This window comes from Microcaecilia unicolor, chromosome 2 (genome assembly GCF_901765095.1).
Source record: "Microcaecilia unicolor chromosome 2, aMicUni1.1, whole genome shotgun sequence".
Lineage (NCBI taxonomy): Eukaryota > Metazoa > Chordata > Amphibia > Gymnophiona > Siphonopidae > Microcaecilia > Microcaecilia unicolor.
The window spans coordinates 65838913-66276799 of record NC_044032.1 but is presented as its reverse complement, the minus strand read 5'-3'; the positions used below and the strand labels follow the sequence as shown (position 1 = coordinate 66276799).

Below are 437887 nucleotides of genomic sequence, written 5' to 3'. Positions count from 1 at the left end.
ACCCAGGTTCCTCTTTCCCCGCTTGGGGTATTATTAGATATGAATCATTTAATCTAGGTTGAAGGGGGGTCCATCTTTTAATACTACCTACCTATAATATATATACCTGGCCTTTGGGAACTCCCACCAGCTCAGGTATTTATATTGTGATTTTAAGGAGCAGAGCAGAATGCCCCTAGGCTCACCCAAAATTTGCTGTCTGGCTGCAACTTCTTTGGCAGGCTAGATGGACCCCGCTGGTCTTTATCTTACACTGATGGCTCCTATGAAGGTCAAATAGATGTGCCTAAACTGCAAGTAAGCATAGAAGTTATGCCTGCCTAGTGCTTATAGATCTCTTAAGCCATCAAGAGACCCTGGCCATATGTCTGTTCAATTCTTCTGAGACCTTGGGCCTCTTTGTGCTTAAAAACTGCGTATGTTTCCCCTGGTGGAAATTCAGCATTAAATCTAATCAAGGTGAGTACAGAAACCTCGTTCTGATTTGATGTGCATGTTGTATATGGGTTATCTATGATGGTTAAATTAAAAATCATGCCTCCACCTCCATAACTTTTGTTTAATGAATAAAAAAAATAATGCTTTAAACTTTTCTCTCTTATTACATGTATTTACTACAAAAGTCACCATTCACCACACATTTCTGCCAACAATGGACAAGTTAATAAAAGCTATTGTGGGGAAAAAAAATGCACATCTTGTCTCCTCAGCTAGTTGCACATAGTCCTTTCCACCTATTAAGTCAAGTTGAACAGATGCCTCTGAAGGTATTCCTTCAATTTTGGAAAAAGATGGAAATCGCATGGCACTACAGTCCTTTATACTGCAGCAGACTGTCTGAAACCGAGAAGAACCACCCAAGCAAGCACGCGTCTGTAGTACAGGAAGTATCCATCGTACGTACCTCTCACCACATGCCTTAAAAAGTAATCAGGAACTTCTGCTCAACCAATCAGGAGAACGAGCTGAAGAAGATCCATCGTTGGTTGAAAGGACGCCACGCCCGGAGATAAACAACAACAAAAAGCAAAGTAAAACAAAACCGCTCCCCCCCACCCCACAAAAAAAAAGTTGTGTTTGATGGACAGAAACGATATTGTGTTTTAGTGCTTTCCCCGGGCAAGGGCCTTCAACAAATAGAATGTTTAGTGCTTCGTTGGGTAGGGAAAGGGGGGAGGAGAAATATGTGTTTGTCGATATGCCGATATCCTTTCTCTTTACTCCCGCACTTTTTTTTTTGTTCGTGGTTCTTATTGCTACTTTGGTAAATTATGTATTTCTTGAATTACTACTACTTTGGAAGTACATCATGTAAAATTGTTATGCCAATAAAGTTATATGGAATGTAAGCGCCAGTGGGCGCGCGCCAATGAGAGCGAGGTGGGCGGGGTAAGCTGCCTTGGAGTTGAGCAGGAGCTGGTTGGCAGGCACCTGGTGAGAGAGAGAGAGAGAGAGAGAGGCAGGCGACGCGGCGTCGCGGACCCAGGGATCGGCCGAGTAGCGAGATGTTGGGGCTGGGAGCTGCTGGTGGCGCTAAGCCTGCGAAACCCTCCTTTGTCTCCTATCTGGCTCCGGAGGTGAGTTCCGTCACTGGTTGCTAGGTGGAGTCCTGAACTACTGATTCTCTGAGGGGGAAGGGGCAGGTGCTGCTGCCGCCTGGGTTTGGACCTTTATCGGGGGCTCTGATTGTTTTGGTCCTCCAGTCTGCCGGACCTGTTGGGGCCTGGGCGTGGTCGGAAAGTTTCTGGAGACGCGCTGGGAGAGGAGCGAGGCGGCATACTAAGCTTTCGTGCGCCGCTCGCGGAGCTTTGAGAAAGGCAGAGCGGCAGGTTTATGTTCCGTCTGCCTTTTGTCACGTTGTTTTACAGTTCCTGCGGCTGGAGAGCGCAATTCGGACCCCCTGTCGCATAGTGTGGCAGCAAGACGGTATTTGGACGGCGCTGAAGATACGTCGCTTAAGCCACGCGTATTGACAAATTCTAACTAGACTTGTCCGAAGTTCTTAGATCCTGGGCTGGACGACGGTTTAAGATGTCGTTCCAAGCGTGTAAACAGAAACGGCATGATAAAGGAGCGTGGGGCTGTGTGGTATGTGTCAAAAAATTGCCCCCCACGAGGGTGGAAATAAGAACTACCTACAACTTGTTTGTATCGAGGAACCAAGTATGCTTTTCAGCCGAAAAGAATATAAATGACTTTTAAGAGACGCTTTTAACACAGTAGGATAGGAAACAAAACTCATAGCGTGTTAAGGAGTCGCCATTCAGGCAAATGCATACCCATGAACATACAGACTGATCACAGTCTGAGGCCCAGATGCACAAAACCTAACGAGCCCACAACTTGCGTTTTAAACTGGTTCCAGCCGCAAGTAGTTCACCCCGGGCATGCACTAAAGGCATTTTCCCTGCCACGGTAGCAGGCAACGAAAACGGAATGCAAATGATTGAAAAGCTATTATAATGAGCTGCACTACCGTTGCAGCCCATTATAATGAGATGCACTACCGTTTTTCCGATTCCCTTGCCGTAGGAACCCTAAAGAGATGTCTGACCTCTTGTTAGGGCGCCTGTGAGGGAATCGGAAAGGAAAAGGGCCTCCAAAAAAGGTAAAAAAAAAGCAGGGAGCGCATGTGAGGGGCGCCCTTTAAGGACGTACTCTCCCTGCGCTTCTGAGAGACGTCTTTTTTTTTCGCATTTTTTTTTTTTAGCTCTGCCGGCGCTTGTGTTTTTTTCCCCCCTTCTATTTTGTCTTCGCCGCCCCTCCACAGCAAAACTTTTATGTTTTCCTGGTTGCCGGAGAATCGGGACATCCCTTTAGATTAGGCTCCTCTTCCTGGTCTCTTCAGCCAATCAGAGCGCGTTTCGCTGACAACAGCCAGCTAAGCCCGCTTTGATTGGCTGAAGAGACCAGGAAGAGGAGCCTAATCTAAAGGGACGTCCCGATTCTCCGACTCAGGTACCAAAGGACTAGAGAATGCAAGTGAGCTACAACGAGTAGCTCATTTGCATTCCCTATCGTTGATGCATTCCCGTTCCCTACCGATTCGCTATGGAATCGGTAGGGAACGGGAATTACCAATGTCTTTAATGCATCTGGGCCTGAATGTCTTATGTTCAGACGGGTTGTCGGTAATTTTACCGTTTAATATTTTAAAATCCAAAATACTAGACTTCTGGCTAGCTGCTAAGCAAGCTTGGTAGGTGTTTCAAAATCCAGCTTGGATAAAGTAGTGTGGCAGCACATTAGTTTAAAAAGGTTATAAAATAAAGATAAGGTGATTCCGTTTTATTGGACTAAATATGTTTTGACTTGCTTTCATGGTCAGCAGTGGCATAGCCAAGCCAGTAGCAACACACCCATGACGTGGCTGGCATGGATTCCCAAGCCCCACCAGCTGAAAACTCCAAACAACTGTTTAGCATTTTTCCTCCTGCATACCTTGTAAATAGCAGATCTTCACCTGCAGCAAGTAATGCATATTCCTTGCACCGCCCCACAGCCTTCCCTTTGACGTATTCCCACCTATGTGGAAACACGAAGTTGCATCGGTGGGAAGGCTGTGGGGCCAACATGAGCAGTGTGTATTAGTTGTTGCTTGCTGCTGGTGAAAATCTGCTATTTAAAAGGTATGCAGTGAAGAGGGAATGTTTGAGAGACCATATGGTATACGGGCGAAAGAAGGAGAGACCAGATCACATGTGGAACAGGGCGGGGTTCTTCTACCCTCCTATCTCGGGCCCAGGCCCACCCAAAATTGGGTGTCTAGCTATGCCCCTGATGGTCAGGACAATGTCACACTTTTTCTTCTGTTTTATATTTAAGTTCTACCTGTCATCTAAAGTATTTGGAATACAATTTTCAGATCATCAAGTATGGAATTGAGCTTCCAGAGTGGACTTATTGGGTTCTAGAATGCCATTTGTGCAGCCATATTAGCCAAACTTTCTTTTTTTCCAGTCCCTATAAGGTAACCTGAGGTTCCAGAACGCCTGCTACAAATGTAGAAAGCCTTTTATATACACCAAGCAGTTCTCTGAAGGGCTCTTTTTGGGATAGGTGACTTTCTTTGTCTAGTAATTAATATAATGCAGCAGTGTAATAATATGATGGGCTTTGAATTTTATGTATGGAGAAACTTAATATTTATGGAAGTTGGCGAATTACTGGAGCAAACCTGCCGGATGAAGCAATTGCTCAGCTGTTTCCTGTTCCTGAACTCATCCAAGTGTAGAGGGCTCCACTGGTGTTTTAAATCACTGCCGTACTGCCTTTGTTGTTGGACCAAAGTGAAATTGATTGAGAAATTACATGAAGGTTAGACGTTTGTCTACTCAACATTACTTTTATTTTCACTGTAGGTTCACTGAGGGTGACTCCACCCAAATCTTAACCTGATTTAAGTGCTGGGGCAAAAAAGAAAAAAAAAAGAGAAATGAGAAGGGACTAGCTTAAAAAAGGAAGTCCTTGTGTTATACTTTTTTCTTTTTTTTTTTCCATCTGTGTTTGTAGGGTTTTTTTTGTTTGTGGGCTTTTTTTTTTCCTAGTAGAAGCATTACTGACATGAGAATAAAATATATTAAAAAAAACTTGTTCATTTTTATCTTTATAGCATGTTGTTTTTTGACTATTCTGTACAGCATCCTGTATAGTTTCACTGTGTGAGAACAATTATAGTAATATATAATATAGAAACTTGCTATTTATTTTTTGAATATTGGGATTTATTTACCGCTTTTATGACATTTTCTTGTCTCCACACCCTTTGAATATTTTATGAGCCCCTCCTGCAGCAATAACAGCCATGAGTCTGTATCCTTTAGCAACTGGTCTATTTTTTGGAATCTGCTGGGTTCTAGTGATAGGACTCGCCACTGTCAAAGATAGCATGCGGGGTTTGGACTCAGTATGACATATCTTGTGTTCTTAAGATAAGCGTCTACCTACTTTACACATTGGCACAAAACAATAGCTGACCATTCTTCTTGGCAGAATAGTTCAAGCTTTCTGATTGTCTGTAGATTCTAGTCTTCTTTAACTCTTGCCATATATTGTCTGTTGAATTCAGGTCTGGGCCACCCTGGGCATTCACTTCTTGCTTAACCATCCTATTGTTGCTTTTGCTTTGTGCTTAGGATCACTATCCTGTTGAAAGGCGAAGCTTCTCAGTTTCAAGTCTATGGCAGACTGAAACAGGATTTCCTCCAATATTTGCCTGTGCTTTGCATTGCCCATCTTTCACTTTATCTTCACAAACTTCCCTATCCTTGATGCTGTGAAGCATCCACACAGCATAATGCAGCTACCGTCTTGCTTTACTGTAGGCATAGTGTTACCAGGGTGATGTGTTTTATGCCACACAATGTTTATAATTGATACCAAAAAGTTCTACTTAAGGGATGCTGCACAAATGTGTAGTCAAAGTGTGTGTTCGCAGCTGGGATGTCATGACTTTTCTTCTGTTGTGATTTTTGTTTTACCACCTTTCTCAGGTCATATATGTGGAGTAGTCCTGACATTGTTGAACACTCAGCATTTTCCTCAACCAGATACCTCCTATAGCTGTTTTAAAATCCTGGGCCTCAAAGTGACCTTCAGCAGTTTTCCTTAAGGCCTGCTATCCAAACTGGGGGTTATTGAGGCAATCTTCTTGTAGTATTAAACTGTTTCCACTTTTACAATGATGGACCTGACTGTGCCAAAGGGATATTCAGACATATTTTCTTTTAGTGTCCTCTATCCTTCCCTTTTGAATAACCCTTGAGTTCTTTTTGGCAGCCTTGTGTGTGGGGGAGGGGGGAAGTGTTTAGACTTTTGCTTTAAATTTAGTTCATACAACTAAATTGATTAGTTATCAAGGAGTATGCAAATCATCTCAGTTACTGTGACACAAGGACCTATTATTGACCGTGTTAAGACAATTCTTCATACTCTTTGAATTAGCTCTGTTTTCAAGATTTATGCAATCAAGACTTTTGTTTTTTGGGAGGAAGTGATGTCACCCCAGCAAATGTCTACCTAATTCAGAGGCTTGTCTGAGGCTGAGAACAAAAGGCGTAAGCTGTGTATATCCTCACCTGAAGGTGTATAGCGTTCCAGTTTTGCACATGGTCCGATGACTTGGGGAAAAAAAAATAGCCTGATCTGTGCACCTTTTCCCATTCGAGAGCTGAGTGGCAAGTATAGAAGAGACAAGATTGGTGGTGGCCATGCAGGGGGAAGGATGTGTCTCAAAGGTGCAGCAGAATGAGACTGTAAAGATGGAGTATGTGGTCACCTGTAAGAATATATAGCAGCAAACTGCGATTGGTGGCTTATAAAGGAAAGTCCAGGCAAACTTGGAGGAATTATGGGTGAGTATGGAAGATATGGGGCAAAAAATTAAAGGACTTTCAAGAAAAGGTAATAAAAAAAGAAGCAAGAGGACATGTTAGTTAAAATGGAAAACTGAACACTGCTTATGCAAAAATAATGTGTGCATGTGAGATCTGCTAGAGACAGCTGAATTACAAGCAAGTATGGAAGATATGGGGCATAAAAAACGGGACTTACAAGAAAAGGTAAAAAAAAAAAAAAAGCAAAAGGACCTATTAGCTAAAATGGAAGACTGAAAACTGCTTATGCAAACTAGAGACAGTTCAAGGCAAGAGCACAATTAACGCTTTAGTGTCCAAGGTTTCCATAATAAGCCATATGGGAACAGATTGAAGGGAACATTGGACACTAAAGGGTTAAACTGCTGCAACAAGTGTTTCAGAGCGATATCCCAGAATATGAGCTGGAGAAAACACCGTACACTGGGGCTCAAAATACCCGATCAACCATGGGAAGTTCTGCTGAGTCACATAAAGCATATAAACTGCTGTATTTTGAAGTAATTGGATCTGATGTAACATGTGTTGAGATAATCCAATGAACAAAGAGTTATGGTAGTCCAAGGAAGAACTAAAATGTGCATCAAGGCTTGCATAGCTTTATAATCTAAAAATGATGTGATAGAATCTGGTGAAGGGAACAAAAAACTTGACCAGTTTGATATGAAATCTGGGTAGAAAAAAGTAATTTAGATCAGTTTTTTTTTCCCCAAGTCGATCCAGTCATACCCCCTTGTCAGGTTTTCAGGATATCCACAATGAATATGCATGAGAGAGATTTGCATACAATGGCAGTATATGCAAACCATTCATGTATACTTATTGTGGATATCCTGAAAACCTGACTGGCAAGGGGGTATTTCAGGATTGACTTGGGAAATACCCAGACCTTAGGGACCACCTGGTCAGTCTGAATTTCAGGATATTCATAATGAATATGCATAAGAGATTTGCATACTAAGAAGGCAGTGCGTTCAAATCTATCTCATGCTTGTTCATTGTGAATATCTTGAAAGCCCGACTGGCCCAGTGGTCCTGAGAGCTAGGTTGAAAACCATTGATCTAGATAAATGAGGACAGCTTGTGGTATTAATATAAATAAGAACCTGTTTTAAAGAGGGAATAAAAGGAGATGGAGACTTTTTTGTAGAGAATCATAAGGCTTCGGGGGATAGTGCTGGGCAGACTTATACGGTCTGTGCCAGAGCTGGTGGTGGGAGGCGGAGATAGAGCTGGGCAGACTTATACGGTCTGTGCCAGAGCTGGTGGTGGGAGGCGGGACTGGTAGTTGGGAGGTGGGGATAATGCTGGCCAGACTTATACGGTCTGTGCCCTGAAGAGGACAGGTACAAATAAAAAGTAGCACATATGAATTTATCTTGTTGGGCAGACTGGATGGACCGTGCAGGTCTTTTTCTGCCGTCATCTATTATGTTACTATGTTTGGGCAGAATCAAACATATAAATTGCAAGTGACCGACTCCCCCGCAAATGCGCAGTAGAGAGCATGTCCTGAATGTTCCGCGCATGCGTTGAAGCTCCCCTCGCGCGGAGTTACAAACACCAGTAAACAACGGCGAAAAGCAAGATGATGCTGGGCGGAGCCGCAGCGACGAGCTCACAATGTTACCCAATAGGCAGAAGCGCAACGTCAATGGGCGGAGTCGCTGCGGTGAATTGCAGAACGTAAACCAATGGGCAGAGGCGCTACGATTGTGGGCGGAGCAACTGCAGCGACTTGCGCTAAGATAACCAATGGGCAGAAGCACTAAGATCCGGGGCGGAGCCACTGCGGAGACCTGGGCGACGAGAAACTAAGGAAGGAGAGAACTATGTTCAAGAGCACAGCAGGAACGGCGAGGTGGGCGAGGCAAAACGAACAGCAGCAGAAAACAAGCAGGGATCCAAGAACGTTATCATGGGGGAAGAGCAGGGGAGAGAGCAGGGTTGCTGGACACGAATCGATGGAGGAGAGAGGAGGGTGGCTGGACATGGGGGGAGGGCAAAGGAGAGAGGAGGGTTGCTGGATATGGGGGGAGGACGGGAGAGAGGAGGGTTGGTGGACGGGGGGGAGGCCAGGGGATACAGGAGGGCTACTGGCCATGGGGAGGAGGGCAAAGGAGAGAGCAGGGTTGCTGGACATGGGGAGGGAAGGGGAGAGAGGAGGTTTGTTGGACATGGACGTGAAAATAACAAATCTCGCCCGTTTTAAAGGGCTTAACGGCTAGTTTTTATATAAGCCAGGCTGAGATCTTTGTAAGTGAAAGGTCAACAATTCCAAGTCCCAAGTACTGTGAAATACCAAAATGTGAATATCAGCATATAAATATGTGGAACAGTCAAGATCTTGCACAAGAATTGGCAATGGAATAAAAATAAAAAATTAAACAGGATGGATCAGGCATGTTTTTGTCCTTCCTTTATTTACTATAAGTTGATATACCACCTTTTAAAGAAAACATCAAGGCAGTAGATGTAGTCTTGGTTAGCTTCCCTTTGATGCATTCTTTTTTTTTCACATTTTAATGGCTTTTTGTGCACTTTCAGGATTAAAAATAGTTTCTATATAAAACCAGCACTAGATGGCTTTCTTACAGTTGGGTACAATTTTATGCTTGTGTTTTGTCTTGCTTTGGTCTTTAGAGGCTGGTGGTACCCCTTAGCCCCTGCACTGGGTATTTAAAGTTGTTTTCATTATGCATATTTTTTTTTTAAAGACTGGTACTATAATGTCTCACCCATAGTATATATTTTTGCGGATTCTTCTTTTTTTCTAATCCCTTTTCTAAAGCTGATTCCATTTGGCCCCACAATGGGTATCAAGAGTTGTTCTCTCTTCTTTTCCTCATTCCTGGTTCTTCTCTTTCGGTCAAGGGTGCTGAACCTAGTCTTTGAGAGATACTCGGCCTTTTCTCGGCTGAGAGGTGCCCAGCTCTACCACCGGCTACCTTTCAGGTGCTGTGGAGGACTTGCAGCTCATCTGCATGTCCTTTACAGCCTTCTCCGGGGTGACTCCCAGGTCCACTCTGATCCACTCAGGGCCTCCGCTCTAGGTGCCCAGCGCGCCCACCAGGTGCTGTGGAAGACTTGCAGCCCTTCTGCATATCCTCACAGCTGTATCCGGTGTGACTCCCAGGTCCACCCTGATCTTCCCAGGGCCCTCGCTCCAGGTGCCCAGGGTTTCCAGGTGCTTTTTGGCTAGGATCAGGCGACCCTCGTGGAGGAATGCTGGCTTCGGCCTAAACCTGGTAAGCCTTTCCTCGGCTAAGAGGTACCCAGCTCTATCATCGGCTGCCTTTCAGGTGCTGTGGAGGACTTGCAGCTCATCTGCATATCCTTTACAGCCTTCTCCGGGGTGACTCCCAGGCATTTTTATCTTTACGTTTATTTTTCTCCCAGTTACTACTTATGGCTCCAGTACACTTTTTCTTCTTGGTACTGTCCCTTCCTAATCTGTTTCTCCATCTGAAACCACTGTACACTGCTGGAACACATTGTCCACCCTCTGTATTCATCATCTCACCATCTCTTTTTTTTCCTCTTCCTTTTTCTCAGCTCTCAACCTTCAACATTTCCTTCCTTCCATTCATCCATCTCCTTTCTATCTGAGTACATCTCGCCTTCGTTGCTGTCGTCATACCTCTCCTACTCTTCTCCGTACTCTCTTCTCCTTCTGCTCTCCGCTGGAGACAAATCACATTCTCCGAGGACAAGCAGGCTGCTTGTTCTCACGACTGGGTTGACGTCCACGGCAGCCCCCACCAACCGGAACAAAACTTCGCGGGCAGTCCCGCACGCAGGGCATGCCCACCGTGCATGCACGGCTGTCTTCCCGCCCGTGCGTGACCGTTCCCACTCAGTTTTTTTCGAATCAGCGCTGGAGAGAGACGTGTTATCGTCTCTCTGTCAGCCCCGGAAACCAGATCGCGGCATAGCCGTGAGTTTTTCTCTTTTCGTACGCGGTCGCGCTTCTTTCCTTTTTTCTGTTAAAAAAAAGAAGTTTGTCCCCTAGTCGTCTTTAGCCGCGGGGGCGCCTCGTTGCGGCCTTGTGGCCGCGCGGTCGTTTTCTTTTTCGGGTGTTCTTTTCACCGCCATCATCGACGACTTTGACTTCGCCGACGCGATTTTTCCGTCGATGTCCTCAAAGGTCCCGAGCGGATTCAAGAAGTGTGGTCGGTGCGGCCGGCAGATCTCACAGACCGATACTCACGCTTGGTGCCTCCAGTGCCTTGGGCCGGAGCATAATACTAAGACGTGCACCTTATGTCTCGGCTTGCGGAAGCGGACACAGGTGGCGAGGCAAGTTCTTCAGGACCGTCTTTTTGGAACTTGCACCAGCCCGTCGACGGCCGGATCTTTGGTACCGGTACCGATGTCGACGAAGTTGGCACCGACCCCAGGAGTACAGGTACCGTTGGCCCGCCGGTGACGGCGGGGGTGAGCGGCCGCGCAGGCAATCGGCCGCGGCCACTCCCTCTACCCAGGGCCATCGGGACCGAACCCTGTCAGACCAGATCCCTCGAGGCCGGGGGGGGGGGGGTTCTACCTCCTCTTAATCTCTGCCGCCGAGCGCCGATGACGGGCACCGAAAGAAAACCAAAAAGCACCGTCATCGGTCGCCCACGGCGCACGGGACTACCAGCTCCAGCGCCTCCAGAGATGATTCAACGCCGAGGAAGCGGCAGTGCCGAGAGGAGCGTTCCCCCTCGGTTGAAGAGGTGTCACTGCATCAGTCCATGGGTGCTTCGGTACCGTCTCCTGGACCCGAGCAGCTTCCGACACCCACACCGGCCCCCCCTGCCTTTCCCGACAGCGGGCCTTGACGAGTGCCTCCGAGCCATCCTTCCAGGGATTCTGGAAGGGCTGATGCGCCAGGCTTTGCCGGCACCAAGGGTGCTTGTGCCCCCGGCGCCGTTGATGGAGGCGCCGGTGTGCTGTAGCCCGAAGCCGAGGCCTCCGACGCCGCTTGCGGCACCGGTGTCGACCGCCACGCAGGTGGAATCCACGTCGATGGAGGGAGCTTCATCCCCGCCGGCGCAGGAGTCCACCGCTCGACGCCATCATCGAGGACATGGTTCCTCACAGTCGAGACGGGCCCGGTTCAGGTCTGAGCTGCAAGAGCTCATGTCCGACACCGAGGAAGAGGCCTCGTGGGGGGAGGAGGAGGACCCCAGATATTTCTCCTCAGAGGAGTCTGAGGGCCTTCCCTCCGACCCCACTCCTTCACCGGAGAGGAAGCTCTCGCCCCCTGAGTGCCTCTCCTTTGCCTCCTTCGTCAGGGACATGTCTATTTGCATTCCCTTCCCCGTGGTCTCTGTGGATGAGATGAGGGCTGAGATGCTCGAGGTCCTCGACTATCCATCACCACCTAGAGAGTCTTCCACGGTGCCGTTGCACAATGTCCTCAAAGAAACACTGCTTCGGAACTGGCTGAAGCCCTTATCTAACCCCACCATCCCCAAGAAAGCGGAGTCCCAATACAGGATCCACTCTGACCCAGAGTTGATGCGGCCCCAATTGCCTCATGACTCGGCGGTCGTGGACTCTGCTCTCAAGAGGGCACGGAGTTCGAGGGATACCGCCTCGGCGCCCCCGGGGCGGGAATCTCACACTCTGAACTCGTTTGGGAGGAAGGCCTACCAATCTTCTATGCTCATGACCCGCATCCAGTCATACCAGCTCTACACGAGCATTCACATGCGGAACAATGTGAAGCAACTGGCGGACCTGGTCGACAAGCTCCCTCCGGAGCAGTCCAGGCCTTTTCAGGAGTTGGTCAGGCAGCTGAAGGGGTGCAGAAAGTTCCTGTCCAGGGGTATCTATGACACCTGTGATGTGGCATCTCGAGCTGCCGCCCAAGGTATAGTGATGCGCAGACTCTCCTGGCTGCGTGCCTCTGACCTGGACAACCGCACCCAGCAACGACTGGCGGATGTCCCTTGCCGGGGGGATAACATCTTTGGCGAGAAGGTTGAGCAGTTGGTGGACCAACTACACCAGCGGGAAACCGCTCTCGACAAGCTCTCCCACTGGGCGCCTTCAGCATCCACCTCAGCAGGTGGACGTTTTTCCCGGGCCAGGCAGGCTGCGCCCTACGCCTACAACAAGCGTAGGTACACCCAGCTGACCCGAAGGCCTCCTCAGGCACAGGGACAATCCCAGCGTGCTCGTTCCCGTCAACAGCGTGCGCCTAAGCAGCCCCCTGCGCCTCCACAGCAAAAGCCGGGGTCGGGCTTTTGACTGGATCCATGGGAACATAGCCGCCATCAAAGTGTCCATACCGGACGGCCTGTCGGTCGGGGAGAGGTTGAAAGTTTTTCACCAAAGGTGGCCTCTGATAACCTCCGACCAGTGGGTTCTCCAAATAGTGCGGTGCGGATACACCCTGAATTTGGCCTCCACTCCACCAAATTGCCCACCAGGAGCCCAATCCTTCAGCTCCCATCACAGGCAGGTACTTGCAGAGGAACTCTCCGCCCTTCTCAGCGCCAATGCGGTCGAGCCCGTGCCACCCGGGCAGGAAGGGCAGGGATTCTATTCCAGGTACTTCCTTGTGGAAAAGAAAACAGGGGGGATGCACCCCATCCTAGACCTGAGAGGCCTGAACAAATACCTGGTCAAAGAGAAGTTCAGGATGCTTTCCTTAGGCACCCTTCTACCAATGATTCAGAAAGACGATTGGCTATGTTCCCTGGATTTAAAGGATGCTTACACTCACATCCCGATACTGCCAGCTTACAGACAGTATCTCCGATTCCGTCTGGGGACACGGCACTTTCAGTATTGTGTACTGCCCTTTGGGCTCGCCTCTGCACCACGGGTATTCACGGTGTCTTGTGGTGGTTGCGGCGTATCTACGCAAGCTGGAGGTGCATGTGTTCCCGTATCTCGACGATTGGCTGGTCAAGAGCACCTCAGAGGCAGGAGCTCTGCGGTCCATGCAGTGTACTATCCACCTTCTGGAGCTGCTGGGGTTTGTGATAAATTACCCAAAGTCCCATCTGCAGCCAGTCCAATCTCTGGAATTCATAGGAGCGCTGCTGAATTCTCAGACGGCTCAGGCCTTCCTTCCCAAAGCAAGGGCGCAGAACCTTCTATCCCTTGCCTCTCAGACCAGAGCGTCTCAGCAGGTCACAGCTCGGCAGATGTTGAGACTCCTGGGTCATATGGCCTCCACAGTTCATGTGACTCCCATGGCTCGCCTTCATATGAGACCTGCTCAATGGACCCTAGCTTCCCAGTGGTGTCAAGCTACCGGGAATCTAGAGGATGTCATCCGTCTGTCCATCAGTTGCCGCAATTCGCTGCACTGGTTGACCATTCGGACCAATTTGACCCTGGGACGTCTATTCCAAATTCCGCAGCCCACGAAAGTGCTGACGACAGATGCATCTCGCCTGGGGTGGGGAGCTCATGTCGATGGGCTCCACACCCAGGGTCTGTGGTCCCTCCAGGAACAAGATCTTCAGATCAACCTCCTGGAGCTCCGAGCGATCTGGAACGCACTGAAGGCTTTCAGAGATCGGCTGTCCTGCCAAATTATCCAAATTCGGACAGACAATCAGGTTGCAATGTATTACATCAACAAGCAGGGGGGCACCGGATCTCGCCCCCTGTGTCAGGAAGCCGTCGGGCTGTGGCGTTGGGCTTGCCAGTTCGGCATGCTTCTCTAAGCCTCATACCTGGCAGGCGTAAACAACAGTCTGGCCGACAGACTGAGCAGAGTCATGCAACCACACGAGTGGTCGCTCCATTCCAGAGTGGTATGCAAGATCTTCCAAGAGTGGGGCACTCCCTCGGTGGACCTTTTCGCCTCTCAGACCAACCACAAGCTGCCTCTGTTCTGTTCCAGACTACAGGCACACGGCAGATTGGTGTCGGATGCCTTTCTCCTCCATTGGGGGACCGGCCTCCTGTATGCTTATCCTCCCACACCTTTGGTGGGGAAGACCTTACTGAAGCTCAAGCAAGACCACGGCACCATGATTCTGATAGCGCCTTTTTGGCCCCATCAGATCTGGTTCCCTCTGCTTCTGGAGTTGTCCTCCGAAGAACCGTGGAGATTGGAGTGTTTTCCGACTCTCATTTCGCAGAACGACAGAGCGCTTCTGCACCCCAACCTTCAGTCTCTGGCTGTCACGGCCTGGATGTTGAGGGCGTAGACTTTGCTTCGTTGGGTCTGTCTGAGGGTGTCTCCCGCGTCTTGCCTGCCTCTAGAAGGGATTCCACTAAAAAGAGTTACTTTTTTAAGTGGAGGAGGTTTGTCGTTTGGTGTGAGAGCAAGGCCTTAGAACCTCGCTTTTGTCCTGCACAGAACCTGCTTGAATACCATCTGCACTTATCAGAGTCTGGCCTCAAGACCAACTGAGTAAGGAATCACCTTAGTGCGATTAGTGCTTACCATTATCGTGTAGAGGGTAAAGCCATCTCTGGAGAGCCTTTAGTCGTTCGATTCATGAGAGGCTTGCTTTTGTCAAGGCCCCCTGTCAAGCCTCCTGCAGTGTCATGGGATCTCAATGTTGTTCTCACCCAGCTGATGAAACCTCCTTTTGAGCCACTGAATTCCTGCCATCTGAAGTACTTGACCTGGAAGGTTATTTTCTTGGTGGCAGTTACTTCAGCTCGTAGAGTCAGTGAGCTGCAATACCTGGTAGGTCATGCTTCTTATACAAAATTTCATCATAACAGAGTAGTACCCCGCACTCACCCTAAGTTCCTGCCAAAGGTGGTGTCGGAGTTCCATCTTAACCAGTCAATTGTGTTGCCAACATTCTTTCCCAGACCACATACCTGCCCTGCTGAACGTCAGTTGCACACATTGGACTGCAAGCGAGCGTTGGCCTTCTATCTGGAGCGGACACAGCCCCACAGACAGTCCGCCCAATTGTTTGTTTCTTTCGACCCCAATAGGAAAGGGGTCGCTGTCGGGAAACGCACCATCTCCAATTGGCTAGCAGATTGCATTTCCTTCACTTACTCCCAGGCTGGGCTGGCTCTTGAGGGTCATGTCACGGCTCATAGTGTTAGAGCCATGGCAGCGTCAGTGGCCCACTTGAAGTCAGCCACTATTGAAGAGATCTGCAAGGCTGCAACGTGGTCATCTGTCCACACATTCACATCACATTACTGCCTCCAGCAGGATACCCGACGCGACAGTCGGTTCGGGCAGTCGGTGCTGCAGAATCTGTTTGGGGTTTGAATCCAACTCCACCCTCCAGGACCCGATTTATTCTGTTCAGGCTACACTCTCAGTTGTTCTTCGTAGGTCAATTTCTGTTATGCCCTCGCCGTTGCGAGGTTCAATTGACCTGGGTTCTTGTTTTGAGTGAGCCTGAGAGCTAGGGATACCCCAGTCGTGAGAACAAGCAGCCTGCTTGTCCTCGGAGAAAGCGAATGATACATACCTGTAGCAGGTGTTCTCCGAGGACAGCAGGCTGATTGTTCTCACCTACCCTCCCTCTTCCCCTTTGGAGTTGCTTTTTCCTCATTCCTTTGCTTGTCATTCAACTGAGCGGGAACGGTCGTGCACGGGTGGGAAGACGGCCGCGCATGCACGGTGGGCGTGCCCTGCGTGCGGGACCGCCCGTGAAGTTTTGTTCCGGTTGGTGGGGGCTGCCGTGGACGTGAACCCAGTCGTGAGAACAATCAGCCTGCTGTCCTCTGAGAACACCTGCTACAGGTATGTATCATTCGCTATCCTGGGCCTCCACATCAGCTGTCTCCTATTTGTGCAGGTCACACCGTGATATCTCCAATCTAATTTCTGTTCCTCTCCTCCCTTCTTCCCTGCCTTTCTCTTGCGCTCTGTGGAATGCCCGCTCTGTCTGTGACAAACTTTCCTACATGCATGACTTTATCTCTCGTACTCTCCATCTGCTTGCCCTAACTGAAACTTGGCTTTACCCTGAAGAGACTGCTTCAGTAGCGGCCCTATGCCATGGATGTTATCTTTTCTCCCATACTCCTCACCCGGTTGGCCGCGGAGTTGGTGTCGGGCTACTACTTTCACCCTCTTGTAGATTTCAACCTCTTCTTCCACCTCAGTCTCACTGTTTTCTTCCTTCGAAGTCCATTCCTTCCGTCTATTCGCTCCTCTGCCTCTCTGAGTAGCAGTCATTTATCGACCCCCCTGATAAGTCCCTTTCTTCCTTTCTCACTGACTTTGATGCCTGGCTTTCCTTCTTTCTTGAATCTTCATCTCCTTCCCTCATTCTTAGGGATTTTAACATTCTAGCTAATGATCCCTCTGACTCTTAATGCTTCTCAGTTTCTTGCTTTAACATCCTCTTTCAATCTTCAACTGTGCTCCACTGCCCCACTCACCAGAATGGCCAGTGTCTTGATCTTATCCTCTTCTCAAACTGCTCACTCTCCAGTTTCTGTGCCTCAGTCTTCCCCTCTCTGACCATCATCTTATAACTTTCACACTTAAACACCCTCCTCCCCAGTCCAGTCCAATCTTAACCAATACATTGTAAAAGGGTCAGCTTCCTCCACTCTGGGTTGGGGCCGGCAACCCTGTTAGGCTCACAGGTTTCCAGCAAAGAACCAGACTGCCATATAGACTTAAGACCAAAGTGCTTTATTCTCAATTCAGTTCCACTCTCAAAATTGAAATGCAGTTCACAAAGAGGGTTCAGGCCAGGTTCCAAACTCCAGCCAACATTCAGTTCCTTAACAGTTCAGGCCCACTTCTTTTGCACTACCTTCCCCTCTCCCTCAGAAGGGCTGATTGTTCTCACCTACCCTCCCTCTTCCCCTTTGGAGTTGCGTTTTACTCATTCCTTTGCTTGTCATTCGACTGAGCGGGAATGGTCGCGCACGGGCGGGAAGATGGCCGCGCATGCGCGGTGGGCGTGCCCTTCGTGCGGGACCGCCCCCAAAGTTTTGTTACGGTTGGTGGGGGCTGCCGTGGACATCAACCCAGTCGTAAGAACAATCAGCCTCCTCTGCTTCAGAAGCCTGCTCTTCTATACATCCCAATAATTCAACCCTTTCACAAACAGCCTTTTCAAAGGAAACCACTACTTAATGCCCCTGTCCTCTTCACAGCACCCAGGAGGACCCTGTACCAAACAGTGCTGGCAGCTGCTCTCCTACCTCACAGCACCACACCCCTGTGGCCTCTCACACTGCTTTCATGTGCTGGACAGGGCTACATTTACATTCTCACACTCCATTGCAGCTTACTCTCCCCCCCCCCCCCCCCCCCCCAGGGAAGCTCCAGTGGCAGGCCCTTTCCGTCTTCCACCTACTCCATGGCAGCTTCTCTCTCAATCAGTTTCATCTTCCTGGGGGCTGGGAGCCACCCAGAAATCTCTCTCTCCATTCCCCCCTCCTCTCACAGCTGGAGGGAATTATATACCGGCGATGCAGCTAAGGGACTGAGCTTCACCTCCCCTTCTCCCTCTAGTGGGGAAGGGAGTAACTGGCTCCCCTAGCACTGAGCCACTGCTCCCCCTGCTGGGGTTGAAAATCCATTCCACCCTTTTGGGGCTACCCTCCTCTTTCCTGCCTGCAAGGGATTCTGGGAACCGTAGTTTAGGGATTAGCTGCTTCTCTTTGGGGCTCCGAGTGCTAGGTTTGTCACAACATTTAGGAATCTTCAGGTTATTGACCTTTCTACTCTGTCCTCCAGTATTTCAAATATCTTCTCTACCACTATGTTATCCAAGTCTGTCAATGAGGCTGTCTCTTCCTATAATACTATTGTCTCCTCTGCTCTGGATACTCTCGCGCCTCCCATTCCCCGTTCTGTAAAACGTACCAAACCCCAGCCTTGGCTGACCTCTAGAATCTGCTACCTACGTTCCTGTGCCTGCTGTGCCGAACGCCTTTGGCTGAAATTCCGTGCCCATGCTGACTTCATACATTTCAAATTCTTGCTGACCTCCTTCCAGTCTGCTCTTTTACTTGCCAAACAGGACTATTATAACCAGTTGACAAATTCTCTTGGCTCAAACCCTTGACGTCTCTTTGCCACACTGAACTCTCTCCTCAAAGTGCCTTCACCTCCAACCTACCTCCCTTCACTTTCCCTCCAGCCTCTGGCTGAGTACTTTCATGATAAGGTTCACCAGATTAAACTTGAATTCTCAACCAGGTCACCTCCACCTCTCCTTCCCTTAGTCCATTCTCTCAACCCTCCAATCCCTGCCTCCTTTTCTTCCTTTTCTGAAATCACTGAAGGGGAAACTACACATCTTATTTCCTCCTCTAAACTAACTACCTGTTCCTCTGATCCATCCATCTACTTAACACTATCTCTCCTACTGTCATCCCTTTTATCTGTCATATCCTCAATCTTTCACTTTCCACTGCGACTGTTCCTGATGCCTTCAAACATGCCGTAGTGTCACCACTCCTTAAAAAACCTTCATTGGACCCTACCTGTCCTTCCAACTATCAACCCCCATCTCCCTCCTCCCTTTCCTATCCAAGATACTTGAACATGCTGTTCACTGCCGTTGCCTTGACTTTCTTTCATCTCAAGATATTCTTGATCCACTTCAGTCTGGCTTTTGCCCCCTTCTTTCAACTGAAACAGCGCTTGCTAAAGTCTCCAATGATCTGTTCCTGGCCAGATCCAAAGGTTTCTATTCTATCCTCACCCTTCACGATCTATCTGCTGCTTTTGACGCCGTTGATCACAGCCTACTCCTTGATACGCTGTCCTCACTTGGATTTCAGGGCTCTGTTCTTTCCTGGTTTTCTTCTTATCTCTCCCAGCATACCTTTAGTGTATACTCTAGTGGATCCTCCTCTACTTCTATAACACTGTCAGTTGGTGTACCTCAGGGATCTGTCCTGGGATCTCTTCTTTTCTCCATCTATACTTCTTCCCTTGGTACTCTGATCTCATCCCATGGTTTTCAGTATCATCTTTACGCTGATACCTCTCCACACCAGAAATCTCAGCTGAAATCCAGGCCAAAGTATCAGCCTGCCTGTCTGACATTGCTGCCTGGATGTTTCAGTGCCATCTGAAACTAAACATGACCAAGACTGAGCTTCTTATCTTCCCCCTAAACCAACCTCTCCTCCTCCCCCATTCTCTATTTCTGTGGATGACACTCTCATCCTTCCTGTCTCATCAGCTCGTAACCTTGGGGGTCATCTTCGACTCCTCCCTCTCCTTCTCTGCACATATTCAGCAGACTGCTAAACCTGTCGTTTCTTTCTGTATAATATCAGCAAAATTCGCCCTTTCCTTTCTGAGCACACTACCAGAACACTCATCCACACTCTTATCACCTCTCGCTTAGACTATTGCAACTTACTTCTCACAGGTCTCCCACATCTCTCTCCTCTTCAATCTGTTCAAATTTCTGCTGCACGACTAATATTCCGCCAGTGTCGTTATGCTCATATTAGCCCTCTCCTCAAGTCACTTCACTGGCTTCCTATCCGTTTCCGCATACAGTTCAAACTCTTCTTATTGACCTATAAGTGCATTCACTCTGCAGCTCCTCAGTACCTCTCCACTCTCATCTCTCCCTACATTCCTCCCGGGGAACTCAGTTCACTGGGTAAATCTCTCTTATCTGCACCCTTCTCCTCCACCGCTAACTCCAGACTCCGTTCCTTTTGTCTTGCTGCACCATCTGCCTGGAATAGACTTCCTGAGCCGGTCTGTCAAGCTCCAACTCTGGCTGTCTTCAAATCTAAGCTGAAAGCCCACCTTTTTGATGCTGCTTTTAACTCCTAACCCTTGTTCAGAACCCTTATCTTATCATCCTCACTTTAATATTCCCTTATCTCTTGTTTGTCCTGTTTGTCTGTCCTAATTAGATTGTAAGCTCTGTCGAGCAGGGACTGTCTCTTCATGTTCAAATGTACAGCGCTACGTACGTCTAGTAGCACTTTAGAAATAAGTAGTAGTAGTAGTCTGGTATTCAAGATATCCACAATGAATATGCCTGGGATAAATTTTCATGCACTGCCTCCATTCTCTGCAGATCTCTTTTGTGCGTATTCATGTGGCTATCCTAAAAACCCGACTTGCTGGGTATGTTCTGAGGACTGGGTTGAGAACCTTTGGTTTAGGTTATTGGTGGTACTGTTACTATTTATGGATCCTAGGTAAAGTTTATTTGGCAGCCTGTTTCAACTCAGTTTGTTTATGAAGGTTCTCTGACTATCAAGGTAAACCTTTTTAAAGACATTTCATTAGCTCTTTTTAGTTTTTTGGAGGTTGTTTCTTTACACCTGTTTTTATCTACCCCTCTCTAGCCCCCCGGTGGACCCTTCCACACGGAGGTATACAGAGGGTTTGTTCTTCTATTAGCTTCTTTACCGCCTCCCTAAATTCTAGTGTCACTCCTTCCCATGGGTATCGCTGTTGGGGAGGCATCAGAAGGCGCAGTTCAAATCTAATCCCCATTACCACGGCTTTCTGTCTATCTGGATCTAAGTGAATCTTTGGCCATTTATGTTCCCACATTAAATCTATGTAAGTGAGAGAGAGAGAGAATCTAACTTGTGTGTATGTGGGTAGTATTCAGTGAAATAGGTGAATGAGAGAAAATAGATTGAAATAAAGACTGAAACCAGTTAGTGAAAGAATTACTCATTTATTCTTGCCCCCAAATAGGGACTTCAGTCAGGTACAGACATCGGACAGATTCTGGGTACAACTGGACAGAGCTTCGCTGCTTCCAAGGTGTTGGGGAAAAGTTCCGAAGAATCCTTGGAAGAGCACTGTTTATATAGAATTTGGTGCCCATACAAGTCTATGGAGAGGGATTTTTTTCTCTAATATTGCTTAATCTATGAGTCATGACCTCCGGTCAGGTGCCCACCTGCCCCTCCTCCCACAGATTGCTTAATAATTTCAACTTTTACACTTTCACTTCCTCTTTTCCAATCTTATGACAGAGATCTGTGTTTTTATATCTTGTGATACCAGGAGCCATATTTCAAAAACATCCTTCATCTTAAGAACCACACTTTTTACCATTTTTATCTCTAATTTCTACACCTTAAGTGTTACACTCAATTTGAAAGTTGTACCAGGTTTCACTATGACTCACCACGCAGCCCTGCTTTTGCAGGCTCTCTGCTATAAGGCCATCAACAGGTTATTAGGCCTAGTCAGTGCTTTTCAGCTGTTCCAGGCTGTGCAGCTTGGCCCACCACTATTCCAGTGGATATGTCTCAAGCTTGAACACATATTAACATTCCCCTCTTCACCCTATCTCATAGGGTGACACCAGGGTTAATGCACCATGGTACCATCCATTCCAGAAGGTATCCTATAAAATTATAGAATCGAGTGAGTCTAATTGAAAACTGGTATAGTCTGATTTGTTCGAATTAAGGTTGTAACATATGCACTACTTCGGTTATTTCAATTCTTCTGTGGGGGGGCTTACCCATACCTGCGATTAAGTAACATACTATAATTACACCAATAATATTTCTTAACCTATTAATATGCAGGGTTTACTCTTACTCTTACATATGTGTATATATATATATTGCTATCAATCAATAATTCTTTGATTATATACTGATTATATCTTAAGTATACATTTGCATAGATTACATAGTTATATTGATTATTGATCACATCATTTCATAAAGCTTTACGTTCTTATATTGTATCCCTGTGTGCTGTATTTGATTATACAGTTGCAGACATTTCTACATTGTCTCTAGCATTTGCATAGCGATTGGTCCATCTCATAGGGAGATAGTCCAATGTGTTGTCTCCTGTGGTGTTGGGAAGGAGATTTTCGTACAGGGCATATTGTCCTGCGGTTGTCTTTTTCATTATGGCGGTTTCAATTAAGCGTTCTACTAAGCCTCTAGCACAAGGGATTATGCAACATCCTACTAATACAAAAATTGCAACCACTATGATTATGGTGGTGGCCGCAGAAATGATAAATGTCTTCCATTTACCAAAAGCTTTATCCATCCAACCAGTCCAAGATGTATCCACACCAGAGTTTTCCGCCAATTCCTGTGACAGTGAAGTAAGACCTTTCAAAGCTCTGGTGATCGATCCATCTGGAGCAGTATTGTTGGGGATAAAGGTGCAACACTGTGTACCTATTTTGTGGGACACTCCGCCATCTGCTGCCAAGATCTGGTCAAGCACTAATCGATTTTCTAGCGTCATTCTGCTGGTGGCGTCTAATTGTGCTGCAATTCCTTGAACTGCATCTCTAGTGTAATTTACAAATCTCTGCTGGTTGTAATATATATAGTTGATCCAGTCTACGTTCTTATTAATAGTAGCCCACCAAAAGAAGGCAGATTCGAACCCTGCTGCAATCTGGTTTCTGGCTTTAAACTCATCAGGTACCCCTCTTGGAACTCCAATTGCATCTATATAAACTCGATCATCAAAAGATCCAGGCATTGCATCTCTCTTCACTCGTGAGGAAGAGCTGCTATTAGTAGGGATCAAGTATGCTATAATGATTGGAATTACCAATTTGACTAAGGCACATCTGCCTGTCCAACTTCTGTGAAGTGTATGGTGGATAGCGTGGGTTCCACAATACCACCATATATCGGCTCTAGCCTGTGAGAAGTCCGTAAGGTTCAGACCCCTCAGAGTTTCTTTAGCTAGGGAACTGTTGCAATTGGTCAAATTTCCCAAAAACCGTGAATTTTTCACTCCATATCTTTCCAGACATGTATGATATCTGGTGCCAGGATCTGGAATCCTGAATGCAGGCGGTACCCTCATCCGAGGGGGTAAGTAAGGGTGATGTTTGTCAAGATGCTGACAAGACTGAGTAACTTCAGTTGTTACCTGTAGTAACTCTAACATACACCAAAAACCATCTGGATCGTTGTAAAGATCTAAAGGAAAGGGGACTACTGTTGGTTCTGCTCTTGCGTGAGCACAGAAATAACAATTGGAAACATTCAAACTTTTGGTAGTATAATGGGCCCATTCGAGCCACAGATTGGTATCTCCAAATCCTGTTTCTAGTGCCATTAAATCTTTGGAATTATTAATTGACACAACTTGGTAAGGAATTTTTTCTTCTGGGATCTTTGTTGGCATCAAGGGGTTCTGTGCTGGTTGGGGAGGGGGAACAATCTCAAATTTGCCAATAGGATCCCTGCCTGTGGTATCAATTCCCAAGGAATAGGTTCTGTACGTGACAGCAGTTACTCCTCTGAAAGTGATAGCAAACTGATTACACTTAGTCATTGGACAAGTGTTAAACACTCGTATTTTCATAATAGAAATACTCTTCTTGAGATCTGGAATTTCGCTGCCTGAATAGGGAACCCATGTACCTGTGTACCACCATACTTGTGCCCAACTTCCGCAGTTGGAGTAGGGACACAAGTATATCTCAAAAGCTGACAGATACTGCTGCACAGGATGTTCACCACACATAGTGTAGGCACACACATCGAGGGTTTGTTCTTCTATTAGCTTCTTTACCGCCTCCCTAAATTCTAGTGACACTCCTTCCCATGGGTATCGCTGTTGGGGAGGCATCAGAAGGCTGCGTGTTCGAATCACGTCGGGGTCACCACTGTTTTTATCTACCCCTCTCTAGCCCCCCGGTGGACCCTTCCACATATTAACACACCGCATTGGCATTAATTGTATTTGTTTCTTTTGTTTGTCTTTGACCTCTTTCAGTTTTATACTAACCTCTTCCACCTGTCCCCTAACTTTTCCAGCTACTTTTTTTTGTTGTTGTTTAAACAATAATGGCTTTCCCTTCTTACTTTACTTTCATAACATAAAGGTGGTTTCTTGCCCTTAAATCTTTTTTCAGTTTTGCCCACTGCTTTTTAAAATTCTCCTAGATGGTCCTTTCCAAGTAACTCCTCCTTGAAGTTTTCCTCCGTCTTGACAAAGTTGATTATTGTAAAGTTTAGGCAGCGATCACATGATGCAGTTAGTAGATCAGGATGTGTCTGCATGAGGCTTCTTGGTGGCCCTCTGAAAACACCTCGTTACAGCTTCATAACGTAGGAACTTTGAAGGAAAGCACTGCAGATCTTTATTTTGTATGGACAAATTTGTGGTACTGGTGGAGGCAGCAATGGCAAGTAAAGCACTGCCTGAGTACAGTCTCTGGAAGATAAGTTGGCGGAGTCCCCTACTACCACTGTGGTGACTCCTCCAGTGGTCTTTAACCACGGATATTACAGCAGCAGTAGTAACAGCTTTAGCGTTGAGATTACAACAACTTTCTGAGCAGCTTTCAGCGGTACAACAAATGCTTTCAGATGTTTCTTTGCACATGGGGGAGCTGGAGGTGCGTGTCTCCAAACTCGAAGATACTGCCTGCTTTTATCAGCATGATTCGGAGGTGCTCGTCTGCTAGGTAAAAGATCATACTACTAAACTTGACGATTTAGAGAATTGTGCTCGATGAGAGAATCTTATAGGTTTATTGGATTTCCAGAGTCAGTCCCCGAAGCTCAGCTGGTAAATATCCTGGAGGGCTGGTTGATGGCTCAGTTTCCATGTGGAGAACTCAGTACTGCTTAGAGCGGGCCCATTGGCTGGATCATCGCATTGACAGGGCAGTATGTCCTCGCTTGGTCATTGCGAAACTTCACAGTTACTCTCAAAAAGTTGCACTGCTGCAACTAATTTGAATATTCCAGGATTACTCTGCAGCTTTAAATGATAGTTGCAGGGCCTTCAGTCCAATTTTTGCCTTGCTTTATGAGCGGAAATTTCACTTCATGCTTCTCTACCTGGCTCAATTGAAGGTGTTTGTGGTTGGAACTTTGGAAGCTGTTTGCTACAGTTCGAGGCACAAACTTTGTTAATGCCTCGTCTTTTCTACTTGTTCATAATTCGTGGATAGTTGTCAAGTTTCTCTATGTGTTAATGTTTGTTACTGATCATGTAATTGCTTGTACAATAAAGGGGGGGGTGGGGGGGGGCGCTGCATCATCGACTTGATCGGCTTTCCTCTCCTAGAGATTGCTCTGGGATAGGCAAGCCCTCAGTTACTGATTGGGTATTGTTAGGATTGGATTTGGGGGGAGGGTGGGTATTAGGAGGAGGATGGGTGGGTTTGTTGTTGGGAGGGTTGGCTCCCCCTGTCTGCTTTTTGTTTGTATGCGCTTTGGGGTAGGGGCTGGAACCTCGACTTTCTCGAGGGAGCAATGATTAACTATATGCAGTGTGTTTTTTTTTCTAGCAAAAAAGGTGCCGGTACTCAAATGCTAGGCCACCCTTCAGGGGTGGGGTGATCACTGAGGGACCCACTCCACAGTAGCCAGGACCCTGCAACCAATCACAGAATCTATGACAAGGCAAAATTGGTGTGTAGAGCCTGAGCTCTTTCATTAAAACTTGGGGTCCATGGGTCAATTTTAGCAGACAATGGAAAAGGTGCCGGTACTCAGTAACCCCAAGTACCACCTCAAAAAAAGCCCTGACTATATGTCACATTCTTTATATTATTATGCTGTCTGCCTCCAGCTGTAGAGCATTCACATGGAATTTGGGCGGCATTTCCTCCCTGATAAAGCGCATGGAAATCTTGAATTCACTGAAACTGGGGGGCAGACATTGCATGCCTGTAGGAGACACACCTTAATGACGTAGAACATCAGAAGCTTAAATGTGCGTGGTTGTGAGGTTTATGTTTTTGCCTCCTCTGGTGGTAGAAGGGTGGGGTAGCTAAAGTCTTTAGCTTGTACGTCTGAGGTGCTTTTGTAAGTTGTTGGTGGCAGATATCTATTGCTTAAACTTTGTTTGCATATGAGGGAGATTTTTCCTCTATATGACCGTACACCGTTCTGTCCTTCTCTTCTATAGTGCCTTTTGCCTTTCCAAGACAAACTTGATAGTGCTTGGAGATCTGAACCTTCTTTCTGATCGTGAGATAGCACAGCTGCATTGTGCTGGGGGAGTCTCGGCCAGGCCCTGAGCTACTTGCCTCTTTCAGCACATCTCTCAAATTAGTAGATGCCTGGCGTTTGCTGCACCCTACCGACCTTGATTACACACATAGATCCAAGATAGGCGCAGTGCCCCATAGGTGCACGGAGCTGCAGATAACATGGCGCCGTGCACCGAGGGGCATGCGCGTTCGTGCCAGCGGGGTGCCATGGAAGCGGGGTGGGCTCGTTCCCGCCGCCAAAGGGCACCCCGCTGGTAGGGGAGGAGAGAGAACGGGGTTTAAAAAACCCAGGGCGGAGCCTGGACGACCTTTTCTCGCGTCCGGGCTCCAGGTGCAAGCAGCGCACCTGCATCCGCGACCCAGCGTCCCGGGCATCAGCGATCCAGGTCCCCCGTACCAGTTTCCAGAGGCGCAGGGGAGAAAGAACGAGGCGAGGAGCGCAGGAGCGAGCAGATCCCGATTTCGGCTGCATCGGCATTGCACAGGCTCCAGGGTGGCTGGTTGATCCCAGAGGTCGGATTCTCTGCAGGCACCGTTGAGCAACAAGCAAGGAACCGCCAACCTAGGGTTACCATATGGCTCCAGAAAAAGGAGGACGGATTGAGCCAGCCGGGTTTTACTTCCATTGCTTTCCACTGAAAGCAATGGAAGTAAAATCCGGCTGGTTCAATTACTTCCATTGAAAGCAATTGCTTTCCATTGAAAGCAATGGAAGTAAAACCCGGCTGGCTCAATCCGTCCTCCTTTTTCTGGAGCCATATGGTAACCCTACGCCAACCCCCCCCGAAAGGTGCAGCTGGAAGGAGTGCCGGGTGATCCAGTGCCCTTACCAACGAGCGAATTGTAAGTTTAAAAAAAAAAACAAAAACTACTACAGCAGTTAAGTGCAGCGTGGGGGAGGAACGGGGCAATAGAGCAAGATGTAGGCGGCCATATTGTTTAGAGCATGCATGCTGCAGGGGGTGGCCATATTGGTTAGAGCAGGCATTATGCAGGGAGCGGCCATCTTGGATAGGGCAGACCTGATAGTCCATAGCATGCTAATAGAGGGCGGCCATCTTGGAGAGGGCAGATGCATTACAGAGATAGAGCAGAGGATGGGGATAAGAGGCGGCCATATTGGAGATGGCAGGACTCTAGCAGTAAAAGTGGCGGCCATCAAAAAAAAAAAGATATATACATATATATGAATATATCATATCATTGTAAAATTCAAGCCATTAATCAACCAGTGGAAAGTCTACATCAGGATGGGACTTTCCCACTTACTTAGCACGTAACAGAGTTTCAGACCTTTTTGATATCCCAGCTTTTTTTTGTGCGCTGTGATGTGCGGAGAAATAATAGCCTATACTGCTGCACAGCATAAGATGCTGATTACAGGCATTTGAATTCTAGAGACTCAGTTTCAGTGAGCTAGAGCTTATATTCACAATTCTAATCTGCATACTAAAGATACTTATCTCGGCGCAGATGACTTTTAAACATAATACAAGAACAAACCTCAAAAAGTTTGATTTATATAAATATAGGTTTCATTCTTATGGAAAGAAACCGGGAAAAATGCTGGCCTGATTGGTTAAATCTTGAGGAGGTTCCTGTACCATTGAATGCATAGTCAATCGACCGGATCAAATAGCACAACTTTTCTGTGATCACTTTTGGGATTTGTATGCTGCGAGGCCCAATGGAGATGCTCAGGTTTATTGCAGATTTTTTTAGATAGGGTTGTACTATTGCAGATAGGTTGAGACAGATCCCAGGTACTGAGTGCGCCTCTACAAGCCAAGGAGCTCCAGCAGGCCATTAAGAAATTAAAACCCTATTCTGCATCTGGAGCAGACATCTTCATTGACGAATATTATAAGCTTCTGCAGGAACAGATTATCGACCCCCCCCCCCCCCCCCCCCATTGTCTTATTATCAATCTGTGGTATCAATGGGCACTTTCCGTCTTCATGCGAATGTTGCTTTAATAACAGTAATGCCTAAACCTGGAAAACCATGCAAGGAACGGATTCTTACCATCCCATCTCCTTACTTAATGCAGACATCAAGTTCTTGGTGAGGGTGATGGCTTCCAGCTTCGCTAGTATTTTACCTGGTTTAGTTAGTCTGGCACGTGGGTTTTATATCGGTGTTTAGCCCTATACCTATGACCCCTTATCAGGCAGCAGAGGCGTAGCTAGGTAGGGCTAGGGGGCATGGGCCCCCACAGATTTAGTCCCGGCCCCCTCTACTTTTGACCCCCCCCCCCCCGCCAGGTACCTTTGCTGGGGGGGGGGTCCCCAACCCCCGCCAGCCGAAGTCTTTAGCGCCGGTCTCCGGCGTGTTCGCTGATCTGTACTGTGAGTCCTGACGTCCTGCACGTTCCTTTAAGTGAAATCAGGACTCGCAGCACAGATCAACGCTAGCAAAAATTCCCGTTTCTGTAGTAATAAACCATTCCTTTATACCTTATCTAACTGTGTGTACGTGACCATGCTCATGTCTACTGTCTTGTCTCTGCTGCTGTCTGCTAATGCCCCCCCTTATCTAAAAACATCATCTGGCTTTACTTGTCCCTGCAAAACCAGTCTCACATCCTCCAACCACAAATCTTGCACAGATAGTCCTAGGGCTTGTTTTACTTCCTTCACCCCTCCCTGTTGCTATGCTTGCAAATGCTCACCTCTCCTCAGGACTCTCTATGGTAGCTTCTCGTTGTTTTTCCCTGAATTATCCTAAATCTAAAGCTTTACCATTATCCTTGGGGTTGCAGTTCCACTGGATAGGGCCTTTTCCTCTCACTTGGGAAGATGCTGTGTTAACGTTATTTAGGGGTTCTCTACCCTATTTACTTAACTTCTCTTTACAGTTTGAACATAGCGCCTTTACTGTACGACACAGACTTTGGCAGGCATAGCTTCTTTCGCTCAGGGGACATATTCATCTTTTTAATATGCTTCTGGCCCCTAAGTGATGATACACTTTTCAGATGTTTCCTTTTATTTAAGAGGTAGGAAGGAGTGGCATCTCACTAGAACTGTTCAAGCATTTTTGCCAGAGGTGGGGGGAGAAACTGCGTATTCTGCTTTCCCCGATTCAAACCCCTAAGGCACATGAGGGCATGGGCCTTTTGAATATTTGTTACTTGACCAGCAGAATGCGCCATATTAATGACTGGTATAGGGATACAAAATACTTGTCTCACTTTTTAGAATAAAAGTTTGTTTATGGGATACATTTTAGTCAAATTATTCATACCTCCAATAAGTTGCCTCCTCACACCTTTCAGCATTACCCTCTGCTTAGATCTGCTAGGGCTGTCTGGAGATGAGTGTAGAGGAGGGACCAGTTCTCCAGTGACCCCTTACCTATCACTGTGCAGCAACTCTGCCTTCACCAGATGGGCATAGAAGGGTATTCATTATTTAGCTAACATAGTGAATGAGGAAGGTCAACTTAAAGTCTTTTGCCATTTTGCAATAGGAGTACTAGCTTCCCACCTCCCATTATTTTGCCTACCTGCAACTCTGACATTACCTATTCTCTCTTAACGTGGACAGATTGCACGGAATGAAAGATGTCCAAGAGACTGTCTGAAGCTTTTACACTTGGATCTCAATTACAGGTACTTTTCAAGTTTCATCACCAATATTTGAAGGACTCAGCCCTGGATCTGGATTATGCAAACTTGGCGACGACTTGGTCAAGAGACCATTGTTTTACTTTATCCACTGAGTAGCTAAATATTTTTGTGATTGAGAATTATAAAATGATAGAATCAATGTCGTTGAGAGAATTGCTTTACACATTTGCTCTGAGACGTCATATTTCTCCACACCATGCTCACAAAGCGGCTATAGCAGCCAGTGGAGTCTGCCCCAAATGTGACAATACCCCAGCAACATTGGGACATATGTTTTGGCACTGTCTGATCATCGCCTGCTTCTGGGGCACAATACTTACTGCTTTGCAGACTTATTAGGATTGTAATGTCACCTGTGACCCCCCCCCCCCCCCCCATATTATTTGGAAATTGTGTATACTGATCAATACTTATTGTTGTTTGTTTTTTTTATGCTCTCTGCAAGCACTTCCTTTTGGGGATCAAGGTGATACTTTTAAAATGGTTGTCTTCAAGAGACATGGAAACTTTTTTGGCGGACATTGCCTTCATAGGCTTGTAATTATCTGTTGAACTTCTGAAGTTGTTAGTTACCATCCCCTACTCCTCTGGAGTCTAGCAGTGGCAGTACTGCATTCTAGGCTGTTCGGCCCAGAGTCTAGGACCCTCACATTTGAGTGATCCATCTGCATCCTAATACTTAGCTTTCAGAGCTCTCTTATGTGACCTGCTTGTATATTTGGTGAACCTTTTGAGGAGTTAGTCCTCTTCCCGGAGCCTGAGATAACTTTAGTGTCACTTCTAGTAGTTCTATCCCCTATTATGATCAGACTTTGAATGTACTTGAAAAATGTCTCTTTGTGACTGCTTCACTCTGAAACACTTTGGTGTTAGAGTGAGGATAATGTGGCACTTACTCCTTTAAAAAAAAAAAAAAAAAAATTTATATATATATTTAAAGTCCTGAAGACATGAGACTTCATAGGCTTTTGTTTTTCCCCTTCCCCTGCTTTAGGAGCAGTGATGCCAACAATAGTTATTGCTGGGCTTTGTATATCATAGAGACCATGAAAAGGTGCAAACCATACATATTTCTAGTTTTTATTTTAATATAGCTATTTTGCTTTTCTTGAGCTGGGAGCAGACTTGAGTTGCAAGACAGCTGTACATGATTTTTTTCTGAAAAACTACCCTTCTAAGGTATTTGGCCTATGCTAACTTGTGATAAGTTGCTGGGCGTACGTCTAATAGCGCTATAGAAATAATAAGTAGTAGTAGTGGTCAGCAACTAAGACAGAGACTCCTATGACTAAGGACATCTGCTGTATCCAGATACAATCAAAAGGAGAATTAAGTAGGTGTGGGTAAAATTGTAGCCATAGCACGAGGGTGGGGGTAGTAACAGGGTAACTTTACCCATTATCAAATGAAAACTTATGCTTATGTACATCACAGGCTCTGTCAATTTAAGGGAATAAATGATAGAATATTCTGGAAAGATGCATATTCAGTAGGTAGGAAGGGTAATTATAATTAAGATAACGAAGAAAGGAAGAAAAAATATTTAAGAGGAAACAAAACTGAGGATGGTGAGCCTCAGTGTGTCCACTAGCAGGTGGACATATTGATAGCTCCCAGGGAAAACTGTTTTTATTTGCTACATATTATACTGTATTGGGAGTTTGTTTGTTACTATTTCCATAATTACTGATTGGCTTCTTTGACAATTTGAATAAACATTTATTATATCTAATACTTGTTTAGTAGCCAGAGTTTTTCTTGGCTGGAATTCTGCCTGGGGAAGTAAAGATTTATTTGAGGGTCGTTCCCCCACCCCCCCCCCCCCCCCCCCCACAGGAGACTTCAAGAAGGTTACTTCTGTCTCAGAGGCAAAACAGAAAGTAGACAATTTAATTTCATTTTTTTCTGTTTGCCCTTCTGTTTTCTTAATTCCTGGAACTGTTGTTAATCCCTTAGCCTTTTTTCAGATTATAAACTGCTTTGTAGTACCTCTCTTGACAGCCCGATGATCAAAGGTAAATCAGGTACTAGCGCCAGACTACTGCCTGCATTTACCTGTGCCGCCACGATCATCGGGCATACAGCGCCCAAGCGATGCAGTAGTGCAGAGCTCATTTAAATTAGATTTAAATGAGCTCTGCTTGTATTCTGCCCCTATGATCAAAGAACAGTGCTCTGATCGTAGGGGCGGAATAGCGCCTTAACCCTATGCCATTAGGTTAAGGCTATGTTCCTGCCCCCCCCCCCCAATCAGAGTCAAGCAGCCAAGGCTGTCACTGTGTCCTGGGGGTCCATAGGACCCCTGGACCCACATCCCAAAGCAAGGCCCTGGTGGCTTAGTGCTTCCCAAGCACCCCCTTCTGGGACTGTGACATGGGGGGCTGGGAGGTCCAATGGCCCTTAAGTCTCCTGGCTCTTCCCCCTCCACCTGACGTGAGGGCACTGGGGCTAGAGGTCACGTGGATCACCAGCCCCCCAACCCCCTGCACCCCAAAAAATATACCTGGTGGCCCAAGTGGGTTACTGATGCAACCCCCCACCCTCACTGGTGGTTTAGTGGCAAACCCACCCATCCCCCTGTACCTCAGCATTGGAGGAGGGAGTAGCACTATTCAGGGCCATCTTCAAAATGGGATGCGCTGGGCAGGGCTTCCCTACCACCCTTCTTCCACAGGCCCTGCAATCCAAGACTGCTATGTTCTGCCCCCTCTGATGATTTCCTGTCAGAAAGGGTGGCACAGTCAACACCAGAGCTCAAGCTTGGCACAAATGTCTGCAAAGTAAGTGTAGTGCACTCCTACCTTACTTACTGCATTCAGCTGGCCTTGCGTGCATTTGGCATTAATTGAGACTCCATAACATTTTCTCACCCCTTTCATAAAGCAGAGCAATATGTACTGGTATCAAATTGGAAAAGATGTGTAATGTGTATCTTGAATGTCCTGATGGCACAAAAAAGAATTTTTTGACTTCTTTTTTTTTTTTTCTTCCTTCCCTCCCCTCAACTCTTTCCCATTAGGAGATTCAAATAAAGGAAAAAGAACCAAATATTCACTTACTACCAGGTATTTTATTTATTTTTTTAAAATTTTGCTCTGTTAATGAAATGTAATGTATTGTCTCGGTGTCGATGCTGTACTAGTCAATTCTTTGCATTTACATATAGAATCATCAGTGGCAACTTTTTTTTGCTTAGAATACTTTAAAATTGTTGTAATACAGTTATACTAAGCAAATGCTTATTTAGAGAGTCTACTAATATTTATTAAGGAAAAAAAGACCTCAGATGCTCAACTACAATACAATAATGTTCCCCCCTCGGCAATTAACGCACAGGGTTCATCCCTCCCAATCTCGGACCACTTGAAAATCTTAGGCATAACAATTGACCTCAACCTAACGCTAGAAAGCCAAGCTAAGAACACGACCAAAAAAATGTTCTACACTATGTGGAAGCTCAAAACATAAAACCTTACTTTCCCAGGGATTCATTCCACAACATGATCCAAACCAATTGTGCTAACCCATGTAGACTACTGCAATAGTACTTAGGCTGCAAAGATCAAATCATAAAAAACTACAGACAGCACAAAACACGGCTGCCAGACTTATCTTTGTAAAAACACGCTTCGAAAGCGCAAAACCCCTCCTAAGAAGCTTACATTGGCTTCCTATTAACACTCACATAACTTTAAAAATATGCACAATAGTCCACAGAATCATCTATGGGCTCGCACCAGATTATATGACGGAATTTATCAATCTACCAATAAGAAATGTGACGAGAACAGCAAGAACCTACCTAACCCTTCACAACCCCAATTGCAAAGGCATAAAATACAAATCTTCACATGCTGCCAGCCTCTCATTTATAGGCACACAACTTTGGAACTCACTACCCAAAGACCTGAAACTCACAGAAAACTACCTACAATATAGAAAAAACATGAAAGCACATCTTTCCTTGTCATCAACAGCATATGAATCCATTAACTGATGGATTGTATCCGCCTACCAGCAGGTGGAGAGAGAGAGAGCACTGAAAAACCACAGTGACCTTGGATGACTAGCCCCTTCTGCCTTCAGTATATCTCTATCTCCCAGCAGGTGTGGACGTCGCTTGATCAGCTCCTGGAATTCTGCCTGGGCTGGCTCCTGTGCTTTGCCAGTAGAGTGGGGGTGTTGTGGCTGATGGTGCCCACTTTGAAGGCATACTTGGTTTTGTTCCCTGTCCCTGCCTTACCCCATCCCCCCCCCCTTCCCAGAGTTCCTCTATTGCTGCCTGTCTTCCGGCAATCCCAATGTAGCCAGGCTGGCTGGTCCGTCCGGGCCTACAGGGGGCCGCTTCAGGCCTTTCGGGACTTGTGGTCTACCTTTTCTGCAGCTCTGGCGCTGGTTAATCTGGGTAATGGCTTCCAGTTGGAGTTCTCCCAGCTGGTAGCTCCTGTCTTCTTACAGTCCCCTTGTCGGTGGGGGGGTGGGCCTCTGGCAGCTCGGGGCAGAAGCTCAGTTGAAGTGCTTCTGGCCCTTCGGGCCATTGTTCCCGTCCCTCCTGCCGAGTGTGGTCTGCTTGGTTCCCCTCCTATTTTGGAGTTCCCAGGAAGACGGGAGCAGTGCAATCCAATCTGGATCTCAAGGGGTCCACCGGTGTCTGTTTTCGGATGGTGACCCTGAGGTCTTGCTCCCGTCCATTCAGAGCAAGAGTTCTCTCTGTTCTTGAGACCAGGGAAGTGTAATTACCTTCCCCTCTGCGGGCTGCTTCTGCAGTTCTTTTTCAGTTCTGGTCCTGGCCATTTGGCCTCCCCTTGGGCCCGGGTACCTTTTTTCCTAGGTCGTGCACATAGCAGTCTTTCTGCGGAGACGGAGGTTTCGTTTCCTCTTGCACTTCAACAATGGTTCGCCTCTTGTTTTGTTTTCCTTTTTGGTTTAGGTGGTCTTTTAGTTTCCCTGTGAGCTTGAGTGTTTCTTACAGAGGGCGGCACTTTGTTACTGCATCGGACTCTTTGCTCCTGCTTCGTTCCCAGCTTCCAGCCTGGGGTTTCCTGCAGGTCCTCGGTTCTGTGGCAGCGGCCCTGGAAGTGGTACCTTACACTCTGATGCGACCAATTCATAGGACCCTGTTCAGCCACTGGTCTCCGGTTTCAGAGGGTTACAGCTTCCGGCTTCTTTGCCCCTGGCGGTCAGACAGAGCTGAGGTGGTTGCAGCTTTCCCAGTCGTTGATCCTAGGGAGGCCCTCCCCGCTCCTGCCTTGGGAAGTGGGGTCTATGGAGGACAGTTTCTTGGGCTGGGTGGGCCCTTTGCTGGGGTCTCCAGTAGAGGCACATTGGCCCCTTTCCTCTGGAGCTGTGAGTGGTGTGCTAAGCTCTGGAGGCTTTTGCTCCGTTGTTGGGAATCCTTTGGTGTGGGCCTTTTCGGACGTTGCTATGGCTCTGGCCTCTTCTACTAGCTAGGGGAGGTGGTCTCCTAGCAGTCGGCTGTCTGGGGAGCCCAGTTGGTTTTTGGCCGGGGCAGAGACGCCTGTTGTGCCTTTCAGCTGTTTGATGGGTTCCTCACATGGGGACCAACCTTCTTAGCAGGCACGCTCCAACTTCCAGCGAGTGGGAGCTGTCGGTCAAGCCATTACAGCTGGTGATTTGTTGATGGGGCTTAGTTCTCTTGGCCTATTCCTATGACAACTTACCTAGTAACTTCAGTACCAACTGGAATACCTACGGGGTACTGCCATCAGCTCTACCCAACACTCATCCAGTTGGCCAATCACTCCGCTCTCCTTCATATTAATCAGGCTGCGGCATTTCCTCTTGCACAATTTTTCATTTTTCTCCCCCCCTCCCCCCTCTCCCGGAGACTTGCTGGAATTATTATCACATCACACAAGTGTTTTTGATTGTTCAGCCTTCTGCTTACAATGCAGCCGCTGTAAACATTCATAACTTTTTTTCCACACCAGGTGTCCCTTGGGCAAGCGGTACCTTTCATCCTCCATCTCAAGTTCCTTCCCCCTCTCCCACTCTGCCATTCACTTCATCGCAGCATACCATTGGGCAAGGGGTGGGGGCAATTTATCTATCCAGTGTTGTAAGATGACTTTTTTAGCTAGCACCAGGGACAGTAGCACAAACCTGCACTGTAAATTTGACAGCCCTTGTTCGGTCAGCTCGGTATCCAGACCCATCAGTAATATTTTATAACTCCATTCTAGCTGCACTCCCACCACCTCTTTCCAAAAAACCTTCAAAACGTTACACTCCAGGAAGTGATGCACTAAAGTTGCCCTTGTGGTTTACACACTTATCACAATCCCCCGTTTCCCACAGCCCCATTGCCTTTCCCCTGCTGCTGGTCAAATATGCGTGGTGCAAAATCTTTAGCTGAGTTTCGTGACAGCTCACATTAGGAGTTACCATGTATGCCAAGTCGAAGCACCTCTGGAGCTTGGGTACCGTGACCCCCGTCCCCAGCAAATCACTCCATTTCTTTGCTAATGAGTCTAAAACCTTATTGGGGGTCCATGCTTTGCCCATATGATACCAACCGGAAAGCTTATTATTCTCCGCTGGCATCTGTTTAAACACCACATCGAGTGCTGTGAATACCGGAACTCGCTTCTCCCTGGTTCACACCGATAGCACATAGTGTCTTAGCTGTAAGTACAAGAAGGACAAAGCTTTGGGTATGTTCCACTTTGCTTGACACGCCTCAAACGACAAGACAGTAAGTCCCCCCCTCTGATCCCACCTGCCCCAAATATCTACACCCTTGCTGCGCCCAAACGCGAAACTGGGAAGGCCCCTGCCCTATGGGGAAGTTGGGGTTGTCGTGGAACACTATAATTGCAATGTTTCATGCAATGTGGAAACTAAAAAGAGTCAGACCATTTTTTCCAAGAACTGTCTTTCGCAATCTGGTACAATCATTGGTACTTAGTCATCTGGATTACTGCAACTCACTTTACACTGGCTGTAAAGAACAAATACTTTAAAAACTCCAGACAGCTCAGAATACAGCAGCCAGACTAATATTTGGCACACCAAAATACGAAAGCGCGAAACCCTTGCGGGAAAAATTACACTGGCTCCCACTAAAGGAACGTATCGCGTTCAAACTCTGCACCCTGGTCCACAAGATCATCCACGGTGACGCCCCAGCCTATATGTCAGACCTGATAGACCTACCACCCAGGAATGCAAAAAGATCCTCTCGCACATTTCTTAATTTACATCCTCCCAAATGCAAGGGTCTGAAATACAAATCAATGCATGCATCTACCTTTTCCTATACGAGCACGCAACTTTGGAACGCGCTGCCACGTAACCTGAAAACAGTCTATGAATTAACCAATTTCCGCAAACTATTGAAAACCTATCTTTTCGACAAGATATATCACAAAGATCAGCATGTGTAACTGTATAATTCAACATGTGTAACTGTATAGTCTTAAAACTTCTAGACTGTCTTATAATGTGTTATAATGTCTTTCTGCTCTAACGCCCTCATCTATCTTGCTGCCATGTAACACAAAACCCTCTGTAAACCAAATGTATATTCAATACTACTTCCAGTATCCATGACGAAATGTAAGCCACATTGAGCCTGCAAAGAGGTGGGATAATGTAGGATACAAATGCCATAAAATAAAAATAAATAAATGGAGAGGGGGGCCCCCTGCTCCCCCCACTCTCCGCCGCCACCATTCCTATGCCAAGCGAAGTGGCCTGGCTGCGTTCTCCCAAACTTCAGAGGGTGCGAACACAAACTGCCCTGAATGTGCCTCATGTATCCATCTAGTAAGGGCAGCTACATTGTACTGTCTAAGGTCTGGCAGATTCACTCCCCCTTCATTCCGTACCCAAATGAGTTTATTATATCCAATTCTCGTCCTGCGTCCCCTCCAAATGAAAGACTAAATTACTCCTCTCTATCCAGCCTCATCCCTGCTAGAGATCCATAGCGGCATCATTTGTAATGCGTACAACACTTTGGGGTGCTACTCGCCCTAACAGTGATACCGGCATTTCCCTCCATTGAGTGCATAATTGCTTGATCTTATCTAATTCTTCTTGTACATGACTGTAAATTCTGTATGCAGGTATACCCCCAAATACTTCATGGTTAAAGGAAAATCAGAGCAATTTCTACAAGCACTATTGGTTGACAGTGCCATAGCTTCTAACTTGTCAAAATTGATCCTGAGGCCTGAGAAGAACCCAAATTGCTGAATAAGGTCTATTAGCGCAGGGATTCCACTGGACGCCCGTCCCAGGAAGATCAACATGTCATCTGCAAAAAGATTGATTTTATACTCCCCTTTCCCTATTTTGATGCCCTGCACCTCCGCTGATTGTCTGATCTTACTTGCCAGAGGTTCCAGTGCCAATACAAAGAGCATGGGCGAGAGAGGGCACCCCTGCCGGGTTCCCCTACATAATTCAGATGACTGGGACATTGAATTGTTAATCAGAATCTGTGCAGTAGGAAGCTTATACAAAGATCTTATCCCCTGCAAAAACTCTCCTAAAATGCCAAATTGTGGCAGAACCCAAAAAAGGTGGTTCCATAGTATTTTGTCAAACACTTTTTCCGCGTCTAAGCTCACCAATAGGTCATCTCCCTGCTTACCCCCCTTCTCCTGAATCGCACTCAGCGCCCTTAGGATGTTAGTGGAAGCGTATCTCCCAGGGACAAATCCTGTCTGGTCAGTGTGTATCAGCGAGTGTAATACCTTTCCCAGCCTAGCTGCCATAATACCAGCAAATAGCTTGATGTCTTGATTTAACAAGGAGATTGGACGGTAGGAGCCCAACATCTACTACTACTACTACTACTATTTAGCATTTCTATAGCTCTACAAGGCGTACGCAGCGCTGCACAAACATCCTTGTCCCTACCTGGTTTGGGTAAAACTACAATAGATGCATGCATTAAAGAACCTATACCTTGTCGCTCCTTGCATAGCGCATCACATAATTCAGCAAATGATTCCCTAAGATTTTATAGAATTCAGGGCCTAGCCCATCAGGTCCCGGTGCTTTGGCTAGTTTGAGCTTCTTTATAGCCTGTATTATTTCTCACCCCTGTACTGCTCCTGAGATGGGGACGGGAGCCTCAAGTCCCAAAAGAATTCATCCCTTTTCTCCCTGTCACAATGCCCCTTGTCATACAGTCTCTTATAAAAGTCTACAAAGGCCTGCTGTATCTCTTCTTCTTTGTCTGCCCACTTTCCATTCCCCGCCTTAACGCGAGTTATCACCTGCTTCGCTGCTCTGTTTCTGATCATATTAGCTAACAATTTCCCAGTTTTGTTCCCCCATCTGTGGAGGCGGTATTTGTATAACTGAATGTCTCTCAGGGCTCTTTGATTCAGAATATCATTGATCTTGGCTTTTATCTCCTTGAAAGTGTGACCGACTTCCTCCTCCCCCGTGCTATCGCTGCCCTAGCTTTTTGCAGCTGGCTTAGGTTCTCCAGCAATTCCTTTTCTTTCTTTTTGTGTGAGCTTGCTGTATATGCTATTATTTTCCCTCTCATGACCGCCTTCCCTGCTTCCCAGAGTACCAAGGGATCAGTGTCTTCTAGCCTATTATCTGCTAAGTATAGCTCCCATGCTGTTGAAAGGTATTTCCTGAATTCTTGATCTCGATACAGAGTGGGATTCATGCGCCACCCTGCTTTTTTCCTCTCCCCCATGCCGCCTATCTCCACCCACACTAGACAGTGATCGGAGACAGCCGCTGCCTCGATAGTCGCTGATTGACTCACCGAGAAGAGGGACAGGGATACCAGCATATAATCTAGCCTGGCATGGCATTTATGCACATGAGAAGTGAGTGTATTCTCTTTCATCCAGGTGCAGCGCCCTCCAGACGTCTACGAACCCCATGCCCTTCTGCAACAATCCTTTCCTTGTCATCAAGCAGATGCAGCCATTACAGATGGGTTGTGTCCATCCACCAGCAGAGGGAGATAGAGAGCACACTTTTTTCAGTGCCTCATACCAGCTTGCTCCACTGCCTCTCTTCAGTATTCTCTATCTCCCCTAGCAGAGTGGCTGCAGCTTCTTTGAGCTCCATCTAAAATCTGCCTGGAGGTTGCTCCTGTGCTTTTGCCAGTTGTTAGCAGGGGTGTTGGAGGCTATAGCAGCTTCACTTTAAAGGCACATAGGTTCGCCCTTTCCCTGCCTTACCCATACCTCAGTGGATGTGGACACATTGCTTAGCTTTCCCTGTCCTTCCCCACCAACAGTGGATGCAGGCACATAGGTTCGCCCTTTCCCTGCCTTTCCCACTCACCTGAGCCTCCGGAGTTCTATTTACCTCTGCTTTCCTCACAGCGTTAAAAAAAAAAAAAAAAAAAGGAACAGATGTTTTTCCTTGCCTTTTTCTGTGGGACCGGAGCTGTGATACTCGGTCCAGTGAGGTAAGAGTGTTTTCTGACTCCTCCGGGGTGGGCCCGCGATCAGGGCGATTTTGGCGTGAATTGCCATTTTGAATGTTACCGCCGTTTTCGGCGATGGCTGCAGAGACAGTAAAGCGTTGTTCCAAGTGTGGTAAGTGCAGATCAGCAGCGGGGCTCTGTAAATCGTGCTGTACAGACGTTAGAGCCGGCCCGAGCATGGTGAGCGACGATTCTTCACGCTCTGAGATGGCAGCGGGCGCCATTTTGAATTTACCACATGGCGCGACCTCCACTGAGACGGAGAGTCCTGAGCCCGGGGGGAGGCCTTGGAGTGAGGCTGATATGGGAGCTACTAGCCCCGGCAGAGATCCGGGTGCCCAGGGTGAGTCTTTCTCCCCTGATTTTGTCTTATTAATGCATAAAAAACATACATGCTTAAAAGAGCTCTCCCACAAAGCCCGGCACGGGCCTCTTCTAATGCCCCCCCCCCCCCCCCCCCTCCGGTGGATTCTAGCCTGGGTATGCCCTCTGAGGCGTTATTCCCTGATAATTGGCAGAAGATGAAGCACAGAAGGGCTCATTCCCCTTCAGAGAGTGCTACCCCTCCTATCTCTTCCCCCCCCCCCCCCCCCCCCCCCCCCGTGGTCAGGCTGCGAGGATTCGGAGGACTCTGGCAGGCCTTCATGATCTGAGGAGCCAGAGTCTGGTGCAGAAGTGACTCAGGATCTGGACGATCCCTCCACGGTGAGGATTTTCCACCGTGATGAGCTGCCAGCGCTTATTTCTGATGCCCTGCAGGCTCTCTCTATTGAGGACCCTGCCAGTGGCACAGCCTCTTCTGTGAATCCTAGGATGGCTAGTACCAAAAAGCGTGCTCGAGCCTTTCCTTTGCATGACTCCATCCAAGAGCTTATTTTGGCTCAATGGGCTGACCCCGAGGGACCTTTGAAAGTTTCCAGGGCTATGGGGCAATTATACCCTCTGAGTGAGGAGCATATGGCTCGCTTTGCTATGCCTAAAGTGGATGCCCTAGTCACAGCTGTGACAAAGAGAACTACCCTCCCTGTTGAAGGAGGTGTTGCCCTGAAGGATATTCAAGACCGTAGACTGGAATCAGCACTTAAACGGTCATTTGAAATTGCAGGTCTCACTATTCGGGCGTCTGCATGCAGTTGTTATGCTGCTAGAGCCTGCCTGGCTTGGTTGCAACAGGCAGTGGAACAGCCTGGTGATGGAGCGGAGCCCTTTTCAGATGTGGCTCTGTGGATGGAGTCGGCCTTGTCCTTTCTTGCTGACGCCCTTTATGATATTGTCATAGCTTCGGCTAAACACATGGCAGTAGCAGTGGCGGCTCGCCGTCTTCTTTGGCTACGGCATTGGGCGGCGGACATGGCCTCTAAGCAAAGGTTGGTGAAGTTGCCCTTTCAAGGCCTTCTCCTGTTTGGTGAGGAGTTGGAGAAAATTGTGAAGGGCCTGGGTGAGGCTAAACACCAGCGCTTGCCCGAAGATAGGCCTCGGCCTTCCTCTAAGGGTGCGGCGGTCCACTCCTCTTACAGACCTCGCTTCCGTGAAGCTCGAAGATACCGCCTGGGGCGTTCTGCTGGGTTCACTTCTCGTGCCCGTTTTCAGCAGAGGAACTCCTTTCGCTCAGACAAACGTTCCACAGCCACTGGCTCAAGGCCTGGAGTTCAGGGGCGACCCTCTCAATGATGGTGCGCCGGCCCTCTCCTCGAGTCCTGTCATCGGAGGATGTCTTTCCCTCTTTGCCGAGGAGTGGGCCAACATTTCCTCAGATCAGTGGGTCTTGGACCTGATCAGAGACGGTTATAGAATAGAATTCAACGCCCTTGTAAGAGACGTGTTTGTGGAGTCCTGATGTGGTTCTGCCACCAAACGGGCGGCGGTAGAGGAGACTTTACAAGGTCTGATTCAGATAGGGGCCATGTCCCCGGTACCTCCCGCCGAACACAGCTGCGGCCGCTACTCCATCTACTTTGTGGTGCCGCGAAAAGGAGGGTCTTTTCGTCCTATTCTGGACTTAAAAGAATTAAACAAGTCCCTGAGAGTGCGGCATTTCCACATGGAAACCCTGCGCTCCGTCATTGCGGCGGTACAGCCAGGAGAGTTTCTCACGTCTCTGGACCTGAAAGAAGCTTACTTGCACATTCCAATTTGGCCCCTGCACCAGAAGTTTCTGAGGTTTGCGGTGATGGGAAAGCATTTCCAGTTCCGGGCCTTGCCTTTTGGCCTCGCCACAGCTCCCCGCACCTTTTCGAAGGTTATGGTGGTAGTAGCTGCCTTTCTAAGGCGAGAGGGTATTCGGGTTCACCCGTACCTGGACGACTGGCTCATTCGAGCATGCAGAGAGTCAGCATGTAACAGCCAGAGTGGTCTCAGTACTTCAATCTCTGGGCTGGGTCGTCAATTTGGCCAAAAGTCACCTGACCCCCTCGCAGTCTCTAGAATATTTGGGGCCAGGTTCGACACACTCTCGGGGTATGTGTACCTACCAGAGGAAAGGCGGTGCAAGCTTCAGAATCAGGTCCATCTGCTCATGAGGATTCCCCGCCCGCGAACTTGGGACATTGTCCAGTTGCTTGGATCGATGACGGCCACCATGGAACTAGTGCCCTGGGCGAGAGCGCACCTGAGACCTCTACAGTATGCTCTACTCCATAGATGGTCTCCAGTATCTCAGGATTACCAATGCAGACTCTCTTGACTCCCTGCGGCCCGACTCAGCATGGAGTGGTGGCTCTGAGACAGCATGCTGCGGCGGGGAATGCCGCTGGCGCTCCACGATTGGTGCCTAGTGGTGACAGATACCAGTCTGAAAGGCTGGGGCACACATTGCAAGGGGAAGCATGCCCAGGGTCTATGGACACCCGAGGAGTCGGAGTGGTCCATCAACCACCTAGAGTTGAAAACGGTGTTTCAGGCGCTTCTGGCCTTTCAAGTGACCCTGGAAGGATTGGCTGTCAGAGTGATGTCGGACAACACGACAGCAGTGGCCTACATAAATCGACAAGGCGGCACTCAGTGCAGAGCTCTAGCCACGTAGGCCGAACAAATTTGCCACTGAGCCGAGCTGCATCTACAGTTTCTGTCGGCAGCTCACATTGCAGGTCAGAGCAACGTGCAAGCCGATTATCTAAGCAGGCATCAGATCGATCCAGCGGAGTGGGAACTTGCAGATGAAGTGTTCCTGCAGATATGTGCCAAGTGGGGCAAGCCCGTGATGGATCTAATGGTGACAAGCTCCAATGCCAAAGTCCCGTGCTTCTTCAGCAGACGGAGAGATCCTCGCTCGGCGAGGTTGGATGCCTTGGCTCAACCCTGGTCTCCGGGCCTACTGTATGTGTTTCCTCCGTGGCCCTTGATAGGGCGAGTGCTCCTGCGGATTCGGCTGCATCCAGGAGAAGTGGTTCTCGTCGCCCCGGATTGGCCCAGGAGGCCTTGGTATGCGGACCTCCAACAGATGCTCGTAGAGGCTCCCTTTCCTTTACCTCTGGTTCCCAACCTGTTGTCACAGGGTCCGGTGACCATGGAGGACGCCGGCCGATTTGGTCTTATGGCCTGGCAATTGAGAGGGCGCAATTGAGAGGCAGAGGCTATTCCAATAAAGTAATTACCACTCTCCTGCAAGCCCGCAAGCGTTCCACTTCCGTGGCTTATGCCAGGATTTGGTGCCAGTTTGAAGTCTGGTGTGCTTCCAAAGAGATCACACCCCTGCGGGCTCCTGTCTCGCCAATTCTGGACTTTTTGCAGGATGGTGTACAAAAAAGCTTGGCCTATAATTCCCTGCGGGTGCAAGTGGCAGCATTGGCCTCCCTGCATGGCAAGGTTGAAGGCGTGTCTTTAGCTGCTCATCTGGATGTGGCACGGTTTCTTAGAGGGGTGCTTCGGCTCCGTCCTCCCGTGCGTGCACCTTGTCCAGCTTGGAACCTGGGGCTAGTGCTGAAGGCCCTTCAGGGTGCTCCCTTTGAACCGCTTCGGCGTGCTTCAGAGAAAGATTTGACACTGAAGGCCGTCTTGTTAGTGGCCATTACTTCGGCGAGACGGGTGTCAGAGCTCCAGGCACTGTCCTGTAGAGACCCTTTTCTGCAGTTTTCAGAGTCCAGGGTCACGGTTCGGACCGTGCCTTCCTTCTTGCCTAAGGTGGTTTCAGCGTTTCACCTAAACCAACCTATTTTCTTGCCCTCCTTTGTCGAGGAGGAGTTTCCAGAATCTTTTGGGCAATTGCACCTGTTGGACATGCGCCGGACTCTGCTGCAGTATCTGCGAGTTACTAACTCTTTCAGGACCTCTGATCATCTGTTTGTTTTGCTATCAGGTCCTCGCAGAGGGTCTTCAGCGTTTAAAGCTGTTTTGCCCGCTGGCTTAAAGAATCTATCTTTTCAGCTTATTTGCTTGCCGTCCGGCCTCCGCCTGATGCCTTTAAGGCGCATTCCACTAGAGGAATTTCCTCTTCTTGGGCTGAAACTGGAGCACTCTCTCTTCAAGAGATTTATAGTGCAGCAACATGGGCTTCTAAGCTCTCTTTTGCCCGACATTACAGGCTGGATGTGGCTGCCAGGAGGGACGCACATTTTGGAGCGCAAGTGCTGGCGTGTGGTGTGGCTTGTTCCCACCCTATCTAGGGATTGCTTTGATACATCCCATCTGTAATGGCTGCATCTGCTTGATGACAAGGAAGGGAAAATTAGGTTCTTACCGTGATAATTTTCTTTTCTTTAGTCATAGCAGATGCAGCCATGATCCCTCCCTGTCTGATGCTATCTGCTGTAAATCTATTTCAGGTTCTGTTCGTGTTTCCTGGAGATTCTGTCCTTGGGAGAAAGTCGGAAAACAGTCTTCAGGATTCTTGTTCAATTAAAGGAGGATGACTTAATTCTCTCCAGTTTCATGTTTTGGAGGATGAGTTTATTCCCTCCGGGAGGATGAGTTTATTCCCTCCAGTTATGTCTCAGTGGAGGATGAGTTTATGCCCTCCGGGAGGATGTTTCATTCCCTCCATTCTGAGTTAATGCCCTTTGTTGTAGGGCCATCGTTCGCTGTGAGGAAAACTTATGTTATTCCCATTGCAGTTTGCCATACTGCTTTGGAAGCTTCAAATACTGAAGAGAGGCAGTGGAGCAAGCTGGTATGAGGCACTGAAAAAAGTGTGCTCTCTATCTCCCTCTGCTGGTTGATGGACACAACCCATCTGTAATGGCTGCATCTGCTATGACTAAAGGAATGAAAATTATCACGGTAAGAACCTAATTTTCCCATTCCTCGCTCCTCCAATCCCTTAGGCCGAGTCTTCGGTGGACTACAGTCTATGAGGGGGTCCGCTGTTATGTTGAAGTCCCTCCCCACTATCACTCGATAGTCTTGCAACTGCATTAAGGCAGCTAACAGTTGAGAATAGAATTTTTTAGAGTAAACATTTGGGGCATACGCCGAACACAGAGCCATTCTCACCTCTTGGATTGCCCCTGTCCAAATCACATACCGTTCCTCAGTGTCTTGAATAACTTTGACAAACTGTGTCGAGACCCTTTGCTATTAGTACAGCCACGCCCCATTGTCGACTATTATATAATGAGAATACCAAATCCCCCACCCACCCTTGCTTCAATTTAAGATGTTCTGGAGCAGACAAGTGCATTTCCTGTAACATGAAAACATCAATTTTCATATGCTTCCCATAATGCAGAATTTTCTTCCTTTTAATTGGGGAATGAACGCCATCTACATGAAGTGAAGCTACCCATAGGCTACCCAGTGTCCCAGATGATTTGCTTACTGTTATATAGCCAATGAGTCCCTATTGCTGCCCAGGATGCTGTCCCAGCCACGCCATTCCGTGTAATCTCCCATCCAGGTTTAACCTGCGCCCCAGGCTTCTGCTTAACTCCGATTGATGTGATTTCCTGCAGTCTCCCTCTCTTGGTATCTCCCCCCCTTCCAAGCCTCTCTCTTCTTCCACCTCCATTCCCCAGCCATCCCGCCTTCCCCGTTCCGTTCTTCCCCCATTTACATCATCCCGCCTCCCTCCCCCATCCCCATCCCCCTGAAACTCTCCCGTCCAGTTCCCATCCATACCTCCACTCATACACATCCACACTCCAACACACCATCCCCCAAGCCCCAGTAGGAGCCACAGCACCTTTACCCATCTCCCTCCCCCACTTCCGGTTGATATCCCCATCCCTCAACCACTCCCCGAATATTAACAGCCTCGGCCTCCCCTCCCCCTCCCTCCTTGGTTCTATGCATTAACAACAACAACACCAATGTATGACCAGTCTTCTGTTAGTACTGCCTTCTTCTTTCCTCAAGTTAACCCCTCTCTCTTAAGGCACATGATAACTATACACATCTATAACATACTAGTCTGACCGGTTCCATGGAACACAGTCCAGTTGTGGGGCACTTTTGCTTTGCGAATGTCCTCCTGTCCTCCTCTCTCTCCTTGATGCCATTCTCAAACACTGGCGAACCAGCCCATCATCTCAGTACTTGTGCTCCCTCTCCATGTCTCATCCTCCAATTCCTTACCACACACACTGGCTGTGTAAAAGTATCATTCTCATGGACATTTAACATTAAACTCAACTGCAAACAACTGTAACCAAGCTTTCTGGCGCCTCCAAAATTCCAAGCGTTGCTCTCCTGGCTGCAGCTACGCTTCACCGGGCCTCTTCTGCTCTGCCTTGCTCTCTCTGCACTTTTTCCAGAAAAGCTTGCAGTTTCTCCTCTTTCGTCAGAGTGCAAGAGCTGTTGTTATATGTAATTCGCACCCTGGCTTAATTCCTCTCTCAAATAGTTTAGTTCAGTATGGAGCCAGTAGTTTTCTCTGTTCCATGACCCTTGCCGAAAAGTCCTAGAACAGCAGGATCTTTGCTCTCTCGTATTCCACCCGATGTATCTTTTTGAATTTCTCAAGGACTGTGGCTTTGATCATATAGTTCAGGTATCTTGCAATGACCAGGCGCGGTCTCCCATTAGCCTCTCTCCATGGGCCAACCCGGTGGATGCGCTCCACTTGCCCTCGACTAAACTCTGGAGTTAAGCCCAATTGCTGAGGGAGCCAGGTCTCTGTCCACACCTTCAACTCTGTGTCAGGAACCGATTCGGGGATGCCGACAATAGGGATGTTGTTTCTTCTCCCTCTATTTTCCTGATCTTCCACCCGATCTCTTAGCATGTTCACTTGAGCTTCCAACTCTCTTGAGCCGCCCCTCTGCTGCCAACATATGATCTTCCTGCGAGGGAATTCGCTCTTCCACTTCTTGCAGTCTGGTTGCGTGAGTGGCGATACATTCTTGTATTTCCTCCATGCCTTCATGCAGCTTTGCTAGTTTGTCATCTAGCAGCTGTGACGTATGCTTCAGCGAGATCTGAACCATTTCTTCATGTGCCCGGGGGCTAGCTCTGCTTCGCCGGAGTTGGCGGGCTCGCTGAGTTCGTCGCCGCCATTTTGTTTTTCAGCCCGCTGCTTTTTTCTTTCCCAACTCTCAGCACTTTAACGGGCATCCCGCTCCACTGATACCTCTATCCGTCCCCTCTTCCGTTCTCCTTTCCTTTATACACTGCTTGAACCCTTTTTCAGCCCAATCTGGGTGTTGCTGATACCATTAAAAGGTGCCAGAAGGACGAGAGGATATTAGGGCAGCCTTCACAAACTTCTATACAATGCTATATCAGGCCGAGGGGGACCCGGATCCCCAGGAATCCGGGAGGTATCTGGCTTAAGCCAAGCTCACAAAATTATCACCACTAGAGGAGGAGATGCTTTCAGCCCCCATTACATCTGACGAGGTGGCATGGGCAATTAAAGATCTACCTAATGGGAAAGCACCGGGACCAGACGGGTTCACAAATAAATTTTACAAACGCTATAGTAAGTTGCTAATCCCTTTACTGGTCCGGGTGTTCAATGAGTTGCAATTCCAGGGGGAACTATCCCACTCTTGGAGATTGGCAGATCTAGTGGTCCTTCGCAAACCAGGGAAAGATCCACAATATTGCAGTTCTTACCGCCCAATCTCACTCCTTGGCTCTGACTATAAAATCTTTACCAAAATACTAGCCAAGAGATTACAAAAGCTAATGCCGAAGCTAGTGCAGGAGGATCAGGCGGGATTTATCACAGGCAGACAAGCAAATGATAACATTAGGAGGGCACTCCACTTGATCCACGAGGCAGTCAATACCCGACAACCCATGTTGCTTCTTTCCTTGGATGCCGAAAAGGCGTTTGACCGGGTTAGCTGGGGTTTCATGTTCCAGGTCTTAGAACATATGGGATTTGCGGGTCGTTTTATAACATGGCTTCGATTGATTTACACCAGACCAATGGCTGCCTTGAGGATCAACGGGAAAAGTTCAGACCCAATAACATTAGAACGCGGGACACGTCAGGGTTGTGCTTTATCGCCACTATTGTTCGCTCTGACAATGGAGCCACTAGCTCAGCATATTCGTCAGGACCCACATATACATGGTATCACCGTAGGGTGTGTGACGTATAAAATCATGCTATTTGCCAATGATATTTTATTAACCTTGGTCGACCTGAGCGACTCCATGCCCCAGATAATGCAGGAACTAAATCGATATGGTAAATTCTCTGGGTTTCGAGTGAACATGGACAAATCAGAAGCTCTAGGACTGGGGCTAACATTGGGAGATGAAGCTTCAATACGACAACAATTCCCGGTCAAATGGGTCAAGAGATCCCTTAAATATTTGGGCGTGCACTTAACACCCAAATTGACAGATTTATATCAAGCTAATTTTCCCTTGAAACTCAAAGAACTATTTGAAGATCTGGATAGATGGGAGGGCCTAGAATTATCTTGGCTGGGACGATAAAAATGATGATACTACCCAAATTGTTATATCTATTTCTTGCACTGCCTCTACCAATGCCGAGGGGGTTCTTTAGGCAACTCAAACGGAAGGTATTTGCATACATATGGCAACATAAACCACCCAGAGTGAAGGCAATTATAATGTATCAGTCCAAGAAGATGGGAGGTATGGGGGTGCCAAATTTTACCTTATACCATCAGGCGGCACAGTTGCGGGTGCTGGCGGGATGGAGCGCTGGTAGTACAAAAGCATGGTGCCAAATAGAGCAACATTGGATGGGACTAAACAATTTGGGCTCTCTATTATGGATACCAAAGGGCCAACTACAGACATATATCAAGAGAGCCCCTCTAGCGGTGCAATACCCTTTACAGACATGGTTGGCCATAAGGAGGAAACATCTTCCTAACCGCCTTTGTTTCCAACAGATGGCAATAAAAACGGCCCCAGGTTGTCCGCTGGGGATGGATAACTTAATATATAGACAATGGGAGAAGAGAGGTTTGAACACGTTAGGCCAGCTATGGGATGAGGGTCAGGTATTCTCATTCGTAGAATTACAGGAAGATTATGGGTTACCACTATCACATTTGTTTCACTACACTCGCATTAGAGACTATATAAACAAAAGAGCCAAAGCAGAATTACTTATAGAAGAGACGGCCCTAGAAAGAGCAGTGAGAGTGGGAAGTCACAGGGGTTGTATTTCTCGCATATATGCTGCACTACTTAGTGACAAGGGGCCCATACTATATTATTTACAACGATGGGAACGAAACTTGCAGGTCACCATAGATTACACACAATGGGAAAAAGCATTGGAACACTTGCTGCGGGTTTCCATATCTAGTTCAATGATTGAAAATAGTTATAAGATACTATATCAGTGGTACTATACACCACAGAGACTGGTAAAAATGTATGGACAGGGGTCTGCACAGTGTTGGAGAAACTGTTCAATGGTGGGTGATATGCTCCACATTTGGTGGTCTTGCCCTAAGATTCAATCATACTGGACAGAACTGTTGGACCTATTTGCTATAGTGACTGGGGTAAGATACCCAACTAAGCCGGAGATCTGTTTGCTACATATTCGACCCCCAGGAGTTCGGTTGTCTGTTCACAGGCTCACGACAGTTTGGCTGGTAGCTGGAAAAATCACACTGGCATCAGCGTGGAAAAGCCAGTTGGCTCCACCAGCGATAAAGGTGATACACAAGATGGACTATCTATACCAAATGTCCAAGATGACAGCTCTAAGATTGGGACATGTAACAAAATTTAACTTGCAATGGGAACAATATCGAGCCTGGCGATTACAAAATGGGATAGATTTAGATGCACCTAAATTGATTATACCAAGACTATGACTGCTATATCACAGTCTTCATATTATGATATTCCACTAGTAACAAGGGGGGAGGGGGGTTTGCGGTAAGGGATAGGGGGGAGGGGATGAAGGGGGGATACACTGCTTTCTGTTTTTGATGTTTAAACATTCTGTACGTGATATATGACTGTTATGAGGATGTTGTCAATATGCAATTGTTCAAAAACTTAAATAAAAAAAAGGTGCCAGAAGGACCTAGGGGAAGGGAGCCGAGCGTTGGTTCTGCGTGTGGCAGGTTCGGCTTCCCACCCTCGTAGGGATAGCTTTTGAACATCCCACTCATCCTGGAATAGTGGGAATGAACGTAATGGAAGGAGAAATTAGGATTTACCTGATAATTTCTTTCCATTAGTTCTTCACACTATTCCAGGAGTCCTCCCGTGGTTCGATGCCCTCATTGGTGGCTCTATGCACTCTCTTGTATCCAGTTTTCCAGGGGCCTTGTATTCAAATGCTTCTTGGGGTTGGATGTGTTGGTTGCTGACCATGGTTCTGAGTGGGCATTCTTCTTCCTTGCTTGAGGACTGATACTGAGGAGCTGAGCTGCTAGCAGGGAGCTGTGTAGTGGTGCTCAGTTCTGTATTTTCTTTCTATCTCCACCTGCTGGTCGATGGACATAACTACCCACTCGACCTGGAATAGTGTGAAAAACTAATGGAAAGAAAATTATCAGGTAAGTCCTAATTTCTCCTTTTCCAAAACTCATGTGTCCTTTTTTTCTTTTTGTCAGTTTTGAGCTACACAATTAATTTTCTTCATCAAGGCCAGATTCATTTACTGTAACTAATTTCTGTGACAAAACTCACTCAGTCCATGATATTTTAATGACTGGTGCTATCCAGTCTTTTGCATTGAGTGTCACATGTATGATTATCTCCCAATTGGTGAGGTGTCATATGTGTGTGCCCGATGCAAAGAGCTCCTAGCTCTCAGAGAACGTGTCCGTTCTCTTGAGGCTAGAGTAGCAGACTTGATGGAGCTGAGGGAGACAGAGAGGTACATAGAAGAGACCTACAGGGATGTTGTAGAGAAGTCCCACCTCCAGTCAGGTAGCCCCTGTGCTACCTTGGAGGAGGGAGGTCTCCTAGAAGGAGAGCATCACCCTGGTGAAGTAGGAAGTACTCCTGTAGCCAGGACCTGCCCACCAGGGGATGTATTATCCTTTCGCACCGAGGATATATCTCCAAATGTTGCCCGGGAGGGAAAGGTTAGGACAGCTGTTGTACTTGGTGATTCGATCATTAGGCATATAGATAGCTGGGTGGCTGGTGGACGTGAGGATCGCCTGGTGACTTGCCTGCCTGGTGCGAAGGTGGCGGACCTCACGCGGTCACCTAGATAGGATTTTATATAGTGCTGGGGAGGAGACGGCTGTCTTGGTACATGTGGGTACTAATGACATAGGAAAATGTGGGAGAGAGGTTCTGGAAGCAAAATTTAGGCTCTTAGGTAGAAAGCTGAAATCCAGATCCTCCAGGGTAGCATTTTCTGAAATGCTACCTGTGCCACGCGCAGGGCCCAAGAGACAGGCAGAGCTCCAGAGTCTCAATGCGTGGATGAGACGATGGTGCAGGGAGGAGGGCTTTAGATTTGTTAGGAACTGGGCAACATTCTGGGGAAGGGGGAGCCTATTCCGAAAGGATGGGCTCCATCTTAACCAGAGTGGGACCAGGCTGCTGGCATCGGCGTTTAAGAAGGAGATAGAGCAGCTTTTAAACTAGAAATGGGGAGAAGGCCGACAGTCGCTCAAAAGAGCATGGTTCGGGATAAGGTATCTTTCAAAGATATCACCATAACAGGGAAGATAGAGTATCCTGATAGTGAGGTTGCAAAAGAGATTGTAGTAGATCGGGTACCTTTAAATAACAATAAAAATCAGACAAAAGATTGCCAATTAATACTGTCAAGTACTAAGCATGATGTACTTAGGAACAACAAACATAGTTTGAAATGTCTATATGCGAATGCCAGGAGCCTAAGAAATAAGATGGGGGAGTTGGAATATATTGCACTAAATGAAAAATTAGATATAATAGGCATCTCTGAGACCTGGTGGAAGGAGGATAACCAGTGGGACACTGTCATACCGGGGTACAAATTATATCGTAGTGATAGGGTGAATCGGATTGGTGGAGGGGTAGCATTGTATATTAACGAGAGCCTTGAATCAAATAGATTGAAAATTCTGCAGGAAACAAAACACTCCTTGGAATCACTGTGGATTGAAATTCCATGTGCAAAGGGGAAAAGGATAGTGATAGGAGTGTACTACCGTCCGCCTGGCCAGGACGAACAGACGGATGCGGAAATGTTAAAGGAAATCAGGGACGCAAACAAACTGGGCAACACAATAATAATGGGGGATTTCAATTACCCGCATATAGACTGGGTTAATGTAACATCTGTACACGCAAGGGACATAAGATTTCTTGATGAAATCAAGGACAGCTTCATGGAACAGCTAGTTCAGGAGCCGACAAGAGAAGGAAAAATACTAGACTTAGTCCTTAGTGGTGCTCATGATCTAGTGCAGGGGGGTAACGATACGAGGGCCGCTTGATAACAGTGATCATAATATGATCGGTTTTGATATTGGCATTGAAGGAAGTGAAACTAGGAAATCAAGTACGCTAGCGTTTAACTATAGAAAAGGTGATTACGACAAAATGAGAAAAATGGTGAAAAAAAGACTGAAAGGAGCAGCTCGCAGAGTAAAAAACTTGCATCAGGCGTGGATGCTGTTTAAAAACACCATCCTGGAGGTTCAGGACAAATATATTCCACGTATTAGAAAAAAGGGAAAAAAGACTAAACGTCAGCCGGCGTGGCTAAACAGTAAGATAAAGGAAATCATTAGAGCCAAAAAACAATCCTTCAGAAAGTGGAGAAGAGAACCAACTGAAAGTAACAGGATAGATCATAAGGAATGCCAAGCCAAATGCAAAGCGGAGATAAGGAGGGCAAAAAAGGACTTTGAGAAGAAATTAGCGTTGGAAGCAAAAATACATAGTAAAAATTTTTTTAGATACATTAAAAGCAGGAAACCGGCCAAAGAGTCGGTTGGGCCGCTGGACGAAAATGGTGTTAAAGGGGCGATCAAGGAGGACAAAGCCGTAGCGGAGAAATTAAATGAATTCTTTGCTTCGGTCTTCACCGAGGAGGATTTGGGGGGGACACCGGTGCCGGAAAGAATATTTGAAGCGGGGGAGTCGGAGAAACTAAACAAATTCTCTGTAACCTTGGAGGATGTAATGGGTCAGTTCAGCAAGCTGAAGAGTAGTAAATCACCGGGACCTGATGGTATTCATCCCAGAGTATTAATAGAACTAAAAAATGAACTTGCGGAGCTACTGTTAGAAATATGCAATCTGTCCCTAAAATCGAGTGTAGTACCGGAAGACTGGAGGGTAGCCAATGTTACTCCGATTTTAAGAAGGGTTCCAGAGGAGATCCGGGAAATTATAGACCGGTGAGTCTGACGTCGGTGCCGGGCAAGATGGTGGGGGGCTATTATTAAGAATAAAATTGCAGAGCATATACAAAAACATGGACTGATGAGACAAAGTCAGCACGGATTTAGTGAAGGGAAGTCTTGCCTCACCAATCTAATGCATTTTTTTGAGGGGGTAAGCAAACATGTGGACAATGGGGAGCCGGTTGATATTGTATATCTGGATTTTCAGAAGGCGTTTGACAAAGTGCCGCACGAAAGACTCCTGAAGAAATTGCAGAGTCATGGAATCGGAGGTAGGGTATTATTATGGATTAAGAACTGGTTGAAAGATAGGAAGCAGAGAGTAGGATTGCGTGGCCAGTATTCTCAGTGGAGGAGGGTAGTTAGTGGGGTCCCGCAGGGGTCTGTGCTGGGTCCGTTGCTTTTTAATGTATTTATAAATGACCTAGAGATGGGAATAACTAGTGAGGTAATTAAATTCGCCGATGACACAAAATTATTCAGGGTCGTCAAGTCGCAGGAGGAATGTGAACGATTACAGGAGGACCTTGCGAGACTGGGAGAATGGGCGTGCAAGTGGCAGATGAAGTTCAATGTTGACAAGTGCAAAGTGATGCATGTGGGTAAGAGGAACCCGAATTATAGCTACGTCTTGCAAGGTTCCGCGTTAGGAGTTACGGATCAAGAAAGGGATCTGGGTGTCGTCGTCGATGATACGCTGAAACCTTCTGCTCAGTGTGCTGCTGCGGCTAGGAAAGCGAATAGAATGTTGGGTGTTATTAGGAAGGGTATAAAGTCCAGGTGTGCGGATGTTATAATGCCGTTGTATCGCTCCATGGTGCGACCGCACCTGGAGTATTGTGTTCAGTACTGGTCTCCGTATCTCAAAAAAGATATAGTAGAATTGGAAAAGGTACAGCGAAGGGCGACGAAAATGATAGTGGGGATGGGACGACTTTCCTACGAAGAGAGGCTGAGAAGGCTAGGGCTTTTCAGCTTGGAGAAGAGACGGCTGAGGGGAGATATGATAGAAGTGTATAAAATAATGAGTGGAATGGATCGGGTGGATGTGAAGCGACTGTTCACGCTATCCAAAAATACTAGGACTAGAGGGCATGAGTTGAAGCTACAGTGTGGTAAATTTAAAACGAATCGGAGAAAATATTTCTTCACCCAACGTGTAATTAGACTCTGGAATTCGTTGCCGGAGAACGTGGTACGGGCGGTTAGCTTGACGGAGTTTAAAAAGGGGTTAGATAGATTCCTAAAGGACAAGTCCATAGACCGCTATTAAATGGACTTGGAAAAATTCCGCATTTTTAGGTATAACTTGTCTGGAATGTTTTTACGTTTGGGGAGCGTGCCAGGTGCCCTTGACCTGGATTGGCCACTGTCGGTGACAGGATGCTGGGCTAGATGGACCTTTGGTCTTTCCCAGTATGGCACTACTTATGTACTTATGTAATATTTTCAAGTGCCCCTACCTATCAGATGAAACTGACAAAAAATGGACTGAGTGAGTTTTGGAAAAGTGTCTTCAATTGGGTGGCCCCGAGAGTTGCCTGTTCCTTCTGTGCCCCGAGAGTTGCCTGTTCTCTCCTATGGAGCTCAACATAGCAGTAATCTTGAAGTTAAAGCAATTAGAAATTACATCAGTTCTAGTCAGATCAGGTGGGTGGAACTAACTATATGCAGCAATCTACAGTAATGTCTTTGGCTGTTCATGTCACTCTGTACTGCTTCACCTGCCTCTCAGAATCTTGGGATCTTTCTGTCACAGATTGTGCTGCTGCATTGCTCCTCTCAATTCCTGGAGTGTTCAGATAATCCTGGGTTTGATTACCACTGCAGCTCCTCGTGACCTTGGGCAAGTCACTTAAACCCTCCATAGTCTCGGATACATAAATAGATTGTGAGCCTTCTAGGGAGGGAGATAGTGCTGCTTATAATGTGAGATTGTTCACTGCTTTGAACTTGATGGTTAAGCAGATTATAAATGCCAGAATTAAATACAGAGGCATTATGATTTTTTTTATTCTCTATTTTCATTCCTAATAATGCCTAACATTGTTTACTTTTTTGGCCAGAGCTGCATGCCAAGCAGAAGATTTCAATATATTGTGCATGACAATGCCTAGACCTAGATCCTTTTCCTGGCTGGTGACTTCTAATGTGGAAGCTAGCATCCAACATTTTCCAGTTCCTATTACTTGTTTCATAAAGTTCTGAGGGATCACGTGACACTATGCCAGAGGGAAGACGTTAGTCTGAGTCTCTCTGATCCCCCATCTGTTCCCTTTATGTTTACAACGATATTTGGACCCCAAAATACTGACTCCAACCCGGAGACACGAGAGGAAAGTGTCTTAGTTACCTGAGCTCAGCGCGCGGAGGGATGATGACAACGCGAGCAGCACATAAAGATGGCGGCGCCTTCGAGCCCAGCTGGCCCCACAGTATCCTCGACTTGGGTCGCTGAGATAACCCCTGAGGTATCCGATAATAGAGGAACTTTTGGAGTTGCGCCTAATGCCTATTGATTCCAAATTGGAGGGATTACAAGCGCAGATAACTGAGTTGGCAAAAGACTGTGTAGCTTTCCAGCAGCACACTAGCGACATGGAAAACCGAGCCACTAAAGTGGAGGAAAAGCAGGACTCGCATGAAAAGCTAGCCGTGCTAGAAGCTAAAGAATAGGACTTAGAAAACAGGTCCTGTAGAAACAACTTGCGGTTGGTGGGATTCCCAGAGACTATTCCGGATAAAGACTTGAGAGGATTCCTGGAGCAATGGCTTACTAAAGAATTGCAATTACCGGACAGCTCGGGCCCTCTGCTGGTGGAGCGCACACATCGGATGGGACCTAGACAGGCAGAGCGGCCTAAGCCCCAGGTGATCATTTTCCGAGTTCTGAACTTTGTGCACAAACAGGCCATACTACAAGTGCTGCGTGCCAGAAAATCATTGTCTTATGGGAACCAGAAGATACTCTGCTTTCAGGACTACTTGGCTGGAGTGGCAGCGCAGCGCAGAGCTTTTACAGCCATTTGCTCCAGATTGCGTTAAATAAAATTTGCTCTGGTGTATCCAGCCATCCTTAGTCACTTATAAGGGATCTCCTCGGACATATTCAACGGTGGAGGAAGCTCGTGGTTTCCTCGCACAGCTGGGAGAGCCAGACGCCGTGGACCAGGAGGATGTCACTCACTGATCATCGCGGCGATATCAGTTTGTACTTTTCACTTTCTTTTTCTCGTTTGCTGTCCTACTTCAATTGAACCTTTCTTTTTGACTTGTTTCATGTTGGAGGAGCACACTGGTAGAGTTTTCTCAGATCCGAGGAGATTTGGGATCGTCGTGGCAGCCTGCTGAAACCGTTAGGGCTACTGCTCAGATGAGCCATTAACGTTTTTTTTTTTTGGGGGGGGGGGGGGGGGGACTGACATCATAAACCTGAATCATTAACTGGATCTTTGGGATTGGTTATGATCCTGGACTTTTATCATTTTCAGGGAAAAATTATTATTATTTTTTCACGATGTCTTAACTAGGGGCGAGGTCTGACATACTTGTACTGTACAGGTTTGATTGTATGGGAGTGATGGGGGGGAGGTGTTAGACGTGACAGTTCCTGTGGGGGGAACATTAAGTTTGGAGGGTTGGGGAGGGGTATGCTTGGAAGGTGGGAGGGGAGGGGTTGGGTTAGGGGGGTACAGTTCAGGGGCAAATTGGTCATATCAGAGTGGATATGCAGGAGTGTGAGTCGGGGAGTGAGTTGAAGTTGAATGGAGTTGTTATTCTGGAGGTGGGGGCGCTGGCTGGGATGCCCCTGCTGGACTGAATGGTTGCAGGAGCGACAGGTCACTGCCTTGATTGTACTTTTCCGATGGTGAAAATGGTAACTTGGAATTTGGGGGGGGATAAATTCACCCATAAAGAGAACAAAAATTTTACATTTACATAGGCATAAAATTGACATAGCTCTATTGCAAGAAACACATCTGAATGCCCAAGAACACGCCAAACTCAAAACTTGGTGGGTGGGAGACTGTGTGGCAGCAGTAGCTCAAAGGAAGAGAGGAGGAGTGGCTGTCTTGATTAGGAAGAGAATCGCAGAGAAAGTACATACCCTAGCTGCAGACCCAGCGGGAAGATATATTTTGGCCGAGATAACCATTAACCATCATGTTTTCCTGGTCTGTAACCTTTATGCCCCAAATCAATATGAAAAAAAGTTTCTATCGCAGAGTGAGTAATCTTCTTCTGCAACATAAACATAACTCTATGGTAGAGGGAGGAGATTTTAATGCAATATGGGATCCTAAGATGGACAAGTCTGTGCCGGGTTTACCCACGACCTATCACACCAATAGAGGTCTGCTTCAAATTAGTCACTTATTGGATCTTGTAGATGGTGTGAAGAGAGTTGCACCCCTTGGACAAGGATTTCACTCATCTCTCACAGGCATACCCCACTCAAGCTAGAATAGATTATCTCTTGCTGTCTAGGGGGGAGTTTAGTGGGGTGGAACGATCGGAGATCGGTCCACACGATATTTAGGTTCGTGCTTGGATATGGATGGACTGGTCTCTGGGGGCACGTGGTAGCCGTGGTAATCTTTGGATGTTTCCTCTTGAGCTGTACAAAGATCCTAGTTTCCGAGAACACCTGCTTAGTTGGCGGAGGGAGTATAAATGTTATGACTGGAGATGTGTGAGCCCTTGTGCCCCGACTGAGCATGGCGAAGATGGAGAGATGCCGTACTCGGTCAGGCAGCCAGACAACCCTTAGCTTCATCTGGGAAGCGACCACCGTTCACCGAGAATTGAGCCCTCAGCTGCAGGTGGCCACCAGGACTTCTGGGACCGGCGGGGTTGCACAGCCGCTGACCAGGATGGCAGGAATGCAGACACAGTCCAGCACCAGAACTCCGAATAGGCAAGAATAGTCAAAAATCAGTCCAGGGTCAAGGCAGGCAGCAAACAAGCGAAATCCAAGAAGTAGCCAAGGTCCGGTACACAGGAAATCAGGAACAGGAGATAGCCGGTGAACAGCACTCCGACAGCAACTCCTCAGAACAATTGAGGCCGAAGCAAAGAAGGCCTGGAGGCAGTGCTTTAAATAGTGAAGCAATCAGAGCAAACCAAACTCAGGTGCATCCAACATGGCAGCCCCCATAGGAGATCCTCCCACGACCAGATATGGAGTTCCTTCCTGTTCTCGTTTAGACAAGATGGCTGCCCCCTCCTGAGCTAGCCAAGATGGCTGCTGCTCTTGCTCCAAGCCGGATGACTGCTGCCAGGTTAGGAAACAGAAACCAACCCATCCCGGAGAAGTGTAGCAGAGCGTAACAGTACCCCCTCCGGAAAGATCTCCCCCTCACCGGTTTGGTCTGGGCTTAGCAGGATGATGAGCGTAGAACTCCCGGATCAGATCTGGAGCATGCACATTGGCCGCCGGCTCCCAGGAGTTATCCTCCGGTCCAAAATGCTTCCAGGCGAGGAGATAGTATAGCTTCCTTCCACGACGCTTGGAATCCAGGATGCGATCCACCTCATACTCTGGATCTGGATCACTCTCAGGCACGGCCACCTTCTTGGGTTCAGGATGCCACTTGGACCTGCGGAAAGGTTTCAGGAGGGACACATGAAAGGCATTGTGCACCCGGAGTTGGCTGGGTAGGTGCAACCGGTAAGTCACTGCTCCTATCCTGGATCGTACAGCAAAAGGTCCAATGAACCGGGGAGCAAACTTCAGAGATGGGAGCCGTAGTTTTAGGTATCGGGTGCTCAACCATACTTTTACTCCCAGCAGGAATGTGGGAGCCGCTTGTCTTCTACGGTCATAGGTCTCCTTGGCCTTGACCGCTGCCCGTCGTAGCTGATCCTGGACCTTCTTCCAAGCTTCCTGAAAGGAATGGACTGTGGACTGCACCTGAGGTGGAACTTCTGCGGGGGAAATTGGCGGAGGTAGACGCGGGTGGCGTCCATAGATGGTGCTGAAAGGTGTCGTCCGGGAGGCCGAATGCAGACTGTTATTATAGGCAAATTCAGCCCAGGGTAGCAGAGTAGACCAGTCATCCTGGCGCTGGTTAGAGTATGCCCGGAGGAACGCCTTCACAGTCTGGTTGACCCGCTCCACCATACCATTGGTCTGGGGGTGATATGCAGACGAGAATAAAGTGGTAACCCCAAAAGCTGAACACAAAGCTTTCCAGAAGCGCGAGGTAAACTGCGAGCCTCGGTCTCTAATGATCCTCTGTGGCAGTCCATGGAGCCGGAAGATGTGTGTGATGAAGTTTGTGGCAAGGGTAGCGGCAGTGGGTAAAGCCTTCATAGGAATGAAGTGGGCCGTCTTGGAGAACCGGTCGATCACTACCCAGATGACCGTATTGCCCTGCGAGGGTGGCAGATCGGTGATGAAATCCATGGACAGGTCCTCCCATGGCTGCTGTGGTATCGGCATGGGCTGCATCAGCCCCCACTGCTTCTGATGTGAAGACTTAGTTCGGGCGCACACCGGACAGGTAGACACGTATTGGAGAACATCCTGCGCCATCCGGGGCCACCAATACGATCGGGAGATCAGATGTAAGGTCTTGTGGAAACCAAAGTGTCCGGCAAATTCGGACGCGTGCCCTCAGCGCAGCACCTTCCTACGGAGACCCACCGGAACGGCCTCCTGGCAAGCGGCAGTGGCCCCGGACAAGGAGGGAATACATGCCGGATTCAGCATTGGGCAGGGCTCTTCCTGGTCCTCCGGAGCCTCGAAGCTGCGAGACAGGGCATCCGCCTGGACATTCTTCTCGCCCGGCCTGAAGATCAGACGAAAGTCAAACCGGGCAAAAAACAAAGACCACCGGGCCTGACGAGGGTTCAATCTGGTGGCTTTCTGCAAGTACAAGAGGTTCTTGTGATCCGTTATTACCGTGACTGGGTGTGCTGCTCCCTCCAACAAGTAACACCACTCCTCAAAAGCCAACTTAAGCACCAGGAGCTCCCGGTCCCCTACCGTGTAGTTCCGCTCCGCTGGGGTGAACTTGCGGGAGAAAAAGAAGCAGGGATGTTTCTTCCCGGATGCGGATGTCTGGGAGAGTACAGCCCCCGTTCCCAGGGAGGAGGCGTCCACCTCTACCAGGAACGGCTTGGTTGGGTCCGGACTGCGGAGTACCGGGGCAGAGAGGAAGACGTCCTTCAAGGTGGTGAAAGCAGATCCTGGAAGATGTAGTTCACAAAATTCTGAAACACCGCAGGGGCATTACAGAGACCGAATGGCATCACTAGGTATTCAAAATGCCCCTCGTGGGTGTTAAACGCCGCCTTCCACTCGTCACCCTCCCTGATCCACACCAGGTTATAGGCCCCTCGCAAGTCCAACTTCGTGAAAATCTTGGCCCCTTGTAACCGGTCAAACAGCTCTGGGATGAGTGGGAGCGGTTACCGGTTTTTAATGGTGATCTTGTTTAGGCCCCGGTAATTGATGCAGGGCCGAAGAGACCCGTCCTTCTTGGACACGAAGAAGAAGCCGGCCCCTGCTGCCGAGGTAGAGGGCCGAATGAACCCCTTAGTAGGTTCTCATGGACGTAAACTCGCATGGCCTGAGATTCCTCCCGGGACAAGGTGTACAGGCATCCCCTGGGCGGATTGGTTCCTGGAAGCAGGTCAATCGCACAATCAAAAGTCCGATGGGGAGGAAGCGTGTCTGCAGCTTGTGCGCTGAATACATCCCGAAAATCCTGGTATTCTTCTGGCAGCCCAGGCGATCTCCCCTGCGGAGTCTGGAGCTGGGCGGAGCAGACAGGAACGGGCAGCTTGACCTGCTGAAGACAGTGCTGGAAGCAACGGGAACCCCATTGTCTGATCTCCCCGGTGGACCAATCAATAACCGGGGCGTGGAGGCGAAGCCAGGGTAGACCGAGGGTCACCGGGTGAATAGCTCGGGAGAGCACCAGAAACTGGAACTTCTCCTGATGAAGTGCCCCCACCTGCATACCCAGGGGTGAGGTAATTCGGGTGATCGTCCGGGGAAGACTGTCCCCTTGGATGGAGGTAACCCTGAGAGCTGGTTGACAGGGCACCGAACAGCCCCCCAACTGGGACAGGAACTTGGCGTCTATGAAGTTTCCCCCTGCCCTGGAATCCAGCAAGGCCATCATCTGGGCCTGGTACCCCTCTCCACGGAGCAGTACAGGGACCGAGAGCAGATTATCTGGAAGGGAAGATAACCGGCCCAGAGCCCACCCCCTTCACAGTACTCGGGCCGGGAATGTTTCCCGGCTTCCCAGGCTTATTCGGGCAGGTGCCTGTGAAATGCCTGGCCTGCCCACAGTACAGGCATAGCTGTTTGTGGAGACGACGGGCCCTCTCCTTCTTGGACAGGTGATGCCGGCCCATCACTATGGGTACCTCCTCGGTTCCTTCCGAACCCTTTGAGGACTCTAGACGTCTCCGGGCGGCGGAGAAGGTCTCTGGATTTCTACGGTGCCGGCTGTGTGGCCCTCTCCTGGAACCGGATATTGATTCTTGTGCAGAGTGCAATAAGGTCATCCAAAGTAGCGGGAATCTCTCTGCCAGCCAATTCATCTTTTATCTGGCCGACCAGACCCTGCCAGAAAATGGCTGTTAAGGCCTCCTGAGTTCCGCGGTCAGGGTACGGAACCGGACGGCATACGCCCCAACTGACCCAGAGCCCTGCTGGATCCGCAGCAGCTCCCCTGAGGCAGAAGAAGGTCGGCCAGGAATGTCGAATACCATCCGGAACTGCTGCAAGAACTCCTCCAGGTTTGCCAGAACTGGACGCCCAAGCCAGCGCAGCACCGGAAAGCAGGGAGATGATGTAGGTCACCTTTATTTTGTCAGACGGGAAAGCCTCCGGTTGCAGCTCAAACAGGATCTGATACTGGTTCAGGAACCCCCAGCAAGCTGCGGGAGTACCATCAAAACGAGGTGGCTCTGGACGTCGAAGACATGCAGCGGAAGTCTCCGCTCTAGAGCCTGGAGGAACCACTGCCGCTGGAGTCCTGGTAGCTGACTGCAGACCTCCTGCAAGGCGCTGGACAGGCGGGTTAGTTGCTCCTGCTGCTGGTGGAGAACCTGAGCCAGGTGAGACAGCTCGGACCTGTCTGGCGAGCTCATGGCTTCGGCCTACTGTTATGACTGGAGATGTGTGAGCCCTTGTGCCCTGACTGAGCATGGCGAAGATGGAGAGATGCTGAACTCGGTCAGGCAGCCAGACAACCCCTAGCTTCACCTGGGAAGCGACCACCGTTCACCGAGAATTGAGCCCTCAGCTGCAGGTGGCCACCAGGACCTCTGGGACCGGCGGGGTTGCACAGCCGCTGACCAGGATGGCAGGAATACAGACACAGTCCAGCACCAGAACTCCGAATAGGCAAGAATAGTCAAAAATCAGTCCAGGGTCAAGGCAGGCAGCAAACAAGCGAAATCCAAGAAGTAGCCAAGGTCCGGTACACAGGAAATCAGGAATAGGAGATAGCCGGTGAACAGCACTCCGACAGCAACTCCTCAGAACAATTGAGGCCGAAGCAAAGAAGGCCTGGAGGCAGTGCTTTAAATAGTGAAGCAGCTGCAATCAGAGCAAACCAAACTCAGGTGCATCCAACATGGCAGCCCCCATAGGAGATCCTCCCATGACCAGATATGGAGTTCCTTCCTGTTCTCGTTTAGACAAGATGGCTGCCCCCTCCTGAGCTAGCCAAGATGGCTGCTGCTCTTGCACCAAGCCGGATGACGGCTGCCAGGTTAGGAAACATAAACCAACCCATCCTGGAGAAGTGTAGCAGAGCGTAACAATAAATCCCATAACACAGAACATGAGGCTGACCCACGGTGTTATATTGGGAAGCCGCAAAGACGGTACTTTGTGGAGAAATTATCAGCCACTCACATCATGTTAGGAAAGCGAGAGACCGAGAGATTCTAAGGTTGGGCTCCCAACCGAGATGAGCACTACAGCGCCTGAGGAACTCTCATGCGAGCACGCTTCGTCAGCAGGTGCTGGAGCTACAAGTGGCGCTGAATACTCTCCTCCATCAGCGAGCTCTTAAGTCACAGGTATATTATCGCTATACGCTATATAGACATGGCAACAAAGCAGGGAGGCTGCTGGCATGATTGGTCCAGCCCAAAGTGAGTCAACATAAAATCTTAACGCTTTGCGATGAGAGAGGAATTAGTCCACTCAGATGAGGCAATATGTGATATCTTTAAGTATTATTCCAATCTTTATGCCTCACCCCTGGATACAGGTCTCCTAGGCAGGCTGTATTTGGATTCAGTGTCAGTACCCTTGATTTCACAAGAACAGCGAGACTATTTAAATTCCTCCTTACTGGAGGATGAGGTCACTCTAGTGATAGATCGAAGCCCATTATTTAAGGCTTTGGGGGTGGATGGATTTCGGGCAGAATTCTACAAACTTATGGGTGCAGAAGCGGTGGCTCGTCTTACCAACTTGTTTAATAAAATTGTGGATCAGGAAGGGTTGCCTTCGTTGTTAGAAATGGCACAGATAATTGTTTTGCTTAAACCAGAAAGAGATCCGACCCTACCGGAGTCCTACCACCCTATCACACTTCTGAACTATGAGGCTAAGCTTCTTGCGAAAATCATGGCAGATAGGCTGGCCCATATTCTACCTACAATCCTGCATGAAGCGCAAGTGGACTTTGTGAAGGGTTGCTCTGTTGCTAGGAATCTTTGAACTATTTTGGCCTCCTTGGAGTATAGGCAAAGGGTTGGCCTCCAGTCTATGCTTATTAGCTTGGAAGCTGAGAAGGCCTTTGTTCGGGTGCATTGGGACTTTCTGTTTGCTTCTTTGGCATCATATGGTTTTTCAGGATGATTTCTCTTGGTGATTTAAAGTGCTATATTCCTTACCCCAGGCACGAGTTTTGGTCAACGGGAGGGAGTCACCGGTTCTCCCCCTCCTTATTGTGCTCGCATTAGATCCACTGCTTAGAGAGATTGTGGCGAATCCGGAAATCAGGGGGGTGCAGATTGGTCCTCACTGTTTCAAGGTGGCAGCTTTTGCTGATATTTTGGCCCACATTACATACCCAGAGGATTCTCATGCGAGCACACTTTGTCAGCAGGTGCTGGAGCTAGAAGTGGCACTGAATGCTCTCCTCCATCAGCGAGTTCTTAAGTCACAGGTATATTATCGCTATATGCTGTATAGACATGTCAACAAAGCAGGGAGGCTGCTGGCTTGATTGGCCCAGCCCAAAGGGAGTCAACATAAAATCTTAACGCTTTGCGATGAGAGAGGAATTAGAGTCCACTCACACTATTTGGAAATATGGAGATTATGCAGGATTGCGTCTTAATTTTGAAAAATCAGAAGGTCTGCCATCATCCTTGCAGTTGCAGAACTCTTGGGGTACGGATTTTCCTTTGCGTTGGGCGGTTGATTAAAAGAATCAACCGCCCAACGCAAAGGAAAATCCGTACCCCAAGAGTTCTGCAAGGATGATGGCAGACCTTCTGATTTTTCAAAATTAAGACGCAATCCTGCATAATCTCCATATTCTTTTAAATATTTGGGGATCCGCCTAGAAATGGAGGTGAATCTAATGTACAAGCTCAATGTAGAGGTCCTAATTGGAGACACTCGGAGGAAAGTGGAGGGCTGGAGAGATCGCCCTTTGTCTTTGTTGGGGAGAGTTAAGCTTTTGAAAATTGACCAATTTCCCCGATGGTTGTATGTTATGCAGACCCTTCCTCTGATCTGAAGAAGATTAATAGACGCTGGGCGTATAAAAAACCAAAGTTACGGCTAGACGCTATGTCAGGGGATTGGAAAAGAGGGGGATTAGGACTTCCCAATTTAAAACATTACAATCGAGCATGTTTATTGCAGCACTTGGGAGATTGGTTCGGTCAGACACAATTTCATACGCCGGTGGAAATTGAGTGCTTGTTTTAAGCTCCATATAATTTTTACTCCTTGTTGCATCTCTCTAGAACACACACACCACACCATCTGAAAGAGAGTATGTTGCTGGGACCATTACAGGAGATGTGGAGGACCTTAGTGGGGAAGTTGGGAGGTAATGCCTACACATCTGACCAGTTATCTGTCCGAGGCAATGATGCATTTGAACTGGGTTGGGACAATGTTATTTTTAGGTGCTGGGAGGAAAGTGCTGTATCCCATCTGGAACATGTCCTAGACGGGGATGGTAAACTATACTACCATTTGAGTACCTCCAGGACCGAGTAGCGGATACATGGGGTAATCGCTTTGCATATGCACAACTTAAGCATTACGTTCTATCGCTGGAGACGTCTCTCCTGTGGAACCAACTGGGAGCCAGGATTCGAGATTTCTTTCAGGAGGCAATGGATTCAGATCTCTCGATTTCAAGATTGCATAAGATCTGGGTCAACTGGGATATTGACGGAGACTTTTTCTTATTGAAGGTTAGGTGGGCAGCAGATGGGGTATTCATACTTTGACTTCAGATGTGAGACTTAGAGAGTGTGGCTATAGAGTGATTTCAAGGGCTTACATGTGAAAATCACAATTGGCTCATGTGTAGGTGACCAGAGATTCTGGTTGCTCTAAGTGTGGGCATAGTTCTCATACTTTATACCATGCTCTCTGGGACTGCCCACGGATTCAGTTTTTCTGGAGTAGGATTGGGAGATTTTTATCGAGTATGGTGGAACATATAGGATTCAGGAGTCGTTCGAACAGTTTCTGCTTGATATACCTGGTGCTTATCATCCCCAGAATAAATCTGCTACTTTCTTGTGCCACATACTAACTTTGGTGGTTCGGAAAGTTATATTGCAATACTGGAAAATCATCAGATTCACCAGCCTTTTAGCACTGGAGGAATCAGGTACACCTTTTGGTCTCATGGGTAGGGTTACCATATGGCTCCAGAAAATGGAGGACGGATTGAGCCAGCCGGGTTTTACTTCCATTGCTTTCAATGGAAAGCAATGGAAGTAAAACCCGGCTGGCTCAATCTGTCCTCCTTTTTCTGGAGCCATATGGTAACCCTACGCATGGGAGGCCCGAGAGGCAAGGGGTTGCCCAAAGTATAGGCAGCTCTTTATGCAAATCTGGAACCCATATCTACAGATGTTGGGCCCTCGGGGACGTAGCCTCCTTGTTAACATGTTATAAGTCATGACTGCAATATCTCTAATCTAGACATGATTTGGCAGAAGGGGTTAGAGAGAGGTCTTTATTGGCCTCGGGTATTGGAGGTGTTCGTTGATCAAGTATGTTTGTCATATAGGTTGCTATTTTCACATGGTTTGGGGATTGGATTGGTATAGATATATTATACCACAGTTGCCCTCTTCTGTTATGTTGGAATATGCTGCTGGAAGGGGGGGCGGGATCTGGGAGAAACTATGGTGTTTAGGTTATGGAATTATCTTTTGTATTAGAAAATACTGCATGTTGTGATTGTTTCAGTATTTTCAATGAAAATGGTTTAAACATAATAAAGTTCTGAAAGCTAGTAAGTCCACCTGACATACCAGACTGAGTTTGGTTTAGCTATCTGCTTACCTACATAAGACTGTTAGCATGCAGCGATGACAGAATTCATTTTGTCACTTAACATTCTCCAAATGACTGTCTAGTTTATAAGTGCAAAGAAATTTGTCCACCAAGAAACTTGAGAATGAGGACTGAAAACTAAAAATCCAAGCAATCTTATTATACACAATGGATGTGAAAAACAATACCACCAAAATTTGTCACAGGGGTATTTACTCCTTAGCAATCACTTATCGCTGTGTTCTTATATTAAAGCTATGGCACTTCCTTTCAAAAGCTTCTCTCTCCTGGAATATCCCGTCTCCCTTAGTAACAGGACATCCTCCATATAGCTGTCCTTTCTTTCAATTAGTCTCTAAGGAGACCACTGCAAATAAAACTTCTTCTTTAAATTTCCTCTCCAACTGTTTTAATTTCCTTCCTATAAGCCTGTATTACATCACAGGTAAAGCTGGCATCATTCACTTCCTCTTGGAGACAAACAAATTTCTTCCCCCACTAAACTAGAAACTGTCACACGTATCATCGCTGGGTGTGACATGCTAATATCAGAAAAACTGTGTACAGAAAGGTACAATAAAAGATAGCACCTCTTATCATTAGAAGTTAAACACTAACATCAGTATGTCAGAAATCACAGAGATCATGACAACTGCAGAGAATGAAGAAGTTGTGCACTCCTATTTCCACAGTTAAAAAAGCTTGAAATTAACACTTTAGAGACAAGATGCACCTTCAGGACCTCCATACTTGTCCTGCTCTCATCTACACACCTGGCTCCCAGCCTGGGGCTGTTATGGGCAAGAGGAGAGGGAAGGTGAGAGAGTTTCCCTCGACCTCCCACCACTAATACTCTGATGAACGACACTGTTCAATTTTGGAGTTGCTGCAGGTCCTCCGCAAAACTCTTCCCCTTCTCTGGAGGTTGCTGCGTCAACTGGCAGCATAGACAGGGTGTCTCTAAGCTCTGTCGCGTGAACGTCTCCCCCGCAGACTGGAATTAGATCAGTTGTTGTCGAGCCTGCTTCCCTTACCTCGGTTAAGTTGAAAGGGAACTTGCAGAGAGAGAGAGATCTACTCTGGCTGAGACAGCCTTGGAGCCCGGAGCAGATTTGGTGCGGACTGCCTCAAAACTTTTTCCTGCTAATATTGTAAGTACTCTGGCTCAGGTTGTGAGCTGTCCCACTCCTGTTGCCACTTTACTTTTCGGGATTTTGAAAAACCAGCTGTTGTGTCTTTGGAAGAACTATGGGATATTGCATATGGTATGCATTCTTCTTTACGTTCTTTAAAAATGGAGAATTGTAAAGATATTAAGGTGATTTCTGAGGCTGTTTTGGTCCAAGCACAGGCCATGGTTCAGCAGTCTTCTTAACGGAATGCTTTGAAATCTAAAATTCAGACTTTAGATGACTCGAGTTCAGCTTCAGTAAAAGATAAACATTTTCTTCATGGACATTTGGAATACCTAGAGAACCAGGTTAGGAGGTGTAATTTGAGACTGCTCAGTTTCCCTAAGTCACCTTTAATTGCTCCTTTGGACATGGTTAAAAAAATATTTGGCAGAGACTCTTGGAATGGCTAGTGACTTTCTACCTTCTATAACATGGGTGCAATATATCTTGGCCCCAGGAGGAACATCAAGGGAACCTCTAGGAGTTACTATAGAAGAAAATTTGAATTAGACTGCCTTCCTACAATCTTCATTGGAAGTTGTTACTATGAGGACGACGATGGTGGTTACTTTTGCTTTGAAACCAGACCAGAATCCTGTTCTTTTAGACATTTGGATACACTGTTTTGGGTTCCAAAGTGAGGATATTTCCTGATTTAGAAAAAGAAATGTGGCGCAAGGCTTTCCTAGCCCGTCGGGCTAGGGTTCAGGCTTTAGGTGCCAACTTTGTTTTGCGATCTCCTTGTTTGTTTAATACATAGTAACATACATAGTAACATAGTAGATGACGGCAGAAAAAGACCTGCACGGTCCATCTAGTCTGCCCAACAAGATAAACTCATATGTGCTACTTTTTGTGTATACCTTACCTTGAATTGTATCTGCCATTGTCGGGGCACAGACCGTATCAGTCTGCCTAGCACTAGCCCCGCCTCCCCCCACCGGCTGTGCCACCCATTCTCGGCTAAGCTTCTGAGGATCCCTTCCTTCTGAACAGGATTCCTTTGTTTATCCCACGCATGTTTGAATTCCGTTACCGTTTTCATCTCCACCATCTCCCGCGGGAGGGCATTCCAATTATCCACCACTCCGTGAAAAAATACGTTCTGACATTTTTCCTGAGTCTGCCCCCCTTCAATCTCATTTCATGTCCTCTCGTTCTACCACATTCCCATCTCCGGAAAAGGTTCGTTTGCGGATTAATAACTTTCAAATATTTGAACGTCTGTATCATATCACCCCTGTTTCTCCTTTCCTCCAGGGTATACATGTTCAGGTCAGCAAATCTCTCCTCATACGTCTTGTAGCGCAAATCCCATACCATTTTTGTAGCTTTTTTTTTTTGCACTGCTTCTATTCTTTTTACATCCTTAGCAAGATACAGCCTCCAAAACTGAGCACAATACTCCAGATGGGGCCTCACCAACGACTTATACAAGGGCATTAAAACTTCTTTTCTTCTGCTGGTCACACCTCTCTCAATACAGCCTAGCAACCTTCTAGCTATATCCACCGTCTTGTCACTCTGTTTCATCGCCTTCAGATCCTCAGATACTATCACCCCAAGGTCCCTCTCCCCATCCGTACATATCAGACTCTCACCGCCTAACATGTACGTCTCCCGTGGATTTCTACTCCCTAAGTGCATCACTTTGCATTTCTTCGCATTGAATAGTTTTGGAGGGTAAAACTTATCAGTTTTTTTAACCACAGCAGTTGCATGATTTTCTTGTGGCTAAAGAAGAGGTTATTGTCAATGTATAACCCTGTGCATGCTGTTAGGCAGAGGCTGGGGTAGAGGTAGGATAGAAAAGATGTCTTGCTCGTTTTTCTTTAATTTGTTGTTGTTTTGTTTTGTTTTTTAAATCTATTTTCTAATTCTTGGATCTACCTTTTCCTTTTTTTGTGAATAGTATTCATTTATTTCCTCCGTTGTAATCTGAGTTAATATGTCAGTGGTTATTTTTGGATTGTAATTTTACTAGATTATCTTTTTGATGGATATGTAAAATTTGATAGAGGTTATAAATAATAATAATAAAAATAAAAAAACTTGAAGCAAGAAAAGCAAACACTACAGCAAAGGAGAAAAGTACAAGTGTGGAGAAAGAGAATATCAAGTACCAAGAAAGCAAATCAGAGACAAAGAAAATGTGACAAAAGATTTAGAAATTGTTCTAATTATATTGGGTGCAACCTACCTGATTAAAAAAATATTCCTAAGAGAATATGAGTTGCCATACTGGGACAAAGCAAAGGTCCATCAAGCCCAGTATCCTGTTTCCAACAGTGGTCAATCCAGGTCACCTGTCAAGATCCCACAACAATAAAACAGATTTTATACTGAAGCAAGCAGTGGATTTTTCCAAGACCATATTAATAATGGTTTATGGACTTTTCTTTTAGGAAATTATTCAAACCTTTTTTAAACTTTTCTAAGCTAACTGCTTTTACCACATTCTTTGGCACAAATTCCAGAGTTTAATTACACATTGAGTGAAGAAATATTTTCTCTGATTTGTTTTAAATTTGCTACTTAGCTTCATTACGTTCCCCCTAGAACTTTTATTTTTGGAAAGAGTAAACAAGTTCCATTGCACTCAGTATTTTACAGGGCTCATCTCCCCTCGGCTGTCTCTTCTCCAAGCTGAAAAGCCCTAGCTACTTTAGCCTTTCCTAATAGAGAAGTCATCCCATTCCTTTTATCATTTCCGTCACCCTTCTCTGTACCTGTTCTAATGCCGCTATATCTTTTGGGATGCTGTGACCAGAATTGCACACAGTATTCAAGGTGCATGGAGCGATATAAAGACATTATAACATTCTCATTTTTGTTTTCCATTCATTTCCTAATACCTGCATCAATATGTTGCCTAGGCATGTTACACCTTATGAACTCCAGGAGCCAGCTCTCCTTGGAATAATTGTGTTGAGAATGAGATGAGCATTAGCAATGAGTCTGAGAGGTTCAGATCATCTCCAACATACCCTAATACAGGGGTGAGGTTTATTCCTGTCGCGGCATGCACAAAAGTAACCCATCTGGAGATGATATCCTAAGGACTGGCCCTTAACTCCCTGCATGAACACAATTTTGGTCTCCAGTTTCTGTGACTCAGATACTCAAACTCTCTATGATGGGAGGAAAAACACGTATAGGTTTTGGGATCCTATTTTTCACAGGGAGTCGTTTTGATTAACTGATGTCATTTTAAGTTACCTATATATGAATAGAACTCTGTATACTGAATTCAGTATACCACAGTGTCTCCTGTGTCACTTCAGAAACAGCTAGAAATTGTCAACCTCTAGGTTACAATAAACATACTTCATCTACAACAGGGGGTTCTTAACCTTTTTTGATTCCTATGCCCCTTTAACTGAACAATGAAATCCTCGCAACCCCTTGCTAAACCACTGGCCACTAGTGACTACTGATAGCTACATATGTCACTGTTAGCCACTAACTATTATCATGCTGCTATAATATCTAAAGCTGTCCTAATAACTGCCTTTATTTTGTCTAAAAGTTTCATATAGCCTCAGATTTCAAGACCCTTCTCTGCGACTCATTTGACCTCTTCCTGCACAGGATTACTGGTTAAGAACACCTGATCTACAAATACTATAACCTGCTTTCACAAATGAGCACGTAAACTCAGAAGTATCTACAATTTCTTTCTCATTTGTTTAGTGGCAATCTGCTGGAACGTTTATGAACTACATGCTTATTCTACTGTTCTTTTAAACTTTTAATATGTAACAGTTCTTATTTCTCTTATTTTTCTGAATAGATTGTGTGTGGTACTTCTATTTTATTTGTATTGTAAACTGCTTGTGTACTCATCAAATGGCAGTATATTAAGCTAAATAAGCCATAAATATCCATACAATGCAGTAGAACTTCTACTCCACTACTTGCTAACAGGCTTAGTGCGGATTACAAAAGAGTTTTAAATAATATGAATTAGAGGAAATTCTAGAAATAAAGAACATATCATCTATATAATTCCAGGACTCAACTGTCCATGTTTCCAAGACCTGTCAGCGTTGACGCTGTCAAAATGTAAAGAGATGAAGCCAGTTCTTGAAGCTCTGATAAAAGAAGATTGCATACTATTGGTCCTTCCATTTTACAATAACTTTTATTTATGTAGGGAAAGCACATCGAGTAAAAACGCCAGCTGAGATGATCTTGAAGGGGTCCACTGGAATTTCCTTTCAAACAGATACCTCTGCCTCCACAGTAGCTTCTGCCACTTGAGTCAAACCTCAGCAGTGGCAGAGAGTCACTGACAAGTCCAAAAGATCCAGACATGTTCCATTGGAAGGGTCAGCTTGACTGCTGTGCCTTTACTTAGACTCAATTGCTGCTGCCTGATTTTCTAATTTATATTCTTTTTATGGCAATTGTAATACTATAATTGTTTCCTGTATGCAGTAGGATATGTCATGTATTACTTATGTTCTCCGAGGACAAGCAGGCTGCTTATTCTCACATGTGGCTCGACGTCCACCCGGGAACCAGCATTTTGCCATAGCAAAGACAAAAAACTTTGCTAGAGTCTTCTGACGCGCGTGTGTCTCAATTAAATCAAAAAACATAACAAATAACAATATCGACTCCAAAGGGGAGGTGGGAGGGATTGTGAGAATAATCAGCCAGCTGTCCTCAGAGAATACCTGCTACAGGTAAGTATCTTTGCTTTCTCCGAGGACAAGCAGGCTGCTTATTCTCACACGTGGGGTATCCCTATCATCCAGGGTCACTCAAAACAATAAACATAGGTCAATTGGGCCTCACAACGGCAAGGACATAACATAGGTTAACCTGAAACTATATACAGCTAGCTGAGAGTGCAGCCTGGAACAGAATAAAACGGGCCTGGGGGGGGGGGGGGGGTGGAGTTGGATTCTAAACCCCAAACAGATTCTGCAGCACTGACTGCCCAAACCAACTGTCGTGTCGGGTATCCTGCTGAAGGCAATAGTGAGATGTGAATGTGTGGACTGAAGACCATGTTGCAGCTTTGCAAATCTCTTCAATGAAGGCTGACGTTAAGTGAGCCACCGACGCAGCCATGGCTGTAACATTATGAGCCGTGACATGACCCTCCAGAGTCAGCCCAGCTTGGGCATAAGTGAAGGAAATGCAATCTGCTAGCCAATTGGATATTGTGCATTTTCCAGTGGCGATTCCCCTCCTCTTGGGTGGTGATATGTTAGCCTTATTAAAGAGTTCCTTTAAATTTAAGAGAGTGGACTCTAAAATAAAGTATCTGGAGTACATCTTACAGCAGATTGGCTTTGTTTCAAGCTAATTATCCTGCTTTGTTCCAGGCAATACAATTGGACCTTGATCATTGGCATCACTTGCCACTTCCTTGGTTTGGCTGTATGGCTACATTCAAAAAAAATATTTTACCAAGATTACTGTATCTGTATCAAATTTTGCCTGTCTTGATCCCATTAACTATTTTGTGTCATATTTGTAGAATTGTTTAATTTGTTTTATATAGAACAATAAATACCCTGATTATCCAGAAGCATTCTTTATAGAGATAGGCTGCTGAGAAGTTTCAAGCGCATCCACATAAGTTGTGGATTGTGGTGGAGCAAACTTGTTAAACCCATATGTATGGATATATCAATGGGACCTTCTGTTTACCGCCGGGTAAACACCACGTGGTAGAAAGTAGATCAAAAATTTTTTTTACTATATGTTTTCGGTGCACGCCAAATTCAGAATTACCATCTGGGGCATGTGGTAGCCGTGCGGTAATGCCGATTTGGTATGCGCTGGACACACATAGGTCCTTACGCACCTTTGTGAAAGGGCCCTTGAATTACTTAAGTCCATCAGTAAGTTTTCATTTTTCTTATAGCGCATAAGCTGCAATGTTAGCTGATTTGTTTTTACTTTGTTTGTAGATGGTCCTGTTTTGAAGTCCATGTGGCAGTGGATACAGAATCACAAACTGGTGGCCATCATTGGATAGACCAGTGGAAAATAGCAGTCAAGTTCCTTTATTAAGTTAATATTATAAACATTATTGACTTGACAATTATCAATATTAAAAAGAAATATAGGAGTGTTTTATATGCTGCTAATTAAATAAGTAAGCACAAAAATAATCTTAGTGCTTGTATAAATACACAGAGTACATACACAAATTTTATACGTTTGCAGCAATGTAAAATTTTTGCATGTGAATTACATGCTGTTGGAGCTGGTTCTGGGTGTCTGTTTTTATGAAAGTGAATAGGTGCTCAAGTTGTTGCTATAAAATCGGCTTAAACGAGGCACCTTTTTGGACTTTCCACATAGGCATCCTGTTATAAAATGACCCTCTTAAAGAGTAATGTTAGAACTGGCATGGAAGTGGATGTGGCAAGGATAAATATAGGTAACAGTAGCTTTCAAAAGGGAAGGTACAAAAATATTTTTCCTTTTATAATTGCTGTTTGCATATGTATCTAATATGCATATATTCGTGTCTGCTCTGGACCAAATGTAAATGTGTATAAATCTCAGCAAACACACATGTGCTGGAGATGAAAATGGTAATGGAATTCAAACATACATGGGATAAACACAAAGGAATCCTGTTTAGAAGGAATGGATCCACAGAATCTTAGTGGAGATTGGGTGGCAGTGCTGGTAATTGGGAAGCAAAACCAGTGCTGGGTAGACTTCTACGGTCTACGCCCTGATCGTGACTGAATAGATATGAATTGGCTTGAGTGTAAATTTTAAGGGACTTCGACGTTAGATTCAGAACTTTTAGTACAAGAAGAGTGCTGGACAGACTTCTATGGTCTGTGCCATGAGAATGGCAAGGACAAATCACACTCGGATATACATATACATATATGGAGGAGTGGCCTAGTGGTTAGAGCACTTGTCTTGCAATCCAGAGGTGGCCGGTTCAAATCCCACTGCTGCTCCTTGTGATCTTGGGCAAGTCACTTAACCCTCCATTGCCTCAGGTACAAACTTTTATTGTGAGCCCTCCTGGGACAGAGAAATATCCAGAGTACTTGAGTGTAACTCACCTTGAGCTACTACTGAAAAAGGTGTGAGCAAAAAATCTAAATAAATAAAAATAAATATAAAGTATCACGTACCATGTAAAATGAGTTTCTCCGAGGACAAGCAGGCTGCTTGTTCTCACTGATGGGTTGATGTCCAACGGCAGCCCCAGGTCCAGAATTCTTCCTAGCAACAAAGTTTGCTAGAGCCCTCGTGCGCACAAGTGCGGCCATCTTCCTGCCCTTCACGCGAACGTGCCCCTCAGGGCGGCTGTTTTACGGTCGCTCTGCGCCTCAGGAGAGAGCCCTTTACAATTTTTCGCCTTTTTCTCTGTTTTTCGCGAGTACGCTCGTTTGTTTAAAAAAAGAAAAAAGTTACACTTCCTTCCTTTCTAGTTTCAGGCAGCTGAAGGCGTGTCGTAAATTCCTGTCCAGGAGTGCTTATGACACTTTTGATGTTGCGTCTAGGGCCGCTGCTCAAGGTATAGTGATGCACAGACTCTCATGGCTGCGTGCCTCTGACCTGGAGAATCGAGTCCAGCAGCGGATTGCCGACGCTCCTTGCCGGTGGGATAACATTTTTGGCGAGAAGGTCGAGCAGGTGGTAGAACAACTCCATCAGCGGGACACCGCATTCGACCAACTCTCCCACCGGACACCTTCAGCATCTACTTCTTCAGGTAGACGTTTTTACGGGGGTCAGAGGAATGCTCCCTAAGCTTACAATAAGTGCAGGTACAATCCTCCTTGCCGCCAGCCTGCTCAGGCTAAGTCCCAGCGCACTCGTTCACGTCAACAGCGTGCGCCTCAACAGGCCCCTGCAGCTCACCAGCAAAAGCAAGGGACGGGCTTTTGACTGGCTCCAGGCGCGCATAACCGACATAAACGTATCTGTGCCAGACGATCTACCGGTTGGGGGGGGAGGTTAAAATTTTTTCACCAAAGGCGGCCTCTTGTAACCTCCGATCAGTGGGTTCTCCAAATAGTCCGGCTAGGATACTCCCTCAATTTGATCTCCAAACCCCCAAATTGTCCACCAGGAGCTCAGTCCTTCAGCTTCCAGCACAGGTAGGTACTCGCAGAGGAATTCTCCGCCCTTCTCAACACCAGTGCGGTTGAACCCGTTCCACCGGGGCAAGAAGGGCTGGGATTCTATTCCAGGTACTTCCTTGTGCAAAAGAAAACAGGGGGGATGCGTCCCATCCTAGACCTAAGGGCCCTGAACAAATATCTAATTCGAGAAAAGTTCAAGATGCTTTCCCTGGGCACCCTTCTTCCCATGATTCAGGAAAACGATTGGCTATGCTCTTTGGACTTTGAAGGATGCTTATACAGACATCCCGATACTGCCAGCTCACCGACAGTATCTTTGATTCCGTCTGGGGACACAGCACTTTCGGTATTGTGTACTGCCTTTTGGGCTCGCCTCCGCGCCCCGGGTGTTCACCAAATGCCTGGCAGTAGTGGCAGTGTCTCTACGCATGCTGGGAGTGCATGTCTTCCCTTATCTCGACGATTGACTGGTGAAGAGCACTTCCGAGGCAGGAGCTCAGCAGTCTATGCAGATGACTATTCAACTCCTGGAGCTGCTCGGGTTTGTTATAAATTACCCAAAGTCCCATCTTCTTCCAGTTCAACAACTAGAATTCATAGGAGCTCTGCTGGACTCCAAGACAGCTCACACCTACCTCCCTGAAGCAAGGGTAGACAATCTTCTGGCCCTCGTTTCTTGGGTCTCAGCAGATCACAGCTCGGCAGATGTTGAGATTGCTGGGGCCATATGGCCTCCACAGTTCATGTGACTCCCATGGCCCGCCTTCACATGAGATCGGCTCAATGGACCCTAGCTTCCCAGTGGTATCAGGCTGTGGGGGATCTAGAGGATGTTATCCAGCTGTCAACAGTGTTTCTCAATTCCCTGTATTGGTGGACAATCCGATCCAATTTGACTGTGGGACGTCCTTTTCAAATTCCTCAGCCACAAAAGGTGCTGACGACAGATGTGTCTCTTCTGGGGTGGGGAGCTCATGTCAATGGGCTCCACACTCAAGGAGTTTGGTCCCTCCAGGAAACCGGTCTTCAGGTCAACCTCCTGGAGTTGAGAGCGGTCTGCAACGCGCTGAAGGCTTTCAGAGATCGGCTGTCCAATCAAATTCTTCAAATTCAGACATCAACAAGCAGGGGGGCACCGGATCTCGCCCCCTGTGTCAGGAAGCCGTTCAGATGTGGCTTTTGGCTCGCTGGCATGACATGTTTCTCCAAGCCAACTATCTGGCAGGCGTAAACAACAGTCTGACTGACAGGTTGAGCAGGATAATGCAACCTCACGAGTGGTCGCCCAGCGCGGGCATGGTACGCAAGATATTCCGAGCGTGGGGTACCCCCTTGGTGGATCTTTTTGCCACTCAGGCCAATCACAAGGTCCCTCAGTTCTGTTCCAGACTTCAGGCCCATGGCCGGCTAGCGTCAGATGCCTTTCTCCTACATTGGGGCAAGGGTCTCCTGTATGCATATCCTCCCATACCTTTGGTGGGGAAGACTTTGCTGAAACTCAAGCAGGATCATGGAACTATGATTCTGATCGCTCCCTTCTGGCCGCGTCAGATTTGGTTCCCACTTCTTCTGCAGTTGTCCTCCGAAGAACCGTGGAGATTGGAGTGTTTTCCAACCCTCATCACTCAGAACGCGGGGGAGCTTCTGCATCCCAACCTCCGGTCCCTGGGTCTCACGGCCTGGATGTTGAGAGCATAGACTTTGCCTCCTTGGGTCTGTCGGAGGGTGTCTCCCAAGTCTTGCTTGCTTCCAGGAAAGATTCCACTAAAAAGAGTTACTCTTTTATGTTTCAATCATTTTTATTAAAGTTTACACAATCAGCTGTTACATTTCACATTGCATAATTGTTTCCACAATTACTGTTGACATACCATCGTATTTGTATTTTATTTTTTATTCCCCCCTAGACTACTCCTCTTCCCCTCCCCATTCCTTATCCCCCTTCCTCATCCCCCTTCCTCCCCCCCTTCTATGCCCAATAACAAGCAGAGGCAGCGGGAGCAGCAGCATCTAGGATTATAGGTTCAGTATCTGGCTCCGGGCTGTGGGGTCAAAGTTTCCCAAAAGGGTGCCCATCTGCATTCAAATTGTTTCCTCAGCTGAGGCTGATTCCGCACTTCCAATGCTCTGTACGTAAAAGCATGAGCATTTGAGTTCACCAGTATTGCATTGATGGTGGTTTATTCCCCAGCCACTCCTGTAAAATGGCTTTTTTTGCTACCACTGTAGCTCTTTTTACAAAGTCTGTAAATCCTTTTGGCGTTGGCTTGCTTAGCCTTGGATGTCCAAAAAGCATCTCTTGATCATAGTTCCATCTTCAAGACCATAGCTCTGTTACTTGCCTTAGGATGCTTCTCCAAAACCAGGCTACTCTTGGACAAGTCCAAAACATATGAGCCAACGTGACCCCTTCTTGATGGCACTTCCCACATGCTCCATCCGGTGATGCTTCCATATGGAACGCTCTTCTAGGTGCCACGTAAATCCTTAATGTGAATTTATATTGCAGTTCCCAGTGCTCTACCAGTTTTGTAGTCTGCCAGAGTGCCCGCACATGGTCCTTGAACATAGTCTCTGTTATCTGGCTTCCCAGATCTTGGCTCCATTTTGCCGCATAGTCTGGTTCTGGCATTGTATCTCGGATGTGGCGGTGGTGGTAGGCCATTGGTACTTTCAATTGCGCCCCCAGCGATATGACAGATGCCAGTTCCTCCCTCACGTCCTTGGTGAGGTCTGTCCAAGGCAAACTGGATACATAGTGTCTTAGCTAATAGTAATGGAAATAGTCCGCTGTACTTATTTTGAACTGGGCTCTCAATTCTGAGAACATTCTGATATGTCCTTCGTCTGTGAGCACATGATGCAGATATTCTATCACCTTTTCCTTCCATTTTGTTGAATACTGCATAGCTTCTCCCAGGTTCAAAACCTTGGTTACCACAGATTGACAGATAGGGGGTAGCTTTCGGCGAGAAACCATGCATGCGACAGATCCATTTCCACACTGCTATCATCGTAGGCAAAATATGTGACTTCTGCAGGACTTCTGGGGGGTGGTGCTTGCTACCATGCAGAAATCCTGTAAAGTTGTCCAAGCCAAACAGGCTTAGTTCCATATGGGTAGCTGAATATTCACTTGTTTTTCTAAACCAGTCATTTACGTGTCTGATTCCACAGGCTACCGTTAAATATCGCAAACTCAGGAGGCCCAGGCCCCCGTATTCTCTTGGGATCTGCAGTATCCGCATGGCAATTTTCGCTTTCTTTCCAAAGAAATTTCTGCAATAGTTTATTTATTTGCCGTTCCACTTTCCTTGGAAGGTAGAGTGGGAGTGTTTGAAACACATACAGCCATCTAGGCACGATCATCAAGTTGTATAATGCTATTCTGCCAAGCAAAGAGAGCGGCAGAGGTTGCCACAAATTCAGTTTGTCCGCCATATCCTCCAGTAGCCTGTTCACATTTTGGGCACACACTTGAGCTAGGTTCTGGGGGATTTGGACTCCTAAGTACTTGATCGCATCTTCAGATTCCTTCACTCCCAACTCTTCTAGCCCTGTGTCTCCCACCCCCGGAGAGATGGTGAGCCAATGTGATTTGTATGCATTTATTTTGAACCCTGAAAGAACACTGTATTGTTCTATCTGTGCCCAGAGCTGCTTCAACGAATTCTGGGGGTCTCTCATCACCACCAACAAATCATCTGCAAATACCAGAGTCTACACTACCTCTCCGCCCACCTCCAGGCCCTTTATCTGCTCATCTTTCTTTAGAGTGCGAAGCAGAGGCTCAATAGACAACAAAAACAGTAGGGGTGAAAGGGGGCATCCTTGACGAGTACCCCACCCTATGTCTATAGGGTCCGTTCGCACTCCATTGATTAATACAGACTCAGAAGGCTTAGTGTATAGCGTTTGCACGGCCTGTAGATACTAGCCATCCATCCCTGTATATGTTAACACTCCAAACAGGAATTCCTATCCTATTTTGTCAAATGCCTTTTTGGCATCGAGACTTAGGAGGATTGCTGGTATTTGATTAACTTGACTGTTGCTCATTGCCATCAGCAGTTTACGCACATTAGTGGAGGAATGACTGCCTTTCACAAATTCCACTTGCTCAGGCTCTATTATATCTGGTAAATATTTGGCCAACCTGGTGGCCAGTATTTTTGCCAGTATTTTGATATCAACATTCAAGAATGAGATGGGCTGGTAGTCTTCAGGTTTATCCCCTTCTTTCCCTGGCTTGGGCAGTAGCGTTATCAGTGCCATGTTATTATGTCTGGGAAACCTGCCTGTCTCCACTGCTTCCTCAAGATAAGCATGCAGCGCTAGTAATGCTTTCTGGGGTATCATATTATAGAACTCTCCCGTAAACCCATCTGGACCTGGGGCAGAGTGGAGAGGCAAGGTTTTAATGGTAGCTTGGAGCTCTTTGCCAGTGATTGGCCCATTTAGAGTCTGCAGTGCTGGTGGAGAGAATTTTGGTATCTTTGAGGCTTCTAAATATCTTATAAGGGATTCTTTATCTATTCCTTTATACTTTTGGTATATTTGGCTGAAATGTTCTCAGAATAGTTTTGCTATTGTTTCGCTTTTCGTATGTATTTGACCCCTCTCGTCCTTTATGGCTGATATCACTCTATTTCTTTCCTCCCCATGTTTTAACCACTCGGGCAAGCAGGGTCCCTGGTTTATTTCCAAATCTTTGCAGCCTGTACTTATAATATATAGCCCCTTTAAGTGCTCTTTCCTGCAGCAAGGAATTAAGTGCCACTTGTGCAGCTTGTAGCTGCTCCCTATGTTCCTTAGTTGGGGTTTGAGTGTATTGGCGTTTAGCTCTCCTTGCCCGTGTTTCTAGCCGCACTATAGCTGCTGTTAGCTTTCTTTTCCGCGCACAAACATATGCTATTATATCTCCTCTCAGTACCGCTTTTGTTGTTGGCCAATACAACTCGGCATTTTGTTAATTTTGCTTATTATAACTGGCAAATTCCTCCCATTTTTTGTTCACATATGCTTAGAAATCTGCATCGGCCGCCAGATAGGTTGGGAATCTCCACCCTGCTTGTTCCTGGTGAAACTGTCCTGCCTCCAAGTCTATCCATACCATTGCGTGGTTGGATACTTCTTCAGGCCCTATTTCCACTGCGTAAACTTTTTGAAATAGTTTTTGCCCTACTAAAATGTAATCAATTCGAGAGAGGGTGCCATGGGCTCTCGAGACATATGTGAAGTCTTTCTCCAGAATGCAGGACGGTCCAGGCATCCACTGTATTTGTTACTTCCATAAAACAAGAGAGTGCTCTAGCTCTGGGGCCCCCTCTATGAGCTTTACGCGGCTCTGAGCAATCTAACTAGGGGTCTGCCACCATGTTCAAGTCTCCCATTATCAGCCGTTGTAAGCTGGAGTACTGATTACAGTGCTGAATTAATTCTTGGTAAAATCTTTGGTCATAGGTGTTGGGCCCATACACTGCCACTACTACTAAGTCCAGGCCCTGAAGCCACATGCGCACTAACACATAGCGGCCCTCAGGATCCTGTATTAACAGTTTCGTTTTTGCTGCTAGGCCTTTTCGCACTAAAATAGCTACTCCCCCATGTCTCCCTTCTGATGAAGCTGCATGCACCTCCCCCACCCAATCTCTGGCTAGTTTTTGGTGCTCTTCTGCTGTGAGTCGTGTCTCTTGCAGACAGGCTACATCCGCCTTGTGCCTTTTAAGTGCTGTTAAGATTTTGTTTCTTTTAATTGGTGATGAGAAACCCCCCACGTTCCATGTAATGAATCTCGTTGTGTTAAGTTGGGTCATAATGTTGTGAAATTATTCTCCTTCTACAGTTAAACTTAACAATATGAGGTCTGGGCGCCCAGCTCCACCCATTCCCCCTACTCTCCCTTCTACCTCTACTCCTTCCCCTCTGCTCACTAGTTCCATTAGCACCAGCCCCCAAAACATTCATAAGTGTGAATTCCTCCCCATCCTGACCCAATCCACCTGCTATACCTGCCCCTCCCCTCCCCCCTCTCCCATCCCTCCCTCCCCCCCTCTTCTTCCCCTCTCCCCAATTGAACCCTTGTCTTTATCCAACTCCTAACAAGATAGATATTGAGATCACATACATTTTGCCAGGGACCTCCGCGCCCTATCAATAACAAATGTATTCAAACCTACTTTATAACCTAATTGGGTTTCATACCAGCAGTAACAAACAACAATTTTATCGTTTCACTGACATTCTCAGTATACTTCCACCTCACGACACATGTCCCAATTCAGTCTGATGGCTTCTCATCCGGAAGACTGTTCAATATTTTAGCCATGCCAGCCTTCGCTTTCTCTGCGCATTCAAAAGTTTGCCAATGTCCGTTCTGCATTACTTTCAGTGTGGCAGGATATAATAACATACATCTGATATTTTTATCATACAGCTGCCGGCACAATGGTGTGAACTGTCACCTTCTTTCTTGCAAAGCAGACGAGTAATCCTGAAAAATGTGCACCTTGTGGCCTTCATAATGCACAGTGTCCCGCTTCGCTCTGTAGCCACATAAAATTTCAGCCTTATGAATATAATTGTGTAGCTTAATAAGCACTGCTCTTGGAGCGGCGCAACCATCTTGCTTCTTGCCCATGCGGTGCGCCCATTCAAGGCACAACGGTCCCACGCTATCTGATAGGGCAAACTCTTTTTTCAGCCAAGTTTCCATTATAGTTGAAAGGACCGCATCCCCGATCATTTCTGGTATTCCAATGAGTCTTAAATTAGATCTCCGAGAGTGGTTTTCGAGGTCGTCCACCTTTTCCAACAACATCTTCACTGTGTTGGCCATCTTGCCCCGCTCTTCCGCTGCCGATGGGCCCGTGTCTTCCAGAGATGAAACCCTCTGCTCCAGATCTCCCGTCCGCTTCCCCAGATCAGCCAACAGGGTCTCAAATGCAGACAGCTGCTCTGACAATTTTCCAAACTTAGGTTCTAAAGCCGTTGTCACTGCCAGGGTTAACTGCTGCAGTTGCTCTGTCGAGAAGGCCTGCTTTTCTGGTTGCTGCTTCATCTCCATAGTGCCGGTCTGTTTGTTTCTCTTTCTCCTGCTTAATTCCTTTCCCCACCATACTGCTCGGCGATGATGCCAAGTATCTGTCCATTGAGCAGGGATTTACAGCAACAAAGAGCTCAGTGGGAGCTAAAGTAGGCTAATTATAGCTATCAAGGTGCCCGAAGGTCCCGGAGAGCAAAGAAAACCGTCTTGCTCTCTCAAGGCATCACATGATCTCTAGAATTACTCTTTTAAATGGAGGAGGTTTGCCATCTGGTGTGACAGCAAGGCCCTAGACCCTCGCTCTTGTCCTACACAGACCCTGCTTGAATACCTTCTGCACTTGTCTGAGTCTGGTCTTAAGATCAACTCCGTAAGAGTTCATCTTAGTGCAATTAGTGCTTACCATTACTATGTAGAAGGTAAGCCTATCTCTGGACAGCCTTTAGTTCGCTTCATGAGAGGTTTGCTTTTGTCAAAGCCCACTGTCAAACCTCCACTAGTGTCATGGGATCTCAATGTCATTCTCACCCAGCTGATGAAATCTCCTTTTGAGCCACTGAATTCCTGCCATCTGAAGTACTTGACCTGGAAGGTCATTTTCTTGGTGGCTGTTACTTCAGCTCGTTGAGTCAGTGAGCTCCAAGCCTTGGTAGCCCATGCTCCATATACTAAATTTCATCATAACAGAGTAGTCCTCTGCACTCACCCTAAGTTCTTGCCCAAGGTGGTGTCAGAGTTCCATCTGAACCAGTCAGTTGTCTTGCCAACATTCTTCCCCCGTCCTCATACCTGCCCTGCTGAACATCAGTTGCACACATTGGACTGCAAGCGAGCAACTACTACTACTACTATTTAGCATTTCTATAGCGCTACAAGGCATACGCAGCGCTGTACAAACATAGAAGAAAGACAGTCCCTGCTCAAAGAGCTTACAATCTAATAGACAAAAAATAAAATAAGTAAGCAAATCAAATCAATTAATGTGAACGGGAAGGAAGAGAGGAGGGTAGGTGGAGGCGAGTGGTTACAAGTCAAAAGCAATGTTAAAGAGGTGGGTTTTCAGTCTAGATTTAAAGGTGGCCAAGGATGGGGCAAGACGTAGGGGCTCAGGAAGTTTATTCCAGGCGTAGGGTGCAGCGAGACAGAAGGCGCGAAGTCTGGAGTTGGCAGTAGTGGAGAAGGGAACAGATAAGAAGGATTTATCCATGGAGCGGAGTGCACGGGAAGGGGTGTAGGGAAGGACGAGTGTGGAGAGATACTGGGGAGCAGCAGAGTGAGTACATTATAGGTTAGTAGAAGAAGTTTGAACAGGATGCGAAGACGGATAGGGAGCCAGTGAAGGGTCTTGAGGAGAGGGGTAGTATGAGTAAAGCGACCCTGGCGGAAGATGAGACGGGCAGCAGAGTTTTGAACTGACTGGAGAGGGGAGAGGTGACTAAGTGGGAGGCCAGCAAGAAGCAGATTGCAGTAGTCTAAACGAGAGGTGACAAGGGTGTGGATGAGGGTTTTGGTAGAGTGCTCGGAAAGAAAGGGGCGGATTTTACGGATGTTGTAAAGAAAGAAACGACAGGTCTTGGCGGTCTGCTGGATATGAGCAGAGAAGGAGAGAGAAGAGTCAAAGATGACCCCAAGGTTTCGAGCTGAGGAGACAGGGAGAATGAGAGAGCCATCAACAGAAATAGAAAACGGGGGGAGCGGGGAGGTGGGTTTGGGGGGGAAAATGAGAAGCTCGGTTTTGGTCATATTTAATTTCAGGTGGCGTTGAGACATCCAGGCAGCAATGTCAGACAAGCACGCTGAAACTTTGGTTTGGATGCAAGGTGAGATATCAGGGGTAGAAAGGTAGATTTGGGAGTCATCAGCATAGAGGTGGTAGGAAAAGCCATGGGATGAGATTAATGAACCAAGGGAAGAAGTGTAGATAGAAAAGAGGAGGGGACCAAGAACAGAACCCTGGGGTACGCCGACAGGCAGAGGGATAGAAGTAGAAGAGGATCCACCAGAGTGAACACTAAAGGTGCGGAGGGAGAGGTAGGAAGAGAACCAGGAAAGGACAGAGCCCTGGAATCCAAGTGAGGACAGGGTATCGAGAAGTATGCTGTGATCGACAGTGTCAAAAGCAGCGGAAAGATCAAGAAGAATGAGGATGGAATATTGACCTCTGGATTTAGCCAGTAATAGGTCATTGGAGACTTTAGTAAGCGCAGTTTCGGTTGAGTGGAGAGGGCGAAAACCAGATTGTAATGGGTCAAGAATAGCATGTGAGGAGAGAAAATCAAGGCAGCGGCGGTGAACAGCACGTTCAAGTAATTTGGAGAGAAAAGGAAGGAGGGAGATGGGTCGGTAATTAGAGGGACAAGTAGGGTCAAGTGAAGGCTTCTTAAGGAGAGGTGAGGTGTGACCACAGCATGTTTAAAGGCAGCAGGGACAGTCGCAGTGGAAAGTGAGAGGTTGAGAATGTGACAGATAAAAGGAATAAGAGTAGGAGAGATGGCATTAAGAAGGTGGGTGGGAATGGGATCAGAGGAACAGGTGGTACATTTTGAGGAAGAAAGGAGAAGTGTAGTTTCCTCAATAGTAACTTCAGGAAAGGAGGAAAGGGAATGAGGGGAAGGAGAGAGAGGGGAACGGACTAGTGGAGGGAGAGCTGGTGAGGTAGAGAAAGCAAGGTTTATCTTTTGAACCTTGTTGTGAAAGAATTCAGCAAGGGTCTGAGGAGATAGTGAAGGGGGAGTTGGGGGAGGGGGCACCTTGAGGAGAGAGTTCAATGTGGTGAAGAGAAGTCGAGGATTAGAGCCAAGAGAGTTGGTCAGTTGGATATAATAATCCTGTTTGGCACGTAAAAGAGCAGATTGGAAGGAGGTCAGCATGAACTTAAAGTGTAAGAAATCAGCAAGGGCCCGAGATTTCCGCCAGAGGCGTTCGGCGGAGCGGGTACAGGAACGTAGGTAGCGGATATTAGAAGTCAGCCAAGGTTGGGGTTTTGTACGCCTTACAGGGCGGGTCATCAAAGGTGCAAGAGTGTCTAAGGCAGAGGATAGAGTATTGTTGTAAGAAGAAACAGCCTCGTTGACAGACGTGGATGGTGCCACAGTAGAGAGGAGGTTTGAAACATGGGAGGATAGAGATGAAGGGTCAATGTCGTGAAGATTCCTAGATAAATTAGATAGGATAGGACGGGACTGGGAGGGAGGAGATTTAAGTGTGAAAGTTATAAGATGGTGATCAGAGAGGGGAAGATCGGAGGCAAGGAAACTAGAGGGTGAACAGTTGGAGGAGAAGATGAGATCTAGACAGTGACCATTTTGATGAGTGGGGGAGGTGGAGCATAGTTGGAGATTAAAGGACGACGTTAAAGCGAGTAACTTGGAGATATAAGAGTTGGAAGGATCATTAGCAGGAATATTAAAGTCACCAAGGATGAGAGAGGGGGAGGAAGGATCATGGAAGAAGGCAAGCCAGGCATCAAAGTCACTGAGAAAGGATGAAAGGGACTTATCAGGGGGACGATAAATGACCGCTATTCGAAGAGGCAGAGGAGAGAAAAGGCGGATAGAGTGGACTTCAAAGGAGGAAAAACAGTGAGATTGAGGTGGAAGAAGGGGTTGAAACCTGGAGGAGGGAGAGAGAAGTAGTCCAACACCGCCCCCACGGCCAGCAGGGCGAGGAGTATGTGAAAATAGATAACCGCCATGGCACAGGGCTGCGACTGAAGCAGAGTCATCAGGGCAGAGCCAGGTTTCTGTTATGGCGAGCAGATGGAGGTGACGCGAGATAAAGAGGTCCTGGATATAGGGGAGTTTGTTACAGATAGAGCGGGCATTCCATAGGGCGCAAGAGAAGGGCAGAGAAGAGGAGGGGAGTAGAGGAATAGAGATGAGGTTAGAGAGGTCACGGTGAGATCTGTAGAGTTTGGATAATAGTTGGTGAGGAGGGCCAGGATTGGGATTGATGTCACCAGCTGAGAGTAAGAGAAGGAGTAAAGAGAGCGGAGGAGAGTAGGAGAGGTGTGGCCACGAAGGCGTCGAAGGCGAGAGGTATTTAGGTGGAATGGGGAAGGCAAAATGGAGGGAAGAAAGAGACGGAGATTAAAAGCCAAAAAGGAGGAAGAGGGTAGGAGAGAAGGTGAGGTGATGAAGTCAATGGATGGGAAGTGAGTTCCTGTAGCGGAGAGAGGTAGGGGGTGAGGGAAAAGATTAGGAAGGGACAGAGCTAGGAAGAGAATGTGAATAGGGCCATAAACGATTAAGGTACTTTAGCAACTGGAAAAAGATTAGATACAAAGAGAAAAATGCCCCGCGCGCCGTTAGGCGCGCGGCACCTAGAGCGGAGGCCCTGAGTGGATCGGGGTGGACCTGGGTGTCACCCCGGAGAAGGCTGTAAGGATATGCAGATGAGCTGCAAGTCCTCCACAGCACCTGAAAGGCAGCCGGTGGTAGAGGTGGGTACCTCTCAGCTGAGGAAAGGCTTACCAGGGGTTAGGCCGAAGCCAGCATTCCTCCCCCTGAGGGTCGCCTGATCCTAGCCAAAAAGCACCTGGGAACTCTGGGCACTTGGAGAGAAGGCCCTGGGAAGGTCGGGGTGGAACTGGAGTCACCCCGGATACAGCTGTGAGGAAATGCAGAAGGGCTGCAAGTCCTCCACAGCACCTGGTGGGAGCGCTGGGCACCTAGAGCGGAGGCCCTGAGTGGATCGGGGTGGACCTGGGTGTCACCCCGGAGAAGGCTGTAAGGATATGCAGATGAGCTGCAAGTCCTCCACAGCACCTGAAAGGCAGCCGGTGGTAGAGGTGGGTACCTCTCAGCTGAGGAAAGGCTTACCAGGGGTTAGGCCGAAGCCAGCATTCCTCCCCCTGAGGGTCGCCTGATCCTAGCCAAAAAGCACCTGGGAACTCTGGGCACTTGGAGAGAAGGCCCTGGGAAGGTCGGGGTGGAACTGGAGTCACCCCGGATACAGCTGTGAGGAAATGCAGAAGGGCTGCAAGTCCTCCACAGCACCTGGTGGGAGCGCTGGGCACCTAGAGCGGAGGCCCTGAGTGGATCGGGGTGGACCTGGGTGTCACCCCGGAGAAGGCTGTAAGGATATGCAGATGAGCTGCAAGTCCTCCACAGCACCTGAAAGGCAGCCGGTGGTAGAGGTGGGTACCTCTCAGCTGAGGAAAGGCTTACCAGGGTTAGGCCGAAGCCAGCATTCCTCCCCCTGAGGGTCGCCTGATCGCCCATTCAGACAGTCCGCCCAAATGTTTGTTTCTTTTGATCCCAACAGAAGGGGAGTGGCTGTCGGGAAGCGCACCATTTCAAATTGGCTAGCAGATTACATTTCCTTCACTTATGCCCACGCTGGGCTGACTCTTGAGGGTCATGTCACTGCTCATAGTGTTAGAGCCATGGCAGCGTCAGTGGCCCACTTGAAGTCAGCCACTATAGAAGAGATTTGCAAGGCTGCAACGTAGTCATCTGTCCACACATTCACATCTCATTACTGCCTTCAGCAGGATACCCGACGCAATGGTCAGTTCGGGCAGTCGGTGCTGCAGAATCTGTTTGGGGTTTAGAATCCAACTCCACCCTCCTAGGCCCATTTTTGTTCTGTTCCAGGCTGCACTCTCAGTTAGTTGTTGTTTTTCAGGTCAATCTATGTTATGTCCTCGCTGTTGCGAGGCCCAATTGACCCTGTTTGTTGTTTTGAGTGAGCCTGGGGGCTAGGGATAACCCATCAGTGAGAACAAGCAGCCTGCTTGTCCTCGGAGAAAGCGAAAGATACATACCTGTAGCAGGTATTCTCTGAGCACAGCAGGCTGATTGTTCTCACCAACCCGCCCGCCTCCCCTTTGGAGTTGTCTTTTCCCTTGTCTTGCTTTGTCAGTTGACTGAGGGGCACGTTCGCGCTACGGGCGGAAAGACGACCGCGCATGCGCGGTGTGCGCACGAGGGCTCTAGAAAACATTGTTGCTAGGAAGAATTCCGGACCTGGGGCTGCCGTAGGACGTCAACCCATCAGTGAGAACAATCAGCCTGCTGTCCTCGGAGAATACCTGCTACAGGTATGTATCGTTCGCTTTATCTTGTTGGGCGGACTGGATGGACGATATGGGTTTTTATCTGCCGTCGTTTACTATGTTGCTGTGATACTATATGTTACTATGTTTTGCATTTTACAACTGCCCTGATTCAGTCTGGATTCTGAAGACAGCATATATACTTTTAAGTATAATGATAGCAAAATTTTTTTTGTTAAGTTCCAGGATTTCCCCTTGCTTCTCTAAACCACCATGCCTTAGGAATGATTGTTTGTTTTGTGCATAGTATAATGTATTTTATTGTGGCTTGTGGTTTTCTGTTGCATTTGGTACCAAGTTGTGACACAGTTTTTGCTTGAATTCTTTCAGGTGAACTTGTGCTATGTGAGGCGAGCATGGTATTAAAGTGCATGCAGGATGAAGGCTCACTACGTGGTGTCTATGGAAGGCTTGTCTGCACCAACTTCAAGATCTCATTCCTGTGTGATGAGTCAGCCACAGATGATAATGTAAGAGATGAGTTGCTAACACAAGTTTTGCATACCTTGTACCTTTATCTGAAAGGTATTTGAGTGCATGCAATTGTAAATGTAAACCAACCATGTCAGTAAGCATTTGAGATGATTTGGACGACAAAGGTGGTGGTGGGGGGGGGGGGGGGGGGGGGAGGGTTGGACTATATTACATGTGAAAGAGGCTTGTATATCAAACCAATGTAAATATATTTTCTATTCCCTGTTTCCAGATTTGACCCACAGTGCCTTTTCCTTACCCTTCAAGTCCTGCCATTTTGCCACTTTATTACCATTGACATATGCCATTCCAACTCCCTTTCTTCTTAGCCTCTCTTTACTGAATAGATTGTAGCCCGATATGAATATATTCCAGTTATGGTTCTCTGTGAACTTCATCTCTGTGACACCACTAAATATAAATCAGCCTCTTCCATCACAGCCTCTAGATCCAGAACCTTATTTCACCTACTGTGGGCATTAGTATGCACTATTTTTCAGATGTTGCCTAAAGATATTTAAATGTTTGTTACGTGAGTGTTTATACTTATCTTAGGGCTTTGATCATCCCTAATGATTCTAGTTTAAAGCCCTCTTAAGTAGGTTAGCTGGTCTGCTGCTGAAGACACTTCTTCCCTTCTTTGATAGATGGACACATCTCTACTCAGTAGCCTGTGGAAAATCATCCCAAGGTCCAGGAAGCCAAAACAATGACACCACGTGAAATTTTTTGACTTGTGATTTGTGCTTGTATCACCCCATTGTAATTGTGGGGGCTAGTGGAAAATACAACCTAGGATGATTGATCATGTAAAAAGTTTCTTTTCTGTTTTAAGTTTTCCTTTTCTTGACAAGTGTGTTATACTTGTATTATTCAAATAATCATAAATTAAAATATTAATACATTAAAAAAAATTCCTGTGAAACCAGGTATTGATATATGTAACAAAGAGAAATTTTGACACTGCTGGGCATTTCCCTTATAACAACATAAAAATAGACCAATGGTCCATCTAGCCCAGTATCCTGTTTCCAGCAGTGGCCAATTTGGGTCACAAGTACCTGCTATTAATCTCAGGGACAAGCATTGACTTTCCCTGTGTCTGTCTCAATAGCAGACTATGGTCTTTTCCTCCAGGAACTTGTTCAAACCTTTTTTTTTTTTTTTAATCCAGACACACTAACTGCTGATACCACATTCTCTGGCAATGAGTTCCAGAGCTTAACTATTTGTTGAGTGAACAAATATTTCTTGTTGGTTTTAAAAGTAGTACCATGTAACTTGAGAGTTCCCTAGTTTTTGTACTTTCCTAATAATTCCTAGCTTTCTGGGTTTTCTTTTTTTTTTTTTTTTAATTTTTAATTTTGACTGCTGCTGCTGCTGCTGCACATTGGATTCATCATATTATCCATGATGACATCTAGATATTTTTCTTCGATGTTGATTCCTAGGGTGGAACCTAGCATCAAGTAACTATGATTTGGATTATTCTTCCCAATGTGCATCACTTTGCTTGTGTCCACATTACATCTCATCTGCCATTTGGATGCCTAGTCTTCCAACCTCCTAAGGTCTTGCTGTAATTTTTTGCAAACTGCATGCATTTTAACAACGTTGAATATTTTTGTGTCATCTGCAAATTTATATAAATTTACTTGTTTATTTATTTGCTGCATTTATATCCCACAAAATGTTAAATAGCACTGGTTCCAGTACAGATCTCTTGGGCACTCCACTGTTTACCCTCCTCTACTGAGAGAATTGACCATTTAACACTACCTTCTGTTTTCTATCCATCAACCAATTCCTAATCCACAACAGAACATTGTCTCCTATCCCATGTTTTAATTTTCTTAGAAATCTTTCATGAGGGACTTCTTCAGACACTTTCTGAAAATCTAGATAAAGTACATCAACCGGCTCACCATTATCCACATATTTGTTTACGCTTTCAAAGAAATGAAGCAACTTGATGTAAGGCAAGACTTCCCATGCTGACTCATGTTTTAGGTTGAAATCTTTTTTATGGATGACAGCAAAATTGCAAATACAATGCAAGCAACGTTTAAACATTTATTATCAAATAGTTTCCATAGATCCCTCTGCTAACATCCTTTCTGACTCCTAATCATCCCTTCCTTACTACCTCCCTCCCCCCTTCTTCCAAGTTACTTACAAGCAGTAAGGCCTGGAGGACCTGGGCTTACTGGTTCAGGATACGGCTCTGCGCCACCGCTGTCAGGGTGGCCCAGAACTGCTCCCAAACCCGCTGGAATTGGATTTTTTTTCTGAAGTTATGTTTTTTATACCTAATCATTCCATTGTCAGCAATGTTATCATCTGTGCTCGCCAAAGCAATGGAGGCACCACTGTCGAATCTAGCCAGCTGAGGAGAATTGCCTTCTTCCCCATCAAGACAGTTTGTTTCAAGAATCCAGTCAGGCCTGGGTCTCATGGCTTTGCTATTTGGAATCTGTCCAGCAACAATAACGGTGTTGGGGTGATCCTGCATGACCACATAGTCGACACCTGAGTAAACACCTGGAGCCAAAAATCAGCGACTTTGGGGCAATGCCAAAACATGTGTCCCAGCGTCACCCTGGGTCTTCCACATTTGGCACAGTTATCTGAGGTCCTGAGTGCTGCCTTGTAAGCCCATATAGGTGCTCTGTATAAACGTAATATGAATTTGAATTGTAGTTCCCGGAGTTGTACATCTTGCGCCCATGACTGAGTATCCAGTAAGCAAGCTTTAGCTGCGTCCTGGACACTAGCACCGCCAGATCTTCCGACCAACTGGATGCATAGAGGTCATAGTTAAGGTCCTCCGTGGTCTCTCTTTCACTTGTGGTGAAATTTCAGGGGTACTTGCGCTTGAGCTTCCAGAGTTAGTGCCTCTTGAAGAGTCTCTTGTACATCCTCACTGAGGTTTACCCAGCCTAAACTCTGCACATAATGATGCAGTTGCATATATGCAAAGATGTCCGTCTGTGGCAAACCATATTTTTCTCTTGTTTATAAACTTATGTAGCTGTTCATCTTCCATTAGCATGTGATACCAGTAGCTCAGTCCTTTAGTATGCCAGCGTGCGAACACTGCCGAGTCAGTGCCCGGCAGAAAGTCTGGGTTGTGGTGCAGGGCCAGATAAGCTGTGCTTGATGCTGAGAATTTTTAGACGTTTACAAAGCCACCTCCAGGCTGCCCTCGCCGTTTTGAGAAACTGGGAGGTTCCCAGCCCCCCAGGGCTACGTTTTGATATGGCATGAATCTGCCAGCTGAAACGATTGGGTCCCAGACTTGCAAGGTCTAGTGTTGTAGCCAAAAGTCGGTTGTTCTTCTGTACCAGTCATTAATATGTCTCATAGCGCAAGTGACCGTCAGATATCGTACATTCAGCAAGCCCAGGCCTCCATGTGCTCTCGGCTTCTGAGGGACAGCAATTGACACCCTGGGCCGCCGCCCCCTCCACAAAAATGCATTGCTCTGGTGAGTGCTCTCTCATCTCTGGCTCTCAAAAACAAGGGGAGCATCTGGAAAAGATATATCCATCTTGGAGCGAGCATCATATTAAATAGATTTATTCTGCCGAGCAATGATAGGGGGTACACCGTCCAGAGCTGCAACATTCCAATCGTGTCCTGCAGGAGCAGGGTCACATTACATGCATACAACAGTTTTAGATTCTTAGGAATCCATACACCCAAGTATTTAATGGGACCCCCAGTCCAAGACACCTGGAATCCCTGGCCACAGTTGCTCTTTCCCCCCTCTTCTACCGGAAGCACCTGTGATTTCCTCATGTTCAGTGACTGGAGTGCTTCTATTAGAGACCCCAATGATGACTGCGGTGTTGTTAGGGTTAATAACAGGTCATCTGTATGCTAATACTTTTAAGGTTGTCCTCCCAACAGTCACACCAGCCACCTCGCTTGATCCACGCAGCATACACAACAGAGGTTCTAAGGTGAGTATGAAGAGGAGCGGGGACAATGGGCACCCCAGCCTGGTCTCCTTTTCTATTAGAAAGTGTGGAGAGCCTACCCCGTTGACCAGTACTGATGCTCTCATTTCTGTATATAGGCTCTCCACTGCTTCCATAAACCAGCCCCCAATTCCCACAAGGCGCAACATGCAGAATAAAAAAGGCCATTTCAACTGATCAAATGCTGTCTCTGCATCCAGGCTGGTTACAATCATAGGTGTTCCTTTATGGACACTATGCGACATGGCTAATAGTATCTTCCGCACGTTGAGCACTGAATGTCGCCCTTTCACAAATCCTACTTGTTCCTCTGCTACAGCTGTTGGTAGGGTCTTTGCTGACCTAGCAGCTAATACTTTCGATAACAGCTTCACATCTACATTTATCAGAGAGATAGACCTGTTTGCTGCTGGCTGAGTGGGATCTTGTCCCGGCTTTGGAATCAAGGTTATCAGTGCCATGTTCATGTGCCTTGGAAAGGACCCCTTATCTATCACAGCTTCAAAATAATCCAATAGTGGCCCTATCAGTTGTGGCTGCAGTATTTTATAAAACTCGCCAGAGTAGCTGTCTGGGCCAGGAGCTGAGTACAGTTTTAATTTACGTATGGCTCCTTGTAGTTCTTTTGCTGTCAATGGCAAGTTTAGCCGGGCTATTTCCTCTTCCTGGAGGGTGGGCATCCCTGATCTCTGTAAGTAGTTTTGGATCTCTGCCTTGAAGGTTGAGGCCTGCGATTCTTGCTTATAGAAATCTTCAAAATGCTTTTGAAATATATCTGCTATGTCTTGAGGGTTATTAGTCACCCTCCCATCTGGCCGTCTTACACTTGATATGTATTTAGTGGTACCTTTATTCCTTATTAGATTTGCCAACAACCTCCCTGACCTATTCCTTTGCATAAAATAAGTGTGTTTTGTATATAAGAGCCTCTTTGTTGTTCGCTCATGTATCATGCTATTTAATGCTTCCCTGGTTGCCAACATATTCTCATATAATTCCAGTTGGTGTGTTCTAGTATATTTCCGTCTGATTCCCTGTAGCTTCTTTTCTAATTCCACAATTCCCTGGGAGAGTCTTTTGTTCCTTGTGCTGATATATGCGACTATCCAGCTCATTTTCGAAAGAGAACCCCGGCCATCTTCCAACACAAATCGGGAGATGGCCGGCGATCTCCTGAAACCGGCTAAATCGGTATAATTGAAAACCAATTTTGGCTGGGTTCAACTGCTTTCCGTTGCGGAGCTGGCAAAACTTCAAGGGGGCATGTCGGTAGGGTAGTGAAGGCAGGATGGGGGCGGGACAGGGGCGCGCTCATGAGATGGCCGACTTCGCATGAAAAAGAAAAGCCAGGCTTGACGAACATTTCATCGGCTTAACTTGCTCCCTTTTTTTTCACGACCAAGCTTCACAAAGGAGCCCCAACTGACCAAATGACCACCAGAGGGAATCGGGGATCACCTCTCCTTACTCCCCCAGTGGTCACCAACCCCCTCCCACCCAAAAAAAAAAATCTTTTTTGCCAGCCTCTATGCCAGCCTGAAATGTCATACCCAGCTCCCTGACAGCAGTATGCAAGTGCCTGGAGCAGTTTTTAGTGGGTGCTGTGCACTTCAGGCAGGTGGACCCAGGCCCATCCCCCCCCCCCCCCCCCCCCACCTGTTACACTTGTGGTGGTAACTGGGAGCCCTCCAAGCCCCCCCTCAAAACCCACAGTACCCACATCTAGGTGCCCCTCTTCATCCCTAAGGGCTATGGTAGTGGTGTACAGTTGTGGGTAGTGGGTTTTGGGGGGGATTTGGGGGGCTCAGCACACAAGGTATGGGAGCTATGTACCTGGGAGCTATTTTTATTTTTTAATTTTTAGAAATGCCCCCTAGGGTGCCGGTTGGTGTCCTGGCATGTGAGGGGGGCCAGTGCACTACAAATGCTGGCTCCTCCCACGACCAAATGCCTTGCATTTCGCCGGGTTTGAGATGGCCAGGCCCGGTTTCCATTATGGCTGAAAAACGAAGCCAGCCATCTTCTCTACACCCGGCGATCGATTTAGCCGGCCCAACCGTATTTTGAAAATACGGTTGGCTCCTCCCCCTTGTGGTGCCGGCCCCAAAGATGGCCAGCGCCGTTTGATTATGCCCCTCTATGTCTCCTCTTAGCACCGCCTTCCCTGTTGGCCAAAATAATAGTGGGGTATCTGCATGCTGTTGGTTAACAGGAATGCTTCCCATTTTTGACCCCCAAATTTTTTTAAATCCTCGTCACGGAAGAGGTAGGACGGAAAACTCCAACCTCCCTGCGCATGAAAATAAGGGTCAGGTTCGATCCCAATCCAAACTGGCACATGGTCTGAGATCTTTTCGACTCCCAGTTGAGCTTGCTCTATTCTCGAGAAAAATCCTTCTTGGACCAGGATGTAGTCTATTCTAGACAGCGTGTGGTGTGCCCTCTAGGTGTGTGTGTAGTCTCTTTCTAGTGAATGAAGAGCTCTCCATGCATCTATCAGCCGCAAGGATTCACAAAAAGTTTTTAAGGTGTTGGCCCTGTAGCCCCTGCCCTCTCTGCAGGAGCAGAGCGGTCCATAAGGGGATCTATCACCTGATTCATGTCTCTTGTTACGATTAATGGGAGACGAGGGAGAGCCTGACACTTACTAAACAGAGTGGAGTAGAATCTCCTATCGCCCTCCTGTGGGCCATATATTGTAAGAACTACAAATTCCCTCCCTCTCGCCTGCAGTTGTATTGCTAAATATCTTCCCTCTTTGTCATGGAATAGGAGTTTAGATTTACATCGTAGTGAGTGTCTTATGAGAATCGCCACTTCACCCTTACGACCAGCCGCTGGGGAACTATAGACTTCTCCCACCCATTGATTTTTCATTTTCAGATGTTCCTGCTGCGAAAGTCTGGTTTCCTGCATACATATCACGTCTGCCTTATGGCGCTGTAGCGCCTGCATTATCTTAGTGCGCTTTATGGGAGACGTGACATCCCCCACACATTCCAGGTTAATAGGCGCATGCTATGCTGCGAGGGCATCACGTGTTCCCCATTTTGAGTCCAATTTCCCTTGCTAGCATCCCCACTATCCAAACCCTCGGGGTCCCAGCCCTCACCCCAAGGGATCTGCACATTCACCTGCCTCAATCGAACTTCACTTTCACACCCCCAATCCTCTTCAACTCACGCTAACTTTACAGCCGTTATGTTGCTCTTTATCTCCTTCCCCTGGGTCCTCGGTCTCCTGTTGCTCTCCATTCCCTCCCCCCCATCCTCCCACCCTCCCCTTTCCTTCTCTCTCGCTGCCTCCCCCCTTCCCTCTCCTCTTGCAGTACCCCTAATTCTCCTGCGCCACAGTTGCGGCGAAAGGTCTGAGATCATCTTGTGCAAAGGGGGCCCCGCTCACTCCCCCCAGTAGTCCAACTAACCCAGTATTCATGAAACGTTATCATACTGTTATGTTGTTATTGTCTCTAGAGACCACTGACACCAATCAGCGATATTTTACTTATCTGATGCCATATTAGTATATGCCACTTATCAGATTCTAGACATTTCCAAATGTTCTTTTTCCGCCAAGGCTGTTTCTTGTTCTGGGGATTCGAAGGTGCGCCATGCTTCTTCCATCTCACTCCCTGCGCTACCAGCTTAGAACACAGTGGAGAAAATCTCCTTCTCGTTTCCTGGACCGAAGCTGAGTAGGCTTCAAAAATTTTTATTTGTATTCCATCATATGTAAGGGATCCTTTTTTTCTTTAGGTAGCCTCTCAGAATTTCCAGTTTATGGATATAATTATATAAGTACATAAGTATTGCCATGTATGGCCTCATTATAAAATGTTGAATATAAGTGGGGTGTGGCAGGGAGCAGGGACTTGAGGGTATATCCGTTAAAAACTTGACATTTTGTAATGTACGGGATTGATCAATATTGCTATTAGAAAATGTACAGTACATTGCTGGAAGATTGTCTAATTTTCTTTGTTTTGAGGAGTCATCAATAAAAACCATTGAAACATAAGTATTGCCATACTGGGAAAGACCAAAGGTCCATCGAGCCCAGCATCCAGTTTCCAACAGTGGACAATCCAGGTCACAAATACCCGGCAAGATCCCAAAAATGTACAAAACATTTTATACTGCTTATCCCAGAAATAGTGGATTTTCCCCAAGTCCATTTAATAACGGTCTATGGACTTTTTCTTTAGGAAACCTTCCAAACCTTTTTTAAACTCCGCTATGCTAACCGCCTTTACCACATTCTCTGGCAACGAATTCCAGACTTTAATTACACGTTGAGTGAAAAAGTTTCTCCGATTCATTTTAAATTTACTACATTGTAGCTTCATCACATGCCCCCTAGGCCTAGTATTTTTGGAAAGCGTGAACAGACGCTTCACATCTACCCATTCAACTCCACTCATTATTTTATAGACCTCTATCATATCTCCCCTCAGCTGCCTTTTCTCCAAGCTGAAGAGCCCTAGCCGCTTTAGCCTTTCCTCATAGGGACTCTACGAACTGAAGTAACAGCCACCAAGAAAATGACCTTCGAGGTCAAGTACTTCAGATGGCAGGAATTCAATGGCTCAAAAGGAGCTTTCATCAGCTGGGTGAGAACGACGTTGAGATCCCATGACACTGGTGGAGGTTTGACAGGGAGCTTTGACAAAAGCAAACCTCTCATGAATCGAATTACTAAAGGCTGTCCAGAGATAGGCTGACCTTCCACACGTTGATGATAAGCACTAATCGTAGTTGGTCTTGAGACCAGACTCTGGCAAGTGTAGAAGGTATTCAAGCAGGGTCCGTGTAGGACAAGAAAAAGGATCTCGGGCCTTGCTGTCACACCAGACGGCAAACCTCCTCCATTTAAATGAATATCACTTTTTCGTGGAATCTTTCCTGGAAGCAAGCAAGACTCGGGAGACACCCTCTGAAAGGCCTAAGGAGGCAACTTCTAAGTTCTCAACATCCAGGCCGTGAGAGCCAGAGACTGGAGGTTGGAATGTAGAAGCAACCCCTCGTTCTGAGGGTCGGAAAACACTCCAATCTCCATGGTTCTTCGGAGGACAACTCCAGAAGAAGAGAGAACCAGATCTAATGGGGCCAAAAAGACTCGATCAGAATCATGGTTCTGCGGTCTTGCTTGAGTTTCAGCACAGTTTTCCCTACTAGAGGTATGGGAGGATACGCATACAGAAGGCCCGTCCCCCAATGCAGGAGAAAGGCATCTGATGCTAGTCTGTCGTGGGCCTGAAGTCTGGAACAGAACTGAGGGACCTTGTGATTGATCTGAGTGGCAAAAAGATCCACCGAGGGGGTGCCACACGCTCGGAAGATCTTGCGGACAACGTCCATGTTCAGTGACCACTCGTGAGGTTGCAATACCTGGCTCAGCCTGTCGGCCAGACTGTTTACGCCTGCCAGATAAGTGACTTGGAGAAGCATGCCGTGCTGGTGCACCCAAAGCCACGTCCTGACGGCTTCCTGACACATAGGGCGAGATCCGGTGCCCCCCTGCTTGTTGGTGTAATACATCGCAACCTGGTTGTCTGAATTGAAATGATTTGATTGGACAGACGATCTTTGAAAGCCTTGAGAGTGTTACAGATCGCTCGTAATTCCAGGAGGCTGATATGAAGGTGTTTTCCTGAAATGACCAAACTCCCTGAGTGTGGAGTCCATCTACATGGGCTCCCCACCCCAGGAGGGATGTATCAGTCGTCAGCACTTTTTGCAGCTGAGGAATTTGGAATGGACGTCCCAAGGTCAAATTGGATTGAATGGTCCACCATTGAAGGGCATTGCAAAGGTCGGTGGAGAGATGGATGACATCCTCTAGATCCCCCGAGATGTCCGTGCGACTTGGGATAATTGATTACAAACCCCAGCAGTTCCAGCATTCGAATAATGATCTGCCTGGACTGTAGAGCTCCTGCCTCCGAGGTGCTGTTCACCAGCCAATCGTCGAGATAAGGGAACACATGCACTCCCAGTCTGCATAGCAATGCTGCGACAACTGCCAAGCACTTTGTGAAGACCCTGGGCGCAGATGAAAGGCCAAAGGGCAGTACACAATACTGAAAGTGCTGAGTTCCCAACCGAAACCCGAAGATACTTCCTGTGAGTTGGAAGTATCGAGATGCGAGTATAGGCATCCTTTAAGTCCAGAGAGCATAGCCAATCGTTTTCTTGAATCATGGGAAGAAGGGTGCCCAGGGAAATCATCCTGAACTTTTCTCGGACAAGGAATTTTTTCAAGGCCCTTAGTTCTAGGATGGGACGCATCCCCCCTGTTCTCTTTTGCACAAGTACCTGGAATAGAATCCAAGATCATCTTCTCCTGGTGGAACGGGTTCGACCACATTGGCCTTTAGAATGGCGGAGAGTTCCTCTGCAAGTACCTGCTTGTGCTGGGAGCTGAAGGATTGAGCTCCCGGTGGGCAATTTGGAGGATTGAGTATGTATCCTAACCGGACTATTTGAAGAACCCACCTGTCGGAGGTTATATGAGTCCCAGAAAACAACAAGGCAAACGATCTGCAAAATCCAACGTGGAAAACAAACTAGCAGATCAGTATAATGTCCAAAAGACTTTATTGAAGATACCATACATGAGACAAATGCCCGACACAGGCCGTGTTTCGCCCGACAATAGGACTGCGTCAGGGGCTATAATGAACAGCAAACATATCAGATTATAAAACGTGTCAAATTATAAAATGTGGAAATACATTTAAAAAATGTGTGTGTGTCTATAAAATATATAGAACATCAATATGAATAATAATGTACATGTAAAACATAGACATGAATTATAAACATTGAGAGTCCCTTTTGATTCAAAAATAGTATAAACATTTAAAAATGTTGAAATAAATATATAAAATAATATTAGACAATTATTTTAAAAAAAATATAATATAGAATTGTATGTATATATACATAAAATATATAAAGTGAACGTGTACAATAACATTAGACATTAATTATTATTTAAAAATATAATATAAAAATGCATATAGATATACATAAAATATATAAATATATCAAAAACCAACAAATTAAAAACACAAATTACAAATATTTTGCAATTACCATATTTTTCGGACTATAAGACGCACCGGACCATAAGACGCACCTAGGTTTTCCTCCCAAATTTGGAGGAAACAAAAGTGCTTCTTATAGTCCAAAAAATAGTTACAGGCCCCTCCCTCCCTGTTCCAGGCACGCACTCCCTCCGTTACAGGCACTACCTTCTTCCCTCCATTACAGGCTCCCTCCCCATTACAGGCTCCCTCCCTCCGTTACAGGCACTCCCTCCCTCCCTCCGTTACAGGCTCCCTCCCTCCGTTATAGGCACCCCTCTCTCCCTCTGCGGGACCAGAGAGCTGAGAGAGAGAAGGCTGAATGAAGAGCGACGTGCACGCTGAAGCGCTGCTGCTACCGCGAGTCACACCGACGAGGTGAGGAGTTTTAAAATTCCAACGGCGGGAGAGAGGGGTGCCTGTAACAGAGGGAGGAAGGGGAGTGCCTGTAACGGATGGAGGGAGGGAGATGCCTGTAACGGAGGGAGGGAGGTGCCTACATTCGGACTATAAGACGCACCAACATTTTCCTCCCAAATTTGGGAGGAAAAAAGTGCGTCATAGTCCGAAAAATACGGTATATTGCAAAATACCAGCAAAAGAAGGGCACAAATATAAAAATTTTTGTTCATAAAATAAATTATAAAACCATTAAGAAACATAAAATTGAGGACACGTATCTCTTCTTTCAGCCACTCTTATTTAAGAAAGATACAGACTAGGTATGTGTCCTCAATTGTGGAGATAAGGACTGTGTCAGAATTTAAGAAAGTGTGGGACAGGCATGTGGGATCTCTTAGGAGAGGAAGAGTTAGTGGTAATTGTGGGTGGGAAGACTGGATGGGCCATTTGGCCCTTATCTGCCGTCATGTTTCTGTGTTTCTAAAAGTACGGTGAAGACTATGTTACAAAATTTACTTACGTGAATATATATATATATATATTGTGAAAATGATGAGGCTTGTGTGTGATGATGAAGCTCCCACCTCAGGATCCCAGGTCCCTCTTTCACTCAGGGTGAGCTGGTTCTCAGTATGCAGATTTTATGCAAATTAATATCCTACCCCTTTCTACTCGGGGTGACCTGGTTCTCATAAAGGCAAACATAGTCAGGTCTTATCAACAGGATTGTTCTCCTACAAATCTTTATTCCCACCTCTGGGGCACACTTCTTTTAGCTTAAAACACTTTCACAAGCTTAAACAGTTCTTCCAGCTTAACCATTTCATTTCTTCCTACTCAGTGCAATCTTCCATTTAAACATTTCTTCTTGCACAGTTCAATATCCATAGATTTCTCCCCCTGAGCCCTCTCACACAGGCATTTGGGCTCAGTACTAACTCAGTCCCTGGACACCCAGTCCCTCCTTGTAGCACACAGCTCTAGACACACAGTCTCTTCATCTTGGACACACAGTCCCTCTTCACTGTTCTAGACACACAGTCTTTTCCTCTGGGACACCCAGTACCTCTTCACTGTCCTAGACATACAGTCTTTTCAGCTGGGACACACAGTACCTCTTCACGGTTGTAGACACACAGTCTTTTCAGCTGGGACACACAGTACCTCTTTAAACCCATAGTTCTTATTCTTGATACTCTAGGGCCTTCTTACCCCAGCCAGCTTCCTTCTTGGGAACACACAGTTCTACCCCCAGTCCAAAGGGCACAGCCAGTACTTCTCATGGGGATCCCTCTTCTTCAGCTGCCAGCTCTCCTCTTCTCACAACTCAGGTGGGGTCTTAAGTGGTTAATGGCCAAACAGGACCCAGCCCATAACCTGCTGCACCTGTTTCTATCCCCAGGATTCTCCTCGGTCCTAGCGACCTCCTGCTATACACCCCTACTGGCTCCCTTTAGTGACTCACCCAGCCCTTCTCCCTGGACATTTTAGGGGAACAACGCCCTCTAGGGGCCTAACCAGGGTAGGACAGCCTCTTCCTTCTCACATACCCCCACCCTTAAGATAATTGCTGCTCAACCTCAGCAACTCTTTAAGCTTTTTCCACTGAGGAGCAGCAATTCTTCACAGAGGGCTTACTCTTTTCTAGACTCATCCCTGTTCTAACCCTGGGTCTCACCAACCCCCCCCCCCCCCCCCCCCCCCCCCATCTAGGCTCCTCACCCCCCGCCCCCCCCCCTCTTAGCACATCCCATGGCCCCGGGCCCTTCCCATTCACCAGGCCTTGAGGGGCTTCCACTGCAGCGGGCCCTACCTGACCCTCTTCTCCTGCAGCCCCCTCCCACCTCTTGGGCACCCGACGCTACCATGAGCCCTCCGAGAGAGGGTCATCTAGCCCGCCCCAGGTTCCTTATCTTTCTCTTAGCACCTCACATGGCTCGGGCCCTGCCCTTTCCCTGGGCGCCCACCTATACCATGATCCCTCCGAGAAAGGGGTCACCTGGCGACGGTTTTGGGACTTTTTTTACAGCTGGTTCTATCAGACCCTTATCCCCCGCAAGTCCCCAAAACCTGGTGCTTAATGTCCAGCTTTAATAGATCCTCTTCAGCGGTAATTGACTCAGGTGAGTGCTCCTGCCTTCTCCTTTCCGGCTTGAACTTTTCTCCAGCTTCTCAGGCCTCCATCCTTCCTGGCCGTCCGATGGGGTGCAGCCTGGGGTAGGTGAGCAAAGTGCTTTTGCTAGTGTTGGCCCCCTCGACGGGCTTCTGGAACCACAGCCTCTGGAACCTCCAGGGACACCTCCATCGCACGCCGACCCCTCATCTGGTCTGATCTGGAATCCGACTGTTCCCACGTGGATGTTCAGTGCAGATCCCACTTCTGACACCAATTGTGAAAATGATGAGGCTTGTGTGTGATGATGAAGCTCCCACCTCAGGATCCCAGGTCCCTCTTTCACTCAGGGTGAGCTAGTTCTCAGTATGCAGATTTTATGCAAATTAATATCCTACCCCTTTCTACTCGGGGTGACCTGGTTCTCAAAAAAGGCAAACATAGTCAGGTCTTATCAACAGGATTGTTCTCCTACAAATCTTTATTCCCACCTCTGGGGCACACTTCTTTTAGCTTAAAACACTTTCACAAGCTTAAACAGTTCTTCCAGCTTAACCATTTCATTTCTTCCTACTCAGTGCAATCTTCCATTTTAAACATTTCTTCTTGCACAGTTCAATATCCATAGATTTCTTCCCCCTGAGCCCTCTCACACAGGCATTTGGGCTCAGTACTAACTCAGTCCCTGGACACCCAGTCCCTCCTTGTAGCACACAGCTCTAGACACACAGTCTCTTCATCTTGGACACACAGTCCCTCTTCACTGTTCTAGACACACAGTCTTTCCTCTGGGACACCCAGTACCTCTTCACTGTCCTAGACATACAGTCTTTTCAGCTGGGACACACAGTACCTCTTTAAACCCATAGTTCTTATTCTTGATACTCTAGGGCCTTCTTACCCCAGCCAGCTTCCTTCTTGGGAGCACACAGTTCTACCCCCAGTCCAAAGGGCACAGCCAGTACTTCTCATGGGGATCCCTCTTCTTCAGCTGCCAGCTCTCCTCTTCTCACAACTCAGGTGGGGTCTTAAGTGGTTAATGGCCAAACAGGACCCAGCCCATAACCTGCTGCACCTGTTTCTATCCCCAGGATTCTCCTCGGTCCTAGCGACCTCCTGCTATACACCCCTACTGGCTCCCTTTAGTGACTCACCCAGCCCTTCTCCCTGGACATTTTAGGGGAACATCGCCCTCTAGGGGCCTAACCAGGGTAGGACAGCCTCTTCCTTCTCACAATATATATATAAAAGTTATTGCTCAATATAGGGCCTCTTTTATCAAGCCATGATAGCGGTTCCCAGGAGGCAATGCCAACGGAGCCCATTCAAAGTGAATGAGCTTTGTCAGCATTACTGCACCAGGAACCGCTAGTGCGGCTTAATAAGGGGCCCATAATACTTTTTTGAGTAAAATGTAAAAGTATTGCAACTACAGTGGATGCAACTATTGATAACGTTTTTATCCCAACAGCATTATTGCTCTACAATTCAATTCACTTTGCTTTTAGTAGAACTAAATTTTGAAAATGACTGTCACTCATGCAGGTGTGCTTTTGAGTCATTAATCTAGCACAGCTAAAAAGGTGTTCAGCAACCACACTAACAAGAAGTGGTTGGTTAGTCTGATAAAAAGTTTCTGCAAATCAGGCCAGGCTACAATACTACTGACTGTCTTCTGACTGTGTCTGCAGGTATGATCAAGAGAATCTCTGAAACGCTTGACTTTTGTATAGCAAAGAATACTTTATCATTATTACTGTCGTTATCTGCATTAAAAGTAGTGCTGTCTAATTCATCCCTTGCATTTACATCTTCATCTTTATCATCATCATGCTATCCAATTACAGAGAAGTCTTTCACAAAATTGGACTTGTCTGTTCTAACAATTTTTCATCTGATGGCACTCTGTTTAAATATCTTCAAGAACTGATTAAGGAACTCTTCAGACTTAAGGCCAGACAACCAGAATTTTTTTCTAAAGACTATCAATCCATGGTACAGTCAACCCAGTGTAAAGGTTTCCATGGAACGACCAGCAGTCTGTTGTGATAGACATATGCATGTTCATCAAGAATTGCAGCCAGCTTCAGTTTCATCTCTGCTTCAAAGTGACCCAAAGAAGAGAAGACGGCGGATGTGGTGGAGGCGCACTGATTCCTCTGCGTATCGCAATAAAAGCCAAAAAAAGGAGTAGGGGATGATGGCTCTTCTCAAACAACGAAAGAGATGTGTGGATGGATTAAATGCTTTATTGCAAAAACATCAAATTCAACTCGACACAGCAGCTATGTTTCGGAGACCGCTATTGGCAGCTCATGAAGATTTTTATTTGTTTTTTTTCTCTCTCATTCAGGGTTATGTTTGATACCCTGTTTGTGTACAAATTTTGGTAAGGAAATTTCTTATCTACATTTCTCACCTACATTGACATTATAATTGACATCATAAGACTCCTGAAGCAGGCTCTCAGGCGCTGAAACATGGCTGCTGTGTCGAGTTGAATTTGATGTTTTTGCAATAAAGCCTTTAATCCAGCCACACATCTCCTTCATTGTTTGAGAAGAGCCATCTTCCCCTACTCCTTTGTTTGGTTTTCAAAGTGACCCAACTCATCATTTTTCTGTTTGTTGAACTGGTTACTGGTCTTAGCCAAACACAGGCAAACTGAGATGATGCACTATTTGCATGATGAGGTTTGCAACAGCAAAATTCTGTTCCAGGGTTTGATGTTTCATTTCACTTCTGCTTTTACTTTTTACTTAACTGCAAACATCAGGTAACTGAGTACTAGTAAAAATTACTGCAGTAAAAATACAAGTCCCCTCCGAAGGGATACCATCTTGTAGTGGTGGAGGGGCTTCTGTGTTTCAATGACTCAGAGGGCTATGCTGAAGGGTTACCCATATCAGACAGGCCTCTGAGGAGAAACCAGACAAAGAGTGTCCCAAACTGGGAGAGTGGTAAGATGGTGACCTGAAGTTCGTATGCCCAGCGGCCCAGCTGCCCTCTGAAGTTTTGTCTTTTTTATGTAAATTCCCTCTCTGCAATTGCACTTTCCTTAACTGAGAGGAAGGGAACAACCGGCGGTCAGCCGCTGATGGCCAGCTTTTTGTCCCCTGAGCAGCAAGTGGGGGACTGCTGCGCGTCGAACTGCCCACAGATGAAAGGGTTGGCGAGTCCTTTGATTAGCACCGGCAAAGGAGCGTCGATGCTCTTGGACCTGGAAAAACAACTCCATCGCTCCCGAATTATTCAACCACCATGTCCAAAGGAGTGGAGGAGTGAGTTAGAGGCATATGCTGAAACGGAGGATGTTTACAGCAGAACCCGAATCGGTGGAACCACTCCTAAACACCTCAAGAGAAATCACCTTGGAGTTTTTGGCTTCCGTGGAGGTTACATTGAATGCCATCTGGAAGGCTCTTCGGGACCTGACGGCGGTAGTAAATAACTTTGTTTCAGATATAATCTTATTGGAGAGTTACATGGACATTTTGACTGAACCCTTTGAGAGTGAAAAATTGATATAATAAATGAAGTTCTACACAAGCTATAAGTGGTAATGATCCTGAAAATGATAATGGACCAGAAACTTTGAATGATAAGGTGGATGTTATTGTGGATGATTAATGTTGAGATTATTGTTTTTCCCAGAGTTCCAGGTAATGACTCCTAAAGTTTTCCTCAGAAATATTTCCTTAATTATTACTTCAAAAGGAGTGAAGCCTGTGAAAACTGGGATTGCTTTAATCAGTGGGATTTGAATTAGAGACTTAAGTATATGTATTGTTAAATAATTTCTGGTTTTTAAAAGAGAGAGAATGTAATCAGATGTATTATTTCTAACTAAAATCTGGACAATAAGTATGTTCTCATTTAAATGTCAAGTAGTAGTAGTAGTAAATGAATTGACTATACACCGTATTTGGTCTTGAAGAAGCCAACCAGATGATCAATGTGGAATAATGAATTAGATGAGTAATATCTGGGGATAATCAGGTTAATACCATGTTTTCTTTTTTCTGTTTACTGTTTAATTGATCTCCTTGTCTTATCTCACTCTCCCTATTTTTCTTCACTTTGTGGTTTAAGAAAGAGAAAGATTGTATATAATCCATATATCTAGTTGGGATTGTTTTCTTCTTATCTTGTATTAATGTGCAGTTATCTCTGTATTACTGTTTGCAAGTGACCCTTGTAAAATGAAAAATTATAAATAAATGATTTAAAAAAAAAAAATACAAGTAACAAATGTTTCCTGTAGTTCTTACAAGTGAACAGTGACAAATTTGTTTCTTAAATACAGTAACTAGTTACATTTACTTAGTTACTATCCAACACTGGTCCTAATTATATTGTGCAGTCTGGCATCACACTTTCAGGATAGTGTTTTATTCTGACTAAAATAAAATATGCTTGTGACTTCAATAAAAGTATGACTAGATAAAGCAGACCTTGTGTGAAGTTCTATCAATTCCTCCTGGCTGGTTCTCTAACAGTTTTACATGGCTTTTTGATCTCATAAAATAGCAGCACTGTATTTCACTGAACAAATATATATATATATATATATATATATATATATATATATATATATATATATATATTTATTTATTTTAAATAAAGGTCAAAACTTAAGTTGCAAGAGTACTCACTATTGGGAATACTTGTTTTCTCAGTTCTGCTTGTGCTAGGAATATGATTGTTAGGCACAGAATATATGATAGCATGATATATTGTCAATTATACTAGGTTCAATAGACTGAGGTTCTTTTCTTCTTGTAGGAATTTGACTTCAAGAATAAAATTATTGGAGAAAATGACATCACTCTTCACTGTGTAGACCAAATATATGGAGGTACTGTGTAATTGTGCTTTAATTATATGTATATTTTTGTTTTGGAAGTGCTAACCTTACAACCTAAATAGCCTTGTATGTTACCATGTTTCATAGTGTCAATATAAACACACGGTTGAGTGCTACTAGACCTCACCGGCAACTCTTTTCACACGGGCAAACCGCTACCCATGACTCGCCTGCCTCCTCATTGGTCATTTAAATTACCTTACTCATAATGTTTTTAATCCTTCTGTAACATCTATTAACATCTAAACCAAAATGATTTATTTTTCATTTTAGTTGTTATAATATTATAAAAGTTATCTTTGAGTGTGAGCACGAACAGGGTAGAGTGTGGTGTACTATGTAAGAGCATGATGTGCGACTAGTGAAAGTTGACCACACCCTGAGGCATCGATAGGCAAAACATGGCACATGTCAGTGTTTGGTCCCTCATGCTCTGAGATAGGTTTTGTAAAATTATAACTAAAATGCAAGAAAATACTATTTTATATAATACAAATCATTTTGGTATAGTTGTTAAAGGATTAAAAAGATTAAGAATAAAGTAATTTAAATGACTGATGAGGAGGCAGGGGAGTCATGGGTAGTGGTTTGCCCATGTGAAAAGAGTCATCACTGAGGTCTAATAGCACTCAAATCATATGTTTGTATTTATGAGCTATTAGTGCTGGGTATATCATACTTGTGTTGATTCATCATCCCCGCATATATTATTTAAACCTTCAAAGTGATTTACCATGTTTCATAGTAACGTAGTAAATGTTGGCAGATAAAGACCTACACTGTGTATCTTGTCTGCCCAAGTGGATAAGAGTTTTATTTGGCATTCTTTGCAGGTTACACTCCTTCGTGATTAAACAGGGCAGTCAACATTGTTCCACCTTGCTACCCTCATATATGTAGTTTATATGATGCAGTCTTGGAATGTAATACCAATGATAATGTCAACTTTGTTTCCCTTTCCCCACCGCTAACTAGCATCAGTTATTCACTAATATCAGTTTTATGATATATATCCCACCCTTGTTGAGATACATAGCACCTGCATATGCTTTGAATGTGATATATTATACTTCGTAACTTCTGAAAAGAGAGATGGATTGAATAGTTTTCATCCCTTTTGAGTGTGTGTGTGTGTGTGTGTGTGTGTGTGTGTATATATATATATATATATATATAATATACACCGCATTTTTACATATATAACATCTTTGGCGATTGTGGCGATCCAGACAGATAGCCTTGTGGTGGCATTGGGGGGCCTTTTCTCTGGTGCTTCCTACCTCCTCTGATGTAGCTTCTTGTGTTTGCACCAGAGGAAAGGCCCCTGATGCCACCACAGGATTGCCTCTCTGGATCACTGCTATCACTAGAGACGGCAACAAAGTACGGAGGACAGGGGGGAGGAGAGGAAGGGAGAGAGAGAGAAGAAAGGCCCCAATTTTGGCAGAAAACCGCTAGATTTTTACTCATGATGGCTCTCTCATTCTCCCTGTCTCCTCGGCTCGAAACCTTGGGGTCATCTTTGACTCTTCTCTCTCCTTCTCTGCTCAAATCCAGCAGAGTGCCAAGACCTGTCGTTTCTTTCTTTACAACACCCGTAAAATCCGCCCCTTTCTTTCTGAGCACTCTACCAAAACCCTCATCCACACCCTTGTCACCTCTCGTTTAGACTACTGCAATCTGCTTCTTGCTGGCCTCCCACTTAGTCAGCTCTCCCCCCTCCAGTCGGTTCAAAACTCTGCTGCCCGTCTCATCTTCCGCCAGGGTCACTTTACTCATACTACCCCTCTCCTCAAGACCCTTCACTGGCTCCCTATCCGTTTTCGCATCCTGTTCAAACTTCTTCTACTAACCTATAAATGTACTCACTCTGCTGCTCCCCAGTATCTCTCCACACTCGTCCATCCCTACACCCCTTCCCGTGCACTCCGCTCCATGGATAAATCCTTCTTATCTGTTCCCTTCTCCACTACTGCCAACTCCAGACTTCGCGCCTTCTGTCTCGCTGCACCCTACGCCTGGAATAAACTTCCTGAGCCCCTACGTCTTGCCCCATCCTTGGCCACCTTTAAATCTAGACTGAAAGCCCACCTCTTTAACATTGCTTTTGACTCGTAACCACTCGCCTCCACCTACCCTCCTCTCTTCCTTCCCGTTCACATTAATTGATTTGATTTGCTTACTTTATTTATTTTTTGTCTGTTAGATTGTAAGCTCTTTGAGCAGGGTCTGTCTTTCTTCTATGTTTGTGCAGCACTGCGTATGCCTTGTAGCGCTATAGAAATGCTAAATAGTAGTAGTAGTATATTTGTGGGTGCGTTAAAAAATTTAAAACAAACCAGATAAAATATCTCCGAGGACAAGCAGGCTTAAATATTCTCATACATGGGTCAGCGATCCGCGCCGGTCTGGGAATCGGCATAAAAATATAGCAAAAACAAAAGATTTGCTAGAGCCTTCTGGCGCATGTGCAGCGACGCACTGCTCATACGCGAACTGACTTTTTGTCCACCGTGCGAACGCGTGCCTCAGTTTCTTTTCTTCTGCATGAGGAGCGACTCCTTTTTCTGTGGCTCCTCTCTTCGCGTCTGGTAAAGAGCCTTCGTCATTTTGAAGAGTGTTTTTGCTTGATTTTTTATGTTTATGTTTCAATCTTTTTTTATTGAAAGGCAAACAACTCAAAACAACTACATTCAGCATTTCGTAGCTATAAGCCAGCACAATATTGTACACAAACATTTCTCAATCACTTTTCCTGTTTTTATCGTGTTAACAGTGATCCAACAATATTGCCTTTTTTCTTTCCCTTCCTACCTCCCACCCTCCTCCCTTTTCCTTTCCCCTCCCCCCCTCCCAACCTCCCTTTTGGGCTTGAACTACCTTCCTTCTAATCCTTCACATCAGCAACAGTTATAGTCTTAACTAATCATCTTGTTGAATCTTATCTCACAAACTGTCTTTACAAGTTCAAAAGATAACTCCGGGGGTGCTGGGGTGAGTGTTGACCAAAAGGGAGCCCAGCAGTGTTGGAATTTCTTCCCTGTGTCCGATTCTAGATTACGATTCCCTTGTCGCTCCAATCTCATTAAGTGCAGCATCTTGATTCTCCACTGCCGTCCCGCGGGTGGTTTGGCTGTAATCCATTCAGTCAGGATAACGTGTTTGGCTATGATGGCAGCTTTGAGTACGAACTCTTTGAGCCCTCTGGGGCTAGGTGCACTTAGCCTCGGCTGGCCAAATAATAAACCCACTTCACATGTCCAAGTTGTATTCCATATCCGCGAAACATAAGTTGTGATATCTTTCCAAAATTTCTCCACACTCCGACAACTCCAGAACATGTGTCCAAGCGTCGCTCCTTCTGCTCCACATTTCAGGCATGAGCCCCACGGGGATACTCCCATATGAAAAGCTCTTCGAGGGGCTACATAAAGCCGGAGTGCAAATTTATATTGTAATTCCCAGTGACTCGCTGCTTTGGTTAGCTGTCTGATGGAAAGAATATGCGCTTGCAATTGTGAAGCCTGTAACCTAATCGGCAGTTCTTTATTCCATTGTTCAGCCAGTCCTATATAGTCCAACTCCGCTGCGGTATCTCGAATATGACAATGGTGATAAGTAAGTGGGACTTTTTGTTGCGCCTCCATGGAGAATGCTGACGCCAGTTCTTCCTGGACGTCCTCTGCCAACCATTCCCACGGTAAGCACATAGTGCTTGAGCTGTCTATAATGAAATTCGTCGTTTGTGGTCAGTCCAAACTCTTTCTGTAGCTCGGAAAACGATTTCATTTTGCCCTCACGATTGAGCACCTGCAGGAGATATGTCACTCCTTTATTTTTCCATCTGTGGAAGACCGCATACATGTTCCCAGGTGTAAAACTGCTATTTCCAGAAATGGACCTGAATGGCATTACTCTAGATGAGAATCTATGCAACCGACATATCCAGTTCCATGTGGCCTTGGCTGATGGCATTATCCATGAATATCTTAAGATTTCTGGTATAGGGCCGCCCCCTACTTGTAGGTAGTCTGTGAAGTGAGTGTCTGGTACTGCTTGTAGTTCCAAACTCGTGTTAGAAAACTCTTCTGTTCCACGGAACCAATCGTTAATGTGGCGCATTCCACAAGCGACAGTCATGTGTCGTACGCTCAGTAATCCTAGTCCTCCGTATTCCACTGGAGTTGTTAAGGTAGACATGGGCAGACGTGCCTTTTTCCCCTGCCAAAGGAATTTCTGTAACATTTTGTTTAAAGTCAGTTCATCTTTTCTCTTTAGATAAAGTGGAATGGTTTGGAACACGTATAGCCATTTGGGTATAATGCTCATGTTATAGAGGGCAATCCGTCCTAAAAGTGATATAGGCAGTGATCTCCACATGACCAACCTCTCTTCTGTCTCTTTTAATAACCTCTTAACGTTCTCTTTATAAAGTATTCCCAGATCCGCTGGTAGCTTTATTCCCAAATATGTGATTGGTCTCTGGGTCCACGTTAAACGTTGTGGGCCTTCCCAGATTCCCACTGCCTCTGCATGGACTGGGAGAATGTACGATTTGGTGTAGTTTAATCTGAACCCTGAGTATCTCCCAAACCCCTCTATTCTATCCAACACCATTTTCAAAGAGCCTCTGGGGTGGGTCAGAAATAATAAAAGATAATCTGCGTATGCAAATACTTTCAGTTGATGGCCCACTACCTCAATTCCCCGTATTTCTTTATCTTGCATTAAATGTCGTAATAGTGGTTCCACCGCCAGCACAAACAACAATGGGGAAAGTGGGCACCCCTGTCTGGTGCCCTTCTGTAAGGGAAATTCTCTCTCTTTTTGTCCATTTATGATCACGCTGGCCCTGGGATCTGTGTATAATGTTTTTAGTGCTTCGGAAAACCACCCCGTTATGCCCACCGTCGTTAGAACCTGGAACAGGTAACCCCAGTTTACATGGTCAAACGCCTTTTCGGCATCTAGACTTATTATCCAAGCTGGGATATCTCTAACTTTGCATGTCGCCATCGCTAGTAATAGTTTCCTCACATTGTGGGTCGCTCTCCGGTTTCTGATAAATCCAACCTGTTCAGGACCGACCAGGCCAGGCAGGCACGCCGCCAGGCGGTCTGCCATGATTTTTGCCAACAATTTTGTTTCTACATTTAATAGTGATATTGGTCGGTAAGACCCAGGTCTTTCTGGTGACTTCCCTGCTTTTGGGATTAATGTTATTAGAGCTGAGTTGGCAAATGCCAGGAAGTGACCTTCTTGAATAACCTCTTCGAAATAGCTTAACAGGTGCGTCAGGGCTCCAGGAGGCAACAACTTATAGTATTCCCCCGAGAGTCCATCAGGTCCCGGAGCCGATCGAAGTTTTAGTGTCTTAATTGCTGTTTGCAGTTCTTTTAGAGTCAAGGGTACATTTAAATCTTCTATCTGTTGATTTTGTAGTTTTGGAAGTCCAGCTCTCTGAAGGTAACCAGTGAGGCCCTCCCCTTGAGCATTTTCTTGGCCTTTATATAGTGTGGCAAAGTATTCTGTGAAAATTTGGGCGATCTGCTTATGATCATTGGTCAGTTTGTCTGCATGATCTCTTAAGGTAGTCACTGTTCTAGGGCCTCCCTGGTTTTTGATTATATTTGCCAGTAAGTGTCCTGTTCTATTGCCAAATTTGTGCAGTCTAAACTTATAGAACAGCGCGGACCTATTTTCCTTCTCATGTAGTAATGAATTGAGTGTTATTTGTGCTGACTGCAAAGCATCCAGGGTGTCTTTTGACGGCTTTCGTGCATGTGCTTTCTGTGCTTTTTTCAGTTTGTTTTCTAGCGTCAAGATTCCCGTTAATCTGCGTTTATTGTACTTGCTACTGTAGGCAATAATATCTCCTCTAAGGACTGCCTTTGAGGCCTCCCAAAATAAAATAGGTTGCGTTTGTGCATGTGAGGTGTTATGCTGTGCGTATTCTTCCCATCTGCCCACAAAGTACTTTGTAAACTGTGGGTCTGCGTATAAATAAGTTGGAAACCTCCATCCTCTACCCCCAGCCTTATCTGTATGAGTCTATTTCCACCCACACAAAGGCATGGTCCGATATTTCTTCTGGGCCTATGTCCGCTTTTACCACCTGGGAGAAAATCGTGCGGTCTACCAATATGTAGTCTAGGCGGGATTGTAAGCCATGGGCTCTCGATCTGTGTGTGTATTCCCTATCTAGTGGGTGAAATGTTCTCCACACATCAACTAAGTTAAGTTCCCTGGCAAATAACGCTATCTCTTTAGCCCGTTTCCCAGAGTGGTGTGGTGAAGCGCTGTTTGAGCAGTCTATCTGGGGTCAAGTACCAAATTAAAGTCTCCCCCTACTATCAGTTTCTCTTTTCCTTCAGTGACACATTTACTTCTCAGTGTCCTTAGGAAGTTCGGTTCATAATTGTTTGGGCCATAGAGGGCCACTAACCTGAGTTCCAACCCTGGCATCCACACTTTTAATATAATGTATCTCCCATCTCTCCCGGTGGCCAGCGTTGACGCTCTGTATGCCAGTCCCTTACTGAAAAGTATTGCTATCCCTCCTTTCTTCCCCTGTGCCGGTACCGAAAAAACCTCTCCTACCCACATCCTTTTTAGCTTTGTATGTTCTATATCGTTAAGGTGGGTCTCCTGAATACACGCTATGTCTGCCCGGTGTCTTTTCAGAGCAGTCAGTATTTTTGCCCGTTTGATTGGGGAACTTACCCCTCCTACATTCCAGGTTATTAGTTTGACTGGCATGTTGCTGACCTTGAAAGTCTTTTATGTGCATTTCCTCATTTGCTTTCCTCTCCTGTCCGTTCCTATCTAGTAAAAATGTGTGAAGGTGTGTTCCTACCCCCCTATCTCCCTCCCTTCCCCGCTCTTCCTCCCTTTTAAACACCTCGGCTCCATCCTCTAATCTAGAAGATGGAATGTGGAGATCACTTACGCCCATGAGTCCATGCCCTTCTTTCCTTTTGTGATCATATGCTTGTTGTATGTCTCTCGGCTCCCAGTTAGTAGTCTGCCTCACTCCACATTGATTAGGCCAGCCTCTCGTACTGCCGCTGTTGCTATAGGTGCTTCCCTGAAGGACTTCCATTGGCCTCCAATTGAGATCCTTAATATAGCGGGAAATCTCAAGGAAAATCGTATGTCTTTCTTTGCCAAGGCAGCACACAGCGGGTGAAATTGGCGTCTTCGTTGTTGTACCTCAGTTGAAAAGTCTTGAAAAATTAGGACTCTGTTCCCTTCATGTTGTAGGGAGTCTCTGCGCATTCTGAAGCCTTGCAAGATCTCTATCTTGTGATGGTAGTTAAAGATTCGAGCCACAACCACTCTCGGGCGCGCTTTGTCATCCGTTTTCCGCCCCACTCTGTGTGCCCTTTCAATCACTATTGGGCCTATGGTGTCTGTGAGCGCCAACTCCTTTGTAAGCCAGTCTTCGAGCCAACTCGTTAGGTTCTGATCTGGAATCTTCTCTGTCAGTCCAACAATTCTAATGTTGTTCCATCTGGAACGATTTTCTAGCTCTTCCAATTTTTCGTGGCTTTCCTTTAACTGCTTCTTAAGGCTCACTATTTCAGGGCTGTAACCTCTGCTGTCGTCTTCCAGAGCCGATACTCGGGTCTCAAGATCTCCCACTGCTGAGGAGCGGCAGCGGCAGGAGAATCACCCAAACACTGGACAGGCAGAACAGACTTCCGGTACCCTGGGCCGGAACTCTCAGACAAAGGCTGCCGCCGAGGCAGCACAGGCTGACACCAACTGGACCGGAAATAGCCCAAACTTCACCTGCACTTAACCACCGTTCCTCAGGGGTTGAGCCCCAGAGTACGGGTAGTCGGCAGGACTTACCGGACAGGGCAGGAAAGCAGAGCCGCAGGGGACCAGCAGGCTAAAGGAACCAGGAACCTAGCTAGAGCAGGGCAGGCAGCCGGCAGCAGGGAGTTCACCAGGTACGGGTACTGCTTAGTTCCAAAAAAACTCCCAAAACAATCTGGAGGGCTGGACGATCTGGACCGGACCAGCATATCTTCTGGAACATGGGAAACTGTAAACCATCAATTCGCAGTATTCCCCGGGTCTAACCCCCGGGGCCCGAGGTGACTGCAAGACAGGAACCTGGACACAGCCATGACAGTATCCCTCCCTCAAGGCCTCCCCGGGCTTCTCGGGAGATCTGGGTCTCCCTGGATCTTGGTGAACTCGGCTGACACGATTAGGTGGTTTCCCAACGTCCATATCCTTAGGCACCGGACGGGAACTGGCCGGTTGAAGGTGAGACTGGACTTTGTTACCCGAGCAGGGTTGAGTACCTGGCGCTGGAGTAGAGCTACGGGCCATGGTTTGCTGCGAGCTAGCCTTTCGATTCTTGGCTCTCCGGATTGTCCTGAAGCTTAGGTCCCGGGGTTGGCTTCTTACGTAAGGTGCGGGACCACTGGCCCCAAGGAGACATCTTGGCAGTCCTGTTGCCCGGACTTTGGGGCCTGGGCACATTACCGGATTCCACTTGACACTGGTTGATCGGGGGTAAGGCACATGCGCAGGTCATCCCCCTTGTTAAAATCTTAGAGTCCTGGGAGTCACTAATATCCGTCCATGCATCTGAATCCTGGTCCAACTGTTCACCGACCACACTATCGGTGTCAGGGATAAAACAAAGTTTCCGGCATGACTCGCCCCAGTCCACGATCTCACCCTTTCCCCAGTCCAGGGACCGGATTGTGTCTCTGTAGCCAGGGAAGACCCAACACAATGGGCTGCACCGCTGAGGGAAGGACATATAGAGAGATGTCCTCCGGTGATCGCCAATCTGTAAGCTCACAGGAACTGTTTGAGTGTTTACATATCCTTGAATACTTCTATACACTGAAAAGAGTGGGATGGTCTTAGGTAGTTCTTGTGTTGGAATGCTAAGTTGCTGGACCAAGCTTCCCCCCGCCCCGGAGTCCAGAAAGACCTCAGTATGCTCTTGCCGGTGACCTAGGTCGAGCACTGCTGGCATTAAGAACTGGGTAGGCAGGAGGTTAGAAGATTGGCTGATTACTGTGCCTGCAGTCAGACCTGGCCCCAAGGATCCAGGTTTCTGTGGGCAGTTGACCGCATAGTGTCCCGTCTCTCCACAATACAGGCAGAGGTTGAGGGTCCGACGTCTCTGTTTCTCTTGAATCGTGAGAGGGGTGTGGCCTAATTGCATGGGTTCTGCTGGTGGTTGAGGGTGTACCTCCCGCGGACGAGGAGTCTGTGGTAAAACTGAATGGCTGGTGATCTTAATACCTATCTTTTCTATGGAACGCCGTTCTCGGCCACGCTCCTGGAATCGAATATCAATCATAGTACAGATCTTGATTAACTCATCCAACCTGGTGGGAAGTTCACGTCCAGCCAGCTCATCCTTAATCTGCGGTGCCAATCCCTACCAAAAGATTGCAATTAGGCTTTCATTGTTCCAGGCCAACTCAGAGGCCAAGGTGCGGAACCTGATCGCATAGTCCCCCAGGGTCTGTATCCCTTGCTTGAGTCTCAAGAGTTCCGCAGTTGCGGAAGTAACCTTCCCTGGTTCTTCAAACACTCGTCTAACTTGCTCCAGGAACCCCTGGAGATCATGAAGCACCGGATCGTTCTTCTCCCAATGCGGGGAAGCCCAAGCTGAGGCTTGACCGGACAACAGAGACATAATGTAAGCTATTCGAGTTCTCTCCGTGGGGAATCTTGTGACTGGAGTTCAAAAATAATTTCACACTGATTGAGAAACACTCTACAGTCTCTGGGATTACCGTCATATCTCGGGGGTGACTTAAGACGGATACCTGACATAACAGCAGCTCCTGCCGGTGCTGAATCTGGACTCGAAGCTGGAGAAAGGGCTGCTTTCGTAGATGCCGCCATAAGGCCCTCCAGTTGGCCTAAACGGACCTCCACTGTACGGAGGGTGTCACTGATCCGTGCAAAGTTCTGAGCGTGCTCCTGGAGCGTCCACAATATGGGTGATCCTCCGAGCTCATGGCCTTGCAATCTGTCACGCTTCTAATGGTATTTTAGGTTAGTGAGCTTTTGGGCCATTGCTGAGGAGCGGCAGCGGCAGCGGCAGGAGAATCACCCAAACACTGGACAGGCAGAACAGACTTCCCGGTACCCTGGGCCGGAACTCTCAGACAAAGGCTACCGCGGAGGCAGCACAGGCTGACACCAACTGGACTGGAAATAGCCCAAACTTCACCTGCACTTAACCACCATTCCTCAGGGGTTGAGCCCCAGAGTGCGGGCGGTCGGCAGGACTTACCGGACAGGGCAGGAAAGCAGAGCCGCAGGGACTAGCAGGCTAAAGGAACCAGGAACCCAGCTAGAGCAGGGCAGGCAGCCGGCAGCAGAGTAAGCCAGGAGACAAGCCGGGACTGGGCAGGCAGCAGTCAGTAGAATAAGTCAGTAAACAAGCAGGGTCAAAACCTAAGTCAGGAAAAACTCAGCAGCACTGCAAACAAATTCCACCTAAGGAAACTCCTCTAAGGACCTCTGTTGCAAGGCAGCTAGGAACCTTCCAAGGTGGTTAATAAAGGCAGCCCACAAGGGAGTTCACCAGGTACGAGTGCTGCTTAGTTCCAAAAAACTCCCAAAACAATCTGGAGGGATGGAAGATCTGGACCGGACCAGCATATCTTCTGGAACATGGGAAACGGTAAACCATCAATTCGCAGCATTCCCCGGGTCTAACCCCTGGGGCCCGAGGTGACTGCAAGCCAGGAACCTGGACACAACCGTGACAACCATCTCAGGTACAGATACACATTTCTGGGGTATCCAGTGCCTTGGGCCCAATCATAGCCAAGCTCACTGTGTCCTTTGTCTTCGTATGAAGAAAAGGACTCAAGTAGCTCGAGGAGCCCAGAGAGAAAAACTTTTGGGGGCTTGGTCTAGTCCTTCGTCATCGGAACCGAGGTCGGTGGCATCGTCATTGAGAGACGCATCGATGTCGGGAGTGGAGGTAGTTAAGGCTGCTGAGAGGCCACGGCATGCTGAGAGCAGTGAGACATCAAGTGGGTCTACACCAACCTTTAGGCCTCCTGTTGTACAGGCCCCCTGGCACCGGCCATTGTCGGACACGACCCTGAGGACACGTGGGGATTCAAAGTCGTCCTCCGGCATAGTGGAGCCTCAGTGAGGTGCATTGAGCGAAGGCTAAGAAGTACCAACATAGTTCCCCCTCAACACATGGTGCCGGGAGCTCCGGGGCGTCATGGGATTTGGCACCCGAGAAGCGTCTGCGCTGGGAGGACCGCTCTCCCTCCATACAGGAGGTGCCGGCGCATTGGCCTCTCAGAAGTCCGGTTCCTACTCCCGAGCCTAAGCGGACTCTGCTACTGACTGCTCCACCGACACTGTAGCCTTATCCGATGGCGGCTCTCGACGAGTGCATCTGAGCCCTGCTTCCAGAGCTTCTGGAAGGGTTGCTGCATCAGTCTGCTTCGGCATCGGGGGTGCTTGCGTCTGGCGTGCTGTCTGCTATAGCAGCATCTGGCCCTCTGCCTGTGGTGATGTCCCCGAAACGGCACTGGTATTGGCTGCCATCCAGTTCGACTCCCCATCGACATCGGTGGAGGAAGCTTCACCGCAGTCTGTGCGGGCCTCAGTCCCTCGACATCGCCATTGAGACTGTAGGTCCTCGGCATCGAGACAGGATCAGTCTCGGAAGTCCCTGAGGGAACGCTTTCCGACACTGAGGAGGAGCCCTCATGGGAGTCAGGAAGATCCCAGGCACTTTTCTTCCAATGAGTCCTTTGGGATTCCCTCTGAACCTTCCCCTCCACCTGAAAGGAGACTGTCTCCTCCTGAGAGCCTCTCCTTTTCATCATTTGTGCAGGAAATGGCTGAGGCTATTCCGTTCCCTGCTGATGTGGAGGATGAGCCCAGGGCTGAGATGCCTGAGGTCCTGGATTACACCTCTCCACCTAAGCAGGTAGTAATGACTCCTTTGCATAAGGTACTCCGGGAAGTCCTTATGTGAAACTGGTCGCTCCCTCTGTCTGTCCCTGTGATCTCTGAGTCCCAGTGCCATTTCCACGGTGAACCTGGCTTGATGAGGTCTGTTGCCCCATAACGCCATGGTGGTGGAGTGCGCACCCTCAAGAGAGCCAAGAGTACTAGAAACTATGCCTCGGTGCCCCGAGGCAGAGAAGCTAGGACCTTGGACTCTTTTGGGAGGAAGATGTATTAGGCCGAATGCTCGCCACTCATATCCAATCTTACTAGCTCTACACGACCATTCACTTGCAGAACTCCGTGAGGCAACTGTCTAGTTTGCTCGATATCCTCTCTCCGGAGCAGACCGAATCTTTTTGCCAGGTGGTTAGGCAGCAGCAGACATGTCGTAAATTCTTGGCCAGGGACGCTTATGACACTTTTGATGTGGCATCTAGAATCTCTGCTCAAGATATAGCGATGCGCAGAATCTCATGGCTGTGTGTCTCTGACCTAGACCATTCGGTCCAGCAGAGGATGGCGCTTGTACCTTGCCGGGTGGATAACCTTTTCAGAGAGAAGGTAGAAGACCTGGACCAGATCAAGAAGCACACATCTGCTATGGTTTCTCTCTCCCGCTGGGTACTTTCTGCTACATCCTCCTCATCCTAGGAGTTTTGGGGGGGGGGGGGGGGGTCGTGGAGTGCCTCCTATTCCTGTGCCAGGTGTAGGTTCACTCAGGCATCCCACCAGCCTACTCAGGCTCAGCCCCAGTTCTCTCATTCCCATCAACAGCGTGCACCCAAGGCCCCTGCTGTCCCCCAGCAAAAGCAAGGGACGGGCTTTTGACTGGCTTCAGAAAAGTATAGCCACAATAATAGTATCCATGTCGGACGACTTGCCGGTTGGGGGAGGTTAATGTTTGTTTTTGCACCAAAGATGGCCTCTCATAATCTCCGATTGGTGGGTTCTTCAAATAGTCCAGTTAGAGTACACACTCAGTCTGGAATCCAAACCTCCAAATTGTCCACTGGGAGCTAATCTGTACAGCTCCCAGCACAGGCAGGTACTTTCAGTGGAACTGTCCGCCCTTCTAAAGGCCCATTCAGTTGAACCACCAGGGAAAGAAAGGCTGGGATTCTATTCCAGGTACTTCCTTGTGCAAAAGAAAACAGGGGGGATGCGCCCCATCCTAGACCTATAGGCCCTGAACAAATTTCTAGTCCAAGAAAAGTTCAGAATGGTTTCCCTGGGAACCCTTCTCCCAATGGTTCAGGAAAACGATTGGCTATGCTCTCTGGACTTGAAGGAGGCTTACACTCACATTCCAATACTTCCAGCTCACAGGAAGTGTCTTCGGTTTCGACTGGAAACGCACTTTCAGTACCGCGTACTGCCATTTGGCCTGGCGTCAGCTCCAAGAGTTTTCATAAAATGTCTATCAGTAGTCGCAGCGTCGCTACGAAGACTGGGAGTGCATGTGTTCCCTTATCTCGACGATTGGCTAGTGAAGAGCACCTCGGAGGACGGTGCTCAGGAGTCCATTTGGATGACTATTTAGGTGCTGGAACTACTGGGGTTTGTAATAAATTACACCGTCCCATCTCACTCCAGTTCAGAAATTGGAGTTCATTGGAGCACTGCTGGACACGAGGACAGCTTGGCCTATCTCCCCAAGGCACAGGCAGACAACCTTCTGTCCCTGGTGTCCACAGTTTGAACGTCTCAGCATGTCACAGCTTGGCAGATGTTGAGACTGTTAGGTCACATGGCCTCCACAGTTCATGTTACACCCATGGCATGTCTACATATGAGATATGCTTAGTGGACTCTAACTTTTCAGTGGTTCCAAGCTAAGGGGAATCTAGAGGATGTGATCCAACTGTCCACCGACTTTCACAATCCGGCCCAGTTTGACCATGGGACGACCATTTCAAATTCCTCAGCCACAGCAAGTGCTGACAATGGATTCATCCCTCCGGGGGTGGGGAGCTCATGTGGATGGGTTTCTCACTCAGGGAGCCTGGTCCTTCCAGGAAACAGGTCTTCAGATGAACCTCCTGAAGTTTTGAGCAATCTGGAACGCTCTGAAGGCTTGCGGAGATCGGCTGTCCAACCAAATCATCTTGATTCAAACAGACAGGTTGTGATGTACTGCACCAACAAGCAGGGGGGCACCGGATCTTGCCCTCTGTGTCAGGAAGCTGTCCAGATGTGGCTTTGGCTGCGCCTTCATGGCATGTTTCTCCAAGCCACTTATCTGGCAGGTGTAAACAGTCTGGCTGACAGGCTGAGCAGGGTAATGCAACCTCATGAGTGGTTGCTGAATATGGGCATTGCCTGCAAGGTCTTCCGAGCGTGGGGCACCCCCTTGGTGGATCTTTTTGCCACTCAAATCAATCACAAGGTCCCTCAGTTCTGTTCCAGGCTTCAGGCCCACGACATACTAGAGTCAGATGCTTTTCTCCTACATTGGGGAACCGGTCTTCTGTATAAGTATCCTCCCATACCTGTGGTGGGAAAGACTTTGCTGAAACTCAGGCAAGACCATGGAACCATGGTCTTGATCGCACCTTCCTGGCCACGTCAGATTTGGTTCCCTCTTTTTTTGGAATTGTCTTTCGAAGAACCGTGGAGTGTTTTCTGACCCTCATCATTCAGAACGAGGGATCGCTTCTACATCTGAATCTCCAGTCTCTGGCTCTCATGGCCTGGATGTTGAGAGCCTAGAATTCGCTTCCTTGGTTCTTTCGGAGGGTGTCTCCCAGGTCTTGCTTCCAGAAAAGATTCCACTAAAAGGTGTTATTCTTTCAAATGGAGGAAGTTTGCCGTCTGGTGTGATAGCAAGGTCCTAGATCCTCTCTCTTGTCCTACACAGACCCTGCTTGAATACCTTCTACAGTTACCAGAGTCTGGTCTCAAGACCAACTCAGTAAGGGTTCACCTTAGTGCAATTAGTGCTTTTCATCAGCTTGTAGAAGGTAAGCCTATCTCTGGACAGCCCTTAGTTGTTTACTTTATGAGAGGTTTGCTTTTGTCAAAGCCCCCTGTCAAACCTCCACCAGTGTCATGGGATCTCAACGTCGTTCTCACCCAGCTGATGAAAGCTCCTTTTGAGCCACTGAATTTTTCTATCTGAAGTACTTGACCTGGAAGGTCGTTTTCTTGGTTGCTATTTTTTTATTTGGGCATAAATGCTGGACCAGAAGACGCGGATCAGCGTCTACCCACACGTGAGAATATGAAGCCTGCTGACCTCAGAGAATACCTGCTACAGGTAAGTATCTTCACTTTTCTGAGCCAGTCTGCAGGTCAGAGTTTGCCAAATGTGGCCTATCAACCTCAACATGGCCTCCACTATCCATGTCATGCCCATGGCATGTCTTCATATGAGAACAGCCAAAAAACAACAAGGCAAACGATCTGCAAAATCCAATATGGAAAAAGAAGCCAGCAGATCAATATAACATCAGAAAGATTTTATTGAAGATACTTCATGTAAACAAATTGCCCGACACAGGCCGTGTTTCACCCACCAAGGGCTGTGTCACGGGCTAATTTGAAACCTTCTGAAAGGAGCAACTCTAAAAACGGAAAATCTGTGGTGTATAATAGATTGGAAAAAACCAGCGCATACAACAGATGCCTAAAATGACTGATCAGGAACCAGAGCAGACATTTCCCTGCTGTTTTCCCTCCGAATTCTGCTGCTGCTGGGGTGGATTCAGGCTGGAGATTTCCCTTTTCCAGGAAAGATAAATAACACAGAAAGTTGAATTTATTCCAGATCTCAGATAAATTCCCTCTGCTGACCTGGGACTGAGTCTTGCAATTTGTTTACATGCGGTATCTTCAATAAAATCTTTCTGATGTTATATTGATCTGCTGGCTTCTTTTTCACATGAGAACAGTCCAGTGGACCCTAGCTTCCCAGTGGTTTTCAAGCCTCTGGGGTACCTAGCCGATGTCATCTGAGTAACACCAGAGTTGGTTGTCTCTCTTTTAGTGGACAGTTCGATCCAATTTGATTGTGGGACTTGCATTCCAAATTGAACTCACTTTGTCAGGCTTGACACCCAAGGTGCACTATCAGCCCGAAGAACCGTGGAGATTGGAGTATTTTCCAACCCTCATCACGTACAACAAGGGATCTGTCCTACATGCCAATCTCCGCCTCTGGCCCTCACAGCCTGGATGTTGAGAGCTTAGAATTTGCTTCCTTGCATCTTCCCGAGGGTGTCTCCAAGGTCTTGCTGACTTCCAGGAAAGATTCAACTAAGAGGTGTTAATCTTTTAATTGGAGGAGGTTTGCTGTCTGGTGTGAGGGCAAGGCCCTAGATTTCCTTTCTTGCCTTACACAGACCCTGTTTGAATACCTTCTACACCTCTCTTATTCTGGTTTCAAGACCAACTCTGTAAGTGTTCACCTTAGTGTGATTAGTGCTTACCATCACCATGTAGAGGGTGAGCCCATCTCTAGACAGCGTCTATTTGTTCCCTTCATGAGAGCTTTGCTTTTGTCAGGACCTCCTGTCAAGCATACGCCTGTGTCATGGGACCTTAGCGTTGTCTTCACCTAGAAGACGAAAGCTCCTTTTGAGCCACTGGATTCCTGTCATCTGAAGTACTTGACCTTGGAAGATCTTGTTTTTGGTGTCTGTTACTTCAGCTTGCAGGGTCAGTGAGCTTCAGACCTTAGTGGCGGATCCACCTTACACTAAGTTTCATCATAGTAGAGTAGTTCTCCGCCCGCATCCTATGTTCCTGCCTAAGATGGTGTCTTGAGTTCCTTCTGAACCAGTTGATTGTCCTTCCAACATTTTTTCCCAGACTTCACGACCATCCTGGTGAAGGCACACCGCGAGAATTGGCTTTATACTTGGAGTGGACTAGGTCCTACAGGCAGTCCACACAGCATTTTGTTTATTTTGATCCCAACAGGATGGTGGTCGTAGTCGGGAAACACACCATTTCCAGTTGGTTATCAGATTGCATTTTATTTACTTATGCCCAAGCTGGGCTTACTCTTGAGGATTATTTCAAAGCTTCTAATGTCAGAGGCATGGCTGCATTGTCAGCCCACATTGAAGAAATTTGCAAGACTGCAATGTGGTCTTCAGTCCACACATTTCACATCTCACTACTATCTTGAGTAGGACACCTGACAGGATAGTTGGTTTGAACAGACAGTGCTGCAGAATTTGTTTGGGGTGTAGAATCCAACTCCACCCCACTAGGTCCATTGTGTTCTGCTCCAGGCTTCACTCACACAGTTGTATATCGTTTCAAGTTAATCACTTTTTTGTCCTTGCTGTTGCTAGGACCAATTGACCAGTGGAAGAGTTTTGTTGAGCCTGATTGCTAGGGATGCCTACATGTGAGAATATGGCCTGCTTGTGCTTGGAGAAAGGAAAGATACTTACCTGTAGCAGGTATTCTTTGTGGACAACAGGCCATTCATTCTCACATACCCTCCCACCTCTCCCTGGAGCTGAATCCATGCTATAGTACTGTACCGATGTCCCACACTCTCTTAGTGAGCGGGAAGATACTAACACATGCACGATGGGGACATCGCGCATGCTTTTAAAGCAGTATTAGCTTTTTTATGCTCTGCACCGGGCAAAGTGGATTACATCACCCCAGTGTGAGAATGAATGGCTTGCTGTCCTCGGAGAATACCTGCTACAGGTAAGTATCTTCACTTTTATGCAAATCATTTTAAAATTTCTTTTTGCTAAGCAGTATATCAAATCAAAGCAAAATCCCTCTCTCCCCATCCTTCTCTCTCTTCCCTCCACCCCAGGTCCTTTATCTCTGCCCCCCCCCCCCCCCCCCCCCAGTGCAAGGTCTGGTATCTGGGAGGAGACTGATGGGAGACTCTGTAGCACAATAAATTTTTTAAAATTGCAACTAATAACATGCTAATAGTGGTGTTCACTGTGATTAACTTGCAGCCCTATTTATAACATTATTCTTTTATAGATATTTACTGCTTAGACTTAATTTTTGTGATCACTTGATGTACCACTGCTTATTGCCCCCTTTGAGCATTGCTTAATAGATATACTTAGATTGTATAAGTCATGCCAAACTTTCTATCTATTATGATATCACAATAATTCAGTTTTGAAGAGTAGGCATATTCCTTGCTCAGTGGTAGTTTATACAAAATTACTTTCCTGTCACAATATATGTGTTCATATATTATGGTTCTATTTTCTGCCCCACATTCTGTGAAATAATGTTGGTCATGTCTACATGCTGACAAAAGAAGGTGACCAAATCTGACTTAATGGTTGTGTCGACTACCAGACTGCTGAATTTCTTCACTAGAAGTGTCTGCCTGTTCTAACAGCATTTTTGATATTGTTTGCTTGAAAATAAATTCCTGTTCCATTAGTTTCACACCTTGACAAATTAATGCAACACTTAATTTTGTATCATATGCAGTTAACATTCAATTTTTTTCTTTAGTTTATGATGAGAAAAGGAAATGTCTCTTGACTGGGCAAGTGAAGAAATACCCTGAGAAGATAATCATCTTATGTAAAGATTTCAGAGTATTTCATTTCTGTCTGAGATATACAAAGGAAGAGGAAGTTAAACGGGTAAATATAGATGTCGAATGATTTTTGCTTTTAACTTTCTCTCTTTGCTCATTTTAACCATAACTTACGTATGTATTTGTATTTCTATAAGGCAGTGTCAAGGTGCAATCTGTTTCCCCACACTTAACACAAACAGCTGCTGGTACACATCCTGCTCATTGGGAAGAGTAAGCCCTAATAAGAGTGCAAAAGTAACATTCACATAATCTAGCACTATATACCAGGGAAGGCATAGCCTTCAGAGCCCAAAAAATTCCCTCTCAGTTATTCGAATCTCCAGCTCTTCATTCTACTCAAGAATGTGTAAATTTATAATTTTTATGACAGGTGAGTTGGTTTAAGGCTTAATTGGAGGCTTGTAATTGTCACACAGTGTGGAGCATTAACCTCAGTTAAACTGCTGAAACCTAGAGAGGAATGGTTTCTCCTTTCTCAGGGTATGGACATAATGAGCTGATTGCATGTATGCATAAACTTCAGTGTCTCTCACTCTGGGGGTTTTCTTTAATTCTTCCCAAGACCTACTTTGAGGTTCCTTCTTTTCATCTTATTCAACTTGAAGCTAGTAGGAAATCCATATTAAGAATTATGGGACCTAAACTATGGAACAAATTACCTGTGTCTTTTCGTAGAATTACTTTTGTTCAATTTAAGAAAGAACTTAAAACATGGCTATTTCAAGAGGCTTATGATATTGAGATTCATTAGTTAATGTATTTATCCTGATTAATATGCAATTCAGTTTTTTGTTTAAACGGTTTTTATTCGGGATCAAAAGAACACCATACAACAGCCTAAACAATAAAACTAGGTAAGGTCGACAATAAGATACAACGCAGTAAAGTACGGATAAGAGAACAATAAACAAAGCTTCATTAAGTATAATGCAAAGGGAACTTTCGATCCCAATTTTGTTACCATCCCACTTCCACTCAGCCATGTAATCCTTATTTTTGAAAACATGACACTGACAGCCTGTGTCTGGACTCTTAGGTCTCCAAGCCTTTTATTTTTCAAACTGAAGTTTAGTGTCTTGAAACAGCCTGTCTATATTCAAATCATAGATATCCTGTGTCTCCCTAGACTACAACACCCCAAGATAATGGAAAAATCTGCCTGCACCTTAGGGGAAAAGGCCTTTGCCATCCCATTCCTGGTCTCCCTACTCTGCCTGCCACTGATTTCTCCAAATTGAGTTTAAATGCAGAAAAATCCCCATACTTTTACATACATTCTAGCAGCTCTAGAACTGAGTCAGGCGGGTTCACCACATGAACTAATAAGTCAGCGGTAAAGGCTGTTATTTTAAATGTATCGATACCCAACATTAGGCGTTGAATGTCAGGGACCCCCTGAATGCCTCAAATCAAGGAATCCAAAGTAAGAAGGGGGGACAACGGGCAACACTGTCTGAAACCTAGATGTATAAAGAAAGGTGAAGAAAAAAATCCAGTGACTCCTAATGCTTTCAGAACCCCAAACAGAAAATTTCACCCCACCCGATCAAAAGCCTTTTTGGCATCAAAACGTATTAACATGGAGGGGATAGAGCGACCCTGGGCTTAGCTCCAAGGTAGCAATAATTTTCTGTATAGTCTTAGTGATATTATGGCCTTGTTCAAAACCCACTTGTGATTCCTCTAACAGGTCTGGGAGAACCAGAGTTGAGTGATTGGCCAAGACCTTGGCAAATAATTTAGCCTCATAGTTAAGCAATGATATTGGTCTATAAGATTCTGGTTTTTGTGAGTCATGACTAGGTTTTGGCAAAACAATTAAGAACATGAAAATAGCCATACTGTGTCAGACCAGTGATCCATCTGGCATAGTATTCTGTTTCTAACAGTGGCCAAGCCACGTCACAAGTACCTAGCAGAAACCCAAATAGTGGCAACATTCAATGCGATCAATCCCTAGGCAAGCAGTAGCTTCCTTGTGTCTGTCTCAATAGCAGATTATGGACTTTTCCTCCAGGGTCTTCTCCAAACCATTTTTAAACCCATGCCCTCTCCCACTCGCCCCTCCATATTATGAAGAAAAATTGATTTCAGAGCTACCCTCCTTATTCTTTTGTGTTAAAGTAGCTGTTACAGGAAATGTTACAGTTCCAAAATGATATTTAAGAATAGAGGGGATCGCTCAGAGCACGTGGTCACAACATGTGCTGTATTTCTAAGTTTTAAGATATATTTTGATTCTATTCTGTTTCATTATCCCCCAATTACCTATAAGGTAATAAGATAAGCATATGTAAGGAAAAAGGGAAGTAAATACACTAAATTTGAATTAATTACATTAACCTGCATTGTATGTTTAGGAACATGTGCCATTTGGAGCTTGCACATGTAAGGACATGTGCTTTTCCCAATATAAAGGCCAGATAGTTAACTTTAAAAGAAAATGTGTATTTCTAATACAGGCAAGGTAACACGTTTACAATAGAGAGGCAATTTTAGAGAGGATCTTTTACCAATGGAAGTATGCTACAAAATAACAGGTTTGATTGTAAATGAAGCTGGATAACTCACATTGATGGAGGCTGCTATGGAGAGTGATGCAGGAGATCCTTGCTGGAACAGGAAGTTTCTTTGTAGATTTGCTGTCTGATGGAGCTTGAAGCCGTTTCTTTCAGGTGGATGTGATGTCCAACTTGAGAAGTCAGGATTCCAGGAGATTCTAGCTTGCTTTTAGATTTAATCACTTCAGGGCAGCGGCGACTAGGACAGGAGCATCAGGAACAGCCAGGAAGAACTATCCTTCTAAAGAAAGAGCCCCTGCTTTTAAAGTGTCTGAACTGGGCCTTTATCTACCAGGCTATTTTTAGACTCGCATCAGGTGGTTGCCCTTGGTCCAATTAGAAAGCTCCTGGGAAGCTGAATTCTGGGCATCTAGTTTTGAGATGGAGCGTGGTAACAGGTCACATGTTCAATGACATCATAAGACTTCCTGCCTGGACATCTGCTAGTCCATTGTCTGAGGGTGATTGAGCTTAGATGGGCTTAGTCTTTGTCTGAAAATAGGTGGAGGTGTAGTCTTTTGTTATTGCAGTCTCTGAGATAGCTGTCTTTGGAAAGGAACATCTGCTGGTCCATTGTCTGAAGGTAATTGAGCTTAGATGGGCTTAGTCCTTGTCTGAGAATAGGTGGAGGTATAGTCTTTTGTTAGGTGCTGCTATTTTGGAGAGGTGTTGATGGCCTTAGGTATTCATCCAGCTTCTCAGTAGTTTTCCAGAGGAGAGGGGGGAAGTAAAGTCTTTGCAGCTGTATATTTTATATGATTTGGATCTGATCCAGCAAAACCAATAACTCTGAGAATTAAACTTATATCATGCTATATAACCACAAATCCTTTTGTAAGGTAGGGTTTGGTCAAATCAACAAGGGAAAGTCCAAAACCAGAGGCAGTACAGTCACTACAAATGATAGAAAACCCCAATAGTATAGAGCCATCATATTCTAGTTGATATGGGTTCACAAAGGTCCCACCAGAAGACTGGATAGAAGAACTATCATGAATGGGTTAAGCTTGCCCCGCATTCAGTTATTCCACTAGGCCTGGGGCTGCTAGTGCAGGAACAAATGACAGGATAAGACAGAGTAGAACTCCCTCCCAGCAAAGCCTAAGAGGCCCGAATCTAAGGACTGATACCACAAAACTTCATCTGGATATGCTTTGTTTATCTCATTCCAGTTGTTCCACAAAGACTAAGCCATCTGCCACATTGTGATAAACACGTAATTTAGCCGGATATAGTAGGGAGGTGGCCACACAACGGTGGAAACTATTTGCATTGGAGGAAGACTTTGGTTGAATAATCCTGAAAGCATAAGATCTTATGTCTTTCATATTCCAAGGTTTTACTGCCTCTGAGAGCAGACAGTATCTCCACCTTATGATGATGATATATTCAAAAAATTACTACCTTAGAATGCTCAGTGGCCAATCTTCTAGGACCTAAATGATGCGCATGTTCTATGCGTAGAGGACCAACAGTATTCTGATGCTGCAAGATTCTAAGAAACTATGATTCCAAGAATCCATGTAGTTCTGCTTCTTGCACTGACTATTGCAGCCCAACCACTCTCGAGGAGTTTCTGCAAGAACGTTTTTCAAGATCATCCACCTCCTCCGAAGCAGCAACCTTTTCCTATAGGCATTTGAGTTCTAGGGAAGATTCCTGAGCTGAGGTCTCTACCTCATAAATACATAAGTATTGCCATACTGGGAAAGACCAAAGGTCCATCAAGCCCAGCATCCTGTTTCCAACAGTGGCCAATCCAGGTCACAAATACCTGGCAAGATCCCAAAAAAGTACAAAACATTTTATACTGCTTATCCCAGAAATAGTGGATTTTCCCCAAGTCCTAGACTTTTCCTTTAGGAAGCCGTCCAAACCTTTTTTAAACTCGGCTAAGCTAACCACCTTTACCACATTCTCTGGCAACGAATTCCAGAGTTTAATTACACGTTGAGTGAAGAAACATTTTCTCCAATTTGTTTTAAATTTACTACATTGTAGCTTCATCGCATGCCCCCTAGTCCTAGTATTTTTGGAAAGCGTGAACAGACGCTTCACATCTACCCGTTCAACTCCTCTCATTATTTTATAGACCTCTATCATATCTCCCCTCAGCCGCCTTTTCTCCAAGCTGAAGAGCCGTAGTCGCTTTAGCGTTTCCTCATAGGGAAGTCGTCCCATCCCCTTTATCATTTTCCTCGCCCTTCTCTGCGCCTTTTCGAATTCCACTGTATCCTTTTTGAGATGTGGTGACCAGAATTGAACACAATATTCGAGGTGCAGTCGCACCATGGAATGATACAAAGGCATTATAACGTCCTCATTTTTGTTTTCCATTCCTTTCCCAATAATACCTAACATTCTATTTGCTTTCTTAGCTGCAGCAGTACACTGAGCAGAAGGTTTCAACGTATCATCAACGATGACACCTAGATCCCTTTCTTGGTCCGTGACTCCTAGCATGGAACCTTGCAAGATGTGGCTATAATTCGGGTTCTTCTTTCCCACATGCATCACTTTGCACTTGCTCACATTAAACATCATCTGCCATTTAGACTCCCAGTCTCGTATGGTCCTCTTGTAATTTTTCACAATCCTCCTGCGATTTAACGACTTTGAATAACTTTGTGTCATCAGCAAATTTAATTATCTCACTAGTTACTCCCATCTCTAAGTCATTTATAAATATGTTAAAAAGCAGCGGTCCCAGCACAGACCCTTGGGGAACCCCACTAACTACCCTTCTCCATTGAGAATACTGACCATTTAACCCTACTCTCTGTTTTGTATCTTTTAAACAGTTTTTAATCCACAATAGGACACTACCTCCTATCCCATGACTCTCCAATTTCCTCTGGAGTCTTTCATGAGGTACTTTGTCAAACGCCTTCTGAAAATCCAGATACACAATATCAACCGGCTCACCTTTATCCACATGTTTGTTCACCCCTTCAAAGAAATGTAGTAGATTGTTGAGGCAAGATTTCCCGTCACTAAATCCATGTTGACTTTGTCTCATTAATCCATGCTTTTGAGTATGCTCTGTAATTTTGTTCTTAATAATAGTCTCTACCATTTTGCCCGGCACCGACATCAGACTTACCGGTCTATAATTTCCCGGATCTCCTCTGGAACCGTTTTTAAAAATCGGTGTTGTATTGGCCACCTTCCAATCTTCCGGTACCACACTCGATTTTAAGGATAAATTACATATTACTAACAATAGCTCTGCAGGCTCATTTTCCAGTTCTATCAGTACTCTAGGATGAATACCATCCGGTCCAGGAGATTTGCTACTCTTCAGTTTGTAGAACTGCCCCATTACATCCTCCAGGTTTACAGAGAATTCATTAAGTTTCTCTGACTCATCAGCTTTGAATACCATTTCCGGCACCGGTATCCCACCCAAATCTTCCTCAGTGAAGACTGAAGCAAAGAATTCATTTAATCTCTCCGCTACGGCTTTGTCTTCCCTGATCGCCCCTTTTACTCCTTGGTCTTCTAGCAGTCCAACCGATTCTTTTGCCGGCGTCCTGCTTTTAATATACCTAAAAAAATTTTTACTATGTGTTTTTGCCTCCAACACAGTCTGTTCCTTCTTCCATTTTCTGAAGGATTTTCTTTTAGCTCTAATAGTTTCCTTTACCTCACTTTTTAACCACGCCAGCTGTCGTTTGGTCTTCCGTCCTCCTCTTTTAATAAGTGGAATATATTTGACCTGGGCTTCCAGGATGGTGTTTATGAACAGCATCCACGCCTGATGTAAATTTTTAACCCTCACAGCTGCTCCTCTAAGTTTTTTGTTCACCGTTCTTCTCATTTTATCATAGTCTCCTTTTTTAAAGTTAAACGCTAGCGTATTTGATTTCCTATGTATACTTCAAAGTTAATATCAAATCTGATCATATTATGATCATTGTTATCAAGCGGCCCCAGAACCATTACCTCTCGCACTAGATCATGCGCTCCACTAAGGACTAGTCTAGAATTTTCCTTCTTGTCGGCTCCTGTACCAGCTGCTCCATAGAGCTGTCCTTGATTTTGTAATCCGTTGGGTTGGTCGTGAGCCCTTGGGCCCTGGCCGAGGCCAAGGGGAGACCAACCCACCACCGCACACCCCAGCTACACAATACCCCCTAAGCTACCCCTCCCCACAGTCCCTCAGGAAGAAGGGAAATAGGCATACTGGCGGGCCTCGCGGCCGAACCGGAGCCCACGCACACAGAGCCACTCGTGCGAGCCTCACGGCTGAACTGGAACCCAATCACACACAGGGAGGGGTGAAAGAACCCAGAGAGCCCCAAGATGCCAGACGCGCGCTGAACACCAGCAATAGGGCAGAGGGGGAAACAAAGGACCAGAGCAGGCCACGCCCACGCAGGGGACTAGCGCAGGACAGGGGAACTAACACAGCAACCCCCCCCCCCCCCCCCCCACCAGGGTAGGAGCCCCAGGCAGAAGCCAGAGGACCCAGACACAAAAGGAAGGCACACAGAACACAAAGGGTTAAGCTTGTAGAGCCAGCCGAGAGAGAGTGCCATAAATCAACCAACAATCAGAGAGAAGGCTCCCCCCCCCCCCCCCCCCCCCCCCCCCCCCCGAGAGGGAGTGGGGCCCATCCAACAAACACACTGGCAGAGGCTGGAATACAATACACACAGTACACAAAGGGTTAAACTCACTGAGCCAGCAGGACACGGGGAAGAGAAATCCTTAAAACAAACAAACAAAGGAGAACGCTCTCACTCAGAGGCAGATGCACTAAAGCTAAATGAGCCTTTAATGACCCTCCAACGAGGAAAATTTGATCCGTTGCATGCATCAAAGGGCTTTTACCGAGGAAGCCAGCAGCTAACGAAAACGGAATGGAGATGAGCAATTAGTGTGAAAACCCCATTGAAACGACATGCACTAACCTTTTCCGATTGCCTTTACGCAGGAAAAAGGCAGGAAATCTAACGAGAGGTCTGGACCTCTCGTTAGGACAGCTCTGTGCCAGGAAAAATCATTAAGTGAAAAAATAAACAAACTTTGAGCCAATCCCAGCGCATTAGCAGAGCTAAAAGCGCTGTGATTGGTCCAAAGGACGTCAGAAAACACATCAAATAAAAAAAATAAAAAAAGGATCGGGAGGGGGCAAGGGCGCTCATCAGGAGCGTCCTGTATGGACGGCCTTGCCCCCCCCCCGCTGCTCCCCACTTTCCGTCGCTCCCCCCCCCCCCCCAAAAAAAAAGCAAAATGCTAGCTGCCCCGGTCCCCCTCCCTTCCTGTTCCTGTGTTCTGCAGAGCTAACTCCGCCTCCCGTCATTCTTTCGCCCCGAGCAGCGCCTCTCACCTCTTTCAGAAGCGCTGCACGGGCAGGAAGATCTATTGTGTTGGTTGTAGAGTCTCCATGACGTCTCTTCTTCCCTGGCCTAGGCCCCGCCTCCTTCTGACGTAAGTAACCTACGTCAGAAGGAGGCGGGGCCTGGGCCAGGGAAGAAGAGACGTCATGGAGACTACAACCAACACAATAGATCTTCCTGCCCGTGCAGCGCTTCTGAAAGAGGTGAGAGGCGCTGCTCGGGTCGTTAATAGGGAGGGGGGTCTCGGTGGAGGGGGGGAGCGGCGTAGTCGACCTCAGGGGGGGCAGCGGGGGCGGGGCACGGGGCGAAAGAATGACGGGAGGCGGAGTTAGCTCTGCAGAACACAGGAACAGGAAGGGAGGGGGACCGGGGCAGCCAGCTAGCATTTTGCTTTTTCAGGGGGGGGGGGGGGGAGCGGCGGAAAGTGGGGAGCAGCGGGGGGGGGGGGGGGGCAAGGCCGTCCATACAGGACGCTCCTGATGAGCGCCCTTGCCCCCTCCCGATCCTTTGTTTTTGGATTTTGCTGACCAGGTAGCCACGTGTATGTGTTGTGGCTTTTTTTTTTTGTTTGTTTTTACGTTTGCAGCATGCGCAGAGCAGCCAGCAAAACGCTTGGCTGCTCTGCGCATGATTTAGGGGCCGATTACCGATGTGTATTGTGATTCTTTGATACATTGTACGTTTGAATACCGATCTGAGCATGTGTGACTTTTTTTTTTGGTGCATTCTTCGTTTTTTAAAAATCGTTAGGGACTTTAACGATTTTGATTTTTTTACGTTTGCTTGATGCATCTACCCCTCAGCCCAGAGCCCCGGAGGCTGAGCAATGCCCAGCCCCCACTAAACAAACGAGCAGCTGACCCTGATTACAGAGCTACACACACACACACACACACACAGCAGCAGCTAACCCAGAGGGAAGGAAAAGAATACTCCAATACAACACAGATCCCTGTCAGAACCTAGAGCACGTTCTGAGAGAAACCTATCAGGCTTTCCTGTTACTACCAAGAAGTAACGCAAAAGCAGAGAAACTCTTCAGCTGCAGGCTAAAGTACTATCCCCTGACGTCAGTACAACCCCTGGCAGCCAATCAGAAGAGACGTCCCCCCTCCCCCTCAGCCAAACCGGCAGAATCATAACAGATTTCATCAAGGAATTTTACCTCCCTAGCATGCCCCGATATTACATTTACCCAGTCAATATCGAGGTAATTCAAATCACCCATTTGTGTTGCCTAGTTTGTTAGCGTCCCTAATTTTCTTTAACATTTCTGCATCCATCTGTTCATTCTGGTAAGGCGGACGATAATACACTCCTATCACTATCCTTTTTCCCTTTACACGTGGAATTTCAATCTACATTGATTCCAAGAAGTGTTTTGTTTCCTGCAGAATTTTCAATCTATTTGATTCAAGCCTGTCAATATACAATGCTACCCTTCCACCAATTCGATCCACCCTATCACTATGATATAATTTGTACCCTGGTATGACAGTGTCCCACTGGTTATCCTCCTTCCACCAGGTCTCAGAGATGCCTATTATATCTAATTTTTCATTTAGTGCAATATATTCTAACTCTCCCATCTTATTTCTTAGGCTCCTGGTATTCGCATATAGACATTTCAAAGTATGTTTGTTGTTCCTATTTACATCATGCTTAGTACTTGACAGTATTAATTTGCAATCTTTTGTCTGATTTTTATTTAAGGACACCTGATCTACTACGGTTTCTTTTGCAACCTCACTATCAGGATACCCTATCTTCCCTGTTTTGGTGATATCTTTGAAAGATACCTTATCCCAAACCATGTGCTTTTGAGTGACTGTCGGCCTTTCCCCCCCCCCCCCCCCCCCCCTCCCGTTTCTAGTTTAAAAGCTGCTCTATCTCCTTTTTAAGTGCCGATGCCAGCAGCCTGGAGCCCATCCTTTCGGAATAGGCTCCCCCTTCCCCAGAATGTTGCTCAGTTCCTAACAAATCTAAAATCCTCCTCCCTGCACCTTCATCTCATCCACGCATTGAGAATCCGGAGCTCTGCCTGTCTCTTAGGCCCTGCGCATGGAACGGGTAGCATTTCAGAAAATGCTACCCTAGAGGATCTGGATTTGAGCTTTCTACCTAAGAGCCTATATTTGGCTTCCAGAACCTCTCTCCTATATTTTCCTATGTCATTGGTACCCACGTGTACCAAGATATCCGGTTCCTCCCCAGCACTATCTAAAATCCTATCTAGGTGGCGCTTGAGGTCCGCCACCTTCGCACCAGGCAGGCAAGTCACCAGGCAATCCTCACGTCCACCAGCCACCCAGCTATCTATACGCCTAATGATCGAATCACCAACTACAACAGGTGTCCTAACCTTTCCCACCCGGGCAGCACTTGGAGACATATCCTCGGTGCGAGAGGATAGTACATCTCCTGGTGGGCAGGTCCTGGCTACAGGAGTACCTCTCTGTCTCCCTCAGCTCCACCAAGTCTGCTACTCAAGCCTCAAGAGAATGGACACGTTTTCTGAGAGCTAGGAGCTCTTTGCATCAGGCACACACATATGACATCTCACCAACTGGGAGATAATCATACATGTGACATTCAGTGCAAAAGACTGGATAGCACCCCTCTCGCTGCTGGACTGCTGACTCCATCTTAGTGTTTTTGAGTTTTTCAATAATTTAAAACTTGCTACAGTATTAAGGATATTAGCCTAATATAAAAGAGTCTTGTTACCCTAATTACAATAACTGACTATAAATGAAGAGTTGCTTCTAGGGGTGGGCGGGTGTTGGGGAGGGTTGGTGGGAAGAGTAAACTAGATCCTGCAGTGCCTACTAGTTTCTATCTGTTAATGCTGTGGTACAAAGGTTTTTAAACTAAGTGGAAAAGACTGTGGAGCTTATGTGATAAAATTTGCTTTTTATATTTTTATTTTGCCTATCACTAACCTACAATTCCTCTTTAAACCCCAATCTTTAAGTTCCTAAAGCAAAAATAGTGTTCACTTACCAGAGAAATGTCCTCTTTCTCTCGGCACGTTTCAGAAAGAAAGCTCAGTGGGACCTTTCCTCTTTATATAGTTTTGAATCTAAGGGGCCTTTTTTAAACAGGCTCTTTGAAGCTGACTCTGCAACACAGTGGCGTAGGAAGGGGGGGGGGCGGGAGGGGCGGTTCGCCCCGGGTGCACACGCTGGGGGGTACCGGCCCCGCTGGTTCCCTGCTCTCTCTGCCCCGGAACTTCCTGTTCCGGGGCAGAGAGAGCAGAGAACCAGCGGGGGCCGACACAGCTCCAAGTGACGTGCACTCGGGACGGATCGGCCCTCCCGCAGGTAACAATGCGGTCCAGAGGGGGTTGCGCCGCAGAGGGGGGGTCGCGCCGTGCTGCACCCGGGGGGGGGGGGGGTGCAGCGGCGACCCGCCCCGGGTGCCGTTAGCCCTCGCTAAGGCACTGTCTGCAACCTGTGCAAGTATTCTACTTCCCCACATCTTAATTAACACTTAATTGAGGTCTCTGGATGTACTACCTCTCAAGCAGCCAAGGAACAGAAAATAGCTGCCTTTTAGAACAAGAGTTTTTGGCTGTTTCTACCTCTAGAAAAGGTTTCAGTTTAAAACTAAGGCAAAAGGGTTTGCACACTATGGAAACTAGTTAATAATGCTTGCTTCTCTCTCTCTCTCTCTCTCTTTATTTATTCCCCCCTTAATACTAAACTAGGTCCTGCTTGCTTTCCCCCCCCCCCTCTCTTTTTATCCCCCCTTAATACTAAATTAGATCCTGCAGTGGCTGTTAGATTCTATCTGTTAATGCTGTGGTACAAAGCTTTTAAAACTAAGTGGAAAAGACTATGGAGATTAGTTGTTAAAATTTGCTTTTTATATTTTTACTAGTGTGAAAGGCCTATGTCAGCAATGAAACGGGCGCTTGCACCGCTTCCCCCCCCCCCCCCGGATGTCTGCGCAGCCACTGTCCCCCTCACCAAGTCGCCGCCGCTGCTCCCCCCTCTCTGTGTGGCCAGCAACTCTCTCCATCCACAGAGGCAGCAGCAGGTCCGATGTGTGGCCGAAGCAGCAGTAGCGGCGGTACAAAAACAGCATCAGCTGTTTGTATGAAGCAGGCGAGGCACCGCAGGAGGCCATCAGGACTGGCAGTTGGCTGTGCAGCTGGTCCTCGCGCCTCGACGTAAGTGCCCCTGGAGAAGGTCCCTGTAGGAGCGACATGAGAGGCGAGAGGAGCAGCTGCAGAGCCAACAGGCAATCCTGATGGGCTGCCAGCGGTGCTGTGCGTGCTTCGTGTAAACAGCTGATCTTTTTTTGTTGGTCCGGTACTGCTGCTTCGGTCAGAGATCGGAGCGGCACGGCAGGTCTCTTGGGTGGGTGTGTGGGCGGGACTGGTGGGAAAGTTGCTTGGCGGAGGGAGAGGGGGGAGTGGCGGCGACTTGGGAGAGGGAGTGTAGGGGGGACTGTCATCTCTGGAGCTGCTGCTAGGGGGTTTGTTGATGTGGCAGGGGGAGGGGCTTCTGTGATGCTGCGAGGGGGGGTAGGGGGTTGTGTGATGGGGCGAAGGGGGGGTAGGGGCTTGGCTTCGGGGTGTTTTGTTTGGGGGGGCAGTGAGGGTTGCTTTGTAGGCTGGGGGAGGAGTAGGTACTCCTGCCCCTGTAGTGTGGATGTGGTTGTCATTCGTTGTTTTCCCCATGAGTGTCAGTGCTCCGCCCTTGCGGGCAGGCCAGACACTCATGGGGAAAACTGGATATCTACACCACCATGCAAACCGGAAGTGAGGCTTCATTAGAACATTGGTGGTGCCTTTTATACATATAGAAGATTTTTGCCTAACACTAACCTACAATTCCTCCTTTAAACCCCAATCTTTAAGTTCCCAAAGCACAAAGCAAAGTAGAGTTCACTTACCAGAGAACTGTCCTCTTCTCTCAGAACTTCTCAGAAAGAAAGTTCAGTGGGACCTTTCCTCTTTATATAGTTTTGAATCTAAGGGGCCTCTTTTAAACAGGCTCTTTGAAGCTGATTCATGAACCTATGCAAATATTCTACTTCCCCACACAATTTAATTATCACTTAATTGAGGTCGCTGGATGAGCTAACTCTCCAGCAGCCAAGGAACAGAAAATAACTGCCTTTTAGAACAAAGGAGTTTCGGGCTGTTTAGTTTCTACCTGTAGAAAAGGTTTCAGTTTAAAACTATGGGGAAAATGCCTATTTCTAGAGAAAAGTTCAGTTTAAAACTATGGGGAAAGGGTTTGTACACTATGGCAACTAGTTAATGATGCTTGCTTTTCTCTCTCTCTCTCTCTTTTTATTCCCCCCTTAATACTAAACTAGGTCCTGCTTGCTTTTCCCTCTCTCTCTCTTTTATTTGCCCTTAATACTAAATTAGATCCTGCAGTGGCTGTTAGATTCTATCTGTTAATGCTGTGGTACAAAGCTTTTAAAACTAAGTGGAAAAGACTATGGAGATTAGTTGTTAAAATTTGCTTTTTGTATTTTTATTTTTGCCTAACATTAACCTACAATTTCTCCTTTAAACCCCAATCTTTTAGTTCCCAAAGCACAAAGCAAAGTAGCGTTCACTTACCAGAGAAATGTCCTCTTCTCTCAGAACTTCTCAGATAGCAGTGTCTGTGTTTCCCATGCACTAAGATGCCATTCTTTCCTGCTAGGCAAGCATCATTCTCTTTCCAACAGCCATCGGGTCCCATGAATCTCCCGTTAGGCCACTTGAGTTTCCAGACTATTCTGCTGCTGTTGCAAAAAGGTTTTGGTTTCCTGTGCTGTTGTGAAGTAATAACATAGGCAGTCGAGACCCCTCGGGCCTACTGGTATTCGTGATATTTGAAGAATAACAGACACAAGGCATTTTCTTAACTTGGCACAACTTGGCCGCAGCTTTATTTAAATTACAAACATCATAAACCTGGGTATACCCAAGCCAATCAACCTTCCGGCTTAGTGGCCACACCCAGTCTGCCGTCACAGCAAGACTGACCAATCGTATACAGAGCTCCCCGCAGTACAGCAAGGGCGCTCAACCGTAAGCGCAGCTATCCCAGCTGCCTAGCTTACACCATCAGGCTTGGGTACCCCGCCAAAGCTGCGACAAATATATACATTAAACTGGGAGGGGGGGCTGGGTGCATGCTGATGCCCGGATGCCAAAAGAGGATGTCCGGGCTCAGCCTAGGGGTTTTAAACCCCCTTCACTTTACCCACCCTTCCCAGCGGGGTGCCTCTGAGGGGCGGGAACGAGCCCGCCTCACCCCGCTCGGGATATTGCGCATCCCCGTCGGGGCACGGCGCCATGTTAATGGTGGCTCCGTGCACCCGTTGGGGCACTGCGCCTTGCTTTTCACTGACCCTTGATGAACAATCCAGAGTTTATTTGGGTATAGCAATGAAAATTTACCTTGCTCCCCGGTCCAGTTTTAAACCCAGGGCAGCAAAGCCTTTATGTTGACCACTAACCATGGACAAGTAATCCTGGAAGCACAGAATCTTATGCTTCAAATATGCTAGCTTATTGTCTCCATGAAGAGTGCGCAAGATTTCTTCTTTATATACGTAGTTGAGAAGATGCAGGATCACAACTTTCAGTCACCTGTTTTGCTCCCATAGGGGGCCTATTCTGTGGACCCACTCAATACAAAGTGTGCCCGCTTGACTTATAAGATTCAGGGTTTGGGGGAGCCAAGTTTCATGGAATCCTCACAGTTCAGCATCCACAATGGATTCAGGTAAGCCTACCAGTCTCAGGTTGTTTCTGTGATGTCTGTATTCTCTAGGTCATCTACTTTTTCTTCCAGCTGCAAGTTTTTTTGTTTTGAGGGCCTGGTTTTCTGGAAGTGCACAGCCACAGTCCATCTCTAGCACATCAATCCTATGTGCAGCTGATTTGGAAATCTTGTCGAAGCCCCATTATACACTCCTCCAGCCCTTCCATCTTGTCCAGCAATTTCTGGAATGTTTATCTAGTGAGGCCTCTATCGCAGCAACCTCCAGTATGATTTCCACTGCCCTGACCGCACCAGCTGCCACCTTGCTCATGCTATCTCGCCCTCAGTCCTTGTATTTTATATGGTTTGGAAGCCATTTGTGATCTTTAAAAGTTACCAGTTCTTATCAGCATGCCCCAGCTAATCACTGTGTCTCTATAAGTAATTAAGGTCACTTATAAATCAGTTGAATGAAGACACATGGTCCCAGAGCCAAGTTCACCTACGTCCACTCTTGTGCCATAGCGTCATGTGACCTCCCTCTCTTTCATCATTTTAAAATACTTGATGAAGTAAACAAACTGTAACTCTACAAAGAAAAACAGGTTAGACTTAGGAATGGTTTAACTTCACTAGATTTTATGTATGCACTGATAAGTGATATCTAGCTATCTTTTTTTTTTTTTATACTGAAGTTTGATTTGTAGATCTCCTTGATTCTATGCAAAGAGTAAACTTAAGACAAAGGTTTCTTTCTTAAACTGCTGATACTCCAGTTCTTTTCTTGACAGCCTGAGTGTTTTTTATTTAAACTCAGGAGATCTGAGAATTGTATAGGTCAGTGATGGCGAACCTTTCAGAGACCAAGTGCCCAAACAGCAACCCAAAATCTAATTATTTATCACAAAATGCCATTCCCCCTCCCCCCCTCCCTCTCATTCCCCCTCGTCCCCCATCCACCTCCCCCCGACTTCCTGGGTCCCCCTCCCTCCCAGTTCAACAGGATCCCCCCTCCCTCTGAGTTCCACAGGGTCCCCTCTCCCTCCCAGGGCCAGGATGCCCCCTCCCCTCTCCCTCCCAGTTCCAGGGCCAGAGTCCCCCTCCCCTCTCCCTCCCTCCCACCCAGTTCCACACAAAAGCTTTTCCTGAACAGCCCGCCCTCCCTCCATCCGAGTACCAGGGCCCCCCTCCGAAATTTAAAAGTCATACCTGGTCGGGGTTAAGGCGGCGTCGGCAGCAGTAGCAGTGAAAAGCGTGCTGACTCGGCGCGCCTTCAGCCTTCCCTTTTGTCTCTCAAGCTCTGTGGTCCCACCTTTGCGGAAACAGGAAATGAGGGCGGGACCAGAGCTTCAGAGACAGAAGGGAAGGCTCAAGGCGCGCCGAGTCAGCACGCTTTTCACTACTGCTGCTGCCGACGCCACCTTAACCCCGACCAGGTATGACTTCTAAATTTCGGAGATGAGCCCTAGTGCTTGGAGGGCGGGGGGGCTGGAACTGGCTGAGGCGACAGCACGCGTGCCCTCTCTGGCACGCGTGCCATAGGTTCGCTATCACTGGTATAGATGGTTATTTTTCTAAAATAGTGTACGTTTAAAAACATCAAAATATTAAAAACATATTAAACCAAAGCATGCACAATGCAGAACATCAGTGGCCCTCCTCTCATCCAGCCCTTTAAGCACATTCGAACAACCAAGTCTTTCCTTTATTTAAGAAAAGTCATATAATTCAATCTTCACTGCACTCTCAAGTAACTTATTCAATAGCACAAGCTGTGTAGTCTACCTCTGGACATAGTTAGCTAATCAGGCTATCAGGATATCCAAATGAATGTGTATGCACTACTTCCATTGTTTGCAAATCTGTCTCATGCATATTCATTGTGGATATCTTGAAAATCATGTTGGCTCGGTGTGTCCAGAGGACTATGTTTAGAGTTCCTGCTTCCTGCTCTAAACACTGCATGCATCACCCAATAAATCCTATTGATTCAAGAGAAAAGAGCAAGAAGATTTATACTATCCTAGTGTATTACCTAGATTGCTTGAGCCATTGCCCCACATGACCTGAAATACAAAAACAAGGTTGTTGGAGAGTGTAGATCTGAATTTTCATTTTTTTGCGGATGATATTCAGCTGATCGTCTTTATGAAGCATGAAATTATCACAAAATTCAATCAAAATGGGTATTTTGGGGGAACTGGCTGAACCGTCAAGAACTAATTCTAAATATAGATAGGTTAGCAGCTATGTGGATGTCTCATAAATCTGTTTCTTCAGAATTTAAACCATTTCTTCGGGGTTAAGAATTTGTAATTGTTCATGATCTGGTAACATTAGGATTTCATTGTGATGACCAAATAAAATTTATTCTTCAGGTTAATAGTGTGGTCAAATCTTGATATTTTCAATTTAAAATGAAGCATCAATTGAGGCCAGTGATGACTAAATTAGATCTGGTGAAAGTTATACATTCTCTAGTCATCATTAGATTGGATTACTGTAATTCTTTTTCAGGAGCTGACTGAAGTTTTACGATTACTGTTTGTACAAAATATGGCGGCCTGTTTAGGTGGTAAAAAAATTTGATCATACAACACCTGTTTTGGCCAAGTTGAATTAGTAACCAGTGTCGTAAGGAAAATTTGTAAGTTTTAAGCTTGGTATTTAAATATTTTTGATTGAGAGTTCCTAGTTATCTTTCTGCTGTGATTAATATGTTCCATCAAGGTAATTGTGGTCTTTACAGCAAACCTTATTGAAACTCCTCCTCCTCTATTCATGGTAAGTTAAAAACTACCATGAAATGAGCCTTTTGTCATTTTGGTTCTTTCTTGTGGAATCAATCACCAGAGGACATTGGGCATATGGAGAGTTATTTGCAGTTCTGTTAAACTGAAAACCTGGATTTATGTTGATTGTTTTGGGCAATTATAAAGGATGAGATTGAGTTATTTCTGCATTGTAATGATGAATTTGGGTTATCTTCCGTATTTATAGAAACTTTGTTTTACATATGTTTTAAAAATTGTATTGTGAACTGTTTTGGTGCCTCTGAGTGTAAATGCTGTATATCAAATGAATAAATCAAATCAATGATTTTGAACTGTACCTACATCCCCTTGGCAACTAGTGATGAGGCAGATGATGACTTAGGTAAGCCAAAGATAACACAAAGCTCAATATAGAGATGGTTACAGTAGTTTATACGGGAATAACTAGGGCATAGATCACTGTCCTAAATGACCTACTAGAACTAACATTATATCAGGGGTGTCAAACATAAGCTATTTCATCAGCCCACTGAACGCTGTAGTAAGCAGGCATTGAAAAAGGGAGTAAATGGTGCCTTCAGCCAACACTGAGTACCTCTCCCTTCTGGATCATTTGCCTGATTTTCTTGATTGAGGATGACAGTCGGTGGCACCAAGTCTCTCATCTCCCAGCTAGGGTGATATCCGGTGGTTCTGGGGCTCCCCCCACCCTCCATGGCTCCACTGTTTCTTATGTTGCAGTTCTGGGTAGTGAAATGAGGCTTCACTTCATGGTATACAGCATGCTGTGTGATATCATCCTTTGCAAATATGCAGTCTGGGTTTATTTCAGTGCTGAGGTGAGAGGAATTCTATTGTTTTTTGTTGATGGGTTTTTCTTTAGAACTGGGAGTTACCACACACCTAAGCAAGCAGATTTTTGAATGAAGGTTCCAACTGTCTCATTTTGAAGGTCAGCCACTTTGACCTGAGCTGCTGAGTAAAATTTATTTGTTTTTTGTTGGTTCTTCTTCTTGCTTGTTGTTGTTGGTTCTGCTTACTTGAGGTTTATTCTATCCTTTTTTTTTTTTGAGGTTTGTTGGTGAAACTTTTTGGCTAGGATCAGGCGACCCTCAGGGGGAGGAATGCTGGCTTCAGCCTAACCCCTGGTAAGCCTTTTCTTAGCTGAGAGGTGCCCAGCTCTACCACCGGCTGCCTTTCAGGTGCTGTGGAGGACTTGCAGCTCATCTGCATATCTTGCCTTCTCTGGGGTGACTCCCAGGTCCACTCCAATCCACTCAGGGCCTCAGCTCTAGGTGCCGAGCGACACTTTTATATTAGGCTAATATCCTTAATACTGTAGCAAGTTTTAGAGTTAATAATGTTTTTTTATTGATGAATGCACATATGAAAATGCCATGCCATTCAATATAACTCTGGTAATAAGCAATTCAAACCTGTACTAATACATTTGGACATCTATCATCAACATTTTCTGCCCCCCCCCCCCCCCCCCCCCCTCTCTTGTTAATACAGTTATCAACCTTATCATATGTATGTAAAAAAATCTGTATGTAATTATTGTCAAGAACTCCATATAGCAACCTCAGAACTGTATCAATCAGCAACCTGGGTATTGCTCCACAAGTTCAAAATAAAGTATGAATTATGAACAACATTCTGTAGTCGATACTGTAGCAAGTTTTAAATTATTGAAAAATTCAAAAACACTAAAATGGAGTCAGCAGTCCAGCAGCGAGAGGGGCGCTATCCAGTCTTTTGCTTTGAGTGTCGCAAGTATGATTATCTCCCAGTTGCTGAGATGTCATATGTGTGTGCCCGATGCAAAGAGGTCCTAGCTTTTAGAGAACATGTCCGTTCTCTTGAGGCTAGAGTAGCAGACTTGGTGGCGCTGAGGGAGACAGAGAGGTACATAGAGGAGACCTACAAGGATGTTGTAGAGAAATCCCACCTCCAGTCTGGTAGCCCTTGTGCTACCTTGGAGGAGGGAGGTGTCCTAGAAGGAGAGCATCACCCTGGTGAAGTAGGAAGTACTCCTGTAGCCAGGACCTGCCCACCAGGAGATGTACTATCCTCTCGCACCGAGGATATGTCTCTGAGTGTTGCCTGGGAGGGAAAAGTTAGGACAGCTGTTGTAGTTAGTGATTCAATCATTAGGCATATAGATAGCTGGGTGGCTGGTGGACATGAGGATTGCCTGGTGACTTGCCTGCCTGGTGCGAAGGTGGCGGACCTCACACGTCACCTAGGTAGGATTTTAGATAGTGCTGGGGAGGAGTCAGCTGTCTTGGTACATGTGGGTACCAATGACATAGGAAAATGTGGGAGAGAGGCTCTGGAAGCCAAATATAGGCTCTTAGGTAGAAAGCTCAAATCCAGATCCTCTAGGGTAGCATTTTCTGAAATGTGACCCGTTCCCATGCGCAGGGCCTAAGAGACAGGCAGAGCTCCGGAGTCTCAATGCGTGGATGAGATGATGGTGCAGGGAGAGGAGGGTTTTAGATTTGTTAGAAACTGAGCAACATTCTGGGGAAGGGGGAGCCTATTCTGAAAGGATGGGTTCCACCTTAACAAGGGTGGGACCAGGCTGCTGGCGTCAGCATTTAAAAAGGAGAGAGAGCAGCTTTTAAACTAGAACTGGGGGGGAAGGCCGACAGTCGCTCAAAAGCGCATGGTTCGGGATAAGGTATCTTGCAAGGATACCTCACAAACAGGGAAGATAGGGTTTCTGGATAGTGAGGTTGCACAGCAGACCGTGGTAGGTCAGGTGCCCTTAAATACAGCTAAAGATCAGACAAAAGATAGCCAATCAATAGTGTCAAGTACTAAGCATCATGCAAATAGGAACAACAAACATACTCAGAAATGTCTATATGCAAATGCTAGGAGTCTAAGGAATAAGATGGGAGAGTTGGAATTTATTGCAGTTAATGAAAAATTGGATATAATAGGCATTACTGAGACCTGATGGAAGGAGGATAACCAGTGGGACACTGTCATACCGGGGTACAAAGTATATCATAGTGATAGGGTGGACCGGTCTGGTGGAGGGGTAGCACTGTATATTAACGAGAGCCTTGACTCAGATAGATTACAAATTCAGCAGGACACAAATCACACCCTTGAATCATTGTGGGTTGAAATTCCATGCATAAAAGGGAAAAGGACGGTGATAGGAGTGTACTACCGTCCGCCTCGCCAGGATGAGCAGGTAGACACAGAAATGATAAAAGAAATCAGAGACGCAAACAAAATGGGCAATGTGATAATAATGGGTGACTTCAATTATCCAAATATAGACTGGGTAAATGTAACATCGAGACATGCTAGAGAGAGGTACAATTCCTTGATGAAATCAAGGACAGCTTTATGGAGCAGCTGGTGCAGGAGCCGACGAGAGAAGGAAAAATTCTAGACTTGGTTCTTAGTGGAGCACATGATCTGGTGAGGGACGTTATGGTAAAGGGGCCGCTTGATAACAGTGATCATAATATGATCAGTTTTGATATCAACCTTGAAGTAACTATACACAGGAAGTCAAATACGTTAGCGTTTAACTTTAAAAAAAGGAGACTATGATAAAATGAGGAGAACGGTGAAAAAAAAACTTATGGGGGCAACTGAGAGGGTAAAAACTGTACAACAGGCTTGGACGCTGTTCTAAAATACCATCCTGGAGGTCCAGGCCAAACGTATTCCACGAATTAGAAAAGAAAGACGGAAGTCCAAAAGACAGCCGGCGTGGTTGAAAAGTGAGGTGAAGGAAGCTATTAGGGCTAAAGAAACGCCTTCAGAAAATGGAAGAAGGAACTGTCTGAAAATAACAAGAAGAAGCATAAGGAGTGTCAAAGCAAATGCAAGGCGCAGATATGAAGGCCAAGAGGGATTATGAAAAAAGATAGCATTAGAGGCAAAAAACATATAGTAAAAAAAATTTTCGGTATATTAAAAGCAGGAAGCTGGCAAAAGAATCGGTTGGGCCGCTGGATGACCGAGGGGTAAAAAGGGCAATCGAGGAAGACAAAGACGTAGCGGAGAGATTGAATGAATTCTTTGCTTCAGTCTTCACTGAGGAAAATTTGAGTGGGATACCAGTATCGTAAATGGTATTTCAAGCGGACGAGTCGGAGAAATTTACTGACTTCACGGTAAACCTGGAGGACGTAATGGGGCAGTTCAGTAAACTGAAGAGTAGCAAATCTCCAGGACTGGATGGTATTCATCCTAGTACTGATAGAACTGAAAAATGAGCTTGCGGAGCTACTGTTAGTGATATGCAATTTATCCTTAAAATCGAGCGTGGTACCGGAAGATTGGAGGGTGGCCAATGTAACACCAATTTTCAAAAAAGGTTCCAGGGGAGATCCAGGAAATTGTAGACCGGTGAGTCTGACTTCGGTGCCGGGGAAAATGGTAGAGGCTATTATTAAAAACAAAATTACAGAGCACATCCAAGGACATGGATTACTGAGACCAAGTCAGCACGGCTTTTGTGTGGGGAAATCTTGCCTGACCAATTTACTTCAATTCTTTGAAGGAATAAACAAACATGTGGACAAAGGGGAGCCGGTTGATATTGTGTATCTTGATTTTCAAAAGGCGTTTGACAAGGTACCTCATGAAAGGCTACAGAGGAAATTGGAGGGTCATGGGATAGGAGGAAATGTCCTATTGTGGATTAAAAACTGGTTGAAGGATAGGAAACAGAGAGTGGACTTAAATGGGCAGTATTCACAATGGAGAAGGGTAGTTAGTGGGGTTCCTCAGGGGTCTGTGCTAGGACCGCTGTTTTTTAATTTATTTATAAATGATTTAGAGATGGGAGTAACTAGCGAGGTAATTAAATTTGCTGATGACACAAAGTTATTCAAAGTCGTTAACTCGCGACAGGATTGTGAAAAATTACAAGAGGACCTTACGAGACTGGGAGACTGGGCGGCTAAATGGCAGGTTACGTTTAATGTGAGCAAGTGCAAGGTGATGCATGTGGGGAAAAAAGAACCCGAATTATAGCTATGTCATGCAAGGTTCCACGTTAGGAGTTACGGACCAAGAAAGGGATCTGGGTGTCGTCGTCGATAATACACTGAAACCTTCTGCTCAGTGTGCTGCTGTGGCTCGGAAAGCGAATAGAATGTTGGGTATTATTAGGAAAGGTGTGGAAAACAGGTGTGAGAATGTTATAATGCCGTTGTATCGCTCCATGGTGCGACCGCACCTTGAGTATTGTGTTCAATTCTGGTCGCCGCATCTCAAGAAAGATATACTAGAATTAGAAAAGGTGCAGCGAAGGGCGACTAAAATGATAGCGGGGTTGGGACGACTTCCCTATGAAGAAAGATTAAGGAGGCTAGGGCTTTTCAGCTTGGAGAAGAGACGGCTGAGGGGAGACATGATAGAGGTATATAAAATAATGAGTGGAATGGAACAGGTGGATGTGAAGCGTCTGTTCACGCTTTCCAAAAATACTAGGACTAGGGGGCATGCGATGAAACTACAGTGTAGTAAATTTAAAACAAATCGGAGAAAATATTTCTTCACTCAACGCATAATTAAGCTCTGGAATTTGTTGCCGGAGAACGTGGTGAAGGCGGTTAGCTTAGCAGAGTTTAAAAAGGGGTTAGACTGTTTGCTAAAGAACAGTCCATAAACCACTACTAAATGGACTTAGGAAAAATCCACAATTCCAGGAATAACATGTATAGAATGTTTGTACGTTTGGGAAGCTTGCCAGGTGCCCTTGTCCTTGATTGGTTGCTGTTGTGGACAGGATGCTGGGCTCGATGGACCCTTGGTCTTTCCCAGTGCTTATGTACTTAGTTTTACGTGAAACAGTAAGGTGTGCATTGTTTTCTTTGATTTCCCACCTTCTTTTCTCAAGTGCTATAGCCACCTCCACGTCTGGTGGGCTCTCCTCTCTACCCTATTCTGTGAATAGTACATTGTTTGTTTGCCTCGTATGTGATTCCTAGACTATTTTTTTTAAAGGTCTCATTTTGAGCTGTGGATTATGCTGCATTTATTTCAGCCTTTGTCTTCTCTAAATATACTTTGGTTATTTTCTAGTTGTTGGTTGACATCCGTCTTCCCATTGAGCATTTCTCCTTGCCTATTCTTGTTCAATTCAGATGAATGGTTCTGTTCTCCCCCTTCTGGGAGGCTGGAAAATGGACAGCATAAAAAACTCTGTGGGAAAGTAATTTTCTTGTCTTTGTCTGGTGACATTCTCCATGTTACTATGTTAGCTTCTCTTGAAGGCTGTGCAGCTGGAACTCAGGAGCTTAATTGCTCCTTTCTCACCCGCAACACTCTGCAGCCTATTTTATGAGCCTCTCATTTCTCGGGTGCTCTTTTGCGTTAGTCTGAGGTTTATTTATTTATTGGGATTTATTTACCGCCTTTTAGAAGGAATTCACTCAAGGCGGTGTACAGTAAGAGTACATCAAATGAGCAATAGGCAATTACAGCAGTAAAAATATTCAAATAACAATACAAAGTTTGGCATAGTATACTACTTACAATGCCAACACAATACGTAATAGAACATTTTAATTGACAGTGTAGGGTATAAGCAAAGATGGAACATAAAGGTAAAAAAGTAAGAGTTAGGAAGTAAGGTGACTAATTTAAAGAAAGTCGCACATGAGGTCAGAGAGATGATTAAATGTTATCTCAGCTAGGATAGAAGTGGATAAACATGTCCTGCTGCAGTATGCAGCCCGTGTCACTCCTTGTGTGAGTGAGACTAACCAAGTTAGTTACTTCTTCCATTAAAGGCCTGGTTGAAGAGACAAGTTTTCACATGCTTCCTGAAGCAGAGATAGTCTTGTGTTAAGTGGAGCCTTTCAGGAAGTGCATTCCAGAGTGTGGGGACTACTCCGGAGAAGGCTCGCTTGCGAGTATCACATTGTGTAATGTCATCTGGGTTGACAGTCCTTCTCGGCTTCTTTGTATTCTGAGCCAGTCTCCTTCAGTTTGGTTCTGTTCTCTCATCATGCGGTTGCAGCTGCGTTTGGAGACATGCTGTAGTAGTGCCTCCTGCTAGCACCTATCTATGCCAGGCTTTGTGGACTTCCTAATGAATTCCTCTAGGAAGTTTGGTCAGGGGTTCTTTGGAATCACGTAGGGCAGCATTTTCCTGCAAGGGTATTAAAAAAAGCAGCCCTTCAGCAGTCTTTGTTCTAGGTAGCAGTAGCTCTGTGATTCTAGTTTTAACCCCTGTCGTACTGTGTCGGCGCTCTCCTGTTCACCTTGGTCATAGCAGTATTCTATGCTGCTTGGTGCCGGCAGCTTATGGACTATTTAGCCCTGACAACATTTCTGCTGCTTAATGCTAACAGCAACTGTACTGTTTACTGCTAGTGGCCTCTACTACTACTATTTAGCATTTCTATAGCGCTACAAGGCGTACGCAGCGCTGCACAAACATAGAAGAAAGACAGTCCCTACTCAAAGAGCTTACAATCTAATAGACAAAATATAAAGTAAGCAAATCAAATCAATTAATGTGTACAGGAAGGAGGAGAGGAGGGTAGGTGGAGGCGAGTGGTTACAAGTGGTTATGAGTCAAAAGCAATGTTAAAGAGGTGGGCTTTCAGTCTAGATTTAAAGGTGGCCAAGGATGGGGCAAGACGTAGGGGCTCAGGAAGTTTATTCCAGGCGTAGGGTGCAGCGAGACAGAAGGTGCGGCCTGGAGTTGGCAGTAGTGGAGAAGGGAACAGATAAGAAGGATTTATCCATGGAGCGGTGTGCCTCTGCTGCTGCTGGCATCCTCTGTGGCCAGTGGCCTCTGTGCTGTTGGATGCTGGTGGTCCTGGGATCTGTAGTACGTAGGCACCCTCAATATGCTATGTAGTATTTGCGGTTGCTAGACTAATTTCTGGCAGCTGCTCTTTATCTGTATCGTGGTAACAACCCCTGAGCCTTCCTTTTAGAGCAGCAGCTCCTGCACTGTGTAATGGCTACATACCTGCTATGTGGCATAGTAGCCCCAAATACCACATTGCAGTCAGGTTCTCTTGTGAGGATATTTGCAACAATGGCTACTTCGAGTTTCACGAGGAGAGTGGCGCTTAGCTTCATATTAGTTGAAGGTTCCTGCACCTTTCAGTGCCATTTCTTTTCTTGGCTACATGATACCATCTAGTTTGTGTAGCTTGGTATGCTGCTTCCATAGTGGTGACTTTTCTGCTGGGGCATACTTCTGCTTTTTTTTTCCACAGCACTAGCCGTTGCATAGGATCCACTCCATATATCTGCTCGCCACCTCAGGGTTCATATACAGCGTCTCCTATTTTAGTGTGGCAGCACCTTCTTCTGGTGCTCTTTTACATGGTTTAGCGGAAGCACTCATGTTTTCTCTGTCATATTGCAAATATTTGCAGCTGCGGCTTAAGTCATACACTGCAGCTGACAAGCTTCGTTTATAGCCATTTCTAAGGTTAGTCTTCTATCTTACCTCCATGAGCCAGTCCTAGGTCTTATTCCAAGAATTGGCTCTTATAATATGTGCCTACATCAATATGGTATTTTGTTCACCTAGGGACAGTAGTGCCTATGGGACCTTAGTGCCGTAGCTCTTCTTATGTCTCTTATACATCACTTTCATAATCCTCTGGTGGTATATACAGGTGTAATTTTGGTTTTCCCATCCTCACCTGTGACTGCATGCACTGTTCTTGAGTTATCTTCGGTAACTATGCTTAGAGCGCTGCCTTCCACAGCCTTGTTATGACACCAGCTGCCCTTGTAGCACAATTCCAGCCGCTATCCTTATGGCCCAATTAATGGAAGCTGCGTGTATGGCATGTTTTCAAACCTATGTGGCATCAGAAGTTCCAGCTGTCTGTGTTACATGGGTTAACTGTGGCATCCCGAGCAGTAGCTGATTGCATGATATTACTACTACTACTTATCACTTCTGTAGCGCTACAAGGCATATGCAGCGCTGTACACCATACATGAAAAGACAATCCCTGCTCAAATCACAATCTAAATGATATTGCTATTGCCTTTGGTAACCATAAGAGAGACATCAGAGTCAGCATCCATGCATATTTCATACCATGCATTTCCCATGGCTCGAAATGCAGGCAACATCTGCAGGTATGACTTCTGCAGCATGTGAGCATGTGGCTTCAGATGCAGTGGCCACCTCAGTATTGCCTGTAACCACAGGTCTGGTGTCTGAGGATCTAAAGGTGAAGAAACAATGCGACAAGGCGACGAGCATGGCTAGAAGGAAGCTAGGCGGCATAGAGAGGGATATAACCAGCAGAAAAAAGGAGGTATTGATGCCCCTCTACAAGTCGTTGGTGAGGTCCCATTTGGAGTATTGTGTTCAGTTTTGGAGGCCGTATACTGCTAAAGATGTAAAAAGACTGGAAGCAGTGCAAAGAAAAGCTAAAAAAATGGTATGGAATTTGTGTTGCAAACCGTATGAGGACAGACTTGCTGACCTGAACACGTATACCTTGGAAGAAGGGAGAAACGGGTGAAATGATACAGACATTCAAATATTTGAAAGGTGTTAATCCGCAAACAAACCTTTTCTGAAGACGGGAAGACGGTACATAAGTACATAAGTAATGCCATACTGGCAAAAGACCAAGGGTCCATCGAGCCCAGCATCCTGTCCACGACAGCGGCCAATCCAGGCCAAGGGCACCTGGCAAGCTTCCCAAACGTACACACATTCTTTACATGTTATTCCTGGAATTGTGGATTTTTCCCAAGTCCATTTAGTAGCGGTTTATGGACTTGTCCTTTAGGAAACTGTCCAACCCCTTTTTAAACTCTGCTAAGCTAACCGCCTTCACCACTTTCTCTGGCAACGAATTCCAGAGTTTAATTATACGTTGGGTGAAGAAAACTTTTCTCCGATTTGTTTTAAATTTACTACACTGTAGTTTCATCGCATGCCCCCTAGTCCTAGTATTTTTGGAAAGCGTGAACAGACGCTTCACATCCACCTGTTCCACTCCACTCATTATTTTATATACCTCTATCATGTCTCCCCTCAGCCGTCTCTTCTCCAAGCTGTATAGCCCTAACCTCCTTAGTCTTTCTTCATAGGGAAGTCGTCCCATCCCCGCTATCATTTTAGTCGCCCTTCGCTGCACCTTTTCCAATTCTACTATATCTTTCTTGAGATGCGGCGACCAGAATTGAACACAATACTCAAGGTGCGGTCGCACCATGGAGCGATACAACAGCATTATAACATCCTCACACCTGTTTTCCATACCTTTCCTAATAATACCCAACATTCTATTCGCTTTCCTAGCTGCAGCAGCACACTGAGCAGAAGGTTTCAGTGTATTATCGACGACAACACCCAGATCCCTTTCTTGGTCCATAACTCCTAACGTGGAACCTTGCATGACTTGGCTATAATTCGGGTTCTTTTTTCCCCACATGCATCACCTTGCACTTGCTCACATTAAACGTCATCTGCCATTTAGCCGCCCAGTCTCCCAGTCTCGTAAGGTCCTCTTGTAATTTTTCACAATCCTGTCGCGATTTAACAACTTTGAATAACTTTGTGTCATCAGCAAATTTAATTGCCTCGCTAGTTACTCCCATCTCTAAATCATTTATAAATATATAGAACTAGGGGACATGAATTGAGGTTGAAGGGGGACAAACTCAGGAGTAATGTCAGGAAGTATTTTTTTCAGAGAGGATGGTGATTATGTGGAATGCCCTCCCGTGGGAGGTGGTGGAGGTGAAAACAGTAGTGGAATTCAAACGTGTGGGATAAACACAAAGGAATCCTGTTTAGAAGGAATGGATCCACGGAATCTTAGCGGAGATTAGGTGGCGACGCCAGTAATTAGGAAGCAAAACCAGTTCTGGGCAGACTTCTACGGTCTACGCCCTGATCTTAACTGAATAAATACTGCTACTACTTAACATTTCTAAAGCGCTACTAGGGTTACGCAGCGCTGTACAATTTAACATGGAAGGACAGTCCCTGCTCAAGGAGCTTACAGTCTAAAAGACAGGTGTACAATCTAGAGACAAGTGTACAATCTAAAAGACAAGTGTAGAGTCAATCTGATAGGGCATACTATATTTCTCGAAAGGTTAGGTACCGAAAGCAGCATTGAAGAGGTGAGTTTTAAACAGAGATTTGAAGATGGATAGGGAGGGGGGGGCTTGGCATAGGGGATGAGGAAGATTGTTCCAGGCATAGGGTGAGGCAAGGCAGAATGAGCGGAGCCTGGAGTTGGCAGTGGTGGAGAAGGGTACTGAAAGGAGGGATTTGTCCTGAGAGCGGAGGTTACGGGCGGGAACATGGGGGAGATGAGGGTAGAGAGGTAGTGAGGAGCCGCAGACCGGGTGCATTTGTAGGTAAGGAGGAGAAGCTTGAATTGTATGCGGTATCTGATCGGAAGCCAGTGAAATGACTTGAGGAGAGGGGTGATATGAGTATATCGGTTCTGGCGGAATATAAGACGTGCGGCAGCGTTCTGAATGGATTGAAGGGATAGATGGACTGGAGTGTAAATTTTAAGAGGTTTCGACATTAGCTTCAGAACTTAGTATAAGAAAAGTGCTTGGCAGACTTCTACGGTCTGTGCCCTGAGAAAGGCAAGGACAAATCAAACTCGGGTATACATATAAAGTATCATACACCATGTATAAAATGAGTTTATCTTGTTGGGCAGATTGGATGGACCGTACGGGTCTTTATCTGCCGTCATTTACTATGTTACTATGTCCCTATATGACTCTGCTGCCTGTATGACACGCCACCTTTTTGGCTCCAGCCACTTCAAGCAGCCTGTATGGATATTGCTGTGCTTCTGCCTCTTAATGCCTGCAACAGCCTGGATGTCTCAGGGCTTGACAGCCACGTCATTACTGTAGCTACTGCGGCTACATGCATAACATATCTTGATATTTTCACTAATGGTGCATGGCTTTTTCGGTAGACTGCCTTCACTGGTTTTTGGTGGATGACTACATATCTTTATCTACTCTGCACAACTATTTACTACGGTTTCACCGGTCACTCATATAGTGTAACCTGGTACCTCTCTTGTGCAGCCAAGGATAGAACAATCTCCTCCAGCCACAGGCTCTCGGTACAATGAAGAAATAGATGTCCACCAGTAACTTCAATCTTAAGGACTTTTATTCCATGCAGGTTTCTAGTACACAGTTCCAACAGCAGCATAGCACATACCAGGATTCCATACAGGCTCCAGTCTGGGCTCTTTATCCAGTGCACAATAAACAGTAATTCAATTCCCAAGACAAACAGTTCTTTCAGTTCATCATCACAGTTCAGTCACCAAGCAGCATTTTCTATCTTCTCTCCTCTTTACCTTCAGGAGAGTTCAATATTTTAGGGACTCCTTCTACCCAAGGGTTTTCCCCTGCATCAGCTTCACAGTGAATTCAATAATTTTGGGACTTCCTCTCACCCAAGGAATTTCAGCCTGCTTCAGTACTTTAGGGACCTCCCTGCCCAAGGGTTTTCAGCCTGCAAATACTTTAGGGACCTCCCTGCCCAAGGGTTTTCAGCCTGCAACTGCTTCTCTCCTTCTGCTTCTCTCCTGAACTGAACTCCTGGGACTCCTTCCCACCTGCCTAATCAATCCCTGGCTTCAGCTACCACAACCAATCATTCTCCTTCCATTAGCTTCCTGACACCCAAACCAGCTGAGTTAAGCATTAGACTAATGAGACCAATGATGAGCTCCTGCACACAGGGTTTCCCAACTCTCTTTCCGCCTAGTGGCAGCCACTCTACACAACCTGCCAGCTTACACCCATGTCTTCCCTGATTGCAGCTAGGAGTCCAGTCCGGGTTCTTCATCTCCTCCTCTGGCTCCTTGCCTGCAATGCCTTCTGGGACTTGTATTTCAGACTGAAACTGCCTTAACCCAACTATCCTGGATGTGACTTTATCACAATAGCTCAGGCTATATGAGCCCCTACTTTCTGTTTCTACAGACTAGGTGTTTTGTGCAACTAACTCTTTGGCACTGGCGTTTGCCACCATTGTTTGCAAAACTTTAGCAAGTTTCTCTTATGGCTTTATGCTAGGAGTAATAAGCTCCCATCTTGGATTGCCCTGTCAGAGTGTCTCATGTCTAACAACCCTTAAGCTCTCTTCTTGCTCTTAGAATGATATTTGGGGTTTTTTGTCTGAATAGGACACTCCATGGTACCAGGCCAGTTAATAAGCCATTCTCTTAGTCTCCCTTCCTTACTCTCAGCGAAAGGTAGTCCATAATTTTAATTAGTTATCAGAGATGTAGATATGGAAGCACAGTGGGTGGAGCACCATTGCTTTGGCTATTCATCATACTGAACATTCTAGCAGCACGATACCCTTTATGGGAAATTTACCTGGGACTACTTTTTATTCTTTCTCCTTCCGCTGGTGAACGGACATAGCCCATTCATTCTGGACTGGTCTGGTAGGACTCGAGAAAAGCAAAATATTTGGATGCCCAGTCTTCCAATGTCCTAAGGTCTTCTGCAGCTTTATGCATATATTTTAAGAACTTGGAATAGTTTTGTGTCATGTGCAAATTTAATCACCTCACTTGTCGTTCAGTTTCCAGATCATTTATAAGTATGTTAAATAGCACCAATTCCTGTACAGATCCCAGTGGCTCTCTACTATTCACCCTTCCATTGAGAAAAATGATCATTTAACGCTACCCTTTGTTTTCTGTCCAATATCCAATTCCTAATCCACAAAAGAACATTCCATGACACCTTAATTTTGATTTGTACCTGTCCTCTTCAGGGCACAGACTGTATAAGTCTGCAAGTAGCACATATGAGTTTATCTTGTTGGGCAGACTGGATGGAACATGTAGGTCTTTTTCTGCCGTCATCTACTATGTTACTATGTTCATTTTCTTTGGAGCCTTTCAGGAAGAACTTTGTCAACACTTTCTGAAAATCTAGATACACTACATTAACTGGCTTACGTTTATCCACGTGTTCACGCCTTCAAAGAAGTGAAGCAAATTAGTGAGTCAAGACGGGCTTACCGGTCTGTAATTTCCTGGATCACCCCGGAACCCTTTTTAAAAATCGGCGTTACATTGGCCACCCTCCAATCTTCAGGTACTACGAATGATTTTAATGCAGGTTATAGATCATTATCAGCAGATCAGCAATTCCGTGGGTTTCCCCCCCCCCCCCCCCCCCGTTTATTTAGTCTTGTGTCCCACATTATCCAAATCAAGTTTGGTTCTATGTAGCTTACAGTATAATAGGACCAGTTAACATGATTTACTTGTGTAATAAGGAACTGCAATCAACAGGCTTACGGTGTAACAAAGGACTTACTAGGACAATGAATCAAATAGAAAACTGTGTTAATCAAATAGAAAACTATATAGTTTGTTCTTTCAGTACCCTAGTGTGCATACCATCCAGTCCAGGTGATTTACTACTCCTGAATTTATTGATTTGGCTCAGTACATCTTAAAATTTATTGAAATTTCTTTCAGTTCCTTCGCTTTGTCACCCTTGAAAATCATGTCTGGTACAGGTAGATCTTGCATCGTGTTCCATAAAGACAGAAGCAAAGAATTCATTTAGTCTCTCTTCTATGGCATTGTCCTCCATGAATGCCTCTTTTGCTCCTTCTTGATGTAACGGACCTCAGATTCCCTCACAGGCTTTCTGTTCCTAATGAACCTAATAAAGGAACTTGATTCCTTCCCTTTTCCAGAAGTCCATCTTTCTGTTCAGACCATAATGTGTACCATCGAAGGTTGGTACTGCTACTAACAATTAAAAAAGGTAATTAAAGCTTATTTATTTGTACATCCTTTTAAATGAGTTTATATGTAGTATTTTTCAAGCAGTTTTTCAACTTATTTTCTCTGTTTTCTTAATTTCATTCTGTGCAATTTATGGTATAGAATTTTAGGTTACTGTATGCTTTTATTTATGGTGATTTGTCTTTATAGCACTTGATATACTGTATGTGATCCCTGCGGCAACTATGCGGTTTGCAATTTCTATTACAAGTACTTTGCACTGTCCCTCATGGGCTCACAATCTAAGTTATTTATTGTACCTGGGTCAGTGGAGGGCTAAGTGACTTGCTCATCATAGTCACACAGAGCTGCAGAGGGAATTAAACCTGTTTCTCCAGGTCCACAACCCACTGCATTAACCATTAAGCTATTCCACTCATCCTCCTATATAATAACTAGTAAAAAAAGGCCCGTTTCTTACACAAATGAAACGGGCGCTAGCAAGGTTTGAGAGAGTGTATGTGAGAGTGACTGTGTGTGAGAAAGAGAGAGTGAATGTGCGAGTGTGTGTGTGTGAGAGAGAGTGAGTCTGGGTGCGAGTGTGTGTGTGAGAATGAGAGTGTGTGTAAGTGCGTATGTGAGGCACAGTATGAGAGAGAGTGTGTTTCACACAGATACAGTGTGTGCGAGAGAGAGAGTGTGTGTGAGACACAGACTCTGTGAGACTGAGTGTATGAGACCAAGAGAGTGTGTGAGTGACTGTGTGACACATAGAGAGTGAATGTGATACAGTGTGAGACATAAGAGTGTGTGAGAGTGAGAGAAAGACATTGACTGTGAGAGAGAGAGAGTGTGTGTGACATAGATACCTCCCCCCCCCCTTCTCTGGCGTCAGGCCCCCATCCCTCCCTCTCTCTGATGTCAGGACCCCCCCCTCTCTCTCTGGTGTCTGAGCGTTACTGCGCAGGACGCTGAGCTCTGGCTGTGCTTCAAGGAACTGACCAATCCTATTTAATAGAATGCACCTCCAACATTCTGAAGCCGAGAAACCTCGTGTGGTTGGTCACTTCTGCTTGTGACGAACCCGGAAGAACGTGATGTCAATTCAGGAGATGGATGCAGAGAGCAGGAATGCCTCAGCCATGCAGTCAGCTTCAGAATGTTGGAGGTGCGTTTTATTATATAGGATTCTCACCTCCAACGTTCTGTCTTGCTGCCTGTGACCGTGGCTCATTCCGAGTAGGTCAGGACGGCTCTGTAGATCAGGCTGACATCACCGTAGCCATTAATGATGTCAACTTCAGAACCCGGGGGGAAAAAATACATGCCTCACAGCTGATCCATGTCCAGAGAAGGGTCGCTGGACATGGGTGGCTGGAGGGGGGGGGGCAGGGGAGAGAGGAGGGTTGCTGGACATGGGTGGCTGAAGGGGGGGCAGGGGAGAGAGGAGGGTCACTGGACATGGGTGGGGGCAGGGGAGAGAGGAGGGTCGCTGGACGTGGGTGGCTAGAGGGGGGGCAGGGGGAGAGGAGGGTCGCTAGACCTCGGTAGCTGCAGGGGAGCCGAGGAAAACCTTGCTAGCGCCCGTTTCATTTGTGTCAGAATCGGGCATTTTTTACTAGTTGTTTAAATAAACGAGTAAGAAGTTGTATTTTATTGATCAAACATCTGGAGGAAATCCATTTTAAGTTAGTTCTTAACTTTTCATTTTCTTAAAACAAAAAAAAAATATTAAACTGAGTAGATAGGTGTGTTTAGGTTATTTCATATCTTTTTCATCTCTTGGTAATCTTATGTATGTATGCAAAATTCTGTAGGTTATTTCCTAATATTTGCATCTAAGTGCCAAATTTTGTACAAGTAATATGATTTTTAACCAAATACTCAAACTATTATGTTCTACCTTTACAAGTACTTTTTAGTGAGGGATGTTTTTACTAAAACTTGGCACATACTAACAAAATTAGTGTGCACTAAATGTTAAGAAGCGCATAGGTACAAAAAGGCTAGCCATAGGAGCCAGCTCTGTGGGCGCTGGAGCGCACCCCCTGTATTTAAGCAAACATATTAATTTGTCCAGGGAGAGGTCATTTCCATTGGGTTTAACATTCCCAATCATTTTGAAAAGTTGGCTCCTATGCTGCTTAGCATTTAGCGCATGCTGCAGTTTATCTCAGACGTTGTCTTTGTATTTTTTGTCATGCTGTATGTGAAATGTTCTGTTGGTTCTTTCTCAGATTGTCAGTGGGATAATTCACCATACACAGAGCCCCATCCTCCACAAGCGTCTGTTTCTGTTCTCTTATGCAGCATCTGCTCCACACTATATAGGTAAGAGATTACAGGATTTTTTTTTCTCTCTTCCTTTCTCCACCTCTCCCTCCAAACTTCTGTAGGGACCAGGTGTATTTATCTATTTTCTTACATTGTACAAGATTATTCGCCTTTTTCTAGATTTCTAGATCCTGATTTCAGAACAATATATTCCCTACCATTGCTGGTTGAAGAGCTGTTACTCATATTACAGAACTAATTTTAGAAAACATTTCTAAATCAATTTTTCACCCTATAGAGGAGATATAAATTTGTTGTAAACCGCTTTAAAACTTAATGTATTAAGATCAGGGTTTTTTTTTTTTGTTCCGATACAGCTTACTGGCACCTTTTTTCCCTTCCTCACCTCTCTCCTGCGGCCACAGCTGCTTTTCCAAATGAGCAGCAGCAGCGGCCAAAGCAAGAAGACATGGGGCTGCAGTGCTAGGACACACGCTGTCGGCTCTGCTGATCCCCTGCCCCGGAACAGGAAGCTGATGTCAGATGGGCAGGGGATTGGCAGAGCCAAACGTTCGCATCTGAGCACTGCGGCCTTGCGCCTTTTACTCCTTGATTTGCCTGCCACTGTTGCTGTTTATTGGGAGAAGCATCAGTGGCTGCAGGAGAGATTTTGGATGGGAGAGAGGAGGCAAGGGGAGAAATGCTGGATGGATGGGAGAGAGGAGGCAAGGGGATAAATGCTGGATGGATGGGAGAGACGAGGCAAGGGGAGAAATGCTGGATGGATGGGAGAGACGAGGCAAGGGGAGAAATGCTGGATGGATGGGAGAGACGAGGCAAGGGGAGAAATGCTGGATGGATGGGAGAGACGAGGCAAGGGGAGAAATGCTGGATGGATGGGAGAGACGAGGCAAGGGGAGAAATGCTGGATGGATGGGAGAGACGAGGCAAGGGGAGAAATGCTGGATGGAAGTGGGGTTGAGAGAGGAGGCAAATGTTGGATGGGAGAAGAAAAGGGGGCAAATGCTGGATGGATCTTTGGAGGAGAGAGAGGGGGCATATGTTGGCTGGAAGTGGGGAGGAAAGAGGGGCAAGTGCTGGGTGGATATGGGGAGGAGAGGAGGGGCAGTGCTGAATCAAAGGGAGGAAAGAGGGGGCACACAATGGAAGTGGGGAGGAGAAAGGAAGAAATGCTGGATGAAAGTGGGGAAGAGAGGGGCAAGCTATAGGTACACAGTCAAAAAAGGGAAATTGAAGATTGGATAGTAAGAAAGAACTAAGTGTGGACAAAGGCAGAAAATAAAATCGAACAAAGCTGAAAGGAAAAGGAGGAGAGAAAAATGACAAATATGAGATCCTGGCAATAGAGTTAAGAGAAGATGAGGAAAGTAGAAACCAGAAACTGGGACCAATGCAGTTACAAAAACATTCATGGCCAGACAACAGAGGTAGAAAAAAACAGTTATATTTAGTTTAAGATATATTCTCCGAGGACAAGCAGGCTGCTTGTTCTCACTGATGGGTGACGTCCTCGGCAGCCCCTCCAATCGGAATCTTCCTAGCAAAGTCCTTTGCTAGCTCTCGCGCGCACGCGCGCACCGCGCATGCGCGGCCGTCTTCCCGCCCGAAACCGGCTCGAGCCGGCCAGTCTTCTTTCGTCCGCACTCGGTACGGCTATGTTTTTTGCCGTGTTGAGCCCCAGAGAGTCGACCTCGCGCGTCCGTTTTCTAATCGACGTGTTTTTTCTTCGGAAAAGTTTCTTTTCGTTCGGAAAGTGCTCCGGAAACCCCCTTGGGTTTCGTTTGCCCCTTCCCGTATTTCCAGTTTTTGCCCCGGTAAGTTTTCTTTCGTTGTCGGGGTAGGCCTCTTTTCGGCCTCGGTCGAGATTTTTCTCCCTTAAAGTTTTGGTGCTCCAAATTCGTCATTTCGGATTTTGACTTCGCCGGCGTGATTTTTCCGCCCATGACATCGAAGCCTTCCAGCGGCTTCAAGAAGTGCACCCAGTGCGCCCGGGTAATCTCGCTCACTGATAGGCACTCTTCGTGTCTTCAGTGTCTGGGGGCCGAGCACCGTCCCCAGAACTGTAGTCTGTGTTCCCTCTTACAAAGGCGGACTCAAGTAGCGAGATTGGCCCAGTGGAACGTTTTGTTCTCGGGCTCTTCGTCGGCATCGGCACCGGGGTCATCGTGTGCATCGACGTCATCAGCGTCCAGACCTTCTTCCTTGGCTGCCAGTGCATCGAGTGCATCGAGGCATCGGCCCTCTGCATCGGCGCCGAGACATCGGATAGCTGCATCGACGTCGGTGGTACCGGGACCTCGTCTCCTGATGTCGTCGGACGGTGGTGCATCGAGTGGAGTGCAGGTGAGGGCTGTCCATTCCCCTGCTGGTGGCGGTGAGCCCTCGGGTGGGTCTCCTCCTACCCTGAGGGCTCCTGCGGTACAGCCCCCCCGAGACCGACCTCCTTCGGCCTCGGCCCCGAGGAAGCGACGGCTGGATTCTACGTCCTCCTCGTCGGTGCCGGGGAGCTCCGGTGACATGCTTCGGAAGAAGTCGAAGAAGCATCGACACCGGTCCCCTCCCCGCGTCGGCACCGAGAGCTCTGGGTCGCCGAGGGAGTCGGCACCCAGCAGGCATCGGCACCGAGAGGACCGCTCACCCTCTGTTCAGGAGGTGTCGATGCGCTCCACTCTGGACAGCCCGGAACAGCCTCCACGCCCGGAACAGGTTCTGACGTCGACGCCTGCATCGACCTCCATGCCTTTCTCTGCAGCCGCTCTGAACGAGAGCCTCCGGGCCGTTCTCCCAGAGATTCTGGGAGAGCTGTTGCGCCCTACCCCTCCGGTACCGGCGGTGCTTGCGCCTCCGGTACCGTCGAGCGTGGCGCCGGCTGGCCCATCGCCCGGGGTGAGGTCCCCGACGTCGGTACCGCGTGCGGTGCCGACTGCGGCCACCTCCCAGGAGGGCTCCCCGACTACGTCGGCGGAGGGAGCTTCGCCGATGCGGGCGAGGGAGTCTACCTCTCGACGCCCCCATCGTGGACGTGGCTCCACGGAGTCGAGCCGGGCACGGTTGCAGACGCAGGTCCGTGAACTTGTGTCTGACACCGAGGGTGAGGCCTCGTGGGAGGAGGAAGAAGACCCCAGATATTTCTCTGACGAGGAGTCTGAGGGTCTACCTTCTGATCCCACTCCCTCTCCTGAAAGACAGCTTTCTCCTCCCGAGAGTCTGTCTTTTGCTTCCTTTGTCCGGGAGATGTCTACGGCCATCCCCTTCCCGGTGGTTGTGGAGGACGAGCCCAGGGCTGAAATGTTTGAGCTCCTGGACTATCCTTCTCCACCTAAGGAAGCGTCCACTGTTCCCCTGCACCATGTCCTCAAAAAGACATTGCTGGCGAACTGGACCAAGCCTTTAACTAATCCCCACATCCCCAAGAAGATCGAGTCCCAGTACCGGATCCATGGGGACCCAGAGCTGATGCGCACTCAGTTGCCTCACGACTCTGGAGTTGTGGATCTGGCCCTAAAGAAGGCTAAGAGTTCTAGGGAGCATGCTTCGGCGCCCCCGGGCAAAGACTCTAGAACCTTAGACTCCTTTGGGAGGAAGGCCTACCATTCCTCTATGCTCGTGGCCAAAATTCAGTCTTACCAGCTCTACACGAGCATACACATGCGGAATAATGTGCGACAGTTGGCGGGCTTGGTTGATGCTCTTCCCCCTGAGCAAGCCAAGCCTTTTCAGGAGGTGGTCAGGCAGCTGAAGGCGTGCAGAAAATTCCTGGCCAGAGGAGTTTATGACACTTTTGATGTTGCGTCCAGGGCCGCTGCTCAAGGTGTGGTGATGCGCAGGCTCTCATGGCTGCGTGCCGCCGACCTGGAGAATAGAATCCAGCAGCGGATTGCGGACTCGCCTTGCCGTGCGGACAACATTTTTGGAGAAAAAGTCGAGCAGGTGGTAGAGTCTCTCCACCAGCGGGACACCGCATTCGACAAGTTCTCCCGCCGGCAGCCTTCAGCTTCTACCTCTACAGGTAGACGATTTTTCGGGGGAAGGAAGGCTGTTCCCTATACTTCTGGTAAGCGTAGGTACAATCCTCCTTCCCGACAGCCTGCGGCCCAGGCTAAGCCCCAGCGCGCTCGCTCTCGTCAGCAGCGTGCGCCTCAGCAAGGCCCCGCGGCTCCCCAGCAAAAGCAAGGGGCGAGCTTTTGACTGGCTCCAGCAGAGCATAGCCGACATCCAAGTGTCAGTGTCGGGCGACCTGCCAGTCGGAGGGAGGTTGAAAGCTTTTCACCAAAGGTGGCCTCTCATAACCTCCGATCAGTGGGTTCTGCAAATAGTCCGGCAAGGATACACCCTCAATTTGGCCTCCAAACCTCCAAATTGTCCACCGGGAGCTCAGTCTTACAGCTTCCAGCACAAGCAGGTACTTGCAGAGGAACTCTCCGCCCTTCTCAGCGCCAATGCGGTCGAGCCCGTGCCATCCGGGCAAGAAGGGCTGGGATTCTATTCCAGGTACTTCCTTGTGGAAAAGAAAACAGGGGGGATGCGTCCCATCCTAGACCTAAGGGCCCTGAACAGATATCTCGTAAAAGAAAAGTTCAGGATGCTTTCCCTGGGCACCCTTCTCCCCATGATTCAGCAAAACGATTGGCTATGCTCTCTGGACTTGAAGGATGCCTACACACACATCCCGATACTGCCAGCTCACAGGCAGTATCTGCGATTTCAGTTGGGCACACGCCACTTCCAGTACTGTGTGCTACCCTTTGGGCTCGCCTCTGCGCCCAGGGTGTTCACAAAGTGCCTAGCTGTGGTAGCAGCGGCACTTCGCAGGCTGGGGGTGCACGTGTTCCCATATCTCGACGATTGGCTGGTGAAGAACACATCCGAGGCAGGAGCCCTGCAGTCCATGCAGATGACTATTCGCCTCCTGGAGCTACTGGGGTTTGTGATAAATTATCCAAAGTCCCATCTTCTCCCAGTGCAGAAGCTCGAATTCATAGGAGCTCTGCTGGATTCTCGGACGGCTCGCGCCTATCTCCCAGAGGCGAGGGCCAGCAACTTGTTGTCCCTCGTCTCGCGGGTGCGAGCGTCCCAGCAGATCACAGCTCGGCAGATGTTGAGATTGCTGGGCCACATGGCCTCCACAGTCCATGTGACTCCCATGGCCTGTCTTCACATGAGATCTGCTCAATGGACCCTAGCCTCCCAGTGGTTTCAGGCTGCTGGGGGTCTAGAAGACGTGATCCACCTGTCCATGAGTTTTCTCGAATCCCTGTATTGGTGGACAATCTGGTCCAATTTGACTCTGGGACGTCCTTTCCAAATTCCTCAGCCACAAAAAGTGCTGACAACGGATGCGTCTCTCCTGGGATGGGGAGCTCATGTCGATGGGCTTCACACCCAAGGAAGCTGGTCCCTCCAGGAACGCGGTCTACAGATCAATCTCCTGGAGTTGCGAGCGATCTGGAACGCTCTGAAGGCTTTCAGAGATCGGCTGTCCCACCAAATTATCCAAATTCAGACAGACAACCAGGTTGCCATGTACTATGTCAACAAGCAGGGGGGCACCGGATCTCGCCCCCTGTGTCAGGAAGCCGTCAGCATGTGGCTCTGGGCTCGCCGTCAAGGCATGGTGCTCCAAGCCACATATCTGGCAGGCGTAAACAACAGTCTGGCCGACAGGTTGAGCAGGATTATGCAACCTCACGAGTGGTCGCTCAACTCCCGAGTGGTGCGCCAGATCTTCCAAGCGTGGGGCACCCCCTTGGTGGATCTCTTCGCATCTCGAGTGAACCACAAAGTCCCTCAGTTCTGTTCCAGGCTTCAGGCCAACGGCAGACTGGCATCGGATGCCTTCCTCCTGGATTGGGGGGAAGGCCTGCTGTATGCTTATCCTCCCATTCCTCTGGTGGGGAAGACTTTGTTGAAACTCAAACAAGACCGAGGCACCATGATTCTGATTGCTGCTTTTTGGCCGCGTCAGATCTGGTTCCCTCTTCTTCTGGAGTTATCCTCCGAAGAACCGTGGAGATTGGAGTATTTTCCGACCCTCATCACGCAGAACGAAGGGGCTCTTCTGCATCCCAGCCTCCGGTCCCTGGCTTTCACGGCCTGGATGTTGAGAGCGTAGACTTTGCCTCTTTGGGTCTGTCAGAGGGTGTCTCCCGCGTCTTGCTTGCTTCCAGGAAAGATTCCACCAAGAGGAGTTACTTCTTTCTGTGGAGGAGGTTTGCCGTCTGGTGTGACAGCAAGGCCCTAGCTCCTCGCTCTTGTCCTACACAGACCCTGCTTGAATACCTTCTGCACTTGTCTGAGTCTGGTCTCAAGACCAACTCTGTAAGAGTTCACCTTAGCGCAATCAGTGCATACCATTACCATGTGGAAGGTAAGCCGATCTCGGGACAGCCTTTAGTTGTTCGCTTCATGAGAGGTTTGCTTTTGTCAAAGCCCCCTGTCAAGCCTCCTACAGTGTCATGGGATCTCAATGTCGTTCTCACCCAGCTGATGAAACCTCCTTTTGAGCCACTGAATTCCTGCCATCTGAGGTACTTGACCTGGAAGGTCATTTTCTTGATGGCAGTTACTTCAGCTCGTAGGGTCAGTGAGCTTCAGGCCCTGGTAGCCCAGGCTCCTTACACCAAATTTCATCATAACAGAGTAGTCCTCCGCACTCACCCTAAGTTCTTGCCAAAGGTCGTGTCGGAGTTCCATCTGAACCAGTCAATTGTCTTGCCAACATTCTTTCCCCGTCCTCATTCCTGCCCTGCTGAACGTCAGCTGCACACATTGGACTGCAAGAGAGCATTGGCCTTCTACCTGGAGCGGACACAGCCCCACAGACAGTCCGCCCAATTGTTTGTTTCTTTTGATCCCAATAGGAGGGGAGTGCCTGTAGGGAAACGCACCATATCCAATTGGCTAGCAGATTGCATTTCCTTCACTTACGCCCAGGCGGGGCTGGCTCTTGAGGGTCATGTCACGGCTCATAATGTTAGAGCCATGGCTGCGTCGGTAGCCCACTTGAAGTCAGCCTCCATTGAAGAAATTTGCAAAGCTGCGACGTGGTCATCTGTCCACACATTCACATCTCATTACTGCCTGCAACAGGATACCCGACGCGACAGTCGGTTCGGGCAGTCAGTTCTTCAGAACCTGTTTGGGCTTTAGGATCCAACTCCACCCCCCGAGGGCCCTGTTTGTTCTGTTCCAGGCTGCACTCTCAGTTAGTTGGTAAATTTTTTAGGTCAATCTCAGTTATGTCCTCGCCGTTGCGAGGTCCAATTGACCATGGTTGTTGTTTTGAGTGAGCCTGGGGGCTAGGGATACCCCATCAGTGAGAACAAGCAGCCTGCTTGTCCTCGGAGAAAGCGAATGCTACATACCTGTAGAAGGTATTCTCCGAGGACAGCAGGCTGATTGTTCTCACAAACCCGCCCGCCTCCCCTTTGGAGTTGTGTCTTCCCTTGAAGTATCTTGTCTTGTTACATACTGGACTGGCCGGCTCGAGCCGGTTTCGGGCGGGAAGACGGCCGTGCATGCACGGTGCGCGCGGGCGCGCGAGAGCTAGCAAAGGACTTTGCTAGGAAGATTCCGATTGGAGGGGCTGCCGAGGACGTCACCCATCAGTGAGAACAATCAGCCTGCTGTCCTCGGAGAATACCTTCTACAGGTATGTAGCATTCGCTGTTCAGTAGCTGTGTTAATTTTTTGTTTATTTGTAGTTGTTAATTTGTAATATGTCAGTTTTTGAAATTTACGTCTACTATATTTATAGCAGTACAAGGAAACATATTTTTGTTTTTCTGGTTTTATCCGGGGATTCTGGAAGGACTGCTGCGAGCTTCTGCTCCGGTGCCGTCGGTACCGTCAAGAGATGCGGCGGTTGGCTCCCCACCCGTGGTGAGGACTGCGACGCCGGTACCCGCTTGTGGCATCGGTGTCCGCTGCCACCCAAGTTAACTCCCCGTTGATGTCGCTGGAGGGAGCTTCGTTGCCGGTGGTGAGGGAGTCTTCTTCTCGACATCGCCATAGAGGACTTAGTTCCTCGGCGTCGAGACGGGCTCAGCTTCGGACTGAAGTTCGTGAACTGGTGTCCGATACTGAAGGTGAGGCCTCGTGGGAGGCAGAGGAAGACCTCAGATATTTCTCTGATGAGTCTTGTGGTCTTCCTTCTGATCCCACTCCTTCGCCAGAGAGAAAGCTTTCTCCCCCTGAGAGTCTGTCTTTCTCGTCATTTGTCCGGGAAATGTCTACGGCCATTCCCTTCCCAGTGGTTTCTGAGGATGAGCCCAGGGCTGACATATTCGAGGTCCTGGACTATCCTTCGCCACCTAAGGAGTCGTCCACTGTTCCCCTACATAATGTCCTGAAGCAGACATTGTTGGCGAACTGGACGAAACCTTTAAGTAATCCCACTATCCCCAAAAAGATTGAGTCCCAGTATCGGATCCACAGGGACCCAGAGTTAATGAAGACCCAGTTGCCTCATGACTCTGGTGTGGTGGATCTGGCTCTCAAGAAAGTGAAGAGTACTAGGGGTTACGCTTCGGCGCCCCCGGGGCGGGAGTCTAGGACCCTGGATTCTTTTGGGAGGAAGGCCTACCATTCTGCTATGCTCGTGTCCAAGATCTAGTTGTACCAGCTCTACACGAGCATCCACTTGCGGAACAATGTGAGGCAGCTGACGGACTTGGTCGATAAGCTCCCGTCAGAGCAGGCCAAGCCTTTTCAGGAGATGGTCAGGCAGCTGAAGGCATGTCACAAATTCCTGTCCAGGGATGTTTACAACACTTTTGATGTTGCGTCCAGGGCCGCTGCTCAAGGTATAGTGATGCGCAGACTCTCATGGCTGCGTGCCTCTGACCTGGAGAATAGAGTCCAGTAGCAGATTGCGGATGCTCCTTGCCGGGGGGATAACATTTTTGGTGAGCGGGTTGAACAGGCAGTAGAACAGCTCCACCAGCGGGACACCGCATTCGACAAGCTCTCCCACCGGACGCCTTCAGCATCTACCTCTTCAGGTAGACGTTTTTTATGGGGGAAAGAGGAATGTTCCCTATGCTTCTAATTAGGCGTAGGTACAATCCACCTTCTCGCCAGCCTGCTCAGGCTAAGACCCAGCGTGCTCATTCACGTCAACAGCGTGCGCCTTCACAGGCCCCTGCAGCTCCCCAGCAAAAGCAAGGGATGGGCTTTTGACTGGCTCCAGGCGAGCATAGCCGATATAAAAGTGTCCGTGCCGGACGATCTGCCGGTAGGAGGGAGGTTAAAGTTTTTTCACCAAAGGTGGCCTCTTGTAACTTCCGACCGGTGGGTTCTCCAAATAATTCGGCTAGGATACTCCCTCAATTTGATCTCCAAACCTCCAAATTGCCCACCAGGAGCTCAGTCCTTCAGCTTCCAGCACAAGCAGGTACTTTCAAATTCCTCAGCCGCAAAAAGTGCTGACGACGGATGCGTCTCTCCTGGGGTGGGCAGCTCATGTCGATGGGCTTCACACTCAAGGGAGTTGGTCCATCCAGGAAACAGGTTTTCAGATCAATCTCCTGGAGTTGCGAGCGGTCTGGAACGCGCTAAAGGCTTTCAGAGATCAGCTGTCTCATCAAATTATTCAAATTCAGACAGACAATCAGGTTGCCATGTATTACACCAACAAGCAGGGGGGCACCGGATCTCAGCCCGTGTCAGGAAGCCGTCAGGATGTGGCTTTGGGCTCGCCAGCACGGCATGTTTCTCCAAGCCACGTTTCTGGCAGGCGTAAACAACAATCTGGCCGACATGTTGAGCAGGATAATACAACCTCACGAGTGGTCTCTCAACTCAAGAGTAGTACACAAGATCTTTCAAGCGTGGGGCACCTCCTTGGTAGATCTTTTTGCCACTCAGGTCAACCACAAGGTCCCTCAGTTCTGTTCCAGACTTCAGGCCCACGACAGACTAGCGTCGGATGCCTTTCTCCTTCATTGGGCCTCCTGTATGCATATCCTCTCATACCCTTGGTAGGGAAGACTTTGTTGAAACTCAAGCAGGATCGTGGAACTATGATTCTGATCGCTCCCTTCTGGCCGCGTCAGATCTGGTTCCCTCTTCTTCTCCGAAGAACCGTGGAGATTGGAGTGTTTTCCAACCCTCAGAACGAGGGGGCGCTTCTGCATCCCAGCCTCCGGTCCCTGGCTCTCACGGCTTGGATGTTGAGAGCGTAGACTTTGCTTCCTTGGGTCTTTCAGAGGGTGTCTCCTGAGTCTTGCTTGCTTCCAGAAAAGATTCCACGAAGAGGTGTTATTCTTTCAAATGGAAGAGGTTTGCCATCTGGTGTGACAGCAAGGCCCTAGATCCTCATTCTTGTCCTACACAGACCCTGCTAGAATACCTTCTGCACTTCTCCGAGTCTGGTCTCAAGACCAATTCTTTAAGGGTTCACTTTAGCGCAATTAGTGCTTTTCATTACCGTGTGGAGGGTAAGCCTATCTCGGGATAGCCTTTAGTTGTTCGCTTCATGAGAGGTTTGCTTTTGTCAAAGCCCCCTATCAAGCCTCCTACAGTGTCATGGGATCTCAATGTCGTTCTCACCCAACTGATGAAATCTCCTTTTAAGCCACTGAACTCCTGCCATCTGAAGTACTTGACCTGGAAGGTCATTTTCTTGGTGGCAGTCACTTCAGCTCGTAGAGTCAGTGAGCTTCAAGCCTTGATAGCCCATGCTCCATATACTAAATTTCATCATAACAGAGTAGTCATCCGCACTCACCCTAAGTTCTTGCCCAAGGTGGTGTCGGAGTTCCATCTGAACCAGTCAATTGTCTTGCCAACATTCTTTCCCTGTCCTCATACCCGCCCTGCTGAACGTCAGTTGCACACATTGGACTGCAAGCGAGCATTGGCCTTCTATCTGGAGTGGACAGTCCGCCCAAATGTTTGTTTCTTTTGATCCCAACAGAAGGGGAGTGTCTGTTGGGAAACGCACCATCTCAAATTGGTTAGCAGATTGCATATCCTTCACTTAACACCCAAGCTGGGCTGACTCTTGAGGGTCATGTCACGGCTCATAGTGTTAGAGCCATGGCAGCGTCAGTGGCCCACTTGAAGTCAGCGACTATTGAAGAGATTTGCATGGTTGCGACGTGGTAGAGTAGACACTTGCAGTAAATGCACCCATGAGCCTTTTCAGAATTTCTGCCCTTCTGAGATATAAACTACCCTTCTGAGATATAAACTAGAACTCTGTACAGGCTGGCTGTTCAAAGTGACGTATGACCCACCTTGTGATGAATTAAAGAAATAATAGTTATAAGCTCTTTTAAAAGTTTGTACAATTAACCTTCTCTCTCTTTCCAGCAATAGGCATTAAGAAGCAAGCTGTCATGTTTGATACCCTAGAAGACTGGCGTCTCGAATTAGACCGAACCAAGGGGAATATTAAGTACAAGGTAGTGAGCAGCAATGCAAGCTATGGCCTTTGTGAAAAGTAAGAGGTTTTATAATGAATTTGTCAGAGCATTTCAAGATAGATGTTCTTTAGCCAGACTGTCTCCCAGTTTTGATAGGATTTTTTTTTATGGCAGGCAACAGCTTTTAAAAAATATTATTGTGTACCTGGGTACTGCAAAGTATTAATTCTTAACATATTTAATATTTTGTATTAAAAAAAGACACCGGAACCTCTGAGTGGGAGAAGTAGGAAGAGAAGAGATTTTGGATTTACCTCTTGCCTTTTTCAGTGGTAGCTCAAGGTGAATTACACTCAGATACAATAGGTAATTTATTTTCTCCGAGGACAAGCAGGCTAATATTCTCCCATATAGGTAATGTGATTCAAGTTGCCTGGTCTGGAGCTTGTATCGAGCTTCCTCACCCCCACCTGCAGTGAGGAGAAGACACATTATTCCTTCTCACATCTACTGGTTCGGTTCTTTAACAGAGCTGATTTTTGTGCCTTTTTGTTTTTATTTTTAGTTCTATAAGTGTTCGGGTTCAATTTCTTCCTGTTCAATTTTCTTTTCTTTTCTTTATTTACTTTCCCTTATTTTTCTTTTCCTCTGCTGCTTTCTTCTTTCTGAGGCACTACCGAGTCTTTCCATGTTCTTATGGAAGTTCCCAGTGTTTCTGGTGCAATCGGACCTCTTCTGGTACAACCACTCTTTTTTTTTACTCTTTTCCAGGTTTGGGATCTGAACATATCCCTTCTAACTGTGTTCAGTGTCTTCAACTCCAAGCCAGAACCCAGTTAGCCAGAGTGGATCACTGGGAACTCTTTTTGGAGCCAAGTCCGAGGCCTTGACATTGGCATCTGTCTGCGGTGTCAACGTCAGCAGTTTCATTGGAACCTGCCTCGGCGTCGGCTGCTATGCTAGCCCCTGGGACTGACCAGTGTCAGCATCAATCCGGGAAGGCATGATGATTCAGCGGCATCCTTGCGTGGAATCCCGGCATTGGCAAAAGTATCGGCATAGATCTTCCTCTGCACGGTGCAGGGAGGGCACCGAGTCATTTGATCCCTGAGGAATGTCGACACCAGAAGACGTCCAGCTGGTGCTTCTGCATGAGTCTCTGAGCATCAGGATCCCTCAGGTGCACCTTGCTCCCTCAGCTGTTGGCTGGCTTTCTTCGGAATGCATCAGCGTTGATTGGTGCTTGTGCCTGCCATTCTTCTCTACTTATCCTCAAATAGCCCTCAGCCTGTGGTGAGGCTTCGCTGCTTCAGCAGCTTGTCACTACACTGACGCCACAGCTTTTCCCTTTGTCCGCACATCTGAGCTCCGGGCTGGCTTGTTCAGAGGGCATTGGCACCAAAGGTGCTTGTGCCTATCATAACTCTTGAATCGGCCCCGCATCGTCCTCAGCCTGCAGTGAGGTCTCAGATACCGATATTGCATGCGGCACTGGTGTTGACTGCTGCCTGTGTCAGTCGACATGGATGCATGCAGTTTTGTGGGACTGAAGGCTAGACCCCACCCTTGATATCCCTCTCGGGGTTATGGTTCTTCTCGGTTGAGTGTCAGACTTGTGAGTTCTTGTGTCAAGTGGAGCACTGCTGAGTGAGATGACACACCTCCGTACTCTGCTTGGCGGCCGAGCAACCCTGAGGTTCATCTGTGGTGACTGCCATTCCCCGGAGATTGAGCCCCCAGGTGCGGGCGGCCGGCAGGACTTTTGCGGGAAGCTGAGGAGATGGGCGCTGAGGAACCAGCTGGAGGGGAACGGAAGGGAATGGTCCTGGTACAAGCAATGTCCAACCGGCAGGCAGCAGGCAAAAGAGTAATCCAGGTACAAGCAATGTTCAACAGGCAGGCAGCAGGCGAAAGAGTAATCCAGGCACAAGCAATGTTCAACGGGCAGGCAGCAGGCGAAAGAGTAATCCATGCACAAGCAATGTTCAACGGGCAGGCAGCAGGCAAAAGAGTAATCCAGGCACAAGCAGTGTTCAAAGGGCAGGCAGCAGGCAAAAGAGTAATCCAGGCACAAGCAGTGTTCAACAGGCAGGCAGCAGACGAGAGAGTAATCCAGGCACAAGCAAGGTTCAACAGGCAGGCAAAAGAGTAATCCAGACACAAGTGAAGTCAGCAACGAGGGACCAGCAGAAGAAGCAGACTAAAGAGTAGTAACACTTACCAAAGTAGAAGCCGAAGCATGGAGCCCAAGGATAGATCAGCAGATAAAGTGCTGGCATCTGATGTCAGCAGGAGCCTAGCAGGGAGAGAGAGAGAGCATCCATAGCGAGAGAGCAGGAGGAAGGCACAAGCAGTAGCCAATAGGAAAGGAGCAAGGGAAAGGGAGCACCCTGAAAAACACCATGCGGGATGATAGGGGCAGAGCTACGCAAATGTGCGATGCATCGCAACGCGGAGACACCAAGCGGGCAAAGTGCAGTGCTGTCCGAGGAGGCTGGAAGCACGCCGCGCTGGTTACGACGGCACTGCAGTGGAGACCCACGCCGCTCGACGTCGAGGTAGGGGACGTGACATCAAGATAGACTCAGTCTCAGCCCTCCCATGAGGAGTTCTGGCTGACACCAGTGAGGGACACATGGAGGTAAGATGAGGATCTCCTTACTTCTAGGAGTAGAAGTCCTATGGAATAGCATCTGACCCCTATTCTCCACAGGACAGAGGTCGTCTCCATCTGCGATCCTTTCCATCCCTCCTTTTGTCGAGGACATGGCGACCACCATTTCACCTCCTTTACAGGTGGAGGATCAGCTCACCTTTTCAAGCTCCTGGACTACAAGTCTCCTAAGAGGGCTGTGATAGTCCTGCTCTTATCATCTCTTCCCTGATTCTCTTGTGAGGAGTTGGGGGTCCTTTCTGTCGGCCTGCTCCTTCTCATGGAGATCACTTCCATGCACCCGTTTCAGAACTCCCCTGGTTTTCAAAGGCTCCAATTGCTTCCTCACTTTATGGTGGTTGGATGCATGCTCAGGAGAGCAAAGAGTTTTAAGAACTATGATTCGGCCCCCCTAGGTGGGGATGCAAGAACCATGGATTAATTGGGCGGATCATGTACCAGGCTTCACTGCTTTTCTCCCATATTCAGTCATACCAGTTCTTCACAAGTGTATTCTTACGGGACATCGTGTGTGATGCACTAGCTTTGGCAGCTTCTCTTGCACCGGAGCAAGTTGAGTTGCTTTGCCAGTTGGCCGAGCAGCAGACGGCATGCCACAGGTTCTTAGCCAGGCAATGCTTTTGCTGTGGCTTCCAGGATCAATGTCTATAGTGTGGCTGTGCGGACTCTCATGACTGCATGTCTCTGACTTGCACTTGTGTGTTCAGCGGAGGCTGGTAGATGCCACATGCCAGGAAGATAACCCTTTTGGAGAGCAGTTGGAGGGGGTTGCTGACCTCATCAAGAAATACACAGATGCCATCGCACTCTCCCGGGTGCCTTCTGCAATTCCCTCCTCATCTAGGCAGGGAAGTGTTCCTCCTATTCACCACCTCTTCTTGCTAGCCTTAAAGGGCTCAACCCCAGCACATTTGTTCTCATCAACAGCATGCGCCTCAGCCCCAGACAACTCTCCAATCACAGCAAAGGAGTAAACTTTTCTCTGGCTCCAGGGGAGCATAGCTGTGGTGCCAGTTACTATCTGTATATATTTTAGAGTGTATTAATTCCTCCCAGTACCTAGGAGTAAATGAATCACCCAAGGCTGCATCAGTTTGCTCTTTATTGGATACCTCATCATGTAGTTGTACAATTAGCAGGTCAGAGATATCTCACTGAGAGTACAGAATATTGCTACATAGAATTACCTCTATATCTGGGACTCCAAAGAATATACAAGAGACATGTACAATCAATTGGTTATGGGAGTATAGTACCCCAGCTACGCAAAGGTGTTTTCTGGGTCTGAATCTTTAATGTTATATTTTACCACTCAAAGCCAATTAGCTTTCTTGGTTTTCTTCTTATCTCTCCAAACATACTTTTAGCGTATACTCTGGTGGATCCTCCTCCTCTTCTATCCCGCTGTCAGTTGGTGTACCTCAGGGACCTGTCCTGGGACCTCTACTCTTCTCCATCTATACTTCTTTGCTTGGTACTCTGATCTCATCCCATGGTTTTCAGTATCATCTTTATGCCGACGACTCCCAGATCTACCTCTCTACACCAGAAATCTCAGCAGGCATCCAGGCCAAAGTTTCAGCATGCCTGTCTGACATTGCTGCCTGAATGTTTCACCGCCTTCTGAAGCTAAACATGACCAAGACTGAGCTTCTTATCTTTCCACTTAAACCAACCTCTCCTCCTCCCCCCTTTCTCTATTTCTGTGGATAATACGCTCATCCTTCCTGTCTCATCAGCATGTAACCTTGGGGTCATCTTCAACTCCTCCCTCTCCTTCGCTTCACGTATTCAACAGACTGCTAAAACCTGTCGTTTCTTCCTCTATAACACCACCAAAATTCGCCGTTTCCTTTCTGAGTATGCAACCAGAACCCTCATCCACACTCTTATCACCTCCCGCTTAGACTACTGCAACTTGCTTCTCACAGGTCTCCCACTGAGCCATCTCTCTCCTCTTCAATGTGTTCAAAATTCTGCTGCACAACTAATATTCCGCCAGTGTCGTTATGCTCATATTAGCCCGCTCCTCAAGTCATTTCATTGGCTCCCTTTCCGTTTCCGCATTCAGTTCAAACTCCTCTTACTGACTTACAAATGCATTCACTCTGCAGCTCCTCAGTACCTCTCCACTCTCATCTCTCCCTACACTCCTCCCCGGGAACTCCGCTCACTGGGCAAATCTCTCTTATCTGCACTCTTCTCCTCCACCGCTAACTCCAGACTCCATTCCTTCTATCTTGCTGCACCGTATGCCTGGAATAAACTTCCTGAGCCGGTACGCCAAGCCTCATCTCTGGCCATCTTCAAATCTAAGCTAAAAACCCACCTCTTCGATGCTGCTTTTAACTCCTAAACCTAACCCTTCAACTGTCCCCTATCCCTGATATGTCCTGTCTGTCCTAACCCTTATCCCTTACTTGTCCTGTCTGTCTGTCATAATTAGATTGTAAGCTCTATCGAGCAGGGACTGTCTCTCCATGTTCAAGTGTGAAGCGCTGCGTACGTCCAGTAGTGCTATAGAAATGATAAGTAGTAGTAGTAGTTAGCAGATATAAAAGACTCATGGTTGCCTATGAGAAAGCAATTGGATTACTTGCCAATTCAGATACAATAGATTGGTTTCTCATGGGAGAGAGCAGCTTGGCTGGTTCAAAGGTACCAGCGGTGACTGTCTCTCTGGCTTGAAGTAGGAAGTACACTCTTTTTTTTTTTTAATCATTTATTTATAATTTTTCATTTTACAAGGGTCACTAGCAAACAGTAATACAGAGATGACTGCACATTAATACAAGATAAGAAGAAAACAATCCCAACTAGATATATGGATTATATACAATCTTTCTCTTTCTTAGACCACAAAGTGAAGAAAATATGGAGAGGGAGATAAGATAAGGAGATCAAATAAACAGTGAACAAAAAAAAAGAAAACATGGTATTAACCTGATTATCCCCAGATATTACTCATCTAATTCATTATTCCACATTGATCATCTGGTTGGCTTCTTCAAGACCAAATACGGTGTATAGTCAGTTCATTTCATTGATAACATACTTATTGTCCAGATTTTAGTTAGAAATAATACACCTGATTACATTCTCTCTCTCTTAAAAACCAGAAATTATTTAACAATACATATACTTAAGTCTCTAATTCAAATCCCACTGATTAAAGCAATCCCAGTTTTCACAGGCTTCACTCCTTTCGAAGTAATAATTAAGGAAATATTTCTGAGGAAAACTTTAGGAGTCATACCTGGAACTCTGGGAAAAACAATAATCTCGACATTAATCATCCACCTTAACATTCAGAGTTTCTGGTCCATTATCATTTTCAGGATCATAACCACTTCTAGCTTATGTAGAACTTCATTTATTATATCAATTTTTCACTCTCAAAGGGTTCAGTCAAAATGTCCATGTAACTCTCCAATAAGATTATATCTGAAACAAAGTTATTTACTACCGCCATCAGGTCCCGAAGCCACTCATTTTTATATGTCGATTCAGGATACGGATAATATTACAGTGATCACATCTTATTGGATCTGTGCTAATATCATAGTTAACACTGATTGGCTATGATAATGAGTTGGTCAATATTTACTGGAAAGGTCAACAATAGGCTAATTTTTACTGGAAATCTAAGTCATCTTCCTGAGAAGCCATCTTTGTTCTGTTTCCCAAGAACATCTGTGACCACACTGTTGCTAAATGATGTTACTCTGTTCTTTCCCACTCACACCCCCTTCCTCAAAACACTTTTTGAGATAGCTGGTCATCTTCCTGTGGAATTATTCAGTTCCGTATTTCTGAACATCTGTTACCACCATATTGCCACATTCATGCAACTCTGCAAGTTAGACCCCCACCCTTGCGTGTTTCTTCTTGCTCTGCAGTGTTTCAACACTGGAGTTCAAGTCAGAGATATAGGCCTGTAATTTTTTCCCCTCATTTTAGATCTTGAACCAAAGTCAGGCCTGGGACCAAATAGTAATAATATTCATATCCCAGACGACCTATCAGTTGGAGGGAACGAATTGCCCGCCGGTAATGATTCACCTCAGCTCTCGGCATGGGCAGCTCCTTGTGGAAGAGCACTCTGTCCTTCTGAAGGCCCATGCGGTTGAATCCATTCTACCAGGGGAAGAGGGCTGCAATTCTATTCCATGTTCTTCTTTGTGCCAATGAACGCAAGGGGGGATATATTCCATCCTAGATCTAAGGGTCGTTTACAACTTTCTGAGCAAAGAAAAGTTCTAGATTGTTCCCTGAGCACCCTCCTCCCCATGGTTCAGGGCAGTGATTGGCTCTGTTCTCTGGACTTGAAAGATGTTTATGCACAGGCAGTCTCTTTGATTTCAACTGGGAGCATTCTGCTTTATGTAATGCATGCTGCCTTTTGGCCTCACATCAGCTCCCAGGGCATTCACCAAGTGTCTATCGGTACACACAGCATTCTCCGAGGGCAAACAGGCTGCTTGTTCTCATATGTGGGTCAACGTCCGCGTCGGCCCGGGAACCGGCATTTTGCAACCAAAATATAAAAAAGTCTTGCCAGAGTCTTCTGGTACGCGTGCAGTGCGCATGCGCGGACCAATTTCCAGCCCATCGCATGAATGCGTTCCTCAGTTATTTTTTCTCCGCGTTGAGGTGCGGTCAAGTTTTTTCTCCGCTCCTCTCAGGCCCGGGAAAGAGTCTCATCCGTTTTGTGGCTTTTGACTTTTCTTTTCTTTGTTTAATAGAAATTTACACTTAAAAAAAAAAAAAACTTCCCGTAGTTTTCTTTATTTTTTGCCCTTTTAAAGTTTCCTTTGTTTTTCGACACGGCCAGCTTAGGCCGCGCGGTCGGGTTGTTCCCTTTTTTCATGCCCTTTTTTCTTTTAACAGGCACGATTGCGTCTTTTAATTTCGCCGAAGCCGTTTTTCCTTCCATGTCATCAAAGACACCAGCTTGTAGTCTGTGTCTTCGCATGAAGAAATGGACTCAAGCTTCTCAAGAAGCCCGATGAGAGAAGCTCTTTGGGGCTCTGTCCGGTTCTTCGACATTGGTACCGAGGTTGGTGACATGAACATTGACATCGAGGAACACATCGACGTTGGGAGCGAAAGTAATGGCTGCGGAACGACCAACTCGTGCCGGGAGCAGTGAGGCATTGAGTGGGTCTCCACCTGTCTTGAGGTCTCCTGTTATGCAGGCCCCCTGGGACCGATCTTCGTTGGACCCGGCCCCGAGGAGACATGAGGATTCCACGTCTTCCTCATCGGTACCGAGGAGTCTCGATGATGGGCAAACTACTTAACCCTCTATTGTCCCAGGTACAAAATAAGTACCTGTAACATAAAAATCTCCCTGTATATAATATGTAAACTGCTCTGAATATAACCACAGAAAGGCGGTCTATGAAGTCCTATCCCCTTTCCTGTAGTAGTAGTAGTAGTAAAGCTCTAGAGCTCAATGCTGGAGCATATGGTAAAAGAAGTTAATGTAGCTGTGTTTATAAAAGGTTTAGACAAATTTGTGGATGAGAAGTACTAAGTTAGACCTGATGAAAGCGACTGCTTATCTCTAGGGGTAAGAGGAATGAAATCGTATTACTTTTTAGGATTCTGCCAGGTACTTGTGGCATGGATTGCCCACTGTTAGAAACAGGATACTAGGCTAGATGGACCTTTGGTCTGTCCAATAGGGCAACTATTAAGTTAATGTGCATGTGTTATTTTCTGAAATATTTACAACACCAGCAGCTGGTCCAATTTAGGTAGTAAATTTGAAGAGCAGTAGCTGGGCTTAACATACGAAAAGCTGCTATGCTGGGTATTTAGAAATTTCATTTCTTTCAGGGATAGAGGGAACAGCTAATGATCTCACTCTAGCTGGCTTATAAGGTATTATCAACGTTGTTAATTCTGGACCCAAGCCATGCAAACAGCTCTAAACTATTGAGAAAACCTAATGCAAGGACTACAAAGTTAGTGAAAAATGATCTCTAGCTGCGACAGCATCAACCAAATAAGGCCATCATTTTGCATACGCTACAATCTACTTAATTCTGTATCCAATGGTCCAGAATAGAAAACACTGCAATAGCTGATCCCTGAAGTGATTGTTGAATGAACTACAGTATATAGAAATAAACCTGCTCTTGACAAAAATGAACAAAGATGTTTTATTATGACAAACATTAACAAAGAGACAATTCATTAATGAATTCTGCTTATCTATTTTCAGAGAGGAAACAACAAACCACCCGGACATAAGTACTCCCTCCAACAAACACAAATTCAAAAACATTTGTCCTAACCTCAAAAAGTTCTCGGCAGATTATAAAAGATCAATAAGGACTACCTTGGATATAGATAAGAACTAATGTGGTTCATAGTAAAAGAGCTTTCCTGACCTATAAGATTTAGCTTTGATTACATTTTGATTTTCAAGTTTCCAGCCAGGTGGCTATTGCTATTATGAATTTTTATTTGGTTGAAAAACCATTTGAGTACATTCGTTCAACCTATAACACATCATTTTTTATGTGGACAATTCATATGTAAGTTGTTGAAAATTTTGAGCAAATCCCCCTGGTAGTGAACTCTTTCTTAAAAAAAAAAAAAGTACTGCAGACCATCTTCAAACCAGAATCTTTTCCTGTATTGATCTCTCTTAGGTGTTATTTCCTTTTTGTTCCATTTCAGATGCTGTGGAGGATTTGCAGCTCATCTGCATATCCTTTACAGCCTTTTCCAGAGTGACTCCCAGGTCCACTCCTATCCATTGAGGGCCTCCGCTCTAAGTGCCCAGCGCTCCCACCAGGTGCTGTGGAGGACTTCCAGCCCTTCTGCATATCCTCACAGCTGTATCTGGGGTGACTCTCAGGCCCACCCTGATCTTCCCAGGGCCCTCGCTCCAGGTGCCCAGGGTTTTCAGGTGCTTTTTGGCTAGGATCAGGAGACCTTCAGGAGGAGGAATGCTGGCTTCGGCCTAACCCCTGGTAAGCCTTTCCTCGGCTGAGAGGTGCCCAGCTCTACCACCGGCTGCCTTTCAGGTGCTGTGGAGGACTTGCAGCTCATCTGCATATCCTTTACAGCCTTCTCCAGGGTGACTCCCAGGCATTTTTATCTTTACATTTATTTTTCTCCCAGTTACTACTTATGGCTCCAGTACACATTTTATTCTTGGTACTATCCCTTCCTAATCTGTTTCTCCATCTGAAGCCACTGTACACTGCAGGAACACATTGTCCACCCTCTGTATTCATCATCTCACCATCTCTTTTTTCCTCTTCCTTTTTCTCAGCTCTCAACCTTCAACATTTCCTTCCTTCCATTCATCCAGCTCCTTTCTATCTGAGTACATCTCGCCTTCATTGCTGGCGTCATACCTCTCCTACTCTTCTCCGTACTCTCTTGCTCCTTCTCCTGCTCTCCGCTGGAGACATAAATCCCAATCCTGGTCCTCCACATCAGCTCTCATCCTATTTGTGCAGGTCACACCGTGATATCTCCAATCTAATTTCTGTTCCTCTCCTCCCCCCTTCTTCCCTGCCTCTCTCTTGTACTCTGTGGAATGCCTGCTCTGTCTGTAACAAACTTTCCTACATCCATGACCTCTTTATCTCTCGTACTCTCCATCTGCTTGCCCTAACTGAAACTTGACTTTACCCTGAAGACTCTGCTTCAGTCGCGGCCCTATGCCATGGAGGTTATCTTTTCTCCCATACTCCTCGCCCGGTTGGCCGCGGAGGTGGTGTCAGGCTACTATTTTCACCCTCTTGTAGATTTCAACCTCTTCTTCCACCTCAGTCTCACTGTTTTTCTTCCTTCGAAGTCCACTCCATCCGTCTATTTGCTCCTGTGCCTCTCTGAGTAGCAGTCATTTATCAACCCCCTGATAAGTCCCTTTCTTCCTTTCTCACTGACTCTGATGCCTGGCTTTCCTTATTTCTTGAACCTTCATCTCCTTCCCTCATTCTTGGGGATTTTAACATTCATGCTAATGATCCCTCTGACTCTTACGCTTCTCAGTTTCTTGCTTTAACATCCTCTTTCAATCTTCAACTGTGCTCCACTGCCCCCACTCACCAGACTGGCCACTGTCTTGATCTTATCCTCTTCTCAAATCTTCAGGCTATTGACCCGTCTACTCTGTCCTCCAGTGTTTCAAATCTCTTCTCTACCACTATGTTATCCAAGTCTGTCAATGAGGCTGTCTCTTCATATCATATTATTCTCTCCTTTGCTCTGGATACTCTCGCTCCTACCATTCCCCGTTCTGTAAAACGTACCAAACCCCAGCTTTGGCTGACCTCTAGAATCCGCTACCTACGTTCCTGTGCCCACTCTGCTGAACGCCTTTGGCTGAAATCCCGTGCCCATGCTGACTTCATACATTTCAAATTCTTGCTGACCTCCTTCCTGTCTGCTCTTTTACTTGCCAAACAGGACTATTACATCCAGTTGACAAATTCTCTTGGCTCAAACCCTCAACGTCTCTTTGCCACAATGAACTCTCTCCTCAAAGTGCCTTCACCTCCAGCCCCCCCCCCCCCCCCCCCCCAGACTCTGGCTGAGTTCTTTCATTATAAGGTTCCCAAGATTAAACTTGAATTCTCAACCAGGTCACCTCCACCTCTCCTTCCCTTAGTCCATTCTCTCAACCCTCCAACCCCTGCCTCTTTTTCTGAAATCACTGAAGAGGAAACTACACATCTTATTTCCTCCTTGAAACTAACTGCCTGTTCCTCTGATCCTATTCCCACTCATCTGTTGCGGCTTGGGAGCAGGTACCAGGCTGCTAGACCGACACAGAGGCATCTCGCAATTTTCTCAATCTGCTCTTCGCCGGCTGTAAAGGATTAAAATACAAGCTGATACACGCCACCACCTTCAGAACCAGAGTTGGAATCTGGTACCACATGCCTTCATTCACATACCTCCCCCTCCCCCCCCCCCCCCCCCCCCCCCCCCCCCCCCCCCCCCCAAAAAAAAAAAAATCTGATTCAGCTTAGTCATTTCAGTGACGATCCTCAACAGGTATCAGCACATCAAAACTTCCTCTAGAAACTTCCAAATATGAACTGTAAATGTTGGTGTTGCATGATGACTGAGACTTGTCCTTTCACCTTTTCTCCAGGGATGTGAATGCTGTCTCTACAACATCTACTGGCTTGGGAATTGAACCCAGGTCCCTCCACATGAGCCACTTGGCTGGTCTCCATAACACATGCACATTAACTTAATAGTTGCCCTATTGGACAGACCAAAGGTCCATCTAGCCCAGTATCCTGTTTCTAACAGTGGGCAATCCATGTCACAAGTACCTGGCAGAATCCTAAAAAGTAATAAGATTTCATTCCTCTTACCCCTAGAGATAAGCAGTCGCTTTCATCAGGTCTAACTTAGTACTTCTCATCCACAAATTTGTCTAAACCTTTTATAAACACAGCTACATTAACTTCTTTTACCATATGCTCCAGCATTGAGCTCTAGAGCTTTACTACTACTACTACAGGAAAGGGGATAGGACTTCATAGACCGCCTTTCTGTGGTTATATTCAGAGCAGTTTACATATTATATACAGGGAGATTTTTATGTTACAGGTACTTATTTTGTACCTGGGACAATAGAGGGTTAAGTAGTTTGCCCAGAGTCAAAGGGAGCTGCAGTGGGAATCAAACCCAGGTCCCCTGGTTCTCAGGCCACTGCACTAACATAATGGTTATTGCAGTGGCCTGAGAACCAAGGGAACTGGGTTAGTCTGGAGTTGTCCCTGGAAGGAGAAGGGTACAGATAATAGTGACTTACCTGATGAATTGAGTGAAAAAATATTTTGTCCTATTTGCTTTAAATGTACTGCTAAGTAACTTCATGGAGTGTTCCCTAGTATTTACACTCTTTGGAAGACTAACATAGTAACATAGTAGATGACGGCAGAAAAAGACCTGCATGGTCCATCTAGTCTGCCCAACAAGATAAACTCATATGTGCTACTTTTTGGGTATACCTTACCTTGATTTAAAACATTGATTCTGCATTTATCCATTATACTCTACTCAGGGTTTTGTAAACCTCTATCATTGCATAAAAATGACATTTTGGCAGCACATTATGAATTTGTATGTGTAACTTATTTGAAAATCCATCTCATAGCATAATGTTGTATTTTCCATTGGTTAAAGTTACGTGCATAGATGTAGCTACACAGTAAGCTGATGGTCAGAGCCAAGTTATGTGACTATCTTCTGTTTGAGAATCAGTGTATGTTTAAAATTACATGTGCAACTTGCTATTAGATAAGCTACTGAAAACTTACCCTTGGTGTACTTGACTATAGAGATTTTTATTTTGTCCAACTCCTAACTCTCATGCTTGTTTTCCCTCTATAGGCTGCCTCCATATTTTGTTGTTCCCGTTTCTCTCATGGAGGAGGATATATCAGAGTTCCAAGGAAAAGGAATCCCAGTGAGTTTATTCAGCTTTTTTTTTTTGGCTTACCCTTTAAATGAACAGGCTTTACATTTTTAAAGTCAGATAAACTCCAGTGGATGTACCATAAACTACCATTTTGGTGTGTTGAGTACCTCTTGTTCTCTTCACAAACCTAGATTCTTCTCCAGTTAGTTTCTGGAACTGAGATTTTCCCAGCTATTGCGGACTGATTTAAGAATGTGCTTCCTGGATTCTGGAGGGATCCACTGGTCTCCTCAATCAGAGAAGTGCTACTGCAATGACTGGTCTAAGGCTTGAGGGAGTGGGATTTAATGGAGCTACCTCTGCCTCAGACTTTCTCCTATCCTAAATAGTAGTGAATAGAGTTGGGTCAGTGGCTAGGTATTGATGATGATTGTGGTGGTACTTGGAGGGGAGGGTACTTTAAAACAAAAAGGGTAAAAAGTGGGACTGCACCATTAATGTGTTAATAAAACGATTAACATGTTAATTATCTAGCATTAAAGAAAATGCAATTAATGCTGGGGGGCTCACCTTACATCCTTCCATTGGCTGCCTCTGTGTATTCCAAGCCTCATTCTGGTTCTCCAATAGCCTCTCTTGTCATTTCAAGGCATACTGTGGTCCTAAACTTAAATGAATTAGTTAGGATTGCATGCCACTTACTCCTAGGGATCTATCTAAGTGGGAAAAGTTATTAAGAATGTGACCTAATATCTGAATAACTTTCTGTCAATTTACCCTTCTGCTGTTAAGGGTAAAATTCATGTTTGTTAGCAGGAACTTCAAAAAAAGACATGACCCCTCTGCCCTCATAGGCACATTGTTGTATGTGTCTGTATAGAGCCTGCCCAAGTCACAACAACATTTGAGGTCATGATTCACAGTTTGGGAAGAATTGGCATAGAAAATGGTGGCATAGATATGAGGTGGAGTGCCATACTCCCTTTGTGCACTCTCCTATCCTGCCCACTTCTACAGCAGTCACCCCAGCCATCCACAGTTGCTTCTGTTATTTGAGTTTCAAGGCTGGGCTTCTCCTGCTCCTGATGCTAACTCATGCACTTATGTTTCTACATTTGTTTGCACATAGTACCACTGGTGATTTCATTGTGTTAAACAGACAAAATCAAAAACTGTAAGCACGCCTATCCCTTAAAACGGCTATCAGTGTGTGAAGGTTCTAAAGGTTCATGATCTCCTTGGCTGCTCTCATCAGTGAATCTTGCATCCCCCAAGCCCTCTTTGAAATGTATTCCATTTATTTTTATTTTTGTTACATTTGTACCCCGCGCTTTCCCACTCATGCAGGCTCAATGCGGCAGGCAGTGGAGGGTCAAGTGACTTGCCCAGAGTCACAAGAAGTTTCAGTATACAAATGGGCTTGAAACTCAAACAACATACATTTTCTAATGGATATGAGGGGACCTGTAGCCTATCCAGACTAAGACACTGTTCCTTCTAAATGTCCAGGGGCTTCTCCTCTGCTTTAGATGGCTGACCGTGGTTTCTTTTGTGATTTAAGAAGTGTAAAGGTCTGCTGCTGATCAGCATTCCCTCCCCCTAGGTCCTTTTATTCTGAAAATCACTCTAGTTTTGCAAATAGTAATTTTCTTGATAGTTTTTTCTCTAAATGTACAGCTGTTCAGTTTTCTGTCATAATTATGTGACACTTCAAAATTCCCCAAATATGAACTACCTGTAAATACTTCCATGATGATGGCACTCTTGTTGTTGTTTTTTTAAGCTGTAGAATTGCTGTCTGTTCTTTGTATACAGATTTGGTGTTGGTCCTGCCATAATGGCTCTGCCCTTCTGAAAATGGCAGCGCTTCCTAAAGAGCAAGATGAGAGCATGTTGCAAAGGCACAAAACCTTCTCTGAGAGGTCAGTGATACTTCTAGCTGCTTAGATCCATAGGTGTGCTGATGAACTGAATATGGCTGTCGGGAGATTTCCCTGTGCTCCATGCCAATTTTTTATTTTTTTATTTTTTTTGAAACATGCTGTTGATTACATGGCTTTGTGACTCTTATAGCCCAGGTAAACCACAGCTGAATGCAGTAATGCTGCAGTGAATGATGAGATGAAGGGCAGCTGCACTGCTCTTGTTTCAAAGCTGTACTGTCTCATAACCAAACTGTAGAACTTGAAACTGCTTTCCTGCTATCGTATAGTGTTGCTTTATAGTACTGTGATCTCTGTGTAAAAAGACATCAGAGTAATTTTCCAAAGGGAATTGCACACATGAAATTTCCATTTGCAAACTGCCCACAGGTGCAAAGTACCCATGAACTTTTGAACCTACATTTTCAAAGTGTCAGGGGAAATAGCATGCATGGGTATGAAAATACAATGTGTGTCTTCCACTCCACCCAAAACATGCTTGCAGCTCAGCATGTGCTTTGTGAAACAGCATATATAATTTATATACCTGCTTGGGCAAGATGAAAGAGGGAATATTTCAGATAGCCAGTTTACCAAGTTAAACATCTGCCCAATTAAATGGCATTGACCATCATTTTATTTTAACCACTGTACAAAATGACAAACTCAATGGTTTAGGATTGACTTTATAACAGGGCACGTAGTAAGAAGTCAAAAAAAGTGTTTGAAGTCTAAGGCATTTTTGTGCATATATGACCGCATACATATGTAAAAGGATGCTCATAAAATTACCTCCTACCTTGTAAAAGTAGAGTAGGTGGAGTTTGGGCAGATATGTGTATGCACTTATTTTGTAATGTATGTACATAATCATATGTACAATAAGCGTACCTACAAGTGAGCCTGGGCCCTTCCACTTTTGGCTCAGGTGCCTCATCAGCAATACACAGCAGCAGTACAACAATGAAGACATCCTCCACAGGAACTGTCCAGACTGTCACAACACTGACAAGTCAGCACGTTCCTAACTACCAGCACCTAGCATTTACTCAGTTCTTGCACATGCTCAGTTCATGTGTTAGAACTGAGCAACGCAGGGTGCTGGTGTCGGCAGCTGGGAGTGTTGCTGTGCAGAGCCACAGGGTTCTGATAGAAGATATCTTCAACTGGCAGAACTGTGTTACTGTGGTGTCTCCGATCCACACACTCAAAGCTGGTCAGTAGCAGAAGCGCACGGTATGCATTTATCTCTTCTGCCACACAGAGCCAAGTCTCTGGTTAGAAGACACACATACTGTAAGTGCTTCTGCTACCTCCTAGCTTGATTGAGTGGGCAAGGACTGGAAACTGCTTGTAGCACTGCTGAAAGTAAGTATAGCATCTACCTTCTTGATCTCCTTTGATGGGGAGGGAAGATGAGATGCTGGATATGGGGGGATGGAACAAAAGAGATATAGCCCTTATAATGTTGTTAAAGTATACATGCTGGTGATCAATCATTAGAACCCATATATGTCAAACACGGTTTTTATTCTCAATTTTTACACCTACATTCCTCAACTTAGTTAAGAGTCTATATGGGTAAGTTAAATTTCTCCGAGGACAAGCAGGCTGCTTGTTCTCACTGATGGGTGACGTCCACGGCAGCCCCTCCAATCGGAATCTTCACTAGCAAAGTCCTTTGCTAGCCCTCGCGCGCACCGCGCATGCGCGGCCGTCTTCCCGCCCGAAACCGGCTCGAGCCGGCCAGTCTTCTTTCGTCCGCACTCGGTACGGCTGTGTTTTTTGCCGTGTCGAGCCCCGGAGAGTCGACCTCGCGCGTCCTTTGTACAAATCGACGTGTTTTTTCTTCGGAAAAGATTTAAATTCATTCGGAAAGTGCTCCGCAAACCCCCTTGGGTTTCGTTTGCCCCTTCCCGTATTTCCAGTCTTTGCCCCGGTAAGTTTTCTTTCGTCGTCGGGGTAGGCCTCTTTTCGGCCTCGGTCGAGATTTTTCTCCCTCAAAATTTTTGGTGCTCAAATTCGTCATTTCGGATTTTGATTTCGCCGGCGTGATTTTCTCTGCAGCCGCTCTGAACGAGAGCCTCCGGGCCGTTCTCCCAGAGATTCTGGGAGAGCTGTTGCGCCCTACCCCTCCGGTACCGGCGGTGCTTGCGCCTCCGGTACCGTCGAGCGTGGCGCCGGCTGGCCCATCGCCCGGGGTGAGGTCCCCGACGTCGGTACCGTCGGCGGAGGGAGCTTTGCCGATGCGGGCGAGGGAGTCTACCTCTCGACGCCCCCATCGTGGACGTGGCTCCACGGAGTCGAGCCGGGCGAGGTTGCAGACACAGGTCCGTGAACTTGTGTCTGACACCGAGGGTGAGGCCTCGTGGGAAGAGGAAGAAGACCCCAGATATTTCTCTGACGAGGAGTCTGAGGGTCTTCCTTTCGATCCCACTCCCTCTCCTGAGAGACAGCTTTCTCCTCCCGAGAGTCTGTCTTTTGCTTCCTTTGTCCGGGAGATGTCTACGGCCATCCCCTTCCCGGTGGTTGTGGAGGACGAGCCCAGGGCTGAAATGTTTGAGCTCCTGGACTATCCTTCTCCACCTAAGGAAGTGTCCACTGTTCCCTTGCACCATGTCCTGAAAAAGACATTGCTTGCGAACTGGACCAAGCCACTAAGTAATCCCCACATCCCCAAGAAGATCGAGTCCCAGTACCGGATCCATGGGGACCCAGAGCTGATGCGCACTCAGTTGCCTCACGACTCTGGAGTTGTGGATCTGGCCCTAAAGAAGGCTAAGAGTTCTAGGGAGCATGCTTCGGCGCCCCCGGGCAAAGACTCTAGAACCTTAGACTCCTTTGGGAGGAAGGCCTACCATTCCTCTATGCTCGTGGCCAAAATCCAGTCTTACCAGCTCTACACGAGCATACACATGCGGAACAATGTGCGACAGTTGGCGGGCTTGGTTGATGCTCTCCCCCCTGAGCAAGCCAAGCCTTTTCAGGAGGTGGTCAGGCAGCTGAAGGCGTGCAGAAAATTCCTGGCCAGAGGGGTGTATGACACCTTTGATGTTGCGTCCAGGGCCGCTGCTCAAGGTGTGGTGATGCGCAGGCTGTCATGGCTGCGTGCCTCCGACCTGGAGAATAGACTCCAGCAGCGGATTGCGGACTCGCCTTGCCGTGCGGACAATATTTTTGGAGAGAAGGTCGAGCAGGTGGTAGAGCATCTCCACCAGCGGGATACCGCATTCGACAAGTTCTCCCGCCGGCAGCCTTCAGCATCTACCTCTACAGGTAGAAGATTTTTGGGGAGAAGGAGGACTGTTCCCTACTCTTCTGGCAAGCGTAGGTACAATCCTCCTTCTCGACAGCCTGCGGCCCAGGCTAAGCCCCAGCGCGCTCGCTCTCGTCAGCAGCGTGCGCCTCAGCAAGGCCCCGCGGCTCCCCAGCAAAAGCAAGGGGCGAGCTTTTGACTGGCTCCAGCAGAGCATAGCCGACATCCAAGTGTCAGTGCCGGGCGACCTGCCGGTCGGGGGGAGGTTGAAAGCTTTTCACCAAAGGTGGCCTCTCATAACCTCCGATCAGTGGGTTCTGCAAATAGTCCGGCAAGGATACACCCTCAATTTGGCCTCAAAACCTCCAAATTGTCCACCGGGAGCTCAGTCTTACAGCTTCCAGCACAAGCAGGTACTTGCAGAGGAATTCTCCGCCCTTCTCAGCGCCAATGCGGTCGAGCCCGTGCCATCCGGGCAAGAAGGGCTGGGATTCTATTCCAGGTACTTCCTTGTGGAAAAGAAAACAGGGGGGATGCGTCCTATCCTAGACCTAAGGGCCCTGAACAAATATCTCGTAAAAGAAAAGTTCAGGATGCTTTCCCTGGGCACCCTTCTTCCCATGATTCAGGAAAACGATTGGCTATGCTCTCTGGACTTGAAGGATGCCTACACACACATCCCGATACTGCCAGCTCACAGACAGTATCTGCGATTTCAGCTGGGCACACGTCACTTCCAGAACTGTGTGCTACCCTTTAGGCTCGCCTCTGCGCCCAGGGTGTTCACAAAGTGCCTGGCTGTAGTAGCAGCGGCACTTCGCAGGCTGGGGGTGCACGTGTTCCCGTATCTCGACGATTGGCTGGTGAAGAACACGTCCGAGGCAGGAGCCCTGCAGTCCATGCAGATGACTATTCGCCTCCTGGAGCTACTGGGGTTTGTAATAAATTACCCAAAGTCCCATCTTCGCCCAGTGCAGAGACTCGAATTCATAGGAGCTCTGCTGGATTCTCGGACGGCTCGCGCCTATCTCCCAGAGACGAGAGCCAACAACTTGTTGTCCCTCGTCTCGTGGGTGCGAGCGTCCCAGCAGATCACAGCTCGGCAGATGTTGAGATTGTTGGGCCACATGGCCTCCACAGTTCATGTAACTCCCATGACCCGCCTTCACATGAGATCTGTTCAATGGACCCTAGCTTCCCAGTGGTTTCAGGCTGCTGGGGATCTAGAAGATGTGATCCACCTGTCCACGAGTTTTCTTGAATCCCTGTATTGGTGGACGATTTGGTCCAATTTGACTCTGGGACGTCCTTTCCAAATTCCTCAGCCACAAAAAGTGCTGACCACGGATGCGTCTCTCCTGGGATGGGGAGCTCATGTCGATGGGCTTCACACCCAAGGAAGCTGGTCCCTCCAGGAACGCGATCTACAGATCAATCTCCTGGAGTTGCGAGCGATCTGGAACGCTCTGAAGGCTTTCAGAGATCGGCTGTCCCACCAAACTATCCAAATTCAGACAGACAACCAGGTTGCCATGTATTACATCAACAAGCAGGGGGGCACCGGATCTCGCCCCCTGTGTCAGGAAGCCGTCAGCATGTGGCTCTGGGCTCGCCGTCTCGGCATGGTGCTCCAAGCCACATATCTGGCAGGCGTAAACAACAGTCTGGCCGACAGACTGAGCAGGATTATGCAACCTCACGAATGGTCGCTCAACTCCCGAGTGGTGCGCCAGATCTTCCAAGCGTGGGGATCCCCCTTGGTGGATCTCTTCGCATCTCGAGCGAACCACAAAGTCCCTCAGTTCTGTTCCAGACTTCAGGCCCACGGCAGACTGGCATCGGATGCCTTCCTCCTGGATTGGGGGGAGGGCCTGCTGTATGCTTATCCTCCCATTCCTCTGGTGGGGAAGACTTTGTTGAAACTCAAGCAAGACCGAGGCACCATGATTCTGATTGCTCCGTTTTGGCCACGTCAGATCTGGTTCCCTCTTCTTCTGGAGTTATCCTCCGAAGAACCGTGGAGATTGGAGTGTTTTCCGACCCTCATCACGCAGGACGAAGGGGCTCTTCTGCATCCCAGCCTCCGGTCCCTGGCTCTCACGGCCTGGATGTTGAGAGCGTAGACTTTGCCTCTTTGGGTCTGTCAGAGGGTGTCTCCCGTATCTTGCTTGCTTCCAGGAAAGATTCCACTAAGAGGAGTTACTTCTTTCTATGGAGGAGGTTTGCCGTCTGGTGTGACAGCAAGGCCCTAGATCCTCGCTCTTGTCCTACACAGACCCTGCTTGAATACCTTCTGCACTTGTCTGAGTCTGGTCTCAAGACCAACTCTGTAAGGGTTCACCTTAGCGCAATCAGTGCATACCATTACCGTGTGGAAGGTAAGCCGATCTCAGGACAGCCTTTAGTTGTTCGCTTCATGAGAGGTTTGCTTTTGTCAAAGCCCCCCGTCAAACCTCCTACAGTGTCATGGGATCTCAATGTCGTTCTCACCCAGCTGATGAAACCTCCTTTTGAGCCACTGAACTCCTGCCATCTGAAGTACTTGACCTGGAAGGTCATTTTCTTGATGGCAGTTACTTCAGCTCGTAGAGTCAGTGAGCTTCAGGCCCTGGTAGCCCAGGCCCCTTACACCAAATTTCATCATAACAGAGTAGTCCTCCGCACTCACCCTAAGTTCTTGCCAAAGGTCGTGTCGGAGTTCCATCTGAACCAGTCAATTGTCTTGCCAACATTTTTTCCCCGTCCTCATTCCTGCCCTGCTGAACGTCAGCTGCACACATTGGACTGCAAGAGAGCATTGGCCTTCTACCTGGAGCGGACACAGCCCCACAGACAGTCCGCCCAATTGTTTGTTTCTTTTGATCCCAATAGGAGGGGAGTGGCTGTAGGGAAACGCACCATATCCAATTGGCTAGCAGATTGCATTTCCTTCACTTATGCCCAGGCGGGGCTGGCTCTTGAGGGTCATGTCACGGCTCATAATGTTAGAGCCATGGCTGCGTCGGTAGCCCACTTGAAGTCAGCCTCCATTGAAGAAATTTGCAAAGCTGCGACGTGGTCATCTGTCCACACATTCACATCTCATTACTGCCTGCAGCAGGATACCCGACGCGACAGTCGGTTCGGGCAGTCAGTTCTTCAGAACCTGTTTGGGCTTTAGGATCCAACTCCACCCCCTGAGGGCCCTGTTTGTTCTGTTCCAGGCTGCATTCTCAGTTAGTTGGTAAATTTTTTAGGTCAATCTCAGTTATGTCCTCGCCGTTGCGAGGCCCAATTGACCATGGTTGTTGTTTTGAGTGAGCCTGGGGTCTAGGGATACCCCATCAGTGAGAACAAGCAGCCTGCTTGTCCTCGGAGAAAGCGAATGCTACATACCTGTAGAAGGTATTCTCCGAGGACAGCAGGCTGATTGTTCTCACAAACCCGCCCGCCTCCCCTTTGGAGTTGTGTCTTCCCTTGTATTGTGTTGCTACATACTTGACTGGCCGGCTCGAGCCGGTTTCGGGCGGGAAGACGGCCGCACATGCGCGGCGCGCGAGGGCTAGCAAAGGACTTTGCTAGTGAAGATTCCGATTGGAGGGACTGCCGTGGACGTCACCCATCAGTGAGAACAATCAGCCTGCTGTCCTCGGAGAATACCTTCTACAGGTATGTAGCATTCGCTAAATAAGCTATTGTTATGCATAAAGCTAAGGTTTAGAGTTCAACAATTCAAACCTGCGAGCAGAGAACACAGTGCTATAAGCAGTAATGATTCCAAGAAAACGAGCTCATATAAAAGTGAAAGTTGAAGAAGAAGGAGCACGTCGCCAAATTTTTCATATAAACAGCCAACTTCCCTCCCAAACTGCCCTCCCCTCATAGAAAAAATAAAGAATAAGAGATTACAGCCCTGCACATTCAGGATAAACAAAGCAGATATAAGTAAATAAATCACAAGCGGTCTTATTTCTTATAACCCCCACCTGTGCAAGTGCAAAGCAATCCAGATAGCAGTACTCTCCCCTACAAAAAGCAAACAAACAACTTTTTACCCTGGAGCACTACCCAGAGTGCTCAATTGGTTGAGAATAAAACTTTGGGCACAGAGGGGCCAGAGAATGTATATATGGTCCCCAAACAGCATAAAATTGGCGCTATGATTTCAAAGTGGATTTTGTAGATGTAAGCTCCATCAGAAGCAGCTCTTGAAATTGCTTCCTCCAATGCCAGTACTATGGTGTAGTAGAAACATAGAAACATGATAGCAGGTAAAGGCCAAATGGTCCATCCAGTCTGCCCATCCTCTGAAACCCCTAACTTTTCCTTTTCCTACGCGATCCCATGTGCTTATCCTGTGCCTTTGTAAATTCTGACACAGTCCTTGACTCCACAACCTCCACCAGGAGGCCATTTCACGCTTCCACCACCCTTTCTGTGAAATACTTAGATTACTCCTAAGCCTGTTCCATCTTAACTTCATCGTATGCCCCCTTGTTCCAGAGTTTTCCTTCAATTGAAAAAAGGCTCACTTCCTGTACATTAATGCCCTTGAGATATTTAAACGTATCTATTATAGCTCCTCTCTCCCTCCTCTCTTCCAGCTTATACATGTTGAGGCTCCTAAGCCTGCCCTGTATTTTTTGTGTTCAAGACCGCTTACTAATTTTGTAGCCGCTCTCTGGACCGACTCCAATAAGCTTAGTCCAGGACTGCATAATGCACTTTTTCCCCACAATATAGGCTTTCATTACTCTAGATATTCATGACTTAGCTCTAATTCTGAAGGAGGAAACTCGACCTAGCAAAATGCCACTGTGAAGAAAAAAGTGAGTTGTAACACTCGTTCTAGATAGCAAAATAGTGCCCTCCAGAAGGGCTGAACCAGCCTGTACTCCCAAAAGGCATAATGAAAAGTGTTAGGAAATTCCCCACACTTAAGGCAAGATGAATCCGTACCAAAACCCATGACACTCAATCTATGCTGTGAGATATACGCTCGAAAAAGCACCCTATATTGGCATTCCTGCAATGTTGCACTGGCTACCCACAAGGAAATCTGACGAATACATCTCAGCAAGTCCTGAGAATTAATCGTGTATTGCAAGTCAAACGACCACCAAGCAGCCAAATCCCCCAGATCTCGAAGAGAACAAGACGAGAGCAGCCGTTTATGCAACAATGAGATAGAAACGGAATCCCCAGATAGTACATCAAAAAAAATCCTGCAGTCTAGATTCCAGATCCAAGCAAAGATGCAAGGGATCCAAAGAGGCAATGTAATGGGTAAGTTGCTAGTATGCATAAGACGCTGCAAACTCCTGCTTTGTCAGGAACAAGTTATCAGGATGGATAGCACTGTTGAGGAAAGAAAATGATATAGCTGACAAAAACCCCAGCTCTCTCTTTGCAATATTACCCGATTATCAGCGCCCAGGGGAAAATTCAAATTGCCCCTGATTGATGATAAATCAGTACAACGAGGATTAAAGCCCCACAACCGGGCCAAAGCACGCCACACCGCCCCAGTTGGTGTAATCAACACACTTGTGCGTAAATGCGTTAGTAGAACAGAAACTCTGCATGCAAGATATAGAGAAGACATATAAAGGGGAACAAGAAGCAGATTCCATAGCCAATGGTATATAGGCATCTCCTTGAGTGAACCAATCGCACTAATGATGCAATATGCAAGCCATATTATAGAGCTTAAAATCTGGTAAACCCAGACATCCCCTCCCAAGACTTGAAATTTGATCTGTGACTTTTTTTCCCGCCTCAACAGAACCGGGAGACCACTCCCAGAAAGAAGTTTCAAATTTTTGGCATTAAGGTAGAGAGGAATCGTTTTGTAAGTAATACAACCATTTGGGGAAGATGACCAAGTATTTGCTTCAGACAAAGATAATGGGAGACAGAACCACTGCTGCAATTTAGTCTTAGTAAAGGAAAATAATTGAAAGACATTAGAACAAAATAGTTGAGATGGATCCTCACATAGCTGTATCCCCAAGTAGGTAAAAAAAAAAATCGACAGCTCTATGCAAAGGGCTAGTCAAGGCCCACCAAGCCGCCTCATCCATATTCAGCGGTAATAAACTCAGGTTTCATCAAATTAATTTGGAAACTAGAAAAATCTCCAACTGCGCCAGGAGATCCAGCAAAGCAAGTAACGACACAACAGGGTTACAGATAGACTAAAAGATCATCTGCAAAAGCAGAGATTTTGAAAGTGTTCAAACCTATTTGCACCCCCTAAACATCCGCTGTTTTCATAATATCCCTAATCAAAGTATCTAAAACAAGAACAGAAATAAGTGGGGAAAGGGGACGTCCCTGTTGCGTCCCGTGAGCCACCGGAAAAGAAGGCGATGGTTTCCCATTCACTTGGACTACTGCTCTCGTGTCCTGATAAAGAGCTTTGATTGCTGAAAGAAAACAGTCCAGAAAACCGTAGGTGTGCAGTACCTCAAACATAAAAGACCAATTCTCCGAGGACAAGCAGGCTACTTGTTCTCACTGATGGGTGACGTCCACGGCAACCCCTCCAATCGGAAACTTTACTAGCAAAGGCCTTTGCTAGTCCTTGCGCTTCTTCCCGCCCAAACCGGCTCGTGTTCGTCAGTCTTCTTTTGTCCGCGCTCAGGACGGTCGTGTTTTGCGCCGTTTCACGCCCCTCAAAGTTGACCCTCGCGTGTCTTCGCAATTTTGTTAAAAAAAAAAAAAAAGAGAGACCTTTCGGTGTTGTCCCTTCCCGTGTGTCCAGTTTGTTTTCCCCGACGTAAGTTTCCTTTCGCTTTCGGGGTAGGCCTTTTTTGAGGCCTTGGTACAGGTTTTTTTCTCTCCCTATTTTTGGTGCCCTTAGTCGCCATTACGAATTTTGATCTCGCCGGCGTGATTTTTCTGCCCATGTCATTGAAGTCTCCCAGCGGCTTCAAGAAGTGCACCCAGTGCGCCCGGGTAATCTCGCTCACTGATAGGCACGCGTCGTGTCTTCAGTGTCTGGGGGCTGGGCACCGCCCGCAGGCCTGTAGTCTTTGCGCCCTTTTACAGAAGAGGACTCAGGTAGCGAGATTGGCCCAGTGGAACGTGTTGTTCTCGGGCTCTTCGTCAACAACAGCACCGGAGTCATCGAGTGCATTGACGTCGGCAGCATCAAGACCTTCGACCTCGGCATCGACTGCATCGAGGTATCGACCCTCTGCATCGTCGGTACCGAGACATCGAAAGGCTGTGTCGGCGTCGGTGGTACCGGGACCTCCACTGTTGCTGATGTCGTCGGACGGTGGTGCTTCGACTGGAGTGCAGGTGAGGGCTGTCCATTCCCCTGCTGGTGGCGGTGAGCCTTCGGGTGGGTCTCCCCCTACCCTGAGGGCTCCTGCGGTACAGCCCCCCCGAGACCGAACTTCTTCGGCCTCAGCCCCAAGGAAGCGACGGCTGGATTCTACGTCCTCCTCGTCGGTACCGGGAAGCTCCGGTGACATGCTTCGTTTGAAAAAATCAAAGAAGCATCGACACCGGTCTCCTTCCCGCATCGGTACCGAGAGCTCTGGGTCGCCAAGGGAGTCGGCACCCAGTAGGCATCGACACCGGGAGGACCGCTCACCCTCTGTTCAGGAGGTGTCGATGCGCTCCACCTTGGACAGCCTGGAACAGCCTCCACGCCCGGAACAGACTCTGACCTCGACACCTGCATCGGCTTCCATGTCTTTCTCCACAGCCGCTCTGCACGAGAGTCTCCGGGCCGTTCTCCCAGAGATCCTGGGAGAGATGTTGTGCCCTTCCCCTCCGGTACCGGGGGTGCTTGCGCCACCGGTACCTTCGAGTGAGGCGCCGGCTGGCCCCTTGCCCGGGGTGAGGTCTCCGACATCGGTATCGACTGCGGCCGCCTCCCAGGAAGGCTCCCCGACGACGTCGGTGGAGGGAGCTTCGCCGGTGCTGGCGAGGGAGTCTACCTCTCGACGCTCCCACCGTGGCCGTGTTTCCACGGAGTCGAGCCGGGCACGGCTTCAGACACAGGTTCATGAACTTGTGTCTGATACCGATGGTGAGGCCTCGTGGGAGGAGGAGGAGGACATCAGATATTTCTCTGACGAGGAGTCTGATGGCCTTCCTTCTGATCCCACTCCCTCCCCTGAAAGGCAGCTTTCTCCTCCCGAGAGTCTGTCTTTTGCGGCCTTTGTCCGGGAGATGTCTACGGCCATCCCCTTCCCGGTGGTTGTGGAGGATGAGCCCAGGGCTGAAATGTTTGAGCTCTTGGACTATCCTTCTCCACCTAAGGAAGCGTCCACAGTACCCATGCATCATGTCCTAAAAAAGATATTGCTAGCGAACTGGACCAAGCCTCTAAGTAAGATCGAGTCCCAGTACCGGATCCATGGGGACCCAGAGCTGATGCGCACTCAGTTGCCTCACGACTCTGGTGTGGTGGATCTGGCCCTAAAGAAGGCTAAGAGTTCTAGGGAGCATGCTTTGGCGCCCCCGGGCAAAGACTCTAGAACCTTAGACTCCTTTGGGAGGAAGGCCTACCATTCTTCAATGCTCGTGGCCAAAATCCAGTCTTACCAGCTCTACACGAGCATACATATGCGGAACAATGTGCGGCAGTTGGCGGGCTTGGTGGACAAGCTCCCTCCTGAGCAAGCCAAGCCATTTCAGGAGGTGGTCAGGCAGCTGAAGGCGTGCAGAAAATTCCTGGCCAGAGGGGTATAAGATACCTTTGATGTTGCGTCCAGGGCCGCTGCTCAAGGTGTGGTGATGCGCAGATTCTCATGGCTGCGTGCCCCCGACCTGGAGAATAGGATCCAGCAGCGGATTGCGGACTCCCCTTGCCGAGCGGACAATATTTTTGGAGAGAAAGTCGAACAGGTGGTAGAGCAGCTCCACCAGCGGGATACCGCTTTCGACAAGTTCTCCCGCCGGCAGCCTTCAGCATCTACCTCCTCAGGTAGACGTTTTTATGGGGGAAGGAAGACTGTTCCCTACTCTTCTGGTAAGCGTAGGTACAATCCTCCTCGACAGCCTGCGGCCCAGGCTAAGCCCCAGCAGCGTGCGCCTCAGCAAGGCCCCACGGCTCCCCAGCAAAAGCAGGGGGCGAGCTTTTGACTGGCTCCAACAGAGCATATCCGACATCAACGTGTCAGTGCCGGGCGATCTGCCGATCGGGGGAAGGTTGAAAGCTTTTCACCAAAGGTGGCCCCTTATAACCTCCGACCGTTGGGTTCTTCAAATAGTCCGGCAAGGATACACCCTCAATTTGGCCTCCAAACCTCCAAATTGCCCACCGGGAGCTCAATCCTACAACTTCCAGCACAAGCAGGTACTTGCAGAGGAACTCTCCGCCCTTCTCAGCGCCAATGCGGTCGAGCCCGTGCCATCTGGGCAAGAAGGGCTGGGATTCTATTCCAGGTACTTCCTTGTGGAAAAGAAAACAGGGGGGATGCGTCCCATCCTAGACCTAAGGGCCCTGAACAAATATCTGGTCAAGGAAAAGTTCAGGATGCTTTCCCTGGGCACCCTTCTTCCCATGATTCAGGAAAACGACTGGCTATGCTCTCTGGACTTGAAGAACGCCTACACGCACATCCCGATACTGCCAGCTCACAGGCAGTATCTGCGATTTCAGCTGGGCACACGTCACTTCCAGTACTGTGTGCTACCCTTTGGGCTCGCCTCTGCGCCCAGAGTATTCACAAAGTGCCTGGCTGTAGTAGCAGCGGCGCTTCGCAGGCTGGGAGTGCACGTGTTCCCCTATCTCGACGATTGGCTGGTGAAGAACACATTCGAGGCAGGAGCTCTACAGTCCATGCAGAGGACTATTCGCCTCCTGGAGCTACTGGGGTTTGTGATAAATTATCCAAAGACCCATCTTCTCCCAGTACAGAGACTCGAATTCATAGGAGCTCTGCTGGATTCTCGGACGGCTCGTGCCTATCTCCCAGAGATGAGAGCCAACAACTTGTTGTCCCTCGTATCTCGGGTGCGAGCGTCCCAGCAGATCACAGCTCGGCAGATGTTGAGATTGTTGGGCCACATGGCCTCCACAGTTCATGTGACTCCCATGGCCCGCCTTCACATGAGATCTGCTCAATGGACCCTAGCTTTCCAGTGGTTTCAGGCTGCTGGGGATCTAGAAGACGTGATCCACCTGTCCACGAGTTTTCTCAAATCCCTGTATTGGTGGATGATTTGGTCCAATTTGACTCTGGGACGCCCTTTCCAAATTCCTCAGCCACAAAAAGTGCTGACTACGGATGCGTCTCTCCTGGGGTGGGGAGCTCGGTTCGGGCAGTCAGTTCTTCAGAACCTGTTTGGGCTTTAGGATCCAACTCCACCCCCTGAGGGCCCTGTTTGTTCTGTTCCAGGCTGCACTCTCAGTTAGTTGGTAAATTTTTTAGGTCAATCTCAGTTATGTCCTCGCCGTTGCGAGGCCCAATTGACCATGTTTGTTGTTTTGAGTGAGCCTGGGGTCTAGGGATACCCCATCAGTGAGAACAAGCAGCCTGCTTATCCTCGGAGAAAGCGAATGCTACATACCTGTAGAAGGTATTCTCCGAGGACAGCAGGCTGATTGTTCTCACAAACCCGCCCGCCTCCCCTTTGGAGTTGTGTCTTCCCTTGTTTTTGTCTTGCTACATATGGGACTGACGAACACGAGCCGGTTCGGGCGGGAAGACGGCCGCGCATGTGCGGTGTGCATGGGCGCGCGAGGACTAGCAAAGGCCTTTGCTAGTAAAGTTTCTGATTGGAGGGGCTGCCGTGGACGTCACTTATCAGTGAGAACAATCAGCGTGCTGTCCTCGGAGAATACCTTCTACAGGTATGTAGCATTCGCTTTAACTCCCTTCGAAGCACTTCTCTGCATTGAAGCTGATAAGCAGAGAGGACTCTGATCTTAAGCGCACCATTTCCAGGGAAGCCAAGATTTGTCACATTCTTTGCTACTGAGTGAGACCGCACAAAGAACCACTTGGGGGGCCGCTACCAATTTAGGTAAGATCTGACCAAGATGGTTTGTCATAATTTTAGCTAATAATTTAGCCTCAAAAGAAATAAGAGAAATAGGGTGATATGAATCAGTTCTAGAAGGATCCTTGCCAGGTTTCAAAAAGACCACAATTTGAGCCATCCGTAATGAGTCATGGAGTGTGCCCTCCCTTACAAAGGAATTAGACATCAACCAAGCAAGGAACCACTGCTGGAGCCAACAATTTAAAATTTGGATGGCAAACCATCCACTCCAGGGGCTTTATGAAGAGGACTAATCTGTAACGCCCAATGCATTTCAGCTGCTGAAATACATATAGCAAGCAAGGCCTCTTGCAATTCCGTTAAATATGGCAGAGTGTCCTGCAAAATAAGAAGCAGGCTCCAGACCCACATCCTCTGGTTGAGAGTAAAGTTGTGCATACTAATCTTTGAAAAGTTCATTAATACCCTCCTCAGTTCTTACCAGAGGGTTTGCCGCAGTAAGCAACTGAACCAACCTAGAGGAACCTCCAGTCTGTGATACCAAGCAAGCTAAGAGGCTCCCCTGCTTATTAGCGTGCAGAAACAGACTATATCGATAGTAGGTGAGAGTGTTGAATTCTGGAATGAATCAGATGATTTAGCGCAGCTTAAGAAACCAGAAAACAAATCTTATTGGCAGCAGTGAGGTTGGTACGTAACTCTGCCTATCCCTCTTCACCTGTGCTTTCAAATGCAGGAATTCGGCCTGCCCAGCCCTCTCCTTCTGCGCCACATAGGAACTAAGTTCCCCATGCAAGACTGCTTTAGCGGCTTCCCAAAACAGGACCAGGTTGGAGGAGACGTTCTTTCTTAAGTTCAGCATATTCCTGCGATTTGCACTGCAAAAAAGAATGGAATTGTCTCGTACTATAATGCCCCAGGAAAGCACCACCAGAAATCACCCGCCCTCCTCTGGCCCAGTCCAGCTCAACCCAAATTAGGGCATGATTAGAGACCTGAAAAGGCTCTATCATGGTCCAACATAGGCGGGACACTAGGTCCTTAAATACCAATAGATAGCCTATACGGGACTGGGAGTCATGTGCACGAGAATGGTGGGTAAAATCGTTTTCACCCAGATGAAAAAAAACCCCATGAGTCTAATAAATCAAACACCTTGCACAACAATGGAATACCCTTTGAATACTAAACAGGAGCAGCTCTGGACCTATTGGAGCAATCTAAAAGAGGATCGAAAACAGAATTAAAATACCCCCCAATAATTATAGGCATCTTATCAAAAGTGTGCAAATGCCCAATCACTTGTTTGAAAAAAGATTTATCGTACCTGTTGGGAGTGTATATATATTTGCCAATATCAGTAGAGCATGATCCAACACCACATGGGCTACAATAAAACACCCTAAAGGCTCTATTATTTTTGTTTTAACTTCCAAGCAAGCCCTTGTAAAATAAAAAAAATAACCTCAGCTTTCTTAATAGATGTGGGCCCTGCTGTATAGTCCTCCACCCACCCGTAACAGAGTTTCTTATGTTCAGTAGAATTTAAGTGTGTATCTTGTAGCATTGCTACCTGAGATCTTTGCTTCTGGAGCACTTGTAAAATCTTGCTCTGTTTGATAGAGGAGGAAATGCCCCCAGCATTCCAAGAGACCAATTTAAGGCCTATCTTCAAAGACATGCCAAAAAAAAAACAAGCAAATTGCTGGTGGGGAAAGGACGCCCCAGCCCACTTCCGCCTTTACTTTCCCCATAGTGACGCTCCAGGGAGAAAAAACAGACACACACACACACAAAAAGGAATATTGAAGCAAACCCCACAGAACCCTTTCCCAAACCCTCCCAGCTTGCCAAAACCCCCCCACAACCAACCCCTAACCACTCAACTGAGTTTGCCATGCAAACCCATCATGCCTTGGTACCACCCCCTCCCAAAACAGAAATTCCCTAACCATCAACTCCCAACCACCCAACTGAGTTTGCCATGAAAACCTGTCATGTCTTGGTACCACCCCTTCCCAAAACAGAAATCCCCAGTTGGAACGACCTAGAGAGGCCAAACAGGAGTTAGTGGGAAAAAACACATTGCCATTACAATGCTTTCTAAAAGGCCCCTCCATCCTCCCAATCTCCACTTTAACAAGTACAGAAGAATGTCTATCCCTGTAGGAAACAGACTACAGCAAATTCCAGGACAAACATCATTACCAACATATAAACACATAATGAAAAAAGATCAAATGTCCATACTGTGGAAAACTGGTGCAAGCTCCTCTGCAGCCCCTCCCCCCTGGTCTGGGACCAGATATACAGGGAAAAACCACCAAAATCACAGTTGAGGACCCCAACTTACTCACAAAAACAACCTCCAACAGCAGAAAACAGCTTCAGATGTTCTGTCCAAAAGCAGGCAAAAGCTGGCTGAATGGCAGGAACCCAGTCATAACTGGGAAAATGGCAGGGCCAGCTGCACAGCCCAAAGGAATGATCCAGAAAGTCCATAGACCATGCGAAGGCCATATGGGTGGCTCGCCACATCCAAATTCAAGGATGCCAGAAAGTCTTTAGCCAAGGCCACATTGTCAAAGAACTTACCACCACCCTCACAGTGCAGGATATAGTAACAAAAACCGGATCTTCTTAGCATGCAGGGTAGCACATACGAGCGAAAAGGCTTTCCTGGCCACCGCAACACATGCAGAGTACTCTTGAAAACTTAAAATGTTCTTTCCTTCATAGGTGAGTACTTGACCAGAGCAAATAGCCTTTAGGATAGCTTGCTTGTGGCCATAATTCAAAATCCTTAGTATTACTTCACGGGGGCAGTTAGCCAGGGGTTGTCTGAGTGGGGCCCACCCGATGTGCGTGCACCATCCGCATAGGTCCCAACTGCTGGGATAGCTGAAGAGACTGGGGAAGCCAGTGCTCCAAAAAGCTCACCAAGTCCAAGTCCTTCAATGATTCCAACCAAGTCCGAGTCCTTCAATGATTCCGGTAGCCCAATCAGCCGTAAGTTGTTCCTGTGGGAGTGATTCTCCAGGTGGTCTGTTTTGGCCTCCAACTCAGCCAGCCACTTACTCATTTCCTCTAACAGTCCCACTTCCAAATTGTCCTCTAGGTCACTCCCACATTGCTGTAAATGGTTAAGATCCAAATAAAACCCATTCAGCTGCTCGTGAACCGCTTCAGTCCTGTCGTATAGTGCCTTCAGTTTTTTTTATCTAATTCAGCCTCTACGGCTGCAGTCACTTCAGCCATAATCTCGGTGGTCCACATGGGCGGAGCTGGCACGTCTTCCATCTTACCCTCGGGCGCCTTGCTCCGCTCTGTCGTTCGTTTGAGGTTTTGCCGCCATTCCAAGAATTTCACGCTACAAATCACCCCAGCAAAGAGACTCGGGGCTTGTAACAAGGGAAGCTGTGCTTCTGAGTGTAGTTAGTGCAGTATTGTAGCATGTATAGCAGATTTGAAGAGAGGAGCCGGAGCTCCATGATCTAGCGTCTGCTCATCAGCACCGCACCACGTGACCTCCTAAAGCAAAGGTTTAATAATGTGATCCAAAAGGATTTATCTGCTAAGCCTGCGGTTGGGTTAGAACATCTTGGGACTTTATTCATTGTCTGTTGGTGGGAAGGAAAAGTTTAGGCCCTGATGTAATAAAATGCCTCTTAGGACACATTTTACTTTTTTCATACATTAAGAGGGTGTAGTTATTAACATGGACTACAGTTTACAGCTAACTTATGCTATTTTAGTATAGGTCCCATTTTATGTAGTGAGATCTACTTACTAATAACTGGGGTTAACAGTAAAATGTCTTAATGGAAGCCCACATTGGTAATTTCCCCCCTAAATGTATTAATGCCCAGTACTATAAGCTAGTGGTATGCAGATGCTTTGGGTATTAAAAACAAAAAAAAAAAAATCAGTGCTAAGAAAAAATGTGTTTTTTGGGGGGGGGGGGTGCTTTGAAAATAGTAGACATTTTTATTTTTAAATTGAAAAAATTACAGGCTCTCTGATCCAAGTTGAGACCCCCAAGCCAGATGGGCCCCTCGATGTCCTAAAATCCCTTGTGGCCTAGTAGCTCACTAATGCCTCCTCTTCCCTCTATCAGTTCCAGTTTGAGCGGTCACAAAATGCCTTGTGGCCTACCAGCCCACTAATGTTCTCCCCTCCCCTCCCCCCTTTCTCCAGAATCCAAAAGTATTTAAAAAAAATGTTTAATCAATAGAAATAAAACATGGAAAAGAAAATAAGATGATACCTTTTTTATTGGACATAACTTAATACATTTCTTATGAGTGTTTACACAAATAGGTAATACAATCGAAAATTAGAATACATTTCTTGATCAGCTTTCGAAGGTTGCCCTTCATCAGATTGGAAATAAGCAAATGTTGGTAGATGACAGTATTTATAAGTGAAACATCAAAGCATTTCAGTGACAGTCTAACAGGATGGGGGTGGGTAGGTGAGTGACGGGGAGATATGCATGGAGACAGGAGGGTGTCAAAGCAGTACAATTTTATGGTTTATGTATAATGGGCTAGAAAACCCAGATCTTTAAGTCCTGTCTGGTGAGTGTCAAAATATTTAATCATTTTGACTTCAAAGGTCTTACGTTCCTGTATTGTTTTAAAGTTCCCTTTTGGGATTCTTACCATGAAATCACTGGTACAGTGTTCTGGTTTTGTAAAGTGTTGCCTCACAGGCGTGACATCTTTATTGGTACTAGCATTTTTCATATGGTGTCTATGTAAATTAAATCTCTTCTTTAGCATCTGACTTGTTTCTCCAATGTAGCAGCCTTAGTTGCATTTTTTACACTGAATGATATATACCACATTGGAAGATGAGCACGTGAAAGATTCCTTAATGTTGAATATTTTTCCTTTGTGAATGACCGTGGGGGCTGTGAAATATTTTGGCATAGTTTGCAGCTGGATATATTGCAAGGATGTGTGCCATTCTTTTCTTTTTGAGTCTGTGTTTAAAAAGCACCAAGGCATAGTCTTCAATGACGCACCTTCAAACCCTACCTCATTCTTATAAAATTAAGGTGGTGGGTTCCCGGGTCTCAACCCTCAGCCTGAGTCTCAGCTTACTCCAAATATGCAAATTCCAGAAAGAGCAGAAATGATCTCCGATCAGAAGGGGGGGTTGGAAGCCACCAGACTAGCCCACACATTTATTTTTTAAAAACGTACTTTGTACATGTAAGTAGTTCTGCAAAATTATTTTGATGCCCTAATGTTGACTTCTCTTTTCATTCAGAATAGATAAGACAGTTCACAGGCCTCCATATGAATTATCCAGAACTGAAGAACTAGCAAACAGCCTCCCATCACTGCCGGAAATTCAGATGGCATATGGCCGCTTTAAACAGCTCTTCTGGATGGGTGAGCACTGTGAGAGAATGGTATTTTGTTCACATGATATGAAAGCTCCTGCATGGCAGGGAGCAGACACTAACTGAAGGAGGACAAGTAAGAGACCATAGTCTGGGAAATCTCAGGGTTTAGGCAGATGCGCACTGTTGCCTGGACAGATGTACAAAGCATTAGGGGAAGATAGAGGTGTCAGTTACTTGAGTTGTGGGAAATCTGGTTAATAGCTGTTCTGCTTGGTTTCTACTCCAGCTAGTTGTGTACCACTTTTTAGAAGGTTGTTAGTCACAATATTAGAGCTTTTACATAGAGAGTTTGCAGTGCAGTAGTATTTTTTTCCATATATAACCAATGGCTTGAAAAAATTCTTCTGACTAGGGGTATGTTTCTCTTGTCTTAATTATGGTTTTCATGAAAGCCATTGTTTAAATTTCAATTACTTATTGTGCTAGACCAGTCCAGAAAAATGGGTTATCCCCCTCCCCCCCCCCCCCCCAAAATCAGCAGATGGCAGCAGAAAATGCTTACGTTTCATCAACATCACCAGCATATGTTGTGGTGCAACCCTGGAACTTAAATATCTTCCCACCGTGGCCGATATTAGGATGGGTGCTTTGCAAAATTCTTTACCATCCTTGGTATGCGGATCTAGTTCAACTCCTAGTTGACAAGCTGTTCCACCGTCCTTCTCATCAGGGTCTCTTTATTCAAAGACCTGTTCACATGGAGTATCCATACCCCTTTGGTATGTATTTATTTATTTATTTATTTATTAATTAACCACCTTTATGAAAAGATTCACCTAAAGCAGTGTACAGCAGGTACAGTTTAACATAAAACTTACAATTTTGTTAACAGCATAACAATAGTAAAATAACCAAGAATAAACATAAATGCAATAAATTAAGTAAACTTGAAAACAGTAAATTGAAACCTAATAGTAGAACTACCATGAAACAGTATCAAAAATATACATATTTAACAGCAGTAGTCAAAAATACACACATTTAACAGTAGTGGAATTCAAATACCAGAGATATAATACAATGCTAGCATAATAAGCTTGCATTAGAGCATTCTGCTAACATAGATATGATGCTAATTAGTTTCTACAATATGGCTTACCACATAACTAAGGAACCAAGAGCAGATATATGATGGGAACAAGATACGTGGTACAGAGTCAGTTGGGATAATTTGATAGCTAAAATCAAGGCAAGTTCTTTGTATAGTTAAGCAAGAGAGAAGGAACTGATCTAAGTTACAGTATGTGTAGCAAGCTAGTTCATGTGCACAATGGGTATATAGTCAGTATTAAAGCTTGGCTATTGAAAGGTCACAATCAAGGTCACAGTCAAGGGGAATATTCCGCAGCCTGGTACAATCAATGGTGCTAAGCCACCTAGATTACTGCAATGCCATCTATGCAGGATGCAAAGAACAAATCCTTAAGAAGCTTCAGACTGCCCAAAATACAGCAGCCAGACTCATATTTGGAAAAACGAAATACGAAAGTGCTAAACCCCTAAGAGAAAAACTTCACTGGCTCCCACTTAAAGAACGAATTGCGTTCAAAGTTTGCACCCTGGTCCACAAAATCGTTCATGGTGAAGCCCCAAGTTATATGACAGACCTCATAGACCTGCCAACTAGGAACACAAACAGATCAGCCCATACATTCCTGAATCTCCACTACCCTAGCTGCAAAGGACTAAAATATAAGTCTACATATGCATCTAGCTTCTCCTACATATCCACACAACTTTGGAACGCACTACTAAAGACCATAAAAACAATGCATGACCTAACAATCGTCCGAAAACTGCTGAAAACCGACCTATTCAAGAAGGCATACCGCAACGTTCCATCCTAACCACAGACTTTAAATGAACTACACAAAACCGTACCCCCACACCTGACTGATAACCAAATGACTACTAATGAAAATTACGCAACACGCACTATCACTTTATTTCTTATGCCAGAAACGAACTCTCCATAGCTGACTACCCAACATATGCTAAATTAACTCAGGAACCTCAGTGATACTCAGGAACCTCTTTGCAATATCAAATTGTATCATATTTTACCATGTATGCACCTTAAGGTAACATCATCTGTAACTCTCGACCCAGAAATGGCGATCGCCATTATGGCATAATGTAAGCCACATTGAGCCTGCAAATAGGTGGGAAAATGTGGGATACATTATGGCATAATGTAAGCCACATTGAGCCTGCAAATAGGTGGGAAAATGTGGGATACAAATGCTACAAATAAATAAATCACCAGGGCTGGATAGCATACACCCAGGGTACTGAAAGAACTCAAACATGAAATTACTTATCTGCTGTTAGTGATCTCTAATCTGTCATTAAAATCATCCGTAATACCTGAAGATTAGAGGATGGCCAATGTAACACTGATTTTTAAAAAGGGTTCCAGAGGTGATCCGGCAAATTACAGACCGGTAAGCCTGACTTCAGTGTCGGGCAAAATAGTGTAAACTGTTACAAAGAATAAAATTACGGAACACATAGACAAACATGGTTAATGGGACAGAGTCAGCATGGGTTCAGCCAAGGGAAGTCTTGCCTCACCAATTTGCTTAATTTCTTTGAAGGCATGAATCAAACATGTGGATAATGGTGAGTCAGTTGATGTTAGTGTTCTCTAGATTTTCAGAAAGCTTCTGACAGTTTCTCATGAGACTCATTACAAAGTTAAAAAGTCATGGTATAGGAGGCAGTGTCCTTCTATGGATTAGGAATTGGTTATTGGACAGAAAACATAGGGTAGGGTTAAATGGGCATTTTTCTTAATGGAGGAGAGTGAAGAGCGGAGTGCCACAGGGATCTGTACTGGGACTTGTGCTATTTAACATATTTATAAATGATCTGGAAATCAGAATGACAAGTGAGGTGATTAAATGTGCAGATGACACAAAACTATTCAAAGTTGTCACAACACATGCAGATTGTGGAAAAACTGCAGGAAGACCTAGGAAACTGAAAAACTGGGCATCCAAACGGCAGATGAAATTTAATGTGTACACATGCAAAGTGTTCCACATTAGGAACAATAATCGAAATCATAGCTACCTGATGCTGGGGTCCACCTTAGAAGTCAGTACTCAAGAAAAAGATCTAGGTGTCATTGTAGACAGTATGCTGAAATCTTCTGCCCAGTGTGCAGCGGCAGCCAAAGCAAACAGGATGCTAGGAATTTTTAGTACAGGGATGCAAAATAAGACCAAGAATATAATGCCTCTGTATTTGCTCCACGGTGCAACCTCACCTTGAGTATTGCGTTCTGGTTGCTATATCTCAAAAAAACGATATATAGTGGGGGGGGGGGGGGGGGGGCTGTTGAGCATCATATGAGAAGGCTGTGTGCATTCTGAATTCCCGTCAGCATCTCTTATAAAAAGAAAATATTACTGCTATAACTTAATCAGCTCAGCCATTTCATCCAAAGCTGGGAAATGGAACCGGCTCGAGCCTATCTCCCCTCAGAAAAACTCAGGCCTTAACGCTGATAACTCTCCAGCAGCCATTTTAGAAAAGATCCGTTGCCTTAAGGAGCTAATGTGTGAAACAAAAGGTGACATAACCGAGATTAAAGATGATGTCTCTGCAATCAAGTCTGAATTACCATGTTTTAACAGCAAGATCGAGATACTAGAAGGTAAATCCTCTGTTATGGATGAAAACATCAAGCTCTTACAACGTCAATATAAAAAGATATCGATTTTGGAATGGGAGCTGGAGGATGGCAATAACAAAGCCAGGCATAACAGTATATGTCTTGTAGGCCTTCCAAAAACATTGGAAGGGCCAAACATGATTAAATTTCTAGAAATATTCATACCTGAGCCATTAAACCTCTAATTCGACAAAGACTTTGAAATTGAACGTACATATAGAGTACCTACCTATTGAAGACCTCAGGATAAATAGCCAAGAGACATAGTATTTAAGGTTCTCCGGTACAATCAAGTATCTGATATTATGCAACTTGCCAGACTTCGCGCACCAGTCAAATATGAAGGCTCCGTCTTACAATTCTTACAATCTCAACAAAAAACACGATTAAAAAAAGAAAGCAGTTATTAGCTTTTTGTCCTAAACTGAAGGAAATCAATAAAAAATATTTGGTATTTTCTATCCTGCATGTATGCGTGGTACTTTCAACAACACAACCAAAGATTTCACTGATCCTGATGCATTGCCAAATTACCTGGAAGAAATATCCTTGACCAATATTGATGTATCTTGAATCTCCTCTTTTCCAGTAGTATGAGTATCGTCAGGTTGCCTTTTACATTCTCAGTTTTCACGATCCTGATGTATTGTCAAATTACCTGGAAGAAATATCTTTGAACAATATTGATATACTTTGTACCTCTTTCTCGCCAGTATTATGAACATCACCAGGTTGTATTTCACATTCTCAATTACTAAGTATATAGCTGGCCTTATTAGTTTAATTTTTCTTTATTGACGAAAAAAGATCATAATATACATGCTGTCATATGTCAGTGTTACAGTGTGACAACCCTCTGTACCAGCATATCATAGACAAAGATAATCAGTCTTCGCCATACCTTAAATTTTTTAAATTTTGCTTCCCTCTCCTCCACCCCCCACCCCCTGATTCCCCTTAATAAAACAAAATAGGTGCAACAAACTCAATACGAATGGTGTAGCAGAAAGTTCATGTAACAAAAACCTTACAAGAAAGAATACAGCTACAGTTAACTTCATCCCTCCACCACCCATTCCTATATTCGCCTCCTTCCCCCTAACTGCCTTCCCCTTCCCCAAGCCCTCTCAGTTCCTATATATCCTAATCCAAAGTATATTCTTCCAGGTAATACCTCTTTCTTATGGTAACTTATAATTCTGAATTAAGGAGGGTCTGCGGTTATGTGACCACCCTGATGTCCCAAAAAAAGAAAAACCTGGGGGTCCCCTCCCTGCATCATCACCCCTCCCTCCTGCCCTGAGTAGTCAAGGTGAGAAAATAAGAACCTGTTTTCCGGTTAAATGTGCAAGCACCTATTAGAAAGGCTGAATGTTAATGAGTAGGCTGCGAGCTCGAGGAGAGAGCCCCTGAACATAGGGCTCCCAAATCATCCAAAACCACTTTTTCCTCTTTGCCGTGAGCAAGGCTGATCTAGACTCCCAGGTACAGAGTTGGTGAAGCGCATTATGCCAATGCCATATATTAGGAGCATCTCTCACACACCAATTTTGTAAGATACACTTCACTCCTACCCCACATGCCTTATACGTAAAGTAGCGTTACACCTTGGACAAAAGAAGTCTATATTGTGTTAATCCCAACAGAAGGCTGGAGGGAGAAAAATCCAGAGGTAGAGGAAACAGCGTTCCAATGAACATTAATATGCTATTCCAAAAGTCCCATATTGTCAGACATATCCAAAATGCATTAGAGAGATTGGGCCCTAATATTCCACAGGCCTCACAGTGGAAAGAAGGAGTACTTCCTGCATGAAATGCCTGCCTTGGAGAGGAGAAGGCCCTGGTTATCATACGGAACATACTTTCTCGATACCTAGCATTATAGAAAATCCGAGGCACCAGTCTTAGCATGGCCACAATCGCTGCCTCCCCCACGTGATGACCTAGCTCTGCCGTCCACCTGTCTGCTATATTACCATAAGCTTTCCGGGGCATTAACAGTGCTAAAGCTTTAACAAAGTAAGCCACAGACATATGGGTTACCTGAGGAGAGATAAAAAAGGATTTCAATCTATCTACTATCACAAGGTACATCCATTGCATAGAAGATGTGACACACAGTGCAAAACTTGCATATATGCATAGAGGTTTCCAGAATGGAAGGGAAGTGTGCCTACCACGTTCCTATAAGATTTAAGGGTTCCATCCTCATTCAGCATACCCACGACACATAAATATCCCTGTTGGCCCCAGGTCCGCAACACTGGGGAGTCCATCCCTGGCTGGAAGCCCAAATTCCCTTCCAAAGGCAAAAGATCTGTATATTGAGGCGAGCTATTCCAACATTTAATTAATGTGCACCACACAATACGCATATGTTTTTAACATAATGTTTTGACACACATCCCTAGGCAGCTCTTCCGTTGAGCATGAAGCAAATAATGAGGATGTAAAGGATGAAACAATGCCATTTCCATGAACCACAGAGTGTAATCTTCAGATTCCAAAACCCAATCCCGCAGGTGACGAAGAAGGCATGCCATGTTATATTGGTGAAGGTTGGGAAGTCCCAGACCTCCCCTAGGCCATGATCCATTTAGCAAATCTAGACGAATTTTTGATTTTTTTTTCCCCATTCCAAATGAATCTATGCACCATCCGGTTCAATATCTTAATGTCCTTCTTCATAATCCATAGGGGAAGTTGCTGAAGCACATACAGCCATCTTGGGATCAAAGGCATAAGGTAAAGATTAATTCTCCCATGTAAAGACAACGCAATGAGTTCCAGATTCTCAACTGCCTCTCTGTGGTACTCATCAAATTCTTAATATTGAGAGAGTACAATTCCCCGGGGTCACTCGGCAGCTGGATTTCCAAGTATTTAAAATGGCCATCAGCCCATGACAAAGGAAAACATCCCTTCCAGTTCCTACGAGATTCAGGCGAAGTTGGCAATGCTTCTGACTTATCCATATTCAATCTGAAACCCGAGAATGCCCCATATTTCTGAAAACTTTCCAATAAATTGGGCAAGGATATTCGAGGAGACGCAATCCAGCTTATAATTGAAAAAGAAAAATGTCTATATTGCGACCCAAATCGGGAGATAGACGTTTATCTCACAAAAACGAATAAAGCGGTATAATCGAAAGCCGAATTTGGACGTTTTCAACTGCACTCCGTCGCGGATGCGGACAAAGTTGATGGGGGCGTGTCGAAGGCGTGATGAAGGCGGAACTGGGGCGTGGTTATCGGGCGATCAGAGATGGGCGCCTTTCGCCGATAATGGAAGAAAAATATGCATTTTTAGCGAGAATTTAGGGCACTTTTCCTGGACCCTGTTTTTCCACGAATAAGGCCCCAAAAAGTGTCCTAAATGACCAGATGACCACTGGAGGGAATTGGGGATGACCTCCCCTGACTCCCCCAGTGGTCACAAACCCCCTCCCACCACAAAATATGCCATTCCACAACTTTTTATTTTCACCCTCAAATGTCATACCCACCTCCCTGGCAGCAGTATGCAGGTCACTGGAGCAGTTATTAGGGGGTGCAGTGGACTTCAGGCAGGTGGACCCAGGCCCATCCCCCCCCCCCCACCTGTTACACTTGTGCTGGTAAATGGGAGCCCTCCAAACCGCCCCCCAAACCCACTGTACCCACATGTAGGTGCCCCCCTTCACCCCTTAGGGCTATAGTAATGGTGTAGACTTGTGGGCGGGGGGATTTGGGGGGCTCAACACCCAAGGGAAGGGTGCTATGCACCTGGGAGCTCTTTTACCTTTTTTTTTGTTTTTGTAAAAGTGCCCCCTAGGGTGCCCGGTTGGTGTCCTGACATGTGAGGGGGACCAGTGCACTACGACTCCTGGCCCCTCCCACGAACAAATGCCTTGGATTTATTCGTTTTTGACCTGGGCGCTTTCATTTTCCATTATCACTGAAAAACAAAAACGCCCAGCTCACAAATTGTCGAATAAAACATGGACGTCTATTTTTTTTCGAAAATACGGTTCGGTCCGCCCCTTCACGGACCCGTTCTCGGAGATAAACGCCCATGGAGATAGACGTTTTTGTTCAATTATGCCCCTCTATATGTACCAGGAGATCATCCACATATGCCGATATTTTAAACAATTTCTTACCCACTCGTACCCCCGGATATCCGGACTATTCAAAATCTCTCGAATCAGTGGGTCTAAAGTCAAGAAGAACAACAAAGGGGACGGGGCATCTTTGCCGGGTCCCCCTGCCCACTGAAAAAGATACAGATAAAAGCCCATTAACCAACAATGCTGCTTTTGGATCATTATAAAGCACCCACACTGCTTCTAAAAATCTGCCTTGAATACCATATCTCTCGAGAGCTTTAAACAGAAAAGGCCATACTACATCGAAGGCTTTTTCTGTGTCAAAGCTGATAAGAAGCGTATCTTCCTTTGTCTTCTTTGCAGGCGTCAATGATGCCAAGATCTGTCTGATATTTTTCACTGCATGTCTATCCCGCACAAAGCCTACCTATGGGGAGGCAATTAACAGAGGACAGTACACATGCTAATCTGTTTGCCAATATCGAAGCCAGTAGCTTAGCCTCATAACAAAGAAGAGAAATCGGCCGATACGACGCAGTCCTGGCTTGGGAAGGACTGTAATGTGTGCCAAATTCAGAGTAGTTGGCATACCCCCAGAGGCTAGGAATCCATTAAACATAGCTGTAATAGGAGGTACTATGTCTGGCCCTGGTCCGGACCAGGCACTTTGAACCACGAACTATGTTTTATGGCCCAGTTCACCTCATCCTCTCCAATCGGCCTATTAAATGAGTCCCGTTGGGCCTGTGAGATAGTTGGTAGCTCCAAACTGGACAAGTAAGTTACTGGTTCTGAACCATCCTCCACATTTCCATTATATAAATCCTTATAGAAGTCCCTAAACATTTTAGCAATACCAGGAGCATCGTGAACCACCTGACCACTATCCCCCCACATAGTCAAAACCGCAGAAGGAGCAGCTGAGGGCCTCGCTAACCGTGCCAGCAATCTGCCGCTTTTATCTCCATATTTATACAATTGGTACTGATAGTAAACAGCAGATTTCTTACATCTTTGATGAATAAGCTCATTTAATGCTGCCTGTGTTTCCAAAAACTGCTCCCGATACTCCCCAGTACGCAGAGGTACCCCACACTGACAAATTCTGATTAGCTTTCGTTCCAGCTGAAGGATGACCTGTCCCTGGCACGGCGCCGATTAGCACAATAAGCTATAATGTCCCCTCGTAAGACTGCCTTGGCCGCCTCCCAAAAGAGAATAGGATCAGCTTCATGTTCAGCATTAAATGTTTTGTAATCTACCCATTTATCTCTAATATAAGTTAGAAACTGCGAGTCCGTGTATAGATCAAGTGGGAATTTCCAAATAGACGCTTTTTGATGTTCTTCAACAGCCCGAAACTCCTGCCATACCATAGCGTGATCTGACACCTCTATAGGCCCTATCTCTGCCTCAATAATCTATGAAAGAAATTCTTATCTACCAACAGATAATCTATTCTAGAATTCGTCATATGCGCTCTAGAGAGATGAGTATAATCGCGTTCAGTAGGATGTAATAACCACCAAACGTCGACCATATCCAAAACCTCGCACAGCAGGGCCACGCCCTTAGTCCTATCTGCTACATGGTGATGAGGATTATGAGATCTGTCCCAGTCCGGAACTACTACCCAGTTAAAATCCCCTCCCACCAGTCTAGGATGCGGCAGAAAGTCATGTATTTGTTCCAATAGGTGCTGATAGAAAGATTTCTTATATATGTTGGGAGCATATACATTACATAATACCAATGGTTGAGTGTTAACAAGCACATGAGCTATAACGAAACGACCTTCCGGATTAGCAAATACCCGCTTAGTTTCAACATGTAATGCTTTATGAAAAAGGATAATCAGTCCAGCCTTCTTCGCCACTGCAGGGGCTTCCAAATATGTACCCGCTCACCAAGTACGGAGTTTCTTATGTTCTCCCGCAGTCAGGTGTGTTTCCTGAAGAAAAACAATCTGCGCCTGTTTCTTATGTAAGGTGTGAAGTATCTTTTTCCATTTGAGAGGTGAGGAAGATGCCTCCTACATTCCAAGTAAATAATTTAATAGGCATTACGTAAAATCCCCAACAAGGAATTCTAATAAAGGCCCATTATTTCCATTAAGCGAGAAGACCACATCCCAGCCGTCGGGGCTTCCATGCACTCTCCATACCTCGAGCCCACAGCCCCCCACTCCTTCTCCAACGCTCACCTTTTTAGTTCTCATCTGCAAAACCCGATTCCCCCCTGAACGGAAAACCAATCAGATAACAAACCTCCAGGCGAAAGTTTTAAAATGACCCTACACTTGTTCTCATAATGTATAAGGAGTGGGAGTACGACCAAGGATACCAGAAACTGGAAGATGTTCTAAAATAAAACTTTATTAAAGGTTTGAAGACTCGACACGTCGTGTTTCGGCCGACAGGCCTGCATCAGGAGTCTATAAAAAACATTTATATAAGATATGTATGATACTAGAACAAAAAGAAAATAAAAAGCAATGAATATAATAAATTATATAAACTCATAAACTTTAAAAATGTATGTGTGACAATTTCATAAGATAATATAAAAAGAATAATAATAATAATTAAAAATAAGCCACGTACATCTAATAAAATTGTCATAAGAGAATACTATGTAAAATAATAATGCGAGGTACCAAAACAGCCATATCTTATGTGAATAAATGTTTTTTATAGACTCCTGATGCAGGCCTGTCGGCCGAAACACGACGTGTCGAGTCTTCAAACCTTTAATAAAGTTTTATTTTAGAACATCTTCCAGTTTCTGGTATCCTTGGTCGTACTCCCACTCCTTATACATTATTGTTTTTACCGTGGGGTGCTTGAGTTTTCCGCCTGCTGGCGGATCTTTCCCCTACACTTGTTCTCTTCACAAGCATCCCCATGTAACCACAATTAGTTGTCTAATGACAGCGTTCAATTCAGGGTCTTTATCATCCCTCCATGTACACTTCAAACCGTGCTAGTTCTAGAACAAACAAAGAAAAAAAAGGGGGGGATTTTTGTCAATCCCGCTGCTATCTCCACAATAAGAAAACGTGGCAAATGTGTCCAAAACATCTTCTATCATATAGATTCCTCAGTGGTCCTAGTCAGTAAATCCATCCAGTCTAACTTTTGTCAAGGGCCAGGCTCCCAAACCTCTGGCCTGATCTCAATCTCGGATGTCCTAGATGATTTCAAGAACACAATGAAGATATCCTCTTCTTAATGCTGGCATTAATGAGGCTCCATGTGCACATATGCAGGTGTAACAGAATCCTTTGGAACGGGGTCCCAAACCACAAGTCCTCTCAATGTATACTGGTCCACATTACAGGGTTACATAAGCAATGCCACAGTGGGAAAAGACCAAGGGTCCATCGAGCCCAGCATCCTGTCCACGACAGCGGCCAATCCAGGCCAAGGGCACCTTTCAAGCTTCACAAACGTACAAACATTCTATACATGTTATTCCTGGAATTGTGGATTTTTCCCAAGTCCATTTAGTAGCGGTTTATGGACTTGTCCTTTAGGAAACTGTCCAACCCCTTTTTAAACTCTGCTAAGCTAACCGCCTTCACCACTTTCTCTGGCAACGAATTCCAGAGTTTAATTATACGTTGGGTGAAGAAAACTTTTCTCCGATTTGTTTTAAATTTACTACACTGTAGTTTCTTTGCATGCCCCCTAGTCCTAGTATTTTTGCAAAGCGTGAACAGACGCTTCACATCCACCTGTTCCACTCATGACCACTTAGCTGGCTTACACATCACCTCCCATATTCAGGTTTATATTCCAAGGAGCTTTATGCCAATATCATTTATGTTCCAACAGCAAGGATTTTACAGCAATTAATGCCCAGAGCGGCTTCTGCAGTATATACTCCCGTGACCTCATTATCATAGTCCAGTTCAGTGCCTTCATCCAATCTGTCCGTCAGCAATGGAACACGTTTCAGGTCTCTACCTCCGTTGTCACTGATGCCTCTGGTAACGCACTGAGGAAATCTTGTGCAGCAGTTATGGTATCGAAAAACATATTTTTATTGTTATAGCTTAGTTTAAGCCGCGCAGGATATTGCAGTGTAAAACGGATCTTCCGTCCTACCAATTGATTACATATGGGGGCAAAACTTCGCCTTTGCGCCACTACCTTGGCAAAGTAGTCTTGGAAACACAATATTTTGCAGTTATTGTATAATAAAGACTTACCCCCTCGTAGCAGTTGCATTATTAAAGTTTTATGGGTGTAGTTGAGAATGCGACAGATAACCACTCTAGGCCGAGAAGATTCTGTTGGACGCTGGCCCAATCTGTGTGCCCTTTCAATGCGCAGTGGTCCATACTGCTTTGGTAATTCTAGGCCACCAAATAGCTTAGTCTCCAGAAACTCAACTCCCTGTCTGCTACAGATTCTGGGATACCAATTAGTCGAAGATTCTTCCTTCTGGACCTGTTTTCCAAGTTCTCCGTTTTGTCCTCACAACTCAAGACCTTTTGTTGCAGCTTGGCACAAGCGTCCTCCAGGGTATTCACTTGGTCCTCCAGGTTGCTCGTGCACTGCTGTTGACAATTCAAATCTCAGCAAATTTAGCCGTTCCAGCTTAGTATTGATCGGCTGTAGTCATCTGTCCAAGTCGGGCTCCATAGCTGCCGTCACCTCTGCCACCACGTCCATGACCCAGGCCGAGCTAAGTCTCACAATGGCAGGGCTTGCCGGAACCGCCATTTTGTCCTCTCCTCCTCTGGGCCGATCAGCACCTTTGCGCAGCGATTTCGACGCCATCTCCAATTAGTTCAAAAATATTACGCTCTGGGTAAGTGTGCCTTCCGATTACCAAAACGTAATTTCAAAAAAAGCAAAGAAATAAATTAAAATACTGTGTCAGAGCAGGAAGACCGGGAGAGCTCAGCCCCTGCATCCTCTCACGGTCATAGCACCACGTGACCTATAGCCATCCTTATATACTGTTTGTGTTTAAAATACTCTTATATTTCTAGTATGCTGTTTATAATTACTTAGTATCTGTAATACTTGTAATATTGGAGCATTACTTTTATTATTATATTTTGTTAAGAATTATGCATCTTATTACTAACTGACGGGAGCGCCATAGCATGCACACTTTCTCCCCATGAGCTTTCCATCCCGCTTGTTTACCATTGTACATAGTTATTTTCACCGCACAATGTTGGTTGCTGCACATGTCTGGGCTATGTTAAACTATCGCATTTATTATGCTAGCTATTTTCAAAACACAGTGTGTCTTTCATGCTATGATATTACCAGAATCTTACTTAACTTTCATCATGGTTATCTCCTTTGTATCTTTTAATGTGAAGGGCCTTAATAACCCAATCAAAAGAGAGAAAATTTTCTTTCTAAACTCATACCAGACATTATTATGCTGCAAGAAACTCATTTATCTATATCTGAATCTAGTAAAGTATCTCTTAAAATTTTTTTACCACCGATATCTTCTCCAGCAATTGGTAAAAAGAACAGACATTACTATTTCACAAAAATCTGACAGTGTGGGCAGATGGATTAAACTCACTGTAACCATCAACAATAAAACTATCTCCATATTTAACATATATGCACCGATTATAGATTCACTAGAATTTTTCCTTTCTCTAGCTGACATGATTGCGGCAGAAGGTCATATTCTTTGCATCATAGGTGGCGATTTTAATCTTACACTCAATCCAACAGTGGATAGAGAATCTAACTACCCATTTAAAGTGATGAAAGCATGGAAAACGTTACAAGATATTATATCACAACTAAATCTGTGATGTTTGGAGATTGTCACATATGAATGAATATGACTATACTTTATCTTCTTCATTCCACATAATTCATATTCAAAAATTGATTACTTTTTAGTATCTGCTTCAATATTATCAAATGTTTATTATACTAGTATTGAAAATATCTTATCTGATCATGCTTATGTTATTTTATAACTTCAAGATAGTTCTGTACCAAAACATAGTCCACAATGGAGATTTAACACCTCTTTATTAGCTCAAAATAACTTTATTGATAACATATCTAACGCGATACAAGAATACTGTTCTTTTAACACACCACAAAATACATCCTAGAATATATTTTGGGATGCAATAATCATCTTTGCTGCATCCAGAAATAAAGAATTAAACAAAACTTTTTTCACTAGAAAATCAGATTAATCAACTGGAAGCTGCTCATCAAAATGACACTGCCAACATTCAAATCTTGGAAAACTTAAAATAATCTAGATTTGAATATAACTGCATATTAGGTAAAAGAGGTAGTAAGGAATTTTTTTACAGAAGCTGCTCAATATTACTATGAAGGAAATAAAGCTGGCCATTTGTTAGCTAATTACTTAAAAGTGCACAAAGAAAAGAATATCATCTCGTTAATAAAAGATGTTAATAACATGCCCTTAACTGTTAAATCAGAAATAGTGAATAGATTTAAATCCTTCTATAAAAATTTATATTCTTCTGAAATAGCTGCTAACTTCGCGAGTTGTGACTTTTTTTTTAGATAATCTAGATCACCCTACACTCTCAACTAATGATAATCTATTTCTCTCTCAACCAGTCACCATAGAAGAAATGACTTCTGCAATTAAAGATATGGCAACCAAAAAGGCTCCTGGACCTGATGGCCTACCCATAGAATTTTATTCTGCCTTCCAGTTCTTAATAGCACCAGTTTTGTGTGCTTTTTACAATCATATTATAGAATCAGGTGACATTGGTGGTACTTTGACTGAAGCAACTATCATAGTGTTATTGAAACCAGATAAAGACCCCACTCTGGTGCAGAACTATTGTCCTCTCTCATTAACCAATTTAGATGCTAAGATTGTTGCAGAGAGATTACAAAACGTTTTGCATAAATTGATACATCCGGATCAATCTAGATTCATGCATGGTAAAATATCTTCTGATAATACAAGAATTTTCTCCAATATACTACATGGTCAAATGCATTCGGATCCTCTGGTTTCAATTGGACTGGATGCTGAGAAGGCATTCGACCGTGTGCATAGGTGGTCGGTGGCCCAACTGTTTGGGGAGGCTAAAGGGGGCGGGGCTAGGGGTGGGGCCAGGGGTGGAGCTTAAATCCATAATTGTCTGATAACACACAGAAAAATAATAAAAGTCACAATACCTTTTATTAAATTTAGATATTAAATATGTATCATATGTGAAAGAATAAAGTGGTTGCTCAAAGCATATACTAACCACAATCGCTCAACTGCAAAACGCTATGCACAACTTAGTGCAAAAACACATTCAGAACCTTACTGTACCATAAATATTACACTGGGCAGAACTTAATACACCAATATACCACCCATACGGAAAATGCAGACCATCAACAATATGAAACAAGGGATCATAATATCACAATTCTCATGTACAGCCACAAAACACCCTAATTCATATTTAATGTGGGATAAAATGCTATCTGTCCTCTTAACTCCATTTCCAGGGCTTCCTTTCCATTTATTTCTTTACTTTCCGCCTTTCTTCTTCATTTCTTGCTCTATATCCTAAGTAAAAGCTGGGTCCTCCGCAGACTTGACTGTCCAGTGGATCCAGCTTCTGCCTATTTTCTCCATCCATGTGCAGTTTTTCTTCTCTTTTCCTTTTCCCTCATCTCATCTCCATCATCTCTCTTCCCTCCCCTCTCCTCTATGTCCAGCAATTTCTCCTCTCTCCCAGTCCTCCCATCCATGTCCACCCATGCTCCTCTCTCCCCTGCTCCCCTCCATAAACCCATATTCAGCAATTCCCCTCTTTCCCTGAGCCCTGCCATCCCATCCATGCTCCTCACTCCCCTGCCCCCCTCCATTCACCCATATTCAGCAATTCCCCTCTTTCCATGAGCCCTGCCATCCCATTCATCTCACTGTCTCCCCTGCCCCAACTGCCCACCCTCTTCTCCCCCCAAGATCCCTCTACTTTTTTTTTTCTTTCAAATTTACCTCCAGTCCGGCAGCGCAGCGACAGACAGCTGTTTTGTATCATGTATCCAAGCTGTAACTAAGGTATTTTTGCTGTACCATCTGACCTTGCGGACAGATAACTATATCCTGTTCAAAAAGAAGACTTTTCCAACTTCTCCTTTTTCTACCAACAGATTTACTAACTTAAGATTTAAAAGTTACAAGAAAGATCATATAATTCCTACCTTCTACAAACAAATGTGTTCCCAATATCAAGACCCAAAATTATCCTATCATGCTAACCATTACAGCATTAAACCATAACTAGTCACATCAGCAAAACTTATCAATATGCAATCTCCTTTGCTCAGGCACATGTTTCTTTCTTCTCATTAAACTTAGGTGCCTTCCATCAGCACCCCTTGTGAAATTTTCACTTATAGTTGCCCAGCTTGACCACTTGTGTGAAAGCATGCCTGGTTTCCATTTCTGGTAAAGGGTGTGAGTGCATATTGCTGTCTTATGCAAATATTGCATTGCACCACTGTCCTGCAAAGTCCAGGCCAGGTTATAAGTTCAGTTAGGATGAACAGATCTTGCAGGCAGCCTTATATTTCATCCTGAGGAGTGCTCAGAATGTATACATGAGACCACTGAGCCCAAAGTGCATAAAAAAAGATTATCAGATAACAGTTACCGGACCAGTTGTTAGACCTACCATTAGATTCCCACAAACCTAAGGTTTGTTCACAGATGTGGTTCTTTTGGTACAAGTGGAGCTGTGATTGTGCCTGCTTAATGTCGTGTGGTGGCAGTTACTCTGCACAAACCTGGTCTGCAGTTCTGCATTTGCAGCTAATAATTTTGTAGGCAAGCAAAATGAATTAAAAAAACAAATTTCTGGAAGGTTTATATGTTTAGTTTTTGCTTTATTTTCTGTAATAAAATTAAACTACAAAAGAAGTTTACCAGCATTTATTTTGAAGACAGCAGATAAAAAGAATTTCATTTCTGACAATATGGTTGTTATTTTTTTTCTCAGCATGTCTGGAATGATTCTCAAAAAGTGATATTAGTAACAGACACTGTCATATGTCCTGATCTGTTTTCTCTGTTTTGCAGAGAATCGTGCTGACTTTTGGGACTCTGATGTGAAGTGGTTTTCATTACTGGAGAATTCCAACTGGCTGGAAATAATTAGGTTGGTTTGTAATATTCTTTCACTAAGATTGAATCCCAAATTATGATTTCATTATAAAGTTTGACACTTTTTACCCTTTAGGATCTTTCAACTGAGAAATCAGACATGTCTATTGGAATTCAACGAAATAAAAAAGTGAGGTGAACTCAAGGAGGATATCAAAATGTAAACGTCTTTTATTCTAAAAGGCATAAAACCAATCCGACACGGCCATATTTTGGCACAAAGGCCTGCCTCAAGGCTCAAATGGATCTAAAATATAAAAATGATAGACATAATTACAACATGCAATAAAGAAAACATTCAATAAAAAGTCAATAACAACTGGATAAAAATGAGTGACACTTGAATGAAACAGTGATTAAATGACAATCCATAGATAAACATAATAAAGTCTATATATATACAGTGCAATCCGCTTAAGTGCAAGGGTCTGGGACCAAAGAAATACATGCAGTTAACCGGAGCGTGCACTTAACCATTGTGACCCAAAGAAGTGTGACATCTGGTAAACGTATGTACAGTATTGTTTATTATACATACAGTATACAGTCTCCGTTAACTGACGTTAGGATTACTTGACGTAATCAGTCATAGTCCTCTGTACACTATTGGGTCTGTGAGTTTCATAGACTACGTCTGCCAGATGGTAAAAACTGTCATAGCACTGACATACAGTGGCCTCCAGATAGGCTGCACGGTGTTGAGACTCTCCAGCACTCTTGCAAAAGTGACAGGAGGTTGTTGAATTTCGTCAGCATGTGCCTCGCTGCTCATTTCATCATCTGTTTCATCATCAGCCATTGCCTGCGTGTAGGCGCATATCTCGACATCAGTGCTGTCGTCAGCTGTTTGTAGATCGTAATCAACAGCTACGTAGTGATGAAACTCCTCTTCAGTAACACAGGCTGGGATGTCAATAGCCTGTTCATCTGACGCGTTTGAAACAGCTGCATCTGTTTCATCCCTCTCCACATCCTTAACAAAGCTTGCCCGCTTGTATAGCAGTTCACAATGGTTGCCTGTGTAACATGATTCCAGGTTTCTTTATGCATATGTAGGGAATCCAGCAGTGATAGATTACGAGCCAGTTCAACAGCACGTTTATCCTTGCCAGTCTGGTCATCTATAACGCTCATCAGACGACATAGCACAAGAGCCCAATAATGTTTTTTGAAATTGGCTATTATGCCCTGATCCATATGTTACATAAGTACATAAGTAGTGCCATACTGGGAAAGACCAAAGGTCCATCTAGCCCAGCATCCTGTCACCGACAGTGGCCAATCCAGGTCAAGGGCACCTGGCACGCTCCCCAAACGTAAAAACATTCCAGACAAGTTATACCTAAAAATGCGGAATTTTTCCAAGTCCATTTAATAGCGGTGGATCAGAGAGGTAGTGTTTGGTGGCAGGAAGACCACCTTGACGTTAGACAGCCTGACATCATCACTGTGTGCAGCACAATTATCACAAAGCAACAAAATCTGACGCCTTTGTGCCCGCATTCTAGTGTCTAACTTCTTTAGCCACTGCTTCCAAATTTCCCCAGTCATTCATGAATTTGTGTTAGCCTCGTATGACACAGGAAGTCGCTTAACATTCTTGAAGCAACGGGGCTGTTTGCTCTTTCCAATGACGAGTGGTTCCAACTTCTCACTCCCATCCATATTGCAGCAAAGGAGGATCGTCAGTCGGTCCTTCGACATTTTACTTCCTGTAGTTTTGGCTTGTTTGAATGCAAGTGTTCCATCAGGAATCACTCACCAGTAGAGACCGTTTTTGTCAGCATTGAAAATGTCATGAGGTCATCAGTGTCTTGTCATCAGTGTCTTGTTTTTCACCATGCTGTTTCTTGAATTTTATGTTTTTCCTCTCATTCTATCTTTCCAACCATCCAACAGTGGCTTTGAATTCAGTTAGTTCAAGACTTTCAGCTAGCTGATTAGCTTTCTCCATAAGCAGTGGACCACTGACCAGAAACTGCTCCTGACTTGAGAAAACCACCGAAGAAGAGCATCTTCTACATCCTCAGCTTTTCCCGCCCGTTTTCGTTTCCGTTGTGGATTTCTATTGTTTTGCCAGTCTTCCAGAAGCTGATCTTTCTGCTTCAAGATACATGAAATTTGACTGAGATTGACACCATATTCTTTAGCAATAGATGCTTGACTTTGTTTTCTAATTTTTTAAGAACTTCTATTCATTCAGCCAGTGTTAAAGTCTTACAGTTGCACGATGATGACAACGACTCCAGTGTACACTAACAACTTTCTTGCGCTTATTCTGCCTGTGGCAGTTAACCAATGAGATTTCAAATTTATCGCCCCATTTGTCACGTGCCAATCAGCTTCCATATTCCATTCGTGCGATAATGCTGAGTCTTTCCTGCAGAGGAGCGGTCTTAAACCATGCATATAAGCGAATCTTGCACTTATCAGTGGTGCGCTACACCGAAGTTTGGCCCCGTAGAAGTTGATGGCGCCAAAAACGGGACCAAAGTACGGCATGCAGTTAAACAGAGCATGCGATTATCTGATGTGCACTTAAATGGAGTGCACTGTGTGTGTATATATATATTTTTTTTTCAGGGGTAATAAGTCAGTTTATTTGTTTTTTGTTTTATCTTTAACACTTTTATTGAGGAAATAACGAAATACAACATCTCCAAACGCCAAAAGTAACACAAGCAGAAGTCAATTTCCAGATGCTACCAAGACAATCCTTCCCTCAGCATTTTAACCTTCCTCCCTACCAGACTCCCTCCCAACCCTCCTTATCCTCCCTCCCCATCCGAACAACCGATTCACCCTATCCCCCCATCCCCCTCCCCCCCTTCTAAGGACCCTAACCCTCCCCCCACCCATCCAAAAACCTGAAGGAATACTCTTAACCACCTACAAATTTCACCCAGCATTAAGAAGTAAGCTCCGACCTCTAGGGCTTAGGATACGTAAGTAGGGACCCCAGATGGCTAGAAATGTAACTCTCTTTCTCTTCGAGAACCTAATCTCTTCAGCCTCCCAGGAGACCATCTGATGCAACTGGTTCCTCCAATGCCAGAATGCTGGAGGGTCTTTAGCCGTCCAATATTGTGAAATACACTTCCTAGCCAGTAAGCACATCTTGCGAAGCATTAGCACTTCAAAACGATTCTGGCCTCTAAATGACCCCGCGAGATCTAAAATTGTTCAACTGTCCCCAGAATTCGTATTCCCAATCGTTCTTCCCAGAAGTCTCGAATCTTAGTCCAACATCTTTTCAGAATGGGGCAGCTCCAGAACATATGCAACAATGTACCTGGACTCTTTCCACACTTAAGGCAATCTGGGCTGCGATTCCCTCCCATGTGTGCTAATTGAGTCGCAGCCATATACCCCCTATGGATACACCGATATGCACATTCTCTCAAACGAGCATCAGATACCAACAGGGGTATATGGGCCACTGACTTGGATATATCCCAAGACATTACTTCCAGGCCCATAATCCCTAGGGGGTTGCCATCTGATTAATGCCTTACAGAGCCAGGAGACGGTAACTTCCCCCTCGTCCCCAAAATTGAAAAACTCTTGCAGTTTTCCCCCTAGTTGAATGCTCAGGGGTGCTCCCGGCAAAGAGGCCACATAGTGTCGTATTTGTCGTATGGCGAATCTATTACCCCAGGAATCACCCACCCTGTTTAGTAAATCCTCATCAGAAAGGGGTCGCCCATCTCTGTCCATCAGATACGCCAGACACCTAATTCCCTGCCTTGCCTAATCAGCAAAGTGCCGGCTCGACATCCCGGGTAGAAACTCGCAATTTCCACATATGGTGAGCTGATCTGTCACTGTCGGGTCTCCCCCAAGCCAGCGCACAAGCATTTTTCACGCCTCCCGGAGCGGTCGTAACAGCACGCTTTTACGCAATCTCTCTGGCACCTATTTTATGATGCAAAAGCAAAAAAAGGCAATAAGGCTCCAAATACACCCTCTCTAACTCTATCGGGGTGTATCTCTGTGTACCCAAAAAACAATCTCCCAAATGACGCAACTGGCATGCCTGATTATATAGCGCTAGATCGGGCATTCCCACCCCCCTTGGCCCCACCCACCTATCAGGCAAGAGAACCGAATCCAAGGTTTCCTGTCCCTCCAACAGAACCTTGATGCTAATTTATAAAATTTCTGCAGATCTTTCCGGCCGAGCCAAATTGGTATTGTCTGCAAGACATAAAGCCACTTGGGAAACAGAACCATCTTTATCAGATTCACTCTACCCAACAATGAGAGTGGCAAATCCAACCAGCTTTGCAGTACACTCCGGGTCTCCTCTAGCAACCAAGCAAGGTTTAGATCATGTAAGTGTACCGTGTTCATAGGCAGTAAGATTCCCAAATACTTGAAAGAGGTTTGCGCCTTTCGCAGAGGGAATTCACCTCGCCAACATCTCCAAACCTCCTCTGACGAAGCCAAGGCCTCTGACTTCTCAAGGTTCAAACGAAACCCCGCATATTCTCCATAGTCGGAGAAGATCTCCAGTAATGCACTTAATGATTCTTGCGGATTCGTCAAGTGAACCAAAATATCATCGGCAAACGCCGCTACGTTAAAGACCTCTTTCCCTATCTGTATTCCTGTAACCCCCTGTTGTTCCACAAGGTCTCTCAGCAAGGGATCCAGCGTTAGCACAAACAATAGAGGTGAGAGAGGGCATCCCCGCCGCGTGCCCCTGCCTATGTCAAAGTCTGTTGATAAAAGTCCATTGACCAAAATGCGGGCTTTCGGTTCCGAATATAATGCTTTTATCCCTGACAAAAACCTACCTGAAAACCCATATCTCTGCAGGACTGCGTATAAAAATTCCCAATTGACCCGGTCAAAAGCTTTTTCCGCGTCAAAGCTTATTAATAAAGAATTTATATTCCCTCTACTTCTAGCTTCTAAGGAGGCCAAGACCTTGCGGACATTTTTAACGATCGTCCGTCCCTTGACAAACCCAACTTGAGATTCATGTATTAATTTCGGCCAAATTTTCGCTAATCTATTCGCCATGATTAGTGGCGTAGCCAGACCTAACATTTTGGGTGGGCCCAGAGCTAATATGGGTGGGCACTATGTATATGGGTGTGAGTAGTGTTTCTTGGGACATTCCTAAATAATGCCTTAGATTGCACTTGATTACAGATTTTTAATAAACAGTCTGCCCAACAGTTGTGCTGCATCAACATAAACCACATCCATACTTGGAACCTATGTTGCAAACCTTAACACCACCAGTTCTGAACACACAAATGCCAACAACAACACCTTTAAAAAGGCAGCAGTGAACATACACAACAGCAATATGTGTTCCATTGGAAAAAAACAGACAAGTCAGACTGATACAGATCCCATACAAACCATATGCCAGCAGAATCTCTCACCTGGGTCACATACAGAACACAGATTAACCCTCATCAATTGAGACTAGAGGACCAAAAATTTGAAATTGGCCTGTAGCTCAGCATCAGCCCTACCTTCCCCCCCCCCCCAATCATCCCTGTAGCCATCTCCCCTACCCTTCCCAATCTCTCCACCCCCCCCCCCCCCCCCCCCATCCTGATGCACACCAGCATTAAATATAAAACCCACCAACATTTATATTTAATGTTGATGGGTTTCTCGGTAGGGGGTGGTCTCTGCAGTGCCCAAGTTTTAAAAAAAAGTTTTATAGATGGCACTACAGAGCCCACCCCCACCCAGAACCCCACCAACATTAAATACACAACATTTTGTTTAAACCTGGTATTACACAAATTAAAATATTTTTGTTACCTGGTCTTAAGCTTCCTATAGAGATCTATTGCCCCCAATGAGGTCCTAATGAATGTGCACATGGGATTACGGGTTCTAGGAGTTTACTGCTCACACTTTGTCTGCCTGGTACAGGGGAAACCCGAGCCCTGGAAGATCGGTGTGCATGGGCAGGCTGTGTGTGCACAGGCTGTGGAGGAGGGGCAGGCTCTGTGTGACTGAGCTGCAGGGAGCAGACTTTATGTGAGAGTGGGGAAGGCTAGAGCTATCAGCCTGCAGGAGCAGCCTTGATGACAGTAGATTACAGCTGCATACCAGAACAGGCCGCCCGGCCCGCCAGGGCCCATATGAGACCTATACAGCTCTCTCTGCTGCAGCGATGGACTCCAGCTTCGGAGGATTACGCTGTGCGCCTTCCCTTGGATCCGGCGGTGCGCAAGGCGCTGAGCTGGTGGCTGAGGCCAGACAAGCTGTCCACAGGAATGCCTCTTATGACCCCGGAGTGGGTTGTCGTCACGGCGGACGCCTCTTTGACGGGCTGGGGAGCCCACTACTTGGGAAGGACAGCGCAGGGGCTCTGGTCCCCTGCAGAGGCAAAGTGGTCTATCAACCTCCTGGAACTCAGAGCCATTCGGTTGGCGCCTTTGGAGTTTCTCCCGGTCCTGGCGCTGAAGCCAGTATGGGTCCGGTCGGACGATGCCATGGCTGTGGCCTATGTCAATCGCCAGGGAGGTACCATGAGCGCCCCTCTAGCCAAGGAGGCCATGAAGCTATGCCTGTGGGCGGAAGCAACCTGGAACAGCTGTCGGCGGCCCACATTGCGGGAGTCATGAATACTGCTCAGGCCTTCTTGGACATCACGAAGCGCTGGGGCCAGCCGAGCCTAGATCTGATGGCCTCATCAGCCAATTGCCAAGTGCCACGCTTTTTCAGCAAAGGACGGGACCCTCGATCTCTGGGAGTAGATGCTCTTCTCCAACAGTGGCCGACACAGGAGCTTCTGTGTGTGTTCCCGCCTTGGCCCATGTTGGGCAGGGTGCTAGGCCGGGTGGCAACGCATCCGGGCCAGATAATCCTGGTGAGTCCGGATTGGCCCAGGCGTCCCTGGTATGTGGACTTGATCTGTCTCTTAGTGGACGGCCCTCTGCAGCTGCCAGCGGAGCGGGGCCTGTTGCATCAGGGTCCCGTGGTAATGGAGGATCCCTCCCCCTTTGGTCTTTCAGCCTGGCTATTGAGCGGCAGGGTCTGAGGAAGAAGGGCTTCTCAGACAAGGTCATCGCCACTATGCTGAGAGCGAGGAAGCGCTCTACTTCTACTGCTTACGCCAGGGTTTGGCGTACCTTTGCATCGTGGTGTGAGGCAGGCTCACTTTCTCCCTTCACTGCTCCAATTTCTTCAGTATTGGCGTTCCTGCAAGAAGGTCTGGAAAAAGGCCTGTCGCTCAGTTCCCTTAAGGTCCAGGTAGCGGCTCTTGCTTGCTTCAGGGGTCACCTAAAGGGTGCTTCCCTGGCCTCGCAGCCAGATGTGGTACGCTTTCTCAAGGGAGTTAATCACCTGCGCCCTCCTCTGCACTCAGAGATACCTGCGTGGAATCTCAATCTGGTGCTAAGAGCCTTGCAGAAGCCGCCTTGTGAACCCTTGTCGAGGGCATCTCTGAAAGACCTGACGTTGAAAGCAGTCTTTTTGGTGGCTATCACTTCAGCCAGACGAGTTTTCGAGCTCCAGGCGCTATCATGTCGGGAGCCCTTTCTGCAGTTCACTGAGGCAGGAGTGTCTATTCGCACAGTGCCTTTCTTCCTGCCCAAGATTGTTTCTCGCTTCCATGTGAATCAGCAGCTCTGTCTACCCTCCTTTCGTAGGGAGGACTACCCAGAGGAGTACTCTGCTCTCAAATAGCTGGATGTGAGACGAGTCATCATCAGATACTTGGAAGTGACCAATGATTTCGGAATTCGGATCATCTGTTTGTGCTGTTCGCAGGTCCTCGTAAGGGTCTGCAGGCTGCCAAGCCTACAGTGGCACGATGGGTCAAGGAAACCATTGCAGCGGCTTATGTGGCCGCGGGGAAGGTGCCGCCTATCCAGCTGAAGGCTCACTCCACTAGAGCACAGGCGGCCTCGATGGCAGAGGCCGGGTCCGTCTCCTTGGAAGAGATTTGTAGGGTGGCAACTTGGGCATCGGCTCATACCTTCTCCAGACATTACCACTTGATTGTGGCTGCTCGGGCGCAGGCCCGGTTTGGAACTTCAGTGTTGCGGTCAGGGATTTCAATGTCCCGCCCTGGGTGAGTACTGCTTCGGTACAACCCACCAGTCTATGGATTGATCGGCATGATGATATGGAAGGTAAAATTATGTATCATACCTGATAATTTTCTTTCCATTAATCATAGCCGATCAATCCATAGCCCCTCCCAGATATCTGTACTGTTTATAGTCTGGTTGCATTTCAGGTTCAAGTTTAGTCTTCAGTTCCTGTTCAGGAGGACTTCGTGTTCAAGTTTTTTCAATTGGATTCTTCAGGAGTTGCGACGATTTTGTGTTACAGTGAGCTGCTGCATTCCTCACCTCTCCGTTTTACGGGGCTGGATTGAGACCTAAATTCTGCTGGTGCTCTCTCCCGCTTCGTGCGGCTGTAGGGCAGCTTTGTACCCCTCCCGCTTCAGCGGTGTTAGGGTCAGTCAGCTCCTCCTGCGGTTGCGGTTGCAGGATAAGCCAGATCACCCCGCATTGGCGGATGTGTTGTCCCTCCCCCGCTCCGCGGGGATGAGCTGGACGGATTCCCCTCCCCCATTTGTGTGGGGATGAGCTGGGTAGATTCCCCTCCCCCATTTCGGTGGTGGTGAGCTGGGCAGAGTGTCCCTTTGTGGGTGTAATTCTCTAAGTGCTGAGTCCTGTGGATGGAGCTTTGATATCGACATACTGAGGAGTTTCCAGCAGCACATGACCACATATAGGGAGGCAAAAGGATTGCTCTCTATCTCCACCTGCTGGTAGATGGACACAACCCACCAGTCTATGGATTGATCGGCTATGATTAATGGAAAGAAAATTATCAGGTATGATACATAATTTTACCTTATCCCACCTCTTAGCAGGCTCAATGTGGCTTACAATTCTTCAAGGGTGATGGAGGTAGAAGAGAACATTCAATTGGTTTAACAGAGGGTTTTAGGTTACATGGTGGTGAAATACATGATGATTTTAGAGCAAAAGACATTAAAGAGCATTCCTGGATATATTAGAGATACGTGAAATACCTAATAGTTTTATATTCCCTCTACCTCTAGCTTCTAAGGAGGCCAAGACCTTAGCAAACATATGAAGCTGTGACTGCAAGAGAAGAACAACTGTTGGGGTCGGACAAAAGGAGAAGGAAAAAAAAAGCAGAGCCAAATACTGCACGGGAAGAAGCGCCCTTGGCTTTACCTGAATATTAAAGGAGAGAAAAGCTCTGGAGGAGACGTGCAAGGAGCTCAGCAGGATTTAGAGAGAAAAAAACACCCTGAGAGAAAGCAAATAATGAACCAAAGAGCCAGACGAGGAAGCTGAAAGTGAGCTGCTGACTCGTAAAAAGACAGGCACCGATTGGCCAGTCAGAGAGACTGGGTGGGCCTGTGCTGAGATTGGGTGGGCCTGGGCCCGCCCAGGCCCACCCGTAGCTACGCCCCTGGCCATGATTTTAGCCATCAGTTTAACCTCAAAATTTAAAAGTGAAATAGGTCTATACGATTCGGCCAGTTCTGGATCCCTTCCTTTCTTGGGGATTACTATAATGCAAGCGGTGTTTAGGTCAGGCGGCACACGCTCTTGATCTATTAGGGTATTAAACATTTCTGTTAAGGGTTCTATGATCTGTTCCCCCATAATTTTGTAAAATTCCGCCCTGTAACCATCTACCCCCGGCGTTTTCAGCAGCTGGCTTTGATTAATGGCCAGCATCACCTCCGCAGATGTAATAGGATTATTGAGCTTCCGCTCTTCTTGAGGGGAAAGCCGTGGCAACTGTAATTGCTCTAAATACAAATCCCCCGACAGACCTTCATCTGGTGGGGTCTCATATAATCTTTTATAGTAATCATAAAAGACCTCACCAATTTCTTGATCCGTGGAGACTCGTGCACCCTGTCTGTGTTTCATGGTCAAAATTCTAGCTTTCCCTTGTTTAGCCGCAATCAGTCTCGCCATTAAGCACCCCCCTTTGTTGCCATATTTATATAGCTGATACTTAAAATAGTTCTGCGACTTCACAGCCTTTTGATGAAGGATTTCATTTAATGTCGTCTGCAGGAACAATAAATGCTGTTTGTTTTTCTGAGAAGGTAATCGGCCATAACACCTCCGAGCCTTACACACTAATTGACTCAACCGCAATATTTCTCTAATTTGGGCTTTCCGTTTATGGGCCATATAACTGATAATTTCACCACTGAACACCGCCTTGGCCGCCTCCCAATAAAGGACTGGGTCTCCAGCATGCATTCCATTATGTAGCTTGTAATCCTGCCAGCTTTGATGTATAGAGGTCCTAAAAGCTTGATCTCGATAAAGCTCCACAGGAAATGCCCATCTACTATATCCCCTCTGTTCCCCTTTGGGTAACCAGCACATCTCCACCCAGGCGTGATCTGAAATTCCATTGGCACCAATAACCGACCTCGTCACTGAGCCAAAAAGCTGCTCCGACATCAGCAGATAGTCAATTCGTGCTTGCGTACCATGCGCTCAGGAAAGGTGTGTATAATCCCTCCCCTGTGGATCAAGGATCCTCCATACGTCACCAGCCCCAACTGACGACAGAGATTAGTGACTTGAGGAGTGGGCTAGTGTGGGTATAACGATTCTGGCGGAAAATAAGTCATGCCGCAGAATTTTGGACAGATTGGAGAGGAGAGAGATGGCTAAGTGGAAGACCAGTGAGAAGTAAATTGCAATAGTCCAAGCAAGAGGTGACAAGGGTGTGGATAAGGGTTCTGGCAGCGTATTCAGAAAGGAAGGGGCGAATTTTGCTAATATTGTAGATAAAGAATTGACAGGTTTTGGCGATCTGTTGAATATGTGCAGAGAAGGAGAGAGAGGAATCAAAGATGACTCCCAGGTTAGGAGCCGAGGAGACCGGGAGGATGTGAGAGCCATTAACAGAGATAGAGAAAGGGGGAAGAGAGGAGGTGGGTTTAGGGGGAAAACGAGAAGTTCAGTTTTGGACATGTTGAGCTTTCGATGGCGTTGAGACATCCAAGCAGCAATGTCGGACAAGCAGGCTGAGATTTTGTCCTGGATCGAGGTTGAGATTTCAGGGGTGGAGATATAGATCTGAGAGTCATCAGCGTAAAGATGGTATTGAAAGCCATGGGATGAAATCAGGGTACCAACGGAAGAGGTATAGATGGAGAAAAGGAGGGGGTCCAAGGACAGAACCCTGAGGCACACCAACAGAAAGTGGGATGGAAGTTGAAGAGGATCCACTAGAGTGAACACTGAAAGAACGAAGTGAGAGGTAAGAGGAGAACCAGGAAAGAACAGGGCCCTGGAATCCAAGCAAGGACAGCTTATCCAGAAGTATAGTGTGGTCAACATTGTCGAAAGCAGCAGATAGGTCAAGAAGGATAAGGATAGAATAGAGACCTCTGGATTTAGCCAGCAGCAGGTCATTAGAGACTTTGGTAAGTGCAGTTTCAGTAGAGTGAAGAGGGTGAAAACCAGATTGGAGTGGGTCAAGAATAGGTTGTGTAGAAAGAAACTCAAGACAACGGCGGTGAACGACACGTTCAAGTAATTTGGAGAGGAAAGGGAGATGGGGCGATAGTTGGAGGGACAGGTAGGGTCAAGTGAGGGTTTTTTAAGGAGTGGAATGACATTTCACTGGTCAGTTTGTTTTCCCACTTCCCTTGGGCCTATTTTCTTTGTTTTCTGGGCCTACTGAATCAAGTATTACAATAAATCAACAAGAATATTTTTCATCTGTGGTGGGAATTTTGGGAATTTTATAGATTCCAAATTATCCTTGGAATCTCAAGTGAATAGATGGTCCAAAGGTCTTTTTTCCTATGCACAAGTATTTTGAGGAGGACCAGTTTTGGTTGCTTGTATAAGCTCTGCTACTAAGAGGGGCATAAACAAAAAGGACGCCCAAGTTTTGCTGAGGATGTCCTCACAAAGCATCCCGGTGGAGGGGCGGGGGAAACCCGTATTGTCGAAGCAAGATGGATGTCCATCTTTCGTTTCGATAATACGGTCAGGGATGCCCAAATCTTGAAATTTAGGTCGTCATTAGAGATGGTCGTCCCTTGACTTGGTCGTTTCTGATTTTTGACAATAATGGAAACCAAGGACGCCCATCTCAGAAACGACCAAATGCAAGCCCTTTGGTCTTGGGAGGAGCCATCATTCGTAGTGCACTGGTCCCCCTGACATGCCAGGACACCAACCGGGCACCCTAGGGGGCACTGCAGTGGACTTCATAAATTGCTGCCAGGTACATAGCACCCTTACATTGTGTGCTGAGCCCCCAACCCCACCCCCTCAAAACCCACTACCCACAACTGTACACCACTACCAAAGCCCTAAGGGGTGAAGGGGGGCACCTAGATGTGGGTACAGTGGGTTTGTGGTGGATTTTGCAGGGCTCACATTTACCACCACAGGTGTAACAGGTGGGGATGGGCCTGGGTCCGTCTGCCTGAAGTGAACTGCACTCACTAAAACTGCTCCAGGGACCTGTATACTGCTGTGATGGACCTGAGTATGACATTTGAGGCTGGCATAGAGGCTGGCACAAAATATTTTTAAAGATGTTTTTTGAGGTTGGGAGGGGATTAGTGACCACTGGGGCAGTAAGGGGAGGTGATCCCCGATTCTCTCTGGTAGTCATCTGGTCAGTTCGGCCACCTTTTTGTGGCTTGGTCGTAAGAAAAACAGGACCAGGTAAAGTCGTCCAAGTGTTTGTCAGGAGCACCCTTTTTTTTCCATTATGGGTCGAGGACACCTATGTGTTAGGTAAGCCCAAGTCTCGCCTTTGCTATGCCTCCGACACGCCCCCATGAACTTTGGTCATCCCCGTGACGGAAAGCAGTTGGGGACGCCCAAAATCGGCTTTCGATTATGCCGATTCTTCTAGATTACTGTAATATCTATCTGAATTGCCTGCAATCTTTGATGAAAAAAACTTCAGACTACTCAGAACACTGCTTTGCATCTAATTTACTCTTTGAGAAGTTCAGAGGGACTTTCCTTAAATTATGCCAAGGTCCATTGGTTACCAATATCAGCAAGAATTTTATTTAAATTTTTGTTTGTTGGCAGTCTCCATGTTTTATGGAAAGAGCTTCCTCAGGATTTAAGGGGGAAGTATCTTTTAAGCTTTTTAAGCAAAAATTGAAATCATATTTTTTTCCAGAAAGCATTTGGGATAGGTGGCTGATCTGGGCACATATGATCTCAGATCTGCAGGAATGTAATGTGTTTGAGGGATTGTTCTTGGAAGAATGTTTAGATCTTTCCTGTTCTTTTTGTTGGCATTCCTCTCTGATTTTATGGATATTTTATTGTGAACCACTCTAATTATTTTTGAAGGGTGATATATCAAATTTGTTAAATTATTAACTATTAAATCATTGTATAGGTTAGCTCCACTCTATTTGGTTAATTGCCTGATGTTAACAACTTTAGGCCCTCAAAAAAATGTCAGTTTGCTTGCCTTGCCTTCTGCAAGGGGTAAGAGGAGGTTGAGGTATTTGGAGAGTTTGTCATTCCAGGGGGCAAGGCTAGTTAAGGATATTTCTCCCATGTTATTGAATGCTAGTGAATACTTAGGTTTTAGGCACCGGATTAGGACATCCTTATTTTAAAAAATTTGTCTGTAATGGATTGTAATATTGACTTTTTAAATTGTAATTCCTGACTTAGACAGTTTTTCATACTTGTGATCCACATTGAACTGCATGGTTTTGTGGAATATAAAAATAAATTATTTCCAGTTGTCTTCATAAAAAAGCTATGAAACTAAAAAGGCTCATTGTTGCCAAAAACAGCACTTCTGTTTTCTTCTGTCTTTCTCGAAGGCAACCTGTAACTAGGGATTCTCATTTGTGAGAACTTCTAAGCCCTGCTTTTGTCGTTGGAGATCATGTTATTCACCTATAGCAGGTCTTCATGGACAGCAGAATTCACATGCTCACGTTCCTCCCCCCACCTCCCAGAGGAGTTGTTCTCTAATAGGTTATATAGCAACTGAGGAGGTCCTATATGATGATACAGTTCAAGCAGTATGGTACCTGTGCAGTGCTCTAAAAGCATCTAGAAATTTGCTGAAGCTGTATAAGTGTTTTTCTCACGCCAGGCTCTATTAGATGACATAAATCATTTATGAGGATTTGAATCCTGCTGTTCATTGGGAACACCTGCTACAGGTAAAGTCACTTGGTTTTATTGAATCCTCCAGCATTTCTAAACTACAGGTAATTGTTTTCCCTTTTTTGTTTAATTAGACAATGCTTGACGAAAGCAATTGAAGTGGCTGAATACCTAGAGACAGAGAGCACCAATGTTATCCTTAAAGGTGAGACACTTTCCTGAGTATTATGCAGACTAATAATTACAAAATAACTTTTTTTTACACAATGTTGAAGCAGATGAGAGCCCCCTAATAAGTTGTGAAAGAAAATTACTGTAAAAAGGGGAAAAAATGCCCCATTGTGGAGAAGTAATGAACTATGGGTCAGGACAACAGGATTGAAATTCTCTTCCTCCTGCTGAAACAATTTGACCTTGAGTAAGTTACCATACTACTTAGATTTTGAACTCTGTGGCAAATACTCATTGTTTTTGAACTCCGTGGCAAATACTCATTGTTATCTGTATTGTAACTAGCATGGCACGCAGGTTAGCATAGTAACTCTTGAAACACAAATGTAATATTTTGCATATTTGTTTTAAGAAATATTTGAATCCTGTGGTAAGACCATGACATCTGTGCTTCTCCCACAACTGTTTCCTGTGATCTTGGGCTATTCTCTTCATCCTCTGTTGCCTCGGGTACAGCTTTAATTGTAAGCACACCTTAGGCAAGGAAATAGTATGGTACATGGATTTGAAAAAGGCTAGTGTTTTTTTTTGTTTTTTTTTCATTTTAGAAATGAATGCAGTAAAATTTAGGGCTTCTGTGACACTTAAAAAAAAAAAAAAAAAAACCTGTTAAACTTGTCCTCTCATCCTTCATTTTATAAAAATGAGGTTTCTCTTGAAAGTAAGGCAACTTGTGTATTTTTTTTTCTTCTGGAGTTTTATCACTCCTCCAGCACATAGATGCAGCTTGAAATAAGTATAAAGAAGCACTGGTAAGGAACAAGAGCAAGTTTGGATTTAGTTGACCTTTCATCCAGAAAGAGCTCGATTTTGCTTTCAGCCCCATGTCTTAGAAACCTTGTTCAGCTACCTCTAGGGCAGATGGTTTGGCAACATGTTTCTGGTAGGCTTACAACCACTGAGAGATGAGAGTGGGTAAGAGGAGGAGCTGCAATACAGATGGATGCATAGGGAGATGAAGTGGCTTGATCAACGCCACAAGAAGGGTACTTCTATAACAGGATGCCAAACCTGCAAAGGCAAATGCACCTTTTGTACTGGAAAATAAGTATTAGAACAGATATTTATACCTGCTCTGTGAGAGGCACAGGGAATCCACCTAAGTTTCTGTGGATATGCATGTATTTTTATAGTACATGAACATATCTTGCAACTCTGTCCAGCCTGTGCCCATGAGAACACCTACATATACACAACATAAAAATATGTACTTCGTGTTGATCTGTGTATTTTTATGTGATGTGAATAGGACATTTTATTAGTAGCTATTTTTGTGTTTTAGGTACAAAAAAAAGTTAATGAAATTATGCCATAGTGTGCTAATCATAAAGGGCATTTTAGTGCATGGCACAGGCAAACTTATTTGTATATCTGTTCTGCGTTCTGATCCACAGTCCTCTTGTCTATTCTGATTTCTGCTCCTCTGTCTTTTCCCTGAACTGCTAGACATGAACAATAACAGGGAAGTGGAATTTTATTTTCTTCATTTTCATCTGCTTTTTTCTTTTTTTTTTTTCCACTGGGTGACTGCCCCTCTGGCCAACCTCTGAACAATAAATTTTGTATCAAAAGAAGTTAAAATAATCACAAGCCAATCTAACATGTACTGGGCAGGGGTTTGAATAGGAGGCTGGGGGTGGGAGAACACAGAGGGAATTTTCCATATAGTATGACTAATGTTCTGTAAAGTCTATCATAGTGACAACAAAATATTCCTTATTCTTTGGTCTGGCAATTGCCCTGTTGCTCCTTTTGAGCTTCCAAAGTAGAATTAGGGCTGGAGTCAGATACTGCAAGCTTTTGTTCACAACTACCTGGAGATTTTTTCCCTGTATTATATACCTCTTGCAATTCACCTACATGTACCAGAAATCTTTACAGTATTCAGTAGTTGTGGCCTGTACAACCAACCACTAGGTGTTTTGGTGTATCAGTTAAACCACTGCTGCGTCCCTCTTAACCCTAATGGCATATGATTGCTGCCTCCGTATCATTCCTGCATGCCTGGCATAGAAAGCTAGGAATCAAACAGCAGGTCCTGCGCATGTCAACACACAGCACAACCAATGAGCTTCCAGACTGGACCTAAAGTGCTGTTTTTTTTTTATAGTGCAATATGGTGGAACAGCAAATTTTAATACAACTAAATGTTTGGGCTTGTTCATTTCTACTTAAAAGTATTATAATTAGAGCATCTGTGGAAAAAAATCAGAACTTGTTAAAACATCGCAGATAAATGACCAGAAATGTTACCATTCCCAAAATGCCCTGACAGTTCTGTGGCAATGCTATGTCTTGCCTTGCAGGAGCTTTGGATCAGATTTCAGTTGTAAGAGTTAGGAAATAGTTTGGTAGATTATCTTACCAGTAACATTCAGTGTACATGTGGACTAGGTTATGTGACTGTGATTTGCTGCTGTGGAGCGCTCTCTCATATAAGCAGCAGTGAACAGAATTGTATCAGATTTCCATTTGGATGGAAACTGAGGTGTAGAGGAAATAAGACAGGCCAATTAAAACCCCCCCACATGCGAGATGGTCACTTGACGCTATTAGCTGATGCTTCCGGGTCCAACTGCTCTAGTTCCCCTCCAGCAGCATTGTTCTAACCTGCTTCAGTGCCTGCTGATAGCACAGAGCCTTCGGTGCTCTGCTTGAAGGGTTGGCTGGCTTAATCAATTTTATTGTGTCAAAGGGGCTTTGGAAAGGGAGTGAATGATCTCGACCTCTGGACTCCACCTAGTCCGATGGAGCCATCACTCAGCTCAACTTGAACTGCGGAGATTGTAGCGGAAGTTAAAGCTGTGATGTAGCTCACGATCAGCCATCAGCTCAAACATGTTGTGGATAAAATTGATTCTGTCTCAGAGTGCATGGGGAAATTACGCTGCCAGTTTGGAGCACGTGTTGGAATTTGCCTCACAGTGCATGTCTAATCAACTTACCCAACTGGAAAGTAAGTTGGATGATCTTCAGAACCGACTCTGCCGCAATAACCTGCAGTTCGTTGGCTTGCCAGAGACCATACAGGAGGGGGACTTGCGAGGCTTTTTGGAGGCACGGCTGGGTTCCTCACTGTAGTTAGAGCAATGCAGACCCCCTTCGTATTGAGTGTGCCCATCACTTGGGCCCTGCAGGGAGGCAGGCTCCAGACCCAGAGCTGTGACGATCCGTTTGCTGAACTTTTCTCACAAATGGGAAATTTTACAAGTGCTGAGATTGGGCAAAACACTCTCATATGGGGCCACTGAATCCTTTGCTTTCAAGACTATTCTGCCCAGGTGTCCTCTAAGAGACAGGAATTCAGCCCTATTTTCAAGACTTTATTTGAAAAAAGGATCTGGTTTGTGTTGCTTTATCCAGCACGGTTGTTCATTGATTATGGCGGTAAGCAACACTTTTTGGATTCTGTGAAAGCAGCAAAGGATGTTATGACTCGGCTGGTAGTTGGATAGGACAATCCCTGAGGAGACCTTTTCTGTATTTCTTTTTGTGAGTTCATCTGAATGATTGCAGGCCTTTCTCTTTTTGGGCACCAGCTGTTTGTAGTTTTCTGAGGTCACTGACTTTTGTGAGCTGTGATTGCCTTTTGGACTGAGACTCGTCATTATTGAGATGGTTGACCCTTATTTTTAGTGCTGACCTTTCTTTGCAGGGTCTGTGGCTCTATTTCTGTTTTCTGCTTTTGGGTCTTGTTGAGCACGACTCCTTGATGTGCTTTCCTCCAGATTGGGTTTCTTTTATTTAGTGTGCAGCTACATATGTTCTAGAGGGGGAAATAGCCTGCATATTAACAGCCTGGAGGTTTAGATGTTGGTATTATCAAATGTGGGGGTGAAGTAGTTTGGGGAGCATTCTTTGGTAACCGGCTTCCTTTAAGGGGAGTGTTTGGGGTAATTGATGGACATGGGGGTTTTCCATTGATTGAGTTTTTTTTGGGGGGGGGGCGGGGGGGGTTAGGGTCCTTTTTTGCTTTTGGTTCTGGGCAGTTGAGGGAGGGATTGGGAGGATGGGAAGGAGAGGGGTTGGGATGGATGGCTGGAAAGCTAAAGAAGGGGAAGTTTTGCTGTTTGCTGAGGTGTGGCTGAGATGGTTATGAGTTTGGGGGGAGGGATGGCGTGCTGAGACAGTTCCCCCCATCTAGTGTGTTTTGCCAATATGAATGGCTTTGTCAATGTCCTTGGATTATACGATGCTGAATATTTTTTCTTGGAATGTGGGAGCTATTTCTTCTCCCATAAAAAGATCCAAAATGTTACAAGCATGGCAACGAAAGAGGGCGGATGTGGTGTTCTTTCAGGAGACCCATTTGTCTGCCTTCGAACATGCCAAACTGCAGCACTGGTGGGTGAGGAGTACCTATGGGGCTCTGGCAGTAGGCAAGAAAAGCGTTGGTGATAATTTTAATTTGCAAAGGCTTTTCTTTGTTCCATAAGTTACTGATGAATGAGACAGGTAGTTTTGTAATAGCCCATGTCACTTTGGACACCCAGCAATTTTTTTTTTTTGGGGGGGGGGGGGGGTTGTAATGTTTACAGCCTATCACTTGGTCAAAGGTTTCTTTGTACCTTAATTTAAGCGTATTACTTCCTTTGCAAGAATTCCCATCATTTTAGGGGGAGACTTGAATATGATGGTGTACCCTGCACTGGACTGTTCCCGGGGGGGGGGGGGGGGGGGGGGAGGGGGGGGTTCTGGAGCTCCTTCCGTGGGGGATCCCTTTGCTGTGCAATTTGTTAGACTTGCTGAATGTGTGGAGAACCTTTCATCCCGGGATAAGGATTATACTCATCTTTCTAGGGCCCATTCTTCTCAATCACGTATTGATTACCTGTTGATGTCTAGGGAGTTGTTTTGGAAAGAGGCAACAATAGGACCCTATGAGATATCAGATCATGCCATGATTTCAGTGAAGTTGTTCCCCAAGTATCAGCTGCCCATGGGATACCGTGGAGATTCCCTTTGGACTTATCAGGATGCTTCCTTTCAGGAGTTTTTGTTGGTTAAATGGACGAACTATCAGGCTTGTAATCGGATACATGAACAGGATCCAGTCCTCTACTGGGAAACTGCTACGGCAGTTCTCAGGGGGGGAAATTATCAGTTGTTATAGTCACAAACGTAAGGCTAGAGACAGGGAAATCTTGTGATTGGAGGCTCAAGTGTACTTTGGTAGGAGGGTTTTTGGCTCTCACCCTACTCATTAAAATAAGCTTCAGTTGCTTAGCACTCAAGCATCGACGGATGAAAACTTTGGCGCACTATTTTAAATTTCTGATGACTAATAGTCCACTCAAGCCTAGGTGATAAATGAAAATCTAAACACAGCCTCACACTAGCTATATATATATATAAGATATTTGACACTCGCACTATTATCACCCCGTCACGCATCCAACATACAATTGTGGAGAAAAAAGCCTCAGTAACGCCACCCAGCTAGCCCGACACTGCGGACTATAAGGCATGGGCCCAGCGCACCATCATCTTGCTTGAAAAAGACTCCATACCTCTTGCTACCACTAAGGTTGTAATCCTTCTAAGTGTGGGTAGATGCGAAGTATCTAACTCCCCTCAACTCCTTGGGTAACAGTCGTGTGCATATATCTAAACAACACAGACTTTCTTTAGATCAATTATTTGCAGTCACTATCATATATATAATCAGTCTTCTCAGCCCCGGTGTTCCTGCCAGAAACCACTTAGTCCAGTCGCTATAATGTTCTGTTCTCATCAGTGCCACCAGCTGATCAACCCAACTATACAAATTTGGGAATAAAACCGGGGCATTGCTGGCTCGCCTGACTAAATCGTGAGACAGGTCGCAGAAGATTTTACAGATGCAAGGACAGGATGGGAGGTGGCTTCAGTTTGAGGGGGAGATTTGCCACCTTTTTAGGTCTTCTTATGAACAACTGTACTCTTGCCTTCCGGACCTGGGGCTAGCTGCAGATAATTATTTGAGCAACCTCAGTATACCTCAGATTTCGGCAGTGGATCGAACTCTTTTGGATGCTACCATTGATTCTGAGGAGGTTGAGAGAGTGATTCGGCATAGTGCTCTTGGTAGGGCTCCAGGGTGAATTTTATAAGCTCTTACAGGAGGGGGGGATTTTCCCCACTCTTGCGAGGGTCTTCAATAGCATTATTGCCCATAAGTCAATCGCAGCTAGTCTTTCAGTTGCCCAGATTATAGTTCTTTCAAAACCAGGGAGAGATGTGGCACTGCCTGAATATTATTGCCCCATTTCTGTGCTTTGCATAGAAGTCAAGCTGTTTGCCAAAGTTTTGGTTAACTGATTAGCAAGGGTTCTCCCCTGGCCAAATGTTTGGTTAACTGATTAGCAAGGGTGCCCCCCTCTGTCTTGTTGGACTCCCAGGATGGGGTTTGTTAAGGAGCAGCATGAGGTCAAGAATCTCAGGAAAATCTTAGCTTCTTTGGGACAGATACATCGGGGCAAGGAGTTTTCATTGTTAATCAGCTTTAATGCTGAAAAAGCCTTTGACTACATGAGATGAGATTTTATGTTTCGACTGTTACACCACTGTGGCATAGATGACACCTTTGAGATGGCTGTCATGCCCTGTACTTTGGGCTGAAAGCCAGGATTCTGGTTAATGGCGGGATGTCAGAAGATTTTGATATCCATTGGGGTACAAGGCAGGGTTGTCCTTTGTCCCTTTTCTTGTCTGTGCTAACTTTAGACCTGCTTTTAAGGGACATGCAGGAGCATCTGAAGGTTCAGGGAGTCAGGATGGTTCTCAAGTTTTCAAAATCGTGGCATTTGCTGATGACCTCCTGGTCCACCTAGCAGATGCTTGGTCTTCCTTGAGGGCCCTTTTGGAGACTTTTGCTGAATATGGGGACCTTTCAGGCTTTACATTGAATTATCAGAAATCTGAAGCATTGGTTATTGGAGGGGGTCTGGAGTGAGATTTGGGGGAGGACATTCCATTACGATGAGCGCAAGGCAGCATTCACTACTTGGGTATTTTTTTTCCCTCTGATCCCCACCAACTACGCACAGTCAATATCCCCCACTTATTGCATGAGACCAAGAAGCATTTAGCTATATGGACACATCTGCTCCTCTCTGTGAGTGGACATTTTAGTCTTTTTTGGATGACTATTTTTCCAAAATAGTTATATGTTTTAGCAGCTTCTCCCCATTAAGTTGACCTAGAAGGAATTGTGCCTGTTGAATGGCATGATGGGGGGGCCCTTTTGTTGGAGGGGCAGGGGAGGAAGCTCTGTATAGCAACTGGACGATGGGGGAGGGTTGGGCTTACCTGAGTTGCAGAGATACAGTCAGGCTTGTTTAGTGAGACACTTGAAGGATTGGTTACAGAAGACATTGGATTACACTTTGCTGACTCTGCAGAGAGACCATTTTGCACCTTGGCACTTACTTTCTTGCTCTGTGCCCCCTCTTCTTTAGTAGCTGGAGACGTGCAGCTTAATTGGCTTCTGAAACCCTTCAGGGAGCTTTGGATTGACCTGGTAAGGTTCTGGGGAGGGAATCCTAATTGTACTATGCTATTATCTCTTCGGGGCAATGTTGAATCCTAATTGTGCTGTGCTATTGCCTCTTCGGGGCAATAGTGCGTTTACTCCTGGTTTGGAGAATGGGGTGTTTGTACGCTGGGACATAATGGGGTTTTTGCTTCTGGAACATTTTTGACACCAGTGGGGTCTTTACACCAATTTAGGGCATTACCAGCTGGGGTCCAGTACTGTAGGGGGGTATCCTTTGCATACTGCCAACTGTACTGCCACATAGCTTGCTGTGTGGGAACTTTGGGCCTGCAGGATTTGCAATTCCCTCTCTTCATTCATTTGCTCTCTCTCGTTCAGGGGGATAAAATTAGTATATCCGCCTTGCATAGATCGCTTCAAACTTTGGGTCCTGTGAGAGATTATGGGCTTTTACAACAGGCCTTGTCTGGAGAGTTGAGCCACTCCCTTGGGTTTACTTGATTTCCCTCGTGTGGTGAGGGGGGTTCCCCAGCTTGCTCAAGGGGCTGACTTTTGTGTCAATTTCAGATTCTTCACAGATCCTATTTCTTCCCTGTCCATGCATTTAAGGTCCATGTATTACAGTCACCTATTTGTGCAAAGTGTGGCACGGCTGAGGGAATCTTGTTCCATGTCTTTTGGAATTGTCCCACCATATATGTCTTTTGGGATGAGATACTTAATTATTTAAGTCAATTGCTTGGTACTCTGATTAAACTTTCATTTGAGGTTTGAGTTTTGAACAATTTGAGGGGGTGGGGATTAAGGGTGTAGTCCCATTTGTTTGTAAGGCTGCATTGGTGGGGAAAAATGTATTCTCAAGCAATGGCTGGTATCAGAGGGACCCACTCACTGGCAATGGAGGAACACACTTATGATGTGGGAGGCACAGGAGGCCCATCTAACTGTTAAGCATTCCAAACATTTTCTGGAGATTTGGGGGTTCTTTGTTCAGTCTCACCCACCGCACACTAGAAGTACTATTGTCAAAAAGTTGCAATGCTGATGTATACTGGTTTTTGCTTATTTTCTTTTTTGTTCCCTTGTCCACACTGATACTGTATTTATTTACTGAGGGAAAGAGAGCTTGAGGAACAGCTTGAGATGGGGTGGGAAAGGAATGGGATTGTGGTTTGGTTAGGCCTTAATTTGTTGGCTGGTGGAGGCTATAAGAGTCCAAGCCTCTTCCAGTTGGATATGGTAATGGGAAGTCGGTGGCCATTCTCCTATTGATCTTCTTTTAGGAAGGTGCTCTCTCACATAACGTGTTTTTTGAGGCTTCTTTGTTAGTTTGACATTATGGTGTTTTATTTTCTCTCTCTGGTTGGTTCTGTCTGTAGTCATGACATGTTTCTTAAGCTGGCTACTTGGACGGGGGTAGGGGTAGGTTGGGGAGGCTTCACTATGAGGGGAGAGACTTTTTGTTTCTGGAGTGGAGTTAGGGGAGGGGGGTTTGTTCTACTTTTGAAATGCTGGAACTGCTGTAGTATATTATTTGTATTATTCTGCATGTTTTGTTCAATAAATATTTTTAACCTAAAATCCCCCCACATGTAGCTCTTGAAAGCCATGTAAGCTCTAAACTAATGCATTTTATAGAATGATGGGTGATACCTGCTTTTTAATCACTGTTGAAGGGCTATACATTGAACTTGCCCATCTGGTCTCTCTCTGCCCTACTTTTTCCCATCCTTTTTCTCTGTGATCTTGCCCCCTAGTATGCACAAACCTGCAGCAATGGTTTAAAAGGTATATTTTGCTATGCCAGCAGGCAAGTATTCAACCATACTAGCTGCTCAATATGACAAATGAGTCACAAGCTCTAACAGTTGAGATTCTTCTTACAAGATTATAGATAGGTTTAAAGGATTTTTTAAATAAACTGATCACAAGAAGCAAAGTGATGGGATCCTAAATGAGCAGAAATATTCTGTGCCAGAGAGTGAAAATATAGAGCTTAAGAAGTATGATTGTTGAATGCCTTATGTTTTCACCACTTAAATACTTCTCTCCCTGTCCCTTCAGAAGAGAGCGCCTCCGATCTTTGTTGTGTGATTGCGGGTCTAGTACAGATGATGATGGATCCATACTACAGAACAAAGCTTGGTTTTCAGAGCCTGGTCCAGAAGGAGTGGGTTATGGGAGGGCATGCTTTCTTAGATCGCTGCAACCATCTACGTCAAACAGATAAAGAGGAGGTGAGTTGCTTGCAATATTTTTACATGGGCTGTAATCTTAAATCAGGATATGCAGAAATTTTCAACCACATGCTATGATGCATTTGAGGCACAAAAGGCGCAAAGGTCTGTAACACCAAAAAAAACATTGGGATCATGGCCCTGACAGAATTGTGGAGAATGAAGATGTGATCACTTAGGCCTCCTCGAAATGCACCACCTGTTCCTCTGATCCCATCCCCACTAACTTACTAAACACCATCTCTCCTACTGTCACCCCCCCCCCCCCCCCCCCCATCTGTCATATCCTCAACCTCTCTCTCTCCACTGCAACTGTCCCTGACTCCTTCAAACATGCTGTAGTCACACCACTCCTCAAAAAACCATCACTAGACCCTGCCTGCCCTTCCATCTACCGCCCCATCTCCCTCCTACCCTTCCTTTCCAAGATACTTGAACGTGCCGTTCACAGCCGCTGCCTTGATTTTCTCTCCTCTCATGCCATCCTCGATCCGCTTCAATCCGGTTTTTGCCCTCTACACTCGACAGAAACGGCACTCACTATAGTCTGTAATGACCTGTTCCTTGCCAAATCCAAAGGTCACTACTCCATCCTCATCCTCCTCGACCTCTCCGCCGCTTTTGACACTGTCAATCATAATTTACTTCTTGCTACACTATCCTCATTTGGGTTCCAGGGCTCTGTCCTCTCCTGGTTCTCCTCTTATCTCTCCCACCGTACCTTCAGAGTACATTCTCATGGATCTTCCTCCACCCCCATCCCGCTCTCTGTTGGAGTTCCTCAGGGATCTGTCCTTGGACCCCTACTTTTTTCAATCTGCACCTCTTCCCTGGGCTCGCTGATCTCATCTCATGGTTTCCAATATCATCTTTATGATTACGACACCCAGCTTTATCTCTCCACACCAGACATCACTGCGGAAACTTTTTGAAGTGTTGGTACCAAATGATTAATATGGAGACGATCCTCAAATGCCAACAATTGCAATCGGAGACCAAGAAAATGTGGCAAAAAAAAAAAAAAGATTGTGTGCTAGTAGCTCGATTAAAAAGATTTTCCATGCACACTGTACACATTACGTCCTATAAACTCAAGATGGAGGCTCTCTTTGGCAAGTGCTGAGATGAGCATTAGTAGTAAGTTTGAGAGACTAAGATCATTAACAAACTCTAGCATAGAAGTGAAGTTCATTCCTGACATGGCAACATTACCCTGTGTAGGAAATGACTACAGTGTTCCGTGCATTTTAAAATGGGACTGCTCAGCTTTTCAGGATGTTTACCAACTGTGCCTGAAGTAAATCCATATATGCAAATATATATATATATATCATGTATGTATGCACCTGAACGCAATACCATTTGTAATTCTGTTAACCGGAAATGGCAACCGCCATTACGTCAAATGTAAGCCACATTGAGCCTGCAAATTGGTGGGAAAATGTGGGATACAAATTCTACAAATAAATAAATAAACTTCTTATTGTGAATGTCCTAAAAACGCAGGCTGTACGATCACCAAGAAAATTTTGGGAAGCCCTTATCTAAGAAAGGTAGAACTTACGAGGACAGTTTTCAAAGATAAGTAATCAAGTGGAGTGGAGGAGTAACCTAGTGGTTAGCATACCAGTCTTGATATCAAGAGGTGGCCAGTTCAAATCCCACTGCTGCTCCTTGTGATCTTGGGCAAGTCACTTAACCCTCCATTGCCTCAGGTACAAAATTAGATCGTGAGCCCTCCAGGAACAGAAATACCCAGTGTACCTGAATGTAACTCACCTTGAGCCACACCTGAAAAATGTGTGAGCAAAATCCAAATAAATAATAAGCTCTCTCACTTTGGCTAAAAGCACGTGTGGGGTTCCTCATAGCACATGTACTTGAGCCACATTTAGGAGAGGCTTCCTGGGGCTATGTTTTGAGCAGGATCAGAAAGTCAAACATAGATTGTGAATGTGTGTAGCACTTTAAATTCCTTATAAGATTTACCTGCACATAGAGCAGTGTATTCTCCACATTTATTGTGTACCTGTGGCAATTTTCAAAGGGGTGGTACACCTACACTCCTTATGAAAACTAGCTGTTATGTTTGTGTATATAAAATATCCATGCGTTTTTTAAAAAAACTGTTCCAAAGTTCTGTGAGAACACTGGGGTAAGCAGGTAGCTGAACAGAGAGCTTGAAGATCATTGTAACTGGATAGTGATGATTCTCCAAGGACAAGCCGGCTGCTTGTTCTCATTGATGGGTCGGCGTCCACGGCAGCCCAGGAACGGAGATTTTTTCCAGCAAAAATCAACAAACTTTGTGACAGCTTCCGGAGCGCAGGGCAGATGCACTGCGCATCTGCGGCCATCTTCCTGCCCATGTGCGTCCGTTCCCACCTCAGTTTTTCTTTTTCTGCGGAGGAGAGTGGCTGCGTGTCGGTCTCCCTCAGGCCCAGAGAAAGACTTTGGCCCTTTAGCGCTGTTAATTCGCGCTTTCTTTTTGTTTCTCGTTGCCTTGTCTTTTTCTTTTTCCAGTTAAAAAAAAAAAAAAAAAGAAATCCTTATTTTCTTATTTTTCCCCCATTTTTAAGTTTCCTTTCGCTTTCAAGGCGGCCTTCATTTTTGTGCCCCTCTGTTGGCACAATCGAGCCTTTTGATTTCGCCACCATGATTTTTCTGCTCATGTCATTGAAGCCTCCCAGCGGCTTCAAAAAGTGTGCTCGGTGCCAGCAGTTGATCTCGGGCACTGACCCGCACGCGTGGTGCATCCAGTGCCTTGGGCCCGACCATCGCCCAGACGCCTGTAAGTTGCGTCTGAGCTTGAAAAGCGGACACAGGTGTCAAGACGAGCTCTTCAGGACCGTCTTTTCAGAGCTCCGAATGATTCCTCGACGTCAACATCGGCACCGGGGATGGCATCGACATTGGGAGAGAAGGTAATGGCTGTCCAGACTTCACCACTAGCTGAGAGTAGTGAACCGTCGAGCGGGTCTCCACCTGTCTTGAGGGCTCCTGCTGTGACCCCGAGGAGGCGTGTGGATTCCACGTCCTCCTTGTCGGTACCAAGGAGTGCTGGTGACGTGCTTTGAGCGAAGGCAAAGAAGCATCGTCATGGGGGGTCACGTGATGGTACAAGCCTGAGCGGACGCCTGTTGGCTCGGCTCCTCTCCCCTTTTCCAAACAGCACATTTTTTCTGACATTTCTCCGCGTGGAAAAGAGACTAAGTTGTGGACGAGGAGTGTGGCAAGGCTGGGACTAAAAGATTGAGACTGAGGAGGTGAGGGGATGCCGGTGAAATCATTGCAGCAGGGACGAGACAAGTCGAACACGGCTGTAAAGAAAATAGTGTCGCCGGCTTCTTCCTCCGCCTCCCCCTCCACTCTGGCTCCCTCGCCGAGGATCCCGGTAACAGCGACGGGATTGCAGGAGGATACAGTGCAGGTCTCAATGAGACATTTGTCCCAACTTTTAGAAGACAAACTGGCTAAACTCCACAAGGGAGTGAAGGAAATCAAAGACAGCGTTGCAGGGCACGCGGTGCGGATCCAACACGCGGAGGAGCGCATCTCAGCGCAGGAAAACCTACTATCAGCTGCCGAAACCCGGATAGGAACGCTGGAGGCACAGGTCCAAAATCTACTTGAACGGGTAGAAGATCAAGACAACAGGGGCTGTAGAAATAACCTGCACATCATAGGAGTCCCTGAGAATGTGCCTGAGAGTGAGCTACGCGAGATGACCGAGAGCTGGCTACCGAAGGCCTTGGGGCTACCCTTGGAGGCAGGTTGTGTTCAAGTAGAACGAGTGCATAGAATTGGAGTTCGCAGAGAAGAATCTGGAAGGGCGAGACCTGTTATCGTCAGGTACTTAATCTGTGCGATAAAGGCCAAGATTTTGGAACTATTCAAAAAGCAGAGAGAATTGCGATGTGACCCAGCGCGCAGAGTTTTTTCAGGGTCTTCACCTCCCGTTCTTGGCCCCAGATCACGTAGATGCTCTGAATGCGCCCATTCAGGGAGAGGAAATCCAAGCCGCCCTCAAAAGATTTAAATTAGCGAAGGCCCCCGGGCCAGATGGGCTGGGGCCCGAGTTCGGTAAGATCTTGGGGGAACACATAATGGGTCCTTTCAGAGAGTTGGGGCAGGCTCTGATGTCACCGGGGCAAGCAGTGGGCGAATTGACCCATGCCACCATAGTAGTGTTGCCCAAGCCAGGAAGGGACAAAGAGCAGTTGGGTTCGTACAGGCCAATTTTTTTATTAAACCAAGACATTAAGATGTTTGCTAGCATTCTGGCTACTAGGCTGGGGCGAGTTCTTCCCTCATTGATTCATAGTGATCAGACTGGTTTCGTTCCAGGCAGATATGCCTCCACGAACATTCTGAGGGCACTGAGTGCAATGAAGAACGGGGGGGAAACCTGGAGATACCATCATTGCCAGTTTAGATGCGGAAAAAGCATTTGATAAGATACTGTGGGATCATTTGTTTTGGATCTTACCGCATTTTGGCATATTTGGGGAATTTTTGTCTGGGGTGCATGCCCTAAACAGCAGACCCACAGCCCAGATTTTGATAAATGGCATTTTGTCTAAAACATTCGCTCTGGCAAGGGGGACTAGACAGGGCTGTCCTCTGTCACCCATGCTCTTTGTTCTAGCTATCGAACCACTTGCCTGCAAAATCCGACAGCTGTTAGAACTACAGGGGATCCAAGTAGGAAAGCAAGAATACAAGGTCAATCTCTTTGCAGATGACATGCTAATTTTTCTGGAATGTGCGTCCAGGGGCATCCCCCTACTTATTGCTTTGATAAAGCAATTTGGGTCTTTTTCAGGACTTCAGATTAATTTTGAGAAATCAGAGGTGATGGCGCTATCTTCTGATTGTGCCTGCAGGCAGCTTCCAAACTTTCCCCTGGCGTGGTCGACAGGAACTCTGAAGTACTTGGGGAGTACACTTAAATCTGGATTTCAACCAAATGTAAAGGAGGAATGTCAGCAATAAGCTGGAGGCCATCCGAAAGCTGTGTGGCAGATGGAAGGAGTATCCCATATCTTTCCTAGGTAGAGTGGCATTGGTGAAAATGGTGCTATTCCCCAACTTCTTATACCCACTTCAGATGATGCCCTTATGGAAAAAGAGCAGGGATGAGAGTGCATTTCGGGGAGTAATCTCCTCCTTCATCTGGGGCCACCGGAAGGCGCGTATTGGTTATCATAAGCTGACAAGGGATAGGAAGGAGGGAGGGGTCAAGTTACCGGACCTTAGGCTATACAATGTTGCATCATTACTAAGATGGATCCATGAAATGCACACGGGGGTAAGGGTGTTCGCCTCTGCAGAAGTGTGGGAGAATGAGGCCGAGCCATTTTCGCTTTTTTCAGTTATTCATAACATAGGAGCGTCTGTTACGGTATCTCCACTTTTGTGGAGGGGGAGGGTAGGAGGGGCGGGAGGAGCCTCCCCATTCCTAGAAGTGCGGAATAATCCTAGGTTTCCTGCGGGGCAGGGGAAATCGCGCATGCAAAAATGGGTCCAAATGGGGTGTCAGTAATCTCTATGTGCCAATCTGAGTGGGGGCTGCCACAGCAGCTAGCTTTCTCTCACCTACAACTTGTGCATTACATGCAATCCTTGAAAAGCCCAGGTAACGAGTACCCGACTTTTACCAAACTAGACAAGGAATTCATGCAGCTATCACCAGAAAATAATAGGTTGTCATACTGGTATAGATTGGGACTGGCTTGGCGCTCAGCGCCTTTTTATGCCCAGTTGGCACAACAATGGAGCTCGCTTATAGGGAAGGAGATCTCAGAGCAGGAATTATTTAGATGTTTCTTTTTGTCTTTCAAAATCACGCCTAATGTGGGGCTTCATGAAATACAATTCAAAATACTTCATATTGCCTATGTCACCAGATGTAAGGGCAAGAGGTTGGGTCTCTGGGATTCGGACGGATGTGAAAAATGCCAAAGGGGCAAAGGCACAATAATACACCACTTTTTAGAATGTTGGATGCTGCAAGATTTTTGGAAGGGCGTTTTAGTGCGGCTGGAGGGAGCTCTCCAAGCTCAGATATTTCCGATCTGACGAAGAAGGGCAACCTTCGAAAGCTAATCAAGAAATGTATTAAGTTATGTCCAATAAAAAAGGTATCATCTTATTTTCTTTTCCATGCTTTATTTTGTTTGATTTCTATTGATAACAAGCTCAGATAGAATGGTCTTATGACATATTAATACTAGGTTCTGATGCTGACCTTGTAGAACAGGGGCTATCAGCACATCAATGTAAGTTTGTCCTCCTGGCTTTAGTGCTAGCAAAAAGAGTCATGTTACAGCACTGGATTGACACAACACCGCCCCCCCCTAGTCAAATGGCAGGCTAGTATGACACAGATGGCGGATTGGGAACAAGGGGAAATGGACACGGATATACATTGTAAAAGGGATGCCATCTACACCGGGTTATGGAGGAAATAGAGGGTACTGACATCATAGGAGGTCATTCTGTCATGCTCTCACATTAGATGGAGGAGTCCTACTATAATAACACAATCCAAGCAGACCCAGTACCAGTTCTGAGGGGAGGAGATGGGTAGGGGGAGGGGCGGGCACCTAGGAGGGGGTGGGATAAAACAAAAAGAAAGAGGAGAAGCAGCCTGTTTAAGTCTTATGATGATTACCTGGCTCATGACTAGGGTGCAGTGGATACGAGTAGTTCGTTCAAGTTATGTTGGCTATCGGCCAGAGATGCCCACCACTGCGTGACATATATCAGTATTTGGAATATGGAATTTAAATTTGCTGTTTGTACTTTTGGCACTTTCTGAATTACATATCTGTATGGTCTGTTTCTCTACTTAATAAAAAACATTAAAAAAAAAAAAAAAAAAGAAGCATCGTCATCGGTCTCCTTCAAGACACGGTACCGGGAGCTCCGGGTTGTCGAAGGATTTGGCACCCGAGAAGAATCGACGCCGGGAGGAGCACTCACATTCCATACAAGAGGTGTCGGTGCGTAGATCTTCGGACAGCCCGGTACCGCCTCCCAGGCCTCCACAGGTTCTGATGCTGACTTCTGCACCGGCCCCACAGCCTTCCTCGACAGCGGCTCTAGACAAGCGCATCCGAGCCATTCTTCCAGGTCTCCTGGAAGGGCTGCTGCATCAGTCTGTTTCGGTACCGGGGGGTGCTTGCGCCCTCGGTACCGTCGATGGAAGCAGCAGCTGGCTCTGTGCCTGTGGTGCGGTCCCCAACGCCGGTACCGCTTGCAGCATCGGCCTTGGCTGCCACCCAGGTCGACTCCCTGTCGACGTCGATGGAGGGAGCTTCATCGCCGCCGGCATGGGTGTCGACTTCTCGGCACCGCCATAGAGGACGGGGTTCCTCGGTGTCGAGATGGGCCCTGTTTCAAACTGCAGTTAGAGAACTCTTGTCAGATACCAAAGAGGATGCCTCGTGGGATGAAGGGGAAGACCCCAGGTATTTGTCTTCTGAGGAGTCTTGTGGTCTTCCTTCTGATCCAACTCCTTCACCTGAGAGGAAGCTTTCTCCACCACAGAATCTCTCCTTCTCGTCATTTGTCTGGGAAATGTCTGTGGGCATTCCCTTCCCGGTGGTAACTGAGGATGAGCCCAGGACTGAGATGCTCGAGGTCCTTGACTATCGTTCACCACCTAAGGAGTCGTCCACTGCCCCTTTGCATAATGTCCTTAAGGAGACATTGCTTAAGAACTGGATGAAACCGCTCAGTAATCCCACCATTCCCAAAAAAGCTGAGTCCCAATATCGGATTCACGGAGAACCTGAGTTGATGAGGTCGCAGTTACCTCACGACTCTATGGTTGTGGACTCCGCTCTCAAGAGAGCCAGGAGTACTAGGGATTTAGCCTCGGCGCCCCCGGGGCGAGAGTCTAGGACTCTGTACTCTTTTGGGAGGAAGGCCTATCAGTCCTCTATGCTCGTGTCCAAGATCCAATCATACCAGCTCTACACGAGCATCCATATGGGGAACAATGTTAAGCAACTGGCGGACTTGGTGGACAAGCTCCCTCCGGGGCACGCCAGGCCTTTTCAGGAGGTGGTCAGGCAGCTGAAGGCGTGTCGTAAATTCCTGTCCAGGGGTGCTTACGACTCTTTTGATGTTGTGTCCAGAGAAGCTGCTCAAGGTATAGTGATGCGCAGACTCTCATGGCTGCATGCCTCTGACCTGGACAATCGAACCCAGCAGTGGCTTGCGGATGTTCCTTGCCGGGGGAATAATATTTTTGGCAAGAAAGTCAAGCAAGTGGTAGAGCAGCTCCACCAGCAGGAAACCGCCCTCGACAAGCTCTCCCACCGGGCGCCTTCAGCATCTACCAGACGGTTTTTCCGGGGAAGGAGGCCTGCTCCCTATGCTTACAATAAGCGTAGGTACAAGCCACCTTCCCGACAGCCACCTTGCCCACTGGGAGCCCAGTCCTTCAGCTTCCAGCACAGGCAGGTACTTGCAAAGGAACTCTCCGCCCTTCTCAGCGCCAATGCGGTCGAGCCCGTTCTACCCAGGCACGAAGGGCTGGGATTCTATTCCAGGTACTTTCTTGTGCAAAAGAAAACCGGGGGGATGTGTCCCATCCTAGACCTAAGGGCCCTGAACAAATTCCTGGGCCGAGAAAAGTTCAGGATGCTTTCCCTGGGCACCCTTCTTCCCATGATTCAGGAAAAATGATTGGCTATGCTCTCTGGACTTGTAGGATGCTTATACACACATCCCGATACTTTCCACTCACAGGAAGTATCTTCGATTCTGTCTGGGAACACAGCATTTTCAGTATTGTGTGCTGCCCTTTGGTCTCGCACCTGCGCCCAGGGTGTTTACAAAATGCCTAGCGGTGGTTGCAGCGTCGCTACGCAGACTGGGAGTGCATGTGTTCCCTTATCTCGACGATTGGCTGGTGAAGAACGCCTCGGAGGCAGGAGCTCTACAGTCCATGTAGATGACTATTCAACTGCTGGAGCTACTCGGGTTTGTGATAAATTACCCAAAGTCCCACATTCTTCCAGTTCAAAAACTAGAATTTATAGGAGCTCTGCTGGACTCCCAGGCGGCTCATGCCTATCTCCCCGAGGCGAGGGCAGACAACCTTCTGTCTTTTGTTTCCATGGCCAGAGCGTCTCGGCAGATCACAGCTCGGCAGATGTTGAGACTTCTAGGCCATATGGCCTCCACAGTTCATGTGACTCCCATGACGCGTCTTCATATGAGATCGGCTCAATGGACCCTAGCTTCCCAGTGATATCAAGCTGCAGGGAATCCAGAGGATGTGATCCAGCTGTCCACTGATTTTCACAGTTTCCTTCAGTGGTGGACAATTCGATCCAATTTGACCTTGGGACATCCCTTCCAAATTCCTTAGCCTCTAAAAGTGCTGACCACGGATGCATCTCTCCAGGGGTGGGGAGCGCATGTAGATGGGCTCCACACTCAAGGAGCTTGGTCCCTCCAGGAATCAGGTCTTCAGATCAATCTCCTGGAGTTGCAAACGGTCTGGATTGCTCTAAAGGCTTTCAGAGATCGTCTGTCCAATCAAATTATTCAAATTCAGACAGACAATCAGGTTGCCATGTACTACATCAACAAGCAGGGGGGCACCGGATCTCGCCCCCTGTGTCGAGAAGCCGTTCAAATGTGGCTTTGGGCTCACCAGCACGGCATGTTTCTCAAAGCCACGTATCTGGCAGGCGTAAACAATAGTCTGGCCGACAGGTTGAGCAGGATTATGCAGCCTCACGAGTGGTTGCTCAACTCTGGCGTGGTAAGCAAGATCTTCCGAGAGTGGGGCACCCCCTCGGTGGATCTTTTTGCCACTCAGATCAATCACAAGGTTCCTCAGTTCTGTTCCAGACTTCAGGCCCACGACAGACTAGCGTCGGATGCTTTTCTCCTACATTGGGGGAAGGGCCTTCTGTATGCATATCCGCCCATACCTCTGGTGGGGAAGACTCTGCTGAAACTCAAGCAAGACCACGGTACCATGATTCTTATTGCGCCCTTTTGGCCGTGTCAGGTTTGGTTCCCTCTTCTTCTGGAGTTGTCCTCTGAAGAACCATGGAAATTGGAGTGTTTTCCAACCCTCAGAACGAGGGGTCGCTTCTACACCCCAACCTCCAGTCTCTGGCTCTCACGGCCTGGATGTTGAGAGCTTAGAATTTGCCTCCGTGGGTCTTTCTGAGGATGTCTCCCGAGTCTTGCTTGCTTCCAGGAAAGATTCCACGAAGATGTGTTACTCTTTTAAATGGAGAAGGTTTGCCATCTGGTGTGACAGCAAGGTCCTAGATCCTCGCTCTTGTCCTACACAGACCCTGCTTGAATACCTTCTACACTTGTCAGAATCTGGTCTCAAGACCAGCTCCGTAAGAGTTCATCTTAGTGCGATTAGTGCTTTCCATTACCGTGTGGAGGGTAAGCCTATCTCTGGACAGCCTTTAGTTGTTCGTTTCATGAGAGGTTTGCTTTTGTCGAAGCCCCCTGTCAGACCTCCTCCGGTGTCATGGGATCTCAACGTCATCCTCACCCAGCTGATGAAGCCTCCTTTTGAGCCACTGGATTCCTGCCATCTGAAGTATTTGACCTGGAAGGTCATTTTCTTGGTGGCTGTTACTTCAGCTCGTAGGGTCAGTGAGCTTCAAGCCTTGGTAGCCCATGCTCCCTATACTAAATTTCATCATAACAGAGTAGTCCTCCTTGCGCACCCTAAGTTCCTGCCGAAGGTGATGTCGGAGTTCCATCTGAACCAGTCAATTGTCTTGACAAAATTCTCCCCCCGTCCTCATACCCGCCCTGCTGAACGTCATTTGCATACATTGGACTGCAAGAGAGCATTGGCCTTCTATGTGGAGCGGACAAACCCCTTCAGACAGTCCGCCCAAATGGTTGTTTCTTTTGATCCCAACAGAAGGGGAGTCGCTCTTGGGAAACGCACCATTTCCAATTGGCTAGCAGATTGCATTTCTTTCACTTATGCCCAAGCTGGGCTGACTCTTGAGGGTCACATCACGGCTCATAGTGTTAGAGCCATGGCTGCGACGTGGTCATCAGTCCACACATTCACATCTCATTACTGCCTTCAGCAGGATTCCTGACGCAACAGTCGGTTTGGGCAGTCGGTGCTGCAGAATCTGTTCGGGGTTTAGAATCCAACTCCACCCCCCTAGGCCCATTTTTATTCTGTTCCAGGCTGCACTCTCAGCTGTTTCTTCGTAGGTCAATCTTTGTTATGTCCTCGCTGTTGCAAGGCCCAATTGACCAGCCTGCTTGTCCTTGGAGAAAGCGAAGATACTTGCCTGTAGCAGGTATTCTCCGAGGACAGCAGGCTGATAGTTCTCACCAACCCGCTCACCTCCCCTTTGGAGTTGTTGTCCTTGTTGTTTCTTATTTGCTGTTTGATATAACTGAGGCGGGAACGGAAGCGTGCAGACGGGAAGATGGCTGTGCAGTGCGTCTGTCCCGCGCTCTGGAATCTGTCACAAAGTTTGTTGATTTTTGCTGGAAAAAATCTCCATTCCTGGGCCACCGTGGACCAGGGGCGTATCTGAACTGCGGCGGTAGGGGGGCCAGGGCCAGAGTGAGGGGGCACATTATAGCCCCCCCCGCCGCCGCCGCCATTGCCGATCCCCCTCCCCCCAGCCGCTGCCATTGCCAACCCTCCCCCTCCGTTGCTCGCCTACCTTCGCTGGCGGGGGACCCCAACCCCCGCCAGCCGAGGTCCGCGTCCTCCTGCCCCTGCCGGCTGCCTTTAAAGAATTCCGTCAGCTGGCGGGGGACCCCCAACCCCCGCCAGCCAAGCCGAGGTCCTTTCATTTTTCCACTGAAGCTGGCGCCGACGAAAGTTTCTTTTGAGTCTGACGTCGCTGCACGTTGTACGTGCAGGACGTCAGACTCAGAAACAGCTTCATTCTGTTTCTGAGTCTGACGTCCTGCACGTACAACGTGCAGCGACGTCAGACTCAAAAGAAACTTTCGTCGGCGCCAGCTTCAGTGGAAAAATGAAAGGACCTCGGCTTGGCTGGCGGGGGTTGGGGGTCCCCCGCCAGCTGACGGAATTCTTTAAAGGCAGCCGGCAGGGGCAGGAGGACGCGGACCTCGGCTGGCGGGGGTTGGGGTCCCCCGCCAGTGAAGGTAGGCGAGCAACGGAGGGAGAGGGTTGGCAGCGGTAGGGGGGTCCAGGGCGAAATCTGCGGGGGCCCAGGCCCCTGAGGCCCCACGCAGATACGCCCCTGCCGTGGACGCCGACCCATCAGTGAGAACAATCAGCCTGCAGTCCTCGGAGAATACCTGCTACAGGTAAGTATCTTTGCTTTATAATTGTCTGCAGTTCAGTTTAGTTCCAAGTTGGTTACTGGAAACGGCCACAAAACAATTAGCATATTTTTTAGAGCTGTCAAAAATAACAATGAAAGGTCCAAAAAACTTTACTGCCCCTTAGGGTTTCAGTATCTTCAAATCGGAAAACTGCAGCACTTTCTGAGTGTGACTGTGGTGTGCTTTGACCTTTATAGGATCTCTGAAAAATGCAAAATCTAGTACTCAGCCAAAACTAAGAAATAACCTTGCAATTGGACCAATAGGATGAGAACCAAGGAAACCTGGCCTCAAATCCCACTTCACCCTCAAACACTGCTTCTGACATTCAGCAACTCATTTTATTATCCATTGCCTCAGGTGCCCATTTAGATAGTAAGTTCTTTGGAGATGCTGAGTACTAATAATGCTGTATGTTGCCTTGAGTATTATTTAGAAAAGTACAAGGTTTAGCTTTCTAGTTGGAGTAGGGCAAAACTGGTAGTGTAGTAAACTTTGGAACATACAGTAAGCCTTCGCCCCATCTCTAAATGGCTCAGGAGTATTCTCCAGACCAGGTTTTCTCAACCTAGTCCTTGGGACACACCCAGTCAGTCAGGTTTTTAAGATATCCACAGTGAGTATGCGTGAGATAAATTTGCATGCACTACCTCCATTGTATGCAAATCAATATCTGCATAATCACTGTGGCTATCTTAAAAACCTGACTGACTAGGTGTGACCCGAGTACTGGTTGGAGAACCCCTGTTTGGAGTGAGATTGCCTTAGCTATTGGAAGCAGTAGGTTGCATTCACAAGACCTGTAAACACCAGTGCTTTCTGTCAAATATATGTACAGCGATTGTATAATCACAGTAAAAGGGAAAAGGAAAGGAGGGGTAAAAATAAAAGAAAATAAATATTATGGTGAATGAAAAACTACTCATTTCTTTTTTATTCAAAATTTTCTCACGCATTTTGTATTATGTCATTCTTTCCTCCTGGAGGAACTGTTCTACCAAATATCATAGAGGTGTGCTCTGTACCTTGCTATCAGATAAGAATGAGAATGTGCTGCAGCTAGGTTTCATGGAAATTTAATGGCGCTCTTATTTCTCTCCCCTCTGTTTAAGGCACCAGTTTTCCTGCTGTTCCTGGATTGTGTTTGGCAGTTGGTCCAGCAATATCCTGTGGCTTTTCAATTCACAGAAACATACTTGACGGTTTTGTCAGACAGCCTCTACCTACCCATTTTCAGCACCTTCTTCTTTAATTCGCCTTGTCATAAGGATATTCAGTACATGGTAAGAGTGTGTTGTTCCTCCAGAGAATTGCATTTACAGAATCAATTTAAACAGTTAAGGACTGATGATGTGAAGCGCGGGGTACAAATGTAACAAAAAAAAAAAAAAAGCTGGGAAAATGAAAAACTGACAAAATGGTTACATCCCAGGCCCAGAAAATCCTGGTACCAGGTTGCCATGACCCCTAGAAATTTCTCCACAGCACCTAGCATTTTCATGTCCTCAGTGTTTTACCTCCTGTAGTTGCAGCTGCCCCTGAAATAGGTACTCTATTCCAGCTGGCACCATGCTGTTCTCGGGGAGTTTGACTTGCATGATGCCTGAACTTCTGTACATTACATTTCAAATTGCATTTATAACCCGTCATTACCAAACTGCTGGTAGGCGGTTCACAAAAGAATAAACTGAGCAATTCTCGGGGTAATCAGCAAAAACAAGTAACATTAAATTAACAGACCTATACTGAATCTACTCAGAAAATACATTCTGAAGTAGAAAAATTTTCAGAGATTTTTGAAATTGGTTATAATTGGACATACATTTCAAGTAACATGGTAGTAGATTCCAGTTTTTTTTGTAGCTTCAAAAGTGAAAGTACTAGAAAATCTTATGTCTAACATTTGATGCACCTGGATAATGAAGGGTTGAAAAATGTTTGGAGGAGCATTTACAATTGTTTTGCTGGACTCTTTACCAGCAACATATAAGCCAGGGCCTGACCTTGTAATATCAAAAATACTATACACAAGTTTTAAATACCAGGCTAGCCTCTATATGGAGCCAATGTAGTTTTACTAATAAGGGTACATAAGTATTGCCATACTGGGACAGACCAAAGGTCCATCAAGCCCAGCATCCTGTTTCCAACAGTGGACAATCCAGGTCACAAATACCTGGCAAAATCTCCAAAAAGTACAAAACAGTTTATGCTACTTATCCCAGAAATAAGCAGTGGATTTTCCCCAAATCCATTTTAATAATGGTCTATGGACTTTTCCTTTATGAAGCCGTCCAAACCTTTTTTTTAAAACCCTGCTAAGCTAACCGCCTTTACCACATTCTCTGGCAACGAATTCCAGAGTTTAATTACACGTTGAGTGAAGAAACGTTTTCTTTAATTCGTTTAAAATTTATTATTTTGTAGCTTCATTGCATGCCCCCTAGTCCTAATATTTTTGGAAAGAGTAAACAAATGATTCACATCTACCTGATCCATTCCACTCATTATTTTATAGACCTCTATCATATCTCCCCTCAGCCGTCTTTTCTCCAAGCTACATAAGTACATAAGTATTGCCATACTGGGAAAGACCAAAGGTCCATCAAGCCCAGCATCCTGTTTCCAACAGTGGCCAATCCAGGTCACAGATACCTGGCAAGATCCCAAAAAGGTACAAAACATTCTATACTGCTTATCCCAGAAATAGTGGATTTTCCCCAAGTCCATTTAATAATGGTCTATGGACTTTTCCTTTAGGAAGCCGTCCAAACCTTTTTAAAACTCCGCTAAGCTATCCGCCTTTACCACATTCTCCGGCAACGAATTCCAGAGTTTAATTCAACGTTGAGTGAAAAACATTTTTTCCAATTCATTTTAAATTTCCATATCATCATGCTGATCAATCCATAGACTGGTGGGTTGTGTCCATCTACCAGCAGGTGGAGATAGAGAGCCTCCCTATATGTGGTCATGTGCTGCCGGAAACTCCTCAGTATGTTCTCTATCTCAGCAGGTGGTGGTCACACACAGCAGCAGCTCTGGCTAGGTCTCCAAGCCTAATTTTTAGGTTTTCTTGAGTACCTGGGGTTGAGGGTTCTTCTTGAGCAAGTGCAAACCTGGTGGTGCCAGGTCCCTCCTTTTCTCCCCCCTCCCTCTGGCTCCATTAAAAAAAAAAAAAAAAAAATTTTGGACGTCCTTAAGGGCGTTTATTTCAACGTTTATTTAAACGTTTATTGCAGCTACTCACAGGGACACCAGTTCGTTACAGCTCGGAGCGAGAAGCAGGTAATTTTTATAGCGGGCAGGGGGTTCCCCGATCGATCTCCACGTGGCCTATGTTAGTGCAGGCCATGAGCATTTTGAAGATTTCTTCTCCGGAGGACGTCTCTCCCTCAGCCCCTGTTGGCTCCGCCATTATGCTGGGGACGAAGCGCCCGCCTAGAACCTTCCACGTGCATGATGCCATGCACACCTTGATTTCGGCTCAATGGGATGTCCCGGAAGCGAGCCTCAAAGTGGCTAGGGCTATGTCCCGCCTCTATCCTTTGCCTGAAAGTGAACGGGAGGCCTTTTTTTGGCCTACCGTGGATTCTTTAATCACTGCGGTGACTAAGAAAACGGCGTTGCCAGTGGAAGGTGGCACAGCCCTAAAGGACGCCCAAGACAGAAGATTGCAGGCGGCCTTAAGGTCGTCCTTCGAGGCGGCTGCCTTAAGTTTGCAGGCCTCAGTTTGCGGCTCCTATGTGGCCAGGGCGTGCCTGACGATTGTGCAGCGGGCTTCCCCCTCGGATCCTTCCTTGAGGGCTGATTGGCCGGCCCTGGAATCGAGCTTGGCTTATTTGGCAGACTTACTGTATGATGTCTTGAGAGCCTCGGCTAAAGGTATGGCTCAGACAGTCTCTGCGCGGCGGTGGCTTTGGCTGAAGCATTGGTCTGCTGACCACGCCTCTAAGTCCCGCCTGGCTAAGTTGCCTTTTAAAGGCAAGCTGCTCTTTGGGGTCGAGCTGGACAAAATTGTGACAGATCTCGGCACGTCTAAGGGCAAGAGGTTACCAGAGGTCAGGGCTCGGGCCAGTGCTCGCCCCGGTATCTCCAGAGGACGGTTTCAGGAAGCCCGTCGGTACCGCCCGGGCAAGTCGGGCTCCTCTGCCCCCTCTTCCTTCAAGGGGAACTTCTCCCCCAAGCAGCATTCCTTTCGCAGAGACCACCGTCCCGGAGGTGCGCCCTCCGGTCCTCCCCCAGGGTCTCGTACCCAATGACGGGGTCCTGGTCCATGGCCCAGTGCAGATTGGAGGACGCCTGTCCTCGTTTCTGGGCGAGTGGACCAGGGTAACTTCAGACGCTTGGGTGCTGGAAGTCATCAGAGACGGCTACAAGCTAGAGTTCTGCCGACCCTTAAGAGACGGGTTTGTACTCTCTCCCTGCAAGTCTCCGGTCAAAGCTGTGGCAGTGCAGCAGACTTTGGACAATCTGATCCGCCTGGGTGCGGTCGTTCCGGTGCCAGAAAATCAGCTTGGCAAGGGACGTTACTCCATTTACTTTGTGGTACCAAAGAAAGGAGGTTCTGTCCGGCCTATCCTCGACCTCAAAGGGGTCAATCGGGCCTTGAAAGTTCGGCACTTTCGCATGGAGACTCTCCGCTCTGTTATAGCGGCAGTGAAGGCAGGGGAGTTCCTGGCATCCTTGGACATCAAGGAAGCGTACTTGCATATTCCCATCTGGCCTCCTCATCAACGCTTTCTGCGTTTTGCAGTCCTGGGCCGACACTTCCAGTTCAGAGCCCTCCCGTTCGGGTTGGCTACTGCTCCGCGGACCTTCTCCAAAGTAATGGTGGTCATCGCGGCCTTCCTGCAAAAGGAAGGAGTTCAAGTCCATCCTTATCTGGACGACTGGTTGATCCGAGCCCCCTCTTATGCAGAGTGCGGCAAAGCTGTGGACCGGGTGATTGCTCTTTTGAGCTCCCTGGGGTGGATCATCAACTGGGAGAAAAGCCAGCTGCGCCCGACTCAGTCCCTGGAGTATCTGGGAGTTCGATTCGACACCCAAGTGGGCAGAGTGTTCCTGCCGGACAATCGGATTGTCAAACTTCAGGCTCAGGTGGACCAGTTCCTAGTAGCCTCTCTGCTTCGGGCTTGGGACTATGTGCAGCTGTTGGGCTCTATGACGGCCACGATGGAAGTAGTGCCCTGGGCCAGGGCTCATATGAGACCACTACAACACTCTCTGCTGCAGCGCTGGACTCCGGTGTCGGAAGATTATGCTGTGCGCCTTCCCTTGGACCCAGCAGTGCGCAAGGCGCTGAGCTGGTGGCTGAAGACAGACAAGTTGTCTGCAGGGATGCCTCTTGTGACCCCGGAGTGGATTGTCGTCACGACGGACGCCTCTTTGACGGGCTGGGGAGCCCACTGTTTGGGAAGGACAGCGCATGGGCTTTGGGCTCCTGCAGAGGCAAAGTGGTCTATCAACCTCCTGGAACTCAGAGCCATTCGGTTGGCGCTATTGCAGTTCCTCCCGATACTGGCGTTGAAGCCAGTACGGGTCCTGTCGGACAATGCCACGGCTGTGGCCTATGTCAACCGCCAGGGAGGTACCAAGAGCGACCCTCTAGCCAAGGAGGCCATGGATCTATGCCAGTGGGCGGAAGCGAGCCTGGAGCAGCTGTCAGCGGCCCACATTGCCGGAGTCATGAATGTCAAGGCGGACTTTCTCAGTCGCCATACCTTGCATCCCGGAGAGTGGCAGTTATCGGCTCAGGCGTTCTTGGACATCACGAAGCGCTGGGGCCAGCCGAGCCTAGATCTGATGGCGTCATCGGCCAATTGCCAAGTGCCGCGCTTTTTCAGCGGAGGACGGGACCCTCGATCCCTGGGAGTAGATGCTCTTCTCCAACAGTGGCCAACACAGGAGCTTCTCTATGTGTTCCCGCCCTGGCCCATGTTGGGCAGGGTGCTAGACCGGGTGGCAAAGCATCCGGGCCGGATAATCCTGGTGGGTCCGGATTGGCCCAGACGTCCCTGGTATGCGGACTTGATCAGGCTCTCAGTGGACGACCCTCTGCGACTGCCAGTGGAGCAGGGCCTGTTGCATCAGGGTCCCGTGGTGATGGAGGATCCCTCCCCCTTTGGTCTTACGGCCTGGCTATTGAGCGGCAGCATCTGAGGAAGAAGGGCTTCTCAGACAAGGTCATCGCCACTATGCTGAGAGCGAGGAAGCGCTCTACTTCTACTGCTTACGCCAGGGTTTGGCGTACCTTTGCAGCATGGTGTGAAGCAGGCTCACTTTCTCCCTTCACTGCTCCAATTTCTTCAGTGTTGGCGTTCCTGCAAGAAGGTCTGGAGAAAGGCCTGTCGCTCAGTTCCCTTAAAGTCCAGGTAGCGGCTCTGGCTAGCTTCAGGGGCCGCCTGAAGGGTGCTTCCCTGGCTTCGCAGCCAGATGTGGTGCGTTTTCTCAAGGGAGTTAATCACCTGCGCCCTCCTCTGCACTCAGTGGTGCCTGCGTGGAATCTCAACCTGGTGCTAAGAGCCTTGCAGAAGCCGCCTTTTGAACCCTTGTCGAGGGCATCTCTGAAAGACCTGACGTTGAAAGCAGTCTTTTTGGTGGCTATCACTTCAGCCAGAAGAGTTTCCGAGCTCCAGGCACTCTCATGTCGAGAGCCTTTTCTGCAGTTCACTGAGGCAGGAGTGACTATTCGCACAGTGCCTTCCTTCCTGCCCAAGATTGTTTCTCGCTTCCATGTGAATCAGCAGCTCTGTCTCCCTTCCTTTCGTAAGGAGGACTACCCAGAGGAATACTCTGCTCTCAAATATCTGGATGTGAGACGAGTCATCATCAGATACTTGGAAGTGACCAATGATTTCCGGAAGTCGGATCATCTGTTTGTCCTGTTTGCAGGTCCTCGTAAGGGTCTGCAGGCTGCTAAGCCTACAGTGGCAAGATGGGTCAAGGAAGCCATTGCAGCGGCTTATGTGGCCGCGGGGAAGGTGCCGCCTATCCAGCTGAAGGCTCACTCCACTAGAGCTCAGGCGGCCTCGATGGCAGAGGCCGGGTCCGTCTCCTTGGAAGAGATATGCAAGGCGGCAACTTGGGCATCGGCCCATACCTTCTCCAGGCATTACCGCTTGACTGTGGCTGCTCGGGCGGAGGCCCGGTTTGGAGCTTCAGTGTTGCGGTCAGGGATTTCAATGTCCCGCCCTGGGTGAGTACTGCTTCGGTACATCCCACCAGTCTATGGATTGATCAGCATGATGATATGGAAGGTAAAATTATGTATCATACCTGATAATTTTCTTTCCATTAATCATAGCTGATCAATCCATAGCCCCTCCCAGATATCTGTACTGTTTATATTCTGGTTGCATTTCAGGTTCAAGTTTAGTCTTCAGTTCCTGTTCAGGAGGACTTCGTGTTCAAGTTTTTTCAATTGGATTCTTCAAGAGTTGAGACGAGTTTGTGTTACAGTGAGCTGCTGCATTCCTCTCCCCTCCGTTTTACGGGGCTGGATTGAGACCTAAATTCTGCCGGCGCTCCCTCCCGCTTCGTGCGGCTGTAGGGCAGCTTTGTACCCCTCCCGCTTCGGCGGTGTTAGGGTCAGTCAGCTCCTCCCGCGGTTGCGGTTGCAGGATAAGCCAGATCCCCCCGCATCGGCGGGGTGGTGTCCCTCCCCCGCTCCGCGGGGATGAGCTGGACAGATTCCCCTCCCCCACTTGTGTGGGGATGAGCTGGGTTAATTCCCCTCCCCCGTTTCGGTGGTGGTGAGCTGGGCAGAGTGTCCCTTTGTGGGTGTAATTCTCTAAGTGCTGAGTCCTGCGGATGGAGCTTGGATATCGACATACTGAGGAGTTTCCGGCAGCACATGACCACATATAGGGAGGCAAAAGGATTGCTCTCTATCTCCACCTGCTGGTAGATGGACACAACCCACCAGTCTATGGATTGATCAGCTATGATTAATGGAAAGAAAATTATCAGGTATGATACATAATTTTACCTTACTACATTGTAGCTTCATCACATGCCCCCTAGTCCTAGAGCGTAAACAGATTCTTCACATCTACCCATTCAACTCCACTCATTATTTTATAGACCTCTTTCATATCTCAGCTGCCTTTTCTCCAAGCTGAAGAGCCCTAGCCGCTTTAGCGTTTCCTCATAGGGAAGTCGTCCCATCCCCTTTATCATTTTCGTCGCCCTTCTCTGTACCTTTTCTAATTCCACTATATCTTTTTTGAGATGCGGCGACCAGAATTGAACACTATATTCGAGGTGCAGTCGCACCATGGAGCGATACAAAGGCATTATAACATCCTCAATTTTGTTTTCCATTCCTTTCTTAATAATACCTAACATTCTATTTGCTTTCTTAGCCGCAGCAGCACACTGAGCAGAAGGTTTCAACATATCAACGACGACACCTAGATCCCTTTCTTGGTCTGTGACACCTAATGTGGAACCTTGCATGACGTAGCTATAATTCGGGTTCCACTTTCCCAAATGCATCACTTTGCACTTGCTCACATTAAACATTATCTGCCATTTAGATGCCCAGTCTCCCAGTTTCGTAAGGTCCTCTTGTAATTTTCACAATTCTCTTGCGATTTAACAACTTTGAATAACTTTGTGTAGTCATCAAATTTATGTTTAAATCTTTTTTATTGAGAACAACAACAGTTGTACATGTTATACAATGAAAGGTATCCAATCAAAGATCAATGTATTACTTCAAATCAGCTTGTTAACATTTTACTTTTTGTTCCCCCCCTCCCCCCTCCTCTTCCCATCCCTCTCCCCCCCCTTCCTCCCCTCAAGCTATGAACAAAACCAACTTCAATCAGTGCTACCCTCCGTAGGATATATCGCTCAAGGTATTGAGATTAAGAAAAACTCTTCCTCATGAGGCAGTAGATTAAAAGCACAACCGGCTGCCTAGGGCCTTGTTTCTTATAGCCCTACGTCTAGCATCTCCACCTTTTACATGAGTCATACAGCTTTATTGTTCACATCAACACCCTTAAAGGCTAAACCAGTCCCCATATGAACAGTTGTCGACAATGTATGTCTCAGCATCGTCCCCCCTCCTCTTCCTTCCCTCCCCTTCCTCTCCCTCCCCCCAGTACTTCTCCCTACTTCACCATTCGCTCTTATCTCCACAGTCATACCCATTCACTCCAACTCATTCAATACCTGACTTCTAACTCTGGGCGCCACTACGTTCAGATATGCTGTCCAAATTTTTATGAAATGTTTCCTTCTTTTGGGAGTAAATCGCGCACCTCTGGCCTCCCACATCATAAGCGCATGCAGTTTATTCCTCCAATACCAGTAGGAGGGCGGTATGTCCATTAACCAATGATTCAGTATGCATTTCTTCCCCAAAATGCAAGACTTACTCAGAAATAGCTTCTCCTCTTTTGTTCCCCGTGCCCACACTCTTGGTGAGCTAAACATGATTCGTTCAAAAGTGAACTGTATTCTACACCCCATAATCCTTGATACAAACCGGGCAAGAGCTGTCCAGAAACCCCGAATTCGCTGACACTGCCACAATCCATGTGCCAAAGAAGGCATGGCCCCTCCACACTTCCTGCATCTATCGGCCTCCACTATCCCTGCATGCCATGCTTGCTTACCCGAGAAGTATGCTCTATGTATTGTTCTAAAATGACATTCTTGTAGTTCTGCACTATGCACTATTCCTGTCGTCCCTTTTAGTGCTGTTATCACCTTCTCCATAGCAAGTGAACTTCCCAGCTCTTGCTCCCATCTCCCCACTACCTCCTTGACATCTTTGAGGGGTTTTAATTCCCTCAGCGCCTTGTGGAACCAGGAGATTGATGTTTGCCCTATTGCATCCCCTTTCAGGAAATCCCTAACCTTCTTCCCAAAATCCAATGTGAGTGCAGATCTGGGCAAGCTTCTGAAATAATGTTCCAGTTGTAAATAGGCCAATCTCGCCAATGAGCCTCCTGCGCACCTCCTTTCAAACTCCCCATAGGGCAGCAGCGACCCATCCACCTGAAGAAAACTCTCCAGTAATGTCACTCCCTCTCGCTCCATGTCTTTAAAGACTCGGCTTTCCCTGCCCGCCGGGAAATCTACATTCCCCACTATCGTTAACAGCACACTGGCCTCTGGGTCTTGCCCCCAGAGACCCAACAGCATCCTCCAGGCGTATCGCAGAGGTTGTAGAAGCACACTATCCTGGAAAGGAATTGGTATCTTCACTTTCCTGGTGTGTAATAAGCAATTTAAAGACCATGGTCGAAACAAAGCTTGTTCCCAACCTATGTCAGTATATGTTGTCGAGTGCAAGACCCAATCTCGCAAGTGTCTAGCCATGCAAGCCCAGTTATAATCTTTTAAATCAGGCATTCCTAATCCACCTTCTCGTTGAGGCCCATATACATACTTCCACTTCATTTTCGATTTTTTTCCCTGCTCAGCAAAACCATGCTATGTGCCTCTGCAGAATTTTCAGATCCCTGACCAGCAGCTTGATAGGCAAGATCTGCAACATGTACAGCCATTTCGGGAATATGACCATGCGATATAAATGTATTCTCCCTAGAAAAGACAGCGGCAAGGAGACCCAAGCTGCTAATTGTGCTTTAGTTTCCCCAATTAATCGTGGGACATTGATTTTATATAAATGTGCCTGGTCCATCGACAGTTGCACTCCCAAATACTTAAATTCCATGTGCGCCTGGCGAATCTTTGCCTACTCCAAATCTCTGGATCTACCCCCGCACTGACTAGGGCTTCTGATTTCTCTAGATTCAGTTTGAAGCCCGCAAAATCCCCGTATTCCCCTATACTTTCCAACAACCGGGTCAATGATGTCTTCGGCTCCGTTATCAACGCCAGTAAATCATCTGCAAATGCTGCGGTTTTAAATTCCTGATCCAGGATCCGAACACCTTTAATTTCTACATTGCTGTTAATTTCCCGCAATAGCGGGTCCAGGGTCAATACAAACAGCAGCGGCGAAAGCGGGCATCCCTGCCTGGTGCCCCGCCTTATATCAAACCAGTCTGAGAATAAGCCATTAACACTAACTCGCGCCTTAGGATCCGTATATAACGTCTTTACAGCTTTTTCGAAAAAACCTTTTATGCCATAGGCCGTTAAGATCTCAAACAGAAAGCCCCAGTCCACTCTGTCAAAGGCCTTTTCGGCATCAAAGCTTATTAACATGGCTTGCAAACCTTCATCCCTCGATCTCTCCAGTGCCCCAAGTATTCGTCTCAGATTCCTAACCACTTTTCGGTCTTTCACGAAACCCACCTGTGATTCTTCCAGCAATGTCGGCAAAAACCGGGCTAGTCTATTCGCCAGAATCTTAGCTAAAAATTTCGTCTCCGAGTTCAGCAAAGAAATAGGTCGGTACGATTCCGGTAAGTGTGCCTGCTTATGTGGCTTCAGTATTACCGTAATATTAGCCTTATTCATATGTTCAGGCATCTGCCCCCTTCTAACCACTTCATTGAATACTTCTGCCAGACTTCGTCCAATTCCTGGTCTAAGTAATTTATAAAATTCATTACTAAGGCCATCCGGCCCAGGTGTCTTCCCCAGGGAGCTCTGCTGCACTACCCAATCTACTTCATCTTCTGATATTTCTGCATTTAAAATCTTTAGGTCTGCAGTTTCCAATTTTGGTATCTCCACACTGCCCAGATATGTTGCACTCGGGGTCACCACTTCTGCTTGCCGTTTATACAACTGCTCGTAAAAGTGCCTAAAGATCTCCGCTATCGCACTATCCGTGTGTTTCAACTCTTTTTGGCCATTAACTAGTGATAGCACTTTTCTGGACCCAACCTGTCTTTTCAATAGTCTAGCCAGAAAACTCCCCCCTTTGTTAGCAAATTTATATAATTGATATTTGTAGTACATTGCAGACTTTTGCGCTGTCTGCTGCAGCAGTTCATTTAAGGTTTGCTGCGCCTCTAATAACCGGGCTCTCGCTTCTGGTGTCTGAGTGTGGCCATATTCTCTCCTTAAGGTTGTTACCCTCTTCTCCCATCTCAATACTTCTCGCTTTCGTACCTTCTTTTGGAAACTATTATAGGCTATTGTCTCCCCTCTGAGAACCGCCTTTGCAGCTTCCCAAAAAAGCACCGGATCATTCCTATGGGCCTCATTTTCCCCTTGATACTGTTCCCATCTAGCCTTTAATTGTAACTGAAACTGCCTATCTCGATAGAGGTATGTCGGGAAACGCCAAGAGAAATTTCTCTGCGCGCTGTTATCCAGTCGCATCTCCATCAGTACCCAGGCATGGTCAGAAACAACTATTGGTCCTATCTCAGCCCTATGCACTTGTGTTAACAGTTCCCTTGCAATCAATATATAATCAATACGGGACAGTGTGGAGTGGGCTCTGGACAGGTGCGTGTAATCTTTTTCCAAAGGGTGCAAGGTTCTCCAGACATCTATCACATCCAGCGCCTCCTCTAGCAACCCCAACCCCCTCTGGCCCCTGGACAGCTCCCTCCCCGTCGGCCTCGATCTGTCCAGTAGCGGGTCTCTGACCTCATTGAAATCACCACCCACCACTACACGGCTTTCTCCCATGTCCTGCATTCTGCGCAAGAGCGTCTTATAAAACACCTTCTCAAAAGTATTGGGTGCATATATATTGCATATCAACATTGGTTGCCTCTCTATCTCCAGAGCCACCAGAACATACCGCCCTCTAGTGTCTTTTACAGTTTTCCGTATTTTCACATGCAGCCCCTTACGAATCAAAATTATCACTCCTCCTTTCCCTCCTACTGCCGGGGAATCTATGACCTCACCCACCCACCATCTCTTTAGCTTCTCATGCTCTATGTGTGTCAAGTGAGTTTCTTGTAGGAGGGCTATTGTCGTTTTCTGGTCATTAAGGACCTTCAAGATTTTTTGTCTCTTTATTGGTGAGTGAATGCCCCCCACATTCCAAGTCACAATCTTTACACATGTCATCCCTGTATATTAATGTGTGACTCCAATTCTGCTTTCCACTTTTTATACACCCCGGAGGTGTCCCAGCCTCCACCTCCCGGGTTCAATTCTTTGTCTACATTTCGCCCACCATTATTCGCAATCAGCCATATCTTTCTTACATACATCTCATTCACCCACATTCGCCCATTCTTTTTCCCTCCCTTCTTCCCCTTGAACCCTTCGCCCCCCTCTCCCCCCCCAGTATACTTTACCCCCAACATGCCCAAGGGCAAGTGAGCTTCCGTGTCCCCAGGATTAGGACACTCTCTTATTGTTCTGAGGGCTACAACCCTCTGATGTCCTTGACCAGTGAACAGTCTGCGCACAACTGCAACCAGAAATCCTTTTGGCTCGCAACGGCGAGTCACCATCAACGTGTGTGTTAATCAACGCAAAGTCTCCTCCATGTTTCTGCTGTCTTTAACCCCCATCTCTCTGTCGGCCTTTCATCGTGACCTGCTATTCGGTGTTCACTTCAGCCCATGTTTTCTCCAGGTGCTCCTCCTTCTGCTCCTTTCAGTTTGTTCACAAAATCTTTAGCCTCCCTCACTGATTCAAAGAAGACTGCTTGGCCATTATGAATCACCTTCAATCTTGCTGGGTATAGGAGGCTAAACTTATACTTAAGATCAAACAAAGCTGAGCAAATGGGGGCAAAGTCCCTTCTGGCTGTAGATACTTTTTGCGAGTAATCTTGGAAACATAAAATTTTTTTTCCCTGGTATTCCAATTTCTGCCCTGCTCTCAGGCTCTGCAGAATCCCCATCTTGTGAGCATAGTTCAGGATCTTTAAGATGGTCACCCGTGGTCTCTCTGCATTGTCCCGTCTGGGTCCCAGCCGGTGTGCCCGCTCTATTCTCAGCTTGCCTTCCAGATCTGGCTGTTCCAACGCTCCCGGCAGCCATTTTTCCAGAAAAGCACTCAGATTTTTTTCCCCCAAACTCTCTGGGAGTCCCACTAGTCTCAAATTGTTCCTCCTAGAGCGGTTCTCAAGATCTTCCAGCTTCGCTTCTAGCTCTCCCAACCTACGGGTCATTTTCGGGTGCTCCTCTGCTACTTTCCGGATCTCCTCCTCCGCCTGCCCCACTCGCTGTTGTACCTCATGCAACTCAGTCATCAGCGTAGTTTGCCTCTCTTCCATGCCGTCCAGCTTATCTATAATCAGTTGCATTTTATGATCGATCGTCTGCTCCACTGCCGCCTTCACTTCCTCAGTGATCTCCGCGGCCCAAAGCGAACTAGGCGAGGGCGAGTCAGGCGCTCCTCTATCCGCCATTTTGTTTTCTCCGGGGCGTGCTCGATCTTTGGGCTCTTTCCGCCCTATTTTCGCCGCCATGGCTCGCGGCTTTCAACTGTTTGGTTCTCGCCTGTGCAGGGCACCTTCCCGCTTTCAGATAAGCGTTTTATTTTCGTTTAGGACGCTGTTTACGAGTGCGGATCACTTCGTGTCCCGGAGTAGCTTCACCTTCCGCCTCTCTACTCCATTCCCCAACCGGAAGTCCGTGTAGTCATCAAATTTAATTACCTCACTAGTTGCTCCCTTCTCTAGGTCATCTAACTATATAAATGACAAGTGACCGACTCACCTGCAAATGCGCAGTAGAGCTCGAACATTGAGAGAGGAAAAGTCCAAGCCCTGCCTCCACCAGCTCCAGAACCAGAAAGGAGGAGGAGTCAGAGGAGGGGCGTAGAGTACAGAACAGGCCGAATGTAATGGAGGTCGCCGAGATCAAGAGGCGGGTTGAGGGGCGGAGAGTACAGAACAGGCCGAATGTAATGGAGATCGCCAAAGCACCAACCTCCACCCCCCTCCCCGACGTTGCCATCGCCGCTCCCACCCCCCTCCGTGCCGGGCCCACTGCACTGACATGACAGTGCCTCTCACCTCCGTGTGAAAGCGCTGCAGACAACAGAAGATCGATCTTCTGTCTGCAGCGCTTTCACATGGTGATGAGAGGTGCTGTCATGTCAATGCAGGGGGGAGAGAGCTGCGGCGAGGAGGGTAGCTGGACATGGGGGGAGAGCAGGGTTGGTGGATGGGGGGAGGCCAAGGGAAAGAGGAGGGTTGCTGGACATGGAGGGAGGGCAGGGGAGAGAGGAGGGTTGCTGGACATGGGGGGAGGGCAGGGGAGAGGAGGTTTTCTGGATATGGGGGGAGGGCAGGGGAGAGAGGAGAGCTGCTGGACATGGATCGATGGAGGGGAGGGCAGGGGACAGAGGAGGGTTGCTGGACATGGATGGATGGAGGTGAGAATTATTAAATTTAGAACAACAAAAAACTCGCCCGTTTTAACGGGCTTAATGGCTAGTTTATAAATATGTTAAAAAGCAGCTGTCCCAGCACAGTCCCCTGGGGAAACACACTAACTACCCTTCTCCGTTGAGAATACTGACCATTTAACCCTACTCTCTGTTTTCTATCCTTTAACCAGTTTTTAATCCACAAAAGGACACTACCTCCTATCCCATGACTCTAATTTCCTCTGGAGTCTTTCATGAGGTACTTTGTCAAATTCCTTTTGAAAATCCAGATACACAATATCAACCGGCTAACCTTTATCCACATGTTTGTTCACCCCTTCAAATAAATGTAATAGATTGATTAGGCAAGATTTCCCTTCACTAAATCTATGTTGGCTTTGTCTCATTAATCCATGCTTTTGAATATGCTCTGTAATTTTCTTCTTAATAATAGTCTCTACCATTTTGCCCGTCACCGACATCAGGCTCACCAGTCTATAATTTCCCGGATCTCCTCTGGAACCTTTTTATGTTTAAATCTTCTTTATTAGAGAAACCATTGAAAGTAACCTGTTACAAACATTAAGAAACTGTTTACATTAATTCCATCGTACATACAGTGGTGGAAATAAGTATTTGATCCCTTGCTGATTTTGTAAGTTTGCCCACTGACAAAGACATGAGCAGCCCATAATTGAAGGGTAGGTTGTTGGTAACAGTGAGAGATAGCACATCACAAATTAAATCCGGAAAATCACATTGTGGAAAGTATATGAATTTATTTGCATTCTGCAGAGGGAAATAAGTATTTGATCCCCCACCAACCAGTAAGAGATCTGGCCCCTACAGACCAGGTAGATGCTCCAAATCAACTCGTTACCTGCATGACAGACAGCTGTCGGCAATGGTCACCTGTATGAAAGACACCTGTCCACAGACTCAGTTGAATCAGTCAGACTCTAGCCTCTACAAAATGGCCAAGAGCAAGGAGCTGTCTAAGGATGTCAGGGACAAGATCATACACCTGCACAAGGCTGGAATGGGCTACAAAACCATCAGTAAGACGCTGGGCGAGAAGGAGACAACTGTTGGTGCCATAGTAAGAAAATGGAAGAAGTACAAAATGACTGTCAATCGACAAAGATCTGGGGCTCCACGCAAAATCTCACCTCGTGGGGTATCCTTGATCATGAGGAAGGTTAGAAATCAGCCTACAACTACAAGGGGGGAACTTGTCAATGATCTCAAGGCAGCTGGGACCACTGTCACCACGAAAACCATTGGTAACACATTACGACATAACGGATTGCAATCCTGCAGTGCCCGCAAGGTCCCCCTGCTCCGGAAGGCACATGTGACGGCCCGTCTGAAGTTTGCCAGTGAACACCTGGATGATGCCGAGAGTGATTGGGAGAAGGTGCTGTGGTCAGATGAGACAAAAATTGAGCTCTTTGGCATGAACTCAACTCGCCGTGTTTGGAGGAAGAGAAATGCTGCCTATGACCCAAAGAACACCGTCCCCACTGTCAAGCATGGAGGTGGAAATGTTATGTTTTGGGGGTGTTTCTCTGCTAAGGGCACAGGACTACTTCACCGCATCAATGGGAGAATGGATGGGGCCATGTACCGTACAATTCTGAGTGACAACCTCCTTCCCTCCGCCAGGGCCTTAAAAATGGGTCGTGGCTGGGTCTTCCAGCACGACAATGACCCAAAACATACAGCCAAGGCAACAAAGGAGTGGCTCAGGAAGAAGCACATTAGGGTCATGGAGTGGCCTAGCCAGTCACCAGACCTTAATCCCATTGAAAACTTATGGAGGGAGCTGAAGCTGCGAGTTGCCAAGCGACAGCCCAGAACTCTTAATGATTTAGAGATGATCTGCAAAGAGGAGTGGACCAAAATTCCTCCTGACATGTGTGCAAACCTCATCATCAACTACAGAAGACGTCTGACCGCTGTGCTTGCCAACAAGGGTTTTGCCACCAAGTATTAGGTCTTGTTTGCCAGAGGGATTAAATACTTATTTCCCTCTGCAGAATGCAAATAAATTCATATACTTTCCACAATGTGATTTTCCGGATTTAATTTGTGATGTGCTATCTCTCACTGTTACCAATAACCTACCCTTCAATTATGGGCTGCTCATGTCTTTGTCAGTGGGCAAACTTACAAAATCAGCAAGGGATCAAATACTTATTTCCACCACTGTATCTCTTATTGTCAGCATTTTAATTTTCACCCCATCACCCTTCTCCTCCATTCCCTACCCACCCTTACCCGAACTTCTCTTGCACTACCTTTATACCATACGATCTTATAACAAATGCTCTATCCCTCCCCTCTGTCCCCTTCCCTTTTTTCTTACTCCCCCTCCCCCTTTTATTTACCGTAAACTGTTATACATTCAGTAGATAACTTCTGGCTGCGGAGGTAAGTGTGTTCCAGAAGGGTGCCCATATCGTCTGTAGTTCCTCTCCTTCATTAGAGTTCATATCTACCACACCCATTTGTTCTATACGCAACATGTAAATCATCTGTGCTCTCCATTTAGAAATGGTGGGGTCACTATATGACAACCAGTCTTGTAATATAACATGTCTAGCCACTATAATAGCTTTATTGGCAAATGCCTTATAACCCTTTTGGACAGGATGTCCTAACTTTAATTTTCCAAACAGCATTGTAGGTGCACATGTCCATGTGCTATTCCACAGCCGTGAAATATACTTCACTAATTGTTTCCAAAATCCCAGAATCACGGGACATGACCAAAACATGTGTCCCAGTGTCGCTCCACTGTATCCACATTTCAAGCAGGATCCCCATGGTGACGTGCCCATGTGAAAAGCCCGTCTTGGTGATATATACAACCTAAATACAAATTTATATTGCTGTTCCCAGTATGTGGCCCAGCGTGATCTTTTCCGAATTGTTAACACATACAACTTAAGAAGTTCAATTGATACTGCTTTGCTGAGATCCTGTTGCTACTGGTGTTCCAATTTCACGTAATCCGGCTCAGGTATTGTGTCTCTAATGTGTCTATGGTAAAAGGTCAGTGGGACTTTGTCCTGAGCTTCCAAGGAAAAGGCCAAGGAAAGTTCCTCTTGCACATCCTCTGTTAGAGTCTCCCAGGGTAGAGAAGCTATATAATGTTTTAGCTGTGCATAATGAAACACCTTTGTTTCTGACAGGGCAAATTTTTCTTTCACGTCCATAAAGCTTCTCATCTGCCCTTTTTCATCGACTGCGTGTAGGAGATACTCCAATCCCTTTTCCTTCCATTTATGAAATACTGGATATAAGTTACCCAGTGTAAAAGTTACATTGCCACATATCGAGAGAAATGGCGTGGTTCTTGAGGAAAACTTGTGTAAGCATCATATCCACCTCCATGTTGCCCTAGCTGGTTGCATTATACATTTCAAAACATAAGGTATACGGGCTCCTGTTACATGTAAGTAATTACTAAAGTGCACCCCTGGGGATAATTGCAATTCTAATTCTGTGTTTGAATATTCTTGTGTTAGGCAAAGCCAATCATTAATGTGCCGCATACTGCTGGCCACATTCAAGAATCTTATGCTAAGGATCCCCAACCCCCCATGTTCAACAGGTATCTGTAATGCTTCTATGGACAACCTAGCCTTCTTGCCCCCCCCCCCCCCCCAATAAATAACGTTGGATCATTGCATTCAAACGCCTTTCATCTACCCGTTTAAGATATATTGGTATAGTTTGAAAAACATACAGCCATTGGGGGACAAGCATCATATTGTATAAAGCTATTTGGCCCCCCCAATGACAGCGGCAGTGAGGCCCAGGCTTTTAATCTCACTTCAGTTTCTTGAAGCAGCCTCCGAATATTTTGTTCATATAATTTCGTAAGATTTGATGTGATGTATATCCCCAAGTACTTAATTTTCCCCTTTGCTCTCTGTATAGGTATTATCCTCGACTGCCCATGTTGTCTTTTTGGGTCTATATCCAATACATATGTCTTTGCCAAGTTTAATTTAAACCCAGAATAAGTGCCAAACTGCGTAATCTCATCCAAGAGTGTGGGCAAGGAATTGTCTGGGTCAGTTACGACCAACAACAAATCATCTGCATATGCCAGGACTTCTATTTCTTGATCTATCAACCTCACCCTCGCTATCTCCTCCTCCTGGAACCTTTTAAAAAAATCGGCGTTACATTGGCCACCCTCCAATATTCCGCTACCACACTCGATTTTAAAGATAAACTTCATATTACTAACAATAGTTCCGCAAGTTCATTTTTCAGTTCTGTCAGTACTCTGGGATGAATACCCATCCGGTCCAGGGTGATATCCTATCAAATTTTGTCACCCAACATAACAGTCTGATTGCAATATTTACAGTCCCCTCAATAAACATTCATTATACCCTGCATAAATGATATTCTCACTTGTGGGTGATGTCATCCACAGAGCCCGATGTGGACTTCCATAGTGCACTGTCACTTTAAATCTTTGAGGTAATGCCCCCACCGCGTGTGTGCACATGCTTTCCCGCCTGACACTCAAACGTGGAACCAGCAGTCGTTTTCCGCAGAGCAGAGAGGTTTGGTTTCTAATCTCTCAGAGTGTCAAACTTTTCCATTTTGGTGCCTTTCCTTTTTCTGGACATTTGCGTCATATTTTTTTTTTTTTTTTTTTTTTTTTTTTTTTTTTTACTTTTAATCAGTTTATTAATTTTCTTTTTTTTTTTTTTTCTGGCCTCTGAACATTTCTTTTGGCCAGGAAGCATCCATCATTTCTGGGTACGGAACTACTCAACTCCCTGGGCCATTGAGCTTTTTGACCTTGTGTTGGCCGTTGTTCCCTCCATGTCGGTGAGGGTGCCATGTGGCTTTAAGAAGTATACTCTGTGCAAAAGGATCATTTCAGGCATAGATACCCATAACTTGTGTGTTCAGAGAAACACACCTTGTGATGACTTACTGAATTAACAAAGGTGAAACAATTTCTTATTCAAATATCTTATCTTAAAATACTGTTCTTTCTTAAGTATACAGTCAAATGCACTTAAGGTTTCATTTTATCAAGAGCTTACCGCACCTAAGGGAACAAGTCAAGAAACCCTGCACGTTCCAGAAAGAACTCCTATCCTCGTGCTCTGCTAAGAAAGGTTTTGGCCATTGCAGACTGGCTTACTCTGAACATCTTCAGGCCATGCTCACAGGTAGAGGTGTTGAAGTCTGGGTGATCATTCTAGAATCTCTTATGCGCTTGCATTCAGCGTTCTACTCGATCTAGAAACCTCCGCCTCTGGGTGAGGAAAGTGGTCTGGGTACGTCTGTTGTTTCAACCATGGCCCCATCTCTTATCATTTTCTTCTCTTCACTCGTGCCAGATCTCACTTCAGTTAAGCAGCAAGGAGAAGAGAGTCTTCTGAAGTGAGTAAAAAGTAAGAAAGGGTCATAAGATTCAAGACAGGATGAATATATACATTTCTCTAAAATCACATCCATTAAAACACCTATTTCTTTCAGGTGTCATATCACTAACTTAGTAGTAATTTTTTTAGCAATACAGGAAGACAATACTTAAGTGCTGAAAAAGGCCATAAATTCCTCATGGAATAATACTAGGAAAGATCCTTAGTTTTAAGAAAAATTACAACTATAAAGCTTCATTTTTCAGTCTCTAAAATTTTTTATGGCAATTGTAGGCCAAGGATCCTGATGGCAGATGAGTTGACAATGATTATTTAGTTCCCTCTTGTAGCTGATGAGGAGAAAATCCTGATGCTGTAAATTATGTGGATCCAAGTTGGGCCGCCTTTGCAAGGTTCAGTGTAGACTTTCATGTAGTCAGACCTTCTATATATGGAAGGTTATCTGTTCTCTGGAAAGACTGTGAATGGAAGGCTTCAACAAATATTAAATGAAGGGTCTGCAAAAATGCAGCAATAGTTCAAACTAAATGGTTCAGTACAGTCAAAACACATCAGCTAACCTCATCAATGTGTGCAGTGTGGGCCTTATACTTATTTAGGCCAACAATCACCATGAGTACTGCATTCAGTTCTGGTTGCCATATCTCAAAAAAAGATATAGCAGAATTAGAAAAGGTTCAAAGAAGAGCAACCAAAATGATAAAGGGGATGGAATTCCTCTCATATGAGGAAAGGCTAAAGAGGTTAGGGCTCTTCATCTTGGAAAAAAAGACGGCTGAGGGAAGATATGATTGAAATCTATAAAATCCTGAATGGTGTAGAACAAGTAGAAGTAATCGATTTTTTTACCCTTTCAAAAAGTACAAACACTAGGGACACTCAATGAAGTTATGTGGAAATACCTAAATACAAATAGGAGGAACGTTTTTCACTCAGAAGATTCATTACTGGAGGATGTGGTAACAGCAGTTAGCATATCTGGGTTTGAACAAGTCCTTGGTGGAAGAGTCCATAGTCTGCTGTTGAGACAAACATGGGAAAGCTACTGCTTGCCCTGGGATTGTTAGCATGGAATGATGCTACTATTAGTGTTTCTGCCAGGTACTTGTGACCGGGATTGGCCACTGTTGGAAGCAGGATACTGGGCTAGATGCGCCATTGGTCTGACCCAGTATGGCTATTATGTTTTTAAGGTCTGTAACAAGTACAGCACAACAAGAAGTTCTAAAAATAACTGAAACACTCCCCACCTGATGTAATAAATTATGTTAATGCCAAAGTGAAAGTTATATTTAAATAGATGATGTTATTAGTACTATAGTTGTATTAATTATTAATGACTGGATGTTGTGTTGGAACAGTTGTGGTTTTGACCTCTGAAACCAAGGGTTGAACTGCTTGCCATATATGGAGGAACAGTGCAAGTGTTTTGTGTATTTTTGTACCTTGTAATGCTGACTACGTGTCCATGAATTTTGGAACTGTTCCCCATTTTAGTATATATAAAGAAGCTCTCAGCCCTTGTTCGGTGCTGGCAAGCAGTTCAACCCTTGGTTTTGGAGGAGGAGTTCCATTCCCTATATCATTTGGTCGCTCTTCTTTGAACCTTTTCTAATTCCGCTATATCTTATTTGAAATGCAGTACTTAAGGTGAGGTCGCACCATGGAGCAATACAAAGGCATTATAATATTCTTGGTCTTATTTACCGTCCCTTTCCTAATAATTCCTAGCATTCTGTTTGCTTTTTTGGCTGCCGCTGCACATTAGGCAGAAGATTTCAGCGTATTGTCTACAGCAACACCTAGATCTTTTTCTTGGGTGTTGACCCTCAAGGTGAACCCTAGCATCAGGTAACTTTGTCGGATTATTCTTTCCAGTGTGCATCACTTTGCATTTGTTTGCATTAAATTTCATCTGCCATTTGGAGGCCCAGTCTTCCAAGTTCCTAAGTTCTTCCTGCAGTTTTTCACAGTCCGCATATGTTTTAACCTTGAATAGTTTTGTCATCTGCAAATTTAATCACCTCACTTGTTTTTCCGCTTTCCAGATCATTTATAAATATGTTAACAACTTTCCTAGTACAGATTCCTATGGCAATCCACTCTTCACTGCCCCCTCCATTGAGAGAAATAGCCATTTAATCCTACCCTCTGTTTTTTGTCCAATAACCAATTCCTAATCCACAACAAAACATTGCCTCCTATCCCATGACTCTAATTTTCTCAGAAGTCTGTCATGAGGAACTTCTGAAAATCTAGATACACTATATCAACCAACTCACCTTTCTCCACACCTTCAAAGAAATGAAGCGGATTGGTGAGTCAAGAATTCCCTTGGCTGAATCCATGTTGATTCTGTCTCATTAAACCATGTTTATCTGTTTATTCCATAATGTTATTCTTTATAATAGTTTCCACTATTTCACCCAGCACTGATGTCGGGCATACCAGTCTGTAAATTCCCAGATCACCCCTGGAATCCTTTTTAAAAATCTGTATTAAATTGGCCACCCTCCAATTTTATGTAACCTCTCCTTAAAATCATCTGTACTACCTCATTACTTAACAGCGGATCCGCAATTTCATGTTTGAGTTTTTTCAGTCCCCTGGATGCATGCCCTGTGGTCCAGGTGTTTTACTACTCTTTTTGTCGATTTGGCTCAGTGCATCTTCAGGGTTCACCGAGATTTCTTTCAGTTCCTCCACATCACCTTTGAAAACCATTTCTGGTACAGGTAGATCTACTACTACTACTACTATAAATCATTTCTATAGCGCTACCAATCGTACGCAGCGCTTCACAATTACATCTCTCCACTATGATCTTGTCCTCCCTAAGTGTCCCTTTTTGCTACTTTATTATCTAATAGTCCCATAGATTCTCTCGCAGGCTTTCTGCTTCTGATGTACCTGAAAAAGTTGTTAACTGTGTGTTTTTGCCTCTGCAGTAAGTTTCTCTTCATATTCTCTTTCAGCCTTCTTTATCAGTGCTTTACATCTAACTCGCCAGTGCTTATGTTGCTTCCTATTGTCTTCATTTTTCCTTTCTTTAAAGGACGTTCTTTTGGCTCTGATAGCTTCTTTCACTACACCTTTTAACCATGCTAGCTGTCATGTTCTTTCCACCTTTGTAAATGCATGGAATGTGTCTGGTCTAGGCTTCCAAGTTGGTATTTTTAAACAGCATCCATGTCTGATTTAAAGTCCTAACCTTTGCAGCCAATCCTTTTAGCTTCTTTTTAACTATTTTCCGTGTTTTATCAGATTGCCCTTTCGAAGATTAAATGCTGCTACAGTAGATTCCCATTGTGGCTTTACTCCAGATATTAACTCAAACTTGGTCTTGTTATGACCATTGTTTCCCAGTGGATCAAACACGTTACCTCTCGTACTATGCCCTGCATTCCACTAAGGACTAGATATAAAACAGCTACCTCTCTTGTGGCTTCTAGACCAGTTGCTCCAAGAAGCAGTCATTTATTACATCTAGGAATTTTTCCTCCTTAGCACAGAGATGGAAATTTATCCAGCCAATATTGGGGTAATTGAAATCAAATTAATATATGAGAAAATAGTTTACCCACTGATAAATAATAACTAGAAAACTAAAGTTGAACAAGATATGAATAGACTCTCATATGTAACAATCATTAAATATCAAATGGAAGAAAAAGACCTCAAAAACCAGTTGGCAGAATTTGTCTCTGCTCAAATCAGTGTTTATCATGTTCATCATTGGTCATAAAAAACCTCCATTTGAAAATTATACTTTTCAGAAAATCTTTATGAATATTTTTTGTTCATTTTCTTAATTTAAAATGTTTATAATGTCATGGTGACTTGTGCAAAAGGACTAGTTTAAGTATCTAAACCATCCTGACAGGACCCGTTCCACCCACAACATGGGCTAAATCAGGGGTTACCGTATCATGTGTATAAAGTGGTCCTTTAGCAAGATGGATATTATAAATGCCAGTTGTCACTTCACATCTGCAGTGGATGTAAATTTAACTTGCCCCACTGTATCACGACTCATTCGGTGTGAAGAAACAGTGTGTTTTAAGCCTGTAGAATGTATTAGATATTTTCCTGTTTTAATTATATCCTGAAGTGTATTTCTCCTATTTGGCCAGTAGGTGGTGTTTCTTTGCTATAAAGCTGTTACAGGGAACTGAATGTTCTTTTTCTTTAACACAATCAAACTCTGATTGGCCTAAAGTTTGAAATTACACAGCAGTTGTTGCTGGCTGTTGCTTCAGTCTTAGCCTGGGGGAAAAAAAAAAGAGATCTCTTTGCTGAGGCTTGGTGAATTATATGTCCTTACCTTTCCAGATACTGTTTAGACAGTATACATATGTTTAGTTAGTGTTATAATGGATCCATATTTCAGTTATGTGTTATTGTTTGCTATTTGCACTATTTTGTTCCACTGTTTGATTTTTAAAAGATAATAAACAATGTTTAGTGTATTGCCTGTCTGTCTAGACTGATAAAGAATCCTGGTGGTTTGTGTGTTGGGTCTGCGGGTACTTTCTGGGAACTGGGGGACCACTGGGAGTGTGGTTCCAGTAGCCTAGAAATCACTGGGGATAATTTGAGAGCAGGAGACTCACCCAGAGGCAGTTGTGACCCAGTCGGTGGGAGGAGGGTGCTAGTGTAGAGCACGAGCGGCAGGTGGACCAGAGCTGTGCTGGGGATAGACCCTCTAAGTGGCCGCGGAGTAACCCCAGGTGGGTGACTATGCATTTCGTGACAGTCTGCAATTTTTGTAGTAATTGAAATCACCCCTTATTATACTGTTGCCCAATTTGCCAGCTTTCCTAATTTCTGTAAACATTTCTTCATCTGTCCATTCTCTCCTGGTGAATAGTAGTATAGACCTTCAAGAATACGCCTTCCCTTCATTCATGGAATTTCTATCGATAATGATTCCATGCTGCTGTTTCATGTTTTTTGTTTGACTCAATTCCCTCTTTAACATGTAGTGCAACCCCCCCCCCCCTCCAATTCGATCCACTCTTATCCTATATAATAATTTGCACCTCCAACGTTCCATCGCTGTCTGGCTGCCTGGGTTCATAACATCTGATGACGTCAGCCAGCCTCCAGAGTTCCATTCCCCTTCATTGGCTTGCCCTCGCATCAAAACGTAATGATGTCAGAGGGCGGAACAGTGAGAGGGAAGGGAACGCTGGCGGCGAGCTGACGTCAGGATGTTACCAATGGAAGGGAAGCCAGCCAGAAAATGATGATGTACAAAGGAAGAGAGAATCGCGGCACATCAAGGGGAGGGCAGAGCAGAATCGATGGACATGGATAGGATGGGAGGAGAGGACAGGAGAGAAGAGAATCGCGGGACATGGATGGGAGGGCAGGGAAGAGGAGAATCGCTGGACATGGAGGGAAGGGAAGAATCGCTGGACAGGGAGGGGAGGGCAGGGGAGAGACAAAAAATTGCTTACAAGAGAGCCTTTCTAGGGCCCATTTCATTGTTGAGGAAACGGGCTGGGTTCCACTAGTTGTAATATAATTTGTACCCTGTTAATACAGTTTCCAATTGATGTCCTCCTCCTACCAGGTCTCTGAGATACCTATTATATCTTCCTCATCATTTAGTGCTATATACTCACTCTCTTTTTTAGGCTTCTAGCATTTGTATACAGATACTTCAAATTGTGTTTTTTCCTTGCATCTACAAGCTGCTTAGAAGTTGACAGGGATAATGTGCATTCTTTACCCTGTTCTCACTTTAAACAGTCATAGCTTTCTTTCACCATTGTTGAAACCTCTCTGTTGGGATTCCCTAAATGTCCTGTTTCAATAGTATCCTTCATGGGTACACCACACTTAACCATACCATAGGCCCTTGGGTGAATGTTGGCTCCCCTCCCCCAAATTGTAGTTTAAAAGCTGCTCCATCTTTTTAAAAGTTAGCGCCAACAGGCTGTTTCAATCCCGGTTACGGTGGAGTCTGTGCTTTCGGAATAGCCTCCCCTTTTTCCAGAATGTTACCCAGTTTCTTGCAAATTGAAGTCCCAAATCCCTGTACCATCGTCTCAACCACACATTGAGACTTCAGACTCTGCCTGCCTCTTGAGTCCGGCGCATGGAACGGGGAGCAATTCTGAAAATGCTATCCTGGAGGATCTAGACTTCAGCTTTCTACCTAAGAACATAAATTTGGCTTCCATAACCTTCATCTCGTATTTCTATGTCATTGGTACCCACATGTACTAAGACACCCAGCTCTCCCCCCACCCAGCACTATCTAAAATCCTATCTAGGTGATGCGTGAGGCCCACCACCTTCGCAGTAGGCAGGTAAGTGACCAGGTGATCCTCACATCCACTAGCCACCTAGCTATCTACGTGCCTAATGATCAAATCACCAACTAAAACAGCTGTCCTAACCCTTCTCGCTTGGGCAGAAGTTCCTGGAGACACATCCTGTGTACGAGGATATTGCATCCCCTGGCAGGCAGGTCCTGCTACAGGTTTACTTCCTACTTCACCAGAGTGATGCTCTCCTTTTAGGAGACCTCCCTCCTCCAAGGCAGCACAGGGGCTGCCAGACTAGAGGTGGGACTTCTCTACAACCTCTGTGTAGGTCTCCTCTATGTACCTCTGTCTCTTGGATTAGCTGAGGGGACTGGCAAGCTTGCTATTGTAGCCTTAAGAGAACAGACTCGTTCTCTGAGAGCTAGGAGTTGTTTGTATTGGGCACACACAGACAACCTCTCGCCAACTGGAAGATAATCATATACATATGACACTCAATGGAAAAGACTGGATAGTACCCCTTTTGCTGTTGGACTGCTGTCTGCATCTTAGTAGTAGTGAGTTATTTGATAATTTAAAACTTGTTAAGGTACTAGGGATATTAGACAAATATAAAAGAGCCCTTAGATTATATGGTATATTGTGTGCTTTATTTATTTATTTATTTGGATTTTGCTCACACCTTTTTCAGTAGTAGCTTAAGGTGAGTTACATTCAGGTACACTGGATATTTCTGTGTCCCAGAAGGGCTCACAATCTAAGTTTACACCTGAGGCAATGGAGGGTTAAGTGACTTGCCCAAGATCACAAGGAGCAGCAGTGGGTTTTGAACCGGCCACCTCTGGAATTCAAGACTTGTGCTCTAATCACTAGGCCACTCCTCCACTCCATTTTATTTAGTGTTTGCTTCTCAAAATAAGGAAATGTATTTAAAACTCTGTAATGAAGACTCCCCTCTTGTTATCCTAATTAGAATAACTGATTATAAATTAAGACTATAAATGAAGAGATGTGCTAGGGGTGGGCAGGTGTTGGGGAGAGTGGGTGGGAAAGACTCAACTAGGCCCTGCTGTGCCTTCTAGAAGCTGTTAATGCTGTAGGCTTTGGCAGAAAGCCCAAGTTTAAAACTATAGGCAAAAGAGTTTTACACTAAGTTGTGCTGCAAACTAAAGTTTAAACTCTATACTGGAGTCTATCAGCTCTGCTCTATACTGATACTGTGTTAAACTTTAGAATAGTAACTTAACTGCTAGCCTAAGGAACTGTAATAACTAACTACTAATCATTTCTATAATGATACTAGATGTACGTAACACTTTACACATTATATGCAGGTATTTTCTCTGTTCCTAGAGGGACAACAATCAGTTTTTGTACCTGGGGCGATAGAGGGTTCAGTGACTTTTCCAAGGTCACAAGGAGCTGAAGTGGGAATTGAACCCAGGTCACCAGGATCAAGGTCTGCTGCACTAAACATTAAGCCACTCCTCCACCAGACTGTAAATGCTAAACAAACAAAACCCTTTTCCTTAAACTGCCTTTTCTAAATAAGTAGAGTAATTTAAAAATACAGACTCTATGATTACCTATTTACCTCTAAGTCTACCTTTCCCCAAATTTAAAAGCAATTTCCCTGCAAATAACTTACCAATGAAGTTCTGTCCTGCTCTGGAAGTCATCACATCACCTTTTCTGGACCTTTCTTATCTACAATTAACTTGGCTTCTACAGTTTGTCTTGAGGCTCCTTTCACAAACATAATTTTTCTTTCTTAAAGTATACAATTTTAACTCTTATCACTTCCACAAATCACTCTGTATCTGTTCATCTAAATCAGGACTCCTTTCATACATTATATTGGTGGAGGAGTGGCCTAGTGGTTAGGGTGGTGGACTTTGGTCCTGAGGAACTGAGTTCAATTCCCACTTCAGGCACAGGCAGCTCTTTGTGACTCTGGGCAAGTCACTTAACCCTCCATTGCCCCATGTAAGCCGCATTGAGCCTGCCATGAGTGGGAAAGCGCGGGGTACAAATGAAAATAAAATAAATAAATACATCAGGCAATTTTACAGCAGTTATTTATTTGACCCAGCTTTGGCTTTATCCCTTACATCATGGTAATCCTACACAGATAATACTGCAAGAAGTATAAATTCAGCACCTCATACTTTCTCACAGATGTTTAGTTACTTTGATTTCCTGTTTAACATATTTTATTTGTGCAAGGTAATGCAGCATTCCGTTTAAATTTTACTTTTTTTGTAACATGTCAGACCACGTAATTATAAAATAATTTTTCACCTTCTGCAATTAAAATATCAAATTTTCTGTAATAAAAAAATTACAGTAGCTGAATTGTTCAAGGCAGACCTGTGACTTAATCACTGTTAAAATTTTCTCAAGAACAGTTCTGCTCTGTCTTCATCCCACCCAAGCCAATCAGAAATATGTTTATTTTGGCAGTGTGGAGACAACACAGACAAACAAAGCCCACCTTTGAGTTTTCATTCTGTTTGGGATTGGTCAGTGCAATTTGATGCCAAAGTCCAGGCTTTACTCAAGAATCCCCTTTATGTGGAAAAGTCAAAGCAAGACAAAACTATACGGAGAACCATGCGGTCCAAAGTAAGAAGTCAAACCATATCTTTAATTTGCTTGTTTTTTTTTGTTTTGGTTTTTTTAATGATAAATTGTTTCTAGTTTTCTTATCACTTGAAAGTGTGAAAATAGCTCTGTAGGTTTGTGGAACAGCTGCTAAAAATATGTTGTTTTTTTGTTGTTGTTGTGAAACTTGGGCAATACATGCATATGAGTTTGAATGAAAGAATAAAATTATGTAACTGTATGGTTTATTTTTCTACTGGGAGTGTGTTTTGTTTATTATTACTGCTACTACTACTTAACATTTCTAAAGCACTACTAGGGTTACGCAGCGCTGTACAGTTTAACAGAGAAGGACAGTCCCTGCTCAAGGAGCTTACAATCTAAAGGACAAGTGTACAGTCAGTCAAATTGGGGCAGTCTAGATTTCCTGAATAGAGGCATAAGGGTTAGGTGCTGAAGGCGACATTGAAGAGGTGGGCTTTGAGCAAAGATTTGAAGATGGGCAGGGAGGGGGCTTGGCGAATGGGCTTAGGAAGTTTATTCCAAGCGTAGGGTGAGGCGAGGCAGAAAGGGCAGAGCCTGGAGTTGGCGGTGGTGGAGAAGGGTACTGAGAGGAGGGATTTGTCCTGTAAGCGGAGGTTTCAGGTGGGAACGTAAGAGGAGATGAGGGTAGAGAGGTAATGAGGGGCTGTGGACTGAGTGCATTTGTAGGTTAGAAGGAGAAGCTTGAACTGTATGCGGTACCTATTAATAATTAAACATCATATGGGCTGATGGTATTACTAGTGCAATGAGATATTACAGGCTGCTATAGTCTCTGTTACAAATGCTAAAATTGCATTGTACTAGTTCCTTTACAAAAAAAAACATGGTCAAACAGTTTAGATAAGAATAAAAACAGAAAAGAAATACAAATATTGATAGGAAAAAAGACAGGCATACGTGTAACTACTAACTGCAGGCAAGGAGAGCATGCATACTTAAAGGGGAAAGGAAATGGGACTTGATATACCGCCTTTCTGTAGTTTTTGCAACTGCATTCAAAGCAATTTTTGTAGTATATATAGGTACTTATTTGTACCTGGGGCAATGGAGGGTTAAGTGACTTGCCCAGAGTCACAAGGAGCTATAGTAGGAATTGAACCCAGTTCCCCAGGATCAAAGTCCACTGTAGTAACTACTAAGCTACTTCTCCACTCATACAGAAACTATTAACTGCAGACAGGGACAAGGCTAACATTCGTAGGAGCAAACACACAGAACTAACTAAATCTACACATTATGCTTGATTAGAACTGCAAGATTAGTGGGAAAGGGAATCAGTAATGAGATTAAAAGCAGAAGCAAAAAAGTGGCACTTGAGATGGGCTTTAAACCTGGGCAAAGAAAGTTCAGATCTGAGAGAGGGGAGTAGGTCATTCCAGAGTCTGGTGGCCAAGAAGTAAAACGCAGATCACATGGTTTCGTAGTGAGCAAGTCACGGAAACAGAAGAACTAGGCAGTTGGCATCGAGGGAATGGAGGGCGCGTGGGTAAGGGTATAAGGAATCACAACAGCTGAAAGGTAGGAAGGGGAACCGGAATGGAGTATTTTATAAGTGGGCACCAGGATCAGAAAGGGAAGGATAGCCAATGGAGCTGAAGTTATAAAGGAGCAACATAGTCAAATTTCTTAGCATTGAGCAATAGATGCGCTGCAGGGTTCTGTAATATTTGAAGACAGTGAAGTTGAGTGTTAGAGATTCTGACGTAAACTGAATTACAATAATCCAGATGTGAGATGATAAAAACATGGATGAGGGTATGCATAGCAGGGAAATCAAGGTATTTCTTAATGGACTGGCATCATTGGAGCCAGTAAAAACCAATCTTTGACTACTTCAAAGATCTGGTATTCAAATGACAGGCAGGAGTCAATAATGACCCCAAGGTAATGGAATGAAGAAACTGGGATTAATGGTATATTAAACAGTGTAAGTGGATGTAATGGAGCAAAGTGAAATCCAGTAATACAACAGACAACTGTCTTAGATGGATTTAGGATGAGCCTGTGGGCAGAAAGCCAGTTGGACATGGCCAGGGTAGCAGGGTATAAGGTGTTAAGGTTAGAAGAGAAAGGGGAGATTGGAAAGATGAGGAGGATGTCATCAGCATAAAAGAAGATCCGGATGTTGAAATCTTGTAGGAGAGTCGCTATAGGACTAAGGAAGAATATTGAACAAAGGTGAAAGGGCAGAACCCTGGGGGGACCCCTCAATAAAGAGAAAAGCTATCAGAGTGAGAGGAAGAAGTGATAACAGAAAAGGAGCTACCAGAGAGATAGGAAGAAAACCAGACCAAGACTGAGCCATTGATACCAATAGCTTGGAGGCGAGACAATAGAAGTGTGTGATCAATGAGGTCAAAAGTGGAGGAGAGGTTAGTGAACACCAGGAGTGCAGCGTGGCCTTTGTCAAGAGTAGAGTGAAGTTCACTGAGGAGACAGGTAATGGTGGTATCAGTACTGTGGTTTGTTCGAAAGCCCGATTGTCTAGGGTGTAATGTAGAATTACTGTCAACAAAGAATGCCAGTTGGTCAAAAACAAGTTTTTCTGTAACCTTGGAAAGATTGAAGGGCTGGAAGTCTCTCCAGAGGAAATATTTAGGACAGGGGCAATGACAGCCTTTTTCCAAGCTTATGGGGAGAGTCCAGAACAAATGGTAAGATGCATTTTATTAAGTAGAATATCAAATGCAGTAAGTAAAAGGCACAGTGAAAGAGTTCCACATAGTGAGAGCTAAGGTCATTCCAGGTGGTTCTAGAGAAACAGAGGGCACTGAAGAAGCAGGGAGTGGAAGAGAAGCAAGTAATTGAGCAACCTTGTCAACGAAAAGTTGCAGCTGATGGAAATTGTGATTGTGGAGAGCAAGGAATTAAGGGCTTATTTGTTAGGTGACAAGCTTGAACAGGTCCCTAACAGGACAGTTGGAGTCATGAGGAGACATAAGAAAGTAGCTACAATTGGCTAGTTGAATCTCTTTTTTTTTTTTTTTTTGTAATGTGCTGCAGAGACTTTAAAGGTATGCAGGGAATTGGAACAACGATGTTGTCAGGTGTGCTCGGCTTTGCGGAGTTGTAGTTTAAGGAGTAAGAATCCTTCATGAAACTAGGGCTCCTTAGGCAAATCTCTGGAGGTGGGAAGTGTGGGGACTGCTGGAAGGGAAGGATCACCTGGTAAAGTCCAGGAGAATTGCCTATTCAGTGCAGAATCCCAACAATCCACGGCCTCTAATGGAAGCTCAGGAAAGAAAGAATGGAAAAAAGTGAAAAGAGGCTGGAAAGAATCAGGGTCATGACTGAGGCTCTTAGAGGACACAGGAGGAGAAAGAACCGGCCCGGCCAGGCGATGAGTGAAATACTTGAAAGGAAATGAGGAAGTGGTCAGATCAGGGAATGCGAAGGGAGGAGAGATTGGAAAAAGAAAGTTGAGAGGACGATGTAAACAGACAGAACCAAGTCAAGTGTGTGGCCAGCAGTGTGGGTTGGGAAGTTAACAATCTGGGTTAGGTCTATCAGAAAGAAATGTCAAATGAAGAAACCTTAGAGGCAAGAGAGGGTCGTCCACACGAAGGTTGAAGTCATCAACAATGATTAAGTTGTAGAATTTGGTGGTTGCATCAGCGAGGGATTGGAGCAAGGAGTCCTAGGAAGATTTGGTCAGAGGAGGTAGGGAATAGTAAATGAGGAATGTGAATTCAAATGGAACTGTAAATCTGACTGCCAGGAATTCAGAGTAAGAATGGCTGTGTTCAGGAATCTGGGAAAGACAGAAGGAAGGGTAGCGGAGTGTCGTGCCCCCTCCTTTTTTTGTCAACCAAGTGATATGTAGTGCGGTAAACTCGGGGGGGGGGGAGACGTTAGTAGAGGTAAGCCTCCTCACCGTCACGGAGCCATGACTCCGCAGATTAGGTCAAGGCATGAGCTGGAATGGAGGGAACAACAATTTAAAAGGCCTAGGGATAACCTGGGAACATCGACATGGTCATTGAGAAAGGTAGCTGGTGTCAAGACAACTTACCAAGGAACAGTGGGGTGGCTGCAACGGAATTGGCAGGTGAGGTGCCTCCCAAAGAAAACAGGTATAGTGGTGGAGGGAGAGTCCAATGGATGGCAAACTAGAGGTGGCATTGTGACGGTAAAAGCAATAACGGAGAGGAATAAAAGCTGCATCATGAACCTCCGGGGTCTGCCCCCAAAGTTTGCCCCAAGGAGCGCGACCTGCTCTTTGTTAAATAGTTATAGAGCCATCTTTCCTAATTAATTGCCTAGGACAAGAATCTTCACACTTCAGTGTGAGAAGCAAGGACATAGAGTACAGTTTGCTAAGTGTTTAGTAAATGTTATGCAAATTAATGATTTGCCAAGATGGGCCACTGTCTGAGGATGGTGAACTTGAGGGACTGTGGGTCTGACTGACTCAGCCTTGCACTTAAGTGTAAAAGAGCAAAATAAAATATGTGATATAGATAACATAGCCTGTGATAGAAGCAGCCACATGTAATCGAGAGAAGTTTGTAAGAAAAGGTTGTCTTCTATTTGTATTTATTTTATATTGTATATTCCAGCAGTTTATGTTCATTTGGGTGCTTGAACAGATATATTAGCTTACATTTGTACTTTAATTAATTCTATATAATGTATTACGGCTTTTTTTTTTAAGATTGTTAGGGGATAAGCGGGTTAAAAGTGTCCGGTTAGATTAGATTTGTGCTTCTTTTTGGTTTCCAGTTTGATCAATCTGGCCTGTACTGAGCATGTACTGGAGGAGTTTCCTTTTTCGTTTCGTTTCTTTTTTTTTTTTTTTTTAACTCCTACCCATCTCATCTGTCAGTTACACTTTTTGTCAGTGGGTGGTCTGCCATCCAACCTATTCCAGGGGCTATGAACATTGTTTGTGCAGCATCCGGATACCTGTGTGGATCTCCTTTATAGTAATTCTCATTGAGCTTTCAGGCTGACTTAGTTCGTATTTTATACAGCTAATAACTTCTTCATGAAACTGATAACTTCTGGGTATTATGATATTTTTCCTTTTCATCTTTCTAGACTAGTCCAGTTGTGGAGTAAGTTTATGCCACCCTACCAGCAGATGGAGACAGAGAACACACTTCTTTCCAGTGATATCATCACTAGTATAAGGTGTGGTGCAGCCTAGGTGCATTCCAATATTCTGTGTCTTCAGAAGATGATAAACATGTTGGATTTGTGCAACAGGAGTCTGGACTAGATCCTGTCACCTTCTCCTTGTTGAGCAGGACCCCCTTTCAGTCTTACAGATCTATACTTGCAACTGTGTTTTGGTGGAGCAGGATGGACAGAATTTTTTGGTCCCAGGGATGCTGTTCTGCCTGATAACTGATTTAAGCAGAAGAATTTTTCAGATTCTCTGATTGAGAGAAGCAGCTTGGGTTCTCTGAGGACAAGCAGGACAGTAAAATTCCTCACCCATGGGCAGGGGCATATCTGAGGTTCGGTGGTAGGGGGGGCAGGGGCTAGAGTGAGGGGGCACATTATAACCCCCCCCCCTACAGCCGCCCCCCACCGCCGTCGTCGTCAACCCCCCCCCTACCGCCATTAACCCTCGCCCACCTACCGTCAACCCTTTCCCCACCTACTGCCGTCACCTACTCCCGAGGTCCGCTCCTGCCGGTTTTTTAAACTATTACTTCAGCTGGTGGGGGACCCCAACCCCCGCCAGCCCAGCCGAGGACTTCTTTAACTTCTTCATCCTCGTGCTGTTAAAGCTGCATGATGCATCCTTCCAGTTGGACGGAGTTTGACGTCGCAGCACGTTGACGTCCGTACAACGTGCTGCGACGTCTAACTCCGTCCAACTGGAAGGATGCATCATGCAGCTTTAACAGCACGAGGATGAAGAAGTTAAAGAAGACCTCAGCTGGGCTGGCGGGGGTTGGGGTCCCCCGCCAGCTGAAGTAATAGTTTAAAAAGCCGGCAGGAGCGTACCTCGGGGTAGATGACGGCGGTAGGCGGGGAAAGGGTTGGCGGTAGGCGGGGGAGAGTTAACGGCGGTAGGGGGGTCCAGGGCGAAATCTACGAGGGCCCAGGCCCCTGTGGCCCCACGCAGATACGCCCCTGCCCATGGGTGATATCTGATGGAATCTTGTACAGAAACTTTCTCCACCACTGGATGCAAAACTTTTAGAAAGTTAAACCGATCGTGTCTGCCTGTCCCTACCTGCTGCTATCGAGTGGTACCACATCCGTTCTTAATTAGTAGTACAAACACTTGTTTTAAGTCAGCTTTACTATTGTAATCTGTTGTATGTTAGTTGTTCAAGGTTAGTGGCTTGTTGATTAGATACTCCAAAAAATGGCATTGCTATTGATGTCGGGCTTCAAAATGGGATAGCGTAACCCCCTTGTTAAGGAAATTACATTGGCTTCTTATGGAGGCAAGATCATTGTTTAAACTGTGTGTGTGTGGGTTTATAATATGCTATATGTCTTTAGTATCATTCTCTACGCTGAGAAAGGGCCTTCAAATGGAGAGTCAGTTAAAACTTAACTTTCCCTCAACCTTAAGGGTGAAATATAAGCAATCACATACTATGTCTATTGCTTATCGAGCATCTAGTATCTGTAACTCCTTACCAAATGGAGTTCACTAAGGTTTAGGAAGAAACTGAAAGCTTGTTTATTCATTCGGTTTTGGGGAAACTGAATTTTGAATTTTTTGTATTTTATAATAATGTAATGTGCTGGCTTTTCTTTCTTGTAATCTCCCAGTCTGAGTGACTGGTTTGTTTTTTTACTGTAATCCGCATTGAGCTATTAGGTAGTTGCGGAATATAAATGTAATGTAATACCCTGAGTGAAGGCATACATGAGACCCTTATCAGCTTTCTTGATGTTTTGCTGGACTCTAATCGTAGGATTTTAAGGTTTGTCGCCTTGTTCTGTGTTTAGCCTAGGACAGCTTAACTTAGTGGAACATTGGTATCTTCTCCAGAAATGGATAAACTTGGAGCCTCCCAATCTCTCTATATAAAAGGCAACCCCAACGTTCTGAAGCCTCCACGGAAGTTGAGGCGCCCGAGATATCCGGTGTGCCCTGGAGTGTCTGCACCGCCCTCGCGTCAAAACATCATGACATCGAGGGCGGAGCTATAACACTCGAGGGCCGAAACGCGAGGCGAACGCAAACCTCAAACAAGTAACGCAAGTAGCTCCGAGGGACGGAGGGAGGGGGCCCCTTGCTAGCGCCCGTTTCATTGCACTCAGAAACGGGCATTTTTTCCTAGTTTTATTATAATTTGGATATGAGCTTGGTGGACTGGGCTCACACTCTGGGGTAAGTGGTAGGTGGTCCAGTCAGCAAGCAGTGTGGCCCATAAACAGACTGGATATCAAAGCTAGCAGTCCTGTATTTCATGCCACTAGTGATAGGAGTAGTGGTTTAGATTCTCTTGGACAATACACCTGCAGTAGCATAGGTCAGCAAATCAGGGGGAACCAGGAGTTTCACTGGTGGCAGAGGAAGCAAGACTCTTGTTCTGTTGGGCAGAGCAGAATTTGAGGGATAGAGATGTGTTGAAAATGTCTAGGATGATTTTCTCAGCAGAAACACCTTGGATCCTGGAAAGTAGATAGAAACATGACGGCAGATTAGGGCCAAGTGGCCCGTTCAGTCTGCCCATCCTCAGTAACTCCTAACACCTCCTCTTCCTAAGAGATCCCATGTGCCTGTCCCACACTTTCTTAAATTCTGACACAGCAGATAATTTATTTTATTTTTCTTACATTTGTACCCCGCGCTTTCCCACTCATAGCAGGTTCAATGCGACTTACATATTATATACAGGTACTTATGTGTACCTGGGGCAATGGAGGGTTAAGTGACTTGCCCAGAGTCACAAGGAGCTGCCTGTGCCTGCTGTGGGAATTGAACCCAGTTCCCCAGGACCAAAGTCCACCACTCTAACCACTAGGCCACTCCTTCACTCAGTCACATGGGGTTATTCCACATGGACCTAATTCCTACCCAGCACAATTCCAGGGGGCTTTTTTTTGTTTGTGTTTTTTTTAGACTGGGGCTCCAGGATGATGCATTCCCTGATTCAGCTGTGGTGTTCTCCTGTAGCTACTTATAGGCCAAGTCATAAGGAGAATAGAAGATCATCCTTCGCTGATTATCCTGGTTGCTCCAGATTGGTCCAGTGGATCTGATTTATTTGAAAGTAGGAGAACCTCTGCCTGTTCCTCAAGGTTATGGTTTTTTACAGCCCTTGAGAGGGTTAGGTTACTACTACTACTATTAATCACTTCTGTAGCGCCACTACATATATGCAGCACTGTACACATTATATGCAGGTACTTTCTCTGTCCCTAAAGAGCTCACAATCTAATTTTTGTAACAAACAATTGGGGGGGGGGGGGGGGTTAAGTGACTTGGCCAAGGTCACAAGGAGCTAGCTGCAGTAGGAATTGTACCCAGGTCACCAGGATCAAAGCCCACTGCACTAACCATTAGGCTACTCCTCAAAAAGGGATATTCCATATCATCAAGCTGATCAATCCATAGACTGGTGGGTTGTGTCCATCTACCAGCAGGTGGAGATAGAGAGCAAACTTTTGCCTCCCTATATGTGGTCATGTGCTGCCGGAAACTCCTCAGTATGTTCTCTATCTCAGCAGGTGGTGGTCACACACAGCAGCAGCAGCTCTGGCTAGGCCTCCAAGCCTAATTTTTAGGTTTTGTTGAGTGCCTGGGGTTGAGGGCTCTCTTGAGCAAGTGCAAACCTGGTGGTGCCAGGTCCCTCCTTTTCTCCCCCCTCCCGCTGGCTCCGTTGAAAAAAAAAAAAAAAAAAATTTTAAACGTCTTTAAAGGCGTTTATTTCGACGTTTATTTAAGCGTCTATTGCAGCTACTCACTGGGACACCAGGTCGTTACAACTCGGAGCGGTCAGCAGGTAATTTTACCTTTTTATAGCGGGCGGGGGTTCCCCGATTCTTCTCCTCGTGGCACATGGCGTCGGAGGGCGAGGGCGCAAAGGGTCGCTCCCCGGGTCGCTTGAGCGCTTCTAGAGGGGATGCGGGGGTCTTAAAGCCTGATTCACCCTTGTTGGGTGGCAGTTTCGTGACCGATGAATGTCCCGGTCCTTCCTCCGGCGTGGCGGTTTTTCCCGCCATAAACGCCCATCCCCCGCTCCTCGCCTCCGCCATTTTGGCCGGCCACGCGGCTCGGACGGCTTCTTCTTGGGCCGCCCTTGAGGTTGGAGACATTAATGCCATGAACGCCCTTAATTTGGGCGATGGCACAGAAGCGGCTAAAGTTAAGAGCCGTTCTTCCCGCGCGGCTCCTTCGCGGAGTTTCGCGCCGGACGCCATTTTGGATGCGCAGCAGGCCTCTCCCCCGCTGTTGCGAGCGCCGGTTGAGAGTGCGCCTAGGGCTGTTGCCCAGGCTGCGGAAGTGCACAGTCTGGGGGGTTTCTCCCCCGAGTTTGTTTTGCTGCTGCATCAGGCCTTCCTCATGCACAACGCTGCCCCCGCTCCCTCGTCTGGTAAAGAGGTTGAGGTTCCCAGAGGTAAACGCCCTCGGGTTGATTCCCAGGCCTTGGAGGAATTTGTCTCCTCCGATGTAGATGAGGGCAGCGTGTCTGAGGTCTCCCAACGGTCCTTTGCGGATTCCTTGGAGGAGACGGATCCCCGCTCGGATGGAGCGGATGACCCCTCTGCAGCGCGGCTTTTTCGCCCAGAGGATTTGCCCAACCTGTTGTTACAGGCCATGGACACTTTGAAGATTTCCTCTCCGGAGGACGTCTCTCCCTCAGCCCCTGTTGGCTCTGCCATTATGCTGGGGACGAAGCGCCCGCCTAGAACCTTCCACGTGCATGATGCCATGCACACCTTAATTTCGGCTCAATGGGATGTCCCAGAAGCGAGCCTTAAAGTGGCTAGGGCTATGTCCCGCCTCTATCCTTTGGCTGTGAGTGAACGTGAGGCCTATCTGTGGCCTACCGTGGATTCTTTAATCACTGCGGTGACTAAGAAAACGGCATTGCCGGTGGAAGGTGGCATGGCCCTAAAGGACGCCCAAGACAGGAGATTGGAGGCGGCCTTAAGGTCGTCCTTTGAGGCGGCTGCTTTAAGTTTGCAGGCCTCAGTTTGTGGCTCCTATGTGGCCAGGGCGTGCCTGACTATGGTGCAGCGGGCTTCCCCCTCGGATCATTCCTTGAGGGATGATTGGCCAGCCCTGGAATCGGGCTTAGCCTATTTGGCAGACTTGCTGTATGATGTCTTGAGAGCCTCAGCTAAAGGCATGGCTCAGACAGTCTCTGCGCGGCGGTGGCTTTGGCTGAAACATTGGTCTGCTGACCACGCCTCTAAATCCCGCCTGGCTAGATTGCCTTTTAAAGGCAAGCTGCTCTTTGGGGTCGAGCTGGACAAAATCGTGACCGATCTCGGCACGTCTAAGGGCAAGAAGTTACCAGAGGTCAGGGCTCGGGCTAGTGCTCGTCCCGGTACCTCCAGAGGACGCTTTCAGGAAGCCCGTCGGTACCGCCCGGGCAGGTCGGGTTCTTCTGCCCCCTCTTCCTTTAAGAGGCATTTCTCCCCCAAGCAGCGTTCCTTTCGCAGAGACCGCCGTCCCGGAGGTGCTCCCTCCGGTCCTCCCCCAGGGTCTCGTACCCAATGACGGGGTCTTGGTCCACGCCCCAGTGCAGATTGGAGGACGGCTGTCCTCGTTTCTGGGCGAGTGGACCACAATAACTTCAGACGCTTGGGTGCTGGAAGTCATCAGAGACGGCGACAAGCTAGAGTTCTGCCGACCCTTAAGAGACGGGTTTGTACTCTCTCCCTGCAAGTCTCCGGTCAAAGCTGTGGCAGTGCAGCAGACTTTGGACAATCTGATCCGCCTGGGTGCGGTCGTTCCGGTGCCAGAAAGTCAGCTTGGCAAGGGGCGTTACTCCATTTACTTTGTGGTACCAAAGAAAGGAGGTTCTGTCCGGCCTATCCTCGACCTCAAAGGGGTCAATCGGGCCTTGAAAGTGCGGCACTTTCGCATGGAGACTCTCCGCTCTGTTATAGCGGCAGTGAAGGCAGGGGAGTACCTGGCATCCTTGGACATCAAGGAAGCGTACCTGCATATTCCCATCTGGCCTCCTCATCAGCGCTTTCTGCGTTTTGCAGTCCTGGGCCGACACTTCCAGTTCAGAGCCCTCCCGTTCGGGTTGGCTACTGCTCCGCGGACCTTTTCCAAAGTAATGGTGGTCATAGCGGCCTTCCTGCGAAAGGAAGGAGTACAAGTCCATCCTTATCTGGACGACTGGTTGATCCGAGCCCCCTCTTATGCAGAGTGCGGCATAGCTGTGGACCGGGTAGTTGCTCTTTTGAGCTCCCTGGGATGGATCATCAACTGGGAGAAGAGCCAGCTGCGCCCGACTCAGTCCCTGGAGTACCTGGGAGTTCGATTCGACACCCAAGTGGGCAGAGTGTTCCTGCCGGACAATCGGATTGTCAAACTTCAGGCTCAGGTGGACCAGTTCCTAGTAGCCTCTCCCCTTCGGGCTTGGGACTATGTGCAGCTGTTGGGCTCTATGACGGCCACGATGGAAGTTGTGCCCTGGGCCAGGGCTCATATGAGACCACTTCAACACTCTTTGCTACAGCGCTGGACTCCGATGTCGGAGGATTATGCTGTGCGCCTTCCCTTGGACCCAGCAGGGCGCAATGCGCTGAGCTGGTGGATGCAGACAGTCAAGTTGTCTGCGGGAATGCCTCTGGTGACCCCAGAGTGGATTGTCGTCACGACGGACGCCTCGTTGTCGGGCTGGGGAGCCCACTGCTTGGGAAGGACAGCGCAGGGGCTCTGGTCTCCTGCAGAAGCAAAGTGGTCTATCAACCTCCTGGAACTCAGAGCCATTCGGTTGGCGCTTTTGGAGTTCATCCCGTTACTGGTGTTGAAGCCTGTACGGGTTCTGTCGGACAATGCCACGGCTGTGGCCTATGTCAACCACCAGGGAGGTACCAAGAGCGCCCCTCTAGCCAAGGAGGCTATGAGTCTATGCCAGTGGGCGGAAGCGAACCTGGAGCAGCTGTCAGCGGCCCACATTGCCGGAGTCATGAATGTCAAGGCGGACTTTCTCAGTCGCCATACCTTGGAGCCCGGAGAGTGGCAGCTATCTGCTCAGGTGTTCTTGGACATCACGAAGCGCTGGGGCCAGCCGAGCCTAGAGCTGATGGCGTCATCGGCCAATTGCCAAGTGCCGCGCTTCTTCAGCAGAGGACGGGACCCTCGATCCCTGGGAGTAGATGCTCTTCTCCAACAATGGCCGACGCAAGAGCTTCTCTATGTGTTCCCGCCCTGGCCCATGTTGGGCAGGGTGCTAGACCGGGTGGCAAAGCATCCCGGCAGGATAATCCTGGTGGGTCCGGATTGGCCCAGACGTCCCTGGTATGCGGACTTGATCAGGCTCTCAGTCGACGATCCTCTGCGGCTGCCAGTGGAGCAGGGCCTGTTACATCAGGGTCCCGTGGTGATGGAGGATCCCTCCCCCTTTGGTCTTACGGCCTGGCTATTGAGCGGCAACGTCTGAGGAAGAAGGGCTTCGCAGACAAGGTCATAGCCACTATGTTGAGAGCGAGGAAGCGCTCTACTTCTACTGCTTACGCCAGGGTTTGGCGTATCTTTGCAGCGTGGTGTGAAGCAGGCTCTCTTTCTCCTTTCACTGCTCCAATTTCTTCAGTGTTGGCGTTCCTGCAAGAAGGTCTGGACAAAGGCCTGTCGCTCAGTTCCCTTAAAGTCCAGGTAGCGGCTCTGGCTTGCTTCAGGGGCCGCCTGAAGGGTGCTTCCCTGGCTTCGCAGCCAGATGTGGTGCGCTTTCTCAAGGGAGTTAATCACCTGCGCCCTCCTCTGCACTCAGTGGTGCCTGCGTGGAATCTCAACCTGGTGCTAAGAGCATTGCAGAAGCCGCCGTTTGAACCCTTGTCAAGGGCATCTCTGAAAGACCTGACGTTGAAAGCAGTCTTTTTGGTGGCTATCACTTCAGCCAGAAGAGTTTCCGAGCTCCAGGCGCTCTCATGTCGAGAGCCTTTTCTGCAGTTCACTGAGGCAGGAGTGACTATTCGCACAGTGCCTTCCTTTCTGCCCAAGATTGTTTCTCGCTTCCATGTGAATCAGCAGCTCTGTCTCCCTTCCTTTCGTAGGGAGGACTACCCAGAGGAGTTCTCTGCTCTTAAATATCTGGATGTGAGACGGGTCATCATCAGATACTTGGAAGTGACCAATGATTTCCGGAAATCGGATCATCTGTTTGTCCTGTATGCAGGTCCTCGTAGGGGTCTGCAGGCTGCTAAGCCTACAGTGGCAAGATGGGTCAAGGAAGCCATTGCAGCGGCTTATGTGGCCGCGGGGAAGGTGCCGCCTATCCAGCTGAAGGCTCACTCCACAAGAGCTCAAGCGGCCTCGATGGCAGAGGCCGGTTCCGTATCCTTGGAAGAGATATGCAAGGCGGCAACTTGGGCTTCGGCCCATACATTCTCCAAGCATTACCGCTTGACTGTGGCTGCTCGGGCGGAGGCCCGGTTTGGAGCTTCAGTGTTGCGGTCAGGGATTTCTATGTCCCGCCCTGGGTGAGTACTGCTTCGGTACATCCCACCAGTCTATGGATTGATCAGCTTGATGATATGGAAGGTAAAATTATGTATAATCATACCTGATAATTTTCTTTCCATTAATCATAGCTGATCAATCCATAGCCCCTCCCAGATATCTGTACTGTTTTTATTCTGGTTGCATTTCAGGTTCAAGTTCAGTCTTCAGTTCCTTCAGAAAGACTTCGTGTTCAAGTTTTTTCACTTGGATTCTTCAAGAGTTAAGACGAGTTTGTGTTACAGTGAGCTGCTGCATTCCTCTCCCCTCCGTTTTACGGGGCTGGATTGAGACTTAAAATTCTGCCGGCACTCCCTCCCGCTTCGTGCGGCTGTAGGGCAGTTTTGTACCCCTCCCGCTTCGGCGGTGTTCGGGTCAGTCAGCTCCTCCCGCGGTTGCGGTTGCAGGATAAGCCAGATCCCCCCGCATCGGCGGGTGTGGTGTCCCTCCCCCGCTCCGAGGGGATGAGCTGGACGGATTCCCCTCCCCCACTTGTGTGGGGATGAGCTGGGTTATTTCCCCTCCCCCGTTTCGGCGGTGGTGAGCTGGGCAGAGTGTCCCTTCGTGGGTGTAATTCTCTAAGTGCTGAGTCCTGCGGATGGAGCTTTGATATCGACATACTGAGGAGTTTCCGGCAGCACATGACCACATATAGGGAGGCAAAAGTTTGCTCTCTATCTCCACCTGCTGGTAGATGGACACAACCCACCAGTCTATGGATTGATCAGCTATGATTAATGGAAAGAAAATTATCAGGTATGATTATACATAATTTTACCTTCTGTGCTATTTTGTCTGTTTGAACTAGTAAGAACTTTATGTAGCTATTTGAGGACTGATATTAGGGCCTGACATGTGATCTTGGAAGACCTACATAGCAACTACTCTGGCCTTCCTTCAGAAAGGTCTGGACAAAGGATTAGTGCTGAATTTGTGGAAGGTTCATGTTGTGGCTCTCTTGTATTATGGAGGGCTGATAGAGAGGCGTCCTTGACAATGTGTGGTTTCCTGTGAGGGCTCGATTTCCACTTCTGGAGTTGGTCCCACATTGGGAACTTTATGCCTTAATGGTGCCTCTCTTTCAACCCTTGACACATGTTAACCATAAAAAGATCTTTCCCTAGAGACTATTTTTTTAATGGCTCTATTTCCAAGTTTCAGGCCCTGTCTTCTTGGGATCCATATCTGATTTTTCCCCCCCCACCTTTTATCCAGTCTTCTCCTCCTTACCTAAGGTGGTTTCACCTTTTTCACCCAATCCAAACTCTTTCTTTCCCAGTGTTCTCTAAGATTGATTATCATGGGGAGACAAGGAACTTAATTTATTGGATGTTTGAGTTATCAGAAACTTGTAGATGACTAATTTTTTCTGCGAGGAAGACAATTTGTTTTGTTTAGTGTACTTTGGAATCACAGGCAGCAGGGAAATCATAACGTTTTGTATGCATCCTGAAGGGTCATCAGCTGGCAGGGTGGCATAAACCTACATATCGATACTAGTCTAGCAGTATTCATGGAAAGGAAATTAGTAGTTAAGAACATCATAGACCAACCCTTTTTATGCTGAAATTAATTAGTTCATCCAGAAAGTAAGTAATCCAATTTTTCATAGGCACCTCCAATCCACTAATGAACATGTAAACTCACTGCAGCTTGTGTTGACACTAGGAGATCAGGATTAATATGGAACCTACTGCCTGAAGTAACTAATCCCACTCCTAGTGGTCACTTCACTGCTTAATTGGTTATTCCAGGAGTAATTATTGATAGTTGAATGCATGTATAAGGAGTTTTGGAGCCTAAAAAGTTCCATATTGTGAGTAAAATAGGGAACTAAAATTAACCCAGAATGGAATATTGGAATAACTAATTTATAGAAAACAGAAGATGTTGACATGAGGAGAGAATTTTCAAAATAGCTATTTAAATTAGTAAAATTTGAAAATTGCTGTGCACTGTATACTTGCACACAGCAGAGGCATTCCTGAGTGCAAGGATTGCTACAGCATGTGTAGTATTATCCCCCCACCCCCAGTACTCCATCTGTTTGAATGTGAAGTAGGCCCAAATACCCACTTTTCCTCAGGCAATTTTTTCAAACACCTTACAGCCCCTGTCCATATGTCCTTTGACTTTGAAAATTGTACAAAGACTGCAGATATAAAGTATCTCTGGACTGTGCACAGCATGGATAGTCAGACAGTTGCCCTCATAAGAACTACTGCTTTGTCAATTACTCTTCCCGTTGTCCCAGATTAGAAGGATTTGTAGATCATCACTCCCTGAATTAAATGAGTTAGATCGCATTTATGTTACACTTTATGAAGAAATTAATTTTAAAGCTCTGTTCATGTGGCATCATCTAGATCCAGGGTTATCAATCCCTGGCACAGGTGCTACTTGCTTTCTGAATTTATTAAAGCTGGCTTTATGGTGCCTAGCAGGTCATGCCAGCTTCAAACATTTATTTATTTGTTTGTTTGTTTGTTTTATATCTTTGGGCTGACTATGTTGATTTAAGTTTAGAAAATGTTCACAGTACTGCCATCAATACTAGTTGAGGACCAACATGCTGGGCAGAGGCCAGAATCCCCTAGCAACAGTTGTTATTTGTGATGGCTTTTTTTCCCCATTTGCTTTAATAGAATGGGAGTAACTCCCTACAGCGCTCAGCCCTTGCCCATCTCAACCTGCTGCAGCATTCCAGTATCTCTTATAAATTTGTTGCTGGATATATGTACTCTGTCAAAACTTGGCCGACCTCGAGGAGGAAGTGACGTCACCCACGAAGATGGCGGCTTAGCGATCTGGCTCCCACTCACCGCAACATAAAAAGCACGAGGTCTCCCGATAGCGATATCGCTGCTGCCGGTTTTCGGGCCCCAAAGACAGCGGAAGTGCGGGTGATCCGGGCGACGACGAGCACACAAGCTGAATTAAGCCAATTCGGCTTTAAAGGAGGGATACCGGTGAACCGAGAGGCGGGAGCAGGAGATCCTCCCCCACGCGCCAGAAGGCCAACGGATGAGGCGTCCCAGAACAGCCCATGTCTTTTTGGAGAGAATGTGGAGCAAATGGCGGCGGATCCCTTAGCTGAATTAAAAGAATGGCTACAAGAAATTCGAGCGGATGTGAAAGTGGTCCGGGCGGAGCTGGAGACGCTGGGCTCTGACCTCCGCGGCAAAATCAGAGAATTAGGAGGCCAAATTGAGGAGGTAGAAACCCGGGTAGAAGAGCATTCGGAGGAGCTCGGGTCCCTGGATCCGGGCGGTTGCAGATGTCCGATTGGGCCAACAACAACTGGCAGAGAAGCTGGAGGACCTAGAGAATAGAAGCTGCCGCCACAATCTACGCTTCAGGGGCATCCCCGAAACCCCGGAATATACTGACTGTGAAGCGGTGGTCCAGAAAGTGGTGAGCGCCCTGTTGGGAGAAGCAGGTACCCCATTGGAGGCGGACACAGTCGGCTTGGAGCGCTCCCATAGGTCTCTGGGCCCAGCTAGAAACAACTTGCCTAGGGACATCGTAGCATGCTTTCAAGATTACAAGCTAAAAGAGCGGGTGTTCCAGGCTGCAAGACGCCTCCAAAGCTTCAAGTGGGACACATATCCAATAGAGATCTACCAGGACCTGGCAACCGCCACCTTGAAACGCTGAGCGGAGTTGTGGCCGGTCACGAGGCGCCTGCAGGAGCTTGGCATTTGCTACTGCTGGAAACATCCTTTTGCCTTAGTATTTTATAAGGAAGGCCGGATGCACCAGGTGAAAACACTTGCTGAAGCCCGAGTAATGCTACCGGAGGCACAGCAGGAGGCACCCCAGGAGAACATCGGGAGAGCCAACAAGAGCAAGAGCCAGACGCCCCACTCAAAGTGGCAGCGCGTGGGCAAAGGACATAAGCGATTGCAACGCCAGCAATCTGCTGGCCAACGCACATGACTGTGGGTAAGGGGGACTAATGACATGCTGAGGCGAGCCAGGGGGTGGCCTGACATATGTTCAAAGGAACTAGCTGCATAGACCTCTTAAGTTAAGTTTACATTGGCTTGGATAGTTGTTGTCGGGAGACCTGTTATGTTATGAAGTTGTAAAGGTATAATGATAAGGTGAGTGGAGAGATGAGTTGCTTCCTCCACTAGATACTTCTTCTTAAATGAGGGAGGATCAAGGTGAACTTGAGAGGAGGGGGGTGGGTGGGAGGGCGGGATTACGAGGAGGGGGAATAAAGGGTGGGGGAATGAACAACAACAGGGAGTGTACGGTTGATGAGGGTTGTAAGCATGCAGGAGTAGGCTCCGGGGGCCCACAGAAGATGTAGTGATTCAGGATGTAACATTGGCGCTTCTGAATGTCAGGGGCCTCAATGTGTCTATGAAGCGGCAGCTTCTGTTTAGGGAGCTAACCCGTTTAAAAATAGACATAGCCCTGATTCAGGAGACTCATTTAAAAAAGCAACATGAGGGGTTGTGCAGGCATCGTCACTATCCGCACATTTTTTATGCATCCAATACCCTAGGCTCCAAAAGCAAAGGTGTCATGGTGGCATTCAATGACTCCTGCCCGTGGCAGATCCAAAAGGTTATCAGGGATAAGGGTGGTCATTTTCTTTTGATGATCGTGCAACTGGGGACACAAAAGTACACTATAGTTATTGTATATGGGCCAAATGAAGATCACGGGGGGTTTTTCCACCAGCTGGACCAGATACTCCTGACACATGGGGAGGGACATGTGTTAGTGGGGGGTGATTTTAATATTATCCCTAATCCACAGTTAGATAACTCCTCCCCAACAGTAAAATATGTCCGTCGGGGGCGGGAGTCTCTCCATGCCTTTATGGCCAAGTGGCACCTGAGTGATATTTGGAGGCAGGCCCACCCCACCCAGCGGGACTATACCTATTTCTCTTCGGTCCATAACTCTAGCTCACGTATTGATTTTTGGTTGGGGGACCCTACTGTCATAGGAAAGGTAAGGGACCAGTGCATCGAGCCACATACGTGGTCAGATCACAATCCGGTCATCCTAGTGCTGAAGATCCCGAAGGGGCGACAGACTGCTCCACAGTGGAGATTGGATGATGCGTTGCTGGCTGAAATGACCCATGTGCTCCAATTTGAAAGGCTTATTAAAGAATATATCCAACTTAACGATAATGGTTTCCCCAGGGATGCTTTGGGAGGGGTTTAAGGCGGTCATAAGGGGCCACTTTATTGCTTTAAAAGCTCATATCCAGAGGGAAAGAACTCAAGCAGAGGAATCCGCCCGCAAACAACTAGCCCAAGTGGAGGGACTAATTCGCAGACGAGACCCTGGAGGCCCATCACAAAAGTTATTAGACCAAGCTCATAACCTTAGGCAAGAGATTCGAGAACTCCAATTAGCTGACATCTCAGAGCAGTTGCAAAGGGTGCGCCAAGCGCATTTTGAGTCTGGCAACAAAGCTAGTAGGCTGTTAGCGCATAAATTAAAACAACAGGCAAATAGAACGCATATAACACGCCTAAAAGATGAAAATGGGGATGGCACGACAGACCCGGAGGCCATACAAGCAATCTTTAAGCAATACTATGAGAAACTGTATACTCCTGACATTAACCCGGAGGAGTGGAGATTAATGCTTTCTTAGATAGGGTTCATTTGCCAACTCTTACAAAAGGGGCACAGGACCGGCTATCTAGGCCAATCGAGCTGGAAGAGGTTGAACGCGCTATTAAGGAGCTGGCACCTAGTAAGGCCCCAGGGCCAGACGGGTTTACGAATAAGTTTTACAAAACCTTTGTAACTCTCGTGGCCCCTATGTTGCGGAGGGTGTTTAATGACCTAGGCGAGAGGGGGGTCTCTGCCGGAGACTTGGCACTTAGCAAATATTGTAGTTCTGCACAAGCCGGGCAGGGACCCCCAATTGAGCAGCTCATATAGGCCTATCTCCTTATTGGGGGTAGACTATAAAATCTTTACCTCCATATTGGCGGCCCGCTTGCAGCAATACCTCCCGCAACTAATCCACGAAGATCAAGCAGGGTTTATACGTGAGCGCCAGACGTTCGATAACATTCGCAGGACGCTCCACCTTATTCAGTATGCTAACATCAAAAAAACTCCCACTGTGTATAATCTCATTGGACGCGGAAAAGGCGTTCGACCGGATACACTGGCCATTCCTATTTGCCACACTGAAGAGGGTGGGCATCTCCGGGGATTATTTACATTGGCTCTCCCTGTTGTATAGGGCGCCTACAGCTTCGGTAAGAGTTAACGGGAGTCAGTCGCCTCCATTTCTATTGAGGCGGGGAACGCAACAGGGCTGTGCCCTGTCACCCCTCCTTTTCACCCTGGTGGTGGAACCATTGGCAGCTTACATTAGATCTCACCCGAGTATCAGGGGAATGAGGTTGGGACAAATAGAGACCCGGATTTTATTGTTTGTGGATGATATCCTCCTCACATTGACAAACCCCATCAGGTCACTTCCAATCATAGGGGCGGCCCTGTGGGACTATGGCTGGGTGGCTGGATTCAAAGTTAATATGGACAAATCAGAAGCACTAAATATCACTATACCAGCAGATCAAGTAGAGGAGTTGAGGGTTACTTTTCCCTATCGCTGGGCACCCAAATATATCAAATATCTAGGGGTAAACATAACACAAAGGTGGGAGGGCCTATATGAGGCTAACTTCCCAGCAAAACTACGGGAGCTTCTACTAGAGTTGGATAAGTGGGAGGGCCTAACAATTTCCTGGATGGGCCGGATCAAAGCGGTTAAAATGATTTTATTGCCCAAAATGCTATATCTATTTATGGCGCTCCCAATCTCGCTACCCAATAAATTTTTCAGAGGCCTGCAACGGCGGGTATTTTCCTTCATTTGGAAGCGAAAGTCACCACGGGTGCAGAGGTCAGTAATGCATCAGCCAAGAGCACATGGGGGGATGGGAGTGCCTTCGTTCTTGCTTTATTACAGGGCGGCCCATCTTCGAATATTAGCTGAGTGGCACCAGGGGAGGGTGAGGACATGGAAAGATATGGAGCAGTCTTGGTGTAAGTCCCACCCGCTCAAAGCAATACCTTGGCTACTTGATAGAGTGTTAAAAGGGATAATAAAAGTGGTCCCCCCCAATTGTGGGTTGGCCACTTATTATATGGAGTAAAATCCGTACCAACTTTCTCCGAGGGCGCAATTTCTTCTTACACATGGCGATTCGGTATGCGCCAGGTTTTGGCCCGGGATCTGCAGATCAATGCTTTAAGAATTGGGAACAAAGGGGTCTATGGGAATTGGGCCAGGTATGGGAGGATGGGGAGCTTCTCACATTTGAGGAAGTGCAGGAGGAATATGGGATTCCTGCCTCCAATGCTTTCCAATTCCGTCAATTGAGGGATTTTATTCTGAGACGCACAAAGGACGAGCTGAGTCTAGAGGAAACACAGCTAGAGCGGGCAATGGTTGGAGGAGGTGGAAGAGGGGGGATATCTCGGCTTTACAAAGCACTTCTCCTACAATCACGCCCCATTCTGTACTATACTCAGAAGTGGGAAGAAATATTAGGGGCTCCATACGAATACCATATATGGGAAAGGGTGTTCATGTCCTTACTTAAAGTGTCAGTCTCTAATACGTTGGTAGAAAATGGCTACAAAATATTATATTGCTGGTACTATACACCACAGAGACTAGCCAAGATGTTTAAGGGAGGGTCTGCTCTCTGCTGGCGCCAGTGTGGTATGGTGCGGGATGTGGTCCATGTTTGGTGGGCTTGCCTGCAGGCTCAACAATATTGGATGAGAGTGTTGAAATTGATCGCTAGCATAACAAAAATTGTTTTTCCCATGAAAATAGACCACTGCTTACTACATATAAGACTGCAAGGCAGCAAAAAGTACGCGCACCAATTGGCCACCCAGATACTGGTGGCCAGCAAACTAGTGCTGGCGGCGGCATGGAAGCAACAGACTTTACCGGGCCTAAAGGCGATCCTGCGGAAATTGGACTGTATTCAGTTGATGTCTAAGCTGACTGCTATGCGATTGGGTCGACTCATACCCTATCATCGAGTTTGGGACCCATACACGGAGTGGTTGGCACAACCGGACCCTAACTTGTCAATCAACTAGGAGGGAGGGAGGGAAGGAGGGGGAGGCGGGTAGGGGAAGTATAAACAGTTGGGCAAAGTTAATCTAAAAGTGTTAAAAGTATAAGTTGGAAATTATCCGGCTGAATATTTGCAATTATATTTGTATGTTTGATTTTCATTTAATAAAATAAAAAAATAAAAAAAACTTGGCCGACCTCCTAGTCTAGATCATGTCACACTAAAATAGACAGCCACAGATTTCTTTGCACTGCAAACATTCATGTCACAGCCTTGCTGTTATATATTTCTACTGCTACAGATGTCATAAATTGTGCTCAGTATCTGTAATAAAGCATGTTTTACATTTTACAGCAAAACTTCAACTGACACATTTAAGGTGTGACTTTTAATTTCTTTTTCTTTTTTTTTTCTTAAGCATCAGCGACAGCTTTCTCTGCCACTTACCCAAGCTAAAGCTTCTCCTAAAAAAGGATTTTTCAGGGATGAACCTGGTCCTTTTATTAAGAATTTCCTAAGCAAAAGAATCAGCAAGTTGATGAGCTCCTCTGATGAGGTACCCAACAGTTGCCGAGAGTTCTATGACAGCTGGCATTGCAAACCTGTTGACTTCCATGGACTACTGCTCCCTCACGTTGAAGGGCCACTGATACAAATCTGGGCACAGCGGTGCTTACGGTGGATTCCAGATGCTCAGATCCTAGGTGGGGGCTTAGTTGCCATGGTATCTAGAGTTATGGAAACCATAGAGGAAGTAGAGAGCCTACGGAGAAAGCTAGAAGAGAAGCAGGCCACTAGTAGCTCTATCACCAAGGAAACAGAGGTTATGGCCATGCTGAGGAAGTCTGCCCGCTTTTCTTCTTTGTACCCCTTTGCTTTACTCAGCAGAATTTCTGTCAAGCCAGTTATACCAACCAGCACTTGGAGGGGACTCGAAGAGGAGGATGATTTGGTGAAGAGGGACGATGAGTTTATTGACTTGGGCAACATTTAAGGTTTTACTGTAACAAATTTAGGTTTGATTTCACAGGACATGGAAATGCACAAGGGGAACAAGTTCTACAATGTATTTGTTTACACACAGGTTTAAATGTATAAAGTTTTCCACCTTATCTAGGACTTTCTCTTTCTCAGGAGTATCTGTATCCAGTGCTGGTCAGTGGTGTTTCTTTAAAATTAAAAAAAAAAAAAAGTAAATCAGAAGATAACTTCAAATGTTTTGCAGTAAATAATTACACAAATGCTGCTAAAACTTGCTAGGGAAGAGGCATGAAAAACATAAGCAAAACTGACATGCTTTTAGAAAATAGATGAGGGAATTTATGTGGTCCTTTTGGCTGATGGATATAAATGTAAGGACATTTGCTAATTACCTGAACATTTGTCTGTTTACCCACAGTCTTTCTCTGTTCAAAGTACAAGTGCTTTTTCTGTTCAAAGTATAAGCTTTGTCCATTGCATGCACTTGATTGTAGAAGTAGAAATTGGCCTACATGGGTACTGCCCTCAGGTATTTGAGCTCTCAGATATTCTCTGTATGTATGACTTATTTTCTTTGTTTGCAGAGAGAGCTATTAAACATATCTATATATTTTTGAGTGCCATTGTTAGAGGGAAGGATCTATTGCATTTACAGGAGAGGTGTTAATTCCAGATAGGTCACCCTAGGGAAAGTGACTTATTAATTCAGACATTCCATTAGAACATAAGTATTGCCATACTGGGATAGACTTGAAGGTCCATCAAGTCCAGCATCCTGTTTCCAACAGTGGCCAAGCCAGGTTACAAGTACCAGGCAAGATCCCAAAATAGTACAATACATTTTATACTGCTTATCCTAGAAATGCCCAGATCCTAAAAAGCATTGAATTTTCCCCAAGTCCATTTTAATAATTGCTTATTGTCCTGCTGTTTAATAATGGTTTATTATCCAACTGTTTCAGCAAATCCACAGTAAATTATATTCCCAAGGCTATCTTAAATCAGAATATAAACATTTAGACCATATGTATTGTGTTCATTTAGAAGCAATCACATTGGCCAAAGCTTTTTGTTGAGATGGCTTGCAGAAGGTAACTGAGTACAGGGAGGGACATATGAGATGTGTAAGATCAAATGTTATCTAGGTTATTTTTTGGCATACAGTATTACAGTATAGAATTATAAACTTTATAGATCTGTTCTATGCAGTATCTTAAATCTTTATGGATGTTCCTGCTTTTTCTATTTAAGAAATGTTGAATCAAAAAACTATTTGGGTAGCTTCTGCATAACATAGAAACTCGGGGAATGACTTTTTCAGATCTTGAGAGCTTGATGTTTGTTCCATGGACACCTTGCAAAGCTTTGGCATGAAGAGGTATATTTGGATTTGATATTTTAAGTCTGCATGACCAGATATCAAATGTATCTGGTTATGAAGATACCTACAGAACTCTACTGATTTGATTGGTATTTTTGTGCACCTGCTAAAAGATCTCATGTTGTATGTTTTTTTTTACTACCCTATTGCTGGTTACATCTAAGGAAAGTGCAATTATAAAATGTTTCCTCTAATAGGAAGATTAAATTATGATGTGAATACGGAATTGAAAATTATGGTATCTTCAAATGGCAAAGCAGTGCCAGTATTTTGGGTAAGCCATCTGAGTTCCTTTCCTTTTCTTTATGGTAGCATGAACTTGGTTAAATATGTATATTAGCACAGCACCAGGACAACTTTGTCCATGCTGTCCATTTATTTCTAGCAATTACCATCCACTGCACTTACCAACTTAGGGTCTGATTTGAGAAGTCCAGAAAGGTGCCTGTTTTATAAGGGCAACATAAGCAGCATCTGTGTAATTTATAAAAACACACAAAAGGCAATGCACAAATTCATACCTGCTCTTTAAAAAGTATAAATGTGTGTTTTTACACTTGTACGTGCATATTATATATAAAGAGTATATATGTGTATATCAGAATGCTTCCTTTGCTTCACCCAAACTATGCTCCCTGGGGAGTGCCTAAGCACAGGTCGCATAAAAGTAGGTGTACACTTTCCATGCAGATATTTTACATGTGTAAACGGTTGTACAATTTTATAAAAGCTCTCTTCTGTGTAGAAAACAAGCTTTATTCATGAAAAATGCTATATAAAATGATCCCATTAATGATACAAAGTATCAAATGCAAAAATCTTGTTTGCTCTTGGATGCGAGCATTAAACAAGTGTTAGTACATAATTACCTTTCCCCTTGTAAATAATTACTAATAAACATTTGATAGCCATATATCACAGTTTACTTCCTTTTGGAACTAATTGATGTCTTAAATTGACTAGCTATGAGACAGGCCATTTAGATCAAGATTCAGAGGAACCTAACTTCATGTCAACTTGTGCATATACAGTAGTATTTTATGCATTGTATTACATCATTTTGCTATAGGATTTTGAATCATATAAAGTGTTACTGTGGCAATAATCTTCAGTATGTAAGGAAACGCTTTATACATGAAACTAGACTACTTTGAAAATGCTGACGTTTTTCCAATTTTCAGCATCATGTTGGATCTAAAATTGAAGTTCTGGATCATGATTTTTTTTTACCTGTTTGTTTACCTGATACATCATTTCTTTGTGTATATTGCAGTTCATGGTTCAACACCACTTGGAACATTTATCATTTTCATATTCCATTCCATTTTTCCCACCTTTCGTTTTATTCCATGTTGTTTTGACTGTCTTCTTCAACGATGTATGCCTGTTTCCATATCTCAACCAGTTTAGTCTCATGACTAGAGTAGGATTACTTTGCTTCCTATTAGGACAGCTCCTGAAAATGTTTTCTGGCTTATGGCGTGATTGCATTTCATTTCTGAAGTCTGCATTTGGTGAGAGAGATTTGGGTCTAGTGGAAATATCCAAATCTGGCACTAAGCCATACAGGATAAAAAAAATCCGGGAGCTAAACTGATTTTTCATTTTATGTGAAGTATATTATTTGTGAACGATTTCTATATAAAATAGAATCATATGATAAATGTGTACAATTGTGGTGATATTCTTGCATACCAGAAAATTAGTGAATTCTGTGTAGTTTTATTTTATGATATATTTTTCTGACCAGTTCAGAGGTATGTGACTCAGGTGATCATTTTCAAAGTACGTAGACTTACGAAGTTACATAGTAATCCTCCTCCACATATCCCAGACACAAAATCAGTTTTTTTAGGATTTCCTGAGGGTTACTGCTTTAAAATCGATTAGACATTTTTCTGTCTCTCTTCCCTACCAAATGGCCTCTTTCTGGAACTCACTACCTCAAGTTCTACAATGATCACAATATACTATATTTATAAAGAAACTGGAAACCTTTCTGTTCCCGTGAATTATCTTAATTGTTGTACTTTTTCTTGTTTTTCACTTGTTTGAATTTGTAATTCCCATAAATTGCATGGGAATACATTTAAAACAAATAGGAGGAAATATTTTTTCACTCAAAGAATAGTTGAGCTCTGGAACTCATTGCGGAGGATGTGGTAACGATGTTTAGCGTATCTGGGTTTAAAAAAGGTTTGGACAAGTTCCTGGAGGAAAAATCCATAGTCTGTTATTGAGATAGACATGGGGAAGCCAGTGCTTGACCTGGGATTGGTAGGATGGAATGTTGCTACTAATTGGTTTCTGCCAGGTACTTGTGACCTGGATTGGCCACTGCTTGAAGCAAAATGTTGGGCTAGGTAGACCATTGGTCTGACTCAGTATGGCTATTCTTATGTTCTTATTGTATCTTTTCTCTTTGATTTTGTAATCTGCAGTGAACTGATAACGCATATGGTGGGCTATAAAACATGTTATAATATAATATAACTTTGTAAGTCTCTGTGCTTTTGAAAAAGAGCCTCCACATGTTAGATATTTGTGTGCCTCTATATTTTCATACTTCAGTTTTGTAGACTAGAAGTCATAATGCTTTGCTAACTTAAGGCCTTCTTTTATCAAGCCATGCTAGCAGTTCCTGCACGGCAATACCGATGAAGCCCATTCAAAGTGAATGAACTTTGTCGGCTTTACTGCACTGGGGACCATTAGCGTGGTTAAGAGGCCCTAAATGGTATTGAAATCAAGTTGATCTTCTTTCTGTGCATTCACATTAATGGAAAAGACAAATTCAGTTTCAAAGTGTGTAATATTTGGTAAAAAGCAGTGTGTTTAAGATAATTGCTAGAGCAGACATTCATCATGTTTTGATTCCAGGAAACATGTGGTGCTCCAGCAGTTTTTTATTAAAGTGATGATTTTTTCTACTAATTCAATCATAGGTTTTGGTTTTATTTTTTTTTTTTAATGGTTCACTTCTTGAAACTAATATCTTCTTGTTTACGGTTTGGTAAGATTTGAAATCAAGAATTTTAAGAGGTTAATCTAAACTAAGCTTAGTAATTTTGACAGAAAAGGATAAAATATCAAGTTTCATCAGAGCTGTATAGTGGTGTTCAAAAGTCTGGGATAGGTTATTTGCAATGTGGACATTTAGTATCAGTAGCATTCATTTCACTTATTTTCCAAATTTGTGTTTAATATTCTTTGTGGCTTCTTCACACAATGATTCTGTAATGCAGTTTGTCATACATGCATGTTAAATATGTGAAACAGCATAGAACATATTACAATTTGTGCGGTTCAGCCACTATTGAGTGCTCTGTGCATGACACTATACAATTAAAATAAAGGTATTTATTTTTTATTATTTTAAATGTGGCAAGAAAATGGCCACTTGGGTATGTGTTAGGGTTCGTATTTGGTAGGTAAGCCTTTAGTCTTGCAGATGGCCTTGCATTGTCCTGACATTGAATGGACCAACTTTAGAAGATGGCGACTGGTGAACACTTGATTCCAGGCTGCAATGAGTCTCCTGTCAGTTCTCTTTGATGCAGGATGCTGCTTGGATATTTCCAGTGCTATTTCATGTCTCAAGTTCTCGATTGGATTCAAGTCTGATGATTGGATTAGCCAATCAAGGGTAGAAATCTTCTTAGATTTCTTCTAGTCAACAACTGCTTTTGTTCAATGGAATGGGGCATTGTCATCCTGGAGTATGTAGTCACCTAGAAAAACTTTCTCTGTTGATGGGGAAATCTACATAGATTCTGTAGAATCTAGAAGCATTGGATTTAGATTAGTGGTAGGGAAGAGGCGCATGATTACTGAGTAAATTGACTTCTGTTTGTATGTATGTTTGGCAGAGACATTCAAACATTCTTGCTTGCATTCTTCACATAGAAATTACCTTAAATATGTGTGAGATTGGTCTTCAGAGGCAGAAAGTGTTCGTCACTGTAAAGTACCTTTTCTACATCCGTTCATCCATTTTGAGAGGAACTTCCTTGCTCACTTGACACTGTGCTTCTATCAACAGCAGCTTCTTCTTGCTTTACATCCCCTCAATCCACATTCCAGGCATCTTCTACCCATTGTAGAAGAAACTCACTCCACAATTGTCAAACCACTTCCTGATTAGCTGAGGTGAGCTTGGTGTCAGAATTAATAAACTGTAATTGGCTGAAGCTGGATCCACTTTTGCTACAGGATCTATTTCTGCTTAACTTTACTATTTGCTAAGCAGCGGACAGTATGAATGCTTATCCAATGTACAAAATTAGTTGCATTTGAAAGAGGAGTGAACACAAACACATAATATATGATGTTCCACCATAACATCTATGGTTATATGAAAACTTGCATACTGAAGCTTCAAAAGAGCATTGAGAGCTGCGTATTCCAGATTTTTACACACCACTGTAAAATAAATACAAGTTGTTTAGCTGCATTAGGTGCAGGAGCCAAAAATTGGGAAGGGGGTTGGATAACATTAATATTGTCAAATACAGCTATTATAGGCAATTAGTGTTATAAACTTAGGAGCTCTTTTAACTAAAGTGCACTAAGCAGTTAATGCGTAAATTAGAATGTGCTAACTCCATATTATGTTAGGGGGCGGCAACTAGGTGGGTCCTAGGCAAAGAATAGGCATGGACTGCAAACTACAATTAGCATACTGTACTTACCATTTTAGCAGTTATCACAGTTTCACTTAGCACCTCCTCACTAATTGTAACCAGATTTATGCATGCTAATGGAGTTTTCAGTGCAGTAATTGCAAGAGGACATGCTAGGCATGCATACAATAATTCCCACTCAGCCTTTGAACTTGGCATGTTTTAATTTTTGCTGTTAAGATGCATTAAGTGCAAAAACATAGCACTTTAAAAGACCTCCTTAGTCTCATCTAGGGTTGAGAACCTCTGGTAAGAGAGAGCCATTGCTTAAAAAGCTCAAGTCTTACTTCCTAAAAAACATGTTTATAAAAGTGCCAGAGCTAGTTACTAATGCCTTCCCTTTCATCAGTCATTAAAGACCTCCTCGTTCTTATAAAGCTGCTGTTTAATTAGTTTGGGAGAAGCCTTGTTTTAGCTCCCTGCTCTGGCAGGCTAGGGCATGCCCAGGTCAGAGCCAGTAATTGAGCAGGATGAAAATTCCTGTTGGCCAGCAACATATTTGCTATGTGATTGTATTATTTAAATGAAGAGTTTATGTTTCAGCCATGACAACACATGCTCCCCCAACCCCTCCCCCCTTGTACCTGGAAGCAGGAGGAGGGAGTAAGCACTCCCATCTCCTGCAAGTGCCGCCTCAAAACGGCGGCACCCTGTCTGATGCATCCCAGGTGCTTGCAGGCGTCATTTTGAGGCAGCGCTTGCAGGAGGAGGGAGTGCTAACAAAAGAGTTAGCCTATCTTTCATAGGCTTATGTCCTGGCAGTGCCTTTTCCTTCTGTGTAATGAACGTCCTCTTTGGCATTTTCTTCCAAAAGAGGCCAGTTTCATCAAGTTGAAGACTTGTTGGGGGATGAATCCTTCAGCCTCTACGTAATCTTTGAATTCAGACACAAATTTTTCGGCCCCAGACTTGTCCAAACTTGCACCTTCACCGTGCCTAGTAACACTGTGTATTAGCACTCGCGCCGGATGATGCTCACACAACGAGAAACAACGCCACACTGAGCAGGAGAACGCGTGGGTCGCCCTTTGTTTTCACAAAATTAGCAGTGAGGTCATGTAGGCACACCGATGAAATCCGAGACAAATTTTTCACAGAAAAAATCGACGATAACCGAAGTCAACGAAAACCGAGGTATTACTGTACTTCCTGATTTCTTTCTTGGGTGATTCATGCTATAGTAGTATTTTGTGTTGGTGTAATGGCTTCGTGGGGTTCTGAGAGATTTTCACACTAGTAGTCCCATTCATGATAAAAGCATGGTGGGTGCAGTTAAGTTAATGGCTTACAAAGTACTTGAATTACTGCACAAGCCGGAACCTACCATTCTAGATGCAATTGGACAAGGAGCTAAGATAAGTCCCTTTAATTTCATCTATTTGACACGTGAGGACGTCGATATATTAGGACGTTTGATTAAGAAGTTCCTCCTTTGTTCTTGCTGAAAAAAAACTTCAACTCAATTACAAAAAAAAAAGAAAGAAAGGGGTTTTTTGTCGATTACTTTTTCACACTGTGTGCGGTTGACAAATGTGTTCATGCTGCAGTTTGATGAGACTTTTCCCCCTTAATTCATAGAGACACCCTTTCACTGCAAGTGAGTGGTTTGAGATCTATATACATGACATTCTTTCTCTTGGCAATAAATGCAGTCTTAAAGGTGTAGGATGTTTAAAATGCAGAATTTGTGTATATGAAGGTGCATGGCTGGAAATCGTTATAAAAATATGAAGACTTTTTAATTAGAATGTTTAAGGGTATTTTGTTTAAGAAAGGATCTTGTGATGTTTGATACTGATCACAGAGAAAATGCTGTCATTTAATAAAAAATATTTGTAGTTTTTATCTTTGGCAGATGCAGAAGAATATGCTTGGAAAACTGATTTATATAGATGTTTTTGTAAATATTGAGAAACTTTATATATGGAGATAGCTTTACAGGAAGGGTATGCATTTATAGATCTGTTCGGAATTGTATTACTTACTTATATGTTTTGTTTAGAGGAGCACAACTGTTCATGGATTTTGAACTTTGTGTTGATACTTCTTTAAAACACTTTAAACATTTTATAGTGGCTACTCATATTTTAATTAACAATTACATTTCTTAGATTTAGGAGAAAAACGTTTGTAAGAAAAGCATGGCACACTCTTGTAGGCTTGCCACACAATCATCCTGCCAAACATATTGCAAAAGGCTAAGTCTGATATGCTGTCTTTTTTTTGTTTGGGTTTTGTTTTATTTTTGTAGTTGTTGTTTAAGTTTAACAAAAATACTTGGATTCAAAATTTCACGTTCATGCTTGGGAGTTCTAGATTTCTGTTATACCTTCAAATTTAAAAACTGAAGATATAAATATAGAACATCACTCTGCTTTCCGCAGGTTTTTAAGGGATCAAATAAACTGAAAAGTAGAATTGTTTTTGACAGTGAGTTTAAATATTCACTGTTTTATTTCTTAGCTAAAATATCCAATGTAAAGCACCATGATGCTTTCCTCTTTGAAACACTGGTAAAATATATTTGAAGGGTGGTTCAGCTTTTGAGTTAATTTTGGTTTGTTTTTTGTCAGCAGTTCAAAAAATGAGATTGCTGTTTTCGTTGTGAGTTGGTATTTTTTAATTATTATTATCAGACTAATGTAATTAATAGATGTTTGTGTATTCTATGTGGTCTTAGACGCTTTATTTTCACCCAAAGAAAGGGTTCTGTATGATCTATTAACAGCATTTGTACTACAAGTTATTTGGATTATTCTTACGCTGACGTAATAAAAGATTAAAACATTCCTGGGCCAGCCTGGTAGCTCAAATGGTAAGTGTTGGACACCACTGTAGGGAAGATCCTTAGTTCAGTTTCTAGGTCAGGACACCTGCTCCCTAGCTTGGTGGGGCAGACTATAAAGGCAGCATTCATTGTCCTGGGAAAGGAGGAGGGATTGTGGTCATTGTTGTAAAGCTTCAAAGAGTCATCTCAGCTCAAGATGGTCTCTTCATGTACCCAGCTGAGTATGTTCAGTGAAGGGAAATATAAATAGGGGCACATTCCCTAGGTAATGCAAATGAATGCGCTTAGTATGAGATCCCAACTTGGTTCCAAATTCAAAAGGAGAGAAAAACTGAGCAGAAGAAAACTGATGAGTAAGTAAGAAAAATGACTTATAAAGATGACTAGGAGTGGCCTAGTGGTTAGGGTGGTGGACTTTGGTCCTGAGGAACTGAGTTCGATTCCCAGCACAGGCAAGTCACTTAACCCTCCATTGCCCCATGTAAGCCGCATTGAGCCTGCCATGAGTGGGAAAGCGTGGGGTACAAATGTAACAAAAAATAAAAAAAATATAAAAATAAGCAGAATAGACCAAAACACTCCCACAAAAAAAAAATAAATTGGGCAACACCAAAACCAGTGGAAATGACCACAGAAATGGACCAGGATGGCAGCAAACAGGTTTTTTTTTTTTTTTTAATTGAATTCTGGTGTATAACAGAAGTCAGAACTTGTCAGACTTTGGACCCAGCACGGGCCGTATTTCGGCTGTAAAGCTTTCCTCAGCAGTCCTATTTTCTGACAACAAAGGTTTGTATATACAAATATTGCCGAGATGAATAACAAAGGGGAGAGGGAGAACCCAGAAGTGGGAAGGCTAAGGGATTTGCAGTCTGTTAATATGGATCATGCTGGACATGAACCATAGAAGGGGTTGAAATGTAGCCTGTATAGTTGTGTTAGGCCTCAATAAAAGTCAAAAGTGCAGTCACTGAGATGGCAGTTAACAAGTGTGACAAAAGTTCTCCTAAGTGCTTGCAAAACAAATAGACAGAGGAACTACATTAAAGCTGCTCAGAAATGTGATTTATAGCTTTTGCTGTTGTAAGGGGAATTTTTGGTAACTAAACAGGTGGTAAAAGAAAAACTATGTTTACTGGAAAAATTATGTTGCAAGTGAGAATGACCTTTGTGGTAATTATATGAGGCAAAATTACTGTAAATGTAAAATTAAGTTTCAGTAAAAGAGTGCTGATAACATGGAAAATCACTAATTGAAAAAGCATGTGATCAGAAAGGTATAAAAGTAACAGTTGTAATCTTTAATAGAGAAGTAATGACTGTGGAAACGCTCTTTGCGGCCCGGTTACCCTGTCCTATTAGAATTACTTATGAATCTTGTTGATTTGACTTTTACTATCAAGAAATAATTGTATGCTATTGAACCTTCATTTGGTAAGTTTAATAAATGCTTATTCTCATATTACAATAGCCTTCTGTGTCTGTCTCTCATTCTTTGGTAATTTATAAGTCATTCTATTAGCTGTAGTGGTGGACACTTCAGGTCTGACTAGAACTGGGTTTAGATTACCAGAAGGAGGGCAGCATAAAGACAATTCAAATCCCAACTAAAGTATGCAAAATGCTCAGAAACACAATGTTCATGCTGTTGTGAGCATTGTTTTTCTGAGCATTTTGCATATTTTAGTTGGGATTGTGAATCCTTTAGACTTCCCACTTCTGCGTTCTACTGTTTGTTGTTCATCTGCAATATTTGTATATTTAAGCCTTTATTGTCAGAAAATAGGACTCCTGAGGAAAGCTTTACAGCCAAAATACAGCCTGTGTTGGGTCCAAAGTCTGACAAGATCTGACTTCTGTTCCATACCAGAATTCAATAAAGAACCTGTTTTCTGCTATCCTGGTTCATTAATGTGGCCATTCCTACTGGTATTGGATTTGCCATTTTTTCTTAAACCGTGCTGGTTCTGTATCACTTTCCATTGTTGTAATTGCTCTTAATGCGCTTTGAGAAAAAAGTGTGGGTGTTTTTGTACTGGGCAATGCTGCTTTAAATAATATTATTATTACCTTATTTTTTTATTAGTCGCAAGCGTTCCCATACTGAGTTCAGCACAACTTATATCAAGAGATCTATTGCATAATTCGTACAATTAATTGTATTAAACAAATGAGCTGGGCAGCAGTCCAGTGAACATTCAGATTTCTTGATTGTTTATTGGTGGTCTGTTGTTCCAGAAGGACCCTGCAGCCAGGACTGAAAAATTGGAAGGCAAATTATCTTTTCATTTGAAGTGTGTTACACAATTTCATAATACCCTCAAATACATTTCGCAAGCAGTACCTTTTTATATGTATGCTAATAAATATGGCACTGAAAATTGTGTATTCTTTTATTTATTTCTGAAATATCTGAATTGATTTTTGGAATATTTTAGATTGTTTTAGCTACCTGGTATGTTAAAGTTTTTCTATAAATGTGGATAAAAATGTTAGCTGATTAAATTGAGAAGTGTGTGTCTGCATTTTTATTTCAGTGACTTTTAATCTAGGACTTACCAAGAATGCATGTTAAAAATGTTATATTGAGGTTCATCATGGCTATTGCTGTAACTTCATAATAGGTGCTAGTAAAAACAGTCACCATTCACAACTGAAGCCTATATTTACTAGTGCGCTTTCTGCCAGCTTTTATGAACTGAATTTCGGAAAATGTAATTGCTCACTTTTCCAAGCGCATCCTCAAATGAAATTTACAATTCAGGTACAGTAGGTTCCATTCCCTACAGAGCTTATAATCTACTAGTAAGCTTATTTATGAGCAACTTCTGTTGGTGGATTACATCCATTATAACATTAAATACATTTAAAACAAAAATTTAAGCTATAAAAACAAAACACACAAGTCGCACAAAAACAATAATATATGAATACACAATAACATTTGGTACTTGAGGCAGTGGATTATGAAGTGACCTGTCCTAGATCAGAGAGGGGCCTTTTACTAAGCTCTGTGGTAAGTACTAGTGCATGCTTACTGTAGTAAAAAGAAAAAAAAAAAAAAAAAGAAAGTGCTCACTACAGGGTCCACTTAGGGGCCCTGTGATAGTTTTGCACTCTGCACGTGCTTCCCATATGCTAAGAAAAATAACTTTGGGCCCTGTTTACTTAGCAGCATTATAGGTACTGGTACTACTACTACTACTACTACTTAACATTTCTAGAGCGCTACTAGGGTTACGCAGCGCTGTACAATTTAACAAAGAGAGACAGTCCCTGCTCAAAGAGCTTACAATCTAATAGACAAGTGAACGGTCGGTCCGATCGGGGCAGTCAAATTGGGGCAGTCTGGATTCACTGAACGGTAAGGGTTAGGTGCCGAACGCAGCATTGAAGAGGTGGGCTTTAAGCAAAGACTTGAAGATGGGCAGGGAGGGGGCTTGGCGTAAGGGTTCAGGAAGGTTGTTCCAAGCATAGGGTGAGGCGAGGCAGAATGAGCGGAGCCTGGAGTTGGCGGTGGTGGAGAAGGGTACTGAGAGGAGGGATTTATCCTGTGAACGGAGGTTACGGGCGGGAACGTAAGGGGAGATGAGGGTAGAGAGGTAGTGAGGGGCAGCAGACTGAGTGCATTTGTAGGTAAGAAGGAGAAGCTTGAATTGAATGCGGTATCTGATCGGAAGCCAGTGAAGTGACCTGAGGAGAGGGGTGATATGAGTATATCGGTTCTGGCGGAATATGAGACGTGCAGCAGAGTTCTGAACAGACTGAAGGGGGGATAGATGGCTAAGTGGGAGGCCGGTGAGGAGTAAGTTGCAGTAGTCCAGGCGAGAGGTAATGAGAGCGTGGACGAGAGTTCGGGTGGTGTGTTCAGAGAGGAAAGGGCGAATTTTGCTGATGTTAAAGAGGAAGAAGCGACAGGTCTTGGCTATCTGCTGGATATGCGCAGAGAAGGAAAGAGAGGAGTCAAAGATGACTCCGAGGTTGCGGGCAGATGAGACGGGGAGGATGAGGGTGTTATCAACTGAGATAGAAAGTGGAGGAAGAGGAGAAGTGGGTTTTGGTGGAAAGACGATAAGCTCGGTCTTGGACATGTTCAGTTTCAGGTGGCGGTTGGACATCCAGGCAGCAATGTCGGATAAGCAGGCCGATACCTTTGCCTGGGTCTCCGCGGTGATGTCTGGTGTGGAGAGATACAGTTGGGTGTCATCAGCTGGTAGGGACTCGTACACTAATGGGAAAAGTAGCATGTGGCCATTAATACAGAAAATAGGATTTTCAGTCATTTTACTGCTGGGGAAAAGTAGCATGTGGCCATTAATACAGAAAATAGGATTTTCAGTCATTTTACTGCTGTGGTAAAAATGGCCTCAGTCTGTGGGAAAGACCTGCATAAGGGCAGGCTGAGGCCACCTTTTACCACAGTTTGATAAAGGGGCCCCAAATCGTTGGTGGGATTTGAACCCTGGCATTCTCTAGGTCTCAGCTCTCTGCTTTGGTCATGCCGCTGGCACCCATCTCCAAAGCAACTATTTGACTTATATAAGACTCAGCGCCCGGGGCCTCCGGGATATAAAGCCTTTTTACAGAGAGCGACTTTGATGGCAAAGAGAACAATCCTGCAGCTGGGGTTGTCTGCAGAAAGTCCGACTGTGGCACACTGGAGATCTGTGATGATCCACTGTTGTTCTTTGGGAAAAAAAGGGATCGTGGACCTGGCCTCCAAGAAGGGAGACAAGTTTTATAAAACATGGTCCCAATTCTGGGATTCCAATTCTGGGATTCCCTTACTCCAGTCGCAAGAAGTAGGATTTTGAACTGTTAATAGTTATGAAGACTTAAGATATTATACAGTTGGGGATGGGGGAGGGGGCAGTAGGGAATTGTGGGTGGGTTAGTGGGGTGAAGTTGGGTGGGGAAAATGTAAAAAAAAAAAAAGGAAAACTTCCAGATTCGACTGTTTACTGCGTCTTTGTGTTTGTAATTGTCTGTTGGAAACATGGTTCTGGAAGAAATAAACATGATATTAAAAAAAAAAACATGAATTTGGAAAAGGCAAGTACGTCTGAAAGCCAAAACATCTAACAAGGGGCTCTTTTACTAAAGAATAATTAATACATGCTATTTGCCATAGGATCCATTTTATTCCTATGGGCCCTGCTCTAGATAACATATGCTAATCTTTAGTAACAGACCCTGATTACCCCATGGATCCTTTTTTTCATCAATGTTAATGTATATTTTCAACCATTGTCAAATGTTATTTAGGTGTTTGAGGATTTTTTCCTGTTTTTTTTATGCTGTCAACATTCAGTTTTTCATATTTCAGGTTTCTTTGGTGGCTGATTTGAACAGTGCAGTGCAGGAGTGTTTGGCAGTGGTGAATACCTGGTTGGTGTGGAATTACCTTCATATGAATGTGCAGTGGGTGGGTAAAATGACCCCCCCCCCCCCAAACAAAAAAAATATGATCTTTCCCCGATTACTTGTGTCTGTCAGAAGCTTTAGGTGCTCCCAGAAATTACGATGTTATGGTACTGTTCACCTCTTCCTGTACTTTGGCCTCTCATGTTGACCAGGTGCAGTGGGAGGCTTGAAGTTAAAAATGGTTTGTCAGGGGTCACGTGATGCAGTGAGCGGCAGAGGACGTGTCTCACTCTAGCTGCTCAAAGCCTCGCTCGAAATTCAAGCTTTTCGGCTGTCTCCACTCTCGGGAGTAGCTCCTACTGCACATTAACACCTTCCTTAGCGCATGGACAAATATGTTACGAGATATTCGATGGCTCAAGCGGCGAAAAGTGGGGAAAAAAAAGGAGGACAAAACAAAGGTCGGCGAGGCCAATATGGCAGCGGTTTCGCCAGCACCTTCTCCCCCCCCCCCCCGCCCGAGCACGGAGGCACTCATCCCGGAGCTCACGGAAGCAGTTGTGCGGGCCTTAGCTCCTCAATTTGACCAGTTATCAGCGCAAATAGCGGGCATAACAGCAGTGACTTCAGAACTTTCACGCCGCACGGGTGAGTTGGAAGCTCGAGTGGCTGATGTGGAGGAGGGGCATCAAGAACACACGGGCGAGCTAAAGAGATTGTCCTGCCTGGTACATGACTACTCAGAAAGAATGGAAGACTTGGAGAACCGCTCCAGGCGGGACAACCTTCGTTTTGTGGGCTTTGCTGAATGTCAGACGCCAATTTAAAATCCACATTGGAAACCTGGCTACAGGCGACCTTTCCTGGAGAGGGGAGGCCGATCCGACTCGAGCAAGTCCACCGAGTGGGCCCTAGGCCAGTGAGGGAGATGCGCCCTAGAGTGGTCATTGCAAAATTTCATGACTACTCGCAAAAGGCAGCCATCTTAAGAACCTACAAAGGTTGCAGAGACACCATTAAATATGATGGCTCCCTCATTCATATTTTCCAAGATTATTCAGCAGCCCTAGCGGCACAGCGATGGACGTTCTCAACAGTCTGTACCCGCCTGGTGGACAAGAAGTGCAGATTTATGCTACAATATCCAGCTACTCTAAAAATCATGGAGAATGGTGTCTGGAAAGCTTTCACCAAACCAGAGGTAGCCTTAGAGTGGCTGAACAGACAAGCTACGGGACCAGCGGATTAACTAGTGCACTTAACCTGTGGTTTCGTGATGACATGTTGATGACTGCACAAACGCTGTTAGATTCTACCTGTTGAGAATTACAAGTTACTGTTTGAACTTTACCTGGCAGTTGGAGCACTGGTCTAAACACTCGGGCTTTCCCTGGAGAATTGGCACAATATCTGAGACTGGATATACCCAGGTGGTGGTGAGACAATGCCAAGACTAGAACACTAACAGGTGTATGTCAGAGACATTTGATCCTCTCGGGCTCACTGTGTGCCCACCGGGTTAAACCGGAGGCATGGGGGCCCGGGGGGAGGGGTCTGTTGCCCAGATTGCGGGGTGATTGGAGAGAGTGGAGGAAGGTTCGAATACTGTTTCATGGTAACCATGTTTAACTGAGAGCGAGGCTTTACTAGCACCCATAGACCCCACACCAGACGCAACTTGTACTAGGTGGCGACTGGTGGGGTAGACCTAGGTTTGGTCGTACAGGGAATAGTGTAGGGATGAGGGTTGGGCAAGGTATAGGGGGGGGAGGAGAAGTGGGAGGGGATGGGGGGAAGGGCCTGTAGTGCGGGGGGGGGGGGAGGGGGAAGGATACGAAATTGGACATCACCTAGCTTGGACTGTGGAGGTCAGCCGGAAGGAGCTTGTACCACCTACACTGCGAGGGTCATGGAGAGTGCATATCCTAGGTGAGCTCTGCTGCCGTACCGGGCTAAACAAGAATGTGTGTTTACTGAGATATGTTCATATGCCACTTCCGTTACAAATACAAGGCTGCTGGGTGAAGGCTGGGCACCCGGAAGCCTTAGGAGTACAAAAATTATCTATTTTGTGTAAATGGGTTAGCTGGGATTATGGCTAAACTACCGTCCCCCCGGTTGCTGTCATGGAACGTATCTGGCATTTCCTCTCCAATAAAATGTACAAAAATCTTGACAGTGTTGCAGCGCCACCACGCTGGGATAGCATGCCTTCAAGAAACCAAATTAACGGATGCAGAGCATCAAAAGCTTAAACAGCGTTGGGTGGGTGAATGCCATTTTGCTTCCTCGGGAAGTAAAAGAGGAGTCGCCGCAATTTTAATACACAAAAACCTGCAATGCACCTCAAAGTTAATTTGTAAAGATAGAGACGGCAGATACATACTCCTACACCTAAACATACTGGGACAGGAAGTTTTTCTTCTCAATGTCTATGGCCCTAATGTATACGATCATTCTTTTTTTCAACATTTAGTTCGGTTAGGAATTCAATATGGGCACACCCCATGGATAGTGGCAGGAGACTTTAATCAAGTCATGGACGGGTTACAAGATCGCTCGGGCCCGACAGCAGGCTCAGCATTTGGGAAAGGTAAAGGATTGGGATATTTGAGTACTGCCCTAGACCTCATAGACCCCTAGCGGTTAACACACCCTATGTCCAAAGATTACACACACTTGTTGAGAGCACATGGTTCATGGTCGAGAATAGATTACATATTGATATCCTCAGCTTTGTTCTCCCAAGTGCCACGTGCAGAAATTGGAGTGATGGAGGTCTCAGATCATGCGATGATTTGGATCGAACTGGAGTTGGGGGCAACTAAGTTGCGTCATCATGTCTGGAGGTACCCCAGATACCTGACAGATGACACGGCCTTTCAGGATTACCTGAAACAAAGATGGTCTTACTTCCTAGACACAAATGGTGACCATGTACAAGAGGCTAGGTGGTTCTGGGAGACTTCCAAAGTGGTGATTCGTGGGGATATCATTGCCTATTTGTGTGCCCGTTCGAAGCGATTGGCAAGAGGAGTGAAGCACTTAGAAAGCACATATCGAGTTGTGAAGTGGGCACACATAGCTCACCCCTCGGAAGAGACCAATGAGGTTATGCTGGCCTCTTTGGCAGCCCTCAACACGATGATTCATGAGAAAACAAAGAAACAATTCTTTCATAGATCTTACTCCTTTCACAAACACGGTAATAAATCCGGAAAACTGTTAGCTCGCCTTAACAAAACCTGGGGAGGAAATAGGTTTATCCCAACACTACGGGACACAGAGGGCAAACAAACGAATAATTCAGAGGAGGTAGTTCGATTGTTGGAACAATATTATGCAAACCTGTATGCTGCCCCAGAACAACATTCAGGCCCTTCCATTGAAGATTACTTGGCAGACTCTGGAATGCCGCGCTTGAACCCTGAGGTACTAGACCAACTAAATATGCCAATAAGAGCCAAGGAATTACAAAAAGTAGTGAAATCACTTAAACGAGGGTCTGCCCCGGGCCCGGATGGGTTTGGGGCTGAATACTATCAGTTGTTATTTCCACAGGTGAGCGGCCCCCTCCTGGACTTCTTCAACGAATCCATTAGGTGTGGAGGATTTAGGCGAGAGTCTAATGAAGCCTTGATTACCCTAATCCCAAAAGAAGGCAGACCTCCAGAAAACCCGGGATCTTACAGACCTATATCAGTAATAAATGTGGATTTGAAGATTTTAGCAAAGGTTCTCTCTGAGCGTCTGGCCCCTTTAATACCAGGTTTGGTGGGAGAGGGCCAGGTAGGGTTTGTGCAAGGTAGACACCCATGCCATAATGTTAGGAAAGCATGTTTAGCTATTGCGCAGAGCCTTACCATGAACGAGCCGTTGTTGCTGGTCAGCCTAGACGCGGAAAAGGCTTTTGATAAGGTGCGCTGGGATTACCTCTTTACCGTTCTCCAACACATTGGTCTACGCAGGTGGGTACTTAATGCTATAGCAACGTTATACGCTAATCCAAGAGCCTCCTTGTTGGTTAATGGTATTCGATCTGACTCCTTTCCCATATCATGTGGCACCAGGCAGGGTTGCCCGCTTTCTCCAATCTTATTTTTGTTATACCTCGAACCCCTGTTGCGCACCATTCAAAGAGATCCAGATATTACAGGGATCAATTTACATACACAGGAACTCAAAACATTAGCCTTTGCAGATGATATACTGGTAACATTGAAAGGCCCCAATCCTCCCTACCCCACTTGTTTGGTGCTCTTGAAGAGTTTGGCTGCTACTTGGGTCTGTCTTTGAATAGGGGCAAATCTGTGGCATTACCAGTTCAGACCCGGATCCGTAGGGCCTGGGAGGGCACCTTTCCGCTGTCCTGGGCAGAGGGCAAATTGAAGTATCTTGGAATATGGCTAACTGCCGACTTGAAATCTTTATATGACCTAAACATAGAACCTCTTAAACTGAAAACTAGACAGACACTGCAGACATGGACATCCCTGCCCCTCTCCCTGTGGGGGCGGATAGCCCTTTATAACATGATTCTAATCCCAAAATGGGTTTATGTGCTGCAGGTGTTGCCCCTGTTCCTTAAGCATAAAGACCACTTGATGTTGACAAGGGTGGTTACGAAATATCTTTGGAACGGGAAAAAACCAAGATTGCCAGTATCTAAATTATACCTCCCCAGAGTTAAAGGGGGGTTGGGACTTCTAAATCTCAAATTCCTGTCTGTGGCCAGTAATATGCGACACCTCTCAGATTGGTTCCGTAACACGAGTTATTTCTCATGCACGACAATGGAAACCAAAGTGTTTTCCCCCCGTCATTTCAGTTCATGGCTGCATGCTAAGCCAGGGGCAGTAAACACGCCTCAGTACTTCTCATCAGTGGTGTCCCCTTTAAGACAGACTTGGCGTTGGCTAGGCCGTAAATACGGCTACCCTACGACTTCTACTCTGTTGCTGCCCATACGAGGCAATGACCACTTTTCCCCGGGGAACACAGCCCGTCTCTTTTCAGATTGGGAAACACATGGAATAAGATACATTCACCAGTTATACTCAGAAGAGGGCACTTTAAAAACTATGGAGGATCTGGATAGAGAATTTGGTACAATTAGAAGAGATTTCTTTGCCTCCTTTCAATTACGACATTATTTGCGATCCCTTCCACCCGAACACCTAAGTTCACAGATATGGGATAGACTGCTGTCTCTTTTAGCTTTGGATGCTCAGGGGGCCGTCCCCTTAAAATACTATCATTCAGAAATCCGGGAACAACTGGGTGAGAATGATTATGAGCATTTGGCTTTACAATGGAATAAAGACCTACCAGTGAATATTCAGTCTGAGTACTTGAAGGCATGCTTTCTGGACATTCCCAGAATCTCGGAGAGTGTGGCGCTGCAAGAAATGGCGTATAAATTCCTGGCTAGAATGTTTTTTTCCCCAAATAGAGCATGGAGAGCTCATATGGGACAGGAAGACAGATGTCTGAAGTGTGGTCGGTCTCCAGCAGGCCTTGGTCACATGTTTTGGACCTGCCCCAGAATAACCCGTTTTTGGGCACAGGTGTGTAATCATGTGTCAGAGTTGTGGAAGCTCAATTGGTGACAGAAACCACACCTATTATTCCATAAATTTCACTTGACCCAAAAACCGCCTAAAGGGCTGCGTCCGTTTCTTAAAAGAACGGTACAATTGGGTAAGAAGGTCATCTTAAATTTATGGATCTCACCAGACTCTCCAACTTTGTCCCACTGGCGAGCGAGAATGATCTTTCTATGTTCTTTGGAACGTAGAGCAGTGGGTGACCTGGCCTCACCCAGAGGGGAGCTATATTGCCTGACATGGGCCCCTTTTTGGGACTCATTAACGGAGGTGGCTAGAAGTAGAATTTTGAATTCTTAAGGTTTGGGCCGACGAGTTTGCCCCGGTGCGGTGGCAGGGAAGGGGAGGTGACATGGTGTTGTGATAAGATGGAGGAGATAACGTATAAGAAAGTGATGGCGATTACCTTTGCCTCTTCAGGACCTTCGTAACTACGAGTTACACTCCGGGGTACCACCCTGGATGAACAGTTACATCAGCTGGATCTAAAGCACATTCATACTTTGTAACTTAGATATGACCTTAGTGTTGTGTAACCCCTTGAGGGACTGATCGGTAACTAACTGACTCCATATCCACAAGTGAACTTTGGGGATGGGGAGGGGGGGATTATAGGGGGGGAAGGGGGGGAAAAAATAAGAAAAACTGTCTAGACTACTAGAGGCTACCGGTTGTCTGTTACATGGTCATTGTTATTATGTTGTATTTTCTGGTATAGCACGGTATATTGTATTATTATTTCTTTAATAAACAGATTTAAACATAAAAATTGTTTGTCAATTGTGGCTTTACCTGTGCCCATACAATTTCCATACAGTCATGCAAACAACAGTATTAACATGATTAGAGTATTGCAGTGCTATTGATGTGGATATGCTAGTCCATTCCAAATGGAAGGCCAAGGCGCGCTCACATGAAGTTTAGGAAAATGTTGGAAGGGCAATTGCTTGGTTTAAGAGAGAATGCCAATAGAATGAACTTCAAATGGGGGTGCAGAACCACTCTATTTTAAATACTTAAGGGCTCTTTTACTAGAGCTTATCGTGTGCTAATGGTAAGAAGCCTATTTTATACATGTGGATTTCTTAGCATTTACCACGTGCGAACCTTGGTAAAATGGCCCCTTAGTTTTAAGATGGATCAGCTATTAGAGCCTGGAGCTCACTAACTGTGCACTGAAGTGTGAAAAATAAAACCTAGGTCAAGTACTTCAAGTGGCAGGTATCTAGTGGCTAAGGAACTTCCATCAGCTGTGTAAGAACACCCAAACCACTAGGAGTGGCCTAGTGGTTAGGGTGGTGGATTTTGGTCCTGAGGAACTGAGTTCAATTCCAACTTCAGGCACAGGCAGCTCCTTGTGACTCTGGGCAAGTCACTTAACCCTCCATTGCCCCATGTAAGCCGCATTGAGCCTGCCATGAGTGGGAAAGCGCGGGGTACAAATGTAACAACAAAAAAATTCAGATCCCATAACATTTCAAAAAGCTTAATGGAGGTTTCATGAGCATCAAGCCCTGCCTAAAGCAAACTAAAGGCTGTTCAGAGATGGTTTTTTATCTTCCACCCAATGATAAGCTCTAATTGCATTAAAGTTCCCCCCCCCCCCCCCCCCCCCCCCCCCCCCACCACCAGAGTTAGTCGAAACCTGCCTCTGATAGATGTAAAAGGTATTCAAGTAGTTTTTGTGTAGGGAAGGAAAAGATATCTGTGACTTTTCTTTCACCCCAGATGGAAAACCTCTTCTATTTAAAACCATGTGCTTCTTGTTGGAATCTTCTGGCATCTAGCAAGACCTGTCAGACACTTTTGGGTAATTCAGGAAAAACAATGTAAACCCTCAACATCCAACTTGTAAGGGTTAGGGCCTCTATGCTGGGATGTAACTGTGTGATCTGCTCTGTATGTGCGTACACTATCAGGTGATCACTCAGATAGTAATTACACTGGACTTGTATAGCAAAAGGTACGACTGCACCTAAATTGGCCCTTACAGTCCTAGCTATGCTGTGCCCAATGAAGGAATAATACCAGTGTGGAAATACATTATATATATAATATGTGTGTGTAAGCAAATATGGCAAGGAAGATACAAAAAAATATACTGAGCACAAAATAGTAAGGATTACACAAAATAAATATCTGGAAATGTATATATGATTCTCCGAGGACAAGCAGGCTGCTTGTTCTCACGACTGGGTTGACGTCCGCGGCAGCCCCCACCAACCGGAAGAAGCTTCGCGGGACGGTCGGCACGCAGGCCACGCCCACCGCGCATGCGCGGCCGCCTTCCCGCCCGTGCGCGACCGCTCCCGCCAGTTCCTTTTTTTCCGCGCCTGGAGAGAGTCGTGCTTTGCCGCTCTCTCTACTTCAGCCGCCGGATTCTTGCGATCGCGTATACGCGGATCGCGCTTCGTTAATTTAATTTAATTTCCTTTTATTATTGTTTCTTTTACAAAAAAAAAGACTGCGCGTGTGGAGCACGCGCTCCCCTTTTCCCTCGCTTCCAGCGGGGACGCCTCGTTGCGGCCTAGTGGCCGCTCGGTCGGCTAGTTTTTTCGTGGTGTGATTTTAGCCACCATTGCCGACTTTGACTTCGCCGACGCGATTTTTCCGTCGATGTCCTCGAAGGTCCCGAGTGGATTTAAAAAGTGTGGTCGCTGCGGCCGGCCGATCTCGCAGACCGACACCCACGCTTGGTGCCTCCAGTGCCTCGGGCCGGAGCACAATCTCAAGTCGTGCGCGCTGTGTCTCGGTCTCCGGAAACGGACTCAGGTTGCGAGGCAAGTTCTGCGGGACCGTCTTTTTGGAACTTGCGCCGGCCCCTCGACGTCGACCTCGACGGCATCGGTATCGAAGGCCGGATCTTCGGTACCGGTATCGATGCCCGAGACATCGGCACCGATGGCAGCGACCCCAGGAGAACAGGTCCCGTCGGCCCGCCGGTCCGCCGGTGAGAGTGGGGTTGAGAGGCCGCGTGGGCTGTCGGCCCCGGTCACTCCCTCAGCTCGTGAGCCACGGGACCGAACCCTGTCGGACCCGGTACCTCGAGACCGAGGGGGATCGACCTCCTCCTCCTCCATGCCCTCCGGCGCCGGTGACGTGCACCGGAAAAAAGACAAGAAGCGCCGTCACCGGGAGCCCTCGGTGCACCCTGAAGGGGAGTCGACGCCGAAGCGTCATCGCAGAGAGGAGAGATCTCCGTCGGTGGTGGAGGTACCGACGCGTCGGGGTTCCGGCACCTCGGTGCCGTCTCCTGGCCCCCAGCAGCTTCTGGCACCGACACCCTTACCGGCCCCACCGCCTTTCCCGGCAGCGGGCCTGGACGAGTGCCTCAGAGCCATCCTTCCGGGGATCCTGGAAGGGCTGATGCGCCAGGCTGTGCCGGCGTCGGGGGTGCTTGCGCCCCCGGCGCCGATGACTGTGGCGCCGGCGAGCTCTAGCCCGGCGCCGGGGCTGTCGACACCGCCGCCGCTTGCGGTGCCGGTCTCGACCGCCACGCAGGTGGAGTCCCCGTCGACGTCGATGAAGGGAGCTCCGTCCCCGCCGGCGCGGGAGTCCACCGCTCGACGACACCGAGGCCTCGGTGCCTCGACGTCGAGCCGGGCCCGGTACCGGACTCAGCTACATGAGCTAATGTCCGATACCGAGGATGAGGACTCGTGGGGGGAAGAGGAAGACCCGAGATATTTCTCCTCAGAGGAGTCTACGGGCCTTCCCTCGGACCCCACGCCGTCACCGGAGAGGAAGCTCTCACCTCCTGAGAGTCTCTCCTTTGCCTCCTTTGTGCGGGATATGTCTATAAGCATTCCCTTTCCCGTGGTCTCTGTGGAAGAGCCGAGGGCCGAGATGCTCGAGGTCCTCGACTATCCATCACCACCTAGAGAGTCCTCCACGGTACCGCTGCACAATGTCCTGAAGGAGACGCTGCTTCGGAACTGGGTGCGACCACTAACTAACCCCACCATTCCCAAGAAAGCAGAGTCCCAGTACAGGATCCACTCTGACCCAGAGCTCATGCGGCCCCAGTTGCCCCATGACTCAGCGGTCGTGGATTCTGCTCTCAAGAGGGCACGGAGTTCGAGGGATACCGCCTCGGCGCCCCCGGGGCGGGAGTCTCGCACTCTGGACTCATTTGGGAGGAAGGCCTACCAATCCTCCATGCTCGTGACCCGCATCCAATCTTACCTGCTCTATATGAGCATCCACATGCGGACCAATGTGCAACAGCTGGCGGACCTGGTCGATAAGCTCCCGCCGGAGCAGTCCAGGCCATATCAGGAGGTGGTCAGGCAGCTGAAGGCGTGCAGAAAGTTCCTGTCCAGGGGGATTTTTGACACCTGTGACGTGGCATCTCGTGCTGCGGCCCAAGGTATAGTGATGCGCAGGCTCTCATGGCTGCGTGCCTCTGACCTGGACAACCGCACCCAGCAGAGACTGGCTGACGTCCCTTGCCGGGGGGATAATATTTTTGGCGAGAAGGTCGAGCAGATGGTTGACCAACTGCATCAGCGGGAAACCGCTCTCGACAAGCTCTCCCACCGGGCGCCTTCAGCACCCGCCCCCGCGGGCGGGGCGTTTTTTCCCGGGCTCGGCAGGCTGCACCCTATTCTTTTGCGAAGCGTAGGTACAACCAGCCGGCCCGAAGGCCTCGTCAGGCACAGGGACAGCCCCAGCGCGCTCGTTCCCGTCAACAGCGTGCGCCTAAGCAGCCCCCTGCGCCTCCACAGCAAAAGCCGGGGACGGGCTTTTGACTGGATCCACGGGAACATAGCCGCCCTACAAGTGTCCGTACCGGACGACCTGCCGGTCGGAGGGAGGTTAAAATTCTTTCACCAAAGGTGGCCTCTCATAACCTCCGACCAGTGGGTTCTCCAAATAGTGCGGTGCGGATACGCCCTGAATTTGACCTCCCTGCCTCCAAATTGTCCTCCGGGAGCTCAGTCTTTCAGCCCCCATCACAAGCAGGTACTTGCAGAGGAACTCTCCGCCCTTCTCAGCGCCAATGCGGTCGAGCCCGTACCACCCGGGCAGGAAGGGCAGGGATTCTATTCCAGGTACTTCCTTGTGGAAAAGAAAACAGGGGGGATGCGTCCCATCCTAGACCTGAGAGGCCTGAACAAATTCCTGGTCAAAGAAAAGTTCAGGATGCTTTCCTTGGGCACCCTTCTGCCAATGATTCAGAAAAACGATTGGCTATGTTCCCTGGATTTAAAGGACGCATACACTCACATCCCGATACTGCCAGCTCACAGACAGTATCTCAGATTCCGCCTGGGCGCACGGCACTTTCAGTATTGTGTGCTGCCCTTTGGGCTCGCCTCTGCCCCACGAGTGTTTACAAAGTGCCTCGTGGTGGTAGCGGCCTACCTACGCAAGCTGGGAGTGCACGTGTTCCCATATCTCGACGATTGGCTGGTCAAGAACACCTCGGAGGCAGGAGCCCTCCGGTCCATGCAGTGCACTATTCAACTTCTGGAGCTGCTGGGGTTTGTGATAAATTACCCAAAGTCCCATCTCCAGCCAACTCAGTCTCTGGAATTCATAGGAGCGCTGCTGAATTCCCAGATGGCTCAGGCCTACCTTCCCGAAGCGAGGGCCACCAATCTCTTGGCCCTGGCTTCGCAGACCAGAGCGTCTCAGCAGATCACAGCTCGGCAGATGTTGAGACTTCTGGGTCATATGGCCTCCACAGTTCATGTGACTCCCATGGCTCGTCTTCATATGAGATCTGCTCAATGGACCCTAGCTTCCCAGTGGTTCCAAGCCACCGGGAATCTAGAGGATGTCATCCGCCTCTCCACCAGTTGCCGCACTTCACTGCTCTGGTGGACCATACGGACCAATTTGACCCTGGGACGTCCATTCCAAATTCCTCCGCCCACGAAAGTGCTGACGACGGATGCATCTCGCCTGGGGTGGGGAGCCCATGTCGATGGGCTTCACACCCAGGGTCTGTGGTCCCTCCAGGAAAAGGATCTGCAGATCAACCTCCTGGAGCTCCGAGCAATCTGGAACGCACTGAAGGCTTTCAGAGATCGGCTGTCCTGCCAAATTATCCAAATTCGGACAGACAATCAGGTTGCAATGTATTACGTCAACAAGCAGGGGGGCACCGGATCTCGCCCCCTGTGTCAGGAAGCCGTCGGTATGTGGCGTTGGGCGTGTCGGTTCGGCATGCTTCTCCAAGCCACGTACCTGGCAGGCGTAAACAACAGTCTGGCCGACAGACTGAGCAGAGTCATGCAACCGCACGAGTGGTCGCTCCATTCCAGAGTGGTACGCAAGATCTTCCGAGAGTGGGGCACCCCCTCGGTGGATCTTTTCGCCTCTCAGACCAACCACAAGCTGCCTCTGTTCTGTTCCAGACTTCAGACACACGGCAGGCTAGCGTCAGATGCCTTTCTCCTTCATTGGGGGACCGGCCTCCTGTATGCTTATCCTCCCATACCTTTGGTGGGGAAGACCTTACTGAAGCTCAAGCAAGACCGCGGCACCATGATTCTGATAGCGCCCTTTTGGCCCCGTCAGATCTGGTTCCCTCTTCTTCTGGAGTTGTCCTCCGAAGAACCGTGGAGATTGGAGTGTTTTCCGACTCTCATTTCGCAGAACGACGGAGCGTTGCTGCACCCCAACCTTCAATCCCTGGCTCTCACGGCCTGGATGTTGAGGGCGTAGACTTCGCTGCGTTGGGTCTGTCTGAGGGTGTCTCCCGGGTCTTGCTTGCCTCTAGGAAGGATTCCACTAAAAAGAGTTACTTTTTCAAGTGGAGGAGGTTTGTCGTTTGGTGTGAGAGCAAGGCCCTAGAACCTCGTTCTTGCCCTGCACAGAACCTGCTTGAATACCTTCTGCACTTATCAGAGTCTGGCCTCAAGACCAACTCAGTAAGGAATCACCTTAGTGCGATTAGTGCTTACCATTATCGTGTGGAAGGTAAAGCCATCTCTGGAGAGCCTTTAGTCGTTCGATTCATGAGAGGCTTGCTTTTGTCAAAGCCCCCTATCAAGCCTCCTATTGTGTCATGGGATCTCAACGTCGTCCTCACCCAGCTGATGAAACCTCCTTTTGAGCCACTGAATACCTGCCATCTGAAGTACTTGACCTGGAAGGTCATTTTCTTGGTGGCAGTTACTTCAGCTCGTAGGGTCAGTGAGCTTCAAGCCCTAGTAGCTCATGCTCCATATACTAAATTTCATCACAACAGAGTAGTGCTCCTCACTCACCCAAAGTTCCTGCCGAAGGTGGTGTCGGAGTTCCATCTTAACCTGTCATTTGTCTTGCCAACATTCTTCCCCAGGCCGCATACCCGCCCTGCTGAACGTCAGTTGCACACATTGGACTGCAAGAGAGCATTGGCCTTCTACTTGGAGCGGACACAGCCCAACAGACAGTCCGCCCAATTGTTTATTTCTTTCGACCCTAACAGGCTAGGGGTCGCTGTCGGGAAACGCACCATCTCCAATTGGCTAGCAGATTGCATTTCCTTCACTTACGCCCAGGCTGGGCTGACTCTTGAGGGTCATGTCACGGCTCATAGTGTCAGAGCCATGGCAGCGTCGGTGGCCCACTTGAAGTCAGCCACTATTGAAGAGATCTGCAAGGCTGCGACGGTGTCATCTGTCCACACATTCACATCTCATTACTGCCTCCAGCAGGATACCCGACGCGACAGTCGGTTCGGGCAGTTGGTGTTGCAGAATCTGTTTGGGGTGTAAATCCAACTCCACCCTCCAGGACCCGAATTTATTCTGGTCAGGCTGCACTCTCAGTTAGTTGTTCTTCGTAGGTCAATTTCTGTTGTACCCTCGCCGTTGCGAGGTTCAATTGACCTGGGTTATTGTTTTGAGTGAGCCTGAGAGCTAGGGATACCCCAGTCGTGAGAACAAGCAGCCTGCTTGTCCTCGGAGAAAGGGTATGATACATACCTGTAGCAGTTGTTCTCCGAGGACAGCAGGCTGATTGTTCTCACCTACCCTCCCTCCTCCCCTTTGGAGTTGTGTGTTTCATATTTTATTGCTTGTCATTCAACTGGCGGGAGCGGTCGCGCACGGGCGGGAAGGCGGCCGCGCATGCGCGGTGGGCGTGGCCTGCGTGCCGACCGTCCCGCGAAGCTTCTTCCGGTTGGTGGGGGCTGCCGCGGACGTCAACCCAGTCGTGAGAACAATCAGCCTGCTGTCCTCGGAGAACAACTGCTACAGGTATGTATCATACCCTTTACACTACTATCCTGATAAATTACCAACTCAACAGCTATATTGGGCTAATCATCTGAGTAATAAACCATCCTTAACCAGCAAAACACAGGTCACTAACTAGTGCCCCTGAACTGTAGAAGAAGGAAAAAATTAGTTAATTACCTGATAGTTTTGTTCCTTTAGTCCCAAAGGGAACAGTCCAGATAAAATTGGTTGTGATCATCCACTAGCAGGAGGAGATAAAGAACTTTTGAGTTGTGCCTTATAAGCTCCTGCACTTAGCAACAATGCCAGTATTCGATAACAAAGCAGTGAAAGAGTGACTTCCAGAGAAAAAACTCCAGCCTCTGGATAGAAAAAGAACTATGAAATAAATGGCAAGACTAGTGCCTTAGAAATAATGGAATAATACAAACACCTGAAATTATATAGAACCCGTAAAAAAACAAAATATCACAGAAGGACAGGCTCTGGACTGATCCTTTGGGAGTAAAGGAAATAAAATTATCAGGTAATTAACTAATTTTTCCTTCCATTATGTCCCAAGGATCAGTCCAGACAACTGCGATGTACAAAAGCAATCCTTAAGAGGGAAGGGACTGTGATATACCTGCAGCGAGAATCATGGCCCCGAAAGAAACATCTGCTTGAGCAGACACATCCAAACGGTAATGCTTATCAAAGGAATGAGAAGAAGACCATATCGCTGACTGGCGGATCTCTCCCAATGAAATTGCCCTAGACTCTGCCAAAGACCTGGTAGAATGAGCCTTGACGTAAGCTGAAGAAATAGCCTCCATAAGCCATCGAGCCACTATCGCTTTGGAGGCCGACAAAGCCTTCCAGGGTCCTGCAAAGAGGACAAAAGTGATCAGCCTGCCTGAAATCATTGGTAATGTTAAAATAGCATATGAGGATGCACTTCACATCCAACAGTCACAGGGAAGTGTACTGTTCAGAATAGACCTCCCTAGAAAAAAAAGAAGAAGCACGGTCTAATTAACATGAAAAGGAGAGAGTGATGGGGTCACGTGACACTATGGTGGAGAGAGGTCGCGGGTGAACTTCTCTCTGAAGCCTGCCTGTTAATCCCCATATCTGCAAGAGAATTGAACCCCCAAATTCGCACTAATCGCCAGAGCAGGACCTAGTGCAGACATCTGGTAATCCAGAATGGGCGAAAAATCAGCCATGGTGACAAAATCAGCTCAAAAGGAAAGGCAGAGGGGAAAGATGGCCGAAGACAAGATGGCGGCGACTTTCCCCAAAACAAGTCCATCAGTATCGTCCACATGGGTGGCTGAGATCACCTCCGAATTAACGCTGGTGATGGAAGATCTACTAGACCGTCGGCTGGCCCCACTTGACCAAAAGCTGGATACCAAATTAGAGAAGCTGAACACGAAAATAGAAGATTTGACTAAGGAATGCGTAGCGTTCCAAACTAAAGTCAGCAAAGTGGAAAACAGAATGACGGGAGTGGAAGACTCTCAAAAAAAACTTTGCAGAGAAAAATATCGGACCTGGAACTTAAAATCAAAGACCTGGAGAATCGCTCCAGGCGGAATAACATTCGCCTGGTGGGTCTGCCCGAAGCGCTCGGTGGAAGACAATTGAAGAGAGTCCTAGAACAATGGCTGACCAAAAGTATTGATTTTCCAGCGGAGCTTGGACCCTTAAGAATTGAATGCGCGCACCGGGTGGGAGTTCACCAGATGAACAATGTTAAGCCACGAGTGATTATCTGCAGAGTGCTCAATTTTATGCACAAGCAGTACATACTACAGGCAGCAAGATTGAATAAATCTGTGGCTTATGAAAATACAAAAATACTCTGCTTCCAAGATTACTCGGCAGGAATCGCAGCCAAGAGAAAGGCATTCTCACCAGTATGCTCAAAACTATTTGATTTGATGATCCGTTTTAGCCTACAATATCCTGCTACTTTGGAAATAACACATAAGGGCAAATTGCGCTCTTTTACATCGGAAAGGGAGGCGAAAGACTTTGTAGCACAGCTGGAACACCCTGAAAATGCTGTTTCTGAGGACACAGAGCCCGCGTGAGCCAAAAAAGAAGTTGCAGCCACGAGGCTTAAACTCAGCTCTGGATGAGATTTCCTACATCAACACACATGAAGCAAGGGAAATCTTAAGGGGAAGAAAGGAGAGAGACTTTGAAAATGAAGGTGGCAGAACTGTTATCCGTTTTTGATGGTATTTAATTTTATATGTTAATACTGTTATGATTATTATGTTCAAGAAGGGGATTATAAAGTGAACTTTAAATTTTGGGAAATGCTAAAATGTAAAAATTGAAACGATAAGAAGATTATAGAGGAATTGGGAACCCAAAAGTATAAGAATAAGGGGAGGGGTGGGTTAGTGTTATAAAGTGACGGCTTCATATAAGGAAGCATATGGTAGAGGGGGACGAGGAAGGAGGGGGGGGGGGTAAGTTGGGGAGGAGCCGACAGCGGAAAGGGGTAACACAGAGGTTTAAACATGTGAATGGAGTTGACGGGCAGGCAAGGTGTACCACAAAATATAGTGGAATTAGGTATGTAAAACAGCTAATGTATAAAAAGAAGGGGAGCCATAGGCTGGGATGGTTTCTCTCATACACAAAAACAAGTTTTTCAATTAAAGACATTGTGAGCATATACTATGCAAGATGATTAAAATAATTACTTGGAATATAGGAGGCATACATTCCACTATCAAAAGATCCAAAATCTTGCAGCATTTACAAAGACTAAGAGCAGACATAGCACTACTGCAAGAAACCCATCTATCAGATGAGGAACATGCTAAGTTGGTTAAATGGTGAGTAGGAGACTGCATAGCTTCCCCAGTGGTGGGCAACAAGGGAGGGGTGGCCATTCTTATCAGAAAAGGGGTGGTAACCCACATTCATAATCAGCATAAAGACACAGAAGGCCGCTTTGTTTTTTGTACGGCTACTATTGACAGAAAGCAAATAATATTAGGTAGTGTGTACGCCCCAAACACATTGGACCTCAAATTTTACAAAAAAGTAACTGCAATCATCGCCAAAATGGAGGCACTCCCGGTGATGATAGGCGGGGACTTCAACATGCCTTGGAACCCACAAATTGATAAATCCCACCCACCATTGATGCGAGGGGATGTGAACACTAGAGGGCTACCAGACATGTGCAACACATTAGAACTAATAGATGTTTGGCGCACATTACACCCAACAGAAAGGGAATACACTCACCAATCTAGGGCCCATCAAACCCACTCCAGAATTGATTATCTGTTAATCTCACGCAAGATTTTTACATATATAAATGAGGCGGAGATAGGTCCCTGCATGATTTCAGATCACGCCACAGTTTGGATGACCTGGCAAGCGGGGGAAAACAATCCCCAAGGGGGGGGGAGGATGGTCATTTCCTAGTTACCTTTATAAGAACAGGAAATTTAGGGAATATCTAATAGCTAAATGGGAAGAGTATAGACATTTTAACGAAGGATCAGTACTGGAGGCACTGACATATTGGGAGGCAGCAAAGGCAGTTATCCAAGGGGAGGTTATCAGCTATGTTAGTAATTACAAAAAACAACGCGATAGAGAATTATTGAGACTGGAAAAACAACTTTCGCACTTGAAAAATCAATATGGGCATAACCCGACCCCAAGGGTACATAGAGAACTAATTTCAGTCCAGACGGAGGTAAATTCAATGCTGCATGAGAGGGCAGTAAAGTCTCAAACCTATTACTGATTCCAACTTTATAAGCATGGTAATAAGAGTGGCAAATTCCTGGCTAAATTGATAGCGCCACAATCTAACTCAAGATATATAGCTGCTGTTAAAGGCAAGGAGGAAAAGTTATTAAATAAGGATAAAGATATAAACAATACTTTTCAGGAATATTACCAACAGCTATATAGTGCTGGGGAAAGCCAGGGCTTACAGAATGATCTCTATTTGCAAAATATCGAAGTCCCATTGTTGAGACAGACAGAGTTGTAACATTTGAACGAACCCATAAGTTGTGATGAAGTCACTTGGGCAATTGCCCAAAGTAAATTGGGGAAGGCACCAGGGCCTGATGGACTAAAATCTGAATTTTACAAACTGATGGGGGACCACTTAGTTCCCATATTAACTGAGGTATTTAATGAATGGGTGGCGAAGGGGAAACTACCGGAAAATCTTAATTTGGCCCAGGTAATAGTGCTGCCAAAGCCGAAACGTGATGAGCAGCGAGTATCCTCCTACAGACCCATTTCTCTATTAAATTACGAGGTCAAAATGTTTGCTAAAATATTAGCTAAGAGACTAGGGACGGTACTACCACGCCTGATACATGACGCACAGGTGGGGTTTGTGCAAGGACGCTCTGTAACTAAGAATTTGCGAAGTATACTGTTGTCTTTAGAACACCTCAAGAGGACTTCAGAACACGCGTTATTGGTCAGTTTTGATGCCAAAAAGGCATTTGACCGTCTGGAATAGCCTTTTTTATTTTCAGTTTTAGATAAATATGGATTCTCTGGTTGGTTTGTACAAGCCATTAAAGCATTATATACCATGCCTAGAGCAAGGGTCATGGTAAATGGAATGTTGTCGGCGAACTTTGAGATCACTAGGGGGACCCGTCAGGGTTGTCCACTCTCCCCATTACTTTTTGCATTATATCTAGATCCGTTGATTCGAGACATAATCTCAGCTAGAACCATCAGGGGAGTAGAGGTTGGAGCGATGAAATTTAAAATTGCAGCATTTGCCGACGACTTGCTATTGACTCTTACAAATCCAAGGATGTCACTTGCAGACCTTATAGAAGTAATCAAGGAATTCGGAGATTACTCAGGATTCAAATTAAACTTAGATAAGTCAGAGGCCCTGGCGATCCCATTAAGTACCAGATCCCTTTGGAGAGGCGATTTCCCTCTGAGATGGACAGAGGGTTCTTTTAAATATCTAGGAATTCTGCTTGCATCTCAGACGGAAGACATATATAGACTAAATGTCAATAGACTGTTAAGTCAAACAGAACAATTGGCAACGTGGAGGATGCTACCAGTGCCACTGATCGGTCGAGTTTGTCTTATACGAATGGTAATCTTGCCCAGATGGCTATACGTGTTACAAGTTCTGCCACTGAGATTACTACAGAAAGACATCAAGCGTTTTTATCAATTGGTGGGACAGTTCTGCTGGGCAAAGAAAAAAGCTAAGCTGAAGTTACAGTTGCTGCTGGGGGCCTGGCAGCAGGGTGGATTGGGTTTGCCTATTTTACAATACTACAGCTAGTCTACTGCGGTTGGTGAGAGACTGGATTTTTTCCACGAGCACACACTCCCCACTAGAGTTAGAAAAAACATACTTTAGTCCCTATAACTTAGTCACTTTGTTGCATCTCAATAATACTTCGGTGCCAAAGGAATTTAGGCGCAGTATTCTACCGATCCCTTTACAAGAGGCATGAAAAACCTTGGGGACAAAATTGGGGGGTAAACCGAGCGTGTCAGAATTGTTGACCATAAGAGGAAATCCGATGTTCATACCAGGATTGGAAAACCAGGTTTTTCAGCAGTGGACAAGGAAGGGCCTCACATGTCTGAAAACATTATTAGACTCGGAAAGGAAAATTAAACCTTTAAGACAACTTATACCTGTTGATGACGAGGATTGGGGGGATATTTTTGGATATGGCCAGATAAAACACTTTGTTCAAACACTCGACGAGGAAGGGCTTAAGTTTCAATTGGGGGAAAAAGTTAAGCAATTTTACGATTAAATATCAGAGGAAGCTCCCACAATTTCACAGCTCCAAAAAAAAACTGTGGACTTTGGTGTCGGGCAGGGACTGGTCTCCACTTCACCACAGATGGGAGGCAGATACAGGAGCAGACCTAACTAATTGGGACATAGCAGCCTACATTTGGAACATCCCTAAACTGATCAGTGGTGCAAATTATAGAGAATGTGCATTTAGGGTGGCACACAGAGCATACTTTACACAGCGCCAGCTCTTTAGAATGGGTGGGATTGATACATCAATCTGTTTGAAATGCACGCTGGAAGAAAACTCGTTCTATCATGCATTTTGGAAATGTACAAAGGTACAGTCTTTTTGGAGAAAGATAGTGGCCTTTATGAACTCAATCACATCACATAACATAGTGGGCACCTTATTACAATTGCTATTGGATTGCTCAGGGGCATTCTGAGGCCTTACGGCAGATGAGACATTGCTATGTCGCAAGTTATGCTTAGTGGCAAAAAAATGCATTTTGCAATACTGGACGTCGGATAAATCCCCTGAATATTGGCATTGGAGAAACCAAGTGCATCTTTTAATGACATGGGAAGCAAGAGACGCAAAAGGATTTTGCCGTCGGAAAAAATGTTTTCTTAAAATCTGGGGGCCTATGTTAGATATATTATCTTAGAGAGGCCGGAGCCTAATACTCAACACGCTCTTATAAGATCATAGAATACTGGTACACACACATGAAACAACAAGTACAAATATGCCTTTAGTGAAATATCAGGGAGGGTGGGGGGAGGTATTGAAGGGGGGAAAGGAGGGTAAAGATGCATAAGTTGAATTTAAAACCTCACTGATGTTTATTTAACAATAAGAACCGTAAATATTTGGATCATAATGAGAACGTTTGGAGGGGAAGGAAGGGTGGGGGGGAAATAATAAAAACATTGATGATAGAAGTTATTGATGTAGGTATACAAGTACGATGTATTATTTATAATGTCAAATGTTAGAATTAATGGCTATGTTTAAAATGTTGAATCATCAATAAAAACGGTTGAAACATAACATGAAAAGGAGATAAAATCTTTGGCAAAAAGGAGAAAACTGTCCATATGGATACGTCCGAGTCAGAAAAGCAGAAAAAGGGATCCCTGCAAAAGAGAGCTTGAAGTTGTGAAACTCCGTGCTGACGAAATGGCAACTAGAAATCTACCTTTAATGTTAGATCTTTGATAGTTGCCCAATGAAGGGGCTCAAAGGGGGCCAACTGGAGAGCCTTAAAAACCACCTGAAGACGCCACTGAGGACAAATGTTGTGGAGAGGGGAACATAGATGAGTGACTCCCTTGAGCAATTGCACTATATAAGGGTGAGCAGCCAATGAGGTATTCTGTATCTTGCCTCTATGACATACCAGCACACCAATGCTGCCACCTGAACCTTGAGCAAATTGAGATCCAAGCCCTCCTGAAGAAAGGATAAAATTTGAGACAAGAACACACAAAATGGAGAAACACCATTCTATGCAGACCAGCTCTCAAATGTTCTCCATACTCTAGCATAAGAAGTGGACCGCTTTTGGGATTGAAGCAAGATAGTAATAACATCATCTGTGTAACCCTTCTTCCTCAATCGCACCCTCTCAGGAGCCAAGACATAAGACCAAAGTTGGAGGGATCCTCTATAGGTACTTGGTGCAATACGCTCATCTGTGGAGGAAGAGCCAACCAAGGAGCGATTTGAAGACAAACGAGGTTCGCATACCAAAGGTGCCTGGACCAATCTGGAGCTACAAGAATTACCTTCCTGGGATGACGCACAATCCTGTGCAAAGTCCTTCCCACGAGAGGCCACGGAGAAAACTTGTAAAGGAGGCTGTCCAACAGCCAAGGATGTACCAGTGTATCTATTCCTTGAGAGTCTTTCTCACTGAAGCGACTATAGAATCTGTGTACATGCGCATTGGGTCTGGATGCCGTGAGGTCCAGAACCGGAAGGGCCCCCACTGTGTACCAATGCATCCATTCCTAGGGAGTCTTTTCTCCCTGAAGCAACTATAGAATCTGTGTACTTGCGCATTGAGTCTGGATGCCATGAGGTCCAGAACCGGAAGGGCCCCCACTGTGTGGAAATGAGGTGAAATGTAGTCTTTGACAATTTCCATTCCCCTGGGTCCAGAGACACACTGCTGAGGAAATCCACTTGCGAGTTCAGTGAAGCCAGTATGTGTGATGCTGAAATCATCGGAATGTTCAATTCCACACACTGAAAAAGATGCATCTCCTGGGCTAGAGATGCACTCTTAGTTCCTCGTTGTCTGTTGATGTAAGACACGGCGGTGACATTGTCTGAGAGCACGCTCACAGACCTCTTGCAAAGAAGAGGCACAAAGACTAGTAGAGCTTTCCAGACTGCTCAAAATTCCAGTCTGTTGATGGACCAGGAAGCCTCCACTCTCAACTAGCAGCCCTGTGCAGTGGTAGAGATAATGGGCTGCCCAGCCAAAGAGGCAGGCATCGGAGTTGAGAACACACCAACTGGGAGTCTGTGGACAAATGCAAGGTGATGCACATTGGAAACAATAATCCGATCATAGTTACCTGATCCTAAGGTCCAACTTGGGGGCAGCATCCAAGGAAAAGATCTAAGTTTCATCGTAGATAATATGCTGAAATCATCTGATCAATGTGTGGTGACGGTGGCCAAGAAAGCAAACAGTACTCTAGAATTATTAGGAAAGGGAGCGGAATAAGACTGAAAATACTATAATGCTTCTGTATTGCTCCAAGGTGCAACCTTACCTGAGTATTGCATTCAGTTCTGGGCAGCGCATCTCAAAAAAGATATAGTGGAATTAGAAAAGGTTCAAAGAAGAGCGACCAGAATGATAAAGGGAATGGAACGCCTCTCAGATGAGGAAAGGTTAAAGAGGTTAGGGGCTCTTCAGCTTGAAAAAGAGATGGATGAGGGGAGATGTGATTGAAGTCTATCAATAATTGTAAAAATTAGGGAGGAAAAGACCTCATAAAGACCTGAAAAAGAATTGGGACATTATGCAAACTCGCTTATTATTTTCTACACAATCTCTACATATAGCTTATTTCAGAGACCCCAATTTAAATGAAATTTTAAGTCCGGCTAGTTTGCCAACCATTGCACCAACATATCAACAGACTCTACAGCCAGGACATAAGAAATGTTTGAGCTGCAGTTTTTGAGAGATGACTATAGCATGCACAGAATTCATACATTCCACAGATGGCAGAATGTATAAATTGCGCTGCGCCACTACATTCAGTACCAATTATGTCATCTATGCATTGAACTGTCCCTGCAACAAATTATATATCAGGGAAAATGTCTTGTTTCTCAGTCAGGTTAAGTGAGCACAAGTCCTGTATTACCAACGTGAGAATTGGAGCACCCCTAGTGGCTCATTGTAAGCAGTATAAACATCAGTTTGAATCTTTCAACTGCTGGGTTATTGCCCATGTTGACCAAAACATCCATCCCTAATTTTTACAATTCTTGATAGAATTCAATCATATCTCCCCTCATCCATCTCTTTTTCAAGCTGAAGAGCCCTAACCTCTTTAGCCTTTCCTCATCTGAGAGGAGTTCCATTCCCTTCATCATTCTGGTCGCTCTTCTTTGAACCTTTTCTAATTCCACTATATCTTTTTTGAGATGCGCTGACCAGAACTGAATGCAATACTCAGGTAAGGTCGCACCATGGAGCGATACAGAAGCATTATAGTATTTTTAGTCTTATTCCGCTCCCTTTCCTAATAATTCTAGCGTACTGTTTGCTTTCTTGGCCACCATCACCACACATTGAGCAGATGATTTCAGCATATTATCTACGATGACACTTAGACAAGTGGATGAGCTGGCTGGCTGGGTTCACATCAGGCTCTGCAACTTAGATTAAATAACTACATTTTCTGCTTATTTACAACCCAAACTTTTACTGACTTCTGCTCAGTCTGTGTTGAGGCACCAGTCCTCAATTTTACTCAGAACTTCTTCCATTTATTTTTGGCTGGAGAAATGACATTTTATCTCCCCTAAATAACTCTCCTTATGCACTAAGATTGGAGCTGGATCCTTATTTACATCTATCCTTCCTCTGGGACAATAGAGAAAAAGCCTACAGCAACCTGCATCAATTGGACCATCCAAGGATATCTGAACCAGAAACTCTAAAGTTCATACCTGCAATCCGTGAGTTAAAACATTTATTTTAACTACACAATCTACTTCTATAACTGAATCTTTTAGATTCCCTAAAACTAAAGGAAACCTATGCACTGTCTGCAAGAATTTCACATAGAAGTGCTAAGTGCAACCATTTGTTTTTCTATTTGATGGAAGACTTTGATCTCACGGGCCTGGTCTGAATTTACAACTTTAAAAGGTCTGTTCTTTCAGCTATTAAAGCCTTAACCCTGCATTGCCAACTAGCAAGACTGCTGATCTACAGGGTGTACTCCAAAGAGTGGATTGCAGTGCCACTCAGTGAAATTTTGCCTAACTAGCTTCTGACAAATTTGTGTCATGCAAGCATCCCAGTGCTGTGTGGGAGAGGAAACCATAACCCCCACAAACCAAATAGAAGGCAAAAGTGCAAGAGGTCAAACACCTACATAACAGTACTTAAAAGATCACCTCATTGTCACACCAAAGCTACCCACAGCACCCCCAGCCCACCCTTGGGAACTATAGGACTGGTGAATGCCAGATCAGCTGCAAATAAATCCTCGGTGATCCATGATGCCATAAATGAACAGCATCTTGACATCCTAGGAATAAGTGAAACCTGGCTAGATGAAAGTGGGGGGTTACCATTGGCTGAACTATGCCCAACAGGTTTCAACATCCAACATCAACCAAGACTAGGAAGACAGGGTGGAGGAGTAGCAATCTTGATTCGGGACACAATCAAACTGCGCAGAATATCCATCCCCCAGCTACATGGAGCAGAATCTCTTTTAATCCAACTTGAAGAGGAGAAGCCAATCCTGCTGCTCATGGTATACAGAGCACCTCGTAACAACACATTATCTGTGCAAGAACTCCTAGACCTGATTACTCAAGTGACCCTGAATTACCCTAGGCTGGTGATCATGGGAGACTTCAATCTACACATCAAAACCCCAGATACCACCACAGCTGCCTTTCTGGACACGATGACAGCACTAGGATTTACACAGGTGATCAATCCTCCAACCCACGAAAAGGGTCACATACTAGACCTGGTATGCTACAAAAGGGTGGATATCCCAGAATTCTGGGATAACAGTATTGAAATAACACCCCTGTCATGGTCAGACCATTTTCTAATTCTCCCTAAGTGACCACCTGAAACAAATGGCACCTCCCAGAGTTTGGAAGGAGATCAGAGACAAAAAAATAGCTGACTGCTGAAAATTTCCTAGAGGCCTTGGACTATCCACATGTAGATGAAAAGACAACAGTGTCAGAACAAGTTGACATCTGGAATACACACTTAGCCAAGACCTTAGAGAAAACAGCACCACTAAAAAAGGTCTTATGCCCCACTCACAAACGCTCACCTTGGTTTTCTCTAGAACTTTGGATCCTTAAACGCGAAGGACGAAAACGAAAAGGAGATGGCGCAAATTTCACCTGAATGAAGACAAGCTAAACTGCAGGACGCATATGGCAAAGTACTGCCAAGCCTTAACAGCAACCAAACAACACAGTATTTCTCTCAATGCATTGCGAAGGCTGCCAATTCAACCAAGCAGCTGTTCAGTATAGTAAACAGCCTACTGCAACCCCCACAACAAAACCAGCCTGCCCAGTCTAAACTGAACTGCAATGATTTTGCTGCATACTTTGCCAACAAAATTAAAAGTCTCCACCAGGATTTACAGGCAATCCCACACAGTGCCCAACCAGGGGTGCACAAACTCGCCCCCTCCTAACAGAGACAGATGGAACACTTTTAACCTAATGACAGAGGAGAGCCTTGACAAAATCCTAAGAGACCTTCCACCAACTACCTGCTTCCTCAATCCCTGCCCATCAAAGATAGTGCAGCAGGCAAGCAGTGGCGTACCTAGGGTAGTTGACACCCGGGGCCAGTCAGTTTTTAACACCCCCCCCCCCCCCCCCCCAAATCCAGTACTAGGCAGACCGAGAATACAAAACACTCAGGACCTATAGAGCAATTCTACCATACCATAAGCAGTAATTTCTACGAGTCACACAAGGAAAAGGAAAGCATCTTAAACACTACAGTGAGCACTAGAACATCAATTCACCTATTGTAAAATGAAAACAGACAGATTAGTACAGATCGTCAATCCTGCACAGTCAATGCCAACCGAAAGCCATGTCTTTTTCACAAACACAGATACACCCTAATCCACTATAGAATAAGTAATCATAAACTTTCTATTTAGACAAAAATTAAACTGAACCCCCAATGCCAGACTCTGCATAAAATGCAACACCACAGAAACAGAAAATGTCCTCTAGTACTGTGCAAAATATAAAGACAGCAGATGTAAATTTGAAAAAACTAACAAATACCAATCACCACTTTACAAATTAACAAATAGAAATAAAACAAATACAGAAAATAAAATAATACCATTTTACTGGACTAATACATTTAGCTTCCAGAGGCCAAAATCTCCTTCCTCAGGTCAGTACAGTATAGTGCTGTTACAGTATCTTATCGTGACCTGAGGAAGGGGGTTTTGTTCTCTGAAAGTCAAAATGTATTAAAATTAGTCCAATAAAAAGATTACCTTCTTTACATGTTCTATTTATAAACAACACAGCTACAATACTATATCCTAAAGCAAAATAATAAAAATATATATTTACAGTTTGTTGTCTCTGCTTTCTGCTTTTCTCATCTTCTTTTCACTGTCTTCCTTCCATCCAGGATCTGTCTTTGCTCTCTCTCTGCCATCCAGTGTCTGCCCTCTCTAATGTCCCTTCCATCCACTGTCTGCCCTCTCTCTCTCTCTCTGCCCCTTCCATCCACCATTTGCCCCAGTCTGCCCTCTTTCTCTCTCCCCCTTCCACCCACCATCCGCCCTTTCTCTCTGCCCCTTCAATCCGTCTGCCCTCCCTCTCCCATCCATCCAGGGTCTGCCCTCCCTCATGCTTCCCACTTCCATCCAGGGTCTGTTGTCCCCTCTCTCTGCCCCCCCCTTTTCAGCCCCCAGTTCCAACTGCCCCTAGTTCCAGCCCCAGCCCACATCTCCCACCTGCCCCCCTTTTCAGCCCCACTATCCCACCATTCCCCAGCCCTTTTCTCCCATCAGTCCTGAGCTTCAGACCCCAGCCACTTCTCCCTGTCCCCTTTTCAGCCCCTAGTTTCAACCCCAGCCCTTTTCTCTCACCAGTCCTGAGCTTCAGCCCCAGCCAGTTCTCCCTGTCCCCTTTAAAGCCCCCAGTTTAAGCCCCTGCCCCGTTTCAGCCCACAGTTCCAGCACTAGCCCCCTTATCCCAAATACCCTCCTTTTCAGCCCCCAGTTCCAGCCCCCTTCATCCACCACATGCTTTGCATCCCCCCTTTTCAGCCCCAGACCCATTCTCCCACCTGCCCCAGGCATGGACCCATTCTCCCTCCTGCCCCCTTGTCAGACCCCAGTTCCAGCTTCAGACCCCTTCTCCCCTCTGAGCACCCCCACCCCTCCACAATCCCCTTCTCCCCTCTGAGCACCCCTCTCAGCTCCCCCACCCCTCCCCAGTTCCCTTCTCCCCTCTGAGAACCCCTCTCAGCTCCCCCACCCTTCCCCAGTTCCCTTCTCCCTTCTGAGAACCCCTCTGAGCTCCCTCTACCCCTCCTCAGTTCCCTTCTCCCCTCTGCGAACCCCTCTGAGCTCCCCCACCCCTCCCCAGTTCCCTTCCCCTCTGCGAACCCCTCTGAGCTCCCCCGCCCCTCCCCAAATTCTCTTCTCCCCTCTGCGAACCCCTCTCAGCTCCCCCTACCCCTCCCCAATTCCCTTCTCCCCTCTAAACTCCCCCACCTCCTTCTCCCATCTGAGCCCCCCCCCTTTGTGGCGAGTGACAGAGCCCTCTTCTCCTGCTACCACCTTGCGTTTTTTTTTAATCCATGCAGCGACGCAGGCAGCGCCTCGTGTCTGCCCTGCTGTGTGCTTTGAAAAAAGAAAATCGCTTCGCTGGCGTCGGGCTGGCCTTCTCTCGCTATGTCCCGCCCACTTTTGAGGTAACTTCCTATTTCCTCGAGGGCGGGACATAGCGAGAGAAGGCCGGCCCGACACCAGCGAAGCGATTTTCTTTTTTCAAAGCACACAGCAGGGCAGACACGAGGCGCTGCCTGCGTCCCTTGCTGAATGGATTTTTTTTTTAAAACGCAGGGTGGTGGCAGGAGACGGCGGAGCACCCCCCCACCCTCCGACACCCGGGGCGGACCGCCCCCCCTTTGTACGCCACTGCAGGCAAGTATGGGCCTTATAGAAGGCGCCACAAACATTGTGAACACCTCTCTTTCTAATGGGCAACTACCAACAGCATTAAAAAGGGCAGTGGTTCGCCCTCTGCTGAAGAAAAACAACCTTGACCTGGACAAACTTGAAAGTTACAGGCCAGTATCCAACATCCCATTTCTAGGGAAACTCATAGAACAAGCAGTCTGTGTTCAACTTAATGAATGGCTAGAAAGAGTAACTGGCTAGATCCATGTCAATCTGGATTCAGACCCAGTTATGGAACAGAAACAGTCCTTGTATCCCTGCTAGATGACCTTCACAGAAACCAAGACAAGGGGTTCGCCTCGATGTTAGTACTGCTAGATCTGTCAGTAGCTTTTGACACTGGATCATGATATCTTGCTAGCACGACTGACAGAAACAGGTATCAATGGTACAGAACTTGATGGGTTCAGATCCTATCAGACAGGCAACAATTCATAATGTTTGGCAGCAACTCGTCACCACCATGGACACTGACCTGTGGGGGTACCACAAGGATCGATACTGTCACCTATTCTGTTCAATATCTACCTCAAGCCACTAGCTGAGCTGATTCGGTCAGTGGACACTCAGTTCTTCATCTATGCGGATGATGTGCAGCTACTCATACCCATTGAACCTAACTGGGATGGGCGGGACAAATTGTTTGTTCTTTTGGCCACTGTCGGAGACAGGGTGCTAGGCTCGATGGACCCTTGGTCTGTCCCAGCATAGTGATGCTTATGTACTTATGAACCTGACTTACCTACAGCCTTGAATAAACCGATTACTTGTCTATCATCAATTCAAGAATGGGCTAAACACAACAAACTTTGCCTGAACCCAAGTAAAACCGAGCTTCTCTGGGTCCCTAACACAAATGGATATATACCTGACATCAAAATCCCTTTTGGGAAGTATGAACCTCAAATCACAAATCAGGAACCTTGGAATACAGTTAGATTCAACACTTACTCTGATTCCCCAAATCCAAGCAACCTTCGAGAGCTGCTTCTACTATTTGCGACAGCTACGCTGCCTCTCTCCTTACATTGAGAAGGTAAATGTAAATCCAGTTGTGCATACCATGGTAACATCAAGACTGGATTACTGCAATACACTATACAATGGTCTGACTACAAAGGGCCTGCACCAGCTCCAGTTGATTCAGAATGCAGCAGCAAGACTCATAGAAGGTTGCAAGCGACGTGACCACATCACACCATTTTTGCAAAAACTTAATTGGCTACCAGTACAATACAGGGCTAAATTTTAAACTGTATGTCTGATCCTCAAGGCCCTGAAAGGAAATGGCCCCGAGCATCTGAAGAATAGGATGATCCTCCACACACCACCAAGGACACTAAGGTCCTCCCAAGGACTTTCACTAACTACACTCTCTCCAAAAGACATTACACAATGTGATACCCGCAAGCGAGCCTTCTCCGGAGTTGCCCCCACAATCTGGAATGCATTGCCTAAAAGGCTCCGCTTAACACAAGACTACCTCTACTTCAGGAAGCAGGTGAAAGCTTGGCTCTTCAACCAAGCCTTTAATGGAAGAAGTAACTAACTTGTTAGTCTCACTCACACACACAAGGATTGACTCGGGCTGCACATACTGCAGCGGGACGTGTTTATCCATTCCTAGCCTAACTGAGATAATATTTAACCATCTCTCTGACCTCATTTGCAACTTTCTTCAAATCAGTCACCTTACTTTCAAATTCTTCCTACTTTCTTACTCATCTATATGTTACAACTTTGCCTTACCCTTCACTACCAATTATAATGGTCTATTACGTATTGTGTAGTCATTGCCAGTAGTATACCATGCCATATTTTGCATTATTACTTGAATATTTTTAGTGCTGTAATTGCCTATTGCTCATGTTTGATCTATTCTTACTGTACACCACCTTGAGTGAATTCCTTCAAAAAGGTGGTAAATAAATCCTAATAAATAATAAATAAAATGGAGGAGATAGAAATAGGTTATTACTCTAACATGAGCAGCATTGGATTTAACATTTAGGTTCTCTTGAACCTTATGGCTTAAATACTATTGTTCGATGGACAGCGTTCTTATAAAGTATTTTTCATTGGTTTTTTTTTTATCCCGCTGAATGATGCCATTCTTAGTTCTTATTTTTTATTGGTCCTTTGTGAAGGTATTGTATTTAAATAACAGGCGCCATTTTGTTTTTGTTTAGACACCATACACAATGACTGATTGATAATACTACCAGGTCATTCAAAAAATATATACCTTTATTTATTTATTTTTTGTTGCGTTTAAAGTCAGTTCTTAACACAGGTTTTGCCCAATAGGTGATATTTTGGCAAGGTCTCCAGAAGAAGCTACTTGTGGAACAGGTCCCCATCTGGACCTTAGCCAATTTGCTGAAGAGCATTCAGTATTCTACAATGAGAGTACATAACATTTAATCGTTTGAGGACTGAATGGTGTCATCTTTACTTACAGTGAATTCAGTGTCCAAAGCCAAGTGCTTTTTCAATATATTTATCCTGGTAGTTCTATAGATGTAAAATAAAATAAATTGTTTTTGTTGGAGCTATCAGATGATTAGGGGAGGTTTTTAGACCCATGATTACTTTTTGACCATCTTCATTGCCCAGTGGCCTCATTTATCTGGGAGCCTTAATATTGTTGGCAACAGTATTTATGAGGTCTTTTCCTCCCTCATTTTTACACTTATTGATAGCATTTTTATAGCATCTTGCATATTCTTGTATTTATTTGCGTTATTTAATATAAAAATAAGTACACATTGACCTCCAGAAAAAGGACAATGAAGAATCAGTGGAGCAAAGGATACTACGCACTCTTTTCATCTTCACTGTACAGTTTTGTCCTGACTGGAAGTGGGACTACGTTTACTGTGTTGAATATACAGAACACCTCTTATTACAATTATTTAAGAGTTCTGCAATTCCAGTGACTCCTGATGCAGGCGTGTTGGGTCTTCTCAATAAAGAACTCTTCATTGTCCTTTTTCTGGAGGTCAATGTGTGCTTCTTTTTATATTAAAAAAAACAAAGGTTTGGATAAGTTCCTGGAGAAAAAGTCCATAGTCTGCTATTGAGGCAGACATGGGGAAGCAACTGCTTGGCCTGGTCTTTATAGCATGGAATGTTGCCACAATTTAGGTTTCTGCCAGGTACTTGTGACCTGGCTTGGACACTATTGGAAACAGGATACCGGGCTAGAAGGACAATTGGTCTGACCCAGTATGGCTATTGTTATGTTCTTATGTAACAGCAAACCCAGCCTGCGTGTGCACAGGGAGAAGCCACCTAGTTAAACTGTCTGGCTTGAAGCATCCATGGCACCAGATTAGTCCCCAAGACTGGAGCCCACCGGCTCAACTGAGACAAATTTAGGGTCTGCATGTGGAACTTCGCCCAAGGCAAGACATCACCACAGAACCAAGATCCTGAGCATAATCCTATGCCCAGGGAAGAGAGAGAAGCTTGAGAATTTGCTGTCTGAGCTTCAGCTGACAATGCTGAGGCAGGAAAACCTTCCCTGCCTGGGTATTGATGCATAATCCCAGAAACTCCAGGATCTGGATGGGGGTGAGATGACTCTTGCTGTAGTTCACCACCCAACCCAGCGCAGAAAGAAGAGGCAGGACTGTCTGTGTACTGCGAAGACTCTCTTGATAAGAAGGCACCCAAATTAGCCAGTTGTGCACGTAAGGATGTACCTGGATCCCTTGCTAGCGGAGAAAAGCTGCCACCACCACAACTTTTAAACATGCGTGAGAGCAATGGTAAGGCCAAAAGGCATGGTGATCTCCCAGGATTGCAAACAAGAGACATTTCCTGTGAGGAGGCCAAATTGGGATATGAAAATGAGCCTCCTTGAGGTCCAATGAAGTGAGAAACTCACCTGGCTGGACCAAGGCTATGACATAATGAAGAGACTCCATGTGGAAGTGCAGTGCTCTGAGACACTTGTTCACCCCTCTGAGATCCAGAGCCGGGCTAAGAGAGTCTTCTTTCTATGGGACAACAGGGTATGTTCAATGATACCTGTTTATATGTGCCATGGCTGGTATAAGGTGTGTGGCTACTGTGTGTGTGGTTACCATAGGGGTAGAGCCATAGATGGTGACCCCCACCTATAATGAGTACCGGTACCTTTTTTCGTACAAAAAAAGCACTGCAAATAGGACAACCCTGCGTCTAAAGTAGGGAGAAAATCTCGAGGCGAGTACAACGTGGACAATTATAGAATCCACGATAAAGAAGCCCTGATCCAAAAAAAGAAATTGCTGCCTGAGACTTTAACACAGCTAGTTGAAAGGCAAGCTTCTCAGCAGCCTCAAGCTTGCGTTCACATATATCCTTTAATGCAGTGCCGCCTTCACCAGGCATAGTGGTATGTTAGTAAACACCGTAATAAGGGCATCCACCTTAGGCAGAGAAAAGCTTTCTGTTTCGCAGGATTTGGAGAATGTTCCTCCTTGGGACTCAGAGATTTTATCTGTGTATTCTGACTGTCCTAGTTCTGCTGATGGCCCTGACTTGGACATTTCAGAGGCAGACGGGAGTGATGATCCTGTATAGTTCTCTTAGTTCCTGGCATAATAGATGGAGTAGGACTTGAGGACTGAGAAGCAAGGGAAGAAATGTTTAAAGCCTCCATCGATTTTGTGAGGAACAGCAGCAACTCTCTCAAAAACAGGAGTGGAGGAGTAGCCTAGTAGTTAGTGCAGTGGAGTTTGATCCTGGGGAACTGAGTTCGATTCCCACTGCAGCTCCTTGTGACTCTGGGCAAGTCACTTAACCCTCCATTGCCCCTGGTACAAAATCAGTACCTGAATATATGTAAACCGCTTTGAATGTAGTTGCAAAAACCTCAGAAAGGTGGTATATCAAGTCCCATTTCCCTTTCCCTCTCTATACTACGTTCTCATTCCCTTGTACTGACCTGTGTTGCAAGGTGCTTGAATTCGTTGCTAGAGAATGTAGTAAAATCAGTTAGCTTAGTGGGGGTTTAAAAAAAGGTTTGGATAGCTTCCAAAAAGAAAAGTCTATAAGCCATTATTGAAATAGATTTGGGGAAAATCCACTGCTCAGGGCCGGTCTTAGCAAGCCTGTGCAAACCAACTTGATGGGGCCCCACCCCAGCTCCGCCCCCACCCTAGCTCCAGGGCTGGCCATTCCCTCCGAGCTCCAGGACCATCCCCCCTCCCTCTGAGCTCCAGGGCTCCTCAGTCCTTCCCAGCTCCAAGGCCTCCCTCCGACCCTCCCTCCCAGCTTCAAGGCCTGCCTCCCTCCCTCCCTCCCTGCCAGCTCCAAGGCCTGCCTGCCTCCCTCCCTCCCTCCCTCCCTGCCAGCTCCAAGGCCTGCCTGCCTACCTCCCTCCCTGCCAGCTCCAAGGCCTGCCTGCCTCCCTCCCTCCCTCCCTGCCAGCTCCAAGGCCTCCCTCCAACCCTCCCTCCCTGCCAGGTCCAAGGCCTCCCTCCGACCCTCCCTCCCTGCCAACTCCAAGGCTCCCCACCTTCCGAGGCCTCCCTCCCTCTGAATTTTAAAAGCTACCTCGTCAAGTTACAGGCAGCGGCAGGAGTAAAAAGCGTGCGAGCTGCTCGGCGCTTTAGGAGCCTTCCTTTCCCTCGCTCAGCTCTGGTCCTGCCTCGTGGAAACAGGAAATGAGGGCAGGACCAGAGCTGAGAGAGGGAAACAAACCATACTTTGGGAATGTGATCACATGATTTCCAACTCCAGGTGGGCAGGCTGGACCTGGAAAAAAAAGCAAGTGCCATCCTCCCCTTTGCATACCAAATTAGTTAGAGCTGTGTCTTGTCTTCTGCATTCCAACTTATTGTTGTATTTACAAGAAAAGTTATTTTCAGTCAAAGACAGAGTTGAAAAACAATCTTTAAAATTCACTTCCATTACAACACTGCATAGCTGAACTGGTAGGTTCTCTTCCTCATGCACTATCCACTACCCCACCCAATTCTGTTTGTACAACCAAGCATAAATTAAAACTCTGTGGAGGCAGGCCTCCCTTACGCCTGCTTGGTTGTTCAAAAACACAGCAATATGTGGGGGAGCAGATGGTGTGGCACAGGGGCAAGAGCACTTCTGCTGAAGGGGCTTAGGGACCACTGCCAGCCATGCACCTTAATGGGGGGAGGGGGGCTTTGCAAGAGTCCACACTCTACTGTAAAATTACTGTGGAATTTTGTAATCAATGAGCATGCAAATTACTGTGTTAAAATTGTGGCAGTAAGCTGCAGCTCATTGATAAATATCACCTTTCCTGTCAGTGCCTCAGCAGTGATAGGCTCAGGCACTGTCAGGAAAGGTGCCATAGGAGAAGAAAAAAAAAACCTGCTGGCACCCAACCCCTATGCCAGTCTAGTAGGCTCCATTCCTTTCCCTGACTCCTCCCCTTCACAACCATAAAATATAAAAATAACCTGGTGATCTGCCCCCCCCCCCCCCCCGACATCAACGGCCCTCGTGGCCCTCTTGCCTCCCCCTGACTAGACTCCCATCTCCAATTTTAAAAGAAAAAAATTCCTGATGTCTAGCAGCACCCTGCAACATTTCACCAGCCCCCACCCCCAGAGCTGCACCTCAAAAGAGGCACGATTGATGCTCACTTGCTCCTGCCTGCACTGCCATCTTCAACATGGCAGCACCCTGGCCCATGCAGTGTCAATTTGCCATATAAGGGAATTGAAAAGAGGAGTACCACAAGGGTCACTTCTCTTGCCTACTCTCTTTCATTTGTATTTGGTTCCCTTGGCAAATTTACTTCCATTTGTTTTGCTGATGATATTCAACTTGTGATTTTTATGAAATACAATCAGGAAGATGTTTCTGAACTCAATAACAAACATTCATTCATGACAAACTAGATGGGCGAATACAATTTGATCTTGAATGTTGACAAGTCAACTGCAATGTGGATTTCTCATAATCACAGCTCTTATGAACATGTCCTGAAATTTGTGCCAAACATCTGTTGTTGTTGTGTGAAATAAGTACTCTAGGTTTTCATTTAAATGATGCATTGAGGTTTTATCTACAGATTGGTAAAATTATAATTTGAATGATACATCAACTGCAACCAGTCTTGACTAAATGCAATTTGGTAGCTCTAGAGGCCTGCAGATTCTGCACCAAAACTGGCTTGAAATCTGCTGCATTTTCAACTGAAACTCTCTGCTTCCCACACCACCTAACTGACCACTTCCCACCCCTGCTGACCTGGCCCACATCAGTAGGCCCTCCCTGTGCTTACCTTAATAAGTCTTGGTGGTCTAGTGGCCTCTTTGGGGGCAGAAAAAAAACCCCACTCTTTCCCGTCCGGTGCTGATGCTGGTTTAAAATGGTTGGCAAGAATGCCCATGGCAGCCTTGCAAGACTGCTGTGGGAAGTCCCAGCAGCCAGTTTGAATTTGGCATTGGCATAAGCAAGAGCAATCTCAAACTGGCCGTCAGTAACTTCTGTGGCAGTCTCGGCAGCCATTTTAAACCTGCAGCGTCTCTGAACAGGGAAGAGTAGGGTTCTTTACTGACCTCAAAGAGGCCACTCAACCAGGCTGCCTTAACCCAGTCCTTGGGGCACATCAAGTCCCATCGGATCATTGTGTATATTCTGTCGTCCTCTAGAATAGTTCATGCATTCATTACTAGCAGACTGGATTACTGCAACTCTCTTTTTAATGGCTTGAGTAAGACCAGCCTTAGTCAGTTGCAGTTGGTTCAAAACACAGCAGCTAGGATGATAACTGGGAGCAAAAGGAGCGCTCCTATTAGGCCTGTTCTCTATCAATGACAGTGACTCCCAGTAGATGCCAGAATTACTTTTAAATCAGTCTGTTCAGTGTTTAAATACTTTCATTTTAATTTTCCTTTGTACCTTGTTAATAAATTGACAAAGTACATTATGAAAAGGACACTGCATTCAGCCCACAGACTCTCTTCAGTTACCTAGATTCAATAGATTAAAGTTTTCAACAAAGACAATGTTGTTCAACAACAACAATGTTGGCCCTTTGTTGTGGCACTCTTTGACAGAAGAATTGCATAATGCTGCTTCTTATTTCAGAAAGCTTTGCTGTTTCAGCAATATTTCAATTATTTATATATTTTTTTGCATGTAGGCTGTATTGTTATACTGCTTGTTATTAATGTCTTTGTTTGTAAACTACTTTAACACTCTGTACAAAGTGGTATTTAAAGTAATCAATCCAATCCCAAGTCCCAGTCCAAAGGGGGGCCACAACCTGCACTAGTTTGTTTTTGTTTTAATATACCAATATTGGGTGAAGAGGAAGCAGAAGGAAGCCTTGCAGAAAGTGGTCAGGGGCAAGATGGTCAGATTGGAGAGAGAGAGAGGAGAGAGAGTGCTGTTAGACATCCGCTCCCCCATCAACCAACCCTTCTATGCTGCCCCAGACCTGGTGAAAAGATTCACATAATAAATCTATGTGGAAAAACTCTTTCCCCCCATATGGTGGTAGAATTCTTATTGACTGCAGTGGCATGCATTCTAATATGGCCTGTACTAATGGTTTCTGTGTAAGATGATCCCCCAGTGATGCTAAGTCTCACTCATTAGGAGTGTGTCATAGCAATTTGAAAGCTCTTTCACTCTCACTCTCTCTCTTTTTGAGCCCTATTTGTCATCAGAGCTTCAGTACCAGTGCATTGATCTTGATCACTGTTTTCATGAGTGGGAAGTCATAGAGAAGTAAACCAAGTACTCCAACCGGTAGGAAGAAATCTGAGCACACCTTCCTGCCCCCTGCTTCCTTTTGCCCCCCCCCCCCCCCCCCCCACATGTGCTCTGAAATTGATGTACATGTTTATAACGGCTGGGTTTAAGACAATTTTCAGCTCAAAACATTTATCCAAATTGTGCCCCCACTTTTTGTTCTTTGAGAGGCTCATTTAATGCTGCCTTTTTTTCATAGCCAAAGCAACTCTATTCTTAAATCATTCTAGCTTTATACTCTGTATGTACTGCCCGAAAAATCTCACTCTTGGCAAGCTCAGTTTTGGTTATGTTTAGTTTCAGATGGCAGTGCCACATCCAGGCAGCAATGTCAGACAGGCAGACTGCTACTTGGGCCTGGATTCCTGCTGGATTTTTTTTTAATGTGGAGAGGTAGATCTGGGAATCATCATCATAAAGGTGATACTGAAAACCATGGGGTGAAATCAGAGCGCCAAGGGAAAAAGTATAGATGGAGAAACGAAGAGGTCCCAAGACAGAGCCCCAAGGTACACCAACCGCTAGCGGGATAGAAGTGGAGGGGGATCCACCAGACTATACACTAAAAATGTGATGGGAGGGATAAGAAGAAAACCAGGAAAGAACAGAGCCCTGAAATCCTCAGACCTGCCAAGTCTCCCGCATTCAGCGGGCCATCTCCCGCCAAAACGGGAAAGACTCCTGCTGAGATGTAATTGGTTTTTCTTACCGCCTGCCACTGCTTCTCCCAATGTAGCAGCAGCGGGGGGGAAGCAAATGTGGAGCCGCAGCACTGCCTTCAGGCATGTGCTGTCAGTTCTGCTAGTCTTCTGCCCCTGGAACTCAAGGTTGATGTCAGCAGAGGACCAGCAGAGGCGACAGCACATGCCTGAAGGCTGCTTCGGCCCCGCGTTTGCTTTTTTTTTTTTTTTTTGCAGTTGCTGCACAGAGCAGAGGCTGCATCGTGGAGGGAGACTGTCAGGATGAAAAGTTGAAGCTAATGGTTAGTCTCCGTTTCTCCTTCAACAAAGTAAGCAAACGGAAAACCTCTGAGCTGCTGCATCAGTGGCGTAGCCAGAAGTCAATTTTTGGGTGGGCCAACAGGTTGGATGGGTGGGCACTAGACAGTGGTGTGCTGGTAAATGTTTAACAACAGGCTCTCTCCCCAGTCCACCTCTACACCCCCCCCCCCCCCCCAGTCCACCTGTGCACCTCCCCTCAAAATTGCAGAGCTGGCTATAGCCGGGGAGAGAGCCTGGGGGGGGGGGCAATGCATTACTCTCTCCAGGAAAAAAAAATTAAATGATCCCAGGTTCCAATTTAATTCATGTTTAATGTGGGATAAAATGCCATAAATAAGTAAATAAATATAAACTTTTAATGTTGAGCACCTGATTCTCAAAGTGGACATATTCCAAACACTATAATGAAAATAAAATGATTTTTTTCTACCTTTGTTGTCTGGTGACTTTTTCTGATCATGCTGGCCCAGTATCCGATTCTGCTGCTATCTGTCCTCTTAACTCCGTTTCCAGGGCTTCCTTTCCATTTATTTCTTTACGTTCCTCCTTTCTTCTTCATTTCTTGCTCTATATCCATAAGTAAAAGCTGGGTCCTCCGCAGACTTGACTGTCCAGTGGATCCAGCTTCTGCCTATTTTCTTCATCCATGTGCAGTTTTTCTCCTTTCTTCCTTTTCCCTCATCTCATCTCCTTCCTCACTCTTCCATCCCCTCCATCCATATCCAGTATTTCTTCTCTCTCCCTTCCCTCTCTTCCATCCATATCCAGCAACCTTCCTATCTCCTCTTTCCTCTCCTCCATCCACGCATGTCCAGCAACTCTCCTCTCCCCTCCAGCCATCCATACCTAGCAATTCTTTTCTCTCCCCTGCCCCCTCTATCCATCCATACCCAGCAATTCTCTACTCTCTCCCCTTGTCCCCTCCATCCATCCATCCCCAGCAATTTCTCTTCCCTCCCCTGCCCCCCTCCATTCATCCATCCCCAGCAATTCTCCTCTCTGCCCTGCCCCTATCCAGCCATACCCAGCAATTCTGTTCTTGCCCCTGGCCCCCTCTATCCATCTATACCATACCCAGCAATTCTCTTTTCTCCCCTGGCCCCTCCCTCCAGCCATCAGCGATTCTCCTCTCGCCCCTCCCACTCCCATCCATGTCCTGCGATTCCACCTGCCCGCCCGGAGCCCTCTTCTCCCCCCCAAAAAAATTTACAGTGCAGGCTGAGCTCCATTCCCGCATCTGCCTCACTCTCACGGCAGCGCTTCCCAAACGCTGCCCACCGCCGCCACGATCGCAGGATTTACCTCCCTCCGTCTCAGCAGCAGCGGTAGCGAATCATACACGCTGCCTCCTTCTAACACGGAAGCGACGCTTCCGGGTTAGAAGGAGGCAGCATGTATGATTCGCTACCGCTGCTGCTGAGACGGAGGGAGGTAAATCCTGCGATCGTGGCGGCGGTGGGCAGCGTTTGGGAAGCGCTGCCGTGAGAGTGAGGGAGGCAGATGCGGGAACGGAGCTCAGCCTGCTCCATCCGCTCTGCTGCCTCCACTGCTGGGTGGGCCTGGGCCCACCCATGGCTACGCCCCTGTGCTGCATCCATGTTGTTGTTGTTATATTGTTGGTAGCATTTTTTTTTTGTTACTTATCTCACTTATATTTTCAAACATTGCTGGCTTGTGCAGTATACAGATGTACACAGAGGAAGTATAATAAGGGAATATCTTTACAGAGGTAGAGTACTAATTTGTTAGAAAGTGTAATCAGTGTATCATTTGGAGGGGCTGGTTATAGGGAGTGGAGGAGTGGCCTAGTGTTAGAGCACTGGTCTTGCAATCCGGAGGTGGCCAGTTCAAATCCCACTGCTGCTCCTTGTGTAACCGGACTAATCAGCAAGTAAATCAGGAGGCCGAGACGCTGACTTCCAAAGCAAGGCAACTTTTATTAGCTAGCTGTCACAGTACTAAGTTCAGACTCAGGATACTGCGCCCCGAACGTCACCTGACACTCGTTCTTATACAAATTAGTGGTCACGCGCATAAAACACACCATACATCACACATACACATGCGCAGTACATGCACATGCGCAATACATTAGTAGTTCTGTAGTTCTCACAGAGAAAAGATACGTCAGTTTCATAGCTTTCATAGAAATTGTTACTTTGCAAGAAATGTAACTTATTGCAGTGTTTCAGCACATTCACACAATACAGCCTCTGTACATGGATCACGAGACTGCACGGACAGAGCCAGCTGTCCCCCTTAGAAACCTAAATTGCTGACTACTACAACTTGTTATCTAGCTGCTGGTTAACAAATAGATGTTACTAGTAAAAATCCAAACTGCACAGTTTTAGGTTCTAGTTTAGGCTCATCATAGAAAAGCTGAGGTTTTGGTACAATGCAAAGGTGCAAGTGTGAATGCAAGGTCCAAATAGAAAATGCTGCTAGTGCAAAAGTCCACAAAAGTCCAAATAAAGGAAACTTACAAGTTTTGCCCCCTACAATTCCCCCTGTGATACTTTATCAATTGTCCAAGTGAAAAGTATCACAGCAACGGAGGTGGTGTACATGTAGAGAAGTTCAAGAAGTGATGGCCCTAAGATTCCTTTCGTGGCCGTTGAGTTCTTCACCGGGGTTGAGACGAAAGGTCCCTATTGGACACTCCCCCCTTTGTAGCCGGTCTTTACCAGGAAAGGTGTAGATGGCCCAGAGGGCAAGTCGCGCACAATATCTGGAAAAATACAAAAGAGGTTAGGTTAGTGTGGGAGGATAGAGGTGTGGTGGAATGTTGCTGAAGTTAGGGGTCATCATCAGAGGAATCAGGATCCTCCTCTACTGAAGGCAGGGAAGAATACATCTGGAGAGACATAATTTGCAGAGCTGCGCACTGATCAGCAATACGTTCCATGGCCCTGCGAGCAAAAGACAAAACACATGGAAGTAAACAGGGTAAGAACACAAGGCCCCCAAACAGGCAGACCCCGAAAAATATTAATTTCTTCCACCACATGCCCCCAAAGAGAGAATCCCACCAACTATCACCTAGCATAGATGTCCATTTCTGGACGGGAACATGTGCAAGCTTTCTAATGTCAGTAGCTATATTTAGTACCGCAGCTCCAGTATCATCAATTTTCAGGCAACAATTGGAAGTATTCCACTTCCCACAGACCCCGCCTTCTTCCGCAAGAAGGTAATCCAGTGCCAACCGATTCTGATAGATGGCAGTTTGCATTTGGGTTTGTTGCTTGGCTATTAGCTCTAAAGCTTCAGCCGTATGATTGGTAATGACTTCTACTACAGCTTGCAACCGGATAATACGATTTAACATATAAATAGGAGTGCGATACCCCCAAGACCCATCCTGGGCCCAGGTTGCGGGTCCATATGTCTCTATGATCCGCTCTGGAGGCCACTCATCCGATCCCCACCTCTGTTCCCCTCTGATGGGGAAGGACCTGCGGGAATGATGAGTTAAATCATCATACAATGGTGTGCCTAAATCTGCAGCCGCAGAGTGAGGCAGCAAGAAAAAACCAGGATAAATTAACCCAATAGTACAAGATCCTGACCAGGTACCCGGCAAGCAGGCATATGCAGTATATCCACAGATCCAGAATAACCCATCAGGTGCTTGCCAATGTGTCGAGCACCCCGAAGACCTGGGTTATTCCAGTGGCCTCTCAACTGAGAGACTCCCTGAAAGGGGTTAGATCCAGAGCAATTAAACAGTTGGATGGTATCAGTAAAATTATAAGGGAAATATAATTTGTTGGCAACAGAGCCGGGATACCATGTAACAGCGGCCGGCCAGTATTGCACCTGAGTGCCATTAACAGTAAGGATGGAAACACAGGGAGTGTCTCCTACAGGACTAGTGAAATTGCCATCAGGATACCGAGAAATACATTCATGGCCTATCACCAGTGAGCTAAGGGTCCATTGGCCAGCACGCTGTGTATAGGAGGGGCGCTTAGTCCAATTCCAGGCTGCTAGTTGTTCTGGGGTCATGGGGGAACCTCGCCAGGGCCAGGATTCTCCCATCAAGGCTCCCCCACAAATCCAACAATTGGTAACGTTAAGAGCCCATCCAATGCGGGAAGTCAGATCAATAAACAAATTCTTCCCCTGCTTAAAAACATCATCAAAATCAGAAGTAAGGTGTACAACAGAGTCATATAAAGCAGTGCTACGGTTAGCCCCTGTATTGAGGGGTGGGGGAGGAACAGTTCGGGTAAGTTGTGCGACAGCTTTCTGCATCAGTAATTCCTGTACCATATCCTGTTTCCCTCCCCCGTCAGACAGGCCCCACTGTCCAGCATAGGTGGCACAAGCTATCAGTCTGCCTTTAGGACAGGTATGACAGGCGCCTGAGCACACTGAGCCAAACCGGTATGCGTGGGGCTTGAGGTTACCTATCCAATATTTCTTGTTGTTCTCTATGCAGACAGTGGGTGGGGCCAACCAACAGTCTTTGTGAATAGAAGTATGGGCGATAAACATAAGACCCCCTTTACGGGGTCCACTCCGAACCGGGGCAGTACAATTCTGACATATCTTGGAGTGGACTACTGAAGGGTAGGGGCCGCTACAAAGGAATACCCCCCCCAGGTCAGATACCGGATAATTATCATTTGATGGCAAGGAATGGCCGCTGTGTGAACTTATGTGTGGGGGCACAGTTATTGACTCCTGGTGAGAGTCAACCGCAGAGGGTGATTCAGGTTCGGGCGGGCCGTCCACTTTCCCTGTGGTGGCGAAGCAGCAGCAGGTTTTACTCTGGTCCAATGTATCCAGACAGGAGTCCCTGCAATTTTAACAGCAGTGGGAGTGGTTAGAATGACAAGAGAAGGTCCCTGCCATTTAGGCTTTAAACAATCAGTATCATCCCATTCTTTTACCCAAACCTCATCTCCTACCTGAAACTGGTGTACTGGGGTGGTTAAAACTAATGGACTGGTGCTCTCAGTATATTGTTGAATGTCCTGCACTGCCTGTCTTAACCCTTTCAGCTGCTTGACAAGGGTACCTTCCCCTTGAATTTGCACCGTTGTGGGACAGGAGGGCAAAGGCGGTGGTCTAGCGTACATCTTCTCATAGGGAGTAAGAACGGTGGCCCTGGGCAGACACCTAAGATGTAGTAGGGCCAGGGGTAAAAGATCAGGCCACTTGGCTTTTGCCTCCTGGCAGAGCTTAGCTAACTGATTTTTCAGGGATCTATTGGCCCGCTCTACCGCCCCACTACTCTGCGGTCTCCCTGCGCAATTCAGTTTCCAATCGAGGCCAAGTCTTTTACTGAGCTGTTGGGTTACTTCACTGGTAAAAGCAGGACCGTTATCAGAGTTAATCTGCTTGGGGAGTCCATACCTTGGAAGGAGTTGATGGAGGAGGAAAGAGGTGACTTCTTTGGCCATCTCAGTTCATGTAGGTATAGCCTCAATCCACCCAGTATATGTACATACTGCTACAAGGATAGCTTTAAAGCCCTTGGCTGGAGGCATGTGTGTGAAATCAATCTGGCAGACTTGGAAAGGACTGGTACCTCGTAAGATGTTTCCGGGGGCTGGGCCTGGCCCCGTCCTTGGGTTATTCCGAGCACAAGTGAGGCATTGACGAGAAGCATGCTTAGTCCAATGGGACAGATTATTGATGTAGTAGGTTTTTCCAAGTAATCGACTCAGAGCGTCTCGGCCGAAGTGAGTTTGGTCATGGGCCCCCTTGACCACGGTCCAGGCCAACGTCTCAGGTATCCATATTCGATCATCCAGTAACACCCACCAGCCTTGACACAGTTCCAGTGCCTCTCGTCGAGCCCACTCGTCCTCTGAAGGAGCGTAAGTTGGGGTCTCTGTTGGCAAGGGAATTAGGAGTAACATTTCAGAATTGGAAAAATAAGGAAGTTGGCTCGCCTTCTTTGCTGCATCATCCGCTCGCTGATTGCCCCGGGCAATGGGGTCCATTCTACTGGTATGAGCCTTACAGTGCATCACCGCCACTTTCTTGGGTTTCCATACCGCATCAAGCAGTTGGCAGATTTCAGTGGCATGCACAAGTCCCTTTCCTTCTGCCGTTAGGAAGCCGCGTTCCTTATACAGTGCCCCATGTACCTGAAGGATTAAGAATGCATATTTGGAGTCAGTGTAAATATTGACCACCTTCCCTTCTGCCCACTGAAGGGCTCTGGTGAGGGCAATCAGTTCAGCCTTCTGAGCAGAGGTTCCGGGTGGTAAGGCCATTGCCTCTATTACGTGGTCTTCTGATACAACAGCATATCCTGCTCGACGAACCCCTGCTATTACCTGACTACTCCCGTCTGTAAATAATGTAACTCCCCCTTACCACGGCTGATCCTTAAGGTCAGGTCTGCTGGAGTGGACAGTACCCATTACTTCTTCGCAATCGTGCAGTCTAGGTTCGGGAGCTGGCAAGAGAGTGGCAGGGTTCAAGTTGGTGGTATCTTGAATCTGTACTTCTGGGTTTTCACACAGTAAGGCCTGATACTTGACTAACTGGGAGTTGGTCATCCAGCAAGGTCCATGGCTTTCTAATAGGCCCCGAATGGTATGTGGAGCAGTTACGAGTAATGTTTGGCCAAAGGTGAGCTTATGGGCTTCTTTGATCAGCAGGCAGGCAGCAGCTATGCTCCGTAGGCATCCTGGCCAACCTTTTGCTACATTGTCCATGCCTTTAGACAGGTATGCTACTGGTCGTTGCCAAGTACCAACTGTTTGCGTTAGTACTCCAAGTGCCTGGCCCTTCTTCTCATCTACAAACAGGTGGAAAGGCTTTGTTACGTCTGGGAGTCCAAGTGCTGGGGGGGATACAAGGGCTGTTTTCAAATCAGCTAGGGCCCTCAATTCGTGTTTTTCCCACTGGAAGGGTTGGGCCTCGGATTCAGGCCCTTTCAGTTTGGCATACAGGTCTTGGGTCAAAACAGCAAAATTGAGGATCCATATTCAGCAATAACCAGCTGCCCCCAACAATGCCCGCAGTTCCTTTTTGTTAGTTGGTGTGGGCTGGTCACAGATGGCTTGAGTACGGGGTGTACCGAGCCTCCGGGTACCTTCCCGGAGGCGAAATCCCAAGTACTCGACCTCGATCTCACATAGTTGCGCTTTTTTCCGACTGGCTCGGTATCCTTGCGCTTCCAGAGTTTTCAGAAGGTTAACAGTTGCCACTGCACAATCATTGTATGTTTCCCTGGCTACCAACAGATCATCCACATATTGGACAACGGGCCCATATTCAGTCTGATACGTTTTCAAATCATGGGCGAGTTGTTCCCCGAACAGAGTGGGTGAATTCTTGAATCCTTGCGGTAGCCGGGTCCAGGTAAATTGTTGTTTAGTTCCGGTCTGGAGGTCCTCAGCAAGTGGTATAGAGAAGAAAGCATCCTTTAAGTCTATTACACTGTACCACTTGGTTTGGGCTGGCACTTGGACTAAAATGGAGTAAGGATTAGGTACAAGAGCAACGATATCCACAACCTGATTATTGACTTTCCTCAAGTCCTGAACCGGTCGGTACTCGGGGGTTCCTGGCTTCTTGACTGGCAGTAATGGGGTATTCCAGGCTGATCTGGTAGATTTCAGGACTCCTTGTTGGAGGAGTTTCTGCAAATGCGTTTGCATACTCTGTCGAGCGGCACACGGTATGCTGTACTGGCCTTGGTTAACGATTTGAGCATTGGGTTTTAGCTCAACCCAGATAGGGGTGGCATTTACAGCCAACCCTCCAGGATTCAATTCTGCCCAAACTCCAGGGACACTCGCCATCAGAGTCCTTCTCTGCTGTGCAAATTGTGTTGTCGGTGTAGCGGCTGGCAGCGGCAGTAACAACCAGAGGAGCGCGTAATCGCCACTCCTCCTGGACAGGACAGATGAGGGATACTGGTTGTTCTTCAAAAGTGGCCTCAACTTCCCCTGTGGCTTTAAATTTCAAGGTGGCTTGCAACTTGCATAACAAGTCCCGTCCAATCAGAGGAACGGGACATCCAGGTATGTGTATGAACTGGTGAGAGACTGTTTTCCCTCCAATATGGACCTGTCATTCCTTCAACAGAGGTGCAGTAATGGATTTTCCCGAGGCCCCCACTATCGGTATAGTATCTTTGGTCTCGGGGGCTATTGCTGTAGTAATGACAGATCTTTGGGCCCCGGTATCTAACAGGGCTTTCATTCGCTGCGTCCCCACCTGAATTTCCACCAGAGGGTCAGTGGGGACTCTCCGCTCCCGGTGCCTTCATGCTGTGTGGGTCTGAACAGCATCCGCAGCCATCTGCCACTCCTGTTGCTCTGACCGTCCACGGCCTTTTCCTCTCTCTCTGCACTCCGCCTTCCAATGGCCTTCTTGCTTGCAGTATGCACACTGGTTCTTCCCTAAGGGAAACTTCCGACCTCTCCCCCTGTACTGTCCCCTGGGTTCATCTGGCGCAGCCACTCCTCTACTTTGCCCCCTGTGCTCTTCCAGAGCAGCAGCCAACAATGTGGCATTCTCACGCATCTGTCTGCTCGCTTCTCTCCGGGCCTCACTTTTCTCCTCCTGATCCCGATATCCAAAAACACGATCGGCCATCGCCTTCAATTGACTAATACTCATGCCTTCAAACCCCTCAGTCTTCTGCAGCTTCTTTCTACTGTCTGGTGCTGCTTGGGTAACAAAACTCATCACTACCATTGGACGGTTAGCCGGATCCTCGGGATCGATTGGACTATATTTGCAATAGGCATCCATAAGCCGTTCCAGAAAGTCTCCTGGACTTTCATGCTTCTTTTGTACTATGTCATGAATCTTTCCCATATTGGTGACCTTCCGCTTTCCCTTCTTCAGGGCTGCCAGATAGGCCTGTTGATATTGACGTAAGGACTCTCGGCCTGCTGGAGTTCGATGATTCCATTCGGGTTGGGTGGTGGGCACCAGGGCAGCAACGCGATTGGTTAAATCTGGTTCATTTGGATGCGCCTGCCGAACTGCCTCTTCCATGTTCTGTTGCAGCTGACGGCGTTCTTCAGTAGTTAATATATGGGAACTCAGTTGCCTCAAATCGGACCAGGTCGGATTGTGGCTAAATATTATTCCCTCCACTAATTCGATAAGCTGTTCCGGTTTCTGTTCATATGTGGGCCCATGATTCTTCCAATTCAGGAGATCTGAACTCGAGAAGGGGACATGTTTATAGACTACTGACTCAATTGGATGGTCTGGATTCTCAGGATTTAGTAATTGTACCATGGCTTCTCTAATGGGATACATATCAGCCGTAATTCGGCGGTCAGCAGGTGTTGTAACTGGACTTGTGGCCGGATAGCAAGTGGGTTCCTTGAGGACTCTCTGGCTTTTCCTAAAGGACTTCTGATCTACTAGGGGCTCTGCCTGATCAGGGGTAGGCTGACTACCTGAATTCTCTTCCTGGGGTCCAGGCCCGGCGTCCCCCCGTCTTAGTTCAGCAAGATCCGGATATATCGGGGTATAAGGAGGCGGGGCCGGGCTAGGCATGGGATCCTCCTCGGGTTTCTCTAGAACAGGGACTACTTTCTTTGAACGAATAGGCCTAACTTCACAGCGGCCCTCAGCCACCCCCTCAACTACCGCAGGCAAGGACTGGGATTTTGGTTTCAATTTAGGTCTCTGACTTTTTCTTTGGGCCACCACCATTAGGGCTGCCTTCTCTACCTTCCTTTGGGCCCATATCGGTGGGTTTCGCACCACATCTGCCCACCCCTCTATATACGGAATATCCTCAGGACAGCCAGGATTATTGTCTACTATTACAATATTCTGAACAGCGGCGATCTTCTCATATGCGAAAGTGCCCTCTGGTGGCCAATTAACAGATCGACCCAACCCAGGCCACATAAACTGACAGTGTTGTATCATCCCTGCCCTGGAACAGTGTTTCTGGTCGAACACTTCACTAAAGTGCTCAGTCATTAAATCCAAAGGTGTAGACCCACCCCCGCCCATCCCGTACGACAGTGCCAAAGGATAGTATACAGACAAGGAGGGAAAAGGATGGCAGAGGGGTAAGGGGTCCCGCTCTACCAGACACAGAAGGTTCAACACTCGCCCTGGCCAAGACGTGGTTGCCCGGCTTGAAACCGCAGGGCCAATCACTCAGCTTTCATACAGACAGGAAGCCCGTCCTCCCGTCTCTGCCCGGAGCCTAGTGGGTTTCAGGACCTAGTCCCTACTCGGCACTGGCGAAGGGGGTGATCAAGCCCCTCTTCGACCCTTACTGGGTCGGCTGCTGATTCCCAGAGAGTATAGTCGCCTGATTCAGGTGCAGGATTCAGAAGTCTCCGGAGACCCGAAAAGTTGTCTTGCCCAGGATCGCGCACCCTTTATGCAGGCCACCCAGCCCTGAGCAATTCTCTCACAGCAGCCAGACGCTGAACTCAGCGGTGCGCACTTTCCAGTCAGCTGGAGGGAATCGCCAGTCCCGGCCTAGCCGTGCCACTAACAGGGAGGGGAGTAAATTTCCTCTTCCTCGGCCCCACTTCCTGGCTGGCTCGCCAATGTAACCGGACTAATCAGCAAGTAAATCAGGAGGCCGAGACGCTGACTTCCAAAGCAAGGCAACTTTTATTAGCTAGCTGTCACAGTACTAAGTTCAGACTCAGGATACTGCACCCCGAGCGTCACCTGACACTCGTTCTTGTACAAATTAGTGGTCACGTGCATAAAACACACCATACATCACACATACACATGCGCAGTACATGCACATGCGCAATACATTAGTAGTTCTGTAGTTCTCACAGAGAAAAGATACGTCAGTTTCATAGCTTTCATAGAAATTGTTACTTTGCAAGAAATGTAACTTATTGCAGTGTTTCAGCACATTCACATAATACAGCCTCTGTACATGGATCACGAGACTGCACGGACAGAGCCAGCTGTCCCCCTTACAAACCTAAATTGCTGACTACTACAACTTGTTATCTAGCTGCTGGTTAACAAATAGATGTTACTAGTAAAAATCTAAACTGCACAGTTTTAGGTTCTAGTTTAGGCTCATCATAGAAAAGCTGAGGTTCTGGTACAATGCAAAGGTGCAAGTGTGAATGCAAGGTCCAAATAGAAAATGCTGCTAGTGCAAAAGTCCACAAAAGTCCAAATAAAGGAAACTTGCAAGTTTTGCCTCCTACACTTGTGATCTTGGGCAAGTCACCTAACCCTCATTTCCTCAGGTACAAACTTAGATTGTGAGCCCCCCTGGGACAGAAAAATATCTAGCGTACCTGAATGTAACTCACCTTGAGCCACTACTGAAAAAGGTGTGAGCAAAATCTAAATAAATATTAAACATGAATTGGATTGTAACCTGGGAGCATTTAAAATCTTTTTTGTTTGTTGTTGTTTCCTATGGCTACATCAAAAGAAATTCAAGATGACATAAGCCAGAGGGTGGAGCCAAGGCAGAGTAGCCATGGTTGGGGCATGTACTAAAATATCCCTCTCAAAAATCAGGACCCCTTGGCAGATCTGCAACCTATCACAGAGTAGGCAGTGATCAACAGTGTCAAAAGCAGCAGATCCAGAAAGATGAGGATAGAACAGAAATATGATCAAGTACACTCAAAGGGACTAAGAGTAGGGTTACCATACGTCCGGTTTTAACCAGACACGTCCTTTTGTTTTTTTTTTGAGGACACAGACGTGCATCTGGGTGGGTTTTGCCAGCCTGTTCATTTGTCTGTATTTGTGGATGGGCAGGTGGGCCTCAGGGTGTCCTCTTCTCCTCCTTTACCTTAGTGTGGTGCCCTGGCCGTCTAGTGACCTCTTCAGGGCTGCAGGCTCTTTCTCTTTCACTGATTCAAAATGGCTGCTGAGAGTTCAAGCGACAGGCCTGTGAGACTTCAGAAGTCTTGCAAGGTCACTGTTAACTCTCGGCAGTCATTTGGAATCGGCACCAGGAGAAAGACAGTCTGCAGAGTGCTCCTGCCCCAAAGAGGTCACTAGGTCACCACTGCACCACACTAAGGTAAAGGAGGGAGGAGTAGTGAATGGAGTCATGGGGTTAGAGGGAGGCTGGAAAATTGGGGAAGGGATATACATGGGAGGGGGGAGAGAGCTAGGGAATCTTGCTTTCTTTGGGGGGGGGGGGTCGGTGGGTGCGGTCTGCCCCAGGTGCACGCCGCTGGGGGGGTGCCGCGTGCCTGTCTACTCCGCTCGTTCCATGCTCCCTCTGCCCCGGAACAGGTTACTTCCTGTTCCGGGGCAGAGGGAGCATGGAACGAACGAAACCGACAGGTGCGTGGCACCCCCCCCCCCCCCCAGCAGGTAAAAATGCACCCGGGGGGGGGGGGGTGCATCGGCGATCCGCCCTGAGTGTCAGCCGCCCTAGGACAGGGGCGAAGCTACGGGTGGGCCTGGATGGGCCCAGGCCCACCCAATCACAGCTCAGGCCCACCCAATTTGTCCTGCTCCTCCAATCCGGTGCTGGTCTTCTAGGTGCCGGTTAGGCTGCAGTGAGAGTGCTGCACAGCCTGAGCCTTTCAGTTCTGCCCTGGCTCAGCTGCGCTTCTGGCCCTTTATTCGCCAATTTAAATGCAAACTCACATAACAAAAGTCACTAACAATTACACTCCTTAACGGCCCTCAACACCCCCCCCCCCCCCTTTGCCTTTGCCCCTTTAAAACTTTCCTGCTTCAGCTGCTCAGCAGGCTGGACCCGAGGAACAGCGAGGGAAAGTGATCGGGATGTGGCTCGTGAGCCGACTTTTGTTTCTTTTATTGCAAGTGAGCCTTTGCTGGGGGGGGGGGGGGGGGCTCCGAGCCCTACAGGAGGGAGGTGAGTGCAGGGCTATGGATCCAAGTAATCTTCTTCCTACCCACCTCAAAACTTGTAGAAAACTGTGGTCTCTTAGTACTGCTGCAGATCAGAAACTGAAAACCCTTCTCGTCCGACCCCCAACACCTTCAGCAAGGCAGAATTTAACATTAACATCCCCGCCCCCACACCACACACACACACATGTGGGGTAGAATCCCTAACCTCTTTCGGCCTTACAGTGAGAATCTTCTTCGGATCTCGTCCCACTGCCAGCTAAAGTGAAAGGGCTGAGGATTCCCATTCCACCAACCTGTACCTCCTCTGTAATACTCTAGCAGTAAAAGAGAGGGGCATTGCCATTTCTAAAGTAGCTAGAGGGGGGGCGTAGGGGGAGCGGTCGCTCCCCCAAATAGATTTGTTGAAAAAATGGCACCTATGCACATTCACCGCCACTTTAGTTCACACGGTGCCGCTGTCTTCCTGCTTGCACACGGTGCCACTTAAACCAGAGAGTGCGCTGTGGTGGCTGAGATGAGCTCTCTCGAAATTCTGCTCCTTGAAGGGAAAAGACGTTATTGGGCCCTTGCTGCCTGGGTCAGCCTTCAGTTGGGAGTGAGACCCCCAGAGTCAGCACTCACCCATGGCCCCAAACAGGAACAGGAGTCAGAATATGGAGCACAGTCTGCAAAGCTCTCGGAGTCTGCACCTGCCCCCACATGCATACAAATTTGGTTTGAAGCCCAGCTGCCCAGGTAAAATAAACACTTTTTAACATGTACACTGAGTGTTTGCTGGTGGTGGGCTTCTGGGTGAGGGTGGGCTCTTCACAGCCTAGGGGAAGAAAGGTATATTGAATCATTAAATATGCATTTTCCCCCTAGGCAGTGTAGAGCCCATCCCCACCCATAAACCCACCAACAATTAATTAATTTTCTGGGTGGGAGTGCACTCAATGCCCAGGTTAAAATAATAATAATAATAAAAAGTTGTATGTCTTTTTACGTTGGCGAGTTTTGCGGTGGGGAAGTTCTCTGCTGTGCCCAGCTTAAAATAAAAAAAAAAAAAGTTTTATATATTAATGTAGGTGGGTTTCTCCGAGGACAAGCAGGCTGCTTGTTCTCACTGATGGGTGACGTCCACGGCAGCCCCTCCAATCGGAAACTTCACTAGCAAAGTCCTTTGCTAGCCCTCGCGCGCCCGCGCGCACCGCGCATGCGCGGCCGTCTTCCCGCCCGAAACCGGCTCGAGCCGGCCAGTCTTCTTTTGTCCGCACTCGGTACGGTCGTGTTTTCGCCGTGTCGAGCCCCGGAAAGTCGACCTCGCGCGTCCAATTTGTTTGAACGTGTTTTTTTCCTTCGGGAAAGCTTTGTCCTAGTCGGGAAGTGCTCCGGAAACCCCCCGCCGGGTTTCGTGTAAATCCTCCCCGTACTTCCAGCTTTTTTGCCCCGGTAAGTTTTCTTTCGTCGTCGGGGTAGGCCTTTTTTCGGCCTCGGTCGAGATTTTTTCTCCCTCTAAATTTGGTGCTTCGAATTTCGCCATTTCGGCTTTTGATTTCGCCGGCGTGATTTTTCCGCCCATGACATCGAAGCCTTCCAGCGGCTTCAAGAAGTGCACCCAGTGCGCCCGGGTTATCTCGCTCACTGATCGACACTCGTCGTGTCTTCAGTGTCTGGGGGCCGAGCACCGCCCTCAGAACTGCAGTCTGTGTTCCCTGCTTCAAAGGCGGACTCAGGTAGCGAGACTAGCCCAGTGGAACGTGTTGTTCTCGGGCTCTTCGTCGGCATCGGCACCGGGATCTTCGAGTGCATCGACGTCGTCAGCGTCCAGACCATCTTCCTCGGCCGCCCCTGCATCGAGTGCATCGAGGCATCGGGCCTCTGCATCGGCGCCGAGACATCGGATAGCTGCATCGACGTCGGTGGTACCAGGACCTCGTCTGCTGATGTCGTCGGACGGTGGTGCATCGGGTGGAGTGCAGGTGAGGGCTGTCCATTCCCCTGCTGGTGGCGGTGAGCCCTCGGGTGGGTCTCCGCCTACCCTGAGGGCTCCTGCGGTACAGCCCCCCCGAGATCGACCTTCTTCAGTCTCGGCCCCGAGGAAGCGACGGGTGGATTCGACGTCCTCCTCGTCGGTGCCGGGGAGCTCCGGTGACATGCTTCGGAAGAAATCGAAGAAGCATCGACACCGGTCTCCTCCCCGTGTCGGCACCGAGAGCTCTGGGTCGCCGAGGGATTCGGCACCCAGCAGGCATCGGCACCGAGAGGACCGCTCACCCTCTGTTCAGGAGGTGTCGATGCGCTCCGCTCTGGACAGCCCGGAACAGCCTCCACGCCCGGAACAGGTACTGACGGCGACGCCTGCATCGACCTCTCAGCCTTTCTCTGCAGCCGCTCTAAACGAGAGCCTCCGGGCCGTTCTCCCAGAGATGCTGGGAGAGCTGTTGCGCCCTACCCCTCCGGTACCGGCGGTGCTTGCGCCACCGGTACCGTCGAGCGTGGCGCCGGCTGGCCCATCGCCAGGTTGAGGTCCCCGACGTCGGTACCGCGTGCGGTACCGACCGCGGCCACCTCCCAGGAAGGCTCCCCGACTACGTCGGCGGAGGGAGCTTCGCCGATGCGGGCGAGGGAGTCTACCTCTCGACGCCCCCATCGTGGACAGGGTTCCACGGAGTCGAGCAGGGCGAGGTTGCAGACACAGGTCCGTGAACTTGTGTCTGACACCGAGGGTGAGGCCTCGTGGGAGGAAGAGGAAGATCCCAGATATTTCTCTGACGAGGAGTCTGGGGGTCTTCCGTCTGATCCCACTCCCTCTCCTGAGAGACAGCTTTCTCCTCCCGAGAGTCTGTCTTTTGCCTCCTTTGTCCGGGAGATGTCTACGGCCATCCCCTTCCCGGTGGTTGTGGAGGACGAGCCCAGGGCTGAAATGTTTGAGCTCCTGGACTATCCTTCTCCACCTAAGGAAGCGTCCACTGTTCCCTTGCACCATGTCCTGAAGAAGACATTGCTTGCGAACTGGACCAAACCATTAACTAATCCCCACATTCCCAAGAAGATCGAGTCCCAGTACCGGATCCATGGGGACCCAGAGCTGATGCGCACTCAGTTGCCTCATGACTCTGGAGTTGTGGATTTGGCCCTAAAGAAGGCTAAGAGTTCTAGGGAACATGCTTCGGCGCCCCCGGGCAAGGACGCTAGAACCTTAGACTCCTTTGGGAGGAAGGCCTACCATTCCTCTATGCTCGTGTCCAAGATCCAGTCTTACCAGCTCTACACGAGCATACACATGCGGAATAATGTGCGGCAGTTGGCGGGCTTGGTTGATGCTCTTCCCCCTGAGCAAGCCAAGCCTTTTCAGGAGGTGGTCAGGCAGCTGAAGGCGTGCAGAAAATTCCTGGCCAGAGGAGTTTATGACACTTTTGATGTTGCGTCCAGGGCCGCTGCTCAAGGTGTGGTGATGCGCAGGCTCTCATGGCTGCGTGCCGCCGACCTGGAGAATAGAGTCCAGCAGCGGATTACGGACTTGCCTTGCCGTGCGGATAACATTTTTGGCGAAAAAGTCGAGCAGGTGGTAGAGTCTCTCCACCAGCGGGACACCGCATTCGACAAGTTCGCCCGCCGGCAGCCTTCAGCTTCTACCTCTACAGGTAGACGATTTTTCGGGGGAAGGAAGACTGTTCCCTATACTTCTGGCAAGCGTAGGTACAATCCTCCTTCCCGACAGCCTGCGGCCCAGGCTAAGCCCCAGCGCGCTCGCTCTCGTCAGCAGCGTGCGAATCAGCAAGGCCCCGCGGCTCCCCAGCAAAAGCAAGGGGCGAGCTTTTGACTGGCTCCAGCAGAGCATAGCCGACATCCAAGTGTCAGTGCCGGGCGACCTGCCTGTCGGAGGGAGGTTGAAAGCTTTTCACCAAAGGTGGCCTCTTATAACCTCCGATCAGTGGGTTCTCCAAATAGTCCGGCAAGGATACACCCTCAATTTGGCCTCTCAACCTCCAAATTGTCCACCGGGAGCTCAGTCCTACAGCTTCCAGCACAAGCAGGTACTTGCAGAGGAACTCTCCGCCCTTCTCAGCGCCAATGCGGTCGAGCCCGTGCCATCCGGGCAAGAAGGGCTGGGGTTCTATTCCAGGTACTTCCTTGTGGAAAAGAAAACAGGGGGGATGCGTCCCATCCTAGACCTAAGGGCCCTGAACAAATATCTCGTAAAAGAAAAGTTCAGGATGCTTTCCCTGGGCACCCTTCTCCCCATGATTCAGCAAAACGATTGGCTATGCTCTCTGGACTTGAAGGATGCCTACACACACATCCCGATACTGCCAGCTCACAGACAGTATCTGCGATTTCAGCTGGGCGCACGCCACTTCCAGTACTGTGTGCTACCCTTTGGGCTCGCCTCTGCGCCCAGGGTGTTCACAAAGTGCCTAGCTGTGGTAGCAGCGGCGCTTCGCAGGCTGGGGGTGCACGTGTTCCCATATCTCGACGATTGGCTGGTGAAGAACACATCCGAGGCAGGAGCCCTGCAGTCCATGCAGATGACTATTCGCCTCCTGGAGCTACTGGGGTTTGTGATAAATTACCCAAAGTCCCATCTTCTCCCAGTGCAGAAACTCGAATTCATCGGAGCCCTGCTGGATTCTCGGACGGCTCGCGCCTATCTCCCAGAGGCGAGGGCCAACAACTTGTTGTCCCTCGTCTCGCGGGTGCGAGCGTCCCAGCAGATCACAGCTCGGCAGATGTTGAGATTGCTGGGCCACATGGCCTCCACAGTTCATGTGACTCCCATGGCCCGCCTTCACATGAGATCTGCTCAATGGACCCTAGCCTCCCAGTGGTATCAGGCCGCCGGGGGTCTAGAGGACGTGATCCACCTGTCCACGAGTTTTCTCGAATCCCTGTATTGGTGGACGATTTGCTCCAATTTGACTCTGGGACGTCCCTTCCAAATTCCTCAGCCTCAAAAAGTGCTGACCACGGATGCGTCTCTCCTGGGATGGGGAGCTCATGTCGATGGGCTTCACACCCAAGGAAGGTGGTCCCTCCAAGAAAGCGATCTACAGATCAATCTTCTGGAGTTGCGAGCGATCTGGAACGCTCTGAAGGCTTTCAGAGATCGGCTGTCCCACCAAATTATCCAAATTCAGACAGACAATCAGGTTGCCATGTACTATGTCAACAAGCAGGGGGGCACCGGATCTCGCCCCCTGTGTCAGGAAGCCGTCAGCATGTGGCTCTGGGCTCGCCGTCAAGGCATGGTGCTCCAAGCCACATATCTGGCAGGCGTAAACAACAGTCTGGCCGACAGGTTGAGCAGGATTATGCAACCTCACGAGTGGTCGCTCAATTCCCGTGTGGTGCGACAGATCTTCCAGGCGTGGGGCACCCCCCTGGTGGATCTCTTCGCATCTCAAGTGAACCACAAGGTCCCTCAGTTCTGTTCCAGGCTTCAGGCCCACGGCAGACTGGCGTCGGATGCCTTCCTCCTGGATTGGGGGGAAGGTCTGCTGTATGCTTATCCTCCCATTCCTCTGGTGGGGAAGACTTTGTTGAAACTCAAGCAAGACCGAGGCACCATGATTCTGATTGCTCCCTTTTGGCCGCGTCAGATCTGGTTCCCTCTTCTTCTGGAGTTATCCTCCGAAGAACCGTGGAGATTGGAGTGTTTTCCGACCCTCATCACGCAGGACGAAGGGGCTCTGCTGCATCCCAACCTCCAGTCCCTGGCTCTCACGGCCTGGATGTTGAGGGCGTAGACTTTGCCTCTTTGGGTCTGCCAGAGGGTGTCTCCCGCATCTTGCTTGCTTCCAGGAAAGACTCCACTAAGAGAAGTTACTTCTTTCATTGGAGGAGGTTTGCCATCTGGTGTGACAGCAAGGCCCTAGATCCTCGCTCTTGTCCTACACAGACCCTGCTTGAATACCTTCTCCACTTGTCTGAGTCTGGTCTGAAGACCAACTCCGTAAGGGTTCACCTTAGTGCAATCAGTGCATACCATTACCAAGTGGAAGGTAAGCCGATCTCAGGACAGCCTTTAGTTGTTCGCTTCATGAGAGGTTTGCTTTTGTCAAAGCCCCCTGTCAAGCCTCCTACAGTGTCATGGGATCTCAATGTCGTTCTCACCCAGCTGATGAAACCTCCTTTCGAGCCACTGAATTCCTGCCATCCGAAGTACTTGACCTGGAAGGTCATTTTCTTGGTGGCAGTTACCTCGGCTCGTAGAGTCAGTGAGCTTCAGGCCCTGGTAGCCCAGGCCCCTTACACCAAATTTCATCACAACAGAGTAGTCCTCCGCACTCACCCTAAGTTTCTGCCAAAGGTTGTGTCGGAGTTCCATCTGAACCAGTCAATTGTCTTGCCAACATTCTTTCCCCGTCCTCATTCCTGCCCTGCTGAACGTCAGCTGCACACATTGGACTGCAAGAGAGCATTGGCCTTCTATCTGGAGCGGACACAGCCCCACAGACAGTCCGCCCAATTGTTTGTTTCTTTTGATCCCAATAGGAGGGGAGTGGCTGTAGGGAAACGCACCATATCCAATTGGCTAGCAGATTGCATTTCCTTCACTTACGCCCAGGCTGGGCTGGCTCTTGAGGGTCATGTCACGGCTCATAATGTTAGAGCCATGGCAGCGTCGGTAGCCCACTTGAAGTCAGCCACCATGGAGGAAATTTGCAAAGCTGCGACGTGGTCATCTGTCCACACATTCACATCTCATTACTGTCTGCAGCAGGATACCCGACGTGACAGTCGGTTCGGGCAGTCAGTTCTTCAGAACCTGTTTGGGCTTTAGGATCCAACTCCACCCCCCGAGGGCCCTGTTTGTTCTGTTCCAGGCTACACTCTCAGTTAGTTGGTAAATTTTTTAGGTCAATCTCAGTTATGTCCTCGCCGTTGCGAGGCCCAATTGACCAATGTTGTTGTTTTGAGTGAGCCTGGGGGCTAGGGATACCCCATCAGTGAGAACAAGCAGCCTGCTTGTCCTCGGAGAAAGCGAATGCTACATACCTGTAGAAGGTATTCTCCGAGGACAGCAGGCTGATTGTTCTCACAAACCCGCCCGCCTCCCCTTTGGAGTTGTGTCTTCCCTTGAAGTGTATTGTCTTGCTACATACTGGACTGGCCGGCTCGAGCCGGTTTCGGGCGGGAAGACGGCCGCGCATGCGCGGTGCGCGCGGGCGCGCGAGGGCTAGCAAAGGACTTTGCTAGTGAAGTTTCCGATTGGAGGGGCTGCCGTGGACGTCACCCATCAGTGAGAACAATCAGCCTGCTGTCCTCGGAGAATACCTTCTACAGGTATGTAGCATTCGCTTTCTGGGTGGGGGTGGGCTCTGCAGTGGTGTGCTTCAGACATGCCAGACTATGGTGGGATGAGTAGGGGCTAAGACAGGGCTGACACTAGGCTACAGGGAGGGGTGGGGGTAGGTTGGGGCTGATGCCTAGGTACGGGATGGATGTGGGGAAGGGGAGGGCTGATGCCAGGTTATAGGGATAGATGGGGGGGGGGGGGGTAGTGTAGAGAAAGGAAGGGCTGATGCCAGGCTACGGGGATGGATGGATGGGGGGTAGGAAAGGAAGGGTAGAACTAATGCCAGATTATAGGGATGGATGAGGTGAGTAGGGAAGGGAGGGGTAGGACTGATGTCGGGCTACAGGGAGGAATGGAGGGGTAGGGAAGGACAGAACTGATGCTGGGCAATTGATGAGGGTTGGTCTGTGTTCTGCATGTGACCAAAGTGATTCTTCTGGCATGTGGTTTGTATTGGGATCTATATCAGTCTGAGTAGTTTGACTTTTCCAGTGAGACACATATTGCTGTTGTGTATATTCACTGCTGCCTTTTTAAAGGTACTGTTATTAGTATTTGTGTGTTCAGAATTGGTGGTGTTAAAGTTTGCTACATAGGCTTTGAGTACATATGCGGTTTATATTGCTAGTGGACAGCTGTTGGGCAGAATGTTTATTAGAAATCCTTCATCAAGTGCACTTTAAGGCATTATTTAGGAGTATCTCAAGAAATGCTACTCTCACTTATATACATAGTGCCCACCCATATTAGCTCTGGGCCCACCCAAAATGGCAGGTCTGGCTACGCCACTGTGGGGGGGGGGGGGGGGGGGGGTGACTAGGGGGAAGGGCAAGTGTCCTCTCTTTCCTTAGGGCAAATATGGTAAACCTAAAGAAGAGGAACTTTATATAGGCAGTTTATCAGAGCTACCCGTCCACAAAGCAGAGTTTGCACCAAGGAGATTTGAAGTAGTCCCAGATTTCACTTAATTATGGGCTAAAAGCATCCCTTCTGCAGCTCTAGAAATGGTCCCTTGTAAGCTCGCCAGCTGTAACCCACCCAGGTTTTTTGTAAGACTGAACCGCGAAACCTGTCAGAGGTTGGCTAGGTTTACCTCCCTGCCTGCCCCCGCCAGACAAGTCCAGCCACTTTCATTCTCCTCCTCCTCCCCTGTCGCCGGCCCGACTGCCACATCCTCTGGTGACGTCAGTGGCCGACGCCATATTGGAGAATTCTCGGCCGTTCCGGAGGGCGACGGAGCCGCTGCGGTTGTTCGAAAAGCGCAGACCATACTCCGGACCGCCTGTGTTTCCTGAGGAGATTCAAGCCTCGGTGCGGCTCGTTCAGCTGGAACTAGGCTCGCCTGTAACGGTCTCACGTAACCTGTACGCCTTCTCCCCTACCACCCGCCGCTGCCGCCGTTTTCTTTGCCGGTTTCCCCCTTCCCCCTCCCCGCCGCGGAGCTCGGCAAGAGCGAGCGGAGCAGGGCGGCGGCGGCGGAAGGAGCAGGATGACGTCCCTGACCCAGCGGAATTCGGGCCTGGTGCAACGCCGCACTGAGGCTTCGCGTACCGCAGCAGCCGCCGACAAGGAGAAGGTGCCCGACGGCGACGATGAGGAGGGCCGCCGGGACGAGCAAGATGACGACGAGAAGGGAGACTCGAAGGAGACGCGGCTCACACTTATGGAGGAGGTGCTGCTACTCGGGCTCAAGGACAGAGAGGTGTGGACACGGCGGTGACTCTGCCTCATTATTTGCACCCCGGGGAACCGGGAGTAACCTATCCCTTGTGGAGGAGTAGCCCAATGGTTAGTGCAGTGGCCTGAGTACCTGGGGAACTGGGTTTGATTCCCATTGCAGCTCCTTGTGACTCTGGGCAAGTCACAACCCTCCATTGCCCCAGGTACAAAATAAGTACATGTATGTAATGATTGTAACCACAGAAAGGCGGTATATCAAATCCCCGTTGCCCTTACCGGATGTGAAACGAAGACTGGAAAGATGCTGCCCTCGGGCCTAGTCTAGTGTAGCCAGGTAATTGGACATAGATCCATAGGAGCAGGATCTGGGCTTTCTCTGGCAGGCCTCCAGAGCAGTGCGATTCCTCAAGCTGGATCTGCAGGTTCCAGGATAATAGTGGCTTTTGCACACTGTTGAGCTGTTCCACAAATACCAAGTGTATAGTATTATTGCAAACCATTTTTCTATATGTATGATTATGGTTCTGTGAAGTGCATTACAGAATATTTTTAACTGTAAAGTTCAATATTTCCTTTTGAAGAAAAGGGGGAAAAAGCCTCAGCAGAAAGCCCAACCAACCACCCAAAAACAACATGGATGGAAAGAAATCAATGGGCTGTTTCATTTTCACGGGCTCCAAAAAAACCCCTTCTGACTCCAAAACTGTAATGTAAAAATGCTGACTTCACAGAACTGACTTCAAGTGGCTCCCCAAACATGGAAACATTTTTGACAATTATCAAGTAGAACAGGTAATGTGCAAGTGGTCAGTCCATCACACCAACTTTGGCCACAGTTTTGCAATCAGCTGTCTCAAGGCATAGAGGACCATTGATATAAGGCTTGGTGATCCTATTATACTAAGGCTATATGTGCCTCATATCAATGGTCCTCTATGCCTTGAGGCAGCTGATTGCGGAACTCTGGCCAAAGTCGGTGTGATGGACTGACCACTTGCACATTACCTGTTCTACTTGATAATTAAGTAAAAGTTGTTTCCATGTTTGGGGATCCACTTGAAGTTAGCATTTATACACTACAGTTTTGGAGTTAGAAGGGTTTTTTTTTTTTTTTTTGGAGCCCATGAAGGTTAAATAGCCCATTGATTTCTTTCTACCCACGTTGTTTTTGGGTGGTTGGTTGTGCTTTCTGCTGAGGCTTTTTCCCCCTTTTCTTCAAAAGGAAATATTGAACTTTACAGCTAAAATATTCTGTAATGCACTTCCCAGAATCGTAGTTGTACATATAGAAAAATACTTTAGTGTCAATAAGAGAAATATTAGAGGTTATACAGTAGTGATACTCTCAAATCCTTTTTTGTGATAGAATTATTGCAAAACCACCTACTGAGCAAGCCTGAAGTTATAGGTGCCGGCTCAACATCTTTTTGGATAGTAGCTTTATTTTTCTAACACTAATGTCTTTTTTTTTTTTAGGGAAGAAAATGTTTACATAAGAATAGACCTAATGGGTCAGACTGAAGGTCCATCTAGTCTAGTATCCTGCTTCCAGCAGTGGTTAAGCGCATAAACTGTTTTACACAGTTATGTAGGTTACTATCATGCTCATTTTCAAAGCACATAGACTTACAAAGAGGAGCATTTTCAAAACACTTATTCTTAACCTGTGTAACTTTGTAAGTCTATCTGCTTTGAAAATGAGCATGATAGTAACCTATATAACTATGTAAAACAATTTGTGCTTAAATGCAGCTGGAAGCAGGATACTAGACTAGAGGGACCTTCAGTCTGATCCAGTAAGTCTATTCTTATGCAAACGTTTTCTTCCCTAAAAGAAGACATTAGTGTTAGAAAAATAAAGCTGCTATCCAGAAAGAAGTTGAGCTGGCATCTATAACTTCAGGCTTGCTCAGTAGGTGGTTTTGCAATAACTTTGTAAGTCTATGTGCTTTGAAACTGAGCACCACAGTCTCTCTGCTATTGCCTTGTCCTCCTTTGAGTGCCCCCCCTTACACCTTGATGATCAAACTGTCCCACTGACTCTGCTTCTGATATACCTGAAAAAAGTAGTTACGAGTTTTTGCCTTTTCAAATTCTTTTTAGCTTTCCTTATCAGTGCTTTGCATTTAACTTGCCAGTACTACTTCCTATTTTCTTCATTTGGATCCTTTTTTAATCCATTATTTTGAAAGATGTTCTTTGGCTCTAATTCTATCACTTTACTGTAATTTGCTGCTCTTTGCATACTTTTTTAATATCAAACAGTTCACACAAGCCCAAAACGATCAATCTGAAAATCTATCAAAAGAACAGTTCTTTAAATATCTCCTGAGAGAGACAAACACATACAAAGAATGGAGAAAAAAGCCTCTGTTGAACCACCCAGCCAACCTCAGTTGTAAGGCATAGGCACGGCTCACCATTACAGGTCTAAAAAAAACTCAGCTCAAAATAACTGTTAAAATTCTACAACAGAGTCACAAACGCCTGTATACAACCACAGGAAATCGAACAAATAGTCAGTAGTATAACCCAATTGTAGCATGTTGGCAGCTTAATATTTATCCACTTCTTATCCAATGTAGAGCTAACTAGCATGTCCAAGGGTCCAGTATACCCAACAGGGATTCCCTCCCTGTTTCGCCGAAGCTGCGTCAGGGGTAGGGTTAAGGGTAGCAATCATTTGTCATGACCATTGCATTCAAAATTCCAGTAGGTAACTGAAAAACAGACGCCAACAAAATCTTTAAATAGGTGAAGCACAGCCTCCCTCTGCAATATGCCATATACATCTGGGTCTGTGCGCCCAGGATGGTATTTTGAAACCATTCCTGATTTCAACTACTAATCTTTATGACTGCTCCTTTTAGTTTTTTTTTGTTTTTTTTGTTAACATTTTCTGCATTTTATCATAGTCGACCTTTGGAAGTTAAATGCCACAGTACATTTTCTTAGTGTCTTCATTCCAGTTTGTAATAACTTGGGTTTTTGCTTTACTCCCACCCAGTCTTAGTACGTTTAGGGAGCAGTTGATGTCCAAGAAACACAGTTTGTTTACAATACTTTACCATGCATTAGTGCAGGTTATTACCTCTGGCCTCATTTCCTGCAGTGGGACATATTTTCTAATAGATGTATTAAGATGGTGTTAGTGTGTTCTAATGTAGTAGCACATTTTTACAAATCTAGCCCAGAATATGACCTATCTGGTAAGGGTAGTGGATTTGACATACCACCTTTCTGTGTTACAACCAAAGCGATTTATGTACTATATGCAGGTACTTTCTCTGTTCTTAATGGGCTCGCAATCTAATGCCCTGAGGATTAAAACTCCAGCGCTGCACAAAACAGCCCCGGAGTACCGCCACAGCAGCACCCTGACCTAACTCCCTCATGATTGAAGCTAATAGTATGCAAATGATATGCGCACTATTAGCTTCCATTGTAAAGGAGCAAAGTGAGTGGCTGGTGCGTGGCGCATGTGTTCAAAAGTTGTGCATTAAGCACAACTTCTGAATGCATGCCCAGGACACAAGCTGTCAAGTGTCAGCCCCGGGGGTCTACTGGTGGAAGGATCCTCCCAACCCAGCCCTCTTTTCAGCTGTACCTTAGAAGTTGGAGGAGGAGGGACTAGTACTCCCTTCTCATTCGGCACTACCTCAGAATGGCACCCTGCCTGGTGCATCTTGGGGATGGAGTTTAACTTCCATATGAGGAGAAATTCCCTTATATGGAAGTTAATCCCCCACCCAGTGCATCCCATTCAGGGCACCGCCATTTTCAGATGCCACCAGACAGGGAGGAGGGAGCGCTAGTCCCTCCTCCAGCTTCTAAGGGGGAGGGGGTTGGGGGGATCCCTCCACCACTAGCCCATAAGGGAAAGCTTTGCAGTGGGGGAGAATCAAGTTGGGCCCCCTGTCACAGGTCACACTGGACCAGCGACGGTGGGAGGGGGGAGTGAGGACAGGGGTTCCACTAGACCACCAAGCTGGGTTTTGTTTTGCTTCCGGGGGTCCACTGGACCTTCAGGACTGATACAGGGTTAAGGTGGTAGGAGCACCTTTGAGCCAGAGCGTCGTTTTCTGATCATGAAGGTGGAATTCTAATGAGTTAATTTAAATGTAATTAAATGAGCTCTGCGGTATTCCCTGGTGCGCTTGTCATTTGCTGCGCTAGAGCCCTCTGATCATTCTGCGCAGGTACATGCAAGTGCTAGTGTGGCACTAGTGCCTGCATTTACCTTTGATCATCTCCCTGCAAGTTTTGTACTTGGGGCAATGGAGAGTTTGTGACTTGCCCTGTGTTACAAGGAACTGCAGTGGGAATTTGAACCTGGTTGTCAGCCCACTGCACTGTAATGATCAATGCATAGTCGTGACTGTTCTCTCTTCTCAGGTGTAGTAAGGGTCTGTCTTCAGTCATCTCATTGCTTGCCTTTTGCTTTCCTGAATTGTGATCATGGTTTAGTGCAGGAGACAGGTCCATATGTGTGGTGAAAGCCAGAATTATTATATGTTTTTTTTTTGTTCTCTATTCCTTTCCTAATGTCATAATGCTGCTTTATAGCCCCAAGGTGGGGCTGCACCTTGAATACTGTGTGCAAGTCTGGTCACTGCATCTCAGAAAAAACATATAGAACTGTTGAAGGTATAGAGAAGGGTGACCAAAATATAATTAAAGGGATGGAACTCTTATATGAGGAAAGGTTAAAGAGGTTATTGCTTTTCAAGTAGAAGAGACAGCTGACAGCAGATAAGATGCTTATAAAACTGTGAGTGGGGTGGAATGAGTGAACACTAATTGTTTACGCTTTCAGAAAGTACAAAGACCAGAGAACACACCATAAAATAGTTCTCCTGTTTGTTTTAAATTTACCACTATTTTTTTTACCCCATGTCTAGTTAAGCTCTGATTTCCAGAAGTATATGGTTACTACAGTTAACATATCTGTATTGTATTTTTAAAAGTTTGGATAAATTCCTGGAGATAAAGTCCATAAACTGCTATTAAGGTAGACCTGGGGAAAGCCACTGTTTATTCCTGGGGTAAGTAGCATAGAATCGTACTACTTTTTGAGAATCAGCCAGGTACTTGTGACCTGGAATGGCCACTATTAGAAATGGTATACTGGGCTAGGTGGACCTTTGGTCTGAGATTTCCTTAGGTTACTCCTGACTCCACCCTCTTTCACACTCATCCTGTGACTCCTGTGCATTTATTCCTTTGAGATATTTGAATGTTTCTGTCATATCTCCTCTCTTCTGTAAGATATGCTTGTTGGATTTTTAAGACTTTTGTTCTATGCTTTATCGTATAGATCCAGGGGAGCTCAAGGTAATCTGCTGCCTGAGGCAAGTGATCAGTTGTTGCCACCCTGCCCACCGCATCCTCTTCCCAACCCTGTAGCATTAATAAGCCAAATGATAAACACAGGGCCTCTGAGACCCATGCACTCCTTCAAGGCCCTGCTGGTCATGTCCACTGTGATGCGAAAGTATGCATTGGAGGGGGTGTGACTGCCAGTGCTTTGGAGGTGTGCATGGGTCCCAGAGACCCTGTGTTTATCATTCACTTCCTTGTCATCAGCAGCAGATGAATCCATGAACTGATGGGTTGTATCCGCCTACCAGCAGGTGGAGATAGAGAACACTGAAAAACCATAGTGCCTCTAGGACGGCTAGCCCCAACTGCCTTCAGTATTTCTCTATCTCCCAGCAGGTGTGGACGTAGCTTGATCAGCTCCTGGATTTCAGACTGCCTGGGGTGGCTCCTGTGCTTTGCCAGTTGAGCAGGGGTGTTGTGGCTGGTGGTGCCCACTTTAAAGGCATATAGGTTTGCCCTTTCCCTGCCTTACCCATTCCTCCCAGAGTCCCTCTGTTGCTGCCTGCCTCCAACTTTCCTCACAGCGTTAAAAAAAAAAAAAAAGTGCGCTTTTACTGCGTGGTTGTTCGGAGGCTAATTCCAGTGATTCTGGTTCTGTACAGCTTGACCGGAGCTCGTTGTCTCGGTCCTCTGAGGTGAGAGTGGTGCCCAGCTCCTCCAGGGAGGTCCCGCAGACCCGATCGGGGTAAGTTTTGGAGCAAAGCTGTCATTTTATTGCTATATTCCCGTCCTGTCGGACAATGGCTGCTGAAGGAGTTAAGCGCTGCTCCCGTTGTGGTAAACGCAGATCAGTAGCGGGGCTGTGTAAAATGTGCTCCTTAGACGCTCACACTAGTATGAGCATGACGAGCGATGTTTCTTTCCGCTCGATGGAGCTGGCGCCATTTTGGAAGCGCCGCATGCTTCGACCCTCGCAGTTGCGGAGGAGTCTGAGTGCAGGGGGACGCCTCGTGTAGAGGCTGCCAGAGGAGCTCCTATACCCGTTTCTCCTAATTCGGAGTTGGAGAATCAGGGTGAGTTTTTCTCCCCTGAGTTCGTGCTTTTAACGCTTAAGGCTTTCATGCTGAAAAGAGCTCTGCCGCAGGTGTCTGACACTGCGTTGCATCCTGGCTTCCCTCCGGGTGCTGAGGCCCCGGGGATGGCTTCAGATGTTATTTCCTCCCCCGAGCGTTGGAAACACGCTAAACATAGATGGGCAAATTCCCCGTATGAAAGTGGCGCATATCCTTTCCTTCCCCCCCCCCCCCCCCCCCCCCCCCCGGTGGTCGGGCTGTGGAGGGATCTGGCAGGCCCTCAGGGACGGATGATCCAGAGGAGGGTGCCTGTTTGCCACTGGATTTGGATGATCCTAATGCGGTCCGGATTTTCCACTGTGACGAGCTGCCAGCTCTCATTACTGACGCCTTGCAGGCCCTCTCCATTGATGATCCTGCTGAAGACGAGGCCTCCTCTGTTAATCTTATCTGGCGAGTAACACGAAGCCTACTCGGGCCTTTCCAGTGCATGACTCCATCCAAGAGCTTATTTATGCTCAATGGTCTGACCCCGATGGGCCTTTAAAAGTGGCCAGGGCTAAGGGTCAGCTTTACCCTCTCCGTGAGGAGCACTTGGCCCCTTTGGGGATGCCTAAAGTGGATGCATTGGTCATGGCGGTGACAAGATCACTCTCCCAGTAGAGGGAGGGGTCGCTTTGAAAGACATGCAGGACCGGCGGCTGGAGTCCGCGCTGAAGCGGTCCTTTGAAATTGCGGGCCTGACTTTGGGGGTGTCTATTTGCAGTTCCTATGCAGCCTGGGCATGTCTTTCCTGGCTACAGCAGGCGGTGGAACAGCCCGCCGATGGTACGGGCCCCCTTTCTGAGGTTGCCCCGCAGATGGAGTCGGCCCTGTCATTTTTGGCTGACGTCCTTTATGATCTGGTCAGAGCTTCGGCTAAACAGATGTCTGTGGCGGTGTCCGCCCGCCGCCTTTTTGGCTGCGGCATTGGGCGGCTGACATGGCTTCTAAGCAAAGACTGGTGAGGGTACCCTTTTGGGGCCTCCTGTTATTTGGAGAAGATTGTGAAAGACCTGGGGTAACTAAACCCCAGCGGTTACCTGAGGATAGGCCGAGGCCTTCTTCCAAGGGTTCTGTGTTTCCTCCTCTTCCAGACCTCGCTTCCATGAAGCTCGCAGGTATTGCCCGGGGCGCTCTGTTGGGTTTTCTCAACATGCTCGTTTTCAGCAGAGGAACTCCTTTCGCTTGGACAAACGTTCCGCAGGGGCCGGTTCAAGGCCAGGAGTTCAGGGGCGTCCTCCACAATGATGGGACGCCGGTCCACTCCTCCTTGCCTGCAATAGGAGGACGTCTTTCCCTCTTTCTAGAGGAGTGGACCAAAATTACCTCGGATCAGTGGATCGTGGACCTGATCAGAGAAGGTTACCGACTGGAATTCGGTGCCCTGGTGAGAGACATGTTTGTGGAGCCCCGATGCGGCACTGCTGTAAAATGGGTGGTGGTAGAGGAGACCTTACAAGTCTTGCTGCACCTCAGAGCTGTGATCCCGGTGCCTCCCGCTGAACGCGGCCGCTATTCCATTTATTTTGTTGTGCCTCGAAAAGGCGGGTCTTACAGACCGATCCTTGACTTACGAAGAGTCAATGAGGCTCTCAGAGTACGACATTTTCGCATGGAAACCCTGCTCTCCGTCATTGCGACAGTACAGCCAGGAGAGTTCCTCACGTCTGTGGACCTAAAAGAAGCTTATTTGCACATTCCCATCTGGCCTCCACACCAGCGGTTCCTCCACTTTGCGGTGTTGGGAAAACATTTCCAGTTTCAGGCCTTGCCTTTCAGCCTAGTCACAGCTCCCCGTACCTTTTCCAAGGTAATGGTGGTCGTAGCTGCTTGTCTCAGGCGAGAGGGTATCAGAGTTCACCCTTATCTCGATGACTGGCTCATCAGAGCAGATTCAGCAACCGAGAGTCGTCTTGCCACTGCCAGAGTGGTGGTGGTCCTGCAGGCGCTAGGCTGGGTGGTCAATATACCCAAAAGTCACCTGACCCCCCTCTGTCTCTCGAGTATTTGGGGGTCCAGTTCGACACGGCATCGGGGTTTGTCTTTCTCCCCGACCAAAGTCGGTGCAAGCTTCAGAATCGGGTCCGTTTGCTCCTGCGGATGCCTTGCCCACGAGCTTCGGACTTTGTCCAGCTGCTGGGGTCGATGACGGCCACCTTGGAGGTGGTGCCTTGGGCGAGAGTGCATATGAGGCCTCTGCAGATTGCCCTGCTTCAACAATGGTCTCCAATGTCCCAGGAATATCAAAGCAGACTAATGTTGCTCCCTGCGGCCCGGCTCAGTATGGAGTGGTGGCTCTCCAACAGGATGCTGCGCCAAGGAATGCCTCTTGCACTTCCTTCATGGTGCCTGGTGATAACAGATGCCAGTCTTCTAGGCTGGGGAGCACATTGCCAGGGAAGCTATGCTCAGGGTCTGTGGACACCTGTGGAAGCAGGGTGATCCATCAATCGCTTGGAACTGAGAGCGACATTCCAGACTCTGATGGCCTTTCAAAAGACTCTGAAGGGGCTTGCTGTCCAGATTCTGCAAGACAACACGACAGCGGTGGCATACATAAATCATCAGGGAGGCACTCAGTGCAGGGCCTTGGCCGCGGAGGCCGCCCAGATTTGCCACTGGGCCGAGCTACACCTGCAGCTTCTGTCAGCAGCTCACAAAGCAGGTCAGAGCAACGTGCAAGCCGATTTTCTCAGCAGGCAACAAATTGACCCGGCGGAATGGGAACTGGCAGAAGTGTTTCTTCAGATTTGTGCCAAATGGGGGACTCCCGGAATGGATCTAATGGCATCAAGTGCAAACACCAAAGTACCTTGCTTTTTCAGCAGAAGGAGAGATCCTCACTCGGCGGGGTTGGATGCTCTTGCTCAACCCTGGCCCTCGGAGCTCCTGTATGTGTTCCCTCCTTGGCCCCTGATAGGGCAAGTCCTGCTGCGGATTCCACAGCACCGAGGTCTGGTGATTCTCATCGCTCCAGATTGGCCAAGGCGTCTGTGGTATGCGGATCTCCGCCGGATGTTGGTGGACGCTCCGGTGCAATTGCCCCGAACCTGTTGGTTCAGGGTAATGGAGGATCCCTGCCGATTTGATCTTACGGCCTGGCTATTGAGAGGGCGCAATTGAGAGGCAAGGGCTACTATTAACAAGGTCATCTCCACTGTCTTGCAGGCCCGCAAGCGGTCCACCTTCGCAGGCGCTGTCCTGTCGGGACCCTTTTCTGCAATTCTCGGAGTCCGGAGTAACGGTACGTACAGTGCCTTCCTTCCTGCCTAAGGTGGTTTCAGCATTTCACCTGAACCAGCCCATTTTTCTTTCTTCCTTTTCTAGGGAAGAGTTCCCGGACTTCTTTGGGCAGTTACATCTTCTGGATGTTCGCAGGGTGGTGTTGCAGTATCTTCAGATGTCAAATGACTTCAGGACTTCTGATCACTTTTTTGTCTTGTTGTCAGGTCCTCAGTGTGGAGGCCCGGCATCTAAGGCCACTATAGCCCGTTGGCTCAAGGAAATCATTTTTGCTGCGTATCTGCTTTCAGGTCGGTCTCCGCCTGAAGCTTTTAAGGCGCATTCCACGAGAGCGATTTCTTCCTCGTGGGCTGAAACGGGTGCACTCTCTCTTCTAGAGATCTGTAGTGCGGCTACCTGGGCTTCTCAGCTCTCTTTTGCCTGGCATTACAGGCTGGATGTTGCAGTGAAGCAGGACGCTGTTTTTGGAGCTCAAGTATTGGCTCGTGGTGTGGCCTGTTCCCACCCTAAGTAGGGATTGCTTTAGTACATCCCATCAGTTAATGGATTCATCTGCTGCTGATGACAAGGAAAGGAAAATTAGGTTCTTTCCTTTAGTCACAGCAGATGAATTCATGATCCCTCCCTGTCTAACTTGTTTTTGTTCAGATCTTTCATGCAGATATAGATCTCCTTGGGAGAAGTTGGATACCAGTTCTCAAAATTTCTACATGATGTTCTACTACAGGAGGTTGAGTTCATCCCTCTTTTGTATGGTTATTGCTCCTGTTCTGGGGCGTTTGTTCGCTGTGAGAAAAGTTTGTTATTATACCTTTATGGTTCACTCTGCTTTGGAAATCTCAAATACTGAAGGCAGTTGGGGCTAGCCATCCTAGAGGCACTATGGTTTTTCAGTGTTCTCTATCTCCACCTGCTGGTAGGCGGATACAACCCATCAGTTAATGGATTAATCTGCTGTGACTGAAGGAAAGAAAATTACCAAGGTAAGAACCTAATTTTCCCCTTTTTACCACAGTAGGTGTAGGGAGAGGCGGCGATGACTGAAAGGCAGTCATTAGGGAGTTTCTGTTAGCGAGGAAGTCACTGGAGTGGTTGAAGGCACATGATTTCACTCCAAAAATTCTGCCTTCTTAAGCATCCGCCTCACTTTGCCTAATGATAGGGCCACCCCTGTATAGATCTACCATTTTAGTAACGGCTGTCTGGATTGATTCCATTTGGTTTGTATCTTTTTGTACACAGTATTCGAGATTTGGTTTTCAGATTTAATTGCCCACCTTCCAAATATAAGTTCAAGTCAGTTAGATACATAGGACTCAAAGATTTATTTTGAGTCAGTATTGCTTTCTTCTTTGTCATCTATATCAGACCAGTCCAGACTAATGATACTAATTGGTTGTGTCCATCTACCAGCGGAAGGAGACAGAGAAAATTGTTCCAAGTAAACCGCCCCTTAAGGGTATCGTGCAGCCTGGAATGTTCAGTATTTTTTCTGTCTCCTTGCGGATGGTGGATGGATTGTGCAGCCGCTCTGGATTGCTGGCTGGTAGCTGCTGGCCCAGATTCTTCTGGTGACAGTGGAGCCAGGGGTGTGCTAGCAGCTGTGTTGGGGATAGTTTTAGATGATACTCAGTGGTCCTGAGTTCCTCATCTGCCAGCTAGGGTGATATCCAGTGACCCTGGTTCCTCCTACCCTACCTTCCCTGACTGTCTTTTAGCAGGGTCATGGTTGATTGTGGCATGGAGTAACTTGTCTCCCCTGTGGGGGTTCTTCTCTTTAGTGGTGATAGGTATATCTGAATTTTTGCCTCTGAGGTAAGCCTTTATTCCTGTCACTAGTGAAGAAGGTTGTTTAAAAAAAAAAAAAAAAGAAGAAGAAACTGGGCAAATGTAACATCTGGTCATGCTAGGGAGGTAAAATTCCTTGACGAAATCAAGGACTGCTTTATGGAGCAGCTGGTACAGGAGCCGATGAGAGAAGAAAAAATTCTAGACCTAGTCCTCAGTGGAGCACATAATCTGGTGTGGGAGGTAATGTTGATTGGGCTGCTTGATAACATTAATCATAATATAATCAGATTTGATATTAGCTTTGGAGTAAGTATACACAGGAAATCTAATATAAGTACATAAGTACATAAGTACATGAGTAGTGCCATACTGGGAAAGACCAAAGGTCCATCTAGCCCAGCATCCTGTCACCGACAGTGGCCAATCCAGGTCAAGGGCACCTGGCACGCTCCCCAAACGTAAAAACATTCCAGACAAGTTATACCTAAAAATGCGGAATTTTTCCAAGTCCATTTAATAGCGGTCTATGGACTTGTCCTTTAGGAATCTATCTAACCCCTTTTTAAACTCCGTCAAGCTAACCGCCCGTACCACGTTCTCCGGCAACGAATTCCAGAGTCTAATTACACGTTGGGTGAAGAAAAATTTTCTCCGATTCGTTTTAAATTTACCACACTGTAGCTTCAACTCATGCCCTCTAGTCCTAGTATTTTTGGATAGCGTGAACAGTCGCTTCACATCCACCCGATCCATTCCACTCATTATTTTATACACTTCTATCATATCTCCCCTCAGCCGTCTCTTCTCCAAGCTGAAAAGCCCTAGCCTTCTCAGCCTCTCTTCATAGGAAAGTCGTCCCATCCCCACTATCATTTTCGTCGCCCTTCGCTGTACCTTTTCCAATTCTACTATATCTTTTTTGAGATACGGAGACCAGTACTGAACACAATACTCCAGGTGCGGTCGCACCATGGAGCGATACAACGGCATTATAACATCCGCACACCTGGACTCCATACCCTTCCTAATAACACCCAACATTCTATTCGCTTTCCTAGCCGCAGCAGCACACTGAGCAGAAGGTTTCAGCGTATCATCGACGACGACACCCAGATCCCTTTCTTGATCCGTAACTCCTAACGCGGAACCTTGCAAGACGTAGCTATAATTCGGGTTCCTCTTACCCACATGCATCACTTTGCACTTGTCAACATTGAACTTCATCTGCCACTTGCACGCCCATTCTCCCAGTCTCGCAAGGTCCTCCTGTAATTGTTCACATTCCTCCTGCGACTTGACGACCCTGAATAATTTTGTGTCATCGGCGAATTTAATTACCTCACTAGTTATTCCCATCTCTAGGTCATTTATAAATACATTAAAAAGCAACGGACCCAGCACAGACCCCTGCGGGACCCCACTAACTACCCTCCTCCACTGAGAATACTGGCCACGCAATCCTACTCTCTGCTTCCTATCTTTCAACCAGTTCTTAATCCATAATAATACCCTACCTCCGATTCCATGGCTCTGCAATTTCTTCAGGAGTCTTTCGTGCGGCACTTTGTCAAACGCCTTCTGAAAATCCAGATATACAATATCTTTCAAAAAGGAGTCTATGATAAAATGAGAAGAACAATGAAAAAAAACACTTAGGGGAGCAGCTGTAAGGGTCAAAAATGTACATCAGGTGTGGATGCTGTTCAAAAATACCATCCTGGAAACCCAGGCCAAATATATTCTGTGTATTAAAAAAGGAGGGAGGAAGACCAATTGACAATCGGCATGGTTAAAAAGTGAGGTGAAGGAAGCTATTAGAGTGAAAAGAAAATCCTTCAGAAAATGGAAGAAGGAACCGACTGAAAATAATAAGAAACAGCATAAGGAATGCCAAGTTAAATGCAAAGCGTTGATAATGAAGGCAAAGAGAGACTTTGAAAAAAAGATTGCGTTGGAGGCAAAAACACATAGTAAAACTTTTTTTAGGTATATTAAAAGCAAGAAGCCGGCAAAAGAATTGGACCGCTAGATAAATGAGGGGTAAAATGGGCGATCGGGGAAGACAAAGCCATAGTGGAGAAATTAAATGAATTCTTTGCTTTGCCTTTCATCAAGGAAGGTTTGGGAGACATACTGGTGCCAGAAATGGTATTCAAAGCTGACAAGTCGGAGAAACTGAATGAAATCTCTATAAACTTAGAGGATGTAATGGGGCAATTTGACAAATTGAAGAGTAGCAAATCTCCTGGACCAGATGGTATTCATCCCAGAGTACTGATAATTGAAAATGAACTTGTGGAACTATTGTTAGCAATATGTAATTTATCTTTAAAATCACGCGTGGTACCGGAAGATTGGAGGGTGGCCATTGTAATGCAGATATTTAAAAAGGTTCCAGAGGGGATCCAGGAAATTATAGACCAGTGAGCCTGAAGTTGGTGCCGGGCAAAATGGTAGAGACCATTATAAAGAACAAAATTATGAGCATATTCAAAAGCATGGATTTAGTGAAGGGAAATTTTGCCTCACCAATCTATTACATTTCTTTGAAGATATTGTGTATCTGTATTTTCGAAAGGCGTTTGACAAAATACCTCATGAAAGACTCCAGAAGAAATTGGAGATTCATGGGATAGGAGGTAGTGTCCTATTGTGGATTAAAAACTGGTTAAAAGATAGAAAACAGAGAGTAGGGTTAAATGGTCAGTATTCTCAATGGAGAAGGGTAGATAGTGGGGTTCCCCAGGGGTCTGTGCTGGGACTGGTACTTTTTAACATATTTATAAATGATCTAGAGGTGGGAATAACTAGTGAGGTAATTAAATTTGCTGACAACACAAAGTTATTCAAAGTTATTAAATCGCGAGTCGATTGTGAAAAATTACAAGAGCACCTAACAAGACTGGGTGTCTAAATGGCAGATGACGTTTATGTGAGCAAGTGCAAAGTGATGCATGTGGGAAAGAGGAACCCGAACTATAGCTGTGTAATGCAAGGTTCACATTAGGCGTCAACGACCAAGAAAGGGATCTCGGTGTAATTGATGACGATACATTGAAACCCTCTGCTCAGTGTGCTGCGGCTTCTAAGAAAGCAAATAGAATATTAGGTATTATTAGGAAAGGAATAGAAAACAAAAGTGAGGAGGTTATAATGCCTTTGTTTTGGTCCATGGTGTGACCGCACCTCGAATATTATGATCAATTCTGGTCACCTCATCTCAGAAAAGATATAGTGGAATTGGAAAAGGTACAGAGAAGGGCGGTGAAAATGATAAAGGGGATGGGACGACTTCCCTATGAGGAAAGGCTGAAGCAGCTAGGGTTCTTGAGCTTGGAAAAAAGACGGCTGAGGGAGATATGATAGTCTATAAAGTAATGAGTGGAGTGGAACGGGTAGACTTGAATCATTTGTTTACTCTTTCCAAAAATACTAGGACTAGGGGGCATGTAATGAAGCTACAAAGTAGTAAATTTAAAATGAATCGGAGAAAAACTTTCTTCACTCAACCTGTATTTAAACTCTGGAATTCGTTGCCACAGAATGTGGTAAAGACGGTTAGCTCAGCAGGGTTTAAAAAAGGTCTATACGGTTTCCTAAAGGAAAAGTCCATAGACCATCATTATATTGACTTGGTGAAAATCCACTGCTTATTTCTGGGATAAAAACAAAAAACTTTATGGCTTGACTAACTCCTAATGAAATATAGGCTACTAAAATATATAGGTGCAGGAGAAAATCATTCAAAACATTCGCAATTGGCAACCAGGTGGAGTCTCATATCTTTTTTGCACGAATATTCACATCACTCCCTTGGTGACTCTATTGACGTGCATAGGTTTAATCATCGACTAAAACCACCTCCACCCTAATGCTATAATTTCTTAAACATGACATACCAAAAAATGTAAAGATATGTGAATATATATGAAAATGTACAAAAGACACTTAGCTTGCGGAGCAATTAAACTCCCTTATTCAGACTGAGTGTGTAGAGGCCCCGACAGTGCCTGTTTCGCTATGCTTCTTCTGGGGGAACCCACACCATGTAGCCTGATAAAATAAATCGTAAAATACACAGTGTCAATCTCTTGTTCCCATTGCAAATCTTAACAATGTTCAAATTAATAACGTGGACTTACTGAATCGTGTCTTGACACAGTCCCTCGGCTGTTTACACAAAATGGCGCCTCTGCTCCCTTACAAATCTATCTATTACCGGAAATGATTATACATCATTTCTGCAAGGAAAAACCTTAAGTGTTCACATAAAACTGCCCCATTGCAACATAGTATTGAGACCCTCGGGTTCCACCGTATTTAGCCGATGTATCCAGAAGGTCTCGCGTTGCAGCAATTTCCTATTGAAATTGCCGCCTCTGACGGCTGGATCAACGCGTTCGATAGCCTTACATTTGAGATCTTCAAAACTATGATTTATGGCCACACAGTGTTGGACTAAAGGAGCACCAAAATTACGTGCATTAATTCTAGATTTGTGTTCTATCAATCTAGCATGGAGCGATCGAGTAGATTTACCTATATATAGTTTATGACACGGGCACTTGATGTAATGTACAATGCCTTGGGTTCGGCACGTCGTGTATTTTTTTAACTGATATGTTTTACCATTATGGGAAAAATGATCTCCCTCTTCTGTCATTTCACATGTCTTGCAACGAGACTTGCCACACCTGAAATGTCCCGTTTCTTGTGTCCTGTCAGATATCTCATTGGATAGGGCAGGTAATTGTGCAGGACTCAAAATTTCTTTTAAGTTCTGAGAACGGGAAAAAGCAGTTCTTACTGAATAGTTCTCAAACAGAGGATGTGAACGTATTATGTCCCAATGGTGTCTGATGATATCCGCTATTCTTTCACCACCCGGAAAATAACGCAAAACAAAGGTTAAAACTCCCTCTGCCTGCCTATTTGAATGTTTAGGTTGCAATAGCAATTCTCTATTATTGAACTTAGCGCGTGTATACGCTTTTTTCAAAGTCTTGTGTGGGTAATGTCTTTGCAACAGCTTCGCCCCTAAAGCGTTTGCATGTGTTTTGTAATCTTGTACATCAGTGCAAATTCTTTTGAATCTGAGAAACTGAGAAAAAGGCAAACTCTGTTTCAAAGCCCTCGGATGGCAACTATGGTAATCCAAAAATGTGTTCCTGTCAGTTGGTTTAGAAAAAACACGGGTGACAAAATGATTCTGAATCAGGTGCACTTCTACATCCAAAAAATTTATTTTTGTATCAGACCATGTCATTGTGAATTGAATATTGGCATGGCGTGCATTCAGCCATTGGAGAAATTCCATTAGATCATGTACATCTCCCGTCCATAACATAAAGATGTCATCTATAAATCTACTGCCATGTTTCTGTTGTTTGAAACCGCACGTACTTGGCACTACTAACTCTCTCTTTAAGAGCCCTTCAACTGTAACTACTCCCCTAACAAGGCTCATATATGATTTTAACCTCCACCTTAACCATATATCATATAGAGATCATTCATATGTTTTTTATGTTTTTTATCGCCTCAGCAGTGCACATGACCAACTTCACTCTTTTATTGGACATTCAACAGCACCCAAATCCTCACTGGCGATAATATTTTGTTAAACTGTTTCTTCATTTACTTATTTAACTGTTCATTTTACTTTTTAATTTTTAATCTCTAAGTTACTTATAAGCAATACTTAACTTGCACTGAACGGTCAGACCAGGGGTTCAAAAATGCCCGACATGCATGTTTCGCCCTAAAAGGCTGTGTCAAGGGCTCCCCCTTAGCCGTTCTTAGTACCAGCCTCGCAGTGTTTTCTTTCTGGATTTCCTCCTGCTAAGCAGGCTGGTACTAAGAACGGCTAAGGGGGAGCCCTTGACACAGCCTTTTAGGGCGAAACATGCATGTTGGGCATTGTTGAACCCCTGGTCTGACCGTTCAGTGCAAGTTAAGTATTGCTTATAAGTAACTTAGAGATTAAAAATTAAAAAGTAAAATGAACAGTTAAATAAGTAAATGAAGAAACAGTTTAATAAAATATTATCGCCAGTGAGGATTTGGGTGCTGTTGAATGTCCAATAAAAGAGTGAAGTTGGTCATGTGCACTGCTGAGGCGATAAAAAACATAAAAAACATATGAATGATCTCTATATGATATATGGTTAAGGTGGAGGTTAAAATCTATAAATCTACGCCACAATGCGATCTTACTGGCATAAGGTGAACTATATAACCATTTTCTCTCAAACATCGCCATAAAAAGGTTGGCCAAAGTGGGGGCAAAAGTGGCGCCCATGGCTACTCCAGATTTTTGCAGATAAATTTCTTCTTGAAACCTGAAAATTTTTTTACACAGAGCCATGGTAGTCAGTTCCATTAAAAAATCTGTTGGAACATCATGTGGTCTTACCCGGGTTTCCAATAGCTCTGAAATTATATCCAATAGTTCTCTTTGCGGAATCATTGTGTAGAGTGCCTTAATATCAAGGGTTACCAATAGCATGCGTACATCGGCTAATTGTACTGTTTGTAATACATTCAAAAAATCGGTGGTATTTTTGATAAAGGCTGGGCTCGATTTTACATAGTCTTTCAAAAAGGAATCAATATAAACAGACAATGGCTCCAGTAAGGATCCCCTCGATGACATAATGGGTCTGCCGGGTGGATTAGTTATACTCTTATGGACCTTCGGTAGAATGTATAAAACAGGGATAACAGGAGTTTTCCTGTTCAAATACCTGTATTCCTTGTCCGTGAGAAAACCTTCCTCGATTCCTATTTGGGTTATCTCTTGAATTCTCCTCTGAAGATTAATTGTGGGATCTTCGCTTAACAATTCATAAGCCGAAGTATCTGATAACTGTGAACAGACTTCTCCCGTGTATTGGGTTCTGTCTAATACTACCACAGTAAAAACATTTCTGGATATATTAGAGAGAGTGCAGTTATACGTGCTGATCTTTATGATATATGTTGTCAAAGAGGTAAGTTTTCAGTAGTTTGCGGAAGTTGGTCAATTCATAGACCATTTTCAGGTTGCGTGGCAGCGCATTCCAGAGCTGTGTGCTTGTATATGAAAAGGTTGATGCATGCATTGATTTGTATTTCAAGCCTTTGCACTTGGGAGGATGAAGGTTGAGGAATGTGCGAGAAGATTTTTTTGCGTTTCTGGGTGGTAGTTCTATTAGATCTGCCATATATGCTGGGGCGTCACCATGGATGATTTTGTGGACTAGGGTACAGAGTTTGAATGTGATGCGTTCTTTGAGTGGGAGCCAGTGCAGTTTTTCACGTAGGGGTTTAGCGCTTTCATATTTTGGTTTGCCGAATATTAGTCTGGCTGCCGTGTTCTGGGCTGTCTGGAGTTTTTTAAGTATTTGCTCTTTGCAGCCTGCGTAAAGTGAGTTGCAATAGTCCAGATGACTAAGTACCAATGATTGTACCAGGTTGCGGAAGACACTCCGTGGAAAAAAATGATCTGATTCTTTTTAATTTCCACATTGAATGAAACATCTTTTTAGTTATGTTTTTTGCGTGATTCTCTAGTGTTAGGTGTTGGTCGATGGTGACTCCAAGAATTTTGAGGGTACTTGAGATTGGTAGACTTAGTTTAGGTGTGTTTATGGTGGTGAATTCAGTCTTGTTGTATTGCGAGGTGAGTACTAGGCATTGGGTTTATTCTGCGTTGAGTTTCAGTTTAAATGCGTCTGCCCAGGAGTTCATAATATGTAGGCTTTGGTTGATTTCATGGGAGATTTCTCTTAGATCTTGTTTGAATGGGATGTAAATCGTTACATCATCGGCGTATATGTAAGGGTTTAGGTTCTGGTTCGATAGTAGTTTAGCCAGGGGTGGTGTCATTAGGTTGAATATGGTTGGTGAGAGGGGGGGATCCCTGTGGAACTACGCATTCAGGTGTCCATGTAGCTGATGTAATCAAGTTTGATGTCACTTGATATGAGCGTGTGGTTAGGAAGCCCTTAAACCAATTTAGAACGTTGCCTCCGAGTCTGAAGTATTTGAGGATGTGTAATAAGATTCCATGGTCGACCATGTCAAATGCGCTTGGCATGTCGAATTGTAACAGTAGTATGTTGTTGCCATTTGCTATCAATTGTTTGAATTTGGTCAGGAGCGTAACTTGTACGGTTTCAGTGCTGTGATTAGAGCAAAATCCTGACTGAGAATCATGTAGTATTGAGAACTTGTATAGATATTCTGTGAGGAGTTTGGTCACCACTCCTTCTGTTATTTTGGTGATTAAGGGAATAGATGCTACTGGTCTGTAGTTCATTAGTTCATTAGCATTTTTCTTTGCGTCCTTGGGAATGGGGGTAAGTAGGATGTTACCTTTCTCCCATGGGAAGAGGCCATTTTGTAACATGAAGTTCATATGATTTGTTAGGTCCGTTATAAAGTGTTGAGGGGCTGACTTCATGAGGATGTTTGGGCATATGTCTAGTTTGCAGTGAGATTTGGCGAATTTTTTAAGTGTTTGTGAAACAAGGTCTTCTGGTAGTGTAGTAAATTCAGTCCAGATCCTGTCTGCTGGGTAGACTCCAGGGTCTGGTTCCAGGCACTCTAGGAGTGTATTGTATTCGATTGGGCTGACAGGTATTTTGAGTCGCAGTTGTATAATTTTCTCCTTAAAGTATTTCGCCAGGTCGTCAGCTCCAGGTGTGTCTTTGTTGTTGTTAGTGACTGGAGTGGTGTCTAATAGTTTATTCACAAGTTGGAAGAGTTTATGTGTGTCTTTGTAATTTGGTCTGATTTCAGTTTTGTAGTATTGTCTTTTGGTTTGTCTTATGGTATATTTGTATTTCCTTTGGAGTTGCTTCCAAGCGTTAACAGCGGGTTCGTCTTTCTTTTTGTTCCATGCACGTTCTAGTTTCCTGACTTGTGTTTTGAGTTTTTTCAATTCTTCGTTGAACCATGGTATTGAGTTTTTTCTGTGCGATGTTCTGGTTTGGATTGGAGCAATGTTGTCTAGTATCGATTTGCATCTATTGTCCCATTGTGATAGGAACTGAATTGTGTCTGTCTTTATTGTCCATCCGTCAGTATAGATCTGTTGCCAGAATGTAACCGGATCGATTTTTCCTCTTGTGGTATAAGTTCTTAGTGGTTGTTTGCTAGGTATGTCTTTCATTCTCCATTGGAGGGTGATATGTGCTTTGTGATGGTCTGACCACAGTATGGGTGACCATTTAGTGTTGGTTAGTATAAAGTTTGCATCATGGTCAAATTTGTGTGTTATGATGTCTAATGTGTGTCCTTTTTTGTGTGTTGGTTGCGTGTTTGAACCTTGTAGATCCCATAATTGTAGGAACTCGTTGAAGTCTCGGGTGCTTGTTATGGTGAGATCTTCCAGGTGTAGGTTGATATCTCCTATTATTATGAGGTTGGAGGAAGTGATACAGGTGTTCGAGATGAAGTCCATAAAGTGTTTTTGGCTATCTCGCCAGTTACCTGGTGGTCTGTAAAGTATAACTGCGTTAAGATGTTCCTGCAGATTTGGGTGGCTGATTCTTAAGGAAGCAATTTCGAGTTGTGGCAGTATGGATTCAGCTGTGTTTATGACGTTGAACTCAGCTTTGTATATTATGGCTATTCCTCCTCCTCTTTTCCCGTTTCTTGTCCAGTGTATAATTTTGTATCCTGGTTGGCATGATTCTAGGATTCTAGGATCTTGGAGGTTATGGACCCAGGTTTCAGTGATGAATAGGAAGTCAAGGTTGTCGGCAGTGATCCAGTCTGTTATGGTCTCTGTTTTGGTTACTGCTGATCTTGCGTTTGCATATCCTATTTGGATTAAGTGAGCACCTATTTAAATCTACCATTATCAAGTTTATTTGGAGAACAAAAGCACCATGTATTAGTATGACAAAGCTCACCTTAGACATATTTCAAGGAGGGTTAAATGTGCCAGACAGGGTATATAATATAGCAGCTCTTGTTAGATGGATACATGAGACCTATACTGGTAGGGACAGATTCTTCGGGGGTGGGTGTTTGGGTGGAGTTCCTCTTTCGCACTTATTAACCTTATTCATGGTCAGGGAGATGCCACACCCACATCCAAGCAAAGAACACGTTTCTTGGTATCTTTCCGCCAGGCATGGAGGTGGTGGCGGCGGCGGCATAGACGGAGCCAAAGCCTGCAGGCATCCCCGCTTCTATTTTTGGAGGGCATTGTGAATTTCCCAGCTGGCAGGGGATATTCCATCTTCAGGAGGTGGGCAGAAAGGTTTGGCAATACACTTACGGATCTTCTTTCAGTGGGGGGATAGGAACTTTCCATCCTTTGATCAAGTTCAAGCCTCGTGGCTCTTGCCTCGCATGTACTTTTTCTCATATTTTCAAGTAATCACTATCGGGGAACATTGCAGAGGGAGTATGGGGATGCCTTGGACTTTGGGAAGTTGGACTCCTTGTTTCATCAGACACCGGCGCCTTTAAACACTTTAGCTTTTTATTCTAAAACTCTTAAATCTTCTGTCGCCATGGGGGGATGCTAAAGTTGCAAGATCAGTGCAACAGAGAATTGGGAACACATTATACCGCGCATCATCAGTTCATGGACTTTTTTTTTTTACATTATTTGAATTTACCAAATCAGTGGCATTACAGTACATCTCTAGAGCCAGAGGAGGTCAGTGTAGACTATGGGAGGATGAAACTTGCATTAAATTTAAACACAGCCTCTGGGAACTCTGGTACATACATTTTTAGAATGTGATACTCTGTGTATATGGCAGGAGGTGTAGCACAGACTGGAGCAAACAGTACAGGGAACTCTAAATTGGGATTATGGTACTTTGCTGCTGGTCTCCCAGCTTCCAAACTGAGGACAGGGATTCTCAGACCTGCAAAGACTGTTTATATATAATGCTTTGCTACTGGTTAAACGCTGATTTTGTCCTACTGGACTTCAGAGGACCCGCCTCCCTTGCAGCAGTGGATAGGTATGAGGGAGTGGGCCCAGCTAGAGATTCACACTTATAAGCAATTCACCCACGTTGATAGGAGGAGATGATGTGGCTTTATGGCACTCCTTGTTAGATTTCTCCCTAAAACCAATTGACCTGGAAGTGTGTGGGGGGGGGGAGGGGAGATGACATTGGATGTATAGAAGAATCACTGAGTGTAAGAAGAATGGTGTGCCTGGTTAGAGTGTGAGAGTGTGAGTGATTTGTGGAATGGACTTTAAAATTGATTTTCAATGGTTGGTATAAACGTGATCCAGTACCTCTTTTGAGTTTTTCTTAGCACACAGCAAAGGGTGACGGATACAGTTCATTGTCCTGTTTGGGAAACTGGAGATGCATCTCAACTGTTACATGTTGTAATGTACTACTGAAAGACGCAAGCATACTTTGTGACTGGTGTTGACAATTACGGTTTGTACTGACCATTGCACATAAAGTATTAAAATTAAAAATGCGGAGAAGGCGTTTGACTGGCTTTGTTCATTTCCTATGGTGGATTCTTGAGAGGGTGGGCTTGGGTGACAATTTTTGCAAGTGGATTAAAAGTTTTTCTTTTCAGCCTAGGGCCCAGGTGAGGGAGAATGGGGGTTATTTGGCAACGTTTGACTTTGCACGTGGCACCAGACAAGGATGTCCTCTCCCCCCCCCCCCCCCCTTATTATTTGCGTTGTCTATTGAACCTTTGGATTAGAGTTAATCCAGAAGTTTGGGGCTTCCAGCTAGGTGAGGGAATTGTGCATAAGTTGGTATTATTTACTGACTAGTAAAGAAGGCCCGTTTCTGAGAGCAATGAAACGGGCGCTAGCAAGGTTCCCGGCTCCCTGCCTCCCTCTGCCACATTGAAGCTGCCTGCCTCCCTCCCTCCGTCGTGCACGCTGCCTGCCTCCGTCCCTACCTCTGTCGTTGAGGCTTGCTCGCAATCTCCCTCATTGTCCCGTTCAGGCTGGCTTGCGTCTTCGATTTCTCCCGAGTGTCACTTTTGTTTTGTGACGCGGGGGCAGGCTGATGTAACTACTCTGGTTGCTGCAGGTTTTTCGCGTTGTTTGTGACGTGACGTTGTTTTGGGCGTCGCGATTTGTTGATTGTATTTGCTCTGCCCTCAACGTCATCACGTTGGACGCGAGGGCGAGGCAACCGCTCATGGGCAAATTCTGGTTTCACCACCATGCATTAGAACGTTGGAACTTGTGGAGGCTTCATTAGAACGTTGGGGTTGCGAATTATGTGCGGAAGGGGCGTGGCTGAGGGCGGGTCTATGAGTCAGAGTGAGTAGTGCATGAGTGACAGTGTGTGGTAGGTAGTGCAGGGCTTTAGTGTTTCCCTGCCACAGAGTGAGCTTCAGAATGTTGGAGGTGAGAATTATTTATATAGATGATATTTTGATATGTTGATCATCCACATTTATCCTTTCCAGTGATACTGAAGGAGCTTGGGGAATATGTGAAAAGGGCAAGTTTTAAAGTGAATTTAGATAAAACCAAAATATTGGGGGTCACATTAGAAGCTGGAGAGGAAGCTCTCTTGCAGGAGAGTTTTCCTTTTTAAATGGGTGAAAACTCGTATACAATATTTAGGTATTCATGTCCCCAGAAATCTTTCACAACTTTATTCCCTTAATTGTAACCCTCTCATTAAGAGTCTTCAAGAAAGGGGTATTTCAGGTGTTGCAAGGGGATTTTTCCAAGTTTATGTGGGGAGGAGTTCCTCTAGACTGGTAAAAAAGGTGTTATGGCAAAGTCAGAATGAGGAGGTAAGGCAGGCCTTTATGGTACTATTGGGCAGGCAACTTATGCAATTGTGGGAATGGGAGGGAAATCTCCTAACAAAAGTGGAATTGTGATTAAACAGGAAGGTTTTTCTACTATACCCTTAGGTGGTTTATTATGGCTATCCCAGATGTCTCTAGAGTATAAACAAAGATTTAGTCCTTTTTTTGAGACATCTAATGAGATTATGGAAGAGGGTAAAGAGGAGTTTGGAGATAGCGAGCTGGAGCTAGTCTTTGGCTTCATTTAGATACAAACCAGGTTTTCAGGCAGGGCGTGACACTGGGGTATTTTTTCGTTGGGAGGAGAAAGGATTAACATGTTTTTGTCAATTACTGGATGTGGGAGAGCTTGTTTCTTTTACAGATCTGAAAATACTTATGGGTTATCTGAAGGGGATGTATTCGCTTATCTTCATGTTAAACATCATATGATGGGGCAAGGGTGGCTTCAATCTGACCCTGATAAGACTGAGCATTTTGAAAATTTATGGTGGGGGATGACTGGTCAAGACCTCTATCGCTGTTGTTTTAGAGTTTTTTTCTGGGCTAGTCTTTTAAAAGGTTTGGATTTATGGATCAATAGGATCTGGGTATGGAAATCACACAGAGTGAATGGAAACAAGTATTTAAGGAAGTCCAAAAATTGTATGTTGATTAAGGAACATACATAGAAGGTGATTACCCGTTGGTATTATTCACCTGTGAAATTAAAAACTGTGTTCCCTAACACTGCTACAGATATATGCTGGAGGTTTCTGCAGGCTAAGGGTACATTTTACCACATATGATGGGAATGTGGGCTTATTCAACAATATTGGACACATATTGGACTCAGGTGGTGTTGGTGTTGGGGCTGACCTGTTCTAAGGCCTGCTTGTTGGGGCTGAACAGTACAGTGGGTTACCACAGGCAGGTTAGACTCAAATGACTTTGGCAACAGCTAAAAGTGTAATTGCAGCACATTGGAAACAAAACTTCTGGACGCACTGATTGGGATCGGCTGAAGCGAGTGGCTCATCTTCGAGATTTGGCCATTTTGACTGATCGGCTCAGAGGTTGCTATGATCCGACCATGGAGAAGAAGTGGACACACTTGGCTTTGTTATTCCCAGCATCTGATGCAATAGTTTAAGGGATGAAATGGGGGGTGGATTTTACAGCTTCTGTACTTCTTGGGTACACGGAGCGTACAATTTATTATTTCTATATATTTGCGACGACCAGTAAGTTTTACCCTTGTGGTTCCCTTGTTTCATAACACTTCTATTTATATGATACTCTGATTATTCACATACAGTACTTCAAATGTTTGCATTTCGGCCACAGAGTAACTTTTGTAGACATAATTTAACATATCACTTAATACCGTTTTTATATCCCACATAATCCCACCAAGGCAGGCTTTATGTGGCTTACAACGTAGGAGGAAGAGAACAATACAATCAGTCATATGCAAGATGGAGTAGAGAGTAGAGAGGGGGTCAACAGGGGAGAGGAATGAGGGAATGCAGGAGATCAAGCAGGAGTGGAGTAAGAACGAGTACACAGGTAGGTCTTTAGAGATTTCTTGAAAAGGCTGTGTTCTGCTGTCTCTTTTAACGTTGATGGAAGAGCGTTCCAGAAACGGGGGCATGTGTAGCTGAACGACGAGGCAAAGAGCAGCTTATATCTCAAGTTCCTGCTGTTAGGAAAGTGGAGAGTCAGATACGTGCGGGAGGACTTCACGGAATTCCTGGGCGGGAGGTCGATAAGACTAATCATGTAGGTTGGGGCCTCCCCGTAGACAATCTTGTGAGCAAGAACACAGACTTTGAATTCAATTCTTTCTTTGATCGGGAGCCAGTGGAGCTTTTCCCGGAGGGGCTTCGCTGCCTCAAACCGCGATTTGCCAAATAGAAGACGCGCCGCTGTGTTCTGCACAGTCTGAAGTTTCTTAAGGAAGTGCTCCTTGCAACCAGTATAACTCCCATTGCAATAGTCAAAGTGGCTTAAGACGAGTGAGTGGATTAGCGTCCTGAGTAGGTCAAAAGGTAGATACTGCTTAATATGCTTAAGGTACCTCATGGAAAGGAACATGCGCTTCGTGACGACCAAGACTTGGAGCTCAAGGGTCAGATGGGGGTCCAGAATGACCCCAAGGAGTCTCATACTGGCAGCGACAGGAATGGAGATGTTCTACGCAGTGACCGACGCCGGGATAGATTTGTTAAACTGGAAGGAGAGTATGAGGCACTGTGTTTTTTCCTGGTTGAGTTTGATATTTTTACTTACAACCATAGTTATATTATATATTAAATTGACCTGTTTTACATTGGGTTATCTGTAATAGAGTCACTTATAAATTGACACCATATGAGATCTCCCTTATATCAAATATTGTTTGGCATTCTTCTACTGCTTTGAATTATTACTTTGGAAAATCCAGAGAGGCTTCACATACAATATATATTAATTTTTGTTATACCTTTTGTTAGATTTTTCAGATGGATGACATTATTTGATCTAAGAAGTATTTGTTTCTCTATTTTCACATATGTATCATGTATCTTTTAAATATTCATGTTTCTAAGACGTCTTCATTATTAAATTGAGAGACTTTGTCAAAGTTTCTTTCATTTATTTAATTTGAACCTTATTTTACATTATGTTGTATACTTGTACATATTTTTTATGTGTATTTTAATAAACTCCTGATGCAGGCCTCGTCGGCTGAACACAGCTCTGTCGAGTCTCGATTCTCCTTTAATAAACTGTTTTATCAACTGGAGCATTGTCCACCTTTTCTTGAGTCTTCGCTGTTTTGCTGCATAGGCCTTACTGAGGTGACATCAACACTTTAATTTAATTTTAGTTTGTCATATTATCAGACATGGTTTTAGAATATTTTGGAGAATCTGATGTTGAATTGTTCCATAGATGTGTATGTGGTTTAGTGCTGGTAAGTGCTTGAAATGGATGGAAATAGCAGTGTTTAATAATTGATAACATTTTTGAATAGTATACATTGGTTAATATATGTTTTGAGCAACCACTTTATTCTTTGACATATGATACATATCTAATATCTAAATTTAATAAAAGGTATTAATTGTGACTATTTTACTTTTACTTTTTTTTTCTGTATGCTGTCAGACAATTATGGATATAAGCCCCACCCCTGGCAACACACCTAACCCCGCCCCCTTTAGCCTCCCCAAACAGTTGGGCTACCGACTGCCTATGAAGGGCAGCCAACCTGGTCCTTTCCCAGTAGAGACAGCTAAGGAAATCCTAACAAGGTACAGAAAAGGAGGAGAATTTTCTATTGGAGCATTCAAGATGAAACTAACAATCTGTGGTATAGAAGGAAATCCTTGACCAGGTAAAAAGGAAACTGATTCTGTCTGAGGGAAGCCCCAAAGCTATCAAGGAACAGAAAGGCACAAAGTGACAAAGATATTGTTTATTAGTTTAATATGCCGCTCCTAATTGAATCAAATCAAAGTGGTTTACAATACACAAATAGAAGAAAGAAAGAAAGAAAGGAACTCAGTAAATTGATAGGTAAGAGCAACCAAACAAGAGAACATTTAAGCAAAAATAGATCCAGCTATACATCATTTTTCATAACCTCATAATTATAAGATCTTCTTACCTTACATCCAGTCACATCCGATTATTGTTCAAAGGCCATCCTGCCCATCACAGGAGCCATATGATAGAATGCTAGTTTTGTCAAATGCCAACTGAAAGAGGTAGGTCTTTAAGGATGCATGGAAGAGAGAATAAGAGTAGAAGATACTGTGGAAGTGAGCTCCACAAGGTGGGTGAGAGAAAGTAGAAAGCAGAGGATCAAGTAGACTCCTGTCTCACTTTAGAAGGATGTGGCAAGACAAGCCTATTACCAGTTAAAGATTGGAGGGATACAGGGAACACAGTTTCTAAGTTGTGTTATGGGTGGTAGCAGAAAAAAAACTTTATCAAGTGTCATAATATTCACTGAAGTACCTAATTGACATGAAAATCTGTGATACACATGTATAATTTATATTCCACTAGTACCCAAAATAGGGAACTAGATGGTATTGCAATGCTAAAAATACCCAGATAAAACAATTTGACATGAATACCAGAGCGGCAATATTGTTTCAGTTCCATCAGTACACATGCAATCTGGGGGGGGGGGGGGGGGGGGCTGCCTTGAACGTATCCATCCATAGTTTGATTCACATTTATCCTTAATTTCTAGTAATAAATTGGTTAAATAGCCACATTTAAATTTTTTCTTTGTAAATGTCACATGATCATCTTACCATTTAAGATCTACAGGAAGGTTATTCCTTAACTGTGGTGCCTTTCCTGATTGCTCATGAGGAGTTTAACATAAGAATAGTCATACAGAGTCAAACCAATGGTCCATCTATCCCAGGATCCTGTTTCCAACAGTGGCCAGTCCAGGTTAAGTACCTGCAGAAACCCAATATCTGTGGGAGATGAAACGGTTAAATCAGTAACCATCTTCTTGTGGCTATGACCCAATGATTGCAGCCAAATAAAATTGTGTGCCGTTTCCCCCCCTCCTTGAGCAAGGCAGGACTTAATTGCAGCATCTAAAAGTCTTCTCCCTATTTCTTCCTTGTCCTGCAAGGACCTCCTTGTCTGGGTAAGAGCTACGGGGTCCTCAGCGCAGAAGTGAGAGCTGTCCCAGACAGTACCTGTCAGGGAAGATGACTGGAGGTTCCAGTTCATCTGCCGTCTTCCCTGACGAGCACTATCTGGTGCAGCTCTCCCTTCTGTGCCGAGGACCCTGTAACTGAGCAGGTAAGGTCCCTGCTCTCCCTTAGACACATTCTCTTTTCCCTGGTCTCCTTTTGGGGGGGGGGGGGGGTAAAACAAAAGAAAATTTCCAAGGGAAACAACTGGACATTTTATTATGTGATTCATGGGCAACAATACTGATTATTATCTATTTATTTTTCCCCCCAGGGATATACATCTTTTTGGAATGACTGTATCTCATCTGGTTTACGTGGCTGTATGTTGATTGAACTGGCACTAAGAGGTCGTTTGCAACTAGAGTCTTGTGGTATGAGGCGTAAAGGCCTATTAACAAGAAAGGTAAGAGGAAAGGAATAGGTCTTTAGATGGGGGGGGGGGACTCAAGGGCTAGATATACTTAAAGGATTTTTTTTCAAGTTTGTGTTTTGTTTAGGTATTGCGTAGATTCCTTGAAGATATGAGATACTTGTTTTCTAGATTATATATTTTGATGAATGACTTTACTACCAGTGTCACTTTAGATCTGGGACTATAGATTTCATGGATCAGGTGAAATGGTAGAGATCTGGTATTGTTCTCTGAGGACAAGCGGGCATAATTTATTTTCTGCACTTGATATACCGCAAGTGATTCCTGAGGTGACTATTCAGTTTACAATTTCTATTATAGGTACTTTGCAGGGTCCCTAATGAGCTCACAATCTAAGTTATATATTGTACCTGGGGCAATGGAGGGCTAAGTGACTTGCCCAGGATCTCCTGGCGCTGCAGAGGGAATTGATCCTGTTCCCCATGATCTCAACCCACTGCCTACCATCAGGCAACAGCGGGAATCGAACCCGGTTCCCCAGGTCCGCAACCCACTGAACTAACCATTAGGCCACTCCGTATTATTGTCACGTGGGTGACGTCATCCATGGAGCCTGGTGAGGACACTGCCTAGTGCACTGTCACTTTAAATCTTTGAAGCAGTGTTCCCACCGCACATACATAGGTACCTTCCCGTCTGTTGCTCAAGCGTGGCTCCAGCAGTCTATCATTTTCTGCAGAGCTTTTGCCTTTCTGGTGCTTTCCCTTTTTCGGGATATTTTTCTATATTAATTTGTTCAATTTATTCCTTTTTTCAGTTTTAATTTTTTGGGGCCTCTGAGCCTTTCTTTTGCCCAGGAAGCATTGACCATTTTTGGGTACGCGACTACATGAGCTCCCTGGGCCATAGAGCCTTTTGACATTGCAGGCCATTTTTTCTCCATGTCAATTAGGGTGCCGAGTGGCTTTAAGAAGTGTACTTAATGCAATAGGACTATTTCATGCACAGACCCTCATAACTGGTGTGTTCAGTGCTTAGATCCAGAGCACCAGGACATACAGTGTAGCCTCTGCCTACTTATGCAAGTGAGGACCCTTAAAGCCCACAGAGTCCAGCATGAAAAGCTTTTTGGTTCTGCATCTGCATTGAGTATGGTAGGGACTCAGCACTCAACGCGGAACCTGCATCAGCGTCAGCATCGACATTGGGTGTACTGATGCAACATTGAGATGGTCCGACCTTGGACTGGTACAGTGAACATGTAAGGACTCTACATCCTTGTTGTCATTAGTGCTGTGTACATTGAGGGACCTGCAGCATAAAAAGCCTAAGAAGCATTGCCATATGACATCTTCGATGCACAGGAAGCATCAGTGCCGCAGTGACCGCTATCCTTTTCTCCAACTTATTTTTCATAGAGAGCCATTGAGGTCTTCAAGGTCTCCTATGCCTGCACAGGCTATAACTCAGGCTGTGTTCACACTGCTTTCTCAGGTGGTACCAACACATATTCTAAAAGAAGAAATCCGGGCTGTGCTTAAGGAGGAACTTTCAGAGCTGCTGCATTCACAGTCTATACAGGCTTACAAGGTGCTTGCGCCAGCCTTAGCCCAGCCCATTGATACATTGGAGAAACATTCATAGGAGAGGTCCCGCACACTGGCTCAATTCCAACTGTTGAGGGCAGCACAAATCCGACTGACACATGCGTCAGCAGAGGAATTTTCTCTAACCTTGGAGACTCATCTGCCTCAATGCAGAGCCAATGCTCTAGTTAACACGGTCTTTCACATACTTCCTAGGAACAGCACTTTAAAGAGTCAGACTCAGATCTCTTCTGGAAGACTGATTAGGACCCAAAGGACCTCTCTGCTGTGGAGTCCTATGGCATCTCATCTGATCCTTCTCTGCCACCTGAGAGACGTAGGTCTCCCCCAGAAAGTATATCATTTCCTGGCTTTGTCCATGAGATGACTCAAGCCATACCTTTCAAATTAGAGAGATGAGGAATCTCGTTCAGTACTGTTTGAGGTCTAGATTATGACTCTCCTCCTAAAGAAGAAATCACAATTCCACTTTTTCATACAATTTACTTAAAATTTCTAATAATGCTTTCCTTTGTAGAATTCCTTCCTTCTGAGAAGACTAATGAGTTCCATAAGCTTCACAGGAAACTTCTGGACTGTCGTAAATATCTAGGAAGGCAAGCCTTTGATGCCTTTGATATCTCTTCATGCATTTTTGCCTTAGGAGTAGCAATGCAACGTCTCTCCAGGTCAGGGCTCTGACCTTGAATGCTATCCAGGAGCATCTAGTGAATGTCGTGGAAAAAACCTAGTTTAGTGACAAGTGGCAAAGTTGGGGAAGTGGCTGACCTAATCAAAAAACATACAGATAATATAAAAACTCTGTCTAGGCCACAGATGTCTACTATCTCTTAGAGGATTTCAGTGCTCCAATTACTATATGTCTAAGCGCTATTACACTCCTACTCCACCTCAAAGGAACCCCAACGCTCACATCCAAGACAGCAGCAGGGTCAAAAATCCCAGACACCCTCTTAGTCTAAACAACAACCCAGTTTTTGACTCCTTCCTAGAGAATATTGCCACCATACAATTGTTTGTGCCAAGGGATCTACCGGTCGGAAAGAAACTCATTCTTTTTCAATAGAGGTGACCTCTCATAACCTCTGACCATTGGGTGCTATGCACCATACAGCACCAATACGCTCTGTGTTGGGGGCAAAAAGATCTCCTGACCATCTATTGAGAGTCTCATTTGAACTCCCGCTAAATGACACTACTTCTAAAGGAGCTCTCAATCTTACTCCAGCAGCAGAATGCAAATGAGTCAATTCCTCTTCCGGACAGGAGTTGAGGATTCTATTCCAGATACGTTCTCATGCCAAAAAAGACAGGGGTAATACGACCAATTAGTCTTAAAAGAAATTTCTACTCACAAAAATTTTGCATGGTTTCCCTGGGATCCACAAAACTTAAACAAGTTTCTACTCAAGAAAAATATTGCATGGTATCCTTCGGATCACTTTTTGCTCTCTAAATCTCAAGGAAGCTTACACGTATATACCTATTCTCCCTGCGCACAGAAGGTTCCTCTGCTTCCCCTGTGGGACTCTGCGTTATCAGTACAAGGTCTTAACATTTGGCTTGGCTTCAGTTCATTGAGTCTTCATAAAGTGCATGAAAGTGGTAGCTGCAACACTTAGGAGATGGGGCATACACATCTTCCCCTACCTAGACAACTGTTAATCAAGGCATCCTCCTGGGAGTCGGCACACACCTCATTTATCCGCCATCAGGCTCCTAGAACTCCTCGAGTTTGTGATTGCTTATCCCAAATCACATCTTCAACCAGTTCAGACCTTAGACTTTTTAAGGGTCCTCCTCGATACTACTTGGGGATGGGCCTTCTTTCCTCAACCAAGGGGAAACAATGTACTACATCTCTCTACTCAGGTGTTCAGATCTACTCAAGTATCTGCTGATCAGATGCTCCGCCTACTCGGTTACATGGCCCAACTCCACTTCAGCATTCCTCAGTGACTGCTGTCCTCTCAGTGATCCCAAACCACGGGATTACTCTTGGCCCATATTCAAGTTGCTTGACAGCTACACCGCTGTATAGTGGTCGATGGTGTCCCAGAATCTCACCTGGGGTCTTTGAGTGGAGGAGTAGCCTAGTGGTTAGTGCAGCAGACTTTGATCCTGGGGAACTGGGTTTGATCCCCACTGCAGCTCTTTGTGACTCTGGGCAAATCACTTGAACATCCATTGCCCTAGGTACAAATAAGTATATACTACGTAAACCGCTTTGAATGTAGTTGCAAAAACCACAGAAAGACAGTATATCAAGTCCCTTTCAGCCCGGTCCTCATCACAGATATTCCATGGTAGGTTGGGGGTGCTCACCTTGATGGTCTCCATGCACAGGGTTCTTGGAATTGTGATTGGTCTAGAACGCTCTCAGAACCTTCCAAGACCGCATCCTTGTTCAGGTAATGCTCGGTCACACAGACAATCAAGGAGGAACAGGTTCTTACCACCTCTGTTACCAACCAATCCAGATATGGATTTGGGCAGCTTCTTGAAACATCTCATGAATGGTCCCTCAGCATCTCTGTAGTTTGTTGAATATTTCAGCAGTGGGGAACCCCAGCAATAGACCTATTTGGTTCTCCACAGAACAAGCAGCTTCCCCACTTTCGTTCCAGGGTACATACTCTCATCTATATAGCCCCAGATACCGCCTTAACTCCAGTGGGAAACAGACATTCTATATGCCTTTCCCCCACTACCGCTCATAGTTCTCAAACTACTTCAAGACCAAGGCACCATGATTCTTATTGCTCCCTACTGGCCATGTCAAATCTAGGAACAGAGGACCATTAAGGTTAAATCCTTTTTGAACCCCAATAACACAGAACTCGATTATTTGATATTGGAGTTTACAGTTTTTTGAGGAGAGTCGAACCAGTCAGCCCATTTCAATGATTTAATGCTACACTGTGAATCCAAGGTCCATTGTGAGCGACAGTAAGAGTGTTTCATATTTTCCTGGAGGCAGTTGGCTAGTTCAAAATGTAAACATCCATAAGGGACTCCTGAGGCAGGCCAGTTTGGCCAAAACACGGCTCGTGTCGAGACCTGGATGTTTTAATAAATTTGTATTTATTTTTTTTAAACATCGACAGAGACTTTTCTTGTCACCTTCACTGTGTTTTGTTCATGCTTGCGTTTGGAAGGCTTATTTTCTTCTGTTTCTGTGGGCATTGTTTTCCGCAGATTTTTTAAAGTTTCCATTCTTTGCCATCACCTCGGGAACAGCACACACTCCTTCCACTGCCAGATGCTTTATTTGAAGCAGATAGGTTTTTGTTTGCGTGATGACTATACAAGATGTTTAGACCATTGGTGTTAAGCATATTTATTTTAAGTGCTGGGCCCTTGCCCTTGAGCCTGCTTTAAAATAGGGTCAGACACTTTTAACACAAAACCCTGGAGAAAAACACTCAAAACCTATACAGACAACTTAACACACCATAACAGCCCTAACCCACACATGAAAAGACAGTGCAGTAAATATTACACTGTGCCTTAGAACACCAGTATACTTGCTACTAGGAAACTGGAGCAAGCTGGAGTGTTACACATTCTGGTCCAAGAAAACAAGAAGGCAGATGATCCGCAAAATCCAACGTGGAAGCAAACAAAAGAGCAGATCACTAGGTGGTATTAATAAGACTTTATTGGAGAAAAAATCGCCCGACACAGACTGTGTTTCGCCCACAAGGGCTGCGTCAGGGGCTCTAAAATAACAAACAGTAATAAAATAAATGAATCAACAACATATATAACACCACTCATAATATATATATAGAAAAATAAATAAAGAACTTAAGAAAGAAAGTTAAGAAAAAATAATTAAGAAAAAAGAAAGAAGTACATAGGATACCATGACATGTGCAATAACAGAATCTCAAATAAATACATCTAAATATTCACTACAAAAATACATACTCATAATTAAAAAAATAAGAAATACAAATTATAGGAAGACTACTCAAAACAATAATCCTTCTAGTAAAATGATCACATATTCAAATTGTATATCCATAAATATAAAAGACAGCCTAATGACCATATACAAGCGATCATATACTACAGCATAGCGCAATAAAAATATCAAAATTACAACATATAATAAAAGATATTGGACATTCTTCTAAACTAGTATAGAAGACAGTAACGTTATCCATAAATATAAAGGACAGCCTAATAAACATATACAAGTGATCATGTACTACAGCATATCGCAATAAAAGTATCACAATTTAAACAAATTTTAACAAATAATAAAATATGTTGGATATTGTTCTAATCTAATATAGAAGACAGTGACATGAGAGGAAAAATAATTAATCTAAAAGTATGAAAAAGTATATAATGTGTAATGACTCACTTCAGTTGCCTTGTGGGCAAAACACAGTCTGTTTCGGGCGTTTTTTTCTCCAATAAAGTCTTATTAATACCACCTAGTGATCTGCTCTTTTGTTTGCTTCCGTGTTACACATTCTGACACAGACACTACATGCCAGCAGAATCTATCTCAGTTGCACATGCAGAACATGGACAGACCCTGGACCTCTGAGTGGACTCAGGAGCAACTCGGCTGGAAGCACCCCTCTGGTTGGACTCCAGCTGAACCCAGAGCATGGGATTTCTAAGACTCCTCCTTTCAGTGACAGCTTCAGGAGTATCCCGCAAAGCTGCATTCAAGACAAGTTTGTGGCGGTATTCGAAGAGCATGGTAGAAGGGTCAATGGCACGAGCTCAAGCTGTCAGACACGCTTTCTCTCCGCTGCTGCTTCAGGAGTTTTCTTCAAACCAGGATCAGACAACAGTTTACCACGATACTTATGAAGTGTCATGAAAGGATCAAGAACAATGACTAAGCTGGAACCAAACTTTGAACTGGAACTAGGAGCTAAACCCGGGCGGTGACCCAGATTGCCAACAGGAGAAAAAGTCATAGGCTGGAAACCCAGCTGGTAGGATGATCTTGCCGAGCTCATGGCCTTTGCAATCTGTCATGGACCCACGTGAGCCCTAACAGCACACCAAGGCCATGGGAAAAGCAGGGAAGCCAAAAGGGTAAAGCAAGGCAGAAGTGCTTAACTGCACACACACTAGCCTGGACCTTTGGCGTAGCAAAGGCAAAGCCCACAGGCACTTAAAAAGACCATCACCAGCTGAGGCTCAGCGGCAGTAATCTCAATGCAAGTAAGGGTGCTGCTTAGGTACAAACAAGCCAAGCAAGTTTGGCAGACCGGGAAATCCGGACCAGACTGGCCTCTGGAACAATTTTAGAAAACAGCAACAGATAATCTAAAGCAGTCACCGGTACTGGCCACCAGAGGGTGAGGCGAGCACAGACCAAGAAAACAGTCACAATCGTGACAACTGCTTCCTGCCGTTGGCCTTGCGTTGGCTCCCAAGGTTTTCACACAATGTCTAGCAGTAGTTGCAGCTTCATTATGCAGACAGAGGCTCTGTGTGTTTTCCTATCTGGATGGTTGGTTGGTGAACAGCACATCGAAGGAAGGCACTAAGGAGTCTATGCAGAGAACTATTTGGGTACTAGAGCTACTAGGGTTCGTTCTTCATAATGGTTCCCCTGCTTACCTTGCTTTCCAAGTGATCCTCTATGCACCCTCTTGTACTTTTCGCTTGCTGAAAGAGAATAAATTGGTACTCCCACATCCTTCAAAAGCTAGATGGGAATCCACTAGATCCAGTGCATTCTATTTCACCTCACCGGAATTATGGAACACATTACTGCAACACCTTTGGCTCGAAACATCCTATATGTCTTTTTGTGCTTTATTATTAAAAACCCACCTTTTCCAACAGGCTTTTGCTGTCTAGGAATGGTTGGATTCTGCAAGGAGAGACCATGGTTGTTTAATACTTTCTGGGTATTTCATTTTATCTGAAAGGCTGAAGCGGCTAGGGATCTTCAGCTTGGAGAAAAGACGGCTAAGGGGGAGCTATGATAGAGGTCTATAAAATAATGAATGGAGTGGAACGGGTAGACTTTAATCGTTTGTTTACTCTTTCCAAAAATACTAGGACTAGGAAGCATGCAGTGAAGCTACAAAGTAGTCAATTTAAAACGAATCAGAGAAAATTTTTCTTCACTCAACGTGTAATTAAACTAAGGAATTTGTTGCCAGAGAATGTGGTAAAGGTGATTAGCTTAGCGGGGTTTAAAAAAGTTTTGGACGCCTTCCTAAAGGAAAAGTCCATAGACCATTATTAAAATGACTTGGTGAAAATCCACTGCTTATTTCTGGGATAAGCAGCATAAAATGAATTGAACTTTTTCGGGATCTTGCCAGGTATTTGTGACCTTGATTGTCCACTGTTGGAAACAGGATGCTGGCCTTGATGGACCTTTGGTCTGTCCCAGTGTGGCAATACTTAAGTACTTTTGTACTGCTACAGGCTTAGAGCACACAACAGACTAGCGTCGGATGCATTCCTTCTCCATTGGGGGAATGGTCTTCTGTATGCATATCCTCCCATTCCTTTAATTGGGAATATGCTGAAACTTAAGCAAGACTGGGGAACAATGATCCTATTCGCCCCATATTGGCCCAGACAGATTTAGTTCCCTCTTCTTTTGGAGTTATTCTCCAAAGAACCTTGGAGATTGGAGTGTTTTCCGACCCTCACAACGTAATCTCTGGCCCTCAGAGTCTGTATGAGGGCTTAGATTCTGCTAATAGGTATTATTCTTTCAAATGGAGGAGGTTTGCCATCTGGTGTGAGGACAAGGCCCTAGGTTCTTTCTTGCCCTACACAGACTCTGCTTGAATACCTTCTACACCTCTCCGAGTCTGGCCTTAAGACCAAGTCTGTAAGGGTTCACCTCATGGCAATTAGTGGGCACCATCACCGTGTAGAAGGTAGGCCCATCTTTGGACAACCTGTAGTTGTTCATGAGTGGCTTGCTGTTACCAAACCACCTCCATCAAACCTCCACCTGTGTCATGGGACCTTAGTGTCATTCTTACCCAGCTGATGAAAGTTCCTTCAGCTCGTAGGGTCAGTGAGCTTCAGGCCCTAGTAGTGGATCCATCTTACAGTTCTCTGTACGTACCCGAAGTTCTTGCCTGAGATAGTGTCGGCGTTTCATTAAAATTAGTCTGTCATCTTTCCAACATTCTTTCCCAAACCTCATCCCCATCCTGGTTAAAGTGCACTTCACACTTTGGACTTGCAAGCGAGCATCGGCTTTTTACCTGGAGCAGACTAGGCCCTATAGACACTCCACACAACTTTTTATTTCTTTGGATCCCAACAGGATGGGGGTGCCCAAGCTGCTCATGTCAAGGCTCACAATGTCTGAGCCATGGAGGCGTCAGTAGTCCACTTGAGATCGGCCTCTATTGAAGAGACTGGCAAGGCTGCAACCACTGTTCCCTGTAAGCTAAGCAGGAGGCTTCTATTGCATTGCTGCTGTTGTGTATGGGAGGGGAGGGGCAGTGCTTCAAAATTATGCTTTCAACTGCTAGGGACAGGCAGGTTCCCTGCAGTTCTGCAGGGCTTGCTTGCCTCTCTCTCACTATTGCAAATCTGAGAGTGAAAGAGCACCACCCACTGTAAGGACTTTAGGTGGAGGACTGTCTCTCAGCTTAGAGGGAACAGTGGCTGCAACCTGGTCCACCCATTCACATCCCACTTTTGCCGTGAGCAAAACACCCAATGCGACAGTCCTGCAGAATTTGGGGTCTAGAATCCAATTCCACCCTCCTAGGCTCGTTTTATTCAGTACTAGGTTACACTCTCACAACCAGTATGTGTTAATTTCAGGTTACTTGACTTCTTTGACCTCGCCATTGCGAGTTCCTAACGGATGTTTTCCGTTAGCCTGGTAGCTAGGGATTTCCATATGTGAGAATTAGCTGGCCTGCTTGTCTTCTTAGAGAGTGAAGTTACTTACTTGTAGCAGGTATTCTCCGAGGACAGCAGGCCACTTACTCTTATGTACCATCCCACCTCCCCTTTGAGTTCTCTCATTTAGCTATATTATTGTACTAACTGGTCCCGTGCTGTGAATTGGGTGGGAAGACACCCATGCATGTGCTGTGGGAGGCTGCCTCAAGCTCTTAAAGATGCAGTTCACTGGGCAGTGTTTCCACGCTGAGTACCGTGGATACATCACCCACATGTGAAAATAAGAGGCCTGCTGTCCTTAGAGTACCAAATAACTTTGTTTTACACTTTGTGAATGTGATACCCGATTATAAACTTGTTTTGGCAGGCTTCTTCAGAAAGGCATGCATTACCTCCAGGGAGGTAGATTTGGCACTTAAGTTGCAAAGAAAATATGGGTGAGAATGAGTAGGTATAAATGCTGACTGTAACGGTGTCACAGTATACATATATTGCTGCTATTGAATATGTGTATACCACATTCAGTCGTATCTCATTTTTATACAGAGGCAACCCTAATGCCTTATCTAAAATTATTATTTATGAACTTCTTGTTTTGCATATAAGTCCACTATCTATGCATGCAAACTGCACCTGATGTTTCTAAAATTACCTCCTAAATGTATTAATGTAATCTATATGTGATCTTATGAATGAGTTCTATTTTACTTTTTCCTAGGTAATTTGCAAATCTGATGCACCAACAGGGGATGTTCTGCTCGATGAAGCTCTAAAGCACGTTAAGGAGACTCAGCCTCCTGAAACTGTACAGAACTGGATTGAGCTACTCAGTGGTGAGAGATCAAACTTACTTGTAGAAGTTTTTGCTGTATTCTCCAAATTTATTCAGTTTTAGTGTAAGTGCTTTTATTATCCATGACATTATAAAGCAGGTCTCTTACATGATAAATTAAATTCCTTTTCTTGGGGAAAAAGACTGTAGAAAACAGTTGAAAACGAAAACATAGGATAACTTGTTTTCCATATTCATCTCATCCCCCAGCATATTTTGTTTTGATTTTTACAACAGAAGCTAAGATAAGACTTTGGCACAGTTCAAAACTAGTATTCTTGCAAAGATTAAAAACTTTGCAAGGGCACTGCTTAAACAATTTCAAACAACATAATTAAGGTGTAAAACTTGAAAGTGGTTAAATGAGGTACTGTTTTTCATTGGTGTGTACTGCTTTGACAGGGAGCCACCCCTTTCTAAGAAAGTTAAGGAGCATTTGTAATTTCTTAGATTTCAGAGTTTTCCAATCAGTAGTGCAGAGCCTGCTGATGTGTCAACTTCAACTTGACCATAGCAACGTTCTTTTCTCAGTCCGCTTCCATTGTTATGAACAAATGAGTTATCACCTCCTACCAGCAGATGGAGGTAGAGAAAACTGAATTCTACCAGTGACATTGCCACATAAGCTGTGGTGCTCCCTGGAACAATCTAGTATTTTTCTCTACTTTCCAGCAAGTGGTAGGTTGGTTGTTGGTGCTCCCATGGGCGTAGCTTGACTGTTTCATTTGGGAGGGCAAAGGATGGGACGGGGCATATTAGCATAAATTAATATGCTAATATGAAGGAAGGAAGGGAGAAAGCTGGCTTTTTTGTGAAGAACCATAATGAATATGTATGAGATATCTCATACATATTTATTATGGTTATTCCAAAAAAAGCCAGCTCTTTCTCCCTTCCTTCCTTCCTTCCTCCTTTATCCAGAACTCCCTCTTCCTCTCCAGTAGTATTTCCCCACCCCTATGCCAATGTAGACCCTAGAAATGCATAAGCTCTCTATATGTAGATCCTTCAAGAGGTAGCGTGTCATGATTTAGGCTCTACACCCTTTCTGATGTTTTTGTGCCACCTCAGTAAGGCCAACACACAATCTCTCCACTGCAAAACACTATACACAAACTTGTGCAAAAACACACTCATAACCTTACCAAACCATAACAGCACCAATTCCAAGGACAGGACGAGCGACAACCTTATGCGTGGAAAGGCAGCACTGTAATTACGCCAGGCTCTAAAACACCAATACACTACCTAGTGACCAAAAACAAAAAAAACAAAAACAAAAAGGGCTGCAAATACTACACACTAGCAGAATACTGCACCTTGATCACACATGACACAATATATATGGCACAAGGAACTAGAAATAAAAAAAAATATGAAGGCAAAATACTGAACTGGAAAGTTACCTCAAGAAGTCTGACTCAGCATGCAGCAATACTAGAAAAATTGAAACTTAGATTCAAAATATCACAGATGCACATTTCCAAAAGCTGACACATTCCAGTTAATAAATTCTGAATAAAATACTTTTTTTCTACCTTTGTTGTCTGATCATTTAGTTTTTCTATTCGCTTTGGTCCCAGTGTCTTCTGTTTTATGCAGTGTCTTCTTTCCATTTGATATTTTTCTCTCACCATGTCCACCATCCTCCTGTGTCCTTATGCGTCCTGTCTACCATCTGTAGCCCTGTCCCTATCCTTCCTCCAGTTTCAGATCTACCCTAAGTGTTCCAATCCAACCCTTAAATTCAGCAGTTTTCCCTCCATCCATATCCAGCATTTCTCCTCACTCCCCTCCCCTCCATCCATGTGTATCTTCTTCCTTTGTGTTTCCTTCCCACCATCTTTTCCAACATTTCTCCTTTCTTTCTTCCCTGCCCTCCCCTCCATCCATGTGCATCTCCTTCCTGACTTCCCTCCCCTCCATCCACCCATATACAGCAAATTTCCTCTCTCCCCTGCCCCCATTCATCCATCCATGTCCAGCAATTCTCCTTTCTCCCCTGCCCTGCCCTCCATCCATCCATGTCCAGCAACTCTCCATTCTCCCCTGCCCCCTCCATCCATCAATGTCCAGCAATTCTCCATTCTCCCCTATGTCACGGTCTGGAGTGTGTTTGAATTCTGGTTCAGGGAACGATCCCTATCTCCCTAGAAGGCTGAGGTTCCTGATGTATTGAGTTTTCAGCAGCAGGGCCTGGAACAGAGACTGGCCTTGAGCTCCCTGAGAGTCCAGCTTTTGGGGGGAGATGAAGGGCATCTCTCTGGCTTTGCATAGAGAGGTGCAACATAAATAGATTTATCTTAACTTTATCATCTGGTTATTTTACTTTTCTATTTGTCTCGCTCTCTGTTTCTGGTTCTGCTTTCCTGTGCTCTTGTTTCCCGGGCCTCCTATCTAGTCACATTTTTTTTCTCTTCCTTTACTTCCTGCCCTATATCCATGTTTCACATTCAGCTTTTCTTCCATTTTTCTTCCTCCTCAAATCTATCCAGTTTCCATCTCCTCCCTTCCACAGGGCACCATCCGTTCCCTCCTCGCTTTCCTCCCCTCCCCTCCCCTCTATGGGCACCATCTTGCTTCCCACATTCAACCCCTCTGGAGATAGGATGCTTTGGTCTGAGTCAGTCCTACCCCCCCCCCCCCCCCCCCCCCCCCTTTACAGTGCATGATTTTGACCATATGAGATCTTGTCTCTTTAAAAAAAAAAAAAAAAACCTGGAACCAACTGAGAATCCTGCCTTGAATTCCAGATTCATGCAGGATATATAACAATAATTGATAGCCAAGTCAAAGGCCACTAGTAAGATTAAATTGTATTATGAAAGAACATCACCTTTAGTGATACGAGTTGATTTGTATTGTTCTCTGAGGACAAGCAGGCTTGCTTATTCTCACAAGTGCGTAGATGCCAATCTGCGTCGCCCGGTCCAGCATAAAAACTAGAGCTTTAAGGAGCGTAAGCTGTGCTCCAGCATTCATGTGCGAGTGCCTTCCCCTTGTTCACTGGCTGTAGACAATTCTGAGTGACCTTTGTATTTTGGCTCTGTTTGTGTATGCAGCTTTTTGTTCTACTTTTCATATAATTAAAAAAAAAAAAAAAAAAAGCATACCTGACTCAACATCCAGTTGCCAAGAGCAGTCAGTAGGGCATCACTGTTTCTATACTGAACCTTTATCGGAACCCAGATTGGGAGATATGAAGTACCTGAAATGAATCTGAGTAAGAGTCCAGTTGACCGGTAACCTATCTATATATATAAAAGGCACCACCAATGTTCTAATGAAGCCTCACTTCCGTTTTGCATGGTGGTGTAGATATCCGGTTTCACGAATCACAGGCAGGAGTAAGGAGTAGGGAAACATAGCCAGCAAGCTTCGATCTGCTCCTCTCCTGCCCGGGTTGCTCCCCTCCCCCCTGCTCTATTGTCAGGGCATGGCTGAGGATCTCAAAGCGCAAGCTCCAATCTGCTGCTCTCCTGCTGACTCTGTTGCTCGGCCTGCTCCCCCCCCCCCCCCCCCCCCCCCGCTTCCTCTCAGTTGCTGTGTCAGAGAAAATGAGTGCAGGGAAGGTCAACCACTCCCTCCCTTTGCATTTAAAGCAACACCAGGGACTTGCATCTCTGCCTCTCTCTGCTTATTGTCTCCCTTCGCCGGAGAACTAGCATTAAATAGCCCTTGCGAGTGGAAATCGAAACACACACACGGCCGCATGGAGAGGGGGGGAGCAGCGGCGGCGACTTGGTGAGGGCAAGGGGGACAGTGGCAGCGCAGACATCGGGGGGGGGGGGGGGAGCGGTGCTAGCGCTCGTTTCATTCCTCTCTGAAACGGGCCTTCTCCGAGGACAAGCAGGCTGCTTGTTCTCACTGATGGGTGACGTCCACGGCAGCCCCTCCAATCGGAAACTTCACTAGCAAAGTCCTTTGCTAGCCCTCGCGCGCCCGCGCGCACCGCGCATGCGCGGCCGTCTTCCCGCCCGAAACCGGCTCGAGCCGGCTAGTCTTCTTTTGTCCGCACTCGGTACGGTCGTGTTTTCGCCGTGTCGAGCCCCGGAAAGTCGACCTCGCGCGTCCAATTTGTTTGAACGTGTTTTTTTCCTTCGGGAAAGCTTTGTCCTAGTCGGGAAGTGCTCCGGAAACCCCCCGCCGGGTTTCGTGTAAATCCTCCCCGTACTTCCAGCTTTTTTGCCCCGGTAAGTTTTCTTTCGTCGTCGGGGTAGGCCTTTTTTCGGCCTCGGTCGAGATTTTTTCTCCCTCTAAATTTGGTGCTTCGAATTTCGCCATTTCGGCTTTTGATTTCGCCGGCGTGATTTTTCCGCCCATGACATCGAAGCCTTCCAGCGGCTTCAAGAAGTGCACCCAGTGCGCCCGGGTTATCTCGCTCACTGATCGACACTCGTCGTGTCTTCAGTGTCTGGGGGCCGAGCACCGCCCTCAGAACTGCAGTCTGTGTTCCCTGCTTCAAAGGCGGACTCAGGTAGCGAGACTAGCCCAGTGGAACGTGTTGTTCTCGGGCTCTTCGTCGGCATCGGCACCGGGATCTTCGAGTGCATCGACGTCGTCAGCGTCCAGACCATCTTCCTCGGCCGCCCCTGCATCGAGTGCATCGAGGCATCGGGCCTCTGCATCGGCGCCGAGACATCGGATAGCTGCATCGACGTCGGTGGTACCAGGACCTCGTCTGCTGATGTCGTCGGACGGTGGTGCATCGGGTGGAGTGCAGGTGAGGGCTGTCCATTCCCCTGCTGGTGGCGGTGAGCCCTCGGGTGGGTCTCCGCCTACCCTGAGGGCTCCTGCGGTACAGCCCCCCCGAGATCGACCTTCTTCAGTCTCGGCCCCGAGGAAGCGACGAGTGGATTCGACGTCCTCCTCGTCGGTGCCGGGGAGCTCCGGTGACATGCTTCGGAAGAAATCGAAGAAGCATCGACACCGGTCTCCTCCCCGTGTCGGCACCGAGAGCTCTGGGTCGCCGAGGGATTCGGCACCCAGCAGGCATCGGCACCGAGAGGACCGCTCACCCTCTGTTCAGGAGGTGTCGATGCGCTCCGCTCTGGACAGCCCGGAACAGCCTCCACGCCCGGAACAGGTACTGACGTCGACGCCTGCATCGACCTCTCAGCCTTTCTCTGCAGCCGCTCTAAACGAGAGCCTCCGGGCCGTTCTCCCAGAGATTCTGGGAGAGCTGTTGCGCCCTACCCCTCCGGTACCGGCGGTGCTTGCGCCACCGGTACCGTCGAGCGTGGCGCCGGCTGGCCCATCGCCCAGGTTGAGGTCCCCGACGTCGGTACCGCGTGCCGGTACCGACCGCGGCCACCTCCCAGGAAGGCTCCCCGACTACGTCGGCGGAGGGAGCTTCGCCGATGCGGGCGAGGGAGTCTACCTCTCGACGCCCCCATCGTGGACAGGGTTCCACGGAGTCGAGCAGGGCGAGGTTGCAGACACAGGTCCGTGAACTTGTGTCTGACACCGAGGGTGAGGCCTCGTGGGAGGAAGAGGAAGATCCCAGATATTTCTCTGACGAGGAGTCTGGGGGTCTTCCGTCTGATCCCACTCCCTCTCCTGAGAGACAGCTTTCTCCTCCCGAGAGTCTGTCTTTTGCCTCCTTTGTCCGGGAGATGTCTACGGCCATCCCCTTCCCGGTGGTTGTGGAGGACGAGCCCAGGGCTGAAATGTTTGAGCTCCTGGACTATCCTTCTCCACCTAAGGAAGCGTCCACTGTTCCCTTGCACCATGTCCTGAAGAAGACATTGCTTGCGAACTGGACCAAACCATTAACTAATCCCCACATTCCCAAGAAGATCGAGTCCCAGTACCGGATCCATGGGGACCCAGAGCTGATGCGCACTCAGTTGCCTCATGACTCTGGAGTTGTGGATTTGGCCCTAAAGAAGGCTAAGAGTTCTAGGGAACATGCTTCGGCGCCCCCGGGCAAGGACGCTAGAACCTTAGACTCCTTTGGGAGGAAGGCCTACCATTCCTCTATGCTCGTGTCCAAGATCCAGTCTTACCAGCTCTACACGAGCATACACATGCGGAATAATGTGCGGCAGTTGGCGGGCTTGGTTGATGCTCTTCCCCCTGAGCAAGCCAAGCCTTTTCAGGAGGTGGTCAGGCAGCTGAAGGCGTGCAGAAAATTCCTGGCCAGAGGAGTTTATGACACTTTTGATGTTGCGTCCAGGGCCGCTGCTCAAGGTGTGGTGATGCGCAGGCTCTCATGGCTGCGTGCCGCCGACCTGGAGAATAGAGTCCAGCAGCGGATTACGGACTTGCCTTGCCGTGCGGATAACATTTTTGGCGAAAAAGTCGAGCAGGTGGTAGAGTCTCTCCACCAGCGGGACACCGCATTCGACAAGTTCGCCCGCCGGCAGCCTTCAGCTTCTACCTCTACAGGTAGACGATTTTTCGGGGGAAGGAAGACTGTTCCCTATACTTCTGGCAAGCGTAGGTACAATCCTCCTTCCCGACAGCCTGCGGCCCAGGCTAAGCCCCAGCGCGCTCGCTCTCGTCAGCAGCGTGCGAATCAGCAAGGCCCCGCGGCTCCCCAGCAAAAGCAAGGGGCGAGCTTTTGACTGGCTCCAGCAGAGCATAGCCGACATCCAAGTGTCAGTGCCGGGCGACCTGCCTGTCGGAGGGAGGTTGAAAGCTTTTCACCAAAGGTGGCCTCTTATAACCTCCGATCAGTGGGTTCTCCAAATAGTCCGGCAAGGATACACCCTCAATTTGGCCTCTCAACCTCCAAATTGTCCACCGGGAGCTCAGTCCTACAGCTTCCAGCACAAGCAGGTACTTGCAGAGGAACTCTCCGCCCTTCTCAGCGCCAATGCGGTCGAGCCCGTGCCATCCGGGCAAGAAGGGCTGGGGTTCTATTCCAGGTACTTCCTTGTGGAAAAGAAAACAGGGGGGATGCGTCCCATCCTAGACCTAAGGGCCCTGAACAAATATCTCGTAAAAGAAAAGTTCAGGATGCTTTCCCTGGGCACCCTTCTCCCCATGATTCAGCAAAACGATTGGCTATGCTCTCTGGACTTGAAGGATGCCTACACACACATCCCGATACTGCCAGCTCACAGACAGTATCTGCGATTTCAGCTGGGCGCACGCCACTTCCAGTACTGTGTGCTACCCTTTGGGCTCGCCTCTGCGCCCAGGGTGTTCACAAAGTGCCTAGCTGTGGTAGCAGCGGCGCTTCGCAGGCTGGGGGTGCACGTGTTCCCATATCTCGACGATTGGCTGGTGAAGAACACATCCGAGGCAGGAGCCCTGCAGTCCATGCAGATGACTATTCGCCTCCTGGAGCTACTGGGGTTTGTGATAAATTACCCAAAGTCCCATCTTCTCCCAGTGCAGAAACTCGAATTCATCGGAGCCCTGCTGGATTCTCGGACGGCTCGCGCCTATCTCCCAGAGGCGAGGGCCAACAACTTGTTGTCCCTCGTCTCGCGGGTGCGAGCGTCCCAGCAGATCACAGCTCGGCAGATGTTGAGATTGCTGGGCCACATGGCCTCCACAGTTCATGTGACTCCCATGGCCCGCCTTCACATGAGATCTGCTCAATGGACCCTAGCCTCCCAGTGGTATCAGGCCGCCGGGGGTCTAGAGGACGTGATCCACCTGTCCACGAGTTTTCTCGAATCCCTGTATTGGTGGACGATTTGCTCCAATTTGACTCTGGGACGTCCCTTCCAAATTCCTCAGCCTCAAAAAGTGCTGACCACGGATGCGTCTCTCCTGGGATGGGGAGCTCATGTCGATGGGCTTCACACCCAAGGAAGGTGGTCCCTCCAAGAAAGCGATCTACAGATCAATCTTCTGGAGTTGCGAGCGATCTGGAACGCTCTGAAGGCTTTCAGAGATCGGCTGTCCCACCAAATTATCCAAATTCAGACAGACAATCAGGTTGCCATGTACTATGTCAACAAGCAGGGGGGCACCGGATCTCGCCCCCTGTGTCAGGAAGCCGTCAGCATGTGGCTCTGGGCTCGCCGTCAAGGCATGGTGCTCCAAGCCACATATCTGGCAGGCGTAAACAACAGTCTGGCCGACAGGTTGAGCAGGATTATGCAACCTCACGAGTGGTCGCTCAATTCCCGTGTGGTGCGACAGATCTTCCAGGCGTGGGGCACCCCCCTGGTGGATCTCTTCGCATCTCAAGTGAACCACAAGGTCCCTCAGTTCTGTTCCAGGCTTCAGGCCCACGGCAGACTGGCGTCGGATGCCTTCCTCCTGGATTGGGGGGAAGGTCTGCTGTATGCTTATCCTCCCATTCCTCTGGTGGGGAAGACTTTGTTGAAACTCAAGCAAGACCGAGGCACCATGATTCTGATTGCTCCCTTTTGGCCGCGTCAGATCTGGTTCCCTCTTCTTCTGGAGTTATCCTCCGAAGAACCGTGGAGATTGGAGTGTTTTCCGACCCTCATCACGCAGGACGAAGGGGCTCTGCTGCATCCCAACCTCCAGTCCCTGGCTCTCACGGCCTGGATGTTGAGGGCGTAGACTTTGCCTCTTTGGGTCTGCCAGAGGGTGTCTCCCGCATCTTGCTTGCTTCCAGGAAAGACTCCACTAAGAGAAGTTACTTCTTTCATTGGAGGAGGTTTGCCATCTGGTGTGACAGCAAGGCCCTAGATCCTCGCTCTTGTCCTACACAGACCCTGCTTGAATACCTTCTCCACTTGTCTGAGTCTGGTCTGAAGACCAACTCCGTAAGGGTTCACCTTAGTGCAATCAGTGCATACCATTACCAAGTGGAAGGTAAGCCGATCTCAGGACAGCCTTTAGTTGTTCGCTTCATGAGAGGTTTGCTTTTGTCAAAGCCCCCTGTCAAGCCTCCTACAGTGTCATGGGATCTCAATGTCGTTCTCACCCAGCTGATGAAACCTCCTTTCGAGCCACTGAATTCCTGCCATCCGAAGTACTTGACCTGGAAGGTCATTTTCTTGGTGGCAGTTACCTCGGCTCGTAGAGTCAGTGAGCTTCAGGCCCTGGTAGCCCAGGCCCCTTACACCAAATTTCATCACAACAGAGTAGTCCTCCGCACTCACCCTAAGTTTCTGCCAAAGGTTGTGTCGGAGTTCCATCTGAACCAGTCAATTGTCTTGCCAACATTCTTTCCCCGTCCTCATTCCTGCCCTGCTGAACGTCAGCTGCACACATTGGACTGCAAGAGAGCATTGGCCTTCTATCTGGAGCGGACACAGCCCCACAGACAGTCCGCCCAATTGTTTGTTTCTTTTGATCCCAACAAGAGGGGAGTGGCTGTAGGGAAACGCACCATATCCAATTGGCTAGCAGATTGCATTTCCTTCACTTACGCCCAGGCTGGGCTGGCTCTTGAGGGTCATGTCACGGCTCATAATGTTAGAGCCATGGCAGCGTCGGTAGCCCACTTGAAGTCAGCCACCATGGAGGAAATTTGCAAAGCTGCGACGTGGTCATCTGTCCACACATTCACATCTCATTACTGCCTGCAGCAGGATACCCGACGTGACAGTCGGTTCGGGCAGTCAGTTCTTCAGAACCTGTTTGGGCTTTAGGATCCAACTCCACCCCCCGAGGGCCCTGGTTGTTCTGTTCCAGGCTACACTCTCAGTTAGTTGGTAAATTTTTTAGGTCAATCTCAGTTATGTCCTCGCCGTTGCGAGGCCCAATTGACCAATGTTGTTGTTTTGAGTGAGCCTGGGGGCTAGGGATACCCCATCAGTGAGAACAAGCAGCCTGCTTGTCCTCGGAGAAAGCGAATGCTACATACCTGTAGAAGGTATTCTCCGAGGACAGCAGGCTGATTGTTCTCACAAACCCGCCCGCCTCCCCTTTGGAGTTGTGTCTTCCCTTGAAGTGTATTGTCTTGCTACATACTGGACTGGCCGGCTCGAGCCGGTTTCGGGCGGGAAGACGGCCGCGCATGCGCGGTGCGCGCGGGCGCGCGAGGGCTAGCAAAGGACTTTGCTAGTGAAGTTTCCGATTGGAGGGGCTGCCGTGGACGTCACCCATCAGTGAGAACAATCAGCCTGCTGTCCTCGGAGAATACCTTCTACAGGTATGTAGCATTCGCTTTTCACACTAGTCCTTCCATAATTTTTTATCAGAAGGGGAATCGAGACAACTGGGACCATAACTGGTAATATTGGAAATGCCCCCCTTTTTATTCTTCAGTATAGGTGTCAAAACAATTTTGCCTCCAAAGGGAGGAAAACTGCCAAATGATTATCCAGTCTGAGATAATAACAAAAAGAAATGATGGGGAAATTAATTTCATCAAATAAACTGGACAAGAGTCTAAAACAGTTAGATTTGGTATATCTGAGTAGTAGAAACAAACAGGAGACAGTCTACTGCAGGAGCAGAACAGGCAACCAAACAGCAGCAGCGATCCAAGGAAGGACAAACACTGCAGGAGTTTATCCAAATATCAACTTTAATGGAAACAAGACCCAACCTGGCCAAGTTTTGGAAAAACATTCGTCAGGAGTCACATAGGTTTCCACAATACATTCACAGATTTAATGCATGCACTGCAATACCTGCATAGAAGAAACCTCTGGTCCATTTCCAAAAGTCAGAATCCATCAAGTCTTGGTTCTTCAAATATAGAGCTAACTCAGTTGATCTAGGGAAAATGGTCTCATTATTAGATATCAGACATCATTCAGCAGAAAATCTAAGAAGTTATATAATTTCTTAGGATTTAAACAATCCGACCAACTCATTTAAAATAGTATTCTTTTCTACTAACAGCCTATTTTAATTTATAGTTTAGTTGCTATTCTCCAGTCATTCTTATTGGCCTTGGAAGGGGGTTTTCTCCATTTCCTCTCTAATTTATGACTTAAACACTTCAGAAGAAGTAACTCAGAAGCAGGGGCGTAGCTACGGGTGGGCCTGGATGGGCCCAGGCCCACCCAATTTCAGCTCAGGCCCGCCCGGCCACCCGCCCGCCCACCCACCCAAGCGCATACACACTGCAGCAGAAACGGTACCCGCTCTGGCTCATCTGATCGCTGAGCTCCAGACTCGCAGCGGCGAACTGGTGCAGGTGGCGCCAGTAAAAGCATAAAGCAGCCAGGCTCTTCGACTCCGTCCTTCGCTTCCCTGCCCTCCCAGCGTCCCGCCTGCCTCTGATGTCATTTCCTTTCGGGTGGGCGGGATGCGCTGAGAGGGCAGGGAAGCGAAGGACGGAGTC

The 437887-nt window shown here is 46.3% G+C and overlaps 1 protein-coding gene across 3 annotated transcripts; it reads left to right on the top strand.

Annotated features, from left to right (window-relative positions):
- The first annotated feature begins 1479 nt into the window (after positions 1-1479).
- Positions 1480-314133, top strand: MTMR12 (myotubularin related protein 12). 3 transcript variants are annotated; one of them, XM_030193003.1, is made up of 16 exons: positions 1480-1577; positions 32878-32923; positions 90199-90338; positions 108713-108785; positions 127230-127363; positions 161698-161791; positions 173072-173201; positions 186182-186257; positions 188025-188131; positions 207615-207739; positions 224603-224681; positions 238941-239011; positions 248582-248751; positions 262197-262367; positions 290480-290641; positions 312783-314133. In XM_030193003.1, the coding sequence occupies exons 1-16, from the start codon at positions 1506-1508 to the stop codon at positions 313356-313358; spliced, it is 2226 nt and encodes a 741-aa protein (XP_030048863.1). In that variant the 5' UTR covers positions 1480-1505; the 3' UTR covers positions 313359-314133. The 3 variants fall into 3 exon arrangements, with proteins under 3 accessions (XP_030048863.1, XP_030048862.1, XP_030048864.1); XM_030193002.1 differs by having other exon boundaries at positions 248579-248751; XM_030193004.1 differs by lacking the exon at positions 32878-32923 and having other exon boundaries at positions 1526-1577; positions 248579-248751.
- Positions 314134-437887: the final 123754 nt, after the last annotated feature.

Excerpts from the sequence above, each read along its gene's own strand:
- MTMR12 (XM_030193002.1), top strand. The coding sequence starts at position 1,506 with ATGTTGGGGCTGGGAGCTGCTGGTGGCGCTAAGCCTGCGAAACCCTCC. Across the intron at positions 173,202-186,181 it reads AGCTATGGCCTTTGTGAAAA|GCTGCCTCCATATTTTGTTG; the intron begins GTAAGAGGTTTT and ends TTCCCTCTATAG. Across the intron at positions 224,682-238,940 it reads AACTGGCTGGAAATAATTAG|ACAATGCTTGACGAAAGCAA; the intron begins GTTGGTTTGTAA and ends TTGTTTAATTAG.